The sequence below is a fragment of the Ostrinia furnacalis genome, unplaced genomic scaffold (genome assembly GCF_004193835.3).
Source record: "Ostrinia furnacalis isolate ACB-3 unplaced genomic scaffold, ASM419383v2 OfSCF2049, whole genome shotgun sequence".
Classification (NCBI taxonomy): Eukaryota; Metazoa; Arthropoda; class Insecta; order Lepidoptera; family Crambidae; genus Ostrinia; species Ostrinia furnacalis.
The window spans coordinates 814285-1261713 of NW_021132288.1; the positions used below are offsets into that span (position 1 = coordinate 814285).

The 447429-nt window shown below is 40.3% G+C and overlaps 22 protein-coding genes and 1 long non-coding RNA gene across 36 annotated transcripts; 9 read left to right on the forward strand and 14 right to left on the reverse strand.

Moving 5' to 3' along the window:
- Window positions 1-895: 895 nt before the first annotated feature.
- LOC114354410 (short-chain specific acyl-CoA dehydrogenase, mitochondrial) lies at window positions 896-8580 on the reverse strand. 2 transcript variants are annotated; one of them, XM_028306780.1, is made up of 9 exons: window positions 8221-8580; window positions 7959-8125; window positions 5637-5895; window positions 4965-5126; window positions 4196-4262; window positions 3269-3420; window positions 2342-2433; window positions 1865-2064; window positions 896-1314 (listed from the first exon to the last, which is right to left on the reverse strand). In XM_028306780.1, exons 1-9 carry the CDS (start codon window positions 8258-8260, stop codon window positions 1221-1223), a joined length of 1233 nt encoding a protein of 410 aa, XP_028162581.1. In that variant the 5' UTR covers window positions 8261-8580; the 3' UTR covers window positions 896-1220. The 2 variants fall into 2 exon arrangements, with proteins under 2 accessions (XP_028162581.1, XP_028162582.1); XM_028306781.1 differs by having other exon boundaries at window positions 3269-3408; window positions 8221-8578.
- A 343-nt stretch (window positions 8581-8923) lies between these two features.
- Window positions 8924-9890, reverse strand: LOC114354456 (uncharacterized). Its single transcript, XR_003656019.1, has 2 exons — window positions 9746-9890; window positions 8924-9077 (listed from the first exon to the last, which is right to left on the reverse strand). It is a non-coding gene; the product is annotated as an uncharacterized LOC114354456 (long non-coding RNA).
- A 1241-nt stretch (window positions 9891-11131) lies between these two features.
- Window positions 11132-17700, forward strand: dor (vacuolar protein sorting-associated protein 18 dor). The gene is made up of 8 exons (XM_028306766.1): window positions 11132-11617; window positions 11740-12068; window positions 12329-12376; window positions 12621-12932; window positions 13013-14235; window positions 14923-15096; window positions 15128-15243; window positions 17096-17700. Exons 1-8 carry the CDS (start codon window positions 11362-11364, stop codon window positions 17338-17340), a joined length of 2703 nt encoding a protein of 900 aa, XP_028162567.1. The 5' UTR covers window positions 11132-11361; the 3' UTR covers window positions 17341-17700.
- A 326-nt stretch (window positions 17701-18026) lies between these two features.
- stv (BAG domain-containing protein starvin) lies at window positions 18027-29113 on the reverse strand. Of its 2 annotated transcripts, none has more exons than XM_028306841.1 (3): window positions 28974-29113; window positions 20720-20864; window positions 18027-19955 (listed from the first exon to the last, which is right to left on the reverse strand). In XM_028306841.1, exons 1-3 carry the CDS (start codon window positions 28983-28985, stop codon window positions 18307-18309), a joined length of 1806 nt encoding a protein of 601 aa, XP_028162642.1. In that variant the 5' UTR covers window positions 28986-29113; the 3' UTR covers window positions 18027-18306. The 2 variants fall into 2 exon arrangements, with proteins under 2 accessions (XP_028162642.1, XP_028162641.1); XM_028306840.1 differs by lacking the exon at window positions 28974-29113 and adding an exon at window positions 25051-25265.
- A 15870-nt stretch (window positions 29114-44983) lies between these two features.
- LOC114354432 (uncharacterized) lies at window positions 44984-53236 on the forward strand. Its single transcript, XM_028306817.1, has 5 exons — window positions 44984-45355; window positions 47744-49182; window positions 49847-50051; window positions 51165-51340; window positions 52119-53236. Exons 1-5 carry the CDS (start codon window positions 45229-45231, stop codon window positions 52992-52994), a joined length of 2823 nt encoding a protein of 940 aa, XP_028162618.1. The 5' UTR covers window positions 44984-45228; the 3' UTR covers window positions 52995-53236.
- A 1618-nt stretch (window positions 53237-54854) lies between these two features.
- mRpL12 (mitochondrial ribosomal protein L12) lies at window positions 54855-55651 on the reverse strand. Its single transcript, XM_028306820.1, has 3 exons — window positions 55516-55651; window positions 55165-55441; window positions 54855-55082 (listed from the first exon to the last, which is right to left on the reverse strand). Exons 1-3 carry the CDS (start codon window positions 55578-55580, stop codon window positions 54879-54881), a joined length of 546 nt encoding a protein of 181 aa, XP_028162621.1. The 5' UTR covers window positions 55581-55651; the 3' UTR covers window positions 54855-54878.
- Window positions 55652-55934: 283 nt separating this feature from the next.
- cry (circadian regulator cryptochrome) lies at window positions 55935-74263 on the forward strand. Of its 6 annotated transcripts, none has more exons than XM_028306852.1 (11): window positions 55935-56044; window positions 65245-65279; window positions 65599-65718; window positions 66270-66416; window positions 66877-67064; window positions 71033-71149; window positions 71655-71788; window positions 72418-72513; window positions 72597-72670; window positions 73328-73454; window positions 74077-74263. In XM_028306852.1, exons 2-11 carry the CDS (start codon window positions 65270-65272, stop codon window positions 74261-74263), a joined length of 1200 nt encoding a protein of 399 aa, XP_028162653.1. In that variant the 5' UTR covers window positions 55935-56044; window positions 65245-65269. The 6 variants fall into 6 exon arrangements, with proteins under 6 accessions (XP_028162653.1, XP_028162656.1, XP_028162651.1 ...); XM_028306855.1 differs by having other exon boundaries at window positions 65245-65269; window positions 65589-65718; XM_028306853.1 differs by lacking the exon at window positions 55935-56044 and adding an exon at window positions 62757-62903.
- Window positions 74264-86300: 12037 nt separating this feature from the next.
- Window positions 86301-91997, forward strand: me31B (ATP-dependent RNA helicase me31b). 3 transcript variants are annotated; one of them, XM_028306800.1, is made up of 8 exons: window positions 86301-86408; window positions 86818-87043; window positions 87116-87197; window positions 87283-87489; window positions 87692-87863; window positions 88893-89043; window positions 89292-89487; window positions 89701-91997. In XM_028306800.1, the coding sequence occupies exons 2-8, from the start codon at window positions 86976-86978 to the stop codon at window positions 90151-90153; spliced, it is 1329 nt and encodes a 442-aa protein (XP_028162601.1). In that variant the 5' UTR covers window positions 86301-86408; window positions 86818-86975; the 3' UTR covers window positions 90154-91997. The 3 variants fall into 3 exon arrangements, with proteins under 3 accessions (XP_028162601.1, XP_028162602.1, XP_028162603.1); XM_028306801.1 differs by having other exon boundaries at window positions 86360-86417; window positions 89701-90153; XM_028306802.1 differs by lacking the exon at window positions 86301-86408 and adding an exon at window positions 86612-86634 and having other exon boundaries at window positions 89701-90153.
- A 10511-nt stretch (window positions 91998-102508) lies between these two features.
- LOC114354465 (acyl-CoA desaturase-like) lies at window positions 102509-121674 on the reverse strand. Its single transcript, XM_028306858.1, has 6 exons — window positions 121310-121674; window positions 114710-114840; window positions 114440-114645; window positions 113476-113661; window positions 104273-104468; window positions 102509-102732 (listed from the first exon to the last, which is right to left on the reverse strand). The coding sequence occupies exons 1-6, from the start codon at window positions 121578-121580 to the stop codon at window positions 102574-102576; spliced, it is 1149 nt and encodes a 382-aa protein (XP_028162659.1). The 5' UTR covers window positions 121581-121674; the 3' UTR covers window positions 102509-102573.
- An 8122-nt stretch (window positions 121675-129796) lies between these two features.
- On the reverse strand, window positions 129797-146724 carry Trim9 (E3 ubiquitin-protein ligase Trim9). The gene is made up of 17 exons (XM_028306767.1): window positions 145926-146724; window positions 145757-145852; window positions 145387-145620; window positions 142369-142407; window positions 142064-142198; window positions 140606-140744; window positions 138916-139152; window positions 138707-138874; window positions 138347-138514; window positions 137037-137144; window positions 135591-135703; window positions 133593-133731; window positions 132754-132990; window positions 132391-132576; window positions 132058-132261; window positions 131205-131377; window positions 129797-130155 (listed from the first exon to the last, which is right to left on the reverse strand). The coding sequence occupies exons 1-17, from the start codon at window positions 146604-146606 to the stop codon at window positions 130024-130026; spliced, it is 3189 nt and encodes a 1062-aa protein (XP_028162568.1). The 5' UTR covers window positions 146607-146724; the 3' UTR covers window positions 129797-130023.
- Window positions 146725-147061: 337 nt separating this feature from the next.
- Window positions 147062-149426, forward strand: LOC114354463 (uncharacterized). The gene is made up of 3 exons (XM_028306856.1): window positions 147062-147287; window positions 147392-147501; window positions 147578-149426. Exons 1-3 carry the CDS (start codon window positions 147215-147217, stop codon window positions 148127-148129), a joined length of 735 nt encoding a protein of 244 aa, XP_028162657.1. The 5' UTR covers window positions 147062-147214; the 3' UTR covers window positions 148130-149426.
- Window positions 149427-151128: 1702 nt separating this feature from the next.
- Window positions 151129-154736, reverse strand: LOC114354397 (acyl-CoA Delta(11) desaturase-like). The gene is made up of 3 exons (XM_028306768.1): window positions 154693-154736; window positions 151966-152148; window positions 151129-151455 (listed from the first exon to the last, which is right to left on the reverse strand). The coding sequence occupies exons 1-3, from the start codon at window positions 154734-154736 to the stop codon at window positions 151200-151202; spliced, it is 483 nt and encodes a 160-aa protein (XP_028162569.1). The 3' UTR covers window positions 151129-151199.
- A 6431-nt stretch (window positions 154737-161167) lies between these two features.
- LOC114354398 (laminin subunit alpha-1-like) lies at window positions 161168-209372 on the forward strand. Its single transcript, XM_028306769.1, has 16 exons — window positions 161168-161270; window positions 173924-174104; window positions 175278-175440; window positions 200352-200633; window positions 201106-201273; window positions 201846-202010; window positions 202588-202693; window positions 202926-203125; window positions 203950-204087; window positions 204978-205137; window positions 206260-206264; window positions 206727-206974; window positions 207511-207678; window positions 208187-208351; window positions 208829-208934; window positions 209169-209372. The coding sequence occupies exons 1-16, from the start codon at window positions 161168-161170 to the stop codon at window positions 209370-209372; spliced, it is 2562 nt and encodes an 853-aa protein (XP_028162570.1).
- Window positions 193293-197703, reverse strand: LOC114354414 (uncharacterized). The gene is made up of 2 exons (XM_028306789.1): window positions 197376-197703; window positions 193293-193724 (listed from the first exon to the last, which is right to left on the reverse strand). The coding sequence occupies exons 1-2, from the start codon at window positions 197600-197602 to the stop codon at window positions 193544-193546; spliced, it is 408 nt and encodes a 135-aa protein (XP_028162590.1). The 5' UTR covers window positions 197603-197703; the 3' UTR covers window positions 193293-193543.
- Window positions 209373-209915: 543 nt separating the features above from the next.
- LOC114354400 (laminin subunit alpha-1-like) lies at window positions 209916-317964 on the forward strand. The gene is made up of 27 exons (XM_028306770.1): window positions 209916-210046; window positions 210908-211015; window positions 212097-212259; window positions 212984-213180; window positions 214095-214296; window positions 214703-214791; window positions 215125-215264; window positions 219153-219300; window positions 221161-221338; window positions 229432-229593; window positions 279813-279919; window positions 284752-284923; window positions 285284-285451; window positions 286019-286203; window positions 286615-286812; window positions 287872-288120; window positions 298392-298570; window positions 299261-299350; window positions 299989-300160; window positions 304616-304861; window positions 305492-305624; window positions 306104-306316; window positions 307591-308099; window positions 308375-308611; window positions 310188-310426; window positions 316818-317053; window positions 317524-317964. Exons 2-27 carry the CDS (start codon window positions 210920-210922, stop codon window positions 317949-317951), a joined length of 5136 nt encoding a protein of 1711 aa, XP_028162571.1. The 5' UTR covers window positions 209916-210046; window positions 210908-210919; the 3' UTR covers window positions 317952-317964.
- A 12092-nt stretch (window positions 317965-330056) lies between these two features.
- Window positions 330057-357346, forward strand: LOC114354401 (laminin subunit alpha-1-like). Its single transcript, XM_028306771.1, has 11 exons — window positions 330057-330204; window positions 330742-330857; window positions 331460-331635; window positions 332750-332882; window positions 346514-346666; window positions 347556-347687; window positions 348606-348752; window positions 350848-350980; window positions 353802-353947; window positions 354689-354914; window positions 357082-357346. Exons 1-11 carry the CDS (start codon window positions 330057-330059, stop codon window positions 357225-357227), a joined length of 1656 nt encoding a protein of 551 aa, XP_028162572.1. The 3' UTR covers window positions 357228-357346.
- Window positions 357347-360610: 3264 nt separating this feature from the next.
- Window positions 360611-396941, reverse strand: LOC114354413 (lysosome-associated membrane glycoprotein 1). 5 transcript variants are annotated; one of them, XM_028306786.1, is made up of 6 exons: window positions 396721-396934; window positions 396132-396524; window positions 388402-388626; window positions 382888-383079; window positions 363938-364091; window positions 360611-363219 (listed from the first exon to the last, which is right to left on the reverse strand). In XM_028306786.1, exons 1-5 carry the CDS (start codon window positions 396776-396778, stop codon window positions 363949-363951), a joined length of 1011 nt encoding a protein of 336 aa, XP_028162587.1. In that variant the 5' UTR covers window positions 396779-396934; the 3' UTR covers window positions 360611-363219; window positions 363938-363948. The 5 variants fall into 5 exon arrangements, with proteins under 5 accessions (XP_028162587.1, XP_028162585.1, XP_028162589.1 ...); XM_028306784.1 differs by lacking the exon at window positions 363938-364091 and adding an exon at window positions 365438-365591; XM_028306788.1 differs by lacking the exons at window positions 360611-363219; window positions 363938-364091; window positions 382888-383079; window positions 388402-388626 and adding exons at window positions 364317-364571; window positions 365438-365591; window positions 371726-371917; window positions 376174-376398 and having other exon boundaries at window positions 396721-396941.
- A 5133-nt stretch (window positions 396942-402074) lies between these two features.
- Window positions 402075-405738, reverse strand: LOC114354402 (sodium/potassium-transporting ATPase subunit beta-2). The gene is made up of 7 exons (XM_028306772.1): window positions 405566-405738; window positions 404150-404200; window positions 403610-403729; window positions 403310-403491; window positions 403105-403191; window positions 402619-402847; window positions 402075-402181 (listed from the first exon to the last, which is right to left on the reverse strand). The coding sequence occupies exons 1-7, from the start codon at window positions 405627-405629 to the stop codon at window positions 402075-402077; spliced, it is 840 nt and encodes a 279-aa protein (XP_028162573.1). The 5' UTR covers window positions 405630-405738.
- Window positions 405739-411343: 5605 nt separating this feature from the next.
- nrv3 (sodium/potassium-transporting ATPase subunit nervana 3) lies at window positions 411344-420670 on the reverse strand. Its single transcript, XM_028306776.1, has 7 exons — window positions 420503-420670; window positions 416443-416583; window positions 416062-416181; window positions 415394-415593; window positions 414852-414941; window positions 414421-414604; window positions 411344-414177 (listed from the first exon to the last, which is right to left on the reverse strand). The coding sequence occupies exons 1-7, from the start codon at window positions 420633-420635 to the stop codon at window positions 414068-414070; spliced, it is 978 nt and encodes a 325-aa protein (XP_028162577.1). The 5' UTR covers window positions 420636-420670; the 3' UTR covers window positions 411344-414067.
- Window positions 420671-421812: 1142 nt separating this feature from the next.
- Window positions 421813-422937, reverse strand: LOC114354404 (glutenin, high molecular weight subunit PW212). The gene is made up of 2 exons (XM_028306774.1): window positions 422884-422937; window positions 421813-422676 (listed from the first exon to the last, which is right to left on the reverse strand). Exons 1-2 carry the CDS (start codon window positions 422911-422913, stop codon window positions 421813-421815), a joined length of 894 nt encoding a protein of 297 aa, XP_028162575.1. The 5' UTR covers window positions 422914-422937.
- Window positions 422938-426717: 3780 nt separating this feature from the next.
- Window positions 426718-440499, forward strand: LOC114354405 (sodium/potassium-transporting ATPase subunit beta-2-like). The gene is made up of 6 exons (XM_028306775.1): window positions 426718-426780; window positions 427413-427599; window positions 429126-429380; window positions 429862-430154; window positions 439574-439742; window positions 440206-440499. The coding sequence occupies exons 2-6, from the start codon at window positions 427440-427442 to the stop codon at window positions 440307-440309; spliced, it is 981 nt and encodes a 326-aa protein (XP_028162576.1). The 5' UTR covers window positions 426718-426780; window positions 427413-427439; the 3' UTR covers window positions 440310-440499.
- On the reverse strand, window positions 434139-437091 carry LOC114354408 (sodium/potassium-transporting ATPase subunit beta-2-like). Its single transcript, XM_028306778.1, has 6 exons — window positions 436956-437091; window positions 436502-436621; window positions 435677-435876; window positions 434985-435074; window positions 434562-434745; window positions 434139-434418 (listed from the first exon to the last, which is right to left on the reverse strand). The coding sequence occupies exons 1-6, from the start codon at window positions 437035-437037 to the stop codon at window positions 434309-434311; spliced, it is 786 nt and encodes a 261-aa protein (XP_028162579.1). The 5' UTR covers window positions 437038-437091; the 3' UTR covers window positions 434139-434308.
- A 1293-nt stretch (window positions 440500-441792) lies between the features above and the next one.
- Window positions 441793-445668, reverse strand: LOC114354407 (sodium/potassium-transporting ATPase subunit beta-2-like). The gene is made up of 6 exons (XM_028306777.1): window positions 445482-445668; window positions 444777-444899; window positions 444269-444450; window positions 443632-443733; window positions 443312-443480; window positions 441793-442497 (listed from the first exon to the last, which is right to left on the reverse strand). The coding sequence occupies exons 1-6, from the start codon at window positions 445582-445584 to the stop codon at window positions 442355-442357; spliced, it is 822 nt and encodes a 273-aa protein (XP_028162578.1). The 5' UTR covers window positions 445585-445668; the 3' UTR covers window positions 441793-442354.
- Window positions 445669-447429: the final 1761 nt, after the last annotated feature.

Genomic DNA, 447429 nt, shown 5'->3' on the forward strand with positions numbered 1-447429 from the left:
ACTAATGACGTACACGTAAACTATATGCATCTCACTCATACTTACATTAAGTCAAGCATAAGAGAAGAACAACAATATGATTAGTAACGCCACCAGTTTTCAGTGTAACATGCAAGCACTACATTATTATTGTACTTGAAATGTATTATTTTAAATTATGTAATATTTATTAGAATAATAATTCATAATAACAATTATAATAAATTGCAAAACATCAAGTAAATGGAATGTAGCATTAACTTAAATAAGTAAGTACATTACATCACAAAGTGTAATGATAAGTATTATTATTATGTTCCTTTTTAGGAACATATTTTTGAAATCACAGTTTCGTGACGAATTGTTTACTTTTGTCAAACTGGCGAGAATAACAAATAATTTAAAAGGAAAATTAGAAAGATATGGCAACATTGGAATTAAAAGACATGAAAGTAGCTTAATTTATTTCGCACCAGTTTGATACAGTAAACTGACTTTTACCGAAAGACTAGATATGGTACTGGTTCGAGAGTATGATTGAAATGAGTAAAACTTACTTAGAATGAAAACCAAACACCTATAAATTACAAGCACCAATGATTAAACGTTTTCACCATGATTGAAATGCTTTACGTTACAAAGTAAGAATAAGAATACATGTTTAAGTTTATGCATTACGAAATCACCTGTAAATAAGTCTATTAAATACACATCTATATATATAAAAATGAAACCCGTTTCGCGTTGTCACGGCATCACGTGTGAACGGCTGAACCGATTTCGATAATTCTTTTTTTTAAATGTTTGTGGAAGTCCAAGGATGGTTCTTACGGAAAAAAATATTAAGAAAATCTCTACGCTAAGGCGGTACGAAGTTCGCCGGGTCAGCTAGTTATCAATATATTTACTTTGTTGTATAAATTTCTGACTTCACCATACCATTTATATGACCATGTTAACATGGGCTAGTGTCGGCTCATATACCCATTTACCTAACACCCTGTATATGGTAGAATTATGAAAATAAAATAAAGATTGAGTCGTTTGACACATAAAAGTTGAATAAAGCGTTCATTTTAAAGTTGTCCATTCGAAGCGCATTCACCTGTATAAATATTACGCATTTAAATCAATATGCACGATGCACATTATATCTTGAGTGTTTAGATACTGATATTTTATCGATGTAGATATTTAGGTATACATCAGTCGCAACTTATCGTTCTATCGTCCGTGCCGCATCATAGGGCGCCGTGTTCCTTGAGTAGGTAGTGACCGACGAGGCGTTTCTGAATGTCGGTCACACCACCGTAGATCTGCGTACCGCGGGCGTCCCTGTTGGAATAAATAATTTCATTATTCGCCACGTACTAAAGTATACCTTCATACCTGCAGCGTACCTAAAGTCCCTCTTACTGAACCTACTTTTTTTTAAAGATTACTAATAGTCCCGTGAGCCCCTCATGTTAAGCTAAATAAGCTTGTGTTACGAGTGGGCTCCCTACAATAGTCGAGCGGCGGTGGGATTCGAACCCGCGTTCCTTGGATCTCGAGTCGGCCAGTCCGACTACTTCACTGTTGGGCTATCGTGGCTATGCCTCTTAATGTACCTAATAAAGTGCCTCTTACTGTACCTAAAGCGCCTCTTACTGTACGTAAAGTGCATCTTACTGTACCTAAAGTGCCTCTGACTGTACCTAAGTGCCTCTTATTGTACCCAAAGCGCCTCTTACTGTACCTAAAGTGCCTTTTACTGTACCTAAAGCGCCTCTTAATGTAACTAAAGTGCCTATTACTGTACCTAAAGCGCCTCTTACTGTACCTAAAGTGCCTCTTACGGTACCTAAAGTTCCTCTTACTGTACCTAAAGCGCCTCTTACTGTACCTGAAGTGCCTCTCGGCGTTATAGTTGGTTGACAGCCCGCGGCCGCCCATGATCTGCACGCAATGATCGGCCACAGCGGCGGCGTTACGTCCCGCCACGTATTTCGCCATTGCGCTGTTTTTCGTACACACGTGAGTTGCCGCGCGGTACGTGAGAAGACGCGCTGTTTCGACGAGGATACACATGTCGGTTAGGCGGTCCTGGAAAGAAAGAAATATTTATTACAATTGGGGTTAACACAAAAAAACATTAAAAATAAATAAGATGTCTTGGTGTGCTACCTTGTACGTCACCTACTGTAATGGTGTAAATTTTTACACTGAAATCTGCCCTCAATGGGAATCAAACCCGGGAGCCCAGGAGTAGGTGTTTTTACCACTAGGTAATAAGGAATAATCTACTCCTGGGCTCCCGGGTACAGAAGTACGGGGTAGAACTTCGGGTACAGAGGCGGTTTAGCATAATATAATAACATACCTTGACTGACGGCAGTCTTGTAAGGATTTTTCCAAAAGCCTCTCTCTCCTTGGCGTACTCCATGGCTGTATCCAAAGCCGCTTGTGCGATGCCTGTAAAATACAAGGCTGTTGTTACATGTGCTGTTGAGATTATGCAGTGGCTACATTAGTCTCCATACATACTGTGCGTTTACTTGTTAGAAGAACGGGACTATTCCCACCCCTCGTTCCCACCACTGCAATTCCTGTGTAGCCAGGATCAGCTTGACCGCCAACAAAAACCCAACCAGTGAAGGTCAAGTTTGTCCCGGGGAAAAGTTAAACTGTCATTGGATCCGCAACGAAATTAATCAGAAGAACATATTGTTAGAAGAAGTAGACTGTGAACTTGCCAGCAGCATGAGCAGCTATCCCGATGCTCCTCTGGTCCAGCTGCTCTATGGATATGCATAAGTCTTCCCCCACCATATTACTCTTGGGGATTTTCACTTCTTCCAGTGTTAGTATGTATTTCATTTCCCCTCTTTTTTGTCTTGCACGACCTCCTGAGTGCTTAAACGAAGAAGAAGAAGACTTTAAACTTACCAACAGCATGAGCAGCTATCTCAATCCTTCCCTGATTCAGCTGCTCCATGGCTATCCGAAAGCCTTCCCCCGTTCTCCCACCATATAACTCTTGGGGATCCTCACTTCATCCAGCATGATATATTTCACTACCCCTTCTCTTGTATTTTATGGGTTTAATTTTTAGACGCGGGACGGAAGACGTAGTGTGGGAAGGACCCCCACTAGGTGGACCGACGATCTGGTGAAGGTCTCGGGAAGTACCTGGATGCGGGCAGCGCAGGACTGATCTTTGGAAATCCTTGGGGGAGGGCTTTGTCCAACAGTGGACTGGAGTGGAGTGGCTGAAACGAGAATTCTTAGAAGACTGTAAATGACTTACCAACAGCATGAGCAGCTATCCCAATCCTTCCTTGATCCAGCTGCTCCATGGCTATCCGGAAGCCTTCCCCTGGTTCTCCCACCATATAACTCTTCGGAATCCTCACTTCATCCAGGGTGATGTCGCACGCGGTCGCAGCCCTGTAAGACACGCTTCACTTCTATTTCATAAGCTCTTTTAATGCTGTGAATTGGAGCTAGGTTTGGTTGTTTAGATGTTTAGAAAGTTAGTAAGCTTATTTAAGAATCGACGATCGGCAAAGGCAAGCTATATCTGGGACCTGTATAAGGCTGCGTTTTCACCAGATGTGCGAGGATGCGTAGCGAGGGATATTTTTAATTTTTTTTTATTTAAAGACTTTATTGCACACACAACAATGTTCTGTACAAAAAGGCGAGCTTAATGCCATACGTCATTCTCTACCAGCTGACCTTGAGCGAAACAGAGATATGTTTGTAAAGAACCAATAGAATCTTTGGTGGAAACGCAGCCTAATAGTGCTCTGAAGAGGACCTACGTACATACTAGTAATGAGGGTTTTCTCGATTGAAAAATCCGCCAGATGGCAATACGTAGACGGGAGGTCCAAATGATGCATGATTGGTGGATTTTGACATGACATTGACATAATTGTCAATGTCATGTCAAAATCCACCAATCATATTTGATTATGTCGCGAACACCCTCATTGGAATAATACTCGTACATCCAAAAAAAATAGTGAACTTAAGTCTACAAAATTAAAGCCTTTTTTTAGCCAATACGGCTACACTATAAAGAATCCAGTGATGGAGGATATGTATTCGAGTTTATTTGGCGTCGTTTTCAAAGGGTGCATAATAAATTAAAAAAATAACATATTAAAGTAAATATGCAAATAGTAAGAAAGAGATGGAAAGGTTTAAGCAATGAAAGAGCAACAAATACCTGACGCCCATCAACGGCTCCTTCTTGCCTCTGAACACGCCTTCAGCGTCCAGCGGGACAAGGAAACCTGTAAAGATTCATTAGTGTTAGGTACTATTAGCACAGAATAATAATAAGTATGCTATTAGTTGGTATCCCTGCTACGAAAAGAGAATATCTTCATTGAATATTGTACTTTGCGATATCATTGTAAGGTCCAAAATCAGGCGAGAAAAAGTGTAATTCTGTGGTGAGCTAACTTATTGGCGATATCAGGTGAAGTTGATTGATGAACTGATATCAGAATTCTAATTCAAAGAACTGCATAATCAGATCTGGCCACAAACAATAAAAATAATGTTCGTTTCAGCCAAATGACGTCCACTGCTGGACAAAGGCCTCCCCCAAGGTTTTCCACAATGAACGGTCCTGCGCTGCCCGCATCCAGGCTCTTCCCGCGACCTTTACCAGATCGTCGGTCCACCTAGTAGGAGGCCTGCCCACGCTACGTTTTCCAGCCCGTGGTCGCCACTCGAGAACTTTCCTGCCCCAACCAAAATAATGTTCATCAACCTAAAAAGAAGAAGAATAAGAGTAGGCGCACACCGTTGATTTTTAGTTGGCCGATAGTTGTGCCCGATTTGAATTTGTATGAAGAATCGGCCAAATCGAATCGGCGTAGTGTGCGCACTCCCATACATGCCCATACTGATCAACTGCCCGACTAAACTATCGGCCGACGAAAAATCAACGGTGTGCGCCTACTCTAAGAAAAAGGTCTTTAACTTACACGCGATTCCTTTATGCCTGAGCTCAGGGTTGACGGTCGCGAACACGACGGTCGCGGAGCCTTCAATGGCGGACGTGACCCAGCTCTTCTTGCCGCTCAGAATCCAGTGGTCGCCGTCGGACTTCGCTATAGTCTTGATGTTGGCGACGTCACTGCCAGCGTCTGGCAAAGAAAGAAATATCTCACTTTGTCAGTTAAGACCTTTGTCCACTGACCCCTTCAATTGATTTCTATTGTCACGATTCGCGGGTACTTGAGGGGCTTGTAGGGTCACCAGTAGCCATCTTTATAACGTTAGCTGGCGAAAAATCTATTATTGGTAAAAATATGGGGGATGTGAGAAACATGCCCTTTTTAGGATTTGGTATTTTGATTTCTTTTTATATTCATAAAATAAGCTATACCATAATACAGTTTTTTGACAAGATCTTCAAAAATATCAGATTATTCTACTACATACCTACAGATTAAAATAGATTAGATAGCAAAATATACATAGCATAGATATTATGCAATCCACATAAACCAAAATACTAGTAGTTATAAGGTGCAGTAATAATTTTAAAATTAGGGACAATATACATTTTACCACACCATATAACGACATTTTATCAGCTCATAAATACATAATTAGTCTGTACCTACATGCAATGGATGTAATAAAATGCTTACCAGGCTCGCTCAACGCGAAGCATCCAATGGAACCCTTAGTGAAATCACACAAGAACTTCTCCTTTTGTTCTGGTGTTCCTCTCTCGTTGACCAGGTTGGCGTACAAGAAGTTGTGGATGGACAGGATCATTCCGGTGCTGGCGCAACCACGAGACAGCTCTTCGATGGCTACTGTGAGAGAGAGGTAGTCGAGACCTAGCCCGCCGTATTCCTCGTCTACATTGGCGCCCATCAGGCCAAGTTTTGTGAGTTGTTTTAGCTGGAAAAAATATTGACTCTTATGAAGCCATTCTAGACACTTGGACAGCAGTAAATGTCTTGAGATATTTTAATGCTTTGATGATATCAAAAGAAAAATACTCTTTATTACTATGTCTAAACTTCAGATCATCGGCGATATTATGGTCAAGCAATGTGCTTAAGGCGATTAGTGTCCTCAATCCGCGCTAAATGGGCATTTTGTAAAGCCTACTCCTCTTTTACTGCTGGACAGAAATAGTTGAAAAAAATATATGTTATACAACAGTTTAAGGACTACATTTGTGACGTTTGAATTTTCGCTACGTCTCTTTGTTTTGGATTAAAAAAATAAATACGGGACATCGATTTTTTACTTAAATTCCCTACTCCTCCAAAACGGCTATGTTAATTTAAAAGATTTTTGCACGAATAGATTGGGAATTCTTTAATCTTTAAATGACACGTTGCGTTTTTCAATCGAACATTACTTTCATTCATAAATTTTACTTTTGATAAATTCCGAACGTTTTGCTGTTGAGGGGGCCTTCGCGGGGTGCGGGCGGCAGTCGGCCGCTGGCCTTCAGACGGGGAGGTTGTGTCACTCGCTACAAACTGACATTAGCGATCAAAATGAATTTTTTCTTTGGCTAAGTTGCACCACCTGACGTGACCTAACTTTGACCGTAGCTTTGGCGATAACCGGTGTTTTTTGTATGGAGTTAGACAGACTTTTGACGCTTGTCAAAGTTGAAGTAAGATGGTGCAACCCAGCTTTTGTTCGACAATAGATTTTATGTCAGAATTGTTCATAGAGTACGTGCAGTCAGATAATAACTAATATTTTCTAATTATCTGTCTGGCGGACAAATAATTGAAATTTTGTCATCTAGCCTAGTTGTCGTCAGGAAGTCGGTCTTACTAATTCAGCTTGCAAGATTCCACCCGAACAAACATTTATGTAATTACCTACATACATCATAAATTGCAAGCTAAATAAAAGCTTGTAATAAAGTCGGGTTTGTTCAAATTTCGAGAACGACTGAACCGACAAAAGCATTAAAAAATTTACGAAAAATAAAATAAAATTTTATCCCGTACAAAATGTTCATGGATTTTGTTATTTTTATTAAATGGCTTTACGCCTGAATTAAATGACACCGACATCAAGGTTCATCAATTTAAGTTTAAAATAATAGGCAGTAATGTATGAAGAAAGAGCTTCTATTCTGTATCTACCTATGCCCGTGTATTTTTGATCGGTGTCAAATCGGAGTTTTTGGTGCGGGGTACGCGGGTGTTGCTCGCGGCGTGAAGGTCAAACGCCCAAGGTCATTGAGGACTCTAATCGCCTTAATAAGCCCAGAGTGACTACAAATATGTCAATCCTTCCAATATTATGCATTATAGCATTAACTCCTGTTAATAATAGGCTCCTGCCTGTGTCCTGCTAATGCTAGCTTCAAACTGAGCTAAGCTTGTATTATGGTGACCCAGATAACAATTATTAAATATCTTTACACCTGCAGCATTTTCATACAGATATTTGACTCACATTTGGATTCAGAGCCATGAGTTTAAATAAACATTTTTTCATGCAAATTTTCCACTGATAGCAGCACTTTCAAGGCCACATAAGACTTAAATTTGTATTTTCCAGTATTCAACAACAAGATATTTTTTCAGTTAAACCAAAATTGCTATTAATATTAAAAAATAGTTGCTAATGAATATTAATTAATAGAATCAATAGGACTTAAGTTAATACCTAGTTCTCAGATCATTTTAAATATTTACATACACAAATGTTACATAATAGCATACATAGAAATGAAAACAAATCAACAAGCACCTAGGATTACTTTTTTAAGGTTTAATAAGTAGAATGATTGTTAATAATTTATTTTATTTTATTTGCATTCATTGCAAGCTCATGCAGTAATCAACAAAGATTATGAATGAAACAAGTAAACATTATCTGATAAACTTTTAGTTTGAACATCTCTAATTAACTAATTGTCTTTTATTTAACGAAAAACTGGTTACAATAATTTTTAATACAGTAAATTTAAATCTGGTACATACCTGTTCAAATGGGTACCGGCCCTGGAGATCCAGGCGAGAAGCGTTTGGCTTCAAGTGTTCATTGGTGAAGGTACGGGCCAGCTCCTGGATAGATTTCTGCTGCTCTGTCAGCTGGCTGGTGAAGGTGCGGCACTGAGAAGCCACTGCCTTGGCGCCTGGCCATGATACTATGGAAAAACATATTAAATTGGTATCTTTACCTGGTAGGCATTACAAAATTTGGTTAGAATAGTTTATATTATGTAGTCACAAGAACACTTACGGCCTAATCTGGTGGATTTCAAGAGCGCACCAGATGCCATTGCTGCCGATAACAACTGTGCTTATTGAAAAAATACGCCTCGAATGGGACAAGTCACATATAACAAATAAGATAGTATGTCAATGGGCGATAATGATAGTGAACAAGGTCATCCGAAAACTGGATTTCAGCGTGTATTTCGTTGTTTTGGATGGCGGCGGCGTGCATACGATAACTTCACAAAATTCTAATGATTTGTAGTGCACGTATTACTGACTATTATGAACCTTATAACCTTGATTTCAATATGTTTTTAGTATCTGCCCTTTTAAACATAACTTTGACTTTGAACATAAATACAATAGGTGTTTCCAAAGGAATTTCGGTTTCTGATAACGAAGAAACGAAGACTACTGGTAGACCAAAGATTGTTATCAAATACACCTTGTTAAAATATGATAAAGTCTAAAATAGCTTAGCCGTAATAAAAAGAAGTTGGTGTCAATCAACTGTCAAGTTATAAATGTCAACGTGACGTGCAGTAGTTCGTTCAGAAACAGAAACTTGTGCTTTTGTGTGTGGAAAGGGAAACTGCATAAAAATCAGTTTGAGGTTTGAGTGTTCTTATCATCGTCACCAAATGCGCGACAGAGCTTAAATACCGATACGATTATGGCCATGCGCCTATGCCATCCTTTTTTTTCCCCTTTGTAGGTGTAACATACTTCTTCTTCATTTATTGATGGCGATGGACTTGTGTTTTTTCGCCACTGGGGGCACACTGTTCCGCCAATGTCACGTGCGCAGCTTTTACACAATGTTAAAAATAAATATAAAAAATAATAATTCAACTGCAAAACTAAGCGGACTTATCGTACCTAAAACAAAAAAGACATCACACACAATCACAAAAAGACATCACAAAACAAACAATACACAAAAATTTTGTACAGCATGGATTGGGATAAGGGAAAGGATTGGGAAAAGCTTTTTGTGACACAAAAAAAAAAAAAAAGTCACGGGAGATTTGGATTGAATCTCGCAAGGCCAAATTAAAAGCTACCTACCTACAAATTAATTTTGTTAACATTGATGAATTTAACAAGGGAATTTAAAATAGGGGAGTTAATGGAGTTAAGTATGCATTTAATGTTAGAGGGACGGGGGAAAGCTTTAGGGAGAAAATCGTACAGTGAGGATCCAATTTTGGGACAGTTAAAAAAGATGTGGTTGGTTGTTCCTTCATCCAGGCCGCACTCGCAGATGGAGCTATCTTTAATGCGCATTTTCGCAAGGTGGACAGGGGTGCACGCATGACCAAGACGCAGGCGACATATGACGGAGACAGTTCTTGTAGGTAAGTNGTTTGGTTGGGTTATTGAACCATCCGTGATGGTTCTTTTGGCCGGCTCTGAGTCAACCGCCGTATCTAGACGACGTTTGGTTGGCACTTGTGAAAAAAGGGGTTGTGATAACTCCATCGGGGCGGCCTGGTCTGGAGGATCAGGCGGGTCGGGAGGAATAACCTCCATGCTGTTTTACTTACCAAAAATACAACAAAATGTGTTTACCACCACCTTAGTTAGATTAATAAATGAGCTTAGAGTTGGTTTCTTGTGAAAAAGTGCAATAGATTTTCAAAATAAACGATATTTTTCCTGACACACGTGTAGCCACTGACACTCGCGAGACGGAAAGGGGTGTAACATATATTTTAGGACGTACAATTTCTAAACGCAACACAGATTATACTATTGTCTGTCAAAGTGACATTGACATTTGGTTATCCAGTTTTTTTGTTGTGTGCTGTTTTGTGAGGAACTGAGGAAAAATTGAAGCATTGGGTGCAACAAGGGCGTATCTCGAAAAATTGAGTTTCGAGAAAATTGACGATGAAAGTTTTAATGTCTTATATTTTTTCAATGTTTATAATTTGACTTACACTTACTTTATTATTTGTTAGTCCCATGATTTAACAATAACATTAAGGTATTATAACTATTTTGAAGCAATCGGAAACATCTTAAAATGCGATTTTTTTTACTTGTGTTATCCGCCCTTGTTGCACCAAACTGGTAAACAGATAGGACGTTAATTTAATTATTATTTTTTTATGGAAAATAAATACAATTTGAATACTTATTTTATTAATTTTAGTTAAAATGTAAGTTAATCGTGTGTATTTATTACAATCACCATTAAAATATTCAACTTTCTCAATATTTTTTCCATCTTTCGTGTTTTGATCAGATTTATCAAAATATTCACTAGACTGAAGGGAATCTTCCGAATCAGCTGCAACTGGCCTGGAAGGTCCAGGCTGATCCTCCAGGCCTGCCTGGAAGGTCAGGACCAGTTTCAACCCCTCATTAGACTCACTTTTAGCTAGGTCCACGGACCAAGTCGCCGGATTGGATTTTTAAATATTTTCTTCTTTTTTAAACTAGTTGCCGCAATTTCCGGAGCTAAAAAGGTGAACCTTCAATGTTTTTGTTAATAAATTAAACACCAAATCAACACAAATCTACTCTAGAATCTTAGAGTGAGTCCATTTGCCGGAGGAATAAATAATTGAAAATTCAGTCTGGCGACTTGGTCCGTGTACCAATCTTAAAGGGGGCCAAGTCACTGGAAGACTCAAAATTAGTCTTCAGTAATTTTTTACATTAATAAGTTTTTAAAAACTGCATACAGGTCAAATTTAAACGCACTTTTGTTACTGTGTGCAACAAGGGCGTAGCGCCACTTGTGACATAAATTATTCTCACGCCATCAGGGAGCGGCTGATCGAAACGAGTTTTTGGGATGTTAAACTAGATGGTACAGTGCTATGTATTACTTTTCTCTATGGTACAGTGCATGTTTTGATGTAATAACATCAAAACGGTCTTTCGGTGCCGAACGCCCTTGTTGCTCCCAATGCTTCAATTGTTAAATCGTAGAAAAATCCCTGGAAAAAGTATTGTCGACTTAATTCATGGACTATATAATTAAAGTACAATTTGTTCTAAAAATACATATTGAAAATTAGCAATGTAATACCATAGAGAAATCAAACAAAATTATCGCTATTACCACATTACCACAACAGTTGAGTGACTATTTTTGTGGCGATTAGTGTTTTTGTTTGCTCAAGAAGGCCCTCAGGCCTAAACAATCAAGATGACGTCGATATTCGACCAGTACGAGCAGGCGTCGCAGGTTTCTCAGCGAAGCAAGGCGTCGGAGCCCATGACTTCTTCGGGGTACATCAATATGCAATTTGATGACAATACACCCATGTTCTCGAAGCAGAAGATGAATTTTAATCCTTCAGACCTAATCACGCACGTAGCCGTGTCCAGTGACTACCTGGTGCTTGCCATGGCCAATGGAAAGCTATTTAGGCTGGATCTGAAGAAACCTGATCAGCATGAAGGTTGGTTGTTCTAAGTTTCTTTAACTGACAACAGTATTTAATTATGACTGACTAAAAAGACCGCTAGAGAGAATAAGCTACTGCTGTATTAAATAAAATTAATAAATAAGTTTTCCTTTCAGAAATTGAATACTCAAAGTTTCATCCCAATTCTAAGCTGTCAGGCATATTCCTTGACCCTCTTGGGTACCACTTGCTCCTAGCGTTCACTGCAAGGAACAAAGAAGGTTACCCGGAGCTGGTGTACTTGCATCGAAAGAGCTCCAAGCTGAAACCTGTGAGCAAATCCAAGAACTATGAAGTCACTGAAGTGGGCTGGAACTATGAGAATACGTCGGAGAATAGCACTGGCCCCATCTTGCTGGGGACCTCCCAAGGCCATATCTTAGAAACAGAACTGGAGGCAGACAGTGACAGGATGTTTACAGCCAACCAGCAATATTGGAGACAGGTAATTCAACCACTAATTTCTACTTTCTGAATATTAATTTAAAACTTTATTGTTCGTATTAAAATTAGTTTTCAAATTAATGCTCCAAAAACAATTTATTAATAGTTATTTTGTTATTAATTTTTATTTACTAACCATGTGTAACTACTAACAATCAATTATGAACTGTAGTATATGCTTAATAAAATAAAACAAAAATTAACATACATAGTATTTTTATGTATTTATTAATATTTAATTTATTGTATTTTCTTTACAAGCTGCCTAATTATTTGCCTCTTTACGGAAGCAGGGAAATTGACGGACTGGTAATGTAAACAACATGCTGAACATTATTCAAAATTTATTGAAACAGTGCTACCATTTTCCTGTATTTTATAGTGCCAGTTTTACTAATTATACATAAATGAGATACAATTTATTGTTAAGTTAATGTGAAACCATATAGGCTGTTATCAATAAAATTGTGATAAGAGTTTAGTTTTGCATATCTCTATGATGTAAATGTTTTATTCTTTTCATAAATGTAAATGTTTTATTACTCTTCAACAGATATTTGATATAGGCCATGGAACAGAGATGCCCATAACTGGTATACAATTTCACCGAGTAGGGAATTCCAGCAAGTTCTTTGTTTTCATCACTACTCCGACCAGGTTATACCAGTTCATTGGACATGCGGTAGCTACAGATGGCAAGTTATCGCTCCAGTCTATATTCTACCCATACTTAACTACCCCAGAAACCGGGTTCCAAGAAATACCTTCTACGTTAAAATATTCGAGACTGCAATTCTTTTTTGACAGAAACAATGTCCCAAAAACGTTTGCTTGGTTGACTGAGCCTGGTGTCTTCTATGGACAGGTTAGTATCACTTCAAAAGTATGTATGTAACATCCCTGTCTGTAATAGTATTTATATTGTATTTTTCATTGACCTTCCAGTTAGACCCAACATCACAACAAAATTCAAATACACTATTCACCCAAGGAGAGCTAATCAACTACCCTGCAGAAACACAACCAAAAGATGAAGCTCCACTTTCGTTTGTACTCACGGAATTTCACGTACTTCTCATGTACTCTGACAAAGTTAAAGCCATTTCTCTACTCAATCATGAATTAGTTTATGAAGATACTTATTCCGTTGCTCACGGACAATTAAAAAACATTATAAAAGACCCCAATAGAAGAACAATCTGGGCGGTAACAGATAAAGCTGTGTTCAGGTACAAAGTTGTCAGAGAAGAGAGGAATGTCTGGAGAATTTACACAGATAGGGAACAGTTTGAGTTAGCTAAAGAGTACTGCCACCACAACCCGGCGTTCGTCGACGTCATCAATGTTAAACATGCCGAGCTATTGTTCTCCAAAGGCAAATACGAGGATAGCGCGAGAATTTACGCCGAAACCAAAAGCAGTTTTGAAACTGTGTGCCTAAAGTTTTTGGAGAAAGAAGAGACAAATGCACTCAAAGTGTATTTGCATCAGCGATTGGAAGCCTTGGAAGAAGACGACAAGACCCTAATATCCATGATTGTCATTTGGATGACAGAGCTCTATCTAGCCCAATTGGGTCTTTTACGGCGTTCCGGGAAAGAAGATGACGAGCAGTACCACCAGATCCAAAGTGATTTCGAAGTGTTTCTGCTCCATCCTAAAGTAGCCAAATGTATGCAGCACATCAAATCTGTCGTATACGATTTGATGTCGTCCCACGGTGATAAACAGAATTTGATCAAGCTTACGCTTATAAACGAAGACTACGAAAATGTTATAGCTCAGCATATTTACAGGAAAGGGTACTTGGAGGCATTGAGTATGTTGCAGACTTGGAGGAAGCCGGAGTTGTTTTACCAGTTTGCGCCAGTTTTGATAGAAGAGACTCCGAAGCATACGGTGAATGCGTTGATCGCGCAAGGGCCGAAATTGAGCCCGGTGAAGTTGCTGCCAGCGTTTTTGTCTTGTCAAAACGACAAGGCGCACGTGGATGAGATAATCAGATACTTGGAGTTCATGCAGCAGAACTTCAACGTGAAAGACCGCGCGATCCACAACTACTTGCTGACGCTATACGCGGAGCACGATCATACGGCGCTGATGAGGTATTTGGAGCGCCAGGGGCAGGATGCTACCCTCGTGAACTATGACGTCCATTACGCATTAAGGTAAGAGAAACACAATACTTTTACTGAAATCTACCCAAATATTGTAATCGGGAAAATCTACGTGAATAAAGTCCAACAATGTATTTGATGATAAAATATCCTTTATTTTGATTTAGTTTCACAAAAAACAATTCTCCCGTGACACTGTTGATGACATGACATTTTCTTCTTTTTATTACTTTATGGTATTAAACATTCCGCCCACCATGACCGAATTTTTTATACAATAAAAGAATGGCTACTTCACTTATTGTCGGCCGTTTGGTGTAGTGGTTCGAAACGGACTACTATTCCGGAGGTAGCGGGTTCGATTCCCGCACAGTACAAACAGTTGTGTGCATGAACATATTTGTTTGTATTGGACTGGGTGTTTTCTATGTATAATAAGTATGTATTTAAAAAAAAAAAGTATTTAAGTATGTTTATATCCGTTGTCTAGTACCCATAGTACAAGCTTTGCTTAGTTTGGGACTAGAAGCGCAGTGTAAAATGTCTAAGGATATCTATTTATTTATTATTTATTAGTTTACTCGTAATTCCACTATTTTGAAAGAAATTCATGCTAATTTAGCTAGATATAAAAAAAAAAAAAAAAAGATATCGTGCCAGCAAAACACAACCTCTTAAACAAAAACAAATAATGGTAGCTGAACTAGCTGATAGTTAAAGTATTTATTAATTACCTAGGCTATGTCGCGAGAAGAACCTCTCCGAAGCATGCGTGAAGCTCTCAGCCCTGCTAGGGCTGTGGCAGGCCGCGGTAGAGTTGGCGCTGCAGGTGGACCTAACGCTTGCCAAGTCCGTCGCCAACATGCCTGAGGAGACCGAGATGCAGCGCCAGATGTGGCTCAATATCGGTGAGTGAACTGAACCTTATTACCTGGTCTAAAAGCACAATATTCCAAAAAACAAAAGAACATTTGGACGCGTTGGATCTGGGAAAGACCAAGTCCGTCGCCAACATGCCTGAGGAGACCGAGATGCAGCGCCAGATGTGGCTCAATATCGGTGAGTGAACTGAACCTTATTACCTGGTCTAAAAGCACAATATTCCAAAAAACAAAAGAATATTAGGACGCGTTGGATCTGGGAAAGACCAAGGCCGTCGCCAACACATGCCCGAGGAGACTGAGATGCAGCGTCAGATGTTTCTCAACATCGCTGAGTTTTGCAAACTTGTATCACCTAGTCTTAGGCCCGGTTTCCACCAAGGCGGAGTTGAGAGGATATACGCACGTTCATAATCAAACCGTCACTATACGAAATTGGCAGAAATTGAGTTAACAACGCCATCAATCAGAGCTCCGCGAAAAGTGCATGCTGTAAAAATCCCACGCTTAAAACTCAAATAGTTCGGCAGATATCACTAGTGTCGTTATGAAGTTTAATGGGGAAACCGGCATATGTTGTGAGTAACAGTGACACGTTTTTAGTAGTGACGGGAACTGGACGGGACGCCGTGATAGTTATGTGGACTCTGTGTTGAAAAACGTCATTTTTAGCATAAAGACGCTTTTACTCCAAATCATTAAGATAAGTCACAATAAAGTAATACGAAAAACGCCTTAAAACAAAAAGTGACAATATTTCTCTTACATTTTTAAGAAAATTGTTCCATCACTTCGTAGAATATTGTGTTTATCCAAATTGTGTAATATTAAAACAGCAAGAAAGATTTTTAAATGATTAAGTCAATCCAAACACTAGTAAAATCAAAGAAATTATAAAGGTAATTACTACATTATCTAGCGTTTGTGGACTATTTATTTATTTATTCGATCACTAACAAGGTTACATTGAGGCTTCACAAAAGTAACTATAAAGAAATGAAAATGCCTTGGAATCGATCGAGATCTGAGCAGTGCTACAGTCTCTCCAACGGTGCCAAATTGACTATAGATACATCGAAGTGTTGAAAGGGGCCTGTTCATCTCCGCGAGTTTACATCGAAAACAAAACACGCACGATTGCCCCCTACAAGAGTACTATTCGACAAGGCCTCACATACGAGCGAACATTGACTCACGCACGCGTATTCTTGTGTATGATGGAAAAAAATAAAGAAAATGGTGTACTAAATACTGTGCAGTATTTAACTGCCTAAATAATAATAAAAACACAGAATGTACTTTTTTAAGTTGCCTCAAGACACTGAGAGGTAAATAAGTAGTTAATATTATTCATGATAATTCATGCTAAATCATGTATTTCCTCCGCCATTTTCTGCAGATTGGCACCTCACGTCACATCATTTTACCGAAGTCAGCCCTATAGCTTCGGCGCAGTACCGATCACTGACGTTTGTCAACAAAACTTCTGACAAACTTGCTTGACTCTTGAGACAAGCTAAATTACACCATATTGTTAATGACATTGAGCATACATTTTTTTAAATACCTTCGCGAAGTAAAACTTCTGTACGTAGTACTTATTATTATTCTGTGTACAGGCGTAAGGTACTGAAGCATAACTCAGTTCCCATGCGCGCACAAGTTGCAGTGTCTGCATATTCAGAAAAATATCGCCGATAGATACTAGGTGAGGTAATGCACAATACTATAGATACTATTATTGTTCCCGCTCGGTAACGAGTTCCACAGTGACTGTATTAAAAAAATGTGGTCAGCAATGATCTCCTGTACGCCTAGGATGCGCGCCGCGATAAACTTTTATCTCGCATTTTATCGATTTTACGATACGCGATACGCCCATTATTATTGGTTTTTGGGCCTTCATTTGCGCCAGCTCGACCAGGTTTGATCTATTGTGCATACACGCCCATACATTTGTCGTCTAAAATCGTTGATAAGATTTTATCACGACGCGCATCCAAGCCCGGCTGAATTCTAATCGCCTATTTGTTACTCAGGCCCCGCCCGCCGCAACAAGCTGACGGACTTACAACGCCAACTGTCAGTGCTGTCAAACATCGAGCTGTCAACGGTGACGTCATCAGGGCTGCCGCTTCGCGAGGTCCTGCGCAACGAGATCGACGACATAGTGGCAAGCGAGTGCGTGTTCTGTGGAGAGTACATGATCAACTGCATTGACAAACCGTTCATAGCGGCCGCAGACTGGGACCGCCTGATGCGCGAGTGGGAGTGAACTGACCACAGACAATACGGTTTTTTTCCAATTGACACACTTCTTTGAGCTGTCAAAACGCGGCTTTTTTCCAATTTTGTAAGTCAATCTATGACATCACTGATTAATTTCAGTTGTCTTACTATTTACAGATTGATTTATTGTGTCGAGTACCTACCTAATTGAAGAGCGATCAATTATTGTAACAGTTAATCTGGTCCTTGCTAAAGTTTCAAATGATATAGTATTATTGCTGTGAGAGACCATGTTTATGCGCGTGACTGTACTGAGTTTGCAAGTGGGAAAAAATGAAATGTTGACAGCAATGATTGCTGGATATAAGTGAATAGTAAATATTTTATCACTTTTGTAACTAAAAATAACTCCCTAAAGAGTATGTATGGTCAACATTTCAACCAAATAGTGCTTCTGTGATATGATTATGTTATCAGAGTTTATTTTCATGTAGAGGTTTTTTTTAATGTTCTATAGCGAATATTTTAATGAAATTATTATTATATTATCAATGTAAGCTATCTTAGTAATCGCCATCTTTTTAGTTGTATGATTTTTGTATTTTTAATTCGTAAGCTGAACTGATTAAATTCAATATTATTCCAGTATTATTTTTCATTTCAGTAGCCCTAGTAACAGAGGGAAATGAAGAAAATAACAGAACCTTTTTTGTGGACTCAATATTTATTACGAAAATGTTGTTATCAAGTATGATAAACAATAAATTAATTAAATATTAGGATTTAAATAAGAGGAGACCATTCCAAATCCTGAAGGACAACAAATTCCTTTACATATCTTGTTTTAATATTAAAAACGTAAATTGTACAAACATAAACACTATAATATGTCAACACTTGTGTTATTTACGCACAGAGAATCAACACGAAGAGGAAAGAAGGCAGAGTGGCCCCGTGCGGCGGATATACGCGTATCTACATCGAGTAATTCATTCACTAAGGCAAAGCTAAACTATTGACTAGCAGCACCGTCCAGCTCCATCGCCACGGCCGCGTCGCCCGTCGCGTCCACTTGCATCGTGGCTTCCGTCTCTTTCTTCTCCGTCTGTTCCTTATTGCTATCCTTTTCTTTATTATCCTTACTCTTATCTCTCTTTTTTACGTTTTTGCCACCCTTTTTGGGGCTAGTTTTTTTATCTGTCGTCTCCTGGTCCTTCTGCTCCGCGTTTTGTTCGGGGGCCTTGTCCTCGGGCCGCGTGTCGGCGGCCTGGGGCTCCGCGGCGACCTGCGCGGCGGGGACCTCAGCCGCCTCCACTTTCTCCTCCTGGGGTTTGGTATCTTTAATCTCTTGTTGTGACTGTGTACTGTGCGCCTCCTCCTTCTGCTCGGTCGTTACCTGCTCGGCCGGCGCGTCCTTCATCTCGACCTCCGCGCCGTTCACCGCGACCGGGTCGGCCAGCTCGGCGTTTTCATTCATAACTACGTCCTGGCTTGCCGCCGCGTTGCTCCCCTTTTCCGCTTTCGCCTCTAAAACCGCTATACACTTTTGAATACATTTGATCGCCTCCTTCCGGGCCTGCCTGATGTTCTCCTTGCCCTCCGTTTCAATATTGTCTAACTTAATGAGATTCCTCGTCAGCATCTCATCTAGGAATAAATATCTCTTGTCTTTTTTGGTACCGGTGAAGTTTTCCACTTCGGACATCAGGTTGAGGACGTCAGTTTGAATGCTAAGGATCTGGGTTATGGGGTCGTTCGCGGAGGGAGGCTGCGGTTTGGGCTGCGGCGGCGGCGTGGGTTGCTTCGGCGGCGCCTGCTGCTGCGGCGCGGGCTTCTGCTGCTGCTGCTGTTGTTGCGGTTGCGGTTGCGGCCGCGGCTGGGGCTCCGGTCTGGGCGGCGCGTGCTCGTGGTGCACGGGCACCTTCACATAGTGTTCATCTGGTTGCGGCTGCGGCTTCGGCGACTGCGAACGCTGCGGGGAGGCGCCGCGCGCGAAAGCGGTCTGCGGGTACACCTTCTGCTGGACGAAAGGCTGCGGGCCCTGCCGGAAGCCTTTGTTGAAGGGGGTGCCGAACGCCCGCGAGAAGTTCGGCGGCGCGTGGAAGGCGGGGCCGTCGTCGAAGTCGGCGTAGTTGTGCGCTGTCGGCTGCGGCGGCGGCGCGTAGGCCGGCTTGGGCTCGCCGAAGTGCGCCGACTTGTTGATGACGGGCTCGTCGCGGCCCTCCACGAAGATGGGGATGTGGCGCACGTTGGAGGGCTGCGGCTCCGCGTGCTCCGGGTGGTTGGGCGAGCTCATGCTGGGGTTGTTCTGGTCGTGCGCGTAGCCGTCGGGAGGTGCGGACATGGACCGTTGGCCCCGGTCGTCCGCATCAACCAGGCTGGGGTCGGCGGCGCTCCTCTGGCCGAGGTCGACGGTGTTGCGGAGCCCGTACTGCGGCAGGTGGGACGAGGGGGCGGCGGGGGCTGGGGAGGGGGCGGGCTCGGTCTGTGTGGCGGCGCTGCTGTGTTGCGGGGAGGGGGGTGCGGGCGGGGCCGCGGGCGGCGGGGGCTCGTCGCGCGCGCTGTACCTGCGGTTCCAGTGTGTAGGGAAGTGCTCCCTGAACTCTGGCGGGATGTCGTCGAAGGGGAATCTGTCGAAGCCGCCGAAGCTCTCGCCGAAATCTGCAACGAGGGAACGTTTGGTTACACAACCTGCGAAGGTGAAACGCCCCGATCAGTGAGTCTGTTGGCACTGATGTGATTTCTAAGACTTTAGTTAACGTTTTAAGTATTACAATAACAGATGAATGTAATTTAGCTATTAATGGTCAATCTGTCAACGATTCAATTAGCAAACTAAACCTAGTTTGCTCGTGTTAAAAGTGAGAGGTTTCGATTAATTATATCCTGATAACGCAACCTTGAATGGTAATGACATTGCTTGTTATATTGCTGCTGCTTATATTACTTATTATACTTATGGGCAAAAATATGGAATCACCCCGTTGTGTTTGGTTCCGAGTAATTTTTAGAACAGATTGACTATGTATGTGTCTATTCTTGCGATCGCTCGGAACAACTAGAGTGATTCCATATGTTTGGTCGCGAGCGTTTCGTTCGTTACAGCCAAATGACGTCCACTGCTGGACAAAGGCCTCCTCCAAGGTTTTCCACAATGCACGGTCCTGCGTGGGACGTCCACCTACAAGGTGGACCGACGACATCGTAAAGGTAGCAGGGAAGCGCTGGACGCAGGCCGCTACCAATCGATCAACATGGAAAGCATTGGGGGAGGCCTATGTTCAGCAGTGGACGTCCTGTGGCTGAAATGATGATGATGATGATGACAGTCCTGCGCTGCCCGCATCCAGGCTCTTCCCGCGACCATTACCAGATCGTCGGTCCACCTAGTAAGAGGCGAATGTTTTAAAGAAGTGTTATGTTACCTTCTGTGGCGTCCTGGCTGGAGGGCCGCCGCTTGCGCGCCCAGGTGGCGGGCCGCTGGCGCAGGCGCGCCGCTATGTCTGGGTGCCGCGCCGCGAGCTCGCTCCACGCGCCCGAGCCCTCCTCCTCATCAAACGGGAAGCCGCGCTGTGGACAGGACGAGTCGACGTCAGCATTGGAAGGTAAAAAGATAAGTATTATGCTGGGGTTTGCATCGTGCGGTCCACAGTCCACACAGCTTATGACCGCAGTCTGTGGAGGAACACTATCTGTGGTCGCGATCCTCATCAGGAAGAAGAAGAATTATGTTGGGGATAAGTGTAAGGATGCGTTTTAAGTGAGTTTTTCTCGCTCTTTGCGATTAAGATTTCCCATTTACGGGTTTCGCAAATATTTTTGAAATTGTTTCTTAGAAGCTAACGACAGTTTTGTGCATTTCAAATTTTCAAACATGTCTGTGACCATGGGCGTAACCAGCTTCTGGCTTAGGGGGGGTCAGATTTAGTTCAGATAGTTTGACTTAGCTTCTTCAAAGCGAATTCCAGGGGGGCAGTTGCCCAACCCTGGGTACGCTTATGTCTGTGACCGTTATTAGGTAACACATTAAGGTACAATTCCAAGACGGGCCGCAGACCGCAAACTGCAAAACTCTATGAAATCTGCGGAATTGGAATTGTACCTTTATGCATGTGACGTGGTCAGTAATAGCCTCAAACAAAGAAGACAGTTCGTAATCTTAGCAAAAAAGTGTCATTCACAAAACAGGAAATGAAAAGTAAAAATGCATCGATTTCTTCGATATCCAGACGCGGATGTAGCCGCGCAAGTGGCGCTCATACAAAGTACTTACGCGAAGAGTTCGCCATATACGGCAAGGACGCCCCGGCGACCTCACTGTCGCGACTTTCGTGTGTTGACGACGAATAAACTCGTTATAATTATTCACGAAATTGTAGTAAAACGTTTCGGGTGCCAGATAGATAAGACAATTTTAAAGGTAAAGCGCAAGGTCCGATAAAAATTTAAATAGGTATTCAAACAATCAGGAATTCGTGATCACGCAAATATAGCGTGCGCGCAGCACGATTGACAGTTGCATCGTTAATGCTCTGATCGCTAACTGGTGTTTATTTTTTTAAACCTGATACATCAAACAAATTATTCGAGAAGAAATACTTTAATATGCATCCATCGCAGTTGTGTTTTGACATTGTGTTGTGTAGGCGTAAGTTTTTGCCAGTTTTTGCCGTCTCAGGCAAACATGGTAACTTTGCAGAGTACGTTCACCTTACAACTGCGCAAATCGATTTAAGCTTCAGACTACTAGAAAATAAATGTAACATTTTAAAGCAAGTTGGTCGTTGAGTTAATAAGAAGAGTCGAGTATATAAAATGAAACTAAAAACAATTCCTATCAAAAATGTATACTCAATGAAAGACTTCCAATAAAAAAAGTGATTCCCACATGAATTACAGAACTTTGCATATTTATACTGCCACTAACCCAGTTCTAGCATGCCTATAAAAATAGACAAATCCGGCAGAAAGTGCAAACACCCAAATCCAAATGCAAATAGGAATCCAAATGCGAATAAGAATTACGAGACCAATCGAATCCACGCGAATTAAATTAACATAGAAAAAGTCACATACGAGTTACATAAACTTTAGGCAGACCGATGTATTTACAAGATGACATCATCATCACCGAGGTGGGCAGAGGTGAACAAAAACCGATCGCGTTGCGTCATACAATCGCGAACGAAGAGGACGTTTCGTCGGAAAAACGTGCAATAACAATAATACAAGAGGCACGTGCACCGTATCGTGACTCTTTGGAACGAAGTCACAACATTTCAGGAACTCTGACCATTCATGAAACGGATAACATCGTTATGGATTTCATTCACTGGAATTTATATGAACTAAATATCGTTGAAAGGAATAAAACCCTCGAAATAATTTCAAATGATTGATGTGCTGAATAGGCATGTAAAAGTTCAGGCGAAGCTAAAAACAAACGATTAATATTAACCGCACGTACCACCGTTGATTCATCTGACGCAACTGGTGTCAACGACCCGTGTTCTATTACTATAACAATAACTATATGTGGTTTGATTAGCTGCTTCAATATGAAACCCTTACGCAGAATCGCGTGAGTGCACAAAAAATCAACAAAAACGGTCCGAAGTTGGAAGATTTCAAATTGATAATTTTTTTTATCCTTGGAAAGACGCAGCCGAGACTAATGCACCCATCTATATTCAAGAACAAAGCCTCTGTGAAGAAACATTTGCGTAGGAAAACACGTTTTTACCTATTTTGAAACTGACCTATTAATTAATTCACAGGAAGTTAGACATATCGATCCTTTTTAAGAATGTCGAGAAGTCCAGTAATCTCGGATTTACTAATAAAGACAAAGTAGTCACCGTCATCCGAAAGACTAAACTGAAAACCATATTTGCATCAGAGCCAGCTGGTGTAGGTGTCATATGACACACACCTTTAGAATCACCTATAATAATATGTTCGTTTATGTACGCGGTATGTATTTTGCCATCTAAGATAAATACTGGGGTGACATCACCGGCTAATATTATGGCCAATGTTTACAAGTCGCGGATTTACGAGAGGACGGATTTTAGCAAACCGGCCAAACGGCCCTGAACTTGGCAAAGGTGGAAAAATGTGGCATTATTGTTTATGAAGAAGCAAACAGCCAAGTGTCTGAAGAATCTCCCAAAAGGTTGAAAGTTATTATTAGAAGCAGGTAGCAAATTCGGTGTGCAGTATTTCAAAGAGCGCTATCGAACCCGAAGTGTATGGATAAGTTCCGCAAAGGAACAGAATTTAGGCTGGAATGCACTTGGGAGTGAAAGCAGATGGGAGTTGTTATCATTAGCGAAAACTCACGGGCGCCAGCGTCTGAAAGATGTTTTGAAGTAGGTAAATCATAGGCAATTTATTATAAGATGGGTTGCTTCTATTCTATTATCATATTTTTCATTTAGGGATCATGACTCTGCTTTATTTTTCTAATTGATTTGCAGCAATTTTGCTCTTTCAAAGTGATATCGTAAAGCAATTGTTTATTGGGATTAGTCATTCTAACAAATGTAGCTACTGGATGCTTTTGTTAATTGTTTTCATAAATTCCTTTTCATTGTACCTATTTCCTCATTGTTATCTTAATTGTTGTGTTCTGAAGTATTCAACAATTTTGTTATTCTCTTTTCAAAATCACTCATACTGTTAAAATAATAAATCTTCAAGGTTTATTTTTTTACTCTCATAAAACTTTATGTAACGGACGTTAACTGCACCTTTTAATTTATATTATTTTAAGGTCTACTAACGTCTATAAATGGCATTTCGGCCGTTGCGCCGCGTTCAGCGTCTGGGGTGACTCAACGCGACTCTTGCGCACGTGACGTCAAAACTGTTTACATGCTATACAGTTTGCAGACCTACACAAATGCTTACACATTTGGAATGATTTATTGATTGTGTAAACTAGGAGTTTGATCGTCCTTATTGGGATTGCTTTACTTCAAAACTCCAAGTAGTCAAGATCAGAGTTGGGCAGATCTCAAATTGGCTAAGAATCTAAACAATCAAAAAACTGATGATCAATTTAATCAATTTTTAAGACTCAAGAACATGGGGAGTAGTCAGAAGAATTGAGTCCTGAGAGAAAAAAAAAGGAAAAGAGCGCTTCCATCAGCTCCAAAACGTTTCACCACACCGATAAAATTATTATAATAGTAAATCTGTCAAACTCAGAAGAGATTTGAAATAGTTTGGATGAATCAGAAGTAGAAATGAGTCGCGTTTATCAAGTGGTAAATATAAACAATAAGGCACGGCCTCGCAATGACCATGCTTCCACCTGGCTGGTTTCCAGAGTTTAACAAGGGAAATATTCTAATGGCCATAATTTGACAGACACCTCATTACCTCTAAATAGCTATCATTAGCCTCAACGCTTCACATAGTAAAATATATTGAGTATTTCTACTTTTATTATAGCGGAAAATGCACAAAACTGTTTCAATTTTCAATGAATCAACTTGTAAGGAAAAAAAGAAAATGGAAAATCAATCATTTTTTCTTTTTCAATAAAGAGGTGGTAAGAAAGTTTTCAAAATTAAAATTACATTGCAAATTGTTGTTTTAAAACTAAACCGAAGTAAATATAAAATCTATAGGTAAGTTATTAAAAATTTTGAAAAGCTCTTTTATAAATTTTTCTTCAATAAAAAGTTTTCTGCATTTTCTAGTTAACTTTAAGTTTATATTGTTTCAATAACACTCCAATGTTACCTACCTCATGTTCCCTCGCGTTCCCGTGGTATTCAGGTGGTTTGTCAACTACAACTGGAGATTCCATAACTTAATCCTAATTCACTGAATATATCACAGATTACAACAGTCCACTCACTAAGTAGCGTGTATGCACACGATAATACTGATAACTGTCTCGTCGAACAATCGCTCGGTATCGTTTCTGGATTTATACTGCGGCGGTCGGCGGCCGCCAACTGTATTTATACAGCCGGTGGGTTGCGCGCCGACCCGATGCTTCTCGAAAGCACGCGAACGTTCGAGATCTCTCTCGGGGAGTTTCGGTCGCGGACCTTTTCTATGGACATGCTCCATTGCGGAATACACGCCGCCCCTACAAGTTTTGTTAGAAAGAAAAGCGGCAATAGAACAGCGAATCAATAAGGCTCATTTTAGATTCCAGAAACTTCCAAACGCGCCTGCGCTTTGAACTCCACTAGAAGCTTCGGGAGCCGACAAGGCATTCAACCCTTAGTAAAATTTGGAAACAATGTAGATTTAACTAAAAGTTACAAAGCTGAATGCCAACTTTTTTTTAAATATTTAAGTAAAATTAACATTTTGTGCAGAATCACTTAACATTTTGGACGTTATCTAAAACTAAATTACCAAGTCAAAACAATAAAATGTGTACAGTGACATACAATAGCAATTTTTTTTTTTACAAAATAAACTTTTCTTCAGCGGTCCTTACAAGTATGATTAATGAAATCGCCATATTATGGAGAATTACCCGAGTCCATTATACGCGACAACACTTTTGCTCATAATGGGATTTAATTTATTTACTTTCTGGCTTACACGTGAATAAAAATTACTTCTGCTCAGAATGTTTTTATATTTATCGTATTTATGGAGTTCCGGCAATATCATCCGCACGTGAAATCCTGATTAAAATATTTCCTTCATTTCGTCAGGTTCTGTAATTTAGAGCCTATTTTTAAAGAACGAAACCTGTGGTTCTTCACTTTTTATTTATGTTTTAAACTTTAGAGATCAGTGATAAAACAAATGACATTCAACTTCAAATGAAAATTTTTAGAGCAAAGAACTGTCTCCGAAAATTACAGAATATTGGAAAATACCAGTCCATCATGGACCAGACAAGAGTCTTGCTTTGTCAGGCAAGTTCATTGTCCGTTATAAGAACGTTGACGACGTTTCCTGACGCGCCTTTGATTGTAAGCAGTTCGTTTGTCTACAGACGACGCACTCTGCCATACACGGAGAGGTTCAAAACAAAAAGGCAATTTAGCAGAAGCGATAAATCTTTCAAGATGTCAAAAAAAAAGAGTTATTAATGATTCTTTCCATAACTTTTAATGTATTTACTATTTAAATACCAAAGTTAGCTTGTGACTTGTGATGTGAGCTCTTAAAGCTATAAACGGCGGTTACTGCGGAACATTAAAAGTAAAGTTTGAGAATTTTATCTTCTAACTTAAGAAAAACAGATAACTAGTGCTGTATCTTCAACGGAAGATGTTAAACGTTTGTTAATGATAATGAGTTCGCATAGTAGCATAAAAATATTACATATTCAAACAAAAGTATTATACGCAAAAATATAAATTATGTGAAAATCTAACGCTGGAAATACTTCCAAGGCCGATCGAAATAAAGTGGTAGAATGGAATTGGGGGCAAACGTAGGAGGAAAGTTAACCACAGTTTCAATCGGAGCGAGTTTTATACTAAATTCATATTAAATTTTACCCATTATTGACTACTGCACTCATTATTATGGCATTATGTCATCTTTAAAGGCAGTGTGATGTTGTATAATGACTATTAGAAAGAAATACAATTAAGTTTCTGGATCTACTTAGGAATAATGTAGACTAATCATTTTACTACCTAATTAGATTTATCCTATGGATATGAACGTTCTTGTATTTTTATAATGTTTGGTAGTTGTTGTAGCTTAACTAGAGATGGGTTTGTAGCCAGCTAGTTTGGATAATAACTGATTATTATCTATTAATAGCCATTAATAGCCATCCATTGGCTAGTAACCCTGCTATTAATAGTTTCTTACGTTTTTTCTTCCACCTTTAAAATCAAATCAATATTAAAATCAAATATTACTCAAAGAAACAAAAAAGAACTAAAAAAACATCAATGTAATTTATATAAACGACATTGTAGTTAAAAAAGAATCTAAATATATAAAAGGAGAAACTGACTGGCTTAGTGACAGATCAACGCACAGCCTAAACGGCTAAACGTAGGCACTCGAAAGGAAGGGACGTAGGTAGCTTAATTACCGTAGAGGTGCACTAAGAAAGGAATTACCGAAATTCCCAAGGGAACGGGAATTAGCGGGAAAATCCTTTTGTATGAAAAATCTAAACCGCTTAAGTCAGTCGCTTGAAATTTGGCATGTAGGTTCCTTACGTTCCTTCACGTTCCCGCGACTTCGTACGCGAGGATCCCGTTTTACCCCCTTCATCTATCTTACGCGGTTTAGATTTTTTCATACAAATGTTTTTTACCGCTAACTCCCGTTCCCGTGGGAATTTTGCAATATCCTGTTGTAACTAAGCTTTAAGTTTACTAAGGTACCTGCATGCCAAATTTCAAGCGTCTAACTTAAGCGGTTTAGATTTTTCATACAAAAGGATTTTCCCAATAATTCCCGTTGCCGTGGGAATTTCGGGAATTCCTTGTTGTACCTAAGCTTTCAATTTACTAAGGTACCTACATGCCAAATTTCAGGCGTCTAACTTAAGCGGTTTAGATTTTTCATACCAAAGGATTTCCCGCTAATTCCCGTTCCCGTGGGAATTTAGGGAATTCCTTTCTTAGTGCACCTTTACGGTACCTAAGCTACGTCCCTTCCAAATTTCAAGTGCATACGTTTAGCCGTTTAGGCTGTGCGTTGATATGTCACTAAGTCAGTCAGTTTCTCCTTTTAACGTGGTTTAGATTTTTTCATACAAATGTTTTTTCCCGCTAACTCCCGTTCTCGTGGGAATTTTGCAATATCCTCTTGTAACTAAGCTTTGAGTTTACTAAGGTACCTGCATGCCAAATTTCAAGCGTCTATCTTACGTGGTTTAGATTTTTTTATACAACTGTTTTTTCCCGCTAACTCCTGTTCTCGTGGGAATTTTTCAATATCCTCTTATAATTAAGCTTTGAGTTTACTAAGGTACCTGCATGCCAAATTCCAAGCGTCTATCTTACGTGGTTTAGATTTTTTCATACAAATGTTTTTTCCCGCTAACTCCCGTTCCCGTGGGAAGTTTGCAATATTCTCTTGTAACTAAGCTTTGAGTTTACTAAGGTACCTGCATGCCAAATTTCAAGCGTCTATCTTACATGGTTTAGATTTTTCATACAAAAGGATTTTCCGGCTAATTCCCGTGCCCGTGGGAATTTCGGGTATTCCTTTCTTAATGCACCTCTACGGTACCTAAGCTACGTCCCTTCCAAATTTCAAGTGTTAAATTTGTAAACTATGAAGGGATATGTTTAATCATTAGTATAACATTAATAGCAGGGTTACTATCTGAAATCGGCTATTATTGGCTATTTATGGCTAATAACTGCTTTTAATCCGTTATTAGCCAATTGCTATTAATCGGATTATTAGCACTTACCCATCTCTAAGCTTAACCCTTATCACGCAGATCTAAAGAAATGAGTCTCGGTTAACTGAACTAAGAGTTGGAATTGAGAATACTGACACGTACGAAGCCGCTGGCCACAGCTGCTTGAATAATAAGTAATATTAACTGGGCCGCAATTTAAACTGAAAGCCAGATTCCACGAAGAGCATTAAATGCGAATTTAGTTGAGCGTAAACATAACATTTAGATTGTTGGCAACACGATGTAATCAATGTTACCAACAATCACTATTCATATTCCAATCTGCATCGCATATCGCGACGTTTACTCACGTTTCGCTTCATTTTAGACTGTCATGTTCTGCCAATTCAAACTTGACACTGATATTAATTTAAATTTTTCATAAATTCACTGATTTTGTCAAAATTTCTTCAGGGACGTCCACTCGTGCACCGCGAGTCGATTCACTGTGTTGTGGGTGGGTGCGCGAATCCGAAATAGAACTTTTGGAATAACACTACACAAATTATATTACTTGCGTCACCGGCTTCTCTGACGAGACGAAGATCAAGAGCGGACGTGCCTGACCTGACGCGTCTGTAGTGAACTATCTTTTCGTTTGTTGACAAATCTTAATTAGCACTTATGTGTGCCAAGCCAATGCAACAATTATCTCGCGCATCAATCTCATTATCTTATCAAGCTTCTTATTCTTATCAATTTCCATCGTTTAGCATTCAAGTTTTACATTTTGTTATAACCGCGGTGGCTGAACGCTTCTACAACGCTAAATCGATTAAAACCTTTTCAGACGTGACGTCAGATATTCAAGGGTGAAATGATTATTTTTCAACCCACCGGACACGGTATTATTTTGAAAGTAAACGCGAAGAATGTATTCCATACAGGAGTTTGTGTACTGATACATACAGTTTATGAAACGAACGGAACAATTGTTTATTATTCGGTGCAACAAGCACTTAAATAAGTTACATCCGCCTATTCAAAACATCCACTGAAAATCTAATGAACGTTTGATAAAGACGATCGGAAAATCAATCAGGAGGACAATGCATTTCAACACAAAGATATTCCAGATTAGCTTTAGAATCAGCAGTTCTGTAAACTGTTTTGTAAATGGCTACCTGCACTGATGCCACCAACTCTCAATTATGTTGACGCTTTTATCAACATAAAATGGCTTCATTTAAAGCCACGTGCAGCTTCGATTCCTCTGTTCTGTATTATAGGTGCAGTAAAAGGGAAGTCCTTGAGCAACCCACTGGTGGTGTTGAATTGAATCATGACGCCCACACGTTCGACTAACAAATTGCAAGTCGTAGTATGATCATAACCGTCCACTGCAATAATGCAGACACTTTGTGGTTAGGGCTATCAGCTTCAGAATACGCCACGCGATTAATGAGAACAAGTTTATTTAATTCAAGAAACGAACGCTGTGGTAAACCGCTGCACCGAAATGCAGTAACGATGTTTTGAAAACATCTGCTTGGAGCTAACAACAAGTTTGGTATTGCAAGTTAATTTGAATTTACATAAAATAAATTAACATTTCGATTCGCGATTTATCGCTTAGGTACGTACAAACGAGAAAGTTTGTTTAGAAATACAGAAATAGAAATGATTTTGTTTTGCAATAGATAGATAGATATCACCAACCCTGATATCATTAGCTCAGCGAGAGGCAGCTCAGCGGGACCTAATGATAATAAATGAAGTTTGAATAGTCACAGCCTTCGTTGAGTTGTCGCAGAAGTGTGCTTGTTATGCACTTAACAAATCTATAACACAGTCACCTCTATTATTAACGTAATGACTAGCACTGTAATGTCTGCAATATGCGGCAAAATGGGTATCATTCTACATACAATATCTGCGTGATTCTCTAATGTAGGAATATACCTACGAAGATGCACGTATATCAGCAATAATAAGAAAATATAAACAGATGTTTTTGTAGGAGAAACGATGAATATCAGCAGGTGCAAGAGAAACAGGGACCACGTAAGTGTATGGTGATATTCTAGGAGGCAGCGTCATGCCGCCTCCCTAAAGGTGGAGCGTGAATTTGCGTATTTCGTCGTTTTAATGAGACACTAACACGAAATGCGCAGTTTTGCACAAGGCCAATCGTAATTAAAATAAAGCCTTTCCTGTGTCGTGCGAACGAAAACCTAATGTAGGTGTGTCTGACGTACGACAATATTGTTTTGGATTATTTTTAATATGCTTGTGACAATACACATTCGCTTGAACATACGGTTAAGTAAAAACTTAAGGTAATATTAGTAAAATCGTAACCGACAAAGCCAGCTGATACTTGCATGTCGTCCGGTGTTGATGTTGAAAAAACAAGTAAAAAAGTCAAGAGTCAGCATCGTCTTATTTCTTTCCGGACCAGTAATCATGTCTTGCCTGAATTTCTGGCCGTTAGAGTTAGTTTATTTTTGTTTTTTAAAGTCTCAGACGGTTATTCAAGCCCCTTTCTCAGGTTTAAAATATTTCACAACCTTTTTGAATATTCTGACCATGACGATCCTAGAAATTATCATTACTAAGTACATTTTCGCCGAAGTTGCTAAACAACCACTAGTGGCAAATAAAACAAGTCGAGCTATCAACATCGACTGCAAGTACCTAAATACAAACAAACATCATAACAGTATCTACATCCACTAAACAAATTGTAGCTAGACTTCAGACAATGTTTACAGCGTCATAAATTTGCTTCTACATCGCAACCGCTGGTACAAAGTCATGTTTCCTTGGTACAGTTTACAAGAATAAACATGGAATGTTGTCCTAAATAATGAATTCACTATATCCAAATCTAAACACTTGGAAGGAATCTGGATGGCGTCAAAAGACTGCCCTCATTTTTGTAAGACACCAATAAATTGACTAGGTATGTAATAATACCATCAATTGTATTACTATTTCTCAAGAAGTATTTGAAGTGATGTCTAATTGACGAAGCGACACCGAACAATGTCTTGCTAGATAACGAATAAACATAACGTTACGTACAACGAACATTTATTGATAGATATGTAGGCCTTTTCCAGGACAAATGCAATAGAAGACTATACATAGAGAGATTTTAATTTCCTCCTAAACCTCACACGCATAGCCAGTTACCAATAATGCGTTGGTCAGCGTTGATAACTCAATTCTAGATTTTAGAATCCGCAACGAATTGATCTGACACTGCCAATTTACATTCAAACGTTCTTTATTGTCCTTCAACCGGTGACCTGTTTGCTTTAGATAAATCTACTCCAAGTCATCATCACAATTCACAATCAATCACATTGATGGTCGTTAACAAAGTTCGTCCTAAAAGTTGATCCTCGTAACAACTTACTTTTTTAAAACTTTAATTTCTGATTATTTAATTATATTTCCTTGAAGGATAGGAAACAAGATGTGATGCTCTAACAGAGCTGGAAGATGGGCAAGATACTCCTGATTGATGTTTGCATTGAACATTATCACACAAGGATATCTTTAAATTAACATTTTGGTGTCACGTTGGAGATCTACGTGTACAAGATTGTACCAGAAATATCGATGTCCGCAATAACAAACCAATGACTAAACATGTCGTAAGCGTGCACTGTACGCCTACTAACTTATTTTTAGTCCAATAAAGGGCAACTCTTGAGCGATCGTCTGTCGTACTACTAATACTACATACGTAAAATAGGAGAGCAATTTACAGCTATTGTAATGAACACGTAGTTGTTGAGATCTAATGTAAAGATAATTATCAGAGGGCTAGCACGGAATGTTTGTATCGCCGAATAAATATTAAATTGTATATCATCTATTGAATTGAGTTTTGTGTCACAGATACTCTTGAGACGACACGCTTCATGCTCCACCGGCTTGTCTCATTGTCTGCCGTCGATATACCTTCTCGTTTATATTTGATCCCAATCTGCTGGGTCTTTGTTATGAATTTGAAATCGAAATATTATACAGGGTGTTTGGCGCATCGTGTGCCAAAATGATTTGGCGGATAGAATGGGTCATTTCCTATATTTTCAGCTTCCATAACACGTTCCATGTCAGGCGGCTACTTTTATATTAAGTTTTTTAGTAATTTCACCAAAATACCCAAATCGCATCATTTAATTTCGATTTAAAAAAAAACTACTAAGCGCAGCCTCAAAGTAAATATTTTGTTTTGACGTGCATTGATATAGGGTTGCATCAAATCTAAATTTACTGGCAAATACCATCTAGTTTTTTTTTAATTCAGCTTTGAACTTTTCCGAAAAGTTAAAAATGGACTGAACATTTAAGTTTACATGGCTATAAATTTTTTTTTAAAAGAGATAGCGATCTTCGGATTTTATCAAAACTTCTCTAGTCTATCCCCATTCAAACGGTATACTAATCTTGTTTAAATAATAACAACAACTTCACAAATTCCCTAAATTAGTGCATTGACTCTATTCGGACTGATTTGCGAAATTTGTGTTTATAGCCCCTTTTTGTGTGAATAACACGTTAAATACCTACAGGTAAAAAATATTTATCTTATGCAATGTAAAAAACCTTTTCTCTATCGTTTTTCAATGTGGATTTCTTGAAATTAAAGACGAAAATAATTATTTTGATCGTTTATTAATTATTACAAATTTTGTTCAAAATGTCCGCCTCGGCAACGTATACACTAAGTAACGACATCTTCTTCTAATTTAGACTGGCCCTATACAGTGGCCTGCACGTTCCCCAGACCTAACTCCGTTAGATTTTTACGTCTGGGGACGAGGTAATGAACTGGTGTACGTAACGGAAGTTCAAACATTAGAAGAACTACAACAACGAATAGAAAACGCCTTTATAGTAATAAAAAGAGAAATGAGGCTGCATACGACAACAGTCGAAGATGTCGTGAGTGTATACGTTGCCGAGGCGGACATTTTGAACAAAATTTGTAATAATTAATAAACGATCAAAATAATTATTTTCGTCTTTAATTTCAAGAAATCTACATTGAAAAACGATAGAGAAAAGGTTTTTTACATTGCATAAGATAAATATTTTTTACCTGTAGGTATTTAACGTGTTATTCACACAAAAAGGGGCTATAAACACAAATTTCGCAAATCAGTCCGAATAGAGTCAATGCACTAATTTAGGGAATTTGTGAAGTTGTTGTTATTATTTAAACAAGATTAGTATACCGTTTGAATGGGGATAGACTAGAAAAGTTTTGATAAAATCCGAAGATCGCTATCTCTTTTAAAAAAAAAATTATAGTCATGTAAACTTAAATGTTCAGTCCATTTTTTACTTTTCGGAAAAGTTCAAAGCTGAATTTTAAAAAAACTAGATGATATTTGCCAGTAAATTTAGATTTGATGCAACCCTATATCAATGCACGTCAAAACAAAATATTTACTTTGAGGCTACGCTTAGTAGTTTTTTTTTAATCGAAATTAAATGATGCGATTTGGGTATTTTGGTGAAATTACTAAAAAACTTAATATAAAAGTAGCCGCCTGACATGGAACGTGTTATGGGGGCTGAAAATATAGGAAATGACCCATTCTATCCGCCAAATCATTTTGGCACACGATGCGCCAAACACCCTGTATATCTTCAGGCGAGCTCAATATCAGTGTTGTAGATCACAAAATCACTCGTATTCTTCTAACCGACCCAGACAAACAGGTCCTCCAATTGGTATTTGAAAATAATGCATTCGCAGATGTTATAGCTACATCAACATGCAGACACATAAAAATAACTTTTCAATTTTGTATTTAGAATATGCACAAGTTTTTTAAACCTATTAATTTAATTTTAGGAGGGGCACTAGCAAACAAATTTGCAACGAAGTGGACGGCTCATCTTGAAGTTAACCATGTGACTTTTTCATCCATAGATTCACGTTTGATTGGGGTAATTTTCAAACAATTTAGTGTCAAGCTTAGACGTTATTCCTAATTTAGAAACTACGTGGAAACCAGGTAATTATGTGGATACGGAACAGTAAATCGTATCAATCGCACTTAATTAATCAAATAAGTGAGTAACAGCAAAGCGTGCCAAATCCAATGGTCACGGTGTCTGAGACAATGTCAGTTATGTACATTACGTTTTATTACACATGCATAGTCTTGTTTTCCTCTGGATGTACAGCCGGAATTTTATTTAGCGGAACTTATTGTTATGCTGCGGACAGAAGCGATGATTTCTCATAGTTTATGGATTAACGCAACGCTATGGTACTTGATCTTGGCTGCTGCGCGACCGCAAAATTAGCGCAGATTATTTCATGGGCTCATGTGCAAAGGACTTTGGATATCAGTAAATCAATTGGTATATAAAATCTTGCTTTTGGTTTAAAATTTGCTCCACGCAGTCTGTTACATTACTATTAGATAGAATAGAAACTTGTGCGAAAACTAATCAGCCGCGTACGTAAACGTATGAATTCTCTTTTTTGGCACACAGACCATGACCTAGATAGAAGATACATAGGCCCACTTCTTGTTCTGGGTAAATACTGTTCCTAAGGAACATGGATGAACGAAGCTTCTGTATGAAACAGAGCTCTACAACAGACTTTATGCCTACGCATTACTAGAAAGAATGCATAATCTTTTCTTAAAGATTTTAAACCCTTATTTGTCACCTGTCATCCGCTTTGCAATGGAGTCGGACGGATGTCGAACCTTAATTTCGAACTCCTAAGTTCTTCTGATTAATTTCGTTGCGGGTCCATTGACAGTTTAACTTTCCCCCAGAACAAACTTGACCTTCATTGGTTGGGTTTTTGTGGCGGTCAAGCTGTAGATCCTGGCTACACAGGAGTTGCAGTGGTGGGAACGAGAGGTGGGAATAGTCCCGTATTACTAGAAAGAATATCGTACAATACAAAATTAAACGTTCGATTTGACATAATTAAGTTCGATAACACATAATTCTGACTAAATTGCGATACAATAAACCGTGTACTGAGTCAAACAAGCGATTATTCATTAATTGATTACGATTGCTAAAAGAGGAACACTTGTTTCAACAGCCGACAGGCTTTCAGCCGTAATGTTTCACCTTGGTGATGCACATTTCACACATTGAGTGCCAAAGTATTTAGTCACTTTAGGGTTCGATAAATAATGAACTGGTTACACAATAATTTGAAGAATTTAGATGTAGTGCAATAAGGGAAAAACCTTGCGACTGCTTTATAGCTGTGTCATCCATCGTGTGTGACGAAAGTGACGATCATTCTAGGCTCAGTCATACAAGCAGGTAATTGGACTACATAAAATGGTAACATCAGAAGCATATGGAAAATTTCATGAAAAGGTCCAAAATTTTAAGATGGCAAATCAAATGTGTAGACATTTCCAGTCTGAAGGAGGAGATTTCTTGAATGATGAAGGAATTTCGAAGTGTGACGGGTTATGTGACGTGTGGAGCTCACAACTCGATCAAACAGATTAAATTCTCCTATCGACATGGTTCATTCTTCTTATGAAGAAGTTCCCTAGTAGAGAGTTCATATTTATTCTGACATAACAAACATCTGTAGAGTCACTTTAAGCGGCGTTCAGTACAGATACATAGCTGTTATGATTGATCTTTCTTTAGCATAGCCTGGCATAATGATGACTGTAAATAGCTAGCTCACGATCGGCGCCGGTTACATAACGTTAACCGACGTAGTAATTGTTGTATTCCTTTATAATGGTATGGGCTAGCTAGACAAATACTAATCATTATAATAATATAATAATTACAAATAATCACAAGCAATGCAATTACGGTGTGAGCAGAATAATAATTAGGCATCATTGAGTGACAAGACAATGCACTTTGCGCGGTGCTATACCATTGACAAGCATAACATAGGATAGGAATATTACGGCGTACTTTTCTCATACTATGACATTCCGCCTGCCCACTGTTTGGCCTCGTTCTAAGCAACACCTGATTTATGATAGCGACGTTATAATGACCGATTTCGTTTATCTGGTGGACTTCTAAAAGTGCACACAGTTCCGGCCTTTTCATGCCAAGAGGAAAATTTAAGAATTTAATGTTAGATCTCTGCACTGATATTGACCCGGATATTATCATGGTTTCTAACAGGTCTTCTGTTTAAAATAATTCAGAAACTGGATGGTATTTTCTTGCAACAGCATGGGACTTTCTCTCATATTAGGACAAAATTTACTGCTGCCAGAACATCAGGCAGGTCGCAGAAAATTTCCGTTATTTGTCGGGGACATCGTTATTGCCAAAGCAAAGACGATTGTCAATTGAAATGACCCAATCTGTTTTATACCACATTAGAGTCTAGACTGGTGATTGCTTTGTTCCCCATTCTCTTGTGGGGTTAAAGTGGGTAATAAATTCAACAGCTGTTGAGACAGTCGGCACCTTGACGCCGAGTTGACGCGACACCCACTACCCCGCCTACACCGGCTCACGTGGTACGCGGCATTACATTCATTCATTGGATTCGGCATAAACACTACGCTGCGTCGTTGCAACACTATTGCCAATAATCTAACAATATGGAGAGAAAGCGTCTTCGTTGTTTACATCACGTTTTATAGGGTATCACGCCTGCAAGAGTCGTCAACAGATCAACAGTGCCTCAAATACAATTTTTTTCCCTTCGTCATGTTCCTCATTGCCGAGTCATCTTGGCTTTTAAGGCTTCTAATGGGGCTCGTCGTCAACTCAACCCTTATCATATTCCAGTAAAAGTAGACTCCGGGAATGCGACTATAGATCGTTGATTGGATCGCCGATTGGAAGGGCGCATCTTTCGTGAATGCGCCCTTCCAATCGGCGATCCAATCAATCCAATCCAATTTTTGGTCGAGGGAAGCGCGGAGTGCTGGGAATTTGATCCGAGCAATTCCGAGCGTCATTATTGTAGTGTGCGCGTGCACTCATGGATAATTTAGCGTGTACCGATAACACTCAAACATTAGCGGATGAATGGTGGGGCGCGTCTTCGTGGATGAAACGATCTATAACGCCTCATCATAAACGTAAAATTACTCCACATTTTACAAGCGGATCTGTTCCAAAGGCGTTAAAACAAGTAACAAGCATTCACAAAATTCTAGAGCTATCTCAGTGATCTAAATCGTCAAGTATTTTCCTTGTGTAAAACAATGTTTGCGAGTAAACAGCAGACAATGAGCCCGGCGTGACCGGCGTCTGACGACGGAGCCGGTGGAGCGTTCTCAGAAAAACACGTCCCAAGGTCAGATAAGTAATGATGAGCGACCTAAACAAGCTCCTTGAGATATCGTCAACTTTGTTTAAATGGCGGTGGCAGGCGGAAAACTTACAGGACAAGACGACAAGTACAGTCCAGTTCGACGCGCAGTTTTTTTTATGCCATATACGAATTTCGCTATGCAGTCTTGCTGCGATTGTCACAACGCATTGTGAGCTTGTGTTGTCACAATTGCTAATAAAGCGCAATGAGCATTATCGTTCTTATCATAAATATTGCATTTTATCGCCCAAACACGATTTCAAGCCAAAATCTTGCGCGTGTTAGTGTGCCTAAAAATTCAGGCATAACCAGTTTGCAAGTTTGGCCTTTTCGGCCTTAGCAGAACTGGCAGAACCTAATAAATTCGAATATAATATAATAAAAAAAGTACAAAACAAAGGCATTGATGCACATGTGCATGCCCATTGTTAACGTCTTGATCTTTCATCTATACCTAATATTATAAAGCTGAAGAATTTGTTTGTTTACTTGAACGCGCTAATCTCAGGAACTACCGGTCCGATTTGAAAAATTCTTTCAGTGTTAGATAGCCCTTTTATCGAGGAAGGCTATAGGCTATACCATCACGCTACGAGTAATAGATGCAGAGCAAAAATGAAAAATGTTGCGAAAACGGGTTTTCACGCGTACGAAGTCGCGGGCACAGCTAGTTGGATATAACTTGTGGTATTTTTAGTTTTATTTGAAGAAGAACAAGCCATGCAGTCAAAGCTTAGGTTGCTAAAATTTTTGGTGGTAAATAAAACTACCAGTTGCATGTGCCAGAGGTGGATTTGAATGAATGACAATTTTATCTGCTAGGCAACAATCACTTCTATCAAATAGAAGAACACTTTCCAATATATTTTTATAAATATTCAAAGTATTTTATATATTATTTTTCAAGTTCACTACAACATTAGCTACAATATTTAAAATTTTTAGTTGTATGTAATAATAGCAGCGTGGGCTGTTTAGCTACTTCTTTCATAGCATACTCTCATCATCATAATTTCAGCCATAGGACTAATGCTTTCCACATTGATTGATTGGTAGCGGCCTGCGTCCAGCGCTTCCCTGATACCTTTACGATGTCGTCGGTCCACCTTGTAGGTGGACGTCCCACAGCATACTTTAGCTATGACTTATTTGCAGTTCTAAACATACTTTTTAAGCAATAATATAAAACTGTATTGTAGGAGCTACTTGTTTTAGATAGAGGTAATTAAATAAATCTAATTTTGGGGTTTACTAAAGAACTCGATTGTCCTCACACTATCGGAAACACAGCTGATGTATTCGCAACACATGTCACTACATAATGTGAAAATTTTATTTGTATGACTGCATGGCAAAATACAATATTAATTCTGTAACATTTGTTGCAGAATAAAAAAGTTTATTTCAGTGTAGAAAACATTAGGCCAAGTAAGAATCTGGGCACGGTAAGAAAAATGGACAGAAAACTAGATGGTTAGTAAAAAGCACACCCAGCAAGGACTTATGATTGTGAACATCTGATAATATTGCAATTTCATTGATAAAGAAGAATCCAAATAAACAACACTAACCTCAAAAACAGGCCAGGCAGTTAGGAGCACTCGGGAACACAGTTATTCGCGGGCATCAACCGTCCTGCGGAACACCACAACACCATATCAATCTTCATAGCAACACCAAGTAATATCAACATTTAATACAGATTAATTTAACGTTATTACACACAGTCAAGGATACTATACTTGGATAAACGCCAAAAATGTGCTGCAACCGAGACAAGCAAAACTGAAAATCATCTATGCAATCGTGGTACTTTTTCTACATCAGTCTACTGTGTTAATGTGTCGACTAGGGATTATACGACGGCACGAAGGTACGCTCTGCCGTGATGTGTTAACAGGGAAGTAATTAGACCCATGCATAAATTACCAAGCATGTAACGCGAAGCAAAAAATGATATCAGATAACAGTGATAACACACTTACGAAAGTTTGACCTCTTAGCGGCATTTCAGTCACAAAAAAAAAGTTCACACAATTTTAGTTCAATATTTTAACAACAATAATAATGAGAAACACGGGTTTCACAAGCACAATTTACGATTTTTCTGCAAAATTGACAAAGACACTCGGCCATAGAGAAAAGTAATACATAGGAAATAGAGAACCCTCTCTGTCAAATTTTTGAGCCTACTAATTGACAGCCTGGTGTTAAATTCGCTGTACTTAACCTACGTACGTAACGCTCACATACACACATAGTACACGCACACATACATACATAAAGTCCACGCACACATACACACAGTTCACGCACACATAGGCCCTCATAACCTTCAAAGAATTATTGTTTTTTTGATGTACAATGTAGAATTTTTTCAAATCCATTATTTTGAAAGTATTTATCTTTATGGTGTACGTATTGTATTATTTTCAAAACAATGGATTTGGAAAAATTCTACATTGCACATGGAAATGCAAATAAACAAAAACTTTTCAATTTAATAATTTTACTTTATTTATGAACACACATAATATTATACACCAAAAGCGTCTTTTCGCAAAGTTTTCAACAACACTAAAAAAGCATTTGCACTTTGAGAAAACTCAGATCACTTGTTAACATAACAGAAAGTTTCTTCGCGATTCACGAAGGAACGAACAAAACTCCGATGNCGAATTCACATAAAATACGCATGCGGCATATCGCGTTATTGTGCGACGAAGTTCAATCAAAACTTCGCTTGTTTTGCATCCATGTTGCATTCAATAGATATTTTGGTTTATGATTTTATGATAAATTTTTTGGGGTAAAATATTCGAAAAAACCGGATTTCAAAGTCAAAATCCGGATTTTTTTATAGCCTCAAAATCCGGATTTTTCAGATATTTTCGAATTTCGAATAATCCGGATTGCAATCTCTAATAGTAATGTATATTGTACTTATGTAAATATTATTTTATTTTTATTATTTTGTAATTATATCACACCTAAATTGATCCTATGAAAACCATCCTTTGTTCCGTTTCCATCCGTAATTGATTCGTTTCCCTACCTTTTAACTTTAACCCAATCCCACCCTGTCTAAACGCAATGTCCGCAAAACTTATGGCAAAACTGAACGCAAAAATCAAGAACCCTGTCGTGGCTAAACGCAATCCGCGAGAGCCATAAAGAAAAAAAAAAAGTATTGGAATTTATCGACTGAAGTCGCTGTTTGGAAGCAAGTTTGATCGTAGTATGGAAGTTTCCGTACCCTGCACTCGGCACAAATTCTAGAACAATCACAAATTCCTCCACAGTTTGTCAATCTTTTTTTTAAAACACATATTTTTTAATTTTATATTTACGTCTCTGTACAACTCCAGTTTTGCACAAAAAATTACATACCAAATAATGCAATAGCTATTGTTACGTAAAACTATTTTTTTCACGATTTATGGATCACGGTATTCACGGTGCCGCTATGACTCTATGGTTAACCATAACCAACCATAGACAATTATTGTGACAGGTGACATTGGCTTAAATGACAGTTTGTTTGTAAATCTGTGCAACTATTTTTAGTAGGGTTGTCATACAATTCAATTATATTATCGATAGTTATTGTCACATAAGTATTTACTATACTTTTATCCCTTATGAAGTATAAAACAAACTTTTAAATTTGTAATTGATCTAGAATTCTAGATGTCGCATCTCGCTATTATTAGTCTGAAGAAACTTTAAGTCATAGTATTTACTTAGCGAGACCGCCGAATAAGATTAGTTTAATTAAGTAATAATAGACTTTTTAACGTCTAATTGGAATCAGATACCTTGCCACTGAATGAAATGTTTGTCCCCAGGGAACATAATATTATCTTAGAACAAAAATGGTCGGGCTCCTGCTGCTCTAACCAACGCGCGGTCCACGCCACAATGCCACAGTCCACATGTCCTCTACTTAGGGACCCTTATTGCTGGAATTCCAGCTGAATGTGGAATTTGGTATCACAGTAAGTTCACGCGCTAACAGACGAAACAACAGATTTATGGAATTTCCATTAAAAAACGCCTTAGTTTTGAAACTAAAATTATTAAAAACACAGCATTATGTTCCTGATGCGTATGACTTAGGTACGTTTGAGAAAAAGTACCTTTCTGACAGCTTTTACGTAAGGATGCAGTTGCGCCATGAAGCTACAGATAAAAATGGAGGCCACACTCCGAATACCTACTTGAAGCACAAACTAAGTATCACTATCTCGCTCTCTGTGGGCAGACTCGCTCTTTCTAAATAAACAAAAAATATAAAATTGCTCAAATTCAATGAAACCAATGTAAAATCTTTATTTCTTGACATAGGTATCATTAAAAATGATAAGTGTAATTACTGGTAAAACGTTTTAGGAAGAAATTACTGTAAAAAATGTGAAAAATGTTTACAATGATCCAATGTCGGAAATCACGAAATAAACACTTACGCGTGGAATCTTATGTCACTTCCAGGACACCACGTACTACCGCAACCACGCACTACAAAATTTTGCACCAATTCTTGTGATAAAACAATGATTATTTCCTGTAAACAATCTCAAACGAAATTAACTGCTTAATAAACAAAATAGTAAACAACCGCCATGATGGGCCGGATTGGGCCGATGTTGCCACATGGTACCGATTACCCAGGAATTGGGATTGTANGTGAATTGGCTATTTCGAAGAATTTACAAGGAGATTTAAATCAGAAGATAGCAATACTACAGTTCACACTAAAAAGAGAGGTAGGGCCGCAGAGAGCGAGATAGATATAAGTAGGTATTTGACTCAAGTTTTTGTTTCAACTCTGCCCTCCATTTTTATCTTTAGCTTCATGAGTTGCGCTCCGGATACGTTTTTTTTTTGGTGAACTGCTCCCATGAAGCTAAAGATAAAAATGGAAGCCACACTTGGAACAAAAACTTGAGTCAAATACCTACTTATCTCTATCTCGCTCTCTGTGAGCCGACCTCTCTTTTTAGTGTGGACTGTAGTATTGCTATCTCCTTATAAATCTCCTAGTTAATTCTTCGAAATAGCCAATTCACTAACCAAATCAGAAGTTAAACAAATAAATAATTAAATATTTGAACTACGATTACCTAGTTAAATTAAAAATCACAAAATGTTGAATCAGGGAATTACAATCCCAATTCCTGAAGAATCGGTACCAAGTGGCAACATCGGCCCAATCCGGCCCATCATGGCGGTTGTTTACTATGCAGTTAATTTCGTTTGAGATTTTTTACAGGACCTAATCATTGTTTTATCACAAGAAATGCTGCAAAATTTTGTAGTGCGTAGTTGCGGTAGTACGTGGTGTCCCGGAAGTGACTTAAGACAGGCCTGGCTCACTCCGCGCGGTACATCCGATAATTACCTACAGCGAAGCGCCCCGCCGGCGGGTATTATATCAGTCGAGTGTCACGCGCGCGCTCGTCAGGACGCTGGCGTGCGTTGTAGTAACTAATTCTATGATCGAAGTATTATTTAAAAATGGACATAAAGAGAAAGAAATATTATTGTGCGGCGTTCGGGTGTTTAAATTCGAAAAGAAATCTACCGGATTTATCTTTTTTTTCGCTTCCCAAAGATGCTGAAAGGTATGTTGACCATGTAGGTAATCAATAATTCTTAGGATAGTATAGGAACTTAACCTACCATGACTACTGCTCAGAATGCGTTCGTTCGTTTCAGCCAAAATAAATGACGTCCACTGCTGGGCAAAGGCCTCTCCCAAGGTTTTCCATAATGAATGCGTACTTACCTACATACGTACCTCATAACAAATAAGTAGATTAATTATTTTTTTACTAGACACTACTAGACAGCAACCCTAACAGCGTAAGAAGAGTTCAGAGGCACGCGATAGAAAGAGACAAAACTTGTAGGTGAATAAAATTGTAGGTACGTAGTGCTGTTCGAGCTGAATTCCACTGTATCGCGTCGTAGCAAGACTCGCATTTATTTAAATCGTCTTGCGGAGTAATCCTTCTGTACCTGTACTATTACTTATTCTGTGCTTAAGATTCCACGCGTAAATGTTTATTTCGTGATTTCTGTCATTGGATCATTGTAAACATTTTTCACAGTAATTTCTTCCTAAAACGTTTTACCAGTATTTACACTTATTATTTAATGATTTGTCGGCCGTTTGGTGTAGTGGTTCAGAACGGACTACTATGCCGAGAGGTCCCGGGTTCGATTCCCGGCTGGGCAGAAATTGAAATGATGAATTTTAATTTCTGTGACGGGTCTGGGTGTGACTATGTATAATATTCATGTATTTAAAAAAAAAAAAGTATATAAGTAGTATATCCGTTAAGCTAGCACCCATAACACAAGCATTAAGTTGCTTACTTTGGGGCTAGCTGGCGCTGTGTGAAATTGTCCAAAGATTTAAAAAAAATTTAAAAAAAAAATACCTATGTCAAGAAATAAAGATTATACATTGAGTTTAATTGACTTTGAGCAAATTTATATTTTAGAAAGAGAGAGTCTGCTCAGAGAGCGAGATAGTGATATATAGGTTGTGCTTCAAGTAGGTATTCGAAGTGTGGCCTCCATTTGATCTTTAGCTTCATGACTGCCCCGCTCCGGTTACGTTGCAACTTCATTTGAACTAGCTGTCAAAACGATACGATACGTGATAACCGATACGGATTTTGGAGTATGAGTATCACTTTTCTCTATGATGAGTATTCTTTGCATATTTTTGTTCGCCGTCCAGTCGCGTTGTAGTAGTTGAAAATTTTTAGCGTAAGCGGGTCCCTGGCCTTTATTATTTTTAACCGACTACAAAAAAGGAGGAGATTCTATGTTCGGTTGTATGTATTTTTGTGTTTATAGATTTGAATGAACAAAATTCAAGCGAGCGAAGTCGCAGGAAAAATAATATAATTTATAAATCATTCATATAGAACGAAACATTATACTCCGTGGAACTAAAATAATAATGTTTATTTAAAAACACGATTTAAGTTTAGACATTTAGGTTTACTTGAAACATTAGTAAAACCTTTTTTTTATCGATAATTTCTGTCTGAACTGTCTGCACATCACTTTAGTTTGTTGTTGGTTTGGATTTGGTTTATTGAATGAATTCTTTCGCATGGTTTTTCGTTTAAATTTTTTACTTTGCCTAGGTATGTTCGCTCGTACTGTGCACGGCTCGCACCACCACTAAATTAAGTTTCCTCAGCCGCCTTAGTGTACAGTGTATTAAGTTTTCAAAAGTTTTATTAAAATAATTTGTAACTGTTTGTTAAAAAACTTTAACCATGGAGAGTGTTCGCACTCAGAATAAACTCAAGTTACTGTTTGAAAAACTGCAACAACCAAACTATGTGATGAATAGTTACTACGCCGACAGTTTCATAAACAAAATATCCAACATCTCAGACCCGGGTAAGTTTCTGTTAACAAGATCAAGGTCATACCTACTTAGTAATGTAATATGTAATCTAGTAATAGTAGTATATAAGGCTGTAATCAAATAGCATGCACTACTAGAATACTTAATTTGTAGTGTGCAAAACTATATTTAATGTTTGCAGTCTTGTAAAGGAATTAAATTGCATTGTATTGGATTGTCATTTTAAGATTTTTTAAAAATTACTTACGTTATTAACTAGTTAGTTAAAATTTTTATTCAATTATTTTTCTATTCCATTTGTTTTTTCATTTAAAAATAAATAAGTATCAAGGATTTAAAATTTTACTTATTAGAATGTTTAAATCGTCAAATATAGTTTGTTCTGTGATATGAATTTCTTCCTGATTTAAGGAAGCTTAGAATCTGAGGGCTTAAACTAAGCATAAATTTTGTATGGAAAAATTACTGGTCTTGAAATTCTCCATAAAAACGTAAAGACCTTTTATGGTGGTTAGCACGTATTGGGTGAGGTAAAATGTTGCACCATAATATCATGGTATGGCTCAAGTATGTTTTTTTTCAATTGAAGTAGTAAGCTACTTTTCCACCAAATATATCTGTCACCGTAATATTGTGAATTCCGTCAGATTATAATCTGACGTAGTTAGATTACAATCTAACCTAACCTAACCCACTGTTTGTTTACAATCTCACGTGTTATATTATAAACTGACAGAGTTCACAATTTCGCATTGACCTATCCATCCTAGCATTGTGAAACTTAGCAGAGCTGTGAAAATGTCTTTCACCATAGTTCTGTGAGGAGGAAATCTGAAAAGTTGCAGTGCATTGAAAAATTTACCGCCTCCACTTTTAGCATACCTACCTACTCCTCAACGTCTTCTCCACACTGATCGTAACTCACAGCCATACTCTCGTTATAACTTACTATAAGACATGAAAACCCTCATTTGGTTTATCACTTCTCTTCTCAGTTCTAACATTCAAATGCTCAAACAGTTCCGTACCATGTTGCTTTAAAATTCAATCCAATTCTAACTAGAATATGATCCAAAATTTACATAAGTACAATTTTATGGATGGTATGAAATACCAGTTTCATCAGAATTATTATTTTTTCTTTTATGGTCATAACTGGAATTCCTTCTTAAAGGATTTGCCACACTGGATGTGTTCTTAGGTCATGTCAAAGTGAATGTAGCAGTAGACTGCAGAACGCATCCAGTGACAAATGCTTAGAACTAGTAATTGCTGGGTCTGACCTTACCTTATGTGGCCTCCAAAAACTGACCTAAGTCATCAAAGAGCTATGAAACCATATTATCTATGTCTGCACGTGAGTCTGTGTATCTGTAGATATTTATTAGGCTCTAATTTCTTATCATGCACTAAATCAATGATATTGCTTAAAGGCTTGTGCACATCACGCAGGGCCGTCCTTAACCTACTAGGGGCCCTGGTCCCTGGGCACTTAAGGATCAAGGGGGCCCTTATCATCTGGAAAAAGGTCTCTTGAGTAAATGGGGGCCCCCTCGGTCGCGGGGCCCTGGGCACTGCGAAACGCGATACACACGCAAGTTGGACGTAGACCTTTGCAGGAAAAATGGGCGCCCGGGTGGACGTTACGAGAGGCGTCGTAAATTCGGCGCCTTTAAAAACGTGGTGTGCACATGCCCTAACTTATACGAAAATCCTCGATCCTTCTAAAAGTTAAAAAACCTAAAGATTCCCTTGCAACAGCGAGGGTTTTGTATGGAAGCTAGACGTCTGGACTCGTTTTTATTTTAGACTCGCTTACGCCAAATGTGTGAGATGCGCTCGGGCCAGTGGCGGCGTAGCATGGGTTGGCACCCGGGGCGATCACTCCCCCCACCCGTCATAAGTCCTAAGGCACCCCCCTTGGTACCCCTAGGATTTTGGGGGTTACCTACCGATTCGTCATGACATAAACTGACATAAACCGCAGACTTGCCATGCAGATGTGTACTTGAGTACTAATCTGCGCGACTTGTGTCACCCCCTGATGGTTGGCACCCGGGGCGGACCGCCCGAACTGAACTGGCTCGGGCATTTTATCAGTCGTTGATATGTACCTACCTATGCATGTTGTTATCAGTTCATTCTGAAGTTAAGGTATCAAGGTTATAGTTTTTTAGTATCGGAAAGAGTAAGTATTTTATGTATGTACTAAACGATGTTTGGATTAACCATATTGATATATCATGCTCATACAAAGCAGTTTTTGCAGGCACCTAGGTACTTGCGTGTAGTATCACAGAATACTAGTCAAGATTAGATTACCCTTCAATAAGGTTTATAGATGACCCGGATTGCTCTGGATGTGAATCATTTTTATCTTGCTTTAGAACTGCCTCATATCTTTATCTGTATTGTTTCAGAAACGTCCAACCTCATCGATTTTACGTTTCTGCGGGACCAGGTAATCGACGCCATGAGGAACATGGACAGCTACCATAACACAGTGAACGTATTCCTCGGCCGAATACTCGCGATCGTCAGCCGCAAGGAGCAGCACTTCAACAAAATACTCGAAAAAAACGGAGACAAACTCCTAGAAACCTTTAACAAAATAGACCTAGATACCATGAACCCAAGCCTGAAGGTTGCGTACCTAGAAATCGCAATAGCAATAGTGTCGCACAATTCCGGAGTGTCCTGGATACTGAAGTCTGAGCTATGGAAAAAGTTACTGACCTTGTATCAAAAACCATCCACGATATTCGTCTTAAGACTAGTTTATAAATTTGTCTCCGAGTTTTTATGGAAACTAGACGAGTTGGACGATGAACCTAATCTCACTATAATCCTAGGACACATAGCGAAGCCTATATTGGAGGTCAATTACATTGACACTCAGAATGTAACGTGTGAGGAGGAAGATGAATATTGTAAAAAATTTGAACCGGTCTTACAAATGTTTCTTAGTGCATTGCTGAGCAAAATAGATAGGGTTCATCAGAAAAATAAGATTATGTCCATTTTGATGAATGAGATCAATTTCCAAACACATCTTCACTTCTTGTTGGAAAGAATACGCAACGAAAACGTGTCGATGCTTATCATTAGACTAATATTTGCTTGGGTACTTCTAAGGGTATTCCAAAAGAAACCCTACTTGCCGGGAGTAGTGTATAAATTTGAAGATTTTATAGAATTACAAGCTTTGTACTTCAATATGATACATTACCTCATACAGAAGAGAAACGTTATGCAAGTAGTGGACTGCTGTAACAACTGCAATTCGATGGTGCGTACGGTTTTTAACACCTTAGCCATGAACAAGTTGGACGATGAAAGAGAGAACAAGCTGCAATATCAGATGCTGTTCATATACCTCGTCCCGTTGTTGGTGTACATCAACAAGACTGCTAAAGGGAATTGCAAGGGTTCTATGACTAACGATAGAATTAACGAGTACATTTCTACTTTCGTCCACATGAGCTGCGAGCACACCTCCCGGGCCGCATACGCTCTAAGAGATTTGATATTGGAGCAGGACGTCATGAACATAACATTTGAAAGCGTGAAAAGACTGACTTTCTTCAAGGACCAGTTGAACGACCAGCAAGCGAATACTTTATTCCAGGCGTTATTCTATGTGCTAAGGGAATACGACCCGACAGACGATTACGGTGAAATCCAAACGGAGAATTTGGAGGACAGCGAGCAGAAAGTCTTGGTGATGACCTACGTCATGGACACGGTTTTGTCGTTAGTGAAGCGCTACAATATTAAGTGGCACGCCAGCTTAGAAGTGGCATGTCTTAACGTTATTGTCCATAACATTCTCACGAGGAGACCAAACTTAACATGCAAGGTGAGTAAATTAAATAAATAAATAAATATCCTTGGACATTTACACTGCGTTTCTAGTCCCAAACTAAGCAAAGCTTGTACTATGGTAAATACGAGTTAATATTGTAAATATTCGCGCTTTGCACGGTCCCTTTTCTTTTCCTTATACGTCTTCTACGGGAGTAAATTTAAGTCTGATAAGAAAGATAACTATTTTATATACGTAGAGTGACTGATCCCTCAATGACTGCAGACAGAAATACGACACACCTTCCATTCGATAAAACGCAACATGACTTGCAATTTGCTCGTGCGAAAATTTTTGATAATCGGTAAATAAACAAAAACTTATTAATTTAAACGCGGTGATGATGTATATTTCAGCGCTACACACACATTTAGGTAATACCTATCCTGAATTCCTGAGTTATTGTGAAGTTTGATAACTTGGGTTTTATTCCAATCTATTTTGTATTGTGAATTTGTGAACCCTCGATGGATTTACATCTTAAAAATGCTTAGTCTGGTTTTAATCTAAATTCTAAAGTCATCCATTGCTGGACAAGACCTCCACCATATATTTCCACATCGACCTTCTTCTGTTTCCCATATAAATCAATATGAACATAATAATGCTCTGGTGACGAAAGAATTTTTCTTACAATTTCTTCCACGGTTCTTTCTAGTTCGTCCTAGCATCGCTGGGCGTGATGACAGTGACAGTCCAGAAGTTTCTGCCGCCCAACCTGTCCCTCCTCATGGAGGCAGAGCCAGGGTCAGCAATCCACGAGATGGGCAAGCTGATGTTCACCAAGATGCACGATATAAACTGGGAAGTCAGGGATTCCGCGCTGGAACTGCTCAACGTTTGCACGGAGATATCGTATATTAGTAAGTGTTTTTTTAACAACTCATTTGGTAACTGGTAACTAAATCTTGGAAGTTGAATTTTACCAACTTCTAAATTGAAAATTTGCGAATTTGATGTAGGTAATCGCTTATTCATTAGGTTTCTTAAATTTTCTATAGAATGGCGCTCCACAATTTTATGTCGATTCATCATTACGTACCTACAACCTTTCATGATAAATTATTCCACTGTATTTAATATTATGTCATTGCTGATGAAATGGGTGTAATAATATTTTTGTCACTGTAACTGCAGTTATCGAGACAACTCACTCGTTAAATAACGAAATTATAGTACGCAGTCTAGACAAGAGTACTTATTGGTCATATAAATAGAACCTGACCTCTGCCAACGTTATCATGATAAATATTTTTTTACCTTAAATGAATGAATCTTTTACGCAATCACATTGTCATGTTTCTCGCCCAACTTAAATAATCCCAATATTGGGTATTCTTGAACTTCTTCTCTTCTCTTATCATGAATTTCTTGGATTCTCCTTTTTTGATTGTCAATTATCTTTTTGTAAATCTCGAACGCTGGCGAACATTGCACTCTATGCCAGGGTTTCCCAATTTTTTTTTGCCAAGGAACCCTAATTGATTATACTTTTCCTAGCGGAACCCCCGTACTACTCCGCCCGCACGCCCTGCCCCTCCTTTGTGCGTAAACAAGTCGGTGCGAGCGAACAACGTCGGTCACGAAACGTGGGATAATATTTTTTACGGAACCCTTGCGGTCTTTCCACGGAACCCCAGGGTTCCGCGGACCACCATTCGGGAACCGCTGCTCTATGCAACGGCTATTCTTAGAAAAATGTTGAGTCCGATATTGCTGTTTTTATTGGCGGTTAAGCTGTAGATCCTGGCTACCAGGCTTGCAGCAGTGGGAAAAGTCCCGTAAATATACGAATTCATTACGATATTTCAAGATGTTCTCTATTGCAAGAGAATCTCTCCTAACTTTGATCGTCAATCTTTTTTCAGAACTTTCAACATTTCTACAGATAGGTAATAGAAAAAACTCATCACTGTATCTGCCACAATCGTCCCCTATCAAAGTTAGGGGACTTTGATCCTCTATTTATTTTCCAGAATTTCCACCGTTCCGTAAGCAGATCATAGAGAACAAACTCATCACGGTAGCAGCAACCATCGCCTTCAACGACCACGAGCCCTACGTCCAGGTGTCGGCGCTCAAATGCGTCGGTGCAAGTTGCAAGATATCCAGCATGTGGGAACAGTTACAGGGGGAACACCCGAACTTTCTGGTAAGTGAGGGGTGATACTGAATCTTAGGTGGTTGTGAGAAGGGGGATATTGCAACAAAACTGTAGATATAGTCTGATGTGCCGTTGACTGAAGTAAGTCCAGCAGCTGACGTCAACTGTTTTGACCAATCCGTATCGCAGAATCGAAGAAGCGCGTCTGTATTGGAGACGTTAAAATTACCGTAATCGGGGCTCTGGGCAGTCATTGTACGTTTGTATAACTTGTTTTAAAATGTAAACATCGGCTATAGTGATTACTCTCTAGCAAGAACACGAGTCTTTCTTGTTTACCAGAGGCAAATTGAGAATTTGGCCTGCACTTTCTACGCTGGCTAGTCAGGTTGGGGAAGCCTGATTTTCGCGTACATGTCTTTTAGTAGCATAAAACTCTGTTTCCACTACAGCGGAGAAGAGGTGACGAGCGATATTGTTTTGAATAATCAGTCAGATTTCCGAAGGGAATCTGAGGGTAGAGGTGAGGAGATGCGGAATAAGGAAACCTGATTGGTTATTGAAAACACGTTTTATCAAAATACGCCCCCATCCACGGTAAACTATCGCATCGTTAAAGTTATTGAAGACGTTTAAACAAATGGACATACTTAACCAAATACTAAATGATATATCACGAGCACGACAATCATCTTTGCAGACACCAAGTGTAAATTAGTATGATTCCCATTATTTATTTATAACATCTCGTCAGACAGATTGATACGCGAGGATAAAATTGCACAATTCGCGTTTCGTTTGTTTGAAATTAACTGTTTGATTTCAGGACCGAATGATAGCAGTACTTCGCAACAACCAAGAGGGGATCGTCCGGAAAGAGGCGTGCAACGTTTTATGCGAAATATACCAACACATCAAGCTCGCGCCGAACTTCAGGCAAGCCCTATACGAGCACATGGCCTCGGCAGCCATCAGCGACTTTCACTGGGAAGTCCAGCTCAGCGCCCTCAAGTTTTGGAAGTTCGTCATCCAGTCCTACCTGACGGACCAAGGTATGTTAGACGGCACTTTCCCCCCGGTCACGTTTTCCAGAGAATCTCGGAAGATCGTCACGCTGAACGAAGCAGAAATCAGGAAAAGACTGCTCAAATTACTCGACGAGTTAGCAGCCAACGGGTGCCTCACAGTCCTGCTCAAACTGTTGCACGAGGACACCGAAGTAGAAGTGATGGACGCAGCCCTGTGCATAGCTGAAGAGTTGAACGAGATCTTAGTCAAATACAAAGTGCCTGACATCGTAGTGATAGCTGAAGGAGAACCTAAAAGCATGGAAGACTTGGTTTGCGTCATCGAGCCCGACGAAGTGCAAGAGGAACAAATGGACCACGATACCGCTACGACATCGGATAACGTTATTGATGGCATTATAAAATGCGACGATATGAATCTATTAGCCAACATATACCAGAAACATATGAGTTTAGACAAACCCGACGCGCCAAAAGTGACGCCCAAATTAAAAATTACAATATCAGCTACGCCATACTTATTCGTAAATTATATGCGGGTAAATGATTTCAAAAATACTATCAAACAGAAGAGGGAATGGAAAGATGGCATAAGAAGCGTGTCTTCACTTCTGGATGATGTGCTTGGCTTGTATGATGATAATGAGGAAGTGAACTCTTTAGACTGTTATTAAAGAAAACGAATTTAGGTTTTATGGTTCTCTATTACGATTGTTACTGTGTCGCCGCGAGGATCTGAGAAGTAAGGAACTATCTACAAGCTAAACGAAGTAGAAGAGCATGGTATACTTAGTTATATGAAGTAGAAACATTAATATTCTTAAAAAAAAGGTTTCGTTCACAAAAGTTCTCGTGGCGCTTAGTGCGGTTTTCAGTGCCATTGAATCGAAATATAATCTGCTTAGTTCATGGTATATGGTATGAATCCAATAATAAAGATTAACATTTACGTTTTTTAAGGTAGATTTGCAATAAATATAGCTACTAAGTAAAGTAGGAAAATAAGGATATATTTTTAATGAATAAATCAGTACTTTGTATTTTATTAAGTAACATATGTACATAATGAAGTGCTTTTCATCAATGTAACATGTTGGCTACCACAATCATAGGCGCAGGACCGTTCATTGTAGAAAACCTTGGGGGAGGCCTTTGTCCAGCAGTGGACGTCATTTGGCTGAAACGAACGAACCACAATCATATAACAAAACATTCTGCTTATTATCATAACATTGTATGTTAAGTTACTTTATATCACCCATGAATACTATATGTATAAGTATTTTTACAGTTATTGTTTGATAAGTAATCACTTACTCAAATAGTATTAATATACGAGATTTTATGCTATAGGGTCAGGGAGGCAACAGTGACTCACTTTTTTTTCGAAGCTTAATAAAAATAGATATCGCTTTAATATTGGCCTAAAATTTGCTCACATTTTAGATNCACCCTGTATGTTGATCAAAATATGATTCACGCAGTTACAAATTATCAATCTTGTGTACCTACGTAATCATAATCTTATGTATCATCATGACACTGACTTGCAAAAATATAAGAAAATTTGAATTTCGCAGTTCCACGCCCTTGGGAAGGATCAAATCTGCCTACGAAAATATATCCCATTAAAACACAGTTATTATGATAAATTACTTTATTTCTATAGTATGCGTAATAAACACCTAAAAAGTCTTAAAATTATAGATTTCCCACTTTTCGGGTAATTTTCCCACGTAAATAACTGAGAACACTGGCCTTTGACGTATTATTTTGTCGGGTGATTGACGTTTGATTTTAATATTTATAAAATCGGGGAAATAAGTGATTAGATTATTAGTTTACCTGTGAAATGTGATTCTTTGATTTTTGTTCGTTCGATCAACGGTTTTTACACAATTTCACCACGCAAGACATGTCGTATTTGTGTTTTTTTTTCGCCGCGTAAATGTGTCAACTGTGTGAAGTTTGCACTCGAAGTGGTGTATCAGGGTATGAATGTGTGCGTGCCGGCCTGTACGTACAGGCGAGCTGGTATATCCTAATGTCACAGTATTTTGTTGATGAGAATCCGTCCGACTTTTTTTATAGGTCCATGGCTATACATATGAGTTGTTTGCATGGCTGTCAATGTTTAGATTCCATTTCTACCAAATTGTTACTAACACTTGAGATTAAAGCTCAGATTACGAAGAAGTACTGTGTCATACAAAACATTCAGTTTTAATATTATTTCTAATTGTAGTAGCATTTTTACGGGTTTCTTGTAGTTGCATTCAAGCTAAAAGTGAAACTTGTCTCGCCAAGAAATTGCTATGGGAAATAAATATGTCATTAGCATTTATCTATCTACTTATTTGTAGAAGTATTTTTTGTAAATAAATTGAAAAGTAAAATAAAGAGATTGATCTATAAACTATCTTTCATTTATCACTATTGCCAATCTATATTTTTTTTAATGTAAGCAGGAAATAGGATTATAACAAAAAAGGCAGTAAGTTTTGATATTTTAATTAATTTTTTCTATAAACTAAATATTACTAATAAAAATGCTTAAATTATTCAATTTCAATAATAGCTCCAACTTTAGATAAAGCTTCTTTCAGTTTTTCTGCCTCATCTTTGGAAATGTCTGCCTTAACAACTGTTGGTACACTTTCCACAAACTTCTTTGCTTGGACAAGGTTGAAGCCTTCCAGGAGGTTCTTTACTTCTTTGATCAGTGCTACTTTTTGTTTGTCATCGAACTTTGTCATTTTGACCTGCGAAAAACAACACAAGTTTTAAAACCAGAAAAAGAAAATAGTTTGGAGTAATTTGTTTAGAAAATATCAACTTTCTTACTGTGAAACTAGTTTTGACTGTTTTGGGAGCGGCTTCTTCTTCCTCTTGTGCAGGCGCGGCGGCCATGGCGAATCCACCAACAGGCATAACAGGGGCATCGGGCAAGTTCAATCTCTTCTTCAAGACCTGACTTAGTTCTGATACTTCAAGCAGGTTAAGGGTTGTGATTTCAGCAACTAACTTCTCGATTTTTGGGGAAACGGGCTTATCAACTCCCTCTGGTACTGGTATAGATATCGGGGACGCTGCCTGGACGACTTCTTGACGTAATATTGTGCTGCAAAATGAAGATCAGGTTAACCTAACCTCAAAATTAGCTAACTATGAAAAATCAAATTTTCTTGTGTTTACCATCTTGAGAAAGACCGCAACTGATTACTGAATGCTAAGTTCTTGAAAATCTTGATGCTGTTCATAATTTAATCAGAAATTTTCCAAAACTGGTCAACAAAAATCAGTCGGTGGCCGTGACACCTGTCAAACGCTTTTTGTCACAGATATGGATTAGAGCTTTTTGTCTATTGCCTGTCTTTATTTGAACGTTTGATGGTATAACTCTTGATAATGCCACCGTTATGTCTACGACTTTTGGCCAAATATGTTTGTTTTGAAATGGGATTAGAAAAAAAAGTCAAATTAGAAAAAAAAACAAATGTCAATGTCAAAATTGTCAACTTTTTGACACTTTTCATTTTACAAAAAAAAAACTTTACTCTTGTGTTTGTGTTTTTGTATTAGTGATTTGCTTTAAAATATCTATTTACTTTATTAATTTTGAACCCTAGAAATAATATTTAAAACATGTTAGTATTATAAGTAAACCCCTAAATCAATTAAATTTATACGCTCAGCCAGTCAGCATCGAGTTGGAGCGTTGAAGGTAAGTGTGCTAATTTTTGCGCATTTCCATTAAAATAAATTAATACTTAATTCTGTTTCAAGTTGAATAGGTTATATATGGTTGTTATATAAGGTTAGAACAACTTTGGATTAGTTGTTTATAAACTTATTACGACTGAATCGTAAATAAAGTCCTGATGTTCTATTAAATATACAAGGATAACTTGTTTCAAGAAATGACTGCAGTAGAATCCAGATTATCCGGATCAATTAAAACCAGGGGTATTCCGGATAATCGGAAATCCGGATAATCAATTTCAAAGTAAAATCAAACAATAATTAACTTTTAACTTTTTAATAAAGAAAGGGTTTTACATGCATCATTTAAATGGTTTAAATTTTAAACCATTGGATGAGTCCATTTACTCTCAATAATGAACCAAGACGAAGTCTGTACCGTGTTATGGTGGCAGCGCTGGGCCGTATTACAGGTGATATGGTGCCGTGTTGATGGGTCCAGGGCCTAAATTGTTAATATAAGCCGTGAAGAATGAGTCCGGATAATCGAATATCTTGATAATCGAGATTCTACTGTAACTTGTAGATTATCACAACATACAATATGTGTGTATTAATAGTTTACCATTTTCTTCAAAGATTAACTTATTACACTTTAAAAAAAAATGCGCAGCCCATCGATTTTTCGTCGGCAGATAGTTTAGTCGGGCAGTTGATCAGTATGGGCATGTATGGAAGTGCGCACATTACACCGATTTGATTTGGCCGGTTCTTCCTACAAATTAAAATTGGGCCCAACTATCGGCCAACTAAAAATCGATGGTCTGCGCCTAGGCTTAATGTGATTTTAAAATCTCTTCAGTTTTCTTTCTGATCTGCTTGAATAAATGAATTAACCCACTGCTGTCCTACTTCCTGAAATCTTCTTGTTTTCTTACACTTTTCAATACAGGTAGACAGTTCATCTTGTAGGAAAATTGAGACTAACAAAGGACAATGTTCGTTCTCCATACATTGTTCGCCGTTAGATCAACAGTGCCGAAATAATACTTTCTAGGTTCTAAATGACACAAATCTTTATGTAAGAACAATTATTCCTGGCGGACCAATTCTATAAACTTATTGATAGCAATATTGTTATCATAACCTCTTACTTACTAGTATTGTATTATATTATTTTATGCACATCGATTTGGGAGATGTTCTGTATTGTAGTTGTCGCAGCCAAATTGTATTATAATATTGGACGGGTTTTGGAAATAGCTCGGCGTTCCACTTTTATGATTTACTTACTTACATTTTGCACGTAAATAAATAACATGAATCCTATGTTTACTTTCCACTCTTGACATTTAACACGTGACTTACCAAACTAACTATCTCCATGGTTACCGTCTTAGTCTATGCATGACTAGGGATTGAACAACTTTTAATTGAATATTATTAACAATTCTCGATAATTATTATCGATTGAAAAATATTCGGTATTTGAATCGAAAGATATATTCAATTTTATCAATATCAAAATATTCAATTTTAATAATAAAATAAATATTATTTACTACCACCTATGAAATGTTCTAAAAATTGCCTGGAGCGCTCCCCCAATCCTGGGTTTTCCCTTTCCAAGCTGAGAGGATATCATTTTGGTTCTATCGATACATTATAAAGGTACTTAATATTTGAAATGTATTACCAATTATTGTTATAAGCATTTTGAGCGAATAAAACTTTCAATTCTATTAGAACTTTAGACATTTCTCTCACTTTAAGCGGCATTGGATTTTTCATCGAATTTTGAAACTGTAACAGATATATTAAAGATGATCCCATATTGTTGTCATTGTCTATATCAGTGTTATGATCACAATTCTTTTTATTTTATTCATGACCTTCGACCAGTTGGACACATTAGATAGCTTCTTGTAGTATCGTGCAATATATTTTTAACTTTTAATTAAAATCTAGTCACACTGTAGCAATTTGGACGATTTATTTTATTTACAAGATCGGTATCTTATTGTCTATGATGACCGCAGTCAACATCACTATTACATGGATTCCTAACAATGAAGTACGGCATTGCCTTGTGCCGATTTTACATAGATTTTATCGACACAAATTATGGAACTTCATAGGATATGGAGCAGGCCACGCCCTAAAATGTCCGGATGTCGTCATAGTATTATGGAATACATATAAAATACTTTTATTATTTCATTTTTTAATCCTCAAGTGTCCGTTACAATCTAATTAATATTTAAGTATTCAAAAAGTAAGAGATTAATTTTGATACTTTACTGCTGTGCCCAGGAATCTGAGGCGGTTTCTGACAATGTCCTTTGATCTCTATCCCACACAAATTAAGAGCTACATAACTGCAAGTGTGTAGGTATTGTCTTCTGTCCATCATATCAAAGTAATAAATTGCACAATTGCTTTGATCTAGGTCACATGTATTAGGTGTCCTCTAGAATAGATTTGAAAAGGTAGGGCAGATGTCCACTTGCAGAGTGCCATAGTTTTGCTGCCTAAGTTTTTTTCCTGTTATGCGGATTTCGGCACGCGTGCGGATCCTTGTCCGCATGCCTGCCTGCATTTCGCGCTCGCACACTCACTGCTGTCGCCCGTCGCACAGTCGCGACAGCAATATAATTACGCGCGAGCGATAAGGATAGGTAGCTTGGGGTCATTGGACAAAATTCTACGTGCTCGGCGACCAGACTTTAGGCGGGCTACACGCACGCGGAACGAAATCCGCATCACGGGAAAAAGGCACTAATGCCACGCTATATTATTGCCGAGTTTTATCGTATCATCATCATTTCAGCAATAGGACATCCACTGCTGAACATAGGCCTCCCCCAATGATTTCCACATGGCCGGTTGGTGGCGGCCTGCATTCAGCGTCTTTCCGCTACCATTATGAGCTCGTCGGTCCACCTTGTGAGTTGTGGGTGGACGTCCTACGTCTTGCTCTTTCCGGTACGTGGCCTCCACTCCAGAACCCTGCTGCCCCATCGGCCGTCAGTTTTGCGTTCTATCGTATCACTCATTTTAAATTAACTGTATGACATTAGGTACCTATACTATAAATTGACAAACAGAACGCGAGGTAACGTTGAGCGTATCGCTAGAGCTTGCTACCCTAGGCAAAGTAACATAAATGGTCCTTTACGTAGCAAAGTAGTTGCGTAAAAAAAGACAGGGCGAAACGCATACAAAAAAGCAGGAGCGAAGCGATGTCGGGATTAAAACTGCGCTCAACTTTGTCTAGGGCCTAGGGGCTTCATTTACAGTATAATATCGTCATAGTACAATACTAGGTAAAAGGCTACTATTATGTATTCTGTGGTAAAAGCATGGTATTGAGTCGTTCTATGTAGTATGTAGATTGCGCTATGACGCGCGCGTGCTGGGATCGCGTTCTATTTGGCCTTCGGCGCTTCACTCACCCTGCCGGTGTCAGACAGAAGAACCCTTCATTTCATAGGCAAATAGGCATGTTTAAAGTCTTTTTCCGATCTGTTTAAAGTGCTTTGTAAACGATGTACCCGTGCGATGTCTATACATATACTAGGGGTGGCCAACTTGATTAGACATAAGATCTAGTGTTTACTAACGAAACCCAGGGCGATTTAACAGCATAGTTTAGTACACAATCATGTAGTATTTTTTGCCTTGCCACCAAAATCTCCGAAAATATATAAAACTGAACTTCCACAATAAAAAAAAGACTATTTTGCATCCCTTACTTGGAAGTTTATCCCAATACCCTAATATCGAAAGAGGAGAGTATCCTAATTTACATTCAAATCTGAAATAAAGAATGATCTTGTATATGATAGGTATAATCAAAATATCCTTAACATCATCAGGATTACAAACTTGTGGATTATGTAACTTTCATTTTGGAAACAAACAATACAGCGAATAAAGGACGTAATCATAATGTGGAAATTTAAGTTGATTTAACAAACAAGCTTAAATTAAACTTTGCATAACTAGAGTTGCCTAATCAAACATCTAAAATTACGTGCGACTCTATGCGAGGCCCTTGCGTGATGGGGATGGGGTTTTATATAACTCTTTCAAAAATACTCAAAACTTTTGAATTATATTCGTATTTGTTTTCATAATCTCTTACATAATACACGACACTGGCGACAAATCGTTATTTTGTATGAAGTGTTTTCACCTCGCCAACTCTGTAACATTTTTACCTACAGAGATTTTACCTACCTCTTAGCCTAGGCGCAGACTATCGATTTTTCGTCGGCCGATAGTTTAGTCGGGCAGTTGATCAGTATGGGCAATATGGGCATGTATGGAAGTGCGCACATCACGCCGATTCGATTTGGCCGATTCTTCATATTTTTTTTAAAAAATCAGGCACAACTATCGGCCAACTAAAAATCGATGGTCTGCGCCTAATCTTACGTATATCAACATGCACGTATAATTTATGCGAAAGGCTACACATGTAGTATATCTATAATGCATTTAACTGTATAATCAACCCTATGTTCAACATTTAGCAATACGTAGGTACCAACTAGCTAGACGGAATATGTTTGGCTTCCAACAGTCGAAGTTGCAAAGGACTTCTTATGGCTTGAGCTGTAATTAGTTCTATTGTTTGTTATTCGTTTCACTTTAATTGAAGTTAAATTAATCACTTAATTCGACAACTTCGCGAGCCTAAATGGTTCTTGAACAACATATTTAATAACAAAACGCTTTTCTAAAAGAGTACGATATTGAAAGGAAAATTGTAGAGACGTCACCCGCCTTCTGTAGTTATTAGCCTATCTATGGCTACACTATAATGTTGCTTCTGTATTTTAATTTCTTTGGTGCTGAGCGTACTGAATCTCTTGCCAGTTTTTCGCTTTGAGATAGGAATGGATAGATTTGAAGTTATAGAAATGGCGTTGAATGGCCCAGTAAGTCATCGTCGACTTATTTAACTACAACCATTAAAAAGAAGTTAATATTAATTCTGTTACCATTATGTTTAGACTGTATTCCGAATCCGATCACCCGTAACAGTTGCACTTCCTTATCAAGTTTGTCCCAGATTTGCGTGCAATCAGTCTCGTGTTTGTAAACTGCCGCCTTCAGGTCACAATTCAACACACTCACAGACATTAGTATAGTAAAGACTTTCTTATTCTTAAACATCATCTCTACTCACAGACAATTTTCAAGGTTCTGCTAAAATACTTACCTAGGTACTTATTTTCTTTTTGAAATATAACGACAAATAACAACAAACTGAATGCTTACTTTATTAATAGTTAAGCTATTGTTCTGTCAACACATAGGTTCCATTCAACAAGTCTGATTGGTTCTAACATATCCACTTTTCCACTCACTTGTCCAATACAATCCCATTTTAACCTTCCGGACTCAGGGTTGAAATGTCAAGTCTTTTCTATATCACTTTGAGTAACAAATCAAAATAGAGGATAGCCTTCCACCCCACTAGGTGGACCGACGATCTGAGGTGGAATTGTGTTTACGCAATGGTAATCATTTGACAGTTCATAACGTACGATAAAGTCAGATAAACAAAGCGTTTGACAGAATAATCGTACGTTATGAACTGTCAAATGATAACGATTGCTTTACACAATTCCACCTCTGGTGAAGGTCGCGGGAGGTGCCTGGATGCGGGCGGCGCAGGACCGGTCTTTGTGGAAAACCTTGGGGAGGCTTTGTTCAGCAGTGGACGTCTTTCGGCTGAACCGTACGAATGGGATTCAATTTACTTTTCTTTGTTCAGGCACAGATCATTCTCTCATTTAGCAAAATATGTATAACAGTGTCCGGGTTTATACGAAAAAAAAAAACAAAGGTTTATTCTTGTCTATCAAGCTAGCAACCCTAGCTGTAGGGGATGATTGTTTTGTTGTGAGGACGGATCGGATTGCGTCAGACAGCTCTCGTAACTATTATCTGCAGGTGAAATCGATAGTTGGCCGTCCTTCTGGATATTATTCATAGTTAGGTCATACTAGCCTTAGATAAGCTTATGACATGTTTGTCACCATAGGATCATCCCCACTTATCCTCAAAAAGTGATTAAGGGACAACGTGGGGAGTGTATTCCCCTTTGGTGAATTAGAAGGTTGTTCTTCTACAGCTCTGAAGAAAAATAAGATGATGATGAACATTTTGCGGAGCAAACGACTTCAAAGATGCAAAATGTTACGCATGACGCTGTGTATGGATGGACATTGGACACACTATTGTAGGAGTCACATTTCAGTCGCGTCTCTACCATTTATGACAATGACACGGTCTTTTATTCTGAAGAACCGTTTTCTTTCCAAATACGCGTTTCTATGATAGCCTTATTCATTTTGACACAAAAAAATAGTCTCTACTTTCTCTACGTAGATGTATTTAAAACTGCGGTGACTTTACCTACCAATATTGAATTTCAATTAAAGAGTTGTTTTTCGTGCCATAAAAGCAGTACGCGCCCATTAAAATGCAAAGAGCAAACAAGAAACAACTAAGAAACCTTAAAAGTATTTTCTAGGTTTTTTAAAAATTGCAAGGAAAATTTGGAGTTTTTATCGAAGTTTAAAACAAAACAGTTTCTCTCGGGCTTCGGGGCGAAGCCCTTTGTGTTTGGAACCTTCTGGAAAGCGATTGTTTCAGATTCAGTCCCGCCACGTACTGTTTCGAAGCGCTCCCTTCGAACCGCGTCAGTTCCAATTTGCGCGGTGTAGGGACTTGACGTTTCCTTGTTTTTAACTTTTCCATTTTTGGATATTTAATATTATTTTCATAAATATTAAAGCTGCTACATAGTAATTCGTTTAGATTTAATAGTGTTACTAAAAGCAAGTGATTTTAGGAGATTTTTGGTAAGGACGTGGCTTTTCATATGTTTTTCTTTTAGATTATTTCAGTTTTCCATGAGGTCAACCAGTAGTAGGCATATTCGTAGCTCTTAATTCGTGATAGAACTTCTTGAGAATTCTAAAAGGAATGCTAATATCAGCCATGGAATCTCTTAAAGTATGTGAAAATATGCAATACTTAAATGTTTGACATAATAAATATTTCGTAGAGTCGAATCAGGCCTTCATTCATGTTGTGTTGAATCCTTTTAATGGTACACGTAACTTATTATCTTCTCTTATTAACTATAGTAATTTACTCTTTATTTGCCTATCTTCTCATAGCATTTACTTGTATAATTTTTTATGATAAAATCTCTTAAAATTATTGTAGGCAAAGTAACGAAACATCTTCCAGCCAGTTAAGGAATTGTAAGCAAAACAATTGCATGATCTAGCTTCGTAGGTTGTGTAATACTATCGCGGTTGCTATAGGCAATAGCATTAGGTATTACACGCGTAGTACGGTCTAGGCAGTCTAGGGTCGCCGAGTAGTACTGAATGTAAACAGTCATCTATCATGCTTTTGCTATGACGACTATAGTTATCCTCCTAGCTATTTTAGCTTTCATGTCTTATTAAAACGCTCCAATTTTACCTCTGATAAATTAGAAAGGATCGTGATCCTGCAGTAGAGTCTAAATGACTGATGATGATGATTGAAATGATCTTCCATTACCCCTTAGTTCTACAACGTTTATTATGTTACAACAGTTTGGTAAAGTTTCTTTTAATAATCATCTGATTACTTAGTTCGATTTTCTGACAGATTGTAGAGATTTGTAGAGCAAACCATAGTTAGACCATATAGCAGGATGGGAATAAATCAATCATGAATGACGTACTAGGATTCAATTAGGTACTCTACGTTCACTACTACTCTTTAATCCTACTGAATAAAGTGCATTTTCTATCTACTTTCAAATTCAAAAGACATGAATTTAAAATATCGAAAGGAATCGAAATAAGGTGCATATAATTTCATACATTTTGCAGTGCTGTTCGTCACTATGGCCGTATTGGCTGATGGAAAAACACTAGTTCTTTTCAGATGCAATATGTAAGGCTTATTTGTAGTTTATGTTAGAATTTTGCTAGCATATTTGTTGGATCGACCACTGAATAAAAATGTGTAGGATTTTCTGACAGATTTTGTTTTTGCTAGTTCCTTTTGTAGTGCTCTCGCATGTTCTACCGTTTACCAAAAAAGAGCTCTCCATTTCCTCGATGTTACGTTCTTTGATTTTATGCTAGTTTGTCGACTTCATTCCTTAACATTGCAAAATTCTTTAACTTCTACCACCAACCTTTTACATCTAATCCGGTTTTTTAACGACTTAAGCCCTAGATTCTCTACTAAATTATTGCAAAGTGTATTTCATTTCAAGACAGCCCTATTGCGATGCCACCTGGCGATTTAACCAGGCCATGGGCGAGCTAAGGCCATCTCTCAGTAACATTGGGAATTAGTGCGTCATTCGCTCCATCAACGCCTGTACGCTTGGGTTAATAGACATAACAGTAGTTTGGAATCACACATCGTGGACATTGTAGTACGATCAAGTTTAGATCTTTTAAATGCGGGCAGCGCATGACAGATCCATAAGGAAATCCTTACAGAAAGTCTGACCGGCTGAAACGAACAAACGAAATGCCAAAAGGGTATCTGAATCTCCATTCGTGAAGCTTAGCGAGAATTATCCATTTACTAACTGAAGTAGCCTTGTTAAGTAACAAGATAGAAATAAAATACCTGTGCTGTAACCGATTGAGGAAATTTTTGGATTAAGGAAATTATTTTTAACTGTATTTTCTAAAATTACTTTCTGTGAAATCTGGGAAGTCACTATTGATGGAATTGTAGGTACGCGCGTTGTAAGGTTTTGGCTTAATTTTGATGATTTGATAAGAATATTTTACTTCATATTACTACGATTTAGGTCAAGCCAGTCAACTGACTCGCACTGGAAAGAAGGTATTGATTTATACGAACTTCGCGAAAACATTATGCGACGTAGCACGTTTGGGAAATACGAAACTTGTTAAATAATACATTATTATTTTTTACCACAGCCTCAGGTCACATACATTTTCTTTATTTACGGCATATTCAGCTCTTTCAATAGAATGAATTGCGAACATTAGACTTTCTCAGTCCGCCTGACTAAATCCTCTTGCCAATTATTGACCTCTCAATTTACCAGAGTAAATTAGAGAGGGTCGTCCTGCAATGAAAACTATAAATGATCTTATAATGAATGAAGGAAAAGTAGGCATAAGGTTTGATGTTTTAATTCTTTTGTAGGTGGTGATAACAGAACAGGGTGACAATGCTGGGAGGCAGCGTGCTATGGTTTCGCCACGGGCTCCGGCTCCACGACAACCCGTCTCTTCACTCTGCGCTGGCGGATAGGAGCCAGCCGTTCTTCCCCATCTTCATCTTCGACGGGGAGACTGCTGGTATGTATCCTTCTTCATCGAAGGATGACAATGCTGGGAGGCAGCGTGATGTGGTTCCGCCACGGGCTCCGGCTCCACGACAACCCGTCCCTCCACTCGGCGCTGGCGGACAGAAGCCAGCCGTTCTTCCCCATCTTCATCTTCGACGGGGAGACTGCTGGTATGTTTCCTTCTTTATCAAAGGGTGACATGCTGGGAGGCAGCGTGCTATGGTTCCGCCACAGGCTCCGGCTCCACGACAACCCGTCTCTCCACTCAGCGCTGGCTGACAGAAGCCAGCCGTTCTTCCCCATCTTCATCTTCGACGGGGAGACTGCTGGTATGTTTCCTTCTTCATCAAAGGGTGACACTGGGAGGCAGCGTGCTATGGTTCCACTACGGGCTTCGGCTCCATGACAACCCGTCTCTTCACTCGGCGCTGGCTGACAGGAGCCAGCCGTTCTGCCCCATCTTCATCTTCGACGGGGAGACTGCTGGTATGTTTCATTTCATCATCGAATATCGGTAACAATACTTGTGGCAATTGGCAGCGTTTTATTTTTCAGGACTTATTCCACTTCTAATTTCCACCGTTGCAGTGGTATTATCCTGTTATGACAGGTTATGCAGTTGGTAACTAATAAAATGTTACCAATGAACTGTGCAGGTTGAGTAGACTCGAGGGACTAGGTAGCTGACTGACTTGAAATCCGCAACGAATTAAACAGAAGAATATGGGACTTTGAAGTATAATTAATTTCTCCTCGTTGCAAAGCGGGAGACGGACTGAAAACATATTACCGTTCTGTGATTTCTCCACAAATGATCCTCTTGCTCGTATTATTACTTCGTGTAATGTATGTCAAATATAATTTGACGTTATTGTTGCAGGAACGAAAGTGGTAGGTTACAACCGCATGCGCTACTTACTGGAAGCGCTGGATGACCTGGACAACCAGTTCCGGAAGTATGGGGGCAGGCTTATCATGCTTAAGGGGAAGCCTAACATTGTGTTTAGGAGACTATGGGAAGAGTTTGGTAAGTTTTGTCGTCATGGTTTTAAGAAAACTAGCTTTTGCCCGCGGCTTCGCTCGCGATAAACTTTGTACCTCTGTCCCTTCCCCTTTTGGGGTGAATTTTTGAAAATCCCGTTATAGCAGATGCCCACGTCATAATAACATCTGCGTGCCTATCAACGCAATCAGTTCAGTGTGTTGATAGATTACACAGCATTCTTTATTTAGGCAAAGCTTGAATTTGACGTTCCAACTCGTCTTTTAAGCGTAGGGAGCGCAGGTCAAATCCTTCATTAGCCTCCAGTAACTTAGGGTCGTTCATGCAGTGGAGACTAAACGTGACAGTTATAATTTCGAAGGGCCTTCGCTTCAGCGTTTTCTTGTATGAAGTTACTTCGCTGCGTGAAGGGATTAGATTTTCGAAGCGATCTAAAAGTACCACTTATCTGGGCCCCTAATGATGATGAATTAAAATTACCAAGGTATCCGCAAGCTGAGCTTCGAGCAAGACTGCGAGCCGGTGTGGCGCGAGCGCGACGACAGCGTGAAGACCGCGTGCCGGGAGATCGGCGTGTCGTGCCACGAGCACGTTTCGCACACGCTATGGGAGCCGGATTCCGTCATCCGGGCTAATGGGGGCATCCCACCGCTGACTTATCAGATGTTCCTGGTGAGTGTGCAATGAGTTCTACGAACACTTATAGGACTAACTTTGGGGCCTGGTTTCAGTCATCAGCGCTGACGGTTTCGCCGCTTACTTACCAGATGATGGTAAGTGTTTTTTTTTATGTGACAGGAGGCAAACGAGCAGACAGATCACCTGATGGTAAGTGATTACCGTCGCCCATAGACACCCGCAGACCCAGGGGCGTTACAGGTGTGTAGCCGGCCTTTAAGGTGAAGATACGCTCTCCTCTTGTAAGCTTGCAGGTCGTATCCGTCCGGAAACACCGCAGACGACAGTCCATTCCACAGTTTGGTTGTACGGGGCAGGAAGTTTCTAGAGAAACGTACTGTTGTGGACTGCCAACCATCTAATGTCGCATAATGAAGTCCTTAGCTGCCTTCAAACATTACACGCCTGGGGAAGGATTGTCGTCTAGCTCATGGAACACAATAGCACACGCTATGGGAACCCGACTCCGTCATCCGAACGGAGGCATCCCGCCGTTGACTTACCAGATCATCATCATCATCATTTCAGCCATAGGATGTCCACTGCTGAACATAGGCCTCCCTCAATGATTTCCACAAAGGCCGGTTGGTAGTGGCCTGCATCCAGCGCCTTCCTGCTATCTTTATGAGGTCGTCGGTCCACATTGTGGGTGGACGTCCTACGCTGCGCTTTCCAGTACGTGGCCTCCACTCTAGAACCTTGCTGCCCCATCGGCCGCAACTTACCAGATATTTCTGGTAAATGTACTCAATGGTGTCCTTCGTCCGTTCGCGTTAGCTACCTTCAAGTAAGGAGTGAATAGGCATTTTTTTGGCAAGTTTGCTCTACCATAGATCGCAGTGATCCTGGTTGAAATTGATCAAGAGCAAGCCCTTACATGGGAGTTCGAGTCAAGGGGTAGCTATGCACAACGGGGGGCAGCTTGGTCTCTCACTATTTTCAAAGTGTCTGCCACCACATCTGATATTTTAATAGTTTGAACAGTGTCTGAGCAGACAAAACGAATTCTTTTTTTTTCTGATTTATTTTCAAAACCCCATTGCCATTTACATAGGTGACGCAGGAAAACTCGTGAGTTGGGTCCGTCGCCTGTCACTATTCTGATTTCTTACATGAGAAATGAGCACATAATGTAAAGTGCAAATACAAATTCATGTATTCAACATGTTGGCAATGCACATTTTTAAGATTGAATATACGGTCCGCCATCATAAATATAAATCAAACCGTCATTATGCTATACTAGCGGCCGCCGGCGACTTCGTACGCGTGGATCCCGTTTTACTCCCTTAGGGGTGGAGTTTCGTGAAATCCTTTCTTAGCGGATGCCCACGTCATAACATCTACCTGCAATCTGCATGCCAAAGGATGATGGGCATATTGGGCGTTAAACCAACAGAAACAAAAAGTATACTAAATCAAAGGTTAATACTAGTACTTCATTTCATAGTATGACAACAATCCTGAAATACGCGGGGATACGGAGATAGAGGTCGTTGAATATGCAAAGTTTCCATAGTATTTCACATCACATTAGGGTAATAAAAATAGTATTAAGTCAATTAGATTGCTTTTATCGATCATATTGAGAGTATCGTATCATATCTTACTATAGATTCTATCGATTTAGTAAGTATGTATACCGAATAAATGTATATCGATTATTCGATTGCAATAATCGATTATATTGCTGAAAATAAGGAATTGAATTAACAATCAAATGATAGTAATGATGGTAATCAATAAAATCGATTAATCGAATTGTTAATCGATAAATCGTTATTTGGCAATATCGATTAATAATCGATCCGTGATCGATTATGCGACAACACTACAACTTAACTGGTAAAAATCTCATTGAAACATGACTGTGTTCATGTCATTTCTCTAAATGGTACCTAGGTATGGTCCTACACTTATAATGTAGAACATGGTTTAAATATAACATTTGTTGGCCCCACTCCTGAACTGTTGGACATAATAATAGATAAATAACTTAATGTATCAAAATGTGAGTAGGTAGACAAGTATATTAATTAATAATATTTTTTGATTGCGCAATAAAGCACCTATTACTATTACACATTATGTCAATTTCCAAGCAAACCCGGGAGTTTTTGATAGTTATTTATATGAAAATATATTTCTGATATTAAGTCCTAACAAATAATAGTAGTTACATTTCTGTTGGTTTTACGCCCAGATTCCATAGAAAAGTGCCCATCATCCTTTCAGCCCGATCCGTCCAGTGGCGATTAGGGCTGTGCGTTGATAGATCACTATGTCAGTCAGTCAGTCAGTCGCCTTTGAGCTTAAATACATACAAATCGGATTTTATAATAAATTTTATAAAATCCGATTTGTATGAAAATTAAAAAAATTAAAATGATGATATCAAAGGATAGTGCCAGGGTCTGGACCAAGTGCTGCCCAGAATCAACCCATAGTGCATTTTGTTCCTCAGGCCAATACTAATGTGTAACCCGAAGTGCACTGAAATCTATTCCTGGAGTTAAGAGAAAAAAAGAGTTTTGTTTTGAATTATTTACATACAAAATATCATCGATATATACGTACTACGCATAAGATTTCGTGATTTAGGCATTAAATAACACTCGCTATGTTGAACTTAACCATACTGCATCCGTATACCTTACTTTAGTGCGACTTAGACATTCTTTATAAGCAATCTAACGCTGTTGCAATAGTTTGGTTAGTTGACAGAAATCATTATTTCCAAAATGAAGCAATAAGTTTAGGTTACAAATTAGTATTGGCCTGAGGAACAAAATGCACTATAGTTTCATTCTGGGCAGCACTTGGTCCAACTTCCATACATGGATTGGCACTGTCCTTTCTGACTTCACCATATCATTTATATGCCCATGTTAACATGGGCTAGTGTCGGCTCATATACCCATTTACCTAACACCCTGTATCTAAGATATCTAGCGCTAAACTCAGTCAGTGCCTGAGGTATGGGAGCGGCACGGGAGGGGTGACATTGACATATTATGACGTAACAAAGCATATCTAAAGAAGATCTGAAGTCTCGTTGTCGTGTGACGTTACAAAAAATCCTCCCGTGCCGCTCCCATAACTGACTGAGTAAAGCGTATCTATAAGTACCTTTTGAACTGGTTTATGTAGTGATCGAAATAGCACTCGCTGTATTTTTCCTTAACTTCATATTTGTCTATGTAATTCATATTTGTCTATATTCTACTTAGATAAGAGCAGAATCCTTTCATAATCTATGCGGATTGCTAACTATGTCACATAACATAAATTATATGTAACATACCGTTCATTGTGGACCCGTATGTCAAAGTTACGCGAATACAGCGATAATGAAGTAAACTATATTTATGCTTATGTACCATCGGCAACTGTGTTAACTATCCATTGCCTGTCATATCGTCTCCTTCTCGCAAAGAATCGCCATTTGATGACAGCGAGAGCAAAAACGGAAATGGATAGTTAACAGTGTGGCCGTGTGTACATTTAGTTTTGTGAGTGCAATAAGCTAACTTTGTTCATTTATCAACTGAAGGACTTCGCTTAATGACTTCGATTGTTATACTCTTACTTTAAGAGCATTGCTAATTAAAGTCTTGATAACAAACAGAACCTTTCTATGATTGCTCAGGTGTAGTAGTACATCTAATGAACCAATGGCTGCTTCTCGGAAGCTTACGCTGCCATCTTTAAGAAAGTCAAAACTAAAGTACTGCCTATTAAAAGCAAGTTTAAAAGGAAATTGCAACCAAAGTTCAAACTAGCAATTGTGATTTAGAGATATGGTATGTATGGAAGAGTATAGAAACAGAAACATATTATAACATACTGCATGTTATAGTATGTTTCTAAACTCAGTAAATATTGAAGGAAATATCCACAGCAGCTGGTTACAAAATGAACTGAATGACGTTCCACATTGAGGCCACATTTGCTTGTTTCAGCATACCGTAGCCACCATCGGCGACCCCCCAAGGCCAGTGGATGACGTGCAACTGTCAGGCGTCAAGTTCGGAAGCCTGCCGCTGTGCTTCTACGAAGAATTCACTGTCTTTGACAAGGTTAGAACAAAATCCAGTCAATTTGAATACTTGAGTGAATGACGCAAGTTATATGGTGTAACATTTTAGACCTACCGTGGGTAGAAAACAGTTCAAAGTCACTTTGATCTATGGATTCTAGAGTCTTCCATCAATTTAAGAAGAAGACGTACTGAATATGGACCTTCCCCAATGATTTCCACATTGATATTGCTCATGAATTAAGAATGACTATCACATTATACAAGATGCAATCGATTTGCAATTCAAAAAAATGTTAAAGTATCCCCTGCGCAACCGTATCCTGTCTCGTATATTTTCATAAAATACTTGGAAGATTTTTCAGATTTTTATCGTGCAGAAGTTCTGGAAGATTACTCCTACAAAAATGACTTAAGCTAACGAATTTCTTAATGTGGGGGTTTCACAGTCCACAATCTACAATGCATTGTAAGACGCGTTCAAATACACACGTGTTGTCTGTCTTTTGAGCCTAACAGATACCTAAATAATATGAATGAATCAGGCCCCAAAGCCGGAAGACCTGGGGGTGTTCTTGGAGAACGAAGACATCCGTATGATCCGCTGGGTGGGCGGCGAGACGGCGGCCTTGAAGCAAATGCAGCAGCGGCTGAGCGTCGAGCACGAGACCTTTTGCAGGTGACTATTGCTTTTCTGCGTTCAAAAACTTATGTTTAACCTTTAACTTCCTAATACTACAGGAATCTATACTTCTATACTAATATTATAAATGCGAAAGTAACTTTGTCTGTCTGTCTTGCTTTCACGCCTAAACCACTGAACCGATTTTGATGAAATTTGGCATAGAGATAGTTTGAGTGGGGACTCAAACTATAAAAGCTATAGAAAGGACATAGAATAGTTTTTATCCCGGTTTTTGAAACAGGGCCGCGCGCGATAAAGTTTTTCTGTAACAGACAAAAATCCACGCGGGCGAAGCCGCGGGCGGAAAGCTAGTAGTAAATAAGTATACTGTTAAATAACGTTTAAACGAATACGATGTTTTTAAATGATATTGACCTTTGACCATTGATTTTACGACGTTTTGTCGCGACACTACTGGTTTCTATGTATTTTTATGATTATGATGATAATATCGTCGTCGTCTGCTGCTGTTGTATATGGTCGGCTCCAAACTTGTACCTAAACGTTTGTTTATTACTTTACGAAGCTCTGTATTTTGAAGGTTGTTCGTTATTAGTGTTTCGTTGTTAGTGTCTGCGACTAATAACTAACGATACTCACGATATTGATCGTTTATTTTCCAGGGGATCATATTTGCCGACCCACGGAAACCCTGACCTCCTGGGCCCGCCCATATCTTTGAGCCCTGCCCTCCGATTTGGATGTCTCTCCGTGAGAAGGTAAGTCACGAAAACAACGAGAGATCTTTTTCTTATGTGATGAAATGTTTTGACTTTTAACTTTGTGTCATATTATTTTGTAGGTTCTACTGGTCCGTGCAAGACCTATTCCGTCAGGTGCACCAAGGGTCTCTGTCCTCCACTCATTTTATTACGGGTAAGTTCGTGGTTTAGTACCTCTAGCATGAACAACTTTCGTCTTCGAATCGTTTGCGTATTCGACAAAATTCGATACTCAACCTTCGAATTAAACGATAACGTGACAATTTTGATTCTCAAAATAAGTTTAGTTCAACCATTTCTCATACTAAGTTCACTTTACGACACGTTCACAAGGGCGCTGTTGTAGTTTTCGTACTAAATCTTTTGATGGCGATTCGAGTACGCAAACTATTTGAACTCGAAAGTTTTTCGTGCTAGCCGTACAGTACTATAGATTTCATTCACTCCTTCGTTATAAAAAAGTCCGCTAGAGACGCAAAGTTCGCATACTTTTCAGATGTTCAGAATATTTTTTGCCGATTGAAACTTTAAAAAACAACGCATTACTTCATCCTAACAAAATTTGAAATATTTATAAGTACCCACTGAAAATTCAATTTGAAGAATAGTCAATTTGTTTACTAGTTTCTTCAATTCCTAACTTTGAAGAAAATTTGAAAGTCAATCCTCACTTTCACCTATTTGTAATGGAACTCTTATTTTATTTGGCTCACAAAACTTTTTGCAAGAAACATTTTAGGTTGATTATATTTGATGCGAATACAGCAAGCGTCATAGAATTTACATAAGATATTCTTCTGTTCCCTTCTAGGCCAGTTGATCTGGCGCGAATACTTCTATACGATGAGCGTGAATAACCCAAACTACGGCCAGATGGCTGGGAACCCCATCTGTCTTGACATACCTTGGAAGACTCCTGAAGGCGATGAGCTACAGAGGTAAGTCAGATGTCTGTACTAGTATTTGGATACATATTCGATTCCTACGCCCGGTGGTGAATACAACTAAACTTTTTCGGCCGTTGTTGAATACAACTAAACTTGTCGGCCGTTTGGTGTAGTGGTTCGAAACGGACTACTATTCCGGAGGTAGCGGGTTCGATTCCCGCACAGTACAAACATTTGTGTGCATGGACATATTTGTTTGTATTGGAATGGGTGTTTTCTATGTATAATAAGTTATGTATTTACAAAAAAAAAATATTTAAGTATGTTTATATCCGTTGTCCTAGTACCCATAGTACAAGCTTTGCTTAGTTTGGGACTAGAAGCGCAGTGTAAAATGTCCAAGGATTTTTTTTTAAACTAAACTTTTTCGATTCAGAGGTAAAATCCGAAGGTGGAACCAGGGATAATGAGGGATATTACTTTACAGAAGCTGTAATGGAAAGCCTTGTCTAAGTTTCAATCATTTTACCCACTCGTATCCACTAACAGAGAGTCTTTCCGATATGGTGTTGTGCCTTTGATAAAACTACTAACTCCTCAACCCACCCAATAAAAAATTAACGCGTTTCATAATATCTTACGTACTTAGTTTGATTTCTAATCAATGAATCAGATGGATCGACGGCCGCACCGGCTTCCCGTTCGTGGACGCAGCGATGCGACAGCTTCGCACTGAGGGCTGGCTGCACCACGCCGTGCGCAACACTGTGGCGTCCTTCCTTACCAGAGGAACGCTGTGGCTGTCCTGGGAACACGGCTTGAACCACTTCTTGAAGTATCTACTGGACGCTGATTGGTAGGTCTTAGTTTTGTTATTTAATTTTTAGCGTTAAGAGTTGGATCTCAAATTACACTCGCGAGCAAAAGTATGGAATCACTTACATGAAGTTGTTTCCACGCGATCTTGTGTACTAACGAATTTGTTAGTAACAAAAAAAGTAGCACTATTTTAAAGAATAAACTTTTAGCTTTAAATTGATACCAAATTCATTTAAATCACACTAGTATTTAAAAAGATATCCCGGTTGAAGTGAAGAAGTAAGGAAAAATACATTATCAACTGTTTGATACGTCGCGAGTTGCGGCCTATTTACCCCCAATAAAAGCACGTATTTTCGGATTTTTGCTTTCACACGTTGATTCATACACATCTCCGCTTCTTTTGACACTTTACCAGGGATTCTACACCTACAGAAGCAGCACAAATCGTTGCACTATTGCAAGAAGGGCTCAGCCAGCGGGCTGTCGCACGTCAGCTCCACATAAGCCAGTCCTGGGTTTCGAAAGTTTTAAGACGCAATCGGGAGACTGGTGGCTGTATCCCGAGACCAAGTTCTGAACATTGCCGGTGCACATCGCAGAGGGATGACCTTTTTTTCATGTGAACCTCTCTATAAAATCGTCATTTGCCTGGTATCGACGTCCAGCAAGAGCTCAGAAATGTTCGTAGAATAGCTGTTAGCGAGTGGACAGATCGTCTAAGATATAAGCAATAGAATTTGACTCCAAAAAGGCCTGTTACAGGCTCGAAACTGACGGCAAGTCACCGACAAGCACGCTTTTAATTAGCTCGCACTTATTTTGATGGGAAGGCGAGTAATGGAGGCGAGTTTTGTTCTCCGATGAATGCAGACTGTGTTTGCAATGCAGCATTCGAAGAGGTCGGGTCTATAGGCGGCCTGGGGAGCGATTTGTGCAGTGCTGGTTCGCTGAAACAGTGGCTTATGGGGGTGGCTTGCTCGACTTCCCATCGAGATGTGTACGAGCAAATTGAAAGCGTGCTTATCGGTGACTTGCCGTCAGTTTCGAGCCTGTGGCAGGCCTTTTTGAAGTCAAATTCTATTGCTTATATCTTAGACGAACTGTCCACTCGCTAACAGCTATTCTACGAACATTTCTGAGCTCTTGCTGGACGTCGATACCAGGCAAATGACGATTTTATAGAGAGGTTCACATGAAAAAACGGTCATCCCTCTGCGATGTGCACCGGCAATGTTCAGAACTTGGTCTTGGGATACAGCCACCAGTCTCCCGAATGCGTCTTAAAACTTTCGAAACCCAGGACTGGCTTATGTGGAGCTGACGTGCGACAGCCCGCTGGCTGAGCCCTTCTTGCAATAGTGCAACGATTTGTGCTGCTTCTGTAGGTGTAGAATCCCAGGTAAAGTGTCAAAAGAAGCGGAGATGTGTATGAAACAACGTGTGTAAGCTAAAATCCGAAAACACGTGCTTTTATAGGGGGTAAATAGGCCACAGCTCGCGACGTATCAAACAGTTGATACATGTCGTTTTCCTTACTTCTTCACATCAGCCGGGATATCTTTTTAAATACTGGTGTGATTTAAATGAATTTGGTATCAATTTAAAGCTAAAAGTTTAATCTTTAAAATGATACCACTGTTTTTGTTACTAAAAAATTCGTTAGTACACAAGATCGCGTGGAAACAACTTCATGTAAGTGATTCCATAGTTTTGCTCGCGAGTGTAGTTTGAAAATGTTTAAAAATTATAAATAACTTGAAAAAATCGAACTGCCTAAGGCGGGAATTAGTTAGGGAATCTTAGTTTTGTGTTGTAACTTTGTAATGTTCAGTTCTCGTAATCGGATTCAGGACACTTATGTACTTTTAACGCGTAATTTCTGCGCTGCTGACAGCAAGATGAGGCGGGCTGGTTTGTTATGACGGAGATGAAGCGCAGCGCAGTATTCATTGAATATCGAAGCCAAACTGACGGCTGTGTCAGTTTAAACAGGCCTGTGGGTCTAGACAAAGTGCAAATTATAATCGCAAACCAGTCGAAAAGTGGTCGAAAAGCCCCTTTTTTGTATGGAGTTTTGACGGATTCGATTTTCGATTCGATCAAAAAGTGCGTTTTGTCTAGGGGGGCTGTTCATCTCCGCGAGTTTACATCGAAAACAAAACACGCACGATGGCCCACCTACAGGATACGATTCGACAAGGCCTCACATACGAGCGAACATTGACTCACGCACGCGTATTCTTGTGTATGATGGAAAAAAATAAAGAAAATGCAGTATTTAACCGCCTAAATAATAATAAAAACACAGAATGTACTTTTTTTAAGTTGCCTGAAGACACTGAGAGGTAAATAAGTAGTTAATATTATTCATGATAATTCATGCTAAATCATGTATTTCCTCCGCCATTTTCCGCAGTTTGGCACCTCACGTCACATAATTTTACCGAAGTCAGCCCTATAGCTTCGGCGCAGTGCCGATCACTGACGTTTGTCAACAAAATGGTGCTTGACTCTTGAGACAGGCTAAATTACACCATATTGTTAATGACCTTGAGCATACATTTTTTTAAATACCTTCGCGAAGTAAAACTTCTGTACGTAGTACTTATTATTATTCTGTGGTTTAAAGAATAATATAACTTTTACCAACGCTGTGACGTCGGAGTAAGCTACGCTATTGTGGCAACGTCATCGCCCGTGTGGCATTTCTCTAAGTGAGCACGTTGCGGATGCGCAAAGTTTCCGCCTCGTGTTCGTCGCGGCAGGCCTCCGTCACTCGCCTATGCCGGCCGAGATAATTACCTACAGCGCGCGACAACTTCAAGTTGCAAATCAGTCCGGGCCGCCACGCGCCTGTTTGCACACGCGTATCTATACACGCTCGGTCGATCATAGTCGCAATCAAGGTTTATTGTTCCAACAGCACTGTTATTCTTCTTTAATGAAAAATTGTAATATTTAGGAATAATAATTAACTGTAGTGATTTAAATAATAATAAAAAACTGCACTTATTAAATAATAAATTATTTTGAAATACTTATGACAAAAAACTATAGCAAAAAAATTATTTCAGCTAGTAAAAACATTAACTTTACTTCACCGTGTCTATTTTCCGACACTACACCTTTTCAAACTGTTTGTTTAATTTCGAATTATCGCAACACTGAAGTTTATTAATAGGTACTTTAGAGATGGTACGATTATACAAACTCCACTAGATTAAAGTTTTCTAATCGTAAATACAATAAATGCTTCTTAAAATTAAGNGACTATCCAATTTATCACAGACAAAGTTAGGTGGTGCAACTCAGCCATAGACCGGATTTATCCGGTTTAGTTTGGTCCGGTCATTCTGTGACTTGTTAAGTCGGCGAATACCAATTACCCGGGTTTGTTTAGCGTAAGCCGGTTGTTAGTATGCCTGTTTGTAGCAGTCACCTGCCTGTTGACAGGGCAATCTAATTACGAGTACCGGGATACAAGAGGTAGATGATAGCCCAGATTATTAATTACGGTATTGTTACATGAAAATGCTAGTAAAGGTTTTAATAAATACCATAAAACAGTCACGGAAAACCACTTTTTTACAAGCTTTTTATTATTACACCTTTATATTGATTTTCTCGTACCTCATTCATTTAAAAGGGCAAAAGGTTTAAATAAAAAGAAGAGTCTACTACGTGCAGAACTTTATTCTACCAATATCCATGGGACCATGCGTGCTTCCTCACTTCACTAACATAATATTTTTTCCATGAAATTTGCTCTCTTTTCCTTTGTAGTTAAGTCACATTAATTGCTTTTGTGTTGAGTCGAGCTAACAGTTTTCTTCTAAATAAAAGCAATATTGCAAAGTCATCGTTTCCATTCTTTTTCTATTTGATTACGCTTCCTTTGAAAATGTGCTACAGTGAATATTCTGTGTTCAATTATTACTGGGAATGTTTGGATTTTTGAAATTTCAAATATCATGAAGTTTAATTAATTGAGAAAATAGTTTTTATCGGATGAAATGAAGAATTATAACGTCATAAACTATACAGGGAATCCCAAAATTAGGACGTGATAGTGAAACCGGAAGTAGCTGGGCCTCAGTAGCACCGAATCCTAACATGTCCATAAAAAAGTTTTATAAGTTTGAGATTGACGTGCTAATTTTGGGAAAAGACCCTGTATAAAGACTACGTCCCTATTCATATTTCTATTACATCAACTACATTCTAATCAACTAATTATAAAGCCTAGTGTGCGTCTCTTTGCATAAAATATTTCATCATGTCGACTACTTCTGTTGAGAAGTAGTAGTTGATGATGATCTGCCAAATAATTCTTTACACCGTGACCTCATAGTTCCAGTTTTGCTGCATAAGTACAATATACGTGATCAAAACAGAAGTGACTGAGACAAGTAGCCCATAGTCCAGGTTGTAGAAGTTCGCAGCTGTGAACTGGATGGGCCTGGAGTGCACCAGATTCCGGAACTCGGAGAGATCGCTCCTCAATGATGGACCTGAAAATGAGGAATAGATCAGTTGGCTTAGGTCGATCCTTAATCATTTTAAGGAAGTATTTGCAGCCTTTTTTGCGCATATACTGACCGACGGGGACGACCAGTGGGTTATGTGGGCCTACCCACTAAAACCCGACGGAGCCCAACAAAACGGAGCCGTCAGTTATTGTCCTAGCTTGGACATTCATATCTCCATCACCGTCAGACAAACGTTTATATTGCAAACAGTGCTTAAAAAACACTCAGAACTTCAGTACGACCCAGATCTCAAGAAAGGAAAGCGAAGAAAGGGCACGGTCTGTTGCAGCCAACCACTGCACACCAAACACGCACAGCGATTCTACTGTTTTCTGGGCTCGTACCTTTATAACAAAACCAATAACGTGCTGTCCATATACCCTCTCACTAGAATGTCCTGCAAAGAAGCGGTATCAAACTGGCTTAAAAACAAAAATTATCTAGAAACTGAAAATCTCCTAAACCCACAACTTTAAATTTAAATAATGGAAAATTTGGTCTAGTCATTTTGAACCACATAAAATTTTTTTTTTTTTTTGGAGGTTGTATCTGTTTTATATTATTTATTGATTAATTACCATTTTTTTTTTAATGAATTTTGTCGGCTTTTTAAAACATTTTAAAACATTTTGTCAGTTTTTAGCCAATTTTACCACATATTATAGTTTTTATTTTTCTATTTTATCCAATTATACCTATTTTTATTATCAAATTATACAAATACTTTATTACCCTTTCAGACCTGGCGTCCACAATTGAAGACATAAAATATAAATCAAAATAATGAACTTAACTCTGTACATTTGAAACTTAAAACGGTTGTCTTCTTTTGTTCATAATAAACTACCTAATTCAGTACTTTTAACGCCATCTCTCGTGGTATAATAGCACTAATTGACAAGTTTCAACCAGTGCCCGAGCGTAATTTGAACTGTGCAGATGAGCTCTTTATTTTATTTCGAAAAAATATAAAATAGTAACAAATATCTTCTGTAATAAATACTAGCGTGTATTTATTATTACAAGGGACACATGGAACATACAATTTGTGTATTTTGTGTTGTCTTTGTATTACTAATCTCGAGTTTTAGATTTGTACTCAAATGATCCCATCAGGAGGCAACTGAGCATTTTGAAATTGTTCCAAGTGATAACGGTTTTATTATAAATTCTTTTTTTTTTTCAACTTTTTTATTGTTCAAAAATACATTTATGTCAGAAATAATATAATATATTTATGTTATGTAATAAATAATTATTTAAATCATTTTTTTTATATCCAGATAATACAGGGTGTTAGGTAAATGGGTATATGAGCCGACACTAGCCCATGTTAACATGGGCATATATAAAATGGTATGGTGAAGTCAGAAATTTGATATCATAATTTTAATTTTTAAAATTTCATACAAATTAAATTTTATAAAATTCGATTTGTATGAAAATTAAAATAATTAAAACGAAGATATCAATTTTCTGACATGTTAACATGGGCTAGTGTCGGCTCATATACCCATTTACCTAACACCCCGTATACTGTCAAAATGTATACAGGGTGTTAGGTAAATAAACCAGAGGCCTTGAGAACGCTTGATGACGGAAATCTTTCTGATTTTCTGCTATCTTCAGATGACTAAGAGAAATATGGAGAAGCCATTGATATATTCCTCGAAATGATTGACAGTATGTCTACCTCGGACAAACAATTCAGCTAGGTAGGTCCAATTTATAGAAAGAGGTCAATCGTCGAATCCAACTCGGCTGGGCAGCGTTCGGGAAATTACGCAACATCTTTTCGTCCAAAATACCTAAGTGCCTGAAGACTAAAGTGTAGGTACAACCAATGTGTGTTACCATTAACGACTTACGGTTCGGAAACGTGGCCTCTCACTATAGGCCTTATACAGAAGCTCAAAGAGGCACAGCGTGCTATGGATAGGGCTATGCTCGGTGTTTCTTTACGAGATCGAATCGGAAATGAGGAGATCCGTAAACAACTAAAGTCGCTGACTAGCCCGACCGATTAGCACGCTGAATTTGCAATGGGCAGGGCACATAGTACGCAGAACTGACGGCCGAAGGGGCAGCAACGTTCTGGAGTGGAGGCTGTGTACCGGAACAACGCAGCGTGGTACGTCCACCTACAAGGTGGACCGACGACATCATAAAGGAAGCAGGAAAGCGCTGGACGCAGGCCGCTACCAACCGAGCAACATGGAAACCATTGGGGGAGTCCTATAGGACTTTATTCCTATCCTATATTCAGCAGTGGACGTCCTATGGCTGAGATGATGATGATGATGATGATGATGAAAGAAGACATTTAATTTTGTTATTTAGATAAAAAAACGTTTTTTTTTATAAAAACTAATTAAAAAGAGTTCCTTAAAAGTACGTTCTATTATTTCAATAACACTGGTAATCCTATAAGTTTTTTTCACGTGGGACGGATGGCCACATTTGTAGACATAAAAAGAAAATGCATTTTCTCGAAAAGTATAACACTAGGATTTTTTTCATTATTTTATTCTTACATACCTTACTATACTTTAGTTGCATAAATTTTACTAAATTGATCGGGTGAAAAAAAAATAATTCAGGTCTGAAAGGGTTAAAAGAATAGTGTAAAGGTGTTTTATAAATTGAAACATACGCACATTATAATAAAATTGATATTCTGCTCACGCACATTCATTGCATGTACACTTCTTTCCAAATAATACTTGCATGTGTAGACATTAGATCACTTATCTTATTAATGTTATTAATCAGGTCACTAATTGGAGGTGGGAGCTCTGGAGACCTGTAATACGGGTTTCTTCGGAAACCTATCTCAGGCTCCAGTCTCTCACACACAGTGTAGCATAATTAAGGATTAATTAATTAAATATAAATATTGTGTAACATCTTAAATGTAAATATCAATCAATGTAATTGATGTTATGTGTGTGAGAGATAAATAAAAAATTTATTTATTTATTATTTATTGTCTCGCTTATGTGATTAATTTTTGTACTGTACTTACTGATATCTTTCTCAATGAGAATATGATCCACAGTGCTTATGACATCTTCTCTCTCTTTATTTGTATTTTCAGCAGACTTAACAAAACTTGTTAGTATTACACCATTTCTTACTAAATACAATGCAGATGTGACACTGATCAATAAGTTCACACCAGACGGTATCTGAAAATATTAGATTCCAATGCAAAAAAGGTATCAAATTCCAATGCGCGAGAGTCTGCGTCGTAAAGTTTTCATTATCAGGTCATTTGGTTTTCAGCAGGATTTCAAGAGGCCTATGTAATGTAATGGAAGGCTTGCATTACTTCAGGAAATAAGCAGACAGGCTGTAGGATCAAGATTCATTTAAATGCATTTTTATAACTTACTGCTGTATCGTAAAACACTTGAACTACACCAGTAATTTCATGAATTATATTCCATAAAAGTGTCGTAATATTCACAAGAATCTGCAAATAAGACGAATCATTAATTCAATGCCCATTTGTTTTTTTTTTAAATCGGAGTATACCTACTTACCCTTATGCCAAATATTTCGTTAATCAAATTGTTTTGTTTGACCAGCAACAAATAACTCTTACTAATAGAAATGATATTGAAGCTCTTATTTGTAGTACGTTTATTTGATACCAACAGGGTTTTATTTAGTTGTTCTTTTGGACTGTATATGAATATATTTTTGGTGTGAGAATAAATTTCATCTAGCATATTCTTGATAGTTCCTAGTCTGTACTTAATATGAATAATGTTTGCACGTGCGTCTGTTAATGTAAAGGTATTTATGGAAAACATTGTATACTCAATACAGATTCGTACGTGTAGGTAAATGTTTCCAAAAAGTTGAAAGTTGCAAGCCAACAGAGCAAGTAAGAGAATACCACCAGTAGTGATATCCCAAGCTGTTATTTTAAAAATGTCTGCTTTGATGACGCTATTATGTGATGGCCCGATTATGTTGTCTATTTGATCGTAGATTTTAAAGTAGTACATACATAAATGTCTACTTTTAAAAACGTAAGCAACATGTACGAGGTATTCAACAATATTGGCGAGATTGATTATTCTGACCATGCACAGAAATTTTGTTTCTCGAAATAGATCATAATGAACAACATTATAAACGTCGTATGAAAGAATTACAATGAACAGCATAGTAATGGTCACATAAGACGCAATTGTTTGGAACAACAAACATACTATTAAAGAATTTTTACTGTCGCGGCTGAGGATTGTAAAACAAAACATTTTTAACACCCGGTATAAAGGAGAAAAAGTGTCAAATGCGGTGTAAGTTGTACTATCAACCTTTTTCATTTCTTTAGCCATTTGAATTTTTATACACATTATCCCAATCCATGCGCAATTCTGAATAGTATGATTTAGCCGGTTAGTAATAAGAAGAGTGATTCGTTTGTTAATGATGACAGAAACATGGTAATAAACGTAATATTATTATGTGAATGTAAACACCGAAATGTACATAAGAGATACTTTTTATGATGCTAATACAAACATTTCGGCTGAAACGAACGAACGAATACAAACATACATTATCATTAGAAGACTGTTTAAATACTAAAATGGGTTTGGTGTCTAACATTATGTTAGGGCCCTCGTCCACGGCGACTTTTTGTAGCGATAGTTAATTACTTTTAATTTTTTTTTTGAATTTGAATTTTGGAAAAAATATATTTTTCAGTTTGGAGAAGGAGTTGTCTTGTCGCAAGAAAATTGAAGATAGTGAAATTAAAATAGATGTTTTGGTTAATCATAATATTTTTTTTTTTTGTGTCAAATATGACATTGTTTAAAGCTGGATTGCACCATGTTACGAACGGCCTCCTTTTAAGTCTATGTTTTTATAATTTTATTTTTTTCTATGGTTTGTCTTCTTGTCATCTGTCTGTCGCTTCTTTATCCCTGTATTCCTGTATGTTCCTTTATTTCCTTAATATAGCCCTTTCCCTGAGCCCGGGTATCATTTTTACCCCTTTTTATCCCAATTCCTAACATTTTTGGTCCTTCTTCCGGCAAAGTTTTTTCCCTTAATTTTTTCGCTTACCAGCCATAATCACTCGGGCTCAAAGAAAAGCGCAAAGCCAGTCGGGTATGGCCGAGGCTACGAAGCCCATTCGGGGCTCCCCTCACGCTGCCGCACCCGACCCCGCACCAGTCGCGACCGCCTCCGCGGTGGCCGCCGACGCGGCATCTGTTACAGGATTGTCATCCCGTTCATCGGCCACAGTTCGTGCACGCACCCTCGCCGCGCAGGCTAAGTTTGCTCGCAGAGCTGCCGACGCAGCGCGAGCGCGCGCGGAAGCGGAACGCGTGCGTGCCGCTGAAGAAAGAGCGCGGTTAGAAGCTGCCGAAGCCGTGGCGAGTGAGCTTGAGCTGCAAGCGGAACTCGCCCATATAGAAGCCAGCTTCAGCCGATCTCGCTCCAGTCGTCACAGCACCTGCAATCTTACGGAGTGGTTAGAGGATACGGCGCCTTCAAATCAGGCATCGTCTACCAGCAGGTTTGCCTCTCCGGGCGCGCCTATTTCTGCGTGCCCAGGTAAATCTGCCCTTGTTAACGTGCCTATTTTAGGACTACCTGGAGCTGCCACCGGGGATGCGCCTACCTCTGCGCATCCCGGCCGTTCCGTTTCTATGGTTCCCGCGCCCCTTGACCCAACCCTCCTGCTCGCCGGTCCCAGTGTCCCGCAGGAACACGTGTTACCTGTCCGCACTTTATCTGAACGGCCCATAAACAAATCGTTTTGCACCACAGCCATAGGTTCTTCGCCATCTGTAAATAATCATCCACAATCTGTAAATAGTAAACCAAATTGCATTTATTGTCAACAACCACATTTGATTGACAACTGTCAAAAATTTTGTCATCTAGACATTATGTCAAAATTAAATTGGGTCCGTAAGGAAAAAGTTTGCACTCGGTGCTTGAAAAAAGGTTCTCACAGCTATAGGTCGTGTAATCCAAAAACTCTTTGCCAAATCTCAGGTTGTAAATATAGACATCACAAGCTTCTGCACCAATCTGAGTCAGTAAATACACACACAACTGTTGAAACAAATGTTGTCAATGTAGAGCCCGAAGCATCTTGTTCTTACACGCCAGTAGATCCTAATAGCGAAACAGTTGCACACTCTGCTTCAGGAGGCCCTTTGAAAGTACTTCTGAAGGTCATCGCCGTAACAGTGAGTGGCCCGAAAGGTTCCGTAGATACTTACGCTCTTCTCGATGACGGCTCGTCCAGTACGTTTATTGATGCAGAAGTGGCAAACCAGATAGGAGCCTGTGGACCTAAGACTAAAATCAGGTTGGACTGTATGGGTGGACTGTCAAAATTAGCTGAAACAGAGTACGTAGATTTTTATATTAAGGGCCAACATGAATCGGAAACGCACGAAATAACTAAGGCTCGATCTATTTCTGGACTCGGTATTTCCAGTCAGTCTGTTATTCAAGAGGATATTAAGCATTTGTGCGTTCCTAATGTGATTTATACAAATGCTGACTAGAGATTTGAAATTATGTCTCGTGTGTACTTTAATTATAACGAATTATTTGATCTTTAAAACGCAACTCTAACTTATACGGTTTTAATAATCCACCGTGTGTTACGTGTCACCAGCTTACACATACGTATCGGTTCGTAGTTCGAAAACGGTTCGAAATAAAGCTTTGAAAGAATTGAAGTCGGGTTTTTTTATTCGACTTTAATTTATGAGATATAAAACATTGATGTAGCTTAAATATTTACGAAGATACAGATGTGTAAGCTGGAGACACGGTACTCCAGCTCGCACATAGTTTTTTGATCGTGGTTTTAACAGTATTTGAGCTAAAGTCTTGAAAAGTGGAAAGCCTACTATTTGGATTCGACTGTAATTTTTGAGGTATAATACATTATCGTAGCATAAATATTTACGAAGATACAGATGTGTCAGCTGGAGACACGTGTCCTCAGCTTACACATAGAAAACAACTCATAGTTATGAAGTTCTAATGGCTCTAATTGAATGACTGAGAGGTTTGATGACTCTAATTAGGCTTTCATTGATGGTATACTTGGAATTGCTCTAGGGCCAATGAGGAAGTTGGAGACATTCAGGTGTTTTTTTTTGTGTTTTGACCAATCGTATCGCAGAATCGATAAAGCGCGTCTGGATTGTAAAAATTACCATAATCGGGGCTCTGAGGTGGAATAATTGTGTAAAGCAATCGTTATCATTTGACAGTTCATTGGTTAATTCAAAAAACTTCTCTACTCCGCTCCACTAGCTCCAAGGCTCCAACCATATACTTGTTCTGTGGCTCCTACATCCTACTTCGATTTGAAATATACAGATTTTTGGGAAATAATGATTAATACTATTAAAAATATAAAACACAGAGGCATAATGAAAGTGAAATAAAAAGATTTTTGACACACCAAGAAGTTATTCAAAAATAATTTATGTTGTTGAAAAAGACACGACACTTCACAGCGTTAGCTTTCTATCCTTATCTTATCTCTGGTTTTGTTTGACTATCACCAAAAAAAATAAATATTATTGTCTCTGGTTACTTTGTGATGTCGTCGTCGAGTATCGAGTGTCGTCTTTTGTAAAGTTTTATCAAGGTAATAAAGTTTAGACTATTTGTTTCTCAATTTTGTTAATTAAAGTATCACAGTAGTTAATACCTATCTTTTAAGAAAATCGTGTTATCAGAACACTTCCTATCGTAGATAGCGTACTAAGGTACTAATATTTTCCGAGGCAGCCATATTAAAATTTTGGAAGTCCAGGTCTATAAATTTTATCCACTGGAATCAACTTAATCCCTTGTTTTTCTTTAACACAAACGTAAATATAATGATCTGACACCTTTAATGTAACCGCGTAATCTAATAGTTGACTGAACTTATTTATTGTTATTTGTTGCCTTTACTATGTTTAGCTATGTATTGGATTGGTTGTTGACGCGTCTCGTTTATCTCTGTTCTAAAGTACCGTTGATGTTCATTACTTCAATTATTTTTGTTACAGATATTCCCGGAATAAGTTGGTGAACGTGATAAACTTTTCTAGTAGCCTATGTCTCTAAAAGTGACTTGTCGTAAAATTTGTTTAGTGTTGGACTTGGACAAAGATTTGTGAATATAAGTTTCTAATTTTAGTCATCCCTAGTGGGATTCTTTGGCAAAATGATGACCGAAAATAGGATTAGTTCAAGTAATCACGTTGGAAATAGCATGAGCAATCAGAACAAGGGGTATGTAAATTGTGATCTTTGTTTTTTTTTGTTGTAACGGAATCATTACTGACTTATCTTTGTGTTACGCAGAGACGTCGATAAAACAATCGACGACATCGGTTGGAAATCAAAATTAAAAATACCCCCAAAGGACAGAAGAATAAAGACCAGTGTAAGTTTTCAAAAGTACCCTCATAAAATTATTGTTAATTGCTAATTAGAAAGTGTGAAGTTTTAATGACCAGTGTGCATTTTAGGATGTAACAGATACTAGAGGTAATGAGTTTGAAGAGTTCTGCCTGAAACGTGAGCTGTTGATGGGTATTTTTGAAAAGGGTTGGGAAAAACCATCCCCTATTCAAGAGGCTTCTATCCCCATTGCACTTAGTGGTAAAGATGTACTTGCAAGAGCTAAGAATGGTACTGGCAAAACTGGCGCATATTGTATTCCAGTTTTAGAACAGGTAATTTTTTTTGTTACCTACCTACTTTTATTGACAGTGCAAGTAACTAACCATAGCATCACACTTATAAATGATGAGATATTTTGGATTCCCCTTCACTTTTTATAAGTGATAAAACCAAATCTGATATATTTTTAAACATCTACAAATTATTTTTCTATGTACCTTGCTATTCTATTAATATTCTTTGTTTTTTACACAGGTTGATCCCAAAAAAGATGCTATTCAAGCTTTAATTGTGGTACCAACTAGGGAGCTAGCGCTCCAAACATCACAAATTTGCATTGAGCTGGCCAAGCATACAGATATACGCGTAATGGTAACTACAGGAGGCACCAATCTCCGGGATGATATTATGCGTATCTATCAGAATGGTAAGAAACCTTTTATTTATTATTATTTGAATTTATATTTAAATGGTGTTTTGTAAAATATTCATACCACATGCTATGTGAATTTATCATGGAGATTTTTGTTGGAAACTAACGGCTATTGTAAAGCCACAACTAAGGAATATTGTGTAACTTGCACAACTTATTAACATTTCTACTATTCTATAATCACTATTACTAGTATTTAAGTTTATAAACTGGTTTTGTTCTCCAATTTATTGATTGAACGAATATTATTTCTCACAATACAAGTTTTTACAAAGTAATGTAGTCTACAGTACATCAGACTATAAATTCTAGCCTCAAAATTCATTCTTACAACTGTATTATGATTCCCATAGTGTTTAGCTTGCTGTCTATGTACCAAATAAGCTTTGCATATTGTTGATGATTGTCCACATTTTACTTTACTTTAACAGTAACAAGATACATCTTACAATATTGATTGTATGTTTAGACACTGTAGATAGATATAGAAAATTTGGGGTAATGTCAAATTTTTTAGTACTTGTTAATTTTTGCATTAAGTAATTTGTTTTTGTCTCTGCCTTTAATAATGTATTATCTTAATAATTATTATGGTGCGACACAATGCATTATCATCCATGATATGCCTTTTATCTTCCAACTTGTTATTGTTATGTAATGTTACCTACCCTCTTATTGATATCTGATACTCAATATTTTTTGCTTTACTAAAGAAGCCAGTTGTAGTAGTTAAATGTTGATACTGAGAGTTAAAAATAGAAAACAATAATCAACAATACTCTTTTTGTATTTAGTTTTGTTCAAGGCCAGCTGCATATTATAATAGTTGGACTAAGAACTTATTATTACCAACCAGTTTGACATGACATGAAATACCATGGGGGACTTTTAAAAGCACCAACCAAGGTTTTTAATAATACCACCTCTTACAAATTATTGTAGTTCAGTATTACCAAATTGACTGTGTTTGATACACATTTAGAGAATTGGCACATTTTTCACTGTATGTTTTTTTTGTTACAGTTCAAGTTATAATTGCTACGCCAGGTCGTATGATTGATCTCATGGATAAACAAGTGGCCAAGATGGACCAGTGCAGAATGCTGGTACTAGATGAGGCAGATAAGCTCTTATCCCAAGATTTCAAAGGCATGTTGGACATGGTTATTTCACGGTATGTAAAATTTTCTTACTTTTTTTCATTTCGTCTCATTCATAGCACATTTGTGGTCAGGATTATTATCTTATGTCCTAAATAATTGTAACCTCATTATGACCTTTAATGTGATTGACTTGTTTATCAAATATTAGAATATTATTAGAATAATAATTTAATAATAAAATTCTTATAATTTTAAAATAGTCTTTTATCCCTTGAATTTTAACTATTGGAGTACTAACTGTCTTTACTTTTTATTTCAGATTACCCAAAGAACGCCAGATCTTGCTATTTTCTGCAACTTTCCCATTGAGTGTAAAACAGTTTATGGAGAAGCACCTGAGGGAACCCTACGAGATAAATCTCATGGAAGAATTGACCCTGAAGGGAGTCACACAGTACTACGCATTTGTTCAGGAGAGACAGAAAGTTCATTGCTTAAATACACTATTTTCAAAGGTAATTTTTATTGTAATTTCTAGTTTTGTCTAAGTAAATTAATTTTATTCTCAATTGGTATTACGTAAATTCCATATTATTACAGTCTGGAGTAGCCAATTAATCAGTAAGTAAGTAAAAAATGCTGCTGCACCAAACTCGAGACCACCCCATAGTGTCACCTGTGCTAACGATCACGGCAAAACAATAACATGCGCATTTCTTTTGTTTCAGTTACAAATAAACCAGTCGATAATATTCTGTAATTCGACCCAGCGCGTGGAGCTGCTGGCCAAGAAGATCACGGAGCTGGGCTACTGCTGCTACTACATCCACGCGCGCATGGCGCAGGCGCACCGCAACCGCGTGTTCCACGACTTCCGCGCCGGCCTCTGCCGCAACCTCGTGTGCTCCGACCTGTTCACGCGCGGCATCGACGTGCAGGCCGTCAACGTCGTCATCAACTTCGACTTCCCGCGCATGGCCGAGACCTACCTGCACCGCATCGGCCGCTCCGGCCGCTTCGGCCACCTCGGCATCGCCATCAACCTCATCACCTACGAGGACCGCTTCGCCCTGCACCGCATCGAGCAGGAGCTCGGCACCGAGATCAAGCCCATCCCCAAGGTCATCGACCCCGCGCTGTACGTGGCGCGGCCGGACGACGACGACGCGGCCGACAAGTAACGCCGTGCCGCCGCCGCCGACGCCGTCGCCGCCGTAGCGGCCGCCGCGCGCGCCGTCTCGCGCCACTCTTCAATCTGGACTTGCTGACTGGTGAAAGGAATTTACATTGAAAACACAAAAACAAAAAACTTATCTAGTGTAATGAATTTGAAAAAAAAACATTCAAGTGTAAATAGTGAAAATAAGACTTTAAACCTCAACGGTTATTTTATAAATTGTAAATAACTTGAAATAAAAAGGTTTATTTGCGTACATCGTCCATATTGGATTACGTGCGTAGATGCCTTCATTGTTAAAAACGTAAAATATTTATCTGAGTACCAACTGTGAGAGTCTATCTAGATTTGTCATAATCTTAACATAAATTGTGGTAGACTTTCAACAGATAATTTGATCACCTGCCCATATGTTCGAAATTTGAGCTAGCACCATTGTTCTTTTCAACAGTAAATGACAATATATTCATTCTGTGATATGGGCAGGTTAGAGACTAGCTCAATCAAATTAATTCGACCAAATGTATCTAAAATCAGCATCACAGGCACTGTTTTTGCCCGCTTGGAACAGTGTCTTATTAAAGTCAAGCCGTCTTCTTGTAATGGTTATGTACAACGAGTTTCCATACAAGGGACTGTTGAGCTTCATAAACAGCTCATAATGCAGTCTTTGAAAATCAATTGATGTATGAAAATTTTTAAATCATTAATTTCAGTCTCCTATGTATACTCATTTACATAACCAATTTCCAGTATTTAATTCGATTTATTGTTGAAAACAAAGCGGTAACAGTCACAGCATTAAAAAATTTAAACAAGGTTTGGCAGGCAACACTTATTAACTATGAAAGAAAAGATATATTTTATAGTTAATTTTTCTTCCTTGCAACATGCAACTCTCCAGATATCAAATTTTTAAGTGGTTTGCCTGCCTCATCATCAAACTGGATTGTATTCCTTAACTTTTTTTCACCTTTATGTAGCTGTGACTGATAACGAGGCAAGGGAATGCGCTGTTCTATTACGGCTTGTAGATACGGTTCATTACTTTGTCTGAGGGGTATTTAGTTTAGAGAGCATTTATGTTTCAATTACTCAAAAACCATTTTCGCTCTCTGGGGTTAAAACATTTGGGATTTCAAGTGAAGAGTTGTGGTCAGTTTATAACAATACCTAAGTTAAAAATTCGTTTACTACATTCAATTTGCACTAAATGACTCGAACTTGGTTTTCTAAAATGAACACTGCCTATTATTTGTAATAGTAGTTGTCCAGCTCAGGGATACATATTTTGGTTCAATTTTATTGCAGAAATTAGTTCTCTAAACATGTTTGAACCAACTAAGCATTTAAAGTTTTGCTTACTTTCAGAAGAGTACCTAAGCAATATGATAAACATTGAAATAGACTGATTGGAGTATCAATTTTCATGGAGAAAATGAATATTGTTATTTTAGGCAGATCTGTGATATTCATTCATTATAATTTGTAAGATAAGAGAGAGAAGCCTTAAAAACTGTTCTGATGAGATGAAATTTGTTGAGGTATGTTTTGGTGTTGCTATAGAAAATGAGAATGTGTGAGTGCTTTAACACGTTTACAAATAATGTGTTCATCGTGCTTAGTAATTACGGTTTAAAAAAAAACAGCACGATTTGTTAATAGTTTAAATTGGATTATTATTCTGGACATGATTTTACAAGTTATGAAAATACTGCGTCACCACAATATTAAACGAGTATGTACTTGTCTCATCTTAACAGACGTAAGGCACAAAGGCATATCAGATAGATTTTATAAAGTTGTTCAAATTCAATAAAAATCATGCTCTTGAAGTTTACAAACAAAGGTATAAATTATTATTATTAGATAAGTACTCATTACTGGATGTCTTACCATTTTGGCAGTGTCATATTTTATTTATTTATTTATCTTGTTTTAATCTTTGAAAAATATATTGTTGATAAAATGGGCCAAAAAATAAAACTCTTCACGCCAATCTACTTTTTTAATTTTTCCAAAGGTCATTTAACCCCTTCTTTTTATATTAAGTCCTCACACACACACACCCAGCATCCTTTATTAAGCTAAAGAATGATTAATATGATTACACCAGTCAACAAAAAAAAAGTTTTTTTTGCGCATGGAACGAACGATTTTACCACGAACGTCTTATTATATTCTGATTACACTGCGGAACAAAAAAAATAAAAAAATCTGCGGCATCTATTTTGTTAATGGATTTTGTAAACACTTGTATTAGACATAAATGGTGTGCATTTACTTTCTTTGGATTGACTCTGGTTCTTGAGATAAACGAGACACAAGAAATCAATGAAAAAAATTAAACGACCCTCCCTAAACTTATATTAATTTGATTATACCCACTAAGTTTTATTTTCTACTCATGTATTAGTGTAGTTGTAGTTACAACAATTTAGTAATCAGCTACTAGACCTTGAAATTAACAGTTTGTGTCTTTTAAATTAATTTTTAAAGAGCTTTTTTGTCTCAAAAATATGAGTTCATTATGAAAACCTTGCGTTTACAATCCCAACAGTTTTTGTTAATATTTGGCTTCTAAACTTACAAAAGCAAAGAAATAAGATCACGGAGGTAGTGATAAAAACCTACCGTTCAAAGTGGCCGTGGCGTCGCCCGACCTTCTGGAAGTTCTGCGCCGGCTTAAAGAATTTCAAGATTACGTCACCTGACCTATCGGTAGGCCCTTGGGAGCTTGAGCGATTGGAATTTTTTTTTTATGATAAGTTACTCTTAGTAGCGATTATTTAGAGCTTGGATAATAAATTTAATTATAGTTGTTGCAATTCACGAAGCTTTGCATGTGGTTAATAACATTATATAGCTAAAATTGCAGAAACATATTTGTTTGTATTGGTCTGGGTGTTTTCTTTCTATAATATGTATGACGTATGTACGGGGTTCTGTACCTATCGAAAATTGCTATAAGCATCACACGCGGTTACCTGCGTACCTCTGGGAGTTTAAGCAGAGGTCCCTAGAGTTTGACTTTGAGCTTTGTTTATAGTCATTACGAAGCAGACTGATGGGAAACTGCACTGTCTTGAATTAGAAAGGGTAATTTGACGGTGTTTGGGGAATTCTAGGAATAAATACAGAGTCTCCTCATTGAGATTGAGACATTTCAATTTGAGATTTCACTTGACATTGAACACAATCTGAAATGGAGTTTTCAAACACTTGTAAAAATAAAAAGTTATTAAATCAAAGGCACTAAGTAGTATTGATATCAACTTCGAAGAAAATGACTGCCAAAATTACTTTCTACCCGTTCCACACGTCTTTCATGAATTNCATTAAAGGCCCCAGACATCAGTATGCAGCAGAATCAGCGCAATAAAAAAATAGCGCAATATTTTGTTGCAATTTCCTACAAAAATTGCGCGCAAAAAGCAAATCTAGTATGAAAATCATCAAACTTCTAATGCTCGTAACTCAGTTCAGACTGAGTTTAGAGGTATACATGTCATAGTAAGTTTGGTTTATTACACTATTTTGTAATCAAAAAACAAAGTTTGGTCGATGGCCGCGCGAAAAAAAAAAAGACGCCACCTTCCATACAAAATCTGGCATTGCCATTTACAATAATTTAGTTACGTATCGCATTTTATGAAACAAAAATACATGAAAAAGCTAGGGTGGCAAACAGGTTTTTGTATGAAAGGTAAAAAAGGACTATTTTTAAAATATCTAAATATTTGGTAATAAGTAGGATTATAGCTATAATTCTTCGTTATCTTAAAGATTAATACTCATCCTTCAAAATTGTGTGTGTGTGTTTTTTTTGTGTGATGATTTATAAATATAAAACTTTTGAACTGTTTCAAAGCTCACTTTTTTTTTCAAAATGTACATTTTTTTTGAGAAATACTCATAAATGCATATTAGTGTTAAATTTGACTTATTACTTATTAATCAATAAACTTAAATGAGAAAAAATCAATAAAAATAAAGAAAAGATACCAATTGAAATAATTATAAAATTATTTGTTTTCACCCGGTGTAAACACCCACGGGTGGAATGAAACGGGTTTTTATTGGGTTTTTACCCTCATGTAGGTTTTTACCCGGGTGGAAACCCATCTCTAGGTATAATACAAATAGCAAGATGCTGCGTGAGCGTGACCCACATAGCTACTTTATGTACCAACTAAGACGACACCTATGTATGATAAAGGTAAAACAGGCTGGCATATTAGATGGTGCCAGCGAATGCCAGACAAGTTGGTAACAAATATTAAGATTTAAGATACAATTCCAAGACGGGCCGCAGACCGCAAACTGCAAAACTATGAAATCGGCAGCGCGGCATTGCAGCTGCGGCGTGTATACTGCAAATTTCATAGAGTTTTGCAGTTTGGCCTTTATCCGAAACTATCCGTAACTTTTGAATCAGTTTCGGTTACGGTTTCGGATAGTTTTTTATTTCGGATATCCGAAAGTTTCGGTTACGGTTACGGATATCCATAACATCCCTGCTTGGTAAGATGGCCCTCTCCGTCCCGCTCATACCTTTTAAAATGGCTTCTCCACCTCACTTAAGCCAGAAACTTAAATTTTGGCNATACCTCTAAACTCAGTCTGAACTGAGTTACGAGCATTAGAAGTTTGATGATTTTCATACTAGATTTGCTTTTTGCGCGCAATTTTTGTAGGAAATTGCAACAAAATATTGCGCTATTTTTTTATTGCGCTGATTCTGCTGCATACTGATGTCTGGGGCCTTTAATGGATGGTATTGTTTGTTTACACATACAGTGTCACTATTTTGTTGCAATTTCTTACAAAACTTGCGCGCAAAAAGCAAATCTAGTATGAAAATCATCAAACTAATAATGCTCGTAACTCAGTTCAGACTGAGTTTAGAGGTAGGTACCTACACATGTCATAGTAAGTTTGGTTTATTAGACTATTTTGTAATCAAAAAATAAGGATTGGTCGATGGCCGCGCGAAAAAAAAAAAGACGCTAATTTCCGGCATTGTCTTTTCTTTGTATTATCGTTCTACAGTAATCGCTGTTTCTGTATCAAATTGATTTTCTATGGGGTGTCACAATGAATTGGCAATTTAAAGCAAAAAAACAAAATGAGTCGCTCTCATTAACTATTTCGTTATTTACTCTTTAGTTACGATTTATTTCTACTTTCCCATGGTTTCTGAACAATTCCGTATTTATTTTACACGGACAACAACAGCTGCACTCTGAATGGCTGTTGGCCTGACGTCTCCGCCATAACATCTATCGCGAAAATTAGTGAAAACGTGTGTGTTTTGTGGGATTACTTTTTCGTAACAAGCAGTAAAATCAGCGATTTTATATAGAACGGCAAGTCTTCATTTAACCATTTTTTGTAATACGTGTGGTACGAACATTTAGTAAGCTTTTATATTTGCTGTAACAAATTTTATCAAAAAAATACTTGTTTCTGATCTCATTTTGTCTNGCAACAAATACCACTTCTCACTTAAAAAAAACGCTATTTTTGTTTTCACCCACCAGAATGGGTGATAATGGGTAAAAACCGGGTTTTTACCCAAATCACCCAGTTTTAACCCAATCGGGTGAAATGGGTTTTTACCCACTACCCATCTCTAATTATACCTACATTTTTGAAATTCTAATAATTCCGTAACCGAAATTATCCGAGACTTTCGGATAATCTGAAATGATTTCATATCCGTGACCGTAACCGAAACCGGTATAATATGATTCTAATGTCCGTAACCGTATCCATAACCGAAACTTCATATCCTTATTATCCCTGCACAAGTGCAGGCAGAGCAGGTAGTAAAGGCGCGCGCGCACGGGTGACTTTTGTCACAGTATGCCAACTACTAATTACTGTCATGGTGACAAAAGTTTCTGTGACTGACTGTACGGTAGTCAGTCACAAAAACTTGAATTTTGGGCACATTAGAATAATAATTTTTAACCAAGGTCAAATAAAGTTAAAAACGGGACTATTTCCAAAAAACCAAAAATTGTCGACAATTACAGCAAAAATTTACCAAGTGTTATGCCATTTTGGAATCCTTACTAAATGCGCCAATTTATGACGTCACTTGCCACACTCGCGTAGTACATTTTTTTTTCAGTACAGTCAGTTTAAACTAGGCAAAAATTTTATTTTGAATTTTTTTGGAGAATAATGTATTTTTTTCATCCAAGCTGGAGCAGCTGGTTTTGTAATTTTGATAACAATTTAGAGAAGCATTATTCAGGGTTACATAACAAAAAAAAATTTTTGGAAAAAGTGAAGATTTGTGGCAACACGAGCAAAAGGACCGTCATCACCTGGAGTAGAATTTTTTGATTTTTTTTAAATGCCTATTATTTTTAAAATATGCCACATAGATTTTTTTTTATACTTTTCTGATAACCAGCACAACTTGCCTCAACACCCAGTTCCGGCTTGACGTTACATTACGGGACACCCTGTATAAAAAAGTGCGATTACAAATCGAAAATATTTGCTTTTTAAGAAGTTATAGCGATTTGAATTTTCCATCTTCATAGTAGAATGTCTCTAAAGATGCATGTCCCATTCTCATTGGGATATATTTATAAATAATTATGGGGGCTTATTCGCAAGAACAAGGGGCACGCTTTCATCAAAATATAGTGAGATTTGAGAGACGACGCGACGTTACCAAGGCCAGTATACTGAAAGCATGATAGGGTTAGATGTTTATGCGAAAATCTATGGAACATTACAGGAAATTAGAACTTTTCAAATTAATAACAATTTGGACTCTATTTTAAATTTTCTCTTGTGAGAATGAATCTTAAATGGATGTTTGGTATGTTTTAATAATTAGAAACAATGAAAGAAAGAAAGAAAAAAATTATTTGGCAACTAATTGAATCATCTCTATGTTCATGTTTCATACATTCATTGATATGAATTTTTCCATTTTTTACACATAAAAGCAAATTCAGAACAATTTTTTGTTGTTATTCTTATTTCTAGGTCATAAAGCAATAAAAATAAGCTATGCATAACCCGTGCGCAAAAATGCTGTAGACAGTTATTATTCATACTAGATTCTTAGCACACCGCTTGTTTGTTACCGCTGGATGAGAATCAGGGATGTTATGGATATCCGTAACTGTAACCGAAACTTTCGGATATCCGAAATAAAAAACTATCCGAAACCGTAACCGTAACCGATTCTAAAGTCTCGGATGTAGGCAGTTTAAATTGTTTTTGTATAGCATTAAATGTAAAGGCATAACAGCCTGATTTACCTTTATAATGCAATCTAGTTACCTATCAATTTTTATTTTTTTATTACTTTTTATTCGGTGTAAAGTGTGCGGCCATGAATGAACCGTGTTGAACAACTATTGCAAATTACTTCCACAGTATCCGTAACCGTAACTTTCGGATATCCGAAATAAAAAAGTATCCGTAACCGAAACTACATATCCATAACACCCCTAATTGAGAATCTCGTCATACATAACTAAAACCAAAAAAAATTAAAATCGTTTCATTATTTTTATTACATAAATCATCCAGGCCCAAACAAAGCAAAGTTTAAAAGTAATATAAGTTACAGTCAGGGCCGGATCTACCTATGGGCTGATTGGGCTGCAGCCCAGGGCCCCGGGGTTACAAGGGGCCCCCAGATCCCGCTAAAAAGTAGCAATAATTTGAAAAAAGAAAAAAAAACTGGTCTGTAAAGTCGGTTTACGAACGATATTTTTACGTGACAACGTCATAAGAAAATATTGATTTAAAATTGCATACTACATTTTTTAGATTTTTTTAAATTTTTTTTCTTCCAATTACTTCTTGTAAAGAAAACGTAATAACTTTTAAACTAAGAGGTATATCCTGATAAAATAAAAACAGTAATAATGCTTAATAACAGGCGATACTAAAAAAATACATAAAATACTCAGAAATAGGCAACAAATAATAAAAAAATGATACAATTTGGGAAAAATCTTCATTTTAATTCGTGTTTTTTTGGTTATTTGATAAATTTCTCCAAATAATGCCCCCATAACGGATTGTTTTTATTACTTTGTGTTATTCTTTATCGTATTACCTCTGTAAACCTAAAAATAGCATGTCTCTATCCCTATCACAATGTTTGCAATGATCGTTTGAACTAAGCCTCTCCGGGCGCGCCATTCAACGCTTCGTTAACAACGAAACTGAAAGTGGGTCTAGATTTGTAATTTTGATAAAAACAAGTTACATTTCAAATAAAAACAAAAGATTTCGAAGTAAAATAAGCATTATAGTTAAAATTAAAATTGTCTCTACCTGTAGCGGAGAATAATGTGGTGGCAGGCCTTTGTTCAAACGATCATAGCAAATATTGTGATAGGGATAGAGACTTCCGATTTTTGGTTTTACAAAATTAATACGATAGAGAATAATACAAAGTAATAAAACCACCTGTTATTGGGGCATTTTTTGGAGAAATTTATCAAATAACCAAAAAAACACGAATTTAAAAGCAGATTTTTTTCAAAAAGTATAATTTTTTGTTATTTGTTGGCATTTTCTGGGCATTTTATGTATTTTTTTTAGTATCGCCTGTTATTTAGCATTGTTACTGTTTTTATTTTATCAGGATATACCTCTTAGTTTAAAAGTTATACGTTTTCTTTACAAGAAGTAATTGGCAGATTTTTTTTTTAAATCTCAAAAATTTAGTATGCAATTTTTAATCAATATTTTCTTATGACGTTGTCACGTAAAAATATCGTCCGTAAACCGACTTTACAGACAACTATTTTTTTTTTTTTTCAAATTATTGCCTACTTTTTAGCGGAATCTGGGGGCCCGTTGTAACCTTACGTTACCTAACGTAAGTAATTGGCAGAAAAAAATAAAAAAAATCTCAAAAAATTTTTGGCCTCTTTTTTGTCGATAAAAATAGGTCTAGTTTCACCTATTTTCATATGTGCACTTTATCGTGACTCACACTGTATGTATAAGAATAATATATCATTATAGAAACAGTTTTTTGGCATGGCTATTAGTTGAGTACTAAGATAGGCCCCCAAGTAGTTTCAGCCCAGGGCCCCACAAATTCACGATCCGGCCCTGGTTACAGTCAAAACTGTGTACAGACAAAAGTGCAATAGCCTAGTTTCCTAATAAAAATTTTTAGTCCGTAAATTTTAATATAAAAAAAATATTGGACACGTATATTTTTAATTGTCAGTCAAACAAATAATTACAAAGTTATAGTGCGTTGAAGTTCCGCGCGACGTCACAAAGTGCTGCACTTTTACGCACTCACTGACTTCACGGGCCTTTTCCTTTAGAACTTTGGCACGCTTTATCTCTTTACATTTTCATTAGTTTTAAAAAGTAAAAAATATGTGTCGAGTAGCTTTTGATAAGCTAACTGACGGACTAATTAAAACTATTGCTTTTTTACCCAGGAAACATCCCTATTAGTATCATAGCTCTGAGTAGGTACTGTCATCTTCGAATCGGTAGCCCAACATCCAACATACTGATACGCGCATGTGTGCTTTCGACTGATGGCGCGGCAAGTCTAACAAAAGCCGGACAAGTCCCTAAAAAGCCAAATCCCTAATATGCCGTGTAATAAACAACATTTGTTAAGAATTTTAATTCAGGCGTTAAGTCAAATTAAGTAAAATGAGAAATTGAGAAACAGCTAAACAAAGGCCGATAAAGAGTTATTATAGAGTTAATTTATGTCATTTAGGTGTTTATGCTATGTGTGTGTATTCGTAGAAATATCACGAGTAAAAATGCATTTTTATTTAGATGTCTTTATTTAAACTTAACATATAGAAAAACAATGTACCTAACTACAGTATGAAATAGAAACTAGTCAATAACCATTAGGACTTAAAAACAATCCAGAAAATCGTTTAACTACGAGCAAGCACTACACAACATCTAGTTAAAAAGTTTACTTTTTCCATGCATGTTACCAAAGCTTTTGTTCACATTGAACCAACATTCATTCAGTGTGTTGTTTTGTTGCCGACTTTCAGTGGTCTATTCCACCTCCCTACTATTTTTTTAAAGGATTTTTACTAATTTGTTATTGCACAAATTACTAATAGTCCCGTTAGCCCCTCGTACTAAGCTAAATATGCTTGTGTCACGAGTGAGCTCACCATATAGTCGAGCGGCGCGGCGGCGGGGACCGAACCCGCGTTCCCCGGATCACGAGTCGGCCAGTTCGACCCCTTCACCGTTCGGCTATCGTGGCTTCTAACTATTGCTACTCGACTAAATTTATGGGATTAGGACACGTTTAGCTACTGAATTACTCTTTTCTCGACAAAATTACTCAGCTAGTGCGAACAAAGCTTCAGTGTGGTCACTATATCTACGAGGGGAGGCTGAAAAGTTTTGAGCCTAGGGTATTAAAAATGCCGATAGAAAAGTGTAAAAAATATATTTTTCTATTTAATCTCCCTCTACTACAACGGACTTCTTACATTTGTGTAAAAGAGCTTTTAACCCACTGAAAAAAAATTCGCAATCTTTGCCTTCGAAATGAGCCTTTAACGCCGCCTTCCTTTCTTTGTCACTTAAAAATCTTCGTTCCTGGAGGTCTTTTTTCCAATTTGAGAATTAGACAAAATAGCTAGAGAATCGGACTAAACTGTGTGGTGGGTGATTAATTTCTTAAAATCCAGTTTTACCCGGGGTAAGCCATGCAACATGCGCGGTGTGCGCGGTTGAATTGTTTTGCAGTAGCAGATTTCCTTTCGCCAGTTTGCCTCTTAATATTTCAACAACCACTTGACGCACTCCTATCAACAGTACAGCATAATAATCCCCGTTTATTGTAGCTTTTTTTAAGTAGGTAGTCAATGGATAAAATTCCTCCACAATCCCAAAAATAGTGGCTATGAGCTTGGGTGTCGATCGCTCCACTTTGAATTTCCGCGGCGGCGTTTTCCCTTTTAAATCCGTTGCAGTGACTCTTATTTTGACTCTAGATCGTACTGCCGGATCTATTATTTATCAATAGTGATAATGTGAGAAAAAAAATTGTTAGGATTATGGTCAAAGATGTCCTAAAACTCCTGCGAAGTTGTGACTCGACGCTGGTTGTCGAGCGGCGAGAGCATTTTTGGCACCCATCGCGCGCACCCCTATTTCATGTGCAAATGAGTATGAAAAATATCGCCGTTACGTTCTTTGTTAATGCCTATGGCTTCAGCTATCTGTCACAACTTAATTCGCTGATCTCTAAAGCAAGATTTTTTAAGTTTTCATTATTTTATTCGTTAATGGCGAAATCTGGCCGCCCTGACTTGCGGTCATCTTTTAGAGACTCCCTGCCATGCTTGAACTATCGGATCCAATATTTCATGATGGCAAATGAAGGCCCAGACTCCCCATAAACTGTAGACATCTCTTCAAATGTTACCGTCAGCGTTTTGTTAATCTTTTTGAGGAGTTTTATGACAACTGTGTACTTCGATTTCGTACATTGCGCGGATGACTGAGACATGATGATGTTTACTGATTAATTACTAAAAGCGTGATGACGCTAATGTAATGAAACTTTGTACATATACTAAGGAGGTTATTGGCAAATTAAATAAATTTAAAGCGAGTCAATAATAGCACTTGAAGGTACTTAGGCTCAAAACTTTTCAGCCGCCCCTCGTAATTCTTACAAAACCACGTATTGACGGACAGAGTGATATGGAAACGCAGTATCTATGACTAATTGACTATTAAGTTTGTTTTTAGGTACAATAGATTTAAACTCCTATTGACCTATCAACTAATTTACTTCAACTAATTTACTAGCAACCTATTGTTGGAAATGTAACTCCCTCCCAGTGACCCGCGGTCGCGAACCAATTTATTTATTTTTTATTATAATCTGCTTGAAGGTTAACAGAAAGTCCAACGCGCCAACAATTAAGTTGTAGAGACTCGCTTTTTGAGTCGTGATTTTTGGCTTGGGCGTGCTCATCATCCAAGTATGAACTTTTCATCCTAGAGTAGAAGACGCACAGAGTACGCTCAAGCTAAAAAATTCAATTCACCTGGGCTTTGCCAGCGCCCGCACTTTACGTGAATAGGGATGCTTCCTGGATAAAAAAAGCAAGAGTTTGAATTAGTCCGTCAGTCAACTTATCAAAAAATATTCGATACGTATATTTCACTTTTTCAAACTAGTTAAAATTGAAAGAGATAAAGCGCGCCAAAGTTCAAAAGACGCCCGTGACGTCAATGCGTGGTTAAAAGTATAGCACCTTGGGACGTCACGCGAAACTTTAACGCAACGTAACTTTCTAATTACCTACTTGTATGATTGACAAAAATATACGTGTCTAATATTTTTTAATAATATAATTGACGAACTGAAAGTTTTCTTAGGAAACTAGCATAATGATTGTCTTTAGGGCTTCATTCTGACTTTCAGCTTGATTTCAGGGTCTGGGCACGTGCCGCGGTAGCTGGGGTTGAGCGGGTGCAGCGGACCGATGGCCGTGACGTGCTCCTGCAGGTACTTCACCTCGTAAGTGCCGTCTCCTTTGTTCATTATCCTTTTGTTTAGCTGTAAAAATTAACGTTTCGTTAATATAGGTAGGTTAGGTACAGACTCTGTCTCAACACTACGAGCGCTTTCACATTTAGGCGACTTTAGCAGCGCTACAGACGCGCTGCCCATGATTTCTTGGACAGTGGATTATAAGAACGCAGCTCCGCGCTTCTTCTGAAGTTCTGATGCCCTAATGTAAAAGCTGGCTTAGGGCCTTAAAGACTGCGTTCGCAGCTATAAATGCCGTTGCGTCTTCTTTACATTTACGTCTAAAAATTAAAAGAATAAAAAAAAACTTAGAGAATCGGAAAACTCATTAATAGTTTTGACTGTGCTCAAATACGAATGTAATTTTGATACGAAAAGATAGCTTGTATTGTAGTTGCTAACTTATTGCAGCACTTTCAGTTACCCACCGTCTCAGGGTCGACAGAGTCGTAATCTGAGGTCGTACGCCATTCCAAGACAGGCACAGATCTGATAGTCCCGTTAGCCGCTCGTGGTAAGCTAAAAAATATGCTTGCTTTTCTATTTGCCTGTGTTTAATGTTCTCGGATGTCGAGTCGGCTATTCCAACCCCTCCGTTAAGTAGGCTATGGTGCTTTAATATTGGTTTTGACGTAAGTTGGTAGCCAAACTTAAGCCTAACAGTTTCAAGTTACCCACCGTCTCAGGGTCGACAGACTTCAGGTCGTACGCCAGTCCAAGAGANTTTTTTTTTAATTTAAGTTATTTGTATGAAAGATTACGCGGTAATAAGCGGTTTACGATTTACAAGGTATTAAAAAAAACAACTTACTATATAGATCTCGTTCAAAACAATTTTCGTTGGTAGTGTTTATAGTACATATAAATGTACCTACCTACATCATGTTTTTTTTAGATTTTTTATTTTCTTATTTTAGAAGTTAGAGAGGGGGGGATACCAACTTTTTTCCACTTTGGAAGCGTCTGTCACGCAAACTATTCGATTTAGAAAAAAAAATATTTTAGAAACCTCGATATAATTTTTGAAGACCTATCCATAGATACCCCACACGTAAGTATGATGAAAAAAAAATTTTTGAGTTTCAGTTCTAAGTATGGGGAGCCCCCAATATTTATTATATATTTTTTTATTTTTGCTTCAAAATCTTAATGCGGTTTACAGAATACATCTACTTACCAAGTTTCAACAGTATAGCTCTTATAGTTTCGGAAAAAAATGGCTGTGACATACGGACGGACAGACAGACATGACGAATCTATAAGGGTTTCGTTTTTTGCCATTTGGCTACGGAACCCTAAAAAAGAGGAATAAATTCCATGCGCGATACAAGTTTTCGAAATTATTTGAACCTTGCATACAATGATTTTTTTCGTTTTATTATCATGTGTTAACGGATTAACGATTAACGTTAACTTGCGTTAGATCTTGTGAAATGTAACGTTTTAACGTTTAACGAAGTTAATTTTTTTATTAACGGTTTAACGATTAACGAAGTTAACTATTTGATTAACGGTGCCCAGCTATGTTGGTAGCCAAACTTAAGCCTAACAGTTTCAAGTTACCCACCGTCTCAGGGTCGACAGACTTCAGGTCGTACGCCAGTCCAAGAGAAGCACACAGCCTGATGAGGCTGGCGGTGGAGTTGAGCGGCATCCCGATCTCGGCCGCTTTGTAGTCCCAGGGGTACGCGTGGTGGTAGTTGTGCCAGCCCTCGCCCAGGCTCAGTAGAGATACGAACCAGGTCTCGACTGGTTGGATTGTTCTGGAAAATTGAGAATAAATTCAGAATTCCTTCAAATCAATCATCACGGGGACACGGGGACACGTGTGCCCAGTCTCTAGTGTCGAGTTGGTGAATAACCCAAAAATGTAATCCTTCACTGATTAAAGAAAAACGGTCACGCCCCATACAAAAAAAAACCCAGACCCGACAGAAACGAGACATACCTCAGTTTTTTTGTCATGTCTTAATTAGTTAAATTATATATTTTTTATATTCGAAATCTATGTATAACACCAAAATATTACCCCTTGTTTTTGTTCAGGCGTTATACAAAAACTAATACAAAATGCCTAAATAAAAGAGATAGCGATCTTCGGATTTTATCAAAACTTCTCTAGTCTATCCCCATTTAAACGGTACACTAATCTTGTTTAAATAACAACAATAACTTCACAAATTCCTTAAATTAGTGCATTGACTCTACTCGGACTGATTTGCGAAATTTGTGTTTATAGCCCCTTTTTGTGTGAATAGCACGTTATTAAACACTAAAAATTATAAAATCTTATGCAATGTAAAAACCTTTTCCCTTTCGTTTTTCAATGTGGGTTTCTTGAAATTAAAGACGAAAATAATTATTTTGATCGTTTATTAATGATTACAAATTTTGTTCAAAATGACCGTCCTCGGCAACGTAGGTATACACTCACGACATCTTCTTCTAATTTTGACTGTTGTCGTATGCAGCCACATTTCTCTTTTTATTATTTTTCATGTGAATTTCAGCTTGATACGTCCACGCGTTCTTGAGATAAAGGGTCTTGACAGACAGAACGGACAACAAAGTGATCCTATAAGGGTTCCGTTTTTTCCTTTTGAGGTACGGAACCCTAAAAATATATAATTTAACTAATTAAGACATGACAAAAAAACTGAGGTATGTCTCGTTTCTGTCGGGCCTGGGTCACAGATGACCGTTCTTCTTTTCAGGTAGGTAGGACACAAACGGAAAAGTATCTTCGTTTAATCGATATATGTTTGTTTTGTTATAACAAGGCAGACTTGAATCAACTTGATATAAAAAAAATCTACTACTCCAGAGTATGTTATCAATCTGGGTAACAACAGTTCATAGAGTCCTTACAGTTGATATGAAAGAAAAAGCGGGGTAGGTAGGTACACGGGACTATTCCCACCTCTCGTTCCCTCCCACCATTGCAACTCCTGTGTAGCCAGGATCTACAGCTTGACCGCCATAAAAACCCAACCAATGAAGGTCAAGTTTGTCCCGGGGGAAAGTTAGTCTGTCATTGGACCCGCAACTAAATTAATCAGAAGAATATAGGAGGAGTTCGGAATTAAGGTTCGAATTCCCTCCGGGGTAGGTAGGTAGCATAGCTGGGCACCGTTAATCAAATAGTTAACTTCGTTAATCGTTAAACCGTTAATAAAAAAATTAACTTCGTTAAACGTTAAAACGTTATATTTCGCAAGATTTAACGCAAGTTAACGTTAATCGTTAATCCGTTAACACATGATAATAAAACGAAATAAAAATGTATGCAAGGTTCAAATAATTTGAAAAGCTTGTATCGCGCATGGAATTTATTCCACTTTTATGTTTGCGCTACAAGTTTTCGAAATTATTTGAACTTTGCGTAAGTACAATTTTTTTTTTCGTTTTAGTACAACAGCTTTTCAGAATAAAAGCTTGTTTTTAAAAAAGTTTTTTAATATTAAGTATAATTTTATTTTACACTTTTTATTATTAGTATCTCAATCTCAGAGCCTTGGTTCTATTACAATACAGTTTAGCACCAAAGTACTCGAAAAGACAAATCCGACAAACCCAAACTCGATAAGTTTCCACCGTTTCGTTTAGGAATTCCTATGGCCACCTCCTGACTCCATCATCAGGACCCTGGACATTGTCTAGTACTAAAGTGCTCGAAAAGACAAATCCAACGAACCCAAATTCGATGCGATTCTGCCGTTTCATTTAGGAGTTCCTATAGCCACCTCTTGACTCCACCATCAGACCAGCTCAATGGTACCATAACATTGCATTGTTATCGTACTTACATAAGTATACCAAATTTTAGCTCAATCGGTTGAGGAAAACTGGTCATAAATTCAGTTGCATTTGTCCCACACATACTAACAAGTGAAGTAAAAAAAATTATAAAGCTTGTAAATAAATAAAAAATATCATTTTGTTATATCGTTTCGTTAGTGATTTGGTTACAAAAACTGTTGTTTTGGGTTCTGGAAGCCCGAACGTACTTGTCGCGTTTTTCTAGCGTTTTTCAGCGTCTTATCTTTTTGTAAATAATAGGTACTGGATTAACGATTAACGGACTTAGGATTATTTAACGGAAGTTAACGAGTCCGTTAACAATTTTTAAAGTTAACTTAAAAGTTAATCCGTTAATAGAAATGTTAACTTCGTTAATTAACGATTAACGGATTAACGAGTTAATGCCCAGCTATGGTAGGTAGGTACATCTAAACCGCCCATACCAAGTCTAGTTTAACCGTTAAAATAACTTTAACTCATAGCCAGTGTACTCACTTATCGTACGGCCTAGTCCCGTACTTATGTGCCAGGCTGTTGACAAAGTACGTAACGTGCAACGCGTACACGTAACGCAGGAAGAAACACACGAAGACCGCGTTCGTGAACGACTCTTGGAAGAAGTGCATCGGCACCCAGACTGGTAGGAGGAAGCCGAAGGTGAAGAACAGCGATCGGAAGTATCTGGAAAAGAGCAATACCTAGATGTTTTCTTTGAAATGTCCTCATCATCATCAACAGCCCTTTACAGTCCACTGCTGGACTATGAGCCTCCTCCACTATAGTGGAGGGTTTTGCCATAATCCCCACGCTTAGCAGGCCGGTTGGAGATCTCAGTTTAAAAGATTGATGTTTTTCAGAGAGCGCTTCTGCCCGTTCTCTGTTTGATGTGTAGTCCCTTAGTCGCCTCTTACGACACCCGCGGGAAGAGTAGGGGTTGAAATGTCCTATTTGAGAGTTATTCCGAGTTCGCAAACGTGACGTTATAACTAATCCTCCTTGTCACACAAAATTTATGGTAAGTATAGCCTGACCAGCCCCCCTAGACAAAACGCACTTTTTGATCGAATCGAAAATCGAATCCGTCAAAACTCCATACAAAAAAGGGGCTTTTCGACCACTTTTCGACTGGTTTGCGATTATAATTTGCACTTTGTCTTGACCCACAGGAACATAAAAACCCTCGCCATGTTGCGGAAAACTAATGGTACTAATTTCTTTTAATGGCAACAGTAACTGAAAACTTCATTGACATGTCACCTTGCATGTCAGTCTATTGTTGTCAAAGTGTAAACAAACTTTATTTTAAATGTGTGCAATTGATTTTGTGAATNTATATATTGTTGCAATCAACGTACAATAGGTGTATGATGACACCAACGGCAATCAATTTCAAGGTAAGCATTAAATGCATTATTTCTTATTTATCAGAAATGGGCTAAGGAATGCAAAACATACATTTTGAGGTAGGTTGCGAAATGAGCCTAAAAATGATGGGTTCATTTGAATTTCGATCAATTGGCAATTTGGCTTTCGATATGGATTCGATAACCATTTTTTATTGCCCAAATTACCTACTAATATTCCCATTAACCTCTCGTATTATGCTAAATAAGCTTGTGTTACGAGCGGGCTCACCACAATAGGATTCGAACCCGCGTTCCTCCGATCTCGAGTCGGCCACTTCGACCCCTTCACCGTTCGGCTATCGTGGCTATGAATCGTGAATATCGTGGATATGAAGGCTAATCAAGTTTTAATTTAGGTAATTTTGTAAATAAAAGTAATGACAACGGTTGGAAAGCACCATTAAGGCTGAGTTGCACCACCTGACTTTAACGGTAACTATGACGATAACCGGTGCTTTTTGTATGGAGTTTGACAGATTTTTAACGTTTGTTAGAGTTAAAGTTAGGTGGTGCAACTCAGCCTAAGGCTTCTTACTTTAAGAGTAGGCGCATACCGTTGATTTTAAGTTGGCCGATAGTTGTGCCCGATTTTAAATTGTATGAAGAATCGGTCAAATCGAATCGGCGCAGTGTGCGCACTCCCATACATGCCCATACTGATCAACTGCTCGACTAAACTATCGGCTGACGAAAAATCAACGGTGTGCGCCTACTCTTAACTTTAACAAACTTCAAAAAGTTCGTGGAACTCTATGCAAAAACACCGGTTATGGTTATTGTCACGGTTAAAATAAGTTGGTGCAACTCAGTCTTAGATGTTGTTGTCGCACTTTTAGCTAGGAAGCGATCGCCTTATAGATGACCCGGGGAGAGTACAGTATTTCAATAAAATAAATGGCACAAGTAATTTTATGAACTAGCTCTTTTTATAAATTACTAGCTGTGCCCGCGACTTCGAGCTATGTGCCCCACCCACTGCCACTTGATTTTAGCAATTCTGCGAGCTATGTCGGTTACTTTGGTTCTCCTGCGGATCTCCTCATTTCTGATTCGATCACGTAGGGAAACTCCGAGCATAGCCGTGGCGACCACGGGCTGGAAGACGTAGCGTGGGCAGGCCTCCTACTAGGTGGACCGACGATCTGGTAAAGGTCGCGGGAAGAGCCTGGATGCGGGCAGCGCAGGACCGTTCATTGTGGAAAACTTTGGGGGAGGCCTTTGTCCAGCAGTGGACGTCATTTGGCTGAGACGAGGCCCGCGACTTCGTACGCGTGAAAAACCGTTCTCGCAACATTTTTCATTGTTTCTCTACTCTGCCTATAGCCTTCCTCGATAAATGGGCTATCGAACAATGAAACAATTTTTCAAATCGGACCAGTAGTTCCGGAGATTAGCGCGTTCAAGTAAAGAAACAAACAAACAAACTCTTCAGCTTTACAATATTAGTATAGATCAGTCTTTCCCAAAGTGGGCGATAACGCCCCCTTGTGGGCGCTGCAGGCTTAAAGGGGGGCGATAAGAGACCCAGAAAAAAATCGGGACGTTGTGTAGAGGCTTGGGAGGCGTCATTTACTAGGAAGTCTCTTAGACACCGACTGAGCACTCGACTACAAATGGGGATGCTAAAAAGAATTTATTCTCAAAGTGGGCTGTAGACAAAATAAGTTTGGGAACCGCTGGTATAGATTATAAAAAAAAACTTTCGACTGAATTGGAATTCTCCTCTTTTCGACTGCGACCCGCCTGAAAATCAAATCCGTACTTAAACTCTTGGGAGAGAGAGACTTTAACCCATTGGTTCCCAAACAGGGGAGGCGGGAAAAACTTTTAAAGGGGGGCGCGGGTAGAGATGTAAATTGACTGAATCTGATTTGACGATGGTCAAATACCATAAACGACCGGTCAAAAATTGACAAATTCAGTCAATTTGACTCAATATTACTGTACTACCACCAAATAATTTATCTATTTAGGTAGGTACCCAATTTATATGCAATTTTAAATAAACGAACGTTAATTTGTAACCCCCTTACTAATAAAACTTACACGCTCGTTGATCAGTGTTTTAAAATGACGTTTAGTATGGAAATGTCATTTTAAAACAGTAATCAACAACTGTGTAACTTTTTATTAGTAAGGGGGTAATAAATTAAGAGATAATAAGACGTCATCAAAGTTCACGTGCGCGACGATGCGACATTGTCATTCACCTATTGGCTCCGTGCACGATTACAGCGCCAACTAGCGTCCACAACTTTGTGGGCTCTGTCACATTGACATTTAGGTCGTATATTTGTGAAAAAATATCGAAATGAAAAAATAACAAATATTTTCAACTAATAAATTGTTGTGATACCACGATTTGTAGTCCAGTCATTTAAGCTTAAATTAGGTAAGAATCTCGGAATTCGAGATACCCAGCTGTAAGTCTGTAAATACTTGTATATTGACACCCTAAAAGTTGTCTCAAAACCTACATATGGTAGGGTGTAAGCAACTATTAAATTTTAAGGTCAAAGGTCACAAAAATCGGTTTTTTGCGCTTTTTTTGGAAATATCTCATTTCCTATGGGTTTTTTGCTATTTGTATTTATTATCAATATTGTAGAATACTAAATTCTCTACAAATTTTGTTTAAAAACTTTTTTTATACGGTGAACCGTTTTCGAGATAGAGGGCGGAGAGCGCGCGGTCACTGCATCACTTCAGGTCAACTTAAGCGGNAAAAAAGTACTAAAGTAATTACAGAAATGAAATTGACCGAAATTGACCGTTTTTGACAGTTTATGGCTTGTTTTTGACCAATTTGACCGTAAATGACGGTCAGTCAAATTCAGCCGCTTTAGCCATTTACAACACTAGACGCGGGCCATCTGTGTACTTAATATAAAAAACCTGCGACCGCTGAAAGAATGCATTCCAGGCTGCTCGATATGATCAATAATAATCTTGACTGGAGGAGGGGGCGCGGAATTTTTTGTGTGGTCGAAAGTGGGCGCGTCTCAAATAAGTTTGGGAACTAATGCTTTAACCATTAGAGTGAAGACTGCTGCTATTCTGTATGTACCGACTATAATTATTGATTCAAAGAGATTTTAAAGTATTACTTTAGACCGGTAATAATACATAATAGTTGTAGATACTATTAGTAACTTTCATCTTGATTTTGCTAAACTACTAGGTAATATTCATTTTCCAAATTTAAGTCAGCTAAGCTACTTCATAAATAACGTGTATTTCTTCTTCTTCTCTTCATAAATAATCTCTTTTCTCTCTTTGAAAGTTCTGTCAAAACTGACTATTTTGTCATGGTTTCGGAGATAAGCAGCGAAGTTGTGGATACGAATACGAATACGAATGCTTGGGAGAGTAAAAATGACGCTGTTGGTATTATTTGTGACCTTTCAAAAGCGTTTGATTGTAGACCACTGTAGGCTACTCATTATATTTATGTAAATGTCAACAACAATAAATAATTAACTTAAACTAAAACCTTAAATAATAAAATTAAATATAAGTAATTAATATTTACATACAAAACATATTTACACTTATTTACACATTAAAACATTTACATTTATTATTTACATTTAAATACACATACATAAATAACATTTCATATCCTACAAATATTTACACACGCGTAGTAGCCAACAAGTCGAATTATAGCTTCGCGCATCTATCGCGCGAGGTAGCTATNATTTATTACCAAAATTGGTAAATGTACCTATGTACCTAAATGTCTATTACAGCTGCTATGGAATGTATCTAGGTGACCTGGAGATACAGCCGGATTATACAGGATGGTTATACATATGGAACGATAAGTGATCTCACTCGATTATTTCTAAACTATACAAGATATCGAAAAACTAGTTACTGATTCTGAAAGTGCTTCAGGAGCTCTTTCAAATTTCAAACATTGAATTTTTGGATTTTGTAACTTCTCGTTTCCATCCTGTATAATCCGGCTGTATCTCCAGGTCACCTAGATACATTCCATAGCAGCTGTAATAGACATTTAGGTATATACATTTACCAATTTTGGTGATAAATAGGCATTTTGTATTAGTTTTTGTATAACGCCTGAACAAAAACAAAGGGTAATATTTTGGTGTTATACAGGGTGTTTGGCGCATCGTGTGCCAAAATGATTTGGTGGATAGAATGGGTCATTTCCTATATTTTCAGCCCCCATAACACGTTCCATGCCAGGCGGCTACTTTTATATTTTTTTTAGTAATTTCACCAAAATACCCAAATCGCATCATTTAATTTCGATTTAAAAAAAAACTACTAGGCGTAGCCTCAAAGTTAATATTTTGTTTTGACGTGCATTGATGTAGGGTTGCATCAAATCTTAATTTACTGACAAATATCATCTAGTTTTTTTTAAATTCAGCTTTGAAGTTTTCCGAAAAGTTAATAATGGACTGAACATTTTAAGTTTACATGGTTTATTTTTTATTTATAAAGCTTGTATATACATAATTTTAATTTTTACCCTTTTTTTATTTAGTTATAGTTTAGTTTAGTAGTTATTTGTTACCATTTTGTTGTATTGTATATATGTATGTATAGTTTATTATCCAATAACTTGTATTTATTGGGTCAATATAAAAAAAATAATAAAAGAGATAGCGATCTTCGGATTTTATCAAAACTTCTCTAGTCTATCCCCATTTAAACGGTACACTAATCTTGTTTAAATAACAACAATAACTTCACAAATTCCTTAAATTAGTGCATTGACTCTACTCGGACTGATTTGCGAAATTTGTGTTTATAGCCCCTTTTTGTGTGAATAGCACGTTATTAAACACTAAAAATTATAAAATCTTATGCAATGTAAAAACCTTTTCCCTTTCGTTTTTCAATGTGGGTTTCTTGAAATTAAAGACGAAAATAATTATTTTGATCGTTTATTAATGATTACAAATTTTGTTCAAAATGACCGTCCTCGGCAACGTAGGTATACACTCACGACATCTTCTTCTAATTTTGACTGTTGTCGTATGCAGCCACATTTCTCTTTTTATTATTTTTCATGTGAATTTCAGCTTGATACGTCCACGCGTTCTTGAGATAAAGGGTCTTGACAGACAGAACGGACAACAAAGTGATCCTATAAGGGTTCCGTTTTTTCCTTTTGAGGTACGGAACCCTAAAAATATATAATTTAACTAATTAAGACATGACAAAAAAACTGAGGTATGTCTCGTTTCTGTCGGGCCTGGGTCACAGATGACCGTTCTTCTTTTCAGGTAGGTAGGACACAAACGGAAAAGTATCTTCGTTTAATCGATATATGTTTGTTTTGTTATAACAAGGCAGACTTGAATCAACTTGATATAAAAAAAATCTACTACTCCAGAGTATGTTATCAATCTGGGTAACAACAGTTCATAGAGTCCTTACAGTTGATATGAAAGAAAAAGCGGGGTAGGTAGGTACACGGGACTATTCCCACCTCTCGTTCCCGGTAGGTAGGTACATCTAAACCGCCCATACCAAGTCTAGTTTAACCGTTAAAATAACTTTAACTCATAGCCAGTGTACTCACTTATCGTACGGCCTAGTCCCGTACTTATGTGCCAGGCTGTTGACAAAGTACGTAACGTGCAACGCGTACACGTAACGCAGGAAGAAACACACGAAGACCGCGTTCGTGAACGACTCTTGGAAGAAGTGCATCGGCACCCAGACTGGTAGGAGGAAGCCGAAGGTGAAGAACAGCGATCGGAAGTATCTGGAAAAGAGCAATAGATGTTTTCTTTGAAATGTCCTCATCATCATCAACAGCCCTTTACAGTCCACTGCTGGACTATGAGCCTCCTCCACTATAGTGGAGGGTTTTGCCATAATCCCCACGCTTAGCAGGCCGGTTGGAGATCTCAGTTTAAAAGATTGATGTTTTTCAGAGAGCGCTTCTGCCCGTTCTCTGTTTGATGTGTAGTCCCTTAGTCGCCTCTTACGACACCCGCGGGAAGAGTAGGGGTTGAAATGTCCTATTTGAGAGTTATTCCGAGTTCGCAAACGTGACGTTATAACTAATCCTCCTTGTCACACAAAATTTATGGTAAGTAATAGTTTTATTCCGACAGCTCCTAAACAGTACCTACTCTAGTCAATCATGGTTCCCTTAAATTGTGCTCACCAGGCGCTACTGCCGTATGGTAGGGACCTTACCCAACTGTGGCGAAAACCTTGTGATTGCAAATGCAATAGTCCTCCTACCACTTCAGTGCTCATCGGTTGGTGCCACTGTCTTAGCACCTTATTCGCCAGTGGCGCCATTCGGTAAGCGCAAATTAGAAAACTCTCATTGACTAGGTGTGCCAAATATTGTAGGATATCCCATCCTCACTAACCTATATTACGGGACTATTCCCACCTCTCGTTCCCACCGCTGCTGTGAAACCAGTATCTACAGATTGGCCGCCAATAAAAACCCAACCAGTGAAGACCAAGTTTGTCTCAGGGGAAAGATAAACTGTCATTGGACCTGCAATGAAACTGCCACTAACCTATACTGGAACATCACTAATGGATCCTGCTGCAAGTCGCTCATATCGATGGTCTTCCTCAGCTTCTTACAGAGCGGGTGTCTGCTGGTCATCAACCAGCCCACGTGGCTGTAGAACATGCCTCTCTTGGAGTTGTGAGGGTCTCCATCCGTGTCTGAATACCGGTGGTGCTGGCGGTGGTCGCGGCACCAGATGTAGGTGGAATGCTAGAAGAAAAGGGTTTCAATTAATAAAAAAATTGATATAGGTTATTTGAGATAGGTTATTTACCTGTCCAGAAATGGTTTGCATGATGAGCAGTATCACTTTGAGCAAAGGCTTAGCCTTGAAGGCTCTATGGGAGAAGCAGCGGTGGGCCCCCATGTGCGCTCCTTCAGTCGCCACCAGCGAGTAGAAGACGGCTGAAAAAAAGTTCATCATCATCATCATCATCCAGTCTTTTCAATCCAAGTTTTGCCAAGTTGGACAACACTGAAGTGCCATCTATACTAATATTAAAAATGCGAAAGTAACTCTGTCTGTCTGTCACACTTTCACGCCTAAACCACTGAACCGATTCGAGAATTTTGATGAAATTTGACATAGAGATAGTTTGAGTCCCGGGAAAGGACATAGGATAGTTTTTATCCCGGTTTTTGAAACAGGGACGCGCGTGATAAAGTTTTTTCTGTGACAGACAAAATTCCATGCGGGCGAAGCCGCGGGCAAAAGCTAGTATTAGTATAGTAAAAAGTTATCACGGGTGATGCAAAAAAAGCCTACAGAACCCTTTATTTATTTCGAATACGACTCGCATTTGGTTGATTTTATTATATATTGTTGCAATCAACGTACAATAGGTGTATGATGACACCAACGGCAATCAATTTCAAGGTAAGCATTAAATGCATTATTTCTTATTTATCAGAAATGGGCTAAGGAATGCAAAACATACATTTTGAGGTAGGTTGCGAAATGAGCCTAAAAATGATGGGTTCATTTGAATTTCGATCAATTGGCAATTTGGCTTTCGATATGGATTCGATAACCATTTTTTATTGCCCAAATTACCTACTAATATTCCCATTAACCTCTCGTATTATGCTAAATAAGCTTGTGTTACGAAGCGGGCTCACCACAATAGGATTCGAACCCGCGTTCCTCCGATCTCGAGTCGGCCACTTCGACCCCTTCACCGTTCGGCTATCGTGGCTATGAATCGTGAATATCGTGGATATGAAGGCTAATCAAGTTTTAATTTAGGTAATTTTGTAAATAAAAGTAATGACAACGGTTGGAAAGCACCATTAAGGCTGAGTTGCACCACCTGACTTTAACGGTAACTATGACGATAACCGGTGCTTTTTGTATGGAGTTTGACAGATTTTTAACGTTTGTTAGAGTTAAAGTTAGGTGGTGCAACTCAGCCTAAGGCTTCTTACTTTAAGAGTAGGCGCATACCGTTGATTTTAAGTTGGCCGATAGTTGTGCCCGATTTTAAATTGTATGAAGAATCGGTCAAATCGAATCGGCGCAGTGTGCGCACTCCCATACATGCCCATACTGATCAACTGCTCGACTAAACTATCGGCTGACGAAAAATCAACGGTGTGCGCCTACTCTTAACTTTAACAAACTTCAAAAAGTTCGTGGAACTCTATACAAAAACACCGGTTATGGTTATTGTCACGGTTAAAATAAGTTGGTGCAACTCAGTCTTAGAAGTTGTTGTCGCACTTTTAGCTAGGAAGCGATCGCCTTATAGATGACCCGGGGAGAGTACAGTATTTCAATAAAATAAATGGCACAAGTAATTTTATGAACTAGCTCTTTTTATAAATTACTAGCTGTGCCCGCGACTTCGAGCTATGTGCCCCACCCACTGCCACTTGATTTTAGCAATTCTGCGAGCTATGTCGGTTACTTTGGTTCTCCTGCGGATCTCCTCATTTCTGATTCGATCACGTAGGGAAACTCCGAGCATAGCCGTGGCGACCACGGGCTGGAAGACGTAGCGTGGGCAGGCCTCCTACTAGGTGGACCGACGATCTGGTAAAGGTCGCGGGAAGAGCCTGGATGCGGGCAGCGCAGGACCGTTCATTGTGGAAAACTTTGGGGGAGGCCTTTGTCCAGCAGTGGACGTCATTTGGCTGAGACGAGGCCCGCGACTTCGTACGCGTGAAAAACCGTTCTCGCAACATTTTTCATTGTTTCTCTACTCTGCCTATAGCCTTCCTCGATAAATGGGCTATCGAACAATGAAACAATTTTTCAAATCGGACCAGTAGTTCCGGAGATTAGCGCGTTCAAGTAAAGAAACAAACAAACAAACTCTTCAGCTTTACAATATTAGTATAGATCAGTCTTTCCCAAAGTGGGCGATAACGCCCCCTTGTGGGCGCTGCAGGCTTAAAGGGGGGCGATAAGAGACCCAGAAAAAAATCGGGACGTTGTGTAGAGGCTTGGGAGGCGTCATTTACTAGGAAGTCTCTTAGACACCGACTGAGCACTCGACTACAAATGGGGATGCTAAAAAGAATTTATTCTCAAAGTGGGCTGTAGACAAAATAAGTTTGGGAACCGCTGGTATAGATTATAAAAAAAAATCTATCCCGGAACCAAATACATGGATAGATAGCTTTTGTTGCGTAGTAATTTGTCCACGAATAGCAAAATTTGTTCGTGTTCCGGTTCTCAAGTTATTCAGAATTTTGCTGGGGTAATGTTTTGTGATGTCTTAGATCTCGTAAATGACTCAACGCAGAAGTTTGAAAAAATACCAATGATAGACCTTGATATGTCCAAATTAGTTCAAGCATTAGTAATTGATTTGAATGATAAACACCAGTGTAATTCAATGATTTCGAAAATCAGATAAAACGGATTTGTGAGTAAACCAGTACTCTTACAATCGAATAAAAAGATGTAGCATGTACCCTTGGTACACCTTTATAACCACAGTAAATATAAATGATGTGGCTTTGCGCAAAAGAGAGATTTCAAGAAATTTAATTTATTTTAACAGTCTTACTTTCGTGGCCGAATACGCAATTCCCTTATAACAAGGGAACATGGCATACAATGGACAAATTAAAATGTTCCTTGAATAAGCTATCCTGTTAATTTCAGCTTTATATTACGGCTTATAAGAAAGTTATCGGACTGCAAAAAAATATCAGGAATTCTTCTATAAGCCGACCAAATTATAAAGCACAAAGAATCATGTATAACACATGATTCTTTGTGCTCACTCAATCCATACGCTTTTATAAGGCCCGATATTCTGACGAACCAACTATAAAACCGCATTCCAGCACATGTCTTGTCGAAGTAAACCTTAAACAGCATTGTTTATCATATAAAACTAACCACTATTACTGTGCGTTTGGAGCGACAACGGTACCAACTTTGTAGGGGCCGCCACGGAAATAAGAAAACTCTTTGCGGATGAAAAGGATGGCATCTTGGCAGAAATAGCCGAAAATTTAGCCAATAATTGTACGACCTGGCACTTCATTCCGCCACATGCACCTAATTTCGGGGGATTGTGGGAGGCGGGAGTTAAGTCCGTCAAACACCACTTAAAACGTGTGATTGGAACGTCCACTTTAACCTTCGAAGAGATGGCGACGGTACTGGCACAAGTAGAGGCATGTTTAAACTCTAGGCCTTTGTCAAGACTGAATGAGGATGCAGAAAATTTAGACGTCTTAACTCCGGGTCATTTTCTAGTTGGAGAGGCTTTAGTCACGGCACCTGACTATAATTATGAGACCTCAAATGTAACCTTACTCAGAAGGTGGCAATACACACAAAGAATGACTCAGGAATNAAAGATTTATTATTTATTAATAGCCCTCATTAACTGACATTGAAACGGCAAGGCTAGTTTATTTTAGCTACTTATTTTCATAGTATAATGTCATACATACGGCATATTGTTGTGGGGCTCAGCTGCGGACATTGAAACTGTGTTTCTTCTGCAGAAGAGAGCAGTGCGGGCCATTTATAACCTCGGACCCCGATTTTCCTTGAGAGAATTCTTTAAGGAGATTAATATACTGACAGTAGCTTCACAGTTCATTTATGAAAACCTTTTATGTGTTCGCAAAAATATAGAGCAATTTACTAGAAAGAGTGATTTACACAAGTTTAATACAAGAAACAAAAATACTTGCCGTTCTAAATTTCAGACTGCACAAGATTGGTAATTCATTTATGGGGAAATGTATTAAACTTTTCAATAAATTACCACAAACTGTTGTAGAATTGCCCATTCATAAATTTAAAGCACATATCAAAAGCACCTTAATGAAAAAGGGCTACTATAAAGTTGATGATTAGGTATACATATATATAAAAGATAAAAATGTTTGGAATGTTTAACTACCTAGCTCGCATCAATACTTATGACTATAATTTGTATATTTTAAAGACTGTAAAACCTTGAAAAGGAGGCTGACAATAGTGACTGAGTTTCTTGCGCTGCTTCTTCTCAGCACTGGCCCATTTATTGTTCCGAAGCAGTGGTAGGGTTAATATTGGGACGTGTCAAAAGCGCTTTTTTAAAGCCTATTTGCAAAAATAAATGAATTTTATGAATTTTATTTTTTTTTATGAATTCCACCTTAGGTAGGTAATTAGATTTTTTCAAGCTTTTAGAAATTTAGTTGAGATGCGATTTAAGTTATTTTTGACTACAAACAGACATCAATTTATTAATTTTTATACTGTACTAGCAGTTCATTAGATAGGCATTTAACGAAAACCATGACTCGGATTTGGATACTATGGATTTTTTTTTTCAATAAATCTAAATCATGAAAATCGGTCCAGCCGTTCTCGAGTTATAATAACTAGAGATGAAACGGATAGTTGTTTGGCCGGATACCGGATACCGGATATCCGGCGAGCTGCTTGGCCGGATAGCCGGATATCCGGCGGCCGGATAGTTGNTAATTAATTAATTTCTTAGGTAGGTAAGTATTAAAAACTAAAAAATATGTCGATTTCTTTGATGGTGTGTGTCATAAAAGTACCTAACACCATACATTTATACAGTGTGAGTCACGTTAAAGTGTACATATGAAAATAGATGAAATTAGACCTATTTTTATCGACAAAAAAGAGGTCAAAAATTTTTTGAGATTTTTTTTTAATTTTTTATAGAATTTTTTTTCTTCAAATTACTTATTGTAAAGAAAACGTAATAACTTTTAAACTAAGCGGTATATCCTGATAAAATAAAAACAATAATAATGCTAAATAACAGGCAATACTAAAAAAACATGCGATTTTTCGTTTTACGAAGGTAATACGATAGAGAATAATACAAAGTAATAAAAACTACCGGTTATAGGGGCATTTTTTGGAGAAATTCATCAAATAACCAAAAAATCACGAATTTTTAAGCGGAATTTTTTCAAAAAGTATAATTTTTTTATTATTTGTATTGCCTGTTATTTAGCATTATTACTGTTTTTATTTTATCAGGATATACCGCTTAGTTTAAAAGTTATTACGTTTTCTTTACAATAAGTAATTTGAAGAAAAAAAAATCTATAAAAAATTAAAAAAAAAATCTGTTTTTGTCGATAAAAATAGGTCTAGTTTCATCTATTTTCATATGTACACTTTAACGTGACTCACACTGTATATCACGAATTTGGAACAAAGTAACGATAATACGGTTTCTTGTTTCGAGATACTGATTTTATTCCAAATTCCCCAGGTAAAATTCATGGATTATTGTCAAAATGTGTCAATTAACTATTATCTATCCCATTATCCCATATACAATACAAATAAACAAAGATAAATAAAACAAATCGAAATAAAACCAAAATTATGCTGGTACTACTTATGCTAATTTATCTTAAAATTGGTCATACCTATATGTGAACTTCAAACTCGTGTCATATAAATTCTAGTGAACGAAACATATACCGAATTTAGGTCACGAGAAACTTAAATAAATGCATTATTTGTTTCATAACTTACATTTAAATTATCATAAATAATTATTTATAAACCAAGCATCAAAATGTTATCCATACTTAATCCTTGAATCGGTAGTGTCACGAAATAGGGGACACACGAAAAATAATATGTACGCTATTTCGTGAGTCAATTAATCGCAATTTTAAAGGAATTCTACGTTTTCATATAACTTTTTTCTAAGCCAAATCAATTGTCAAGGAACACATGAAACCACTATTACAAGTTTTATTTAAATGGACGTTCCTTCGCCTTTTTATAAGCTTAAGAAGTTGAAGCGCTAACCTTACGGTGAGAGCAACCTTTGCAAGCCGCACGGCTGTTTTTGGCTCTCTGAGAGTTTGAAGCTTCGTATTGCTCTCATTTTTGGCGCCACAATGCTGGTACTTGGTTTTTTAGATACCTTAAATAATAGAGTTTTTGCAGTAATGAAGAATTTTTATAAATAATATTCCATTTGCTTATTATTTGAGCTAGAAAAAAAACTTACGAACTTACGTACTATCACGAACCAGTAGCCGTTTACCTTAATGTTTGAAACGTTAACCCAGCAAAATTTTTTTTTTTAAAGTCGTTCTATCCCGGAACCAAATACATGGATAGATAGCTCTTGTTGCGTAGTAATTTGTCCACGAACAGCAAAATTTGTTCGTGTTCCGGTTCTCAAGTTATTCAGAATTTTGCTGGGGTAATGTTTTGTGATGTCTTAGATCTCGTAAATGACTCAACGCAGAAGTTTGAAAAAATACCAATGATAGACCTTGATATGTCCAAATTAGTTCAAGCATTAGTAATTGATTTGAATGATAAACACCAGTGTAATTCAATGATTTCGAAAATCAGATANTAATAACTGTTTGAATAAACCCGACTTTATTAGAACAAAAAACTTACCCCAAATTATCGACGCGATTTTAACGTTTCCTCCCAACACCAAAAGTAGTCCAGTGATCGCTCCAATGTGCATGACAACGTATACCATAACAATCGGCCATATTATTCTGTGGGTATACGAGTAATCTGTGCCTACAATCGTCAGTTCACCTTCTGTGTCCTCCGGCTTGTCATCCTCCGATTTGTCTTGAAGATCGTAATGGTTGGTGGCGTCTATGTCTGCCATGTTTGGCTGGGAGTCTAAAAAGCAATGACAGATGTCCACGTGCATCGATGCCTTTATAGCGATAGGTTTACGCGGCGAGGTTTTACCTCAAGCCGTTGTTTGGTGTTAACTCGGACAAATATTAAAATGACTGTTTGTTGTCGAACTTAAGTGTTGCTGTTTAAAATTTTTTGAACTTCGCATAGAATTGGTTACAGTCAGTTCTCTCTCTTGGGCAGATCTCTACATCGACGTCTGAAAAAAATAGAAAGCATTAATTTTCTATGCAATTCTGTTTTAAGTCTGACTTACGCCCGTATTCACAAACTTTTGCTTTCATCTTTTGTCTAACTTTCATCGATGCTTTTCATGGAGTTGATGTTAAGTGAAGTATCAATCGAACGCGCAGCGTTGAATAGAGCTCTGTGATTGGTTCTTGTGTCACCCTGTGCGTCCACGCGCACTGTTTGTGAATACGGGCGTTAGTCATTGGCGTCTCTAGAGTCATTTTTCATGGGGTCCTGACCCTTGACATGCCAGTACCATCTTTGAATTGGTAGTCCAAGATCCTGGGGTGGGACTATTATAGAGTTGACTGACACGCATAGAACGCAAGAATGACTTGCATAGAATCGTATTACTTTTGTCTATGGTTGGTCTCGTCTAGAGAAATTGGTTTGTTTATTCGTGCTTATGACTAATCTGTTAGCTAACATCAAGATTAACTGGAACTTAATGTAGTTTAGCCGTAACAACGAGGAAGCTCTGAACGGATTTTGATGGAACTTTACAGTATTATTGTTAACCCAGAATAACATATAGGCTATAATTTATGACGATCTGTGACAAACTAAATTTCACGCGGGCAAAAGCTAGTAATTTCATAATTTGAAATTGTGTGTGTGCTTGACATATACAGGGTGTTTGGCGGAAGGTTAGACAAACTTCGTGGGTGTATAGATAAGGTCATTTTAAGAATACAAGTTCGCCCATTTGACCCTAAGTGAGCTACTTTTTTTTAAATTGATATTTGTTTTTATTTATTTTTTTCCAAAATTTGAAAAGATTATTAGCAATTTGTATTGCCCAAATTACTAATAGTCCCATTAGCCCCTCGTGTTAACCTAAATAAGCTTGTATTACGAGTGGGCTCACCACAATAGTCGAGCGGCGGTGGGATACGAATCCGCGTTCCTCGGATCTCGAGTCGGCCAGTCCAACCACTTCACCGTTCGGATATCTTTTTACTATAATACCTAACTTCTTAAACTGTGTAAAATTACTTGAAACTTCTACTTTGTGTAGGTCATTAATGTTCGTTTTCACCAACAATCTCTAGTTTTTAAGTGACCTAATGAATTTTGTTTACAGAGGGGTTACTTAAAAATTAGAGATTGATGGTGAAAATGGGTTTATGGAACCTAAATCTACCAGTATGAGAAATAATGATGATTCCATGCTTCTGAGGGCATGTGACGTAACGTAATTGAGTTCGACAAACTTTATACCCGTGTGTATCAGTGAGTTGTCGAGATTTTCCTTTATGAAGACGGCTCATATTCCGCTTTTGTTCTACAGCTGGAGAGGCGAGCTCCTCTTCGGCGCATTTTATCGTAAATATACTTGAAAATATTATCCAGGAGAGTTATAAATCGGTACTATGGAACTTAATTATAGATGGTCTGTCTACCTTGTGGGTGGACGTCTCTCGCTGCGGTTTCCACTATGACTACTAGGCCTCCACTCCAGAACCTTGCTGCATATTTAGGCCGTCCGCGCACTACATAAGTGTAGGTATTTATTTTTATACTTTATGCCAAAATTTTAACATATGCATTGTCGACCAGTTTACGTTCAGGTATGTGTACTATCTTATAAAGGTAGCAGGAAGGCTGATTAATGCAGACCGTTATCAACGGGTCAATCTGGAAATCATCATTGGGGGAGGCCTAAGTTCAGCAGTGGACGTCCTGTGGCTGAAATGATGATCATGATGGAATCTAAATAGGTAACTCAAAGGTTGACTGACTGACATAGTAATCTATTAACGCACAGCCCAAACTACTGGACGGATCGGGCTGAAATTTGGCATGCAGGTAGATGTTATGACGTAGGCATCCGCTAAGAAAGGATTTTACGAAACTCCACCCTTAAGGGGGTAAAACGGGATCCACGCATACGAAGTCGCGGTCGGCCGCTAGTTATTTTATAATGATAAAAAATTAAACTAATGAAAAAAGACCATGAGAGTTAAAACGACGCCAGTTTATCGCAAAAACATTGTCATGTTTATTTTCTATTAAACTCTTTAGTGTTCATAAATCTTAATGACTATAAAAAGTCAATAGGTATTTTATAGTCCTTAACTAAGGTCCTAGCACTTTACAATAACCATAAGTTGAAGTTATGTGTGAACAATATTACTTTTTAAAGTGCCCGCGTAATGTGTTACAGCCAGGCGGTTCATAGTCCCACAATGATAGAAGACGACCCATTATTACGATTATAACATATTAATTATACTAGTTACTGCTCGCAGCTTTGACTGCATGGATATTATTTTGTCACATAAAGTCTCCCACAAGGTGGACCGACGACCTGAAAGGTAGCAGGAAGGCGCTGGATGCAGGCCGCTACCAACCGTGCGATGTGGAAGCCATTGGGGGAGGCCTATGTGCAGCAGTGGACGTCCTGTGGCTGAAATGATGATGATGATGAAAGTATTTTACGTGCCTGCGCCTAAATAAATATAACTTTGTAAAATCTATAAAGCGTTCTGAAAAATTTTACCAAAAGCATAAAATTAATCTATACTATTCTGATTTTTTTTACCAAAAGCTTAAATTAATACGGTACATACTTATACTTTTTTACTCGTCCGTGTTCTTAACATGTGATATTATGGATAATGTGGCCGTGTATTCCCAAAAACATGGTCGTCAATCTAAACACAGTCTAATTGATTTTATCGTTCCTAATTTGAGTTTGATTAATTTGAGTTTCATCTAAATCAAAATTAAAGAAAACCTTAATTACCACTTAGTTCAGCCTAAAGTCAAGCGACATAGGTCTACTATTCAAAATTGTGAACCAAGGCTAGCTCTTTATTAATTTTGTGAAACACAAAACAAAACCTACTCAGTAGCCTTGGGTCATTATACCCCTAAATTCGTGTAGTGTAGGGTGTTCCCAATTTGTGGATGTCCTTCAAGATTCTGGTTCAAGAGATATTTGTAACATCGAATATTTTTGGCACCAGCTTCTAGTGTTTCACGCACTAGAGCTTAGAGGCGAACTCTTTGAAAAGTGTCTGTAATCCTTCCTTATTACACCAAATATGCCACCATAATTGACAGTCATATACTGGTCAATCAAAATTTTCATCAGTTTAAATTATCTGTCCTGACAGGCATTGAGATTGAGACTAGTTTTATTAACTTTTTCTCAACTAAATTAAGTACCTACCTACCTAACTAATATCATAGCGTCGTCATGGTAATTTATTTAGTTTTCATTGAAGAAACACGACCCTATCTATTTTTCTACTCTGTCGGCGGAACCATTCAAATTTTGACCGTAACTATAACGATAATCGGGGGATTTTGTATGGAGTTTGAAAGATTTTTGAAGTTTGTCAAAGTTAAAGTAAGATGGTGCAACCCAGCGTAAATATTGTCCCAAATATCCTGACTTCAACATGGTATCCCTAATCTTTTGTAGGCTGAATAATAAACACTTCGAATGCGAGCTCTTGGCCTATAAATTGGTTTGCTAAGGGACTAGTATTATATTATCTGTGGTATTAGGATCTCCGGATCGGAACTCCTATCTTACGGTGTTTAATTTATCAAACAACCATAGTTTTTAAAAAAAATGACTAGGTACCTAGTGAAAAATGTCGATTGATTCTGTAGAGTGCATTACCGCAGCAAAATTTTTATAAATGTTGTGCTTTAGAGAGTCGAGAGTATAGCAGATATAATTAGTCCATCGTGAGCAGAAATTTGTCCACTACCTAATAGCAAAATTCGTTCAAATTATAGTTTTAAAGTTATTAAGAAAAAACAGATTTTGCTGGGGTAAGGTAAGTGCCCCCTACTTCGGTATATTAAGGCTCTTACGACTTTAACATTTTATTTAAAAATAACCAAGCATGATATCAGTATGAAAGCTTTTGTATGCTAAACTTTGGTCTTTTGACAGTAAGTTAATACATAATTTATTTAATACGAAATTGACGATATTACTTACCTGAAATATTCATAAGAAATAATGTGTCTAGTATAATATTTTGATTTCGTACCCATAAAATGTTGATTTGTTATTTCTAGCGATATGTGAAAATATTTATATAACCATTAGAAATGTGGGGGGACGTACTTACCCCCCGCCCTTCGTACCCATAAAATTTTGATTTGTAACCCCCCCCCCCTTCTCCCCATAATCCCACCCCTGGAGCTGTTTCAAGTGGAGCGACAACGGTACCAACTTTGTAGGGGCCGCCACGGAAATAAGAAAACTCTTTGCGGATGAAAAGGATGGCATCTTGGCAGAAATAGCCGAAAATTTAGCCAATAATTGTACGACCTGGCACTTCATTCCGCCACATGCACCTAATTTCGGGGGATTGTGGGAGGCGGGAGTTAAGTCCGTCAAACACCACTTAAAACGTGTGATTGGAACGTCCACTTTAACCTTCGAAGAGATGGCGACGGTACTGGCACAAGTAGAGGCATGTTTAAACTCTAGGCCTTTGTCAAGACTGAATGAGGATGCAGAAAATTTAGACGTCTTAACTCCGGGTCATTTTCTAGTTGGAGAGGCTTTAGTCACGGCACCTGACTATAATTATGAGACCTCAAATGTAACCTTACTCAGAAGGTGGCAATACACACAAAGAATGACTCAGGAATTTTGGCGAAAGTGGTCTCAAGATTACTTAAACCAATACTTTCACAGGTACAAATGGTCAACTCAAGCGCCTCAACCAAAAATAGGAGATATTGTGTTGGTCAAAGAGGACGGTCTTCCCCCATCTCGTTGGCTGTATGCTAAAATTATCGAAGAGCACCCCGGTCGTGACGGAATTACGAGAGTGGTTACATTAAAATGCAAAAATTCTATAATCAAACGATCTGTTAACAAATTGTGTATTTTGCCGGTAACTGAGTGAAATCGTTTATCTTAAATTTTTGTAGGTACATCGTTCGTTCGTTTCAGCCGAAAGACGTCCACTGCTGGACAAAGGCCTCCCCCAAGGATTTCCACAAAGACCGGTCCTGCGCCGCTTGCATCCAGGTACTTCCCGCGACCTTCACCAGATCGTCGGTCCACCTAGTGGGAGGCCTGCCCGCGCTTTTGTAGGTACATACTAGTAAAAATCATGCATGAATGAACTTGTTACTTCAATTTTATTTTACATTTTTATCAAATTATATTATTTCTCACTCGATTTAAAGTAGGACAAGATATCGAAAAACTTGTTACTGATTCTGAAAGTGCTTCATGAGCGGTACTAATAAATAGATTATATTTTATTTATTAGGTATATGTGCAGGTACTTATTATATACACGATAGTGTGGGTATGGGAGTAATTTGTTTCTTAAAAATTAAAAACGAATATTACGTATCGAAATAATTTTAATTTAAACAAATCAGTCATAAATGTAAGTACATTAGTGTAATTAAACTATTGTATAAAAATGTTTGATGAAGAGAAATGCCAGTTTCCTCATAACATTCGTTGCGTAACTTTAAATTTTAACAAACGTTTGAATGTGCATATTAATTGTCGTCACGGAGTCATTATTGTCTTCGTAGCACATATCAACTGTAGATGTACTGTAGGTGCTTAGCTTTTTGAATATTTCATATGATAAGTAACAGGACAAGTAACAAGACATTTTACACCACTCTTCCGTATATCGAGCAAATTATGACAGTAAGAATTTTTTGGAATTGCAAATCTAAAATAGCAACCCATTTTAATACACTTATTCTAAAGTAATAAAATCACATAATATTAATGTACAAAAATATTTAGATATGTACGTTTAAATAGCAGCCACGCCTGTGCGTTTACAGTGTTAACCATTTGTAGAAGTTTAAACAATCCATGTTATATCATGTATTTGGTGGGTAATGGAATTTAATAAGTTAACTCAGGTACCCATAAAAGATTTATCTGCACCAAAACAGTGTCAAAAATAAAGGCAGTGTTTAACATCTATAAAAAAACTTAATGCTAAAGATTATAATTTATACATAAAAGAATATAAATTATTAAAATGTCATGTTAAAAGACAGTTTGTTTAAGTACAAGTAGGCTCATCCGCAAAGAGATCACAATACAATTTTACAATAATGCCAAGTTATTAAATTTATATAAAAATTAAATGAACACAATCGTATTGATTCAAATCATGAAACTTAAAAAAAATACAAATATAATTAAGTTCACGCAAAAGCTTGTTTACTTACATACTACGTGCCTATCCTACTTTTTATCAATAAAATATATTAAGATTTTAGTACCATATGACTTATCATCTACTGGGCGGCTACATACAAGGTTATTTCATAGGTAATGTAGTCTAGTTTTGGACTATAGTCGTCTAAACCAATAAATAGTAATATTAATTTTGTTGGGATATGGAAGATCAATGTTCGTTATTTCCATCTAAGGTTTAGAAAATCATTAAGAAATCGGTTCTCAATAAATTAACTCTGTAGCGAGTCTTCGTTAACACGTGTAGTCACAACTGACAATGCAACCTCTGTGTTGTTGATTATAATAAAAATAAAGTATTTCCTGTAACAAGAATGTAAAAGTCCTGCGTGCAGCGCGTAACTATGTAGTTATTTATTTCATACATATTACGGTAAACAGGATATTGTCTTCAATAACATGCGCGTGCATCGAAAAATATGGAATGAAAACATAATAAACAAAGTTTCACTAATGATATCAACCACGGCAGTGGCATATTTAGGTTACCTGTGCACGGGTAAACCAGTAAGAAGCCTCAATAAATCATGTACTGTCAGCATTAAATATATCTTTACAGTGAAAATGTCACTATTGCCAACAACGTTAACTATCTATTGCCGGTCATGTCGTCTCGTTCTATCGCAAAGAATCACCATTTGGTGAGAGCGAGAGCAAAAACGGAAATGTATAGTTAACAGTGTGGCCGATAGTACGGTGGGGGGCAGTCAGGATGTACGATCGTGCTCGTACATATTTGAAGCTGTATAGGCGCGTTTTTTGAGTTGAAACAGATGGATCGGGATTAGACTAAGAGCTGGTGAACGCCTAACCTACGTCATTTTATAAAAGCTGAAAGTTTGTCAGCGTATGCTCCCAATATAGGATAGAATGTTGGTGAATCATGAAGATTGGGTCATCGTGGCTTTGGCAGCTATCCTAAAAAAACTGTCTGGCAGGGAGTTGGAACTGTCAAAACTGTCTGGCTGATGTGGAAACTCACGCTGGCAAACTTTCAGCTTTTATAACGTAGGTCTGGCGGTCACTAGCTCTTAGTCTAGATATCTACACAGGTGTNTGTCTTGAAATATATGGTAAAATCTGAGTCTATTGATTATATTTTAATTAAATACGATGTAAAAATATTTTTTATTTAATGTACGCAAAGTGTGAAACGGAATAGATTTAGTGCTGGGGTATTTGTTGAATAACAAAATCGATTATTTCCGCGGTTCATTAATCGATTGCAGTGAATACTAAGTTATTAAAAACATCAACTATATTTTTCGATTGTTGACTTTAATAAGCGCATTGAAAATAAATTAAAGTTTTTAATTTAAAGAAATAGAACCAGTACTTTTTAGGAATCGTTTTTTTTGAACATGAAGTCTATGGAATTAGAATATTATCAATAAAAAATGTTACAATAATATTTGTAATTAAAAAAAACATGTTTTTTGTTAAATAACACCTATACAAAATATTTATCTAAAAGTAGGTTTTACTAACTCTTAAAAAAAATCGATAGATAAATCGCTATGGTTTAGTTATGTGACATCTCTATAACTTTCAAACTCGAAACGTCATACGAATCATCTTACGTGAAAAAGACTATAAGAGCTGGTGAACGCCTAACCTATGTCATTTTATAAAAGCTGAAAGTTTGTCAGCGTATGCTCCCAATATAGGATAGAATGTTGGTGAATCATGAAGATTGGGTCATCGTGGCTTTGGCAGCTATCCTAAAAATCTGTCTGGCAGGGAGTTGAAACTGTCAAAACTGTCTGGCTGATGTGGAAACTCACGCTGGCAAACTTTCAGCTTTTATAACGTAGGTCTGGCGGTCACTAGCTCTTAGTCTAGATATCTATACAGGTGTATCTTAAATTACTTTTACTTCTCACTCAGCCGATCTGCCCCGGTCTCGCAGCGGCTTAGCCCCATCCTCTCGGCTGACTTCTCTCTCGGTGGACCTGCCCCGGTGCCTGGTCTCGCCGGGCCCCGGGCAGGACTGTGTTGGTCACTCGGCCCGCGGGAGCGCTAATAGCGCGGGAGGCGGGGTCAGACCGGGCTGCAGAGTTACCGCCACGCCCCGGTTGAGAGAGACAGCCGGGTAGAACGCCCCGCGGAGACCCGTGAACGCTATGTCACCCTGTGACGTAAAATCTGTGTTTTAATGTATTGGTTATTGGTAGTTTATATTCGTGTCCACGTATCCCGCGACTAATAGTTGCTGCGTATCCCTTCTGTGCTGTTCTAATTTTTAAATATAAATTAATACATTGATTCATTTTTCTACTTCTTCTTCTAACACCAGGTTCGCCGGTAGGGATGCGCAGTAGCTGATAGGGCTTCCTGCTGAAAATCAGTGTTGGGACATCCTACAAGGTGTCCCAACTAAAACTGAGCGGGCGCCCTATTAACATGCATTTGTCTGTTTCTTTTCATTTTAACCATTGTATTGTCATAATGTGTGTTAATAAAGTTATTTATTATTATTATTATTAAAATTGAGTTGATTAAAATAAGCTGAATTAGTAGTTAAACGGAACAGTGCAGCAGTGATTGACTGCGGCTGGACATAATTATAATTTTATGATAAAACTAGCGGTCGCCCGCGACTTGGTACGTGTAAATTCCCTTTGTACCCAGTTAGGGGTGGAGTTTCGTGAAATCCGTTCTTAGTGAGCACCTACGTTCTAAAAGGAAACCCCATGCCAAATTTGAGACTCCTAGCACTTGTGGTTTCTGAGATTTCGTGATGAGTGAGTGAGTCAGTCAATCAGTAACCTTTCGCAATGTATAAATGTAGATTATGTCACATTTCCATAAGTAAGCAAAGAATTGGCCTGATTGTAGTGACGCTGCTGCCTGCTGCATGACAATAGTTACGAATGGATGCACTGCTATTGTGTGACGTCACAGCTGTCGTGTGGAGGAGCGACGCCGCGTGACGTCACTGCGCGCGAGTGTACCTGCGGCCGGTCGTCGACGGTGAAGCGCAGCGTGCCGCGCGTGAGGTCCAGCAGCACGCCGACGGTGGAGGCGCGCGCGATGCCGCGTGTGACGTCATAGCGCGCGGGTGTACCTGGGGCCGGTCGTCGACGGTGAAGCGCAGCGTGCCGCGCGTGAGGTCCAGCAGCACGCCGACGGTGGAGGCGCGCGCGATGCCGCGTGTGACGTCACAGCGCGCGGGTGTACCTGGGGCCGGTCGTCGACGGTGAAGCGCAGCGTGCCGCGCGTGAGGTCCAGCAGCACGCCGACGGTGGAGGCGCGCGCGATGCCGCCCGCCGCGCGCCCGCCGTGCGCGCCGCCGTGCACGAACCACGAGCGCGTGCCGTCGATGTACATCGCCCAGCCGAGCGCGTCGCTGCCTGAACGGGACAAACGAACAATTATTCACCTGTGACACTTCTATCTAGCGTTAGAGTCATAAAGTTAATATACCTAGCGGAATAGAGCAACAAAGAACTGAGCGAGCGAGATGTCACTAGCAGCAACACTGATAAAAAGAGATGCGTGATGCCCTCACCGTCGCGTTTTTTTTTGCAACTACTACGCACTCCAATGAGTGCTAATGAACTGTCTGCTGACTACTACTGCTGAGTGCACGCGCTGAAAATATGAGCTTTGAGATTTTTTCAGATCTTACGTGAAATAGTGCTTAAAAACGTGATGATTGTGGTTCAGTGATTGATTAATGGTACATAATAGTAAAATAATACTGACACACAAATGACATCCAGCGTCTTCCCAAATCGGCAGCTCATGGTTGTTGCTCTATTCCGAAGGTATACTATCTATAAATATTAGAGTAGATAAGGAATATGACGTCAGTAATTCTCAGATTATCATTTATTTTATAGCAGCACCAATGAGACTTCGGCCTGGTTCAGAGTTAGACAGCGATAATAAATCGGTTGCTGGGCAGTTCTCGTACATTTGTATCAAGCCGTAACCACACGGTTACCGCTCAGTGCCTCGCCAATGTAAACCACTTAGAAATCGCGCGGTTATCGCGGGTTTCTGAACCTTTAAGTTTCAACCAACTCACCAAGCATTTTATCCTTAGCAACGTCAGCCCTCGCGATCCCAAAGGCCGGGTCCGCGTCTCCGTCGTAGTGGTCCAATCTCAGCCTCCAGTAGTGCAGGCCGCGGGCTAGCGGCTGGTCCGCTAAGGCCACGCGAGGCTCCCAGCCAGCCGCTTTGGCACTGAGGCCGTATGGGCTTAAAGTGATCCCGCCCCTTATTAAAACAACTCACCAAGCATTTTATCCTTATAGCAACGACGGCCCTCGCGATCCCAAAGGTCGGCCTTTTAGGATCTGCTAAGGCCACTGAGGTCGTATGTGCTTAAAGCGACCTCGCCCTTATTAAAACAACTTACCAAGCATTTTATCCTTAGCAACGTCAGCCCTCGCGATCCCAAAGGCCGGGTCCGCGTCTCCGTCGTAGTGGTCCACTCTCAATCTCCAGTAGTGCAGGCCGCGGGCTAGCGGCTGGTCCGCTAAGGCCACGCGAGGCTCCCAGCCGGCCGCTTTGGCGCTGAGGCCGTATGGGCTTAAAGTGACGCCTGCCCATCTATTAAAACAACTCACCAAGCATTTTATCCTTATAGCAACGTCGGCCCTCGCGATCCCAAAGGTCGGCCTTTGGGATTCGCTAAGGCCACTCGAGGTTTCCAACTAGCCGCTTTGGCACTGAGGCCGTATGCGCTTAAAGCGACCCCGCCCCCTTTAAAGCAACTCACCAAGCATTTTATCCTTAGCAACGTCAGCCCTCGCGATCCCAAAGGACGGGTCCGCGTCTCCGTCGTAGTGGTCCAATCTCAGCCTCCAGTAGTGCAGGCCGCGGGCTAGCGGCTGGTCTGCTAAGGCCACGCGAGGCTCCCAGCCAGCCGCTTTGGCACTGAGGCCGTCTGCGCTGAGCGTGACCCCGCCCCCGCCCTCCGCACCCCCGCATCGGGCATCCCAGGTAAACCAGGCGACTGGAAAAGTATTTGTTGTGACAGATCTATACTAATATTATAAAATGCGAAAGTAACTATGTCTGTCTGTCTTGCTTTCACGCCTAAACCACTGAACCGATTTTAATGAAATTTGGCATGGAGATAGTTTGAGTCCCGGTAAAGGACATAGGATAGTTTTTATTCCGGATTTTGAAACAGGGACGCGCGCGATAAAGTTTTTCTGTGACAGACAAAATTCCACGCGGGCGGAAAGCCTACTAGGCTATGAGTCAATGTCTTATTAATTAGTTGTTTCTATATTATTTTAGTTCGTAAGATAGTTAACAGATGGCGCTGTGCTGATTTGTTTCGCGGTGTTGAAGTTTTAGCGACTCGGATGTAAAGACTGCTCTCCATTGACATTATTATTATTAAAGATCCAATTGTACCAAGCAATAAATATTTATGACTATGACTATAACTATTCTAGTAGTTAAATTATGTCACTTGAGAATTCAAGAATTAGATTAGACCCGATAATATTTGGGTACATTCAGCTCGCTTACGTGCTTACACTATACACTCTTAATCCTTGCATAATAGAGCACAGTTTTGCACTATGATAGCCTGTTTTTACATACCAGGCGAGGTCTGCAGGCCAATCAATTCGCTATAGGGTCCCTCGCCGGCACCGTTGAATGCTTTCACGCGCGCACTGTAGAGGGACGCGTAGTGTAGCCCATCTATCGTGCACACCGTTTCGCGTCCGCAGTATACCTCCTGGAAATTAAACTTTGTGTTTATGACAATACGGGTTAAAGTTGCACGAAGTTTGGCCTATACTCCTCACGCTGACCAGACGGGTTCTGGAGGATTAAGTTTAGAAACTTGTTCCTTTGTCACTGGGACATCTATGGGAAGAGTAGGAGTAGTCCTGTTCTACTCTGCCGGAACCACATGCCCAATACTCAATACTCAATATGTTTTTACATGCCTTTTGCTGGTTGCATTTTTGCAGACGTTTCATCAGACAATCAGAGCTTATGGCAGCGATTGATTACCACTGTGGTGACCTATGCACGTGCTACGAGAAGAGACCAGTCGAGTCACACCAATGAGAGTATAACGGCCAGCCCCTGACCATACTCTTCTGGTTAGCAGGTTTTTGAAAACATAGGCGTACGCAGGAGGGAGGGGAGGGGGGCTCCTGGAAGTCTTACTTAACTTGCCCCTCCCTAGGCCAGCAGCTGGGTACGCCCATAATAGAGCCGCTGTGTGCTATGTACAAGCGACATCAAATCAAGAATCAAGACAAATACTGCGGAATCTTAGTGTAGTAGTAATAAGTGCTAATTTGCAACGAAAATAGAAGGTGGAATTTTGTAATCCCACCTGGAGGGAAAGTACTCTTAATATTGTAGATAGAAAAAGTTTCTCAAAGAAATCATTCCTTTATTTTTGAAAAGAAATAGAACTGCATTCAAAGATTTCAAAAAAATTGCTTGCCACACCCTGGAATCGAACTAACTAAAATCTGTTAAAAATTACACCCGTATTTTTATTGCATCGATCGACAGGGTTAAGTATAAGGATGAAATCTCTCTAACAAACTTGATAAATCAAATGAAAGGAAACCATGAAATCTTAAATTATTTGAATTATTTACAGAAAATTTTATGGTATGGTGGTGAATTTTTGAAAAATTTACGAAAATCTTTGAATGCAGTTTTCTTTCTTTCCAAAAATAAAGGAATGTTTTCTTTGAGTTAAATTTTCTAAGTACGGTATTAAGAGTACTTTCCCTCCAGGTGGCATTACAAAATTCCACCCATTTATACACTAGCCCCGCTCACCCGGAAGGGCCCGCCCAGCCCGTCGTCCAGCTCGAGCACGTAGCCGCGCACGCCTCCACCGCCATCTATACACTAGCCCCCCCTCTCTATACACGAGCCCCTCTGTATACACTAGCCCCCCTCTACACACGAGCCCCGCTCACCCGGAACGGCCCGCCCAGCCCGTCGTCCAGCTCCAGCACGTAGCCGCGCACGCCTCCACCGCCATCTATACACTAGCCCCCCCTCTCTATACACGAGCCCCTCTGTATACACTAGCCCCGCTCACCCGGAAGGGCCCGCCCAGCCCGTCGTCCAGCTCGAGCACGTAGCCGCGCACGCCTCCACCGCCATCTATACACTAGCCCCCCCTCTCTATACACGAGCCCCTCTGTATACACTAGCCCCCCTCTACACACGAGCCCCGCTCACCCGGAACGGCCCGCCCAGCCCGTCGTCCAGCTCCAGCACGTAGCCGCGCACGCCTCCACCGCCATCTATACACTAGCCCCCCCTCTCTATACACGAGCCCCTCTGTATACACTAGCCCCGCTCACCCGGAAGGGCCCGCCCAGCCCGTCGTCCAGCTCCCCCCCCCCCTTTATAAACTATAGTCTGGTTCGTGAGCACGTAGAATTTTGTCCAATGACCCCAAGCTACCCGTCCTTATTGCTCGCGCGTAATCATGTTGCTATCGAGCTCGCACACTCACTGCGGGTGCCAGTCGCACAGTCGCGACAGCAATATAATTACGTGCGAGCGATAAGGATTCTACGTGCTCACGGACCGGGCTTTAGCTTTGCTCACCCGGAAGGGCCCGCCCAGCCCGTCGTCCAGCTCCAGCACGTAGCCTCGCACGGCGGCCGGCGCGGCGGGCACGCGCCACACACGCTTCCACCGCCATCTATACACCAGCCCCCCTCTGTATACACTAGCCCCCCTCTATACACAAGCCCCGCTCACCCGGAACGGCCCGCCCAGCCCGTCGTCCAGCTCGAGCACGTAGCCGCGCACGGCGGCCGGCGCGCGCCACACACGCTTCCACCGCCATCTATACACTAGCCCCCATCTCTGTATACACTAGCCTAGCCCCNGGCAATAAGGTCCAAATTGACGTGGTAAGGTATACCTTTTTCATTCGTTCGTTCGATTCAGCCGAAAGACGTCCACTGTCAGACAAAAGCCTCCCCTAAGGATTTCCACGAAGACCGATCTTGCGCCGCTCGCATCCAGGCACCTCCCGCGACCTTTACCAAATCGTCGGTCCACCTAGTGGGAGGCCTGATCACGCCACGTCTTCCGGCTCGTGGTCGCCACTCAAGAACTTTCCTGCCCCAGCGGCCATCAGCTCTACGAGCTATGTGCCCCGCCACTTGATTTTAGCGATTCTGCGGGCTATATCGGTCACTCTGGTTCTCCTACGGAAGGTATACCTAGTACGCGACTATTCCACCGCCATCTCGGGCGCGCCCGGTTCTGCGCGGAAATAACACGTAAGAAAAGGCAATAAGATCCAAATTCACGTGGTGAGGTATACCTAGGACGGGAATATTCCACCGGCATCTGTAGAAACGGCCTTTACGGCCCGCTGTAGAAACATAGCGTAAGACGGCAGAGAAAGATACAAAATCATTCTTTGTCGTCTTAATCAAACAAGAAAGTTTTCATATTTTTGGACCTTAACATAAGACAATAAAATTCAAGATAAGGGTTACTATACAATCATATCATAGAAGTGGAAAAGTCAAATGGTTTAAAAGGGCGCTCTTTCCATGACAACTTTGGATGCTTAGAATAATCATTGAAAAAACTACATTTAAACTTATTTCTTTTTGAGTATGTTCCATAAGTTAGAATTAGATATAATAACGTAGGTATACAAGTAGGACTTATCCAAGGCTAGCTGAAATGCAGTATTTAATTGCCAGTTCTTTCCCGTCAGTAATTGCTAGGTAATTGGCTCCATCAAGGATTTCTAGATATTACTCAACATTTACTAGTTACTACGATTAAATCACAACACATGTTTGAGTTGCGTAAAAGATTAAATAAGACTTCATATAATATTCTTTTTCAATGAACTTAGGACTAGTTATATTACCTGATGATTTCATTTGTTGCTCTATTGCTGCATTCCCAGAAAGCATAAAATATTTGTTTATTTTGCATAAATCGGTACATTAAATACAAATAAATAAATACACTTTTAATACTATTATATTAGTGACACAATTTATTTAGCCCCCATCAAACTAAGCAGCGCCGAAGGACAATANGCCGCGCGCCCGCCGTGCGCGCCGCCGTGCACGAACCACGAGCGCGTGCCGTCGATGTACATCGCCCAGCCGAGCGCGTCGCTGCCTGAACACGAAAAATTATTCACCTGTGACACTTCTATTTAAGTCCAGTCAGCGACAAACAGTTCGTGACACCCAAAGTAGCCAAAAAGTTCGCAACGCGTATTTGTTACAATTCGTCGCTTGCCTCTCTAACTGACGTATCTGACATTTTTTTCGAAACTGAGTTATCTACACCATCTTAATCAATTTCGCAAGACGAATCGATCTGTCTAATCTCCTGAAAATTTTGTTAAATGTCAGTTACGTCAGTTAGAGAGGCAAGCGACGAATTGGAATATGGTTGTGTTGCCATCTTGTTGGCACTTATGTGTCACAAACTATTTGACGCTGACTGTACTAGTAGAAGGACAATGACGTCAGTAATTGCAGCACCAAAGAGACACTTCGGTTGGTTCAGAGTTAGACAGCGATAATCGCGGTGCAGTCCTGTTGTCCCCCCTGGTTGGCCCACCTGGAGAGCACACGCGGTTGCTGCAATGGGCAGTTTTTGTACATTTGCACCAAACCGTAACCACACGATTACCGCCTCAGTGACTCGCCAATATGAACTGCATACTACTACTACTGCATAGTGGTCCAATCTTAACTTCTAGTAACCACGTGCTACAGGCTGGTCTGCTAAGGCCACGCGAGGCTCCCAACCAGCCGCATTAGCACTGAGGCCGTATGTGCTTAAAGTGACCCCGCCCCTTTTAAAGCAACTCACCAAGCATTTTATCCTTAGCAACGTCGGCCCTCGCGATCCCAAAGGTCGGCCTTTGGGATTCGCTAAGGCCACTCGAGGTTTCCAACTAGCCGCTTTGGCACTGAGGCCGTATGCGCTTAAAGCGACCCCGCCCCTTTTAAAGCAACTCACCAAGCATTTTATCCTTAGCAACGTCAGCCCTCGTCGTCTTTGGCACTGGGGCCGTATGGGCTTAAAGTGATCCCGCCCCTTATTAAAACAACTTACCCAGCATTTTATCCTTAGCAACGTCAGCCCTCGTCGTCTTTGGCACTGAGGCCGTATGGGCTTAAAGTGACGCCTGCCCATCTATTAAAACAACTCACCAAGCATTTTATCCTTAACAACGTCGGCCCTCGCGATCCCAAATGTCGGCCTTTGGGATTCGCTAAGGCCACTCGAGGTTTCCAACTAGCCGCTTTGGCACTGAGGCCGTATGGGCTTAAAGTGACGCCTACCCATCTATTAAAACAACTCACCAAGCATTTTATCCTTAGCAACGTCAGCCCTCGCGATCCCAAAGGCCGGGTCCGCGTCTCCGTCGTAGTGGTCCACTCTCAACCTCCAGTAGTGCAGGCCGCGGGCTAGCGGCTGGTCCGCTACGGCCACGCGAGGCTCCCAGCCAGCCGCTTTGGCGCAGAGGCCGTCTGGGCTTAATGTGACCCCCCCACCAATTTAAACAACTTACCCAGCATTTTATCCTTAGCAACGTCAGCCCTCGCGATCCCAAAGGTCGGCCTTTTAGGATCTGCTAAGGCCACTCGAGGTTTCCAACTAGCCGCTTTAGCGCTGAGGCCGTATGCGCTTAAAGTGACCCCGCCCTTATTAAAACAACTCACCAAGCATTTTATCCTTAGCAACGTCAGCCCTCGCGATCCCAAAGGCCGGGTCCGCGTCTCCGTCGTAGTGGTCCAATCTCAGCCTCCAGTAGTGCAGGCCGCGGGCTAGCGGCTGGTCTGCTAAGGCCACGCGAGGCTCCAAGCCGGCCGCTTTGGCGCTGAGGCCGTCTGGGCTTAATGTGACCCCCCCACCAATTTAAACAACTTACCAAGCATTTTATCCTTAGCAACGTCAGCCCTCGCGATCCCAAAGGCCGGGTCCGCGTCTCCGTCGTAGTGGTCCAATCTCAACCTCCAGTAGTGCAGGCCGCGGGCTAGCGGCTGGTCCGCTAAGGCCACGCGAGGCTCCCAGCCGGCCGCTTTGGCACTGAGGCCGTCTGCGCTGAGCGTGACCCCGCCCCCGCCCTCCGCACCCCCGCATCGGGCGTCCCAGGTGAACCAGGCGACTGAAAAAGTATGCAGTCGTGTAAGAATGGGCTACAAGTCAATGTCTTAATGTTGTTCTATATATTTTAGTTCGTAAGATAGTTAATAGATGGCGCTGTGCTGATTTGTTTCGCGGTGTTGAAGTTTTAGCGACTCGGATGTAAAGACTGCTCTCCCTTGACATTATTATTTAGTGATGGGCCGACTATGGTCTTTGCCGACTAACCGACTAGCCGACTAATCGGTTTTCAAATTGCCGATTAGTCGACCGACTAATACCTACTAGTCTGAAGAATAACATCTAGATTTCTCAAAGAAATAAGAATAATCTAGATTTCTTAAGAGATAATTTATTATAACTTCTTGATAAGATTTATTTAATATGAGAAAAAATAAAAAGCAACATTACCATCACCTAACAGTACCTAAGGTAGATGTCATAATTTTCAACGGCGGAGGGATCAGGGGAGGTGACAATATGATCGCCTCCTGCTGGGCTAGGATGCGCGCCGTGATATTATTATCAACGTCAAAATGTATGGGAAAAAATAATAAAATGGCCTGATAACCGCTTATCGGCGGCGCGCATCCTAGGCCCACTGATTATTATGGTCAGCGAGCTGAGGTCGTGGGGGTCGGTACCCCCGCCTGCATTGCACGGACTACCACCACCGTCGGATAGGCAGGGCCCGCCATACAGGTGGGCAATTGCCGGGACGGACTGTGATAGTTGATGGCTTTGTCCGGATTCCCATAGTTCTTCACACTAAGGCGATTGAAGGATTTCAGGGGTTATTTATGTGGGTATTCCTCATCCTTCCGATGAGAGGAGTCCCACATAATCTACCACTTCCCCGCAGGGTAGGTATGCAATTCCATGCATTTTCCCCCGAAAAGTGTCATAATTTTTATATGGACAAATTGCATAAACTTTACACATTGTGATGATTTCCTGGTATTTTTAACTAATCTTAAATTTTTATGAATTTAGACTGATTGCCAAAATTTTAAATCAGGTGAAACCACTTTTACTGATTTTTGCAGTCAAAAGTGGTTTAGATAAACGCCCTTGGTCTACCTCTTAATCATCTTGGTGATTATGAGTTTTATTTCATTCACTTATTTAATTTTGTGATGCGCCGATTATAATCGGCATATTTTGCCGAATAGTCGTCACTAGTCGGCCGACTACAAATGATGCCGAATAGTCGGCTTTCCCGACTAGTCGGCGACTAGTCGGCCCATCTCTAATTATTATTTAAGATCCAATTGTACCAAGCAATAAAGATTTATGACTATGAATTTGACTATAACTATTCTAGTAGTTAAATTATGTCACTTGAGAATTCAAGAATTAGATTAGACCCGATAATATTTGGGTACATTCGGCTCGCTTACGTGCTTACACTATACACTTTTAATCCTTACATAATAGAGCACATTTTTGCACTATGATAGCCTGTTTTTACATACCAGGCGAAGTCTGCAGGCCAATCAATTCGCTATAGGGTCCCTCGCCGGCACCGTTGAAGGCTTTCACGCGCGCACTGTAGAGGGACGCGTAGTGTAGCCCATCTATCGTGCACACCGTTTCACGTCCGCAGTACACCTCCTGGAAATTTAACTTTTATGAGAACCAGGTGGTTGGCATGTAGAGCTTTTTTTATGTTTCCGTAGACAATTTAAGCAGATTGATGAATTTTTTGGCGATTGCGACTGATTGATATATTTTGATCGGTTGATTTTTGCGATAGTGTATGTGGTGTCCGCTAGAACTCTGTTGGGTTCCGCTGCTGCTATGTGGAAGGGCCCGCCCAGCCCGTCGTCGAGCTCCAGCACGTAGCCGCGCACGCCTCCACCGCCAACTATACACTAGCCCCCCCTCTCTATACACGAGCCCCGCTCACCCGGAAGGTCCCGCCCAGTCCGTCGTCCAGCTCCAGCACGTAGCCGCGCACGCCTCCACCGCCATCTATACACTAGCCCCCCCTCTCTATACACGAGCCCCGCTCACCCGGAAGGTCATATCAATACACTAGCCCTCCCCCCTCTATACACCCCCCCCCCCTTTATAACAATGAACTTAGGACTAGTTATATTACCTGATGATTTCATTTGTTGCTCTATTGCTGCATTCCCAGAAAGCATAAAATATTTGTTTATTTTGCATAAATCGGTACATTAAATACAAATAAATAAATACATTTTTAATGTCATTATATTAGTGACACAATTTATTTAACCCCCCAGCAAACTAAACAGTGCCAAAGGACAATACACAGATATCTATGACTAACATCGCAAAAGCGAAGTGTTCACAATACAGTAGAGTATTTTAACCATGACTTTGTTTGTATTTCGTGGCTATAGCGCGAACAATTCATTAGATAAGCTGTCTATTGTTTTCATAATCATGTACTGTGATGTTACCAGTATTGTTGTTGGCTTGGCGAACTGACAAACAAGAACCAAAAAGAAGCTGTATACATTTTATTTAAAAGTTATCTTTGCAAATGCATTTGTGCACAGTCACTGTCTTCAAAAGTTTAATATATTGCCATCCTCCAACAACCATATTTGATTACTTAGCCTCAAAGTAAGCTGGTGTATGATGCGTGCATCAAATCATAACTATAGGTAGGTATGCCATTGCATCAACATAAAGTGACTTATTCCTTTTAGACAAAGTGGCTTCATTACAGGAATGACTTACAGAACTTTTCTGTGTTTAATTACTAAGCTAATCCTATAAATACTAGTTATGTACTCACGTATGCACTCGATGAAGTTCATAGTCCGCACAGTGCGCAGTACGGGCTCTATATCGAGTGTCAGCGCCGGCGGATCCGGCGGCGGGCTGAGACTCGAGCAGAGCCCCGACGCGGTCTCTTGCGCTCGCGTCGACAGTATGTTCCCTACCTAAATGAAAACAATGGACAGTGTTAGTAGCTCTTCTGGCTTCGACATAAAGTTTATCATAGTTTGCAACGTGTGCAGTACGGGCTCTATGTCGAGCGTCAGCGCCGGTGGATCCGGCGGCGGGCTGAGACTCGAGCAGAGCCCTGAGGCAGTCTCTTGCGCATGCGTTGAAAGTATGTTCTCTACCTAAATTAATACAATGGACTGTGTTAGTAGCTCTTGTGGCTTCTACATAAAGTTCATTATAGTCTGCAACGTTCGCAGTGCGGGCTCTATGTCGAACGTTAGCGCGGGCTGAGACTCGAGCAGAGCCCCGACGCGGTCTCTTGCGCTCGCGTCGACAGTATGTTCCCTACCTAAATTAATACAATGGACAGTGTTAGTAGCTCTTCCGTCTTCGACATAAAGTTCATAGTCGCACCGTGCGTACGTAGTAAAGGTTCTATATATATTAGGGTGGTCCTTATTCCTAGGAAAACAATTTTTTTTCTTATATTTTGCGGGGCACCACGTAATTTGAATATATACCATATGAAAGTCTTTCATTATTTTTTTTTAATTTTTAAAAGACATTTAGGGGTCGCTACCAAGGTTTGAATTTTAAGTAAAAACTAAATCTGTATTTGTTAGATTCATTTATTTTTAAAGCCAAAGCCAAATAAAAATATTACAAAATTATTGTTGTTGCTGTGAACTAAGATATTATGTACAATGTACATATTTGAATCAATTATTTTTAAGATATAAGAGTTTACTTGTTAGTATCTCGACGCGTCGGTACCATGGTCGGTATAGAAGAGGGGTTGAGGGGAGAAGGGGACAAGAAGCGATTGTCTATTCTATCTATGCGATGTTCATTTGTACGTAAAATGTGATATAAACACTTAAATAAAATATTTATGAAACCATGATTTAAGATTTTCAAAGCTTTTGTAAATATTTTGACAGCTGGTAGCGACCTCTAAATCTTAACTAAAAAAAAAACAAAAAAAGCTAATTTCATATTTAGAGGTATATAATCGAATGAGAAAGTGCCCCGGGGATAATTCAAAAGTCGAAAAATAAGGACCACCCTAATATATTATATATGTATCTCATGGTTTCCCAATTTTTTTTGCCAAGGAACCCTAATTGATTATACTTTTCCTAGCGGAACCCTACTTTGATAAATGGAAATTTAAATGAAAAACTATAAAGTTTTTATGCAAGTATTTGAAAACAAGTCGGTGCGCGCGAACAACGTCGGTCACGAAACGTGGGATAATATTTTTTACGGAACCCTTGCGGCCTTTCCACGGAACCCCAGGGTTCCGCGGACCACCTTTCGGGAACCGCTGCTATACGAGGGCTGCACTAAAAGTATCGGGAATGGAATATTTCCACTGTTCCTATCATATTAAAATATTTTTAATTGCAAACTCCTTGGTTTTAAGCATCGAATACCATTTATTTATTTAAAAAAAGATTCTCGGTCTTATCACAAGGTCTTGTGAAACTTGTTTAGTCGTTGAGAAAATGGAATTGACTCGAGAAAATTCAAGAGCGATGATTTATTATGACTTTCGGAGTGGTTTAACACAAAAACAGTGTGTTGACCGGATGATTTCTGCATTTGGTAATGAAGCCCCATCCAAAACCACAATTTATCGCTGGTTTTCTGAATTTCAACGTGGACGTGTCAAGCTCAGTGATGATGTGATTCAAGGATCTTACCAGCACAGTCCTCTGATCTTTGAAACGCAGAGCGCATGCAGTTACGAATAATATACTAACACACTTTTATTAATTCTAGTTAATTTCGCGGATGTTTTAGATTTTAAACGGAATCACAGTTTCTTTCTATTCTTGTTTATACTTGACACTTTTTCAACTGACAGAAGTTTTTTCCTTCACAAGATTGTCACTATCTATGTCTATGTTTACTTTTGTAAGGAGTTTCTAAGTCTATCAACTCCAACACTTTCCCTAAACATTTACATAGTAGGTACACAATCCTAGCGCCTGGCGTAGAACTGCATATGACGGACGAGGTAGTGCTTGTACAGTAGCCAGGCGTGCCACAGGACTGAAGGTTTGGTCATAGTCTACTCCTTTCCTTTGTCTGTATCCTTTTACGACAAGTCGAGCCTTGTATTTGTCGACCGAGCCATCTGGATTTCTTTTGATCCGTAAAACCCATTTGCATGGAAGTGCTTTTCGTCCTTTTGGCAGTGCACACGGTGTCCAAGCGTTCAGGTCTTCGAAGGATTTCAATTCGCTATCCATTGCCCTTTGCCATTCTTCGCGATCGTCCCTTTTCATAGCGTCTGCGAAATTGTTTGGAAATGTTTCAGTAATACAGACGTAATCTCTTAGTCTCTCAGGACGTCGAATCAGTGANAGTCAAATTTCGCGGAGAATACTTTAAAAAGCAATAAATACATTTTTAAATAGTAATGTTGTTTCACTTCCTTGATTCCCGAAAATTTCAGTGCCGCCCTCGTATCTGTCTAAACTAAAAAAGTATTTTTTTAATTTATACATTTAACTGTTAACAATTGCAATGTTAAAAGCATAATGTAAGTGTGCATTAACATTGCTAAAGTGGCAGGGAAGGTTGTTTATAATAATGAGTATAAATATTTACATTAGTTAAAAGGATTTTACTTTATACATGTAGCTTACTAGGTAAACAATACCTACTATTAGAATAAAAATAATTGAATTTCCTGTGATTTTCCAATTAGAAGCAGTTTGATATAATTAGTGTTTGAATTTGATAGCATAGACATTACTTTAGTTGATAAAATAATACACTAATACTATCTATTGAGGCTAAAGTACTATCAAACTGCATTTGTATTTGATTTATCAGTATTACGTATTACCTCATTCATACCTACTTGATAAAATACCTATATCAATGTTTACTCAATATCATACCTACAGACAGATTTAGTATCAGAATGGCCTACTTATCAGTAATACAATAGCTGACGCCCATTTAGTGGTTGACTAATCTTTATAAGTGCTTTGTTTTTATCTTCTATTATTTATTTGATAAATACACTCTTTGCTCTATAAATTTATAGTCCCAGGACCAAACAAATTTTGGCCAAAATATTTAGAATATTAGTACACCAAAATGTTAATAAAAGGTAGTTAACACTACTTAACAATGTTTCAAAGAAACCATTTCTCTAATTTTAATTCATGAATAGTTTTGTAAACAAGTTAAATTGTAACTTTGTGTTAACTAATTGTAAAGGTGGAGTAATCTGTTGAGATTACTCCATAATGGTTGGTGGTGTCCCTTTACAATTATTAAGATGGGTTAATAAACAATTGAATAGTACCTGTAAGAATGCTGCATGATCAGCTTCCTTGAGAGCCTCTATTGAGAAGTGTAAAAGGGCAGTAGCTTCTCTAAGTTTCTGAGCTGCCTGAGAAGTCAACGAGCGCATGTTAGCCACAGCTTGGGAACGGGTGTTCCGTGCAGCTCTAATCAGCTCATCGCGACGTAGCTCTATGGCACGAGTCACTTCTGCACAAGCACTATCTATTTGCCTTTCTAATTCTTCACATGATTCCTGTAACAATTAAAAGCTATAGAGTGCAGGAAACAAAAGGATACACCTTAGTGTAAAAAATAATATTGGTCTACAAAATAGAAGATGTACGAATGGAGATCCACCAAAAGTTTGTGTTTCAGGGTTTGTAACTTACATTAATTTTTTCTCCTGAACCTTTGACTAGCTGGATGTATTCAGTCATAGCTTTGGCTTGCTCTGACAGTTGCTGCAGTGATTGTGATAATTCAGTCTGAAATCAGTAACAATTAGAGTGTATCTTGAATCAATTAAATTATTGAGACAAGCTGTGGATCATAGCATACCTTATTGGCTCTAGCAGCACTAGATAATTGTTGTGTTTCATGAGTTGAGTGTCTCTCAGCAAGGCAACGTTGACAAATAGGGACTAGGCAAGTGTTACAATACAATACTGGGGAAGATCCATGGTCACTACAGGTGGTTCCAAGTGCTCTTAGTTCGTGTTGAGCGAGTGGCCCACGCGTGGGATGCCAGGCGTCTCGGCAGCCGGCGCAGTAGCGAACAGAGCACTGCTCGCATCGTACCACAGCTGCTCTCTTTTCACCTTCACACATCTGACACGCTTCTTCAGCTGGTGGCGCACCAGTAACACCCCCAAACCGCTCCACAATCGTCCGCATAACGCGAAACGGCGGGAGCCCCTCAGCCCCATTGTCATCTAAATAAACCAACTTGCTGCACAGGGGACAAGTCAAGCTAAACGCAGCGGACGGATACACAGGCGCGGCCGGGGTTCCCGCGTAACTGTTAGGCCTTGATCCACATACCACACCGCTGTCAGTTTCACTGGACACAGAGGCCTTGTCTGCCTCATGGTAATCTGTTGACGCTGCCGAATTATCCGCCTCATGGACATGGCACTGGAGGCTCACCGCACAAATACGACATAAAGCATGACCACAGGGCAGCAGCACTGGTTCCTTGTAGAATTCCTTACAAACAAAACACCGAAGTTCTTCTTCCATATTGGACAATCGTATTATACTGAACCCATTGTATGTTAAACGTGGTGAAACTAACTGTTTAATTTATTTTATTGTTTTTTACAAAATAAATAAATTGTATCACACTGCTCGCAAGGCATGTTTTGAGAACTGNATCGCTGAACGAATGAATGAATGTATGAAGAACTGGTTTCAATTCAATACTTTTTTAATGAGTGAGTGAGTGAATGATCCACAGATTAGAGGACAATATTTCAATATCGGATAAAATTACATTTCATACAACCTTAATTTTAAAATCGTAAGGATTTTGTAACATTTTCAAAATATTGTCTTTTTTTCTGCAATTATTCATTAATTTATTCACAACAAAAAGTTATACAATTGAATGTATAAACTATACCTAAATGCTGGACGCACTATTTAATATTGACGTTTATATCTGTTTTTTTTCTTGTCACTGTCATTGTCAATGATTTCGTCAATAAATAATAAATGTTTTGTTTTCATTTTAAAATTATCTCAATATTGTTGTTTTACTGTTAAATTGATCGCCTTTCTCGTCTAAAGTAATGTGAATAGGATTAATAGAGTTATATCGTGTTTTTACTTTTATATTTGTCGAAATAATGGAACCCGACCCTACCCTATCGTCTGATGATAGCTGCGACACAGAAACGTATATAAAAAATCAATTAACTGGTGGGTACAAAGAAATTGAGAATATTTACAGTGACCATTTAACGGTACTTTAACAACTAATATCAATAATTAATTTACTCGTATGCAAATTTTTTATTTTCTAGAGTTTGGCTTGAATGAAGAAAATCTCAGCAAAGAAGAGATGCTTGATCTCTTAAAAGCTTTGAAGAACTCTAAAGACTCGGCTAAAGAGGATGAACTGCTAAGGCAAAAGGTAATAGAGATTTAATTGTCAACCTCTTCTGTTGTAGGGATTATTTTAAATAATATCATTTATTTTACTCATTCAGGCAGAGGAGAATCCTAGAGACAGTCCTCCGAAGAATTCCATGAAAAGGCGGTATTTGAATGTTAAAGACAGACGCATGCCCTGGAGTCTGCTACCAAACACTTTGACTCAGGCAGAAAAAGCCAGAACTTTAGCAGTCTATATAAAACTAATGTCAATAAACAGCTATCGCCAAGCCCGACAGTCTGCTACCTTCGCTAGCTGGCCACCACCAATCCAAATAATAGAGGAAACCACAAGGGTTCAGCCTCTTAGGTCCACTCGTAGTGGTCGTTCAGTGCCTATTTATGCTGGGTTTGATGATGATTCTTCTGATTTAGACTTTGTAATCACAAAAACAAAGAAAAGGAAGGTGTCCAATAGTGACAAAGACAATGCCAATGATGGTGTTTATTCAAATAAAGTTGTCAGTCTGAAACGGAAATCTAAGGAGGAGAACTCACGGCCTGTCAAGGAAGCCAAGGTCAACACTGACGACACTGCTGATTTTGAATCATTTGCTCTAGTCAATAATTTAAAACCAAAAAGGAATATCTTGGCAATTGAAGACTGACTTGTGAGATATAATTTTAAATTCCATATTTTTAATGATAGGCGTTATGTTTGTAAGATGTCTTAAAGGTCAACAGATATTTACACTGATTTGGTGTGTTGATGCAGATATAATGTCTATATTGACTTGTATAGACACTTGCTCTTTTTTGCTATAATGTGGACAGTAATAAATAAATTATTATAATGATCATCATTTATTGTATAAATAAGACAAAGAGCTCATACCTCCATTAGAAGTAATTTTGGATGAGATTTTTTTATGACTGATAAAGATAATTTGAAGGCAAAAGAGATGAAAATTAAAATTCCAAGTATGTTGGAAGTATGTGCAGATCACTGCCAGTAATTTTGAATCCCAATACATAATAATTATTGTGTATTTCAGAATTGAGTTTTTTTCATTGGAGAGCATGAAACTTTTTATGTTGTATAGGTAGGTATATTAGTAATTTAATTTTTAATTGTAAACTTCTTCACATCATTACATAGGTGATTTGTTATAGGGGTTAAAGTATGAAATTGCAGTTTTTTTCTTCAATATTCATTATAATTCCTTTAATATAATAAGTACCTAGCTATGTCCATTGCCCATTCTTATTTTATTGTTTGAAACTTAATTTCAAGGAAAATATCCTTATTAGTGTTTTTCACTAGAAATAAATCTTCAAAAACTAAATAATTCATCTACAGGTATTAATTTAGCTTACTGTTGTCTCAATCTACCCACGAAATTTCACAAAACTAAGATTTATCGTCCCTTAAAAAAATGGCAAAAATATTTATAATATATGGAAAAATGAGTTTTCGTTAAATTCTTTAAAACTGAATTTTCATACTTTAACACCTAATATGATACTTTAAAGATTCAAAATTTATTTATCATATATTTATAAAACGCAAATTTGTTTTAAGTTTTATAGTTTTTAAAATAAAAGGCCATGTATATTCGTTTTAAAAATAAAAATATCTCTTGTGTAAAATTTTGTGAGAACCTTTAGTGTTGTAAAAGATATTATTATGTGTCTGTAATGTATTTATGATACCTAGTTGCTGCACTATAAGCATACCAGGATTATTAGTATTACTATTATAATTTGGAGGCCATAAACAAAAAGCCTATCCTAATTACCGCATTTTGACTAGCAACATGGTTGTTAAATTATTTCTAGGTGCTTCTTCGCTTTCTGAGATGGTCTCGTAATGTTGATTTAAAAAAAAGGCAACCTTTAGTTTAGGTTCTCTAGGTATCTACAAATATTTGATCTGTAAACATAAGGCGTAGATGGTGTGAATAACATTTTAAAATAAAAAATGGCTTGTAAAAGTAATTGTTTTAATAAACTTAATGCCAATTCCGCGGTCACTTCATCCAGCAAAAACCTCTATCTGGTTCTTTGCTCTAAAGAGAGAAATAAAAGTCATAGATAATAATAATTACGTCATCTCATACTTAGTACACCTTGTTGTTTGTTGCATACTAGGTAAACCAGTACAAAGAGGCTTTCAAAGTTAGTTGTAGGGAGTGGAGTGGCGGAGCGAAGTTCTTATCGGTAACTTCTCAGAACTCGCGCTTTGAGGCTTCTGTTTGAACGACTACACAAATGTAATGTGTTTGTAGCTGAAACCAATGGAACTTTAGCATTGAATAAACTCGCGATTACATTACGTACGGGGTCCACGCTCCTAGTCGAACTAGGCACTGTTATGTTTAAATTCTTTATAAAAACTGCATTGCATTTCAGTACAAAAGATAAAGCTAATGCCGTATGGCATTCTCTACCAGTTATTTTTTCTGTCTAACACAAAATTCATCTTTATTCTTTACACTATTCATCTTTATTTTCGCTCAGCAATATTGACTACATAACCTACATAATTCCAGCTTATCAATAAGGTGGACTCAATAAAGCACGTGATTGTATTCTAGCTATCTTCGAGCGGAGATAAGCTCGACAATACAAGCAATGCTGGCCTAACCCCAGGCTGTCAGCTAGGCGATGTATTAATTAGCCTTCTAGCTATTATGGCGATAATAGCGCTCTACGATAGCTATGATAATCCGCTCAGTCTTGGAAATCAAAATCATCGTAAACTGTAAATAGATTTTCATTTAAGTATATACCTAATAATCTTTTTAGCATTACAGTCACTGTATTATGATCGCAATGCACGGGTTTTGTCAACTGTTTAGCTACTCGACTGTGCAGTGCAAAGACGGGTAGTGTGTTTTAATATGCACTCAATCAAGATTCGTACCTGTGACTGTACTGTACTGTGTGTTTTATTTATTCACTCAAACAGGATTCGAACCTGAGACCCAACTCGACGATTCTTAGGTATATCAAACAGGTTTTGGGTCTGCTTTCTCCCTTTCTCCTGCTGTTTTAATTGCAACGTGATCATTCCAACAAAGCCAATCCAGCTGATCTAAAGTAACGAATACACCGCTTTTAAACCGTCAAATAAATCCCCTGATCAATGGCAATATATGCGCCCAAAACCCTTTGTGGATTCGATTATTGCGATTAACTTGCGGTCACTGGACGGGACGATTACCTGCCTGATGAATGGATCATTTCAATTGTGGAGATCTTCCCGGAACAACGGAGTACCCCGTCTGGGTAGCAATAACAGTGAGTGGATGTGAAAAGGGTAAAATAAAGAGGGAATGCGGTTGTACAACAATCGGATCGTATCTACCTAACTCTTTGGACCTGGCTCTTTAGACATGGTTGGTGCTTTATTCGTGTCAGATTTTCGTGTTTCGTTTCCCTAAATTAGGTCAAAAAGTGCTTTGAGATAAATAATGAATCGTTATTCACCTAGGTATTCAGTAGGATCTACTTATCTAAGCGATCGCGAAAAAGGTAAACTTGTGACAAATGTTATAATTATGGTAGGTACCTAGGTTGTTTATACAGAAGAGGAATTCATAAAATAGTTAATAATAATCACACCAAAAGTAAAAACAATATAATATCATACAAATAAGTCTAATCTTAGATAACAATACCTACGAGTATGTATTCGAGAACCTATATCTAAACCTGTCTGAATAAAGTTTTAAACTAATGGTGATGAGATTTGCGATGGTGTGGATCTCCCCTGTTCCTCGCGACGGTTTCCACGAGTGTTGGTGACGCAGCCTTCAAGTCGTATGCCCAGCCGATACTGGCGAACTTGTCCAATACAGTCGTGGTCAAGTTGTAGGGCATGCCCAGTTCAGCCGCCTTGTAGTCCCAGGGGAACGTGTGGTGATAGTTATGCCAGCCTTCCCCTATGGCCACAATCGACACGCCCCAGTTTTCACTGGGCATTATGTTCCTGGAATAGTAATTCGTGTTTCATTTGGAAATGCTAGTGGTTCATTAGTTAAAATGATTAATGTCTGGTACGTTACACATACATCAAGGTCTCGAAGTAAGGAAGGTAGGATACACGTGTCACGAAGTGCCTACAATAACTGGGAACCATAGTGTAGATCACACTCTTAATCATCATACTGCGATCACAGTTATTAAATCGATAAAGAAACTTATCCTACTTAGTTATGTAAGTCAAACCATATTGAATTGTTACAGGTAGGTAGGTACTTCCTACATAATTAGTTAAATTAAGTATGAATAATTTTCCTAAATAAAAGTTTACGCCGCAATTTTTTCCGATCTCGCCATTCTTTTATATTAATTAATTAATCTTACACGAAGCTGCTAAAGTGCTAAGTGTTATTAAGAATCGGTTTAAAATAATTTTCCGTAATTAGAAATTTTTATTTAGGCTGCCATTCTATAAATAGATTCTATTTTTAAATTGGACACAAAAGAACCAACTTACCGGTCGTATGGCTTGTTGCCCCACAAATGGGCGAAGCTGTTTACAGACCACGTGAAGTTTAGGCTCATCATGTACCGGAGCGCTTGGGAGATCAGCGCCACTGATGGAGTTTCGTTCCAGAAGACTATAGGGATCAGGAACGGTATGATGAAGCATAACAACAGCTTGAACACCAAGAAGTACCTGAAAATTCAATTCATCATTATCATTATCATCAATTTAGCCACAGGATGTCCTCTGCTGAACGTAGGCTTCCCCCAATGATTTCCGTAATGACACAAAGTGGACCGACGGAGGCCGCTATCAACCGGTCACTATGGAAAATTCTATTATTGACATCATTAGGTACAGTGTGCCTACCATGAGTTTACGTTAGGTGAGCTCGCTAGCGACTGCGTAAAAAAATGACATTTAAATGTATGACATATTGTGCAGCGCCCCTAGCGGCCACTTTCAAGAAATAAAATCTTCATAGAATTTTTTGACGTATTCGCTAGCGAGCTCACCTAACGTAAACTCATGGTAGGCACACTGAACACTTGATTAACTTAGGCTGAGTTGCACCTAACTTTGACCGTAACTTTAACGATATCGGTGTTTTTTGTCATGTATGAAGTTTGACAGAATTTTGACGTTGGTCAAAGTTGAAGTAAGATGGTGCAACCCTGCCTTAGTTAATAAAAAAAGTTACCATTTCATGAAGAAAAGTTCTGTTAGTGAACCTAACCTACTCGTCGTAACGAATGTAGGTTAGCACTTTAGCAGTTACAGCAAACGTGTAACTTAATCCTGCAAACAGTTTGTCTGCGGTTCTGTATTTAAACTCATTACCGAATCAAACATAGTAGTCCAGTCCACAATTTCTGACCTCGGGACTTTATTTAGACTAATTAGGAGGTGAGCATAGCAAAAGTCCCCGCCCTTAGCCCTTGAGCCGGCGGGGAGAGGGGGGTTTAAAGGTACCACTTTTCGGTTTTTCGCTTAATCCTCGGAAACTATGCGTCCTAGTGACATGGCTACTAGGAACCAAAAAAAGCTTATTCATTTTGCTACAGGTGAGACAGTCAAGTTTTTCTATATCTTGTATAGTTTTCGCGGCATCTGCTCTAGAAGGTCTGTAATATTGGAAATTTTAATTTTGTCTTACATGTCCCCATAAGGAGAAAATCGACTAAATCAACATTGAACAAACATTATACACATGCGGGAGCATGTTAAGCCTAGTTCCAGGGAGAAGACTGCATCGTGCGTATATTTAGACGAACTTATTGGAGCCACTTTTGACTCCTCATCACTCAAAAAGCACTGTGCATTAACACTTCAAATTAGGCTCATGTGTTGAGACTTGCAAGATAAATATCAGATTCAAATTTCATAAATATACCTCAAACGGTTATTTAGGTATTGACGTTCCAAAATCGACATTTAGGACACTAAAATCTATCTATCACCTGTGAAATGTTAAAATTTACGGGTTTTTTTATTTGTTCCGTTGTATTTACACATCTACCTATCTGGATGCCAAATTTGAACCTTCAAGGTCATCTGGAAGTGGTTAGAATTTGGTCTTATCGGTCAGCCATGTAGATTTTTAGACGTCAGTACCTAAAGAACCGTTTGAGGTATATTTATGAAATTTGAAACTGATGTTTATCTTGCAAGTCTCAACACATGAGCCAAATTTGAAGTGTTAATGCACAGTACTTTTTGAGTGATGAGGAGTCAAAAGTGGCTCCAATTGGTTCGTCTAAATATACGCACGGTGCAGTCCCCTCCCTGGAACTAGGCTTAACATGCTCCGGCACGTCTAGAATATTAGCTCAATGTTGATTTAGTCGATTTTCTCCTGATGGAAACATGTAAGACAAATATAAAATTTCCAATATTACAGACCTTTTAGAGCAGATGCCGCGAAAACTATACAAGATATAGAAAAACTTGACTATCTCACCTGTAGCAAATTGGATAAGCTTTTTTTGGTTCATAGTAGTCATGTCACTAGGACGCATAGTTTCCGAGGATTAAGCGAAAAGCCGAAAAGTGGTACCTTTAAACCCCCCTCTCTCCGCCGGCTCAAGGGCTAAGGGCGGGGACTTTTGCTATGTTCACCTCCTAACTAGTCTAAATAAAGTCCCGAAGACAAAAATTGTGTTCCACGGATTTCCATCTATAATGCTTTATTGACTGGACTATAGGTACTTATTTGTTGAGGGAGTTTACTCGCACCTACTTCAATTTATGATATATTGGCGCAATTAAAACTCGCATGTCACGTTCCACATTCCACAAACATACACGTGGGTGACATACAAATTGACAAATTACTTTGTATGAGCATTATTGCAAAGGGGAAGAAAACATTTTAGGCTGACAGATTTCAATGAAAGGCAGTTGTTGCTGAAAGAGATTCCTCGAGATAATGAACAATGTACGACGACGTTTCTATTACCAAAATGTTCACCGAGAAAATGTTACAGGAAAAAAAATACTTACTATACGACTCTTATGCCCGTTTTCACCATCAATCATTAATTTTTAAGTGACCCTATGAAAACTTCCTGTTACATAAAAATCTTAAAAATTAGGGATTGATGGTGAAAACGGGCATTAATAAATTAGTTTTATGAGTGAGTTCACAATACACACAGCTAGCTATTCCAAAATTAATAAAGCTTCTAGTTGGTGTTGTAAATATCCATAACACTTATCACCTACTTAGTTACTTACTCGTCATTTTCTAAATCATATCTTGAAATATTGGAACTTATCATTATAGTAAAAAAACCCGATAACTGAGTAGGAGGAATTATTTATTACATCTATACTAATATTATAAAGCTGAAGAGTTTGTTTGTTTGTTTGTTTGTTTGTTTGTTTGGTTGAACGCGCTAATCTCAGGAACTACTGGACCGATTTGAATAATTCTTTTTGTGTTGGATAGCCCGTTAGTTCCTGAAGGCTTTAGGCTATATATCATCACGCTAAGACCAATAGGAGCGGAGCACCAATGAAGAATGTTTCAAATCAGTGTTTTTTTTCCTTTTGAGAGCTGACGCTGCGTAAACGGTTAAAGTTTCGCAAAAATCATGTATGACAGGATTGTTCTCCTTTAAANAATAATAAACAATCATTAAGTAATGATACAATTAAATTATGAGAATGGTAACCAAATCATTTAAGAATAAAGATAGTTAATTAATTAGTGTACATACAAACAAATAGTAATTACAATATCAAGTACTTATTCTAAATGCTATTATCTAACACCTGCGCCGGCGCCTAATACGGAGGCGGTAACGAGCGGTAACGAGAACGTATGTAAAACGTAGTGAAAACAATACCCAAATCAAAAGTGTTATTTATTACTTACAGCACTTGAGTATCCAATACATGAAAAATAGGAACATCACATTGCAACACAATCTATCAACTTAGGCTGGGTTGCGCCATCTCCAAACATCTGTCAAACTCCATACAAAAAACGCCGGATAAAGTCAAAGTTAAGGTCAAAGTTAGATAGTGCAACTCAGCCTTAGACTGAGTTGTACCATCTTACATTAACTTTAACAAACGTCAAAAATCTGTCAAACTCCATACAAAAAAAACACCGGTTATTGTTATAGTTACGGTTAAAGTAAGGTGGTGCAACTCAGCCTTTGATTCTAGCACAAACATTGCCTTTTGATTAGGAATCACAAGTAACCTGATGCAGCCCCCACCTCAGCTCTTAGTAAAAAAAACATAATTATAATGTAAGTTACTGGTAAATGAAGGATGAAGCCAGAAGGAGGGTTATGTTTTTCTTTCAGAAAACTTTCTGACAACCCTGATGTGAAGAAGGCGTGGGAAAGATAAAAAATAAAGCTGTCTATCATTTGATGCCACCCTATTATTTGTGTGTTAATTTGTATTACGACGTGTTAATTGATCTCTAAATTTTAATCGTCTTCATCTGTAATGTTTTTTCGTTGTTTGATACGTTACTGATAATTATTTATCATAATAATACCGAAGCCTAACCTCATAATAACTAACTTATCTTGTTATTGTAGGTTGGTGCTATCGACTTTGTTATTTTATTATCAGAAGCTTTTAATATTTTATTATCTACTTCCGAAAGAAACGAATTTCAATCATTTTACGAATCTTTATTTGTCAAGAAATTTATTAATTTGACCCAAAGCTCATTCATTAATGCCTCGAGATTCCGATCGGCTTTTTACGGCTCCCTTTTTAGGTATTTTCTTGAAATCACAGTCACAAGACCTCATTGAATGGGTGTAATCTGACGACAAATCGAAGGTCAGGGCATGGGCACCATAAAGTGGCGCGTTTACGAGCGATACCGCGACGGCCCTTTGAGGCACCGCTCAAATAGTGATGCTGTGGATAAGGGTATCTTATTTTATTTTATTTATATGGACTTGGAGCTGGGTAAAACGTATTTAGGATTAATTTACAGTGGACATAACACACATTAAGCACCCTGTTGAAGACGATAACATTGCAACTGATTGTTTTTTATCTCCATCAGTCCAGTACGTACTGAACGTGACAAAATATCTCTGCTTCAGTGCAATAAATCAACAACATGACTGTTAGTGTCCAGTGACTGACAATGAACCCTATAGCATGTAAATCCCTCTGAAAACATTGATTAAAATCTGAAAGCTTTCCAATAGATTCTCGGAAAACTTTGTTGTCTGCCATGATTACAAATGAATATTACAAAACAAATCAGTTGCGTTTGTTTAACAAACACCTAATCAAGTAACCGTACGCATATTTCATGTGACCGGCCGCGCTCTAAAAAGACGGTCGTGGGCTTGTTTAAACAAAACACTAACGAAAAACGAAATTTAATTTAACTGTGTACAGTTTGAGTATGAATTGGTCACGCTGGCTGTTAGTCGAGTTGGTAACTTAATTTGCTGATGAAAACCATGAAATGAAAATGGGTAGACTTTTTGCAACCGGTCTGCGATCGCGATCGAACGTCGAGTCTTTCGTCATCGTAGTGCGCACTCGCTAAAATAATGTTTTGTATAATATTTGAAAGTGTTGTGAATGCTTATACTAAAACGTTTGTTTTTATTTGTATAGAGAACAATAGCGTCTAGACAAACCTAAAGAGGATTTAGGACGCTATTTGGATCAAATATGTAATTGCTCAATAATGAATAATAAATAAATAAATAAATTTTAGCCTCTATTGCTAGGTGTACCTACGAGTAGTTTAATAATGTGTACTTGTGTTTGGTGTTGGGGCGTTGAAGTTTATTTGTTGGGATTTGTGTTGAAATATTTCGAAATAAATAATTGTCACTTGAAGTAATTTCTCGGACAAAGAAGAAATCGCTTGTTATTTAATCTAGGACATTGCCTCCAAGCATTAAATCTATATCATAAAGAATTAAGGATGGGTTCGATATGATTAAACTCGCACACATGAAATGTTAAGAACTCGATTTATGAACAATAAATGCTCTATCGACTGCGTTCCCAATTATAAAAACAAAATAAAAAATGCATGCCTCATTCGTATGAAATGGTCCGTCACACTCAATTGAACAATACGAGTCAAAGAACATATCGTGGTTTGTTGTTCGTCCCGAATGTTATAACAACCTGCGAGCTTCTTTGTCGCAAATCGGCCCGTTCAAAGGCGCCGACCATTGCAACACTTGATTCCGGGCAAAGTTGGGTTATATTGTCCCCGGGCAAAGTAACAGCCTTAGGTACTAAATAGTACCTACGTTGCAGTTTCACATCAGTGGCGGTAGTAGGTATATTTGTTTAAAGAAAAGCCTACAATATAATGTTCAAATATTTTGGCGATGATGTCACTATCAAGGAGAATAAAATTAAAGTTAAGTTGTCGTCAACGTTAATCATCTTCGCTATAAATAACTTATTAATAATTAGGGCAAATAGTAACTTAAAACTATGTATTTAGAGCCTGGATGCGGGCAGCGCAGGACCGTTCATTATGGAAAACCTTGGGGGAGGCCTTTGTCCAGCACTGGACGTCATTTGGCTGAAACGAAACGAAACGAAATTTAGTTTACAGTCACAAAATAGGACACATAGGACATTCTTCGACAAAAATAAATCGATGGCTTAAGTGAGATTCAAAGAACCTGTCAGTTCTGCAACCTTAGCATTCGTTGACAACGCGTCCCTTGCCGGCCGGCGCCGGCGCCCCCGGCGGTTGCACAATGCGTGTGCGCACCTCCGCGAAATAGGGTTGCTTCTTTACAGGTAGAATATAACTATGTCAAACATACTTTTCTGCTTTGTCTCTAGTAGGTATATCGTAGGTATAGGTATATCTAAAATTTTTGTGCCTACCATTGTATAAGTAAGGCATTTCAGTCAGAATCGGTTGTTAATGTCGATTTTCAGTTTTTATTTTTTATTTCTGGATATCGCCTCCAAAGGGCGGAAAGTGGGAAATTTTTAATTTCATGGGAATATTGCTTCGCGCCGAAACTTGTGTTTCCATAAAGCTCTATAAATAACTCGTTACGTTTTATATTCAAGTATTGTCAAGGAGCAGCCCTGAAAGCTCTTTTGTCCATTTGCAACGCGCCGTCGCTTTTGAAAAGCGACGCGTGTAAAATGAAGTGCTGTTGGACAATAGGTTTGTCTATTCGAGCGTTTTTGCTGCGCGCGCGCCTGTGTGGTCGGCTGACGATTTGTGCCTTGTTAACATTTGCCGAAGCCTTAAACTATCAGGTGAATATCGCTGTCAACTGTTGTATGGGACATTGATGGCCAAAGAACCTATTTCGATACGAGGATAGCCATAAAAATAATTCGGTCTTCGATTATGAAGTAGTAGGTTTACCTGCAGCTTCGTACACGATTATGGTCTGTGGAATCAAATTAGCCGTTAAATCTCAACTAGGTCATAATGCTTATACTATTTATTAAATAACTAAATTTTAAATAATTTGGTTTGATTTCTGATCTATGTTAGTACCTAGGTACAATATGTTACCTAAAATTATGACTTATTCTATTAATTTGATTGTACGAGTACCTACCTATTATTTACCATCATCTCTCAATAAGTACTGTCAAACGTGTAGAGTTATAGGAACACTAAAGCGATTGCCTTGGATGGATTGCAGAAATGCGAACGATCCTCGGTATGCGCCCAAGCACGTAAATCAAACGGCAATTGCAGCAGCCTCAGTCCTTTGTACCTAGCGAAAGCGTCGAATTTTTCTCGTAGTTTCATATTTGGTATTTTCAGCACTGTAAATTAGGCCTTGAGAGTAATTATTAAGAAAAATAATATTAATATGCTGAAGGAAGCTTGCACTCGTAAGAAGCTTTTTATAGTATATTTTTACCGGAAAGTGAAATGATTTCCAACTTCTGGCAAATTATAATTTCTTTCTGTAATTAATGAGATTTAAAACTATACTAAACATTTTGCAGACTGAAATCACGTCTGTTAACTTGTGAAATGCCTCCACACTCCTAGTAGGTAGGTAGGTAGGTACTCGTAATTCAGAGAACCTTAGAACTAGTAACAAGTAACATACTAGCCATCCAATCCATGTGAGAGCTACAAATGTGAATTCCTGGCGGTACGGGCCGAGCGATCCATCACGAGTGCCCGCCGACCGCGGTCAGGACACTCGACCACAAAAGTGGATTTAAATATGAAATGGACCCTTTTGGTATTTTCTTCTGAGGAAACTTAAGGATTGCCACACAAAAATAGTCTCATTTCTATTCAACAATCTAACATTTTGAATATAGGTACTACCCGTTCGCGCTAAGTTTGCCAGTCCGTGGAATGTACGTCCCTTCCCCAACCGGGATTAAACGCAATTAATGTGTCTTATTTTACGCAAATACACAATTTTTATCAATATTAATAAATAAAAAATATTTTCAATACAGTTTGCTATATTTATAGACGCTTCCCTTCGAGTCATATCGCCAGCGGCAAACTTATCGCCAACGGATAGTAGGTAGATATTTATTTTATGACGTCTGCGAAAGAGTTGTATGCAGACTTTTAGGAATATTTTGCTTCTGGCGCTCTGCATTTTCTCGTGCGTTTCTACCTATTTCATCTAAAGCCTGCCTTTGATATGTTAACTTAATTTTTTTTTAATTTTCAGGTAATTAAATATTTTATCGATCGACACCTGGGTAGTGGTAAGGAACATCTCAGCAAATGTATATTGTGGCGGACTGTACAGGCGCGCGCAGGAATTAGATCCGAACCAGGATAGCGGGGAGTTCTTGATCTTGACATGGTTTACGGCGCTTATTAGAATGTTGCCATATTAAAATGGGGATTAACGCACACAAAAATTCTTAATTACCTTTATATTTTTTAAATAATGTTATTAAATTTGAGATTTGAAATGTAACGGTATGATTATTTAATTTGAGATTTGAAATGTAATGGTATTACTTTTGAGAGCATAAAACCAGGGCCGGATTAACCATCTCGGGGCCCCTAGGCACAGCTCGTTTCGGGCCCCCCCTTTTTCATACCACGACAATGCAATTTGGAAATTTTTACTGTCTACATTACGAAATTGAATGAAGGTGCCATCAATTTATCGCAAAGGTATACGCCTTCCTTCAAGTGAAAAGACTTGACAGGACGAAGTATTGGAGTCATTTAAAAATGAAATAAAGAATAGGAAAATCTTGCATATTTTTATAAAAACTAACATAAGTAAATACTAAAAAATAAAAATGTACATATTGTACTGATTAAGATGCATGTTTAAATATTTACCCTTCTAATTTTTTTGGATACAAAATCGTTTAAAACTTCTTGAAAATTGACCTTTTCTTAAACATCATCTTTCTTTAAACATATGTTTTTTTTTTCATTTTTTAATTAGGAGTGCTGGGCCCCTGGTCATAGTGGGCCCCTAGGCACTGGCCTAAAGTGCCTTATGGATAATACGGCACTGCATAAAACGCTAATAAGTCATGATGTTAAAGGCTGTGTTAGTTCACGAAATCTGACACTCTTGTCAAGGTTGTGAAACTCTTATCAAAAACCACACGAAAGAAGAAGACATCTTTAGTAGAAAGAAATAACGTTGATCAACTCCGACATCGGTAAATGTACAAAACTATTGTCTTTTGACTATTATGGTGAAGTAATCGGCATTAGTTCAACTAGCCAGTTCGAAAAGGAAGGTTTATTCCCAACATGGCGGCTTGCTGCCGCGATCCTTTCCATCTGATCCTGCGCGCGACGGTGACGGATGGCCGTGACCTGCGCAGCTACATGCGTTCCGGGTCTATTGCCGTGTGTGGGTTAGAAATAATGTTAGGAGAGCTCAGATTAATGAATGCGTTTTGTTTATGCCTACTTAGCCATTTTCTTTTGTGGTGCCCATGATGGTAGAGTCCTCAAAGAAGGTTTTATTTCCAAGAAGTAGGTACAGATTTTGGTGGCGTTAATGAAGTTTTTTGAACAGTATTAAACTGATCATGTAATTCAGGGTTTTAATGATACTGCTACTGTTTGGTATGTGCTTACCATGCCTTCTTTGAAACTTAACGGGCTTTAAACCCATGATCACTGGAGTTAAAGTCTGGCACGCGAACCAACAGACAGGCCTATAATAATATAATAATAATAATGACGTTTATTTCAAACAATTTTACAGTTCATAGTGGTTAGTAGGATACAATTTATAATCTTAAAAGTAATGTTAGTAAAGTGTTTGGTTTTCTAATAATTGTAGGCATTTTGAAAGCCGCCGAGTGTGACTATGCCACAAGTGTCTTCTCACATAATCACCCTCCGCACCCAACATCTCCACATAGGTGATGTGTATCTGTCAGCCACCGTTTTCAGAATGCTGTTGCCGCTGCCACGCAGTCTGCTTATCAGAGATGCTGTCTTCTTACGGAGGACAGCGTGAAAGCCGTCGGTGTGATGTTGCGCAAACATCCCCGATGCGCTACAGTAGCGCGGCAGCCGCAACAACATCCTGAAGATGTTATTGTATTGGACACGTAGGACATCTAAAGATTTCTTGGTATGGTTGACCCACAGACCTCCCGTGTAAAAACTTTGACAATAAGCTTTGAAAAGCGTGATTTTAACGTTAGCAGTACAACGAGCAAATCTGCGGGCCAGCATATTACCCCGGACAGCTAGTGACCTACGCTCCCTTTCGATGTCTACATCGTCTTTAAGGTCGTCGGTAAGAAATAAAACTTCCTTTAATTTAATAACCATACCATTTTTATTGGGTAATCCCAAACAACCTTCCAAATAAATATAAAAAGCTGTCGATGCGCTTAAAAATCGACACCTTCGGCCAATTATCGCCGTTGGCAATTAAGGGGCTAATTAAGGTTGTCGGGATTAATTAATTACAACATCCCGATGCTAAGGTATAATCAGAGCAATTCGTTATGCGGCGAGCGCCATCGGTCACGCATCGACCCAATCTCGGCCTAAAATCGTTTGTCCTAATAAGGGAATTGTCCCCGGTTCCTTGCTGATCAAAGGATCCGAGCTAAAAATCATTCTTTTGTTTTGTATTTTATCCGTTAATCGTCGATTGCAGATTCTTTATAAATAAGCGTAGCTCAACCTGAAAGTTTAGATTTGGGTACGGTAATTATGGTACGGTAGGACTCAAAATCACGGTATTGCTTCTGGTCAGCATGGCATATGCTCGTACCTACATAATTCTGTAATACATATCCACTTGCCAGGAATTGATAAAACTTGCTTTTACATTATTACAACCAAGAAAATAAGCCTAGCATCTTAAACTTAGGGTACAGTGAACTATAAAAAGTCACTGTCAACGTTTTCCAAAGAAGTAAACACAATAAGGTGCCCGAGCGCGCCGCAAGCGCAACGGGAATGGGACAAAAACCGCCGCCATATTTGGGCCCGCTAATGAGCTTAATGGCCGACTGATGGGGCAGCAGCCTTGTCCTTTTTCAGCCCAAGATTGCTTAAATTTTTATACTACGTCCTTGTTAAAGTATTCTAAGCCTAAGTTAAAAGTTTACTGTGAAAAATTTTTTCATGTCAAACTGAATCATGACGTTATGAGTTATGAGGCAAAGAAAGCTTAAAAAGTCTAATATCAGGGCTGTTTCTTACTTTTCATAAAAACGAAAAGATTACTTAACATTTATCATCGCACGACTCTACACGTAAATCACGACATTCACTACTTAGCACGTATCTTACATTTTTCAGTTTCTGATCCTGTAAAATGTACAATCTTCCGTCTATTTACCATCACGACATTTCATACATGAAAACAAATAAACAGTCCATCATACCCTGAGAAAAGAATCTATCCTCAACCAATACTGTGAAAGTCAGCATTTATACAGCACATTTCCCGAGCAGCTCCCTGACAAAAACCCGCGTGGCCATATTTGGGCACACTAATGAGGGCCAGCGATGGGCCCGCTCCCACGCCGCTGTGTGACGTCACAGCCGCCGGCTCTGGACTATTTATTAACCTATTATGCGGACGAGATGGTATTGAGTGGTTTTCATACTGGGTTTTTATGTGTAACAAACAGTCACTAAAAGCTAAAAGGCTCTTTTAATTTTAATTATATTTTGTAGTCTTTACATAGATTTGTTACAATAACATTGACATATTTTTCAGCAGGTACAGTATTAATTTTCCCTTTTAGAGTTTTTGTGTACTTATTTGCATAATGTACTACGATAACGTCGTATAAACTATCTCAAAACCCTTCAAATCATTATTAGACACTTTATCCAATTTTTAAAGTAGAAAACGAGACGAAGCTTTAAATAAAATCAGATGTAAAATACCCTACAACAGTTGTTTTAGTAAATGAAAAGCTTGATAAAATCCGTAAGTGGCGGTAAAAGGGCATCACAATCGAGAACAAATAAACCAGCACATTATAATGCCCTTTGAGCCGGAGCAGCGCAGCCGTCAAATTGAAGGCAAACCAAACGAGTTCCGATGGGCTTGTGTAAACACTAGGGCTGGGATCGCTTTGGGACTAAACAGGCGAGTAAAATATACGAAAATATTCTTTGAGTTGAACTCTTGCTATTTACTTAAATGTTACTCATTGTATAGTGCCTGCTTAAAGCATTTCAAGGAACTTTTGTAACGTGTCTTTCAAGGATTGATTTATTAACAGACTGCAACTGTAATAGTGGGAAACGGAGTCTGCATTAATTTACATTATTCAGCAACATTTTTTCATAATTGTCTCGTCTTTTAGTTAGATGTTAACGTCTCTCTCCTATGAGAGAGACGTTAACACCCTATGGTAGAGAGATAGATTGACCCTGGGTGAAAGATATAGGCACGCTGAAAAAAAATTAAAGGTATGAAATAAGCAATGAAAATCATTGAATTGCTCATGGTAAAAACAGTATATTTGATATCTTGACAAAGACTCTGCTATTGAAACAAGATCCGAACAGCTAGAGTCGCAGACACGGTCTAGTGTACTATATCCGAAGCCGCATATCGCCCACACTAGCTCTTCCCAAGCAATAGCGCGTGAGATCCCTGTTTACGGGAGACCACTTCCTCGCCGTGTGTGGTGCTGACCCATTGTTTACTACGAAGCACTAAGTTCCGAGCCGAGTGAGGACAGAAAAGTAAATAATTGGTGTAGCACTTACTTAGTTTATTCTACAGTTGCTATTGGAAAACAAAGTCTATTAGAAATTGGGGGATCTTTAACGCGTGTAACAAGGCAGCCAACAACCAGTATGTCAGACGTCATCATAAGCGGCATGAACATCTGATATGGTTCTTTCGAAATTAATATCAAACCCAGGACCTTATGGATCGAGAGAATCTAACAAGACCACTAGAAATCAGAGGAAATGACCCTGGAATATTTTTTAAAGCTCTCCAGCTCATTTGATATGCTGTTTCACAAATGTTATTTGAAATTCACTAAATTGCCCATGTAATTTAATAAAAAACTAGCTCCACATTTGTACGAATTCCACAATAACTATATACCAAATACGTATGTCCATTTGCTATGTTGCAAAAACACCAGCATACTGGGCTGAAGTCAGAAATTCTTTTTGCACTTAAGAGCTTTAAAAGGGCAATATCATTTTTACCTTTTTACCTCGTTAGCTGAGCACGGGGGATATAAAACGCTCACAATTGAATGAATGCCTAAAATGGTATACAAGATGACAAAAGTGGCTTTCATGCAAAAAGTTCACGTAAACTCTGCTGCTGTAAGTTTTCCTACTTCAGTAGTGCCTTTGAAGGTACTCATGACTACTGTGGATTTACTGAATACGACTAGGTAGTTATATCTTATTGCTTCCTAACCTGAAGATATTAAACGTAAAGTTTTGAAAAAGTGCTCATTCTCAATCTAAGTTTATGTAAGGAAATGTTAAGAAAATACGGAACCCTATGCTGGGTTTTATCAAACATTCAACTTGTTCGGAACCCTGTGCCTTGTGAAAACAAAAGTCAACGACGCAAACCCACAGGAACGTAAACCGCAAAGTACAAGAGCTGTCTAACAATGGTAAAGGTACAGACGCAGCACATCTATACATTTTTGTTAGAAAATCGCCTCTATTACTAAGGAAATAAGAAGCCACAGTGATTAGCTTGACGTGCTGTCGTCCGTACATAGTGAAGTGTGGCCGCAGGGTCAAAGTCCAGAGAGCATGCCGCGCATGACCGCTCGGACCACACAAGCAGGCCCAGTTTAGCTACTGATCTGTCAAGCTTGACAGCTGTCGCGAGGTGTGCGTTTGCACAGATTCGGTTCTAACATCCGTATTCACAAACGATGCTTGTTTATGTAAAGCAGCAAATCGAACGCACAGCGTTGAATAGAGCTCTGTGATTGGTTCGTGTGTCGCCCTGTGCGTCCACGCGCACTGTGAGACCTCATAGTAATGTTTGTGAATACGGGCGTAATGTCACATTTTAGGAAGGCGGATAAAATTCGTTGTAGTGAAAAGAGGTAACCGAAGTTCAAGCGGTTTGAATCTTTAGATGGGATCAATATGATCATGGGTACTAACCCTAACGACATATTACCAGAGCCATTGTTTATATTTTTGCGACTAGAAACGCAATCAATCGACTGTGAAATTGCCAATTGACTACAGCTTACAATACAATCGTGTATGACCTATATGTCTGTGTTTTTCAGTGATGACACGACAGAACTAGGATTTCACTTAAAAATCTTCAGCATTTCTTACGCTCGTCCGTATTCTTCTGCAGCCTGTTATTACCCCGGACAGCTAAACAACATAATAACATCGGCATTAACACCTCAATCAATCAAGTCCGGTCAAATTGCACCCCGGTGGTCCATAATAGGGGTCCTGCCACCGAGTGAACAACGCGGTAACGCCTCGGTAAGGGCCGACGTACACGGTACTTCACTGCACCGTGTAATTAACTAGCTCCGCTCACGACTTCGTACGCGTGAAAATAGTGTGAATTTTTTTCCCGTTTTCGCAACATTTTTCGTTGATGCTCTGCTCCTAGTCATAGCGTGATGGCTAATGGCCTTTCTTGGTAAATAGGATAACCAATGCAAAAATGATTTTTTAAATGGCCCAGAAGTTCCTGAAATAAGCGCGTTCAACAAAAACTTCAGCTTTTTAATATTAAAGTATACAGATACTTATCTTGAATCGGGTACACACCCAAGCAGTGCAGTCGGTGTTTGTTATGACAGTAAACAACTGTCCTAGAACTCTATACTCTAAAATACTTAGTTTGGCGTCGTGTGGTACACCATGGATCGTCTTCAACACCTTTATTAGCCTGTCCACTTTGTGAGAAATGTCGCAGCCAAATTCACCGCTCAAGCACAGCATCAATGCTGCAACAGCTCGTGTGCAAAGAGACTAAGGCAAAATGCTTTTGGAAAATATGCATTTTGATTTTAGTTAGTTACATTTTCATTTACGTTTTAATTGAGCGAGTAAATTGTGAGTGAATTCAATTTTGCACGAACGATTAAAAATATAAAACAAAACGAATGAGTATTTTGTATGATAGACGTTGTAGAAGATTACACTGCTAGTAAGAAAAGCTAACTCATTTCTTAAGTCTCAGATAAAAGTGATGTTCAAGATGTTTTAAATTACAATCCTAGATGTAGAGACTTCAGTCCTATTCAGATAGTCTTAGCAAAATCTCCAGTTGTTGTCCAATACCTTCTAGTTTATCTAGCGTCCGATTGTTGTCCGGCACTAAATTGCTTAGTCACGAAATTTATTACTCCATCCATAAACACACCTACGCGTACGAAGGGACAAATTTATTTCAATTAGGTGTGCTGGATACCTACTTGGGGGACTTCTTGGGTTTTAACGGGAATTTGACTCTACCAGTAGTAAGTTAAATTACTATGTATTTTCTCCAAAAACAGACTGAAAAGTTATTGTAGGTATAACATTTTTGAAATGGTCAATACGAAACCCTTAGCTCGCAAGCATGACTTAGGGTGGGTTGCACCATCTTAATTTCACTTTGAAAACGTCAAAAAGCTGTCAAACTCCATACAAAAAGCACCGGTTATCGCCATAGTTACCGCTAAAGTTAGGTGGTGCAACTCAACCTTAATCTAATTTTTTTAACCGACTTCAAAAAAGGAGGAGGTTATTAATGTCCTACACGCTTCAAAGTTATAAACACAATTTATTCCCTTTTGAGGTACCTTTATTTCCTGTTGCTTACTTTCAATCAATAATAAAGATCGCTTGAGTATACTTAATAGATTCCTTCCTTCGAAGCCGCCAACGAAATTAACTATTATTGCCGGTCGCGTCGTGACCGGCGCCGGCGCAGGTGCCGACCGACCACTTTCAATGGCTGTGCTAGGACCATTGTGGTTAAATTATGTACGAATGTACCGGTCAAACGTCAGTAACGTACCTAATACCATGATTTAATCATCATTCAGATGAGTAAATCATAACTGAATAAAGCCTTTATTTGATTTCCGGCGGAAGGATTTATTAGCCCATGAATTTTGGTGCCACTGATAAACTTTTCAGTCTTTAAATTTGAGCCTGGGAAGGAGAACAAGTAAGCTGCAATTTGCCTCATGTGTTTCCTCCATCTGTGCTCCATGCTCCAGTTGTTACTAAAAAATTACGTAATCCCAAAAGCCTTAATTTCCTGAAATTCTTCCCATCTTAGGTGTAGGCTTGTCAACCTGTTCTGAACCTGTTCGTTAGCATCCAATTTTCCAGTCTCTTGATCATTATCCTTTAAGTTGGCCATCAATCTCTGCATCGGTCTGCATTATTAAATTTCTAATCACGATCATGATTGGGCATCTAAGATTCATTATAAACGAAGGGCAAGATAGTAGAAAGTAAAGGATGCTTTATGATTATGTTCCAATGGCTGACAATTTGGAATAAATGACTTTATAAAACCCGTCCTTAACGACGGTCGTTAGCGCTAAGGGGTTATTAATTCCAAAATTAATCATATCGTCTACAGCATCTCCATACAAATGGTGTATTTAGCCAGTAGCCACGAAGTTATTAGCCGTATGGGAGTCTTGAGGTTTTAATTAAGAACCTTCGTGTTCAAACAAAAAATTCCAAGTGTGAGTCGACGACTCGACGCACAGAAGTTTTAAGTACTGATGACTTTACATCAAGCACAAGATAGACATCATAATAATAGTTGCGATTTTGCAACAAAACTTTTGTCAAAACATAATGTAGAGTACCTACGGTGATAATTTCTATTGTAAAGTTTGGATATTCCAAGTGTTTCGTTTTTCTATCGGACTCGGAATAAGGTGAGCCAGCGAGAGCATTCCTTGCCTAATAGTAACTTACCTGTTTTATTGATCAGTGGTTCGATTTTGTGCATACTTACTTAGTCATTACCAACCTCGGAAATCAAAATATGTTTAATTAACTTCTGTTACTTAAATTAGGTAAATAAAACAAATTTTTTTTTAAAGAAAATTTTAAGGTCCTAAAGTGGGGCGGTATTCCGGAAAGCCGAGGTATTCCCGAAAGCAGGAATGCGCCTAATTGCGACCAGCTCCCACCGTCCCACGGCCGCGGTGGCCTCCAGCCCGTATTCATAACACAGCCTAGGCTTACATTAAGACTATAGAATTTTAGTCGACCGATAGTTCAGCTTCCAATTTTTATGAGAAATCGCCCGATACCAAAACGGTGTAATGTGCGCACTTCCACGCTCGTTCAGACTGATTAACAGCCCGACCAAACTATCAGCCGACTAAAATTCTGTAGTCTGCAGGGTGTCTAGTACTAACTAAAGCATTCTTGGAAGACTGGGGAGCAAAGCATTATGCAGGAATATTAGTTGATTCTTAATATTTTTGGGCTTGATAAATTCACGCAAGGTATCGTTTAGAAACTAGTCACAAGAGTAAGTAGGTAAGTAAGTAAGTATTCTCAGTCAATCAGGACTGAAGAGTCTGAAAAGTGACACCGCGTTTGCGTTTGAGTGCTTCATAATAGTCTTCGTAAACTTTAAACAGTGGTGACTGAATTTGATGCGGCAGATGTTTCATTTTTATTTTGATAAAGTAATCTGAACAAAAAATAATAACAGGTATCGGGGACCGGTTAATGAATACGAGTAGATAGAGGCTTGTTTACTTAATTAAACGTTTCATTAACGCACTCTCGAGTCTCCGAAGATGGCCGACGCTGAAGTGGGAAACGATGTGTGGTATTTTCCCAAACCAACCATTTTGTTGGGTTAAATTGACCCCAAGTTCACCGGAAATCTAAGATGTATACTTAGTTTATTAGGCGATTCATTTCGATGGGAATATGGGATCGATGCTTCTGTCGTAACGCTCAAAAATACTTCAAGTAAAAATACATAATTATGAACCTAATTTATTCATGAATTCATCTCTAGGAACGTCTCATAAAAATTGAAACTCTATGGGAAAGTATTTAAATATACTACACTTCAAATCATATGTTATCTAATTGACAACGTGTTAACTATTGAACCAAGTCAACGTTACTAGCAGAATGTTTGGGTTACTGTGAAAATATTCGCATTTTCCTAAGTTAAATTGTTTATAAGTACTTACTTAAATGTTATTCTGAACTTTGTTATGTCTTGTTTGAATAGTGTAATTGGTACTACCGTTCTATTCATGAATAAATAAATAAATAATTCTTTCGGGACCAAATCTGTGAAGAATTTTCAAACCAACAAACTGACATTTTTATTATAATGTAGCACCTATTCTGAATCCAGAACGCTTTCACTTGCAGACTTCTGTGTGCCTACCATGAGTTTACGTTAGGTGAGCTCGCTAGCGAATACGTCAAAAAATTCTACGACGATTTTATTTCTTGAAAGTAGCCGCTAGGGGCGCTGCACAATATGTCATACATTTAAATGTCATTTTTTTACGCAGTCGCTAGCGAGCACACCTAACGTAAACTCATGGTAGGCACACAGGAAGCATTAACTTACGTTCGTACTTACATTTAGCTATTTAAAACTGTGCGTGCCTTACATTTGCTTGCAATAAACACCGGAGCTAGTCTGCTAGCAGAATGACTTGGAATTACTTGCTAGCTGAAATACTACACGAGAGCTCATAACAAGGTGCAGTAAAGTTGAGAATTTATACACACATTTGGTTCAAATTCCACGGTAAAAATAGAAACTTGAGAGGATCAAAATGTCACTTCGTCACGTTCACTAGATCATTCAATTCTGTTTTGCAACTGATCGGTACCAGAATTATTTCCTTTAGTCAATCGCTAATGCGTCTTAGGTTACTAGTATTTAAACTTTCCAGGCATATGAGGCCACATAATGAAGTAGCTCCTTACCTAATTTGTTTCCATATGGGTGGTGTTTATGCCTTTATTGCACACTAGCTTTCCGCCCGCGGCTTCGCCCGCGTGGATTTTTGTCTGTCACAGAAAAACTTTATCGCGCGCGTCCCTGTTTCAAAAACCGGGATAAAAACTATCCTATGTTCTTTCCCGGGACTCAAACTATCTCTATGCCAAATTTCATCAAAATCGGTTGCGAGGTTTAAGCGGGAAAGCGTAACAGACAGACAGACAGACAGACAGACAGACAGAGTTACTTTCGCATTTATAATATTAGTTGGGATGAATCTAATTTATTCATGAATTCATCTTTAGAAACGTCTCCTAAAAATTTAAACTCTATGGGAAAGTATTTAAATAAGTATACTTACACTTCAAATCATATGTTATCTAAAATTAACAACGTGTTAAATATTGAACCATGTCAATTCTTTCAGGACCAAAACTGTGAAGAATTTTCAAACCAACAAACTGACATTTTTATTATAATGTAGCACCTATTCTGAATCCAGAACGCTTTCACTTGCAGACTTCTGGAAGCATTAACTTACGTTCGTACTTACATTTAGCTATTTAAAACTGTGCGTGCCTTACATTTGCTTGCAATAAACACCGGAGCTAGTCTGCTAGCAGAATGACTTGGAATTACTTGCTAGCTGAAATACTACACGAGAGCTCATAACAAGGTGCCGTAAAGTTGAGAATTTATACACACATTTGGTTCAAATTCCACGGTAAAAATAGAAACTTGAGAGGATCAAAATGTCACTTCGTCACGTTCACTAGATCATTCAATTCTGTTTTGCAACTGATCGGTACCAGAATTATTTCTTTCAGTCAATCGTCAATTCGTTTTCTTGGTTATTTATTAAAGTTTCCAGGCATATCAAGCCACGTAAAATACTGTATTTGCGGGTTACTTTAGCCCTAGGGGGCAAGTAAGGCTCAAAACCAAAAAAGGATTTAATTTCGCACCTCGACAGTATGAAGTGTCGATAAACGACATAACATTGCATGTTACATAACGTTAAAATACTGACGCCCATTGTATTTTTGGTTCCAAGATATGTAGTTTACTCAATTTCAATACTTTTTTGCCCTGTAGTGCTAAAGTAGGTAACCCTCAAATACCTAATTTGTTTTCATATGGGTAGTGTTTATGCCTTTATTGCACATAACTTTGAATTCATAAGAAAAGCAACCCAAACTACCTTCAGAAAGCTTGTGCTAGTTGAATTTCACTATTCAGCCCGTCTCACCTCAGCGTCATAAAGCTCCCTGCCCTTTATTACTCCACAATACCCACCACAAACATTCATAAACCACGCTTACAGAATTTATTCATACGCGCGTCCCCACATTCCCACAACCATAATGAAGGCATACAAATTAATAAACCTATCGGATGTGAAGAGCGGCCAGATGGCAAGCTGTTGATGTACTTACGTCTACGCGGATCAAGGCTGTGTGCACACGGTTTAAGTTGTATAAATTAATCTCACCAAAAACATTTCGTGTAAAATGTTACCAAGAGGAGAACATTATTATGGTTTGCACTATCAATAAGTTATCTGTCTCGTATAGAGCCATGTTTTTAACTCTACAAGCCATAACTTCACAAACTCTACATCTTAGTTATAATGTTTCTTGCCCATTTCGTTACTACTAAAACCATTTACAAGATAATATGAGCCCTTTCATCAGGAGTCAAATGGTAGTCATACATTTGATCTCGATGTCGTTAGTGCTTTTCGACGTTTTTCATAGAATTTCATAGAATTGAAACAAAAAAAATCATAGCATTGAAATCTCTAATCCAATGGGCCTACATTTTCTAGAGGCAAGGAAATCATTAGAAGTCATGAACCTATAACTTAAGGAAGATANGGAAGATACCTATTTTAGGTAACCACCATTTGGATAAGGAAGTGTACACTAAGCCCAAGACCGTGATTCACACACATGCCGACGCAAACCTGGCACTGCGCATTAAGCGGTTTAAGCGGCCCTTAGAAAGCCGAGAGTTATGTTACGGGACGTCCTATCAACGCATGCGTCCCTTTACCTAATTGCTATGAAACAGCCGTGCCCAGGCATGGAAAACTAGTCATTTATGCAGGTACACGCAAATTAGATGTCTCTCTCGGCAATAATACTTAATTAGGGTCTTGTCGCGTCGTGTTATCTTTTCCTGTGGATTGGCTGTTAACATTTATTGACAAGCTGTTAATTTCCGCCACTGAGATCAACATCTACCTATTTGTAGAACCAGTAGAACTCTGTGAATATTTTTAATTGCGTGCGTTCTCCTCATGTCAAGCTTTAGTTAAGGTTTTCACATTGTAATCGACAAATAGGACTAAAGGTTCGGTCAAACCAACGCGATCACACCCGATCAGCCGGCGTGCAGCGATGGCGATCAATGCATTTAAATCTGGTCGCCATCGCTGCACGCCGGCTAGCTGATCGCGTTTGATCGCGTTGGTTTGGCCGAATCTTATTTATTTATTTATTTAGGTACAGCAACAGAATACAAATTAGTTTTAAGACCCACGGACTTAAAATCATTACCTAAATTCGCTGTATACTCTTATATTCTTTTTGAAATCTGTCAATACACATAAACGTATACGATTACATTATTTTATGTAGGTAGGTGCTTATTTGGTTTTACCGGTCTTTAATGCTCACTTGATCTCTTCTGTGGGTCGTTAATCAGCCTTTAGTTAATTAGTTCCTTTCAAGCCTCAGCAAATTTACTGCTTTTATACGTCTGAGCCTAATTGATGTGAAAAATTGTCGTTTCAATGGATACTTTCAGGTTGACCACACATGTCGATTCCACGGATTTTAGGGTCAATTTCGTAAATGTACTTAGTAATTGATTTTTTTAACAACCTGCCTCTACTAGAGATAATAAAGATCAATAGTTTCTTTCTTCGTTTTGGAATTATACCTTTTTATGCTTCTGTATTCAACAAGGAACCATTCACCATGTCACCTCCGTACACAGCTTAGTGTCGTGGGTGAAAGATACATGTGCATTGCACAATGACAATGGTTGGAATCATATCCAGACTTGAATTAATTCAATTTCCTTTCCAGGTCGAGCGCTGCTAGACCGGCTGAGCGGCACCACAGTGGGCGAGGTGCTAGCAGCCAGCGACAGCGAGCCTTCGAGCCTGCTGCCCGCGCCGCTGGATGTAGCGCCTTACGCTCACGTGTCAGCAAACGCCACGTGCGGAGGCGCCGGTGCAGAGGAGTTCTGCAGGGACACGCCTGGCAAGTATGTCGAATGTCTACAAACACCGTATCTTCCTCGGTCCCTCACTGTTGAGGAACGCGCCAACATGCAGTTTTTTTTCTCAACAGACTACGGTCACAAGCTGTGTGAACCGCACGATGCATACTTTTTTTTTAATCCACAATGAGTAAGTTCTTGGCCTGTATTTTACCTGATGGTAAGTGATGATCAGGCCGAAGGTGGAAGCAAGCTTCACCCGGAATCCTCAACCACGGAGGAACTGGCTATCTTATTTTTAACTGCCGGAACACAACAATGCTGTTAACATTGTTGTTATGGTGGTAGCTAGCCAGGCGGACTTAGAACAAGCCCTACCACCAACCAAACCGAACGGAAAAATCTGCCCCCACTGGGAATCGAACCCGGGACCTCTGCGTCTCAAGCAGGTGGTCTTGCCACTAGACCACAGAGGCAGTTAAAAACTTCCGCCCAATGTCTTCCTCACCGCGTCTGACCATCTCGTCGGTGCGCTACCCCTTGTACACATACAGCCAAATGAAAATTAACTCACTTTCCAGGATTGGAATGAAGTGTTTTTGAAGTACCTTGTGTTTTGTAATTGTTTGTTAATGATGTTGTATAAAGTGTTAAATATTCAGTCTAGCAATTATATCTGTCTTATTTATTGTTTAGGTAAAGCGCAACAAAATTAATTGATAATTGCAGATTAAACAATCACATAGTGATAAGCTTTATCCCGGATTTCCGACTAATTAATAATCTCCGATTACTTTAGCATTATCGCTGCATTATTGTTGTTGTGACACAGAAGATAACGAAGAAAGCTGTTTTGTTCTGTTGAAAACAACACATTTCTTATAAACATTTCTGTGGCTTATCATGAATGACCAAAGAACACCACGGGGAGTTACTGTCCTCCCAGTGTTACAGAAAGAGGTTCTAATGTTAAAGATCGTTTCTTCCATGAAGACGCGCCCCACCAATTTTCGGTCGAGGGAAGCGCGGGGTGCGGGGCTTTTGATCCGAGCAATCTGAGCGTCATTATTGTAGTGTGCGTGCGCACTTATGGATAATTTAGCGTATACCGATAACACTCAAACATTAGCGGAAGAATGGTGGGGCGCGTCTTCGTGGATGAAACGATCTACCTACATTCGCTGATATTCCATGTAACCTGATTACCTTCGCCCCCAGACGAGGCGTAGTCTGCGATGTGTGCGAGGGGTCCGTCGGGCCGGAGTCGCGGCGGCACCCGGCGGCGTACGCGGTGGACGGGGACCCATCCACCTGGTGGCAGAGCCCCACCCTCGCCGAGGGGGACTACGGCAATGTGGAGCTCGTCGCCACCCTGCCTGATGTGAGTACTTTTATTCAGTTTTTAACTATACACAGTCGACAGGCCTCAATAAGGTCGAAGCTGGACTATACTCATACATCCATACTCGTGCATAACCTCTGTGGTCACCATAGATTTCTTTCTTTCTTTCTTTTCAGCCAAATGACGTCCACTGCTGGACAAAGGCCTCCCCCAAGGTTTTCCACAATGAACGGTCCTGCGCTGCCCGCATCCAGGCTCTTCCCGCGACCTTTACCAGATCGTCGGTCCACCTAGTAGGAGGCCTGCCCACGCTACGTCTTCCACCATAGATTAGAGACTGGCTTCTTCCTCTTCACTCAGAAGTTGGATGCAAATCAGACTATTAATATCGACTTACTGTAAAAACTGTTTGTAAAATCACTGCCAGTAATATTTATTCCCTGTTTAGATATTTCAAGATGTACGTAATTATGTCAATCAGATTTGTAAGGTATAGGTCCTATAAATAAGTGATTGATTGGTTTGTTCTCTCAGCATCTTTCTAGAGAAGAGACACCTTGTGGCATCGATAGTTATTGATTTTACTCAGCACTTATCCTGTCACATTTGTCCAGGACCGTGGCAGATTAGTGCAACTAAATAATGTTAGATTGTAGTATGCAAACGAATCTAAATTACTAATTGAGCCCGTAACTAGTGTACCAACAGTGTGACTGCCGGCCCCATATTTATGGTAATGGAACTGCGGCAGGTCTTGCGACGAAGGCCCGCAGTTATAACGCGTACCTAGCAATAGACAGTAGGCTTTTTTTTTTCATTTTAAATCTAATATTTTCTCGTCCACCAATATTCTTGTTGGCTTCTCCAGTTGAACTAATTAAATTAAAGTATGTTCTTACAACAGTCCAGGCTGGACTATTGTGGTAAGCTGGACTCCAGCGGTTGACAGGGATCAAACCATAGTGACCCCCGAATCAGTAGACCGTTGTCGATACCTTGAGCTAGATCTTCTTTTTCAATTAGTCGAATGTCAGTTTAAGCAGTTGTTATGATTAAGTTTCTTCTGTAACGTAACGTGTCATAATGATATTATCAGTGACTCATGCCCGTAATATTTGCAATCATTTCTGTTCTGATGCGATGCAAAAATTATCTTTTTATCGACCGTGAATCGGACTTTGCCCGACCTAAGTAACGTCCTTCATTGTGATAACACCCAATTAACACTATTTTGCTACAATTTCATTTCATAACTATTTATCAACAGTCATTCACATTATTTCCATTCACAACACCTTGTAGGTCCTTACAAACAAGTTATATGTATTTCAGGTGCAAAATAGATTTATGAATTTTTACTTATAAAGACCTATTGTACATAAAACAATTGACAAGTAGTTCGTGTACATGTTCATAGCATTTAGATATGTTTATAAATACGTCCTAGATCGCGTCGTGCGCCATAATCCTCGCTCCCGCGTTATGCGCTGGCGCAAGCGGCGCGTGCGCGGGAATTACTCAAGTTTCAACTCGAATAATTGATAAAGTGGCAATCCAAATATCTTTGGGACTACAGAAATAGTTTGCTCTAGGGCTTGTCAGTGACAAGGGCCGTTTGGCGCCGTGTGGTTTTATAACCATAAATCTTTAAAATGTCATAGTTAAATACATTTAGAATTAATTTGTGGAATTGAAACTCTATATAATTATAATAGTTAAGTATTCAAGTAAGAAATAAACACGCAAATTATTTTTACAAATTAAGCTAGATCGGTGCTCTGGCTTTTTAGTCGGCCGATAGTTGGGCCCGATTCTAATTTGTATGAAGAATCAATCGGTGTAATGCGCACTTCCATACATGCCCATACTGATTAACTGCCCGACTGAACTATCCGCCGATAAAAAATCGGTGGTCTGCGCCTAGGTTAAGGTCTTCAAATTTTTTGGAGTAAAACAGTTTTGGATAAGGAAACTGCTTAATAAATGTTGATTAGGGAACACTGATTTTATTAATATCTTGTGTCAAACTCTAAATAAGTAGGTAACCAACAAACAAAAGGAAGAGTGGCATCTCACAATTGGACAAAATGGTCAAAATATATTCAATAAAAGAATTCAGGACACGTCCATAATGGGAACGATTAAACTCTTAATAGCCAAACAAATCATGAACTGACAGCTCTATTGGTTCATAAGCGGCGCGGACGCCGTCCATCATGCCTGTTCGAACTTCGAATGCGCCTGAGTGCCATTGCGGTGAGAACGCCAGTTGTGGGTAAAGGTCAGACCATAATAATAATATAGAGACTTTTTAATCAAATACCTTAACCCTTTTTTATCCGACCGCGCCAGAAGGTTTATTTCTCGAAATCTTGTGTGCGTTGAAGGAAAGTTCCCTAAAATTGACCGACTCTAGTTACCGCTTTTACACCTTCCTTCAATTTACCTACCTTCTTCTTTTTCTAAAGCATAAATGTGAGATGTTATGGAACTTTCCATGACGGTAGAGCCCCCGAACAAGATGATTCTGGATATTTGTGAAACTATAATGAATAATAACGAAGTTTCACAATTATGTACATCGTAAGTAATCGACGCTCTAATAAGTGTTAAAGTGCTATAGAACCACTACCAATGTAGAAGGAAGACTTTTCATACTACTGCTCGAGTTCAAGGTATTCAAGTAAATTGAAATTTTAATTTGTATGTAAATTAATTACCCTTTAAAATGCCTGCTTAAACCTTTTTCAATCGCCTCATTACTTTAACAAAACACTTGGCTGGAATTTATTAGTTTTAAAAGCGTGCAATTTGTGCGGCGGCGCGTGCGCTGGCTTAATGGACGCGGGTGATGTGAGGCCGAATTTATGCATAATCACACCCTTTCCATGGGATGAAAAAACTTTTATATTTCAGGTTAGTCAGAATTTAATACAGAAAATGCTACACAGAGTATTGAGTAGATTGGAAAAATGCAAAACAAAAAACCCAACTGCGTAAAAATGAACTAAAAAGATAATAAAAAAAAATTATGGCACCTTAAATTCGCCATTTTGATTTTTTCAATTTTAAAATAGCCAGCTTCACTCTCACAATTAAGACGAATCTAACGACACCTCTCACGCTAAAATCGGTCAAGCCGTTTAGGCTGTAGGCCGTGCCAAAGAAATATACATAGCTACATACACTCATAACACTCCTTCTGGCGCAGTCGGGTAAAAAAAGATAAAACCGCTTTTCATTTGCTGAAAATGAATGACTTTTAATGAAGTAATGTCTCAGAATTAACAAGCATCATCACTTCAGTTTGCAGACGTCCATTGAAGAGCGTAATAAATAGCTTTTCCTCATTGATTTCCAGCTTTTTCTTTAATCAGGTCGCTCTTTCACAAGATGCTCAATTATTTATGAGAATCTATTATTCATAGAGCCTCAGTGTCCATCGCTATCACATTAGCTCTAGTGAAAATCACTTTTCTTCTTGGGGATTGTCTACCAAACTAATTCTTAGTTAGAAAGGCAGAGGTCACAGGTGTAAATGTGGGGTAGACGAAGAAAGGTTACCTACTACTATTTTGTTAGTCAGATAAGTGGTCGCACGTGCATTTAAATCGACGGCAGGTCAACTAGCAAGTGACGTTTTTAACACCACGTCCGCGAGGTAGGTACGATGAAGCGGTATCTATTTTATATTATTTTCAAATACCCTGTTGATAATTATCATATCTACGGCGATACGCATAGATTTTTGCCGTCGAATTCGATAGTGAATTCTAAGTGAGTCAAGGCAACCACTGAGTTGCAAAAACACCTCCTGGCACCTTTGCTTGACAATAAATGATATCTAAAAAGTTGGTGATTATGCTGCCTTTTCATTGTCTTCCATTAAAACTAGTGCCAGTAGTTTCCAAGCAAAACCTCGGACGGACAGACAGACAGACATGACGAAACTATAAGGGTTCCTTGTCAGGACTACGGAACCCAAAAACGTCTTTCTTTTCTTTTCTGTAAAAATGTTAGTTCATGTAAGTCCAGCCAAAGAAATCAAGTTCTTCCAGCAGTATAGCACGTCTGCCCGGAACCACAAAACAGCTTAAGCTTCTACTTAGGTACTTAGAGATCCTAAGGCTCTTCCTTCGGCTTGTAAGGGCTTCCCCATCAATAACCGTATCTGTCTGGAAGCTATTAGAGCGTGATAAGCGGACAAAGGGCGGTGCACTATTGGGCGCGCTTATCGCGGCAATATACTGCGCCTGCGCCGCTGTAGTGTGACCACGCTGCAGGGATGATTTTTTAGGATATTTTTATTGTGCGAATAAAAGTTCTCTGAAGATAAAAAAATTAGAAACATCAGTTTTAATTAGTTGAAAAGATTAAAATCCATATTTCTCTTACTCTTTCCTTGGCGTACCTACCCGGAAGAATGAATGATATCAAAATTTTATTATGAATACTTAGTTTCTGTTTTAAAATGACTTGTCTTTATAATTGATGTAGGGTAAACCAGAGAGTGATGGCCCACTGNTGTCGCGTCGCCACTCCGCTTTAAATCCACTTTGAATCCGCTTGCAATCCGCCAGGGTGGCAAGGGCCTTAAAACTCAGAGGCACACTGATGTTCAAATACCGTAGCCGAGTCCTAAAGCCGCGGTACGCGTTCGCCACGAAAAGAGTGAGCAAGACAGCAATATCTCACTCACACGTTTCATGCCTTGTTTATAACGACTAGTCATAACGCCCAGTTAACAAAACATCGAAACATTACAGATAATATCACATATGAACAACAAAATAAAAATTAAAACTAAATGCATTCTGTCGAGAACACTGAGAATATTCCCGGGAGCGTTCTCGGTTCTCGAGAATATTCTCACTGGGAATATTGCCGGGAACGAGAACTTTCTCAGCGGCACATCTCTAATCATGCCTGTTCGAACTTCGAGTGCGCCTGAGTGCCATTGCGGTGAGAACGCCAGTTGTGGGTAAAGGTCAGACCATAATAATAATATAGAGACTTTTTAATCAAATACCTTAACCCTTTTTTACCCGACTGCGCCCGAACATTTATTTCTCGAAATCTTGTGTGCGTTGAAGGAAAGTTCACTAAAATTGGCCGACTCTAGTTACCGGTTTTACACCTTCCTTCAATTTATCTACCTTCTTATTTTTCTAAAGCATAAATGTGAGATGTTATGGAACTTTCCATGGGGGTAGAGCTCCCGAACTAGATGATTCTGGATATTTTATGTGAAAGTATAATGATAGCACAATAATAATGAAATTCATTATGGCAATTATGTAGATTGTAAATGATCTAAGACGCTCTATAAAGTGCTATAGAACCAGTAGACCAACGTAGAAGGAAGACTTTTCATACTAAGTTACTGTTCAAGTTCAAGATATTCAAGTAAATTGAAATTTTAATTTGTATGTAAATTAATTACCCTTTAAAATGCCTGCTTAAACCTTTTTCAATCGCCTCATTACTTTACCAAAACACCTGGCTGGAATTTATTAGTTTTAAAAGCGTGCAATTCGTGCGGCGGCGCGTGCGCTGGCTTAATGGACGCGGGTGATGTGAGGCCGAATTTATGCATAATCACATCCTTTCAGTGCGATGGAACAGCTTTTATGTTTTAGGTTTGTCAGAATTGAATACAGGGAGTTCCACAGAGTATTGAGTAGATTGAAAAAATGCATAAAACATGAAACAAAAGACCCAACTGCTTAAAAATGAACTAAAAAGATAATAATCATTTTTTGGAAGACATTATGGCGCCTAAATTATTTTTTTTTTCATATTAATATAGCCAGTGTCACACTCACAATTAATACGAATCTAACGACACCTCTCACGCTAAAATCGGTCAAGCCGTTTAGGCTGTAGGCCGTGCCAAAGAAATAAAACCGCTTTTCATTTGCTGAAAATAAATGACTTATAATGAAGTAATGTCTCAGAATTAACATGCATCATCACTTCAGTCTGCAGACGTCTATTGAAGAGCGTAATAAATAGCTTTTCCTCATTGATTTCCAGCTGCGACTTTAATCAGGTCGCTCTTTCACGAGATGCTCAATTATTTATGAGAATCTATTATTCATAGAGCCTCAGTGTCCATCGCCATCACACAGCTTTAGTGAAAAAGGCTAGTTTCCTAAAAAAATTTTTTTAGTCCGTCATGTTTAATATCAAAAAATATTGGACACATATATTTTTATTTGTCAATCAAACAAATAATTACATAGTTATGGTGCGGTGAAGTTCCGCACGACGTCACAACGTGCGGAACTTTTATGCACGCATTGACGTCACGGGCCTCTTCTTATGAACTCATTAGTTTGAAAAAGTGAAAAATACGTGTAGAGTATTTTTTGATAAGTTAACTGACGGACTAATTAAAACTCTTGCTTTTTGACCCAGGAAACATCCCATTAGAAAATGCAGAGGTCACAGGTGTACCTAAATGTGGGGTAGACAAATAAAGACACTATTTTGTTAGTCAGATAAGGTCACATGTCTACCTGGATCGGCAGGGTAGCATGCAATTTAAATGATGCTAAAACACCACACGCGAAATTGTTGGTTTTCAAATCGGATTATGATTTTTTTCATTGCTTTTAATGTTTGTTTTGTTCTAAGCTCTTGGAATTTTAAAATGATAATATTTCTATCTACTTAGTTTTCCGAAATAGTTACCCTGTTGGTATCTTATCTACGGCGACACGCATAGATTTTCACCTTCAATTTCTATGCTGAATTCTAACTGAGTCAAGGCAGCTCAGTGGGGCGCAGAAACGCCTTTGCTTGACAAATAATCAAGTTTAAGAAGTAGGTGATTATGCTGCCTTTTTATGTCTTCTAATAAAAAACGTCTTTCAGAGAGCTTACATTATTCAGGTTAATGTTAGTTCATGTAAGTCTAGCCAAACAAATCGAGTTCTTCTAAGTCTGAGCCGGAACCACAAAACAGCTTAAGCTTCTACATAGGTACTTAGAGATCCTAAGGCTCTTCCTACGGCTTGTAAGGGCTTCCCCATCAATAACCGTATCTGTCTGGAAGCTATTAGAGTGTGATAAGCGGACAAAGGGCGGTGCACTATTGGGCGCGCTTATCGCGGCAATATACTGCGCCTGCGCCGCTGTAGGGTGACCACGCTGCAGGGATGATTTTTAGGATATTTTTTATTGTGCGAGTAAAAGTTCTCTGAAGATAAAAAAATTAGAAACATCAGTTTTTAATTAGTTGAAAAGATTAAAATCCATATTTCTCTTACTCTTTCCCTGGCGTACCCGGAAGAATGAATGATATCAAATTTTATTATGAATGCTTAGTTTCTGTTTTAGAAAAATGACTTGTCTTTGTAATTGAGGTAACTAAAATTATTATACTAAAATAAAAAATAAATCTGTGTCCTCTAAACTTGTTTGAAAACTCATTTCATTGTTGTCAATGCTCATGTATAATTTATAAACTTCATAATAGAGATAGGGTATCTCGTTTTTTTTACTTACATCGCGCAGCACGACATAAATGGTTAAAAACTACAAAAAAATGTAAAAAGTAGTCCCGCCACTTAGTTCCTCCGATAACTCGTTGATCCCGATACGGGGTTGTTCAATAAATTATGTTCTATGAGCTTCGTGGAGGCACGAAAAAGACGTGGAAGTAGCCACACGATTTGGACACTATAAAATACCTAAGTACTTCTTTCTGCCTTATGGTTGCCCAACAGCGCTGTATGGGACCTTCTGACTTTTTATTACGATAAAATTACGTCTGAAATTTAATGGTTTTGGTTACCAATTTTTGTTTTCAAGTATTCTATCTAATCTTCTTTATGGTAGAGATGACTAAGTGGCAATCCTACCAGTTATTCACGAATTTCACCTCCCTTCCACTCTTGATTGTCGTAATATTGCTTCGCTTACTACATATACATGTAACTACGAGCTAGATCGACGTACCTACTGGTTACTTTATTTTTAAGTTATTAATTACTGGTCTCTCTTTTCCAGCCATTAAATGGCAAACCAATTTGCAGCTCGCTAATTTAGTACTTAAACAAGTAGGTAGGTAATAGTTATTTCTATACTTTACTCGTTCACTACCTGCGCTTAGTTTTTTCACATCGGCCTACGAGAATAATGATCTTACAGTCTTTAGAGATAAGTCACAGCGCGACAGGTTAAACATGACAGTATCTCCACTTAAATGGCTAAACGATTACTTAGTTTCTTGTAGGATTACGAAACACTGCTAAATGTTTCCCATCACATGAGTTACTTGAGCTGTTGCAAGATTGCATTAACTGCTGTCTTATAAAAGTAATTAATTCTTGGACGTTTACGACATTCAAATTAAATTTTCTCGAGACTCAGAGACGATTTTATGCAATCGAAATCATCCCGTAAAATATTTTAGATTTGCATATTTTTTAGTGGATTTTACTAGTCTTCGAATCCTTATCCGATAATCTAGATTCCTCTAGACGTCATCTTAGATTTTTCTTACTTAACTTTCAGTAAAATGAATCAAAACCTACAATTTTACATATTATTATATGCGTTACGCAAAAATACGTAGCCCACGTAGGTAGAACGTAAGCCATATTTTATAACTCGTACATACATAAATTTCTTACCAGACAATATCATTCACAAATGTAAAACGTATTACTTTGTAAATTAGAAGGCTCGTAGCAAGTTTATCCTGAAAAATGCCTAACAATAGAAGTGGTTGGGGCCCGAAGAGGCTCGAGATAATGCGCGATAGAGATCTGCGCCATTATGCCGCTGGACAACGTAATGGAGCCGCGGGGCGCCGGCTAAATCATTTATTGTAGGGTGACCATGATGCAAGGTGATTTTGAGGACTTTTTGAGGAAACTTTTTTAACAAATGAAAGTTTTATCACAGAATAATAATAAGTACTACGTACAGAAGTTTTACTTCGCGAACGTATTTAAAAAAATATATGCTCAATGTCATTAACAATATGGTGTAATTTAGCCTGTCTCAAGAGTCAAGCACCATTTTGTTGACAAACGTCAGTGATCGGCACTGCGCCGAAGCTATAGGGCTGACTTCGTTAAAATGATGTGACATGAGGTGCCAAACTGCGGAAAATGGCGGAGGAAATACATGATTTAGCATGAATTATCATGAATAATATTAACTACTTATTTACCTCTCAGTGTCTTAAGGCAACTTAAAAAAGTACATTCTATGTTTTTGTTATTATTTAGGCAGTTAAATACTGCACAGTATTTAGTACACCATTTTCTTTATTTTCTTCCATCATACACAAGAATACGCGTGCGTGAGTCAATGTTCGCTCGTATGTGAGGCCTTGTCGAACAGTATCCTGTAGGTGGGCCATCGTGCGTGTTTTGTTTTCGATGTAAACTCGCGGAGATGAACAGGCCTGGTTTTATTTAAAAAAGATCAATTAAAAATAGCATATGTAGCCGCATAGTTCACACGTCGCGTGAAATATTGGTCGCATAGCATAGCATAGCGAATGTGTTACTTACTCTTCATATCGCGTCCCATTGCTCACTTAGGACTACGGGAAGAGTAGATTCGTCATACATCTTTTATATTGTGTCATTTAAAATGTTGATGATATTTGACTCGGAAAATATTTGTTTCATATGTAATATGATTTTGATAAATTCCAACGCGGAAAAAACCTTGCGATTCGTCTCTCTGCTGATAGCAGTGATTATTTACTTTAAAATTCTTAATGAGTTCGGTATTTCCATGAGATATCTTTAAAAAACAATCAATAAACTTAACCGTAAACGAATATCAAGTAAACGATACCCATTAACCAAAGTAAAGGAATTTTAACTGGGCATGACAGACGTGTGCTCCCAAAAGAACAGTTAGCAATTTCTGGATTGCAATTAAAAGCGTGGTTAATTACGACCTCACGTGTCGCAACACTCCGCTGAGCGAAAAAGCTTAAGCAAATTAACTACCGCGATCCTTATCGGACTGCAACAATATAATAGAATCGCTGAACAGAAGGACCGCTTTGCACAGAACGTGTTTCAAATGACATTGCCTCACATGATGAGTTTAGAAGTAATAAAATTCATAAAATGTTTTTATTCTTATAACTAGACTTTTAAAAAGCACTTTTACACGTCCCAGTATTAACCCTACCACTGCTTCGGGAGAATAAATAGGCCAGTGCTGAGAAGAAGCAGCGCAAGAAACTCAATCATTACGCCACCTCTTGTTCCCACCGCTGCAACTCCAAAACTACAACCGCCAATATAAACCCAAGCAATAAAGGGCAACTTTGTCCCGGGGAAAGATAAACTGCTAATTAGTTAATTTTCTAAGAAAATAGGAGGAGTTCGAAGTAAAGGATCGACTTTTCTCCAATGAAGAGTGATAGAAAGTGGAAAAGATTTTATGACGATAATCATGTGATAGAGCAATATTAGTGGAGTAAACGGGTTCTAGATTTGGAAACCACGTCTCGGAAGGCTCCTACCTCGATGGGCCTTTACTCTAAAAGTGGCAGATTATCCTCTGTGACGCTTCTTGGAAACTCAGTTCCAGCAGCATTCAATTGGCTGAAATCATTAAGCCTATACATTTGTAATTGGGCAATAAATTGTTCACATTACTTATTATGCAAGAAGCATGTGCCCAAGGTAATAAAACAATCAGGTATTGCATCAATTTTATCTTTCATTTATTTATAGCTTGATTGATGGATGGATCAATATTGATTGCATTGATGACTCAATGAGTAGGTACGATCAATGAGACAATATTGATATGTATCGGTCATAATCGCTAAAATGATACAAAACATGTTGCTTCATGAGATAGGTAGGCTTACTGTGACCACCTTCACTGTGAAGTGACGCCGAGAATTCGGGCCAAATCGATGCCTTTGCGCATCTACAAATATTCGCTACTTTCAACTTTAAAGTCATGGTAATAGAAGTGACAATGAATTTTTTTTGGCGTTTAAAAGATGCAAGATGTCAACGTGTGAAAGTATTAAATAATGCGTATACTCCGTTTAAAAAATATTATCATACAATAAAAGATAATATCGGACGGTTATAAAAATAACTGATGGAATGTAACGAATTTAATAACTGATAAAACCTATTTCGTAGCATTTTATACTTATTAATTAACAATACGTATTTTTCGACAAAAAGATAGTGATAATGTTACCAGCTTGAGGGCTCAAATTACGCTGGACTATTCCTAAGCTTTTGATAGATTAAGGAAGGCTCTGGATGCAGGCGGCTACCAACCAGGTCATGTCGAAATCATTGGGGGAGGCGTATGTTCAGCAGTGGACGTCCTGTGGCTGAAATGATGATGATGATGAAGCTTTTGACTACGCTCGCATTTTCAGTTTTACTTACTTTACGAGTATTTTCTCTTCTATTTTTCCCCGCTGACTGTAGCTACTGCATCATCTGTGCTTAAATTTTTGATAAATGTACACGAGTGTACTTGTCAAGTCGTAAAGTCGGGGCGTGCCTCAATTACGACTGCCGAAGCTGAGCTGCGCCTGCGCCGGATCTTATCTGCTTGATGAATGGCCCTTAGGAGCGAATTAAATTGTTCCCATGACTCGATTAACGTAACGCACTGTACCTTATAATCATCACATAATCGGGGTGTCGGAATACGTGTATGTTAAGAGTTATACGCTTGACCCCATCTTCACACCATCAGGTGATATACCGCCTTTTTTTTATGTATTAAGCTTTTGCTCGTGCCTTTGCCTTCATGGTTTTTTGATAAATGACAGTCTGTGTGATATTGTGCAATAGCTTTAGCATTGAAAAAGCTTCTTTAAAAATTTTACCACAAGTTTTTGGGTGATGAAGAAGAGATCAGATCCTCATTACTACTTTTTGTCTTGTATGATAAAACAAATACTCAAATATTAACGTGATAAAAGTTGTGATTTCTTATTATATTATGTCAGACCTTATGACTCTTGCATTTTAGAAAAAGATGTATTTTTGCACTGAAACACTAATTTCAAAATTTAAATAAGAGTACATTCATTAGTAACCGTTCTTTTCTATCACATTTTAATGTAAAAGCTTATAACTAGGAGGTACTTTACTCCAATCTATTTGTACGTACTTAAAGATACAAAGTAATCTAATGTAGGTACATACGATTGTAATATCCAAGTCATCGATATTCTAATACTTTATCAAAATGAAATGGTAACAGTATCAGTAGAGTGACTTTACATTTATTTGTATACCTATGTCACCGTAAAATTGTGAATTTCGTTAGATTATCATCTACCTTGCTAGTTTACAGTCTCACGCGTTAAATTACAAAATGACGGAGTTCACAGTTTCACATTGACTTATTATATTTACGCAAACGAAGACCAATCTCTCAAGATAAGCTCGAATTGAGATATCGCGATCAACTGAACCTACTTTTTGATTGGATAAGAACCGTGTTAATAATACCGGATAAATGAATTAATTAATGAAGATAAAGTTTGTAGGTTGAAGATTGGTGTAGCACTTTTCAATGGTTTATATTATCTTTGTTTATATCCACGCAAAAAATATGTACCTACTTTAAATTAATTTTGAAAATATAGAGCTGAAAAGATTAAGCAGGTAACCTTTATCGCTTAAACAAACATCTTTGGTAGCATTATTAAGGGTTATAGAGATATGAATATTATGACCTACTTATAATATTATTATGGACTACTTATAATATAATATATGACTGTTACTTAGTAGGTAGTCCACATGGGCCAAGCAGCTGCCAGGAGCTAGTAATGTAATATCGTTCGTTCGTTCGTTTCAGCCAAATGACGTCCACTGCTGGACAAAGGCCTCCCCCAAGGTTTTCCACAATGAACGGTCCTGCGCTGCCCGCATCCAGGCTCTTCCCGCGACCTTAATCATGTAATAATAATATTAATGTAATATACCTACCTATTAATAAATTACTAAAGCTCGCAAAATTTGAAAGTTTGTTTTTTCAGCAAGGTATTTTGATAAGATAAGAATAACCTGTAAACAATATTTCATTTCTTATCAGGATACGTCTGAAAAGTACCTACTTACGTGATAACGGTAATCTGGACGAAATAAAACATCTGGGTTTATTTTATACACTCATGAAGTTTATAATGACTGTTAATTATAAAACAAATAAATATTAAATTATGTCTGTCTTAAGTGAAAAATGCGCAGTGCATTTTACATTGTATGGAAATAAACTACGATTAAACTTTTTCATTTATCTGTCTTGAAAAATTAACTAGGTACAAGATTTTGGAGTGTTTGTTATTAAAATAATACTTACAACTTGGCGAGTTTTTACACTTTAAAATAAAAAAAAATATGAAAAAGCTACGGTGCAGTTGTTGTAAACTTTGTAGGTTTTCTCTATCATAATAGGATTATGTTGATTAAATATTTTTGTTGTAAAAACCCGACTAGTTAATGGTAATAAGAGTCTTGTGACGATTAATCTTTTTTACATACATTATGATAGAGCTCCAAGCAGAAAGCAAGCCTTTCGTGAAATACTGGTCGGGGTTTTACCTACATTTTGATCTTTGATGATAAAATACATTAGAATATTTAATTCCCACAGACCATATTCATTCGATTGGTGTCTTGGTTAAAATCTATAGACCTACCAACCAATAAGTGGTTAAAGTTATACGAGTACCATACTAGCTTTCCGCCCGCGGCTTCGCACGCGTAACATTTCGTTTGTCACAGATCGTCATAAATTATAGCCTATATGTTATTCTGGACTATGAATAATAATACTGTAAAGTTTCATCAAAATCCGTTCAGTGGTTTTTGAGCCTATTCATAAAAAACATACAAACATACAAAAATAGGTACAAATCTTTCCTCTTTATAATATTAGTATAGATATAGATACATACTCGTGTTTTCCCTAGGTATTGAATCCTGCAATTATAACGACGATTGCAATCGTTAAGATATCGATATCTAAATATGTCTAATCCTTCCTTAATCCAACTACGTAATGACACTAATAAGATATACTTAATTTGTTTTTTATCACAAGTTTTTATCGAAAGTAGCATTTAATCAGTCACGATTAATGGAAAGAGCTTTGACTTTGAATAGTGAAATAAGGTTTATTTATGGTTTAGAATGTTAAATATTTAAGATTTACTTAGAAAACACAGATAGGGATACTTAAACTTAGTTTATTCCTAGTGAGGGGTCCCAGGTTCGGCACAGGAAAACTATTCGTTACCGATTCAAAGTTTTTCTTCCAACTTATTTTAGTTTTATCAACTTTCAAGCACCAACCACCACTGGAGCTTGCAAAACATTGAAAGAAATGTTTGAAAATTTTATAAAATGCCTATAACTTTGTAGCATAAGATAAATCTACTCCAATAAGGTCACGAGCTGATAAGGGGGACTTACAAAACTATACCAAGAACCCAAATATCTAATCAGATTTGCAAAAGGAAGATAAGTGCACAGACGATGGCACATCAAGCTAAAAACTGTGGTACCTTAGGCAGTTGCAATACAGGTGATTTCACAACAAATGTGTAAAGCCTGATGTGACAGGAACTGTACTTGCATTGATGAAATGAAATTGACAATCAGAGTAAAAACAATATTATCAATTGAGATCAAGGACTTTATCTGCATACCAAAATATTGTTTATTTATAACCGTTTCAACTTTTACACCAATCACTAATTGCCTTGTATTACCTACTTGGTTAGCTGATATACTACAAAAGTACGTGTGGTCGCTAAATTATCCTTTAGCAGTTGCACCATGAAAATTGGTATTACGAAGACTAAAATTCTGTCGATAACAGTTGCTATCTTCCGAAGATAAAGAAATATAGTTTTGTCTCTGCTATAGATACATAATCGATGGACATATACCTATCAAAATAATCTAAGTACACGATAGGTGCATGGGTGCTTAGGGTCCATATCAGCATCTAATTTCTTCCGATTATACACTCGACGTCAAATAAATCGCACCTCCCGCTCCCGCGACAAGCACTTATCAAACGTATGCATCCCCACTTCCCACCAACATTGGTACCATTTGAAAGCCTAGTTCTAAACTTCATTTCATTACCTAAAAGAAAGGTTTTTACCCCAAAAATGTGTCTTTACAAGGATCCAGAGTCACTTCTTCAAAAAATAGGTATAGGTGTACCAGAATCTCATGGCAAATAGGGAAAATAAACTTTGTTGAGAGCAATACTGGGGAAATTGGAATAAACGATCTTGATACTATTTAATTTTTTCCTTTTATTACTTTAATATTAATGAACATGAAGTACGAATATACATTTTAGGTAGGTATGTGTATGAAGAATGTTGTTAGACATCAGATTTTTAACATAGGTAAATGTTTTGGAAATTGAATAAATCGTATATTACTTTAAGTAACTAATTTTATTATGCATCATACTTCTAACTTATCACTTCATTCAGAACTAGAAAACGATTCTTAAAACTCCACTTGCATTTCTTGTTTTTCAATAAACAGATGATCAAGATAAAGAGGTACTGTAAATAAATTGCTCTTCCAGCATTTCAATGGAGAAGTTCCTGATGTTAAAACACTAGGCGGTGCCGTTCTTTTTGTATATGGCTTCTTTACTAAGAAAGAATCTTGAGTGACCCTAGCTGAAAAATTAAAAACTGCTAGATTTAAAAAAAATAACTTGTCAACAGCACTGGCTGGATCAGGGGTGATTTACTGTTTGTACTCCGAATGACTGTCNAATTTCAGCTCTCTGAGTTTATGGGAAGTACCTACTAGTTCTATTTTGATGATCATCAGTGAGTGAGTGAGTGAGTGAGTGTCGTAAATGCGAAACTTTGCTGTCGCTTAACTTCGGAACTAAATGACCTACAGACTTGAAATTTTGGATTTTAAGTATGTGATTATAGCTTACTAGATGACGAAAATTTCTGCGTTCTGGTTTTATCCAGAGGTTCTCAAATAGGGGCCTGAAAATGCGGCGAAATGGTTCCAGTAAAGGATGGTACGGCAGTGTTTGCTTCGCGCTCGACTTGGCGGGGGCACTGCCGTGCCCCCAGATTATCAATAAATTGACATCAAGGACTTTATCTGCATACCAAAATATTGTTTATTTATGACAGTTTCAACTTTTACACCAATCACTAACTGCCTTGTATTACTTAGTTAACTGACTACTACAAAAGTACGTGGGCACTAAATGATCTTTTAGCAGTTGCACCATCAATATTTGTATTACGAAGACGCGCAAAAATTCTGTCGATAACAGTTGCTATCTTCTCTCTTATCTTCGGAAGATTTGTCTCTGCCATAGATACATATCGATGGACATATACCTATCGGAACAATCTAAGTACACGATAGGTGCATGGGTGCTTGGGATCCATATCAGCATCTAATTTCTTCCGATTTTTATCATAAGGAAGCGGCAGCAAGCAGCCGTGTCACTAAATAACATGGTATATTGCACCGCCTTACTTTAACCGTAACTAAAACCGATGTTTTTTGTATAGAGTTTGATAGACTTTTGACGTTTGTTAAAGTGAGATGGTACAACCTAGCCTAAGTCACAGTAATAATGGAGGATGGGTTGCACCATCTTACTTTAACTTTGACAAACGTCAAAAATATGTCAAACTCCATACAAAAAGCACCGGTTATAGTCATAGTTACGGTCAAAGTTAGGTGGTGCAACTCAGCCTAAGTGTTCTAAGTTCTAAGCCTAAAAGTTCTACCGATGCCGAAATGCTTCGTTATCAAATCAAATCAAATAAGTTTATTTGCAGAACTACTTAGTTACATAGTTACTTTGATGTGTTTGCGAAAAGTACCCTAATTAATTAATTTTATTATATGCCGTAAGTTTATTTATTTAAATAGCGTAAAATCCGCAATATGGCTTTAGAATTGACAAGCATCGTTACAAATTATCTTATCATTAAGTTGCGTATCAAGGCGTATCTTATTGCGACAAAAGAAAATACAGCATTACTCATTGAAATATTTTATTTAAATGCTTTTGACTAAAGAGTTGTACAAATATTTACATCCTATATAAAAATAACTGGTTTTTAGTGTAAAAATAATCTAGGTACTTATAAAATAAACTTATGACTGTTACATTTGGCGGTGATGATATTACCACATTGAATTCTGAATAAGGCTGTAACCCGAATGGTATTGATAAACTTTATGGTTTATTTGATTTCAGATTAACTTCATACACGTTTTATTAAAAATCATTAAATATTGAATGTCCCTACCTAAGTAATTTTGAAATAAAACACAAATAATTAAGAAATTAGACATGTAAGTCACAAATGACGCACAATGAATTTAATAACTTAAGTCTAGAGAGTCTACGAATATGACAATCTGCCCTTTATTGAAGACTGAATTTCAGCCGATACTTATTTTTTTTAAATAACTAACTTTAACAAAAACATGAAATCAGCAGCATGTGTAAAAAAACTCAACTCAACATTACAATTCAAAACAGACTTTTGCTATGCTACTAAGGGCTGATTTTTCAAACGATGGATAACTTTTAACTGAAGAATAAGATTGGCACATTGACAGTTTTAGTATGGGATATATGTCAAAATCAATTGGTACAATAAAGCAAACATATCTGAGCTTAAAAGCTTTATATTCAGCCAAATATTTAAAAGCTCATTATATTATCAAATCTGACTTTAACCACAAAGACAACTGATAGTACAATCTCTTGCTTTCTTTTATTTTATCAAAATAAGTCATCATTAAAGGTAAAAACTATTTTTTACCTTTTAGTATAAATACTTATTAGGTAAATCAATCACAAAGAATGACTGACCTTAGCTTAGTTTATTAATTGTTAATAACCTTTAACATAAATCTAAATTAAAACTAACTCGTCTCGCAAACTCAGATTGTCTATAAGTAAAAAGTTTATGCTCTCATCATGAGATCATTTCAATGACCCGACTTCGCCTTAAAGCACACTAGTAAACAATTATTAACAACCTTATAAACAATCAAAATATTCACAAACTTAAGACCATAAAGTCGGTGCAAGCTTTATAACTGTTAACCAAACCTATAAAAGTGCTTTAGTCTGGTGCAGATCTGGTCTGGAAGATGTTGTTCATGAGGTCGTCGGGTTCCTTGCCCGTCAGGACGATGGTGATGGCCAGGCCGATGACTGCTCCTACGAGGACGCCCACCGTGATGGCCAGGATTCGTTGGGTGTGAGGCCACTTGGAGCAGGCCCAGTACTGCTCTCTGATGACGCTGGAAAGAATAATTTGACGGTTAGAATGGTCTGGCTAGAGTTATTCTTCTGACATGTAGGGAAAATAGTACAAAAATAAACAGAAGAGAGTCACAAATGTGTCACACTTTGGGTCTCTATTAAAGAGGTGTATATTAGGTGGCTCAGGTATCGATGACATGGATTCTATGAAATAGTATTACAACTTTGTATTCTTTATCCGTAGGAGAACCAAAGTAACCGACATAGCTCGCAGAATTGCTAAAATCAAGTGGCAGTGGGCGGGGCACATAGCTCGTAGAGACGATGGCCGTTGGGGCAGGAAAGTTCTCGAGTGGCGACCACGGGCTGGAAAACGTAGCGTGGGCAGGCCTCCTACTAGGTGGACCGACGATCTGGTAAAGGTCGCGGGAAGAGCCTGGATGCGGGCAGCGCAGGACCGTTCATTGTGGAAAACCTTGGGGGAGGCCTTTGTCCAGCAGTGGACGTCATTTGGCTGAAACGATTCTTTATCAATTACTAATAGAGAAAATGTATATGTTCCTTGAAATAGGTGATTTCTTTGATGGCAGGTGTTCCCGATAACTTTATCACAAAACAACCTATCTCCCATACATGATAAAATTAATAATAAGATAGCACTGGTTTGTAAATTACGTTTTGGTAACTCGTAATTTGATTATGTAATTTATCTGCCACTTTACAACATCTACCTAATATTCTATCCAAAGATAGGTTCGTTTTATCTCGGATCACATTTAAATCTCTTTAGTGAGAGTTTGCTTAAGACTAAGCCAATTTTTACATTACACATATCTGGGAATCCATAATTTATTTATCTGAGGATTTCATATTGAGGATATGAGAGCACACTCGAAGCGAGTGCGGTGTAAATTAGCTATAGCAGCATCTTCATTTTGGAATTATTCTGTTACTCATTAATATTAGGTACACTCTATTGACCTAGGAAATAAAAGAAAGTAACTATTGTTTCGCTCAGTATTAATCTATACTTATAATAAATCTGTAGAGAGGTCAATTTTGTACATGAAATATATTTTCAAAATAACTATCAGGGGGTGATTAGTGAACGATACTGATGCCAAAAATGCAATCAGTTAAATTTTTGTCTGTCTGTCTGTCTGTCTGTATGTTCCTTATAGAAACAAAAACTACTCGACAGATTTTAACGAAACTTGGTACAATTATTCTTCATACTCCTGGGCAGGTTATAGTATACTTAGGAATTTCCACGGGAACGGGAATTAGCGGGAAAATCCTTTTGTATGAAAAATCTAAACCGCTTAAGTTAGACGCTTGAAATTTGGCATGCAAGTACCTTAGTAAACTTAAAGCTTACAACAGGATATTGCAAAATTCCCACGGGAACGGGAGTTAGCGAGAAAAAACATTTGTATGAAAAAATCTAAACCGGGATCCACGCGTACGAAGTCGCGGGCGGCCGCTAGTTTAAAATAATTGCATATATGTAAGCTTGCTCTTAATATCAGTGGGAATTACTTGATTTTTTTAAATATGAAGTTCTTGCTTCTCTTCTTTGTAGGGATATTTTTGACGAAGTTGCTATACTGTTATAGGTTACGCACTGTGCCACTAATCTGATAAGATATCGGGCAGTCAGATAATGTTCAGCCTTTATTGAAAGCTTGTAGTATGTTATCTATCGCTCCCCTGGAAGTGACGTAATCATAGGCACCTTTGTTAAGTACCTTAGAATGCAGTTGTTACATCAACTACACTTTACTTGTATGAAAATATCTAGATTTATTTTTGCCAAATTGAGGTCGTTGATCTTAGTCGTTATCAAACGACCTATAAAGTGTGACGTAGCTACAACATACGTGATAAGAAAAAGACAACCGGGAATAGAACCCAAAACGATTTCACAATTATCAGCCCCCCTAGACAAAACGCACTTTTTGATCGAATCGAAAATCGAATCCGTCAAAACTCCATACAAAAAAGGGGCTTTTCGACCACTTTTCGACTGGTTTGCGATTATAATTTGCACTTTGTCTAGACCCACAGCTTGCTTGTGGACGTCAACAATACAATGATTGCAAAAATACATCACAATAGATGTCGATTGCTTCTTCAACAACAAATCCACTTGTAACGTCCAAGATAACAACTTTCAACACAAAGTGATGTCAAAGAAATTAGAGAAAGAGAATAATTATTCAAGATTTAAGTTAATTTTATCTATTTCAGAAAGATAATGGATAGGGTATGGACCAGAATCTAACCAAAAAATTGAAATTTAGTTTAACTGTAGGGGAGGANTTTTATGTTTCAAAAAAAGAGGATCAATCATTAAAATAGATGACCATTTAGATTTTTTTATTTGCCGTTTTTGCTAATTTAAAAAGATCATTTAAATACATGCCGTTTTTATCCCGGTATTTGTAACAGGGACGCGCGCGATAAAGTTTTTCTGTGACAGACAAAATTCCACGCGGGCGAAGCCGCGGGCGGAAAGCTAGTTTAAAATAATTGCATATAAGCTTGCTCTTGACATCAGTGGGAATTACTTGATTTTTTTAAATATGAAGTTCTAGCTTCTCTTCTTTGTAGGGATATTTTTACCAAGTTGCTATACTGTTATAGGTTACGCACTGTGCCACTAATCTGATAAGATATCGGGCAGTCAGATAATGTTCACCCTTTATTGAAAGCTTGTAGTATGTTTGCCGGTTATCTATCGCTCCCCTGGAAGTGACGTAATCATAGGTACCTTATTTGCTAAGTACCTTAGAATGCAGTTGTTACATCAACTACGCTTAGTAATACAAGTAGTATGAAAAATTCTAGATTTATTTTTGCCAAACTGAGGGCAATGATCGATTCTAGTCGTTATCAGATGACCTAAAAAGTGTGACGTAGCCACAACCCACGCGATAAGAAAAAAGACACGACTAGGAATAGAACCCAAGACGATTCAGCTTTGTGGATGTCAACAATACTGATGATTGCAAAAATACATCACAATACATAGATGTCGATTGCTTCTTCAACAACAAATCCACTTGTAACGTCAAAGATAACAGCTTGCAACACAAAGTAATGCAAAAAAAGTAGAGAAAGAAAATAATTATTCAAGCTTTAAGTTAATTTTATCAATTTCAGAAAGATATTAATAGGATATGGACCAGAATCTGAACTAAAAATTTAAATTTAGTTTAGCAGTACAACAGCTTAATGGTTGCAGCTTTGCACAGCCAAAGGATGGAAAGATGTCTACTGCTGAACATAGGCCTCCCCCAATGCTTTCCATGTTACCCGGTTGGTAGCGGCCTGCGTTCAGCATCCATACAAGCATTAGCTTAGCTCATTACTGAAGGCAAATGGTTTCATCACGTGAAACAGAAAGTCATTATGTAAAATCTAATCTAAGGCCTACTGTTATCCGTATTAATAAAACCAATCCATTGTTACAATCCTGTCCATTGTTTTACCACATTATGACACTGTTATCCTTAGCTAACCGAACTTTTACCACACACTGTTACCCAACCTGCACTTCATTAAGGCATCTTACGTCCGTAGAACCGTTCCTACCAAGCTATATTGACCGTGTAGTCTAAAACTAGGATTGTGTCCACATACGATGGAAGCCGACTTCACTTTCACATCACTACCAAACTACCAACCTGGTGGGAGCCACAGGAGTCGGGTTCTCCCTGACACTGCTCAAACTGCCGGCATACGCCGTGTTCACGTACACAAAGTCATTGCTCTTGCTGGACACTTTGGGCAGCCTCCCTTTCTCCAGCATCGGAGGCTGCATGCTGTGCCTCCTCGGCTTATTCAAGTTGTCTATCCTCAGCTCTTGCAACGAGCTAGGATTGTGAGTCTGAGGAATTTCCTTCTTCGACATTTTTACTGATCACATGAGCATGTGCGAGCTGAGCGCTATTCCGCGACAGACTGAAGTATTATCAAGTGATAATGCAGATAGTGAAGGTGGGACTTCTGTAGATAAAATGGGTCAGCTATTGTTTTTAGATGGCTGCTGGCTTTGAGCGCCTTTCAGTGAGTAGATTGCGATAATTTGCTTGCTCTGATAAGATTGCGGGGCGTGTCGTCCACATGACAAATATTAGAAGACTATCTTATCCTTCTACTTAGTTTATTTTTACAATATTTTGGTTAGGCCGTACTCAATACCATGTGACACGGGAGATACCTTGACAATTTTATTCCATACTTATTTGTGTACACTTATATTAATTAAATTATATAATTTTGGCGTCAATCATTACAAGAGCTACTTATTACTTGTAGCTCTCCACTTTGTGACGTCCAAGATAATAACAAGGAACATAAAGTTGAAGAATGTAGAGAAAGACAATATCACACCTAGTTACGAGTATGTTTACACATTTACAACACATAAAGAAAAGAAACTTGAAATCAGGATCAAGCGAGACATTTCAACACTAAAAGAAACATATTTCTTCTAGCTACTCATAGCACCTGCTCGTTTTTGTATAGGTCCCAAAACAACGTGATTTGCGTCTCTACGAATATGTCATCAATTTGTACGTTCATGGTAAAAATTGATGACATCGTGTGTTTTAAAAGTTAATAATGCTTTACACATTTAATGAGAACTATTCGAGAACCTCTCGTCTACTACTCCAATAACAATGTTACACGATAGTTTTGTAAACAGCCGTCCATGTTGGTACCTAATTGAACAGGAGTGCATGGTCGCGGCCAAAAGCAGCGCTCGCAAGAAGCGGCGCAGCGCACGATGCGATCTGCGCCATGTATGGCGCGCCTAACGAGCCGTGCCAGGGCTGCTGCTGATGCAGTTAGGCCCTTTTCACACGTCCCGGTTGCCCGGTATCCGGTGGTGAAGAGTGTACGGGCATGGTACGTAGCTTTCACATGTTCCGGCGTAATTAATCCGGCATGCCCATACACTTCACCACCGGATCACACGACCCGGCGCCGGTTAGCCGGCAACCGGGACGTGTGGAAAGGGCCTTAAGGTGTATTCACAGTTCTAGGTACCGGGTGATATTTGTATAAGACTCCGGAGAGGCGGGCTCCTTACCTCTTTTTACTTTATTGAAATTTTAAATTTCAAAGTTACTGAAACGACGTAAACTATTGTCTATGGTGTTCCAAAAAGTAGATCATAGACCTGGAGGTTTAAAACTTGCTGCTACGAAGTATCCAGCTACGTTGTTGTTGGTCGTAGTCAAGCAGCGCCAAAAGAACACGCTCCTCCGATTTCTTACATTCAGACACTGCTGTACCTTACATATGAAGTTACTAATCCTCATCATCAGCAATTGCTGTACGGAAGCCAAGGAGCGCCGAATAACACATATTTATTTCATCCAGCCACTGCCAGTTATTTAGCTAGGTTTATTGAGCTGGGGGGCATCCTACACTACATTTCTGAGATTTAGTCGGTTCCGCTTTTCTTCGGTTCTCCAACATGGAGACCATTCAGTAGCTGTCACATTTTTGTGACCGTGAACGCCACAATAGAAATAAATGTTTAAAAAGGTCAACCCTGAACGCAAGTTCAGTCATATCCTCAGGCTCAGACCTTATTTGACTTTTACCATATCTCCGGCGTAACAACCCTACTGGCCAGCACGCGAACCATCCGCGCGGGCGCAGTTTTTGCCCCACCGGGAATGGACGCTGACGATTTGAAATATGTTAGGTCGTTATCGCGCGCAGCCTTGTTGTTTGTTAGCGTGCGCCCGCGCTGGTACGGACAAATTAGCGATTTTAGGATACATACAAAACAGCAGGCGAGAAGTTTGATTTATCAGCGCTGAATAGCACTGTGCTTAACGAATGTCACACCTTTCTTGTTGCAGTCTGGGTATATGCTATTTTTAACATGCTCTGGGGATGGATGTTTTTCGATTTCTTAGTTCCTTTTTAGGATAAATGATGGTCTTGCTCTGCTCAGAAACCAAGTAAACAAATGAATGAGTTTACTAACCGACAGATATTCAAATTGTATCTCTATGTATGATTACATTATTGTAAGGTGATTCATCGTTGATCAAACGTGTAAACTTTCATCAATATTATCTACGATAGATTATTTTGTGAGATAAAATATGTACTATCAGCGTGAAAGTAAATGTCAAGGACCTGAAAATGTCAAGTTACGTAGGAAAATTATTCGTTTTGTTTGAGATGCTGATAATACTCTCTGATCATAGGGCTTTTTACCTCATTGTAGGCTCTCTCAATTATTTTACTAGGCAGACGAACGAGCTAAGGATTTAATTTTAGTGAATCAATAACGAACGATTCATCATCATCATCATCATCATTTCAGCCACAGGACGTCCACTGCTGAACATAGGCCTCCCCCAATGACTTCCACATCGCACGGTTGGTAGCGGCCTGCATCCAGCGCCTTCCCGCTTTATCTTTATCAGGTCGTCGGTCCACCTTGTGGGTGGACGTCCCACGCTGCGTTTTCCGGCCTGGCCTCCAATCCAGAACCTTGCTGCCCCATCGGCCGTCAGTTCTGCGTACTATGTGCCCTGCCCACTGCCATTTCAGCTTGCTGATCCGTCGGGCTATGTCATACGAACTATACGAACGATTAATGGATCTAATTTCCATTTTCCCTTTTTCAGAAAATGGAGCTCCTCCACGTCATCATCAAAGCGGGTCCCTCCCCCCGCCCCCTTGCGTGGTCCCTTGAGGTTTCCCCCTCGGAGACCAACGAGGACTGGCGCCTGGTCCGCGCCTTCGGGGACCGGGACCACTGCCGGAAGCTTTGGGACCTCAGACCAGAGAGACGAAGACGGAAAGCCAGGGGCACCAAGTGGAAAAGAGCGGCCAAGAGGATCAACCGAGCTGATAAGCCAGCCTGCTCCACACAGTTTGTGAGTCAGAAGCCACTCGAGAGTGGGGAGGTGGGTTGATGATTAGTTGTTAGTTTTATACGTGAATTAGAAAATCAATATTGCATCTGTATGACTCACAGTCATTGATATTGTTGATAAATCTTTCTCAATCAATGAGTCACCAATAGCAATCATTCAATTTCGTTTGATAAAATACGAGTATGTTGATGATTTGTTACTTTGTAAGGCTCTTTCACGTTTGACTGAGTTTTAATTTTTGAGTTTTTTTATCATATCGGATTCATAGGCTTACCAGTAATACTACTCCTTGGCTGTGCGCATGACTTACCAATGAAGCTAAAATTTGAGCGACATTATAGCCGACGGTGCAAAAGGTGTCGGATTGGCCGACTCGAGAGCCGAGGAACACTGCTTCGGATCCTTGGGGAAGACCTTTGTCCAGCTGTGGACAAGGGGTTAACAGGATTTCAAACTCTCCTTTTCAAAAGTTACAATTTGACACTAGATCCCCTGTTCGCAGATGCACGTGGGCCTAGGCGAGGGCGTGGCGGCGCGGCGCGTGCGCGTGTCATTCCGCGCTGCGCACGCGGCGTCCGCGCGCCAGCAGTACTATACTGTGCGCGCGCTTACGCTGGCTGCGCGTTGTTTATGCCACGGGCACGCCGCGCACTGCAATGTTAATCATGAGGTTCGATATTTTTTCCTTATTTTTACATTATTTTATAATTCATTTATCCTTAGAGTGAAAACCTCAGGAACGCAGTTTTTCTCATATTTATGCATTTTGATCAATCTTACAGAATATAGGTTTAAGGTAGGTAAAAGTTCTGGATATAAAAGCGGGTTAAAAATTACTTTTTTTCATACTTAAAAGGTTTTCACTCTAAGGCGTCGTTATGAACTCCGTCGGGTTAGTGGGTAGGCCCTGCGTTTTTTAATGAGTAGCCACGGGGAGAGCCCAATCCATAAAACCCAATCATCACCATCGTCGTCCTCATCGGTCAGTGGGCATACCTACTGGCAAAGAATTTCCCGGCGTAAAAAAGGTTAAACTGGTTAATACTCGTATAAGATAGCCCTCATATGGTTCAAGCGCTCCCCAGTTGACACCACTGCCAAAGCCACTTGAGGCACACATTACAGGCTTGACCATAATCGCCTGCAGCGCCAAATAGTTACGCGCCCTCATTTATAAGGAAAGGCTTTCAAGCTGTCTTTCCTTGAGTCATTTAAGTATTACCACGTTATTAATTATTTCAGGGGGCCAAATGCGACTGCGAGCACGACACGTGCGGCAACCACTGCCAGCGCTGCTGCTCGGGCGGCGCGTGGAGACCGCACGCGGCGTGCGCTGCGGGCTGCGCGTGTGGCGAGCGCGGCGCGTGCGTCGACGACGCCGGCGACTTGCTGTGCGTCAACTGCACGGTGAGTTAGAGTCTTGTAATAGGGTCTTGTTGAACAGTTCCATCACTGAAGCATCACTTTCAAACCCTTGAAAAGGAGGCTGACAATAGTGACTGATGCCCGTTTTCACCATCAATCCCTAATTTTTGAGTGACCCCTATAAAAACAAAATTCCTGTTACGTGTTACCATAAGGGGTCACTTAAAAATTAAGGATTGATGGTGAAAACGGGCATGAGTTTCTTGCGCTACTTCTTCTCAGCACTGGCCCATTTATTGTCCCGAAGCAGTGGTAGGGTTAATACTGACTGGGACGTGCAAAAGTGCTTTTTAAAAGCGTATTAGCAAAAATAAATGAGTTTAATGAGTTTTTACAGAAAGTAAAGGGTTTCTGCTGAAGTGGTTTACTGACAGCAAAACTCACTGCCAATGGGGCTCATCGCTTGATGAATTTACTTGAAATACGAGTAGAGCTCACTGACAGCAAGGATCAGCTATAACTAGTGAAACAACGTGCAGTATGCCAGTGTTCTTAGTGCCAGCCGATACGTTATCACGTCGTGGTAGAATTAATACAGTGTTTTGTGTATGTTTGTTAGGAAAACCGAGCTGGACCACTGTGTGACCGCTGCCTGCCCGGTTTCTACAATATCTTGCCTGATGGACCTTGTTTGCCTTGTGACTGCGATCCTGAAGGCTCTGATGGTGAGTACCATTACCTATATTAAGTACTTAGTCATGGGTAGATAACGCTAAAATGATCCAACATAAAATATAGCTATTCCAAGCAGTACTTTACATAATATTATTTGCGAGATACATTGTAAAACCTGAGGAGTCTAAAAGGGGTTTGTCTTCTAAGAACATGTTGCTTTGTTGTCACTTCAATTACTTTTTTCCATCTGCCCACAAATAATATTTTGTCTCAACTTTCCAGGGACATGCACCTGGGACCGTAAACACTTGCGACCAACCTGCGCGTGCCACGAAGGCTTCGCGGGTGCTTCGTGCGACTCGTACGAGGACCCGACGGCTGTCTTCCCTGCGTGCCAGGAACCACCCGCCCCGGTGTGCAAGTGCGATCCCAGGGGGATTGTGGACCCTAGTCGCGTCTGTGACGATGTCTGCGAGTGCAAGGTATGAAACTTTCAAAACTATTATTACTATCCATTTACTGGGCTTTACTCAGTTTATCCTGGAAATGAAACAGAGTAAAACTAAGTACTTTTTTTTAATAGTTTTATGATATCATAAAAACATTTTGGAGAAGTTTTTTTAAATAAAATAATATATTATGACAGCTGCTCAACAGATTCCCTACAACGGGTCGGGCTTTCATAAGCAATTTCTAATGTAATTTTTCTGAACTTTCGTATAGGTAACTCGTAACACTGCGAAATAGCACATTTACAACCATACACGATGCCACAGTATGTAGCTTGATTTTTTTTTAAATAATAATAAATAAATAATAAATATCCTTGGACATTTTTACACTGCGCCGCTAGTCCCAAACTAAGCAAAGCTTGTACTATGGGTACTAGACAACGGATATAAACATACTTAAATACTTTTTTTTTTTTGTAAATACATACATATTATACATAGAAACACCCAGACCCGTCACAGAAATTAAAATTCATCATTTCAATTTCTGCCCGACCGGGAATCGAACCCGGGACCTCTCGGCATAGTAGTCCGTTATGAACCACTACACCAAACGGCCGACTTTTATGCATGACAAGGCAGGTATTTGACCACAATCGCACCTGCTGTTGTCTTTACCAATAAGTTTGTCATCGTAATTTCACCCAAAGGACGTCAACTGCTGGACAAAGGTCTCTCCCAAGGATTTCCAGAACGATCGGACCTATGAGTTTGTTACCAAATAAAAGTTTTTGTATGTATTCCGTTAGAAACCATTTTGAGTATCGTTTATATTACCCCTTCTGTCTCCCCAGTCGAACGTGGTGGGCGAGCATTGCGACGCGTGCGCGGCGGGACACTTCTGGGCGGGCCCGCGCTGCGCGCCCTGCTACTGCGCGCACGTGGCTGATGCCTGTGCGCCTGCGCATGATACGGCGGACCCGCCGAGAGATGTGAGTTTGGTTTGATACTTTTTTAAATATAAATATGATCCCGTTGACCCCCCTCATACTAAGTGTTGGGAAGCCAACAACGCACGGGAGGAGACGTGCGGGCGGCGTACGATGACTAACAACGCCTCGGGACCCACAGCGTCATCATTGGCAGCGCTCGGCTCATACACTCGCCTTGGGTTACCATTGTCGACGCACGATTACCGCGTAGTCGTAGATAATTTATTGTAATTAGGCTGGCGAGAATTACAGCACCTATTTTTATACAGTCCGCTATTTTATTTAAATACTAATATTCGTTAGGACCCTAAAAGTAAGGATGTTTTTAATATCGTTCTTAAGTTTTGGGCCGACACTGTATAGGTTTGTTGTCGACACGACAAGACGAAGAATATCGTGCGGATATAAAATCACGCACGGTATTGCCCCACGTTCCCCGACCCCCCGCGTGCGTATTCCACTTGTGTGAAAGTGGCAAGTATGAAATCCTCACGTATTAAAACAGCCTAAGCTCAATAACAATATGCTTATGAAATACGAGTAAATGGGTTCACCACAGTAATCCAGTGGTTGCGGGATTCGAACCAGTGTTACTCGGATCTCGGGTAGCTAGTCCGACTTGCACCATTTGGCTATGGTCGATACAGTTTATTTTCACGACATAGCTCGCCTGAATCTTGGTTTGTCAATTAACAATTTATTGAGGATCATGAATTTTCATTTCACAATCGGATCAAAACTGATATTGACATATTGGTTAATAAATGAATTTCAGATAAACTTATTTAATCATATTATCAAATTGTGATTCATAGTAACAGTACCTATTAAAATGAGTCACATTTACATATCACCTGTAATTATCAGGGCGTGAAAACTTTTGTTTACAGGTCATCCTGCCCATGGGAGAAGCTTGGCTGATCAGCGACATTATGGCTAACGAAACCTTGGAACCTTCCATTGATGATCATGGAAAACCCTTTCTCATTAGTTACGAGGTAAGAAGTTGCCTTTTTATCGGTAGTTTTGCACAATTGCATCTGAGAGCTGGTATCTCAGGGACTTTCTGCTCACCAGGGAATTGGTGACTGTCCTAACCTCATATCCTGGGTACTACAGGAGCGGTGGCAAACAATCACTGCTCCCCATTTAGCCGCGGTCAATAATGAACTTAAATAAAACGGACCGGTATTCACGCCCGTNTATGGGCATGGTACGTAGCTTTCACATGTTCCGGCGTAATTAATCCGGCATGCCCATACACTTCACCACCGGATACCCGGCGCCGGTTAGCCGGCAACCGGGACGTGTGAAAAGGGCCTTAAGGTGTATTCACAGTTCTAGATACCGGGTGATATTTGTTTAAGACTCCGGAGAGGCTGGCTCCTTACCTCTTTTTACTTTATTGAAATTTTAAATTTCAAAGTTACTGAAACGACGTAAACTATTGTCCATGGTGGTCCAAAAAAGTAGAACCAGTCCTCCGGACCTGGAGGTTTAAAACTTGCTGATACAAAGTATCAAGCTACGTTGTTGTTGGTCGTAGTCAAGTCAGCACCAAAAGAACATGCTCTCCAATTTTTTTGCATTCAGACACTGCTGTACCTTACATATGAAGTTACTAATCCTCATCATCAGCAATTGCTGTACGGAAGCCAAGGAGCGCCGAATAACACATATTTATTTCATCTAGCCATGCCAATTAGGTTTTTGAGTTAGGGCGTCCTATACAACCTTCTCTGAGATTTAGTCCGGTCCGCTTTTCGTCGGTTCTCTTATAAGGAGACCGTTCTGTAGCTGACACATTTTTGTGACCGTGAACGCCTCAATAGAAATCAATGTTTGAAAGGGTCACCCCTGAACGCAAGTTCAGTCTATCCTCCGGCTCAGACCTTATTTGACTTTTACCATATCTCCGGCGTAACAACCCTACTGGCCAGCACGCGAACCATCCGCGCGGGCGCAGTTTTTGCCCCACCGGGAATGGACGCTGACGATTTGAAATATGTTAGGTCGTTATCGCGCGCAGCCTTGTTGTTTGTTAGCGTGCGCCCGCGCTGGTACGGACAAATTAGCGATTTTAGGATACATACAAAACAGCAGGCGAGAAGTTTGATTTATCAGCGCTGAATAGCGCTGTGCTTAACGAATGTCACACCTTTCTTGTTGCAGCCTGGGTATTGCTATTTTTAACTTGCTCTAGGGATGGATGTTTTTCGATTTCTTAGTTCCTAAAAATAAATGAAGGTCTTGCTCTGTTCAGAAACCAAGTAAATAAATGAATGAGTTAACTAACCGATAGATATTCAAATTGTATCTCTATGATTACATTTTTGTAAGGTGATTCATCGTTGATCAAACGTGTAAACTTTCATCAATATTATCTACGATAGATTATTTTTGTGAGATAAAATATGTACTATCAGCGTGAAAGTAAATGTCAAGGGCCTGAAAATGTCAAGTTACGTAGGAAAATTATTCTTTTTGTTTGAGATGCTGATAATACTCTCTGATAGGGCTTTTTACCGTTTTTTTGTAGCCTCTCAATTATTTTACTAGGCAGACGAACGAGCTAAAGATGAACTTTTAGTGAATCAATACCGAACAATTAGATCTAATTTCCATTTTCCCTTTTTCAGAAAATGGAGCTCCTCCACGTCATCATCAAAGCGGGTCCCTCCCCCCGCCCCCTCGCGTGGTCCCTCGAGGTGTCTCCCTCCGTGACCAACGAAGACTGGCGCCTGGTCCGCGCCTTCGGGGACCGGGACCACTGCCGGAAGCTTTGGGACCTCAGGCCAGAGAGACGAAGACGAAAAGCCAGAGGCACCAAGTGGAAAAGAGCGGCCAAGAGGATCAACCGAGCTGATAAGCCAGCCTGCTCCACGCAGTTCGTGAGTCAGAAGCCGCTCGAGAGTGGGGAGGTGGGTTGATGATAAGTTGTTAGTTTTATACGTTAATGTATTAGAAAATCAATATTGCATCTGTATGACTCACAATCATAGATATTGTTGATAAATCTTTCTCAATCAATGAGTCACCAAATAAATAGCAATCATTCAATTTCGTTTGATAAAATACGAGTATGTTGATGATTTGTTACTTTGTTAGGCTCTTTTACGTTATGCTAAGTTTTGTTTTTTGAGTTTTTTCATCATATCGGATCCATAGGTTCACCAGTAATACCACTCCTTGGCAGTGCGCTTAAGAAGATGTAGTAGCACATGACTTACCAATGAAGCTTAAATTTGAGCGACATTATAGCCGGACGGTGCAGAAGGTGTCGGACTGGCCGACCCGATAGCCGTGGAACACTGCTTCGGATCCTTGGGGAAGACCTTTGTCCAGCTGTGGACAAGGGGTTAACAGGATTTCAAATTCTCCTTTTCAAAAGTTACAATTTGACACTAGATCCCCTGTTCGCAGATGCATGTGGGCCTGGGCGAGGGAGTGGCGGCGCGGCGCGTGCGCGTGTCATTCCGCGCTGCGCACGCGGCGTCCGCGCGCCAGCAGTACTACACTGTGCGCGCGCTCACGCTGGCTGCGCGTTGTTTATGCCACGGGCATGCTGCGCACTGCAATGTTAATCATGAGGTTCGTGGCTTTTATTCCTAAAGTAAACAAGTTCATTTATTTTGTCGGTTATTTAATGACACAATATCTTTCAATGCTAAAAATACTAAGGCTGAGTTGCTCTACCTAACTTTGACCGTACCTTTGACGATAACCGGTGTTTATTGTATGGAGTTTGACAGATTTTCGACGTCTGTTAAAGTAAAAATAAGATGGTGCAACCCAGCCTAAATCCGTAAACAAACTAAAGTCACGGACATAGCTCGACGTATTAGCAAGCTGAACTAAAGTGGCAATAGGCAGGGCATGCAGAATTACTGGCAGTTAAATATTCTGGAATGGAGAGACTACGTACTAGCAAGCGCAGTGTGTGACGTCTCTCTCTCGCCCACCCTCAGGTGGACAGATGGCCTACAGTGGTGGACAGATAAAGGTTGCAGGAAGGCGCTGGTCATGAATGAATTGCAGAGGTCCTGTTCCGGTAAAGGTCCTTGCCTGAGTATTATAATATCTTTATTTATTCTTTCAGGGGGCCAAATGCGACTGCGAGCACGACACGTGCGGCAACCACTGCCAGCGCTGCTGCTCGGGCGGCGCGTGGAAACCGCACGCAGCGTGCGCGGCGGGCTGCGCGTGCGGCGAGCGCGGCGCGTGCGTCGACGACGCCGGCGACTTGCTGTGCGTCAACTGCACGGTGAGTTGGGGTTTACGGGACTATTTCGACCTCTCGTTCCCACCACTGCAACTCCTGTGTAGCCAGGATCTACAGGTTGACCGCCATAAAAACCCAACCAATGAAGGTCGAGTTTGTCACGGGGGAAAGTTAAACTGTCATTGGACCCGCAACGAAATTAATAAGAAGAACATAGGAGGAGTTCAGAATTAAGGTTCGACTTCCCTCCATTGCAAAGCGGAGTGAGTCCTTGAGTGAGCGGTGTGTTGGGGTTGTTTACGTAATCGAATCAGAAATGAGGAGATCCGTAAACGAACTAAAGTCGCTGACGTAGCCCGACGAAGCAAGTAAGTGGCTATCGCCAGGGCACATAGTACGCAGAACTGACGGCCGATGAGGCAGCAAGGTTTTGGAGTGGAGGCTATTGCATTATAGCAGGATTATTATTGGCAGCAGTGCTACAGTTACTATAGATAGCCCTTTTGTGGTTGCTTCTAGGAAAACCGAGCTGGACCACTGTGCGACCGATGCCTGCCCGGTTTCTACAATATCTTGCCTGATGGACCTTGCCTGCCTTGTGACTGCGACCCTGAAGGCTCTGATGGTGAGTACCATTACCTATATTACTTAGTCATGGGTAGATAACGCTAAAATGATCCAACGTAAAATATAGGTAAGTATCCTAAGCAGTACTTTACATAATAATATTTGCGAGATACATTGTAAAACCTGAGAAAGGGTAACCTAAAAGAGTTTTGTCTTCTAAGAACATGATGATTTTTCACTCAAATTACTCTCTTCCATATGCCTACAAAGATATTTTGTCTTAATTTTCCAGGGACATGCACCTGGGACCGTAAACACTTGCGACCAACCTGCAGGTGCCACGAAGGCTTCGCGGGTGCTTCGTGCGACTCGTGCGAGGACCCGACGGCCATCTTCCCTGCGTGTCAGGAGCCACCCGCCCCGGTGTGCAAGTGCGACCCGAGGGGGATTGTGGACCCTAGTCGCGTCTGTGATGATGTCTGCGAATGTAAGGTGAGGACTGAAACTACTAACTACCCATCTGTCTTTCATTTTAAATTATCCTGACTTGGATTTAATCTACTTTGGGAGTAGGACGGATTACTACATTATTTTTTCGATGAAGAAATAGTACTGATTTTATCAATTTCACGAGTCACTTTATTCTCTGAACTATTGTATGGACGACGAGTTGACGCAGCAGCAGATGCTTTGCAACTAAAATTTTGTCCAATGTGCCGACGACTTTATTTATCCCTATGTTTAATAAATTAGTGTCTCAAGTCTCTAGAAGGCTGATTTAACCACTTCGTGGGTTGATGACTTATGGTTTACCAATTATCAGCAAATCCGAGACTATAATCTGGGCCTTTTCAAGGCGAGAGTGAATAGGCACTTACAGGGCAGATATGTACCATCCTAGACTGCATCCCACTTAACATTAGGTGTGATTGTGGTCAAATACCTGCCTTGTTATGCATAAAAAATAATACTGGGGGTACCAGGGTTGTGTCGGCAAACATTTACCTTCTATTGCTATATCCCTTTCTCCAGGCGAACGTGGTGGGCGAGCGTTGTGACGCGTGCGCAGCGGGGCACTTCTGGGCGGGCCCGCGCTGCGCGCCTTGCTACTGCGCGCACGTAGCTGATGCCTGTGCGCCTGCGCATGATACGGCGGACCCGCCGAGAGATGTGAGTTCTGTTTGATACTTTTTTAAATAGAAACATGATCCCTCATACTAAGGGTGTTTGGGTCTATAAGTTTTGGGCCGACTCTGTATGGGTTTGTTGTCGTTACGACAAGAAGGAGATACCTACTTATCGTGCGGATTTATAATCACGCACGGTACTGCCCCGCGTTCCCCGACCCCCCGCGTGCGTATTCCACTTGTGTGAAAGTGGCAATGATGAAATCCTCACGTATTAAAACAGCCTAAGCTCAATAACAATATGCTTATGAAATACGAGTAAATGGGTTCACCACAGTAATCCAGTGGTAGCGGGATTCGAACCAGTGTTACTCGGATTTCGGATAGCCAGTCCGACTTTTGCACCGTTTGGCTATGGTGCATATGAGCTTTGCTCATGCGGCCCGCTTATGAGCAAAAGAAGTATCCATCTCGGGCGACACATCATGCACCCGGATGAGATAGCAGATATCAGGCTCCATAGAATCTGGAAATTTATAGACTCAACGGGACTAAGCAGTGAACTCTAAAGACAAGGGCTGCCACAATAGATCAAACCTGGTCGAGCTGGCGCAAATGAAGGCCCAAAACCAATAATAATAATAATAATAATGGTGCATATAGTTTATTTCCACGACATAGCTCGCCTGAATCTTGGTTTGTCAATTAACAATTTATTCAGGATCATGAATTTTCATTTCACAATCGGATCGTAACTGATATTGACATATTGGTTAATAAATGAATTTCAGATAAACTTATTTAATCATATTATCAATGTGATTCATAGTAATAGTACCTATTAAAATGAGTCACAATTACATATCACCTGTAATTATCAGGGCGTGAAAACTTTTGTTTACAGGTCATCCTGCCCATGGGAGAAGCTTGGCTGATCAGCGACATTATGGCAAACGAAACCTTGGAACCTTCCATTGATGATCATGGAAAACCCTTTCTCATTAGTTACGAGGTAAGAAGTTGCCTTTTTATCGGTAGTTTTGCACAGTTGCATCTGAGAGCTACTATCTTAGGGACTCTCTGCTTACTAGCTAATTGCAACTGTCCTAACCTCATATCCTGGGTACAGGAGCGGTGGCTAACAATCACTGCTCCCCATTTAGCCGCGGTCAATAATGAACTTAAATAAAACGGACCGGTATTTACGCCCGTATTCACAAACATTATTAAGTACTAGCGGCCGCCCGCGACTTCGTACGCGTGGATCCCGTTTTACCCCCTTCATCTATCTTACGCGGTTTAGATTTTTTCATACAAATGTTTTTTCCCGCTAACTCCCGTTCCCGTGGGAATTTTGCAATATCCTCTTGTAACTAAGCTTTGAGTTTACTAAGGTACCTGCATGCCAAATTTCAAGCGTCTAACTTAAGCGGTTTAGATTTTTCATACAAATGTTTTTTCCCGCTAACTCCCGGTCCCGTGGGAATTTTGCAATATCCTGTTGTAACTAAGCTTTAAGTTTACTAAGGTACCTGCATGCCAAATTTCAAGCGTCTAACTTAAGCAATTTAGATTTTTCATACAAAAGGATTTTCCCGCTAATTCCCGTGCCCGTGGGAATTCCTAAGTATCCTATAACCTGCCCAGGAGTACGAAGAATAATTGTACTAAGTTTCGTTAAAATCCTTCAAGTAGTTTTTGTTTCTATAAGGAACATACAGACAGACAGACGGACAGACAGACAGACAGACAAAAAATTTACTGATTGCATTTTTGGCATCAGTATCGATCACTAATCACCCCCTGATAGTTATTTTGAAAATATATTTCATGTACAGAATTGACCTCTCTACAGATTTATTATAAGTATAGATGAGGTCTCACAGTGCGCGTGGACGTTCAGGGTGACACACGAACCAATCACAATTCTATTCAACGTTGTGCGTTCGATTTTCTGCTTCACTTCAGCATGCATCGTTTGTGAATACGGGCGTTAATCAGGAAAACCGGTCACTATACCAATACATCTGGCACTGATTGAAGCCTAAAAAATCATAACTTACTACTTTTACAAAATCTCTTTTTATTTTCAGGTAGAAGGCTGGGAGCTATACTACTGGATTACACAGTCGTGGGGCGGGGAACAACTCTCGTCGTATGGGGCGGAGCTTCGCGCCACTATGTTCTGGGGGGTGGTGCGGGGCGACACGGGGGGAAACCCCACCGTTGGGCCTGACGTCATACTTATAGCTGCTGGTAAGTTAGTAAAGAAGGATACCTACTTAGGTTAGGATTAAAAAAAAATATGGTGGTAAAAGTTGGCGCCCAACATGGTGTTCTGACTGACTGGCCTCGATGTTTCGGCAAAGGTAGCAGATCATTATCTATCAGAACGTGCCATGAATACAAAGATGTTTCTTCAGTTGTGAATTAAAAAAATGGTGGTAGAAGTTGGCGCCCAACGTGGTGTTCTGACTGACTGGCCTCGATGTTTCGGCAAAGGTAGCAGATCATTATCTATCAGAACGTGCCATTAATACAAAGATGTTTCTTCAGTTGGGAATTTTAAAAAAATGGTGGTAGAAGTTGGCGCCCAACGTAGTGTTCTGACTGACTGGTCTCGATGTTTCGACAAAGGTAACAGATCATTATCTATCAGAACGTGCCATGAATACAAAGATGTTTGAGTTTCAAAGAACATGCAGTGATGAACTTTACGCCTACTCATTGTAATTATAATGTTGTCGGACAAATTGAAATGGTTTAAAGATCTTTTACTAGAGACTTACCCTACACCATTGAAAGACACACAAAAATAAAACTATCAATGTAACAGATATCTGTTGGACAGACTAAAAACATAATACTTAATTTGGCGCCCAACGTAGTGCTAGATTCTAAGTTTTAATTTTAATATTTTATACAAGTAATTTAAGTGTATGATTTGCACAACTCCTAATTTATAATGACTTTTTTACAGATGGTACAAAACTAGCGTTCGCAAACACCAGTCACGAGCAGCCGGGGCAGGTGGAGATAGTGGCGCCTCTAGTGGAGGGCCACTGGTACTCCTTCGAGGAGGCCTCGGAGCCTGCTACTAGGGTGCAGCTCATGGACGTGCTCATGGACTTGAAGGCTGTCATGCTGAGGGCGCACTTCCACTTCGACCAGGACGAGGTGAGGTCTCACCAAGTTTCATTTATAACCACGATAGCCGAACGGTGAATGCCACAATAGCCGAACGGTGAATGCCACGATAGCCGAACGGTGAATGGGTCGGACTGGCCGACTCGAGATCCGAGGAACGCGGGTTCGAATCCCACCGCCGCTCGACTATTGTGGTGAGCCCACTCGTAACACCAGCTTTTTTAGCTTACCACAAGGGGCTAACCGGACTATTAGTAATTTGCGCAATACACATTTCTAATAATCTTTAAAAAAAATGTGGGCACGAGTCGCGGCAGCCGGGGCAGATGGAGATAGTGGCGCCCCTGGTGGAAGGCCACTGGTACTCCTTCGAGGAGGCCTCGGAGCCTGCTACTAGGGTGCAGCTTATGGACGTGCTCATGGACTTGAAGGCTGTCATGCTGAGGGCGCACTTCCACTTTGACCAAGACGAGGTGGGAAAATGATGTCTTCCATCAGAGATGGTTAACAAAAATTTTCAATGGCCTTTTATGTACCTAAGGTTCAAAATGTATTGAAATAATTCGATAGGCAATATGGTATTCTGTAAATCTGAACAACTTGACTCACAAGTTATTTAGGTAGATCTGTTACGATTAAAAAAAATAGTGAAGAAAATAATTGTACAAGCAATTTCTTTCTGTTCGTGAGACTAATTTTTAAGTGACCCCTATGAAAACAAAATTCATATTATGTTCTACCATAGGGGTCACTTATAAATTAGGGATTGATGGTGAAAACGGGCGGAACCGTCGTACACGCTAATATTTTTATTCCAACGCCTATGTCAGTTAGTAAAGCAATTTCGAAGACCTTTAAACACCAAACTCCTACACGTATAAGTACTTGCTCGTGCGTGCACAGATCTTCTTTGTGGGAGAATTAAAACGATTGCTCCGTTCCAGGTCCGCCTCGAAGGCGCAGAAATCCGCGGCAGTTCATCTGTAGACATAGCACGCGAGACGTGCGCGTGCCCGGCGGGCTACGGCGGCGCGTGGTGCGCGCGCTGCGCCTGGGGCCACGTGCGTGTGCAGCGCGCGCCGGCCGCGCGCCCGCGCATCGAGTGCGTGCCGTGCGCGTGCAACGGACACGCTACGTGCACTGAGGGTAATGGGGATGTNGAGATTTAGGTGTAAAGAACATTTATTTCTCATTAAGAATCTTACAGTCACTTACATGAGAAATTAACAAATGTTATGTAGGTAGGTAATTTACAAGTTGTCCAATAGCCAGAACAAGCAGATGTTCTTCTTTACCCTTTGATCAATAAAGCTTAGATGGATAGTCCTCATACTAGCACTTCGTCTAAATTGAGGCAAAAATCTTAGTCATCCACTTTTACCCTACGCCACCAGATATTTTCGACACATTAAAATGTCTCCCTAGCTCTATGGTCAGAGCAGTAGCCCTTCGTGTAAAAAAGATATTCTAAGGCATAGTGCAAAATCACTCTTGGAGATGCGCTTTAATTCGGGATGTATTTGCTATACAATTTGTCTTATTGTTTGTGCAGTGGATGGACCCTGTGGGGAATGTCAACACAACACTACCGGGCCACACTGCGAGCGATGTTTGCCAGGACATTACGGGAATCCGGTGCAGGTAAACAGAACTTCTTTACCATTCGATACAAAGACATATTATACAAAGACATAATTAGACACAAGAGCAAGAGAGACACTTTCGCGTCGCGCTACATTTTGGCATGTAGGATGTAAGCAAGGAATGCCATTGCTCGTCGCTGACTTAAGGTTCGGCCAAACCAACGCGATCTCACGCGATCAGCCGGCGTGCAGCGATGGCGATCAATGCATTTAAGTCTGGTCGCCATCGCTGCATGCCGGCTGATCGCGTGTGATCGTGTTGGTTTGGCCGAACCTTTAGAAAACCGCGCTATGTTTAGTAAATACATTAATTCATTTGTTTTGTTGTCAGGGCGCGTGCAAGCCGTGCGCTTGCCCGCTGTATGAGGCGTCCAACAACTTCAGCCCAAACTGCGCGCTGGCGGGAGCTTCTGGCGACGCCTTCGTCTGCACGCAGTGTCCTGACGGCTACACCGGCGACCACTGCGAACAGTAAGGACTATTCTTACTATGTAGCTATTTACAATAAAATGTATACCATGATACCGTGCTCGGGATATACGGTCAGGAAGGAAACTAACTCCCTAGTGAGCCTAGAGTCCCTATTCCCTAAGACACTAAGTCCCTAGAGCCCTAGCCCTGCCTAACAATAAATACTTAGACATAATAAGGTATGATAGGAAGGAAGCTGTGCCCAGGTCGTCCAGGGCAGCAGCGTTAGGACGGCAGGTAGCAGAATGTACGATCGTGCTCGTATAAGGACAAAATATGCGACATCAGGCCTCCCCAACCTGTCTAATCAGCGAGGGGAGTACAAGCCAAATCCTTCTCTTTTGCTCTGGTAAAAGAGAGAGTTGTCCTACTGCAGTAGAGAGTGAACAACCTGGTGTTATTACAGCTTCGACTTCTCTCCGTCTTCCAAGCCGGCCAGCGTTGGGATTGTAAGCCATGTCCTCCCATTTGTGTCTTATAGAATTAAGGAAATCGTGTTACTGCAGTGGAGACTGATCTGATGATGTTGTTACAGCTGTGACTTCGGCTACTGGGGCTCGCCCACGACTCCAGGCAGCAGCTGCCAACCGTGCGCGTGCGGCGGCGCGCCCTGCCACCCCGACACCGGGCTGTGTCTTACCTGCCCGCCGCATACAGAGGGAGCNTCTCGATGTTTCGACAAAGGTAACAGATCACTATCTATCAGAACGTGCCATGAATACAAAGATGTTTCTTCAGTTGGGAATTAAAAAAAAAATGGTGGTAGAAGTTGGCGCCCAATGTGGTGTTCTGACTGACTGGCCTCGATGTTTCGACAAAGGTAACAGACCATTATTTATCAGAACGTGCCATGAATACAAATATGTTTGAGTTTCAAAGAACACGCAGTGATGAACTTTACGCCAATCATTGTAATTATAATGTTCTCGGACAAATTGAAATGGTTTAAAGATCTTTTACTGGAGACTTACCCTACACTATTGAAAGACACACAAAAATAAAACTATCAATGTAACAGATATCCGCTGGACAGACTAAAAAACTTAATACTTAATTTGGCGCCCAACGTGGTGCTAGATTCTAGGACGTTATTTAATTTTAATATTTTTACAAATTTTAAATACAAGTGATACCACAGAATAATAAAAGTACTGTAATACCTAAAAGTGTCTGTTTTGTATAACTCCCAATTTATTACGACATTTTTACAGATGGTACAAAACTAGCGTTCGCCAACACCAGTCACGAGCAGCCGGGGCAGGTGGAGATCGTGGCGCCCCTGGTGGAAGGCCACTGGTACTCCTCCGAGGAGGCCTCGGAGCCTGCTACTAGGGTGCAGCTTATGGACGTGCTGATGGACTTGCAGGCTGTCATGCTGAGGGCGCACTTCCACTTTGACCAAGACGAGGTGGGAAAATGATGTCTTCCATCAGAGATGGTTAACAAAAATTTTCAATGGCCTTTTATGTACCTAAGGTTCAAAATGTATTGAAATAATTCGATAGGAAATATGGTATTCTGTAAATCTGAACAACTTGACTCACAAGTTATTTAGGTAGATCTGTTACGATTAAAAAAAATAGTGAAGAAAATAATTGTACAAGCAATTTCTTTCTGTTCGTGAGACTAATTTTTAAGTGACCCCTATGAAAACAAAATTCATATTATGTTCTACCATAGGGGTCACTTATAAATTAGGGATTGATGGTGAAAACGGGCGGAACCGTCGTACACGCTAATATTTTTATTCCAACGCCTATGTCAGTTAGTAAAGCAATTTCGAAGACCTTTAAACACCAAACTCCTACACGTATAAGTACTTGCTCGTGCGTGCACAGATCTTCTTTGTGGGAGAATTAAAACGATTGCTCCGTTCCAGGTCCGCCTCGAAGGCGCAGAAATCCGCGGCAGTTCATCTGTAGACATAGCACGCGAGACGTGCGCGTGCCCGGCGGGCTACGGCGGCGCGTGGTGCGCGCGCTGCGCCTGGGGCCACGTGCGTGTGCAGCGCGCGCCGGCCGCGCGCCCGCGCATCGAGTGCGTGCCGTGCGCGTGCAACGGACACGCTACGTGCACTGAGGGTAATGGGGATGTTTCCTGGGTCAAAAAGCAAGAGTTTTAATTAGTCCGTCAGTTAACTTATCAAAAAATACTCTACACGTATTTTTCACTTTTTCAAACTAATGAAAATTTAAAGAGATAAAGCGCGCCAAAGTTCATAAGAAGAGGCCCGTGACGTCAATGCGTGCATAAAAGTGCCGCACGTTGTGACGTCGTGCGGAACTTCAATGCACCATAACTATGTAATTATTTGTTAGATTGACAAAAAAAAAATATACGTGTCCAATATTTTTTGATATTAAACATTACGGACAAAAAAATTTTTTTAGGAAAGTAGCCTATTGGGATTTACCTTTTGATCAATAAAGCTTAGATGGATAGTCCTCATACTAGCGCTTCGTCTAAATTGAGGCAAAAATCTTATGTCATTCACTTTTACCCTACGCCACCAAATATTTTTGACACATTAAAATGTCTCCCTAGCTCTATGGTCAGAGCAGTAGCCCTTTGTGTAAAAAAGATATTCTGAGGCATAGTGCAAAATCACTCTTGGAGATGCGCTTTAATTCGGGCTGTATTTGCTATACAATTTATCTTATTGTTTGTGCAGTGGATGGACCTTGTGGGGAATGTCAACACAACACTACCGGGCCACACTGCGAGCGGTGCTTACCGGGACATTACGGCAATCCGGTGCAGGTAAACAGAACTTCTTTACCATTCGATACAAAGACATGGTTAAATACACAAGAGCAAGAAAGACACTTTCGCGTCGCGCTGCATTTAAGGTTCGGCCAAACCAACTCGATCACACGCGATCAGCCGGCGTGCAGCGATGGCGATCAATGCATTTAAGTCTGGTCGCCATCGCTGCACGCCGGCTGATCGCGTGTGATCGCGTTGGTTTGGCCGAACCTTTAGAAAACCGCGCTATGTTTAGTAAATAAATACATTAATTCATTTGTTTTTGTTGTCAGGGCGCGTGCAAACCGTGCGCTTGCCCGCTGTACGAGGCGTCCAACAACTTCAGCCCCAACTGCGCGCTGGCGGGCGCTTCTGGCGACGCCTTCGTCTGCACGCAGTGTCCTGACGGCTACACCGGCGATCACTGCGAACAGTAAGGACCCTTGTCAAATCCACTCATTACTCCGACAATTTCAGAGAGCCCTTTGAATCCTTCAGAGAACCCTTGAGAGAGGTCTTAGTCTGGTAGTGGAAGTGGAAATCGTTATTGCTGTGTGGTTCAGGCAGTTATAATCAGATCACCCCCACCCACTTGTCCCGTTTATGTCGAAAATGGCGACTAAGGGACTTTGTCAACTTGAATATTCCCCAACCCGTCTGGTCAGAGTGAGGAGTGTTGTCTTTCTTAACCCTTCCTTTGCTTCTAAGAACTATAGTTACTTTTAATGCTCATCAGCTGGCGCCACTGTAGAGTAAGGCTCTGGCACTTGCTGGTGGCTAAGAAAGTGGCGCCAGCTGGTGAGCGCTAAAACAGTAGGATGACTGATAGCTTTTTCACTAACCAGGATGACGCCCCATTGTATAGTAAACACTTTGTCACATGCTAGTGGTAGCTATTGAGCACGAAAACGATAGCCCTGTGGGCTGAGTGTGAGTTTACATCAAACGTATGAATACGTTGTGAGCGCGTTTAGAAAATGTATAAAAATTTTAGTTTTTAAACGTTTCCCGCTAGGGGCGCTGTACAATCCGTCATACATTTAATGTCATTTTTGACACGCTCACTAGTGAAACTCATACTAGGCCCTCTGGTTAAAACGGATCGGCCTCATGGAGTGGAAACTAAATGACCTGTTCTTACAGCTGTGACTTCGGCTACTGGGGCTCGCCCACCACTCCAGGCAGCAGCTGCCAACCGTGCGCGTGCGGCGGCGCGCCCTGCCACCCCGACACCGGGCTGTGTCTTACCTGCCCGCCGCATACAGAGGGAGCGCGATGCGACCAGTGCGAGGTACTTATTGACATGGCCCTGCAGCTGTGACGTCAGCTACTGGGGCTCGCCCACGACTCCAGGCAGCAGTTGCCAACGGTGCGCGTGCGGCGGCGCGCCCTGCCACCCCGACACCGGGCTGTGTCTCACGTGTCCGCCGCACACCGAAGGAGCGCGCTGCGACCAGTGCGAGGTACTTATTGAATTCACTTAGCCCTGCGGTTGTGACGTCAGCTACTGGGGTTCTCCCAAGGCACGCCGACCACCCCAGGCAGTAGCTATCATCCGTTCGCGTGCGGCGGCGCGCCCTGCCACCTCGACACCGGGCTGTGTCTCACGTGTCCGCCGCACACAGAGGGAGCGCGCTGCGACCAGTGCGAGGTACTTATCCACTTAGCCCTGCAGCTATAACAGCGGCTACAAAGGCTCGCCGACCACCCCAGGTAGTAGCTATCATCTGTGCGCGCGCGGCGGCGCGCCCTGCCACCCCGACACCGGGCTGTGTCTCACGTGTCCGCCGCACACGGAGGGCGCACGTTGTGACCAGTGCGAGGTACTTACTGACTTATCCCTGCAGCTATGATAGCGGGTACTGGGGCTAGACTACCTCGGGCAACAGCTGCCGTCCGTGCGCGTGCAGCGGCGCGCCCTGCCACCAAGACACTGGTGTCTCTCTATCTTACCTGTCCGCCGCATACGAAGGGCGCTCGCTGCGACCAGTGCGAGGTACTTATTGATTGACTTAGCCCTCCAGCTGTGACAACAACTACTCGGGCTCGCCCACCACTCCAGGTAGCAGCTGCCAACCGTGCGCGTGCGGCGGCGCGCCCTGCCACCCCGACACCGGGCTGTGTCTCACGTGTCCGCCGCACACCGAGGGAGCGCGCTGCGACCAATGCGAGGTACTTATTAACTTAGCTTAGAACTGCAGCTGTGACTTCGGCTACTGGGGCTCTCTTACCACTCCAGGTAGCAGCTGCCTGCCATGCCACCCTGAAACCGGCCTGTGTCTCAGAAAAATAGTCACAAAAAATATACAAATCAGTAAAAGAGAGTTGACTTGCCCGCCAATTTGATTTTGTTCTTGTTAGAGGATTCTTTGACAAAAAAAAATCACCAAAAATAAACACAAATTAAAGACAATTGCTAATCATTCATTTTCCCGCCAAGAAGTCCCACTCCGATTAATTTTATATTACAAAACTTGACCTTCACTGGAAGCTTTATATTATTGCTTCGCTTCCGTTTCCCGTCGATTTTCCTACCCTTTTTAGTACTTGTATTGACTTCGTGTTTCCGGCTCAGTGGCGACACCTGGTGATTGCGCGCCATTTTTAGTTTTGAACTATTGAACAAAAAATAATTTTGTGGAGGGTAGTTGGAAAGAAATCATGTTGTGGTTCTCTCGTCTAATAATTATTTAACTTATTTTTAATAGACTAGTGTTCCAAAACTGGTGTTATTGTGTGTTTATAGTGCAGTAAAGTGATAAAATCATTGAAACTTATTAAATTCAAACGTGTATTGAATATGAAAAGACTGTGAACAGCCTTGCTTTTGCTGCTAAAACCTAACCTATTAAAACTATAGTATGTCACACTCTACATTATCATAAATTCCATTAGTTTTAACTAAGTAGCTTCTTCTTTTTATTCGTCATGCAAAATTCTGATTATGTACCAATCTCGGGCAAATAGAAACTTAATGACACAAAGTAGCTGATACTAAAACTTCCGTAGACCTTCTTGAACAATCATCGTTTTGGCAAGCTCGATCAGATCGTGGATCGACTGGATCCACCAACGATTGCATCTTCAGTCTGATAATAAATCAGTATCATAAGCAAAATTAAAATTTCAAGACAAAAATCTTCATCACCAGGAAGGCTACTGGTTCGGGCTAGACAACGGCACGGGCGCGGGCGCGGGCGCAGCGTGCGTGGCTTGCGCGTGCGGCGCGGGCGCGCTGGCGGCGGCGTGCGACGCGCGCTCCGGCCTCTGTGCTTGCCGTGAAGGCTTCGCGGGACGCGCGTGTGACCGCTGCGCCGAGGGACATGGAGGTAGGCTGCCCTACTAAGTTTTAAATGATCGTAATATCAGGCCTGTTCATCTCCGCGAGTTTACATCGAAAACAAAACACGCACGATTGCCCCCTACAAGAGTACTATTCGACAAGGCCTCACATACGAGCGAACATTGACTCACGCACGCGTATTCTTGTGTATGATGGAAAAAAATAAAGAAAATGGTGTACTAAATACTGTGCAGTATTTAACTGCCTAAATAATAATAAAAACACAGAATGTACTTTTTTAAGTTGCCTGAAGACACTGAGAGGTAAATAAGTAGTTAATATTATTCATGATAATTCATGCTAAATCATGTATTTCCTCCGCCATTTTCTGCAGATTGGCACCTCACGTCACATCATTTTACCGAAGTCAGCCCTATAGCTTCGGCGCAGTACCGATCACTGACGTTTGTCAACAAAACTTCTGACAAACTTGCTTGACTCTTGAGACAAGCTAAATTACACCATATTGTTAATGACATTGAGCATACATTTTTTTAAATACCTTCGCGAAGTAAAACTTCTGTACGTAGTACTTATTATTATTCTGTGGTTTTATTATCATTTAAAATCTTGAGATGTACAATACAAAAGAGGATATTTACAAAATAGTAGGCACAACTAAAGGGGATATTTACAGTAAGTACAGAACAAAGGGGGATATTATAAAAGATCCGTGTCAAAAGAGGATATTATGATTTTTCTGAACTCTGTAACTTTAAATTAACAAGTCATATTTTTTTGGCAAAAAGTGTAGTTAGAACACTGTAATGAAATAGTTTCATAACAGAAACAATGCTTTTCGGTAGGTCTGTAAATATTTCCCATATAAGTTTTTCCCATTTTGTGAAAAATAAGATAGAATGTAGGTATCCCCTTTTGAAAAGACACTCCTCACTTATAAAAGTTGCGGTGGATCAAGATCAGCTCTTATATGAAGATCTATTTTAATTACGGCCAGTCAGTCTTATACTAAACTAGCTGACCCGGCGAACTTTGTTCCGCCTTAATGGCAATAAATAACGGGATAAAAAGTATCCTATGTCCTTCTCCTGGCTTTAACCCTTTCGGACCCGCGCTTAAACTAGAAAGAAATTTGTAATTTTGAACATGAATTTTAGGTAATTTGGGGCCGCAGATTACGAATCTGCTATAATTTTCCAGATTTTCCGCCGCCATCTTGGAAAATTCATATACCAACAATTGTATCAAACTGGGCCCTTCACTTCCCACGTACAATTGTGAGGGTCAAAATTGTAAGGGTTTTAGAAATTGTATCAATGGCATGTATTTCGAAAAACGTATTTATAACCCGTAAGGAATAAAGAGGTTTCAATTTTATACCAGTATTTGCCATTTAATATTGATTTGTGGGCAAAACCATCTGTTCCATGAGCTCAACAGTAAATATAGCGCTCGAAATATTCCTATGGAGTTTTAATATCTCCTGGATCATGAACAGCATCTCCTGGAAGATGTTGACGATTGAAGGGCTTCGTCTGCTATGCCGCTTGCATACTCAGAGGTATGTATCGTCATGAATGTCTGAGCCTTCATCAGAAGAAGAGGAGTAGTTCATCTGAAGTAGACGAAACTAGCTTTTGTCGTTGTCATCGCTCTCATCCCCAGATGCATTGAGCATCTCTGCGATAGTAGCGTCGTTTAAAATCGGAAACATGGTGCGGAAACCATGAAAAATTAATAATTATGAGAAACTTAAAATACGCATAAGGTATTGTAGGGCCCACGTCGATACAATTGTGTCAGTAAAGTTCGTTAAGCCGTTACGCCAAAGTCTTTGCTTACAAGTAGTCACTGTTATCATCAAAAGATGCTATTTTTATCTATTTGTCTATTTACTAACTTGTATATTACTACAATTACAAAATAAAACTATAGTAGGCACTTTCTTTCGCCAAGTTGGGGAGTGCAATCAGTCATGAACTGTACAGGTTGTAACCTGCTCACCAACTGCGCTTCGGACAAAATTTGCACGGGAGGTGAAAGAACGCATCCCGCACAATCGTACGATACTCAGCCCATCCACTTCCGATGTAAAACTAATGAGATAATCTCGATTTTGTAACCCGCACAATTGTATTGGAGCGGTCCGAAAGGGCTAAGTTTCAGATAAGTACAGGACAGAAAAACTGTGGTTATAGCTGTCTAAATAATAATTATATTTATTTGATTGAAAAGTTTGGGAAATCTGGCAATAATCACCTAAGTCCTAGTTTCTGAAATACAGGATTCAGAATTAAACTAAAATTATTGCCTGCAAGTAGATTGAACCAAAATTGATTGTTGTTCAAGTCGTTCCTTGAACCTGTCGGTTACTACAAACGTTATAGCGAAATATTAATAGCCCTTTTACGTCGCTCGCGGCCAGAGGGCAGCGATACGCGTGCGTGATGAAACTTCTAATGCGACCGTATTCATAAACCACTTGATATCTAAATATATTTCAGCNGTTTCAGCCAGTACAAGTTAGTGTCAGCCCAAAACTCCGCTACAAGAGTGGCATTGTCAGCAGCATTCATTAAATCCTCCTGCGTGCAGTTGCTCGGGTACTCAGGGCACGACATCATGTGCTTCAAATTCAAATTCAAATGATTTATTTCTTAAAATATGATCATCGATTAATAAAATTGTATTTAGCAAGGCTGATTTCGTTTGCTTGATTTCAATGTGTAGGTAGGTATTTGTACAATTCTGAAAATGTATCATCGGGAAACATTGAATAACTCGTCAATCGTAGAAGATTATTTAAAAAGTACGGTAAAGGACTACTTATTTATTTATGTATTACTTTAATAATAACACATAATTAAGCATAATACGAGTACTTATGTCCGCAATTAATTAAGAATTTCTTTACTTACCTATGCACCAGTTGAATGTAATATCGTATTAATATTTTAATCGCTTTTAATTTTGGAATCAATTTGAATTTACCTACTAACTTAAATTATTCAGAACTATCAAAAATGAGATGCGTTTATGAATACAAGCATGAAGTGCAGCTGCAGTAGTTATTGCATCGCTCGCGTGTTTAGTCTCAGGTTGTTTGGGCTTGTTTGAATTTCGCCTAAATATGGAGCCTGCATTGTTGACGTTAGGATTGCGTTTCAGCGATGAAGTTTCTAAGCCAATAGTAAAACACTCCATGGTTTATAAATATGGGATTTAATAACAAACTTATTTTTCAAAGTTGGAGAAAGTCCGATATTTTAGGAACCTTTAATTTAATAAAGAACTTACGAATGTAGTAAGTAACGAACTAATTGTTCAACATTTTTGTAAGATAGGACTATGTTTTGTTAAAGAACTACGTTACCTTGTTGGTCATTTTCTGTTAAAGATTCTATCCTATAGACGAAAGGTGTGACTCAAAATCGTAACCTAACTTTTAAAGGATATGGTACTACATATTCAAGTATCATTAGATTATATTAATATCCGCAATAAAGCTCTGAATCAAGTGTCCGATAGCGAACTTAATTTATCGCTCCTCCCCTTTTCATGCTAAAATAGTCTACAGACTTTGATTGTGTTTCTACATAGTCTCGATGACTGTTGCTGTTATTAATAGTAGTGCGCAGGAGTGGCATGCGCCGCGTCGTCTGCCGCGACAAGTGATCGCGACGCACTGTCTGGCACTTTGAGGACATGGGCCAATCGTGTGGGGCATTTCGTTTTCATGTTGAATGTGATTGTGATTTGTGTTAAAGAGAAACCGCTAACCGTTCGTTCGTTCGTTTCAGCTGAAAGACGTCCACTGCTGGACAAAGGCCTCCCCCAAGGATTTCCACAAAGACCGATCCTGTGATCGAATCAGAAATGAGGAGATCCGTAGCAGAACCAGAGTGACTGACATAGATCGCAGAATCGATAAAATGAAACCGCTAATAACGAGGTCAATTATCTTAAGATGTAATTTATTTTTAAATACGATAAGCTTAATTAAAGGTTACTGATGAAAGAGATACAATAAGAGGTAGGAACACCAAGCAAGCTTGTTCTAAAGATGGATCATCATCCCCCTTATGACTCTTGATAGTTCAAAATTGGTGAAAAGAGAATGACTTCCTTACTCGTATTAATCTTTACATTGACTTAGCTACTATTGTTAGAGAGGTTTCGCACTATTTTCGATTCGAATCCTTCAAAAGAGGGATCTAAAAGAGTAGTATCGATTTAGACACACAAATGTCGAGAATTTTGCCTATAGTCTCACTGTCGATATGTTCGTTTAAATTCCTCTTTGCATCACGAATGAGCGGTTCCATTTAAGTATGTTACTTTCTCGGCAGAATAACATCTCCACAAATTGATTCGTCCATAAAGCTACTCTATATTCCTGCAGCCTTAACTGGCGCAGTTAGATCTCGCTGCCCTCAATCGTCGCCGGGGGTCCACTCCGAAAAAACGTTTCGAGAAATTCAAAATCGCCTACATCCGCATCTTTTGAGCTATAAAATAGAAACGTTTAATCGTATTTGCACTCAATGCCACACTAATATTCGTGCCCGCTGATTTAATAAAAGTTTCATTTTGTTAATCAAAAAATTGTCACAACCATAACAGTACCTACAATTTGCGATCTTACGAGTGTTTAGGTTTAAGACTTGTATGTTTTATACCCTAATGCTTTTATAAATATTATCGGATTTCTTGTTTAAAGCTTTTACATGGATATGTATGAAACACGGGCCAATTTCCGCGGTGATACAAATATCACACGCCCACTTGCTAAAGAGAAAATACAAATCTTGGTACTCGCAGAAATTACTACAAACTAGAGATGAAACGGATAGTTGTTTGGCCGGATACCGGATACCGGATATCCGGCCAGCTGCTAGGCCGGATAGCCGGATATCCGGCGGCCGGATAGTTGGCCCATTGTCTTGTTGCATGTCGTGACGAGTTTAGCGCCGCACAGATGCTTTGAACGTCTATTAGTCGACTAGACTAGTCACACTTTTCGAAAATCGAATCCGTCCGAACAGAATGTCAGATTTTGCCACTGGTCTAGGGGGCAGATCAATTCGGGCGATTTCGGTTGCCATCGTGAGTGTGTGATTGAATAGCAAAAATTAAATTAGGTTACTTGCTGCGTAATCTGACTGAACTGCATCATGTCATCAGACTCAGTGAAAAAAAATCGCCTATTTTATTTGGCAATATTTCGACATTAACAGATATTTATTATTTATGTATTCATCATTAGAGTGAATAGCTCAGAAAAAGTTGTTTTTTTAAAGGCCTTAATATGGCTTTTTTGCAACTTTTTGGACTTTAAATAAAAGCCGTCATTATTATAAGCCATTTTATTGATATTTACCTCAAAGATTAATGTATTTCATTTTATTAATAGGACATTTTCGTAGTTTTTTAATATCCGGTATCCGGCCGGATAGTGAGTTACTATCCGGTATCCGGCCGGATAGTAAATTAAGGCCGGATATCCGGCCTACCGGATAGTTACCGGATATCCGTTTCATCTCTACTACAAACCCAGTGGTATTGGATTTGAATCATACAATGTGTTAGTCAAATGAGCTCTACACAGATATATCGACATTACTTTTGTCAGTATGTATTCTTTCTAAGAATATTTTATGAGTAAGTACTCCTTTCATTCAAATTTAAAACTTAACATGAGCTATCAAAATATAATCTTAATTTATTTTGAAACCTTTGCAATGACTTTTACATTATGTAAACGTTAAACTTACTTTTTAGATGTTAACAATGAATCAAGTAATAGCAACATACAACATACCGTCTGTTTCCACGTCTTCATAATAACTCAAGCACGCTGGCTGAGTCATTGTTTCCGAGGCGCTTGCCCGTCACGACCCGTAGTGTTGTGCCCGACCCGACTGCTGACATTGACCGATGACCTCTGAAAACTTTACTAAGTAACCCTGTTTTAAAGCAATAATAGGTCCTAAATACTTTTAAACGTATAATGCATCCTAAGAAATAATAGCAGCAGGATGAAAAGAAATAAAGTGATAAGACTTTCAGCAAGTCAAAAGTTATGACAGGCTTAGTTTTTTACTACAAACCTGTGGTTGAAATAAGACTGTGGAGAAATCAGCTGAACGCAAGGTACAGAAAATCATATTCTTATTATCTTTTGAGTTTATTAAGGAGACTATTTGTGCTCTATCTAAGTCTCTACGCGAGTTTATTGAATCACATTTCCATCTACTACCGTTACATGAATAGCCGGCATCTTTGGAACTTGAAGCCGATTGCTAATATCGTAGTTTACAACAAATTGCCGATCCAAATTAGTGTCCAATCATCATTACAAACATAATAACGTTAATAACTAAAATATTCTCATCGTAGACTGATCGCTCCCACAAATAATTATTTCGCAACTGATGATTGATGGCGAACTGTCCATTCGCAGATCTAATGTTGGTTATTAATGTCTTCTTTGTTTCAATTTTCCTGATTATTGTGTAGCTTGGTGAAACTAATTCAAAGGACTCAATATCTTACTTGTAATCCAAATCTATTGTCGTCAACTGACACGAAATTGTGTTCGTATCGTTAAAAGAATATTGGTTTTAGTTTGTATAGGCGCGGGTCGATTCATGTCTCATACAATTATGTCACATCATGGCCTGCACGAGTGCACATGACACGTGTTGTACCTAAATAATGTTCACCTTTAGTATGGGTTTTACTATGATTGACTATCAATTCTGTTCTAGCGTTTCTGCCGCGTCCTTTTCAATCTTATTTTCAGGAAAACCATGAATGTCCAAATTACGTCTCTCCATGTTCCCATCCCTATCGCCAGATCTACATGTCCGCGACTTCGGCGCATGCACGCTTGTTAGTAGTTCCGCTGCTGGCTCTAATAGGAGCAGCTTCTGTTTTTGCCGAACCGACACAGCTATCCCTTTTGCATTTTCTAAATGTTTTTTCAAAAGTTTAACATCCTGCATAGTTAAAACATTTTTAAACACTTGAAAGTGAAAATTGAAATATGTGCGCCAAAGGTCACGCTGTCGGCACGGCTGTCGGTACAGTCTCTGTATGAGATATTTTCATATAGTCTAAGATCCCGCTATACAAGGACCTTCACCGAGATGCTTATTTGATGAAACATATTTTATATTCAATTTAACATGTCAATAATTATATTGCTTAAGGGTTGCCAAATAAATTTCAGTCCAGGATATGATTAATTAATCATTAAAAAAAGTTTTATTTTCCAATATTTCATCGGTTTGATTATTAAACAAACTCCATACCAATCGAAACTAGTGTCCGACCNACCATATTGTTAATGACATTGAGCATACATTTTTTCAAATACCTTCGCGAAGTAAAACTTCTGTACGTAGTAGGTACTTATTATTATTCTGTGGTAATATCATCAAAATTTCAACTTACTCAAAGTAGCTTTAATTTATTATCAGTTTTAGCAGCTTGCTTTGTCTATTCTATTCTATAGCTTTGTCAGATATGGCCAGACCTTTCCCACTAGGTGCTTGCTACTGGGATTTAAGTGCGTTCTATGAAATTCTATGTCTATTTTGTTCTATAAGAAAATAAAAATCCATGATGGAAATGAAGGTCCACATAGTGGCATAAAGAAACTGTTGAAGTCGTAATTGAAATTTAAGGCTACAATACATTAATGAAGGAGCTATAGGAGGCTAACGTAAAATCGAGTAACATAGCAAGTGATTGACGACCTCTTCCTATATTTTTCTGATTAAATTCGTTGTGGGTTTCAAGATAGTTAGCTATCCCCGGGACTACTCAACCCTCACTAGTTGCAGAGGTAGCAAATAAATGTCCCATAAGACCAGTTAGGCTGGTTTTAGTGTCACGCGGACTGTCAGTGCGGATCGCTCCGCACAGCCGATTACGATTTGTATCAACTGCTTGGGAGCGGAGCGATTCCTCCGGACCGCATTACTCTAAAACGCTCCCTAGTAGTTCATACAGATTGGTCGTGCGGAGCTAAAACTAGGCTTAGAGAACAAGGAGGAGAAAAGGTATATTTCTTTTGTAAAACCCGAGGCTTACAAGCATCTCCTTCCCCAGGAGTCGAGCAAGGCTGCCCGCTCTGCCGCTGCGGCACCGCAGCTCGCAACAACCGCTGCGACGCGCTGACGGGCAAGTGCGTGTGCGCGCCCGGCGCCGCGCCGCCATCTTGCGACGTGTGCCTCGACCACCACTACGGGCTCGACGTCACGGGCTGCTTGGGTGAGTAGCTAGTGTGATAAGTTGACGATAGATGGAGCTTTTTGTGGTTTTGTGTTTTGATACAGGGTTGTTTTCAGGACTCGTGCACATTTGTGTTTTGATGTCATTATTTCAGTGACTTAGCCTTGGGCGTCAGAAAAGGCTTTTCCTGGAAAATTTAACAACGTGCATTATTTTATTCTTGTGCATAAGTACTAGCAATTTTTATCATGTTTTTATTGCAGAGACGCTATTTATAACAAATATAAGACGTTATTTAACTTGAACCCCTGATTAGATCACTGTCCCTAGACTATAGGTACTTCCTCCTTCTCAAACTTAATATTACAGTTACCATCGACTCTTACTTCTTTTTTGCTCACTTCCAACCTTAGGAGAAATGTGGCTAAAAATAAAACGCAAACACGGGAAAATCATAAAAGCAACCAAAGCTATGTAAGCTAACGTTTATCCTGCAATTTGCTAGTGTAAGTAAATCTTGGTAAACATGCATGTAGCGTCTCTTACCTAGGGCTGTGGCGACTGGTCCGGGCCTTGTGCCTCGCAATTTGCGTAATGTGCGATGGCCCTTAATTTGACCGACCCACCGCAGCGGCGTGCGCCTGCGGCTACAAGCGCATATCTCGACGTACATCGACGATTTCTCACTAACAAAATAATTCTCCGTTGAAGAAAACAGGATATGTGTGCGCTTGCGATGTTTGCGCCACTTTGTCACGCATTAGCTTGAGGAAACAAATCATAGAGGGCGAACGTATTATGACGTCACGTCCGGATTCGCCCGTAATAGGGATTATCGCGAAGGTGGCAATCAACGGGTATTATGCAAAGACGGTAATGTGTTTTTCTAGTAATCCATCTAGGTAGAAGTGCTGGAACTAGTTCGTATGCTGATTCTGCCGTTTCGTAGTACAGTGGCGTAACAATGTAGCGACGCTGGTTGTTGATTAACATTGAAATTGTCTTTTGTGTTTCAACTACAAGACAGTCAATTCAATGAGACAATAATAGAGCGACGAGCTTTTATAGCTTCTGAGTACAAAAGCTTCTAACAAGCTTAGCTCACTGGTACTGTGTATCAATGTTATAATGTTTACTTGGGTATCCTAATAAACGGTCCATCGTTGTCTGGAAGAAATCGCTTTATAGAAATAAGACCGTCTAAATTGTATTGTCTCTTTATTTTTTCAGTCTTGTGTGGTGTACAAAAAGTGTGTTCTAGGTATCTAATTACACTGCACAACAGAATTGCTACTTTTGGCTGATGATTGACTTTCATTACTTGATGTTTAGGTTAATTTGACGTCGCTGATTCTGAATCTGCCGTCCATTTTCTCGTAGCAGCTCTTGTTTACGAGGTATAGCTTTCACTCAAAGATTGCTTTTCAGTCTTAATTCGCCGACAGTTCAAAAAATACTAGATAATTATCTATCCGAATACCTAGGGAACCCTTATAAAACGTACTCGAATACATTGAATTTGAAAAATAAGAATCGATCAACCGCGTAGCAATAGTTTACAGTTCATAACTGGGTCGGCTACAATGGCGTGTTTACCCCATAGACATAGAGGCTTGTCAGGAGGCAATTACTCATCAGCAACGCGGAAACTAGGCGAGGTTTACACAGTAGGTGGCGCTGAATCACGCTGCGCCCGCGCCGCCCGGGATCGTGTGCACTGCTGGCCATGGAAATAGTTAAACTTCAATAATATAAAGCACATTCCTGATTGATAGAATATGTGCTTCTTAGTTAAGATACTGAGTACTTCATTTTTTTGACAAAAGCGACATCTTATGCGGTTTTGTCTCTATTTTGCAAGGAAACTGTATAGTTTTGTGTGCTATCGACTGAGCATTTATTACCTCCTAGTCGTCCGCCCGCGGCTTCGCTCGCGTGGAATTTTGTCTGTCACAGGAAAACATTATCACGCGCGTTCCTGTTTCAAAAACCGGGATAAAAACTATGCTATGTCCTTTCCCGGGACTCAAACTATCTCTATGCCAAATTTCATTAAAATCGGTTCAGTGGTTTAGGCGTGAAAGAGAGACAGACAGACAGAGTTACTGTCGCATTTATAATATTAGTATAGATTTTGTATTGGTTTTAAATATAAGTACCTACTTGTACTAGTAGAAGATTTACATATTTATTTTAATCGTCATCATCATCGTTTCAGCCAACTGGGCAGCCCTCCTGGGCAGCGCAGGACCGGTCGTTATGGAAATTTATTTTAATATGTCAAATAATTTTCTTATTGATTTGTATTAAGAGTATTTCACGCACATAATACATAAATACACTGAAAACATTGTTTCAAACGTGCCATTTTCTTTGTCCGCCGGTGTACCGAACCGATACGATGTGTGTTTATTCTGAACAGCAATAAAGCAAATAAGCCTGGTGCGCGGTGGGCCGAACGAACCTCACACCTCGCTTCAAAGGTTCGCATGAAAAATACACAAAACACAAACGATGCTAGGTTCGTCTTGTTACTTGAAAGTTTTTGTTTCTTTTTACCTTTTACGTCTTTTTGGACCATCTTATCAGTAACATTGTTGATTTATCAACAAGACAATGTTTTAAGACGATCGGCAATCGAATGTGGGACTTTGAGTACCTAACTAAAGATTAGTTTTAAGAGCTTTTTTCTAGGTTTCAGCTAAGTAGTAACAACTAAGTTTCAGATAAGTACAGGACAGAAAAACTGTGGTTATAGCTGTCTAAATAATAATTATATTTATTATTATCGTATATTTTTATCTCAGCTTTAGTGCTGGTAAGATTAATTGTTATTATTTTTTTAATTTTGTGTTGTTTTATATTATGTTCATTAATATTGACTGCCTGTATGCCCCCTTTGCTGCCCTCCTATTTGCGTGTTCCCGCCGACGGACAGGCACTTTACGGAGTGCTTCTCCTTCGGCGGTTGGGCGCAGCAACGTCAAGGGACCCGCTGAAAATCAGTGTCGAGGCATTCCCATGGCGTGCCCCGATTAATGCTGAGCGGGCCCCTATTTGACAGCAGGGCACAATGTTTTTCTTTTTGTAATTTGTGTAAATTTTAATGTGATGTCGCCCTTTTTGTCAAATAAAACATTTTATTATTATTATTATTATTATTTGATTGAAAAGTTTGGGAAATCTGGCAATAATCACCTAAGTCCTAGTTTCTGAAATACAGGATTCAGAATTAAACTAAAATTATTGCCTGCAAGTAGATTGAACCAAAATTGATTGTTGTTCAAGTCGTTCCTTGAACCTGTCGGTTACTACAAACGTTATAGCGAAATATTAATAGCCCTTTTACGTCGCTCGCGGCCAGAGGGCAGCGATACGCGTGCGTGATGAAACTTCTAATGCGACCGTATTCATAAACCACTTGATATCTAAATATATTTCAGCCAATACAAGTCAGTCTTAATAATGACGTATCTGTTAATAATACAATGTATATTTTTGACGGAAATAAGTTAGTAATAAAATCGTAAAAGCAAGACTGGCTTCGTTTGCTTGAATTCATAAAAGCTATTGTACAAATCTGGAAAAGTACCTATGATTGAACATGGAATAACTCGTCAATCCTTTAGGATCATTTATGATCCTTGAGGACTACGTTAAAAGACTACTACCTACATATCTATTTGTGAAGTTACTTATGTGGAAGCGATGAGATCAAACCAATAATAACACATAAAATTATGCACAAAATGTTCACAATTAATTAGTAATTTGATTGCTTACCTATGCACCAGTTGAATATCATATCGAATTAAGAACTAAGAACAATCAGGACTTGTCATTTTTAGAGTTATTTTGTATTTGAATTGTCACTGTACCATATTTCAAGAAATAAAACATTTATACTAGTAACTTAAATTGTTCAGACCTATCAACATATGAGATGCGTTTATGAATACAAGCATGAAGTGCAGCTGCAGTAGTTATTGCATCGCTCGCGTGTTTAGTCTCAGGTTGTTTGGGCTTGTTTGATTTTCGCCTAAATATGGAGCCTGCATTGTTGACGTTAGGATTGCGTTTCAGCGATGAAGTTTCTAAACCAATAGTAAAACACTCCATGGTTTATAAATATGGGATTTAATAACAAACATTATTTTTTAAAGTTGGAGAAACTCCGATATTTTAGGAACCTTTTCTGTAAAGAACTTACGAATGTACGAATTAAGTAGTAACTAATTGTTCCACATTTTTGTAAGATAGGAGTAAGTAGGTAGCTATTATGTTTTGTAAAAGAACTACGTTACCTTGTTGGTCATTTTCTGTTAAAGATTCTATCCTATAGACAAAGGTATTACTCAAAATCGTAACCTAACTTTTAAAGGGTAAAAATATTATTACATATTATCCGCAATAAAGCTCTGAATCAAGTGTTCAATAGCAAACCTAATTTATCGCTCCTCCCCTTTTCATGCTAAAATAGTCTACAGACTTTGATTGTGTCTCTACATAGTCTCGATGACTGTTGTTATTATTAGTAGTGCGCAGGAGTGGCATGCGCCGCGTCGTCTGCCGCGACAAGTGCTCGCGACGCACTGTCTGGCACTTTGAGGACATGGGCCAATCGTGTGGGGCGTTTCGTTTTAACATTGAATGTGATTGTGTTAAAGAGTATTCGTTCGTTCGTTCGTTTCAGCCGAAAGACGTCCACTGCTGGACAAAGGCCTCCCCCAAGGATTTCCACGAAGACCGATCCTGTGATCGAATCAGAAATGAGGAGATCCGTAGGAGAACCAGAGTGACTGACATAGCCCGCAGAATCGCTAAAATGAAACCTCTAATAACGAGGCTCAATTATCTTAAGATGTAATTTATTTTTAAATACGATAAGCTTAATTAAAGATTACTGATGAAAGAGATACAATAAGAGGTAGGAACACCAAGCAAGCTTGTTCTAAAGATGGATCATCATCCCCCTTATGACTCTTGATAGTTCAAAATTGGTGAAAAGAGAATGACTTCCTTACTCGTATTAATCTTTACATTGACTTAGCTACTATTGTTAGAGAGGTTTCGCACTATTTTCGATTCGAATCCTTCAAAAGAGGTATCTAGAAGAGTAGTATCGATTTAGACACACAAATGTCGAGAATTTTGCCTCTAGTCTCACTGTCGAAATATGTTCGTTTAAATTCCCCTTTGCATCACGAATGAGCGGTTCCATTTAAGTATGTTACTTTCTCGGCAGAATAAGATCTCCACAAATTGATTCGTCCATAAAGCTACTCTATATTCCTGCAGCCTTAACTGGCGCAGCTAGATCTTGCTGCCCCCAATCGACGCTGGGGGTCTACTCCGAAAAAACGTTTCGAGAAATTCAAAATCGCCTACATTCGCATCTTTTGAGCTATACAATGGAAACGTTTAATCGTATTTACACTCAATGCGACACTAATGAGGGTTTTCGCGATTGAAAAATCCGGCAGATGGCAATACGTAGACGCGAGGTCCAAATGCTGCATGATTGGTTACTTTTGGCATGACATTGACAGATATGTCAAAATCCACCAATCATGCAGCATTTGGACCTCGCGTCTACGTATTGCCATCTGGCGGATTTTTCAATCGCGAAAACCCTCATTAGTGCCCGCTGATTTAATAATAGTTACATTTTTTTTAATCAAAAAAATATCACAACCATAACAGTAACTACCTACAATTTGCGATCTTACGAGTGTTTAGGTTTAAGAATTCTTAGTTATACGTGGGAGATGTTGGTACTTGTATTTTTATACCCTAATACCGTGCCCTAATCCTTCCTTTTATAAATGTTTATTATCGGATTTCTTGTTTTAAGCATTTACATGGATATTATGTATGAAACACGGGCCAATTTCCGCGGTGATACAAATATCACACGCCCACTTGCCAAAGAGAAAATACAAATCTTGGTATTCGCAGAAATTACTACAAACCCAGTGGTATTGGATTTGAATCGTACAATGTGTTAGTCAAATGAGCTGTACACAGATTAATCGGCAATACCTTTGTCAGTAACTTTTACATCATGTAAACGTTAAGCTTACTTTTTAGATGATAACAATGAATTAAGTAATACCAACATACAACATACCGGCTGTTTCCACGTCTTCATAATAACTCAAGCACGCTGGCTGAGTCATTGTTTCCGAGGCGCTTGCCCGTCACGACCCGTAGTGATGTGCCCTGCTGACATTGATCGCTGACCTCTGAAATCTTTACTTATGTTTTCATAAAGTTGCAATAATTACCATTAAACGTATATGATTAAAAATTATCAACAGAATGTAAAGAAATAAAGTGATAAGACTTTTCAGCAAGTACAAAGCTATGATAAGCCTTTTGTATAACTACAAACCAATATCTTTAGACTTTATGAGCTGTTATAAATGTGTCCTAAATATACATATAATGATAGCTAGATACAAGTACCTAAAGATGGATACTCTTTAAACTCTTTATTGGTGGCCATGTAAGACTGAATAATTAGTTGAACGTAAGGAACACAAAATCATACTTTGAGTTTATTAAGGAGACTGTATTTCTATCTAAGTCTCTACGCGAGTTTATTGAATCACATTTTCATCTACTACTTACCGTTACTATTAACCATTATGAATGGCCGGCATCTTTGGAACTTGAAACTGATTGCTAATATCGTAGTTTACAACAAATTGCCGATCCAAATTAGTGCCCAATCATCATTACAAACATAATAACGTTAAATAACTAAAATATGCTCATCGTAGACTGATCGCTCCCACAAATAATTATTTCGCTACTGATGATTGATGGCGAACTGTCCATTCGCAGATCTAATGTTGGTTATTAATGTCTTCTTTGTTTCAATTTTCCTGATAAATTGTGTAGGTTGGTGAAACTAATTCAAAGGATTCAATATATCATGTACCTAATCCAAACAGATTGATCCCTCAATTGTTACGAATTGTGTTCTTATCGTTAAAAAATATTCGTTTTAGTTTGGATAGGCGCGGGCCGTAACGTGCTTCATATAAATACTTATGACATGGCACGCATATGGCACGTGGTTTTGTAAATAGTGTCCCTACCTTTAGTACTTATTGGATTCACTTTTTATAAAAGTGCAAACGTACGGATGATCTCACATCAATCTAAAAACTATCTCAAATCACGTACCTAGGTGTAGTGATCGTCATCATTATTTCAGCCATAGGACGTCCACTGCTGAACATAGGCCTCCCCCAATGCTTTCTACAAAGGCCGGTTGGTACCGGCCTGCATCCAGTGCGTTTCTGCTACCTTGTAGTGATATTTTGCAACAAAAATGACCTGATTTGCTGTAGAATGTTTATTATGATTATCAATTTTGTTCTAGCGTTTCTGCCGCGTCCTTTTCAATCTTATTTTCAGCAAAACCATGAATGTCCAAACTGCTTCTCTCCATGTTCCCATCCCTATCGCCAGATCTACATGTCCGCGACTCTGGCGCATGCACGCTTGTTAGTAGTTCCGCTGCTGGCTCTAATAGGAGCAGCTTCTGTTTTTGCCGAACTGACACAGCTATCCCTTTTGCATTTTCTAAATGTTTTTTCAAAAGTTTAACATCCTGCATAGTTAAAACATTTTTAATTGAAATATGTGCGCCAAAGGTCACGCAGTCGGCACGGCTGTCGGTACAGTCTCTGTATGAGAAATATTCATAGACGATGCAGAAAAAAATATCGATGCTTGAGCGAAAATATTTACCGTGACAACACCATTGCAACTTAAAATGGGATGCAAAAATTTAATTCCTTATCTTTGCCAAAACATTAACATACTCAATTGTCATTAAGTTTCCTCCCTACTAAGGCTAATGACATGATAATAAAAACGATAAGAAAATAATTTATACAAGATAAAACCTGTTTTCCGAATATCGAATGCATGACAAATTATGTAAACACCTTAAGTGCAAAGATTATAACTTGAAAGATAACACTTCCACATTAGACTGATAGAAATCAAGATATGCATATTCCACTTAATCATATCTTAGATCTGGAGACAGGTAATTGCGGTCCAGACCTTATCATTTATCAAATACAACCTTTATGTCATCCCGATGACATTCATGCTTTGCCACTCCCGAGACAAGAGCAAGCTGGAATAAACCCTACACTGTAAGAAACAGAGTCAAATGTTGATGAAAAAGTAAATATCAATAATGATTTAATATCACATTTCGAATAATAAAATGATAAGAACCTTCCCGATCAAGAAATAGATTTCATATTCGAAGCAAATGAAGAAATAGAAAACCTTGATATAAATGCACAATCAGCAAGAGATATTAACAGATCTGAACATGGAAACAACGTTCACGGTGACTATTACGAGGAACAGGTGCTCAGAATTATGGCCTTTAAATCTAACGGCATAATGATGAAAGTGGCGTCAGGTTTCGCGGAACCTGCTCGAGTTACTACTGCGGGACATGAAGAGCTTTGCATATAATATAAGTTTTTCTCGCGACTTTCTTTGTCTATAAGATTTTTAATCTGGTCGAATGGTTTTAAAGCTTGTAGATTTCTATATCTAATTTCTAGTAAGTAGAGTTTAGTCTAGTATTATAAATTGCTTTCTCGTACAATAATATTTAATTCAACAAGCGATAAAGAATAATCTTTTACAGTTATGAAAGCTTGCATGCTTTTTCAACAATAAATTGTTCAATAATATTTTGATTTGAAATCTACACCGACTCCCGCTGGTTTCTTTACAAAACAAAAGTACAGTTATAATAGCGTTTGCGAGCTTTTGTATACAAAGCAATATTCGTGATTAAATATGCTTCATTTGATTTAGAGCGAGAGGAAACATAATTTAAATTGCCTACCATATGAAAATATTCCAAAATGTTCACTATTTTGAATATCCCAATATTCCCAACATAGATAAAAACGTAAAAACGTTTGTGACTGAGCAATATTCATCCCTTTTTTTCACAGTTTGAATAATTTCAGTTTTCCGACGCCATAAAAAAGTACCGTACAGAAATCTCGACAATGTTCATCATACTTAAATCTGCGCGATCTGTGAACGTGGCATCTCAATTCCCGACCTTATGCGTAGGGACATAAAGAGTGTGTGATGTGATGGTGACACACGGCGACCACCCGCGCGTTTTTATCATCTGTTATCAGCGGCGATCGCTAGATCCGCTCCGGTCCTAATTAGTGGACTCGCGTGCCGGTGCGCAGCCGGTAAGATGACGCTTGAGCCAAACCCCAGTACACAGTATCATACCAAACAGAGCCCGAACCTGCAAAAATACTCTAAGCTACTCGGTTATGATAGAAGATGAGATATAGGTATTCCATACGATGTTGAGTCTACCTGAGGCTAGCTGTCGTGTCGCTTGAGCTATTATCTCGTTTTTGGGGTGAATGGATTCAAAAACACGACGTCGCAAAACGTAGCCCAATCCCAATGATGCAATTGACTACTCGTACTCGTTGAAGATTCAGAGAGTCATATTTATTTTGGTACACACGGGAATCTAAAAAAAATACATTGAATCAACAATGTTTCGGTTAAGAAAACTTGTTTAGAAGTGGCCTTGTAATTCATAACTGACACAAAAGGATACTGTTGTGAAGATATCTCAAAATCAGGTCACGATGATCTAATAAAGTTCCGTCGGAAGTCTTCTAAGAAGTGCTGGTCCATTTATTCCGTTTCAACAAGCGGCATCTTATCGTCCCAGGAACGAATCAGGCCAGTCCCCTAGTCCGAACCTGCGGCGCGAATAGTCGCCTCAGACTGGCCGGCCCGCGTGCACGCGTCGCGCTCCACAGTCCTTCGCACGATCGAATCGAAGCCTTCGGAGGCTCTCCCCTGCTCATGAGGACCCCTGGAGTGAGACACAGGACTTGGATGGACAGTTCATAAGGAGTTTCTGTCATGCCAAATGTGAAAGTGATGTGCGAAATTGTTTTCCGAATTTGTTTGTTTACGAAGCTGCTAGTATAAGTGAAATTGCTGTAATGACTGTTATTACTGAGCATAATATTACTAGATTACTCATAATATGTATTATTGACTAGTAACATTGTGGATTTACGTACAAATATTCCTACAATTCCTAAAAGGAGCTATTAACATTTTACTATGTAGTTTTGCAAATCGCGAGAAAACCCATTCAAAACTAACGGACCCAAGATTATTCCCAGCGCTTGGATCCTAATTACAGTGATAGTGCCCATAAATCTACAGCATATTGAAAATAGAAGTGCAAACTGAGATAAAGTAAAAATAAGTGCTGCTCCTAATGATGGAACGCCACCGATTGATGACTATAAAGATGTCCATGAGGAAACTGAAGTGACTAGATAAGATGGGTAAGAGGTGAATGGTGCGAGTACCAGTGATGCATTGGTGCGTGCTGGTGGTGGCTATGGCCGTGGTGGCCGTCACCATGGCGGGCTCCGGTCCCCGCCGCTGTGCCGGGAGGATCGCCCGGGAACGGCTCAAGGCAGCAGAGAAGATCAGAGACAAGAGGTACTATCTTCTGTGCTGCGCTCCAGCGTGCGCCACGCAGAGGAGACCTAGGCCGCCACCCTCGATTAGAAGATACCAACCGTATCACAAAACTTGGTACGGACTCAAATACGGTACGTGGAGTTTCGATAGTGTTCTTTCCTTGTTCGTGACAGGGTTCACATGATTTATTATCAATTTTATTAAATTACCAACATCAGTAGGTGATTCTATTGTTTATTTATTTAGATACGACTTATTAACATCTACTTAAAAATATCACCAAAGACTTGATTAACGATCTTTACAAAGCCTTCTTGTAAGGCTGCAGATGTTGCAGTTTGTTTATTTGCACGTTTACGTTTAAAAGTCAATGACCAGACTGGTCTGTCACGCGCATACCACTCTGGATATCGTTAAATATATTTAAATTTATTTATTTGAAACTCACATGTAATACCCATCCATCAAAATTCTTATTAGCAGTCAATCATTGGCTCATGAATAAACACCGGTGACCGGTCCCGATTCCAATTTTATGCAAATTACGAGAAAATTATAGCACACTAGCTTTCCGCCCGCGGCTTCGCCCGCGTGGAATTTTGTCTGTCACAGAAAAACTTTATCGCGCGCGTCCCTGTTTCAAAAACCGGGATAAAAACTATCCTATGTTCTTTCCCGGGACTCAAACTATCTCTATGCCAAATTTCATCAAAATCGGTTGCGAGGTTTAAGCGGGAAAGCGTAACAGACAGACAGACAGACAGACAGACAGACAGACAGACAGACAGAGTTACTTTCGCATTTATAATATTAGTTGGGATTGGGATTGTCAGATCGGTCCCGCTCCCCGTCCAAAATCCAGATCGTGACCTTTAAGATCGGGGCCGGTACTTCCGCGCGCCGGCACAGGTTATCGCGGTCGACGACCGTTTGCATCGTTGCCAAATATCCATCCATTCATGACCGAGACCGCTGATAAACACTAAGTTGCCCGATTTGGGTTTCTAGAACGGATTCTAGATAACAAATGACTCATTGTTTCTAGCAGACTTCGCAGCTGCAGAACGCCTATCACATATTCCCAACATCGCAGTGAATTCCCAATCATTGTTTCGTATTCGAATCACATAACTCGTGGAGATACTTGAAATAGGTACCACACATGTTCTACACTTGGACCTATCAATCATACAAATGAGACGATCAATCTCTTAGCTGGATGCAAATACTCGAACAGACAATACCGCCGGCGAGCGTCTCGGTAATGACCGTCGTGAAATTACACCACACACCGGTAGCTTCCAATTCGAGGAGGTATAATCACGTGCGCAATTTGCATCTTTTATTTCAATATCAAATGGTAATCTAGACTCTCTAATGGCGCGCTGCATAATATTGTCATCATGTTACCGCAACTCGATAACACCGTAATCACGGGCCGGATTAAGGTCTCAATCAAGCGGCTGTGTTTATCAATCACTGGCAGTGTATTTACGGAGAGGGAACCGGTGCGACCGGCCCTGTCACTCTGACCCGAGAAATTGCTCAGCGGGAGCGATCTATCAAACGCCTGGTGCATTGTCTCAATCCGCAAATCGATGGCAAACCGCTCGATACATCATGCCACCGCACGATTCATTCATGTCGCTGTTACTCGCTTAGAGCCTCACAGACATCGCAGCCCCGAAGCTATCCATCAATCGTTTTGTTTCACGATTCATCAAGCAACAATAGTGCCCGTTGAATAGTAACGCACAGTGATGTCGGTGTCTCAATCAAAGTCTCGTAAATCAACCGGTGTCCTGACTAAAGACTCATTCAGGCTCGCCGGTGAACCGTGACCCGCGGGTCGGGGATTCAGCTTTCGGTAATTTCTCTTCTGGTAATTACACAACAAAGCGATCGTAGAGATAGCGGGTAAAAAGTCCGTTTTGACAGGACCACCTCCGCCGGGTCGACGGCCGCAGGACTCAAATTAAATCGGTCTTGTTAGTCGTTGATTTTACACGCCGCGATTGTTTGAATGCGCCCGATTCGTGCCGAGATCGGAACAAATCGATGCTCTGTACCCGATAGTTCGTGACGTCATGCCTCGAGTGGGCATCGCACAGAATACGAAGGATTTAGTTCCAGTATCAAAGAGGCCGAGAAAAATGAATGTTTCCGACGCCAAGCGGCCAGGCAGCAATTATTTTGTAATTGCTCTGCTGCCATTTCGAAGTGTTAATCTGAGAGATCAATTTTAGCCATCTAGTAGCTACACCACTTTTAGTATATCCAATGATGTTTACAAGTTGATAGAAACTAATCGAATTTAGATTGCTACATCAGCCTACTGCTAATTTAGAAGTAAATTATAGATAGTAACCCATTAAGGTTAGGTAAGCTGAATTCCTGCATTTGACATCGCTGGCCCATAAACCACTAATGTTAGATACGCAATTATTGTATTAGAATATTAATTTTATAATAAAGTCGCTACTTGGAAATAATTTACACTTAGCAAAATTATCAAAATTATTGCCGTTATCTAGTTATTTCGACTAGTGCCCTTTGCATTCCATTTGCTCGGGCTAATCTTGCTTAACCTCTTGCGCGCTGCTTTGACGAGCTACATTGTATGTGATGTTAACAAATCACTGTTGTGTGATGACAAAGAAGTGTTGGCCAACCATACGTGGAAGAACCAGTACGAACATCTGCAGCCTATTTAGCAAATCAATGTTACGCCATTTGATGTTGTTGAAATTTCTACTCTCTACTATACTAATATTTTGAATCCGAAAGCAACTCTTCTGTCTGTTAAGACTTCACGCCTTAACTGTTCCTCTAATTTAGGGGCAGATAAGACTCTGAAGAATGACATTTGTTTCCTTGTATCACAAATATAAATCAAATAAAGGTAAAATACAATTTTGAAAATAATTGTATTCTAACATTTCTCAAGTTGGCGATATACTAATATTTATTCTCCAAGTGTTTTTATGACGGAACTTAGATAAATATCTTCACTTTAAAATAACATCTAGAATTAAAATCGATTGCTCATGTTGTAATATTAGTGATTACAAAATCACCGTCATAAACATCGGCTGAATGAGGAATAAGCCGCAATAAATTGCGTTTAATCCACTCGATTGGCAATCAATATCCACGTCCAGCAATTGTGTCTTTAGGTCAGCTGGAGTCATGGCTCGAAGAGTCGGAACTTGGAATGCAGCGGGGACAGGATCGGTACCTATCTGCAATTTAACCAGTGGCTCTGTTCAACCAGAACAGTCAGATCACTTATCGAATTACCTGCACGTTCACGCGTTGAAATTTTTTGAGCTACTTTCCAAAATACCTATGCGCATTGCGCAATGTCATGAACTTTATTTTTCCTTCAAAAGCTTTGTAAAATTTTGTCATTATTTAGAAATGTTATTTTTAAAAGGATGTTTAATTTATTTTCTCCGATTGCGATTGAGACATTGATCACGTTACACAAGTTCGTTCGTTTCAGCCAAATGACGTCCACTGCTGGACAAGGTTTTCCACCATGTTGCACAAAAGTTATTATTAGATATTTCACAAATTGTACATTTGTACAACTAAAAACATGTTTTTTGTTACGTTAGTAAACTTTATTTTGTCCCATTTTTGAATGGTCATCATTCGGTTTGTAGAGCTTTTTGCTGGAATCATTACCTTTCATGACCATAACACAACGTCTGTATTGATAAGGTAGCTCTCTTATTTGGCGTGTGTCGGTGGTTAAGCTAACTGTAGGCGGATGCCGCGGATTGCCGACTGTGTCCGGAATTTGATTGCGATAATTATGGCGAATTAACCTTTTTGCCGTCGCAATAAGTGCGGAGATAGCTCGCTTATTAGCCTCAACTGTGTCATTAATAACACCACATGTTAGGCCACTAGTGGTTGCCACAGCAAAATGGTGGCCGCCCCAGTCATAAACTATATTTTTACGTGTTCAAGTGATCGCTTCCGAACTTATAAACTTTGTCAAAAACTTGCGGCCGCCTCTAGTAATCATTTAATTTTGTGGCTGCTTTTGATGGCTGCTTCATGTGGGTTAGTGTGCGGTCAGGTTTATGTTCTTGGCTGGTTTATGGGACAGTTGGATCCAAAATGATGCATAGATTGAAATTCATCATAACCCGCAGGTATACCTTGCCTTGTTTTACGGGGCTATTTTAACGTACCACTACGTACTACCACTTCATAATTCATGTCTCTTGTATTAATACATTATTATCTAAGATCATCAAGCTACTGTCTCAAAATTAATTTTCATTATATTTTATTTAATTATATTGTTTTGTATTATAAATTAAGTTTACGCTTTCCTTTGCTTTAAGCGGATTGTTAGTATGATTGCTACAGTTTGTTTGCATTCTCGATCCGCGTAACGAGTTACAATCAATAATAATTAACGGTTGTGTCAAGCAACTTCGTAAATCAGCGGTCCTATTACGGAGCCCTGCGAAACCCCTCCTTATCCTGGAGGAATGATCGCCGATGGCGACGAAGTGTGATTCAAGGTGGATTAGATGCCTAGCTGCTGTTTATTTATACACATTTAATGGTTGTAGATCAAAAGTTTATGAAAATGAGAAAACAATAATGAAATACTCAAAAGCCATTACAAAATCTTAAGAGATAAAAGCCTTAGTCAATGCCGTATTGTATTCTATTTTTTACATAATAATTAAGTTACTTGTTTTTCGGAGGTAGACATGCTTATTTATAAAAAAAAATCGAGTTATCTTAGTCCAATTTGCACCAGCCTATAATGTTTATAAACCTAAAGATTTACTAAATATAAGATGTCCAGATCCCGATGTTTGTTTATCCGCAATGACATGTCCTGACCAGGTGCGCTCGTCCCCCGCAGCGTGTATCTGCTAATAGACTGCCGGTCAGCTCCAGCTCCAGCGCATAATTGATTCGGCCTAATGAATAGGATTGAACCGCCGTGCGTGTACACTCGGACCCAATTTTTAACTTGAATTGCTTCTAATTTTCCGCAGTGACATAAATCTCTTGCTACGATTATAATAACTGTTTGCTCTGCCATTGTTGGGGGATGTTACTTCTTCCTTTCTGATATTTTTTGTTTATTTACGTGTATGATTATTATAGCGACTTTTTTGATTAGCTTGTCTCCTTTCAATTTTGTAATTAAATCTCCTAGGCATTTGAATCTTCTGCACTTATACTTACCCGTATTTTAGAAACTTTTTTTTAACTTCCTAATCATTTAGGCTGGGTTGCACCATCTTACTTTAACTTTGACAAACGTCAAAAATCTGTCAAACTCCACACAAAGAACACCGGTTATCGTTAAAGTTACGGTCAAAATGAGGTGGTGCAACTCAGCCTTAGTGTACTTAAATATTACAACACGACTAAATTAAGACTACCTACTAGCGTCACCAATACATCTTTAATCACAATAATCATCTGTCTATTTAGCAACAACTTCAGGTTCCTAAACGCCATCTGCATTAAGTCTGCATCCACCAACTTCTATCTTTTTTTCCTCATATCTCCCGTTACCTACATAGCCTCTAATAAATTCTATTGATAATTCTAAGTCCGACTGTATCTAAACTCGCATGTCTGTCGCGAATTAATCTGCGTTCGTTTGACTCCGTCCTACGTCTACGTCGTCAGGTGTTGCGGCCGATACTATTAATTGCCTAAGTACAGCTTGTTAATTGATTCCCGGGGGAATCTGTACATCTCTGTCCTCCTATTTTATGTTAAGTTGCTCTCGGGTTGGTTACGTTAAGACATAATTACAACCGCTTTCTATGGCTGATTGATGTGTTAATTTATTCTCAGTGGTTCGTAATTATTATACTAGTTTATTTTAATTTTTATTACATTTTTAAAAGAATGTTTTTTGTATAATGCAGTAGTTTATGGTCATGATTTTTCTACTTTGATTTAAGAAACCTGCGACCTTTTCAGCTCAGTAACTGTGCTCGCAACTACTGTTCCAAATTAACGGGCTTATTTTGATAGAATCTTGTAACGTGAAAGTTTACAAGAAGTAACCAAATTGAAGGGCTTACTTTGATAAAATCTTGCAGCGCGAAAGTTCACAAGAAGCAAATAGAATGAGAATAAAATGACCATTCATATCGGCCAATATCACTATAGATAGATAATATAATAGACAGTATATGTAGATAGAATAAACGTGGCTTACTTACTCCCACAAACCGGTTCCGCCGGCCCCACCACTATAGCGCTCAAATCTCAGTTAATTCATCAAACTCCGAGGGCAGGATTGTTATTAATTATTGGCCCGTAATGAGTCATCGTCAAAGGCACATCAACGCCCACAATATTGGCACAAAGCAAACAGGGTCGGTAGCCTCCAACTCTTTAATTTTCCCCCGGGACAAAAGTGACCTTCATTGGTTGGGTTTTTATGGCGGTCAAGCTGTAGACTGTAGATCCTGGTTACATAGGAGTTGCAGTGGTGGGAACGAGAAGTAGGAATAGTCCCGTCTTAGCCTCCAACTCACCCAAAATGGGTAATGCATAAAAAATATCTAAATTCAATATTGGGTCAAAGAATATGTAATCCTAAGTAATCCTAACCCCAAATTAAGTAGATACTACTATGACTTTAAAACATATGAAAACACTTATCTTGAGCAAACATGAATCTACGTACGAATACATTAACTTCCATGATAAAGTATGTTCACGTTTATTGGCAATATTGACATAAGCCCACGGCAAGATTTAAACCTACCACTGCAGTCTGCAATTGGTGTTAAGTCTTGTATGTAAACTACTAAGCAAAATGGCTGATGCTGACTGACTTGACTCTGACAATTTAGAAATTAGATTCTGTGCTTCTGAGGGTTTACTGGACCGGCCCAAATGATATGTGTCTACCATATACACCAGTGGTTCTTAACCGGTGGTCCGCGGACCACTGGTGGTCCCTGGAGGCATTCCAAGTGGTTCACGATGTGCACTTGCACGCCATAGTCAAAACCACTTTTAACTGATTTTTGCAGTCAAACTGGTTTACTTTTGACCGATTATGATTATGAGGTGGTCCCTGACAAGACAGAAATTTGGTAAAATGGTCCCTCATGACTTAAAGGTTAAGAACCACTGATCTACACGAAGACTACTGTCTCTACTTCCATTTTGGATTTGACAAAATGATTGCCTTAGCATTAGCTAGGGCTCGCCTAATGCTAGCGGTAACAGCGCCGCATCCGACATGCGTGGGCTAAGTTCCGCTAACACTGCTTTATTTAAGGGCTGCCACTAATTGTGAGCAGTAATTTATGTGGTGTCTGAGGCACTTAACGGTGATTTATTATCTGGTAGTTATCGTTTCCACTGATCTGTTGATGAGATGCAGGTTCCAGCCAATCCTCAATAGATAATGCAACTGCTTCGTAATTATAAGGCTGCAAACCTTTTCTTACCTGCTAGAAGTTGCCAGTGTAGAGGTAGAGTATTAGTTAGGAAACATATTTAATTTCACAACAAGACTGGGTAGATTCTTTCTTGAGGTATATTTTATAAGGTAAGACCGAAGTTATTGTGAAACAAGACGGCTCTACAAAATAACAGGGTAGCCCTAGCAAAGTACTAATTCCATGACCCTAAAGGTCANAAGGTCATGGTTGTCAGACGATTTTGGCTCAGTAATACCGGCTATTACCGTAATGGACGGAACCCGTGGCGAATATGAAATTCGACCGCTAATAACGCGTGTGGTATTCGAGAGAATCGGTAATTGATTGAATTCCCATTACGGTAATTCGAATCAAAATAAAGTAAAGTGGGCTTGGTCGAGGCTTGTTCACAAACGGGAACAATCAGAACACGCGATACATTGTAGCGCAAACGAGTACGTACAGGTATCAATTTGAGAGTAATACTGCACCGAAAACATTTCGTAGGAAATCAATACATCCTATAAAAAATGAACAGTGATCGATATACATGCCCATGATATAACACGCCACTGCGATGTAAAGCACAGACAGCACCATCTAACGGCGGGAGATTACAATAAAACACTCTTGTAAAACGCTAACCGCTAAGTACTTTCAGAGTAAAATCATTTAAAATCTGCAGCCGCCAGCCTCATTTAAAATATGCAGTAATAGTAGCCCACATCCCTATTTACGAGTAATATTTCTTCTGCAGTTCATCCTTCGATTTAGGTAACAGTCGCAGGCAGTTGTTTATTTTCTCCTAATCGTGTATATTTAGGAAGCAGCTAAATATACATTCTTATAAGACAGTAGTAAATTGGATCATTATAGCGCCGTAAATATGGCAGCCGGGACTTGATTAATGCTTTATGATCGGGGAAATTGTAAACAGACTATTTACTTGATAAAAATTACGGTTCCGAGGTATTTCAGACTGATGTTATGAAATGATAAGTAAGAGATAATTAATATTGGAGGAGGCCTGCAACTTTGTATCTTACTACATTTTGCCTTCCAACTACCATTGCACAATCTGCATATGTTTCACGTTCTTAGTCATTTTAGTAAAATTAGTCCACAGCAGATGCCTTGGAACTTTGATCAATGATTATAAGTATTAATTTTGGTGTGGATTCAATGTATATTACCTACTTAAAAAACTCGAGTCATGGGGATCATTTTGTTCAATTCCCAAATCTGATAGGACTTGCAATTTGAAAAATCTCTATCTACATGGATTGTGATTGTTTGATTAGGAGTTGGGACATTGCTGGCATTGTCTCTACCATACATGAATCTCACAATATGATGAAAGGAATAACTTCAAAATGTAAACTTATTTTACAACCTTGTGAAGAAAGTCGTTCATTCAAGCCAATCCTACGCTCGATAACGAACAAGTCATAAAAATGTCTCGCGTATTTATGAAGCGAACTTTTCCAGCACCATTGCATCGGCAATTTCGGAAATATTTTAATAATTTCCTGTACAAATTCTACTCGCATCTCATTTCTTACTAATTGAAGTGCATGTGCGGACATTTTTCAACGAGAACCTGTTTTGTTTTCATTAAACGGGTCCGCAAAGTGGTCCAGTTACGGCGGTAATAAAGGCGATGAAAAAACATTATAATGAGGCCGATTTGCCCGCTCCGGCGAGCTTGAACTTAACCCTATCGAGTTACAGACTCTCGTGGGCACTAGGATGTTCAATTGTTCACTATCTCTAACACATTTACATGAACCTATTGTTGTTGTTGGAATAGAACCACTCCCACTCTTTCAGTAATTTGGCGACTAAGAAATAAGAATGCGCGGGGACTGTAGGCTAAATCCTCATAAGTATTATTGCATCTAGATTCATAAACTTGAAGATCTTAATATAGTTTAGGAAATAACGTGATGCATAGTTGTACTCGTATTGTAAGCATGAACGTAACCTAGAGTAAACTTATAACGAATGCTACCTATTCTATTTGATTTTCCCGTCACAAAATGAATATTAATCAATAGTAATCAATTATTTTCACGACATCAAATCGCAGACATCTACTCAAAACTGTAAAGCAAACCAATAAAAATAATAAACCGCGCTATAAATCAAATATAATTTGAAGCGCCATTGGTCGTAAACAATAATAGATTTATTAGAGCAGCTGTCTTTTACTATTATCTGGACGTAAATAGTAGAGCGTCGCGTGCGAACGACAGATAGCATCGCTAATGGCGAACATTTATCATTGAGGATCGACGTAACGATGCGATAGCGACTTGTGATTTTTTGTCAATGGTGCCGTTATTTGATAGTCATTGATAAAGTAGAGCTTTCCTCTCATTTCTTCGACTTAACCATTCAGTATCTAAAACTAATGGGAGAAGTGATGAAATTTTTGTAACCGACTAACGAAAGTCACAGTCGAAGTAACGTAGGTACAATTTATTTTTTCAAACCAGCAATATTTGCTTTGTAACAAATCAGCTAATCCTTAAAGCAGACTCCATTCTGAATCAGTGGTTATCCATACAGGGATTAAGCAGATTCTAAAACGGTATGCAAAATGATTACAAAATAGCCGAGCCAAATACATCATACAAAGTAACTATTGACTTTTCATACATGCTTAATTCTAAGCTCTTTGAGTGGAAGCATAAAACAAGCGGCAAATTGTCATAATCCTGCGCGGCCGAAAGTGTGCTAAGCTCGGCTTACCACGTGCGCCGGCGCAGCTAAGCCTTGTTCGCACTAGTACTAATTTAGTAGAGTAACTCGCCTTTAGTAACTAAACTAATCGCTACTGACCAAAAAACCGTTCGCATTTTGGTCGAGGCAGGCCTCCCACTAGGTGGACCAACGATCTNGACGAAATAGTGAAGGTCGAAGTGCCTGGATGTGGGCAGTGGATGTCATTTAGCTGAAAACCGCCCGGTTCGGGCTTGTTTAGTTGATGAACGAGTGAGCTGAGATGCGTGGTGGGGTGTGCTACTCGCTCTCTAAATAGAACAAATTGGATTTTCACGATTAAATGGATCTAACTTGAAAAAAAATTTGGTGTTCGGTCACGTTTAGTTACTAAATTACTCGCCACTCGACTAAATTACTTACTCGACCAGTGCGAACAAGGCTTAACAGTGTTTGCGCAAAACCGGCGCGTACGCTTCGCGCTTGACAGATTAGAAATGGGCAGGGCGTGGGGCGTAATGCGTGTGTCATCATTTCGGACTATAGTCCGCGTATCAAATCGGGTCATTACAAATCTCTATCCTTTTCCGTTATGGTGTAAAACTATCCACAACTCGAACTGAATTTCTAACCCAAATACAATTTTTTACGGACTTAATAACCCTCCTGGCGCAGTCGGGTAATGATAGACTGAATTTTGTTAATTAATTAAGAACACAATACGTTTTAGAATGTTAGTTTTATAAATTACCAACATAAACGTAATGATAATAAGAAAATTGCAATCTCATTTGAATAGCAAGCAACTGGACATCTATCGAACATCGATTAAAAACGATTACGATTAGGCTCAAGATAGTCGATTACATCATCAATGTCCCCGATCGATGCGTCTGGACATGCGAGTCAAATCGATTCAACAGCTCAAATCGAGTTGCCTCACCTCTCGACCATTTACAGGCACTTCTCTAGGATTTACCACTTTATCTTGATCTTTCGTCTATTTAATTTTAAGCTTTAAGACTCTTAAAATAGGGTGGCTTTAAAGTGTTTAGTTATGATGGTTTTGGAATGTGGCATGACTAATGAAACATGTAATTAAAGGAATTAGAAAACGAGCCGTGATTTCATTAGTGACAAATTGTTTGATGTTGTTATTAGTGAAGGATTGGGTTGCTTTGTGGGGGCTTGTTGTTACAGCTATTTGATGGGCTCACACTATGGCATTTTAATGAGGACTTTGTGCTTCTGAAATAAGAATCTATTTGCGACTTTTGACGTTTAACATAGTGTGTACTGTGTACTTGCTCTGTAGCTAGTATCTAGTTCCCGTAGTACATAATCTTAAAAAACTAGCGAAAAACTTATTACCAAGAAATACAATAATAAATTACATATTATTATAAAAATCATAACAGTAATTTATTTTCTAGAAATAGGCTTTCAAAAAGAACTTTTTTTATAGAAACTTGTTTTCACATGCTTCTTCGGAAGCTTTTCTGCAAATAGGCTTTTAAAGCACTTTTACTTAGAAAATTATTTTCACAAGCTTGTTATAAGCTTTTTTCTCTCTAAACATCTCAACCGCATGGTTTAATTCTACAAGAGCAGTGATGTGAGCATTACACAATGGAATGTATGGTATGTAATACAAAGCTCCGCAAACACGCGCGATGACAAAGACAATGGATGGCCTGGATCCGAGCATGGTATTCGGCGGTGACATCAAACCATGCTTATATTTTGACGTTGGATGACGTAGGAGATTTTTAACTCCAAATATTAACCTCCGCTCCCCTAGAAAAAGTAACATTGGTGAGAGCTTTGGTACTTCTTTTGTTTTTCCTTTCTGATTCATTCATGAAAATAAAATATGACCACACACAACTTAAGTTAATAGAGCTTAATTGGAAAGTTATTTCAGTCGAACAGTGGGATACAGATGTAAAAAAAAAAAGATTTGATGTCCTTCAGTTGATGAGTAGGTATAAAATAAGGTGATAATATTTTTTCGTTTGTTTTTGTTTTCCTTGAAGGAAGATGATTAGATTGCGAAAAAGCATACGAAATATTATTTTATCTTGTCTATTAATGAAATATATTAAATTCTCTTCTCGACACCAACCTTTTCATCGATTGAAACATTAATCTTTAACACTTTCTCTCTATCGATAGATCTCTCGTTCGCGATAATTCGATGCTATCGCATCGCTTTCGATAAATCGTCACATATCGCCCAAATGGGTCAGATGCCCTAGACAATGAGCTAACGGTCCGCCATTGTGGTACCAGTAGGGCCTCCATTGTGCTCTTAGACTCGGCAGGATTCCAAATCAATTGATACAATAATGATACGTAAATTGACTCCAAGTTATTAGATACCATTGATTGTAACTAACCCATGTAAGTTTACTTCGAACTCCTCCTATGTTCTTCTGATTAATTTCGTTGCGGGTCCAACGACAGTTTTACTTTCCCTTGGGACAAACTGGACCTTCACTGGTTTGGTTTTATTGGCAGTCAAGTCAGATCCTGGCTACACAGGAGTTGTAGCGGTGGGAACGAGAAGTGGGAACAGTGCCGATAACCTGAGAATGTATGCCTCTATGGTTGCAATAGGGGTTTAAAAGTTTGATCTGGAGTTCCAGGAATAAATTCCAGGGAATTTGATTAACGTTTCATAGTCCACTGAAACATTAAAAGAAAAGCCAATCAAATATTTCTCTTTCCTTCTTAGAAAGCAATAATGAACTCCTGATCTTATTACCTTTAAAAATGTTAACAACCGATTAAGATACATCTCCGTATATTTTGATGCGTTATCTCCGCAGATAATGTCCGCGTTATCACAGCTGTTATCCCAGCGAGGAGCGCGATAACGGTGGCGAATTTAATCGCCATTCGCATTCATGAAACTTATCTCGTACACTCGTTAGATTTAGCGAAATCTTAATCTAGATATTAAACTAGCTGTGATTTCGACTGCGTAGATTCCGATCTGTTACATTTTATCGATTTGCAATCAGGAACTCGGAAAACTATTGAAAGTAATGACACAGTCATTATTTACTTACTCCAAGAGTAGGTACTTGCATGATCACGAAGCCCTTTTGAGGATTGAATGGTCTTGTTATTTTTTATACCTCTATAAGTAAGTATGAGTATTTTTATGAAAGTCAATTTTAAGTAATTCTCTTTTGGAAAAGCAACTAATCCTATTTGAATTCTAGGAATTCGTCTTATGGGAAAGACTTCGAAGTATTGGTTTGCTACCTGAGATGTATGCTTGTAAAAACGTATCAAATGTTGAGCTATTAGATCTTTTACTATTATTCCTGGACACCCTACACCGTGGTTGACGCTGAGATGCTGTGATATGACGACACCGCGACCCGCGTTTATAGCTATCAGCAGGAATTCGGACAATTTAGATTCCACGACTCTCGATTGTGCCGTGTTATTCGATAAGCCACGATTTTACTATCGATACCTTATTGTTGTCGTTAGGATCGTAAAGTGCCGTTTGCGGTGGATTTACTGACGTAAAGTACACTTTTGTCCGATTGTGTCTTGACGAAACGTTCTATTTATTGGAGTATCTTTAGAGCTTTCTATCGAACTAGGTAGGTGTGGTTTGTTGACATTAAATTGGAACATATTTTCCTATGAAACTATGTATGTGGTCGCTATTTACAGCTCGTTGTTCAATGTTTTTCTTTCGGACATGAAAGATCTACTTGTACAATCCATGTTTTTCTAAATCCATTGATTGATTATCTATTATTTTTATCGGCCGTTTGGTGTAGTGGTTCGAAACGGACTACTATTCCGGAGGTTGCGGGTTCGATTCCCGCACAGTACAAACATTTGTGTGCATGAACATATTTGTTTGTATTGGACTGGGTGTTTTCTATGTATAATATGTATGTATTTACAAAAAAAAAGTATTTAAAGTATGTTTATATCCGTCGTCTAGTACCCATAGTACAAGCTTTGCTTAGTTTGGGACTAGAGGCGCAGTGTAAAATGTCCAAGGATATTTATATTTATATTTATATTATTGTAAGTGCCATTCTTCTCATAAATGCTTCATATTTGCCATCAATTTCATAGAAAATACAGACAAATGGAGATTGGTGAGGCATGATGCTCCATTGTCTCTACCTTTAGCTTCGAACGCGAACGCTGGTTTTGATTTGTAGCTGGTAATCGAATCTGAGAGTTTTGATTTATATGTATAATCGAACTCTATGTCGAATTCCCAGAAGAGAATCGTTTAAGATCTTCGCCCTTTTGCAAGATCCATCGAATCGAGTTCAAATTATAATTTCTCTGTTCATTTATAGTGACGGATGTTTGTGTTAGAGTCAATTGCGATCATTCACATTGGATCTATTTATCGGAAGTCTATCGGTCATCGATATTTATAGAAACAGTTTGGCTTCGAGTACTTCAACGTCCAAAATTAGACTTTCAATCGTTATTTTTGAAGCATAATAGAATTGATTTGTATTTGTAGGTTTATAAAAGTGGATAGTTATGCTTCTATTACTAAAACTAATATGAAAATTATAAAATAAGTTTCTAAATAAATAAATAAAGAACTCGGATAAAATAAAATAAACAATAGCGGTATTTATAGCGGAAATTTCGAAAAATCCTATGTTAACCATACCTCGTGGCCATTGACACCCACTGCCTCCCAATTTACGATTGAAGACATCATCTAGGTATACTTAAGCATTCGTGCGCATATTACCATCAGGCGATAGTCTAAGATTAATTCCAATATTTATCTACCAGGGGGGAGGGGGGAGGTCAGCGCGTGGGCGCACCCACGCGGTCTGCGCCGACGCAGGCTCTAGCCTAGGTCTTGTTGCGGACGATTCATAAATCAGACGAGGGTGTTATTGATAAAATTCGATATATTTTGTCGTCATAAAGGACTGATATTATTTACTTAATTTCTGATTTATTTCTCACAGCTCTACTATTAATTAATGCAGGAGCTTATTCCTCCGTAATTGGATTAAGTTCTGTTTAATGCCTAAGTACAGAAATTAAAAACAATCATAATTATGTAGTTAGAAAACTATCAAAAATCGCGGAACATGAGGATGATCTGGGTAGCCCTAGTAATTGTCTACCTCAGGGCTTCGGCTTGACACTACTTTTTGGGACATCCTGTATAGAACGTAACATTTTTAATTAATTGCATTTTTTGGCGTTGTAGAAATACCCACAATAGACGAAATAACGGAAACATTTCCCAAAATTTACGTAGAAACGTCTTTATTAAATGGTATATTATAGTTCAATAATAATAATAGCCATTCTCTAGAACGTGTTTCGTCCATTCACGATGCTAGGCGATATGCAAATTGTCCGCTTTCCCGAAGTAAAACAGCTTACATTATCAATGATTTACGCAGGCCCGATTCATTCATGCGCTTGCTTACAATGTTATGTAAGTGAATACTTAGGTGGGTGCATTATTGTAACCTCATACTGTTGCATATTAAGCCTAACTACATATTTAAGTATAATGAGGGATGCGGGCAGCGCAGACAGAACCGTTGAATGTTCATTATGGAAAACCTTGAGGGAGGCCTTTGTTCAGCAGTGGACATTAGGCTGAAACGGCGAGGGATTCACTGAGGGCTGGAAGACGTAGTGACAGGTCTCCCACTGGTGAAAGTCGCGGGAATCACCTGCTGGATAGAGGCAGCTCAGGACTGATAATTGCGAAAATCCTTGGAGAAGCCTTTCTCTAGCAGTGGACGTCATTTGGCTAAAATTATCGAACGAAGGGATGTACAAATATTTATTTTAATCTGTGTAAGGTTATATACGGTCTACGAACATTAAAGATATAAAGTACTTTACGAGGTGGCCAGTGCATTAGATTACATATTTTCGTTGCAAAGCAGCACCTGTAACAACTCTATAAGATGCTATAGTTTAGCTTGATGTGCCATCATCTTCACAAGCCAATTTTATCTATTACGTGATAAGCCCATACGTTTGTCGTCTAAAATCATTGATAAAATGCTGCCCAGCTGGTACTATAAGAAACTAGTTCTCCATACATACAACAAGATCAGCACAGCGATGATTTACGCGGCGGATTCATTCACGGTAGCGTGCTCTACATCTGCGCGCGCGCCTTTCCGCGATTGTCTTTGAAGTTTGAGCTGACTGCACTGGTACAAATAAAATAGTAACTCGTAACTGGGTTAGCTATTAGTGATATTATTTATGTTGGTACTTTATTACGTCTACACGTCTATACAAAACAACAATTTACAATATGGTACGGGACTATTCCCACATCTCGTTCCCACCACTGCAACTCCTGTGTAGCCAGGATCCTATTATCATATTACTACCCCCACTTTTCCGTGGATGTCGTAGGCGATTTAGGGACAAACCTACGAACTTCAGACTCCCCAACCCGTCTGACCAGGCAGCGTGGGGAGCTCCCCACTTTTTTTTTTCGTCGGGAAATGCTTTGCGCATACCCACTGGTCTATGGGGATGGCCAGTGGGCTATGTGGGACTCTCCCCGCCTACCCACTAAAGACGGGGCCTACCCACTAAAACCCAACGGTTTCCACCAGAGCCCAAAGAAACGGAGCCGCGAGTTATTGTCCTGGTTGGACATTCGTCCGCAGCTCCGCCTCAGGCTAGAGGCTCGCTCACGAGCGAGCCTCTCTGGCTTCGAGGGAACCCCCAATCCCCTCCTCCAGTTGTTTTTATAGAGGTTTTCGGGGAGCTCCCCACTAGTGTAAGCCAAATCCTCCTTTCGCCCCTGATAAATTAGAGAGAGTTTTGCTTCTGCAGTGAAAACTAAATAAGCTGATGGTGGTCGATTATGAACCAAGTGATTTCTTATCAAAAGATGACATACTCGTACTAAACATAAATCTACACAAGAATAGGTTCAAGAAACCAATTCAAAATCTTTTATATCTTTATCGTTCATACAAAAATATTTAATTTGTACATTAAACTAGGTACAATTTTCCTACAATTACTATTATGAAGTCATCCTACTTATCGACTGCAGAAATTAAAGCTGCTAGCAATATAAAAGGCAACAAAATAATTACAAATCATAACCTCACGTCTGACACGCTGTCCGTCTGTGACATCATATTTAATTACGGCGAAGCTTTTATACGGCGGTCAGGTGTAAAAACTCGAAGTGGAACCAGATTTTATTCTATGCTCATCGCTTCTTATCGTACAGTCAGCGTCAAATAGTTCGTGACACGCAAAGTAGCCATTTAGCCAATAAGTTCGCAACACGTCTTTGTTACAATTAGAATAAGTTGTGTTGTCTACTTTTTGGCTACTTTGGGTGTCACGAATTATTTGACGCTGACTGTACAGCAACATCACATAAGATTTTACATTTTTGTTGCAATATAGAGCCTATCACAACGAGTAGGTAGTTCCTGAGATTAGCGCGTTCAAGTAAACAAATAAACTTTTCAGCTTTTTATTAGTATAGATATAGTATAGATTCACGTTAAATTTGCAGTGATAGTTTACTATTACAACCGCCCAGCAGGTTATCAACCGCCACCGGTTTTGTCTGTAACACCATAGGCACTTAACAGGCTGACAACACGGAATTGATGTAATAATTACGGATATCTGTTTTCTATTTTCATCAAAAGAAATATCAATATTAAGTGATAGAATTCAGTCAAGTACCTGTCACGAAAAACACTTATTTCAAAACGTGTTGTATTTGAATGTCTTTAGAAACAATAGACAATTATTCGTCGGAGTCTAAACAGGGCATGTAAAGAGTAATTGGGTGTAATCCTTCATTAAATGCTTCATGTTGGACTCGTGTTCAAATTATAGATTATAGCTTCTTGGCTTGGACATGGGCCCTGTAATGCACTGGAACGGTATACGGTATCGTATAGAAACAGTAATATTTCTAACGATTCCATAATTAATCCTGTTACACGTTTTAATCAGCCATATGTTTCGTGGAGCTTTTAGAAAAAACTTTAATATTGTTCTTGCGCTGCTTCTCCTCAGCACTGGCCCATCATATTGTCGCTAAGCAGTGTCAGGGTTAATACTGGGACGTGTAAAAGTGTTTAAAAAGCCTACTTGCAAAAATAAAGTCAGTTTTATGAGTTCCTATCCTATAAGTACCTCTTTGCGTCTAACAACGTAGGTACTTAGTTATTTTAACTAAAAAAATATTTAGACATAAACACACCAAAGATCTTATTTATATGCGCACAAGCATCCTTATACCTAAACCTTACCCGCTACTTCGCCCACGCGGAAAATACGGCCGTAAAATGTTACTAGCTACATAGAGACACTCGTTTTACTGTATATGCCTTATCTTCTTTAAATTCATCTTTGCTACATAACTATATTTAAAAAAAAGAGGCTGATAATAGTAACTGAGTTTCTTGCGCTGCTTCTTCTCAGTACTGGCCCATTTATTGTCCCGAAGCAGTGGTAGGGTTATAAATACTGGGACGTGTTAGCTTTTTAATTAAAAGCCTACTTGCAAAAATAAAATGAGTTTTATTAGTTTTAAATAATCATTGATCAGCTATTTATGTGTGAAAATGAATCAGAGCTAATTTCCATACCCTTTTTACTAGAACGAAAGCAGTATTAACAATATTAATGTTAAAGTTGTGGTTGAAGTGAACTAATTCTAACAATAAGTTATACAGCACTGCCAGGAGGTTCATAGTTGAGATTGTAAAATAGAGAACGCTGCATCTAGCTATACCATTTGTTATGTTTCCACACGCAAATCGGCCGTAAAGATTTGTTACATATTGCTACACATTAGTACAATGGCGAGCGGCGCCCTTATCACTGCCTGCGATTACTGAACCTGCCACAATGCTATCGAGCCTTGCGAGCACAAGGGCCCATTCACTAGGGCAGGGGAGGACAACCTATTGGGGTCTCCAGGTTTTCTTTGAATAATTTTTCCCAAACTAAGAAAGGGTACATTTTTATACGTTACAACCTTGTTGTCTGTATGCACCTAATAGGGATTATTTAACATTTCGGGCTTGAATCACCTTGTTTATTTGAAAAGAAATACATCTATATTTCGCGCTTCGGAGGCTTTGTTGATCAGTCAATCTGACTGACAGTGAGCCATGTCGACTCTTGGATAGTTTTGACTTCAGTTCTAAGAAGACCTGATAATTATACCTATATATGTATACTATTACATAATTAGGTATTCATCATTAGGCACAAAGCAATTCTAGTGTGGAATAATCAAGCGGTTGTTGTTATAAAAAATATTAATCATGAAGCGTTACAAAAAATTAGGAATTTCGAGTCAAAATCACGCATCGGTGACCTTTGCGAGGGGCCAATTTACACTTTGAGTTCGTTGACCAAGTTTTTTGAGCACGTGAGTATCAAGATAAGCTGTGAATATTTTTTACGCGTTTGCAAATATGGAATAGTAAAAAATGTTGCCGACCGCTGCGCAGGCGGTGCGATACGATCGCCGCGTGCGCAGCCCGCCCTGCGCAATGACGACGGGGCTTTTTACAAATGGAGCTTTATCTTTGGTGGTTAAAAATACACCTTTTTCATGTCAGAAGTATTAGATAATCGTATTATGGCTTTATGGTTTTTTCTTTATAACAGTTTTTGTTTCTATAGTCGCCTCGAAATTGTGTCTGTGATATTTTTGCAAGTTTGCAGATCAACAGGGGTCTAGCTAACTCATATAGGTGCTACATTTACATTTAAGGTTAGATTATGATCTAAAATAAACATATTTTGGTCGTAATTTGAAGATTTTTCACGTTTATCCAGAGCCCAATGGACTTTACGAGTGAATTAATAAGCTCAAAGAGACACTCTGGCCTGGCTCATAAACGTTTATCTTTGAGTTCTTGTTCCTTCTTAAATAAGATGAATAATTTATCCATCCATATCCAACATCTATAGCTTCCTTGCCTCTGTTGCTTAGAACACGCACAATATCTAGAAATATGCTAAATGAACATGTACTCGCATCTTTCACTTAGCCAGACATTACGCTGTCCACCTGTCACTTGCAGGAGATGTTTTTATTTACTTTTCATTTGGTATTCACTCCGAGTTCTTAATAATAAGTTGTGAGTTGTATGTTATAACTAATAGCCTTTCGCCCGACGTTAGTGGGCTAATTATATGCATGGGAACCCGATATTTGCATTGCAAATGTCAAAGATCATGGCGTTTATTAGAGATACAAATTGAACAAGATAAGTACAGTTGCCGTCGAGAAAATTATACACTCAAATGTGAAGGAAATTCGGAATGGATTCGCTTTGCCTTTGATGATTTATTTCGACGCTAATTAGCAACTTCCTGATGAACACAGAAGTTTTTTAAGCTTTATTACATAATTAATGTGTAATAGTTGCTATATTGCAATAAAAAGTATGGTTTGATATGCAGTCGACTGTACATAAACTGCACCGATGTTTCGTTCGCAACACAGTGGATTTGTCAAATTAATGTAACACGATGTTCGCGATTAATTGCGTCAAGTGTTCTGATGACTTTATCTATGCAAAGATAAATTCATGCTCTTGTCTTGATCACGATTAACTCATAATTTATAGAATGGAATGATGTTACTTCGCGCGTTTATTGAAATAATAATTCAGTTGTAAGTTGTAGTTAAAAGTAATGCGCATCGTAATGATCTTAAGCTCGTGTATTCTTATGACATAGACATTATTATGTAGGTAAACTATATTGTATTAACCCATCTATGTTTTGTCTTTTATCAGCCGCCGCCAGCACTGAGCTTACTAGCCACTATTCAACATATGGCCGCTAAAGCTCGCACAAAGCTCTAAGCACAACATTGAGTGTAAGGCTCACAAAAACAATAAAAGTATGTTCTCAATCATACGCTCATATGATCCTTGGTCTTTCGCCGTTGCAATTTGAGCTTTGGGTCCAGGGAATAAGCTCCAGGTTGGGGCTGCGCCGGCGCCGGTGCAGCGCGCACTTCCGCCGGGCGCTCCCGCCAGTCACGACTCTCAGGTTACTGCATTCCTGTCTGGAGTAGGGATGTTACAATTAATTTGTATTTATTTTACACCCGTCTTTGTCTGTAAGTTGTGGAAGAAAGAGAAAGACTGATACATGTAGAGATCTATTTAAAACACCTTGTATTGCGTAGATTGTTATGCCGAGTTCACTCATCAGATTTTGAACTGCCTTAGCAACTAGCATGGCTCAATCAGACCGACGAAGAAATAATATGTGCACTTAAAATTTAAGCATCTAATTAGTGTGACCCATCTACGAATCGAACCCAAAACATTTTGATTCGAGAGAATGTAACTGGCGTTAGATCACGTAAGCGGTATTTAAAGAAACAAGATTTTGTATGCCATTTGAAGTTCCTCGGGAAGTAGAAGAACGTAGAGGGATCAGTCAGGATTTGAATGCTCTGGCAACACTGGCAACCCTGGCCAGCAGCGCCACTCACGTTGGCAAATACTGTAAATATCCACGAACAATTTAAGAGACGTCGATGTGCTGTTCAATGAAATTACAAGTGTCGGGGAGACGGGGAAAGTACACTCGGGTGCGGATAGCTGCATGATACTCGATTTATCAGGCGTAGGTTGAAGGTAAATCCTTGTTTATTACTAGCAACTGAGATGTGACGAGATTTTGTAAAAGACTAGCGGCCGCTCGCGACTTCGTACACGTGGATCCCGTTTTACCCCCTTCATCTATCTTACGCGGTTTAGATCTTTTCATACAAATGTTTTTTCCCGCTAACTCCCGTTCTCGTGGGAATTTTGCAATATCCTGTAGTAACTAAGCTTTAAGTTTACTAAGGTACCTGCATGCCAAATTTCAAGCGTCTAACTTAAGCGGTTTAGATTTTTCATACAAAAGGATTTTCCCGCTAGTTCCCGTTCCCATGGGAATTTCGGGAATTCCTTTCTTAGTGCACCTCTACGGTACCTAAGCTACGTCCCTGATCTAATGATGATGATGATGATGATGATGATGAGATGTTATTGCTAGCGGAAAATGCCACGTTGGTAGTTGGACCGTAATTAAATGCTTCGAAAAATGTATTTTTAAATTGTAGGTACGAAAATAATCAGCTTATTGAATTATGTGAACTTCGTCCTTCATCTAATATTTCAAAGCCAATAATCGTGTTAAACCAAAGTAAACGGTGTCCTTGCTCTACAGTTAGGTCAAAATAAAAGTAAAAAAATTATAATAAAAATAAACTTCTTTAAAAACAAGCTTTTATTCTGAATTTCGAAAGTTTGTATCGCACATGGAATTTATTCCTCTTTTTTCTGTTTGCGCTACAAGCTTTCGAAATTCAGAATAAAAACTTGTTTTTAAAAAAGTTTATTTTTATTATAATTTTATTTTACACTTTTTAGTTATATCTTAATCTCAGGACCCTGGACATTATCTAACACTAAAGTGCTCGAAAAGACAAATCCAACGAAGCCAAACTCGATGAGTTTCCGCCGTTTTGTTTAGGAGTTCGTGTTGTTTAGGAGTTATGGCCACCTCCCGAATCATCAGACTAGCTCAATGGTACCATAATATTGCATTGTCATCGTACTTACATAAGTATACCAAATTTCAGCTCAATCGGTTGAGGAGAACTGGTCTTAAATTCAGTTGCAAGATTTGTCCCACACATACTAACAAGTGAAGTCAATATAAAGCTTGTAAAAAACAATCATAATATTTTAAAAGATCGTATTACGCTATGCTTATTCGTTAGAATACTAAAAATAAATGACATTTACCAAAACTAGTGTATGTCTTGTTGGTTGTCCTATTAAATAAATACATAAAAACCGGAAAAGCTCAAAAATGCCTACACATTTCAGAATAAAAAAAGATAAAATACTCATGTGAAAACTTGTAACCTTTCTACTCATTTCTTTTTCACGTAATATGGAATGCATGATCTAGAATTCTATACAATTCTTGGTCTATAGTCTATGGTATTTAATAAGTAAGTAATTCTGTCTGTCATTTCCAATCTCCCTTGATAAGGCCAAGCTTATACCTATCTTATCATAGCCCGCAATTAGACCCAGAAGTGAGAAGGTGTCGATTCTGCTATCGGACGGGGGACAGCCGCGATAGGCTCAGGCACCTGGCAGCCTCCTAACTTAATTACGTATGAACTAAGAGATAGCTTGCTCGGAGCACCTTCTAGAATTTACAGCTAATTTTTGAACTAACTTTCCACTTTTCTTTTACTGTTAGACATTATTTACAAAAATCGTGATTGTAAAACGACATCATTTTTAAACCAGGGTTTATTGGGAGAACATACCATACTTATTTTGTCAATTTGTTTTACAAACACTCGTAATGGGGAAACGTGAAACTTTTATACTTACTTAAAATAATAAATGAAAAATAAGTTTATTGACTTCCCATTTAATTTTACTAGTGCAAATAAATATTTATAGTAACGGTCCCATCTGCTTTTATAAAAATGCAGAAATAACTGTATAATAAATAAATAAAGGAGTATTATCAACTTGGAAGTAAAGATTCAGATAAGTATTTACTTAATTTCACACTCGCTTGTTTTTATTTTTATTCATAAATTAACATTGTAAGGCTGCATAATGTGGGATTCCGTTGCCTTGAGAGCAAAAAAAATACTGGCCGAAAATACAGTGGTCTGTCGCCATAAAATTAGTTTAAAACATTTGTACAACGCGCGCGCTGCGGGAGCACTTTATAGTCTGTGGCAGAAAATGTTTTTACCGCGTGTTTATTTCTTGTGAATTTGGATTTACACAAAATGTTAATAATTTAAAACGTCGTTAATGGTAAGTAGTTTAATTTGATTATCTTACATTTCGTTTATTTAACAGAGCAGCTTTTACCAGTATGTTTTGTGATCTTGTTTATTTTACTACGTGTCATCTTTCCCTTGTCTTTATTTGCAGCAATAACTGTTACATTAAAATTTATGGTATCTTTAAAATAAATATCCTTACGGTAGGTTTTTAATAAAAAATAAAGGCTTTTTGTAAGCAGCGCGACTGACTTGCATTTAAAATTTATTGTGAGAATGATCAAAGGCTGTGTCTCGATACATTATACCCTCCGTCGGTTTATTTACAATGGACTTGTTTCGTATTTTCATTGTTATTTCTGTCTTAGCACAGAATGTGTTAATTAAGCCATGAGTTAGTTAGTGAGCCGCGCTTTCTTCGGTCGCAGGTCAGCCGATCTAGGCCGAGTTAGTCCTGCCTAAGCTGGCTTCATACATTGTAGCTTGGACAATTCTTAGTTCTATTCAAAACATTGAAGTCTAAGTTACTTCTATGAAAATTGCAATAAATCCATAATACAACACACTACTTACTTCAAAAGACGTGACGGTTTCGGTCGATAGATGAATTGGAGGCTTCACAAAACATGTTTGTAATGCTCTAATGTGATTAAATTTAAAAGCTCTCATACAGACACTAAAACGCGAACGTTCTTGTGTAACGCCGTTCGAAAAGTTGAAAAATCATAAAAAGCACCGCTCCGATTCTTTGATGGCATAGACAGCTTAGTTTAATAGCTGTTTTATAGCTTGTAGCGCTCTTACTGGTTCATATTTTGGCCACCGTGTAACTGTGCTAGCCAACATTTTGTTTTATGTGGTTGAAAATGGCCACATAAAAGTGGTACTACCTATTAAAGTTCTATTGCGACATTTCCTTTATGTCTTAGAAGACATTTTACGTTAGAACGTAAATGGAGTAATATCAAACAACATTAAATCTGTCGCAAAATTTTGTTTAGCTTCAAAATATGTAGATCTTAGCACATAATATGTTAGCTTTATAGCATTTAACATTTGATCTACATGCGTTAAAACTATCAGTCCAATTTCACTTTAATTGATTTGAAAGTATTGAGTATAGAGCCCTAGAATAATATTAATTAATCCTACTTAGGTATAATACTTAACCCTATGCAATCTTAGTCATTATAACGAGCATAATCGATTGCACATGCCAATATCTAATTGAAAGAGCAGTCAAATCGTAACCGATCGTGGCTGTTCAATCAGTTAACGTGATTGATAATTACTACGCCAGCCGATATGTAGGGCGATGCGTTCAAAGGGTACTTACGACATTAACTCGCACGTCGTGATTAGTTGATAAGTTGATGAATGAATTACGTAAACACAGGGCTAGGGGTGCAACATAGTTGCTTTTAAGTTAAGGATGTTACATACGTAATTATTTTTTTTATTATAAAGTATAAGGGTTAAAAAAATATAGACTGCTTACATTATGTAGGTACATCTTTCGCTAGACAATAGCAAAATCTTTAACACCTGAATCAGACGTTTCAACTTTTGGCAAGTAGGTACTGTTCAATTATACAAATCGTTAACTGACCTTTCAGAAAGTGTAATAACTTTTGTTTATGGAAGACACCTTGCCGGTCTGTCTAGTTAATTTAATAATTTATAGTTTCTATTCAGTTTAGACAGGGCTACCAGTCTAACTAATATCGTGATAGACAATAGTTTGGGTGAAACTTCCAAAGTAGGAATATGTTAAATTTTATTATTGCACAGAAATAAGTTTTACAAAAGACTGACTAAATACTTACTCCCACACATCAGCCATCTCTTCAAATTAGTAACTGATTAAAAGTTCCACCGAAGCGGTATTCGGGAACCCTGAACCAAAATGCACTATTTGACTTGTATTGTCCATTTGTCGAACGTCAAAACTCGTTAAACTATTCGGTTTATGCGCCATAAAGAAGCCCAGTTTAATGCGCACTGACAATATTATGAAACGCCTCGTAATACGAGGTTTCGTAGTTATTAAATTCCCCTCTGAATGGGCCCTGATTTTGCAGGCCGCCGAGAACTTTATGCGAATAGAGAATAACGCTTTCTGAGAAACGTTTTAGCAACATAGCTTTCTAATTTATGGATAACATATTTTGAGAGAGATACCAACCGAAAGATATTTTATTTACGTGCTACGGGTTTATTATTATTGGGAATTTCGCATTGGTAATGAATAATATTCTAGATCACATAATATACATGATCTTCCATTTGAATATGTTGACTGCTCCTGGTATTGCCGAGTGTAGTACAGATAGTGGAAATCATGGATTTCAATTCCAATTGAGGCAATAGGTTTTACAACTAGAAAGTAGTATGTGATTTTGAATGTTTCCTTCTGCGTAATGTCGTAATACATTTTTACTTATAAACTGTAACACAAACCTCTATTTATATGCTCATTAATCACCGATTCTACCAAACCTTAACTCGTGGCAGGCCTGGCTCACTCCGCGCGGTACATCCGATAATTACCTACAGCGAAGCGCCCCGCCGCACAGTGGTCTGAAAATGAAGCTCCCATACCATAGAAACTTAATGTCAGAAATTTATAAATAAAAATATGTATTGTGTTTAGTATACCTCCATTTGTTTTACTAATATAGTATGAAGGGTATGAGTAGCTCTATGTGTGAGAAAAAAAATATTTTAATTTTTTTTATATGGAAAAAAACACTTAAAGTGGATTTTTTTAAAACTGAATAGAACTGAAGGGCTGGTACTCACATGAGCTATTGCACCATACATGGCGATCAAGATGACATACAATTCTTGTGCCGTTGGGTGCCGCTTTGCATGTAGCAAGCTTTGGAAATTTTGAATTTTCGGTAGGTGATCTTTCAAGTCTTTGATGTTATTTTATGAAGTTATTAACCGCTTTCAATACGAGAATAATATGTTAATTAATACTCATAATAACTAGGAATATACTAGGGATATTTTTAAATAATTTTTATTTTGAAAATATAAAAAAATATAAAGTTTAATCATTGAATGAAGTAACCAACCAGTTGGTTGACATTGTTATTAGTTACTAACATGCTACTAGTTACTAACCACTGACATTATTATTAGTTACTAACCTGCTAATGACGTTTTAATGAAAATAATAGAAATCAATATTGATTAAATAAACAACTTAAAAAATCGAACTGCCTAATAGGCCACTTACAAGGAAGTAACAAATACTTAGGAATTACATTTGAAATCGGAAATAATTCTTACAAAAGATTTTATTGTTTTAATGGCTACATTTGTTACCCATTAAGACTATCCTAAATGGCAATGCCAGATTTTGTATGGAAGGTGGCGTCTTTTTTTTTTCGCGCGGCCATCGACCAAACTTTGTTTTTTGATTACAAAATAGTGTAATAAACCAAACTTACTATGACATGTATACCTCTAAACTCAGTCTGAACTGAGTTATGAACGTTAGAAGTTTGATGATTTACATACTAGATTTGCTTTTTGCGCGCAAGTTTTGTAAGAAATTGCAACAAAATAGCGAAAAAAAAAAACGCCAATTTCCGGCATTGTCTTTTTCGACTTCGACGGAGTTGTGCTTAAGTGGTGGGGCCCCCGAAAGGGGCGTTTTTTCGGTTTTACGGTTATATCGCGTAAAGGACTTACCCTATCAAAAACTGGTCTTCATGACGGTTGAAGGGCATTTAATCCTGCATTGAATAAGACTAAATTCATATGTTTTGGACAAATCGTTCTCGTGCTTATCTTCAAAAAAGTACAAAATGTACGTATAATTAATGAACCTCTCTACGTCCAATGGCTCGTCACTCGCAGGCTCCCAAGCCTTGTAAAGGGCTGAGTCAAGGCCTAAGAGCTGGATGTACCTATCCTTGTTCGTCCCAGCCATTCCTTAACTGCAGTTACTGCACCTCTTCCTTGCACTCTCCTGAACAACTCTGTGTTACCAGGCATCGATTAGGCAACGGTATCGAATGGCTGGGACGAACAAGGATAGGCGCATCCAGCTCGTAAGCCTTGACAGGGTTACACTGGTTGAGGCGGCCTTTTCAAAACTTGGAATCCTGCGGGTATCGAGCCATTGGACGTGGAGAGGATCATTAATTATATGTAATTTTGTACTTTTTCGAAGATAAGCACGAGAACGGTTTGTCCAAAACATATGAATTTAGTCTTATTAAATGCCCTTCAACCGTCATGAAGACCAGTTTTTGATAGGGTAAGTCCTTTACGAGATATAACCGTAAAACCGAAATAACGCCCCTTTCGGGCCCCCACGCACAACTCCGTTAAGCACAACTCCGTCGAAGTCGAAAATTTAGGATAGTCTTAATGGGTAACAAATGAAGCCATTAAAACAATAAAATATTTTGTAGGAATTATTTCCGATTTCAAATGTAATTCTATTGGCCTATTAGGCAGTTCGATTTTTTAAGTTGTTTATTTAATCAATATTGATTTCTATTATTTTCATTAAAACGTCATTAGCAGGTTAGTAACTAATAATAATGTCAGTGGTTAGTAACTAGTAGCAGGTTAGTAACTAATAACAATGTCAACCAACTGGTTGGTTACTTCATTCAATGATTAAACTTTATATTTTTTTATATTTTCAAAATAAAAATTATTTAAAAATATCCCTAGTATATTCCTAGTTATATGAGTATTAATTTACATACTATTCTCGTATTGAAAGCGGTTTATAACTTCATAAAATAACATCAAAGACTTGAAATATCACCTACCGAAAATTCAAAATTTCCAAAGCTTGCTACGTGCAAAGCGGCACCCAACGGCACAAGAATTGTATGTCATCTTGATCGCCATGTATGGTGCAATAGCTCATGTGAGTACCAGCCCTTCAGTTCTATTCAGTTTTAAAAAAATCCACTTTAAGTGTTTTTTTCCATACAAAAAAAATAAAAATATTTTTTTTCTCACACATGGAGCTACTCATACCCTTCATACTATATTAGTAAAACAAAGGGAGGTATACTAAACACAATGCATATTTTTATTTATTAATTTCTGACATTAAGTTTCTATGGTATGGGAGCTTCATTTTCAGACCACTGTGCGCCGGCGGGTATTATATCAGTCGAGTGTCACGCGCGCGCCCGTCAGGACGCTGGCTTGCGTTGTAGTACCTACCTAATTCTATGATCGAAGTATTATTTAAAAATGGACATAAAGAGAAAGACATATTATTGTGCGGCGTTCGGGTGTTTAAATTCGAAAAGAAATCTACCGGATTTATCTTTTTTTTCGCTTACAAAAAGACGCTGAAAGGTATGTTGGCCATGTAGGTAATCAATAATTCTTAGGATAGTATAGGAACCTAACCTACCATGACTACTGCTCAGAATGCGTTCGTTCGTTTCAGCCAATTAATGACGTCCACTGCTGGACAAAGGCCTCTCCCAAGGTTTTCCATAATGAATGCGTTTCCATAATTAATCTACTTATTTGTAATGAGGTACGTAAGTAGGTAAGTTACATACGTACCTCATTACAAATAAGTAGATTAATTATTTTTTTACTAGACACTACTAGGCAGCAACCCTAACAGCGTAAGAAGAGTTCAGAGGCACGCGATAGGAAGAGACAAAACTTGTAGGTGAATAAAATTGTAGGTACGTAGTGCTGTGCGAGCTGAATTCGACTGTATCGCGTCGTAGCAAGACTTGCATTTATTTAAATCGTCTTGCGGAGTAATCCTTCTGTACCTGTACTATTACTTATTCTGTGCTCGTGGTAAAGATCGCCTGAAAACTATCAAAATAAAATCGTTTTAATTTTTAGCACGCCAACTTAGCCATATTATATAATAGTATTAATCCTATTGATAAAGTTCTTCGAAACTAAGTAGGTAGGTGCGTAATGCGCTTAGCGAAAATTTTCTACCAGCAATTTACTAAGCGTGCTAAGAAATCGTATTAGTTATGAGCTGATAAAATCATTAATAAATTATTTATCAAGCAGACAGCGCGTTCGTGAAGCAACAATCAACAATCACAGTAAAGGCACAAACGGTAGGCTCACTCTAATGACACCTCGGACAATCNATTCTGAACACAAAAAAATTGCGCTCTTGTGAGCGTAGTAGTAAGGTACGATTTCGAATGCACCATGTGCGTTGGATATTTTGCATTATTATTATTACCGTTAAAATGTCGGCATCTGATCCTACACAAAGGAGTGCAATTTCTGTTGCTACTATTATGTATTCTGTGCTAAAACGCGAACGTTCTTGCGTAATGCCGTTCGAAAAGTTGAAAAATCATAAAAAAGCACCGCTCTGATTCTTTGATGGCATAGACAGCTTAGTTTAATAGCTGTTTTATAGCTTGTAGCGCTCTTAACTGGTTCATATTTTGGCCACCGTGTAACTGTGCTAGCCAACATTTTGTTTTATGTGGTTGAAAATGGCCACATAAAAGTGGTACTACCTATTAAAACTCTATTGCGACATTTTCTTTATGTCTTAGAAGACATTTTACGTTAGAACGTAAATGGAATAATATCAAACAACATTAAATCTGTCGCAAAATTTTGTTTAGCTTCAAAATATGTAGATCTTAGCACATAATATGTTAGCTTTAAATTAGAATTAGAATTATTTCAGTGAGACTAACATTTGATCTACATGCGTTAAAACTATCAGTCCAATTTCACTTTAATTGATTTGAAAGTATTGAGTATAGAGCCCTAGAATTATATTAATAAATCCTACTTAGGTATAATACTTAACCCTATTGCAATCTTAGTAATTATAACGAGCATAATCGATTGCACATGCCAATATCTAATTGAAAGAGCAGTCAAATCGTAACCGATCGTGGCTGTTCAATCAGTTAACGTGATTGATAATTACTACGCCAGCCGCCGATATGTAGGGCGATGCGTTCAAAGGGTACTTACGACATTAACTCGCACGTCGTGATTGTTTGATAAGTTGATGAATGAATTACGTAAACACAGGGCTAGGGGTGCAACATAGTTGCTTTTATGTTAAGGATGTTACATACGTAATTAATTTTTTTATTATAAAGTAGAAGGTTTAAAAAAATATAGACTGCTTACATTATTTACATCTTTCGCTAGCCAATAGCAAAATCTTTAACACCTGAATCGGACGTTTCAACTTTTGGCAAGTAGGTACTGTTAGGTGTAGCATTAACAGATTTGTTTCAATTATACAAATCGTTATCTGACCTTTCCGAAAGTGCAATATCTGTTGTTTATGAAAGACACCTTGCCGGTCTGTCTAGTTTATAGTTAATTGATAGTTCCTATTCAGTTTAGACAGGGTTACCAGTTCAACTAACATCGTGATAGACAATAGTTTGGGTTCAACAAAATAGTATACTTTCATAGTACATTTATATGTTAAAGGACAATGACCAAAAGTGGTCCAAATGTCCACCACTAATGAGACCTATATTGGCTTATAATCCATTGAATAGAGATTAACTTTCAGTATGGGACCAAATAAAAATAAGCTGTCAGTAAAAAGTTATGACTGTATGAAATTGAAGTAGTTTACGCGCTAATCTCAGGAACTACACTGGTCCGATTTGAAAAATTATTTTTGTTATGGGTAGCCCATTTATCAAGGATTATTTTAAGCTTCATAACATCACTCTACCGCCAATAGGGGTCGAGCAGTAAAGAAAATTGTTGCAAAAATGGGAAATATTATTCAAACTATTTTCACGCGTACAAAGTCGCCTAACCTATTATTGATACCGTTGGATAGAGCTCGTGAAGTACTTTCAGGAACAGTTTCATTAAACAGTTTTCAGATATCTTGTATAGTTTAGAAATAATCGAGTGAGATCACATATTTTTGTTTCCACCCTGTAAGTAGGTATAGGTAAGTATTATGTTTTTCGGCGAGAACCTAACACGGCACACCAAGCGACATGACTTATTAACATGCGTAGATTAGTCCAAAATATGCGATGGATAGAAAGATATCAACAACATTTTTCGCTTATAAAGGTAAAAAACATGACTTTTCATTCAGTCATAACTTTTTACTGACAGGATATTTTTGATTGCGGTTTAGTTATAATGAATCAGTATTTAGTAGACTATTTTATTACACAGATCTCGTTAGTGGTGGACATTTGGACCAAACTCCATACAATTTTGGTCATTGTCCTTTAATTATGGCACAGAAATAAGGTTCACAAAAGACGGACTAATAAGTACTCATTCCAAGCACAGCTATCTCTTCAAATTAGCAACCGATTAAAAGTTCCACCGAAGCGGTATTCGGGAACCCTGAACCAAATGCACTATTTGACTGGTATTGTCCATTTGTCGAACGTCAAAACTCGTTAAACTATTCGGTTTATGCGCAATAAAGAAGCCCAGTTTAATGCGCACTGACAATATTATGAAACGCCTCGTAATACGAGGTTTCGTAGTTATTAAATTCCCCTCTGAATGGGCCCTGATTTTGCAGGCCGCCGAGAACTTTATGCGAATAGAGAATAACGCTTTCTGAGAAACGTTTTAGCAACATAGCTTTCTAATTTATGGATAACATATTTTGAGAGAGATACCAACCGGAAGATATTTTATTTACGTGCTACGGGTTTATTATTATTGGGAATTTCGCATTGGTAATGCATAATATTCTAGATCACATAATATACATGATCTTCCATTTGAATAGGTTGACTGCTCCTGGTATTGCCGAGTGTAGTACAGAATAGTGGAAATCATGGATTTCAATTCCAATTGAGGCAATAGGTTTTACAACTAGAAAGTAGTATGTGATTTTGAATGTTTCCTTCTGCTTAATGTCGTACTACATTTTTACTTATAAACTGTAACACAAACCTCCAGTTATAATGCTCATTAATCACCGACTCTACCAAACCTTAGCTCGTGGTAAAAATCGCCTGAAAACAATAAAATTAAAATCGTTTTCATTTTTAGCCTACTTCCACTACCTACGCGATCTCGTGCTAGATGGGCGTCTTAAAGGCCACCTTCTATCAACGGGAGCGCGTGGTAAGTAACTTGCTTCTGAATGTATGTAACTTCCTACTTTTTTATATTTTTAAACCGGCAGACAGTGGTGACTGAGTTTGTTGCGGCGCTTCTTCTCAGCACTTGCCAAATGTTTGTCTCGAAGCGCTGGTAGGGCAAAAAAATAATGAGCCATGTATAGGCTCCTTAAGAGCATTTGACGATTTGCAAGAACTAATTTAATTAGTCTAAACTAAAGAAAATTTTGATTTTGATTTTTTGATTTTGCGCATTGTTAGCCATACTAAACAGTATTAATCCTATTGATAAAGTTCGTCAAAACTAGGTGCGTAGTACGCTAGAGAAAATTTTCTACCAGCAATTTACTGAACGTGCTAAGAAATCGTATTAGTTATGAGCTGATAAAATCATTAATAAATTATTTATCAAGCAGACAGCGCGTTCGTGAAGCAACAATCAACAATCACAGTAAAGGCACAAACGGTAGGCTCACTATAATGACACCTCGGACAATCGCGACAAAATATATGAAACAAATGCGTTTTAAGCTCACAGTCATAAAGCTCATGCAGGTGAACACGTTCCATTCTTATGTAAGTGAGAATTATATGGTAGAGTTGGCGCCATTTTGCTTTAACTAATCAGTAGTGCATTCGGGAACGCACGAGGCGCTAACATAGTTGTGTACGTAAATATTTTTCTTACAATAATTTTAGTTTCATTTAGTCATTTCTCGCATATTTTTTCATTTTTCCATACTAAAATTACTAAAAGTGACCTACTGATTACCACTCTGTTTGTGGCAATTTTATTATGGTATTATGCGAGTAACATTAGAAATGACATTATCTAATGTGGGATTGGCAGGCGAGGACACGTGCGGCGTGTGTGCAATGGCCAATTTATGTGGCTAGTTGCAGCAACTTGCGACACGTAGCCCTATGCGCCACACGGTCGCGATTAGCTGCAGAAAATAATTTTAAATCCCATAAAATAATAATGGATTTATTCGCCCGTACTTCAATGAAACGAATGAAAATAATAACTAATCATTCTGCTTACCTAGTTTTTCATTCTTTTTTGCATTGATATTATTTATGTGACCTTTGCTATTTGATGCACTATTATTGCATCTTATGATAGTAACGAACTTTAATAAATTTCAGCTTCTAATGTAATTTAATACTAAATAATTATCGCGACGAAAATTACAGCGTTATAGCTATATCATTTTTTGCATTTTTAATTATCTCAAACAAGCTATTTTAAACTTGTAGAAATTCTTTGCCCCAAGTGGGACTTGGACCCATCCTTTGCAGCACATAATTTTATAAGCAACTTTCTTTTCTATAACCCTTATGGCAGTGTCATGAAACACACCTCAGCTGCCCAATATAAAAGGTAAGACCCGAAATACGAATGCAATTAAATAATTTAAACGGGAGCCGCAAAAAGCTGTCGACAGCGACTTGTCGCATCGCTGTGCGGTTTATGGACGTCCAATAAAACTCACAAATTGCCCACCAGGTTTGACGAGGTTTTTTAATAAATAATGGAAAAGGGAAAGTTGAATAAAAAAAGCTTAAATATTTTACTGATACTTTGGTGCTATATTAATAAAGTAATAAAGTTTCAGCTTCGCAATAAAAATATTTATTTTTACAGCTCTAAATTTCTACTATACATATTTTATTTATTTTAATATTTTTAGCCCTTTCCACATAATCGACACTAAGTATTCGTATTATAGAATCTACTGCTAAACTACTGCTACTATACACACACTGCCCAAGACGTCAAATTCATTCATTTACAAACATAACAACAATCATAATCATACAGTAAAATATACTTATAGACGAGTCCATATAAAATCAATAAAGACGTATTATACAAATGATGCTACAAAACACTTAACACGAGTCGTATAGTTGTAATAATACCATAGACGGCTAAGCCATAAAATAATAATGATAATTCCCTTCTAATAGAACTGCTATTATAATTGTATACCGCAGTATCCATGAATGACTTCATCGCATTAACATAAGTTAAAACAAGTATTAACATCGACTTATCCCATAGTTAAGTTGTAAAACCATAAAACCTTTATAAAATATGGAAACTAATCGAGGGAGGCATATTTTGGCATTAGTTTTACAGTTATGGTGTGGAAACACCATAATCTGCATCCCATAGATAGTCTAAACGATTATCTTTATTGACTGTTTATGGTCACTTTAATGGAGATTTTTAAACGATTTACGCCTACCCTAATGAATATTAACATTTTAGAATAGATTTATTATTGTAATACTGTAATAGGTATATTTAGGTATCAGAATATTATTACGCACTCAAAAATAATGATAGTCTGATTAAATTAATTAAAAACAATAGGTAGCGTGGGTAACTTCCTTGCTTTATCTAAGAGGTCAAAAGTTTAGCTGTCACACGAGGCAAAGCCACATTTCGGTATTAGTTTTAAATTATTTTAGAAGAAATATAAAATTAACTAAGAAATATAATCTTCTAAATTTATATAATTCAAAGGTGACTGACTGACTGACTGACTGACATAGTGATCTATCAACGCACAGCCCAAACCATTGGATGGATCGGGCTGAAAGGCATGCAGGTAGATGTTATGACGTAGGAATACGCTAAGAAAGGATTTTCGAAACTCCACCCCTAAGGGGGTAAAACGGGATCCACGTGTTCAAAGTCGCGGGCGGCCGCTAGTACCTACAATATAAAAGTTGCGATATAAACCCACGAGCTCTATGAAAATGCATCAACACGCGACGCATTATGTTCCTGCACTGCAAACTTCACTTGCAATAAATGCGCACTGTTCACGAAGATCCCATTATGTGTAATGTCTGCGGTGAAATCATTTTATATGGTGAATGTAACTTAAACATTTTCATTGAAAACTTCAACAAAGTCATCTTAATGGGTTTTCAGTTTCAGCAGCATGAAAATAATAAATACAAGCTTTTGTCCACCCGCCTGAAGTGTACATAGAAGTGACTTACGGCTATTAACACATTGGTAATATGGTTCCGGCTGTCTGGTATGCAGTCTATCTTGTCTTCATACCTGTCCCACCAAAGGAGCTGTCTGCATAATCCGGCTGTAAACAACGCCACGTGGGCAGCTAATGTAGCCCCGATGTAACGTAGTAGCATGCGTCAGCGCACCCCGCGGCACCTGTCGAGTGACGTATGCGCTGCGCGACTAATGATGTCATAACGCACGGCCTACGCGACAGCAAAGCTAATAACAGTGGTTACTTCTGTAGGCGTCTGGATTCGGGGACTTTGGCGTGGTTTAAACAGAAAAACGAACATATAGGTATTTTTTTCTTTCACATTGTGTGCCCCATTGCACCCGAAATTCTAACCTCTGGATCAAAAGTGTCTCTGACTGAATATTTACGAAACCACGGAGGCTTTTACCGCTGGCTAGCGATGAAACAAACTGTATTTCAGTTATGTTAAAGATCCAGAGTATCCTGATTACACAGATAGTGTAGCAATAAGAACAAGGAAGTAGTCTACCCGTTTTAGCTGCAAGTCCCAATTTTCCATCTTGTGCCGTTTTATGGACGATTTAGTTAGTCAATTGCTCTCAGCCACAGATCTCAGGCCAATTATAAAACGAGCCGACCTTTAGTCTTATCCCCTTCACTCTAATACCTGTAGTCCAGTCAATAAAGCATTATAGATGGAAAACTGTAGAACACAATTTCTGACTTCAGGACTTTACTTAGACTAGTTAGGAGGTGAACATAGCAAAAGTCCCCGCCCTTATCCCTTGAGCCTGCGGGGAGAGGGGGGTTTAAAGGTGCCACTTTTCGGTTTTTCGCTTAATCCTCGGAAACTATGCGTCCTAGTGACATGACTACTATGAACCAAAAAAAGCTTATTCAATTTGCTACAGGTGAGACCGTCAAGTTTTTCTATATCTTGTATAGTTTTTGCGGCATCTGCTCTAGAAGGTCTGTAAAATTGGAAATTTTATTGTTGTCTTACATGTTCCTTTCAGGAGAAAATCGACTAAATCAACATTGAGCAATCATTCTAGACATGCGGGAGCATGTTAAGCCTAGTTCCAGCGAGGGGACTACACCGTGCGTATATTTAGACGAATCACTTTGAGCCACTTTTGACTCCTCATCACTCAAAAACTACTGTGCATTAACACTTCAAATTTGGCTCATGTGTTGAGACTTGCAAGATATACATCAGTTTCAAATTTCATAAATATGCCTCAAACGGTTCTTTAGATTATTGACGTCCAAAAATCTACAAGTCTGACCTATAGACCAAATTCTAACCACTTCCAGGTGACCTCGAAGGTTCAAATTTGGCATCCAGAAAGGTAGTTATGTAAATACAAAGGAACAAATAAAAAACCAGTAAATTTTAACATTTCACATGTGATAGATAGATAGTAGTGCTCTAAATATCGATTTTTGAACGTCAATACCTAAATAACCGTTTGAGGTATATTTATGAAATTTGAAGCTGATGTATATCTTGCAAGTCTCAATACATGAGCCAAATTTGAAGTGTTAATGCACAGTAGTTTTTGAATGATGAGGAGTCAAAAGTGGCTCTAATTGGTTCGTCTAAATATACGCACGGTGCAGTCCCCTCCATGGAACTAGGCTTAACATGCTCCCGCATGTCTATAGTGTTTGCTCAATGTTGATTTAGTCGATTTTCTCCTGAAAGGAACATGTAAGACAACAATAAAATTTCCAATTTTACAGACCTTCTAGAGCAGATGCCGCAAAAACTATACAAGATATAGAAAAACTTGACGGTCTCACCTGTAGCAAATTGAATAAGCTTTTTTTGGTTCATAGTAGTCATGTCACTAGGACGCATAGTTTCCGAGGATTAAGCGAAAAACCGAAAAGTGGTACCTTTAAACCCCCCTCTCCCCGCCGGCTCAAGGGCTAAGGGCGGGGACTTTTGCTATGTTCACCACCTAACTAGGCTAAATAAAGTCCCGAGGTCTGAAAGTGTGTTCCACGGATTTCTCTCTACACCGTCGTTAAGGCGTTCATTGACTGGACTACTGCGCCTGATCTAAAATTGAAATTTAGATAGGCACTAAATTCCCTCCCGCAATTAAGTTTATTGTTACACTCGCCTCTAAATAACGGCCGTGTGCGCGCGCGCAGCGAATGCCATGTTAACTTGTGCTGCAGTCGGCTTGAATTATGTCGCCTGAACTAAGATTAATTTACAGTTGTGCCGATTATAAATCATGCTAGGTATTGGACCAACCTTAATGGATTGATTATTATAATTTTAATGCTAATGAAGTGTGAAAGATATTAAATATTATAGTGATGTAAAGTGATTAACATCGATAAATCAGTCGGTCAATGCGCGAAAGCTTTTAAAGCGTCATAAAAGCGAGCGAGCCCGGGAGCACTTAGCAGATCGCTCGTTTTTCGTCGTTTCGCTATCGGTGCGCATAATTTTGCATGTTAGAGCAGATTAATCGTCGGTTTCGCCAATAAAAGCGGCTCTATTGCTTGTCGAAGCATTAACAACGAGATAACACTCTTGTCTGCGCTAGGGATGTGCTTTGTTTCAAATTCGGACCATCGAGAGCCTTAACGTCGATACATATGAATCTTTCATATATCGTCTTGTACCTACGTTACGTACCGTACCGGATATAAAATCTATAAAAACCTGGGTCTTAACTTGAACCAATTGAATACCATACCAATTTATTAGTCTGCGCGCTCGTATTCTGAAAGCATTTTTAGATATTATTTGTAAAGCGTTTTTATGTGGATTGTCACCTACATATCACGGAAAACCATAACATTTTCTTAATCCTACATTTAAGTTTGTTCAGAGATGACTAGTGGGTAATAATTTTACCAGCATAGGGCAGATAGCGTGTAAAATCGTTGTTATTTTTATACATTTGCAAATCGATTAGATCTAAACATGCCGGCTGCAGCCCCTATCGATTTCTATGGGCACGTTAACAAAATCACTAAAACACGAAAGTGCGTTGGCAAGTTTACGGCGCGTGTAATAGATTTGCTATCGATACACGATACACGGCACACCCGAGCACAGCACAGCGCAGAGAAGTCGATGTCGAAACTAAGTAGAGATAGCTGATTGACTAATTATTATTGTTCGATTAATGTAAATAGGGACTTTACAAAGTTGACTAGAATTTAGCGGTCTTTAATTTCCAGACGTAACCTAATTGTCATGTAATTGTCAGGTAAGACCACCGCCATAACATTACTTTATTATTTGAGAACATTATTTATGTTTATGAGCAGCGCGCGCGNGGGGGGGAGAGTGGGACTACTCTACTGGTGCCCTGAAAATAACAGGGCATAGATAGATACCCACTACAATCTCCGCGGCATTCGTTATGACATTAAATCTTGAATCAACCTGACCTTTTAAAGGGCGCTTTAGGCATTCACTCCTATTATTATGAGCTAACTATGGCACCTAAATAGAGTTATGAATGATTATGACCTTAGGGTATATGAAATAAAGATGTAATTTTTTTTTTTTTTTTATGCTAGACAAGGCAGGTATTTGACCGTAATATACGTGTAATTAATCCAATTTTCCTTGTTCCAGGCTGCAACTGCTCGAAGCTCGGGTCGGAGAGCAACGCGTGCGACATCCGCACGGGGCAGTGTCGCTGCAAGCCCCACGTCACCGGCAGAGCCTGCGACACCTGTGAGGTAAATCTATTCTTCTTTTTCTTCTCCATTATGTTCTTTATTGAAGCCAGGAGTGTAGAGACAAACGTGTGTTTCCTCGCGATAATTGTCCTCTATCTTTAGGAAGTTTCATCAGAGCTCAATAGGAGTAAAAAAATGGCAGGTCGCGCTAGTAAAACAATGTGATATTTTCGCTATTTTTTACTCCCAAATTAACTTTAACCATACGGTACAAAAAAGCCACTTGGTAACTCTAGCAATAATCTGTAGATAGATCAAGAATAGTGTTCAGCAGAACTGATCAGTTTAATTGAAAATAACTATAAAATCTCATTGGAGTCCCGCGGGCCGAGGTCTGCCCTGCCAATGTGTATTTAAGTACAAAATATAGCGTGCTTAACAAGCCCATGAATGCCGCATTCTCAGTTATGCGAGCGCAGCTCTTGCACCGGCCTAACAAGATAATTTCAATATTCACTATACCAACAATCCGAGCCGACCTAAATCACCGCGACAAACGTGGAGTGACACTAAAATGTCTGTTACAATGATCAATTTGCCCCAGGGAAATGTCTCAGTGACATTCGCAGAGGAAACTAGGGTAACTGCATAATGGGTTACACGTTCAGAAGCCTCAGAAGTATTTCTTGATTTCAGCAGGTAGGTAACTACTTTTTCTCGTCATAGTAAAAATAACCTGTCTGAACCTTAGGGAGTGTAGACCAAATCCTCTATTTGCCTCTGACAAATTAGAAGCATGGTTCTCTTGCAGTAAAGGGTACCTACCTAAATTACCTGATGAGGAAAATGTAGAAAGAACATAAAAATACCTGTTTGTATTAATATTATAAAGAACTGTGGGTGGTTTTCTGAATAAAGAAAAATAAAATTAAATAGAAATAGTCGACAAAATTCGGACATTTAAAAAAACTATGTCTATGAATTTGGGGGATCAGTGCTTCAATGCTTCATTGTATCGAGTTGTATCTGTCAACTAGGAAAAAGGTGAGATTAGAGATCCCATTGTCATCGAAAAAGAGGAATGGTTTGCAAATCGCTCGGAGTAGCTTAGTCCGATAAACGGGACTATTCAGAACTATTCAGGAGATCCAGGATCTACAGCTTGATCGCCAATAAAAACCCAACCAGTGAATGTCATTGTCTAGTTTGTCCCAGGGGAAAGTTAAACTGTCATTGGACCCCAACGAAATTAATCAGAAGAACATAGACACACAGCCAGTCCGATAATGAAGAAGGGGTGAAGCGTCTTTTAGCTACTGGAACTTACCTCATTGTGGTAACGGGCCTGCGCGGGCGCGGAATCCGAGCCACCGTATAATGCCGATAATTGGGCTCGCTGCGGTCCCAGTGCCATTTATTCAATTAAATGTCAGTTACTGGCCTGGAACTGGGTATCGGTCCCGAATGCGAAAATTCGTTTGCATGCTGGGATTTCTTTTGGAGCTCTACAAAGGTTGCGAAGTAAATGAGGCTACAATAGCTCAACTATTTCGGTGTCAGCAAACATTGTGCGAATAATACTATACTCGCATGTATGCCTCCTTTTACTTAAATAACATTTATGGTAAATTAATTTCTACTACGGCATACAGTTTCATGAAATAAATCAGAAGAAACCGTGTCTTACAAAGCGTTTAGCATTTTCCAATCATGCTCTCATCTTATACCAAAAAATAACTTTATTCGAAGATCGTAACGTGTAAGTACCTAAAGTGTTTTCAAAATACAAAAAAAAAATGTTTTAATTGAAAAACACATACATGATACTTACTTTTCTGGTAAAGAAAACATACTTTAAAAGCCTTCAACGAAAGTCGTGCAAAGCCGTGCAAAGCCCTCCATCATGTCCGAATGTGAAGCGCATACAAATCCTGCGCCTGCGCCTAATTGACCGTTGTGAACGTGCATTCACTAGAGATGTACAGTCAGTCACGAAAAGGTAGTATGTCAATGTTCCAGATACCACACAATTTACGCCGCAGTACAGAAGTTTTTGAAAAACTACTTGGTTTTGTTAAAAAACATGTGGTTGACAAACAATCATCTTGATTTATTCCTAATCGAATAGTTGTAAGTCACACATGAATTAACTTAAAAGCTTAAGTTTCCCTACGTCTGTGGTCTAGTAACCGCCTCTGTGGTCTAATGGTAAGACCGCCTGCTTCAGACGCAGAGGTCCCGGGTTCGATTCCCAGTGTGGGCAGATTTACCTGTTCGGTTTGGTTGGTGGTAGAGCTTGTTCTAAGTCCGCCTGGCTAGCTACCACCATCTTATCTAAGTCTGTCGCCATAACAACAATGTTAACAGCTTTGTTGTGTTCCGGCAGTCAGAGGTAAGATAGCCAGTTTCTCTGTGGTTGAGGATTCCGGGTGAAGCTCGCTTCCACCTTTCGGACTGATCGGAGATACAGGCCAAGAGCTTCCTCGTTGTGGATAAAAAATAATACTTTATGATAAAATACTTGATCGACTGTACATCTCGTCGGCAGAATTCCAATGCAAATGCGTAATATTTAACTATCAAGTTAGTAACTCAATCATACGAAAACGGAACGGAATCAAATATCAATACGATATGACAGCAGACATGTTTATGTTGCCTCCGCCTCTAAATAGGCTAAACTTTATCTGACGTAATGAAAATTTATATTATTATAGATATTTTCACTAAGAAAGGCATAGAAGCAGCATGAAAGGACACGACTTTTTCTTATTCTTTAATTTCCTCGAACACTTGTGTATCTTTGGGCACTAAGTTTTATGTGGCAGTCTTTACAACGAATTTTGGTTGAACATGGTTACTTAGCGAGATGAAAATTTCGAAACAAAGCGCTATTTTGTTTACTTTTTCTGTTCACTAATTTACGTCAGAAAAGGATTTATTTTGTGAAGGTTTCACTTTAAATAAGTTAGTCGTTTATCTTAAGATAGAGCCTTGTTCCAAAAACCTGTTTATTTAGTCAATAAAACGTAACGATAACAGTCAAGACAAGCCTGACCATGACCCGCTACCAACGCTCTAGCTGACTCATGAGCCCTCCCCGTCTCACCTGCCACTCCTGCCATTCGGAGCAGCCGGCAATAAATTCGCCATTCGGCTCGGTAATTAGCAACCCATACATTACAGTTCCTCTCAAGAATGTAACTTCGGCCGTATAATTTTGCATAAACCCGCAAACCGACAGCGATGCTTGTACATTTTGCACATAGATCTGGAACGTTTAGACGCCGTATAAAATGATGTCGGCAACCGAATCCCGAATTTGGGACCCATCTATGTCCAATGAATTTGTTTTTGTATTGTACGCGTATACATTAACCAATAGGAAGAGGTTCGCGACGCAACGTTTTATTTAAAGAGCCCGTGTTGTAACCGCTATCCTTCTTTATAGTTGTTTCATACTCGCCATGATAGATCTTCAGATGTGATGTGTCAATGAGTGAAACTCATAGGTATCTGTCTCCAAGGGTTAACCTTTACAGTAGGTCAAATTTCATTTTTGACAGTGCCAATACTTGGGCATTGCGGCATCTACTGGGGCCACTTGTCTGCGGATTTGCATGATTTATGCAGGAAGAAATGGGCCTATAAAATATTCAGCGGTTTGCAGGAAGTACGGCGCTGTTCTGACACCTGACAGTCAGCTGGCTGCATCCTGCGGCTCCGGCCGGAGTATTTGCATAAAAACATGCATGTTTGTTTATCCCTCGGTCTACTTTTATTTTATTGTTGTTTAGTTATTTGTACTAGCAGACTGTTTCATAGAGCGCTGGGCAGGTATTCTGAACTGATTTCAATCAGTATTAAGTGTAATGAGTTGCCTTGGGCTGGCGAATATGCACCTGCTCATAAGTAATAGCTTTTCCTCTTGTAAAAGACGTCAAATATTAGGTACTGACCTTGGCTTTAAACTTTTATGATTCACTAGCGGCCGCCCGCGACTTCGTACGCGTGGATCCCGTTTTACCCCCTTCATCTATATTACGCGGTTTAGATTTTTTCATACAAATGTTTTTTCCCGCTAACTCCCGTTCCAGTGGGAATTTTGCAATATCCTGTTGTAACTAAGCTTTAAGTTTACTAAGATACCTGCATGCCAAATTTCAAGCGTCTAACTTAAGCGGTTTAGATTTTTCATACTAAAGGATTTTCCCGCAAGCTCCCGTTCCCGTGGGAATTCCTAAGTATACTATAACCTGCACAGGCGTATGAAGAATAATTGTACCAAGTTTCATTAAAATCCGTCGAGTAGTTTTTGTTTCTATAAGGAACATACAGACGGACAGACAGACAGACAGACAGACAGACAAAAATTTTACTGATTGCATTTTTGGCATCAGTATCGATCACTAATCACCCCCTGATAGTTATTTTGAAGATATATTTCATGTACAGAATTTACCTCTCCACAGATTTATTATAAGTATATAGAAGATTAACCGAATTTAAAAAGGTAAAAATATTTTTTTCTGCGACGTCTGTCTCTCACGCGTTGCTGCTATTGGACTTGCCAAACTAAATACGCGCCACCATAAAATGTTATCATGGTAGTTGTTAGCTACAGAAATGAAAATTGCTTAACTTTAAATACAAAACTGTATTTCAGATCACATAAAAAGCAAGGCAACATAATTATAGCGAAAACATGATGGATAACACCGTTGCTAGGCTGCAGTCCATAGACCATGGCCTAGCATCGGTGTTACCAGATCTGTCTCCAACAGTAGGTATTATTTTAGCGATTTTAGTCGGAATGTTTATCGTCTTAACTATTTAAAGTCCTCCATCATAGGCCTGTTAAAAACCAATGAAACTATTGTGTGATTCCCCAGGAAGGCTACTGGGGCCTACACGGCGGCGGGTGCCGGCGGTGCGCGTGCGGCGCGGGCGCGGCGGCGTGCGACCCGGTGTCGGGCGCGTGCGCGTGCGCAGCGGGCGTGGGCGGCGCGCAGTGCGACGCGTGCCTGCCCGGGTACTATGGGTTCGGGCCCGCTGGCTGCTTACGTAAGTTTTTTTAGTAAAATTTGAGAATTTACTGCCTTATTGGTTACTTCGATGAAGCGTAAGTAGGTATAAGGAGCACAGTGAGCTCTGTACAAATGTGTATTTAACGATGAAGAACGCGAATTATTTAATTATTCTAAGTAAGGTTTGTGCATAGCCAACTCATATAAATTCGTAGTATTACTAGCCGGACAACTAAACAGTTAACATGGTCCTTCGAGCCAGATATTAAATCTTTCTAAGACATTAATGTAAAGTCTAATGTAACCTATCATACATAGAGAGCTTTGGTACCATGAGTAAGTTCAATAATTCCGATATCACGATTTCATGAAGAGCCTTCTTTGTCAATTCTTCCAGCTTGTCCAAAATGCACGCACGGCAAGGTGTGCTCTCCGGACAGCGGGCGCTGCGTGTGCCCGCCGCGGTCCCGCGGGCCGGGCTGCAAGCTGTGTGCGCCCGGGTACTACTCGCGGCCCAACACTTTAGGATGCCACGCTTGCAGGTGCGGCCCTGGTGCTGTGTCAAGTAAGTAAGCAAGCTATCTTCATCATCATCATCTCAGCCATAGGACGTCCACTGCTGAACATAATCCTCCCCCAATGCTTTCCATGTTGCTGTTGTCCGGTTGGTAGCGACCTGTGTCCAGCGCCTACATGCTACCTTTATGATGTCGTCGGTCCACCTTGTGGGTGGACGTCCCACGCTGCGTTTTCAGGTAGGCGGCCCTTGCTGCCACATCGGCCGTCAGCTCTGCGTACTATGTAGTAAGATGTCAGGAGGTCCAAAACCCATCCTATCTACTGCAACATACGAAAGTAAATAGCTTTAGCTACTCAATTTCAGGTCAATTGCTCCAACTTTTTTCCACAAATCCCGAATATTTGTAATTTCTATCCCGTTAATCTCTTCACCTAAAGAAGTTAAATATTATGCTTGAGTCCTTCCTAACACAGTGGGTCCAGTCCAGGGTCGAAGGTGAAATGGATCGATCAGCGGCTCTCTGACCTCGAATCGATCGGCTGTTTGACACTGTTACCATTGAACTATTCTCGTCTTTCCTGGATGCATTCTTCACATTAGTACTTTTTCCAGACCAGTGCGACCCCCAATCCGGGCAGTGCAAGTGCAAGCTGGGCTGGGTGGGCGCAGAATGCGACCGCTGCGCCGCTGGTCACTTCGGCCCTAAATGTAGACCATGTCTCTGCCACGCGGACGGAACCAAAGACTGCGAGGACGGCGTGTGCCCGTGCGATGAGGAGGGGCGGTGCCCTTGTAAGGTGAGACAGACGAGGAAAGTCTTGTTTTTTTTTATCAAAAACAAGGAAGGTTTTAGCCTTGAGCTCTAGAAAATGATCATCAGGCCGAAGGTGCAAGCGAGTTTCACTCAGAATCCTCGTTTGCCTCTATCCTATAAAAATAAATCCTTAACTAAGGAGGAACTGGCAATGTTACCTCTATCTGTCGGAACACAACGCAAGTGTCGCAATTCTGTCAACAAGACCCAAATTCTACTTGCGCACCATTTACGAAAAACTTCTTCCTTGATCAGCCTCTAGGAGTCCACTGCTGGACATAGGTCTCCCATAACAAACGCAATTAGCGAGCTACTGATGCTGTTTTGTGTGCTTCCAGAAACGTCCACTGTTTCTACCCAAATATCACTGTTCCACAACATCCTCATTTTCCAGGAAAACGTAGTAGGCGACAAATGCGACCAATGCCTCGAAGGGACCTTCGGGCTCTCAGCGGCCAGCCCGTCGGGCTGCACGGCGTGCTTCTGCTTCGGGCGCGCCGCGCGCTGCACGCAGGCCGCACTCTCCCGCGCCGCCGTGCACGCCGCTGCACCGCAACACGTCACGTTGTTAAAGGGAGACCAGAATGTTACTGTGAGTAGCATAGAGTTAAGTTGCGGGTACCAACTCTTCCAAGAATTTTAGGCCGTTTTCTGACATAAATAAATAAATAAATTATAAAATAAATAAATTCTTTATTGAATAACTTATTGACAGTTTTTAACAATAGGCTAATATTAAACTATAATAGGTAAAAGTACATACGTGCCTGAACTAAGAATTATAATTCCTGTATCTCACATGTCGGCATATCGGCATACTAGGTTGAGGTCTGTCCATCAGGAACGCGCCATTAAAATATAGGTGCTCGGTAAGTTTTCGGTACAGCGTATACCGAGCGTGCTGATGTCGTGCCGCTGTCGAGCCAACAAGTCAGAAAACGGCCTTAGGCCGCGCTCTCCCGCCGTTCACACCATCAACAAGTCACGTTGCTGCGGGGAAACCAGAATGTCACTGTGAGTATCAAAGGGTTTAGGTGGTGTTGAATGCCTATTGTATTATCTTCCATGACTCATAGGCTGGGCTATCCCGAGCCGCAACAGATCACGTAGCAGAAACGGAACCAGAAAGTGACCATGAGTATCATAGAGTCAAGTTGCTGGTGTAGGTCTATAAATTCTTCCAAGAATCTTGCCTGCTCTATGCCGCACCGCAAGACGTTACACTGCTCAAAGAGGACCAGAATGTTACTGTGAGCATGAGAGTTTAGTTGCTGGTGGGAGTCTACCAATTTTTCCAGCAATCTTCTACGTCTTTAGTTATCTGCCATTAATATTCAGCTCACGAATTCTTAACTCACCATATGAGTATTTCTAAGCACGACGCTGACCGATCCATTATAGTAATTTTAATCTCTATTAACTTGTATCAGAGTAAAAACAAATGAGTAGGTCATCTTCATAGAAACGCTCGGGCGCGGTTTGTATGTGAGCGCGTCAACACGTATGCGGCGCGCACGCACACACTGTCAAAATTTAGCGGGGATTAGCGGGAAGCCAGTCGTGGTTGCACCGAATTTTGTCAGTGTGTGCGTGCGCGCCGTACTCATTTGTATTTACTCTGCTTGTATTGAGTATCATTTTCATTCTACAGATGGACATAGACAAACCCTTCACCATCCACCCTCAACACCCAGACACCACCATCTCCCTCCCCTGGCCGCCTGTCCCCGTCTACGTGGCCTTGGACCGACGGTTCCTGGGCGACCGCGTGACGTCATACGGCGGCGCCATGCGGTTCACGGTGGAGGAAGAGGGAGGGGAGGAGCTACCAGTGGAAACCATGGCGCTGTTCCCGCTAGTCAAGATTGAAGGGAACGGGATTGTGCTGAATCATTATCAGGTGAGATATAGATTTTTGAGCTGTCAAAACGCGATTCTTCCATAGATTTTGTGGCAAAGAGGATTTAACCGCCTCTGTGGTCTAGTGGTAAGACCACCTGCTTCAGACGCAGAGGTTCCGGGTTCGATTCCCAGTGGGGGCAGATTTTTTTGTTCGGTTTGGTTGGTGGTAGGGCTTGTTCTAAGTCCGCCTGGCTAGCTACCACCATCTTACCTAAGTCTGTCGNTTTGCTATATTCACATACAAACGCCATTTATGTACCTACATAATCAGCAGTGACTGTGATAAACAGCGCAGAAAATATATTTATCGATTGTGGTACAACCCTAGTGTAAAACGAAAATTATTTCTTTACACAAAATATTCATAAATTCTGGATTATGAGCATGAAATCTTTGCTTACAACTCAAATTAATGTTTAAAGAACATAATTATCACACTTAGTGCTTAAAATTCTAAGCGCATTCTCAAAAATAAAGCTTAAGTTTGGAGGTGTCGATTTCAATAAATTTACCTGTGAAATGAATATTTTGCAGGATTATTCCTTTGGTGTACATCACAATCAAGGACGGAACAGGTCACTATTATATTAGAAAACAAATTTTCCAAAAATAAACAGGATTTTACGATATTTTTATAAAAAACTATGAATTAAAATTTTCTTTGTGCCTCTTAGTGTCACTGCCTGTCAAATCTTTTGCAAAAATGGTTCTATTGACGTGACGATGACAGCATCACACATCTCTTTTTATCACACAGGGTTGCAGATAGTGACATCTCGCTCGCTCATTCTTTGTTGCTCTATTCCGAAGGAATATTAACTTTATGGGTTGAACATGGTAACTTAGGATGATGGAAATTTCGAAACATAGCGCTATTTTATTTACTCTTTCTGTTCATAAAATTACGTCAGAGAAGGATTTATTTTGTGAAGGTTTCACTTTAGATAAGTTATATTACTCGTTTATCTTAGGATAGAGCCTTGTTCCAAAAATTTGTTTATTTAGTCAATAAAACGTAACGATAACAGTCAAGACAAGCCTGACCATGACCCGCTTCCAACGCTCTAGCTGACTCATGAGCACTCCCCGTCTCACCTGCCACTCCTGCCATTCGGAGCAGCCAGCAATAAATTCGCCATTCGGCTCGGTAATTAGCAACCCATATATTACAGTTCCTCTCAAGAATGTAACTTCGGCCGTATAATTTTGCATATAAACCCGCAAACCGACAGCGATGCTTGTACATTTTGCACATAGACAACTGGAACGTTTAGACGCCGTATAAAACGATGTCGGCAACCGAATCCCAAATTTAGGACCCATCTATGTATGCCCAATGAATTTGTTTTTGTATTGTACGCGTATACATTAACCAATAGGAAGAGGTTCGCGACGCAACGTTTGATTTAAAGAGCCCGTGTTGTAACCGCTATCCTTCTTTATAGTTGTTTCATACTCGCCATGATAGATCTTCAGATGTGATGTGTCAATGAGTGAAACTCATAGGTATCGTCTCCAAGGGTTAACCTTTACAGTAGGTCAAATTTCATTTTTGACAGTGCCAATACTTGGGCATTGCGGCATCTACTGGGGCTACTTGTCTGCGGATTTGCATGATTTATGCAGGAAGAAAAGGGCCTATAAAATATTCAGCGGTTTGCAGGAAGTACGGCGGTGTTCTGACACCTGACAGTCAGCTCGCTGCATCCTGCGGCTCCGGCCGGAGTATTATTTGCATAAACATGCATGTTTGTTTATCCCTCAGTCTACTTTTATTTTATTGTTGTTTAGTTATTTGTACTAGCAGACTGTTTCATAGAGCACTGGACTGGTATTCTGAACTGATCTCAATCAGATCTTATGCTTATTTATGTGTAATGTAATTGCCTTGGGGTGGTGTACGAATATGCCTGCTCATAAGTAATAGCTTTTCCTCTCGTTAAAGACGTCAAATATTACTGGCCTTGGCTTTAAACATTTACATTCATTAACCGAATTTAAAAAGGTAAAAATATTTTTTGCGATATCTGTCTCTCACGCGTCGCTGTTATTGGACTTGCCAAGCTAAATACGCGCCACGATAAAATTTTGTCGTGGTAGGTATTATTTTAGCGATTTTAGACGGAATGTTTATCGTCTTAACTATTTAAAGTCCTCCATCCTAGGCCTGTTAAAAACCAATGAAACTATTGTGTGATTCCCCAGGAAGGCTACTGGGGCCTACACGGCGGCGGGTGCCGGCGATGCGCATGCGGCGCGGGCGCGGCGGCGTGCGACCCGGTGTCGGGCGCGTGCGCGTGCGCAGCGGGCGTGGGCGGCGCGCAGTGCGACGCGTGCCTGCCCGGGTACTATGGCTTCGGGCCCGCTGGATGCTTACGTAAGTGTTTAGCTAAGGAAGGCTACTGGGGCCTGCACGGCGGCGGGTGCCGGCGGTGCGCATGCGGCGCGGGCGCGGCGGCGTGCGACCCGGTGTCGGGCGCGTGCGCGGCGCGCAGTGCGACGCGTGCCTGCCCGGGTACTATGGGTTCGGGCCTGCCGGGTGCTTGCGTAAGTGTTTAGCTAAGGAAGGCTACTGGGGCCTGCACGGCGGCGGGTGCCGGCGGTGCGCATGCGGCGCGGGCGCGGCGGCGTGCGACCCGGTGTCGGGCGCGTGCGCGGCGCGCAGTGCGACGCGTGCCTGCCCGGGTACTATGGGTTCGGGCCTGCCGGGTGCTTGCGTAAGTGTTTAGCTAAGGAAGGCTACTGGGGCCTGCACGGCGGCGGGTGCCGGCGGTGCGCATGCGGCGCGGGCGCGGCGGCGTGCGACCCGGTGTCGGGCGCGTGCGCGGCGCGCAGTGCGACGCGTGCCTGCCCGGGTACTATGGGTTCGGGCCTGCCGGGTGCTTGCGTAAGTGTTTAGCTAAGGAAGGCTACTGGGGCCTGCACGGCGGCGGGTGCCGGCGGTGCGCATGCGGCGCGGGCGCGGCGGCGTGCGACCCGGTGTCGGGCGCGTGCGCGGCGCGCAGTGCGACGCGTGCCTGCCCGGGTACTATGGGTTCGGGCCTGCCGGGTGCTTGCGTAAGTGTTTAGCTAAGGAAGGCTACTGGGGCCTGCACGGCGGCGGGTGCCGGCGGTGCGCATGCGGCGCGGGCGCGGCGGCGTGCGACCCGGTGTCGGGCGCGTGCGCGGCGCGCAGTGCGACGCGTGCCTGCCCGGGTACTATGGGTTCGGGCCTGCCGGGTGCTTGCGTAAGTGTTTAGCTAAGGAAGGCTACTGGGGCCTGCACGGCGGCGGGTGCCGGCGGTGCGCGTGCGGCGCGGGCGCGGCGGCGTGCGACCCGGTGTCGGGCGCGTGCGCGTGCGCAGCGGGCGTGGGCGGCGCGCAGTGTGACGCGTGCCTGCCCGGGTATTATGGGTTCGGGCCCGCTGGCTGCTTACGTAAGTTATATTTAGTAAAATTTGAGAATTTACTGCCTTATTGGTTACTTCGATGAAGCGTAAGTAGGTATAAGGAGCACAGTGAGCTCTGTACAAATGTTTATTTAACGACAAAGAACGCAAATTATTTAATTATTCTAAGTAAGGTTTGTGCATAGCCAACTCATATAAATTCGTAGTATTACTAGCCGGACAACTAAACTAACATGGTCCTTCGAGCCAGATATTAAATCTTTCTAAGACGTTAATGTAAAGTCTAATGTAACCTATCATACATAGAGAGCTTTGGTACCATGAGTAAGTTCAATAATTCCGATATCACGATTTCATGAAGAGCCTCTAGTTCTTTGTCAATTCTTCCAGCTTGTCCAAAATGCACGGACGGCAAGGTGTGCTCTCCTGACAGCGGGCGGCGTAAGTGTTTAGCTAAGGAAGGCTACTGGGGCCTGCACGGCGGCGGGTGCCGGCGGTGCGCATGCGGCGCGGGCGCGGCGGCGTGCGACCCGGTGTCGGGCGCGTGCGCGGCGCGCAGTGCGACGCGTGCCTGCCCGGGTACTATGGGTTCGGGCCTGCCGGGTGCTTGCGTAAGTGTTTAGCTAAGGAAGGCTACTGGGGCCTGCACGGCGGCGGGTGCCGGCGGTGCGCGTGCGGCGCGGGCGCGGCGGCGTGCGACCCGGTGTCGGGCGCGTGCGCGTGCGCAGCGGGCGTGGGCGGCGCGCAGTGTGACGCGTGCCTGCCCGGGTATTATGGGTTCGGGCCCGCTGGCTGCTTACGTAAGTTATATTTAGTAAAATTTGAGAATTTACTGCCTTATTGGTTACTTCGATGAAGCGTAAGTAGGTATAAGGAGCACAGTGAGCTCTGTACAAATGTTTATTTAACGACAAAGAACGCAAATTATTTAATTATTCTAAGTAAGGTTTGTGCATAGCCAACTCATATAAATTCGTAGTATTACTAGCCGGACAACTAAACTAACATGGTCCTTCGAGCCAGATATTAAATCTTTCTAAGACGTTAATGTAAAGTCTAATGTAACCTATCATACATAGAGAGCTTTGGTACCATGAGTAAGTTCAATAATTCCGATATCACGATTTCATGAAGAGCCTCTAGTTCTTTGTCAATTCTTCCAGCTTGTCCAAAATGCACGGACGGCAAGGTGTGCTCTCCTGACAGCGGGCGGTGCGTGTGCCCGCCGCGTTCCCGCGGGCCGGGCTGCAAGCTGTGTGCGCCCGGGTACTACTCGCGGCCCAACACTTTAGGATGCCACGCTTGCAGGTGCGGCCCTGGTGCTGTGTCAAGTAAGTAAGCTGCCAGGATGTCCAATACCCATCTTATGTACTGCAATGTACCACAGTTAATAAAACTTTAGCTACTCAATTTCAGGTCAATTGCTCCAACTTTTTTCCACAAATCCCGAATAATTAGTAATTTGTATTCTGTTAATCTCTTCACCCAAAGAAGTTAAATAAATTGTGCTTGTGTTAGGAGTGGGTCCAGAGTGTCGAAGGTAAAATGGATCGACTAGATCAGGGGTCTCCCAAACTATGAAGCCTTGGGGCCATAATATTTTTTCGGTATGTTGCAAGGGCCATAACATTTTTATTTTTTCTGCCCACCTATGCAAACATAGGCTTTGTATTAATCTGTCGCGGGCCGGATTGATAGCAGTGGCGGGCCGGATATGGCCCGCGGGCCGTAGTTTGGAGACCCCTGGACCAGATCTTTCTGACCTCGCATCGGAAATTTGACACTGATTCTGTTTTGGGCTATAGTCGCTTATCCTGGATGCATCCTTCACGCCACTATTCCTTCCAGACCAGTGCGACCCCCAATCTGGGCAGTGCAAGTGCAAGCTGGGCTGGGTGGGCGCGGAATGCGACCGCTGCGCTGCCGGCCACTTCGGGCCTAAATGTAGACCGTGTCTCTGCCACGCGGACGGAACCAAAGACTGTGAGGACAGCGTGTGCCCGTGCGATGAGGAGGGGCGGTGTCCTTGCAAGGTAAGAAAACAAACATGGAAAAGCTTGTTCTTTTAGATCAAAAATGACGATGCTCTTGGCCTGCATCTCACCTGAAGAAAAATGATGATCAGGTTGACGGTTTCCACCTTCAGCCTGATCTTCATTTTCCATCAGACGGGATGCGAGCTTCACCCGAAATCCTGAACCAAAGAAAAACTGACAATGTTACCTGTAGGTTCGCAATTCTGTCAACAAGACCCAAATTCTACTTAACCACCATTTACGAAAAACTTCTTCCCAGATCTGCCTTTACAAGTCCACTGTGGATATTGGTCTCCCTAAGAAAATGGCATTAGCGAGCTACTGAGCCAGTTTTATTTGCTTCCAACAATTTCTCGAAACGTCCACTGTTTCACCCCAAATATCATTGTTCCACAACATCCTAATTTTCCAGGAAAACGTAGTAGGCGACAAATGCGACCAGTGCCTCGAAGGCACCTTCGGGCTCTCAGTGGCCAGCCCGTCGGGCTGCACGGCGTGCTTCTGCTTCGGGCGCGCCGCGCGCTGCACGCAGGCCGCGCTGTCCCGCGCCGCCGTGCACGCCGCCGCGCCGCAACACGTCACGTTGCTGAAGGGAGACCAGAATGTTACCGTGAGTAGCATAGTTATAGGGTTTAGGTGGTGCCTCAGATCATAGAAGGGAATAGATGTGAAACGGGGGCGTGGCGCGTGTCTCCGCGATATGCCCAGAAACGAACATCGCCCGCGACGCCAGTTTAGTCGCGATTCAGTCGTACTGAGGAAATGTTCTCCGATATTGTTGGATAATGCGTCGTAACGTGCAATAACATAAGTGAAACGAAGAACTACATGAACAATGAAGTCATTTACCACATGTAAGTATTGCAAATCCATTGGTATTTTGCTTATAAATAAAAAAAACTAAACATTTTTACGAACGAATTCAGTGCCGTGACATTTACTGCGATATCGAAATTAGTGGTGATAAAAATTCAAACACGTTGTACATTGACGATTTAGTTAGCAACCACTTTATGTCATGCGTAACTACTGCGCAATGTATTTTATTTCTTCCGATATCCACTGACGCGTGAAAATACACAGTACGGCCGCATGTGCCGGTCGTAACATAGTGCAGGGCTCGTGTTCTAATACGGTTTCCTATTATCGATAAATAGAAGTAAATTATTATTTTCTATTTTCTAATTTTGAATGAAAAAATCATGAGTTGCTTGCGATTTTTAAGTTTTTACAAAAACAATAACAATAGTAGAAGGGATTAGTAACTGTCAACTATGTAATTACTATAAGAGCTAGTTGAAAGCCTAATATAGGCATTATTTTTGATAAACATAGGCGGTACGAATTTCGCCATAATTAAAAAGTTAATGCGCGATAGTAGTTAATAATAATTACAGTGATCCTGTTATTATTATTAAAGTAAATAATAATATATTACCAATATTGTAAATACTGGTAAAAATCGCAAGTACCTACTTAACCCATGACTTTTCATACAAACTTTGTCAGTCTATAACTTCTATACTCCATCGATAACGACATTGAGCTTTGGTTGGGGTAAATTAATATAAGGTAACTTCATTTAGTCCCAATAATTAATTCTGAGTTTTTCGTCCATACAAAATGGAACTGACTCCTTTATGCAAAAATCGTTAAAGAACATAATAATAACGTATAATAATAAAAAGGTTTTCATACAAGCATTTTTTTAACCAATTTCGAGCCTTGCCCCCAGGATTTAAAGTATCGATATCTTATCGACTCCATTTTATCTTTCTTCTCTCTAATTGCTTTTTTCAAAGTGTGCGTCACGTCACGCGGCCATTGATTGGCCATAAGGCACGCCTTCTGGCCAATCACAGCACTTTTGAGCCGGTTGCACATGTTGTCGTAGACTCTCAGTCGCTTTGTTTTTACACAGTTGAATGTGTGTGTGGGAGCTGTGGTGGGGGAAATGTGGGGACACTGGTTCTCGTTGTAGTTACGCGCGACTTCATATCTATTCTCTTTCTATGATCTGAGGGTGGTGCTGAATATCTACTAGATCTCCCAAGAATCTTAGCCGACTCTCTCTTGCCGCTACACGTCACATAACATTGCAGCAGGAGATTAGAACGTCACCGTGAGCGTCATAAGATTTAGGTGCTAAATGTCTACTTATTCTTCCAAGAATCTTAGCCTACTCTCTCTTGCCGCAACACGTCTCATCACATTGCAGCAGGAGATTAGAACGTCACCGTGAGCGTCATATGGTTTAGGTGCTAAATGTCTACTTATTCTTCCAAGAATCTTAGCCTGATCTCTCCCCCGCCGCAAGACGTCACATTGCTCAAAGGGGATCAGAACGTTACTGTGAGTAAAGGTGCCGGTAAAGGCACCTTCGGTCTCTCAGCGGCCAGCCCGTCGGGCTGCACGGCGTGCTTCTGCTTCGGGCGCGCCGCGCGCTGCACGCAGGCCGCGCTCTCCCGCGCCGCCGTGCACGCCGCCGCGCCGCAACACGTCACGTTGTTGAGGGGAGACCAGAATGTTACCGTGAGTATGTTAGGGCTTAGGTGCTGCTTAATATCTACTACATTCTGGTCTGTGACCACGTAGAATTTTGTCCAATGACACATTCACTGCACACTCACTGCAGCAATATAATTACGCACGAGCGATAAGGATGGGTAGCTTGGGGTCATTGGACAAAATTCTACGTGCTCACGGACCGGGCTTTAGATCTCCCAAGAATCTTAGCCTACTCTTTTTTGCCGCTACACTTCACATACCTACCATTGCAGCAGGAGATTAAAACGTCACCGTGAGCGTCATATGGTTTAGGTGCTAAATGTCTACTTATTCTTCCAAGAATCTTAGCCTGATCTCTCCTCCGCCGCAAGACATCACATTGCTCAAGGGGGACCAGAACGTTAATGTGAGTATGGCAGGGCATAGTAGGTGACAGATAGACCAGTGCTTTGAAGGCACCTTCGGGCTGTCAGCGGCTGCACGCAGGCCGCGCTGTCCCGCGCCGCCGTGCACGCCGCCGCGCCGCAACACGTCACGTTGCTGAAGGGAGACCAGAATGTTACCGTGAGTATTATAGAGTTAAGTTGCGGGTATTCTTCCAAGAATTTTAGGCCGTTTTCTGACATGTCGGCATATCGGCATACTAGGTTGAGGTCTGTGCCGCGCCGCTACCACACATGCCGCGCCAATCAGGAACGCGCCATTAAAATATAGGTGCTCGGTAAGTTTTCGGTACAGCGTATACCGAGCGTGCTGATGTCGTGCCGCTGTCGAGCCAACAAGTCAGAAAACGGCCTTAGGCCGCGCTCTCCCGCCGTTCGCACCATCAACACCACACGTTGCTGCGGGGAAACCAGAATGTCACTGTGAGTATCATAGGGTTTAGGTGCTGCTGAATGCCTATTATATTATCTTCCATGACTCATAGGCTGGGCTATCCCGAGCCGCAAAAGGTCACGCCGCTGAAAGGGAACCAGAAAGTGAGCGTGAGTACCATAGGTAAGTTGCTGGTGTAGGTCTATCAATTCCTCCAACAATCTTAGCCTGCCCTCTTCCACACAATACGCCAGACTGCTCATAAGAGGACCAGAATGTTACTGTGAGCATAAGAGTTTAGTTGCTGGTGGAGGTCTACCAATTTTTCCAGCAAGCTTCAACGTCTTTAGTCAGCTCACTAATTCTTTACTAGCTATAGAAGTATCATACGCCTGAGCACGACGCCAACCGTTCCTGCACTGTAATTTTAATCTCTAGTAACTTGTATTGAGTATCATTTTAATTCCACAGATGGACATAGACAAACCCTTCACCATCCACCCTCAACACCCAGACACAACCATCTCTCTCCCCTGGCCGCCTGTCCCCGTCTACGTGGCGTTGGACAGGCGGTTCCTGGGCGACCGTGTGACGTCATACGGGGGCGCTATGCGGTTTACGGTGGAAGAGGAAGGGGGTGAAGAGCTACCGGTGGATACCATGGCGCTGTTCCCGCTAGTCAAGATTGAAGGGAACGGGATCGTGCTGAATCATTATCAGGTGAGATATAGATTTTTGAGCTGTCAAAACGCGATTCTTCCATAGATTTTGTGGCAAAGAGGATTTAACCGCCTCTGTGGTCTAGTGGTAAGACCACCTGCTTCAGACGCAGAGGTCCCGGGTTCGATTCCCAGTGGGGGCAGATTTTTTTGTTCGGTTTGGTTGGTGGTAGGGCTTGTTCTAAGTCCGCCTGGCTAGCTACCACCATCTTACCTATGTCTGTCGCCATAACAACAATGTTAAAAGCATTGTTGTGTTCCGGCAGTTAGAGGTAAGATAGCCAGTTCCTCCGTGGTTGAGGATTCCGGGTGAAGCTCGCTTCCACCTTTGGCCTGATCATCACTTACCATCAGGTGAGATACAGGCCAAGAGCTTCCTCGTTGTGGAAAAAAAAATATTAAAAAGACCCAGCTCGGTCTTTTTTTCTAGTAATCCTCTTTGCCACAAAATCAATTGCCTAACTAATTACTAAGATCGAATCGTACATTAAATTGAAAACTAACTTTATATTCAGAGTCAGATGGAAATGTTTTGATAGTGGAATTGAGTACTCAATTATTTTTAGACACAAAAGGCTGATTTTAGTGTCACGCGGACTGTCAGTGCGGATCGCTCCGCACAGCCGATCTGTATGAACTGCTAGGGAGCGGAGCGGTTCTTCCGGACCGCATTACTCTAAAACGCTGGTCCGCGTGACGCTAAAACCAGCCTTACTGTAGATAGAGAGTATCCATATCACCAGCCACCACCTCCTTACCCTCTTGCCATGCTATTTTTTAATTAATTTTCTTATTTGTCAGCGAGTACCAGCGCTGAACGGTACATACGCGGTGCGTCTCCACGAATCCCTATGGGAAGTCCGAGGACAAGGAGCGCTTGCTACTAGACCCGCCATCATGGCCGCTCTTCAGAACGTGGAACGAATACTACTCCGGGTCACCACCAGGGCGCCGACTTACTATGACCACGTGCACGCCTTGTAAGTACAGAACATAAACTGGGCGCCTCTACGAGTCGCTATGGGAGGTCCGAGGACAGGGAGCCCTCGCCACCAGACCCGCCATCATGGCTGCTCTACAGAACGTGGAACGAATACTACTCCGAGTCACCACCAGAGCGCCGACTTATTACGACCACGTGCACGCCTTGTAAGTAGGAGTAGGATACATACTAAGTATGGAAACATTGCATTTAACTAGTCTAGGGAACCCTTAAAGCTGGTTTTAGTGTCACGCGGACCTTCCGGTGGGGACCGGCTCCGCACGGCCAATCTGCATGAACTTCTAGGGAGCGTTTTAGAGTAATGCAGTTCATACAGATCGGCTGTGCGGAGCGATCCGCACTGACAGTCCGCGTGACACTAAAACCAACCTAACAGATTTCAAGCTCAGGCTACTCGTTGAAGAACATTTCTCTTATCACTCAGGAACTCAAATTGGCAGTTGGACTATGATGACTTCAGAAATCTAATTAATTATGTTTGAAACGCTACCATGATGTCCTCGAGGTAAGAGAGATGCCACAAGGGCGTTGACGTTTGTGTGCGTCTCTCTTACTCTCTGTTCATGTGGCATCTCTCTTACTGTTCCATGATCATGTTATCAAAGTACGATCAAGCAAGTGAAGGTGATTTATTAAAACGTTTTCATCACCATTGTTTTATCGCCAGGCTTCTCAACGTGTCCCTAGACACCGCCATCCCCGGCCTGAGCCGGTCAGAGCCGGCGCTCGGCGTGGAGCTGTGCGAGTGCTCTGAGCGGTAAGTCAAAGAAACTATTAAAACTTTACAAAAATGTCTAATGTGTCTTAAGAAAACAGTGTGCTTACCATGAGTTTACGTTAGGTGTGCTCGCTAGCGACTGCGTAAAAAAATGACATTAATTGTATGACATATTGTGCAGCGCCCCTAGCGGCTACTTTAAAGAAACAAAATCTTCATAGAGATTTTTGGCGTACTCGCTAGCGAGCACACCTAACGTAAACTCATGGTAGGTAGGCAGATGTTACGCCTAGATGGATACTTTTCATACAAGTAAGCGCATCTAACATACCTACACTTTCAAAATTTTCACTAGTGTTTGAATTTGCCCACTGTCAGGTCAGAACGGACAGAGTAAATACAAATGAGTAGGTCATCTTCATAGAAACGCACCAAGCGCGGTTTGTATGTGAGCGCGCCAATAGGCGCAACTCCACCCCGCTAATCCCCGCAAAATTTTGTCAGTGTGTGCGTGCACGCCGCATACGTATTGGCGCGCTCACATACAAACCGCGCTCGGTGCGTTTCTATGAAGATGACCTAGTTAGTCATTTGTATTTACTCTGGTATGGAGAAACTGAGCCAAATATGGTTGTTTTTGCTCTTCTTTGGTTATAAAAATAAAAGGAAACTTACAGGTACTCAGCACCGTCTTGCCAAGAACCTGCCATTGGCTTCTGGATGCCCCGGCAGCGGGTCCACATAGTCAACGTGGCGGGGACTATCGTCATTAACTTAGAAGGGGACGCGCAGCCTTGCAGGTGCAATGGCAGGGCTGACAAGTGTGACCCGAAGACTGGAGCTTGCTTGGTACGTACCTAGTTGATGCTTAGGTCTAAGGCAAAAGTGTTTCTGTGAGACTAAAATCTAGGAGACGGCTGCAGATACATCCAGAAAAGGCACACATAAGTATGACAAAGAAATGTAGCTGGTATAAAGAATAGTGGTAGTAAGTCTCCTAGTGCTACTCGGCGTTGTCGTGCCAGGAACCCGCCATAGGTTTCTGAAGTACAANGGGGCGGGGCGCTTCGCTGTAGGTAATTATCGGATGTACCGCGCGGAGTGAGCCAGGCCTGGTTAGAGGTAAGATAGATAGTTCCTTCGTGGTTGAGGATTCCGGGTGAAGCTCGCTTCCACCTTCGGCCTGATCATCACTTACCATCAGGTGAGATACAGGCCAAGAGCTTCCTCGTTGTGGAAAAAAAATATTAAAAAGACCCAGCTCGGTCTTTTTTTTTTCTAGTAATCCTCTTTGCCACAAAATCAATTACCCAACTAGCTACTAAGATCGAATCATACATTCAATTGAAAACTAACTTGATATTCAGAGTCAGATTGAAATGTTTTGTTAATGGTATTGACTACTCAATTATTTTTAGACACATTTACTGTAAGTAGAGTGTATCCATATCACCAGCCACCACCTCCTTACCCTCTTGTCATGGTGTTTTTTTGATGTTATTTTTATATTTCACAGCGAGTACCAGCGCTGAACGGTACATACGCGGTGCGCCTCCACGAATCACTATGGGAAGTCCGAGGACAAGGAGCGCTCGCTACCAGACCCGCCATCATGGCCGCTCTACAGAACGTGGAACGAATACTACTCCGGGTCACCACCAGGGCGCCGACTTACTACGACCACGTGCACGCCTTGTAAGTAGGAGTAGGATACATACTAAGTATGGAAACATTGCCTTTAACTAGTCTAGGGAACCCTTAAAGCTGGTTTTAGTGTCACGCGGACCTTCCGGTGCGGACCGGCTCCGCACGGCCAATCTGCATGAACTTCTAGGGAGCGTTTTAGAGTAATGCAGTTCATACAGATCGGCTGTGCGGAGCGATCCGCACTGACAGTCCGCGTGACACTAAAACCAGCCTAACAGTTTCAAGCTCAGGCTACTCGTTGAAGAACATTTCTCTTATCACTCAGGAACTCAAATTGGCAGTTGGACTATGATGACTTCAGAAATCTTATTTAATTAATGTTTGAAACTCTACCATGATGTCCTCGAGGTATAAGAGATGCCACACGGGCGTTGACGTTTGTGTGCGTCTCTCTTACTCTCTGTCCATGTGGCATCTTTCATACTGTTCCATGATTATGTCATTAAAGTACGATCAAGCAAGTGATGGTTCAAATTCAAATTCAAATTCAAATAATTTATTTGTGAAACACAGGTAAGCAGTATGATGTACAAACAAGATATGTGTTCAAGCCGTGATCAGCCTTGTCGGCATACAAATGTTAAAGCGTGATTTTAAGTATAATATTATGTTAAAGAAAAGTAATAATGAGCAAATTAAATGTCAAAATCATAAATGTCAGTTAAATAAATTGCAAGATTAAAATAAATTAATGCAGGGCAGTCAATCGGATATTAGAGTCAATGTTGTCAAGGAAGAAATTGTAGAAAAACTTTATTTAAATTGTAGGAACTCATGTACTGAATAAAAACTGTTACTGACCAAAAATATAAATAGCTTTTGTTTAAAGATTGAGATATCAGTGCACTCTTTAATATGATTAGGTATTTTATTATAAATTTTCGGAGCCATAGCAAAAACACCCATGTCGTAGAGGGCTGTCTTATATGACACACATCCATCAACGGCTATAAGAATATTGCGATTACGCGATCTCGGTATTATTTTAAACAGGGAAGGGTTATGTCTAATAAATAGAGCCAGCTCAAATATATAAAGGCATGGCATAGTCAATATTTTTAAATTTTGAAAATGAGGTTTGCAACTGTCAGTTCTCTTCAAGCCACACATAGCACGTATACACTTTTTTTGACACCTAAATACTCTATCCCAGTTAGTAGCATTTCCCCAAAAGATTATGGCGTACCTCAATCTGGAAGCTACGAAGCCATGGTAAGACGTGACCAACGCAGGGAGATTTACTTTTTTTGATAAGTGGTAAAGACTGTATGATGACTGGGAAAGTTTCTTACACACAAAATCTATATGACTTTGCCATTTTAAATTGCTATCTATATGTAGACCCAAGAATTTTACGGTTTCAGTTGAATCCACTACTTTGCCACTATGCACTATGGGTAAATTGAGAGTCCGTTCCGTTCTTTGCTTAAATTCCATAATTTTAGTTTTGTCTATATTTATAACCAAATTATTACTTTGCAACCATTCAATTATAGAAACTAAGCCGTTATTAATATCTTCTTTGTTGTCAAATACGGCTGTACAATCATCTGCAAACAGAATCATAGGATAATTAATAGCCTTTGGAATGTCATTTATAGTAATAATGAGCAAATTAAATGTCAAAATCATAAATGTCAGTTAAATAAATTGCAAGATTAAAATAAATTAATGCAGGGCAGTCAATCGGATATTAGAGTCAATGTTGTCAAGGAAGAAATTGTAGAAAAACTTTATTTAAATTGTAGGAACTCATGTACTGAATAAAAACTGTTACTGACCAAAAATATAAATAGCTTTTGTTTAAAGATTGAGATATCAGTGCACTCTTTAATATGATTAGGTATTTTATTATAAATTTTCGGAGCCATAGCAAAAACACCCATGTCGTAGAGGGCTGTCTTATATGACACACATCCATCAACGGCTATAAGAATATTGCGATTACGCGATCTCGGTATTATTTTAAACAGGGAAGGGTTATGTCTAATAAATAGAGCCAGCTCAAATATATAAAGGCATGGCATAGTCAATATTTTTAAATTTTGAAAATGAGGTTTGCAACTGTCAGTTCTCTTCAAGCCACACATAGCACGTATACACTTTTTTTGACACCTAAATACTCTATCCCAGTTAGTAGCATTTCCCCAAAAGATAATGGCGTACCTCAATCTGGAAGCTACGAAGCCATGGTAAGACGTGACCAACGCAGGGAGATTTACTTTTTTTGATAAGTGGTAAAGACTGTATGATGACTGGGAAAGTTTCTTACACACAAAATCTATATGACTTTGCCATTTTAAATTGCTATCTATATGTAGACCCAAGAATTTTACGGTTTCAGTATGGTGATCTATTTGAAGGTAATACAATATCATTGTCCTCATCGCCAGGCTCCTCAACGTGTCTCTCGACACAGCCATCCCCGGCCTGAGCCGGTCAGAGCCGGCCCTCGGCGTGGAACTGTGCGAGTGCTCTGAGCGGTAAGACAAAGAAACTAGTAAAACTTTACAAATTGTCTAATCTTTCAAGAAAACAGATGTTACGCCTAGATGGATACTTTTCATACAAGTAAGCGCATCTTACGTACCTACATTTTCAAAGTTTTCATTAGTGTTTGAATTTGCCCACTGTCAGAAGGTATGGACAGAGTAAATACAAATGAGTAGGTCATCTTCATAGAAACGCACCGAGCGCGGTTTGTATGTGAGCGCGCCAATAGGCGCAACTCCACCCCGCTAATCCCCGCTAAATTTTGTCAGTGTGTGCGTGCACGCCGCATACGTATTGGCGCGCTCACATACAAACCGCGCTCGGTGCGTTTCTATGAAGATGACCTAGTTAGTCATTTGTATTTACTCTGGTATGGAGAAACTGAGCCAAATATGGTTGTTTTTGCTCTTCTTTGGTTATAAAAATAAAAGGAAACTTACAGGTACTCAGCACCGTCGTGCCAAGAACCTGCCATTGGCTTCTGGATGCCCCGGCAGCGGGTGCACATCGTCAACGTGGCGGGGACTATCGTCATCAACTTAGAAGGGGACGCGCAGCCGTGCAGGTGCAATGGCAGGGCTGACAAGTGTGATCCGAGGACTGGAGCTTGCTTGGTGAGTATTGATTGGACTTATTGCAAGATACAGCTACGGATACATCCAGAAATGATTGATATTGAGTATTGAATTGGCATAGCCACATTCTTTCGGTTGAAACGATGGCCACATAAGTATGATAAATAGATTCAGCTGGCTGGCATAAGGGATGGTGTGGCAACTTCTAGGATATGAAGTAGACCATGCAAGCAGCTGTCTAAATTATAATTCCTTATTTTTAATACAATAAAGAGGTAACAAATGTAGATAACGTGTGAGTTGGTCTTTTGGCGCTGGTATCGCAGCAACTAGGACTTGTGTGGGGCTATGTAATTTTAGAATTAGACCCTACTTTTAGTGTGCTCAATGATGTCGTCGCCAAATGTCGTCCACTGTTAGACAAAGCTTTCCCCGAGTGGGGACACCACAATGTCTCATTCCTCAACCCATCCAAATCATGAATGTGCCACGTATCTGTTACTTATTTTCTTATCACTTCACCCACCAGAACTGCACGGGCGGCACGGGCGGTCCCACGTGTGCAGTATGCGCGGAAGGCTACTTCGGCTCGCCCGAGACAGGCTGCCAGGCCTGCCCCTGTCCTGACCGCGCCAACAACTTCGCGTCGGCGTGTGCTATGAGTGGCGGCCGGCTGCAGTGCTTGTGTAAACCTGGTAAGCTATGTCTAGTGTTATACACAGTGCCAGGGATATGTGAACTGGGCTACTTCGGGTCGCCTGAGACAGGCTGCCAGGCCTGCCCCTGTCCTGATCGCGCTAATAACTTCGCGTCGGCGTGTGCTATGAGTGGCGGCCGGCTGCAGTGCTTGTGTAAACCTGGTGAGCTATGTTCAGTGTTATACAAGTGCCAGGGATATGTGAACTGGGCTACTTCGGGTCGCCCGAGACAGGCTGCCAGGCCTGCCCCTGTCCTGACCGCGCTAATAACTTCGCGTCGGCGTGTGCTATGAGTGGCGGCCGGCTGCAGTGCTTGTGCAAACCTGGTAAGCTATGTCTAGTGTTATACACAGTGCCAGGGATATGTGTGCTGAGGCTACTTCGGCTCGCCCGAGACAGGCTGCCAGGCCTGCCCCTGTCCTGTGCACCTACCATGAGTTTACGTTAGGTGTGCTCGCTAGCGAGTACCTCAAAAATCTCTATGAATATTTTGTTTCTTGAAAGTAGCCGCTAGGGGCGCTGCACAATATGTCATACAATTAATGTCATTTTTTTACGTAGTCGCTAGCGAGCACACCTAACGTCAACTCATGGTAAGCACACTGATCGCGCTAATAACTTTGCGTCGGCGTGTGCTATGAGTGGCGGCCGGCTGCAGTGCTTGTGTAAACCTGGTGAGCTATGTTCAGTGTTATTTGCAATGCTAGGGATATGTGGGCAGACGCTACTTCGGCTCGCCTGAGACAGGCTGCCAGGCCTGCCCCTGTCCTGACCGCGCTAATAACTTCGCGTCGGCGTGTGCTATGAGTGGCGGCCGGCTGCAGTGCTTGTGTAAACCTGGTGAGCTATGTTTCATGGATAAGACCCGATTTCCACCAAAAGCAGAGAGAAGAGGAGAATTCAAATAGTTCTGTAATCAGAACCTTCTTGCTCAGACACTTGAGAACTGCCTGGTAACTGAAGAATGTCGAGGGTTTACTGATGGATTGATTTGTGATTGATCTGCAGTCCTGATTCTTGTATTTAGAGACATGGTTTTTAGTTTGTCAGTTACTACTTCATCAGTATGTAGCTATCTTACAAGAAAGTGACGGCATTAAAGAAGTGAGAAAATCTCGGTGAATACTCAATATTCAATAGTTTATTGCTTCCATAATGTTTACAAAAGGTGTTATTGGTATTGAATAAACGATCGTTTAATCTTTTAATATCATTATTAATTAAACCAAGGGCTTGGTGTCACGACTATTACCGCTCGTAGCCACACGGGTCGTATACACGTGTACCTTTTGGTTGAAATAACTTTAACCTATTTCTAGGCTACACGGGCCCAGAGTGCGAATGGTGCGCCACCGGCTACTACCGCTCCCCAGACGGCGGCTGCTTGCCTTGCGGCTGCGACGCGAGGGGTGCAGCGGGCGCGGCGTGCGACGCGCGTGGCCGGTGCCGATGTCGCGCACGCGCTACTGGGGACAAGTGCAGCCGATGTCGAACACGCGGCGAGCATATGGATGAGAGTGGTGTTTGTACACGTGAGTATTATACACCTTGCTACAGGATCAAATTAGAAACTAAGTACCTATATAAAGCCTGGTCTGTGAGCACGTAGAATTTCGTCCAATGACCCCAAGCTACCCATCCTTATCGCTCGCGCGTAATTATGTTGCTGTCGCGCTCGCACACTCACTGCGGGTGCCAGCAATATAATTACGCGCGAGCAGCAATATAATTACGCGCGAGCGATAAGGATGGGTAGCTTGGGGTCATTGGACAAAATTCTACGTGCTCACAGACCAGACTATAGATATGAGCACGCGGCTTGCGGCTGCGACGCGCACGGCCGGGCGGTGCCGCGCGCGAGGCGAGCATATGGACGAGATTGGCGTCTGTACACGTGAGTACACACCTTGCTGCAGGGTCAATTAGAAATTATCTAGATATGAGTACGTGGCTTGTGGGTGAGACATGCGTGGGTCTGCGAGCGCGGCGTGCAACGCGCGCGGGCGGTGCCGGTGTCGTGAACGCGCTACTGGGGACAAGTGTAGTCGATGCCGCGCGCGAGGCGAGCATATGGACGAGAGTGGTGTTTGTACACGTGAGTATACACCTTGCTGCAGGGTCAAATTAGAAACTGTCTAAAGCCCGGTCTGTGAGCACGTAGAATTTTGTCCAATGACCCCAAGCGCGTCCTGTCGCGCTCGCACACTCACTGCTGCCGCCCGTCGCACAGTCGCGACAGCAATATAATTACGCGCGAGCCGCGAGAGCGGAGCATGGGGTCATTGCTGTCGCGACTGTGCGACGGGCGCCCGCAGTGAGTGTGCGAGCGCGACAGCAACATAATTACGCGCGAGCAATAAGGATGGGTAGCTTGGGGTCATTGGACAAAATTATACGTGCTCGGAGACCGGGCTTTAGATATAAGCACGCGGCTTGCGGCTGCGACGCGCGAGGGGCGGCGGGCGCGGCGTGCGACGCGCGCGGGCGGTGTATGTGTCGTGCACGCGCTACTGGCGACAAGTGTAGTCGATGCCGCGCGCGAGGCGAGCATATGGACGAGAGTGGTGTTTGTACACGTGAGTGTATCTGTACTTATCGTTGTATTTTCATGTGACGCAGAGATGCAACCAAATAGGCATACGTCTTATGACGTCTTCATTGAATTGGCCCTTCCACATTGTTTGTGACATAATTCCAAATGACAACTTTATGCATTTCCCTCATCAGAAGAAGCCAGGAACTCTGGATGCATAAGGCGAATAGAGGTTTAATTATTTTCACTCATTCAAATTTATTTTTATTACAGCTTGCGACAACTGCACTCTAACCTTATTGGAGTCCGTCGAATTTCTATCCAAAGACCTACGGACCCGAGCAGACCCCACCGAACTGAGTCGCATCCCTAAGCCCTTCCCGGCGTTGCTAGAATTCGCCCACAACACTTCTCAACTGCAGACATCTCTACACCACCTCGCCGAAGACCTTCAGAACACCAACAGCATTGAACCTGCCATCAAGAACTTGGAAGAAAGAGAACACCAGTTATTCACAGAAGCAAACAGACTGAAAAGCGAGGCTATTAGAAGAGGAGACGAGTCTTACTCCCTTAGCTTGGAAAGCATGAGTGGTCTAGAAGAAGTGCTGAAGCAAAGAAGAAAACTAGGGGAACAAGTGGCAGCATTAGATGACTTCGCTCGGGGTGAGAAGCATCTGTCAGCGCATAGAGCCTTGAAGGAAGCGAAGCATCTCATGAGGAAGATAAAGGACGTCAAGCTGATCGACTATCTAGCAGGAGCCGCTGATGTTTTTGATACGGTAAGTCATACCTACATTTGTAGGTTCCACTGCACTCTGCAATTTTTCATCATGATGTGTTTAACCGTTGATTTTTTCTCTAACCTTGTATATTTTCTTTGATCACCCCGGTTTTAGAAGAGGCTCCATTTTCTTCGCTAACGGCGCAATGGTCTTTTTGTGGCCGAGGAGTGTCAGTCGTTTCATGACGACCAGTCTCATGCTAATGTTTAATTATGACTTCGTTACAACCCTACGATAGACTAAGAAAATTTACTCATTTGTTTCGACACCAGGCCACCCTCCAATCAACAGCCGTCCAGGAGTACGACTATCGGTTAGAGGACGTTCAGCGACGCGTGCGCAAGCTCCAAGCAGCACTAGAGGAGTGGGAGCGCCGCGCCGACGACGTGCCGACACTAGGGGGCGCCGCGTGGGCCGCGGGGGACGCGCTCGCCGCGCTCGACGCCCGCGCGCGGCCCCGCCTCGCCGCGGTCCGAGACACAGCGCTGCGCTGCCGCCTGCTGCTGGAGGTGAGACACTACAGGCGGCGCTGGAGGAGTGGGAGCGACGCGCCGACACTAGGGGGCGCCGCGTGGGCCGCGGGGGACGCGCTCGCCGCGCTCGACGCCCGCGCGCGGCCCCGCCTCGCCGCGGTCCGAGACACAGCGCTGCGCTGCCGCCTGCTGCTGGAGGTGAGACACTACAGGCGGCGCTGGAGGAGTGGGAGCGACGCGCCGACACTAGGGGGCGCCGCGTGGGCCGCGGGGGACGCGCTCGCCGCGCTCGACGCCCGCGCGCGGCCCCGCCTCGCCGCGGTCCGAGACACAGCGCTGCGCTGCCGCCTGCTGCTGGAGGTGAGACACTACAGGCGGCGCTGGAGGAGTGGGAGCGACGCGCCGACACTAGGGGGCGCCGCGTGGGCCGCGGGGGACGCGCTCGCCGCGCTCGACGCCCGCGCGCGGCCCCGCCTCGCCGCGGTCCGAGACACAGCGCTGCGCTGCCGCCTGCTGCTGGAGGTGAGACACTACAGGCGGCGCTGGAGGAGTGGGAGCGACGCGCCGACACTAGGGGGCGCCGCGTGGGCCGCGGGGGACGCGCTCGCCGCGCTCGACGCCCGCGCGCGGCCCCGCCTCGCCGCGGTCCGAGACACAGCGCTGCGCTGCCGCCTGCTGCTGGAGGTGAGACACTACAGGCGGCGCTGGAGGAGTGGGAGCGACGCGCCGACACTAGGGGGCGCCGCGTGGGCCGCGGGGGACGCGCTCGCCGCGCTCGACGCCCGCGCGCGGCCCCGCCTCGCCGCGGTCCGAGACACAGCGCTGCGCTGCCGCCTGCTGCTGGAGGTGAGACACTACAGGCGGCGCTGGAGGAGTGGGAGCGACGCGCCGACACTAGGGGGCGCCGCGTGGGCCGCGGGGGACGCGCTCGCCGCGCTCGACGCCCGCGCGCGGCCCCGCCTCGCCGCGGTCCGAGACACAGCGCTGCGCTGCCGCCTGCTGCTGGAGGTGAGACACTACAGGCGGCGCTGGAGGAGTGGGAGCGACGCGCCGACACTAGGGGGCGCCGCGTGGGCCGCGGGGGACGCGCTCGCCGCGCTCGACGCCCGCGCGCGGCCCCGCCTCGCCGCGGTCCGAGACACAGCGCTGCGCTGCCGCCTGCTGCTGGAGGTGAGACACTACAGGCGGCGCTGGAGGAGTGGGAGCGACGCGCCGACACTAGGGGGCGCCGCGTGGGCCGCGGGGGACGCGCTCGCCGCGCTCGACGCCCGCGCGCGGCCCCGCCTCGCCGCGGTCCGAGACACAGCGCTGCGCTGCCGCCTGCTGCTGGAGGTGAGACACTACAGGCGGCGCTGGAGGAGTGGGAGCGACGCGCCGACGACTCGGAGACGATAAACAAAATCTGTTATAATAATATGCGAGTTGCTAAAACTTCGACACCGCGATGCAACTTAACACAGCAACATCTATTGACAATCTTGCGAATTTTATGAACTAGAATCTACGGAACGTAACTTATTGGCTGGATATTGACTTTTCAGTCTATTCTCACAATGATACTCTCAAAGTAACATTGCAACCACTAATCCTCATCAATCATTTCCACCCGCAGGACATCAGCTCCCTCTCAGCCACCAACTTAACAGACGAGATCACATCTGCCCTACTGGTGGGGCAGACACTAGCTGTGCGAGCCCCGGGCGCGGCGGCCGAACTTGCTTCCCTCGCGAAAGCTGCAGAAGAGAAGGAGGGCATCCTCTACAACCTGACTCCAGCCTACAGAAGAAAGTACTTGGAGCCTGTGGAGAGACACGTGGCTGAGCTGAGTGAGAAGGCCAAGCAGTACAAAATGTAAGTTTTAGTTGATACTGATCACGACAGGTACAGTTGCTCACAGAGCATGAGACGCAGGCTTCACTGGCGAGGGCTGCAGAAGAGAAGGAGGGCATCCTCTATAACCTGACTCCAGCCTACAGAAGAAAGTACCTGGAGCTTGTGGAGAGACACGTGGCTGAGCTGAGCGAGAAGCTTTTAACTTCTGATTTGGTTAGTGAATTGGCTATTTCGAAGAATTTACAAGGAGATTTAAATCAGAAGATAGCAATACTACAGTTCACACTAAAAAGAGAGGTAGGGCCGCAGAGAGCGAGATAGATATAAGTAGGTATTTGACTCAAGTTTTTGTTCCAACTCTGCCCTCCATCCTTATCTTTAGCTTCATGGTAGTGACGTGCTAATATCTAGACTTACAGATTACATACTTAAATACTAGTAGAAATGACTCGCATACATAAATTGGAATAACTTGGATTGACCAGTCCCCGAAAGCAGCGCCTGTTCACAGACATGACGAGTGAACCAGCCATCGCTTCACTCGACCATATAAGAGGGAATGTAACGACCCGCCTCACTACGCCACCACCCCAGAGACATTTTAGTGAGAATGACAATACCAAGTTATCTCTTAGAGAAAAAAAAAACTAATAATAAAGCTAAGTAACAGTCCAGATTGAGAAGCATGACACTATAACATTTTAGAAAATTAGATTAGTTTATACATTACTTTTCATAGCACGATTTTAATTCTTTTTAGTGCGAGCATGAGAGCACCATAATCCTACTCCCAGGATGACTTATCATTAAGAAAATCTCGAGTTGTATAATAGGCTTTTTTAAGCATGTGATCTTTAACTATACCTTTAAATTTATTGTACGGTAGCTCTTTATATTTATCAGGGACTTTGTTATAAAAATGGATACCTTGTCCCATAAAGGTGGCAAACACTTTATTAAGTCTAAAAGCGGGTATAGCCAATTTATTTTTATTTCTAGTATTGATTTGGTGAATATCACTTTTCTTTTTGAATTCATTAATATTTTGTTGAATAAATAGAATACAGTTTAAGATGTATTGTGAAGCGGCCGTGAGAATGCCAATTTCTTTAAACAATTCTCTAAGGGACGCTCTTGCTTTCATTTTATACAAGTATCTTATGGCACGTTTTTGCAGAATAAATATTGTTTCAAAATCTGCAGCTTTGCCCCATAGCATGATTCCATATGACATTAGGCTATGAAAGTAGCTAAAGTAGACTAAGCGAGCTGTTGAAACATCGGTTAATGACCGTATCCTTTTTATTGCAAAAGCCGCTGAGCTGAGCTTTCCCGCCAGAGTTTCTATATGGGAGCCCCACTGGAGTTTTGAATCCAGGGTAATTCCCAGAAATACAGTAGATTCTACCAGATCGATTGCATTATTATTAAGTTCTATTTGGGTACTAACTGTTTTTACGTTAGGCAAAGAGAATTTTATACATTTTGTTTTCTTTGCATTCAGTTGTAGATTATTTGTAGTTTTAGTGCGATGGCCAAGTCAATATTTTATGTAAAACGTTAAAGATTTCCTGGCCTGGACTTGGTATTACATGGATCTCACAACTTTTTACCGTAGAACAACTGAGTTGCGAGACTTGGTTTTTTTGACAAGTATTGTTTTTGATGGGATTAACCCTTTATAGTAGGGAATTTAGTGCAATGATTTGTATGGAGACCCCTCCACTTTGGTATAGAAGGCTCATTTTTGCACCAGTTGTTCTTTGGGTGCTCTTGAGTAGATTTCCGTCGGTAGACATCGGGAGCCCCCCCTGTGGTAGCAGGGGGAGGGGGGGCAAGTTTCCTTCTGCCGCGCTTCTTTTTAAGGCCCATATCTTCAAAACTATGGGTATTAGGGCAAGTGTGGTGTCATTTTCGGATAATTAAAGGATGGCGAATTCATTTCTAGAACAAACTTTTTGCCTTTACATACAAAAAAATAGAAATATGGAGTAAAATTCACAAAAACCAAAAAGTATTTTTTTAAATAAACGTCGCTTACTTTTAAACCACTGGAGATAATCTAATAAAAAAAATATGTACTGAAAGCTACATTTATCAGGATTATAAATATATACCATTGTATGGTACTTTTTTCGAAAAAAGTAGGTGAAAAAAATTTTTTCTTCAGGACACAGCGGGCGAATTTTAATGCGCGTCGGAAAAAATATTTATTTTATCCATGAATTTATACTATTTGGTTCATAAGCAAGTAAAGATTATTATTTTAGAATTTATTTAGAGTTCCTGGCACATCATGCTACCATGATTTGTATTTTTTCTTCAATTAATTTTGAACTCTATGTGTAAGACATAAGGTTGAAAATAGTTTAAATACATTGTATTATTGAAAATATCATAAGAAGAAAGCACTAAACAAAGAACTTGAATTTGTCTAAACGTCTAATGCTTATTATTATTATTTGAACTCTATGTGTAAGACATAAGGTTGAAAATAGTTTAAATACATTGTATTATTGAAAATATCATAAGAAGAAAGCACTAAACAAAGAACTTGAATTTGTCTAAACGTCTAATGCTTATTATTATTATTTTAATAAACATTTTTATTTCTACATACTATTGTACCAGTGATAACGGAAAGGTAAGTGTGAGGAAAGTGAGGATTGATATTATCATAGTACCTACGGGAGATTATTTTTAACACAAAGGCTACGGCTGTGACCATTATAGTTGTTTTTTCGGACAGCACCAGCATCTGCACTACTTCTTGCACTTACATCTCACCATTTCCAGGCAAGCTTCGGCAGCTACGGGCAAATCGGTCCATGTAGGCTCCATGTTGCTATCGACTAAATAATTTGAAAAAATCATAAGGACATAATTACAGCCCTTGATATACTGATACAAAACTGCCTAGGTTGGTGGGCACTTACAGNTAGCCTTTGTGTTAAAAATAATCTCCCGTAGGTACTATGATAATATCAATCCTCACTTTCCTCACACTTACCTTTCCGTTATCACTGGTACAATAGTATGTTGAAATAAATATGTTAATTAAAATAATAATAATAATAATCATTAGACGTTTAGACAAATTCAAGTTCTTTATTTAGTGCTTTCTTCTTATGATATTTTCATTAATACAATGTAATTAAACTATTTTCAACCTTATGTCTTACACATAAAGTTCAAAATTAACTGAAGAAAAAATACAAATCATGGTAGCATGATGTGCCAGGAACTCAAAATAAATTCTAAAATAATAATGTTTACTTGCTTATGAACGAAAAAGTATGAATTCATGGATAAAATAAATATTTTTTTCCGACGCGCATTAAAAGTCGCCCGCTGTGTCCTGAAGAAAAATTTTTTTTCACCTACTTTTTTCGAAAAAAGTACCATACAATGGTATATATTTATAATCCTGATAAATGTAGCTTTCAGGACATATTTTTTTTTATTAGATTATCTCCAGTGGTTTAAAAGTAAACGACGTTTATTTTAAAAAAATCTTTTTGGTTTTTGTGAATTTTACTCCATATTTCTATTTTTTTGTATGTAAAGGCAAAAAGTTTGTTCTAGAAATGAATTCGCCATCCTTTAATTATCCGAAAATGACACCACACTTGCCCTAATGCCCATAGTTTTGAATATATGGTCCTTAAAGTGAAGCGTGGCAGAAGGAAACTTGCCCCCCCTCCCCCTGCTACCACAGGGGGGGCTCCCGATGTCTACCGACGGAAATCTACTCAAGAGCACCCAAAGAACAACTGGTGCAAAAATCAGCCTTCTATACCAAAGTGGAGGGGTTCTTGCACTAAATTCCCTACTATTAATTGGTATAGAGAAAAATATTTTTCATTAGTTTTGAACTTATGTTTTCTTAATAAGGTTCAAAATATGGTGGTAACAATTCTGCCACTACCAGGTAAAGGTTTAAGCCACGGAATGCGGTACCACTAACCATCATCAATATTGCCAGAGATTAGAATCATCAATTTTCTTGAATTCCTCTAGATCAGCGGTTCCCAAACTTATTTTGTCTACGGCCCACTTTGAGAATAAAATCTTTTTTAACGCCCCCATTTTTGCAGTCAAGAGTCGAGTGCTCAGTCGGTGTCTAAGAGTCCTCCTAGTAGTAGATGATATTATAAATCGCCTCCCAAGCCTCTACACAATGCCCCGACTTTTTTCCGGGGTCTCTTACCGCCCCCCTTTAAGCCTGCAGCGCCCACAAGGGGGCGTTATCGCCCACTTTGGGAAAGACTGCTCTAGATTCTAAAGAAAACAGAAACAAAGCATNTTTAGATTATTTTGATTTCTTAACTTTCTTAACTTTCTTTCTTAACTTGTTAACTGGACTTTTTAGTCTATTCTCACAATGATACTCTCAAAGTAACATTGCAACCACTAATGCTCATCAATCATTTCCACCCGCAGGACATCAGCTCCCTCTCAGCCACCAACCTAACGGACGAGATCACTTCAGCACTACTAGTGGGACAGACGCTGGCGGTGCGAGCCCCGGGCGCGGCGGCCGAACTAGTTTCACTGGCGAAGGCTGCAGAAGAGAAGGAAGGCATCCTCTACAACCTGACTCCAGCCTACAGAAGGAAGTATCTGGAGCCTGTGGAGAGGCACGTGGCTGAGCTGAGCGAGAAGGCCAAGCAGTACAAAATGTAAGTTATTGCTGATACTGATCACGACAGGTACAGTTGCTCACAGAGCATGAGACGCAGGCTTCACTGGCGAGGGCTGCAGAAGAGAAGGAAGGCATCCTTTACAACCTGACTCCAGCCTATAGAAGAAAGTATCTGGATCCTGTGGAGAGACACGTGGCTGAACTGAGCGAGAAGGCCAAGCAGTACAAAATGTAAGTTATTGCTGATACTGATCACGACAGGTACAGTTGCTCACAGAGCATGAGACGCATGCTTCACTGGCGAGGGCTGCGGAGGAAAAGGAGGGCAACCTCTACAACCTGACTCCAGCCTATAGAAGAAAGTTCTTGGAGCCTGTGGAGAGACACGTGGCTGAGCTGAGCGAGAAGGCCAAGCAGTATAAAATGTAAGTTTTAGTTGACACTGATCACGACAGGTACAGTTGCTCACAGAGCATGAGACGCAGGCTTCACTGGCGAAGGCTGCAGAAGAGAAGGAAGGCATCCTTTACAACCTGACTCCAGCCTACAGAAGAAAGTATCTGGAGCCTGTGGAGAGACACGTGGCTGAGCTGAGCGAGAAGGCCAAGCAATACAAAATGTAAGTTATTGCTGATACTAATCACGACAGGTACAGTTGCTCACAGAGCATGAGACGCAGGCTTCACTGGCGAAGGCTGCAGAAGAGAAGGAGGGCATCCTCTACAACCTGACTCCAGCCTACAGAAGAAAGTACCTGGAGCCGGTGGAGAGACACGTGGCTGAGCTGAGCGAGAAGGCCAAGCAGTATAAAATGTAAGTTATGGCAGATACTGATCACGACAGGTACATGGCATAAGATCTCTCTTCTGCCCTACTGGTGAAGGGCAGACGCTGGCATCCCTCTCAAGGGCCGCAGAAGAGAAGGAGGGCATCCTCTACAACCTGACTCCAGCCTACAGAAGAAAATACTTGGAGCCTGTGGAGAGACACGTGGCTGAGCTGAGCGAGAAGGCCAAGCAGTATAAAATGTAAGTATTGCTGTTACTGATTCCGGTAGATACAGTTGCCAGAAAGTCCTAAGGGCAACAGAAGAGAATGAGGGCATCCTGTACAACCTCACGCCGAGGCGTCGAGAGACACGTAACTGAGCTGAGCGAGAAGGCGAAACAGTACAAAATGTAACTAAGGCCTCAGCCTCGAGTTTATCGAAAACAGCGGCGCGTCAGCGGGGCGGGAGCGGGCAACGAGCGGGCAGCGCACAAGGAGTGCGCTTTTACCCACAATAAATCGAGAGTTAGGAATAAATTTGAATCGAAATAAAATTGTCGCCGTTGTTCAGACATTTCGTTTGCGAATAAAAACAAATATCTCGACAACACAACCCCGAACACAACACTTCGCCGCTAAAGCGCCGCGCGAGCTGCCCGCTTGTTTCGAGAACGGGTCTGCGTTTCCCGCCCCGCTCCCGCGCCGCCGCCGCTCCCGCCCCGCTGCCCGCTAAACTCGAGGCTGAGGCCTTACGAGCTATCTCGCTGTCACTTATCCCGTTAGGTACTCTCTCATGCCTCTTGGATGATTTTTGTGTATTTTTCTGGATGTTTCAAAGAGAAAAAGAAATAATTTTGTTTCCAAATCTAATATTGAGTAGGTAACTACAGTTATTTTTGTGCCAATCTAAGACAGTGTGACAAGGACAATCGGTCTTACTTCTCGAAGGTAACTACCACTACTAACTAAGCAACAAAAACATTATCTACTTGTCAGGGTGTTCAGCGGCGCCCGAGCGGCTGCTTCCTTAGGCGTATCAGCTGCCCACGCGTGGGGCGGCGTAGCTGAGGCCGTGGGCGCAGCACGTTCCGCCGCCGACACCGCGCGCGCCGCCGCCGCCGCCGCCGCTACTGCCTTCTCGCAAGATTCCGTGCCTAGAGCGGCTGCTGCGGGGATCGCGGCGTCGAATGATCTGAAGAAGCGGGGTGCAGAACTGCTGGCTAGATCTGATGGTGAGCTTTATACAAATCTTTGATCCGTTAGAAATGAGGGAGATTAGCTATTATAGATGTAAGCCGAATATGGTAGTACTAAAGCCTGGTCCAATGACCCCAAGCTACCCATCCTTATCGCTCGCGCAGTGAGTGTGCGAGCGCAACAGCAATATAATTACGCGCGAGCGATAAGGATGGGTAGCTTGGGGTCATTGGACAAAATTCTACGTGCTCACGGACCAGGCTTTAGTCATCAATTTTGTCAGAGATTTTTAACTTTCTCGGATTCCTCTAGATCCTAAAGAAAACAAAAACAAAGCATTGTCCAAAGCTTCAGGGTCCTATTTTTCCGATCCATTTCGTTTCTCCAATTCCATTTAATATTAGTCTTAATTTTTAAAGGTATTATATGAGATCGTGATGAGGAGCGATAGCTCTCCACCAGATCAAGATTGGTGACGTCAACTACCTAAACTTTCTTACCACAGAGCTCCGCAACAAACTCGAGCACCTCCAACGAGCAGCGGACGTGGTCTCCGTATCCCTCCGCGCACTAGGCTGGGGCGAACGTGCGCTCGGCGAGCGTCCGCGAGCACGTGTAGCTGAAACATTACGCGAGGCGGGTGTTCGCGCGGACCGCGTATTCGCGGCGGCTCGCGCGCTGTACGACGAGGCAGCTGAACTGCGGCGCCGAGCGCGGTACAGCTTGAGGAGACAGCTGGCTGAGTTACAGAGACATGNAAGACATGGGGACACGCAGCTGGGAGCAGCCGAGGAGCACGGTGGGTGTTTATGTCTCTCGTTCGTTTCAGCCGAAAGACGTCCACTGCTGGACAAAGACCTCCTCCAAGGATTTCCACGATGTCTCTCGTCGACCCTATATACGCGTCCTTTGTACAGTCTTGTATCCAATTGAGCATGCTCAGGTGAATGTCAAGTGGAGACGCCTTAGCACCTGGGTGCTAATGCGCCTAAAGCCTGAGCCTGGGCTCAGGCTCGGCTCAAGAGTCTCCACTTGAGCGCCCGACCAAATGAGCCGCTCATTTACCTGAGCATGCTCAAGACACAAGGCTTACGACAATGCGGCCGAGCTTCGGCGCCGAGCGCGGTACAGTTTGAGGAGACAGCTGGCCGAGTTACAAAGACATGGGGACACGCAGCTGGGAGCAGCCGAAGAGCATGGTGGGTGTTTATGATGGCATCAACCCTTGCGCGTGCGTTGTAGTCTTGTATCCACTTGAGCATGCTCAGGTGAATGTCAAGTTGGGATCCAGGCTTAGGCTCGGTTCAGGCGTCTCCACTTGAGCGCCTTGGCCAAATGAGCCGCTCATTTACCTGAGCATACTCAAGATACAAGGCTTACGATAATGCGGCCGAACTGCGGCGCCGAGCGCGGTACAGCTTGAGGAGACAGCTGGCTGAGTTACAGAGACATGGGGACACGCAGTTGGGAGCGGCCGAGGAGCATGGTGGGTGTTTATGGTGGCATCGACCCTTGCGCGTGCGTTGTACAGTCTCGTATCCACTTGAGCATGCTCAGGCGAATGTCAAGTTGAGATCCAGGCTCAGGCTCGGCTTAGGCGTCTCCACTTGAGCGCTTCGGCCAAATGAGCCGCTCATTTACCTGAGCATGCTCAAGATACAAAGCTTACGATAATGCGGCCGAGCTTCGGCGCCGAGCGCGATACAGCTTGAGGAGACAGCTGGCCGAGTTACAGAGACATGGGGACACGCAGTTGGGTGCAGCCGAGGAGCATGGTAAGTGCATTTTTCCTTATTTACGAGTACGAACGGGGAGATCTAAATTCAATATGACAGCTAACCAATTAACAACAGCATGATGATAATTAATAGGGAGACGACAAGGTGGCTCTAGAATAATAATATGTGGTATAAGGATCTTTTGACACTAACTTAATTATGTTCTGCTCAGTGACTCAAATCCGTGGCAATACCCTGCGCGGCGCGGAGCTAGCGGAGGCGCTGGCGACGGCGGCGGAGGCGCGTGCGCGCGAGCATTCGGCGGCGGCGCGCACGCTCGACCCCGCCGTGCTCGCGCTCAAGGACAAGATCGCGAAGGCCAAGCATGCGGCGCAGTCGGTGAGCCTTATCTTCTTTAGATCCAATATACAGCATACTTTCACCTTAACAGTGAAACTTACAACTAAACACCTTACATTTGAATTTGAAAGAACTTTGTCTTTTGGAATGAAAAGGAGACGATTTTCTATCTGGGGGCACGGCAGTGCCCCCACCAAGTCGAGCAAAAAAGCGGCACGGCCGTACCATCCTTTTCTCGAAGCAATTCAGGCCATTTTCGACCGTCGAGCATTTTCACGAACGTTTTGTATTTCCACATCACCTCTCCGCTCAACTTCGGTTTAGAAATCTAATTGGTTATTCAAACAAATCTCTTTAAGCTTTTGAGGAAACCGGGCCTTGTATTAGTGGTGTCAACATTAGAGCGTAATTTGGTGCTGGAGGTTGAGCATGATGCTCAGCTCTCTAAGATCTTACACACTATTATTTAATTTTTAGCGTTAAGAGTCGCATCTCAAACTAGGTTTAAAGAACTTTATTCTCATAAGAAATTTACATTTCACTTATAATGAGATACTAAAATATTTAATAAATAAGTTACAAATTAGCCACTGGTACTAGTAGCTGCTAGCCTGCTATGTGTATCTTAAGTTTCTTTTTAAAAATATGTAAACTTTCACAATCCTTCAAGTCGTCAGGCAAACTGTTGAATAGCTGTGCTCCCTCAAACAGTACAGTTTTTGTTCCGTAATTGGTCCTTGGCGTTATTGTTTTGAGTTTAAATTACTAATTACATTAAATGACTAATTTTAATATTATAAAAAACTTGAAAAAATCGAACTGCCTAAGGCGGGAATTGAACCCACGAGGAAGAGCAGTCGCCCGGCAAGCGGAAGGTCGTGGGTTCAATTCCCGCCTTAGGCAGTTCGATTTTTTCAAGTTGTTTATAATTGTCAAATCTTACACACTGCTAAAGCCTGGTCTGTGAGCACGTAGAATTTTGTCCAAAGACCCCAAGCTACCCATTCTTATAGCATAATTACGCGCGAGCGATAAGGATGGGTAGCTTGGGGTCATTGGACAAAATTCTACGTGCTCGCAGACCAGACTATAATCATAACTGCCTCCTTCCCCCAGATATCGGTGTCCCTAACGTCAGCAGCGGGCGCAGGATGCGCACGCGCTTACGCTCTATCAGGCGCAGCGCCGGCCGCCACGCGCCTCGCACTCGCCGTGTCGTTCGACGCGCGCGTGCGCGACGGACCGCTGCTACACCTCGTTGACGACTCGCAGGTGAGAATTCACGTATTTTGACACAGTCAAAATCTCGTTGACGTTTAGAAGTCGTCCTATTGAAAAACAGTTTTAAATCCGTATTCACAAGGGTCATTTCGATAGAACGATTACTCGATACGATCGCAACTCAGCGATTTGTTTGTTGAAGTTTTGTTACGTGAATAAGGCTACTGGGCTTCAAAAACCTTTGTTTGTCTCCTGACATCCGCTTTGCAATGGAGGGAAGTCGAACCTTAATTTCGAACTCCTCCTATGTTCTTCTGATTAATTTCGTTGCGGGTCCAATGACAGTTTAACTTTCCCCCGGGACAAACTTGACCTTCATTGGTTGGGTTTTTGTGGCGGTCAAGCTGTAGATCCTGGCTACACAGGAGTTGCAGCGGTGGGAACGAGAGGTGGGAATAGTCTGGACTTCAGTTGGGTAGGACTCGCAGAATTCATCCAAACAGTCCACTGCTGGACGTGGGAACCCAAGGACTGCATGCCCACATTATCAGTTATCTTCTTGCGAGCAGAGCAGGTCGTCTACTCAATATTTTATTAAACGTTTCCATTTGAAGACACTGATACACGTAAGCAGAGATGCCATCGATGTAGTCAAAATTAGAATAGCTAACCAACTCAAGCAAATCAGAAATAAACAGCTTTTGCATACTTAAGGTTCATCTCAGATCTAGACTTCTTTGATCAATTCTCCCTGTAAATTCTAGTAACATTATTATTAACAAGTTATGAACATTTATTTGAATTTCCGTGATATTCCAGGATAATGAGAAATACATGAAGCTGGTCGTCGAAAAGAAGAGGCTACGGTTGACTTGGGACCTGGGCGGCGGCGCGGCAACCATCGTGCACCCGGAAACGCTGCAGGCCACGCATGACGACGCCGACCAGACGTCCTACCGCATCGAGATAGAAAGGTGAGTGGCAGGGAACCAGCTGGTCGTCAACTTTAGGATTTTTTTAAACATCTGCTGCTCATGAAAAGAGATCCAGAATCGATTCGAATTATACAAACTTTGTCAGTCTAACTTCTATAGGTACCCTATGGATTTAGACATTGAGCTTTTAGTAGCCCTGAAGGGCTACACAAACACAGAATATTGTACTCGTAAGTATAGTGACTGAAATCTTTGACGAAGAGATTACATTACGAAACTCCCCGCACCCCGCGCTTCCTTCAACCAAAAAGTGGTGGGGCGCATCTTCATGGATGAATCGATCTATAAAATGTACATAATAAGGACTTATACAGATTCTGTTTTAGGCCCGATTTGACGAAACTTTGATTTCCGAGAATAGCTCCTGGTATAACTGGCACATTGACAGTTTCATTATGGGTAATATGTCAAAACTGACAATTTTTTCTAAGATTATTTACTCTTGTTTGGTTGAATCCACCCTAAATCAAAATATTATTTGTCCAGGATATGGAACACAGTGCACCTCAAACTCGAACGAATGGGCGGCGGGACACCTGTCACTGCTACCAACAGTAGCGCCCCAAGCGCCGTCCGACTCACCGGTTCCCAACTATGGTTAGGGGGCCGCGACGGCGCAGGGGGTCTACCAGGCTGCGTGCATGCACTCTATGCAGACGACGCTAGTGTAGGGCTTTGGAACTTCCAGCACCAGCCTAAGGAGTCACAGTGCACTGGCTGCACGCAGAGGTACGTGCTTGTATTGTGTCTAGTGTACTGACTTCATGAGATGACAGCAGCGCCCCCGACTCTCTACTTTGTTTGGGGGGCCGCAACGGCTCAAGGGGTCTGCCAGGCTGCGTGCACGCGCTGTATGCAGACGACGCTAGCGTGGGGCTGTGGATCTTCCAGCATCAGCCCAAGGAGTCACAGTGCACTGGCTGCACGCAGAGGTATGTGAATATATCGCGTCTAGTGTTTATAAATAAATAAATATCCTTGGACATTTTACACTGCGCTTCCAGTCTCAAACTAAGCAAAGCTTGTACAGTATACTATACTATACTGACTACATACGGTGACAGTAGCGCCCCCAGCGTGTATACGGACTACGCCAGCGTGAGGCTATAGAACTTCTAGCATTAGTCCAAGGAGGCGCAGTGCAAGGATTGCGGAAATAAGCAGAAGCTGTCCATCATTATAAAGCCGATGTCTGCCTTTAGATCGACGGATTCGTTCAGAAACATGTCATATAGTTTTTTAATTAATTTCAGCCTGCAATCACAACAACTGATCTTGTGTAGCCAACATCTAGGAGTACTTTTCGTGACCTTCATTAGATCTTTGGTCCATCAAGTGGTTACACATGTCTTCCAATTCATGTTCGCCAAGCGAGAACTTTCTGCCCCAAGAGCCATCAGCTATGCGAGCCATATGCCTCACCTATTTATCAGTCACTTACATTTGCGACTTATGTGGTTACTTTAGGCCTTGTCCAGGAGGGCGAATTCGCCGCGAATGTCTTCGCCCGAGCACGAGCGTATGTATGACGCGATTTACGCGCGAATTTTCAACTCGTGCGTGTCTTGTGGACGCAATGTATTGGCTGCTAGTATTTCGTCAACGCGCGTATGATCCTACGCGCGTAGGATTCGCGGTGAATTGCCAGTACATAGTACACAGAACTGACGGCCGATGGGGCAGCAAGGTTCTGGAATGGAGGCCGCGTACCGGCAAACGCAGCGTCAGATGTCCACCTACAAGGTGGACCGACGACATCGTAAAGGTAGCAGGGAAGCGCTGGACGCAGGCCGCTACCAATCGATTAACATGGAAAGCATTGGGGGAGGCCTATGTTCAGCAGTGGACGTCCTGTTGCTGAGATGATGATGATGCCTTCCTGGACAAGGCCTTAGTTCCAGATAAGTTTGACATTATATCCACAGATGGTACAACCCGAGCGGCGGCGGGCGAGGCGGCGGCGGCGGCGCGGCGCTGGCGTGGTTCGGCGGCGGCGGGTACGCCGAGCTGCGGCGCGGCGGGCTGCGCGCGCCCGACTCGCGCCAGTTCAGCGTGGCGCTCACCTTCCGCACGCGCGACGAGAACGCGCTGCTGTTCATGGCGCTGGATGCTGCCAACGTGAGTACATACATCGTTGTACAGTGGGCCACACATAGTGACTGAGTTTCTTGCGCTGCTTCTCAGCACTAGCCCATTTATTGTCCTGAAGCAGTGGTAGGGTTAATACTGAGACGTGTAAAAGTGCTTTTTTAAGGTCTATTTACAGAAATAAATTAGTTTTATGAGTTTTTTGTTGTTTGGGACTGTAACCCAGCAACCCATTTCCGTTTTTTTTTTTCGCGATAAAGACGACATGACCGGAAATGGGTAGCTGGAAGTGTGGCCCATAAGTAGTACAGTTCGTTTATTTCAAGTTATGCTGGAAAAAACTTTCCCCAAGGATTTCCACAAAGACCTGTTTTTTTAATCCACAACGGGGAAACTTTACCTGATGTAAAGTGACGACCAGGCTGAAGGCGAAAGTGAGCTTTATCCGGAATCCTGAGGGACAATGTACTGGCTACCATACCTACCTATAACTGCTGAAATACTTCTGGTCTTCTTATTTTGCCCTATTTTGTGCTCAAGAGTACCAACTGACATTCCTGGGTACATTGCTGAACCAATCTATGTCGCTGAACCAACGCGTGCGGTAAACGTTAGTCCAATAAAGACTGCTAGTCTTCCCCTGTCTGCCCTCACTCACTAGCTTCTACCTTGCAGAACCGGTTGTGACAAATAGACGCCACCTGGTCATTGTCGCTGAAATTGGGGGCGTGCCACATACCAGTCCATTACATTACTAGTTTCTCTTTTCTATCAGCCCTGTTTCTTATCCTTGCAGAATCGCTCTGTGTGCCTAGAGCTGGTGGCGTGCCGCGTGCTAGAACATATTTTTCTTTTCTGTCCGCTCCGTTGTTCACCAGTACCCTGTACCTTGCAGAACCGCCCTGTGTCTTTGGAGTAAGGGCCTTGCCACACTAGCAGCTTGCAAGCGGAGCGAAGGCGCGGCAGGCACGCCTCGGTCGACAAAATGCTTGCAAAAAGCCGCGGCGTGTTCGCCGCGGACAAACGGCGTCAAACCTCGCCGCCACTCCGCATTGAAACCGCTTGTAATCCGCCAGTGTGGCAAGGCTCTTTGTAGCGTGTCGCGTGCTAGTCCTATGCATACAATTTTGTTTTATTTTCTTACTTCTCTATTGTTCACCAGTTCCTTGTACGTTACAGAACCGCTCGGTGTCCCTGGAGCTGGTGGCGTGCCGCGTGGTGTTCTCGGTGCGCTACGGCGGCGCGCGACTGCGCGTGGCGGCCGGCGGGCGGCACTGCGACGCGCGGCCCGCGCACGTGCACGCCATCCGCCTGTTCGCCGCCGACCGCCTCGAGAGGGGTATGTGTGACGCCATCCGACCCGGTCGGTGCGGTCGCAGCTGTGACCGCCGCGTGTGGCGGGCGGGCGGCACTGCGACGCGCGGCCCGCGCACGTGCACGCCATCCGCCTGTTCGCCGCCGACCGCCTCGAGAGGGGTATGTGTGACGCCATCCGACCCGGTCGGTGTGGCCGCAGCTGTGACCGCCGCGTGTGGCGGGCGGGCGGCACTGCGACGCGCGGCCCGCGCACGTGCACGCCATCCGCCTGTTCGCCGCCGACCGCCTCGAGAGGGGTATGTGTGACCCGGTCGGTGCGGTCGCAGCTGTGACCGCCGCGTGTGTTTTCGGTGCGCTACGACCGCCTCGAGAGAGGTATGTGTCGCTGTGGTGCCGCGCCATGTGACCCGGTCGATGTGGCCGCAGCTGTGTGCCGTGTGGTATTCTCGGTACACGAGAGGGGAACGCTGGTTCTACCCACTTGATACATTTAGCATCTTTTAAAGAAGTATTGATTAGAGATGAAACGGATATCCGGTAACTATCCGGTAGGCCGGATATCCGGCCTAAATTTACTATCCGGCCGGATACCGGATAGTAACTCACTATCCGGCCGGATACCGGATATTAAAAAACTACGACAATTTCCTATTAATAAAATAAAATACATTAATCTTTAAGGTAAACGTCAATAAAATGGCTTATAATAATGACGGCTTTTATTTTAAGTCCAAAAAGTTACAAAAAGTCATATTAAACCTTTTAAAAAAAATAATTTCTTTTTCTGGGCTATTCACTCTAATGACGAATACATAAATAGTAAATATCTGTTATTAAGTCGAAATATTGCGAAATAAAATAGGCGATCTTTTTTTCACTGATGGTCTGATGGACTAATTTAATTTTCGCTATTCAATCACACACTCACGATGGCAACCGAAATCGCCCGAATTGATCTGCCCCCTAGACAAGTGGCAAAATCTGACATTCTATTCGGACTGATTCGATTTTCGAAAAGTGTGACTAGTAGTGATGGGCCGACTATGGTCTTTGCCGACTAACCGACTAGCCGACTAATCGGTTTTCAAATTGCCGATAAGTCGGCCGACTAATCGGCAATGCCGATCATTCTAGTACCTTCTTGTCCGAAGAATAATATCTAGATTTCTCAAAGAAATAAGAATAATCTAGATTTCTTAAAAGAATTTATAACTTTTTGAGAAATAAAATTTCTTTAATATGAGAAAAAATAAAAAGCAACATCACAATCACATACCAAGTACCTAAAGTAGATGTCATAATTTTCGACGGCGGAGGGGTCAGAGGAGGTGACAATATGATCGCCTCCTGCTGTCAAAATGTATGGGAAAAATTAATTGATACAATGGCGTGATAACTGCTTATCGCGGCGCGCATCCTAGGCCCACTGATTCCTCTCCACCCTCCACGGTGATGGTCAGCGAGCTGAGGGCGTTGGGGTTGGTACCCCCGCCTACATTGCACTGACACCACCACCGTTTGATAGGCAGGGCCCGCCATACAGGTGGGCAATTGCCGGGACGGACTGTGATAGTTGATGGCTTTGTCCGGATTCAAATAGTTCTTCACATTAAGTCGATCGACGGATCTCAGGGGTTATTTATGTGGGTATTCCTCATCCTTCCGATGAGAGGAGCCCCACATAATCTACCACTTCCCCGCAGGGTAGGTATGCAATTCCATGCATATTTTACCCAAAAAAGTGTCATAATTTTTATATGGACAAATTGCTTAAACTTTACACATTGTGATGATTTCCTGGTATTTTTATCTAATCTTTAGATAAAAATACCAGGAAATCATCAAAGCCTGATTTCCAAAATTTGTAAATCAGGTGAAACCACTTTTGACTGATTTTTGCAGTCAAAAGTGGTTTAGATAAACGCCCTTGGTCTACCTCATAATCATCTTAGTGATTATGAGTTTTATTTCATTCACATATTTAATTTTGTAATGCGCCGATTATAATCGGTATATTTTGCCGAATAGTCGTCACTAGTGGGCCGACTACAAATGATGCTGAATAGTCGGCTTTCCCGACTAGTCGGCCCATCTCTAGTGACTAGTCTAGTTTACTAATAGACCCACTGATCGCGTACGAAGCACCTGTGCGGCGCTAAACTCGTCACGACATGCAAAGAGACAATGGGCTAACTATCCGGCCGCCGGATATCCGGCTATCCGGCCTAGCAGCTGGCCGGATATCCGGTATCCGGTATCCGGCCAAACAACTATCCGTTTCATCTCTAGTATTGATTCACCTTTGAGAGAGGGAAATACTAGCTGGGTAATACAAACTCTTGGCTCAGTTCATTCAACCACATGACGTCCATTGCTGAACCTATGCCTCTCTCAATGTTTTCCACATCACCTGATTACTATCTGCATCCAGTGCCTTATGAGGTCGTCGGTCCACTTTGCGTTTTCCACTCTAGAAACTTGCTGCCCCATCGGTCGTCAATTCTGCGTACTGTTTGCTCCACCCATTGCCACTTCAGCTTGCTCCAGCTGCAGCCGACTATGTCAGCGATTTCAGTTTGTTTACGGATCTCATCATTTTTGATTCGATCTCGTTAAGACACACAGAGCATAGCCTTTTCAATAGCACGCTGTGCAACTTTGAGCTTCTATAAGAGGCTTATACAGGGTGTTAGGTAAATGTGTTTATGAGCCAACACTAGCCCATATTAACATGTGCATATAAATGGTACGATGAATTCAGAAATTTGATATCAACTTAAAAAAACAACCCTGTGGTTACCGTATTTGAACATCGAATATAAATGTTCAAGAATCATGGAGTTATCGTGATACTGAGCGCGCTTGTCCCCAGGCAGCCTGCGCGTGAACGGCGAGGAGACACTGGGCTCCGCGTCGCCGCCGGTGCAGGACGCCGCTGCTCTACCTGACCTTAGCAACGCGCGCTACTGGGTCGGCGGCCTGCCCCCCGGCGCCGCCGACCACGCCGGAACCGCGCCGCCGTTGCTAGGGTGTCTAGGAGCACTCACGGTTGACCGCGAGGGATATAACATACTTGACACGCCCACAAGATATGGAGTGGAGCCGACGTGTGAGAATAGGGTGAGTTGGTAGTTGTTTAGTGCTACATTGTCCCGTCAGATGTCACTAGTCTACCCGTGCTTTGCATCGCGCGCTACTGGGTCGGCGGCCTGCCCCCCGGCGCCGCCGACCACGCCGGAACCGCGCCGCCGCTACTGGGCTGTCTCGGAGCACTCACTGTGGACCGCGAGGGATATAACATACTTGACACGCCGACAAGATATGGAGTGGAGCCGACGTGTGATAATAGGGTGAGTTGCCAGTTCTTTGGCGCTACATTGCCCCGTTAGATGTCACTAGTCTGCTTGACCTCAGCGCCACGCGCTCGTGGGTCGGCGGCCTGCCCCCCGGCGCCGCCGACCACGCCGGAACCGCGCCGCCGCTACTGGGGTGTCTAGGAGCGCTGACTGTGGACCGCGAGGGGTACAACATACTTGACACGCCGACAAGATATGGAGTGGAGCCGACTTGCGAGAATAGGGTGAGTTGGCAGTTGCTTCTTTGGTGCTTCATTGTCCGTCAGATGTCACTAGTCTGCCTGACCTCAGCAACGCGCGCTACTGGGTCGGCGGCCTGCCCCCCGGCGCCGCCGACCACGCCGGAACTGCGCCGCCGCTACTAGGGTGCTTAAGGAGCGCTCACGGTTGACCGCGAGGGGTACAACATACTTGACACGCCCACGCAGTATGGAGTGGAGCCGACTTGCGAGAATAGGATGAGTTGGCGGAACTTGGTGCTACATTGTCCCGCCAGATGTCACTAGTTTTGTGAATAATGTGTAGGAACAGTAAGTATTCCTGTCATCGTTATGAACGGGCTAACCAAACTAAATAAACATTCTACGAGATGGTATCATGGTGGTTGATAGGAATAATAAAAGCATCTCAACTCAATAAAAAACTGCTGGCAATATACTATCGGCAACAGAGTTAACTACCCATTGCCGGTCATGTCGTCTCGAAAGCAAAAACGGGAATAGATAGTTAACACTGTGGCCGTGTGTACGTTTCATTCAACGTTAGCGCTACGGAATATTTAGTTGGTCACTACTTACATTGTTTATGTTTTCTAACCGAATAATGTAAGAAATTGGGAGATATCACATTATAAATCCACTCTATCGCTTCCAGGTGCTCCGCTCAGCCATCCTGGAAGGCAGCGGCTACATCGAATTGGCTGCGCCCGCGCTCCGCCGCCGCGCTGCGCTGGGTCTATCCTTCCGCGCTCGCGCACCCGACGGCTTACTGTTGTATCGACCATCTGCTATAGAGGGGCAGGAAGGGAAGCCAGATGCTGATGACAAGCATTACTTAGTACTGCGGCTTGTTGATGGTAAGTTATCCTGGACGGAAGGGAAACCAGACTCTGATGAGTATGGTTGATGGTTGGTCATTTCAAGTGCTGCCAATCCGCGCGCGCGCGCCCGACGGCTTACTGTTGTATCGACCATCTGCTATAGAGGGGCAGGAAGGGAAGCCAGATGCTGATGACAAGCATTACTTAGTACTGCGGCTTATTGATGGTAAGTCATTTGAAGGCGGCGGCTATATCCAGCTGGCGCGCTTGGGACTGTCATTCCGCGCGCGCGCGCTCGACGGCTTGCTGTTGTATCGACCATCTGCTATAGAGGGGCAGGAAGGGAAGCCAAATGCTGATGACAAACATTACCTGGTGCTGAGGCTGGTTGATGGTAAGTCATACTAGAAATCGGTGGCTACATCCAGCTTGCACGCTCGGGTAGTCCTTCTGTGCACGCGCACCTGACGGCTTACTGTTGTATCGACTATCTGCTATAGAGGGGCAGGAAGTTAAACCAGGCACTGATGACAAGCATTACCTGGTAGTTACTGAGGCTGGTTGATGGTAAGTCATTTGAAGGCGGCGGCTATATCCAGCTGGCGCGCTAGGACTGTCCTTCCGCCGCGCGCACCCGACGGCTTGCTGTTGTATCGACCATCTGCTATAGAGGGGCAGGAAGGAAAACCAGACGCCGATGACAAGCATTACTTGGTGTTGAGGCTGGTTAATGGTAAGTCATCCTGGAAAGCGGTGGCTACATCCAGCTTGCACGCTCGGGTTGTCCTTCTGTACACGCGCACCTGATGGCTTGCTGTTGTATCGACCGTCTGCTATAGAGGGGCAGGAAGGGAAACCAGACACTGATGACAAGCATTACTTAGTACTGCGGCTTGTTGATGGTAAGTTATCCTGGACGGAATGGAAACCAGACTCTGATGAGTATGGTTGATGGTTGGTCATTTCAAGTGCTGCCAATCCGCGCGCGCGCACCCGACGGCTTGCTGTTGTATCGACCATTTGCTATAGAGGGGCAGGAAGGGAAGCCAGACGCTGATGACAAGCATTACTTGGTGCTACGGCTGGTTGATGGTAAGTCATTTGAAGGCGGCGGCTATATTTAGCTGGCGCGCTCGTGCTGTCCTTCCGCGCGCGCGCACCCGACGGCTTGCTGCTGTATCGACCTGCTACTATAGAAGGGTAGGAAGGCAAGCCAATGATAAGCATTACCTTATGCTGAGGCTGGTTGATGGTAAGTCATCCTGACAGACTGCGGCTACATCGAGCGTGTTTGAAAACTCATAAAAATATGTCAATGAGGGCTATCGTTTTAGCGCTCATCAGTCGGTGCTACTGTAGAGTAAGATCACTTGCCAGTAGCAAAGACAGTGGCACCAACTGGTGACCGCTGAATCGGTAGGGGAATTATTGCATTAATTTGCACTCACCAAGATGGCGCCACTGTATAGTAGGGCCATGTCAATCGCCAGTGGTGCTAACTCCTAAGTATAAAAACGAGTCGTCATTGATTGGTCGTACAACTACCTACCAATTAAGTATTGTGATTCATTTGTATGACTGCAATGCACTAGTGAATTTTCTATAGAAAAATGTGTGTTATGTTTATAGGCGATTTAGAAGTGAAAGCAGCTGCTGGGAAGGCAGAACTGAAGCTGCGGACTAACGGAACGAGGTTCGACGATGGACGCCTGTACTCTGTACGACTCATCCGAGCTCACAAACAGGTGATTACAGATATAGTTTAAGGATAAATAAGAAAGGGTAGCTTATTTAGATGAGAAAAGTATATGATTTCCTATACAATCAAGGTTGTAATTGTAAATCAAATCGCAGACTCGTTAAGAAGAGAGAGTCATTTATAAAACCCCAAAAAAAACTCATTATTTTTGCAAATAGGCTTTTAAAAAGCACTTTTACACGTCCCAGTACCCGTAACCCTACCACTGCTTCGGGACAATAAATGGGCCAGTGCTGAGAAGAAGCAGCGCAAGAAATTCAGTTACAATTGTCAGCCTCTTTTTCAAGGTTTACAATCTTTAATGCGATTCTTACTGGATCAAAGGCACAGTCGCAATCATCATCATTTCAGCCACAGGACGTCCACTGCTATACATATGCCTCCACCAATGACTTCCACATCGCACGGTTGGTAGCGGTCTGCATCCAGCGCCTTCCTGCTACCTTTATCAGGTCGTCGGTCCACCTTGTGGGTGGACGTCCCACGGTGCGTTTTCCGGTACGTGGCCTCCATTCTTGTCGCAATACGTTCTGTTTTTGCCATGTTAGGACCCAAGAACTGGTATGACATACAATGGCTTGTTTTCAGCTAGAGCTGTGGGTAGACGAAGAGAAGGTGGCGGGAGGTACCCTGGCCGGCAACGCCTACCCTGCGCGCGCACGCGGCTTGTTTATTGGCGGCGCGGGGGAAGAGGGGGCGGAGGTACCGGACTTCGCGGCTCCAGGATTTACGGGGACCGTGGCTGACTTTATTGTGGATGCACAGTGAGTAGACGATTTGGGTATATGGGTTATTTATTTTTCGTAAGTTAGTAGGTAGTAAGCGCAGTGATTTTTTTAATATAGGTACCATCGGCCACAGTGTTAACTATCCATTGCCTGTCATGTCGTCTCGTTCTATCGCAAAGAATCACCATTTGATTAGAACGAAAGAAAAAACGGAAATGGATAGTTAACAGTGTGTGATTGATTCATTCGATCGATTTCCGCCATGGCGACCACTTAGACTCCTATAACATGACAACTATTAAAATACGAAAATCAGGAATACAGCACAACTTAGACAGTTGTATCGGTATCAGGTTTATTTGCAATGCAGACTGAAGAGTCATACGTGTGTGAATGACTGTGTTTTCTCAGTACAGTCAAATTCTTGAAGTGTACGCACGTAAGTTCACTTGCTATATTTAAAAAAATATCTTCTTAAGTTTTCATAGTAATTTTAGTGTGCACTGTACTTAACGTTAGCTATGAATTTGAGGGCTGCGGATCACTTCATCACTAGCGGTCCGCCCCGGGTGCCAAGCATCAGGAGGTGACAATAGTCGCGCAGATTAGTACTCACTGGCGCTAACATCTTTCATTTTCTTCTTCTTCTTTTTTGATGATGTTGGCAATACACGTCGAGGTCGACTTGATTTGTGCCATTTTCAAGTATTTATGTGATACGAGTTACAAAATGAGACCAAGTAATGATATAATGAAGGATGATAGATGATACTCCTTCCCACCCTTTGAGTCTCAGTAAAGTTGTGGTGCTTTACTGAGACCTCCTATGGACAACTTGAGAGAACCAGAAGAATCACGATGCACTGTTTTGCTTCACTCGCCCACACTCGTGCACGTTCACGAACACTCAATGGTTAATAATCCACCATTATTACACATTAATAACGGCCCAAACACGATTTTGAGGAAATGAAACAAAACCACTAACATGACACTTCAGATTCCCGCCAAGAAGTCCCATCTTTCATCTTCGAATCGGAAAAATCCTAGGGGGGGCACCAGACCATTCTTGGGGGTGACTGGGGTCTTATGACGGGTACCAACCCATGCTACTCCGCCATTGGTCTTCATGACTTGTTTTTCGTTCCAGGCTGGTAGGCTTCGAGTCGGCGGTGAACTGGTCGTCGGCGAGGTTAGGCCGCGCGCACGCGCCGCCGCCCGCGCGCCCCGCGCCCCGCGCGCTGCAGGCCGCGCCCGGCGCCGCCGACGCGGGCTGCACCAAGGTATGGCCAGAGTAAATATAAATGGGTTAAAAACATAATACTGTAAAGTTTCAACAAAATCCGTTCAGTAGTTTTTGCGTGAAAGAGTAACAAACATCCAGACATCCAAACTTTTGTATTTATAATATTAGTAGGATCGGTTAAAAATATAATTTACAATAATATATCTGTAACCCTTAATTTAATAGTGGCGCCCAACGTGGGGCGGCCGGCTGGCGCCGCCGGCAAAAGAAGAAAATCAAAGGGACCTCACGTCACCTCTTTTTAAAGAATACGTTCGACGCAGACAAAGATAATATCTCANACCGCGAGGGGTACAATATACTTGACACGCCGACGCGGTACGGGGTGGAGCCGACGTGTGAAAATAGGGTGAGTTGGCACTTGTTTCTTTAGCGCTACATTGTCCCGTCAGATGTCACTAGTCTGCCTGACCTCAGCAACGCGCGCTACTGGGTCGGCGGCCTGCCCCCCGGCGCCGCCGACCACGCCGGAACCGCGCCGCCGCTATTAGGGTGCTTAAGAGCGCTCACTGTGGACCGCGAGGGATATAACATACTTGACACGCCGACGCGGTACGGAGTGGAGCCAACTTGTGAGAATAGGGTGAGTTGGCAGTTGTTTAGTGCTACATTGTCCCGTCAGATGTCACTAGTTTGCCTGGCGCCGGAACTGCGCCGCCGCTACTGGGGTGCTTAGGAGCGCTTACTGTGGACCGCGAGGGGTACAACATACTTGACACGCCGACAAGATATGGAGTGGAGCCGACTTGCGAGAATAGGGTGAGTTGGCAGTTCTTTGGTGTTACATTGCCTCGTCAGATGTCACTATTCTGCCCGACCTCAGCGCCGCGCGCTACTGGGTCGGCGGGCTGCTCCCCGGCGCCGCCGACCACGCCGGAACCGCGCCGCCGTTGCTAGGGTGCTTAGGAGCGCTCACGGTTGACCGCGAGGGATATAACATACTTGACACGCCGACGCGGTACGGAGTGGAGCCAACTTGTGAGAATAGGGTGAGTTGGCAGTTGTTTAGTGCTACATTGTCCCGTCAGATGTCACTAGTCTGCCTGACCTTAGCAACGCGCGCTACTGGGTCGGCGGGCTGCCCCCCGGCGCCGCCGACCACGCCGGGACTGCGCCGCCATTACTGGGCTGTCTAGGAGCGCTGACTGTGGACCGCGAGGGATATAACATACTTGACACGCCGACAAGATATGGAGTGGAGCCGACGTGTGATAATAGGGTGAGTTGCCAGTTCTTTGGCGCTACATTGCCCCGTCAGATGTCACTAGTCTGCTTGACCTCAGCGCCACGCGCTCGTGGGTCGGCGGCCTGCCCCCCGGCGCCGCCGACCACGCCGGAACCGCTCCGCCGCTACTGGGGTGTCTAGGAGCGCTGACTGTGGACCGCGAGGGGTACAACATACTTGACACGCCCACAAGATATGGAGTGGAGCCGACTTGCGAGAATAGGATGAGTTGGCGGAACTTGGTGCTACATTGTCTCGTCAGATGTCACTGGTGTTGTGCATAATGTATACTGTTCCTCTCATCATTATGAACGGGCTAAATAAACTAAATAAAGCTTGTACAAGGTGGCTTCATGGTGGTATCATATGGTTGATAGGAATTCCAAAACCATCTCAATGTAGAACTGCTGACAATGTACATTTCATTCAAAGCTGGCACTGCGGAATTTTGGAGTACTGGCTCACTACATTGTTTATATTTTCTAACTGTATTTTGAAAGTGGGAGATTATACATCAACAATACCGTTTTCAGGTGCTCCGCTCAGCCATCCTGGAAGGCACCGGCTACATCGAACTAGCTGCGCCCGCGCTCCGCCGCCGCGCCGCGTTAGGACTATCCTTCCGCTCGCGCGCACCCGACGGCTTGCTGTTGTATCGACCGTCTGCTATAGAGGGGCAGGAAGGGAAGCCAGACGCTGATGACAAGCATTACTTGGTGCTACGGCTGGTTGATGGTAAGTCATTTCAAGGCAGCGGCTATATCCAGCTTGCACGCTCTGGTTGTCCTTCCGCGCGGGTGCACCAGACGGCTTACTGTTGTATCGACCATCTGCTATAGAGGGGCAGGAAGGGAAGCCAGATGCTGATGACAAGCATTACCTGGTGTTGAGACTGGTTGATGGTAAGTTATCCTGGAAGGAAGGGAAACCAGACGCTGATAAATAGGTTAATTTGATGGCAAGTCATTTCAAGGCGGCGGCTATATCTAGCTGGCGCGCTCGGGCTGTCCTTCCACTCGCGTGCAGCAGACGGCTTGCTGTTGTATCGACCGTCTGCTATAGAGGGGCAGGAAGGGAAGCCAGGCGCTGATGACAAGCATTACCTGGGCTACGGCTGGTTGATGGTAAGTCATACTGGAAAGCGGTGGCTACATCCAGCTTGCACGCTCGGGTTGTCCTTCTGTGCACGCGCACCTGTTGGCTTGCTGTTGTATCGACCATCTGCTATAGAGGGGAAAGAAGTGAAGCCAGACGCCGATGACAAGCATTACTTGGTGCTGCGACTAGTTGATGGTAAGTCATTTCAAGGCAACGGCTATATCCCGCTGGCTGTCCTTCCGCGCGCGCGCACCCGACGGCTTGCTGTTGTATCGACCATCTGCTATAGAGGGGCAAGAAAGGAAGTCATAAGTGCCACTTGTGGTCTAAACTGAATAAATATTTTTGATTTTGATTTTTTGATTTTGAAGCCGGATGCTGATCTTATGAACAAAATCTACTGAATTCTACTGCACAACTTTTTAAAATACCGCCTCTGTGGTCTAGTGGTAAGACCACCTGCTTCAGACGCAGAGGTCCCGGGTTTGATTCACAGTGGGGGCAGATTTTTCTGTTCGGTTTGGTTGGTGGTAGGGCTTGTTCTAAGTCAGGAGGCCAAGAGCTTCCTCGTAGTGGATAAAAAAAATTGATTCAAAAATCCATCCATCGGATGATGGATTGATGGAGAATCTGGTTTTGATTGGTCATTGTTAATTTATTAGAACTATGTATGTCATTGGTAGATTAGGTACTAACTGCAACACATTGCTGATATTTGTAATAATATTTCCAGGCGATTTAGAAGTGATCGCAGCAGCTGGGAAGGCGGAACTTAAGCTGCGCACAAATGGAACAAGATTCGACGATGGACGGCTGTACTCTGTACGAGTCATCCGAGCTCATAAACAGGTGATTACAGATAATTTAAGGATGAATTAAAAAAGGGTCGTATATTTTCATTAAAAAATACGTGATTTCCAACCTTGATTGTATAGGCATCTCAGACTCGTTGAGAAAAGAAAGTTATTGAACTCATAAAACTCATTTACTTAATCCCAATAAATGGGCCAGTGCTGAGAAGAAGCAGCGCAAGAAACTCAGTTATTATTGTCAGCCTCTTTTTCAAGGGTCCAATTCTTACTAGATCAAAGGGACAGTCAATACGTTCTGCCTTTATCCATATTAGACCCCAAGAACTGGTATTTCTATTTTATTTTTCTTTATTCAGCTCTTTACATTATTAATACAAACAGGTATCTTTATAGTATGATTATACAATGGCTTGTTTTCAGCTAGAGCTGTGGGTAGACGAAGAGAAGGTGGCGGGCGGCACGCTTGCCGGCAACGCCTACCCCGCACGCGCTCGCGGCTTGTTTATTGGCGGCGCGGGGGAAGCGGGGGCGGAGGTACCGGACTTCGCGTCTCCTGGCTTCACGGGGACTGTGGCTGACTTTATTGTGGACGCACAGTGAGTAGACGATTTGGGTATATGGGTTATTTTTTTTTCGTAAGTTAGTAGGTAGTAAGCGCAGTGATTTTTTTAATGTAGGTACCATCGGCCACAGTGTTAACTATCCATTGCCTGTCATGTCGTCTCGTTCTATCGCAAAGAATCACCATTTGATTAGAACGAAAGAAAAAACGGAAATGGATAGTTAACAGTGTGTGATTGATTCATTCGATCGATTTCCGCCATGGCGACCACTTAGACTCCTATAACATGACAACTATTAAAATACGAAAATCAGGAATACAGCACAACTTAGACAGTTGTATCGGTATCAGGTTTATTTGCAATGCAGACTGAAGAGTCATACGTGTGTGAATGACTGTGTTTTCTCAGTACAGTCAAATTCTTGAAGTGTACGCACGTAAGTTCACTTGCTATATTTAAAAAAATATCTTCTTAAGTTTTCATAGTAATTTTAGTGTGCACTGTACTTAACGTTAGCTATGAATTTGAGGGCTGCGGATCACTTCATCACTAGCGGTCCGCCCCGGGTGCCAAGCATCAGGAGGTGACAATAGTCGCGCAGATTAGTACTCACTGGCGCTAACATCTTTCATTTTCTTCTTCTTCTTTTTTGATGATGTTGGCAATACACGTCGAGGTCGACTTGATTTGTGCCATTTTCAAGTATTTATGTGATACGAGTTACAAAATGAGACCAAGTAATGATATAATGAAGGATGATAGATGATACTCCTTCCCACCCTTTGAGTCTCAGTAAAGTTGTGGTGCTTTACTGAGACCTCCTATGGACAACTTGAGAGAACCAGAAGAATCACGATGCACTGTTTTGCTTCACTCGCCCACACTCGTGCACGTTCACGAACACTCAATGGTTAATAATCCACCATTATTACACATTAATAACGGCCCAAACACGATTTTGAGGAAATGAAACAAAACCACTAACATGACACTTCAGATTCCCGCCAAGAAGTCCCATCTTTCATCTTCGAATCGGAAAAATCCTAGGGGGGGCACCAGACCATTCTTGGGGGTGACTGGGGTCTTATGACGGGTACCAACCCATGCTACTCCGCCATTGGTCTTCATGACTTGTTTTTCGTTCCAGGCTGGTAGGCTTCGAGTCGGCGGTGAACTGGTCGTCGGCGAGGTTGGGCCGCGCGCACGCGCCGCCGCCCGCGCGCCCCGCGCCCCGCGCGCTGCAGGCCGCGCCCGACGCCGCCGACGCGGGCTGCACCAAGGTATGACGAACTAATATCGGGGAGGAGGGCAGAAGCGGCGGTCCGCCCCGGGTGCCAAGCATCAGGGGGTGACACAAGTCGCGCAGATTAGAGATGGGTTATTACTTCTTCTTTTCGTGTCGACAACAAACCTACACAGTGTCAGCCCAAAACTCCGCCACAAGAGTGGCGTTGTCAGTAGCACTCATCAAATCCTCCTGAGTGCAGTTGCTTGGGCACTCAGGGCATGACATGACATGGGTTATACTAGGTAAATTTGATACTAGGTGCACCTATTCCAAGTATTTATTAATAATTGATCCAAATACCTATTCCACCTAGTACGTAGTAATTTACCATACTTGACGCGACTAGTACGGACTGATAAACGTATTTTGTGTGATCGCCCCGGGTGCCAACCCATGCTACGCCGCCACTGGAGGAGAGACCAACAGCTGAGAGGAGGTCGCAACTCTGGTGTGTGATATTAATGACCTTTATCGACATCAGCCGGGCTAGGATATGCGCCGTGATAAAATCTTATCGATGATTTTAGACGACAAATGTATGGGCTTATCGCGGAAAATACGACCCATAAAATTACTCCTTATTTCACGATAATCTACAAGTAAGTAGCTATACCTACATTATCGTGAAATAATGATAAGCCAGTAAAAAATTCATGAAATCTCTGTTTATCTAGCGTCGTTAAATTATTTTTTAAATATTATTTCTTAATATACCTACTACCTAATTCATAGAAACGAAAACACATCATTGGTAATTTTACTAATGAACGTTACGCTAAATATTTGAGTTCCCGCAGAATATTTGATTCTATAAAATCAATCACAAAGAAGAAGGACATCTTTGTATGGGTGAAGTTAAGATACGTTGAACTTTTTCTTCACAAGTTTAATTCGTCATTCCAGACGTCATCATACACGGTAGAAGCGGGTGCAGTAAAGTTCGGCGACGCAAGCTGGAGCCACGCGGTTGTGCGCCTGCCGCCCAAGGCTAAGGAGCTCGTCATCACGCTGCAATTGCGCACATTTAGGCCTGAAGGATTACTATTGTTATTGCCGGTGAGTGTACCGATCCTCCTTTGATCCAGCTTTTCAAGCTTGTCAACAGCCAATGGCAATTTAACGTAGGTACACCTAACATTACTTACTTTTCAAGCTCCTTGAGCCAATATCAAACTATTTCTGCCTCTCTCAAGAAACACAAAACACAATGTTCCATTTTTTCATCTTAGTTGCTGTCAGCTATCTATTTTCTTGAAGCTGTAAACCATCAAACTACTTACGTCCTATGCTATGTTTGCTGAGAGATCCATTTACTCCATCCGACAGATATGGCTGGCCCACTACCATTTCAGCTTGTTTTTCCATTAATTTAGTCCTCATAAGCTACTTCCAATCTTATAAAACAGGCTATTATTAATGCATCCACAAGTTAAATGACTTACATTTGCAACCGGTCGTTCCGGATGTTGATAATGATGAGAGAAATGGAAAAATAGATTAGTAGTAATAATAAAGTAGTGTGTTATTTTCGCAGGGCTCCAAAGCGAAACCAAAACATTACCTGGCGCTGATGATCCGCGAGGGCAAGCTGCGACTCGTGGCGCGCGGTCGTCGCCGTCGCGAGCTCACGCTCGATGCATACGTCGCTGACGGCACCTGGACTCCCGTAAGTTGCACTTATTTTCTGGCTTATAATTGGGAATAATTATTATTATCCTATATTTTCAATTTGGAAAATAATAAAAGCTAAAGTTTCAGCAAGGTAAAGAAATTAAGATCGGTGCAGGACCAAAACAAGTAATGTGACGATGTCTGATCTAAATTAAAAGGAATTTATGAAAGGGACACCCTCCCGTTTAATGAAAGTACATCAACTTGTTAATTGATGACGAGTTGGGGGTCTTGAAAAGATGATTTATTTAGAAAAGGCATTTATAGTCTGTGTAGTCGGTTGTGTAACCATACTTATATGTATAGATAGATCGTTTCATCCACGAGGATGCGCCCCGCCACTTTTTGGTGGGGGGAAGCGTGGGGTGCGAACCAAAAAGTGGTGGGGCGCGTCTTCGTGGATGAAACGATCTATAACAATGTTAGCGCCATATTGCTGAAGAGAGTTTCAACTTAGGCTGCAATCTTTTGGACTATTTTCATAGCTTTCCAAACGCCCACTATTTGTATTTCCCACAGCAGTTTTTTTTTTTCATGCATAACTAGGCAAGTTTTTGACTACAATCGAACCTGGTGTTAAATGGGATGCAGTCTAGGATGGTACATAATATCTGCCCTGTTGTAATACTTATCACTCAACCCCAATATTACTTACGCCCGTAGGTATACACAAACGTCACTATGAGGTCTCAAAGTGCGCGTGGACACACAGGGTCACGTGCGAACCAATCACGGAGCTCTATTCAACGCTGTGCGTTCGATTTGCTGCTTCACTTAAGCAAGCATCGTTTGTGAATCATCATCATCATTTCAGCCATAGGACGTCCACTGCTGAACATAGGCCTCCTCTAATGCTTTCCACGTTGGTAGCAGCCTGCATCCAGCGCTTCCCTGCCACCTTTACGATGTCGTCAGTCCACCTTGTAGGTGGACGTCCATTCCAGAACCTTGCTGCCCCATCGGCCGTCAGTTCTGCGTACTATGTGCCCTGCCCATTGCCACGGTCGTGAATACGGGTGTTATTCTTGCAGGTGACAGTGCGCGTGTCTCGCTCGCGGCTGTCTCTGTCATCGGGCAGCGCGGCCGCCACCGCGCACGCGCCCGCCCTCGCGCGCGCGCACCGCCTGCTCGTGGGCGGGCTGAGCGCGCCGCCCGCGCCGCACACGCTGCCCAACTCGGTAAGAGACAGTTTACACTTGCACTGTACGGTACGCACACTCAAAGAAAGGAATGGTGGATGGAAAGTCACTGGTTGCTATGACAAAGAGTTTATTGCAATAACTAACACTATTACAATGTCTAAACTACTTAGGTTAAAATGGTGAAAAGGTATGAGTGATTACGTGTGGTTGGTTTGGTGACCGAATAAACACTAAATGTAAAATCAATTAAATATCGAAATAAAGTTTGCTGTAAGTTGATGCCACCGCGCCGCGGTCGGCGCGTATTGCTGACATAAACAACCTAAATTAATTGTACGTTCAAAGATCGTACATGCACTATACTTAACTATGTCAGCCCTCTAGACAAGTTGCACTTTTTGTTCCAATCGGAAATCGAATCCGTCAAAACTTAATACAAAAAAAAGGCCTTTTGACCATTTTTGTGCCCAAAGTGTGCACTTTGTCTAGAACCACAGATCTATGTGATCTATAATATATAAAGTTGAAGCCGAAGATAGATGAAAGTTATTGCACCGCCGAACAGCCTCTATTAATTTGCGCAAGAAACGTGACGTCAATCTCAAGTCTCGATATAGTAAGTCCAACGATACTGAAACGTGAATTATAAGAAATCGAAACTAATATTCCAGCATTAATAGTAGCATCCTGCTGTAAACGTCATAATGATATGGCACACTTCAATGTTGTGAGTTGTCCATCATGGCAAAAATGAGAATGAGGATCATTTCGATTTTTAGCTGTGAATGCAGATTTATAGGGCTAAGAAATCCTTAATACACAGTGCAAAAATTTTTGTTCTACGACAAAAATTGACGAAGTTATGGCCAAATTACTAAAAAAGTTCACTGACCGCCCGGCGGCGCGGGGACGATGACGTCATTATATCCGATCCGAACGCTGCCGGCGTACTGCGTGGATAGAAAATATTTTTTTCTAGCCAAATTATCAGTTTTAGAGAAAAACTTGTAATGACATTTATTCATCAGAATAAAGTAAGCTATCGATAGGTAATTTTTAAAAATGGAAATTGTGAAAAATAACGCAAAAAATCCATACGCTCATACGATTCAATGGCACGCAGAGACGCGATTGGGGTCTCCGCGGTGGTATATTTGGCGATTTATTCAAATAAAGTGTACATAAGTGTTGTTAGAGTCATATCTTCTTCCAAGTAAAATATAAAAATGTATAAGTATTAATTTATTTTTCTAACAATAAGGTATAACTTCTAACAATAAGACATTGCTATGAAAATCATTTCGATGTACACTTAATNGCATATCAAACTAAACACTGTTGTATCTCATGAAGTTACATTACAATAACTTCCAAGTGCCAGTTGGCAACAAAAATGTTTATATATTAGTCTGATATGATTGTATAAATTCTGAGTTAATATAAGAGATCCTATAAATAGTTGATCGTTTGCTCTTTGCTACAAAGGACTTTCTCCAGTAGCTTGAGGTAGCTGGAAAAAAGTGATATTCTTTGTGCGGTCCAAATTCTAACTACATAGTTGTCTTTGCATCGCATTTGCACAATCAAGAATACAACGCTAAAATTACCAGACTTGACATCTCATTAAGTGTGATGTTTCTTGAGATAGTTACATAGTAGGAGCTTACTCGGCCGAAGGATAACAGCCGTTTATCAACTCGGAGCTTTGCCTGTATACAGGGTGGAAACGATAAGTGATCTCATTCGATTATTTCTAAACTATACAGGATATCAAAAAACTTGTTACTGATCCTGAAAGTGCTTCACAAGCTCTATCCAACGGTACCAATAATAAGTTACAAAATAAACTGGATCTATCCGGAAATTCCAAATTTCCAGCTTCCTAATTCTGTAACCTATTACTGATGCCGTTTAAAAGAGCTCGGGAAGCACTTTCAGGATCAGTAACCAGTTTACAGATATCTTGTATAGTTTAGAAATAATCAAGTGAGATCACTTATCGTTTCCACCCTGTAGATCACATAACTATAGCAGTATAAACTCTCTTAGTTTTTGGTTTTTGATTCTGTTTAGTTTTGTGTTATTAATGTTTTCTTTTTTTTTCTCTCTTTTTTGTCCTGTTGCGCGACTTCTTGGCTGGTAGCCTCAATATGGTCCCGGTCAAGAGGGCGCGCAATCCGCAATCTTCATCGTGTTGGTTCCCGCTGAAAACCAGCTTCTCGACATGGCGCTTGTTATGTCGCGAATATAGCTGAGCGGATGCCTCATCAGCATAGCTTGTAGTTTAATGTTATATGTACTGTATTTTTATTTTATTTTTCTACGCTGAATAAAGTATTCTTATTCTTATTCTTACCGAGTTGGGCAGCGTGTGCGGCGCGGGCGGCGCGCTCAGCCCGCCCACGAGCAGGCGGTGCGCGCGCGCCAGGGCGGGCGCGTGCGCGGTGGCGGCCGCGCTGCCCGACGACAGAGACAGCCGCGAGCGAGACACGCGCACTGTCACCTGCAAGATCAAGCAATCGTTTTTAACAACTGATATTTTTTTTAATCCAAAACGAGGAAGCTCTTGGCCTGTATCTCACCTGATGGTAAGTGATGATCAGGCCGAAGGTGGAAGCGAGCATCACCCGGAATCCTCCACCACAGAGGAACTGGCTATCTTACCTCTAACTGCCGGAACACAACAATACTGTTATGTTGTTATGGCGACATACTTAGGTAAGATGGTGGTAGCTAGCCAGGCGGACTTGGAATAAGCCCTACCACCAACCAAACCGAACAGAAAATTCTGCCCCCACTGGGAATCGAACCCGGCACCTCTGCGTCTGAAGCAGGTAGTCTAACCACTAGACCACAGAGGCGGTTATTTAAGACTTGTAGACGTTTGAAACGCCATTAAGACAACACAAAAGGTTGTAGCGCCCAAGTTAAATATTTTAGGTGTTATGGTGTTAATATTGTTATCACGGTTTTACAGTCCGTATCTTTCTCTCTTTTCTTATCTGTGTTACTTCTGATATTTATTTTTAGACCCTAACTAATTTTAGTCAACAAGTTGATACTTTCGTCACATGACGAATATTAAACACCTTCAAATCAATGAGGGCTATAGTTTTAGCGCTCACCAGTATGCGCCACTGTAGAGTAAGGTCCTGTCACTTGCTAGTAGCGAAGACAGTGGCACCAACTGGTGAGCGCTAAAGTGGTAGGAGGACTATCGCATTTGCACTCATCAAGATGGCGCCACTGTAGAGTAAGGTCCTGTCAATCGCCAGGGGTGCCAACTGTTAAGTATAAAAACGATAGCCCTCATTGGACCTGCATCGATCTTAATTGATTTATCTTACTAAAGTTATTATTATTAAAACTTATGATACAATAATTATTCCCTATCGTGAGCCAGAAAACGTGTTTTACTCACGGGTGTCCAAGTGCCGTCAGCGACGTATGCATCGAGCGTGAGCTCCCGGCGGCGGCGGCCGCGCGCCACGAGTCGCAGCTTGCCCTCGCGGATCATCAGCGCCAAGTAGTGCTTTGGTTTCGCTTTGGAGCCCTGCGAAAATAACACACTATTACTAATTCTATTTCTCTCTTCAATATCAGCCTCCGAAATAACCAGATGCACTTATTACTGATAATTCCATTTCTTTCGTCGTAATCAGCCTTCGGAATGACCGGCTGCATATACAAAACAGGTATAAAACTCATTTAAACTGGTGGATGCAAAAACGGTAACCTGTTGGATAAGATTAGAAGTAAATGGGTCCCAAATGGAGACTATGTCTCAGCAAACGTAGTATAGGACATTCATGTATTTGAAACAGGGCTTTAAGAAAATATTTGGCAGCAGTTAGATGGAAAAGATGGAACATTGTGTTTTGTAGTGTTTCTTGGGGAAAACTTACGCCCAACAGGAGTTCGTATAAAGCCGGGTCCAGACGGGTGTAACGCGTAATGTAATGTATCGTGTAATGTAGTGGAAATAGTATGGGCAGCATTTTACCTGTAATGCTCGTAGTGCCGTCCTGTCCACACGTAAAATTCGTGTTACATTACACATTAGGTACACCCGTCTTGACTAGAGATGTAAATTGGCAAAATCTGACCGGTCACGATGGTCTAATACCATAAATGACTGGTCAAAAACGGTCAAATTCAGTCAATTTGACTCAATATTACTGTACTAGTTACCACCGAATAATTTATTTAATTAGGTACCCAATTTTTATGAAATTTTAAATGAAGGAACGTTATTTTTTGTTTTTGACCGTTTTTGACCAATTTGACCGTAAATGGACGGTCAGTCAAATTCAGACGCATTAGTCATTTTCAACACTAGACACTAGTCTTGACCCAGCTTAAGGTAAGGAGTACGTCCAGGAGCGAACTGCCATTGAATGACTGTAAATAAGCTTAAAAATCGTGAGGACTAGTGGACTCACCGGCAATAACAATAGTAATCCTTCAGGCCTAAATGTGCGCAATTGCAGCGTGATGACGAGCTCCTTAGCCTTCGGCGGCAGACGCACGGCCGCGTGACTCCAGCGCGCGTCGCCGAACTTTACCGCACCCGCTTCTACCGTGTATGATGACGTCTGGAATGATAAATTAAACCCACTTGAACCGTAAACTTAATCAATGGGACACTGCGAATTGTCAGATGGCGTATCGTTTCATTCGTCAATAAAAGTTTAATGTTGCACACGTTAGATTTTTGTTCACGAATACCTCCTCTTCTAATTATTATTTTTGTGTTTAGTTTGTTACTGAAGCCAGTCATGAACCATTAAAACGGAAATTTAAAAAATACGGCATGTCGCCACAGAAGTATTAAATCGGAAAGAATCCAACAAGGTGAGATAAACTTTGCGGTGCGTCACAGCAGCAGTGGTATTGCGCCCACACTTCAGATTTAATGCAGAACTACGGAGCAGTAACGATTGGTAATATCAACGCTTGTATGGCATCTATCTTACTAGAATTATTTCCAATCGGTTAAAAACATCATTTACAACATCTTCGTGATCTCTTGTCACAACTCACACGATAACAAAGACATCCTTTGTAAATAACATTGGCAACGCCATACCAGAGTAAATACAAAATGAGTAGGTTATCTTCATAGAAACGCACCGGGCGCGGTTTGTAGGCGGCGCGCACGCACACACTGACAAAATTCGGCACAACACCCCGCTAATCCACGCAAAATTTTGTCAATGTGTGCGTGCGCGCCGCATACGTATTACCGCGCTCACATACAAACCGCGCCCGGTGCGTTTCTATGAAGATAACCTACTCATTTTGTATTTACTCTGGTATGGCGTTGCCAATGTTATTTACAAAGGATGTCTTTGTTATCGTGTGAGTTGTGACAAGAGATCACGAAGATGTTGTAAATGATGTTTTTAACCGATTGGAAATAATTCTAGTAAGATAGATGCCATACAAGCGTTGATATTACCAATCGTTACTGCTCCGTAGTTCTGCATTAAATCTGAAGTGTGGGCGCAATACCACTGCTGCTGTGACGCACCGCAAAGTTTATCTCACCTTGTTGGATTCTTTCCGATTTAATACTTCTGTGGCGACATGCCGTATTTTTTAAATTTCCGTTTTAATGGTTCATGACTGGCTTCAGTAACAAACTAAACACAAAAATAATAATTAGAAGAGGAGGTATTCGTGAACAAAAATCTAACGTGTGCAACATTAAACTTTTATTGACGAATGAAACGATACGCCATCTGACAATTCGCAGTGTCCCATTGATTAAGTTTACGGTTCAAGTGGGTTTAATTTATCATTCCAGACGTCATCATACACGGTAGAAGCGGGTGCGGTAAAGTTCGGCGACGCGCGCTGGAGTCACGCGGCCGTGCGTCTGCCGCCGAAGGCTAAGGAGCTCGTCATCACGCTGCAATTGCGCACATTTAGGCCTGAAGGATTACTATTGTTATTGCCGGTGAGTCCACTAGTCCTCACGATTTTTAAGCTTATTTACAGTCATTCAATGGCAGTTCGCTCCTGGACGTACTCCTTACCTTAAGCTGGGTCAAGACTAGTGTCTAGTGTTGAAAATGACTAATGCGTCTGAATTTGACTGACCGTCCATTTACGGTCAAATTGGTCAAAAACGGTCAAAAACAAAAAATAACGTTCCTTCATTTAAAATTTCATAAAAATTGGGTACCTAATTAAATAAATTATTCGGTGGTAACTAGTACAGTAATATTGAGTCAAATTGACTGAATTTGACCGTTTTTGACCAGTCATTTATGGTATTAGACCATCGTGACCGGTCAGATTTTGCCAATTTACATCTCTAGTCAAGACGGGTGTACCTAATGTGTAATGTAACACGAATTTTACGTGTGGACAGGACGGCACTACGAGCATTACAGGTAAAATGCTGCCCATACTATTTCCACTACATTACACGATACATTACATTACGCGTTACACCCGTCTGGACCCGGCTTTATACGAACTCCTGTTGGGCGTAAGTTTTCCCCAAGAAACACTACAAAACACAATGTTCCATCTTTTCCATCTAACTGCTGCCAAATATTTTCTTAAAGCCCTGTTTCAAATACATGAATGTCCTATACTACGTTTGCTGAGACATAGTCTCCATTTGGGACCCATTTACTTCTAATCTTATCCAACAGGTTACCGTTTTTGCATCCACCAGTTTAAATGAGTTTTATACCTGTTTTGTATATGCAGCCGGTCATTCCGAAGGCTGATTACGACGAAAGAAATGGAATTATCAGTAATAAGTGCATCTGGTTATTTCGGAGGCTGATATTGAAGAGAGAAATAGAATTAGTAATAGTGTGTTATTTTCGCAGGGCTCCAAAGCGAAACCAAAGCACTACTTGGCGCTGATGATCCGCGAGGGCAAGCTGCGACTCGTGGCGCGCGGCCGCCGCCGCCGGGAGCTCACGCTCGATGCATACGTCGCTGACGGCACTTGGACACCCGTGAGTAAAACACGTTTTCTGGCTCACGATAGGGAATAATTATTGTATCATAAGTTTTAATAATAATAACTTTAGTAAGATAAATCAATTAAGATCGATGCAGGTCCAATGAGGGCTATCGTTTTTATACTTAACAGTTGGCACCCCTGGCGATTGACAGGACCTTACTCTACAGTGGCGCCATCTTGATGAGTGCAAATGCGATAGTCCTCCTACCACTTTAGCGCTCACCAGTTGGTGCCACTGTCTTCGCTACTAGCAAGTGACAGGACCTTACTCTACAGTGGCGCATACTGGTGAGCGCTAAAACTATAGCCCTCATTGATTTGAAGGTGTTTAATATTCGTCATGTGACGAAAGTATCAACTTGTTGACTAAAATTAGTTAGGGTCTAAAAATAAATATCAGAAGTAACACAGATAAGAAAAGAGAGAAAGATACGGACTGTAAAACCGTGATAACAATATTAACACCATAACACCTAAAATATTTAACTTGGGCGCTACAACCTTTTGTGTTGTCTTAATGGCGTTTCAAACGTCTACAAGTCTTAAATAACCGCCTCTGTGGTCTAGTGGTTAGACTACCTGCTTCAGACGCAGAGGTGCCGGGTTCGATTCCCAGTGGGGGCAGAATTTTCTGTTCGGTTTGGTTGGTGGTAGGGCTTATTCCAAGTCCGCCTGGCTAGCTACCACCATCTTACCTAAGTATGTCGCCATAACAACATAACAGTATTGTTGTGTTCCGGCAGTTAGAGGTAAGATAGCCAGTTCCTCTGTGGTGGAGGATTCCGGGTGATGCTCGCTTCCACCTTCGGCCTGATCATCACTTACCATCAGGTGAGATACAGGCCAAGAGCTTCCTCGTTTTGGATTAAAAAAAATATCAGTTGTTAAAAACGATTGCTTGATCTTGCAGGTGACAGTGCGCGTGTCTCGCTCGCGGCTGTCTCTGTCGTCGGGCAGCGCGGCCGCCACCGCGCACGCGCCCGCCCTGGCGCGCGCGCACCGCCTGCTCGTGGGCGGGCTGAGCGCGCCGCCCGCGCCGCACACGCTGCCCAACTCGGTAAGAATAAGAATAAGAATACTTTATTCAGCGTAGAAAAATAAAATAAAAATACAGTACATATAACATTAAACTACAAGCTATGCTGATGAGGCATCCGCTCAGCTATATTCGCGACATAACAAGCGCCATGTCGAGAAGCTGGTTTTCAGCGGGAACCAACACGATGAAGATTGCGGATTGCGCGCCCTCTTGACCGGGACCATATTGAGGCTACCAGCCAAGAAGTCGCGCAACAGGACAAAAAAGAGAGAAAAAAAAAGAAAACATTAATAACACAAAACTAAACAGAATCAAAAACCAAAAACTAAGAGAGTTTATACTGCTATAGTTATGTGATCTACAGGGTGGAAACGATAAGTGATCTCACTTGATTATTTCTAAACTATACAAGATATCTGTAAACTGGTTACTGATCCTGAAAGTGCTTCCCGAGCTCTTTTAAACGGCATCAGTAATAGGTTACAGAATTAGGAAGCTGGAAATTTGGAATTTCCGGATAGATCCAGTTTATTTTGTAACTTATTATTGGTACCGTTGGATAGAGCTTGTGAAGCACTTTCAGGATCAGTAACAAGTTTTTTGATATCCTGTATAGTTTAGAAATAATCGAATGAGATCACTTATCGTTTCCACCCTGTATACAGGCAAAGCTCCGAGTTGATAAACGGCTGTTATCCTTCGGCCGAGTAAGCTCCTACTATGTAACTATCTCAAGAAACATCACACTTAATGAGATGTCAAGTCTGGTAATTTTAGCGTTGTATTCTTGATTGTGCAAATGCGATGCAAAGACAACTATGTAGTTAGAATTTGGACCGCACAAAGAATATCACTTTTTTCCAGCTACCTCAAGCTACTGGAGAAAGTCCTTTGTAGCAAAGAGCAAACGATCAACTATTTATAGGATCTCTTATATTAACTCAGAATTTATACAATCATATCAGACTAATATATAAACATTTTTGTTGCCAACTGGCACTTGGAAGTTATTGTAATGTAACTTCATGAGATACAACAGTGTTTAGTTTGATATGCTATCAACTGTATATTTCTTGAGCGACAAATAGTCGGTAATTTGACGCTTACTCGTCATAAGTGGGAAAAGGCGACTAAAATTTCTCATTCTAAAGCCCGGTCGTGCTCACAGCACGTAGAATTTAGAATTTTGTCCAATGTCCCCAAGCTACCCATCCTTATCGCTAGCGCGTAATTATATTGCTGTCGCGACTGTGCGACGGGAGCGATAAGGATGGGTAGCTTGGGGTCATTGGACAACATTCTACATGCTCGCTGACCAGTTCGTTCGTTCGTTTCAGCCAAATGACGTCCACTGCTGGACAAAGGCCTCCTTTAAGGTTTTCCAATGCGCGGTCCTGCGCTGCCCGCATCCAGGCTCTTCCCGCGACCTTTACCAGATCGTCAGTCCACCTAGTAGGAGGCCTGCCCACGCTACGTCTTCCAGCCCGTGGTCGCCACTCGAGAATTTTTCTGCCCCAACGGCCATCGTCTCTACGAGCTATGTGCCTCGCCCACTGCCACTTGATTTTAGCAATTCTGCGAGCTATATCGGTCACTTTGGTTCTCCTGCGGATCTCCTCATTTCTGATTCGATCACGCAGGGAAACTCCAAGCATAGCCCGCTCCATCGCCCTTTAGGTGACCTTGAGCCTTCTTATGAGGCCCATAGTAAGCGACCGCGTTTCAGATCCATATACAATCACTGGCAACACACACTGCTCGAAGACTTTTGTCTTGAGACACTGCGGTATTTCGGACGTGAGTTTCGCTGACCAGACTACAGGGTGTTAGGTAAATGGGTATATGAGCCGACACTAGCCCATGTTAACATGGTCATATAAATGGTATGGTGAAGTCAGAAAATTAATATCTTCATTTTAATTATTTTTTTTTTCATACAAATCGGATTTTATAAAATTTATTTTGTATGCAAATTAAAAAAATTAAAATGATGATATCAAATTTCTGACTTCACCATACCGTTTATATGCCCATGTTAACATGGGCTAGTGTCGGCTCATATACCCATTTACCTAACATCCTGTATAGATTATTTTGAACGCTTCTCCCTCAGATCGTGCGCGCGGGCGGGCTGGTGGGCTGCGTGCGGCGCGTGGCGGTCAACGGGCGCGCCGAGGACCTGGCGCGCGCGCAGCACGCCGGCGGGCAGTGCTTCCCCAACATAGAGCAGGCTGCTTACTTCGCTGGTAAGTTTAACTTTTCAACCGACTTCAAAAAAGGAAGAGGTTCTCAATTCGACCCGTATGTTTTTTTTTCTATGTTTGTTACGCGATAACTCCGCCAATTATGAACCGATTTGAACAAATATTTTTTCGGCGTATAGGTAATACCTCAAGGGTGGTCCCATTTAAATTTAAAAATAGAAAAAACAACCCCCAAGGGTGGAAAATTGGGGATGAACTTTTTTATACGCAATATCTCCGCCGATTATGAACCAATTTGAACGATTATTTTTTTGTTGAATAGGTATTATCAAAAGGGTGGTTTCATGCGAATTTGAAGAAAATATTTCACCCCCAAGGGTAGAACTTTTTTTTAATTTTTAGTTTTTTTTGTGTTCACGCATTTGAAGTCGGTTTTATTTTTTTTTTTAAAGTTAATTATTCCCGGAATAAAGATAGCCTTCACTTACACATTGATGGACAGTACACGAGCGTTCAGGTAGCAAAGTATGATACGACAAAACGCCAACAGACGTCATAGTTTTTATTAGTTCAATATTGAAACTGATCCCAAAGGCAAGGTATGTGAATAAGTAGTGTCATTTGGGAAGTAATTCTTAAATTGTACTGTCCAACAAAGTGCTAAGCTGCTTACTTCGCTGGTAACGAATATAACGTCTTAACTTTTCCCGTGGGACAAACTTGGTCTTTACTAGTTGAATTTATTTGCGCTCAAGCTTACACAGATCCTGTGTAGGCAAAATNACACTGCTCGAAGACTTTTGTCTTGAGACACTGCGGTATTTCGGACGTGAGTTTCGCTGACCAGACTACAGGGTGTTAGGTAAATGGGTATATGAGCCGACACTAGCCCATGTTAACATGGTCATATAAATGGTATGGTGAAGTCAGAAAATTAATATCTTCATTTTAATTATTTTTTTTTCATACAAATCGGATTTTATAAAATTTATTTTGTATGCAAATTAAAAAAATTAAAATGATGATATCAAATTTCTGACTTCACCATACCGTTTATATGCCCATGTTAACATGGGCTAGTGTCGGCTCATATACCCATTTACCTAACATCCTGTATAGATTATTTTGAACGCTTCTCCCTCAGATCGTGCGCGCGGGCGGGCTGGTGGGCTGCGTGCGGCGCGTGGCGGTCAACGGGCGCGCCGAGGACCTGGCGCGCGCGCAGCACGCCGGCGGGCAGTGCTTCCCCAACATAGAGCAGGCTGCTTACTTCGCTGGTAAGTTTAACTTTTCAACCGACTTCAAAAAAGGAAGAGGTTCTCAATTCGACCCGTATGTTTTTTTTTCTATGTTTGTTACGCGATAACTCCGCCAATTATGAACCGATTTGAACAAATATTTTTTCGGCGTATAGGTAATACCTCAAGGGTGGTCCCATTTAAATTTAAAAATAGAAAAAACAACCCCCAAGGGTGGAAAATTGGGGATGAACTTTTTTATACGCAATATCTCCGCCGATTATGAACCAATTTGAACGATTATTTTTTTGTTGAATAGGTATTATCAAAAGGGTGGTTTCATGCGAATTTGAAGAAAATATTTCACCCCCAAGGGTAGAACTTTTTTTTAATTTTTAGTTTTTTTTGTGTTCACGCATTTGAAGTCGGTTTTATTTTTTTTTTTAAAGTTAATTATTCCCGGAATAAAGATAGCCTTCACTTACACATTGATGGACAGTACACGAGCGTTCAGGTAGCAAAGTATGATACGACAAAACGCCAACAGACGTCATAGTTTTTATTAGTTCAATATTGAAACTGATCCCAAAGGCAAGGTATGTGAATAAGTAGTGTCATTTGGGAAGTAATTCTTAAATTGTACTGTCCAACAAAGTGCTAAGCTGCTTACTTCGCTGGTAACGAATATAACGTCTTAACTTTTCCCGTGGGACAAACTTGGTCTTTACTAGTTGAATTTATTTGCGCTCAAGCTTACACAGATCCTGTGTAGGCAAAATGTACACCTTTGGATCTCCTAGAAATCCAGTGGTGAGAACTATAGAGGTCTCGTTACCTAATATTTCTCTATTGGATTAATGAATTAAGGGGCCCCCCAATGAGTCTTTTAAGCGTCATCGTTTCACCAGCCAGCGCCTACGCAGTATTGACGAGGCGCACAAATTTGTTAAGGTAAATAACGTGATGTTAATGCTGAGCGACTGTCGAACGCTAGCGCTTATCGGAAGTACTAGCAGGCCTGTTCATCTCCGCGAGTTTACATCGAAAACAAAACACGCACGATGGCCCACCTACAGGATACTATTCGACAAGGCCTCACATACGAGCGAACATTGACTCACGCACGCGTATTCTTGTGTATGATGGAAGAAAATAAAGAAAATGGTGTACTAGACTGTGCAGTATTTAACTGCCTAAATAATAATAAAAACACAGAATGTACTTTTTTTAAGTTGCCTAAAGACACTAAGAGGTAAATAAGTAGTTAATATTATTCATGATAATTCATGCTAAATCATGTATTTCCTCCGCCATTTTCCGCAGTTTGGCACCTCACGTCACATCATTTTACCGAAGTCAGCCCTATAGCTTCGGCGCAGTGCCGATCACTGACGTTTGTCAACAAAATGGTGCTTGACTCTTGAGACAGGCTAAATTACACCATATTGTTAATGACATTGAGCATACATTTTTTTAAATACCTTTGCGAAGTAAAACTTCTGTGAGACCACTACATTACGCTGGGTCTCTTATGCCGTGTGTTTCCAGCAAAATAGAATAGGTCCACCTCCACTCTTCTCGTGGCTATTGTAAGAAGCTACTAACGGAGAAATCTATGTTCACAGGCGACGCGTACGCAACATGGGCGGAAGCGTGGACACCGGGCGAGGGCGCGGAGGCGGCGGAGCTGCGGCTTCAGTTCCGCACCGGCTCGCCCGGCGGCGTGCTGCTGGCGGCGCGCGGCCTGCTGCTCGAGCTCGAGGAGGGCGCCGTGAGTACTGAGGGCGAGGGCGCGGAGGCGGCGGAGCTGCGGCTTCAGTTCCGCACCGGCTCGCCCGGCGGCGTGCTGCCTGCTGCTCGAGCTCAAACACAGTTCAAGCTTAGACGGATGTCTGGAGTGTGCACAGAGATAGAAGACGTCTCGTGAGTGAGGCGTGAATGTCGGGAGCCGAAGTCTATTTCTATTTTTGAAGACAAACTAAGTTTATTTAGTGTCGTCTTTTGTTATGTATCAATAGGTATCTAATGTAGCCAGAGACGGTCAGTTAGTATCACTACGTTTGGAGATTACGATACTTTACAACGGTTTCGGTGTATGATATAAAACTGCACCTGACCACCATGGACACCAGTATCTCTAGCATGAACAACTTTCGTCTTCGAATCGTTTGCGTATTCGACAATATTCGACACTCAATCTTCGAATTAAACGATTATTTGATAATTTTGATTCTCAAAATAAGTTTCGTGCAATCATTTCTCATACTAAGTTCACTTTACGAGACGTTCACAAGTGCGCTGTTATAATTTTCGTACTAAATCTTTTGATGGCGATTCGAATACGCAAACGATTTGAACTCGAAAGTTTTTCGTGCTAGCCGTACAGGTCGTGTCTATGGTCATTTAGTCTAGGTAGTCCAGTTTTTTATTCTGAACTTGTGTAATGACCAGTGCTGACCCGATATTTCTACTGTAACTTATATTTGAAGTTAACATCGAGGCGTGTTCCCAGGTGGTGCTGACGCGCTACTCAGCGGGCGGGGCAGAGCGCGGACGCGTAGAAGCGCGCGGCGCGGGCGGGCGCGCGCTGTGCGACGGCGCCTGGCACGTGCTCAGCGCGCGCGCCGCCTCCCTGTCCATCGACGCGGGGCCCGAGCTTAGGGCGGCGCCCTCGTCGTTACATGACGCAGGGGACCCGCCCTCTGCGCCCGCGCCGCTGTACATAGGAGGCTTGCCAGGTAATTTCTTCTTGCCGTGTCGACAACAAACATACACAGCTTCAGCCCAAATTTGTCAGCAGCCTTTATTGAATATTACCGCGTGCAGTTTGGGCAAGCAAGGCACGACATCATGCGCTTGGTCGACTGGGGAACAAAACCACAACTGCATTCCCAAGTTTGAGCCATCCAAGAATCCCCACCAAATCAGGTACTGTACTTAGTGACTAGGCGCCTGGCACGTGCTCAGCGCGCGCGCCGCCTCCCTGTCTATAGACGCGGGGCCCGAGCTCAGGGCGGCGCCCTCGTCGTTACATGATGCTGGGGACCCGCCCTCTGCGCCCGCGCCGCTGTATATAGGAGGCTTGCCAGGTAACGGGACTTCCCACTACAGCTTGACCGCTACCAATAAAAACCCAACCAGTGAAGTTCAAGTTTGTCCCAGGGGCAAGTAAAATTGACATTGGACCCGCAACGGGATTAATCAGAAGAACATAGGAGATCGAAGTTATGGTTCCACTCCCCTATATTGCAAAGCGGATGACAGGTGACAAAGGTTAAGTAACCTTGTAGTGGTTAGGCGCCTGGCACGTGCTCAGCGCGCGCGCCGCCTCCTTGTCTATAGACGCGGGGCCTGAACTCAGGGCGGCGCCCTCCTCGCTGCATGACGCAGGGGACCCGCCCTCTGCGCCCGCGCCGCTGTATATAGGAGGCTTGCCAGGTACGACGTGTCGACAAACCTACACAGCGTCAGCCCAAAACTCCGCAACAAGAGTGGCGTTGTCAGTCATCATCATCATCATTTCAGCCGTAGGACATCCACTGGTGAACATAGGCCTCACTCAATGATTTCCACAATAGCCAGTTGGTGGCGACCTGCATCCAGCGCCTTCCCGCTACCTTTATGAGGTCGTCGGTCTACCTTGTGGGTGGACGTCCTACGCTACGCTTTCCAGCGTTGTCAGTAGCCTTCATTAAATCTTCCTACGTGCAGTTGTTTGGGCAAGCAGGGCACGATATCATGCGCTTGGTCGACTGGGGAACAAAACCACACATGCACTCCTAAAGCGCCATCCAAGAATCCCCACCAAATCAGGTACTGTACTTAGTGACTAGGCACCTGGCACGTGCTCAGCGCGCGCGCCGCCTCCCTGTCTATAGACGCGGGGCCCGAGCTTAGGGCGGCGCCCTCGTCGTTACATGACGCAGGGGACCCGCCCTCTGCGCCCGCGCCGCTGTATATAGGAGGCTTGCCAGGTACTCTCTTCTTTTCGTGTCAAAAAACAGTAATTTCGCGGCCCGATACCCACGCGGCGGCCTCGAAGCGATCGACAAAGACGTCCACACTCGACGACGACCGGCGCGCAAGTGACATAGGGGGACTACCAGGTACTCTTTTCTTGCCGTGTCGACAACAAACCTAGTTACACAGCATCAGCCCAAAACTCCGCCACAAGAGTGGCGTTGTCAGTAGCCTTCGTTAAATCTTCCTGCGTGCAGTTGTTTGGGCAAGCATGGCACGACATGCGCTTGGTCGACTAGGGAACAAAACCACACATGCACTCCTAAAGCGCCATCCAAGAATCCACCAAAACAGGTACTGTACTTGTACTTGTTGTGGCTAAGCGCCTGGCACGTGCTCAGCGCGCGCGCCGCCTCCTTGTCTATAGACGCGGGGCCCGAGCTCGTCGTTACATGACGCAGGGGACCCGCCCTCTGCGCCTGCGCCGCTGTACATAGGGGGCTTGCCAGGTAACGGGAATTCCCACTTCTCGTTCCCACTACAGCTTGATTGAGGACTACCAGGTAACGGCACTATTCCTACAGCTGCAACTCCTGTGTAACCAGGATCTACAGCTTGACCGCCAGTAAAAACCCAACCAGCGAAGCTCAAGTTTGTCCCAGAGGCAAGTAAGATTGACATTGGACCCGCAACGGGATTAATCAGAAGAACATAGGAGTTAGAAGTTAAGATTCGACTTCCCTCCATTACTAAGCGGATGACAAAAACTCAGTGGTCGAGCATTTCCGATATGTGCCGGTATCATCGTACTTGCTCCTTTCTCTAGTATTTTATACTGAAAAGCATTATGCCTATCGCTTACACTATTTCTACGAAGAAACCCTACATCTGGATCTTTCAGAACATAGCTATCTCAGATTCATGACATTCTTCTCCACATTACAGAGGGCACGACGGACTGGGCGGACGGCGGGCGCGAGAACTTCAAGGGCTGCATCCGTGACGTCACCATCGGCGCGCACAAGCGCGACTGGCGCGACATGCACGCGCTACGAGGCGTGCTGCTCGACTCCTGTCCTATAGCTCAGTGATAATGACATCGGCTATTATCCACACTGACTCTCAGGCTGATTTTAGGCCTCAGGCTCGAATTTAGCAGGCAGCGGGGCGGCGGCGGTAGCGGCAGGATCTTATGCGTAAAATCAAATAGACCGGTTCACGAAAACAGCGGCGCGGGAGCGGGCAACGAGCGGGCAGCGCACTCCTTCTTTTGCCCACAATAAATCGAGCGTTATGAATAAATTTGAATCGAAATAAAATTGTCGCCGTTGTTCAGACGTTTCGTTTGCGAATAAAAACAAATATCTCGACAACACAACCCCGAACACGACACTTATTTATTTATTTATTTATACTTCAATGCAAAAAATATTAACATTAGGCGAACTTAATGCCATAAGGCATTCTCATCCAGTTTACCTTTGGGTTACACTTCGCCGCTAAAGTGCCGCGCGAGCTGCCCGCTTGTTTCGAGAACGGGTCTGCGTTGCCCGCCCCGCTCCCGCCCCGATGCCCGCTTAACTCGAGGCTGAGGCCTTAGTGTCACGCGGACTGTCAGTGCGGATCGCTCCTCACAGCCGATTTGTATCAACTGCTAGGGAGCGGAGCGGTTCCTCCGGACCGCATTACTCTAAAACGCTCCCTAGAAGTTCATACAGATTGACCGTGCGGAGCGGGTCCGCACCGGACGGTCTGCGTGACACTAAAACCAGCCTCACGCCCGTATTCACAAACATTACTATGAGGTCTCACAGTGCGCGTGGACGCACAGGTTCACACACGAACCAATAACAGAGCTCTATTCAACGCTGTGCGTTCGATTTGCTGCTTCCCTTAAGCAAGCATCGTTTGTGAATGCGGGTGTAATTATTATGTCAATAACGTCCGTGTCGTGGAGAATTGAGGCATGGGAGGCCTCTCAACTCATGCCCCTCAACTCATGCCTCATGCAACGACACCGCTAATTGTCTATATAATCTGAAGTGACACTCATGACTTTGTCCATTATGTCCATGACGTGGAGGGTAGAAATATAGGAGGCCTGTTGAAGTGTTCACATTGTGGGTTACAGTTCAAACCCCTCCAAAATGGCCTTATAATTTAGCAGTTGTAAAGAAAGCCGAGTAGAAGTTTAAGAATTTCACACTTCTGCTACACTCTAATTTTATTTTTATGGACACTAGCACAGAGTTGATTCTCCTTACCTCTACCCTTCATAGTCCATGTGTACTTTTCAGCATATTGTGAACACCGAGCCTACAATAGATATTCACGTGATCTAGGTGTGCATAATAATGATAACTATTTCGACATATGTAAATGAATTTTTGATTATCTAAAAAATAATCAACATCATAAGAACTCGTAATGAAACGATTTCTCTGAGCCGCCAAAGATCGGTTCAATGTCCGTTTCTTTCGTGAACAGCCTGCGAGTTTTAAATAAGAATTTTGACTCAATACAACAGGTTAGTCTGCTATGTGCCTTACTAGTTTTAAGTAATTAATTATTGTTTCGAGAAACAGCAAGATGGTGTGAAATGACAAAAACATCAGGATTATCGTTCTAACGTCTCTTCCTAGAGGCTATTTTAGAGGCTACGTGTAAATACTTAATTTTACTCTAACATCACATTATTTAATTTTATGTGGCAACACTTAATACTCATGTGTACATAATATGTGGGGGTACTTAATTATTTCACCAGTATTCGTAGACGTAAATGTACATATTAAGTTACTGTGGATTTAGTCAAAATAAGTACATATTTTAATTCACCAATTCGTAAATCCAGCAGGTAAATTGTTGATACCATACACTAAATAATTTTACGAATGGATCTATCACTGAGTCTCATCATGCCAACACCTGAGCGTTAATAAGCTTCAAAAATACATGCCTCATTCGTAAAATAATAATTTACATTTAGAAAGCGATGTCTAGTGATTTTTCAGTGATGGGCTTTAGAATAGAACAGAGGGCTTAGTGTAAGTTTACATTAAACTTTGTCACTAGCGAGCGCGTTAAAAATATATGAAGAATTTAGTTCTTGAAAGTTTCCGCTAGGGGCGCTGCACAATCCTCCATACATTTATTTACACTTTTTTACGCAGTCGACATCGAATGCGTTTGACGTAAACTCACACTACGCCCCCTGGACTCTATATTATTTCGTATTTGCGCTCACTAGTTGGCGCCAGCGTCACTGGCAAGTGGCGCCATCAACCAAAAACTAGCCCAAACTAAGTACTTCAAATCAGTTTTTATCCCATAGCATCTCATATCCCATTATTATGTTGTATGAAAGATTTTTAACCACAATGTGGTTTTGCATTTATCAATATGTAGTCACTAGAGATACATTATGTTAGTATACAGTGTGATATGGTTTCCGCCTGCTATGGCCAAAAGTGGAACCAATTCCTATCTTTACATTCAGTGTGAAAATAGACCCAATGTGCCAATAGACAAGAAATGTACAATATAACTCTTAGGACTTAGATCGTCGTATAAAAATTAAACTACTTCTATTCTATTCTAATTTTGTCCAATGACCCCAAGCTACCCATCCTTATCGTTCGCGCGTAATTATGTTGCTGTCGCGCTCGCACACTCACTGCGGGCGCCCGTCGCGACAGCAATATAATTACGCGCGAGCGTCAAGGATGGGTAGCTTGGGCTCATTGGACAAAATTCTACGTGCTCACAGACCAGGCTTTAAAAAGTTGACTGTTGCAGCTCCTCAGCTTCCATAGTCAAATGCGTTCCACTTCTGGCTACAGTTAAGGGAACCGTGGTCGCGCTGTGCAATATGTGCCAACGTGTACATACGTCGGGCCGAGCTTTAATAGTTAGAACAAGCGTGCGGGCGTGTCACAAATGTTTACGTTATTTATTATCGAATCGTGTTCAGTAGCTTGTAATGAGAATGACGTGTAGTATTACACTATTTTTTACAATTAATTAGCAATTAAAACATTACATTAAATTACAGAACTTAACAAATTGTACAATAGCAACGCGACTACCACTAATGTATGGAAACTAGCGCCACCTGCAATTTGAACGCGGGGCTGTCATTGGCTTGCATTGCAGTCGCGTTGCTTGCTATTCTACAATTAGCAACCTGTTGCTAAGATCTGTATTAAGAAAGTAAGTAAAAAAAAAGTAAAAATGTATTTATTTCCAAAAAATACATGCAGGCTTATTGTATTTTTGTCTCTAAAAATGCCCTGTTAATAAAAAATATTGGATAATAAACAAATCACGTACTTTAGTTTTTAAACTATCCAGCAATAGTCTGATACTACACGCCACAATATTGTACATATAGGCACATAAGAATAATTTACACAGTGTATATAATATTGTACGTATTTATTTAACTGCTTTTAGACGAAATAAAACTCTAATGTGGCAATAAAAAACATTTTTATTCTATTCACATCTTACAGTCTCTGACGCCGCCTGTGGGCCGGCAACCGATGCGCGAACTAATTTAAATTGGTACGTATTGTTAAGGTGATAAAACTCAAAATACCCACAGGCCGGCGTCGCCCTATAGCTACCCAAATCGACTTCAACCGGGACCTTTTGCTTGCGACCGAACGACCTATGTCTTTGACAGTCCTAGTTTTGAAGTTATATTTTTGTCATCTTAAAACTATTTTGGCTGTTTTACCCGACTGCCCGATAAGACAGTTTATTGCGTACCTCGTACGTAGGGCACATTTATCCGTTGGTGCATACTGCCTCTTTGATGTAATCAAAGGGTTTACTAACGTATGTTCAAAAAAGTTTTTTTCTCCTTGCTATTTTTCTTCCTTCTTCTTTTACTTCTTGAGTAAGGAAAGAGAAAAACTTTTTTGAGCAGGCAGTACACCTAATCAAAGGCTTATAAGTGTTGACAACTTAGGTAAAAGTATCTACCAAAGATGGCAACGCAATTTACATTAAATTTTACGGTACTTAAACTAAGAAAACTGATATTAAATCTAATAGGAAATGTAAATGACATAGGTCGTTAACATACTGGGCAATCCATTGCCTTTTTTACATTACGAATAAGGACTGAAATGATTGCATTAATGTTGCCTGGCTCAATCTCCTTGCGACATATTACGCCGGTGGCACACCTCCGATAAACGATGTCAGGAAATCCTATCCACACATCTCTACGATTCGATGCGATTCGACTGAGTCGTCCAGTGTGCTACCGGCTTTATGTTAACATTTGAAAGTTGCTATATTTGCAACGAAATGTCCAGCACACAATTTTTACTCTTATAGAATTATTTAGAATACTATCTATGTATAGTAAAAGACACTGCATATCTTTACGTACTAACTATGTCTACCAGGCATCTTTTATGGAATATTTTATTGGACAGAAATACATACATTTAATCGTAATGTCATGCCGTTACGCGTTATACCGCAGTATAACTCGAATGATGAATCAACCGGAAATTCTTTGGAAACAATAAATCACGATAAAATACACATTAACATAAAATCAGATATAAAATTATACAGATACAAAATTATATGACTTTTAAAAAAGACCTCTACCATTGTTTTGTAAGTCTATTATAATCACATTTCTATAGTATTTTATATTTGTTTACTCAATAATAGTCACTTTGCTAAACAATAATGGATTTGTTAAACATTTATCTACGTGCTCTAGGATGTTCAGATGAGATTTTATATCGCGATGAAACTATCCTACTATTATGGCCAAGATACATAAACGATAGCTAAATAACACAACAGCTAAATGTTTTTTTTAATTATATTTTTATCGAAATGCCACTTTACGCGATGCTCACACTAGAGTCGAGTGGTTAATACTTTAAAGGCTACAAATATTTAGTATATCTTTAATTCGATCATTTTCTCACATAGTTAACAATTGTTTAATATACTAATTAGCTCTGCATTGTTCTAGATTTGGAAATGAATGTAACTTTTGAGCAAATGTAATTTTCTAAATTGCGTTGGAACGAATCGCTTCACTTTCGCGTGAATTGGAATTACCAATATAAAATAATATATTTGTACATTTTGTGAACACGTCAATGAATTTTCAATGGATACAACGGCTACATAAGCCGTATGGTTCGGACATTTATTAACAGATTCAGTAGAGTGTGACTGATAGTTTTGGTACAACTATCGGAGTTTAATTTTGCATGATGTTACGCAGACTTGGAACAAGATTCGTATTAATAGACGGAGTCCACGATTTTGTTTTCAGTTGGTATTTTATCACTTTGTATTTATTTTAACAGGAAAAATCGTGGTTTCAAAAATCGGTTTATCAATACGTATCTGCATTTGTTTATACAATAAAGACAATTAGAATCCACTTACAAATAGAATTCAAAAATACAAAGTTTCAAATACATAAACAGCGAATGCTTAATACAGGATAACATCAAAAACTTTGCACATAAGAGACTTACATTAAACAAGAATAATGGTGGACAAAAGGCAGCAAACTCCGACATGTCCTGTGTCCAAGTGGCCTGTGTTTAGGGTTGCCAGGCGTCCGGCTTTAGCCGGACATGTTTGGCTTTTTAGGGACTTGTCCGGCCAAATATTGCCTTGTCCGGCCTGTCCGGCTTTTGTTAGGCTTTTTATTTGGTTGCCACGCCAGGCGAAAGTCGAGCCACAGAATCATATGAAGCGCACGCATCAGGATGTCGGTTAGCAACCGATGATGATAGTACTCATGAGCGCTGACACTAATTGCATTGTCACATGTCCGGCTTTTAGGGTAAAATGTCCGGCCAAATGAAGCACAAAGTCCGGCTTTTGTGATTTTGGACCTGGCAACCCTACCTGTGTTGGCACTTGCCTGATGTCTGGGGGCGAGGGGTAGGTGGTGGGTTGTGGGGTGTCCCGTGACGTGTCCACAAGTGCTAGACGCCGCGGCAGCCGGCGTCGGCGCGGCTGAGGCACAGGTAGCGGCGCGCCGCCAGCCGACGGGACGCGCGACGGCGCACGCGCACGCGTTGCCTGCAAAAAACATATTAAGCGATTATTCCCTCGTCCTTACAATAGGGATGTTTCCTGGGTAAAAAAGCAAGAGTTTTAATTAGTCCGTCAGTTAGCTTATCAAAAACTACTCGACACGTATTTTTTACTTTTTAAAACTAATGAAAATGTAAAGAAATAAAGCGTGCCAAAGTTCTACAGTGAAGGCCCGTGACGTCAATGAGTGCGTAAAAGTGGAGCACTTTGTGACGTCGCGCGGAACTTCAACGCATTATAACTTTGTAATTATTTGTTTGATTGACAATTCAAAATGTACGTGTCCAATATTTTTTTATATTCAAATTGACGGACTAAAAAATTTTTTTAGGAAACTAGCCTATTGAGATAACTCCTGGAGTCAGGATCTATCTTAACGGCCCACAAAATCCAACCAGTGAAGTCGGGGGATAGTGACATTAAAGATCTCAAGATATAAATAAAACTTTAAATATAGAAATGTGCAAAACATGTGGTATGTGTTTTATTATGGGGACCATACCTACCCTGCGGGGACAGGGTAGGTTATGTGGGGATCACCAAGTCAGAAGGACAAGGCATATTCACTAAAAAGACCCCGGTGCTCCATCAATCGCCTTAAGTGGGAAGGAACTGTGGGATTCCGGACAAAGCATTCTCTACCTCAGTCCCTCCCGGAAACTCCAACACCTCAGCTAGCTTGCCATGGTCATTGGTCACTCACCAGCGCTGCCTCTACATGGAGAGGTAGCCGCGCGCGGCGGAGCGGCGGCGCGCCACGAGGTAGGCCACCAGCACCACCAGCACCAGCCCGCCCAGCGCGCAGCCCACGGCGATCGGCACCGCGTCCGGCACGTCGCCGCCGCCGCACTCGCGCGCTGTGACCAAAAGGGACAACCATTAATACATTCAATATCTTTGGACAATTTCACACAGCGCTATCTAGCCCCAAAGCAAGCAATTAATATGCTTGTGTTATGGGTGCTAGCTTAACGGTTATACTACATTATATACTTTTTAAATACATACATAGTTATACATAGTAACACCTAAACCCGTCACAGAAATTAAAATTAATCATTTAAATTTGTGCCCGNTCCCGTGACGTGTCCACAAAGTGCTAGACGCCGCGACAGCCGGCGTCGGCGCGGAACTCCGACATGTCCTGTGTCCAAGTGGCCTGTGTTGGCACTTGCCTGATGTCTGGGGGCGAGGGGTAGGTGGTGGGGGGTGGGGTGTCCCGTGACGTGTCCACAAAGTGCTAGACGCCGCGGCAGCCGGCGTCGGCGCGGCTGGGGCACAGGTAGCGGCGCGCCGCCAGCCGACGGGACGCACGACGGCGCACGCGCACGCGTTGCCTGCAAAAAACATCATAAACGATTATTTCTTCTAGTTCTCACCATTGCTGTAACATCTAGAGTCAGGATCTGTCTTAACGGCTTATAGAACCCAACCAGTGAAGCCTGGGTTAGAGGGGAAAGTGATATGAATGAGGTAAAACTTAATAAAGAGATATACATCATGAGTGGCATGCGTTTTATTATGAGGACCCACAACCTGTCATCACCCACTAAAATTAAATTCCACAGCCACCTTAACTTGGTTTGTATTCATACATTTAGAGCTTAAGCTAACCATGAGATGATTCTCTATCTAAAGAGGTACTCTTTCAGACGAAAAACTTCAACTCATTAGCTGACTGAAACTTATCGTGAATGCCCACCAATAGTTTCTACATGAAGAAGTACCCATAACCTCTTAAGGCTTCCACAAACCAAACGCAGATCAGAAGCAGTGCGGGTCAGTTGCAGCGCGGCAGTAGGCACACTGAAAGCAGCGCAGTTTCAAAGCAGTTGCAACGCGGGCGGTTTTCAAAAAATTCAATATTCGAAAACCGCTTTCAACGCGCTGCTACCGCCCTGCGTCCGGTGTGTCATGCTAATATGGCCGCCATAGTAATACAACAGCGCGGGCCCGCGCTCGCGCCGCTTCTGTCCCGCACCCGCCTCGTTTGTCGTTCGGCAGTTGAAGTGCGGTGCGGTTGGAACGTGGGCCTGCGTTCAAATTTGGTGTGAAACACTTCAAAGAGTTTCTTGTATTACAACTTACACGGGCCCGTATTCAAACTGCGCTGCTACTGCCCCGCGTTTGGTCTGCCCAAGCCTTTAGACAAGTCTTCAATTCTTCAGCAAATCTTTACGATAAATACCACTCGTGCACTCACCAGCGCTGCCTCTACATGGAGAGGTAGCCGCGCGCGGCGGAGCGGCGGCGCGCCACGAGGTAGGCCACCAGCACCACCAGCACCAGCCCGCCCAGCGCGCAGCCCACCGCGATCGGCACCGCGTCCGGCACGTCGCCGCCGCCGCACTCGCGCGCTGTGACCAAAAGGGACAACCATTAATACATTCAATATCTTTGGACAATTTCACACAGCGCTATCTAGCCCCAAAGCAAGCAATTAATATGCTTGTATTATGGGTGCTAGCTTATACGATATACTACTAGATACGGATATACTACATTATATACTTTTTAAAAACATACATAGTTATACATAATAACACCTAGACCCGTCACAGAAATTAAAATTCATCATTTCAATTTCTGCGGCATAGTTGTCCGTTTCGAACCACTACACCAAACGACCGACATTGATGCTATCGTTTCATCCACGAAGACGCGCCCCACCAATTTTAGAGAGGGTCGAGGGAAGCGCGAGGTGCGGGGAGTTTGATCCGAGCAATCCGAACGTCATTAATGTNGGACAATTTCACACAGCGCTATCTAGCCCCAAAGCAAGCAATTAATATGCTTGTGTTATGGGTGCTAGCTTAACGGTTATACTACATTATATACTTTTTAAATACATACATAGTTATACATAGTAACACCTAAACCCGTCACAGAAATTAAAATTAATCATTTAAATTTGTGCCCGGCGAATCGAACCCGGGACCTCTCAGCATAGTAGTCCGTTTTAAAACCACTACACCAAATGGCCGATATTGATGCTATAGATAGATCGTTTCATCCACGAAGACGCGCCCCACCAATTTTAGAGAGCGTCAAGGGAAGCGCGGGGTGCGGGGAGTTTGATCCGAGCAATCCGAGCGGTATTAATGTAGTGTGCGTGTGCACTCATGGATAATTTTGCGAGTACCGATAACACTCAAACATTAGCGGAAGAATGGTGGGGCGCGTCTTCGTGGATGAAACGATCTATACCTACTAGTAAATTAAACAGGTTAAAGTCAAATAAGTAAAAATACAAAACAGACTCTTCTTCTTCATTCTTTCAACATCATTAAATAGAGAGGGTTCAAATATACGAAAATCATGACCCTTAACTGGTATCGGGGGTCTTAGTTAAAGTTGTTCAGTTTTTAAGTTCAATAAATAAATAAAAGAAAAATAATTTATGTGACTTAAATTGGGATTTTTATGCATAAATAGTTATGGGGTTATTTTACATTATTGATTATTGACCCCCGATACCAGTTGCGACAGTTGCGTTACCTTTTTTAGCGATACCAGCTAAGGTTTAAAGCTCGTCTTTGTACATTCAATCTTCGTGATATTTCAGGCTAAGGTCATAATAAACCATGATGCATGCATACTTATTACTACATTGAGATTCGATATAGCTATAACGAAACGGTTCACGACTATTCATTTCACCGAAACGATCGCCTTAACTTGTTTTTTGTGTAGAGCTCAAACGATAAGGTCACCTACTGAGTTACACAAACTAACATTGATTGCAATACAATCACTCCATTCTTCAATTACAATGAGCCATTAAATAAACACACCGNTTTTCATAAGTAAATCATTAAGTCCATAGAATATCAATAGGTACATTGTTTGTTGCTTCGATTAAAAAAAAAGGATGTAAAACATGCTGAATAAGTACTGATTGCGTCCGAGCGGATGTTGTAACGTTGGCTGGGGACTCCCCTCGCGATATCATTATATCTACTCGCACGCAGTTTTCATTTTGCCTTGTAGGGCAAGTACACTATGCAGAAAATTGGCTGTGACGTGAATGTGAACACCATCTCGGTTACTTCTCCTTCCCCCACCTGTGTGTCACCCATACTTCGGTATGCGATCTAGCGCTTCGTATCTGTCAATTTCCCGCAGTGTACTTGCGCCGTAGCAGGACTTGTTTTTCAAAGTATGAATTCAAATAAAACGTGACCTCAATGTCACCCTTGCTGATCCAGTTATAACAAGAATTGTGATTCAGAAAACAAATTAATGACAAAATTTGGTAGACGTTGGTCATTGATTGAATGGTCGATTTATTTTATTTGTAATTTGTTATGCTATCAACGTAATAAGACAGTGCATTACCAGTTCAATCGCATCGTAAATGGTTGTTAATAATAAATTAAAATCATAATAAAGTAGAATCTACACTTGTTTTTAATATTTGCCGAGTTGTAGTTGCAACATTAGGAACCAAGAGTTATTTTTAGAATACCATTGAAATAATCGATAACATAGCGTAAAAATAACTGGAAAATGTCAACAGATAAAAATGTGAATCATGTTTTTCAGTTCACAAGTTCACAAAGGAAACAAAATTTGTCATTACTTACTTGTGGTTAAACGGTTTAAGTATTTATGATTTCCGTGAGTAATAGTGTAAAGGATTAGTCGAGCCACATGTAAACACAGATGTGATAACTAAACAGTGCCCCTGATAACATCGCAGGGCATAGTAAAAATAAAAGTAAGAATACTCCACACAAATGCACCGAGCCAACACAATAACATTTTAACATCAACTGCAAAAGGGGAGCTCCATGCCAGTCTGAACACTGTAACCGTCGCTATCGATTTATGAATACCATTTTTTATAAACATTTATAGGTGACTAAATTAAAAGCATGTGCCTTCACGAGTATTAGTACCTGCCTATCCTTTAATGAAATGAAGTTTAGAACCAGGCTTTTAAATGGTGCCAATATTAGTGGGAAGTGGGGATGCATACGTTTGATAGTGCTTTTCGCGGGAGGTTCGATTTTTGTGATGACCAGTATATGTAGGCATAATACTTAAATGTCGCATTTGAGGCCCATTTTGCTCCGTTTTAAACAAATTTTATCATAGATCTCATCAGGGTCCTACTTCCTACACTTATGGCAAGCCTCAGTTTGTTGTGATGCGCACCGGCGCCGGCGCAGATAAGCGGCGCGCCCTTGCCGAGGTCACTGCGACGCAGCGAGGAAATTACATTATTGTCAGAGGACTGAGTCCCGCACCAATCTACGACGCCACTGAGGTTTTATAGATTTGAATCCTAATTTTAAGAGAATATATTTATTAACACGTTGGACGCCACGCATCTCACCGGTGAGCCTCGAACCATTAAAATGTCTATTGTGTCTAGTCTCTCGGCAGTGAACAGTTTTAATTCAATTGAAGTACGTCTGTATTTGTTATTTAGTCACATACGCTTACTTAATTTGGGGTTAGGTGTGATTCTTGGAACCATTCATTTATTTGACTGTTTTTATGTGCAATCGTACTAAACTGCAGTGACAGACAATAATAAATATTACGCATATCAGGGGCACATTGAATCGACGTTCTGTGTGTTATAGTTGACGACTCGCCAACCATGTTTGTCGGGCATTGGCGATATGATAATTGATAAGGCAATCAATAAAATCTTTTCGTTTACGTATGTAGCACGTTTGTTTAATGGCGTTTCGCATTACAAATTGTTTTTAAAGCAATAATAAGTAGAGATTTACTAACTTAGAAGGTTTCTAGGTTCGATTGCCTGATATAAAATCACATAGTATAATATAAAATCACATTGTGTAAGTACATATTATTTGTTTCCAGTAACTCCTACTATATCACAATATCATAGTACAAAATATTCTGTAAGAGTGAGTAATCCCACGATCTGTCACTCGCGTGTATTTTACGAGGCCGCACAGTTCATTGGTCCGTTTTTCTCCGATAAACAATATAACGAAATAAACGGTAGTTAAAATCATTCATGCTTTGAGTAACTATTGAAACAATTTGGGTTTTGTTGTTTACATTTAAACAGTCATCGGAAACTACGCAATAGATATTATAATGATAAATAAATAATAATAAACAGTTTCATATAAATAAAACTAGATCAGTACCAAACATAGCAGAGCTTATACCTTATTATGACGACTAGGTAGCTGATAAAATACTACTAATCTATATATATAAAAATGAAACCCGTTTCGCGTTGTCACGGCATCACGTGTGAACGGCTGAACCGATTTCGATAATTCTTTTTTTTAAATGTTTGTGGAAGTCCAAGGATGGTTCTTACGGAAAAAAATATTAAGAAAATCTCTACGCTAAGGCGGTACGAAGTTCGCCGGGTCAGCTAGTAATGTTATAAATGCGAAAGTTTGGATGTCAGGATGTATGTTACTCTTTCACGCAAAAACTACTGAACAGATTTTGATGAAACTTTACAGTATTATTGTTTGTAACCCAGATTAACATATTATAGGCTATAATTTATGCCGATCTGCGACACTGAATTGCACGCGGGTAAAGCCGCGGGCAAAAGCTAGCTACATTATAAGAATATACATAAATGCTATACTAAATTTTATTAAAAAGATAAAACGAAAATGCTAATGCTCATCAATAAATATTTGCCCCTAGCGGGATTCAAATCTGTAACAGCCGCAGACATCTAATACCGGGAGCTACCGGTTGTGTAATGCACGCACACGCCACGTGGTATAGTTAATGTTTACAAGACGGCCCACCAGACTGGAGAAATCGCATTTACATGTTTCGCTTGTTGTACCGTTAAATGCGGTGACTAAAAGGTGCTTGATAACGCTTTAATGGAACCTCACAACAGTTGATTTGAACTACAAAACAATGTTCAATGCTTCTAACAATGCGCATTTGTGTGATATCGCCCAGCACATTTCAGGCGACGCCCCTGGTGCTGTTATCAGTGGCAGATAACGGATGACCAGTTAAACGACGCAAATTATTTCATTATTAATGAAATAAAAATGCAAAAATATCACGTTCAGATTCATGATCTAGTTTTTCATTCGAAATGGCCCATATAGACAATTAAAATGCAATATGAATCGTCATTTTAGAAAACCTTAATTGTCATGATTTGCTTTTCAATTTTCAATTATACATTTTCTCTAAAACACGTTAGGTTAATGACTGAAGAGACGAGCATTGGCGATGTCTATTGACAGAATTGGAGACCGATGATTCAGCTTGTTATTTGTATTGCAACCGTTTTCCTTTTAGCCTGGCGATAAACGGCTAAATGTAGGTCCATACAACGCACGCCGGGACTGACTACAATACAAAGGACATTGACAATGCCACGAGAGCGCATTGGTTAGAACTTAGGTCATTCTTCTTCAGTTGAACGACTTAGCTAGACTGGACCAGCTTAGAGCAGTTTGAGTGACCCGTCTCAGTCAATTTACTTTTCCAATTTGGTCTACGATATCTCTGGAAGATAAGCGACTTGGCATCCTTTACTAAGTATCACTATGTAGTTCCTTCGCTCTATCTACCCTACTTCCAGTTAATACCCTGATCACTGATCAGGCTGCATTAGACATTGTAACATCCGTGACAGATTTAATTTGCCATCGATTATAAAGAAATATTGCGCTTTTTTGTGAAACAATCAGTTAATTGAATCAGTCACGAATTTGGTTAATTACCTGATAAGCGTAGCACGATATTATTAAAATATAAGGAACCTATGGTTATAGTTTAGTTCTCAGACACAGTATTATGTCTAGGGACTCCTTTAATTGTGTTTGCGAGCGATAAAAATGAACGCAGGCTTTGTTGAACCTTGTCGTAACATAAGCATATTAATTAGATTACCTTAGCACGAGGGATTAACGGGATTTTGTTGAATCGTAACATAAGGCTTACAACGAGGGGTTAACGGGACTACTCCCACCTTTCTTTCCCACCTTTTCCTGTGTAGCCAGGATCTACAGCTTGACCGCCAATAAGAACCTAACCAGTGAAGGTCAAGTTTCAAAGTCAAATTTTTTATTTAGTACCTAAGCCTTTTCAGGGCGCGTATACACGTCCCTATTCAAACGGGAAACGGGACTATTCCCACCTCTCGTTCCCACCACTGCAACTCCTGTGTAGCCAGGATCTACAGCTTGACCGCCATAAAAACCAACCAATGAAGGTCAAGTTTGTCCCGGGGGAAAGTTAAACTGTCATTGGACCCGCAACGAAATTAATCAGAAGAACATAGGACGAGTTTATAGCCACGATAGCCGAACGGTGAAGGGGTCGGAGTGGCCGACTCGAGATCCGAGGAACGAAGCTTCGAATCCCACCGCCGCTCGACTATTCTGGTTAGCCCACTCGTAACACAAGCTTATTTAGCTTACCACGAGAGACTAACGGGACTATAAAACGATAAAGTTAAAGGGGTTAACGGGAATTTTGGGTCAAAACTGTATGATGTACTCACCAGCGCTGAATCCTGTGCCGTTAACAGTCCTGAAGGCCTCCTCCTGGAGGCGGGAGACCGTGACGACGGCGGTGGCGTCGTAGGTCTCGTTGCTCATGCTGAGCTTGGTGGCCGGCAGGCAGCGGTAGGACGTGGCCAGCGGCGTCGCCCACTCCTCGCCGTACGAAAACTCCAGAGTGTCGGCTGGCACGGCTGGCGGAGGAAATGTTAGATTCAATAACTTAGAAAAAAATAATTGCTTATCATCATCATCATCATCATTTCAGCCATAGGACGTCCACTGCTGAACATAGGCCTCCCTTAATGACTTCCACGTCGCACGGTTGGTAGCGGCCTGCATCCAGCGCCTTCCTGCTACATTAATTGCTTATAGATCGTTTCAACCACGAAGACGCACCCGACGATTCTTCCGCTAATGTTTGAATGTTATCGGTACACGCTAAATTATCAATGAGTGCACACGCACACTACAATAATGACGCTCGGATTGCTCGGAGCAAACTCCCCGCACCACGCGCTTCCCTCGACCAAAAATTGGTGGGGCGCGTCTTCGTGGATGAAACGATCTATAAACTATAAAACTGGCAGTTCAGCTACATGCACGAGGGAAGATTACCAACTATTGCACAAAATTAACCATCAAAAGAAAGTGTAATGGTTGGAGATAGTGTAAAGATTGACAGGTTGGGGATGTGACTTATTGTTTGTTATCTCGTCTGACACAGTGACACCCACACCATATCAGAAGGTAGAATTTAGGATTACAATGGGTTAATGACAGTCATTGAAAGCTTTAATATATTTTATGATCCTACTAATATTTTAAATGCGAAAGTTTGGATGTCTGGATGGATGTATGTTTGTTACTCTTTCACGCAAAAACTACTGAACGGATTTTGATGAAACTTTACAGTATTATTGTTTATAACCCAGAATAACATATAGGCTATAATTTATGACGATCTGTGACAGACTAAATTTCACGCGGGTGAAGCCGCGGGCAAAAGCTAGTAATTAATACATTTATTTTAAAGGTGTTTCCATTGATAGTTTTCCTCAACCCACCAACTAAAATATATTTCTACCATAGTTTTCCTTGAGTTTAGGTGCTTTTAACATAACACTGTATATTTACCAATAACTAATCGGTATTATTTCGAGCAGATAATACATAAAGGCACTCTTTTAAAAATAAATATTTCTCTTTTATTTTATTCTGTAAATGATGAATGGATATGATCTTACAGTCATGATATGATACCAAATAATACAGTAAAAAGACTAAAAAAAAATAGATTGTGTTAGAATTTTAAACTCAATCGCTTTCGATCGGAACTTCAAAATTTTGTAACATTTTTCCAAGCTCGTTAAAGTTATCTCAGTATTTACTGATCTTAAATGTAAATTGAGAGTTATTTAAATAGAACCAGTTTGCGTAGGTCCATCCGAAGTTGTGTAAATTGGAATCTTGTTTGCTTAATTATGAACGTGTCTGTTACGTACGGGTTTATTGACCAAATGACCATAAATAAAATAAGTGTACGGGCAACATCACTTCAAGTTAAACTGTAGTATCTTACTTAGTTGTATGATCTGTTTTGCGACAAAATTGACCGATGTTTCCTCCTCTGTACATGTAAGTATTGACTAATAGACTAATGCCCGTTTTCACCATCAATCCCTAATTTTTAAGTGACCCCTATGGTAACACATAACAAGTAATATAAAATGTAACACACAAAAAAAAAGAATTTTGTTTTCATAGGGGTCACTTAAAAATTAGGGATTGATGATGAAAACGGCTGCGATCGAGTATCTTATTTTCTTAATTAGTACTGTAGTACTTGCAAAATCACTTCTATTACTACTACAAAAAAGTTCTAATATTTACCTGCATGTGCCCTGTTATTTGTACAAGACATTCGCTTAGGTAATAACATAGTTTTTTACGACTAAAACCTAGCATTTATATCGAAACCGGAATACGTTTTTTGTGACTCACAAAAAATCGCGGAGATAGGTACAGTTCCAATAAACTGGCTTCAAAGTGACGCAATATTGTCGAAATAAGATACAGTACCTTAAAATTGAGATTAGAGGTTATGAAGGTAGTGTAACAGGCCTTTTGTCCTTCGAAGTACACAATAATCTAAATATGTATCGTTTGTATTTATTTAAAACTTTATTGCACAACATTTTTTATGGTATAAAAGGCAAAATGCCATACCTATTTATTATATTATTTTTTCAATAAACTTAGGGTATACATACGCGCTTCTTAAAAAAATATTCGTGTCTTTCATCGTGTGAGGACATTATTTCAATATGAAGGATGCCGTGGTACGAAATCGCAATTTATTTATGGACCATGAAGTTGAATTCAAGCAATGTCAACAATCTGTGAGCCAAACCACTTAAACAAAAGAATGTTTGATTTCTCTGTTTACATTACTAGGTAATTGAACGCAGAACTTTTTCAAGGATAGCCTAAAATTATCAAGGATATAGAGGAAGGAAAAATTGTACCAAGGATAAGGTGTCTTCTCAAAAAAGTATTCTCAAAATAAAAAGAAATCAGTCAAAAACGAGACATATTCGCGATTCTTGGAACTGAATCGAATAAGAATTTTGAGTAACATTTTCCTTATTCCTTGAATCGTTAAAGTCGAGGAAAATATCGCACGAATAATTTCTTACACGATGTTTGATTTATGAGTTACCTAATAAGATAATGTATATCGATTGATGATTACAAAGTTAATGCATAAGTAAATTGATTTATTAAAATATTATATTACAGTTAAGTAAAAACCAGTTTGGAAAATGCATTAGAATGTACAGATTCTATTTGAGCATTAGCAATAATTTTAAAGGTGAGTTATAATTTAATTTAATTTGATTTTGATTATTTAATGCAATTATTATTATTATTGAAATTTTATGGGCCCTGGCCTGAAATAAATGAATTTAATTTAATTTTATTTTATTTTTAATAAATGATTAGTATTTTAGTAAACACGTAATTTATAATTTACCCAAATAAGAAAATAAATTATTTAGAACATTCTAGAGAGAAAAGAAATAGTAATCAGACCAGACCAAATAATGAATGTACAGGTAAATATCCTCTTGACATTCAGAGGACAGAGGTGAAAACATTACGTTTGGCAAAACTAAAGGAAAACTATTAATGGAATAAGTATATAATATGGTTGACCTTTTTGGGTCTTAAAATTTTAATGTTCCACTCTTGCACGAGATACAAAATCGTCATGCATATTTCGCACTCTTTATTACGCCAAATTAGAGTTTAGAGTAACAACTTTAACCGTAACTATAACCGGTGCTTTTTGAATTTTGACAGACTTTTGACATTTGTTAAAGTTCAAGTAAGAATATGCAACCCAGCCTTAGTGATCTGTTATTTTGTATTATCCGTCCTTTAACGCAATGATCTCAATGACGAAATCTTAATGTATCTTTGTTAGATGGGCCACTTTGCAACCGTTACATGATTGCAGCGTTGCAGACCGTTGCATAACCGTTTCAGCTGAAATATTCACGGACAAAGCTAAATTCGATTCCGCTCTCTTGTGTCGCAAGGTCGGGGAGGTCGAGAATTATCTAGAACTTGGCATTGTTAGACCGTACACAAACAATTAGGCGCAAGACTTGGATGTAGCGGTCACAGCTAGCAATTAATTTGACATTTGGCGAAATCAAGGTAGAGCTCTTCGGTACAGTGAGGACAAAACTCGTTGCATTTGCTTTGTAAGATTTTGTGAATAACACACAAAACATTCATCTTTCACGCACAGAGACAGTCGCATCACATGCAATTATTTTTTCCATTATGAACAATCAATTATTAATTAATTAGCAAATGCCAGATGTAAAAATTGTTTAATCAGAACGGGAAGTTTTTGTAATCGTCACGTATTCGAGATTCCAATGACGCAATGCACGCTATACGAAATCACGAATTATACCGTGTTTTAATAATGCATTTCGTATAATTTTATTCAGGAGAAAAACAATACAAAGAACTGTCCCTTTGAATTTGCATCATGCATGCAATAAAGTTTTAAATAAATGAATAGAGAGAAAATAAATTATGTGCATTATGCATTCCCTGAATCCAATGTTACTTATGCATTCAGATTTTAGACTATTAGTCATCATAGTTTTTTGTCGCAAAATAGCATTTATTACGACTGCATAATATGCCAATGTTTAACTTGACGTGTTGTTGTCTGTAAATGTAGTCTAATGGGGTCAGACGCAGAATGTGCACTTCGCAAAATGAGCACTCAACTCAAAATGTGGAATTCGCATATTCAACTGCGAGTTTTGAGACCCGTCTAATGTTGACTGCACAAAAAATTGTTAGTAATGAGGTAATGTCTAGCAGATAGTAGTGGACTGTTACAAGCTGTTGCAATACTCACAAGCATTAACCAGGACGGAGGCATCCACGGTGAGGTTGAGGCTGCTCAGCGCATAGGTCCTGGTGGTCTCGTTCTTCAGGAACTGGAGTCGGATGGTGTTGAGGACGCCGTCGGAGCCAGGCCAGCCGATGAGCAGCCACTGCTGCGTGGATGACGCGTTGCAGCTGCCGTCCTGGACGGTTGCGTTGGCTGGCACGTTCATCACCTCGGAACGGTAGGAGGTCACTGGAAAAATATTTTCTATTAGTATCGAGGATGGTTGAACCTAACCTTTGAAGGACATTTATTATTATTATTGGTTTTTGGGCCTTCATTTGCGCCAGCTCGACCAGGTTTGATCTATTGTGGCAGCCCTTGTGTTTAGAGTTCACTGCTTAGTCCCGTTGAGTCCTTAAATTTCCAGATTCTGCTATCTCATCTCATTGAAGGACATAGCAAGGACATTGGACCTTATAACAAGAGTACGAGTTTACAAATATGGTGTAAACTAGTAAGTTGCACGTCTCCTTTAGCAGCTTAAGCATTGTTTTCTTCTGTGTGTCCATGAATTCAGATATTAGAAGATTCATAAATGCTTTTTTTGATTCCAGATCGCTATGTTGCCATATTACGTAGAAACGGTATAAGTATGCAATGCGTTATATGAAAAATGTTAGATGTTAGCTTGGTATACTGTTCCGCTAAATACCCTAAAAATAAATTATAACTTATCGAATTCTTTTACGTCGACATAGCAAGTCTGGATGCCTATGGACATGTATGACTAATTATGGAGTGTCCAATTAATTATGTTATCGAACTTGTTATGTTATATGTTGACATGATCTCTCACTATCTTAAGGTTAAGGCGGGGCGTAAATTACACAGGGAATAAAAGTATCAAGGGGTTTTATTGATTGTATAAACTTTTGCCGCTTTATTTTTATCGACTGATGCATGTTTACGCTTTATAACGTGATAAATTATTCTGGCCAATGTTATCCGTAGTCTATAGTCCGTATCACAGAACGAAACTCAAGAATGATTCAAGGCTTTTGATTGGTCGAATCTCAATTAACAATTCACAGGCAGAATCTATTGCCCAGTTTGAATCTAGTTTTGAGCGTTTTTGTTAAGAGCCTTCTGCACTAGCGATTTCACAGTGAGACGAGATCGTGTCGTGCACGCGACGAGTAACAAATCGCTAGTTTGAAAAGTCTATGTAGGGTCAACAGTTACCGACTATCTGTCGTCCAAAACTTAAATCATACCATCACTTTCACTAGCCTCAAAGCAAAAACGCCAAATGGGAAGCATTGTCGGTCATTCATCGTCAATCTTCCAACGTTCGCCTATTATCGTCTCTGAATGTATCGTGGTTGAAGATACTAATGCACTTTTCTCATTCGGCCATGACATGCCGTCGAACAAACCTAATCGAGTCGCGCTCTTACGTCATCGGGAAAATCGATTGGAGTGTTATTTTCTCATAGTTATTCTGCTTGGAGTGAATACTTGCGAAGACATTTGCAAGTTAATGATAAATTAACATATTTACTGACAGTAATAAAATACATTGTTAACATAATTTCTACTGTTATCATACAAAATGTCCAGCAAACGTAATCAGACTAGCTTTTGCCCGCGACTTCGTCTGCGTAAAAATCTAAAATGGTTTTAATAGGAGATACGTAATTTCTCGTTAAGTATGTTTATTTGATCAAACCCGCGACCTCTGCGACCGGGCCAGGGGGCCCCTATAGACGCAGTTGATCCTGAAACTCGAGTAAACAATCACGCAAGGGGCCTGTGCGCAGCGCATGTCCGTTTTAATGCAGCGGTCGGCGCAGGCGCAGCTCGACCTTGACTCAACGAGCACATCACGATCGGACAACTATACAACTAGTTTTGAAAAGAACTTTAAAAAGACCCGTCTTTCTTGAGCAGTCAGATTGGTTGAAAAGAAATTCTTTTTGGACATACAATTCAGGCGTGTGCTGAAAGAAAGGTCAAAAACAGGTAATTTGAATTCACGATTCGAATCTCATGACCCAGAGAACTGCAAAATACCTTTTGAGTGATCAGATAAAAAAACTAACAATACAATATTCTTATTTCGCGTTTGACTTTGTTTATAATAGAAGTCGCAGGTCCTTTGTTAGCATTTGGCCGTTGGGATTCGAGTACAATGTATCGACGACCTAGACACAGTTGAACAACTAAATCAGACCGTAATTTAACCAAAGCAAGGTAAAAAACCAAGGTAAAAAACAAGGTAGGTATAAAACGGAATATCACAGACAGATTGCATGCACTGTTTGCATTTGCAAACGTCATCATTTGGAATTTATTAGCTACCCAAGTTTAAAAGTAGTGTATCTACTCAGCTCAAAATACAGAAAATAAAAGGGTCTTGAATAAAATAATGTAGGCGGTTTTAGTTCATAGATTCAGACAACCTTCAGGCAGAGGACATGTTAAGTAAGCGCTAATGAACTGTACGAGTCACGACATTAAATTCTGCCATTTTCTATGTATGTTGTGTTGTATCATTACATAGATAAAGCTATCATTACGAAGATCAGTAATGTATATCTGTTGTATCATAAAGTTGGCCTGAATTACCATATCTAACAGCCATTATCACACGCCGACTTATTTACCAACTGAAAATTTGACAATGCCAACGAACTTCCTACTTCTTTATTCCAAACTAGCNCGTCTAACTTAAGCGGTTTAGATTTTTTCATACAAATGTTTGTTCCCGCTAACTCCCGTTCCCGTGGGAATTTTGCAATATCCTGTTGTAACTAAGCTTTAAAATAACTAAGATACCTGCATGCCAAATTTCAAGCGTCTAACTTCTGCATGCCAAATTTCAAGCGTCTAACTTAAGCGGTTTAGATTTTTTCATACAAATGTTTGTTCCCGCTAACTCCCGTTCCCGTGGGAATTTTGCAATATCCTGTTGTAACTAAGCTTTAAGTTTACTAAGATATCTGCATGCCAAATTTCAAGTGTCTAACTTAAGCGGTTTAGATTTTTTCATACAAATGTTTTTTCCTGCTAACTCCCGTTCCCGTGGGAATTTTGCAATATCCTGTTGTAGCTAAGCTTTAAGTTTACTAAGGTACCTGCATGCCAAATTTCAAGAGTCTAACTTAAGCGGTTTAGATTTTTCACACAAAACGATTTTCCCGGTAATTCCCAGTCCCGTGGGAATTCCTAAGTATCCTATAACCTGCCCAGGAGTATGAAGAATAATTGTACCAAGTTTCGTTAAAATCCGTCGAGTAGTTTTTGTTTCTATAAGGAACATACAGACAGACAGACAGACAGACAGACAGACAGACAAAAATTTTACTGATTGCATTTTTGGCATCAGCATCGATCACTAATCGCCCCCTGATAGTTATTTTGAAAATATATTTCATGTACAGAATTGACCTCTCTACAGATTTATTATAAGTATAGATAAAAGCATGTGCATTCACGAGTAGTCACAGTAGAATTTTATAATTAAGATTTTAACTTTCGCGTTCCATTTAAAACTGACTAGTACAACAAAATACTTAAATGTCGCATTTGAGTCCCATTTTGCTCCGTTTTAAACAAATTTTATCAAAGATCTCATCAGGGTCCTACTTCTCATTCCTTCGACTATGGCAGGCCTCTGTTTGTTGTGATGCGCACCGGCGCAGATAAGCGGCGCGCCCTTGCCGAGGTCACTGCGACGCAGCGAGGAAATTACATTTGTTACAGGACTGAGTCCCGCACCAATCTACGACGCCACTGAGGTTTTACATTTGAATCCAGTCTGGACGTTTATTTAACACGTTGGACGCCACGCGGCTCACCGGTGAGCCTCGAACCATTAAATTTTCTATTGTGTCTAGTCTCTCGGCAATGAACAGTTTTAATTCAATGAGGGTTTTCGCGATTGAAAAATCCGCCAGATGGCAATACGTAATTGCTGCATGATTGGTTATTTTTGACATGACAATGTCCATGACATTGACAGATATGTCAAAATCCACCAATCACGCAGCATTTGGACCTCGCGTCTACGTATTGCCATCTGGCGGATTTTTCAATCGTGAAAACCCTCATTGAAGTACGTCTGTATTTGTTATTTGGTCACGTACGCTTTACTTAGTTTGGAGTTAGGTGTGATTCTAGGAACCATTTAGGTATTTGTTTGACTGTTTTTATGTGCAATCGTACTAAACTGCAGTGACAGGCAATAATAAATATAACGCATATCAGGGGCACATTGAATCGACGTTCTGTGTGTTTATAGTTGACGACTCGCCAACCATGTTTGTCGGGCATTGGCGATATGATAATTGATAAGGCAATCAAAAAAATCTTTTTATTTACGTATGTAGCACGTTTGTTTAATGGCGTTTCGCATTACAAATTGTTTTTAAAGCAATAATAAGTAGAGATTTACTAACTTAGAAGGTTTCTAGGTTCGAGTGCCTGATAGATACACAGTATAATATAAAATCACGTTGTGTAAGTATTTGTTTCCAGTAACTTCCATATCGCAATTTCATTGTACAAAATATTCTGTAAGAGTGAGTAATCCCACGATCTGTCACTCGCGTGTATTTTACGAGGCCGCACAGTTCATTGGACCGTTTTTGTCCGATAAACAAACGGTAACGAAATAAACGGTACCTAGTTAAAAACATTTATGTTTTGAGTAACTAGTCTAACGATTTGGGTTTAGTTGTTTACATTTAAACAGTCATCGGAATCTACGCAATAGATATTAAAACGATAAATAAATAATAAACAGTTTCATATAAATAAATCTAGATAATCGTGAACCAAACATAGCAGAGCTTATAACTCATTATGACGACTAGGTAGCTGATAAAATACATAATAAGCATATACATAAATGCCATACAAAATTTTATTAAAAAGATAAAACGAAAATGCTCATGTTCATCAATCAATATTTGCCCCCATCGGGATTAAAATCTGTAACAGCCGCAGACATCTAATACCGGCTACCGGTTGTATAATGCACGCGCATGCCACGTGGCAAAGTTAATGTTTACAAGACGGCCCACCAGACTGGAGAAATCGCATTTACATGTTTCGCTCGTTGTACCGTTAAACGCGGCGGTGACTAAAAGGTGCTTGATAACGCTTTAATGGAACCCTACAATAGTTGATTTGAACTACAAAACAATGTTCAATGTTGATTCTAACAATGCGCGTTTGTGTGATATCGCCCAGCACATTTCAGGCGACGCCCCTGGCGCTGTTATCAGTGGCAGATAACGGATGACCAGTTAAACGACGCAAATTATTTCATTATTAATGAAATAAAAATGCAATATTATCACGTTCAGATACATGCTCTAGTTTTTCATTCGAAATGACCTTTACCCATAGGCAATTGACAATGTAGCGATGTGAGGTCTATCGACAGAATTGGAGACCGATGATTCATCTTGTTATTTGTATTGCAACCGTTTTCCTTTTAGCCTGGCGATAAACGGCTAAATGTACGGTCCATACAACGCACGCCGGGACGGACAACAGTACAAAGGACATTGACAATGCCACGAGAGCGCATTGGTTAGTACTTAGGTCATTCTTCTTCAGTTAAATGACTTAGCTAGACTGGACCAGCTTAGAGCAGTTTGAGTGACCCGTCTCAGTCAATTTACTTTTCCAATTTGGTCTACGATATCTCTGGAAGATAAGCGACTTGGCATCCTTTACTAAGTATCACTATGTAGTTCCTTCGCTCTATCTACCCTACTTCCAGTTAATACCCTGATCACTGATCAGGCTGCATTAGACATTGTAACATCCGTGACAGATTTGACATCGATTAGAAAAAGATATTACGCTTTTTTGTGAGACAATCAGTTAATTGAATCAGTCACGAATTTGGTTAATTACCTGATAAGCGTAGCACGATATTATGAAATATAGGGAACCTATGCAGTGTTATAGTTCTCAGGTCCAGTATTATGTCTAGGGACTCTTTTAATTTTGTTTGTGTGCGATAAAAATTAACGCAGGCTTTGTTGAACCTTGTCGTAACATAAGCATATTAATTAGATTACCTTAGCACGAGGGATTAACGGGATTTTGTTGAATCGTAACATAAGGCTTACAACGAGGGGTTAACGGGACTATTCCCACCGCTCGTTCACACCGCTGCAACTCTTGCGCATCCAGAATCTACAGCTTGACCACCAATAAAAACCCAACCAGTGAAAGCCAAGTTTCAAAGTCAAATCTTTTATTCGTTACTTACGCCTTTTCAGGGCGCGTATACACGTCCCAAATATAGCTTGCCCCGGGGAAACGGGACTATTCCCACCTCTCGTTCCCACCGCTGCAACTCCTGTGTAGCCAGGATCTACAGCTTGACCGCCATAAAAACCCAACCAATGAAGGTCAAGTTTGTCCCGGGGGAAAGTTAAATTGTCATTGGACCCGCAACGAAATTAATCAGAAGAACATAGGACGAGTTTATAGCCACGATAGCCGAACGGTGAAGGGGTCGGAGTGGCCGACTCGAGATCCGAGGAACGCAGGTTCGAATCCCACCGCCGCTCGACTATTGTGGTGAGCATACTCTTAACACAAGCTTATTTAGCTTACCACGAGAGGCTAACGGGACTATTAAACGATAATTGCCCCGGGGAAAGTTAAAAGGGTTAACGCTAATTTCGGAACAAAACTGTATGATGTACTCACCAGCGCTGAATCCAGTTCCGTTAACAGTCCTGAAGGCCTCCTCCTGCAGACGGGACACCGTGACGACGGCGGTGGCGTCGTAGGTCTCGTTGCTCATGCTGAGCTTGGTGGCCGGCAGGCAGCGGTAGGACGTGGCCAGCGGCGTCGCCCACTCCTCGCCGTACGAGAATTCCAGAGTGTCGGCTGGCACGGCTGGCGGAGGAAATGTTAAATTCAATAACTTAGAAAAAATTAATTGCTTATCATCATCATCATCATTTCAGCCATAGGACGTCCACTGCTGAACCCTCCCTTAATGACTTCCACATCGCACGGTTGGTAGCGGCCTGCATCCGGCGCCTTCCTGCTACCTTAATTGCTTATAGATCGTTTCAACCACGAAGACGCGCCCCACCATTCTTCCGCTAATGTTTGAGTGTTATCGGTACACGCTAAATTATCCATGAGTGCACACGCACACTACAATAATGACGCTCGGATTGCTCGGATCAAACTCTCCGCACCTCGCGCTTCCCTCGACCAAAAATTGGTGGGGCGCGTCTTCGTGGATGAAACGATCTATCTACACTAATATTATAAAGAGGAAAACTTTGTTTGTTTGTTTGGTTGTAATGAATAGGCTCAAAAACTACTGGACCGTTTTTAAAAATTCTTTCACCATTCGAAAGCTACATTATCCACGAGTAACATAGGCTAAATTTTATTTTGGAAAGAAATAGGGTTCAGGGGTCCACGCGCGCGAAGCCGCGGGCGGAAAGCTAGTAAACTATAAAACTGGCAGTTCAGCTACATGCACGAGGGAAGATTCCCAACTATTGCACAATATTAACCATCAAAAGAAAGTGTAATGGTTCGAGATAGTAAGATTGACAGGTTGGGGATATGACTTATTGTTTGTTATCTCGTCTGACACAGTGACACCCACACCATATCAGAAGGTAGAATTTAGGATTACAATGGGTTAATGACAGTCATTGAAAGCTTTAATATATTTTATGATCCTACTAATAGTTTAAATGCGAAAGTTTGGATGGATGTCTGGATGGATGTATGTTTGTTACTCTTTCACGCAAAAACTACTGAACGGATTTTGATGAAACTTTACAGTATTATTGTTTATAACCCAGAATAACTTATAGGCTATAATTTATGACGATCTGTGACAGACTAAATTTCACGCGGGTGAAGCTGCGGGCAAAAACTAGTATTTAATACATTTATATTAAAGGTGCTTCCATTGATAATTTTCCTCAACCCACCAACTAAAATATATTTCTACCATAGTTTTCCTTGAGTTTAGGTGCTTTTAACATAACACTGTATATTTACCAATAACTAATCGGTATTATTTCGAGCAGATAATACATAAAGGCACTCTTTTAAAAATAAATATTTCTCTTTTATTTTATTCTGTAAATGATGAATGGATATGATCTTACAGTCATGATAGGATACCAAATAATACAGTAAAAAGACTAAAAAAAATAGATTGTGTTAGAATTTTAAACTCAATCGCTTTCGATCGGAACTTCAAAATTTTGTAACATTTTTCCAAGCTCGTTAAAGTTATCTCAGTATTTACTGATCTTAAATGTAAATTGAGAGTTATTTAAATAGAACCAGTTTGCGTAGGTCCATCCGAAGTTGTGTAAATTGGAATCTTGTTTGCTTAATTATGAACGTGTCTGTTACGTACGGGTTTATTGACCAAATGACCATAAATAAAATAAGTGTACGGGCAACATCACTTCAAGTTAAACTGTAGTATCTTACGCCGTTGTAATAAGATTTTTTTTGCGACAAAAACGTTAAGGCCGATGTTCCTTCCTCTGTACATGTAAGTATTGACTAATAAAGATATTCAATCACTAATTTTTAAGTGACCCCTACGAAAACAAAATTCTTGATAATATGTGTTACCACAGGGGTCACTTAAAAATTAAGGATTGATGGTGAAAACGGGCATTAATTAGGCTTCGATCGAGTATCTTATTTTCTTAAAAAAATAAAGTACTGACGACAGCATATCGCTTCTATTACTACTACAAAAAAGTTATAATATTTACCTGGATGTGCCCTGTTGTTATTTGTAGGACAAGACATTCGCTTAGGTAATAACATAGTTTTTTACGACTAAAACCTAGCTTTTAAATCGAAACCGGAATCCGTTTTTTGTGAGTCACAAAAAATCGCGGAGATACAGTTCCAATAAACTGGCTTCAAATGATGCAATATTGTCGAAATAAGATACAGTAACTTAAAAGTGAAGTGCTTACTGCTTATGTAGATAGTACAAGAACGTCATCTAAATATCTATGCATTTATATTTATTGCACAACTATATTTTATAATTTTTTTTCATTAACCGCATGTTTTTCTTAAATAAAGAAAGATGAATCTTGTTCAATGTTAAGCTTCATATATGTAGTGTATTGAGTTACCGATAGATGGCGCTGTCTGTAGGTTGAATCGCGGTATGTAAGTTTTAGACGGCCCCTACATATACTCAAATTTGGTTCGGAATAAATGAGACTTGCCACTGGAATCTTGGTTTTATTCAAGTTACTACCTGTGGGCTTTTTGGGACTTGTACATGGTCCTTCGGTATTGCCGGTTAAGGGCGATATTCTGAAGTAGTACTAGTGCAGTGTCCATTGCGGCGCCGAAGAGGTTGCGGATTGTTGCCTATGGTGCTTGGCGGTTGTTGGAGCAGCACAAGGTGGCGGCGAGCTGTTTTGGCGTACTACGTCAGAGTCGAGGAGGGAACCTCCTCTGACGTCACCACTCGGACCTCATCGTCGGCTGCAGGGGGGAGCACCCCCGCGGATAAAATAAGTACTGATTGTATGCTTAAATAAGTAAATCAAATACTACTCGTATTACTCTGCTATCTATTTTTATCTTTACTGTATCTTGTTCCAACCTTTTAACTATTTATTTGTTATTATTTTAAGGACTCCGTCCATGGCGGGCGGAATGTTCAATGTTAAGCTTCATATATGTAGTGTATTGAGTTACCGATAGATGGCGCTGTCTGTAGGTTGAATCGCGGTATGTAAGTTTTAGACGGCCCCTACATATACTCAAATTTGGTTCGGAATAAATGAGACTTGCCACTGGAATCTTGGTTTTATTCAAGTTACTACCTGTGGGCTTTTTGGGACTTGTACAAATCTCCTTTCATGTGTGTGGAAGTATTTAAATTTTTTCGTGAAGGTTTTCGTGATACGAAATGCAATTTATTTTTGGACCATGAAGTTGAATTCAAGCCTGCAATGTCAACAAACAGCCAAACCACTTAAACAAAAGAATGTTTGATTTCTCTGTTTACATTACTAGGTAATTGAACCCAGAACTTTTAGAAGGATAAACTAAAATTATCAAGGACTAGCTGACCCGGCGAACTTCGTACCGCCTTAGCGTAGAGATTTTCTTAATATTTTTTTCCGTAAGAACCATCCTTGGACTTCCACAAACATTTAAAAAAAAGAATTATCGAAATCGGTTCAGCCGTTCACACGTGATGCCGTGACAACGCGAAACGGGTTTCATTTTTATATATATAGATAAGAAAAATTGTAATAAGGATAAGGTGTCTTCTCAAAATAAAAATAAATCGGTCAAAAACGAGATATTCTCGATTCTTGGAACTGAATCGAATAAGAATTTTGAATAACATTTTCCTTATTCCTTGAATCGTTAAAGTCGAGGAAAATATCGCACGAATATAATTTCTTACACGATGTTTGATTTATGAGTTACCTAATAAGATAATGTATATCGATTTAGCAATCAAAGTTAATGCTTAAGTAAATTGATTCATTAAAATATTATATTATAGTTCAGTAAAAACCCGTTTGGAAAATGCATTTGAATGTACAGATTCTTAATAAATATTAGCAATAAATGATTAGTATTTTAGTAAATGCGTAATTTATAATTTACCCAAATAAGAAAATAAATTATTTAGAACATTCTAGAGAGATTAGAAATAGTAATAAGACCAGACCAAATAATGAATGTACAGGTAAATACCCTCTTGACATTCAGAGGACAGAGGTGAAAACATTACGTTTGGCAAAACTAAAGAAAAACTATTAATGGAATAAGATATGGTTGACCTTTTTGGGTCTTAAAACAAGATACAAAAACGTCATGCATATTTCGCACTCTTTATTGCGCCAAATTAGTTTGGAGTAAAAACTTTAACCGTAACTATAACTATGACCGGTGCTTTTTGGAGTTTGACATTTGTTAAAGTTCAAGTAAGAATATGCAACCCAGCCTTAGTGATCTGTTATTTTGTATTATCCGTCCTTTAGCGCAATGATCTCAATGACGAAATCTTAATGTATCTTTGTTTGATGGGCCACTTTGCAACCGTTACATGATTGCAGCGTTGCAGACCGTTGCATAACCGTTTCAGCTGAAATATTCACGGACAAAGCTAAATTCAATTCCGCTCTCTTGTGTCGCAAGGTCGGAGAGGTCGAGAATTATCTAGAACTTGTCATTTTTAAACCGTACACAAACAATTATTCGCAAGACTTGGATGTAGCGGTCACAGTTAGCAATTAATTTGACATTTGGCGAGAGGAAGGTATAGCTCTGTGATACAGCTATACATTAAAGTGAAGATAAACTAGTTGCATTCTATTTGAAAGATTTTGGGAATAACACACAAAACATTCATCTTTCACGCACAGATTTGTTAATTTACAAATGCAGAGAAATTGAAGTCTGCCGCACGCACTGCATTTGCAATTATTTATTCCATTATGAACAATTAATTATTAATTAATTAGCAAATGCCAGATGTAAAAATTGTTTAATCAGAACGGGAAGTTTTTGTTATCATCACGTATTCGAGATTCCAATGACGCAATGCACGCTATACGAAATCACGAACTATACCGTGTTTTAATAATGCATATCGTATAAATTTATTCAGAAGAAAAACAAAACAAAGAACTGTCCCTTTGAATTTGCATCATGCATGCAATAAAGTTTTAAATAAATGAATAGAGAGAAAAGAAATTATGTGCATTATGAATTCCCTGAATCCATGTCACTATATGCATTCAGATTTTAGACTATTAGTCATCATAGATTTTTGTCGCAAAATAGCATTTATTACGACTGCATAAAATGCCAATGTTTAACTTGACGTCTTGTTATCTGTAAAATGTAGTCTAATGTTGATTGTACAAAAAATGGTTAGTAATGAAGTTATGTCTAGCACATTGGTTCCCAAACTTATTTTTGACGCGCCCCCTTTCGACCATTCAAAAAATTCCGCGCCCCTCCTCCTCCAGTCAAGATTATTTATTGGTCGTATCGAGCAGTCTGGAATGCATTCTCTCAGCGGTCGCAGGTTTTTTATACTCAAGTATACAGATGGCCCGCGCCCCCTTTAAAGGTCTTTGCGCCTCCCCTGGAGGGCGCGCCCCGCACTTTGGGAACCAATGGTCTAGCAGATAGTAGTGGACTGTCGCAAGCTGTTGCAATACTCACAAGCATTGACCAGGACTGAGGCATCCACGGTGAGGTTGAGGCTGCTCAGCGCATAGGTCCTGGTGGTCTCGTTCTTCAGGAACTGGAGTCGGATGGTGTTGAGGACGCCGTCGGAGCCAGGCCAGCCGATGAGCAGCCACTGCTGCGTGGATGACGCGTTGCAGCTGCCGTCTTGAACGGTCGCGTTGACTGGCACGTTCATCACCTCGGAACGGTAGGAGGTCACTGGAAAAATATTTTCTATTAGTATCGAGGATGGTTGAACCTAAGCTTTGAAAGGACATTTATTATTGTTATTGGTTTTTGGGCCTTCATTTGCGCCAGCTCGACCAGGTTTGATCTATTGTGGCAGCCCTTGTGTTTAGAGTTCACTGCTTAGTCCCGTTGAGTCCTTAAATTTCCAGACTCTTTGGAGCGTGATATCTGATATCTCATCTCATCTCATTGAAGGACATAGCAAGGACATTGGACCTTATAACAAGAGTACAAGTATACAAATATGGTGTAAACTAGTAAGTTGCACGTCTTCTTTCAGCAACTTAAGCATTGTTTTCTTCTGTGTGTCCATCAATTCAGATATTAGAAAATTCATAAATGCTCTTTTGATTCCAGATATTACGTAGAAACGGTATAATAAGTATGCAATGCGATATATGAAAGCACAATGTTAGATGTTAGCTTGGTATACCTACTGTTCCGCTAAATACTCTAAAAATAAATTATAACTTATCGAATTATTTTACGTCGACATAGCAAGTCTGGATGCCTATGGACATGTATGACTAATTATGGACAGTCCAATTAATTATGTTATCGAACTTGTTATGTTATGTTGACATGATCTCTCACTATCTTAAGGCCATGATTTCCCAAATTGTCGATATTTGACCGATTTTGTTTGCAGATAGCTTCTAAATGAAAAGATATTTTAGCAAACAAAAAATTGTACGAGTAAGTTAATGTCTTTAACTAGGGCGACAACTTTTCCAAAACACGATATTGCATAGTTTGTCCGATAAAAAAAAATCCCAAAGAATTACGTCGACGGCTTTTTTGTTTTACTCTCATATATTCATTTTTAACATTTTACACTTAAAATATATACTAATAGATAGGACTTTGTATTTTCTAGGTCGACAACTTTTCAAACTTTTGTTATTGCGTCTTATTTAGTTACTATGTTGAAAAAATGTGAAAAAATCGGCCATGACGGCTTGGACAATCTTAATCAGTCGCGCGGTGGCGCTTACGGAGGACGGACGCGTGTCAGTTTTATTCCTGTGACAGTTCGCGGCTTGTCAATATTTTTGACAAAATCGCCTCTGTCTGGCGGGTGGCGAGTCACAGTATAATAATATCAGTATTACTNAGGTGGTTATTTTTTTCAAATATCTGCAACTAATAGGGAATCTGTCAAAAAAAAGAAATCTGAGAAAAGTCAACCCAAAAAAAAGATAAAAAAAAAATTAAGTCACTAGGTCATGAAATTTGAAAAAATCACAAAATTAACGATAACTTCTAAACTACGAAAAATCGTAGAACATACATGGGGGTGAAATCGATAGGTCTAGTCCTCACCTATCACCTGCCTTCGGCTTGACACCTTACAAGAAACACCCTGTATAGATTGTCCGTGTGCTCAAAAAATCATTGTTAACGCACAACTTTCAGTTTGCTCGAATATTGGTATTTGGTAAATGACGTTTTCACTAGCACAAAAGAAATGTGTTAACGCATGATTCACGTTCGCTGTGCGCGTGAGTCACAGTTCTGACACTGCCGTTATTGGGTTACATTGCAATTAAATCTGCATGCGCATGGCATTTGATCGGCGCACTGCACACTGATTCTAATGCATGTTGCTGATGGGTAGGGTTAGTTTCAGAGTTATTTAATTTGCTCTCTTTAACTGCCTCTAATGGTTGATATAATAATTAGCACGTCAGCATATTATCGCCTATGAAATAAAAATGTTCAATTTAGAACAATGTGCCACAAATGGCATCGGATTTATTGCTGCCTTTTTTGTCTCTCATTGTAAACAAAAATAAAATCACAAGACTAAACGACGCACGTCATTATCAAGCAAGATTAAAATAACCATTCTGGTATAGCCGGAATAATTATAAAGCGTTAATTTGAGAAATGATGCTATCAAGAGTTGACCAGACTAGAAGTTTATCGGTCACGTAGGTATAAACTATCGCTTGGAGATAACGCCTCAAATTATTGACAGAACTTCAACATTCAAATCGTTTTTCTTCGCGTACACGTAGGTAGGAAGTGCCGCAGTCATATCGTGAGATTTTTAAATATGCTTATCGCTGCAATGAGGAATTTGTAGTTAAATACTACAGAATTAAANAAATTACACGGGGAATAAAAGTATCAAGGGGTTTTATTGATTGTATAAACTTTTGCCGCTTTATTTTTATCGACTGATGCATGTTTACGCTTTATAACGTGATAAATTATTCTGGCCAATGTTATCCGTAGTCTATAGTCCGTATCACAGAACGAAACTCAAGAATGATTCAAGGCTTTTGATTGGCCGAATCTCAATTAACAATTCACAGGCAGAATCTATTGCCCAGTTTGAATTTAGTTTTGAGCGTTTTTAGTAAGAGCCATCTGCACTTGCGATTTCACAGTGAGACGAGATCGTGTCGTGCACGCAACGAGTACCTACCAAATCTCTACTTTGAAAGGACTATGTATGTAGGGTCAACAGTTACATCATATCAGCTATCGACTATCTGTCGTCCAAAACTTAAATCATACCATCACTTTCACTAGCCTCAAAGCAAAAACGCCAAATGGGAAGCATTGTCGGTCAGATTCATCGTCAATCTTCCAACGTTCGCCTATTATCGTCTCTGAATGTACCGCGGTTGAAGATACTAATGCACTTTTCTCATTCGGCCATGACATGCCGTCGAACAAACCTAATCGAGTCGCGCTCTTACGTCATCGGGAAAATCGATTAGAGTGTTATTTTCTCATAGTTATTCTGCTTGGAGTGAATACTTGCGAAGACATTTGCAAGTTAATGATAAATTTACATATTTACTGACAGTAATAAAATACATTGTTGAGATAATTTCTACTATTATCATACAAAATGTCCTGCAAACATAATCAGATTAGCTTTTGCCCGCGACTTGGTCCGCGTAGAAATCGAAAATGGTTCTAATAGGATTAATTACGTAATTATTACCCGACTGCGCCAGAAGTAATGGTAATGATTTTTCGAGTGTAATGTATGTATGTAGAGGACGCGACCGAGCCAGGGGCGCCTATAGACGCAGTGGACCCTGAAACTCGCTCGAGTAAACAATCATGCCAGGGGCCTGTGCGCAGCGCATGTCCGTTTTAATGCAGCGGTCGGCGCAGGCGCAGCTCGACCTTGACTCAACGAGCACATCACGATCGGACAACTATACAACTAGTTTTGAAAAGACCCGTCTTTCTTGAGCAGTCAGATTGGTTGAAAAGAAATTCGTTTTGGACATACAATTCAAGCGTGTCCTGAATAAAAGGTCGAAACAGGTCATTTAAATTCACGATTCGAATCTCATGACCCAGAGAACTGCAAAATACCTTTTGAGTGATCAAATAAAAACACTAACAATACAATATTCTTATTTCGCGTTTGACTTTGTTTATAATAGAAGTCGCAGGTCCTTTGTTAGCATTTGGCCGTTGGGATTCGAGTACAATGTATCGACGACCTAGACACAGTTTAACTTTAACAAGTAAATCAAATTGTAATTTAACCAAAGCCCAGGTAATAAGGTATAAAACGGAATATCACAGACAGATTGCATGCACTGTTTGCATTTGCAAACGTCATCATTTGGAATTTATTAGCTACCCAAGTTTAAAAGTAGTGTATCATCTACGCATCTCAAAATACAGAAAATAAAAGGGTCTTGAATAAAATAATGTAGGCGGTTTTAGTTCATAGAAAGAGACCTCTTTCAGACAACCTTCAGGCAGAGGACATGTTAAGTAAGCGCTAATGAACTGTACGAGTCACGACATTAAATTCTGCCATTTTCTATGTATGTTGTGTTGTATCATTACATAGATAAAGCTATCATTACGAAGATCAGTAATGTATACCTGTTGTATCAAAAGTTGGCCTGAATTACCATATCTAACAGACATTATCACTAACATAAGCCGACTTATTTACCAACCAACTGAAGTTATTTGACAATGACAACGAACTTCCTACTTCCTTACACCAAAATATTCGTGTGCTCAAAAAAATCATTGTTTAACGCACAACTTTCAGTTTGCGAACATTGGTATTTGGTAAAATGACGTTTTCACTAGCACAAAAGAAATGTGTTAACGCATGATTCACGTTCGCTGTGCGCGTGAGTCACAGTTCTGACACTGCCGTTATTGGGTTACATTGCAATTAAATCTGTGCATGCGCATGGCATTTGATCGGCGCACTAAACACTGATTCTAATGCATGTTGTTGATGGGTATGTTATAGGGTTAGCCACCGAGTTATTGGGCTCTCTTTAACTGCCTCTAATGTATAGCATGTCAGCATATCGCCTATGAAATAAAAATGTTCAATTTAGAACAATGTGCAACAAGTTACCACAAATGGCATCGGATTTTTTCATTTTTAATAAGTTAATTTGCTGCCTTTTTTGTCTCACATTGCAAACTAAAATAAAAATCACAAGACTAAATGACCCAAGTCATTATCAAGCAATATTAAAATAACCATTCTGGTATATCCGGAATAATTAAAGAGCGGTTATTTGAGAATGATAAATATCAAGGGTTGACCAGAGGTTTATCGGTCACGTAGGTATAAACTATCGCCTGGAGATAACGCCAGAAATTATTGACAGAACTTCAACATTCAAATCGTTTTTCTTCGCGTGCACGTAGGTAGGAAGTGCCGCAGTCATATCGTGAGATTTTTAAATATGCTTATCGCTGCAATGAGGAATTTATAGTTAAATACTACCGAATTAAAGCCCTTTATCAAACAGCCATGCTCGTATTAGTTTTTCATAAGATTTTGATAGCGGGAACTGTGATAATTATAGCGATAGCATTTCGCATCGTGAAGGCTAAGTCCATTTTGTATAACGCATTAGGGGAATTCCCGTTGAACCAAAACATCAATTGATTAGAATGCAGAAAAAACAGATAGGTAGGTTCGAATGCTACGGAACAGTTTCTCATTATAAAAGTATAGGTATTTGTCAAATATAACATGTTCGATAAGCGATATTATTATGTTGTTACTTGTTGGTTACGTGGGTACCCAGTACAGCTACTTAAGCAGTTTTACACACGAATAATTAAAATCCAAAGGAAACAATACCAACGACTTTCAAGTATAGAAACTAACTACTTCGTTTGTTAACTAGTTGCACAACCGCTTATGTAAGCGGCTTACCATTCAAGAAACCAATTCAATGAAGTCGTGGACAAATAAGTTAAATAAAGTAAGTGTAATTTCCAGACGTTTGTCAACAGTTTGAGTGATTTCGGTTCTTTAAGACTTCTGGAAACTGTTCCACGATAAAAAACCTTGAAGTACTAGAAATATAAGGCTTTTGCGGTGATCATAATCTAGAGCATCTGACCATTTACTGCAACATTTCAGGTTAATTATCAAAATTCGTTAGTTTTTTCAGAAGGAAACCTTCTACTGAGCTGGTACAGCCCTGTAGTCAGACCAATCTGTCAAGTACCAGCAGAACGAATCTAAATGGAAAACAATTGCTAGCGCGATCTAGTTAGACCGTTGCGAGTAGTTTGATCAAAGTTAACTCCTCAACCGATACTAGAAAATTTTCTTATACTTTAAAGGACTGAAGGGCAATGGCAGGAACTAGTCCTGCCTGCATTTTTATCAATAAATACCGTTCGCTAGTGAGGCAGTATTGCTTATACGCCCCACACGCTAAAGTAACTAAATTATGTTGCACTTCAGTAACAGCACCATTGTAACAAGAATAGGCAGAAGTAGAACAAGCGCGTCACCGTCCACTTGTGCTTAGCTGTTTGTTTACCTATAACCGTACAATGGCGCTTTTTACTCGCCAATCGGTTAGTGGGCGTATGTGCACGGGTGACTTTTGTTACCTTGACAGTATGTCTCTCCATAGACAAGAATAAGTACAACAATGTCTTTCTTTTTCTCTTTATAATATAAAAGTGTAGTTCTAAGTCCGCCTGGCTAGCTACCACCATCTTACCTAAGTCTGTCGCCATACCAACAATGTTAACAGCATTGTTGTGTTTCGGCAGTTAGAGGTAAGATAGCCAGTTCCTCCGTGCTTGAGGATTCCAGGTGAAGCTCGCTTCCACCTTCGGCCTGAGCATCAGTTACCATCATGTCAGATACAGGCCAAGAGCTTCCTCGTTGTGGTTAAAAAAAGAGAAAGATATGCTGTCACGGTGACAAAAAGTCACCGTTCGCGCATAGCCTAAGTGGGCGTACGCGCACGGGTACCGACGACCCGTTGATCAGTAGAACCCCTCCGTCTATTTATGGCAGTCATTATACGAAGCTAGCGGTTCTGCACGTGCAGGGGATAGTAGATTACTTCAATGATATAGCCTCTATTTAACTCCTTCATGATTGTACTGATCAGTTTTTACTTATCAATACATTGAGCAGTTGGATGATAAGCTCTTAGCAAGGCTGCATTATTTATGCTACGTTTACACTGCGCGGAAATTAGCCAAGTCAAGTAAAAAAAACAGTGGAGTGGGGATGAATTATGAATGAATTTCATCCCCACTCCTCTGTTTTTTTGACTTGACTCGGCTAATTTCCACATAGTGTAAAAGCAGCATTAGATTTTTATTGATGTCTTAAAGTCCATTAAATGGTTAACTATCCTCATAACGAAGTATTTGCCCAAGGAGAAGAACCTCATGGGATCAGTTTTGCCTTTAATGTTTTTTCATTATGTAAAACATACAAGAATGCTTCTAGAATTATACATTACATAAAAATGCTTGAATTTGAAAATAATATTACATAAATAACATTGTTAATTAATACATTCATCTCTTATCAATTCCAATTGGTAATTCAATATGTTAAGAGTTTATTTATTAATTTAAAATAATTTATCAGTCTTTCTTTTATAAAGACTGACCTATTGTTTGAATATTTTGCTACACATGTGAGGACACATACACCGCATGATGAGAAATATATTTAAAAAATAATTGTGCAAATATTCAAATAACGATAATTTGGTGCAAAAGTAACTAAGAACAGAATATTGTGTCACAGTAACATTACACAACAGCATTCAAGTGTCAATAAATAATGAACAATGAAAGACCTACAGTTGAGTAACCATTTGAACTAAGTTCAGCTCAGTGTAATTAAATTATGTTATGGACCACCATCTTTATCAACAATTAAAGACACTGTAAGTTAAATGCCATATTATGAAATGAAAATAAAATTGAAAGTACAAAATTTACAACTAAGCTCAGTAACACACTCTCCACCCCCACTATATTTGGGACTATATTTGCGATATTTTATGACTTTTCTCGAAAACAACAATTGAAAACAAGATTTTGAGTATTGACTCAAAATCTTGTTTACAATTGCGCAATCGGAAAAGTTATTAGTAACATAACATTAGTAACTTCTTCTTCTTTTAACAATCTAATGAATTCTAATTAACATAAAAGCTAAATATGAAATGGCAACTCACCATTGTTATTGGTCATGCGGTAGGTGATGTTGATCTGCGCTGCGAACTGAGCCACGATGCAGGTGACGTTGGAGGTCTTGTTGGTGAGCGACCAGGTGCCCTGGTCGGGGGCGGGTAGCGGCTTGGGCGGCGTGGGCTTGGGCGGCGGCGTCGGCGCGGGCGGCTTTTGCGTCGTCGTGGTCGTGGTGCTAGTAGTAGTCGTAGTGGTTGTAGTTGTAGTAGTGCTAGTAGTGGTGTTCTTTGGGTCGGGGTCAGGCGTCGGCGCCGTCACTGTCGTCGGCTCCACAGACGACGTCTCCGGCAAGCCTTGAACGGCCTGCGAAGCCGCCAGGCTCTCGACGGTCTTCGGTGGCACATCTAACAACTCCGTTTTGGGCGCCTCATCTCCTCGCCCTAAAATGTGGGTAGAACATTAAAAAAAAGAGGGTAGTGAAACCCGGTATGAAGTCTAAATGCGTAAAAAATCGTTACAATCTTACTGCAAGAAACCAATTTAGTCAATTTGAGCTATCCCATCCCCCTCGATGCAACGCGATAAAGTAACAAAGAACCAATAATCTGTTGCGACATACATTTTTGTACAACTTACCTAGGATTGAACAACTACAAAACGCCACTAAAAGCAAATAAAACCGTAGTCCAAACATTTTAACGTATTGTCACTCAATTACAAATGCACTTAAAACAAAGATTCCTGAACAGTCGCACTAATGTGGAGCAAACAAAATCATTCGACAATAATTCGGTGCAGGAAAGAAAATGTCCACAGCGAAGCACAGACTAAATTATAAAACGTCACTCTCTCCGCTCCGCACTGTCACTGCTGTTGACAGACAGCTGAGCTGTGTTGCTACTATTAAACCTACGAAACTACTATTTACTGTTGTATAGCCCGACCAGGAACATAAAAACCCTCGCCATGTTGCGGAAAACTAATGGTACTAATTTCTTTTAATGGCAACAGTAACTGAAAACTTCATTGACATGTCACCTTGCATGTCAGTCTATTGCTGTCAAAGTGTAAACAAACTTTATTTTAAATGTGCGCAATTGATTTTGTGAGTTAAATTGCTAAAATCTTTTTATAGTCGTGAAAGAAAAGTGGTTTACAATGTGTTAAAGTATTTGTCGAAGAGAAATACTAAGGATTCAGACAATATTTTCATTGAATAATGTTTCCGACAAAGGTTGTCAAATTGACTGACATGTTTATCGTATAGTACAGTCCACTATGAAAATTAGCTGTGGTTTGTTTCAACCACCTATTTTAAAGTTTTTTGTCACTTTCTAAGTGTTGAATTTTATGGAATTGGGAAAGAAGTACCGAGTTTGAAGCGTTCATGAGCAGACATTGCAGTTGAATATTCAAGTTCTGAATTTGATTATTAATAAATAATAAAACAAATCCTACTAGCTCGATTGATGGTTTCATTTAATTCATTTAAACCAGGCTACCTATAACAATTTTGGCCAATAAAATTGATTTCCCCATTAGGGTTACAGGCAGTGGCGGATTAACGTATAAGCACTACAAGCACGTGCTTGGGGCCCCTGTTCTCCAGGGGCCCTGGCGCGCCAGCAGAGGATGGAGGCGTTTCATTTCATACCTACATTTTATCGAGATTTAGCCTATGTTACTTGTAAGTAATTGTAGCTTTCAAATGGTGAAAGAATTTTTAAAAACGGTCCAGTAATTTTTGAGCCTATTCATTACAACCATACAAACAAAGTTTTCCTCTTTATAAAATTCATAAAATTCATTTATTTTTGCAAATAGGCTTTAAAAAAGCGCTTTTACACGTCCCAATATTAACCCTACCACTGCTTCGGGACAATAAATGGGCCAGTGCTGAGAAGAAGCAGCGCAAGAAACTCAGTCACTATTGTCAGCCTTCTTTTCAAGGTTTTACAGTCTTTAAAATATACAAATTATAGTCATAAGTATTGATGCGAGCTAGGTAGTTAAACATTCCAAACATTTTTATCCTTTATATAATCATCAACTTTATACTTAGTAGCCCTTTTTCATTAAGGTGCTTTTGATATGTGCTTTAAATTTATGAATGGGCAATTCTACAACAGTTTGTGGTAATTTATTGAAAAGTTTAATACATTTCCCCATAAATGAATTACCAATCTTGTGCAGTCTGAAAGGACATCATCCATTTTGGTCCAAAATCAAAAGTGCCGGCCAAAAAATAAAAGTGCTGTATTCTGATAGAATACGTCCGCCTTAGCATTTATTACTATGGCACCAAAGCTGTAGCACCACTGTGCATCGTAGTATTTGAGTTCTAAAAATATATGAAACGACTGACTTTGATCTCAAATACTACGACGCACAGTGGTGCTACAGCTTTGGTGTCATAGTAACAAATGCTAAGACAGACGTATTCTGTCAGAATACAGTACTTTTTTTTTATTGGCCGACATTTTTAATTTTGAACAAAAAATGTATGAATCGTCGATGAATTTTAGATCTCAAATACTCGACGCACAGTGGTGCTACAGCTTTGGTGCTATAGTAACAAATGCTAAGGCGGACGTATTCTGTCAGAAGACAGCACTTTTTTTTATTGGCCGACACTTTTGATTTTGAACAAAAAATGTATGAATCGTCGATGAATTTTAGATCTCAAATACTCGACGCATAGTGGTGCTGGTGCTACAGCTTTGGTGCCATAGTAACAAATGACAAGGCGGACGTATTCTGTCAGAATACAGCACTTTTTTTTTTTTGGCCGACATTTTTGATTTTGAACAAAAAATGTATGAATCGTCGATGAATTTTAGATCTCAAATACTCGACGCACAGTGGTGCTACAGCTTTGGTGCCATAGTAACAAATGCTAAGGCGGACGTATTCTGTCAGAAGACAGCACTTTTTTTTATTGGCCGACACTTTTGATTTTGAACAAAAAATGTATGAATCGTCGATGAATTTTAGATCTCAAATACTCGACGCATAGTGGTGCTGGTGCTACAGCTTTGGTGCCATAGTAACAAATGACAAGGCGGACGTATTCTGTCAGAATACAGCACTTTTTTTTTTATTGGCCGACACTTTTGATTTTGAACAAAAAATGTATGAATAGTCGATGACTTTTAGATCTCAAATACTCGACGCACAGTGGAGCTACGGCTTTGGTGCCATAGTAACAAATGCTAAGGCAGACGTATTCTGTCAGAATACAGCACTTTTTTTTGTTGGCCGGCACTTTTGATTTTGGACCAAAAATATATGAAACGTGGATGATGTCCTTTGGAACGGCAAGTTTATTTTTGTTTCTTGTATTGAACTTGTGTAAATCACTCTTTCTAGTAAATTGCTCTACATTTTTGCGAACTTAATACATATTATAGTGTAGATAAAGTAAAGTGCGTTTTCCCAAATATACAAGTGGCGTTTAAAGAAAGAAAGAAAGAAAAATTTATTACGATGAACATCACTTATACCATGACAGAGAAAAAGACAGAAATGGCACATAAATATTACAAATTTCCTTGTAATATTTAAGCAATAGAGGGCCCACACAGCCTCTGTGCTTAAGGCCTCGGATACTCTTAATCCGCCCCTGGTTACAGGGAAACCTATAATAATATTTTTTCGTCAATTTATGAAAATATCAAATTAGCCCGTAATCCTGAATCCTGATACATAAAGTTAGCCTATTAATTTAACACAGGTACGAACGACTGTACTCAGTGTTGCACTATCAAATGCAATTGACGCGCCTCTATGCCAGGGTTTTTATGTTCCTGGTCAGGCTATAAAATGCAGATTTTTATGAACTTGCTGCAATATTTAATTAATTTGTCGGCCGTTTGGTGTAGTGGTTCAGAACGGACTACTATGCCGAGAGGTCCCGGGTTCGATTCCCGGCCGGGCAGAAATTGAAATGATGAATTTTAATTTCTGTGACGGGTCTGGGTGTGACTATGCATAATATTTATGTATTTAAAAAATAAAGTATATGTATAAGTAGTATATCCGTTAAGCTAGCACCCATAACACAAGCATTAAGTTGCTTACTTTGGGGCTAGCTGGCGCTGTGTGAAATTGTCCAAAGATTTATAAAAAAAAAAAAAAATATTATTTCCACATCATTTGATAACCAAGAAATGTTAATTGTGTTAGTGGGGAAAAAATACAGGATGTTTAGAGTAGAGAGTTACAGACTCTACTCTTTTAAGTATTAGGTAGTTTTGTAATACATATTTTTAAAACTAGATTTAACGTAAATAAAAGATATATTTCATACTTATACCATCAATACTTTTAATGTATTTAATTTTATTGCACCTAAGTTACTAATATTTTTTCACAATATTCTTTTATGGTCATGGCCACAAATATTTGGTAAAAAGAATATTATATCTCCTGAATGTTTTATTATAAATCTTTCTTTTTGTCCTTTATGAAAATCCTGAAATCATTTATTTTAATTCAGTCAACAACTTTCAGCTATGTAAAATATTTATCTAGTGAAATTAAAAGAACGCAAAATACTACCAGTATGGGAGAATTTACCTTCTGTAGTTGATCTGAGAATCCTTCACTTTGATTGGTCAAAAAGCGATATAGCGGGAAGCGAGACAAAGTTTTAAAACATTATTTTTAAATCTCCATTGGTGAGAAATTAACAAATTGACTCTTTAGTACGTAACATTTATTTATTTTATATTAACATTTATAATTTAACAAAACAATTACTTTCACATCAAACTTACAGTTATTTTTAAGTAACACTCACACGTAAATAAAACAAACTATAAATCTACTATATTGTTCTTAAAAAGGTAAATACTACACAAATGATACAGTCAGACTTAAAACTAATTAGGTAGTTACTTACTTTAAGGTAAAAACAAGATAAAAATAATCTTCGTATTTAGGTAGGTACTAAGGTACTTAGTTCTTAAAATAGACGTAGAAGAATGCAAGAAAAGAAGTAGGTACAATACTTGCCGTTTTTGTAATTTGATCAAGATCGTTTTTTCCACAACTTTAATGAATTGCCTGAAAACTTTAATTAACATTCACTGCAATCATACCTACTTAATAACTTCTGATATAATAGAACAATAATGTAAAATAATATTTTACTGCTCTACCTGCAAATTACAGATTTATTTAAATATTATAATAGTAGAAATGCAATCGTAATTTGTAACATACATAAAATTGACTTTATTTTAGGTAATATTATTATTTATAATGTTATAATTTATCTTACTAATCGCAAAGACACTCGTGTATGCACTTTAATAACATTAAACAGCATGTTAACTGTAAATTACTTAACTAACTTCAATGCATGATGATGAATGATGATTGATGCACGCATGAGTGAAAAGCGAACGTGGGCCTAATGCACATGCATGAGTTATCATGCAACTGTTTGGATAAATGCATGTAAGCAAAAAGTTAAACTTACTACTATATTTATAAGGTAAAAAAATGTAATAAGTAAGTACCTACGTATATTTTCTATTCTCAAACTTATGTAGGTACGTCTATTCTCAACTTGATGAAGCTTAGTCAACTACATACAAATAAGTACCTACATATAAAACGCAACTTATATTACATAGGTTTTCTCTTCCAGTCAGTATTTCTGGTAAGCTGATACCTTTGAACAATGGAACCGCTCAAATTGAGTGTGATCTTATTAATAAATTAATAATATAGCGTAGTGTCATAAATACCTACTTTGAAAATGTATGAATGTAAAAGTTGTTAGTTGTTACACATTCAACAGAGATGTAGTTATACGTCGTAGTTACTGTTGTTCATTCATTTCAAGCCTTAGAAGTCCTACCAATACAATTTGTAGCTGCTACTAACAAGAGACATCTTACCATTCAATTTACCACAAATACAAAGGCCTAAGGTATTAAAGCCGTAATGCCAAATAAAAGAAGCACAGACATGTTTTGTGCCTAATTGTTGACGAACAACTCGAAACGGGCTCGGCCGACGCGGCTCGACTGGTCGTAGTAGATGTCTCTGGTCCAGATCCGGCACTCGACGTTGATCAGGACCTCACCTGAAGAAGACAAATTAAGACGTAACTCTCACTCTTTTCGTTCATTTAGATACATAGTTTTGTTGGGTTCTCAAGATGGGACAAATCAACTAATATAACAGACGTGTTATACTGTTAGTGTCATCATCATCATCATCATAATTTCAGCCACAGGACGTCCACTGCTGAACATAGGCCTCCCCCAATGACTTCCACATCGCACGGTTGGCAGCGGCCTGCATCCAGCGCCTTCCTGCTACTTTTATCAGGTCGTCGGTCCACCAGTTTGGTAACTGTTGGTGTGTAATAAACTAATAAGGCACGTTAGATCAGACGCCTATAACAGCTCATTTTATTTGACAACAGGATTGTGACTTAAAACGTGCGAACTGAGACATTTTCAAAGACTTGAGCAGCTTATGACGTCAAATAAATCGCAAAGGTTATGTTCTACTCACGGCGAGGATTCTCAAAGTACACGGCGATCAATGGCGGCGGGATCTGGTCGGGGAGGTTCCTGTTAGCGTAGGGGATCTTGTCAGCTGTGTGCAGCCGGCTCAGGGGGAAGCCGGGGGGCAGCCCCGCCGGTATGTATTGGATAGGCCCGATGTTCTCCTTGTCCGAGTTGTACTCGCCGCCGCACGACACCCACACGTAGTCGCCGAAGTGCTGCGCTGGACGATTCATCTGAGGGGAAGAAGGGAACTTATAGGTACTAGGTACATCTAGATGGTAAACAGGTCTGAGAATTTAATGTCAGCTCAACGTACTCAGCTAAAACCTGAATTTCCCTTAATGTTTAGGTGGCATGTTCTGGAAGCTGTAAATGTTTTATAATGTTCAGTCACTAACGCTTGATTGTACGCTGAAAAATATCAGCAGGCTCTTAATTCGGATGATGATGAAGAAGATGTAATGTTCGCGTATTTTAGTATAAAACTTACCATAAATTGCTTCATATTTTCAGGCATTTCCGGAGGAATGGGCAGAGACGTGGACACGTTGTATGGGTGGGGCACCCAGTAGTGAATCTGAAAAATAAATCAGATTGGTAAAGATAACTGTCGCGATAATGCATTTGGGGCGGATGGGGTGGTCTCTTGTTGCGAGTGGGGCTGTTTGCTTATGACGTCATTGGGGCTTACTTACGTGGTTCAGCCGAAGGAACACACAGGGTCTTCCCATGTTGTACCCGTAGAACTCGTCAGCAGTGCACGGCGCCCACATCCTCATTGCTATTTCGCAGTTGTTGGATCGGATGGGGTCGTCCCGCTTGTTGCGAGTCGAGCAAGGCGCGCGAGGCGGGTCCTCGGGGATGGTGGTCTCGTATGCTAGAAAATGGTACAACTCGTAATTTTTTTCCCAAAGAATAAGCCATAGACAATGTCCACAAGTTTATAGTGCTTATCTTCTTTTACGTTGACGTTACGATAAGTAAAGATAACTTACCCTTTAGAAACTCGTTCATCCGCCTGAACCAAGGGTGCCAGCTACCGGTATCTGAAGGTCTGAACTGGATGAGGGGCTGCTCCCAGGTGTACTCCTCGGAACGGGGCCATACTTCCAGTTCTATGTGGGAAACAGATTTAGATAATGGTTTTAAAACATTAGTAAGTAAGTAAACATTAAAGTATATTGTCTCCCTTTATGAAATAAATCGCAAAAGTCAAAATCATTTGGTTTTAAAAATAAACTTCATGATGTTAAAGTAATTTGAAACGAACTGGAAAGTTTGGTTTACTTATTTGCACAGTACAAATTGATGGTTAGTACCAACAAAACCAAGCCTTGAAGAACGAAACTTTTTAATCAGCGACATAAATCAGTTTCAGGTTACATTTTCATTATTAAAATTATCAGAAAAGAACCCAAAGGCTTCAAAATCGTGCTTTTTGTAAAAAAAACAATAGGGGTTTGAGCGGAAATTTAAATTGATCTGTCATGATCAGAATCATGCATGAATGCATGAAGCTTGAGGTAGGTACTTACCCACATAACGTTGATGCAGAAGTAAACCGAGAATCAGACCTAAGACGGCACCTGAAAAATAACGAAAGGAAATGTAAGACTTTTTGTGCATGATTGTAAGTGCTAACGCAGGTACCTATTCACAAAAGATGCTTGCTTAAGTGAAGCAGCAAATCGAACACACAGCGTTGAATAGAGCTCTGTCAGTTTCAAACTGGTCGCGTCATGTGTGGTCTCTCAACGGACGCTATGGCAGAAACTTAGATGCAACTCAAAAGTAACTAGCAGTTTCGTTGCAGTTGCGTTTCACCGTCTGTTCTGGGCCTCATTGGTTTGTGTGTCACCCTGTGCGTCCACGCACACTGAGAGACCTCATAATAATGTTTGTGAATACGGGCGTAAGTATGGTAGGTATATTTTATAATATGTATTTTATTGTTTACTAAAGAAGCATTTGTTGTTGCAACCAAGAGTGCATTGTCCCACTAATCTGCGTGGAAGCTCGCAGGCATCGAAGCCTTTCAAACGTCGCGCTCTCAGATCATAGAAGGCGCTTAACTTAAAAATGGGCGTAGCTTGGTAATTGTACCCACCTATTATTAGTTAACATTATAATGTCCTTTGGTAGACATTAAAATGATTATTTGGAATCAGGTCGATAAGTAACTGTAAAGATGAACTCTAACCCCCTTACTTATAAAAAGTTACACAGTTGTTGAACACTGTTTTAAAATGACATTTCCACTAAAGGTCACTTTAAAACACTGTTCAACGAGCGTGTAAGTTTGATTAGTAAAGGGGTAAGTAAATATTTTAATAAAGGGCGTGGTTTGCTCTTTTAAAGACGCATTAAGAGGCCTACTGCCTGGCTACTTACTTAACGGAGATTTTGCGATGAAAATCAGTGTATTGTTTGAAAGTAAGTAATATTAGCTTCGAAATAAGTATTGTTAACAACTAAGTACGCTTCTAGTAGTAGGTACATTGTTAACGAGCAAAATGTTTATTGTAACAACTTAAATGTTTATTAATTAGGTAGTCACAGCCAATTAATCCAAGTTAATAGGTATATCAATATAAAATTTGTGCGTAACAGAAGCACTGTCATAACCTGAGCATAGTTCGTTAATGAACCTTCAATTTTAATGAGCTCCTTCACCTTTCACTATTAATTAGTTACATAACCTTTACACACTACCAACCGCTCCAAACTTTAATTTGAACGAACAATATGAATATTAAGTACAATGATAAAATTGCTTTAAATCATAAAATATTTTGCTAAATGCTCAGGACTAAGAAAACAATAAATAAACACAAGGTTATGTAAGAAATTTAATAGTTCCAGTGCAAATTTCCATAAAAATGTAAAATACTTTTTTTTTATATTCGCATTGAAAAATTTTACACATATAAAAATACAAGTTTCAAACTTACCGATCACAAGTAAAACAACGGCCACAATCACAATAATTTTCACAGTACGTTTTTCCAAACCCATTTTGAATCACAACTTGCACTACTTTCTCCTGACAAAAAGATCACTGCAATAATGTAATACTGAGAGTATCGGATCATAAAAGGTACAGGCGCCAATGCGTGCGAGCGGAGAGAAGAGATCCAACTGAATAACGCACTGTCGGGAGGCGCCGATAAGGCGGGAGGATAATGTGCGTTGTACAACGATTCGTAAAGTAAATTGGGGTAATCTTAGTGACAAGACTTTAATTGAGATAAGTAGTCACCGATCGAAAGCAACATCGAATTATATTTTAACGTGAAATTCTTTTTAATTTTGATAGAGAATTTTGAATTGAAAAAAGGGAAATACTAATGGGTTAGAATTTGTATTTCCTTTTTTTCAATTTCGCAGGGTGTCACCTAGTAGAGGTTTAAAGATATTCGGCTCCCTTTGGCAATAAAAGGATCCGTCCTAATTACATAACTACCTACTAAAGAACTAAATGTTCAAAGCATAAAAAAGTATTTTTGGAAAAAGAAAACTTATTTTACAGACTCGTTCTCGTAAATACCTAGCTAAGGTAAGTACCTAGTATGTCACATAGTTCAAAATGAAAGTAGGGTTGACTTAGTCAAGAAAAGTAGGTCTATAAGTATCAGTAGGTAAACACATACTCAAATGCCTTATACCCCAAATCCGACCACCAAAAGTCCGCAATCTTTGGTCAATGTACGGTTCCGCCTGCGATTCGCGCCCGGCAGACGAGGCGGCAGCGCAGCCCGACTGTCTGGCGCCTCTGTCTCAAATATTACAACCATCGTACTAGATTCTCACCCCTGGTAAAAGCAGAGTGGATGAAAACCTTCCAAACTGTATAAACACAATTGGGGATGTTAAACACTTGTATAAGTAAGAGAAGAGATACTTACTGTTGGTAACAGTAAGTATCTGCTTAGGAAACATTAGTAAAAAAACATTTTGGTGTCTTAGAAGATTTTTTCCCGTAAGTACGCTGTTTTTTTACTCTCCTGTAAACTTGTAATTTTTGACATAGAACAAATTGCAATATGAACGACGTTATGTGTGCTTCTTACATAATGTTACAATTATGACCTACCTACCTAACAAAAGTGGTCAGTAAATGTACCTACTTTTACATTCAATCAAAAAGTATTGCCATTCCTGTCTTTGATGGAAGTGAGGTGAAATTTCACTTTACAGCTAGTTACATCATTAATTTGTTCATCTAATGACTTGTTATACAAACTTGTGTCATTGTTTATTTAGTCTACAACCCAGCCTTCTGCATAATAGGCCACCGGGCCGTTCCCTTTCCACTCGATACGTGTCCTACATCAGACAGTCATGTTGCCAAGTGGCAGTGGTCGCCTGGGTATTATCAGTTCAGTAACTTCAGCTGAACTGACATCCATCAGGGAAGAATGTTCCTCTAGTAGCGACCTCGGACTGGCGGACGAAGGGCCTATCAGTGGTGAATGGCCCGATAACTTATTAGCCCAGTAGACTGCTCATAAGACATTCTTTAGGAAAAGCCTATCAGACAGAAAACTTCCAAAGACTAATCACGAATGAGGTACATGCAAGAATTTATTTTCTTCACGAAATACAACATTATACCTAATTTCTCCAAGAAGCTTTTATAGGTAGGCAGCACTTTAATGGAAACGTTTAGAAATAGCATTCCTTGTGGGCGCAGTTTGCAGGGAGTTGACAGCTGCGGGCGTGGCAGGCTGTAAATAGCTGCGAAACGACTGAACACCATTGGACCTAAACGACACGTTAGCAAAATATTATTTTAAGATAAGTTTATGATGTTTGTTAAAAAAAGTAGCTTCAAGCACTTTTTATTAGGTTTCTAATATAAAGTACAAGTAGTTTTAATTTCATATAATTTTTCAAGTCGCTGACATACTATTATCCCAACGGATAAGCAAGCTGAATTAGTGGCAATGGGCAGGGCACATAGTAGGTACGCAGAACTGACGGCCGATGGGGCAGCCAGGTTCTGGAGTGTAGACCACGTAGAAACGCAGCGTGAGACATCCACCCACAAGGTGAACCGACGACCTCATAAAGATAGCAAGAAGGCGCTAGATGCAGGCCGCTACCAAATATCATGGTCAATATGGAAGTCATTGGGTGAAGACTATGTTCAGCAGTGGACGTCCTGTGGTTGAAATGATGATGATGATGATATTGAATCATTTTTCGAAATATCCAATACTTAGGGAAAGTATAATGCTCTATCTACATTATAATAGGGACTGAAAAAGTTCAAGAATTTGTTTGCGAATAAATTATTTGTGCTTTTGACGAAAACAACTTACTTTGTAAGGTTCTCTTAGTAGGGGCAACATCACAATAAGTAGGTTTATGCTGTTTACTCGCACATAGATCGGGCTGAGGTTGACGACATCGGCGGGTGTGATCACAAGGACAGTTGGAGATCATACAACTTATTGGTAGATTGATAGTTTATTTATTTGTTTAGCTTTGTTAAGATTTATTTAAATGCTTTTCGTACTTATATGTATGTAATTAAAGCCAATGAATAAATAGTACGGCGCTGACGTGTGAATCAAAATATGATAGTTTACATAACTTATACTCGTACCTGTAATTGTATAAAATTACCGTAGCTACGAAGTGCTACGAACTAGCTACGAACATCGAATTAACAATTTGTTTTTTGACTAACAACCTCATGAAACAGACCTTTTAAAGTATGAATATAATCACAAAATGTATACCTTGGTAGTCTAGGTACACATGCTTGAGATTTATGTAGTTTTGAGCTTGATTTCATATTAGGCACCTGTTTCAGTGGATCCAACTTATTGTTTATGTTATACTCGTACATCAGCTTTTGGCACACACCGTAATTCGAGACAAACTAGAGATGGCCATATAAATCCGACCCCAACAGACAAAGGCCTTAACTAGGCCACGGGGTGCAGGCGCCGCTCTGTCGCGCGAGGGTCGCAAAATGTCGGTACCCTCCGCCCGCCCTTGCAATTCGGGCGCCTTGCAAAATCGTTTTAGGGCGCTTTCGCACTACGCTACGTCCGAGCCGAATCCGGTCCGAATCCGTCAAAATACGGAATAATAGAGAAATCGGATTTGGTTCCTAAATAAGTAGTTCTACGATTACTCTGGACCGCATTTTCATGAATTCGGAACGGATGTCGGATGTAGTGTGAAACCGCTCTTAGGGCTGTGCTTTGCATGTAGTGTGTATAATAATAATACAGTTGGTAAATGTCTCTGCAAATTTATTGAAAGGAAAATCGGCAGTTTATAATATCGTAAAAGAAAATGACATTATCATATTACAATAATGATGTTTTTCATTATTTATTACCTACCTTTTAGTTTGATACTAATAATATTCTTTAATACTACTCGTGTTGAATTTTATTTAGTCCTATTAACTCATTAATTCTAGCTAGGTAGGTACTTTTTACACGTACCTACCGTACACGTAACTGAAATGGTGCGTTTTCTGGAGGCTGAGACGTGCTGAGACTGTAGGTAAGTACCTTAATAAAAATGGAAAAATACTCACATTTGATTGATTAAAATTTCTTGAATAAAATCTTGGCGGAAAGCAGACTACAATCACACTTCACAAAATGGTGAAATCTTCAAGGGTTAATTAAAAATTCACACATTGTCATGTTACTATACGTACTTATCTTCGCCTTTTCTTGTAATAATTGTGCATGTAATATTTTTTCTATTTCGTAGACGTTCAACGTTAAATGTTATTTAGCAAGACTCGTTTATTAACTACCCTTACAAATAGGTAGTATCGAAAAAGCATCGTAGTAGACAATTTATTGCGGTGAGGTTCGTGCGAAAAAAAATGTTTTGGACTACACTATGGACTATAGGTCGTTTAGATCAGCTAGTATGTCACAATATCTATTTTGTGGTTAGGACGTATGTAACTTTTTGGCACAAAACAATATTAGCAGCTCCATATTGAACGCCTGTAGAGCTAAACGTGGTAAAGAAGCTACCTTATAATGTAAAGATTGTAATTGTAATTTACAAAAATATTAGACAAGTCACAACTTTTTGGTAAAACGCAAGTAGCTCTACATTGAAAACTTCTAGATAAAATCGTGGTAGGTTTTGTTATTTTTGTGTTTTATTTTATTTCATGCGTGTAATTATTAATATTTTCTTTGTCATCATCACAAAAAATAGTTATGTTTTGGACCTCATGCTAGTGATGGTAGAGATACGAGGTATCAAAGTGCAGTTTCCAATTTATTTTAATGTGACTTGTGTGCATTTTTTTCGGATGGTATGTTAAAAAATAATGCAGTTAGTAATGATTGAAAGATTTAAAGGCATAAAAAACACTATACATTTTTCAGCAGCATTTACATTACAAAATCAAAGTCAGATGTCTTAGAGGTTTACATTCATCACTTTTCTTTGAATTGCTTTGCTTTGCTACCTACACCACCGTTAGGTAAAGACGAACTTTCTCCATTTTGGTAAAAACAATCATAATATTTCATCATCATCATCATCATTTCAGCCACAGGACGTCCACTGCTGAACATAGGCCTCCCCCAATGACTTCCACATCGCACGGTTGGTAGCGGCCTGCATCCAGCGCCTTCCCGCTACCTTTATCAGGTCGTCGGTCCACCTTGTGGGTGGACGTCCCACGCTGCGTTTTCCGGTACGTTTTCTTTACGAGATCATAATATGAGTATCTTTAATAGGCTCAGCCATAAAATTGTACATTGTTTTTGTGGCTCAGCTGAGCCAATTTTAAAATTTTATATTTTACAATAAAAAAAGACTGACAAAGGTGACTGAGTTTCTTCCGCCACTTCTTCTCAGCACCAGCCCATAAGTTGTCCCGACGTGGTGGTAGGGCAGGCTATATTTGGTACGTGTATAAGTGCCCTAGTAAGAGCATAAGTAGGTTATGTACTGAATAAAATATTTGAATTTGAATTTTTTATGCTTTATCTTCGTTAAAAATATATGTACAGGTTCCCGTCAGCTTAAAGTTGTTAAACCTGATCTGAAGAATATTGATCATAAAAAATGTTTACCTACTGTCATCAATTTAATTCAATCAATTTAATATTCAGGGCAAGGTACAGGAGAGTGGGTAGGTACTTAAAATGAAACTCNTCACTGGCACATCTGCATGGCAAATCTGCGGTCTATGTCATGATACGGGGGGGGGGGATTGTCTTTCAATCTTGGAATCGGTAGGTAACCCCAAAATCCTACCAGGGGGTGTCATAGGACTTGTGACGGGGGGGAGGGGGGGTGATCGCCCCGGGTGCCAACCCATGCTACGCCGCCACTGATTTACATTACAAAATCAAAATCAGAGGTCTTATAGACTTTCACATTCATCACTTTTGGTGGGATAAAGAGCAAGAGCTTTTTGGTAAAAAAAGAATATAGTTATTCTGATCTAAAAATTTGTAGGTCCATGATTCTGATTAAAAGATGATCTTTAGTGGGCTCAGCAATAAAATAGATTGTTTTGTGGCTCAGCTTAGGGTAAGATTTTCAGCATTTTGTGCTTTTTCTTCGTTGAAAATATACGAGTATGTGGAGGTTCCTAGTCAGCTTAGTTGCTACCTGACCTGAAGATTTATTGATCGTAAATGTTTCAATCAATTTAAAATTCTGGATAAGGTACAGGCGAGAGGGTAGGTAGGTACTTTAAATGAAACTCACATCGGACCTAAAGTAGAACCAACTATTGCGTGTTTATTGACATATCGTCCAGAAAACATTACATAATAAATATCATTATTTTAAATTTTATTTGAAGCGTGAAAACAAACTTAACTTAGGGCGCCATGTGGCTTATTCTAAAACGAATATAAATTAATGGCCGACTATGTGGCTATTGCTACCGGCTGCGTGGCTTCTACCGCAGCTTGCTGGCGACGAACTGGTGACCGCAGCGCGAGCTTGGCAGTGATAGCGTTGTCAAAGTCAACTTGGTGACCAGTTGGTTGCCTTGGCATTCCGACCCGCCAGTCGATTGGCCGGCGACAACCCAACAACCAGTCAGCTAGCCGATTTATTTGCTAGCTGACCGATGGCTGAGCCATGCGATGACTGTGGGGCACGATTTTGTATTTGGCCGACTGCCATTATGAGGCTGTGATAGGTGTTTAGCTGACCAGCTGACCGTTTACTGATTAATTTTATTATCATTTACCAATTACATACCGAAACAATTTGTGCACTTCAGTCAGAATATTTATTGTGTATGAACATACAACCAATCTTTGAACTAACAACAGACAATCGTTGAACCGATCCAGTCAGTCAAATAAAGAGTTGCGGGTATACAAGACTGCTTATTCTAATGACTTTTTAAGAACGCAGCAACTCGGTCAATTGACTGGCGGCTGGTGTAAAGTTTACATAATCTTCTACTTTCTAATGCACTTTTTTGAGTCGTTGCATCACATAACCAGACCTATCAATCAACTGCTCAGTGGTAAAGGCGCATCTGGTAGTTGAACAGTAGCTTTTAAACATCTTTTTTGTCACTAAAAATGGCTTGTAGACCTAAACTCACGCTCTGCGCACCTTGCCGTTCGTCTCACCCTAAAGTCAAGTCAACCACGGTTCGGTTCCACTGTGAAACGAAGAAGAACTTCCTGGCTGATGGCTTGGAATTTTCAGTCAGGAAGCTCAGTGGATGTAGTATTTGATAAGGGTTTCCTGGCTGCTACATCCCATGGTCAGCCCGGATCCTTTGAGGTAAATGCGCTAAACCACTCACTTGCCTTGAGGCTAGTAAGTAACTTGCGAATCACCGTAACTCCAAGTTGGTCAGGATGTTTTGAATAGTCAGGGATGCACTGTGAAATGAAGATTAAATCCTTCTAGCTGTCACATCGATCGGCCAAAAAGGTTTGAGGTAGTTTACGCTAACCCGCTCATTCGCTTGGCGGCGAGCAGGCACCTTGCAAATCACAGTGTCTTCCAGCTCCTTGCGATGTTTGAATAACCACGGTTTCACGGTGCAACTGAGATCTTCCTGGCTGCCACAGCCCATGGTCAGCCGGGAAGGGGGGTGGTTGCGCTGACCCGCTCACTTGCCCTAGGACGAGCTGGCACCTTGTCGATTACTTGTCATCAAGTCGGGATGTTTCCACGGTTCCACAAAAAATCAAAAATAATATTCCTGGGGTCAATCAGGAATAAATAATAACAATAGCAAGAATTGTTGTGGCCCACGTGCATNTCGTGCATCTGGTGAACAAGATGCAAGGTAATACGACAGTGCCGAAGATATTATTTTGAATGTTTTACAAGGTGCGCGTGACCCTTAAATATAAAGGGCCGTTTAAACAATCGCTCATTCGCATTCTCTCAATTATCCTGAGTGAAAACTGACTGATACAAAGACACTCTCCAATAATCAAGCCCACTAAAAAGGGTTGATGATGTTTCTCTTTATTTCCCTCATCATTCACTCACAAGTTATTCAAACCATTCCTTAAACGCTACTTCGATAGCTTTTTTCTTCCCGAGTTCGTTCGTTCGTTCGTTTCAGCCAAATGACGTCCACTGCTGGACAAAGGCCGAGTGCTTAGATAGAATTCAGTCAGTCAAATGTCTTCTTTATGGTCTTCTCACTTGTGTATTGTTCCGTTGTATTATCATTGAAGTGATTTTCTCTGAATCACAGCTTAGTTTAGTTTAGTTCCTATTATTATTTGAAGTTAATCTTATACAAAAAACCATTCACTCACTTCTAGCCTACAAACCATTATTTCTTAACTTCACCAGCTGTCGGTACTAGCAAATCAACTTATCGATGTCTGAGCATCAGTTGATTGTTTGGGATGTCTGTGATATTTAAACAGACACCTCATTAGAGCAAGACGCTATCAACCTGTTAAGGACTGAGACAGTCAGCAACTCATTCGATGTTAATAGTTTGAAACCACGATAGCCGAATGGTGAAGAGGAACACGGTTTCAAATCCCACTGCCGCTCACATACATTTCACACAAACATTTCTTTAGCTTACCACGAGTGACTAACGGGACTATATTAATATTCTATTGGTTTCTCAATGGCTAAGATGACAGCTGGTCAATGACAGTAAAAGCTTTGATTAGCATCTCCAGCTAGACTGAGATGTCTGATCACTCGTACAGACACCTCACTAGAGCAAGTACCTATCAATTTTTTGTGGACTGAGACAGTCAACTACTTAATCGATGTTGATATTAGTTTGACTGACAATGGCTGTGATGCCGAATCGATGTCCAGGTGGAAAGGCCGAGGCGATAATCGGCAATGGTTGCTTGTTCAGTCAATGGATTCCTGAGACGGTCAGCTGGTCGAAGGCTGGTTTCGGTGGGTGAGGTGTGGGTGGTGGGTGGGTTCTAGTCAGTCCGGCTAGCGAGTCAACAGGCTGGCGGGCAGGGGGCCGTTTAGCCGCGGTCCACCATCAGCTCGAAGTGAACTGAGCCGCGCCGCTCGTAGCGGTCGTATTGGATGTTCTTCGCCCATGCTTTGCACTCGATGTTGATTAAAACACCCGCTGGAAAGTGAAAAGTTGGAGTTTAGATAATTTTCAAGTGCTGGGTTTTAGATAAAGCGCTAATACGTAAAAGTATACATTGTAATATTCTGCTTTTGTTGAACAAATACGCGTTTTAAATCGATCCGTTTTTAAAGTCCAGAACTTATAGTTTAGTTAGTTTAGCAGGGCAATCGAATACCGCACTTAGCCTAACTTAGTCCAGAACTTATGTTCTGATTAATAAAGGTTACGGATACTTACTCCTGGGCTTCTCGAAGAGCACAGCAACCAGGGGGCTCAGGTAGCCCTCCTTGTTGGTGAAGGGGTAGTAGAAGGCCGGGAAGCCTCGTCGCGGGATGTACTGCACCGGGCCGATGTTCTCCACGTCAGCAGGATTCTCACCTTCGCAGGACACCCACACGGTGTTTGCTTCTGGTTTGCCAGACTGGAAAAAACAGCACTCTTGAGATTCCGCTCTCCATGACCGAATAAATCATCATTTCAGATATAGGACGTCCACTGCTGAACATAGGCCTCCCTTAATGACTTCCACATCGCATGGTTGGTAGAGCGGCCTGCATGTAGCGCCTTCCTGCAACCTTTATTAGGTTTATCAGGATCAAATTGATAATATAACTAATAATAATATGATAAAATACAATAAGCTTGTACGAGTAAGTTATAATACTTACGACCATCTTGATGTGCTGTTTCAGGTCATCAGGCATGTTGGAGGGGACATCCTCGGTGCTGTTGTATGGGTCGGGCACCCAGTTGAAGATCTGGAAATAGTCATGGAGTTTTTTACTTGTAAGTCGCTTTTGCCTTCTATTTTTGTCTAACTCTAAATTACAACTAGAAGTCGAAGGTGGCGATAGAACTTAATAATCAAGATGTTATGTTATTAGTTACAGTGCCATATAGCGTAGCTTGTTGAAGTAATTAGATATTCCTGATGATACCTCATTCGGTGGGTGCTTAGAGAGAATTCACGATGACCACAATATCTGATGAGGAGTTTCTCTTCTACTTGATCTAAGAGATGATGACCATAGACTAACCATAACTGTACAACCTAACCATAGAAACTTTAAAGGCCAATGTGTAACCCACTTAATTTTAGGCTGCAGGTGTCAAACAAGGTTGTATGTTTTTTTAATAAAGATAAATAAATAAAGTGTAATAAGAAGAAAAATCCTTGACTAAGAGAAGGATGCTAATTTTGGATGCTAACCTTATTGAGCTTCAAGAACACGCAAGGGCCGGCCTCCTCGTAGTTGTACTGGTTGGCGGAGGTGCAAGGGTGGAAGTCGTCGACGGGGACGTCGCAGACCTGCTTCTCGCCCAGGTCTCGCGAGCCGGTGTTGGGGTTGCAGGCCACGCGGTTCTCCGCTCCAGTCGCCTCGCCGCTGCCGCTGCCCTTCTTGCGGTATTCTGGAGAAGAGAAGGTAAAGCTGAATGGTATTTTTTTTATAGAACAAGGCAGGTATTTCAGGGAAATCTGTAATAAACAACTGCAAGGATTGTGAAGTTGGTTTCTATAGGCAACTGTACTGGTACTAGTACAGTACTGAACGAAATGAAGTAATTTTTTCATGGGAAATAATAATGGGACTCTTCATACCACGAGTCGTCGTCGAACCGAATGACGTCCACTGCTGGACAAAGGTCTGCCCCAAGGATTTGCACAAAGACTGGTCCTATGCCGCCCGCATCCAGGCAACTCCCGCGACCAACACCAGATCGTCGGTCCACTTAGTGGGAGGCCTGCCCACACTACGTCTTCCGGTTCGTGGTCGCCACTCGAGAACTTTTCTGCCCCAGCGGCCATCAGCTCTGTGAGCTACTACTACTACGAGTAAAATACAAGAACCTAGCAAGAAAACAGTAAGTTCCACTCACGGTCCAGGTACTCATCGATGATCTTGGCCCACTTCAGCACGGAGCCCTTGTCGTTGGCCCGGTAGTAGATCAGCGTGCTCTCCACGTTGGCCGAGTCGGGCATGGGTCGGAAGCCCAGACCTGGTGAAGGAAAACCAATTCATCAGGTAAATAAAACTGTCAAAACGTCCCCTTCTTGTTTAATGAGACTCTATTGATCTTGACATACCTAATGCCTATATAGCCCCATAGCCCCTCGTGGTAAGCTAAATATGGTTGAGTTACGAGTGGGTTAGCCAGAAAATAGTCGAGCGGGATTCGAACCCGCGTCCCTCGGATCTCGAGTCCGACCCCTTCACTGTTCGGCTATCGTGGCTTCAGTATTTGTATTACTGTTCTTACCTGGGTTGTTGCCAATGAGTGAGCCCTCCAGTTGCCACTTGGGCATCTTGGAGTCCAGGGTCTGGTAGAAGATGGCCAGCATGGCCGCGAAGAACCCGACCAGGATGGCATAGAAGATTAGGTAGAATAGTAGAATTTTAGCTGTGGACAATAAAATGCATAAGTTAGGTAATTAATTTAATTAACGATTGAAAAGATAGTATATTTAACTAGTGGTGCCCGCGACTTCGTATGCATGAATAACCCTTATCACCCAGGGGTATGAAAATAGTTTACGTCCTATTTTCAGACCTACTGAATACACAAAATTTCATAAGAATCGGTCAAGCAGTTTCGGAGGAGATTTTTGAGAATTTTTATATTAGAGATTTCCAAATATACCAAAAATCTTCAAAATCGTAACAGATCTGAAATGTATCGCGACAATATCATCTAAGAGTAGGTGTACCTCTCGTTCGACTGCTAATTGCTGCAAGTGGTCAATGGGAGTTTCCTACGAATTGTTGGCGAACTGACCCGTTTTCGCTGCCTACGCGGAATTAGGAGAATTGATTGTTTTAGTATCATTACACATAGTTCGGGAGTTCAAGTTCACGTCTGTGAAACAATACATTAAAATGTTAGCCATGACATAATCCATTTTAATATCAAGTAACCAGACGAAAAGCTCATTGAGGTGCTGAAGAGTTTGCATTCTCTCCACTAGGTTCTGAAAGTTCATCTTAAAAATGAAACGAGGTAGTTAAATGATAAGTTACTCGTTTAGCCTAGGCGCAGACCACCGACTTTAGTTGGCCGATAGTTGGGCCCGATTCTATTTTGTATGAAGAATCGGCCGATACCAAATCAGTGTAATGTGCGCATTGTGCGCACTTCCATACATGCCCATATTGTCCATACTGATTAACTGCCCGACTAAACTATCGGCCGACGAAAAATCGGTGGTCTGCGCCTAATCTTATACTACTTACTCGTATTTTTTTAAGTTTTAGTAGAGTTTTAGGGCTAGATGTAGTTGGTGTGCTCTTTGCATCTCTGATGCATCGGCTACAAATTATTCATTTTTGTGCAATATCGACTGTGGGGCTTTTAAGGTAGGACATGTGGATAAAACAATTAAAACAATTGTCAAACAGTACGTCCCCCAATCCTTCAAATCACAAAGACTCGAAACCCCATCATCATCCTAGAGCTGTGCAGCCTTGGCCCAAATGTGTCTGTCTCGGTTCGCGCACGCGCGCTAATCACCCCACTAATTATTATGAAACTGCACTAGTTAGTGCAGCCGGATTGTCCGCTAGGACCAATATAGAGCACCGCGAAATTTTCGGGGCAATTCAAAGGGGATTATTGCTCTTAAAAGTGTGGTTAACTTCCACTGAAAATATAAAACACTTCTTTGTTTCGCGGAAGCGTAAAAGTAAGCATTAATTATATTATTAACTTATCCAGTTATTAATAAAAGTTACACCTTAGTTGAACTCTGGCTTAAATTGTCATTTCGTATGGAAATGTCATTTTAATCCAGGGTCCATCCTAGGCGTAACTTTTTATTAATAAGGGGGTTAATGTTTTCTATTCTACTCATGTTTCTCATGTGCTCAAAGCTAGTATGTTCATTTAACTTAAATGAGATTTTAATCTATTCATAATATAAACGCAATTAAGCAGTGTCATGGATGTAGGTACGAGTAGAATCATGAAACACATTTTTAATTCACTTTCCTTCGTCTCTTATGACAAAACCCTGGTGCCATAAGCTAGCCACCATAATCTCTAATATAACGTAACACACCCTCTGAAACATGGAATCATATTTCTTGTCGATCAATAAAGCCTTCGAAGTTCTAACCAAACAAAATCATAAAGTTATGTTCTACTTATGTAATCCTGATATACTTTGGGTTCAATTTATTCTTAGTGAGCTTAGTAGGTAGAATTTAAGTTTCTAATGCCTGTTTTCACCATCAATCCCTAATTTTTAAGTGACCCCTATGGTAACAATTTTAAAACAAATATAACAGGAATTTTGTTTACATAGGGGTCACTTAAAAATTAGGGATTGATGGTGAAAACGGGCATAATAGTAGCATTGGGTACCACAGAATAGCATAGATTACCTAGTAGTTCCTCCTATTACTGAAAGAAATTTTCCATCTTAAGAGATGATGTATTAAATTTCCTACGGAAGCTTAGTATATCTAGATGACTTCACGTCTGTATCATTATTCCAAAAAATATATCCATCCAGGCTTAAATCTAGCAATGGAGTGCAGTATTACTCGTACTACTATAAACTACAAACATCATATCACACAACTCGCCTAGCAGTCCAATCGATACATCCATCAAATGACCTATTACTATGAAGGGTGGGTGCACGGATTGCAGCGCAGTGCATCGCGCCGGTCACGGGGCGTGCGCAAAGCAGGTGCGAATCGGGAAGTACGCGGTGCTAAATCAATATTAACTGTTCTATTAAAGCAAATTGCCAGTGAGATTTATACTTTGACAGCTTTGAGATATAGGGAAAAATGATTGACTGATGGAAGATTATATTTAAAAGAGCTTTTCATCAAATGCGATTGAAAAGTCCAAGTTTTGCTGAGATTTGAGTGTTATGCAACGGTATCACACACATACGACCCTAAAACTCAATACTAACTTGATACGAAGCGAATATACCTACCCAAAAGTACCCTAATAACTAGCCATGTTAATGATGGTACTCATAAGAGCATAACTAGAATACTTTAAGTGCTTTTAGTCTTGAAAGCTTTGGTAGAGTCAATGAGCTTTGCTATGTAATAACGAGGCTGAAAGTCGAGAAGAAAATCGGTTTTCTTTTTCCATCATGCTTTTCTTTAGAAAAGCTCCCGTCACGGTCTCTTTATATTAAATCGCTGGCCTGTTCGTGATTTGTGTTATTTATGTTTCAGTAAGTCGTTACTTTATTCAGCTCTACCATATTTAACGGTTATTGTTTGAAATACTAAAAATACCCTTTTACACTATGACTTCATGACGATTTTGCTCATATTCTTGAAAAGATCAATGATCCAAAATCTTCAACACATGTCAGGATTGGTTAGTTAACCTCGTAGTGGAATGCATACGTTTTAGCTCATGACCGTCTAAAGTACAAGTACCTACTTACAGTGCCGTAACTAGGGCGGTGCCAGCGGTGCCCAGGCACAGGGCGCAGACCCTGGAGGGGCGCAGAAATGACCAGACCAAGCATTTTTCAAGGGCGCAGTTTTGAAAGCTCGCACCGGGCGCATAAAAGGCTAGTTACGGCACTGCCTACTTAGTAAGGTTACCTAGGTTATTACCTAGGTACTAAACTCAAAATAACGAACCTAAGGATTCGGCTGTTTTCGTGAAAATCCGGACGTCCTTGGATCGATCTCCGCAAGGACGTTGCGCGCGCACCGATGGGCGCGAAAACTGCGCGCGACGATCTTATTAATCTGTGCCCATGTTTATTTTTAAATGTCATTTTTTATTAACACACGATAATGAGGTCAATAATTCATATTTTTGCGCAATTAATTATCTCTGTTGACAGTTTTCCGTAAGTTATTAGTGCAAAATAACAAAAGAACAATACACGATCTCAAGAACGGTCGTAGGGCTCTAAGACCTTTAGCTAGAGGTCTAGTGATGTCAAATGTCAATTTTAAAAGTATTGCGATCTCCATTTTGAATCTCTTTGTCTTCATGGGGTAATTTTACAATACTTGAGTAGGTATTCCTCTTTGTTATAACATTTTCATTTTGTAACTTATAGGGTGTTTATTCATGGTTAACGATTAGCACCACTCTTAATTCAAACTAATCTTCGTACACTTCATGCTCACAGAATAACAACTTGGGAGGAAAATTCATTACGTAACAACCATTTTAAAACATAAATTCGACCAAGAAATTGTGAATAACTGGACTAAGAAATTATAGCGTTGCCCTAAAACAGTTTTTCCGAATCAAAAATGCACGACTCATTGATTTCCCTCCAAAAGTCATTAGCTACAGATGACGAAAATTAAAAAAGTCGACTCACCCCAGCTTGATCCGGTGCGGCCAAGAAACTGCCCCGTCTCGGAATTCCATAGGAAAATCCTGAATGACTCCCATTTTCCTAGATCCGGTGGGGGAGCGTAATATTGTTCAGCAACTTTGTTCTTGTCTGCCATGTTGCACCGCCGAGCCGGACTGCGGTAAGAATCGATTGTCGCCTTCGCCCCAGAGCTGGTCCCCTCCCGCGCCCCGCACTACCCTCCAACCCCGAACTCCCATTACATAACGATTACGTAAAGCCTGCGCGCGCAGGGTCAGACCTAGTTTTCCGGCCAGTATCGTTTGACCTCCCATACCTTAATATTTACAATAGAATAAGACCACTTTATATTGGGCAGGATTTAGGACTTAAATTCGAACAGCAATTTTAAACCGTATTTTGGTAGGGGTAGATGCCAATTTGGAGTTGAAAGGTTTCGATCTGAATTTTTGTCTGTCTGGCTGCCATATCTGAAGGAAATATAGAGTACGCTGATAGGAAGTAATGGGAATTAGCAGTGTCTTTGTCCTTATTGGCTTGCGTAGACAAGACAATTGCTTGTGCTATTTGATAGCCCATTTTCTGTTACCGGAACATTTTTTTAGTGGTCCACTTAAGTTATGGTAGTAATTATTCACTTATTGGTAGTGACAGTCACTTATGAAAAAAAAATAGAGTCCTATCTGTGGAATTTGAAGGGGTAAAAAGCTGTGTAGGCAATGGCATCATACAAGGAACTTATTGCTCAAAATAATTTATTAAATACATCACATGATTTATGCTCATGCACTAAAACCCTCTTAAAAGTAATTAAGTAAATAGGTACATGACACAAAAAATAAATAAACAAAAATTAAACTAGTGTCTATTGATCAAATAAATTAATTACATTAAGTATTTAATTATTACTCAATGGCACAATTAAATAAAATAGTTGTTCACTTAAAAACATAAACCTCTATTAATCGCCAAAAAATAACAAATCTTACTGAATACATTTTATTTAAGTAGACATAGTCCAAATATGTCCCTAGATTTGTTTTGAATAGTTACGAGTTTTTTCATTCTCTAGAGTGCATTACTGAGTACTTGGTGATTAATATTCTCGCAACATTGACAAGCGAAGGGAAGATAAAATGATTGCAGTAGGTGATATACATAAAAACATCCACATATACCTACTGCAAATTGGTCTAATCTTAGAAAAACATTAATAATTAGAAATGTAGAGATCAAAATTAACTAAGTTCACATGAAAGATTAGCTAAGTCTTGCTTGAGTGATTTTGCTATGAAAAACTCTAAGGAAAAACCTTACACGGCTGTAGAGTTTTCACTTTTCTCTTGTCCTTTCGGTGAGGGGACTTCATTCACACTTTCTGGCTTAGTCCAAGCCTGACAGACACATGTAGGCCCAGGCCCGCCAGACTGGTGACCAGCAGAAATCTGGAAACCACCACCCTGACCACCAGAACCTTGTCCAATGAACTGGCCACTGGATTGTTGATTGCTGGATCCTTGAAACTGGTTATTTTGCTGATTTTGGTTGTTATTTTGGTACTGCCCCGTAATTTGTTGATTTACATTCTGATATTGTCCAGAATTCTGCTGGTTCTGATTGTACTGCCCTGATATCTGCTGTTGGTTCTGATTTTGATTCTGGTACTGTCCTGTTGATTGCTGGTTTTGATTTTGGTACTGGCCTTGGTTCTGGAGGTAGTTGCCTTGATACTGGCCTTGCGATTGGCTTTGTGTATTACCGTAGCTGGGCTGTTGTCCCTGGTATACAGGGGCAGGGTTTTGAGGGTAGCTGGGTGGTGGGTAACTTGCGGGGTAATTTCCACCGCCTTGAGGTTGGTATCCATTATTGTATGAGTTCTGTAGCTGTGATTGATACTGCGACTGGTAAGCCCCTTGGTTTGGTGCTGGGGGATACTGGTAGTTGGGATACTGGGGCTGGTATCCAGGCTGGGGCTGGTAATTCTGCTGAGTGACCACCTGAGTCTGCTGCTGGACTTGCTGTTGAGTCTGGCCAGTGGTCGAGGGTTTGTGTTTGTGGCTGTGCACTATGTCGATGACACCTCCAATGATCTTCTCTGGGATGAGTAGACCGACCTTCCTGGCCTCTTTTGTGTTAGATGGCTTCGCATGATGGAAGTTTACTGAGATGATCAGCATCTAAAAATTAATAGATTTAATTTAATCTTTTGCTTTTGATTTCATTACTTCACGACGAATTCCAGCGGGATATTTTAAGAGTATTCGTTACAAAATGTAACAGGAATAGATGACGTGGTTAATTAACAATACCGATAGGTCGATATTTTACTAAAAAAATGTACAACTTCTTGATAGGATTTTTAAATGAAATATTAGCAAACTCACAAGTATCGAAAGCTTGGTGTGGCCTTCCATGTTGGCTGGCGAGGGTCCAGTGAGTGTGGAAGGTTCCCCAAGGACACGCCTTTATATCGAATCCTGCGCAGCTCGCCCATTGTGCGTATCTCACAGGGCTGACACTCAACACGTTGTAATTACTTTCGAACTTTCATACGTCAGTTACAGGGTTGTGAAATGTTTAAACTTCAGAAGTTGATAAATTAAATCATGTTTTTGTTAAAATAATTACACTAATCAAACAAGCTCTATATCCGCCATGGAGTTCTATTTTTACTGTCCTCTTTTCAGTATGACTAGATTTTTTCATCGCATCGTCAATTAACACTGGTATCTCGTTAAAAGTGATTAATGGACAGTTAAGTGTGTTTTAGTGTTTAGTGTTAGTTAAAAATAAGTAATAAGTATTAAAGAGTCTCTCTTGTTAACAACATTTGGTAGAGGTATACTGTACGTACAATTAGTGCATTAAAATCATCTGATTAAGATCAGCTCTACCTATTTATCTAGTACTTACATGAGTAAGAAGATTTTATAAAGATTAGATAGATAAAAAACTATACATATACAAAAAACTTCTTATCACACCACACAGATAAAATACGGCATAATTTGGGCTAATTAACCTCAGACGTCCCAAAAAAAACATATTTAAAATTTTCAGGTGGCATGGCAACCCTGAGGTCTCGCATGTCGCGAGTCACATCGCATGTGATCGAAGACGATGCGCGCGAGTTATCTCACCCCTTGAGGAGGTACCGCTACACGGGGATCGATTGGGCTGCGACGGTTTTCGATGATACCCGTTTATCGATATCGATATGGATATGGATATACAAACGAAATTATGAAGCAAATGCATTGCAATGCAAAAACATTGGTCTCTCCCTTTTATATCAAAAACTGGTTATTGAATAAGTAGCTACATATAAAACAAAGTAGAGTCGTCGAGCAGGTCAGGCAGAAATGATAGTAAACATTACTTGTTAGCACTTTAAAAAAAGCTTGTCACAAAGCCAAAGAAGAGTACTACTTACCTAATAAATACGTTTATAGAAGTAATTGGATATGAGTAACTTGCCAACAGGATTTACTAGCTTTTTGATAAATTAGATTTATTTAACTTTATTTAAATATCAAATTAAAAAGTAATAGATATAAATTCATAAAAATAATAGTCTACTAAAATGCGTAGGATCTTCTAACTAATATTTTCTAATTTTGAATTAAATCTTATCGATATCGATATTACGGTTTTCAGCCAGCACTACGTGTCATCTCGTATGATTGACGCGACGCAAGCGCAGTATAAAGGGCACTCTTCCTTCTTTTTTAAAATCAGCCTTCACAACGGATCACTGGGGTCAAGTCCGCAATACCATATCGAATAACAACTCAAACGTTCTCTTTCGCACATACCAGCATCCCATGTCGAGCCAGAGGGATAGCTAGAGCGGATGACACAGAAGTTGGTTTTCAGAGTAGGACCCTTTGTCGAAATGCGATTTATAACTGGCCCAGCAAGAGTTCCGCGAAATTAAAAGGTATTCGTGATCATTGCGGTTAACAATATTTTAATAAATGTAGTTAGTAAATTTGAAGGCAGACGAAATAATCTTTAGGAATAACTGTTACGAACCGTTATTTTATTGAATGGACTTCCTGCTTTTCATCGTAAGTTTGGTTTAAGTCTTTTAAAAGACGGACCATAACAACGATCGTTCAATAATAGTTATGAAACCATTTACGTACCCTAATGAAAAGTTCAAAAAGTCCAAAAGTCGCTAATGATTTTTTTCCCATAAAAAGAAGCTTTCTCAGACCCCAGCCAATAGTCACAAATGCACTCAAAAATTTACCTTAGTAACCTTAAATTAACTAACTACATAAATCAAGCTGTAGTCGGTTACCGAAACCAGTGGCGGTCGGTCATGTTCCGGCTCTATGAATCACTCAGTTTGAATGAACTTAACTTGGTTAATATGTAGACAAAATCTGCATGTTTCTAGTATACTCAGCCTCAATAAAATGCTATTTTTTCTTCTTGTCGGTCCAAGAATGCCTGTCCTAATACAAACTCCGTGGAACGCTATGAATGTAGAATATTATGGGTTTCCTTTCTTCACAGGACAGTGATGTAAATAAAATATGATAAGTATTCGCTGGGATTTATTAGATAAAAAAATAACCTTCCTTCTGGCGCAGTCGGGTAAAAGGCAAAAGCTAAATATTTCAGTGCCCGAGTCTACCTACATCTAGACAGAACGATGTCTAGTGGAGCGTGGAGGCCACCAAGGGAACACACAATCAGCCATGTCCGCTCCATGGCNCCCATGGCGGGCTAGCAACAACTGACTATCATAGAGTAGTGTAGAAGGATGCTAGGTTTCCATTGTAGGAATACAAGATGAAGTAATTTTTAAGATAGTATAAGACAAGCACTGACTGACGGTCTTGATGTACGCTGAGTGGGTGCCTTTTTGTCAGAGGGGCACAAGCAGTTAACTGTCAACTTGTATATTTATCTCTGTTTGTATCTATGTCTTGCCTGCTTGTATACCTTACTTTCAAATAAAAAAGATTTGTATTCTAGATATCTACTTCCATTAAATCTTATTGCATAGCTATTGATATGATATCAACTGCTAGAAGATGAATACTGTAGTACGAGTAGAATGGGAACTGCTACCGGAATCTATATCTTAGTAGGAATGGTAGAAAGGTTTTCAAAGATTAATAAAATTCCAACCATGTACGATCTTATGAATTTTTGATTTCTAAAACATTATGATGTGTTAGGCTCTAACCAGCACAATAAATAAAGTTTAATAACTAGTCTAAGAGCCTAGACAAGGCCGAAGACACATCCCATTGGGTCCCAAGGCGAAGCGCCAGACGATATCCTCGCATAATCACAGCACACAAATTACGCGCGTGAGGGGGCGGCCGAGGAACGGCTTTCAGCAAGATGCACCCATTTTATCAAGAAAATAAGGACCTTAAATAAAACCAGGATACGGAGAGGGAGGTCATTTACTGTTCATGGCAAGAGCACAAACCATTCTAATTTACCAAAGATAAGTGAACTTCTCCTATCGCTGAGCAAAAGGGTGGGAAGTAGTCCTAATCTGCTTTCTCGAAATCACTAGGTTCAAACGGCAAGATATAGTACAAATTGCTTTAATTTCTAACTAGTTTTGTTTGGATAAAAAAAACGAAATAATTGACTCCAAACAAGAAACTGAATCCCCTTGTATCTGAACTCCTATAAAACTTGTCGTTGTTATTTTGTATCTGTTCCAGCTATATTTATTTGCTACTATATTCTGCAAAAGTTAAGCTGCTCGTATGATGCAGATGATTAAAAAGTCCCCGTCCATGCTTAAAGTTAGGTCCTACTTTCATACTGCCGAGTCCAATATTAATCTCACCCGAGCTCGGCCTAGTTAAACATTTCATGTAGATATTATTGCAGTGTAATCTCAGACCAGTAGAACATACATTTAACTCTTTTTTTTCTGAGTTTTTGTTCTTGTATCTATCCACAGAACTTTTGATTAGGTATATCATAATAAAATTTTATTTTTCTGTTGACGTTTTTAGGTTAATGGGAGATTTATAAACCATTTTTAATACAATAGATAATTAAAACAATAAAACACAAAAACAAATTTAAGCACTAAGTAGGTAGAGTCGAGTACAGAATTATATTGTAGGTATATATTATTACACCACTAATAAAAGGTATAGCTTTTTTTACACAAAAATATACATCAGTTGCCTTTACTGCATGACGCCGTCCCATTATCCTGAGTGCGGGCCGCTGGCTGCGCCGGCGCAGTCGCCGCGCGGTACTCTCTCACGCGCGCCTCGCCCGGGACACAGGTGAGCTGGGATTCTCATTTTATGGAAAAACTTTATTTTTTTATGTGTCTAATGTTTCTTTTTCTATTCTTGAATAGGAAATGAGCCCCTTTTGTTCGACTCTATGAACCGAAATCGGTGTACTGGAATCTTTCATTTTTCTGTGTCCTCTTAACTATTTTTTATTATTCATTTTTGTCGTATTAAGTGCAATTGTCAATCATCATAGATTACTAAATATTGTGGAACCCTTTCTAAGAAGAAGAATAGGTAAGAAAGGTACCTATCCTCCTTCTTGTAAGAAATATTTATTGGTAGAAAAGTAGCTCTTTATCGTCTTATTGTTTGATGTTTTCTCCTGCTGTACTATTTATCTCTTTCTTCTCTCCTGTGATCTACGTTAATAAATTCACACACAATGTATTTTCTAAAACGCGTCATTTAGGCTGAGTTGCACCTTCTTACTTTAACTTTGACAAACGTCAAAAATCTGTAAACTCCATACAAAAAGCACCGGTTACCGTTATAGCTACGGTCAAAGCTAGGTGGTGCAACTCAGACTAAGTCTTCTTCAGTTGTTTTACCTTACTGTAATTGTAAAGTTGCCGTAAATGGGAATATCGCCTCATTAATTGATTTACATTTAATTTTAGAGCCAAAAGCGAAATCTAGTCAAGAAGATGACCGTGAAGAAGCGGCCCTCCGACCTGACGAGCCTGGAGCGGTTCAACCTCTACTACAAGGAGAAGGAGGACCCTCTGACGGCTGGGGAGAAGTTCAGGAGGTTCATATGGAACCCGAAGACAAGGCAGTTCTGCGGCAGGACCGGAGCTAGCTGGTGTAAGTCAGTTATCTTACCTTTGTTACCGAAAACTTTTTGGTGAAATGTAATTTTCATAATATGCACATAATAATTTACATCTTAGTCCACTACTTATAAATGAACTGTTCACTGTAGCTATGAAGGTAAATGGACTATAAACTAGCACTAATATTAGAAAACTTTCAAATTCCTCACGTTACAATAAGCTCTTGAGTCCGGAAAGTTTTGTGAGAATGAATAGTTACTTTGAAAATTATAAATAACTTGAAAAAATCGAACTGCCTAAGGCGGGAATTGAACCCACGATTTTTTCAAGTTATTTATAATTTTCAAATTAGTTTGAGATGCGACTCTTAACGCTAAAAATTAAATAACTATGAATAGTTACTTATTTGGAAATATGCTGATTCATATCATAACTAATTTCTTCGAACTTTATGAAACTCAACTTTCAGCATAATAACTACTATTAGACTATGATTTATAAAAGTGGCCAGATTTTCTTTTAATTTTTGTTGTTTTATTATTTAACTAACATTAACGAAATTGATCCTCTTAATATAGTCAACAATTTTTACTAAATTGTGACTCACTTTACATTCCCCGAATCAAAGAAATGGCTTGAAAGCTCGGAAATCCAAGAAAAAGTTATCACAAACAATATGTCTACTTAGAAGTCTTTAATTTTTTCGTTTATCCGCTATATACTCAAGAATTCTTCTACAAAAAAGTACATATTTTTAAGCAAATAGGCCATCAAGTTCCATAATCTTTGCCCCAAATACTCCAAGTCAGTAACGAGTCGCGAGTAAATCAGAAGGAGCTGGGCGGAAGCTCGGGCAATTGTCGCAATGAGCGCATTACGGGCTTCCTGCGCGAGCGGCCACGACCGGACGGCTCAGGGTCTAGCCAATTGGAGACCCAAAAGAACGAGAAAATGTACTTCGACAATGTAAAACGATTGTAAAACCTACGAGTAATTCTTCAAAGAGTAGAGTCACTCAATAAGCGTGATCAGTATCGTCATTAACAACTTCAATGTTTTATAAACCACGATAGCCAAACGGTGAAGGGGTCGGACTGGCCGATTCGCGATCCGGGGAACGCGGGTTCGGTCCCCGCCACCGCTCGACTATTGTGGTGAGCTCACTCGTGATACAAGCATAATTATTTAGCTTAGTACGAGGGGCTAACGGGAGTATTAGTAATTTGTTATTACACAATTTTAAAAAACAATCTACTATGAAATATGTTTACTGATAGACAGATCTTATTTAACTCAGACAAATTGGCAACCAATCTTCATTTATTTGTGTGTTAAAAGTGGTTTTGACCGATACCCTTAATCAAAATAGGTAGTTTTGATAGCTGAAATGGGTCAAAAGTGGTTTTAATATCGATCACCACTTTTGGCCTGATTATTGCAGTCAAAACCGGCTTCGGCTAGTTTTGACTTTCGACTGTAACATGATTGTTAAGTTTACGAGTATCATTCATTTCAATTTAACGTTTTGGAGAATAAAACTTTTCCTTTCTTCCACAGCCAAAATAGCCTTATTCTACTTCATCTTCTACATGGCGCTGGCGATCCTCGTGGCCATCTGCATGTGGACCTTTCTTCAGCTGCTGGACGCACGGAAGCCCATGTGGCAGCTTGAGAGCAGCATCATCGGCACTAACCCAGGGCTGGGCTTCAGGCCCACGCCGCCAGAGGTTGCCAGCAGCGTCATCTGGTACAAGGGAAACGACCCCGGCAGCCACCAGTTCTGGGTGAAGCAGATGTCCAAGTTCTTAACTGGTAAATCGTCTTATCATTTTCCTCATGAATCAGAAGTGCATTAGAGTTTTCGTCGAATTGGAGTTCTTAATTTGGGGTCAGCATCAAAGTTTAAATTATTTGTTATCGTCGAAATAGAGCAACAGTCCGGTTAATGTATCGATTTTATTATTTTGCCTGCGTTTCTCCATTGTATTATTTACATCTACATTTCTCTATTAATATTACTTTCTAATACTATTCTACTATACTTAGAATGCATGTGACGAACCGTTACCGACAAAAATCAAGCTTGCTAAATTAGAGTTCTGACTAATGCAATCACATTTTTATAGTCGCTTCCTTATAACGCCTACACCCAATGTTTCATGAAATAGTTCGGCAGGATATGCAATGTAATAAATACTACTCTATTATGAATCAGACCACTAAAACCATGAATCATGGTTGTTCCTATTTTTTTACTTTTTCCATTTTTTTACTAAGTCGATGTCTCTCGCAGCCTACAAACGCGACGGCAAAAAAGCTGGAGCTGGTCAGAACATCCACAACTGTGACTTCAAACTGCCTCCTCCAGCGGGTAAGGTGTGTGACGTGGACATCAGCGCCTGGGGCCCTTGTGTTGAGGACAACAACTTCGCCTACCACAAGTCCACGCCCTGCATCTTCTTGAAGCTGAACAAGATCTTCGGATGGAAGCCCCACTACTATAACAGCTCCGACAGCTTGCCCGTCGACATGCCTGATGACCTGAAGGAGCACATCAGGAATATGACGGCGTATGATAAGAATTATGTAAGTATACTTCCATTTTGGGTACATTTGTGTTTGCGTGAGAAACAGACTTTAAATAATTACCTATGTAGGTTGAGTACAGTTTCTCGCTAAAGATTTTAGCAATAATTTTCCAAGATTTTCACACCACTATTTATTTGTAACTAGCTGACCCGGCGAACTTTGTTCCGCCTTAATGGCAATAAATAACGGGATAAAAAGTATCCTATGTCCTTCTCCTGGCTCTAAACTACCTCCCTGACAATTTTCAGCTAAATCGGTTCAGCCGTTCTTGAGTTATAAGCGAAGTAACTAACACGACTTTCTTTTATATATATAGATAGAAGATGTGACATGCAATAAACCATTTGAATTTGAAAAAAGATATTTGCTTGCTTTGTGTGTTCAAGTGCCAAAAGCGTAAATGCTAAGATAGATTTAGTGTATGCTTTCGGAATTTTATCTAATACGAGTATCTATCGACAAGCCCATTGTTTGGCTAAGCTAAATAATTAAAAGCTAGTGGATTCTCGTGCAAAGATTTATCAAGAAGTTTAAAAGACTGTCTTGTTCCACAAAATATAACAGAAGACAAACTCCATACTAAACGCGCTCGAGCCACGCACACATAGACACCGCTCCTAGCAAGACTGTCTTGGACGAATGCGAGCGCGACGCGTTGAGTCACGCGCCGGTCAACCGCCTGTGATATTATTTTGTTTTGCGAAATTGAGACTAATTGAAGTTGAATTCTGTTTAAACAGAATAAGTCGTATTATAATTGTTCGGTATTTGGTTGCTTAAACTCATCATTAAATACCGAATTTTCATTTTTTAAGTTACCAGTTGATTCGGGGAGGTAAGTTATTTTTTTTTTAATTTCAATTGAAATTGAAAGCCAACTCAATTATTAGGAATATCGAATTGTTTTAGAGAGGTTTTATGAATTATTGGATAACAAGCTTTTGCCCGCGGCTTCACCCGCGTGAAATTCAGTTTGTCAAAGATCGTCATAAATTATAGCCTATATGTTATTCTGGGTTATAAACNACGTGCATCTAGTGATCAAGATGCAAGGTAATACGACAGTGTCGAAGATATTATTTTGAATGTTTGACAAGGTGCGCGTGACCCTTTTAAATACAAAGGGCCGATTAAACAGTCGCTCATTCGCATTCTCTCAACTATCCTGAGTGAAAAACTGACTGATACAAAGACACTCTCCAATTCAAGCCCACCAAAGAGGGTTGATGATGTTTCTCTTTATTTCCCTCATCATTCACTCACAAGTTATTCAAACCATTCCTTAAACGCTACTTCGATAGCTTTTTTATTCCCGAGTGCTTAGATAGAATTCAGTCAGTCAAATGTCTTCTATTGGTCTTTATGGTCTCACTTGTGTATTGTTCCGTTGTATTATCGGTCATTCTCACGATTAGGCGTTCTCAGCCTAATTACCATATTATTTTTGAAATTTGGCTTAAATGACTTAAACGCATTTAAATATGAAACACATGAAAAGTACGAATTTAACAATCGTTAAGGCGTCAAATTATTCCAAGCGGTTTTCTCGTAAATGGGACCCAAAAATTTTATGGTCACGGTAATTAGATAAGGCTAATACTTAATCTAACGGTAATTAGAAAAAATATGTAAAATAGCAAGAAAACAATATCTTGCATTGATAAATTTGTATATAAATATATAGCGTCATAAAAAACGCTGTAGGTACACTTAATAACCCTTTGAAAAAAGGAAAACACTCATTTCTATTATTTATTGTATCAAGATATTTTCAGTATACTGCAATAATCGAGGCTATAACAGGAACACTTAGTTTCGGCCAGAAGGGGCTACGTGTCACATTTCATCAGAATCTTAATCATCATTTATTTGATTTCAATGTGGTACAAACGATTTAACGTACAGATAATGGATCAGGAGATCTCACAAATTTGATTTTTCGGATATGCATATACCGAAAAATTAATTAATGATATAAGTGATTTTTCCTCTTTTTAATCTATCTGCGATAAGCCGTCACCCATTATCAGATTAAATTGAATTTGTAATAATGACAGTTCCAGCTCAGCATATCCCATGATTTGTCACCTCGATTCTTTTACAATAAGTTTTCAGATTGATGCTATTCGCTTTCTCCTGAGCCTAAATGCAGAATTCTTAGAATTTAGAAGGGATGCAGCAAATAGATTGCATGAAGGTCTAGTCTTTGGTTGTAAGCTTTACAGGATTTTCCACACCCTCTTTGACGTTTGGTATCACTTCAGTGGACTTTGTAAACCAAGGTGCACAGCTCAAGATTTTTAAAACTTTATTTTGAAAACGTTAAAGTATTTCTACATTTGCGAGGCTAAGTCGATGCCATGTCTACATGGGTTTTAGGATCCATTTGTATATAGTTTGTTCTCCAAGCTTCTTCTGTCCAGTACCCATTGCATATCACGAAGTTTTTTCTATGCATAACAAAGCAGGTAGGATGCAGTTTAGGATGGTACAAAGTGCCTATACACTCTTGCCTTGAAAAGTCCCATTGTCTGTTGATTGGTTCTCTTTTGTTCTTAATGTGATCACGCCAGGTAAGTGTTACTGTTGGAAAATCTCATCTTCTTAGGGCAAAGGTATTATGGATAGATNTGTCTTACTACAACGTATGAAGGCCAAAGTACTGAATCTATTTAAATTAACAACGTGGATCTACCTTCAAAAATCGAGTATAAAAATAAGGACATGGTAAATAGAAAAATTGAAAACCAAAGATATGGTAATTATACTCTTACGCAATTTATCGACGGTACGCCAACGCAATAGACGTCTACTTGCTAACAGGTCTTAGAACTAACTAAGGGCTCGCGCCGCGCGCGTAAATGATGTGTCAAATATTATTATTTAGGCTTGTGTGCCCAAAAACAGAAAACGTCACGGGAATTAGGACTTTCGCTCGGACAAGCAGTTTTTTAATTCTAATTATTTACAGAATGGTTCTATTGAATAGATATTTTGCTATGTGTAAGACAATCTTTTGTACTCTTTAAAATGTTAAATGGAGTAAACCAAATCTATACGACATAAAAATTACAGCCAAGTTTTAACATTAAGTCGGTGTGCGGACGCGTAACGGTAATTAGAGAACAGAGGTTCATGAAATTAATTAAGTCACAAATACTTAAAATAGAGGCCTATGATTTAATGCACAACTGGATGGGGTTGTTAAGTAACATATAAAAATACTTGCATGTCTCTAATTTGTCATTTTTAACGATTTAACAGCCCGGACACGTAAAAACTAGCTCATCTGAGAATGGCCGTTATCATTGAAGTGATTTTCTCTGAATCACAGCTTAGTTTAGTTTAGTTCCTATTATTATTTGAAGTTAATCTTATTATGCCAAAACCATTCACTCAATTTTAATGCCTACAAGCCATTATTTCTTTACTTTACCAGCTGTCGGTACTAGCAAATTAACTTATCGATGTCTGAGCATCAGTTGATTGTTTGGGATGTCTGTGATATTTAAACAGACACCTCATTATAGCAAGACGCTATTTATAAATCTGTTGAGGATCTTACCACGAGGGACTAACGGGTCTATTAGTTATTTGTGCAATACAAATTACTAATATTCTATTGGTTTTTCAATGGCTAAGATGACAGCTAGTCGATGACAGAAAAAGCATTGATTAGCATCTCCAGCTTGACTGAGATGTCTGATCATTCGTACAGACACCTCACAAGACAAGACAAGACAAGAGCAAGACGCTATCAATCTGTTGAGGAATTGAGACAGTCAGCTACTTATTCCGTGTTAATATTGGTTTACTCAATGGCTGAAAAGCCGAGCGAGTCGATGACAGTAAAAGCATTGATTAGCATCACCAGCTAGAGTGGAATGTTTGTGATATTTATCAGACACCTCACTAGAGCAAGACGCTATCAATCTGTTGAGGACTGAGTCAGTCAGTCAATGGCTATGATGACGAATCGATGTCCAAGTTGAAAGGCCGAGGCGATAATCGGCAATGGTTGCTTGTTCAGTCAATGGATTCCTGAGACGGTCAGCTGGTCGAAGGCTGGGTTCGGTGGGTGAGGTGTGGGTGGTGGGTGGGTTCTAGTCAGTCCGGCTAGCGAGTCAACAGGCTGGCGGGCAGGGGGCCGTTTAGCCGCGGTCCACCATCAGCTCGAAGTGAACCGAGCCGCGCCGCTCGTAGCGGTCGTATTGGATGTTCTTCGCCCATGCTTTGCACTCGATGTTGATTAAAACACCCGCTGGAAAGTGAAAAGTTGGAGTTTAGATAATTTAGATGACGCGCTAATAAAAGCATACAAGCGAACATGTTACTGGAAAATTCATCAGTTTTCTAAGCTTAGATTCTGAAGGGTACTAATTCCTTAAGGTTGCGGATACTTACTCCTGGGCTTCTCGAAGAGCACAGCGACCAGGGGGCTCAGGTAGCCCTCTTTGTTGGTGAAGGGGTAGTAGAAGGCCGGGAAGCCTCGTCGCGGGATGTACTGCACCGGGCCGATGTTCTCCACGTCAGCAGGATTCTCACCTTCGCAGGACACCCACACGGTGTTTGCTTCTGGTTTGCCAGACTGGAATAAACAGCACTCTTGAGATTCTCCTCTCCATAATCGAATAGATCATCATTTCAGCCATAGGACGTCCACTGCTGAACATAGGCATCCCTTAATGACTTCCACATCGCATAGTTGGTAGCGGCCTGCATGTAGCGCCTTCCTCCAACCTTTATTAGGTTTATCAGGATCAAATTGATAATATAACTAATATGATAAAATACAATAAGCTTGTACGAGTAAGTTATAATACTTACGACCATCTTGATGTGCTGTTTCAGGTCATCAGGCATGTTGGAGGGGACATCCTCGGTGCTGTTGTATGGGTCGGGTACCCAGTTGAAGATCTGGAAATAGTCATGGAGTTTATCACTTGTAAGTCGCTTTTGCCTTATATTTTTGTCTAAGTATTACAGCTAGAAGTTCAGCAACAATAAGATAGGATGTAGGCCTAGAAGATAGCGATAGAACTTAATAATCGAGATGTTGTGTTATATTAGTTACAGTGCCAAATAGCATTGCTTGTTGAAGTAATAACTGAATTAGATATTCCTGATATGATATCTAATTCGATGATTTAGAGAGAGCTCACGATGGCCAAAATATCTGATAAGGAGTTCCTTTTCTACTTGATCAAAGAGATTTATTTTATTTTATTTCTATTTTTTTGTTAGGAAAACAAACAGCATTCTATAACACATATAGAGTTACCAATTAAACTTCACATTTGCCAAAATAGTTTTCACAAATAGTTTATACATAGGTATCGTTTTTAAAAATTGAGTAAACAGAAACAGAAAAAGAAAATAATTTTTTTAGATTCTATGTTAAATATACTATGACTTGGCAATTAATTTAAACTCGAAATAAGATGATGGCCATAAAGTCTAATAAGAAGAAAAATCTACTTGATCTAAGAGAAGAATGTTAATTTTGGATGCTAATTAACCTTATTGAGCTTCAAGAACACGCAAGGGCCGGCCTCCTCGTAGTTGTACTGGTTGGCAGAAGTGCAGGGGTGGAAGTCGTCGACGGGGACGTCGCAGACCTGCTTCTCGCCCAGGTCTCGGGAGCCGGTGTTGGGGTTGCAGGCCACGCGGTTCTCCGCTCCAGTCGCCTCGCCACTGCCGCTGCCCTTCTTGCGGTATTCTGGAGGAGATAAGGAAAAGCTGAATGGTGATGTTTTTTTAAGAACAAGGCAGGTATGTGACTGCAATCTATGCAAGTGTTCAAGTGAGTACTGTGAAGTTGGTTTTTATAGGCAAATGACTGGTACACAGCAGTACGAACACGTAAAGTTGCAAGATCATAAATGCATAAGATCGTCAACTTCTAGCAATCAGAAAAATTAAGTTGGTTGTCCTAAATCGCACCAAGTAGGTAATGTAGGTATTACAGCTTAGGTAGCAGATTACAAAAGTGATTCCATTTCAGCTGCGAAGAAAAAGAAAATGAAGTTCTTTCTTCATGGGAAATAATAATAGGACTCTTCATACTACAAGTCGTCGTCGAATCGAATGACGTCCACTGCTGGACAAAGGCCTCCCCCAAGGATTTCCACAAAGAATAGTCCTGCGCCGCCCGCATCCAGGCAACTTCCAAGACCATCACCAGAACGTCGGTCCACTTAGTGGGAGGCCTGCCCACACTACGTCTTCCGGTTCGTGGTCGCCACTCGAGAACTTTTCTGCCCCAGCGGCCATCAGCTCTGCGAGCTACTACTACTACGAGTAAAACACAAGAACCTAGCAAGAAAACAGTAAGTTCCACTCACGGTCCAGGTACTCATCGATGATCTTGGCCCACTTCAGCACGGAGCCCTTGTCGTTGGCCCGGTAGTAGATCAGCGTGCTCTCCACGTTGGCCGAGTCGGGCATGGGTCGGAAGCCCAGACCTGGTGAAGGAAAACCAGTTCATGAGTTAAATAAGTCTAATCATTCTAATTCTAGCTTCTCTTTTTTTAATTATATTGATTTTATGAGACTCTAATAAGTGTCTTTACGAATACATTAATTAACTATGACTAAAATGTTTCGATAATTAATATTATGCAACGATCAAATTGAAAACCTCCTCCTTTTTGGAATTCCGTTAAAAAATAGATGTCTCATGCTGCGACTACACCAAAATTATTTTTTGCGTGAAGTAAAATCTCTTTAGTGGAAACGATCTAGATCGTCGGACTAGTCCAGCAGAATAAGGTTTTAGACAATAAATACTTTTCTTACCTGGGTTGTTGCCAATGAGTGAGCCCTCCAGCTGCCACTTGGGCATCTTGGAGTCCAGGGTCTGGTAGAAGATGGCCAGCATGGCCGCGAAGAAGCCCACCAGGATGGCATAGAAGATTAGGTAGAATAGTAGAATTTTAGCTGTGGACAATAAAATGCATAAGTTAGGTAATTAACTTAATTAACGATTGAAAATGCATCTTAAGATAGTATATTTAACTAGCGGTGCCCGCGACTTCGTATGCATGAAAAACCCTTATCACCCAGGGGTATGAAATAGTTTACGTCCTAATTTCGCCAATCGGTCAAGCAAGTTTCGGATGAGTTTTGTTGCAAACACTGTGACATGATTATATTTATACATATTTGGTGAATTTGGAAATGTATACATTGTAGAGATTTTTAAATTCACCAAAAATGCTAAAAATTGAATAGACTATATGAAATGTATCGCAACAATATCCTCTAAGAGTAGATGTACCTCTCGTTCGACTGCTAATTGCTGCAAGTGGTCAATGGGAGTTTCCTACGAATTGTTGGCGAACTGACCCGTTTTCGCTGCCTACGCGAAATTAGAGGAATTGATTGTTTTAGTATCATTACACATAGTTTGGGAGTTCAAGTTCACGTCTGTGAAGAAATAATTAAATGATGACAGAATCAATTTCAATGTAATCAAACAACCAAATGCAGTTGAAGTTATGCTGTCGCTTGTTCACATGACTGACATGTTCTCATGGCCAAAACAACGCCCCCCAATCCTTCAAATCACAAAGACTCGAATCCCCATCATCATCCTAGAGCTGTGCAGCCTTGGCCCAAATGCGTCTGTCTCGATTCGCGCACGCGCGCTAATCACCCCACTAATTATTATGAAACTGCACTAGTTAGTGCAGCCGGATTGTCCGCTAGGACCAATATAGAGCACCGCGAAATTTTCGAGTCAATTTAATAGGATATATTATTATATTGCTCTTAAAAGTGTGGTTAACTTCCACTGAAAATATAAAACACTTCTTTGTTTCGCGGAAGCGTAAAAATAAGCATTAATTATTAACTTACCCAGTTATTAATAAAAGTTACACCCTAGTTGAACTCTGGCTTAAATTGTCATTTAGTGTGGAAATGTCATTTTAATCCAGGGTCCATCCTAGGCGTAACTTTTTATTAATGGTGATTAAGGCGATTAGAGTCCTCAATGACCTTGAGCGTTTGACCTTCACGCTTCGCACAACACCCGCGCACCCCGCACGAAAACTCCGATTTGACACCGATCAAAAATACACGGGCATAGGTAGGTACAGAATAGAAGCTCTTTCTTCATACATTAGGTACTGCCTATTATTTTAAACTTGAATTGATGAACCTTGATTTCGATGTCATTCAACCCAGGCGCAAGTGATCGCCCGAAATGTTCTAAACTAGCGCACCATATACTAAGGTATTTATATTTAACAAAAATTACAAATCCATGAACATTTTGTATGGGATAATATTTTTTATTTTATTTTATTTAGCTTACAATGTATGTTGTGTGTAAAGTATGTTTGTTCGGGTGGAATTTTGCAAGCTGAATTAGTTAGACCCATTTCTTGACGACAACCGATTGAGTTAAAATTTCGGATAGTACCTACACATGCAATTCGGATAACAATGCAATATTATGATGACATGGAGCTGATCTGATGATAGAGCTGGAAAGTCAGTGACTCCATAGGAACTCCGGAATAAAACGACTCCATCGAGTTGAGGCTCGTTTGATTTGTATTTATTTATTTACATTAGGGTTTACATAGTTACGGTAAACTACTTTACAAATCACGAGTACCTACTTCAATTCTTTAGGTAAACAGGGTCTGATGATGGAGCTGGAATNTAATTTACATTATATGTTTTTTTTAGATTTGTCATTATCTTATTTTAGAAGTTAGAGGGGGGGGGGGGGACCAACTTTTTTCCACTTTGGAAGCGTCTGTCACGCAAACCATTCGGTTGAGAAAAAAAGTATTGTAGAAACCTCGATATAATTTTTAACGGACAGACAGACAGACATGACGAATCTATAAGGGTTCCGTTTTTTGCCATTTGGCTACGGAACCCTAAAAAGGAAAGACTAGGCCAGTCTAAACGCAACGTTAACCTATTAAATAATTAAAAACTTACTTTTGTCTAAGAAAATAGACTTTCAAGAATATTAATGCTTCAAAATCGAAACTCGAGAATTCTCGAGCTCCGGTAATTTTTTTCTCGTCTCGAATGAAGCCAAATTTCTCGAGTTTTCTCGAGTTCGAGAAAGCTCGAGCAGAAACCCTAAATGTTAGATAGATACTTACATCACTGCATTCATTTTCAAAGCTCTCATGGCCGCATATTTCATCGAACCATTTTTTCGATGCATTTTCATAAACTCAATCAGATGTCGTTATTTATGTCGGTATATATGCGTGAAATAAAGGGTATCCTTCCGTTTGGCCAAATTACTTTTCGCCAAATTTCACTTCGCAAACAACTTATCGCCAAAGTTTCATTTCCCAAATGAACTTTTAGCAACTGTACTTTTCGCAACTAATTCATTTGGTCAAATTATCATTTGGCCAAATTTTNCTTGTTCTTTCCAGTTGAACATGGTGTGGGTGTCATGCCTGGGCGAGAACCCGGCCGACCGGGAGAACATCGGGCCCATCACGTACATGCCCTACCGGGGCTTCCCTGGCTACTACTTCCCCTACACCAACCAGGAGGGCTACCTCAGCCCGCTAGTCGCAGTGCACTTGCAGAGGCCTAAGAGTTAGTACACTTACTCCTACCATTTTTGTTTCTTTACAACACACTTTCTTCACTACTCCATTCTCGGTGTCCACTCATTACTTAATATTACAATTTCAGAAGCCATATGAAACGGATTAAAGTAAAGGCATTCATTCATTTTTACTACATGTTTGTGTTAAATAATTAGTCTAGCTGAAATATACACAGTATCTTTCTTTGTCGGATACAGTCGACAATAATTTGACTATTAATTTAGATCCAACTGCTAAAGCAAACTCTCAAACTGCATACACAGTCCATTGACAATTCAATGACACAGTCCTGAAACTGTAAACTTACATTTCTGTGAACTAAAATTTCTTCTCATGACTTCACATGTCGCTTTCGTTATGACCTTACCTTCGATTTGTAAGACGCACATTAATTTATTTACACGTTTATATAAATAAAATTATTTAAACTTAACTGTTCTGTATTCCAGCGGGCATGCTGATCAACATGGAGTGCCGCGCGTGGGCGCACAACATCATGTACGACCGCCACGAGGGCATGGGCACCGTCCACATCGAGATCATGATCGAGTAGACCTTCACCAGGAGTAGGATGCGATACGATAAAATCTTATCGAGGTCTTGTCGATTTTAGACGATAGACGCTTGTCGTGTAATCATCATCATCATCATCTCAGCCATAGGACGTCCACTGCTGAACATAGGCCTCCCCCAATGCTTTCCATGTTACCCGGTTGGTAGCGGCCTGCGTCCAGCGCTTTCCTGTACCTCTAGTAGGAAAAACTTTCGAGTTAGTTTCGTTGCGTATTCAAAGTGTCATCGAAAAATTTTGTATGAAAAATTAAACAGCGCCCCCTAGGGCGGCTATAATATAGGGGGCGCTGTTTAATTTTTCATACAAAATTTTTCGATGACACTTTGAATACGCAACGAAACGAACTCGAAAGTTTTTCCTACTAGAGGTACTGCTACCTTTATGATGTCGTCGGTCCACCTTGTAGGTGGACGTCTCACGCTGCGTTTTCCGGTACGCGGCCTCCATTCCAGAACCTTGCTGCCACATCGGCCGTCAATTCTGCGTATGCCCATTGCCACTTCAGCTTGCTAATCCGTCGGGCTATGTCAGCGACTTGTCGTGTAAAGAAAAGATTATATCGTCACGCGCATCACAGCCTAACATTGTAGGCGTTTGTCGTCTAAGACCTTCGTTAAGATTTATCGTCACGTGCACCCTAGCCCGACAGACCTGCACCCGGCGACTAGCTTATAAAGACACTGCTGTTTTACACTTAGTCCGAGGTGACGTAGGAGAGAGATGAAACCGAAATTGGACATGGCGAAATTGTTTTTTTTTTTTTTCGTAGCTTTCTTGCAGATTTTTTTATTGATGAACTTAAAATATTCTACGAAAAATTCAGAATAGTATAAACGAAGACTGATCGCATGCTGAATTTCAGCTGGAAGTAGAAATAACAGAGCCTTTTATACTCAAAAAACCATGTGATGTAATATTATTGTAGCTCTATGATTTTTTTTATCATATTCTAAAATTAATTGTCTAAGGGTGCAGTAGAGCAGATGCAAAGAAGATTCATTAGGCAGAAGCATGGATGGAAGTACAAAATCTAAACGATATGTATGTACTTCCCAATGTACCTACTACATTATTTTACTATGCTGCTTAATGACGTAATAGTCCAAAGAACAAAGGCATTGTTACCAAAAGTTAATTCCTTACCAAAGAACAAGTTTGCTTCATAGAGGTAAGTATTTGTTTCATTTGAAAAATGCCTTTCAAAGGGTTAAGTATTAAATTATTTTATGAATGTGGAATTAATGTTTTCAAGAGTGAGATTACCTTGTAAATTATTATGAAAGGAATGATTAAATTTAGTAAGAAATATACTCGTTTATTTTATTTCAACATTGTTATATCATTCATGAAAATATTGTCAATTGAAACTCGAATTTTCATTGATCAACACTGATTTATTCATTCATCTTAAATACAACACAAAGTCCTCGTATTACAAAGCACAATAGATATTTGACTTTCAACATTTCTTCCCTAATAGGTAGTGTTTATTTTTCATTAGTCTTTCATTTACTTAGGTTAATGTAAACATTATCACTGATATGTCATCATTTGGTTAACATGGTATGGTTTTATTAAGTTATTCATAATGTAGAAATGTAAGTTTCAATATAAAAATATATGAAAGTTGCATTTTAATCATAGGCCTAAAAGTGGCATGGGATATCAATGTATCCCATTACGAGAGTAATAGTATCTAAGCATTTCATATTCACTTCTTAATTCAATGTGACTAGATCTAAAAACTAAGGGCCTATTCTCACGATTCCTGAAAAAGTTTTAATTACATAATTTCGCTCATGTGTCAGATATCTTAACCTAGTGAAAATTAGGCCCTCAATCTATTAAGTACTTAGGTCCATTCGTTTGGCTGTACGGCCTATTGACGCACTTCCAAAACTGTTCAAAATTATACTTAAACATTATCTAAAAAAAAGTTTTCCGAATTTTCCCTGAAAGTGGCTTAGTATTATGATTTTATTTTCTGTCTATTATAATATAAAATGTGTAATAGAGAGTTCTTCCTAAACGGTGGTGATGTTAACCGGTTCTGGAGTTTTGTCGATCATGATTTCCAGGTGGGTGGATCCGAGCCGCTCCTTAAGGCTCTCGGTGTAGACGATGTTCTTCGCCCACGCCCTGCAGCGGATGTTTATTATCTGCCCCACTGAAACATTGGAAATACACCGTAATAAAAATCTGAAACATACAGGCTGTCCCAGAATGGGTGAATCAAACTGCTAGGGGAGGTAGCTCTACTAATGTACTATTTTTTTAAAATAAAGTGCTCTAAACTCGAAATCTAGTCCGTATTTTCAAAAGTTTGTTTACAAATAAACGAAGCGATCATGTACAATTAATATTAGTAAGAAAAAAATACAAATAAACTCCAAACGCAGCAATTATAGCCAGATACTTAAGCAAAGCTGATTTATTTTCAGTTATTCAAATATTTTTTGTTTCCTTTTGCGCTTTATTTTTTTAGGGATAGTACATTAGTAGAGCTACCTCCCCTAGCAGTTTGATTCACCCATTCTGGGACACCCTGTATAAGAGCTTTGCCAGTAAGCTCGTTATAGTAAACACGTAAACAAATCTTGTGCCAGTAACGTGTTTTATACTGACGCGTCTGAAAGCTCATGGAAAGCTCTTATTATAATATTTGCGCATCACATGTTTTAAGGAATGAGTCAAAAAACATTACACGAACTACACAAAGCCATGTATTATTTTAAATAGTAAGAAAAACTGTTACAAATCCTTAGATGCGGACAGCACAAGACCGAATGTGGAAATTCTTGGAGGAATCCAGCAGTGGACGTCGTTTGGTTGCAAGTTGTTATACGATTATTTAGTCTGTTATTGGTTTACTGTATGTTTTCCGAATAAAATAAAATGAAATAAAATAAATGAAACGCAAAAGTCTGGAAACGAATAACAAAGTGAGAAAGTAACTACGCAAAAACAACTGTGATACTTACACGCTGGCTTCTCCAGCTGGACAGCGACCAGCGGGCTCAGGTAGCCAGGGGTGTTGTCATACGGGAAGAACACTTCAGGGACCCCTGGGTACGGGTAGTACTTCAGCGGACCCAGGGCTTCCACGTCCGCAGGTCTCTCCCCCATACACGTCAGCCACACGCTGCGGCGCTGGAATTCATATTTTTATATGTTCTAAATTACAGTAGCCAAAGCAGAAAACACTGTTTATAAAAGTGACCTGTTTTCTTATAAGGAACATTTCTTATTTTAATTTAATAGATTTTTATAAAAGAAAATTCCGGAAAAGCGGTAAACTTACTCGTTCTGGCGTTGTGTTATTGATGAAGTTTTTAATGTAAGGAGGCATGTTCTGAGGCAAATCCCCAGGATCGTCGTAGAAGATTGGTTTCCAGTCATATAACTGAAAATGTAAAACGTATTATAATTACTTAAGAAATATTTTCCAATTTTATTGTGTGATGCCTCAGTAACCTAAAGTGGGCGCTTTCTCATCGTTGTGAGGTCTAAACTAGGGGTTGGGCACAACATACCAACATTCGCGCTCCTATAGGATAGTTTCTGCTGATGCCCTGACTGGATCCACACGCTTGCTATGGTATGTCCACTGACGAAACATGAGTGAATCTATCGGCTCTAGCTGGACTTTTAAGAGGTCTGAATGAGTGCTTCACCTTTCTAGAGAGCCTCACATAATTCACAGACTCGCGAAATCATCTCATAATAAGAAGGTTTTGTGACTACATTTGTTCAGCCGGCTCTCACCCTGTTAAGCTTGATGATGATGCACGGAGTCCCTTGGTCGAAGCCGTAGTTGTTCTCCTTGGTGCAGGGCCCGAACTGGTTGACCACGTCGAAAGCGCACACTTCCTCCCGCGGAGGCTTCATGGTGCCACACTCGCGCTGGTTCACATCCTACGTAATATTTCAGCTCTCACCCTGTTCAGTTTGATGATGATGCATGGAGTCCCTTGGTCGAAGCCGTAGTTGTTCTCCTTGGTGCAGGGCCCGAACTGGCTGACCACGTCAAAGGCGCACACCTCTTCCCGCGGAGGCTTCATGGCGCCACACTCGCGCTGGTTCACACCCTGGTTGATTAGCAGGCTTTTGTTGCGGTATGCTGAAAGATAAACAAGAATATTATAAAGTATTAACGTAACTTTCGACCTACCTACAAACAAGGGACAGATGTCCGAGAGAGATAGTCATAGTCATCATTCATCATCAGGTCAGGCAGGCACCACTGCGACCGCTCTCTTCATAGAAGCAAATAGAGATTTTGGCCTCCACTCCCCACTATTAATTTGCACTAACACAGATTTAAACAATTAAACCAACACATAAAATCATGGAGGAGGCAGACTTGGCCTGTTTTACTTGGCGAATCTTTGCTCTCCTTTTCTACCTAAGTTACTCCTAAAAATGACGATTAAACAAGCAACTCACGCGCAAGAAACTCGTTGATATTGTCGACATACTTCTTCACCTGCGTGGAGTTGGACTGGTCGTACCAGATCAGCGCTCCCTCTTCGAAGAGCAGCGGTCTGTGGCCCATGCCTGGGTTATTGCCTGAAGAAATCAACATAGAATAAAAAACATTAGAAATTGGTAATTTTATTTTAAAGTAGGTAGGTACTTGAAAAATGTTACTTTAGTTTTCTTTTTCATTCTAGTGATTTTAGCCACGTTTTGTTTCCAATCTGAAGTTGCTAAAGTTGCAAGTGCCAACAGTTAAGAGCGGTATGAACTTAGCCGCGCACGATATTTTCATTTCATAATGGCGCCATGTTTTACGCAGCAACGCTAATTATTAAAATTGTTTCTTTTTCTTTTTTATTTAATGTGCTAATTTAACAAGTTGAAGTCTAACAGTATTTTGGAATACACAACGTGCTCTCTGTGAATACACTGAATCACTGAACGTAAGGTAGGTACCTAATTATTTTACATTTTTAGGTTAGGTTTTTTTAAATTAAAAAAGACGGGTACCTAGTCAGTCTTTTCAGAATGTTGTTGACAGTTAGGTACTTATTCGTCAAAAACCGCGTCAGGCTTTAGTCTTATTGCTGTAGTTATTGAAGGCAATAATAAAATTATTAGTAACCTTTACTGCTAAACGTGATTCGTTTAGGTAATTGTGCTTTCTCTTACCGATGATGGAGTCGGCGAGTGTGAAGTATGGGATCCGGTCGTCCATGGTGGCCAGCAGCCCACACATGCAGATGGAGAAGAAGATGATGATGCAGATATACATCACCAGGTATATGAGCCCTATTACACCTGGAACAAGTTATTTCATCTATTTCTTCCTTGTTTGACACTTAATTTGTGACTGGACTACGAGATGCCCTTACGAACAAATAACGTTCTCGTTAGTATGATAATTTGTAATGGATTAATTAGCATTAATCATTAGCTTGCGAAATCATAATTAATTAGCAATAATTAAATAGTTGCGAAATTAATGGTAAGCGTATTATAAAAATAATATAATTTCACAAAGCATTCACTATTTCGCAATTAGTACGTATGATTAGCATTTTCCATATTCTTTGAAATTTCATATTATCATTTTTCATAATTATTGTACCTATGAAATTTCATATTGACATAGCATTTAGCATGCTAAGATATGAAATCGCATGCTAATAAAAAACTAAGAAATAAAAAAGTGTATTAATCATTACTTACATAATCTTTTCTTTTGTATGAAAAATAAAATAGCGCCGCTACAGTACCATTCGTGCTTATGACAATGTGCTAAACATTTTTAGGTTCAATTAAATCTAAATAATTAACCTAGGCGCAGACCATCGATTTTTAGTTGGCCGAAAGTTGGGCCCGATTTTAATTTGTATGAAGAATCGGCCAAATCAAATCGTGTAATGTGCGCACTTCCATACATGCCCATACTTATTAAGAGCCCGACTAAACTATCGGCCGACAAAAAATCGGTGTTCTGCGCCTAAGCTTAGTTTCTATTCTAATGCATGCTTACAATTTATTTGGCAGGTAAGTAGGTTCCTAGGGTGTAGACATCCGCTACGAACAGATTTTACGAAACTCCACCTCTAAGGGGGTAAAACGATATCCACGCGTGCGAAGTCGCGGGCGGCCGATAGTTATTCTTATTATAAAAGGAAACATCCCATGCCAATGCCTGTATTAACTCCACAAAGTGTTTATTTCACTAACAAACAGCCGTCAATAAGTAAATTATCCACATCATAGTGCTATTATCGCCTCATATAAAGCGCAAACACGACACTGCGCGCGCGCAGCAGGCGCTAAATAGACCACAACGATTGCTGTGTGTGGCTTAATAATATTGTTCTATGTGGCCAGTGGTAATTTAAACCCTGTTTAAGGCTGTGATAACACAATCTCATTTTTATGCATAAAAGTGTACTCTCGCTGGAAAAGTCGTTCATGAGAGCATTCTAGTGAATGTCCTATGACTGAAAACTGAAATGATAATGATGACGATGAAGCCCTTTTGAGGGCACACGACCTACCACCAGTTCGCGCCAAAATTGGCTGGTGCTGGAATGAAATGGCGAAAGAAACTCAGTCACCATTCATTTGTCAGAGCAAGTGCAGACAGATGAATCATATTTTTTTTAAATCGCGAGATTTCGCGAACCCTAGACTCGAGGTGAAACCGGTTAGTAACATCTCGCAAAAATATTGAATTTCGATCAGAATAAATATAGCGGCCTCATCCCAAATATTTTATAGATTTGAGACTTCCAAATCCACAATTCCAGGTCACGGTCTATGATGGAGTATGTACATGGCATAAACAAACAAACAGTAAAGCGCGCGAATGGATTCGCCGAAATAGCACCGGCTTACACTCCGTGACTGTGTGCGCTTAGGTCCACGGCAAACTGCGGTCCACTTTTAATTTGCAGGGAAAAAGCTTATTTGGTAGAAACAAGACAAAACAAAAGAGGGTCAGGCTCTATTTCGACGAAGCACGCAGCGTAGTGGTGGAAATTGTCGTTTCTACCGAATGTTATAACAACTCTATGCTTTTAAACCAGTAACAAATGCAGTTGGTTCGTTGGTTGCAGTCTCGGGAACATAGAGTTCTAAT

Coding starts and splice junctions, on each gene's coding strand:
- LOC114354410 (XM_028306780.1), bottom strand. CDS start 8,260: ATGGCATCTGGTGCGCTCTTGAAATCCACCAGATTAGGCC. Junction 5,127..5,636: donor CTTCGCGTTGAGCGAGCCTG/GTAAGCATTTTA, acceptor TTTCTTTGCCAG/ACGCTGGCAGTGACGTCGCC. Junction 3,421..4,195: donor GAGCCGTTGATGGGCGTCAG/GTATTTGTTGCT, acceptor ATAGAAGTGAAG/CGTGTCTTACAGGGCTGCGA.
- dor (XM_028306766.1), top strand. CDS start 11,362: ATGACGTCGATATTCGACCAGTACGAGCAGGCGTCGCAGGTTTCTCAG. Junction 11,618..11,739: donor GAAACCTGATCAGCATGAAG/GTTGGTTGTTCT, acceptor TTTTCCTTTCAG/AAATTGAATACTCAAAGTTT. Junction 15,097..15,127: donor ATGTGGCTCAATATCGGTGA/GTGAACTGAACC, acceptor CTGGTCTAAAAG/CACAATATTCCAAAAAACAA.
- stv (XM_028306840.1), bottom strand. CDS start 25,113: ATGGAATCTCCAGTTGTAGTTGACAAACCACCTGAATACCACGGGAAC. Junction 20,865..25,050: donor GGAACGCGAGGGAACATGAG/GTAGGTAACATT, acceptor TCCTGTCCACAG/CGCGGCTTCCCGTTTGATGA. Junction 19,956..20,719: donor CAGCCAGGACGCCACAGAAG/GTAACATAACAC, acceptor CCCTCGTTGCAG/ATTTCGGCGAGAGCTTCGGC.
- LOC114354432 (XM_028306817.1), top strand. CDS start 45,229: ATGGAGAGTGTTCGCACTCAGAATAAACTCAAGTTACTGTTTGAAAAA. Junction 49,183..49,846: donor GACCAAACTTAACATGCAAG/GTGAGTAAATTA, acceptor GGTTCTTTCTAG/TTCGTCCTAGCATCGCTGGG. Junction 50,052..51,164: donor CACGGAGATATCGTATATTA/GTAAGTGTTTTT, acceptor TTTATTTTCCAG/AATTTCCACCGTTCCGTAAG.
- mRpL12 (XM_028306820.1), bottom strand. CDS start 55,580: ATGAACAGCATCAAGATTTTCAAGAACTTAGCATTCAGTAATCAGTTG. Junction 55,442..55,515: donor TTGCGGTCTTTCTCAAGATG/GTAAACACAAGA, acceptor TTCATTTTGCAG/CACAATATTACGTCAAGAAG. Junction 55,083..55,164: donor CAGTCAAAACTAGTTTCACA/GTAAGAAAGTTG, acceptor TGTTTTTCGCAG/GTCAAAATGACAAAGTTCGA.
- cry (XM_028306850.1), top strand. CDS start 65,270: ATGCTGGGAGGCAGCGTGCTATGGTTTCGCCACGGGCTCCGGCTCCAC. Junction 72,514..72,596: donor GGATGTCTCTCCGTGAGAAG/GTAAGTCACGAA, acceptor ATTATTTTGTAG/GTTCTACTGGTCCGTGCAAG. Junction 73,455..74,076: donor GAAGGCGATGAGCTACAGAG/GTAAGTCAGATG, acceptor TCAATGAATCAG/ATGGATCGACGGCCGCACCG.
- me31B (XM_028306800.1), top strand. CDS start 86,976: ATGATGACCGAAAATAGGATTAGTTCAAGTAATCACGTTGGAAATAGC. Junction 87,044..87,115: donor ATGAGCAATCAGAACAAGGG/GTATGTAAATTG, acceptor TGTGTTACGCAG/AGACGTCGATAAAACAATCG. Junction 87,864..88,892: donor TATGCGTATCTATCAGAATG/GTAAGAAACCTT, acceptor TTTTTGTTACAG/TTCAAGTTATAATTGCTACG.
- LOC114354465 (XM_028306858.1), bottom strand. CDS start 121,580: ATGCACGTGGACATCTGTCATTGCTTTTTAGACTCCCAGCCAAACATG. Junction 104,469..113,475: donor GGGACTAGGCCGTACGATAA/GTGAGTACACTG, acceptor TCAATTTTCCAG/AACAATCCAACCAGTCGAGA. Junction 102,733..104,272: donor AGTCTGTCGACCCTGAGACG/GTGGGTAACTTG, acceptor TAATTTTTACAG/CTAAACAAAAGGATAATGAA.
- LOC114354463 (XM_028306856.1), top strand. CDS start 147,215: ATGGAACCCGACCCTACCCTATCGTCTGATGATAGCTGCGACACAGAA. Junction 147,288..147,391: donor TATAAAAAATCAATTAACTG/GTGGGTACAAAG, acceptor TTTATTTTCTAG/AGTTTGGCTTGAATGAAGAA. Junction 147,502..147,577: donor ATGAACTGCTAAGGCAAAAG/GTAATAGAGATT, acceptor TTACTCATTCAG/GCAGAGGAGAATCCTAGAGA.
- LOC114354397 (XM_028306768.1), bottom strand. CDS start 154,736: ATGATAAGTTCCAATATTTCAAGATATGATTTAGAAAATGACGA. Junction 152,149..154,692: donor TATGATTTAGAAAATGACGA/GTAAGTAACTAA, acceptor TTGAATTTTCAG/GTACTTCTTGGTGTTCAAGC. Junction 151,456..151,965: donor GGCAACAAGCCATACGACCG/GTAAGTTGGTTC, acceptor TTACTATTCCAG/GAACATAATGCCCAGTGAAA.
- LOC114354398 (XM_028306769.1), top strand. CDS start 161,168: ATGGCGGCTTGCTGCCGCGATCCTTTCCATCTGATCCTGCGCGCGACG. Junction 206,975..207,510: donor AAGCCAGCCTGCTCCACGCA/GTTCGTGAGTCA, acceptor CCCTGTTCGCAG/ATGCATGTGGGCCTGGGCGA. Junction 208,352..208,828: donor TGCTGTGCGTCAACTGCACG/GTGAGTTGGGGT, acceptor GGTTGCTTCTAG/GAAAACCGAGCTGGACCACT.
- LOC114354414 (XM_028306789.1), bottom strand. CDS start 197,602: ATGTCGAAGAAGGAAATTCCTCAGACTCACAATCCTAGCTCGTTGCAA. Junction 193,725..197,375: donor ACTCCTGTGGCTCCCACCAG/GTTGGTAGTTTG, acceptor TATTCTTTCCAG/CGTCATCAGAGAGCAGTACT.
- LOC114354401 (XM_028306771.1), top strand. CDS start 330,057: ATGGTTGATGGTTGGTCATTTCAAGTGCTGCCAATCCGCGCGCGCGCA. Junction 332,883..346,513: donor CCGACGCGGGCTGCACCAAG/GTATGGCCAGAG, acceptor TTATCATTCCAG/ACGTCATCATACACGGTAGA. Junction 348,753..350,847: donor CGCACACGCTGCCCAACTCG/GTAAGAATAAGA, acceptor CTTCTCCCTCAG/ATCGTGCGCGCGGGCGGGCT.
- LOC114354413 (XM_028306786.1), bottom strand. CDS start 396,778: ATGTTTGGACTACGGTTTTATTTGCTTTTAGTGGCGTTTTGTAGTTGT. Junction 396,525..396,720: donor TTGTAGTTGTTCAATCCTAG/GTAAGTTGTACA, acceptor CCCACATTTTAG/GGCGAGGAGATGAGGCGCCC. Junction 364,092..382,887: donor CGGAACTGGATTCAGCGCTG/GTGAGTACATCA, acceptor TTTTGGTCACAG/CGCGCGAGTGCGGCGGCGGC.
- LOC114354402 (XM_028306772.1), bottom strand. CDS start 405,629: ATGGGTTTGGAAAAACGTACTGTGAAAATTATTGTGATTGTGGCCGTT. Junction 403,730..404,149: donor TCTGCATCAACGTTATGTGG/GTAAGTACCTAC, acceptor TTTCCCACATAG/AACTGGAAGTATGGCCCCGT. Junction 402,848..403,104: donor AAAATATGAAGCAATTTATG/GTAAGTTTTATA, acceptor TCTTCCCCTCAG/ATGAATCGTCCAGCGCAGCA.
- nrv3 (XM_028306776.1), bottom strand. CDS start 420,635: ATGGCAGACAAGAACAAAGTTGCTGAACAATATTACGCTCCCCCACCG. Junction 416,584..420,502: donor CCGCACCGGATCAAGCTGGG/GTGAGTCGACTT, acceptor TATTGTCCACAG/CTAAAATTCTACTATTCTAC. Junction 414,178..414,420: donor GCTCTTCGAGAAGCCCAGGA/GTAAGTATCCGT, acceptor TTCACTTTCCAG/CGGGTGTTTTAATCAACATC.
- LOC114354404 (XM_028306774.1), bottom strand. CDS start 422,913: ATGGAAGGCCACACCAAGCTTTCGATACTT. Junction 422,677..422,883: donor ACACCAAGCTTTCGATACTT/GTGAGTTTGCTA, acceptor ATTAATTTTTAG/ATGCTGATCATCTCAGTAAA.
- LOC114354405 (XM_028306775.1), top strand. CDS start 427,440: ATGACCGTGAAGAAGCGGCCCTCCGACCTGACGAGCCTGGAGCGGTTC. Junction 427,600..429,125: donor CAGGACCGGAGCTAGCTGGT/GTAAGTCAGTTA, acceptor TTTCTTCCACAG/CCAAAATAGCCTTATTCTAC. Junction 429,381..429,861: donor GATGTCCAAGTTCTTAACTG/GTAAATCGTCTT, acceptor TGTCTCTCGCAG/CCTACAAACGCGACGGCAAA.
- LOC114354408 (XM_028306778.1), bottom strand. CDS start 437,037: ATGCTGGCCATCTTCTACCAGACCCTGGACTCCAAGATGCCCAAGTGG. Junction 436,622..436,955: donor ACTCATTGGCAACAACCCAG/GTAAGAAAAGTA, acceptor TTCCTTCACCAG/GTCTGGGCTTCCGACCCATG. Junction 435,075..435,676: donor TGTTCTTGAAGCTCAATAAG/GTTAATTAGCAT, acceptor GACTATTTCCAG/ATCTTCAACTGGGTACCCGA.
- LOC114354407 (XM_028306777.1), bottom strand. CDS start 445,584: ATGTATATCTGCATCATCATCTTCTTCTCCATCTGCATGTGTGGGCTG. Junction 444,900..445,481: donor ACTCGCCGACTCCATCATCG/GTAAGAGAAAGC, acceptor TGATTTCTTCAG/GCAATAACCCAGGCATGGGC. Junction 443,481..443,631: donor ATAACACAACGCCAGAACGA/GTAAGTTTACCG, acceptor TATGAATTCCAG/CGCCGCAGCGTGTGGCTGAC.